This window comes from Anomaloglossus baeobatrachus, chromosome 1 (assembly GCF_048569485.1).
Source record: "Anomaloglossus baeobatrachus isolate aAnoBae1 chromosome 1, aAnoBae1.hap1, whole genome shotgun sequence".
Classification (NCBI taxonomy): Eukaryota; Metazoa; Chordata; class Amphibia; order Anura; family Aromobatidae; genus Anomaloglossus; species Anomaloglossus baeobatrachus.
The window spans coordinates 4,046,137-4,622,852 of record NC_134353.1 but is presented as its reverse complement, the minus strand read 5'-3'; the positions used below and the strand labels follow the sequence as shown (position 1 = coordinate 4,622,852).

The 576,716-nt window shown below is 49.4% G+C and overlaps 2 protein-coding genes across 2 annotated transcripts; both read right to left on the bottom strand.

Moving 5' to 3' along the window:
* Positions 1 to 132,608: 132,608 nt before the first annotated feature.
* On the bottom strand, positions 132,609 to 307,072 carry TLX2 (T cell leukemia homeobox 2). The gene is made up of 3 exons (XM_075332345.1): positions 306,337 to 307,072; positions 210,114 to 210,351; positions 132,609 to 132,979 (listed from the first exon to the last, which is right to left on the bottom strand). The coding sequence occupies exons 1-3, from the start codon at positions 306,725 to 306,727 to the stop codon at positions 132,790 to 132,792; spliced, it is 819 nt and encodes a 272-aa protein (XP_075188460.1). The 5' UTR covers positions 306,728 to 307,072; the 3' UTR covers positions 132,609 to 132,789.
* A 736-nt stretch (positions 307,073 to 307,808) lies between these two features.
* On the bottom strand, positions 307,809 to 374,723 carry LOC142303676 (kazal-type serine protease inhibitor domain-containing protein 1-like). Its single transcript, XM_075345260.1, has 4 exons — positions 374,267 to 374,723; positions 358,527 to 358,687; positions 358,094 to 358,241; positions 307,809 to 308,185 (listed from the first exon to the last, which is right to left on the bottom strand). The coding sequence occupies exons 1-4, from the start codon at positions 374,721 to 374,723 to the stop codon at positions 307,809 to 307,811; spliced, it is 1,143 nt and encodes a 380-aa protein (XP_075201375.1).
* Between the last annotated feature and the right edge of the window lie 201,993 nt (positions 374,724 to 576,716).

The window sequence follows — 576,716 nt, the reverse complement described above, 5'->3', positions numbered from 1 at the left end:
ACAGAGCTCTATAGTGTGACCTCTCTACAGTACAGGGCTCTATAGTGTGACCCTCTACAGTACAGAGCTCTATAGTGTGACCTCTCTACAGTACAGAGCTCTATAGTGTGACCTCTCTACAGTACAGAGCTCTATAGTGTGACCTCTACAACCTCTACAGTACAGAGGCTCTATAGTGTGACCTCTCTACAGTACAGAGCTCTATAGTGTGACCTCTCTACAGTACAGAGGCTCTATAGTGTGACCTCTCTACAGTACAGAGCTCTATAGTGTGACCTCTCTACAGTACAGTGCTCTATAGTGTGACCTCTCTACAGTACAGGGCTCTATAGTGTGACCTCTCTACAGTACAGAGCTCTATAGTGTGACCTCTCTACAGTACAGAGCTCTATAGTGTGACCTCTCTACAGCACAGAGCTCTATAGTGTGACCTCTCTACAGTACAGAGCTCTATAGTGTGACCCTCTCACAGTACAGAGCTCTATAGTGTGACCTCTCTACAGAACAGAGCTCTATAGTGTGACCTCTCTACAGTACAGAGCTCTATAGTGTGACCTCTCTACAGTACAGGGCTCTATAGTGTGACCTCTCTACAGTACAGAGCTCTATAGTGTGACCTCTCTACAGTACAGAGCTCTATAGTGTGACCTCTCTACAGTACAGAGCTCTATAGTGTGACCTCTCTACAGTACAGAGCTCTATAGTGTGACCTCTCTACAGTACAGAGCTCTATAGTGTGACCTCTCTACAGCACAGAGGCTCTATAGTGTGACCTCTCTACAGTACAGGGCTCTATAGTGTGACCTCTCTACAGTACAGGAGCTCTATAGTGTGACCTCTCTACAGTACAGGGCTCTATAGTGTGACCTCTCTACAGTACAGAGCTCTATAGTGTGACCTCTCTACAGTACAGAGCTCTATAGTGTGACCGCTCTACAGTACAGAGCTCTATAGTGTGACCTCTCTACAGTACAGTGCTCTATAGTGTGACCTCTCTACAGTACAGGGCTCTATAGTGTGACCTCTCTACAGTACAGAGCTCTATAGTGTGACCTCTCTACAGTACAGGGCTCTATAGTGTGACCTCTCTACAGTACAGAGGCTCTATAGTGTGACCTCTCTACAGTACAGAGCTCTATAGTGTGACCTCTCTACAGTACAGAGCTCTATAGTGTGACCTCTCTACAGTACAGAGCTCTATAGTGTGACCGCTCTACAGTACAGAGCTCTATAGTGTGACCTCTCTACAGTACAGACCTCTATAGTGTGACCTCTCTACAGTACAGAGCTCTATAGTGTGACCTCTCTACAGTACAGAGGCTCTATAGTGTGACCTCTCTACAGTACAGAGCTCTATAGTGTGACCTCTCTACAGTACAGGGCTCTATAGTGTGACCTCTCTACAGTACAGAGCTCTATAGTGTGACCTCTCTACAGTACAGAGCTCTATAGTGTGACCTCTCTACAGTACAGAGCTCTATAGTGTGACCTCTTCTACAGTAACAGGGCTCTATAGTGTGACCTCTCTACAGTCACAGAGCTCTATAGTGTGACCTCTCTACAGTACAGAGCTCTATAGTGTGACCTCTCTACAGTACAGAGCTCCTATAGTGTGACCTCTCTACAGTACAGAGCTCTATAGTGTGACCTCTCTACAGTACAGAGCTCTATAGTGTGACCTCTCTACAGTACAGAGCTCTATAGTGTGACCTCTCTACAGTACAGGGCTCTATAGTGTGACCTCTCTACAGTACAGAGCTCTATAGTGTGACCTCTCTACAGTACAGAGCTCTATAGTGTGACCTCTCTACAGTACAGGGCTCTATAGTGTGACCTCTCTACAGTACAGAGCTCTATAGTGTGACCTCTCTACAGTACAGAGCTCTATAGTGTGACCTCTCTACTAGTACAGAGCTCTATAGTGTGACCGCTCTACAGTACAGAGCTCTATAGTGTGACCTCTCTACAGTACAGAGCTCTATAGTGTGACCGCTCTACAGTACAGAGCTCTATAGTGTGACCTCTCTACAGTACAGGGCTCTATAGTGTGACCTCTCTACAGTACAGAGCTCTATAGTGTGACCTCTCTACAGTACAGGGCTCTATAGTGTGACCTCTCTACAGTACAGGGCTCTATAGTGTGACCTCTCTACAGTACAGAGCTCTATAGTGTGACCTCTCTACAGTACAGGGCTCTATAGTGTGACCTCTCTACAGTACAGGGCTCTATAGTGTGACCTCTCTACAGTACAGAGCTCTATAGTGTGACCTCTCTACAGTACAGAGCTCTATAGTGTGACCTCTCTACAGTATAGGGCTCTATAGTGTGACCGCTCTACAGTACAGAGCTCTATAGTGTGACCGCTCTACAGTACAGAGCTCTATAGTGTGACCACTCTACAGTACAGAGCTCTATAGTGTGACCTCTCTACAGTACAGAGCTCTATAGTGTGACCGCTCTACTGTACAGAGCTCTATAGTGTGACCTCTCTACAGTACAGACCTCTATAGTGTGACCTCTCTACAGTACAGAGCTCTATAGTGTGACCTCTCTACAGTACAGAGCTCTATAGTGTGACCTCTCTACAGTACAGGGCTCTATAGTGTGACCTCTCTACAGTACAGGGCTCTATAGTGTGACCTCTCTACAGTACAGAGCTCTATAGTGTGACCTCTCTACAGTACAGTGCTCTATAGTGTGACCTCTCTACAGTACAGAGCTCTATAGTGTGACCTCTCTACAGTACAGAGCTCTATAGTGTGACCTCTCTACAGTACAGAGCTCTATAGTGTGACCTCTCTACAGTACAGAGCTCTATATTGTGACGTCTCTACAGTACAGAGCTCTATAGTGTGACCTCTCTACAGTACAGTGCTCTATAGTGTGACGCTCTACAGTACAGAGCTCTATAGTGTGACCTCTCTACAGTACAGAGCTCTATAGTGTGACCTCTCTACAGTACAGACCTCTATAGTGTGACCTCTCTACAGTACAGAGCTCTATAGTGTGACCTCTCTACAGTACAGAGCTCTATAGTGTGACCTCTCTACAGTACAGAGCTCTATAGTGTGACCTCTCTACAGTACAGAGCTCTATAGTGTGACCTCTCTACAGTACAGAGCTCTATAGTGTGACCTCTCTACAGTACAGAGCTCTATAGTGTGACCTCTCTACAGTACAGACCTCTATAGTGTGACCGCTCTACAGTACAGGGCTCTATAGTGTGACCTCTCTACAGTACAGAGCTCTATAGTGTGACCTCTCTACAGTACAGAGCTCTATAGTGTGACCTCTCTACAGTACAGAGCTCTATAGTGTGACCGCTCTACAGTACAGGGCTCTATAGCGTGACCTCTCTACAGTACAGAGCTCTATAGTGTGACCGCTCTACAGTACAGAGCCTCTATAGTGTGACCGCTCTACAGTACAGGGCTCTATAGCGTGACCTCTCTACAGTACAGGGCTCTATAGCGTGACCTCTCTACAGTACAGACCTCTATAGTGTGACCGCTCTACAGTACAGGCTCTATAGCGTGACCTCTCTACAGTACAGAGCTCTATAGTGTGACCTCTCTACAGTACAGACCTCTATAGTGTGACCGCTCTACAGTACAGGGCTCTATAGTGTGACCTCTCTACAGTACAGAGCTCTATAGTGTGACCTCTCTACAGTACAGAGCTCTATAGTGTGACCGCTCTACAGTACAGAGCTCTATAGTGTGACCGCTCTACAGTACAGGGCTCTATAGTGTGACCTCTCTACAGTACAGACCTCTATAGTGTGACCTCTCTACAGTACAGAGCTCTATAGTGTGACCTCTCTACAGTACAGAGCTCTATAGTGTGACCTCTCTACAGTACAGGGCTCTATAGTGTGACCGCTCTACAGTGCAGAGCTCTATAGTGTGACCTCTCTACAGTACAGGCTCTATAGTGTGACCGCTCTACAGTACAGAGCTCTATAGTGTGACCTCTCTACAGTACAGAGCTCTATAGTGTGACCTCTCTACAGTACAGGGCTCTATAGTGTGACCTCTCTACAGTACAGGGCTCTATAGTGTGACCTCTCTACAGTACAGAGCTCTATAGTGTGACCTCTCTACAGTACAGAGCTCTATAGTGTGACCTCTCTACAGTACAGACCTCTATAGTGTGACCTCTCTACAGTACAGAGCTCTATAGTGTGACCTCTCTACAGTACAGAGCTCTATAGTGTGACCTCTCTACAGTACAGAGCTCTATAGTGTGACCTCTCTACAGTACAGAGCTCTATAGTGTGACCTCTCTACAGTACAGACCTCTATAGTGTGACCGCTCTACAGTACAGGGCTCTATAGTGTGACCTCTCTACAGTACAGAGCTCTATAGTGTGACCTCTCTACAGTACAGAGCTCTATAGTGTGACCTCTCTACAGTACAGAGCTCTATAGTGTGACCTCTCTACAGTACAGAGCCTCTATAGTGTGACCGCTCTACAGTACAGGGCTCTATAGTGTGACCTCTCTACAGTACAGAGCTCTATAGTGTGACCTGCTCTACAGTACAGAGCTCTATAGTGTGACCTCTCTACAGTACAGAGCCTCTATAGTGTGACCTCTCTACAGTACAGAGCTCTATAGTGTGACCGCTCTACAGTACAGAGCTCTATAGTGTGACCTCTCTACAGTACAGGGCTCTATAGTGTGACCTCTCTACAGTACAGAGCTCTATAGTGTGACCTCTCTACAGTACAGAGCTCTATAGTGTGACCTCTCTACAGTACAGGGCTCTATAGTGTGACCTCTCTACAGTACAGGGCTCTATAGTGTGACCTCTCTACAGTACAGAGCTCTATAGTGTGACCTCTCTACAGTACAGAGCTCTATAGTGTGACCTCTCTACAGTACAGAGCCTCTATAGTGTGACCTCTCTACAGTACAGAGCTCTATAGTGTGACCTCTCTACAGTACAGAGCTCTATAGTGTGACCTCTCTACAGTACAGAGCTCTATAGTGTGACCTCTCTACAGTACAGAGCTCTATAGTGTGACCTCTCTACAGTACAGAGCTCTATAGTGTGACCGCTCTACAGTACAGAGCTCTATAGTGTGACCTCTCTACAGTACAGAGCTCTATAGTGTGACCTCTCTACAGTACAGAGCTCTATAGTGTGACCTCTCTACAGTACAGAGCTCTATAGTGTGACCTCTCTACAGTACAGAGCTCTATAGTGTGACCGCTCTACAGTACAGGGCTCTATAGTGTGACCTCTGTACAGTACAGGGCTCTATAGTGTGACCTCTCTACAGTACAGAGCTCTATAGTGTGACCTCTCTACAGTACAGAGCTCTATAGTGTGACCTCTCTACAGTACAGGCTCTATAGTGTGACCTCTCTACAGTACAGAGCTCTATAGTGTGACCTCTCTACAGTACAGAACTCTATAGTGTGACCTCTCTACAGTACAGAGCTCTATAGTGTGACCCCTCTACAGTACAGAGCTCTATAGTGTGACCTCTCTACAACCTCTCTACAGTACAGAGGTCCTATAGTGTGACCTCTCTACAGTACAGAGCTCTATAGTGTGACCTCTCTACAGTACAGAGCTCTATAGTGTGACCTCTCTACAGTACAGAGCTCTATAGTGTGACCTCTCTACACCTCTCTACAGTACAGAGGTCTATAGTGTGACCTCTCTACAGTACAGAGCTCTATAGTGTGACCTCTCTACAGTACAGAGCTCTATAGTGTGACCTCTCTACAGTACAGAGCTCTATAGTGTGACCTCTCTACAGTACAGAGCTCTATAGTGTGACCTCTCTACAGTACAGAGCTCTATAGTGTGACCTCTCTACAGTACAGAGCTCTATAGTGTGACCTCTCTAAGTGTGACCTCTCTACAGTACAGAGCTCTATAGTGTGACCTCTCTACAGTACAGAGCTCTATAGTGTGACCTCTCTACAGTACAGAGCTCTATAGTGTGACCTCTCTACAGTACAGAGCTCTATAGTGTGACCGCTCTACAGTACAGTGCTCTATAGTGTGAACCTCTCTACAGTACAGAGCTCTATAGTGTGAACCGCTCTACAGTACAGAGCTCTATAGTGTGACCTCTCTACAGTACAGAGCTCTATAGTGTGACCTTCTACAGTACAGACCTCTATAGTGTGACCTCTCTACAGTACAGAGCTCTATAGTGTGACCTCTCTACAGTACAGAGCTCTATAGTGTCACCTCTCTACAGTACAGAGCTCTATAGTGTGACCTCTCTACAGTACAGAGCTCTATAGTGTGACCGCTCTACAGTACAGAGCTCTATAGTGTGACCTCTCTACAGTACAGAGCTCTATAGTGTGACCTCTCCTACAGTACAGAGCTCTATAGTGTGACCTCTCTACAGTACAGAGCTCTATAGTGTGACCTCTCTACAGTACAGGGCTCTATAGTGTGACCTCTCTACAGTACAGAGCTCTATAGTGTGACCTCTCTACAGTACAGGGCTCTATAGTGTGACCTCTCTACAGTACAGAGCTCTATAGTGTGACCCGCTCTACAGTACAGAGCTCTATAGTGTGACCTCTCTACAGTACAGAGCTCTATAGTGTCACCGCTCTACAGTACAGAGCTCTATAGTGTGACCTCTCTACAGTATAGGGCTCTATAGTGTGACCGCTCTACAGTACAGAGCTCTATAGTGTGACCGCTCTACAGTACAGAGCTCTATAGTGTGGACCGCTCTACAGTACAGAGCTCTATAGTGTGACCTCTCTACAGTACAGAGCTCTATAGTGTGACCTCTCTACAGTACAGACCTCTATAGTGTGACCTCTCTACAGTACAGAGCTCTATAGTGTGACCTCTCTACAGCACAGAGCTCTATAGTGTCACCTCTCTACAGTACAGAGCTCTATAGTGTGACCTCTCTACAGCACAGAGCTCTATAGTGTGACCGCTCTACAGTACAGAGCTCTATAGTGTGACCTCTCTACAGTACAGAGCTCTATAGTGTGACCTCTCTACAGTACAGGGCTCTATAGTGTGACCTCTCTACAGTACAGGGCTCTATAGTGTGACCTCTCTACAGTACAGGGCTCTATAGTGTGATCTCTCTACAGTACAGAGCTCTATAGTGTGACCTCTCTACAGTACAGATCTCTATAGTGTGACCTCTCTTACAGTACAGGGCTCTATAGTGTGACCTCTCTACAGTACAGAGCTCTATAGTGTGACCTCTCTACAGTACAGAGCTCTATAGTGTGACCTCTCTACAGTACAGGGCTCTATAGTGTGACCGCTCTACAGTACAGAGCTCTATAGTGTGACCTCTCTACAGTACAGAGCTCTATAGTGTGACCTCTCTACAGTACAGGGCTCTATAGTGTGACCTCTCTACAGTACAGAGCTCTATAGTGTGACCGCTCTACAGTACAGAGCTCTATAGTGTGACCTCTCTACAGTACAGAGCTCTATAGTGTGACCTCTCTACAGTATAGGGCTCTATAGTGTGACCGCTCTACAGTACAGAGCTCTATAGTGTGACCTCTCTACAGTACAGAGCTCTTTAGTGTGACCTCTCTACAGTACAGAGCTCTATAGTGTGACCTCTCTACAGTACAGGGCTCTATAGTGTGACCGCTCTACAGTACAGAGCTCTATAGTGTGACCTCTCTACAGTACAGAGCTCTATAGTGTGACCTCTCTACAGTACAGAGCTCTATAGTGTGACCTCTCTACAGTACAGAGCTCTATAGTGTGACCTCTCTACAGTACAGACCTCTATAGTGTGACCTCTCTACAGTACAGAGCTCTATAGTGTGACCGCTCTACAGTACAGAGCTCTATAGTGTGACCTCTCTACAGTACAGAGCTCTATAGTGTGACCTCTCTACAGTACAGGGCTCTATAGTGTGACCGCTCTACAGTACAGAGCTCTATAGTGTGACCTCTCTACAGTACAGGGCTCTATAGTGTGACCTCTCTACAGTACAGGGCTCTATAGTGTGACCTCTCTACAGTACAGAGCTCTATATTGTGACGTCTCTACAGTACAGTGCTCTATAGTGTGACCTCTCTACAGTACAGAGCTCTATAGTGTGACCTCTCTACAGTACAGAGCTCTATAGTGTGACCTCTCTACAGTACAGGGCTCTATAGTGTGACCTCTCTACAGTACAGAGCTCTATTGTGTGACCGCTCTACAGTACAGAGCTCTATAGTGTGACCTCTCTACAGTACAGAGCTCTATAGTGTGACCTCTCTACAGTACAGGGCTCTATAGTGTGACCGCTCTACAGTACAGAGCTCTATAGTGTGACCGCTCTACAGTACAGAGCTCTATAGTGTGACCTCTCTACAGTATAGGGCTCTATAGTGTGACCGCTCTACAGTACAGAGCTCTATAGTGTGACCTCTCTACAGTACAGAGCTCTATAGTGTGACCTCTCTACAGTACAGAGCTCTATAGTGTGACCTCTCTACAGTACAGGGCTCTATAGTGTGACCGCTCTACAGTACAGAGCTCTATAGTGTGACCTCTCTACAGTATAGGGCTCTATAGTGTGACCGCTCTACAGTACAGAGCTCTATAGTGTGACCTCTCTACAGTACAGAGCTCTATAGTGTGACCTCTCTACAGTACAGACCTCTATAGTGTGACCGCTCTACAGTACAGGGCTCTATAGTGTGACCTCTCTACAGTATAGAACTCTATAGTGTGACCTCTCTACAGTACAGGGCTCTATAGTGTGACCGCTCTACAGTACAGAGCTCTATAGTGTGACCTCTCTACAGTATAGGGCTCTATAGTGTGACCGCTCTACAGTACAGAGCTCTATAGTGTGACCTCTCTACAGTACAGAGCTCTATAGTGTGACCTCTCTACAGTACAGAGCTCTATAGTGTGACCTCTCTACAGTACAGGGCTCTATAGTGTGACCTCTCTACAGTATAGAACTCTATAGTGTGACCTCTCTACAGTACAGAGCTCTATAGTGTGACCTCTCTACAGTACAGAGCTCTATAGTGTGACCTCTCTACAGTGCAGTGCTCTATAGTGTGACCTCTCTACAGTACAGAGCTCTATAGTGTGACTGCTCTACAGTACAGAGCTCTATAGTGTGACCTCTCTACAGTACAGAGCTCTATAGTGTGACCTCTCTACAGTACAGAGCTCTATAGTGTGACCGCTCTACAGTACAGAGCTCTATAGTGTGACCTCTCTACAGTACAGAGCTCTATAGTGTGACCTCTCTACAGTACAGAGCTCTATAGTGTGACCGCTCTACAGCACAGAGGTCTATAGTGTGACCGCTCTACAGTACAGAGCTCTATAGTGTGACCGCTCTACAGCACAGAGCTTTATAGTGTGACCGCTCTACAGTACAGAGCTCTATAGTTTTACCGTTCTTCAGTACAGAGCTCTATAGTGTGACCTGTTGGGAATGTCAGTTATGCTTTGGCTGCTGTGAGGCTCCCTCTTGTGGCCAGGAATGGTTTGGACAGAGACTAGGTGTGTTGTGCAGTGGGCGTTTCCATTGCTAACTCTCTGCTTATTTAAATCCTGGTCTGATTGCAGGCTATGCCAGATGTCAGTTGTTCTTTGTTCACCAGCCTGCTTCATCCTGCTCCAGACCACATCTACCCCAGATAAATGCTTGGCTCTTTATTTGTTGTTTGATTATTTTTTTCTTATCTGAGTTTGTCATTTGCTGTGGTTATTGTCAGTTTATTTGCATGCAGGGATTTTCCTCTCAGTTGCTTAGCTAGGAAGCTCCCTGCAGCTATGTTTGGAGTATTGCTCCTATAAGTCCATGTGTTTGTTGCTTCTTGAATTTGTAATGGTTCCTGCTTTCTATTCATTGGTATGACGAGTGCTTGGTATAGGACGGAGTTCAGATCTAGCGATCTGAAGGCTTTTTGTACTATCAGGTTTTTGGATTTTTGTAGGTTTTTTTTTTTTTCTCCGGCCACCATCAGTGCCTTTCCTGTCCTTTCCTATTTTAGTCAGTGGGGCCTCACCTTGACTAATCCTATCATCTATCTGTGTATTGTGTTTTCCTATATCACCGCAGTCTTTGAATGTGGGGGGCTTGCTATTCTTGTCTATTTTCTGAGGCAGAGAGTTATTCATCTTTCCTACCTTAGGATAGTTAGTTCTCCGGCTGGGTTCGCGGTGCACAGGATGTTAGTTCACCCCTCGGCTACTTCTAGTTGTGATGGTTAGTAAGGGGATGGCGGCCAGATTAGTTGACAATGCTCTTGTCACCTCTTACCAATGATTTGTGGGGGTCTTCCATGGTTCCGGATCATAACAGTACATCCGGCCAACAAATTTAAAGGGTACTCTTAAGAAGGGGGGGGGGGGAGGTCTGCTGAAAGATATATATATATATATATATATATATATATATATATATATATATATATATATATATATATATAATATTTTTTCCTCTTTGGGTTCTGTGGAAGATTTCTTTTTCTAGCACGGATGAATTGGGTGAGCGTGTTGCTCATCTTGATGCTAAGGTTCGTCGTCTAGAGTCTTATCTTGCACAGACTCCCCTTGCAGAGCCTAAGATTCCTGTTCCTGAATTTTTTTCGGGAGATAGGTCGAGATTTTTGAGCTTCAGGAATAATTGTAAATTATTTTTTGACCTGCGCCCTAAGTCCTCAGGGAATCCCGTACAGCAGGTTAAGATTGTCATCTCCTTGCTGCATGGTGACCCTCAGGACTGGGCCTTCTCTTTAGCGTCTGATGATCTGATTCTCAATGATGTGGACTCCTTTTTTCAGGCCTTGGGTTTATTATATGATGAACCCAATATTGTGGACCAAGCAGAAAAGGTCTTGTTGTCCTTAACTCAGGGTTTGGATTCTGCAGAAACGTTTTGTCAGAAATTTCGTAAGTGGGCGGTCCTTACTAAATGGAATGATGATGCTCTTGTGGCTCTTTTTCGCAAGGGTATTGCGGATGCTGTGAAGGATGTAATGGTAGGATTTCCCGTCCCTTCTGGTCTTGATGCCTCTATGACCTTGGCCATTCAGATTGATAGGCGGTTACGTGAGCGCAGGAAGATACCTGCTGGTTTTGTGCCTGTGGAACAGCCTTTGGAGCCTATGGAGTGTGATAGGGTCCTTTCTAATGCTAGTCGGCAGGGGTTCAGACGGAAGAATAGACTGTGCTTCTATTGTGGAGACGCTTCTCGTAACATCTCTGTCTGCCCTAAACGTGAAAGGAGATTGGCTACTTCTGTTACTGTGGGTTCTTTGCAACCAAAGTTTCTTTTGTCTGTCACATTGATTTGCTCATTGTCTTCCTTTTCTGCATTGGCCTTTGTGGACTCAGGGGCAGCGCTCAATTTGATGGATTTTGGGTTTGCTAGGGATTGTGGTTTCCCCATGGTTCCTTTGCAAACTCCTATTCCTTTAAGAGGCATTGATGCTAACCCTTTGGCATAACATAAACCCCAATTTTGGAGCCAGGTGCCTATGAGAGTTGCACCAGCGCATCAGGAAACTTGTACATTTTTAGTATTGCATAATCTACAGGATATCTTGGTACTGGGATTTCCGTGGTTACAGACCCATAATCCGGTTCTTGACTGGAGATCCTTGTCGGTAGCTAGTTGGGGTTGTCAAGGTTTGCATCAGGACCTTTCCGTGTCCTCCACGTCTGCTCAGGCAGTTGATGTTCCGGCTTTCTTGTCTGATTTCCGTGATGTATTTAATGACCAGGAATCTGATTCTCTGCCCCCACACCGGGACTGTGACTGTGCCATTGAGCTGGTGCCGGGTTGTAAATTTCCCAAGGGGCGAATTTTCAACTTGTCTGTGCCCGAACATGATGCCATGCGGTCATACATCAGGGAATCATTGGAGAAGGGGCACATTCGGCCCTCATCTTCTCCTTTGGGTGCCGGCTTCTTCTTTGTTGCTAAGAAAGATGGTTCGTTGAGGCCTTGTATTGATTACTGTCTTCTTAATAAAATTACGATCAAATATCAGTACCCTTTGCCTCTGATGTCTGATCTGTTCTCTAGAGTGAAGAGCGCCAAATGGTTTACGAAACTGGATCTCAAGGGTGCGTGTAATCTCATCCGTATTAAGGAGGGTGATGAATGGAAGACGGCTTTTAATACTCCTGAGGGGCATTTTGAGTACCTAGTGATGCCTTTTGGGCTCACTAATGCACTCTCCGTCTTCCAGGCCTTCATGAATGATATTTTTCGGGACCTTATTGGTAAATTTTTGATTGTGTATTTGGATGACATCTTGATTTTTTCTGATGATTGGGACTCTCATGTGGGGCAAGTACGGGAGGTTTTTCAGATACTTAAGGATAATGCACTGTACGTTAAGGGGTCAAAGTGCCTCTTTGGGGTGCAAAGGATTTCCTTTTTGGGCTTCATCCTGTCTCCCTCCGCTATTGAAATGGACCCGGTTAAGGTTCAGGCTATTTACGACTGGGTGCAACCGACTTCTCTAAAATCCCTGCAGCGGTTTTTGGGGTTTGCTAATTTTTACCGTAAATTTATAGCCAATTTTTCTGTTAGGCTGTGTACATACGTTGCGTTTTTTACCGCGGAAACGCTGCGTTTAGAACCGCAGCGTTTCAGTGGCAAATTGCATGCGTTCAGCTTTCCCAGCAAAGTGTATGAAAAAGCCGAAAAATCAGTGCACACGCTGCGTATCTAAACGCAGCATTTTGGATGCCAAAAATCGGTGCGGAAAGAAAAGCAGCATGTCACTTCTTTTGTGCGTTGTGGCTGCATTCTCTCCCCCATTGAAATCAATGATGCGGTTAGACCGCAGCTACACCGCAGTGAGCTGCTTTTTGTTGCGGGCTTTGTCGGCATACAGAACGCAGGCATTTACCTGGAAGTGAGGTCAAGAGGTTTCCTGTTGACTCACTTCCTGGCAAAGTTCAGGAAAGCCCCCAGTGTCGCCAAAGTGCCCACCCCCGACCCCCCCCCCCCCTCCCGAAAATCCAACATGGCTGTGCGCACAGCAGCGCACCGGCCGCCCTACTCCTGTCGCATGTGCAATAACACGTGCGACAGAAAACTGCTCCCCAGGCCCTGCCAGGTCACCCCCTATTCCCCCCCCCGGTGTCCCCCGGTAACCCCCGTACCTGTCACAGCGCTGATCCCCTGCGGCCCCCTCCTCCTTCACAGTGCGCGCCGGTCACATGTGCCGAGCAGCTGACAGCTTCCTGTGTTCAGTGTGAGCTCCACTGGCTGCTGCTCGGCACTGTGCAGCTGTGACCCGCGGAGAGTGGGTGTAGATTCTTTGCACCCACTCTCCTCAAATGGAGGGTCTGCACTACTAGAAAATGGGGGACACGTACCCTGAGCGTGCCCCCCATATTCTAGAAGGTCCAGAGGCGACGTGGGACGTCAAAAATGGATACTGCGGACCCAATTTTTTTTTTTTTTTTCTTCAATAAATTGGTCAAAGAGGGATGGTTGTGGAGTGTTTTTTCAAATTTTTTTTGGTTGTCAATTTTTTTTGCTATTACTGTCAATTAGTTATGTCTGGTATCAAATAGACGCTGTGACGTCACTAATTGCTGGGCTTGATGCCAGGTGACATTACACATCTGGTATCAACCCCATATATTACCCCGTTTGCCACCGCACCAGGGCGCGGGATGAGCTGGGGCGAAGCGCCAGGATTGGCGCATCTAATGGATGCGCCACTTCTGGGGCGGTTGCGGCCTGCTATTTTTAGGCTGGGAAGAGTCCAATAACCATGGCTCTTCCCACCCTGAGAATACCAGACCCCAGCTGTCAGCTTCACCTTGGCTGGTGATCTAATTTGGGGGGGACCCCATGTGGTGTTTTTTTTTTTTTAATTATTTATAAATAAAAAGAAAAAAAAAAAAGCAGCTTGGGGAGCCCTCCAAATTGATCACCAGACAAGATGAAGCTGTTAACTGTAGTTTGCAGGCTACAGCTGTCTGCTTTACCCTGACTGGCTATCAAAAATAGGGGGGACCTCACGTCATTTTATCTTAATTATTTTTTTTTTTTTGGGCTAAATACAAGGCTAGGCACCCTTTAGTGCCACATGAAAGGCACTAAAGGGTGCCAGCTTAGAATATGCAGGGGGGGTGGGACGTTATATATATGTTTAACATCCATTGACACATTTTAGGCTGTGTGCCCACAATCGGGGTTTGCAGCGTTATGGGCGCAGAGTGTTTTCCCTGCGTCCATAACGCTGCGTTGTGCAGTAGAAGCACAGTGGAAGGAATTTTAGAAATCCCGTGCCCAATGCGCTTCTCTTCTCCGCAGCATAAACTGACCTGTGGTGCAGCTTCCCGAGCCTCAGCATGTCAATTTATGCTGCGGAGACAAGTGTTCTCTGCATGTAGAATAGAGCAAGTCCACAGCAGCCTGAACCCAAATCGTGGTCATGGGCAGCTGCGTTCTCCCGTGGACAACACTCACATCTCTGCAGGAAGGCTGGTACTGTGTACTGGATGTACTGTGGCACGGTCACGGGTTCATGTGGTCAAAAACGCACCTGAAGAAAACGCATGGAAAACGCACGAAAAATGCATGCGTTTTTGATGCGTTTTTCCCCAAAACACATTGTTTACAATTCTACCCTCTGCCAGAGGGTGCGTTTTTTTTCCGCGCTGAAAAAAACGCAACGTGTGCACATAGCCTTATTGTCAAACCTCTGACAGATTTGACCAAGAAGGGAGCTGATGCTGAGCATTGGACCCCTGAGGCTATTGTGGCCTTCCAGGAGCTTAAAAGGCGATTCACTTCTGCCCCAGTTCTGCAGCAACCTGATGTGTCTCGCCCATTTCAGGTTGAGATCGATGCCTCGGAGATCGGAGCAGGTGCTGTTCTGTCTCAACGAGACGCTACTTCGGGTAAACTTAAGCCCTGTGCCTTTTTCTCTCAGAAGTTTGCTCCTTCTGAACGGAATTATGATGTGGGGAACCGGGAATTATTGGCTATGAGGTGGGCATTTGAAGAGTGGAGGCATTGGTTGGAGGGGGCTAGGCATCAAGTTGTGGTGCTTACGGACCACAAGAATCTCATCGATCTGGAATCGGCCAAGAGGTTGAATCCTCGGCAGGCCAGGTGGGCTTTGTTTTTTACCCGGTTTAATTTTGTGGTCTCTTTTTTGCCGGGCACCAAGAATGTTAAGGCCGATGCCCTTTCCAGGAGTTTCTGCGCTGACTCTTTGGAGGTTGTCGAACCGTCTACTATCCTGAATGATGGTGTAGTTTTCTCGGCTATTTCGCCTGATCTGCGGTTGGCACTGGCGGAATTTCAGGGGGATAAACCTGAGAGATGTCCTACAGGGAAACTGTTTGTCCCAGACCAATGGAGAGACCGAGTTGTCTCTGAGGTTTATTGCTCTGTTTTGGCGGGTCATCCTGGCATTTTTGGTACTCGAGATCTTGTGCGACGCTCTTTTTGGTGGCCTTCCCTGTCCCGAGATGTCCGTCGTTTTGTGCAGTCGTGTGGAGTTTGTTCTAGGTCCAAGCCCTGTTGTTCACATTCTAGTGGGCTATTATTGCCTTTGCCTGTACCTAAGAAACCTTGGACGCACATCTCTATGGATTTTATTTCAGAGCTTCCCGTCTCTCAGAAAATGACTGTGATTTGGGTGATCTGTGATTCTCCAAGATGGTCCACTTGGTTCCTCTATCTAAGTTGCCGTCTTCATCAGAGTTGGTGCCTTTGTTTTTGCAACATGTTGTTCGTTTGCATGGTATTCCCGAAAACATTGTTTCTGACAGAGGGGTGCAGTTTGTATCCAGGTTTTGGAGGATTTTTTGCTCCAAATTGGGTGTTCAGCTGTCTTTCTCCTCGGCGTTTCATCCTCAGACCAACGGTCAGACTGAAAGGGCTAACCAGACCCTGGAGACCTATTTACGGTGTTTTGTTTCTGCGGATCAGGATGACTGGGTTTCGTTTTTGCCTTTGGCTGAATTTGCCCTTAACAATAGAGATAGCTCTAACACGTTGGTGTCCCCCTTTTTCTGCAATTTTGGGTATCACCCTAGGTTCCTCTCAGGGCAGCTTGAGGCGTCTGACTGTCTGGGGGTGGATTCGGTGGTCAACAGAATGCAGCAGATTTGGGGGCAGGTAGTGGATAAATTGTTTCAGTCCCAAGAAACTGCCCAAAAGTTTGCCAACCGGCGTCGGACTGTTGGTCCCCGGTTTAAAGTAGGGGACATGGTGTGGTTGTCCTCTAAAAATATTCCTATGAGAGTTCCATCTCCTAAATTTAAGCCCAGATTTATTGGACCTTATAAGATTTCGGAGATTATCAGCCCTGTATCTTTCCATTTGACTCTGCCTGCGTCATTTAAGATTCACAATGTCTTCCATAAGTCCTTGTTGAAGAAACATGTGGAGCCGGCAGTTCCTGCAGCAGCGCCTCCTGACCCTGTTTTGGTACAAGGGGATCTGGAGTATGAGGTTGAAAAAATTCTGGATTCCCGTCGCAGTAGGCGTTAGCTTCAGTACCTTGTGAAATGGAAGGGTTATGGGCAGGAGGATAACTCTTGGGTTGTGGCTTCTGACATTCATGCGGACAGGTTGGTTCGCGCCTTCCATCATGCTCATCCTGAGTGACCCGGTGGCGTTGGTGAGGGTTCGGTGACCCATCCTCAAGGGGGGGTACTGTTGTGAATGTCAGTTATGCTTTGGCTGCTGGGAGGCTCCCTCTTGTGGCCAGGAATGGTTTGGAAAGAGACCAGGTGTGTTGAGCTATGGGCGTTTCCATTGCTAACTCTCTGCCTATTTAAACCCTGGTCTGCTAGCAGGCTATGCCGGATGTCAGTTGTTCTCTGTTCACCAGCCTGCTTCATCCTGCTCCAGACCACATCTACCCCAGATAAGTGCTTGGCTCTTTATTTGTTGTTTGGTTCTTTTTGCTCTTATCTGAGTTTGTCATTTGCTGTGGTTATTGTCAGTTTATTTGAATGCAGGGATCTTCCCTCTTAGTTGCTTAGCTGGGAAGCTCTCTACAGCTATGTTTGGAGTATTGCTCCTTTGGGTCCATGTGTTTATGGCTTCTTGAATTTGTAATGGTTCCTGCTTTCTATTCATTGGTGTGACAAGAGCGCCTGGTATAGGACGGAGTTCAGATCTAGCGATCTGAGGGCTTTTTCTACTATCAGGTTTTTGGATTTTTGTAGGGTTTTTCTCTGGCCACCATCAGCCCCTTTCCTATTCTGTCCTATTTAGTCAGTAGGGCCTCACCTTTTGCTAATCCCGTCATCTACCTGTGTATTGTGTTTTTCCTATATCACCGCAGTCTTTGAATGTGGGGGGCTTGCTATTCTTGTCTATTTTCTGAGGCAGAGAGTTATTCGTCCTTCCTTCCTTTAGGATAGTTAGTTCTCCGGCTGGGTTCGCGGTGCACAGGATGTTAGTTCACCCCTCGGCTACTTCTAGTGTTGATGGTTAGTAAGGGGATGGCGGCCAGATTAGTTGCCAATGCTCTTGTCACCTTTTACCAATGATTTATGGTGGTCTTCCATGGTCCGGATCATAACAGTGACCGCTCTACAGTACAGAACTCTATAGTGTGACTGCTCTTACACCAGAGAATCCTTCCTATGATGGTGATTATATCACCTTGTTCTGCTCCTCTGGGTGGTGTGTGGGGCAGTAGTGGCCGGTTGCTGTAGGGCAGTACTATGCTGTGACGTGTGTGTCTTTGGTGCAGGGCGGTGTTCTGGGTGGTGTGTGGGGCAGTAGTGGCCGGTTGCTGTAGGGCAGTACTATGCTGTGACGTGTGTGTCTTTGGTGCAGGGCGGTGTTCTGGGTGGTGTGTGGGGCAGTAGTGGCCGGTTGCTGTAGGGCAGTACTATGCTGTGACGTGTGTGTCTTTGGTGCAGGGCGGTGTTCTGGGTGGTGTGTGGGGCAGTAGTGGCCGGTTGCTGTAGGGCAGTACTATGCTGTGACGTGTGTGTCTTTGGTGCAGGGCGGTGTTCTGGGTGGTGTGTGGGGCAGTAGTGGCCGGTTGCTGTAGGGCAGTACTATGCTGTGACGTGTGTGTCTTTGGTGCAGGGCGGTGTTCTGGGTGGTGTGTGGGGCAGTAGTGGCCGGTTGCTGTAGGGCAGTACTATGCTGTGACGTGTGTGTCTTTGGTGCAGGGCGGTGTTCTGGGCGGTGTGTGGGGCAGTAGTGGCCGGTTGCTGTAGGGCAGTACTATGCTGTGACGTGTGTGTCTTTGGTGCAGGGCGGTGGTCTGGGCGGTGTGTGGGGCAGTAGTGGCCGGTTGCTGTAGGGCAGTACTATGCTCTAACGTGTGTGTCTTTGGTGCAGGGCGGTGTTCTGGGCGGTGTGTGGGGCAGTAGTGGCCGGTTGCTGTAGGGCAGTACTATGCTGTGACGTGTTTTCTTTGGCGCAGGGCGGTGTTCTGGGCGCTTCAGCACAGTATTTGACTGGCTCCTCCCGGACCATAGCTCGCCCGGCAGCTGGCTGTTCCAGACGTATTTCTTTCGGGGGAGCTGGTACTGGATGTACGAAAACCGCAGCAACCGCACTCGTTATCGAGACCCCCGGGTAACGTCCAGTGGCTGGAGGGGCATTCCGCGCTCCGATATCGACGCCTATGTACAAATCTGGACAAGAGACCTCACTTTCTTCTTTAAAGGTATTATGTGCTGACGCTCCGGAGCATGAATGCTGGGTGCAGTAGTCCTCCACATCTTCAGTAGTGTGATGAGCAAAGCTTCAGCTGTACAACATGGTGCCTCCACCAGCAGAATAGTGAGTGCAGCTCTGGAGGATAATGCAGGAGGTAACTCGGGATCAGTAATGTATGTACACAGTGACTCCACCAGCAGAATAGTAAGTGCAGCTCTGGAGGATAATACATTCAATAACCTAGGCTTAAGAACTCCTTATTTCTGCCACTCCAGGCACCCAGTACTGGCGCTATGACAATGAGAATGACCGGGCCTATACACTGGACCCCGATGGCCATGCCTATCCTCGCCTCATTTCTGAAGGCTTCCCCGGCATCAGTGGACCCATCGACACTGCCTTCTACGACCACGAGGAGAGGAAGGTTTATTTCTTTCGAGGGAGGAACGTAAGTAACTTCTAGAACGTTCTAGGCTCCATTATAATACGCAATTTCCAGTAAACATCGGGTCATAGGCGAGACGTAACAAAGCTCGGGTGAAGCCTCTCTCCTGCCTCGTTGCAGGCCTCTCTCCTGCCTCGTTGCAGGCCTCTCTCCTGCCTCGTTGCAGGCCTCTCTCCTGCCTCGTTGCAGGCCTCTCTCCTGCCTCGTTAGATGCCTCTCTCCTGCCTCGTTAGATGCCTCTCTCCTGCCTCGTTAGATGCCTCTCTCCTGCCTCGTTAGATGCCTCTCTCCTGCCTCGTTAGATGCCTCGTTAGATGTTTTGTTAGATGCCCCTCTCCTGCCTCGTTAGATGCCTCTCTCCTGCCTCGTTAGATGCCTCTCTCCTGCCTCGTTAGATGCCTCTCTTCTACCTCGTTAGATGCCTCTCTCCTGTCTCGTTAGATGCCGCTCTCCTGCCTCGTTAGATGCCGCTCTCCTGCCTCGTTAGATGCCGCTCTCCTGCCTCGTTAGATGCCGCTCTCCTGCCTCGCCTGAGCCAACGTTAGATGCACTCACTGCTACAAAACAAACCTACTTCTCATTCCTCATATCTTCTCTCACAACCCTAAATTGCTATTCAACACTTTCACCTCTCCTCTGTCCCCCGGCACAACCTCCCTCTCCTCTCATCTCAGCTGAAGACTTTGCCTCTTTCTTCAAGCAGAAGATTGACATCAGAGCAAGCTTTGGCCCACAATCACCACAGCCCCCATCATAGTTACTCAGCCCTCTTCCTCCAAATCCAGCTTCTCCACCATGACAGAAGATCATCTTTCCACTCTACTCTCAAAATCACATCTCACCACCTGTGCACTTGATCCACTCCCATCCCACCTCATCCCCAATCTCACCACAGTCTTCCTCCCGACCCTAACCCAGCTCTTCAACCTATCACTAACAACTGGTGTATTCCCATTATGCTTTAAACATGCCTCCATCACACCTATCCTCAAAAGGTCCTCCCATGACCCATCCTCTGTGTCTAGCTACCGCCCCATATCCCTTCTCCCCTATGCCTCAAAACTACTGGAACAGCATGTTGATCTTGAACTGCCCTCACACCTCTCCTCCTGCTCCCTCTTTGACCGGCTACAATCTGGCTTCTGACCCCATCATTCCACCGAAACTGCCCTAACTAAAGTCACCAATGACCTACTAACCGCCAAAGCCAAACCACACTACTCTGTCCTCCTCCTCCTGGACCTGTCTTCTCCCTTCGACACAGTAGACCATTCCCTTCTACTACAAATTCTCTAGTCTCCTAGTCTCTGGGCATCACAGACTTGGACTTGGATCTCTTCATACCTAACCGACCGTACTTTCAGCGTCTCCCACTCACACCACTTCCTCATATCGCCCCCTATCTCTCGGTGTCCCCCAAGGTTCAGTTCTTGGACCCCTGCTGTTCTCCATCTACACCTTCGGCCTGGGACAGTTCATAGAGTCCCACTTCTTTCAGTACCATCGTCTGGACCTGACATTACCTCTCTACTAACCAGAATCCCACAATGTGTATCTGCTATTTCATCCTTTTTTTTTTTCTGCTCGATTCTTAAAATTGAACATGGACAAAACAGAATTCATTGTCTTTCCTCATCGTTCAACTACCCCACCTGACCTATCCATCAATGTCAATAGCTGCTAAGTTTCCCCAGTGCCACGTGCTCGCTGCCTGGGAGTAATCCTAGACTCTGCTCTCTTTCAAGCCACACATCCAAGCCCTCTTCACCTCCTGCCGCCTCCAACTCAAAAATATCTCCCGAATTCGTACATTCCTTTCCCAAAAAGCTGTAAAAACCCTAATACATGCCCTTATTATCTCCCACCTAAATTATTGCAACCTCCTGCTCTGTGGCCTCCCTTCTTACAGTCTCGCATCCCTACAATCTATACTAAACTATGCTGCCCGACTAATCCACCTGTCCACCCGCTACTCCCCGACCTCTCCTCTCTGCCAATCCCTTCACTGGCTTCCCATTGACCAACGACTCCAGTTCAAAACCCTAACAACTACCTACAAAGCTATCCACAACCTGTCTCCTCCTTACATCTGTGACCTAGTCTCCCGGTACCTACCTGCACACAACCTCCGATCCCCACAAGATCTTTCTCTGCTCCTCTTCCCACCATCACATACAAGATTTCTCCCGTGCCTCCCCCATACTCTGGAATGCTCTGCCACAACACATCAGACTCTCGCCTACCTTGACAAGCTTCAAAAGGAACCTGAAGACCCACCTCTTCCGACAAGCCTACAACCTGCCATAACCCTCAGTCTCATATAACACTGCACAATCAGCTCTACCCTAACCTACTGTATCCTCACCTATTCCTTGTAGACTGTGAGCCCTCGCGGGCAGGGTCCTCTCCTCCTGTACCAGTCTGTGCCTTGTATTGTTTGATTATTGTACTTGTCCCTATTATGTACACCCCTTTCACATGTAAATCGCCATGGAATAGATGGCGCTATAATAATAATAATGCCCCCGTCCAATCCTCCTCTGCATGTGCCTCATGCCTTATATCGTTTCCTCCCTCCTCAGGTCACGGCTTTCAGTGTGAATAACCATAACGTGGTTCCCGGCTACCCGAAAGCCATCATCGATGTGTTCCCTGCGTATGTTCAGGGAGATCATCCCCTGAGTGACCTGGACGCGGTTTACTACTCATTCAGTCATCGGAGTGTATTTTTCTTCAAAGATGTATATGTCTGGAAGATGGCTGGAGGGCAGCAGGACACCATATCCCACAATGCCCTGCTTCAGCGCAACCCCATTAATGAGCAGTGGTTTGATATATGTGATGTTCATTCATCAATGCTGAGTACACAAAGATAAGCGTCCCGTGCACCCTGACCAACAACTTTCTGTAAATGACCAAGGACGTTAATCTATGGGCCTGACCAAGGACGCTATGGGCCTGACCAAGGACGCTATGGGCCTGACCAAGGACGCTATGGGCCTGAGCAAGGATGCTATAGATCTAGCTGACCAAAGATGCCATGGCCTGACCAAGGACATTCTATAACTAACCAAGGATACTGGTCCTACTAATTCAGTGTGCACAGGTATTATATATAGGACTATTGGTTGACCAAGTATACTGTAGATCTGACCAAGGATACCATAGCCCTACCTGACCAAGGATGCTATGGGCCTGAGCAAGGATGCTATAGATCTAGCTGACCAAAGATGCCATGGCCTGACCAAGGACATTCTATAACTAACCAAAGATACTATGGACCTGGAATAGTATACTGTAGACCTGACCGAGGATACTATGAACCTGATTAAAGGATACTATAGACCTACCTTACCTTGGATACCATGACCTGACCAAAGACATTCTGTAACTAGCCAAACATGCTATGGACCTGACAAAGGCTACCTGGCCAAGGATAATGTGCACCTAGCCAAGGCTAATTTGAATCTGACCAAAGATACTATAGGACTGATTGAACAAGGATACTATGGATCTGGCCAATAATGTTCAGTATCTGACCAAGGATACTATTTTGGATATTGTTGACCTGACCTTGGACGCTCTTGATTTGACATTGGATTTTCTGGCCTTGACCAAAGATTCTACGGACCTGATCAATGGTACTGTGCATCTAGTCTACGATATCCTGGACCAGAACTTGGGTATATGTACAATATGTGGGTGATTCATTAAAGGGAACCAATCAGCAGGATTTTTCTATATAACCTAAAGCCAGTGCTATACTGCGCTATCAGGCTGATTCTATACATACAGTGCTATACTGGCGCTATCAGGCTGATTCTATACATACAGTGCTATACTGGCACTATCAGGCTGATTCTATACATACAGTGCTATACTGGCGCTATCAGGCTGATTCTATACATACAGGGCTATACTGGCGCTATCAGGCTGATTCTATACATACAGTGCTATACTGGCACTATCAGGCTGATTCTATACATACAGTGCTATACTGGCGCTATCAGGCTGATTCTATACATACAGTGCTATACTGGCACTATCAGGCTGATTCTATACATACAGTGCTATACTGGCGCTATCAGGCTGATTCTATACATACAGGGCTATACTGGCGCTATCAGGCTGATTCTATACATACAGTGCTATACTGGCACTATCAGGCTGATTCTATACATACAGTGCTATACTGGCACTATCAGGCTGATTCTATACATACAGTGCTCTACTGGCACTATCAGGCTGATTCTATACATACAGTGCTATACTGGCACTATCAGGCTGATCCTATACATACAGTGCTATACTGGCACTATCAGGCTGATTCTATACATACAGGGCTATACTGGCGCTATCAGGCTGATTCTATACATACAGGGCTATACTGGCGCTATCAGGCTGATTCTATACATACAGGGCTATACTGGCACTATCAGGCTGATTCTATACATACAGTGCTATACTGGCGCTATCAGGCTGATTCTATACATACAGTGCTATACTGGCGCTATCGGGCTGAGTCTATAAATACAGTACTATACTGGCACTATCAGGCTGATTCTATACATACAGTGCTATACTGGCACTATCAGGCTGATTCTATACATACAGGGCTATACTGGCGCTATCAGGCTGATTCTATACATACAGTGCTATACTGGCACTATCAGGCTGATTCTATACATACAGGGCTATACTGGCGCTATCAGGCTGATTCTATACATACAGTGCTATACTGGCGCTATCAGGCTGATTCTATACATACAGTGCTATACTGGCGCTATCAGGCTGATTCTATACATACAGTGCTATACTGGCACTATCAGGCTGATTCTATACATACAGGGCTATACTGGCGCTATCAGGCTGATTCTATACATACAGTGCTATACTGGCGCTATCGGGCTGAGTCTATAAATACAGTACTATACTGGCACTATCAGGCTGATTCTATACATACAGTGCTATACTGGCACTATCAGGCTGATTCTATACATACAGTGCTATACTGGCACTATCAGGCTGATTCTATACATACAGTGCTATACTGGCGCTATCAGGCTGATTCTATACATACAGGGCTATACTGGCGCTATCAGGCTGATTCTATACATACAGGGCTATACTGGCGCTATCAGGCTGATTACATACAGTGCTATACTGGCACTATCAGGCTGAGTCTATACATACAGTGCTATACTGGCACTATCAGGCTGATTCTATACATACAGTGCTATACTGGCGCTATCAGGCTGATTCTATACATACAGGGCTATACTGGCACTATCAGGCTGATTCTATACATACAGGGCTATACTGGCGCTATCAGGCTGATTCTATACATACAGGGCTATACTGGCGCTATCAGGCTGATTACATACAGTGCTATACTGGCGCTATCAGGCTGATTCTATGCATACAGTGCTATACTGGCACTATCAGGCTGATTCTATACATACAGGGCTATACTGGCGCTATCAGGCTGATTCTATACATACAGGGCTATACTGGCGCTATCAGGCTGATTACATACAGTGCTATACTGGCGCTATCAGGCTGATTCTATATATACAGTGCTATACTGGCACTATCAGGCTGATTCTATACATACAGTGCTATACTGGCACTATCAGGCTGAGTCTATACATACAGTGCTATACTGGCACTATCAGGCTGAGTCTATACATACAGTGCTATACTGGCACTATCAGGCTGATTCTATACATACAGTGTTATACTGGCACTATCAGGCTGATTCTATACATACAGGGCTATACTGGCACCACCAGGCTGAGTCTATACATACGTGCCATACGATAATGCCAGTATAGCACTGGCTTTAGGTTATATAGGATAATCCTGCTTATTGGTGCGCTTTAAGGTGCTAATGCCAGAAATCTGGCATAAATACCTTACCTCACAATATTTTTAAGGAGGAAGTTTTCAGGCATTTTTATTACGTCCTACAAAGTGAGAAGTTTCCATGCATTAAGAGTACTGTGCCTTTAAACAATATGGGACAGCCCATGTGATGTCATGTCTTTGAAGCTTCTGATAGGTTTATTGGCAACATCTGAGTTAATTGGAGACATGTCTGTGGATGTAGTGTAATGCAGACCTGAATTGTGGACTTGCACAAGTCTGGTTCATCCTTGGGTGCAATTTCCAGATTCCTGACGGTGCCTCATTCATCTGTACAAAGAAGATGGGAATAGGAGACGGGTTCTGTGTACCAGAGAGGAACGTGCTGTGGTCAGACATGTGCAGATCAACCCAAGAACAAAAGCAAAAGACCTTGTGCAGATGCTGGCGGAGGCTGGTAAGAATGTGTCCTTATCTACAGTGAAACGAAAGGCCGCTCTGCCAGGAAGAAGCCATTACTCCAAAAGAGACATAGAAAATAGATTGTTTGTAAATGCACAGGAACAAAGAGCTTAATATGTGGAGACGTCCTGTGGTCTGACATAACTAAAATGGAACTGTTTGGCCATAATGACTATCGTTACGTTTGGAAGAAAGAGAGAAGGTTTGACGCCTAAGACCACCACCCCAGCTGTGACACACGGGGGCGGCAGCATCATGGTGTGGGGTTGTTTTGCTGCAGGAGGGACTGGTGCACATCACAAAATAGATGGCGTCATGAGGAAAGAAGATTATGTGGCCATACTGAGGAACATCTCAAGACATCAGCCAGGAACTTACAGCTTGGGTGGAAATGGTCTTCCAGATGGACAGTAACTCGAAGCTACTGCCAAACTGGTCACAAAGTGGCTTAAGGAGAACAAAGTCCATGTTTTGGAGTGGCCATCACAAAGCCCTGATCTCAATCCTAGTAAGAATGTATGGGCAATGCTGAAAAGGCCGGTGCAAGCGGTGACCTCCAAACATGGCTCAGCTACACCAGATCTGTCAGGAGGAATCTGCCCAAATTCCACCAACTATTGTGAGAAGCTTCTGGAAGGATCCAAAACATTTCCCCCCCAGTCACAGTGTAAGGGCAATGCCACCAAATACTAATGACATGGAGGGAACGTCACTGTGCAGAAAGGAAGAAAAGTGCCTGAAAACATTCTCTCTCTCATTAATCTGGAGAGCGAAGGGAAAAACCTGCAGATGTGTCTGTATAGAGAGCGAAGGGAAAAACCTGCAGGCAGATGTGTCTGTATAGAGAGCGAAGGGAAAGACCTGCAGGCAGATGTGTCTGTATAGAGAGCGAAGGGAAAGACCTGCAGATGTGTCTGTATAGAGAGCAGAGGGGAAAACCTGCAGATGTGTCTGTATAGAGAGCAGAGGGAAAAACCTGCAGATGTGTCTGTATAGAGCGCAGAGGGAAAAACCTGCAGATGTGTCTGTATAGAGAGCGGAGGGGAAAACCTGCAGATGTCTGTATAGAGAGCAGAGGGAAAAACCTGCAGATGTCTGTATAGAGAGCAGAGGGGAAAACCTGCAGATGTGTCTGTATAGAGAGCAGAGGGAACAACCTGCAGATGTGTCTGTATAGAGCGCAGAGGGAAAAACCTGCAGATGTGTCTGTATAGAGAGCGGAGGGGAAAACCTGCAGATGTCTGTATAGAGAGCAGAGGGAAAAACCTGCAGATGTCTGTATAGAGAGCAGAGGGGAAAACCTGCAGATGTGTCTGTATAGAGAGCAGAGGGAACAACCTGCAGATGTGTCTGTATAGAGAGCGGAGGGAAAAACCTGCAGATGTGTCTGTATAGAGAGCGGAGGGAAAACCTGCAGACGTGTCTGTATAGAGAGCGGAGGGAAAACCTGCAGATGTGTCTGTATAGAGAGCGGAGGGGAAAACCTTCAGACGTGTCTGTATAGAGAGCAGAGGGAAAAACCTGCAGATGTCTGTATAGAGAGCGGAGGGAAAAACCTGCAGATGTCTGTATAGAGAGCAGAGGGAAAAACCTGCAGATGTGTCTGTATAGAGAGCAGAGGGAAAAACCTGCAGATGTGTCTATATAGAGAGCAGAGGGAAAACCTGCAGATGTGTCTGTATAGAGAGCAGAGGGAAAAACCTGCAGATGTCTGTATAGAGAGCAGAGGGGAAAATCTGCAGATGTGTCTGTATAGAGAGCGGAGGGAAAACCTGCAGATGTGTCTGTATAGAGAGCAGAGGGAACAACCTGCAGATGTGTCTGTATAGAGAGCAGAGGGAAAAACCTGCAGATGTCTGTATAGAGAGCAGAGGGGAAAACCTGCAGATGTGTCTATATAGAGAGCAGAGGGAAAACCTGCAGATGTGTCTGTATAGAGAGCAGAGGGGAAAACCTGCAGATGTGTCTGTATAGAGAGCAGAGGGAAAAACCTGCAGATGTCTGTATAGAGAGCAGAGGGGAAAACCTGCAGATGTGTCTGTGTAAACAGCGGAGGGAAACTTCTGGTTTCAACTGCTGGACTGGTGGTTTAGTAAGGTTATCTCCCATACAGTGGAGGGTCAGTGGCTTAGTTAGGTCATCTCTTGTACCATGGAGGTAAAGATGGCTTAGTGGAAACATAATGGGGTCATCATTAGGTGAGATTATCTCTCGTACAATGTAGGACAGATGGCTTAGTAGGACTATTAACACACTGAAGGCTTAGTGGGGTCATCTCTTGTACAATGGAGGGCTGGTGACTTAGTGGGGTAATCTCTCGTACCATGGAGGATGGGTTGATCTTCACCTACAGTGGAGGGTCAGTGGCTTAGTGGGGTCATTGTGGAAACTCGGGGGATCAGTAGGTGCTCTCGTCCGCTGGCCCGGCCGCCTTTAGAAAGACAGCATGAATGAGGGCTCATTCCAACTGAACGCCTGAACTCCATACCTGTACGTAGAACACTACTCAGACAACACAGGGTGCGGGACCCACAATAATTAACTTTATTGGACCCCCACAGTCAAGGGCATATAGCACAAAACCATGCAAACCACACGATGTAACAAGCAACAGAGTTTCACCCTTCCACTGGCACACCAGGGAGTAGACTATTCGTGCCTTCGGAGCTTCCAGGGCCACGTACCCCACACCAGCAGCACCCTGCTTTTGGCAGGCACCCACCGGGAATAGGATAGTGACAAGCTTAGTAAGCTTCACGTGCACAGCAAGGTCCATAGCCAGGTAACCGAATCATCCCAACCTGGGTTTCCTCCAGCTGACTCCTAGGATTCTTGGCGGTGCTCCTGCACAATATAATCCAGTTTCTGATGCCCTAACTGGCACCGAAGTGCCTAGTCTGGGTAATGGACTTCCAACCGGGACCGAAACCCCTAGGTTGCAGTCATATAGCAAAAGAACAAGAACACCCTGCTGACTCCAGCAGTCCCTTTTTATATCTCCTGGGCACTCATCCCAGGGAATGTGGACTTACTGGATTGGTGGAATAAGGTTGTGCTTTGATTGGGTGGCATTCCAATCCGCATAGGTAATTCTGTATAATTCTCCTCTGAGTGAGGTAGACAGAGAGGCTGAGGTTATTTACATTAAATTAGCAATACGCAACCTCAGACAATGGGCGGCTCCAATGAGTCCAGCAAAATACAATGACTTATGCCTGCTTTACACGCTTCAATAAATCTTTCAATCCGTCGTCGGGGTCAAGTTGTAAGTGACGCACATCCTGCATCGTTCGTGACGTATTTGCGTGTGACACCTATGTGCGATCAAGATTGAATGCAAATACGGTGATCGCATACACGTCGTTTATTCCTCATACATTGGACGTTTTGTTGTATGAACCTAGGCAATTGAAACGTGTGACATCCCTCATACGATTTTGGTGCCTGAGGCTATGTGCGCAGGTGTGCGCTCTGCACCGCAGCTTAAAAAAGGCCCGCTTCAGAGCGCAGCTGAAAAGCGCCTCACAATGTCTGTCATTCACTAATCTCTGTCAGTCAGTCACTATCTCTGTCCCTCTCTCTCTGTCCATGTCAGTCTATCCCTCTTACCCCCTCTCTCATATACTCACCTATCACCGATCCCCGATCCCTGGCGCTGCACGGCATTCACACTGCTCCGGCGGCTTTTACTATTTTGAAAAAGCCGGCCGCCCATTAAACAATCTCGTATTCCCTGCTTACCCCGCCCACCGGCGCCTATGATTGGTTGCAGTGAGACACGCCCCCACGCTGAGTGACAGGTGTCACACTGCACCCAATCACAGCAGCCGGTGGGCGTGTCTATACTGTGTAGTGAAATAAATAATTAAATAATTTAAAAAAACGGCGTGCGGTCCCCCATAATTTTAAAACCAGCCAGATAAAGCCATACGGCAGAAGGCTGGTATTCTCAGGATGGGGAGCTCCACGTTATGGGGAGCCCCCCAGCCAAACAATATCAGCCAACAGCCGCCCAGAATTGCCGCATACATTAGATGCGGCAGTTCTGGGACTGTACCTGGCTCTTCCCGATTTGCCCTGGTGCGTTGGCAAATCGGGGTAATAAGGAGTTATTGGCAGCCCATAGCTGCCACTAAATCCTAGATTAATCATGTCAGGCGTCTCCCCGAGATACCTTCCATGATTAATCTGTAAATTACAGTAAATAAACACACACCTGAAAAATCCTTTTATTAGAAATAAAAAAACACTAACATATACCCTGGTTAACCACTTTAATCAGCCCCAAAAAGCCCTCCATGTCCGGCGTACTCCAGGATGCTCCAGCGTCGCTTCCAGCGCTGCTGCATGGAGGTGACCGGAGCTGCAGAATACACCGTCGCTCCTGTCACCTCCACACAGCAACTGAAGACAGCCGCACGATCAGCTGAGCTGTCACTGAGGTTACCCGCTATCACTGGATCCAGCGGTGGATCCAGCGGTGGCCGCGGTTAACCTCCGGTCACCTCCATGCAGCAGCGCTGGAAGCGACGCTGGAGCATCCTGGATTCCGCCGGACATGGAGGGCTTTTTGGGGCTGATTAAATTGGTGAACCAGGCTATATGTTTGTGTTTTTTATTTCTAATAAAAGGATTTTTTCGGGTGTGTGTGTTTATTTACTGTAACTTACAGATTAATCATGGAGGGTGTCTCATAGACGCCTGACATGATTAATCTAGGACTTATTGGCAGCTATGGGCTGCCAATAACTCCTTATTACCCCAATTTGCCAACGCACCAGGGCAAATCGGGAAGAGCCGGGTACAGTCCCAGAACTGCCGCATCTAATGTATGCGGCAATTCTGGGCGGCTGATGGCTGATATTGTTAGGCTGGGGGGCTCCCCATAACGTGGAGCTCCCCATCCTGAGAATACCAGCCTTCAGCCGTATGGCTTTATCTGGCTGGTATTAAAATTGGGGGGGACCGCACGCCGTTTTTTTTAATTATTTAATTTATTTCACTGCACAGTATAGACACGCCCACCGGCTGCTGTGATTGGGTGCAGTGTGACACCTGTCACTCAGCGTGGGGGGCGTGTCTCACTGTAACCAATCATAGGCGCCGGTGGGCGTGGAAAGCAGGGAATACGAGATTGTTTAATGAGCGGCCGGCTTTTTCAAAACAGTAAAAGCCGCCGGAGCAGTGTGAATGCCGTGCAGCGCTGCGCCGGGGATCGGGGATCGGTGAGTATGAGAGAGGGCTGCTCAATTCAGTTACTCAGGAGTTTAGCGGTCACCGGTGAGCCCTTCACTGGTGATCGCTAATCAGGGCGCGACACAGACAGAGCCACAGCATGACAATGAAGTCTGGTGAAGTTCACCCGAGTTCATTCTGATTGTGCGGCTCTGTCTGTGTCTGCTGTCAGCGGCCATTCAGCTCTGCTACATGGCTGTCTGTGTCTGCTGTCATCTGCCATTCAGCTCTGCTCCATGGCTGTCTGTGTCTGCTGTCATCTGCCATTCACCGCTGCTACATGGCTGTCTGTGTCTGCTGTCAGCGGCCATTCAGCTCTGCTACATGGCTGTCTGTGTCTGCTGTCATCTGCCATTCAGCTCTGCTACATGGCTGTCTGTGTCTGCTGTCAGCGGCCATTCAGCTCTGCTCCATGGCTGTCTGTGTCTGCTGTCATCTGCCATTCAGCTCTGCTACATGGCTGTCTGTGTCTGCTGTCATCTGCCATTCAGCTCTGCTACATGGCTGTCTGTGTCTGCTGTTAGCGGACATTCAGCTCTGTTACATCGCTCTGTCTGTGTCTGCTGTCATCTGCCATTCAGCTCTGCTACATGGCTGTCTGTGTCTGCTGTCATCTGCCATTCAGCTCTGCTGCATGGCTGTCTGTGTCTGCTGTTAGCGGCCATTCAGCTCTGCTACATGGCTGTCTGTGTCTGCTGTCATCTGCCATTCACCGCTGCTACATGGCTGTCTGTGTCTGCTGTCAGCGGCCATTCAGCTCTGCTACATGGCTGTCTGTGTCTGCTGTCAGCGGCCATTCAGCTCTGCTACATGGCTGTCTGTGTCTGCTGTCATCTGCCATTCAGCTCTGCTACATGGCTGTCTGTGTCTGCTGTCATCTGCCATTCAGCTCTGCTACATGGCTGTCTGTGTCTGCTGTCAGCGGCCATTCAGCTCTGCTACATGGCTGTCTGTGTCTGCTGTCATCTGCCATTCAGCTCTGCTACATGGCTGTCTGTGTCTGCTGTCATCTGCCATTCAGCTCTGCTACATGGCTGTCTGTGTCTGCTGTCAGCGGCCATTCAGCTCTGCTACATGGCTGTCTGTGTCTGCTGTCATCTGCCATTCAGCTCTGCTACATGGCTGTCTGTGTCTGCTGTCATCTGCCATTCAGCTCTGCTCCATGGCTGTCTGTGTCTGCTGTCATCTACCATTCAGCTCTGCTACATGGCTGTCTGTGTCTGCTGTCATCTGCCATTCAGCTCTGCTACATGGCTGTCTGTGTCTGCTGTCATCTGCCATTCAGCTCTGCTACATGGCTGTCTGTGTCTGCTGTCATCTGCCATTCAGCTCTGCTACATGGCTGTCTGTGTCTGCTGTCAGCGGCCATTCAGCTCTGCTACATGGCTGTCTGTGTCTGCTGTTAGCGGCCATTCAGCTCTGCTACATGGCTGTCTGTGTCTGCTGTCATCTGCCATTCAGCTCTGCTACATGGCTGTCTGTGTCTGCTGTCAGCGGCCATTCAGCTCTGCTACATGGCTGTCTGTGTCTGCTGTCATCTGCCATTCAGCTCTGCTACATGGCTGTCTGTGTCTGCTGTCAGCGGCCATTCAGCTCTGCTACATGGCTGTCTGTGTCTGCTGTCATCTGCCATTCAGCTCTGCTACATGGCTGTCTGTGTCTGCTGTCATCTGCCATTCAGCTCTGCTACATGGCTGTCTGTGTCTGCTGTCATCTGCCATTCAGCTCTGCTACATGGCTGTCTGTGTCTGCTGTCAGCGGCCATTCAGCTCTGCTACATGGCTGTCTGTGGCTGCTGTCATCTGCCATTCAGCTCTGCTACATGGCTGTCTGTGTCTGCTGTCATCTGCCATTCAGCTCTGCTACATGGCTGTCTGTGGCTGCTGTCAGCGGCCATGTAGCAGAGCTGAATGGCAGATGACATAGTAAAAACGCATCCCTACACATTACACACGCTTGGCAAGTCAATAAATAAAAAAAAAAAAAAAAAAAGTGTGCCCAATGCATACGTCACAGAACACATGATCTAAAGGATCGCACACAAAATTGATCAATTTAACATAGACTACTAACGCTCGTGTGACAGCAAATGAGCGACCTACGTGCGATCTCATAAGATCCCGTATGCAACCTGGGCGTGTCACATCGCATACGAGATCGCACACCTAATTGTAAGGTGTAAAGCTGGCTTTAAGGTACTTTCACACTTGCGTTCAGCGCAGTCCGTCACTATGGAGAATAGCGCAATTCGTTAACGCGCTGCCTTATTCTCCATAGACTTGTATTATTTATTATTTTGACGCTGCGCCGGGTGGGAGGAACGCAGCATGTAACTTTTTTTGAGCACCGCAATCCGTAGGATTTCACTGCGCATGCTCTCTCTGGCTCCCTGCACCCGTAACCAAGGTAAATATCGGCTAACCAAGCAAAGTGCTTTGCCGATATTTTACCCTCGCTACGTGTGCAGGGAGCCTGACACTTTCCAGCTTGGCTCCGCCCCCTCCCGCACTCCACTCCGCATGTATGTACACACACACACACTCACCTGTCCTCAGCGCCATGGCCCACTCGGCTCCACCCACTCCGCCCCCCGCACACATTCTTGGTGGCCGAATGATCAGCTGATCGACCGGCCGCCAGCATGTGAGAGCGCTCAGCTGAGTGCCCGGCCGCCGGCATGTGAGAGCGCTCAGCTGAGTGCCCGGCCGCCGGCATGTGAGAGCGCTCAGCTGAGTGCCCGGCCGCCGGCATGTGAGAGCGCTCAGCTGAGTGCCCAGCCGCCGGCATGTGAGTGCGCTCAGCTGAGTGCCCGGCCGCCAGCACGTGAGAGCGCTCAGCTGAGTGCCCAGCCGCCGACACGTGAGAGCGCTCAGCTGAGTGCCCAGCCGCCGGCATGTGAGTGCACTCAGCTGAGTGCCCGGCCGCCGGCACGTGAGTGCGCTCAGCTGAGTGCCCGGCCGCCGGCACGTGAGAGCGCTCAGCTGAGTGCCCGGCCGCCGGCACGTGAGAGCGCTCAGCTGAGTGCCCGGCCGCCGGCACGTGAGAGCGCTCAGCTGAGTGCCCGGCCGCCGGCATGTGAGAGCGCTCAGCTGATCGTTCACAATAGTCTGCTGCCGGTAAAACTGTAAAGAAGAAAAAAAAAATAATAATAAAAAAAAAGCTTTCCGTTGTTTTGTACGATCCTTTGCATCCGTTGTGCTATTATATGCAACGCATCCGTTGCATCCGTCACACAACGCAATGCAATGGATGCCGTTCAATGGAAGTGTGAAACTAGCTTAAAACACAAATTACCACACACAAAGGACCCATTTCTGACCAAATTCAGAACATTAACCCCTGACAGACATTGAACAGGGCTGTGTCTTCACAGTCCTCTCCCATACAGTGGAGGGTCAGTGGCTTAGTGAGGTCTTCTCCCGTGCCATGGTGGCTTAGTGAGGTCTTCTCCCGTGCCATGGTGGCTTAGTGAGGTCTTCTCCCGTGCCATGGTGGCTTAGTGAGGTCTTCTCCCGTGCCATGGTGGCTTAGTGAGGTCTTCTCCCGTGCCATGGTGGCTTAGTGAGGTCTTCTCCCGTGCCATGGTGGCTTAGTGAGGTCTTCTCCCGTGCCATGGTGGCTTAGTGAGGTCTTCTCCCGTGCCATGGTGGCTTAGTGGAATCATAATGAGATCATCACTTGATGGAATTATCTCTCATACAATGGAGAACAGATGGTTTAGTAGGACTATTATTCCTACATTCAACCACTTAGTGGGGTCATCTCTTGTGCTATGGAGCGTGATCTCTCGTACCATCAAGAGTCATTGGCTTACTGGGGTCATCTCTTATACAGTGGAGGGACGGTGGCTTACTGGGGTCATCTCTTATACAGTGGAGGGACGGTGGCTTACTGGGGTCATCTCTTATACAGTGGAGGGACGGTGGCTTACTGGGGTCATCTCTTATACAGTGGAGGGACGGTGGCTTAGTGGGGTTATTTACCTTACCATGGAGGGACGGTGGCTTACTGGGGTCATCTCTTATACAGTGGAGGGACGGTGGCTTACTGGGGTCATCTCTTATACAGTGGAGGGACGGTGGCTTACTGGGGTCATCTCTTATACAGTGGAGGGACGGTGGCTTACTGGGGTCATCTCTTATACAGTGGAGGGACGGTGGCTTACTGGGGTCATCTCTTATACAGTGGAGGGACGGTGGCTTACTGGGGTCATCTCTTATACAGTGGAGGGACGGTGGCTTAGTGGGGTTATTTACCTTACCATGGAGGGACGGTGGCTTACTGGGGTCATCTCTTATACAGTGGAGGGACGGTGACTTACTGGGGTCATCTCTTATACAGTGGAGGGACGGTGGCTTACTGGGGTCATCTCTTATACAGTGGAGGGACGGTGGCTTAGTGGGGTTATTTACCTTACCATGGAGGGACGGTGGCTTACTGGGGTCATCTCTTATACAGTGGAGGGACGGTGGCTTACTGGGGTCATCTCTTATACAGTGGAGGGACGGTGGCTTACTGGGGTCATCTCTTATACAGTGGAGGGACGGTGGCTTACTGGGGTCATCTCTTATACAGTGGAGGGACGGTGGCTTACTGGGGTCATCTCTTATACAGTGGAGGGACGGTGGCTTACTGGGGTCATCTCTTATACAGTGGAGGGACGGTGACTTACTGGGGTCATCTCTTATACAGTGGAGGGACGGTGGCTTACTGGGGTCATCTCTTATACAGTGGAGGGACGGTGGCTTAGTGGGGTTATTTACCTTACCATGGAGGGACGGTGGCTTACTGGGGTCATCTCTTATACAGTGGAGGGACGGTGACTTACTGGGGTCATCTCTTATACAGTGGAGGGACGGTGGCTTAGTGGGGTTATTTACCTTACCATGGAGGGACGGTGGCTTATGGGTCCACTCTCATACCGTGGAAAGATAGTTGTTTAGTGAGGTCATCCCTTGTACAATGGAGGGAAAGGTGGCTCAAGCCCGCTTTACACGTTGCAATTTGTTGTGCGATCTCGTATGCGATGTGACACGCCCGGGTCGCATATGTGATCTAATGAGATCGCACGTTGGTCGTTCATTTGCTGTCACACGTGCGTTACTAGTCTATGTTAAATTGATCAATTTTGTGTGCGATCCTTTAGATCATGTGTTCTGTGACGTATGCATCGGGCACCCTTTTTTTTTTTTTTATTTATTTATTGACTTGCCAAGCGTGTGTAATGTGGAGGGATGTGTTTCTACTATGTCATCTGCCATTCAGCTCTGCTACATGGCCGCTAACAGCAGACACAGACAGCCATGTAGCGGAGCTGAATGGCCGCTAACAGCAGACACAGACAGCCATGTAGCAGAGCTGAATGGCAGATGACAGCAGACACAGACAGCCATGTAGCAGAGCTGAATGGCAGATGACAGCAGACACAGACAGCCATGTAGCAGAGCTGAATGGCAGATGACAGCAGACACAGACAGCCATGTAGCAGAGCTGAATGGCAGATGACAGCAGACGCAGACAGCCATGTAGCAGAGCTGAATGGCCGCTGACAGCAGACACAGACAGAGCCATGTAGCAGAGCTGAATGGCAGATGACAGCAGACACAGACAGAGCCATGTAGCAGAGCTGAATGGCCGCTAACAGCAGACAGACAGCCATGTAGCAGAGCTGAATGGCAGATGACAGCAGCCACAGACAGCCATGTAGCAGAGCTGAATGGCCGCTAACAGCAGACAGACAGCCATGTAGCAGAGCTGAATGGCAGATGACAGCAGCCACAGACAGCCATGTAGCAGAGCTGAATGGCAGATGACAGCAGACACAGACAGCCATGTAGCAGAGCTGAATGGCAGATGACAGCAGACACAGACGGCCATGTAGCAGAGCTGAATGGCAGATGACAGCAGCCACAGACAGCCATGTAGCAGAGCTGAATGGCAGATGACAGCAGCCACAGACAGCCATGTAGCAGAGCTGAATGGCAGATGACAGCAGACACAGACAGCCATGTAGCAGAGCTGAATGGCAGATGACAGCAGACACAGACAGCCATGTAGCAGAGCTGAATGGCAGATGACAGCAGCCACAGACAGCCATGTAGCAGAGCTGAATGGCAGATGACAGCAGACACAGACAGCCATGTAGCAGAGCTGAATGACAGATGACAGCAGACACAGACAGCCATGTAGCAGAGCTGAATGGCAGATGACAGCAGCCACAGACAGCCATGTAGCAGAGCTGAATGGCAGATGACAGCAGACACAGACAGCCATGTAGCAGAGCTGAATGGCAGATGACAGCAGACACAGACAGCCATGTAGCAGAGCTGAATGGCAGATGACAGCAGACACAGACAGCCATGTAGCAGAGCTGAATGGTAGATGACAGCAGACACAGACAGCCATGGAGCAGAGCTGAATGGCAGATGACAGCAGACACAGACAGCCATGTAGCAGAGCTGAATGGCAGATGACAGCAGACACAGACAGAGCCGCACTGTCAGAATGAACTCGGGTGAACTTCACCCGACTTCACGGTCATGCTGCGGCTCTGTCTGTGCCGCGTCCTGATTAGCGGTCACCAGTGAAGGACTCACCGGTGACCGCTAAACTCCTGAGTAACTGAATTGAGCAGCCCTCTCTCATATACTCACCGATCCCCGGCGCTGCACGGCGTTCACACTGCTCCGGCGGCTTTTACTATTTTGAAAAAGCCAGCCGCTCATTAAACAATCTCGTATTCCCTGCTTTCCCCGCCCACCGGCGGCTATGATTGGTTACAGTGAGACACGCCCCCACGCTGAGTGACAGGTGTCTCACTAAACCTGTGACGCCCTGGGCAAGCCAGGGGTCACAGGTCACAGCACCACACGCACCCCCACATTCCCTGCAGGAACACCTAGCTAACCCTAAATCCTTGTTACCTTCCTCCAGGGGCTGATGTCCACACCAGGGGGTGGGCCAGGCGGTTGGCTCCGCCCACCGAGGAGTTCACAGCCCTGGAGGCGGGAAGAACTAGGCAGATCAGAGAGAGAGTTTGAAGTGTGAGGAGTAAACAGTGAGGTGGTAAAGGAGGTCAGTAAGAGTGGCGACAGAAAAGAGAGTAGTAAAGCCTGAAGTTGGTCCGGGTGTGTGCCCCGGACTGTGACAGCAAGGTCAGCAGACGGCGGTGATAGTCTGCAGTGGGACTGTTTGGAGGTTGCTGGAAGGACCGCGGACGGGTGGTGACCTGGCGGTACTGGAGCAGTATACGAAGAACAGTCAGCACTTGGGCAGGGGCCTTTTGGATCCCGGCAAGGCTAGGAGTCGCCATAATTTGCCAAATCCGTCAGTGAAGGGGACGTCTGTCTCCTAACAACCAAGTCCCGATTGAAGGCAACAGTCCGACCGTGAAGGGGAGACACCGCCACCGCCAGGGCACCAGTTTCTCAGGGCCAGCGCCTGCGGGCAAAGTAGGGCTCCTTCGGCCCAGCTTGAAGCCGAGGAGTGGGTAACCGGTGGGGACTCATCGCTACCAAAGAGACTTTCATAGGTGCAGGGAAGAGACCGTCACCGCTAACTGCAGGGAACCGCAGCACCGTGAACCGTCCGAGGGACCCGTCCAACCAGCCGTTTGTTTACCGAGAACTGTGTCGTGGTTACTGGCTGAGTTAGTACCTCCGTGCCGTGCGGCACAGCGCTGTCCCTGCGCCCCTGCACCTCCACGGGCCCCATACCCGCCTGTCCACCATTCCAATCCCATCACCGGGCCCCGGGAGCACCACAACCCCTACCCACGGAGGGGCACATCAACAACTGGCTGCTCCATACCATCCCTCCCGGGCTCCACATACAAAGCAGCGGTGGTGTTAACAAATCACCACAACCGTGGGTGGCGTCACGGACAATAAACAATCCCAAAACCCAATCCCCTTTTCACTCACGGGCGAGTGAGTCCCCGGGATCCGGCCCATCGCTCGAGCCACCGAGCAGCAGCAGCCGCAGCAGCCGCAGTGCCAGCCGGACCCGAGCAGTGGGAGAGCGCGGCGTCCCCTCCTCCGCCCGCGACACACCCAATCACAGCAGCCGGTGGGCGTGTATATACTTTTCAGCTGCGCTCTGAAGCGGCCCTTTTTAAGCTGCGGTGCAGAGCGCACACCTGCGCACATAGCCTCAGACATCACAATCGTATGAGGGATGTCACACGTTACAATTGACTAGGTTCCTGCAACAAAACGCCCAATTCTAGACAAAGATACGATGTGTTTGCGATCAACGGTTTTGCGTTCAATCCTGATCGCACGTAGCTGTCACACGCAGATACCTCACAAACGATGCCGGATGGGCGTCACTTACAACCTGACCCCGACGATGGATTGTGAGATATATTGAAGCGTGTGTAGCGGGCTTTAGGGGGGGTCATCATTAGGTGGGGTTATCTAATGTAGGACTATTGTTCCTACAACCACTGAAGGCTTGATAAGCTCATTACGTGGTGGCCATATAATGATTGATATGGACATTGTCTACAAATGGAGGCTAAAACACAAGATCCAAAGTTGTTGATTTCAGGCCCCTCCAGCGCTCGGCTGTGTCATTCTCGTACCTCTCCATAAAACTGACGATGCCAGACTGAACATTTCCCAATGACAGGAGGCATGGCCCCTTCTAGGTCTCCGTGTATCACCCCCATTTACGACAAGGTTCCTTCCAGGAATTACTTAGACAATACTTCTTGTTGCAATATTATTATTATATTTATTTATAGAGCTCCATTGATTTCATGGGGCTGTACATGCAATAAATTATAATGTTTTTTCATACAATCGTTCTTAATTTCCAGTGTAGATGATCCAGTACTGGTAGTGCTGGTGGGGTGCAACATGGGGGATGAAGCCAGACTGCTGAAATGGAACCTTCTATATCATCGGAGGTAAAAGTGTTCCCCGTGACATAGAATGAACCGTAACAGGAAAACACGGGTTCAAGAGCTTCTCTGAGCAATTCATGGATAGGAGGGAATAGGGAAAGGACAAATTAAAGAATGGAAGGTAAAACTCTGGGCGAGTGGTCGGCTCTCACCCCTCGCCACCTTATTGTGTCCCTGCTGCCAGAACGCCCTGTGACGGCCTCTGTAAGTCTCATGGTATCATAGTTGTAAGGTTGAATGTAGACTTCTGTCCATCGAGTGTAATCTATACCCTATGTCACAGACCGCAAGAAAAAGCAAAAACCGTGAACAGGAGAACGGCACTCACCGCATGCAGAGTTACTGCCCAGGAGGAGGCTCGCTCCACGCCTGATGAAGGATCCAGCCCCAGAACTCCATCCGCCCAACACAAAACGCAGACGTCTCCAGAAGACACGTTATTCTCCAATGAAACCGATCAGGAATCCCATTGTATCCCTGACTGTGGAACATTTCAGGCAATGTCCTCCTCCAGAAAGCAAAATACAACTCCCAGCTGAAAAAAGGGTTAATGCCCCTCATCGGTGCAGTGCAGGTGAAGTGGGTAATTGAGCTAGGGGATCTGCCATAGTTATTTGGCCCTTCCCAGCCTAAAAATAGCAGCCCCCAGCCACCCCAGAGGTGGTGAATCAGATAGATAATCCAATTCTGGGGCTTTACCCGACTCTTCATGATTGCCCTAGAGTGGTTGCAATCGGGAAAATACTTGTGGGCTGATGTTAGCTGTGAATTGACAACTGTCATCAAATCCAGGGGTTTGTAATGGAGAAGTGTCTATCAGGCACCCCCATTACTGACCCACTAGATATAAATTGCAAAATATACACAAAATTAATTTATTGAAAAAAACACCCCCAAACTCAAGTCCTTGTCCCAGCCTATGAAGAACGTTCAGAGAACGAGTCTCATAGGCTGGAATAACAGCCACTGTCAGCTCTCATGCTGCGCTCTGTGAGAACCACTGGCATCTGTGAACTGCAGTGACGTTATGAGGTCACCATAGTTCAAAGCAACCAGGTCAAACAGAAAGTAGTGCGAGAGCCAGCGGCAGTGAACTGTGGTAACCTCATGATGTCACCACACATCACTGCTGCCAGCGGCTATCTCACTGCTTCCTGTGTGACGCAGCAGCTGTGAACTGCGGTGACCTCATGACGTCACCACTCATCACTGCTGCCAGCGGCTATCTCACTGCTTCCTGTGTGACGCAGCAGCTATGAACTGCGGTGACCTCATGACGTCACCACTCATCACTGCTGCCAGCGGCTATCTCACTGCTTCCTGTGTGACGCAGCAGCTGTGAACTGCGGTGACCTCATGACGTCACCACTCATCACTGCTGCCAGCGGCTATCTCACTGCATCCTGTGTGACGCAGCAGCTGTGAACTGCGGTGACCTCATGACGTCACCACTCATCACTGCTGCCAGCGGCTATCTCACTGCTATGTGTGTGACTCAGCAGCTATGAACTGCGGTGACCTCATGACGTCACCACTCATCACTGCTGCCAGCGGCTATCTCACTGCTATGTGTGTGACTCAGCAGCTGTGAACTGTGGTGACCTCATGATGTCACCACTCATCACTGCTGCCAGCGGCTATCTCACTGCTTCCTGTGTGACGCAGCAGCTGTGAACTGCGGTGACCTCATGACGTCACCACTCATCACTGCTGCCAGCGGCTATCTCACTGCTTCCTGTGTGACGCAGCAGCTGTGAACTGTGGTGACCTCATGACGTCACCACTCATCACTGCTGCCAGCGGCTATCTCACTGCTTCCTGTGTGACGCAGCAGCTGTGAACTGCGGTGACCTCATGACGTCACCACTCATCACTGCTGCCAGCGGCTATCTCACTGCTTCCTGTGTGACTCAGCAGCTGTGAACTGTGGTGACCTCATGACGTCACCACTCATCACTGCTGCCAGCGGCTATCTCACTGCTTCCTGTGTGACTCAGCAGCTGTGAACTGTGGTGACCTCATGACGTCACCACTCATCACTGCTGCCAGCGGCTATCTCACTGCTTCCTGTGTGACTCAGCAGCTGTGAACTGTGGTGAGCTCATAATGTCACCACTCATCACTGCTGCCAGCGGCTATCTCACTGCTTCCTGTGTGACGCAGCAGCTGTGAACTGTGGTGACCTCATGACGTCACCACTCATCACTGCTGCCAGCGGCTATCTCACTGCTTCCTGTGTGACTCAGCAGCTGTGAACTGTGGTGAGCTCATAATGTCACCACACATCACTGCTGCCAGCGGCTATCTCACTGCATCCTGTGTGACGCAGCAGCTGTGAACTGTGGTGACCTCATGACGTCACCACTCATCACTGCTGCCAGCGGCTATCTCACTGCATCCTGTGTGACTCAGCAGCTGTGAACTGTGGTGAGCTCATAATGTCACCACTCATCACTGCTGCCAGCGCCTATCTCACTGCATCCTGTGTGACTCAGCAGCTGTGAACTGTGGTGACCTCATGACGTCACCACACATCACTGCTTCCAGCGGCTATCTCACTGCATCCTGTGTGACGCAGCAGCTGTGAACTGTGGTGACCTCATGACGTCACCACTCATCACTGCTGCCAGCGGCTATCTCACTGCATCCTGTGTGACTCAGCAGCTGTGAACTGTGGTGAGCTCATAATGTCACCACTCATCACTGCTGCCAGCGCCTATCTCACTGCATCCTGTGTGACTCAGCAGCTGTGAACTGTGGTGACCTCATGACGTCACCACACATCACTGCTTCCAGCGGCTATCTCACTGCATCCTGTGTGACGCAGCAGCTGTGAACTGTGGTGAGCTCATAATGTCACCACTCATCACTGCTTCCAGCGGCTATCTCACTGCATCCTGTGTGACGCAGCAGCTGTGAACTGTGGTGACCTCATGACGTCACCACTCATCACTGCTGCCAGCGGCTATCTCACTGCATCCTGTGTGACTCAGCAGCTGTGAACTGTGGTGAGCTCATAATGTCACCACTCATCACTGCTGCCAGCGGCTATCTCACTGCATCCTGTGTGACTCAGCAGCTGTGAACTGTGGTGAGCTCATAATGTCACCACTCATCACTGCTTCCAGCGGCTATCTCACTGCATCCTGTGTGACGCAGCAGCTGTGAACTGTGGTGAGCTCATAATGTCACCACTCATCACTGCTTCCAGCGGCTATCTCACTGCATCCTGTGTGACGCAGCAGCTGTGAACTGTGGTGACCTCATGACGTCACCACTCATCACTGCTGCCAGCGGCTATCTCACTGCATCCTGTGTGACTCAGCAGCTGTGAACTGTGGTGAGCTCATAATGTCACCACTCATCACTGCTGCCAGCGGCTATCTCACTGCTTCCTGTGTGACTCAGCAGCTATGAACTGTGGTGAGCTCATGACGTCACCACTCATCACTGCTGCCAGCGGCTATCTCACTGCATCCTGTGTGACTCAGCAGCTGTGAACTGTGGTGAGCTCATAATGTCACCACTCATCACTGCTGCCAGCGGCTATCTCACTGCTTCCTGTGTGACTCAGCAGCTATGAACTGTGGTGAGCTCATGACGTCACCACTCATCACTGCTGCCAGCGGCTATCTCACTGCTTCCTGTGTGACTCAGCAGCTGTGAACTGTGGTGAGCTCATAATGTCACCACACATCACTGCTGCCAGCGGCTATCTCACTGCTTCCTGTGTGACTCAGCAGCTGTGAACTGTGGTGACCTCATGACGTCACCACTCATCACTGCTGCCAGCGGCTATCTCACTGCTTCCTGTGTGACTCAGCAGCTATGAACTGTGGTGAGCTCATGATGTCACCACAGGTCACTGACACGGCCAATTCTCACACTACCATGTGACATAGCTGCAGTGACCTGCTGTGACCTTATGAGGTCACTACAGTTCACTGCCGCCGTCAGTTCTCACAGAGCGCAGCATGAGAGCCGGCAGTGGCTGCTGTTCCAGCCTATGGGACTTGTTCTCTGAATGTTCTTCACAGGCCGGGGCACTGAGCCAGGGAACGTCGTGGGACCTCCATGTGGATTATGGCGGAAATTCACGTTTTGCTTTTTTTTATATAAAGTTATTTAATGAGGGCTACAATCACTGGGGTGTAAATAAAATATTATCTATATTAACTCTCTATCATTTATCTTTGCACGTCTTTTACACAGAAAACCCATTGATTTCAGTATGATCTGTTTATTTCCCATAAGTGTCATGCAGGTGATACACTGAGGCCATCCGTGTGATGCCCGTGTTTCATCCGTGTGATGCCCGTGTTTCATCCGTGTGATGCCCGTGTTTCATCCGTGTGATGCCCGTGTTTCATCCGTGTGATGTCCGTGTTTCATCCGTGTGATGTCCGTGTCTCATCCGTGTGATGTCCGTTTTTCATCCGTGTGATGTCCGTGTTTCATCCGTGTTTCATCCGTGCTGCTGGATCGGAGGGACACACTGTCCATCAGAATATATATGGAGGGGTGAAGATCCTCATTGATTTTAGTTAGTGTGCGTGTGTGTGTGTGAGAACGTGTCACGTGTGAACATGGACAGCACACGGACCGGAGAGGTGGAGGTGGGAAGGGGCCGTAGCGGTAAATTTAGGTTGATAGGTTTTGCATTTATCTAAGAAGATATCTGAAACTTGTCGAATTTTGGAAAATTACTGCTTTTCAAATGTTCAATATTTACATTCTTAGGCGTCTGTCACACATTACATGCACATGTGTGACAGTCCGTGGGGAAGGTATATAAGGCCACCCGTGTGTGCTGTATGTGACATCTGGATAGCACACGGACAGCATGAGCTGTATACTCACTGTATACTCACCTGTCTCCGGCGCTGCTGTTACTTCCTGGTCCGCGGTCAGTGCAGTGAATATTCATGAGCTTAATGAGCGGCCAGGAAGTGACAGCAGCGCTGGAGACAGGTAAGTATAATTTATTTATTATGGAGCAGGTGTTTTCTCCGGAACGTGTCACATGAATCATATCAATGTGCGGTCTGTGTGACATCCGTGCTGGCAACAGAAACTGGACATGTCGCCGTGTGGAGCACACGCGGTCAGTGTAAAAACAAAGACGTGCACAAACCTATTGAATTTAATGGGTCTGTGTGTCCATGTCTCCGGTACGTGTGAAACTGGACGCCACACATACCGGAGACACAGATGTGTGAACAAGGCCTTACACCAGATGTCATCACACAAACCAGTTAGTAAGGGTGGTCTCCCCTACACCCACGTCACGTCAGCAGCCGTCAATCGTCCCTTCAGAAGGGGGTTACAACGGGTACAAGGTTACAGTGATTTTTTCATTTTATTATCTGGTCTTTCTGGACCTATTCAGTGTTTATGGGACTGTCAGGGGCTGGGATGGAGACCCCAGAAGTGATTTTACTGTAAAAACTGCGCCCCTCAAATGATTAAAAAATGATTAAACCTTCAGAGGTTGCACAGGAACTAATGGAATGAAAAAATGTTAAGAATGACAACGTAATGTGGATTGGGCCCCAAAACTGTAATTTTCCCACAGGAGATAACGAGCCCCACAATGTGTTACCTTCCTAGATGGTGGCAATAGTCCACATTTGGTGGGGTCTCCTGTCCGGGCACACGGCCAAGCGCAGAAAGGAAACAGATTTCACTCTTAGAGCGCAGATTTGGCTGGAATACATTATAGACACCAGGTCACAGCAGGAGAACCCCCGAGCTGCAAAACAGAAGGAACCCCCACAAGAGACCCCTGTTACTTATATAGAGAGGAAGGGTGCTCCAATCAGAATAAAAACGTCCAATAATTCCAAAGATCGCCCTCACCTGGTGGAGGTAAGCTGTGAGGACAGCGTCAATGTGGGGGACCCCAGGTCCAAGAAGGGTGAAGCCAGGAAAGACAAAAGCCACCTGAAGAGGGCGTCACAGCGTGGAGTGCCGGAGGATTACACACCCTGCACAGGGGGTACATGGGAAAAACCTCCGGAATCTTCCTCAGATGTAGCCTGTGTCGCGGGCGGAGGAGGGGACACTGTGCTCACCCACTGCTCGGGTCCGGCTGCTGCTGCTCGGTGGTGGCTCGAGCGGTGGGCCGGATCCCGGGGACTCGAGCGGCGTTCCTCGCCCGTGAGTGAAAGGGGGGTGGTTTGGGTTTAGGGATATTGTCCGTGACGCCACCCACGGTTGTGGTGATATTGGTGACACCACCGCTGCTCTGGACGGGGATCCCGGGAGCGATAACAGGGAGCAGCTTGGATGTTGGTTCTTCCCTCCGTGGGTAGGGGGGTTGGTTGTCCCGGGGCCCGGTTAGGGAGGTAGGGATGGATGGCAGGCGGGTTACGGGGCCTGGTGAGGTGCAGGGTCGCGGGGGCAGCGCTGTGCCGCATGGCACGGTGGTACTCACTCAGCCAATGACGAATGCAAAGTCTCCGGTAAAACAAACGGCTGGATGGACGGGTCCCACAGACGGCTGCGGTGTTTCTCCTCCCGGCAGGTTGATGGTGACTGCCTTTCCCTGCACCTGTGTTGTGTTACGGTTCCAATGGCTACCCACCGGTAACCCGCTCCCCAGCTTGGATGGATGCTGAAGGAGCCCCTTTTGCCCGCAGGCTCTGGCCCTGGGAACTGTAGCCTTGGCGGTGACTGTGTTTCCCTCTACGGTGTGAGCTGTTGCCTTCAATCGGGCCTTGACTGCTGGGAAACTCCGGAGGTTCCCTTCGCTAACGGATTTGACCAGCTTTACGGCGACTCCTAGCCTGGTCGGGGTCCGTAAGCCCTGCCGGATGGTGCTGGCTTCTCTTTACTCTCCGATCCGGTACCGCCGGGCCACCGCCCGTCCACGGTCCTTACAGTTTGCTCCAATTAGCCTCTCCTGCAGACGGTCACCACTGTCTGCCAACCTTGCTGTACCGTCCGGGCCACACACCCGGACGCCGTCAGACTGCTCCTCTACCACCTTTCTTCCTCACTCCAACTCCTCTCCAAACTAATCTGCTTTCTTTTCCCGCCTCCAGGACTGTGAACTCCTCGGTGGGCGGGGCCAACCGCCTGGCCCACCCCCTGGTGTGGACATCAGCCCCTGGAGGAAGGCAACAAGAATTTTGTGTTTGACTTCGGTGTGCCTAACCGGGGTGTGGGGTGTGTTGGTGTAGTTCTGTGACGACCTGGCTTGTCCAGGGCGCCACATTCCCCCTTAGTAAAATGCAGACCGTCCGCGGGCTGCCCGTCCATCACCGGTTTTATTTTTCACGAACTGAAAAAATATATAAAACGGTAAAACATGTAAAACAAGCATTTTTCAATCTTCCCACATCGGGAGGCACATTTCTTAAACGTTACCAAACATTTTTAATAAATAACGGTTACGGCTTCCGCTCTCTCCCACCCAAGCAACCTGGCCCTGATGCTGCCCCTAAGCAAATGGGCAGCACCCCTTGACACCAGTCCAGCATCAAGTTGCCCGAGCGGGTTCTGTCCCTTTCAGGGGACCCGCGTCAATGGGGAACCCTTGAACCCCCCGGAGGATCGCCACCGTTTACGGTAGTGGCGGGCCTGGGCCATCACTTTCCTCCAGGCCCATCCTCCAAATCAGCCTCTCCGGAGGCGGTCACGGTATCAAGCCAAAAACATTTTTATTTACATTCCACAAGTTCGTGGTTGCCCTGCAAGTTCTCGGGCCTGTCCGTAGCAGTTTCTACGCATGGTTACAGACAGTCCCCACGGGGACAACAGTTGCCGGCAATGACCGGTTCAATCACGGTTGTAAATCGGGTAAACTTCTTCGGTTGATCATTCTTATCATTCAAAAGCTTTTAAACTGGTGGTCCCAACGGGGACAACTTGCAGCGGAGCTCCGCTGACTTCACTTTAGGTCCACGGTGGCGACCGGAAGAGGGGGCTGGGCTGGTACTCGGGCCTCTTGACCGCCCCTCAGCTTCGCATCCAGCGCAACCAACCCCTCTCCCCACAGTGCCTGGTGTATTGGACCAAATCCCCCGGCATCAGGTTGCGGCCCGGGTGGTCCTCCGGTAGATGGGCGTTGACGTCCCGTCGGGCCACAAAGACTTCGGCCTCCAGGCCTGGCTCGTATATAAAACCATAGCCCCGACGGACGTCGAACCTCCTCACTTGCCCTTCATAGAGCGGGCCCCGGACACGGAAGGTGGCTTGGCGGAGGCTTTCCTTCTCTCGGATCGTGCGGGCCACCAGCTCCGCCTTCCTTCTCTCCCTCTCGGCAATCTCCAGGCCCAGCGGTGTCGGTTCCCTGTCCCAATACGGGGCCGCTGCTAGCCCCTGCGCACGGGTCGGGCCCCGCGAGATCTCCTGGACACTAACCACCACTGGCAAACTGGATGGAAGGTCCCGCGGTGACTTGGCCTGGGGCGCTGCCTTGCAGCGGCGACCCGGCGCAACCTCAGCCGAGGTGTGGGGAACGGGCACAGGGATCCTCTCCCGCCGAACCTCCGCCTCCTCCTGCACGAGACGGGCTGCCTGGGCCGATGCGGGGTCAGGCACGATCAGTGGTGCCTCCGGTACAGCTTCAACAATGGGCTCGGCCTTTGGCGTCTTCCAAGGGAGCGGTGTTGCACGGTCACAGACCTCGGCTGCAGATCGGTCCGCTTGGGCGGACAGGCGGGGTATCGCTACCGGTTGGGCGGGTAGCGGGCCTAGTGGTGGGGCAGTAACGACTAACGCGGATAGCGGGGGAGGCGGCAGGGTGAGCAGGCGCGGGCCCGGCCCCTCAGCCGCAATGGCCGATCCTTCCGGAATACAGGGATGTGGGTCTCTTACCCGCTCCTCTAAATCCTCCTCCTCGCGTCTCCTTATAGCCGCCACCACCTCCGCCATGTTGGCCTCCCACTCCTCCAGGAGGAGCTGCATGCGGATCTGCAGCCTTTGTTGTAGCTAGGCGTTCCGGACCTCCACCCACGCCGCGGTCCGGGCGCGGGGGCTACGGTGCTGCGGGACGGATGATGCATCGCTGCGGCGGCCTCTTCCAGGAACAAAAAGATGGCCGCAGGGTTCTGGCGTCCCTGCTTTTATAGCCGCGGACTACATGCGGCCAGACGCCATCCGTCCCCCTTAGTCTTTTTCCGGCTCCTCCTCTACAGGGGCGGGGTTTCGGCTTTCGCGCCTCCACTACTCGGGAAGATGCTCGAGTGGGGACATTTCGCGCCCAAAATGGCAGCTTCTCAAAATTTTCGGCCGGACACCTCCGGCGGTCACAGGGCGCACCTCTACAAGACGGCAGAGCGGTAAGATCCTGTTTGTGACGCCAAGTTGTCGCGGGCGGAGGAGGGGACGCTGCGCTCACCCACTGCTCGGGTCCGGCTGCTGCTGCTGCTGCTCGGTGGTGGCTCGAGCGGTGGGCCGGATCCCGGGGACTCGAGCGGCGTTCCTCGCCCGTGAGTGAAAGGGGGGTGGTTTGGGTTTAGGGATATTGTCCGTGACACCACCCACGGTTTGTGGTGAGATTGGTGACACCACCGCTGCTCTGGACGGGCATCCAAAGAGCGATGACAGGGAGCAGCTTGGATGTTGGTTCTTCCCTTCGTGGGTAGGGGGGTTGGTTGTCCCGGGGCCCGGTGAGGGAGGTAGGGATGGATGGCAGGCGGGTTACGGGGCCTGGTGAGGTGCAGGGTTGCGGGAGCAGCGCTGTGCCGCACGGCACGGTGGTACTCACTCAGCCAATGATGAATGCAAAGTCTCCGGTAAAACAAACGGCTGGATGGACGGGTCCCACAGACGGCTGCGGTGTTTCTCCTCCCAGCAGGTTGATGGTGACTGCCTTTCCCTGCACCTGTGTTGTGCTACGGTTCCAATGGCTTCCCACCGGTAACCCGCTCCCCAGCTTGGATGGATGCTGAAGGAGCCCCTTTTGCCCGCAGGCTCTGGCCCTGGGAACTGTAGCCTTGGCGGTGACTGTGTTTCCCTCTACGGTGTGAGCTGTTGCCTTCAATAGGGCCTTGACTGCTGGGAAACCCCGGAGGTTCCCTTCGCTAACGGATTTGACCAGTTTTACGGCGACTCCTAGCCTGGTCGGGGTCCGTAAGCCCTGCCGGATGGTGCTAGCTTCTCTTTACTCTCCGATCCGCTACCGCCGGGCCACCGCCCGTCCACGGTCCTTACGGTTTGCTCCAATTAGCCTCTCCTGCAGACGGTCACCACCGTCTGCCAACCTTGCTGTACCGTCCGGGCCACACACCCGGACGCCGTCAGACTGCTCCTTTACCACCTTTCTTCCTCACTCCAACTCCTCTCCAAACTAATCTGCTTTCTTTTCCCGCCTCCAGGACTGTGAACTCCTCGGTGGGCGAGGCCAACCACCTGGCCCACCCCCTGGTGTGGACATCAGCCCCTGGAGGCAACAAGGATTTTGTGTTTGACTTCGGTGTGCCTAACCAGGGTGGGGGGTGTTGGTGTAGTTCTGTGACGACCTTGCTTGTCTAGGGTGCCACACCTGCAGAGGGCGTCCCAGCGTGCCAGAGGATTACACACCCTGCACAGGTGGTACATAAGAAAAACTTCCGGAATCTTCCTCAGATGCAGCCTGCAGAGGGCGTCCCAGCGTGCCGGAGGAATACACACCCTGCACAGGGGGTACATAGGAAAAACCTCCGTAAACTTCCTCAGATGCAGCCTGTGGAGAGGGTCCCAGTGTGCTGGAGGATTACACACCCTGCACAGAGGGTACATAGAAAAAACTTCCGGAATCTTCCTCAGATGCAGCCTGCAGAGAGCGTCCCAGCGTGGAGTGCCGGGGGATTAAACACCCTGCACAGGGGGTACATGGGAAAAACCTCCGGAATCTTCCTCAGATGTAGCCTGCAGAGGGCGTCCCAGCATCCCGGAGGATTACACACCCTGCACAGGGGGTACATGGGAAAAACCTCCGGAATCTTCCTCAGATGTAGTCTGCAGAGGGCGTCCCAGCATCCCGGAGGATTACACACCCTGCACAGGGGGTACATGGGAAAAATCTCCGGAATCTTCCTCAGCTGTAGCCTGCAGAGGGCGTCCCAGCATCCCGGGGGATTACACACCCTGCACAGGGGGTACATGGGAAAAACCTCCAGAATCTTCCTCAGATGTAGTCTGCATAGGGCGTCACAGCATGCCGGAGGATTACACACCCTGTACAGAGGGTACATGGGAAAAACCTCCGGAATCTTCCTCAGATGTAGTCTGCATAGGGCGTCACAGCATCCCGGAGGATTACACACCCTGCGCAGGGGGTACATGGTAAAAACGTCCAGAATCTTCCTCAGATGTAGTCTGTGTGGCGCCCTGGACAAGCCAGGACGTCACAAGCACTACACCAACACACCCCACACTCCCGGTCAGGCACACCAAAGTCAAATAAAAACCCTTGTTGCCTCCCTCCAGGGGCAATTTGTCAAATCCGTTAGCGAAGGGAACCTCCTGGGTTTCCCAGCAGCCAAGTCACGACAGAAGGCAACAGTCCAACCGTTAGAGGGAAACACAGTCACCGCCAAGGCTAAAGTTCCCAGGGCCAGAGCCTGCGGGCAAAAGGGGCTCCTTCAGCACATATCCAAGCTGGGGAGCGGGTTACCGGTGGGAAACCATTGGAACCGTACACGTTACACAGGTGCAGGGAAAGGCAGTCACCATCAACCTGCCGGGAGGAGAAACACCGCAGCCGCCTGTGGGACCCGTCCATCCAGCCATTTGTTTTACCGGAGACTCTGTGTTCATCATTGGCTGAGTGAGTACCACCGTGCTGTGCGGCACAGCGCTGCCCCCGCGACCCTGCACCTCACCAGGCCCTGTAATCCGCCTGCCATCCATCCCTACCCCATCACCGGGCCCCGGGACAACCAACCCCCTACCCTCGGAGGGGAGAATTAACATCCAAGCTGCTCCCTGTCATCGCTCCCGGGATCCCCGTCCAGAGCAGCGGTGGTGTCACCAATCTCACCACAACCGTGGGTGGCGTCACGGACAATATCAAATCCCCACAATCAATTCCCCCCTTTCACTCACGGGCGAGGAACGCCGCTCGAGTCCCCGGGATCCGGCCCACCGCTCGAGCCACCACCGAGCAGCAGCAGCCGGACCCGAGCAGTGGGTGAGCGCAGCGTCCCCTCCTCCGCCCGCGACATCTGCATAAGGCGTCACAGCATGCCGGAGGATTATGACTCGCCCACCCCAGAGCCTTAGGTGACTCGGTGTCGGGCCGGATTAGTCCGGGGTAGTCCGCGGTGGCAGGGCCCGACTACGTGACCCTGGTGGAGTCAATACAAAATATGGCGATATTGGGGGAGATGGTGATAATGTTTATATAAGATTCGTGACGCCACCTGTGGTAATTTGCAGCTGTGGAGCCGCAGCTGCTGGAAGGGACCTCCGGGGCTGATGTTATGGCAGCTGAGGTGTTTCTTGCTCTCCACAGGTAGAGCGGGTACCCCGGGGCAACCTTTGGTGCTTGGTAAAGTCTATGGTGTTTGTGGACGAGGTGCAGGGCCGACAGAGCGGTATAAAGGAACAGACAGACAATGATTCTCTTTACCAACAGTGAAGTCCAGGGAGCCTGTTACAGGTGGTAATGTTGATCCGGTGGCCTGTAAGCAGTCGGGGGTCTCACACTGGCCAGATGAGTAATGAGGCTGTGGCGCCCCTGACCTGGTCAGGCACCACTGAGTACTGCACCCATGCTGGGGACAGTACAAACAGGTAATCCAGAAGGCTGACCGAGGTGTGACTACACAGGCGCATAGTGATCAGGTCTCACACATGTACCTTTGAGAGGACCCCTGGGGATCCCAGGAGGGGGCAAAGCCTTCACCTCCACTTGAGGAGTGGAGGGGGCGAAGCCTCCATCTCCTCTCAAGGGGTGTGGTAGAGAGCCTGGTTGCTAGGTGGCGTAGGCAGGCACAAGGGGAAAAGAGAAGGAGGAGTAAACAGTCTGAAGCAGAGTGTGGAGGAGTGAGGAGCATGGCAGTGGAGCTCAGACAGGAGTAGCAGTGCAGGTCCCACGAGTGAGCCAGTTTAGTGCAGCAGTCCAGGAAGAGCAGAAGCAGACCCTGGAGCTGTTGCAGTCTAACAGCGTCCGCGCAGTGACTACCGACGGGGGAGAACGGTCACCTGGTAGTGCTGCCCGAACACCACACACAGCTGGAGAGAGAGCAGTGTAGTGGAAAGTAAGGAGACTGTCAGGGAGTACCAGGCCCAAACGGGCGGCAGATCCCGATGCGGGGATAGATCCACCTTTCCTTGCTAAACCTGCCGGTGTGGGGCCCTTAAAGCCCACGCCACAACACCACAAAAGCCGCAGCCACGTAGCCACAGTTAGGGCCCATAGTTCACAGGAGGCAAGCAGCTGGAGTGATCTGGTCCAGGCGACAAGCAAACGGCAAACAAACGAGGGGAGCAGCTACTTCCCTGGGTGACCCCCATAGGGACTAAAAGTCGGGGTTGCCACAAACCACAGAAGGGCTAAGGAAGGCGAGTCGGTAGCCACCCTCATCAGTCAGCCTGAAGGACACCTGGTTCCAGCCTGGTTCATCCCAGCTACGCCCGGGTTACTCACTCTGCCATCTTCAGTGAGTAAAACCCCTGAAAGACATTCTGCTTGTGTTGAGTTATTCTGCGCCTTGTGGTTCTACACACCTACACAGGGCCCTGGGGCTTGCCTCACTCTCAGGAGGCTATTACAACTGGCTGCACCCACCATCAGCCCCAGGCATCCCTTAACCTGCAGTGGCGGTCCCCACTGACCGCAATTCTGAGAGTGGCGTCACGACAATCCTAAATAGAAGATCTCCTACCTGTGACAAGATCCAGCTACGTGGAGTCCCTGAAGGTAATGCACCGACACATCACTGGTGGGGCTTCACATCTGGCGTCACGAACAGGATAAGGACTAGACCTGACCAGACAGGTGACCATGTGCCTGGGCGGTCCGCTTGGAAAATTGGAAGCGCCGCCATATTGCCACCATGAAAAGCGCGCTGAAAAACAACAGCAGCCCGCGCTGGGAGAAGTTACCGCCCACGAAGAGGTGTGGCTACCCAGAGATCCCCTGCAGAGTTCTGACCTCGCAAGTGATGAGAGCGGAGGCGTTCAGAGACGTCGGGACAGAAAGGGAGCCAGAAGCCTGCTGCTGGAAGAGGCAGAGCAGAAATTGAAGAGCCTGCAACTGGAGGCAGCGACGAGTCCACTGCTGGGAAATCGTGCAGAAGAAGGCGCAGAGGAAATGGCGTCTGAACGCAGAGGCCCAGAACCAGGCTCCGCTGCCTGGTGGTATCGGGAGCTTGCCCAGTTCTGCGACCGACTGGAGACCCGGGTCGTAGAGCAGATCAGAGAGGAACGCACGGAGCTTCTGGAGATGGCTGCAGCGGTTCAGGCCTATGAGAGGGGAACTGCACGACGAGTGCCAGACCGGACGGCGATGACTCAGACCCCGATGATACCACCGATGGGTGAGTCCAGTGTTGCCCCTGCCAGCGCGAGTGCCCCGACCCCTGCTGCCACGCCCGCGGTCCCTGAAGAGGCGCCCGGCGCGGCGACGCTGAACCAGGCCGCAGCCACGCCAGTGCGGCCCGCCAAGACCAGGCCGCCGCCATGCAGGGCGCGGCCCGCCAAGACCAGGCCGCCGCCATGTCAGGCGCGGCCCGCCAAGACCAGGCCGCCGCCATGTCAGGCGCGGCCCGCCAAGACCAGGCCGCCGCCATGTCAGGCGCGGCCCGCCAAGACAAGAATGTACCCCGGCCTGCAAGGCCAGAGCAGACACCGCTCCCCAGTCTAAGGAAGTCCCTGCTAGGAGGTCCCTGATAGGAGAGGACCCCGAATACTGGAAGCTGAAGGCTGACCTAGAGGCCCAGTTCCCACAGGAGATGGTGGATCGGTACCTGCTCCCTCCGCACACCCCCAGGAGGATTCCGGCAATATCCACGTCAAAGAGTCCCCCGCCCGGGCCTGCTGATGACCACCCATCCCCGGCGCTGCCACAACAGGAGTGCTCAGAAGAACTAAGGGGGAGAGGAGGCCAGGAAGCTGAGAAGCTGACCCCGGAGCCATCAGCAGTGGATCCATGCCCAGAGCCAGAGATGTTGCCATACTCCCGCTGGGATGAAGAGGAAGAGTTGCCTAGAAACCTCACCTGGGGGGCCTGCAGGCAGTGAAGTAACAGCCCAGCAGAATCCAGCCCGTAGGACACGGTGCCGTAGCAGAACCAAGCTTTCCCCTGCACCGCAGTCTCCAGAGCAGAAAGACGAAGTCATGGCCAGAGACTTGGAAGAGAAACGGTTCCTGAGAAGGGCCAAATCCCAGGTCAGAGGCCCACTTTGTCGTGGAGTTGTGGAGGATTTCAGTTTGAAGAGTGGATATGGCTTCATAGTAGCTCCTGGTATGAAGGAAGGCATCTTTGTTAATAGAAGAGACGTAAGAGCCCATTTGCCCAGAGGACATCCAGGAAGGAATCTACGGACAGGAGATTCAGTGGAATTCACCATGCACCAAGGAGAAAGAGGATGGTATGCATTGGATGTTACACCATGTTCCAGAAATCCCTACAGTGAACCTGCTGTCTCAACAGAAAAAGAAACAGATACAGAACAAGAAACAGATGTAGAAGAAGAAGGAAAAGACAGAGATGGAGAAAACAACAGGTGCCGCAGCCCTACAGGCCCAAGCCCTGGTAAGGAGGAATCTATGTAAAGTAAAGAAAGAAGTACAGCAAGTTACAGTTTTGACCAGTTTGCAACGTTAATGTTTAAGCATGTGCCCACATGAACTAATGTGAGAAACCCATAAACCTTAAGGCTATGAACTGGCTATAGCCACAAACTCTCGCAGTGTAAATAGTTACCCCAGAGGTACCACCACCAGAGCCAGCCTGTTTAGGGGCTTGGCTCACCTGCAACCAGGGAGCACGTCCGTTTATGGGGCCTTGGCTCGCCTGCAACCAGGGAGCACGCCTGTTTATGGGGCCTGGCTCTCCACCACAAAGAGGGTACCTGGTCAGCACCAACTGTGGAGGCCGCCTCTACATCCTGCCAGAAGAGGCTGAAGGCGCGGCTCCACCAGGCCAGGTATACCCTGAAACCACCAGCCCATGAAAGCCGCCTCTACATCCTGCCAGAAGTGGCTGGAGGCGCGGCCAACGGGAGAGGCAGATTGGAGGAAAGGTCTGGGGAAGTGGATGGCCCAGACCTGGTTACCAAAAGAAACCGGTGACCTGCCTCCTGAAAGGGGTTTAGGGTGGGTTAACGGACTTGTGGGTGGAGGGTGGTGATGTATGGTACCTGGTGGTTTTAAAAGTTTTACCATGTTTTACTGTTTTATGCATTTTAAACTGTTGTCTTGCAGCCCGAGGACGTGCTGGTGATAACTAAGGGGGAATGTGGCTGAAGGTAATGCACCGACACATCACTGGTGGGGCTTCACAAGGCCTGCTCCCTAAGTTCTGTTTTTGTAACTGGGGTCCCACTGTTTCAGTATACTGAGACCCGTTCTGCTGCTCTGAGGTAATTTGTTACCTTTCCCGTATGGCGGGCTGCGAGGACTGTCAAAGGTGCCGTTCTTTCTATCTGGGCTCCTAGCCCTGACTTTACAGCTACGCCTCCGGGTGCGGGGTGGACAGAGACCTGCAGTCCTCTCATCCTCTGGATGCGACCACCGGTACTCGAGTGGCCCTGAACTCCAGTATTCAATTTCTTTAGCTACGACGTCGGGGTGAGCTGGCTGCGCTCCACTCCCAATGTTCTTCTCCTCTTTGCCTCTCTGTGGATGTGCTTTCCTGGGCTGAGCGATCCAGCTCAGCTCCCAGCTCACACACCACACTACTCGAGTCCTTGTCTCTCTGAACTCTCCTCACAGACTAACTAACTCCTCCCCCAGGTCAGAGCTTAAGGGATCCTCCCTGGAACTCCAGGTTTAGAGCTCCCTCTGCTGGCCTGGGAGAGAAACTGTGCTGGATGATGGAACTTACTGGCCAATGGATTTCCCCAACTACCTCCAGGCTCAGCATTAACCCTTTTGAGGAGGGCAACACTGCTGTGGCAACCAGAATGCTGGGGCGCCACAATTACACACCCTGCACAGGGGGTACATGGGAAAAACCTCCAGAATCTTCCTCAGATGTAGCCTGCAGACGGCGTCCCAGCATGCCGGAGGATTACACACCCTGCACAGGGGTACATGGGAAAAACCTCGGGAATCTTCCTCAGATGTAGCCTGCAGAGGGCGTATCAGCGTGTTGGAGGATTACACATCCTGCACAGGGGTACATGGGACAAACCTCCGGAATCTTCCTCAGATGTAGCCTGCAGAGGGCGTCCCAGAGGATTACACACCCTGCACAGGGAGTACATGGGAAAAACCTCCGGAATCTTCCTCAGATGTAGCCTGCAGAGGGCGTCCCAGAGGATTACACACCCTGCACAGGGGGTACATGGGAAAAACCTCCGGAATCTTCCTCAGATGTAGCCCTTCAGAGGGCGTCACAGCGTGGAGTGCCGGAGGATTACACACCCTGCACAGGGGGTACATGGAAAAAACCTCCGGAGTCTTCCTCAGATGTAGCCTGCAGAGGGCGTCACAGCATGCCGGAGGATTACACACCCTGCACAGGGGGTACATGGAAAAAACCTCCGGAGTCTTCCTCAGATGTAGCCTGCAGAGGGTGTCCCAGCGTGCCGGTGGATTGCACACCCTGCACAGGGGGTACATGGGAAAACCTCTGGAATCTTCCTCAGATGTAGCCTGAAGAGGGCGTCCCAGCATGCCGGAGAATTACACACCCTGCACAGGGGGTACATGGGAAAAACCTCCAGAATCTTCCTCAGATATAGCCTGCAGAGGGCGTCCCAGCGTGCCGGAGAATTACACACCCTGCACAGGGGGTACATGGGAAAAACCTCCGGAATCTTCCTCAGATATAGCCTGAAGAGGGCGTCCCAGCGTGCCGGAAGATTACACACCCTGTATAGGGGGTACATGGGAAAAACCTCCGGAATCTTCCTCAGATGTAGCCTGCAGAGGGCGTCTCAGCGTGCTGGAGGATTACACACCCTGCACAGGGGGTACATGGGACAAACCTCCGGAATCTTCCTCAGATGTAGCCTGCAGAGGGCGTCCCAGCGTGCAGTGCCGGAGGATTACACACCCTGCACAGGGGGTACATGGGAAAAACCTCCGGAATCTTCCTCAGATGTAGCCTGAAGAGGGCGTCCCAGCGTGCCGGAAGATTACACACCCTGTACAGGGGGTACATGGGAAAAACCTCCGGAATCTTCCTCAGATGTAGCCTGCAGAGGGCGTCTCAGCGTGCTGGAGGATTACACACCCTGCACAGGGGGTACATGGGACAAACCTCCGGAATCTTCCTAGGATGTAGCCTGCAGAGGGCGTCCCAGCGTGCAGTGCCGGAGGATTACACACCCTGCACAGGGGGTACATGGGAAAACTTCCGGAATCTTCCTCAGATGTAGCCTGAAGAGGGCGTCCCAGCGTGCCGGAGGATTACACACCCTGTACAGGGGGTACATGGGACAAACCTCCGGAATCTTCCTCAGATGTAGCCTGAAGAGGGCGTCCCAGCGTGCCGGAGGATTACACACCCTGTACAGGGGGTACATGGGACAAACCTCCGGAATCTTCCTCAGATGTAGCCTGCTGAGGGCGTCCCAGCGTGCTGGAGGATTACACACCCTGCACAGGGGGTACATGGGACAAACCTCCGGAATCTTCCTCAGATGTAGCCTGCTGAGGGCGTCCCAGCGTGCCAGAGGATTACACACCCTGCACATGGGGTACATAGGAAAAACCTCCGGAATCTTCCTCAGATATAGCCTGCAGAGGGCGTCCCAGGACAACCATACCTTCTTTCAAACTCCAAGGCTTGGGCCCTTGGAACACCTCTTATTAGTAGCTGAGGCTTGACAACCCTGTGCCCTCTTCAAGTTCTTTCACCTCAGGCCAGATAGCCTTCAGCTTGTCCACAGTTTTTTCAGCCTCAGGACTATCCACCGTCGCGGCAGAAAAAGAACCAAAACAAGGATGTGTAGCGCCCGACGAGGCAGGCAGTTAACCTACTCGTCGCTGGGCCATCGACTGTTGTCGTCACGGGCGGCCTAGCCCGGCTCCGTGGCCCCGAGGTGTACAGAAGATGGCTGAGGAAGGATGATGGGAGTAGTAGTAGGAGGAATGCCGTGACACCACCTGTGGTATGCGGCCAGAGAATCGGTCGCTGCTGCTGTCGCTGTTTTCCGGGGCGGATAGTGGTAGCAGCTATGGGTGGATGACGGTAAATCCATAGGCTTCCATTATACAACATGCCGTATGGCGTTGGATTTGGCGTGGTTCATTTTTTTTGCCGCTGTATGCTGCATTCTTTCCAGCCGCTGGACGATTTTTCGATGGATCTGGTGCACGCCGGATGCAATGCGAGGCCATCCGGAGCAAATACAAGTTAATGAGGAATAAAACGGATCTGGCGCTGAATCCGTTTTATCCGCATTTCGCCGGATTGTGCCTGACGGCAAAAAATGGATGTGTGAAACCGGCTGCGTGCGCACGTATATTTTCCTGTGTTTACACTGCGCTTTGCTCCGCAACATAAATGCATGCGTTCTGCGTCCCCAGCAAAGTTTATGTGACTGGTGCAAACTCCACCCGCACGTTGCGTTTTAGAGCGCAACGATTTGGATGCTGAAATTTGAGTCCGAATCGCTGCATTCTAAAAAGCAACAGATCACTTATTTGTGTGCTTTGGCTGCTTTTCACTGTCTGTCTATGGGAGCGGCAGCATCCAGAGCGCATGAAATATGCACCAATCCGCCAGTCACAATACATGCGCTGCCAAATCACTGCAGACTTTTCTGCATGACGATACGCAACGTGCGCACATAACAAAGATGACAGGAGAGAAAGCCCAGAGTTAGGAAGATCCCCCACTATGTGGCCAATCACACACCGGGTGTTACAGCTCACACAGCCCTGGGAGGTAAAGCTCCACCTGGAACCTGCAGCAGAAGAGAGGGACACACTGCGCCTGCAATGTATACTCATCTGACCAAGCACAGATAGATCCAGAGTCCAGTAATAGGCCCAGACTGAGGAAGATCCCCCTCTATGTGACCCAATCACACACCGGGTGTTACAGCTCACACAGCCCTGGGAAGTAAAGCTCCACCTGGAACCTGCAGCAGAAGAGAGGGACACACTGCACCTGCAATGTATACTCATCTGACCAAGCACACATAGATCCAACAATAAGCCAAGACTGAAGAAGATTCCCCTCTATGTGGCCCAATCACACACCGGGTGTTACAGCTCACACAGCCCTGGGAAGTAAAACTCCATCTGCAACCTGCAGCAGAGGAGAGGGACACACTGCGCCTGCAATGTATACTCATCTGAACAAGCACAGATAGATCCAGAGTCCAACAATAAGCCAAGACTGAGGAAGATTCCCCTCTATGTGGCCCAATCACACACCGGGTGTTACACCTCACACAGCCCTGGGCAGTAAAGCTCCACCTGGAACCTGCAGCAAAGGAGAGGGACACACTGCACCTGCAATTTATACTCATCTGACCAAGCACAGATAGATCCAGAGTCCAACAATAAGGCCAGACTGAGGAAGATCCCCCTTTATGTGGCCCAATCACACACCGGGAGTTACACCTCACACAGCCCTGGAAAGTAAAGCTCCACCTGGAACCTTCAGCAAAGGAGAGGGACACACTGCACCTGCAATGTATACTCATCTGACCAAGCACAGATAGATCCAGAGTCGAACAATAGGGCCAGACTGAGGAAGATCCCCCTCTATGTGGCCCAATAACACACCGGGTGTTACAGCTCACACAGCCCTGGGAAGTAAAGCTCCACCTGGAACCTGCAGCAGAAGAGAGGGACACACTGCACCTGCAATGTATACTCATCTGACCAAGCACAGATAGATCCAGAGTCCAGCAATAAGAGCAGAATTAGGAAGATCCCCTCTATGTGGCCCAATCACACACCGGGTGTTACAGCTCACACAGCCCTGGGAAGTAAAGCTTCACCTGGAACCTGCAGCAGAAGAGAGGGACACACTGCACCTGCAATGTATACTCATCTGACCAAGCACAGATAAATCCAGAGTCCAACAATAAGCCCAGAATTAGGAAGATTCCCCTCTATGTGGCCCAATCACACACCGGGTGTTACAGCTCACACTGCCCTGGGAAGTAAAGCTTCACCTGGAACCTGCAGCAGAAGAGAGGGACACACTGTGCCTGCAATGTATACTCATCTGACCAAGCACAGATAGATCCAGAGTCCAACAATAAGAGCAGAATTAGGAAGATCCCTCTCTATGTGGCCCAATCACACACCGGGTGTTACAGCTCACACAGCCCTGGGAAGTAAAGCTCCACCTGGAACCTGCAGCAGAAGAGAGGGACACACTGCACCTGCAATGTATACTCATCTGAACAAGCACAGATAGATCCAGAGTCCAACAATAAGCCAAGACTGAGGAAGATTCCCCTCTATGTGGCCCAATCACACACCGGCTGTTTCACCTCACACAGCCCTGGGAAGTAAAGCTCCACCGGGAACCTGCAGCAGAAGAGAGGGACACACTGCGCCTGCAATGTATACTCATCTGACCAAGCACAGATAGATCCAGAGTCCAGCAATAAGCCCAGAATTAGGAAGATCCCCATCTATGTGGCCCAATCACACACCGGGTGTTACACCTCACACTGCCCTGGGAAGTAAAGCTCCACCTGGAACCTGCAGCAGAAGAGAGGGACACACTGCGCCTGCAATGTATACTCATCTGACCAAGCACAGATAGATCCAGAGTCCAGCAATAAGCCCAGAATTAAGAAGATCCCCTCTATGTGGCCTAATCACACACCGGGTGTTACAGCTCACACAGCCCTGGGAAGTAAAGCTCCACCTGGAACCTGCAGCAGAAGAGAGGGACACACTGCGCCTGCAATGTATACTCATCTGACCAAGCACAGATAGATCCAGAGTCCAGCAATAAGCCCAGAATTAGGAAGATCCCCATTTATGTGGCCCAATCACACACCGGGTGTTACACCTCACACTGCCCTGGGAAGTAAAGCTCCACCTGGAACCTGCAGCAGAAGAGAGGGACACACTGCGCCTGCAATGTATACTCATCTGACCAAGCACAGATAGATCCAGAGTCCAGCAATAAGCCCAGAATTAAGAAGATCCCCTCTATGTGGCCCAATCACACACCGGGTGTTACAGCTCACACAGCCCTGAGAAGTAAAGCTCCACCTGGAACCTGCAGCAGAGGAGAGGGACACACTGCACCTGCAATGTATACTCATCTGACCAAGCACAGATAGATACAGAGTCCAACAATAAGCCCAGAATTAGGAAGATCCCCTCTATGTGGCCCAATCACACACCGGGTGTTACACCTCACACAGCCCTGGGAAGTAAAGCTCCACCTGGAACCTGCAGCAGAAGAGAGGGACACACTGCACCTGCAATGTATACTCATCTGATTAACCACAGATAGATCCAAAGTCCAGCAATAAGCCCAGAATTAGGTAGATCCCCCTCTATGTGGCCCAATCACACACCGGGTGTTAAAGCTCACACAGCCCTGGGAAGTAAAGCTTCACCTGGAACCTGCAGCAGAGGAGAGGGACACACTGCACCTGCAATGTATACTCATCTGACCAAGCACAGATAAATCCAGAGTCCAACAATAAGCCCAGAATTAGGAAGATTTCCCTCTATGTGGCCCAATCACACACCGGGTGTTACAGCTCACACTGCCCTGGGAAGTAAAGCTTCACCTGGAACCTGCAGCAGAAGAGAGGGACACACTGCGCCTGCAATGTATACTCATCTGACCAAGCACAGATAGATCCAGAGTCCAACAATAAGAGCAGAATTAGGAAGATCCCTCTCTATGTGGCCCAATCACACACCGGGTGTTACAGCTCACACTGCCCTGGGAAGTAAAGCTCCACCTGGAACCTGCAGCAGAAGAGAGGGACACACTGCGCCTGCAATGTATACTCATCTGACCAAGCACAGATAGATCCAGAGTCCAGCAATAAGCCCAGAATTAGGAAGATCCCCCTCTATGTGGCCCAATCACACACCGGGTGTTACAGCTCACACAGCCCTGGGAAGTAAAGCTCCACCTGGAACCTGCAGCAGAAGAAAGGGACACACTGTTCTTGCAATGTATACTCATCTGACCAAGCACAGATAGATCCAGAGTCCAACAATAAGCCCAGAAATAGGAAGATCCCCCTCTATGTGGCCAATCACACACCGGGTGTTACAGCTCACACAGCCCTGGGAAGTAAAGCTCCACCTGGAACCTGCAGCAGAGGAGAGGGACACACTGCGCCTGCAATATATACTCATCTGACCAAGCACAGATAGATCCAGAGTCCAACAATAAGCCCAGACTGAGGAAGATCCCCCTCTATGTGGCCCAATCACACACCGGGTGTTACAGCTCACAAAGCCCTGGGAAGTAAAGCTCCACCTGGAACCTGCAGCAGAAGAGAGGGACACACTGCGCTTGCAATGTATACTCATCTGACCAAGCACAGATAGATCCAGAGTCCAACAATAAGAGCAGAATTAGGAAGATCCCTCTCTATGTGGCCCAATCACACACCGGGTGTTACAGCTCACACTGCCCTGGGAAGTAAAGCTCCACCTGGAACCTGAAGCAGAAGAGAGGGACACACTGCACCTGCAATGTATACTCATCTGAACAAGCACAGATAGATCCAGAGTCCAACAATAAGCCAAGACTGAGGAGGATTCCCCTCTATGTGGCCCAATCACACACCGGGTGTTACACCTCACACAGCCCTGGGAAGTAAAGCTCCACCTGGAACCTGCAGCAGAGGAGAGGGACACACTGCGCCTGCAATATATACTCATCTGACCAAGCACAGATAGATCCAGAGTCCAACAATAAGCCCAGACTGAGGAAGATCCCCCTCTATGTGGCCCAATCACACACCGGGTGTTACAGCTCACAAAGCCCTGGGAAGTAAAGCTCCACCTGGAACCTGCAGCAGAAGAGAGGGACACACTGCGCTTGCAATGTATACTCATCTGACCAAGCACAGATAGATCCAGAGTCCAACAATAAGAGCAGAATTAGGAAGATCCCTCTCTATGTGGCCCAATCACACACCGGGTGTTACAGCTCACACTGCCCTGGGAAGTAAAGCTCCACCTGGAACCTGAAGCAGAAGAGAGGGACACACTGCACCTGCAATGTATACTCATCTGAACAAGCACAGATAGATCCAGAGTCCAACAATAAGCCAAGACTGAGGAGGATTCCCCTCTATGTGGCCCAATCACACACCGGGTGTTACACCTCACACAGCCCTGGGAAGTAAAGCTCCACCTGGAACCTGCAGCAGAAGAGAGGGACACACTGCGCCTGCAATGTATACTCATCTGACCAAGCACAGATAGATCCAGAGTCCAGCAATAAGCTCAGAATTAGGAAGATCCCCCTCTATGTGGCCCAATCACACACCGGGTGTTACAGCTCACACAGCCCTGGGAAGTAAAGCTCCACCTGGAACCTGCAGCAGAAGAAAGGGACACACTGTTCTTGCAATGTATACTCATCTGACCAAGCACAGATAGATCCAGAGTCCAACAATAAGCCCAGAAATAGGAAGATCCCCATCTATTTGGCCCAGTCACACACCGGGTGTTACACCTCACACAGCCCTGGGAAGTAAAGCTCCACCTGGAACCTGCAGCAGAGGAGAGGGACACACTGCGCCTGCAATATATACTCATCTGACCAAGCACAGATAGATCCAGAGTCCAACAATAAGCCCAGACTGAGGAAGATCCCCCTCTATGTGGCCCAATCACACACCGGGTGTTACAGCTCACAAAGCCCTGGGAAGTAAAGCGCCACCTGGAACTTGCAGCAGAAGAGAGGGACACACTGCGCTTGCAATGTATACTCATCTGACCAAGAACAGATAGATCCAGAGTCCAACAATAAGAGCAGAATTAGGAAGATCCCTCTCTATGTGGCCCAATCACACACCGGGTGTTACAGCTCACACTGCCCTGGGAAGTAAAGCTCCACCTGGAACCTGAAGCAGAAGAGAGGGACACACTGCACCTGCAATGTATACTCATCTGAACAAGCACAGATAGATCCAGAGTCCAACAATAAGCCAAGACTGAGGAGGATTCCCCTCTATGTGGCCCAATCACACACCCAGGTGTTACACCTCACACAGCCCTGGGAAGTAAAGCTCCACCTGGAACCTGCAGCAGAAGAGAGGGACACACTGCGCCTGCAATGTATACTCATCTGACCAAGCACAGATAGATCCAGAGTCCAGCAATAAGCTCAGAATTAGGAAGATCCCCCTCTATGTGGCCCAATCACATACCGGGTGTTACAGCTCACACAGCCCTGGGAAGTAAAGCTCCACCTGGAACCTGCAGCAGAAGAAAGGGACACACTGTTCTTGCAATGTATACTCATCTGACCAAGCACAGATAGATCCAGAGTCCAACAATAAGCCCAGAAATAGGAAGATCCCCATCTATTTGGCCCAGTCACACACCGGGTGTTACACCTCACAAAGCCCTGGGAAGTAAAGCTTCACCTGGAACTTGCAGCAGAGGAGAGGGACACACTGCGCCTGCAATGTATACTCATCTGACCAAGCACAGATAGATCCAGAGTCCAACAATAAGCCCAGACTGAGGAAGATCCCCCTCTATGTGGCCCAATCACACACCAGGTGTTACAGCTCACAAAGCCCTGGGAAGTAAAGCTCCACCTGGAACCTGCAGCAGAAGAGAGGGACACACTGCGCCTGCAATGTATACTCATCTGACCAAGCACAGTAGATCCAGAGTCCAGCAATAAGCCTAGAATTAGGAAGATTCCCCTCTATGTGGCCCAATCACACACCGGGTGTTACAGCTCACACAGCCCTGGGAAGTAAAACTCCACCTGGAACCTGCAGCAGAAGACAGAAGAAAGGGACACACTGCACCTGCAATGTATACTCATCTGACCAAGCACAGATAGATCCAGAGTCCAACAATAAGCCAAGACTGAGGAGGATTCCCCTCTATGTGGCCCAATCACACACCGGGTGTTACAGCTCACACAGCCCTGGGAAGTAAAGCTCCACCTGGAACCTGCAGCAGAAGAGAGGGACATACTGCGCCTGCAATGTATACTCATCTGACAAAGCACAGATAGATCCAGAGTCGAACAATAAGCCCAGAAATAGGAAGATCCCCATCTATGTGGCCCAGTCACACACCGTGTGTTACAACTCACACAGCCCTGGGAAGAAAAGCTCCACCTGGAACCTGCAGCAGAGGAGAGGGACACACTGCGCCTGCAATGTATACTCATCTGACCAAGCACAGATAGATCCAGAGTCCAACAATAAGCCCAGACTGAGGAAGATCCCCCTCTATGTGGCCCAATCACACTCCAGGTGTTACAGCTCACACAGCCCTGGGAAGTAAAGCTCCACCTGAAACCTGCAGCAGAAGAGAGGGACACACTGCGCCTGCAATGTATACTCATCTGACCAAGCACAGTAGATCCAGAGTCCAGCAATAAGCCCAGAATTAGGAAGATTCCCCTCTATGTGGCCCAATCACACACCGGGTGTTACAGCTCACACAGCCCTGGGAAGTAAAGCTTCACCTGAAACCTGCAGCAGAAGAGAGGGACACACTGCGCCTGCAATGTATACTCATCTGACCAAGCACAGATAGATCCAGAGTCCAACAATAAGAGCAGAATTAGGAAGATCCCTCTCTATGTGGCCCAATCACACACCGGGTGTTACAGCTCACAAAGCCCTGGGAAGTAAAGCTCCACCTGGAACCTGCAGCAGAAGAGAGGGACACACTGCGCTTGCAATGTATACTCATCTGACCAAGCACAGATAGATCCAGAGTCCAACAATAAGAGCAGAATTAGGAAGATCCCTCTCTATGTGGCCCAATCACAGACCGGGTGTTACAGCTCACACTGCCCTGGGAAGTAAAGCTCCACCTGGAACCTGAAGCAGAAGAGAGGGACACACTGCACCTGCAATGTATACTCATCTGAACAAGCACAGATAGATCCAGAGTCCAACAATAAGTCAAGACTGAGGAGGATTCCCCTCTATGTGGCCCAATCACACACCGGGTGTTACACCTCACACAGCCCTGGGAAGTAAAGCTCCACCTGGAACCTGCAGCAGAAGAGAGGGACACACTGCGCCTGCAATGTATACTCATCTGACCAAGCACAGATAGATCCAGAGTCCAGCAATAAGCTCAGAATTAGGAAGATCTCCCTCTATGTGGCCCAATCACATACCGGGTGTTACAGCACACACAGCCCTGGGAAGTAAAGCTCCACCTGGAACCTGCAGCAGAAGAAAGGGACACACTGTTCTTGCAATGTATACTCATCTGACCAAGCACAGATAGATCCAGAGTCCAACAATAAGCCCAGAAATAGGAAGATCCCCATCTATTTGGCCCAGTCACACACCGGGTGTTACAGCTCACACAGCCCTGGGAAGTAAAGCTCCACCTGGAACCTGCAGCAGAGGAGAGGGACACACTGCGCCTGAAATGTATACTCATCTGACCAAGCACAGATAGATCCAGAGTCCAACAATAAGCCCAGACTGAGGAAGATCCCCCTCTATGTGGCCCAATCACACACCAGGTGTTACAGCTCACAAAGCCCTGGGAAGTAAAGCTCCACCTGGAACCTGCAGCAGAAGAGAGGGACACACTGCGCTTGCAATGTATACTCATCTGACCAAGCACAGTAGATCCAGAGTCCAGCAATAAGCCTAGAATTAGGAAGATTCCCCTCTATGTGGCCCAATCACACACCGGGTGTTACAGCTCACACAGCCCTGGGAAGTAAAACTCCACCTGGATCCTGCAGCAGAAGACAGAAGAAAGGGACACACTGCACCTGCAATGTATACTCATCTGACCAAGCACAGATAGATCCAGAGTCCAACAATAAGCCAAGACTGAGGAGGATTCCCCTCTATGTGGCCCAATCACACACCGGGTGTTACAGCTCACACAGCCCTGGGAAGTAAAGCTCCACCTGGAACCTGCAGCAGAAGAGAGGGACATACTGCGCCTGCAATGTATACTCATCTGACAAAGCACAGATAGATCCAGAGTCGAACAATAAGCCCAGAAATAGGAAGATACCCATCTATGTGGCCCAGTCACACACCGTGTGTTACAACTCACACAGCCCTGGGAAGAAAAGCTCCACCTGGAACCTGCAGCAGAGGAGAGGGACACACTGCGCCTGCAATGTATACTCATCTGACCAAGCACAGATAGATCCAGAGTCCAACAATAAGCCCAGACTGAGGAAGATCCCCCTCTATGTGGCCCAATCACACTCCAGGTGTTACAGCTCACAAAGCCCTGGGAAGTAAAGCTCCACCTGAAACCTGCAGCAGAAGAGAGGGACACACTGCGCCTGCAATGTATACTCATCTGACCAAGCACAGTAGATCCAGAGTCCAGCAATAAGCCCAGAATTAGGAAGATTCCCCTCTATGTGGCCCAATCACACACCGGGTGTTACAGCTCACACAGCCCTGGGAAGTAAAGCTTCACCTGAAACCTGCAGCAGAAGAGAGGGACACACTGCGCCTGCAATGTATACTCATCTGACCAAGCACAGATAGATCCAGAGTCCAACAATAAGAGCAGAATTAGGAAGATCCCTCTCTATGTGGCCCAATCACACACCGGGTGTTACAGCTCACACTGCCCTGGGAAGTAAAGCTCCACCTGGAACCTGCAGCAGAAGAGAGGGACACACTGCACCTGCAATGTATACTCATCTGAACAAGCACAGATAGATCCAGAGTCCAACAATAAGCCCAGACTGAGGAAGATCCCCCTCTATGTGGCCCAATCACACACCGGGTGTTACAGCTCACAAAGCCATGGGAAGTAAAGCTCCACCTGGAACCTGCAGCAGAAGAGAGGGACACACTGCGCTTGCAATGTATACTCATTTGACCAAGCACAGATAGATCCAGAGTCCAACAATTAGAGCAGAATTAGGAAGATCCCTCTCTATGTGGCCCAATCACAGACCGGGTGTTACAGCTCACACTGCCCTGGGAAGTAAAGCTCCACCTGGAACCTGAAGCAGAAGAGAGGGACACACTGCACCTGCAATGTATACTCATCTGAACAAGCACAGATAGATCCAGAGTCCAACAATAAGCCAAGACTGAGGAGGATTCCCCTCTATGTGGCCCAATCACACACCGGGTGTTACAGCTCACACAGCCCTGGGAAGTAAAGCTCCACCTGGAACCTGCAGCAGAAGAGAGGGACACACTGCGCCTGCAATGTATACTCATCTGACCAAGCACAGATAGATCCAGAGTCCAGCAATAAGCCCAGAATTAGGAAGATCCCCCTCTATGTGGCCCAATCACACACCGGGTGTTACAGCTCACACAGCCCTGGGAAGTAAAGCTCCACCTGGAACTTGCAGCAGAGGAGAGGGACACACTGCGCCTGCAATGTATACTCATCTGACCAAGCACAGATAGATCCAGAGTCCAACAATAAGCCCAGACTGAGGAGGATCCCCCTCTATGTGGCCCAATCACACACCAGGTGTTACAGCTCACAAAGCCCTGGGAAGTAAAGCTCCACCTGGAACCTGCAGTAGAAGAGAGGGACACACTGCGCCTGCAATGTATACTCATCTGACCAAGCACAGATAGATCCAGAGTCCAACAATAAGCCCAGAAATAGGAAGATCCCCATCTATTTGGCCCAGTCACACACCGGGTGTTACAGCTCACACAGCCCTGGGAAGTAAAGCTCCACCTGGAACTTGCAGCAGAGGAGAGGGACACACTGCGCCTGCAATGTATACTCATCTGACCAAGCACAGATAGATCCAGAGTCCAACAATAAGCCCAGACTGAGGAGGATCCCCCTCTATGTGGCCCAATCACACACCAGGTGTTACAGCTCACAAAGCCCTGGGAAGTAAAGCTCCACCTGGAACCTGCAGCAGAAGAGAGGGACACACTGCGCCTGCAATGTATACTCATCTGACCAAGCACAGTAGATCCAGAGTCCAGCAATAAGCCTAGAATTAGGAAGATTCCCCTCTATGTGGCCCAATCACACACCGGGTGTTACAGCTCACACAGCCCTGGGAAGTAAAACTCCACCTGGAACCTGCAGCAGAAGACAGAAGAAAGGGACACACTGCACCTGCAATGTATACTCATCTGACCAAGCACAGATAGATCCAGAGTCCAACAATAAGCCAAGACTGAGGAGGATTCCCCTCTATGTGGCCCAATCACACACCGGGTGTTACAGCTCACACAGCCCTGGGAAGTAAAGCTTCACCTGGAACTTGCAGCAGAGGAGAGGGACACACTGCGCCTGCAATGTATACTCATCTGACCAAGCACAGATAGATCCAGAGTCCAACAATAAGCCCAGACTGAGGAGGATCCCCCTCTATGTGGCCCAATCACACACCAGGTGTTACAGCTCACAAAGCCCTGGGAAGTAAAGCTCCACCTGGAACCTGCAGCAGAAGAGAGGGACACACTGCGCCTGCAATGTATACTCATCTGACCAAGCACAGTAGATCCAGAGTCCAGCAATAAGCCTAGAATTAGGAAGATTCCCCTCTATGTGGCCCAATCACACACCGGGTGTTACAGCTCACACAGCCCTGGGAAGTGAAACTCCACCTGGAACCTGCAGCAGAAGACAGAAGAAAGGGACACACTGCACCTGCAATGTATACTCATCTGACCAAGCACAGATAGATCCAGAGTCCAACAATAAGCCAAGACTGAGGAGGATTCCCCTGTATGTGGCCCAATCACACACCGGGTGTTACAGCTCACACAGCCCTGGGAAGTAAAGCTTCACCTGGAACTTGCAGCAGAGGAGAGGGACACACTGCGCCTGCAATGTATACTCATCTGACCAAGCACAGATAGATCCAGAGTCCAACAATAAGCCCAGACTGAGGAGGATCCCCCTCTATGTGGCCCAATCACACACCAGGTGTTACAGCTCCCAAAGCCCTGGGAAGTAAAGCTCCACCTGGAACCTGCAGCAGAAGAGAGGGACACACTGCGCCTGCAATGTATACTCATCTGACCAAGCACAGTAGATCCAGAGTCCAGCAATAAGCCTAGAATTAGGAAGATTCCCCTCTATGTGGCCCAATCACACACCGGGTGTTACAGCTCACACAGCCCTGGGAAGTAAAACTCCACCTGGAACCTGCAGCAGAAGACAGAAGAAAGGGACACACTGCACCTGCAATGTATACTCATCTGACCAAGCACAGATAGATCCAGAGTCCAACAATAAGCCAAGACTGAGGAGGATTCCCCTCTATGTGGCCCAATCACACACCGGGTGTTACAGCTCACACAGCCCTGGGAAGTAAAGCTCCACCTGGAACCTGCAGCAGAAGAGAGGGACACACTGCGCCTGCAATGTATACTCATCTGACCAAGCACAGATAGATCCAGAGTCGAACAATAAGCCCAGAAATAGGAAGATCCCCATCTATGTGGCCCAGTCACACACCGTGTGTTACAACTCACACAGCCCTGGGAAGTAAAGCTCCACCTGGAACCTGCAGCAGAGGAGAGGGACACACTGCGCCTGCAATGTATACTCATCTGACCAAGCACAGATAGATCCAGAGTCAAACAATAAGCCCAGACTGAGGAAGATCCCCCTCTATGTGGCCCAATCACACACCAGGTGTTACAGCTCACAAAGCCCTGGGAAGTAAAGCTCCACCTGAAACCTGCAGCAGAAGAGAGGGACACACTGCGCCTGCAATGTATACTCATCTGACCAAGCACAGTAGATCCAGAGTCCAGCAATAACCCCAGAATTAAGAAGATTCCCCTCTATGTGGCCCAATCACACACCGGGTGTTACAGCTCACACAGCCCTGGGAAGTAAAGCTTCACCTGAAACCTGCAGCAGAAGAGAGGGACACACTGCGCCTGCAATGTATACTCATCTGACCAAGCACAGTAGATCCAGAGTCCAGCAATAAGCCCAGAATTAGGAAGATTCCCCTCTATGTGGCCCAATCACACACCGGGTGTTACAGCTCACACAGCCCTGGGAATTAAAGCTCCACCTGGAACCTGCAGGAGAAGAGAGGGACACACTGCGCCTGCAATGTATACTCATCTGACCAAGCACAGATAGATCCAGAGTCCAACAATAAGCCCAGACTGAGGAAGATTCCCCTCTATGTGGCCCAATCACACACACTGGGTGTTACAGCTCACACAGCCCTGGGAAGTAAAGCTCCACCTGGAACCTCCAGCAGAAGAGAGGGACACACTGCGCCTGCAATGTATACTCATCTGACCAAGCACAGATAAATCCAGAGTCCAACAATAAGCCAAGACTGAGGAAGATTCCCCTCTATGTGGCCCAATCACACACCGGGTGTTACTGCTCACACAGCTCTGGGAAGTAAAGCTCCACCTGGAACCTGCAGCAGAAGAGAGGGACACACTGCGCCTGCAATATATACTCATCTGACCAAGCACAGATAGATCCAGAGTTCAGCAATAAGCCAAGAATTAGGAAGATCCCCCTCTATGTGGCCCAATCACACACCGGGTGTTACAGCTCACACAGCCCTGGGAAGTAAAGCTCCACCTGGAACCTGCAGCAGAAGAGAGGGACACACTGCGCCTGCAATGTATACTCATCTGACCAAGCACAGATAAATCCAGAGTCCAACAATAAGCCCAGACTGAGGAAGATCCCCCTCTATGTGGCCCAATCAAACACCGGGTGTTACAGCTCACACAGCCCTGGAAAGTAAAGCTCCACCTGGAACCTGCAGCAGAAGAGAGGGACACACTGCACCTGCAATGTATACTCATCTGAACAAGCACACATAGATCCAGAGTCCAACAATAAGCCCAGAATTAGGAAGATCCCCCTCTATGTGGCCCAATCAGACACCGGGTGTTACAGCTCACACAGCCCTGGGAAGTAAAGCTCCACCTGGAACCTGCAGCAGAAGAGAGGGACACACTGCGCCTGCAATGTATACTCATCTGACCAAGCAGAGATAGATCCAGAGTCCAACAATTAGCCAAGACTGAGGAAGATCCCCCTCTATGTGGCCAATCACACACCGGGTGTTACTGCTCACACAGCCCTGGAAAGTAAAGCTCCACCTAGAACCTGCAGCAGAAGAGAGGGACACACTGCGCCTGCAATGTATACTCAACTGACCAAGCACAGATAGATCCAGAGTCCAGCAATAAGCCCAGAATTAGGAAGATCCCCCTCTATGTGGCCCAATCACACACCGGGTGTTACAGCTCACACAGCCCTGGGAAGTAAAGCTCCACCTGGAACCTGCAGCAGAAGAGAGGGACACACTGCACCTGCAATGTATACTCATCTGGACAAGCACACATAGATCCAGAGTCCAACAATAAGCCCAGAATTAGGAAGATCCCCCTCTATGTGGCCCAATCAAACACCGGGTGTTACAGCTCACACAGCCCTGGGAAGTAAAGCTCTACCTGGAACCTTCAGCAGAAGAGAGGGACACACTGCACCTGCAATGTATACTCATTTGACCAAGCACAGATAGATCCAGAGTCAAACAATAAGCCCAGACTGAGGAATATCCCCCTCTATGTGGCCCAATCACACACCGGGTGTTACAGCTCACACAGCCCTGGGAAGTAAAGCTCCACCTGGAACCTGCAGCAGAAGAGAGGGACACACTGTGCCTGAAATGTATACTCATCTGACTAAGCACAGATAGATCCAGAGTCCAACAATAAGCCCAGACTGAGGAAGATCCCTCTCTATGTGGCCCAATCACACACCGGGTGTTACAGCTCCCACAGCCCTGGGAAGTAAAGCTCCACCTGGAACCTGCAGCAGAAGAGAGGGACACACTGTGCTTGCAATGTAAACTCATCTGACCAAGCACAGATACATCCAGAGTGCAGCAATAAGCCCAGAATTAGGAAGATCCCCCTCTATGTGGCCCAGTCACACACCGGGTGTTACACCTCACACAGCCCTGGGAAGTAAAGCTCCACCTGGAACCTGCAGCAGAGGAGAGGGACACACTGCGCCTGCAATGTATACTCTTCTGACCAAGCACAGATAGATCCAGAGTCCAACAATAAGTCCAGAATTAGGAAGAATCCCCTCTATGTGGCCCAATCACACACCGGGTGTTACACCTCACACAGCCCTGGGAAGTAAAATTCCACCGGGAACCTGCAGCAGAAGAGAGGGACACACTGCGCCTGCAATGTATACTCATCTGACCAAGCACAGATAGATCCAGAGTCAAACAATAAGCCCAGACTGAGGAAGGTCCCCCTCTATGTGGCCCAATCACACACCGGGTGTTACAGCTCACACAGCCCTGGGAAGTAAAACTCCACCTGGAACCTGCAGCAGAAGAGAGGGACACACTGCGCCTGCAATGTATAGTCATCTGACCAAGCACAGATAGATCCAGAGTCCAACAATAAGCCCAGAATTAGGAAGATTCCCCTCTATGTGGCCCAATCACACACCGGGTGTTACACCTCACACAGCCCTGGGAAGTAAAGCTCCACCTGGAACCTGCAGCAGAAGAGAGGGACACACTGTGCCTGCAATGTATACTCATCTGACCAAGCACAGATAGACCCAGAGTCCAACAATAAGCCCAGAATTAGGATGATCCCCCTCTATGTGGCCCAATCACACACCGGATGTTACACCTCACACAGCCCTGGGAAGTAAAGCTCCACCTGGAACCTGCAGCAGAGGAGAGGGACACACTGCACCTGCAAGGTATACTCATCTGACCAAGCACAGTAGATCCAGAATCCAGCAATAAGCCCACAATTAGGAAGATTCCCCTCTATGTGGCCCAATCACACACCGGGTGTTACACCTCACACAGCCCTGGGAAGTGAAGCTCCACCTGGAACCTGCAGCAGAGGAGAGGGACACACTGCGCCTGCAATGTATAATCATCTGACCAAGCACAGATTGATCCAGAGTCCAACAATAAGCCCAGACTGAGGAAAATCCCCCTCTATGTGGCCCAATCACACACCGGGTGTTACAGCTCACACAGCCCTGGGAAGTAAAGCTCCACCTGGAACCTGCAGCAGAAGAGAGGGCACACTGCGCCTGCAATGTATACTCATCTGACCAAGCACAGTAGATCCAGAGTCCAGCAATAAGCCCAGAATTAGGAAGATTCCCCTCTATGTGGTCCAATCACACACCGGGTGTTACAGCTCACACAGCCCTGGGAAGTAAACTCCACCTGCAACCTGCAGCAGAGGAGAGGGACACACTGCGCCTGCAATGTATACTCATCTGACCAAGCACAGATAGATCCAGAGTCGAACAATAAGCCCAGAAATAGGAAGATCCCCATCTATGTGGCCCAGTCACACACCGTGTGTTACAACTCACACAGCCCTGGGAAGTAAAGCTCCACCTGGAACCTGCAGCAGAGGAGAGGGACACACTGCGCCTGCAATGTATACTCATCTGACCAAGCACAGATAGATCCAGAGTCCAGCAATAAGCCCAGACTGAGGAAGATTCCCCTCTATGTGGCCCAATCACACACCGGGTGTTACAGCTCACACAGCCCTGGGAAGTAAAGCTTCACCTGAAACCTGCAGCAGAAGAGAGGGACACACTGCACCTGCAATGTATACTCATCTGACCAAGCACAGATAGATCCAGAGTCCAACAATAAGCCCAGACTGAGGAAGATTCCCCTCTATGTGGCCCAATCACACACACCGGGTGTTACAGCTCACACAGCCCTGGGAAGTAAAGCTCCACCTGGAACCTCCAGCAGAAGAGAGGGACACACTGCGCCTGCAATGTATACTCTGCAAAACGATTATTCCTGGCTCACAGTGTTAAATTTAGGTGCTCAGAAAAAGCAACAAATCTAATAGAAAAACAATTCTGGCACACTTGGAGACAATGTGAAAAAGAGAAAGTCTTGAAATGCTTAAATGGTTTTATTTTGTGCATATATCAAAAAAGTTGATGATAATTCATCCATCCAACGTTTCGACCATTTGAAGGTCTTTATCAAGGACAAATTTATCTAATGTAACAAAAAACATACGCACCATTAGTGCATGAAAAATATATAAAGCATAATTATGGCGTTCATTATAACAGCAGTCTCTGATAACATCATGATAGCACATAACCAAACAAAGACATACATATGCTTATAAAATCCATGTGCTGAAAAACAGTGAAAATAAAAACCTAACAAAAGGAACAAAATTCATGAAGGGCACACTTATCATTTGGCAAATGAGGGCAGTAGTGACCCACCTAAATGATCAACTGTATGGTATATGTTCAAGACTATGAAGACATCATAATGCAGTCAAAGAAATGGATAGAGATGTGATCCTATGTAGGAGACAAAAACAAATGAATATCGTGTACATGACATGTAACCATGCAAATCAGAATAGTTTCATTCTTCCGCAATAACTATCTACAGGTGTGTCTTCCCCACTTATACCTTATGCACTGAAGTAAATTGTTGATCAGTAGTGGTGACCCTTTTCAGAGGGAATGGGATATAGATAATTCTAAATGCAAGTGGATATAAATATGCGCATTAAAATAATATATGGATTATTTTAACCATATGATTAAAGTGAAATAATGCATCATGAAGGAGAGTGGTCTACCTGGATAAACTGTTTCGCTGTCAAAGGTAGACACCTGAGAGCATAAGGGAAAGTTTCGTGTTTCCTTCACTGATGGTTTCTCAGTTGCCTCAGAAGAAGAGGAATATTCTGAGCAAGAGAGTCACATATATTTGCATTACCGCATAAAGTAGGGAGAAGACACATGTACAATGACTTCTGTGTATTATATAACAAATGGTAAGAAGGCAAAAGCTACCTGAAAAATGCAGAGATAGTATACTGATACTTGCACTGAGGAATTCACAGTGGCCTCAGGGTAACATCAGTGCTATGGACAAAATATGTGAACATCAAGAGTTACAAGTAGAATAGGAAAACCAGTATAAGGTACATGTGGTAGGATAAAAAATGTATCAATATTACCTTAATATTGTTCCAAAAAGGTGAACATGTATGGGATCATACAATAAAGAGGACTCCTTGCGGGGTTCTCAAAGAGACCCTATGGAACATGTATGCATTTAAGTATCAAATAATATATGTGACATAAATGGTGGGCTGATATAGACACATACCTGAGGTATTCAAGGTATTAGAAGCAGGGAAGAGCTATTGAGCCATATATGGTGTCACGTATCTAAATGAAAATATGGAGAGTGTATAAATAAGCTGTTCCATCATATTTAAGGCTCAGGGAGAAAAGTACACATACCTTGCGTTGGTGATATAGGGTATGGGCCCCAGGAAGACGTGCACAGTGCGGTGGTGGTATGCCCTTATGTAGTGGGAGCAGTGCAGCGTCCACCATCCTGCTTCCTGGATGGTGGAACGCAGTGTGAGTCGGTGGAGCGCACGCCGCGCATGCGCGGTGCGGCGCGCCGCACCGCGCATGCGCCCGGAGCGCGGCACCAGCCCAATGGGAGAAGGTGTGTCAGGGGAGGTGTGTGAGTGTATGGGAACCAGGGATTGGCCCATGAATCGCACCGAGAGCGCGCACAGCACCACCTAGTGGCCCAGCACGCGCGCCCAGCACGGAACACAGGCCAAAGTGGGTGACAGTAAAGTGAAAATGCCAAAAGCTGTGCCCAGCAAGCACACAGCGCCCATTCATTGGCACCATGCGCCAGAGGGGCACAAAACAGGACAGAGGGGATGACATGCAAGGTCTAACAACTAGATATGTGAATGTGTGAGATCCTAATATAAAGGATTATGGTGTGCTGGCCTGTGGATTGCGCATGGCAAGTGCGCAGTGTCGGGCCATTTACATCAACGCATAAGCCAGGTACAGAGCACATGTCAGTAAAACATACCAAAGACTACATTATACCGAGTGCACAACAACAAAGAATCTTGGTGATGGTCCCTTAGAGATGAGCGTGGCTGTGGTGATGACACAAGATTGGTGCAAGGACGGTTGAAGAGATCAAGTAGGAGGTGGAGCCTGGAACAAAGAAAAAACAATTTAGGGAGAAATACATGTCACTATGTGTACTAGAATAATATTCTCACTTATCCTTATACTGGGTTTTTGACAATCATATTGTAGATGACCACTCAGAGGCTGAAAAGCAACAAAAGTCGACCAAACTCAATTAATATAGTAAATATTCGAGGTAACGTAAAATATCGAACAATGAACTTCATTAAATGCACATATCGTGTTCCCTATTAAGACCTCTTGGTTCCAGCGTATTCAGGGTAAATATCCAATAGGATTCCCTTTCTTTTAGGGTACGTATTCTGTTACCACCCCTTCTAGGCATGGGTACATGTTCCAGTATCTGGTACTTCAATTGCGCAATCGTGTGACCATATGTAATAAAATGATACGGGATAGGGAGCATCATCTGTTTGCACCTAATAGTGGATTTGTGTTTACTAATCCGGTCTCGGACATGTTGGGTGGTCTCCCCAACATATCCGAGACCGCATGGACACTTAATAAGGTAAACTACAAAAGAGGATTCACATGTGAAAAACCCCTGTATGGAAAAAATTCGTCCTGACAAGGGATGAGTAAAAGTGTCACCCCTGGTGAGATTGTTGCACTGTATGCAGTGGTGACACGGAAAATTGCCTTTTTTGGGAGTACCGAGAAACGTTTGCCTCGGTACAGTCTTACTGGAACCTATGTCAGCCCTTACAAAACTGTCCCGGAGATTACGAGGCCTCTTGTTACAAAATAAAGGGGGTACACTGAATTCGCTTACCTCTGGATAAGCCTTATTCAGAAGCGGCCAGTGTTTACAGACTATGCTCTTAATAAGAGGAGAAAAAGGATGATAGGTGTTTATACATGGAATACGTGGGATATTCTTCCCAGTAGTGGGTCTTTGAGAAAATTTCTTATTGGCAATATCAATAGGATATCCCCTCTGGAGAAACTTCATACTCATTTCTGAGGATCTTAAATCACGTTGTGCTGGGTCAGATACAATCCGCGCCACACGCTGATGTTGGGAAATAGGAAGACTTTGTTTAGTGTGACGGGGATGGAAACTTGTAAAATGCAGAAGACTATTACGGTCGGTCGGTTTCACATACAAATCCGTGCTAAGGATGCCGTCAGACGATATTACCATGGTATCTAAAAAATTGATTTTATGGCTATCAAATTGAATGGAAAAGGTGAGACCTTGTGTGAAAGAATTAATCTCTGTGTGAAACTGTGATAAAGAAGCGACATCACCCCGCCAAATGAGGAAGATGTCGTCAATATACCTTTTCCATGTAATCACATGTTCCAACCATAGTGGATGATTGTATATGTGTAATTCTTCAAAATGCGCCATAAAAATATTCGCATACGGGGGTGCCAAATTTGAACCCATCGCGGTCCCCCGTTTCTGTAAATAAAACTGGTCTTGGAACAGAAAGAAATTATTTTCCAGAACCAGTTGAAGAAGATCAATGCAAAATTGATTCTGTAAAGGAGAGTGAGTACTATGTCTATTCAAAAACCATTTTACTGCCTGTATGCCATCAAGGTGTTGAATGCTAGTATAAAGACTATTGACATCAAGGGATACCAAAAGACATTCAGGAGGCAACAACCCTATGGATTGTAATTGTGTCAAGAAGTCGGAGGTATCCTTAAGGTATGACTTGATGTTGGGTATGAGAGGAGTAAGGATTCTCTCAACTGTGATAGCAAGGGGTGATAAAACGGATTCTGTCGAAGCGACAATCGGGCGACCGGGAGGATGACTCATGTTTTTATGAACCTTGGGTAAGGTATAGAACACCGGTGTGATGGGGTGGGCTTTAATGAGAAAATCAGCTAGTTTCTGATCTATGGTATTATTGGCCAAATAGATACGGATAATGTGTTTAATGAATCCCTGTATGTGGGATGTTGGATCACGTGAAATAGGTACATAAGTACTTGTATCACCTAATTGGCTCAAAATCTCATCAATGTAGTATTTCTTGTTGAGTACCACAATGGACCCACCCTTATCGGCCGGTTTAATAACGATATTGGGGTTATTTTTTAAATCCCGTATTGCACGACTTTCTTCTATGGTGACATTACGTTTAATCTTGAATTGACCCTCATCTACTGTCCTTAACGTATGATTAATGTCTCTAGAGACCAAAGCAACATACGTCTCGATGGGGTGATACGTCTTAGGAGGGTTGAACGAACTTGGGACTCTAAGGTCGAATATTTACTATATTAATTGAGTTTGGTCGACTTTTGTTGCTTTTCAGCCTCTGAGTGGTCATCTACAATATGATTGTCAAAAACCCAGTATAAGGATAAGTGAGAATATTATTCTAGTACACATAGTGACATGTATTTCTCCCTAAATTGTTTTTTCTTTGTTCCAGGCTCCACCTCCTACTTGATCTCTTCACCGTCCTTGCACCAATCTTGTGTCATCACCACAGCCACGCTCATCTCTAAGGGACCATCACCAAGATTCTTTGTTGTTGTGCACTCGGTATAATGTAGTCTTTGGTATGTTTTACTGACATGTGCTCTGTACCTGGCTTATGCGTTGATGTAAATGGCCCGACACTGCGCACTTGCCATGCGCAATCCACAGGCCAGCACACCATAATCCTTTATATTAGGATCTCACACATTCACATATCTAGTTGTTAGACCTTGCATGTCATCCCCTCTGTCCTGTTTTGTGCCCCTCTGGCGCACGGTGCCAATGAATGGGCGCTGTGTGCTTGCTGGGCACAGCTTTTGGCATTTTCACTTTACTGTCACCCACTTTGGCCTGTGTTCCGTGCTGGGCGCGCGTGCTGGGCCACTAGGTGGTGCTGTGCGCGCTCTCGGTGCGATTCATGGGCCAATCCCTGGTTCCCATACACTCACACACCTCCCCTGACACACCTTCTCCCATTGGGCTGGTGCCGCGCTCCGGGCGCATGCGCGGCGTGCGCTCCACCGACTCACACTGCGTTCCACCATCCAGGAAGCAGGATGGTGGACGCTGCACTGCTCCCACTACATAAGGGCATACCACCACCGCACTGTGCACGTCTTCCTGGGGCCCATACCCTATATCACCAACGCAAGGTATGTGTACTTTTCTCCCTGAGCCTTAAATATGATGGAACAGCTTATTTATACACTCTCCATATTTTCATTTAGATACGTGACACCATATATGGCTCACTAGCTCTTCCCTGTTTCTTATACCTTGAATACCTCAGGTATGTGTCTATATCAGCCCACCATTTATGTCACATATATTATTTGATACTTAAATGCATACATGTTCCATAGGGTCTCTTTGAGAACCCCACAAGGAGTCCTCTTTATTGTATGATCCCATACATGTTCACCTTTTTGGAACAATATTAAGGTAATATTGATACATTTTTTATCCTACCACATGTACCTTATACTGGTTTTCCTATTCTACTTGTAACTCTTGATGTCCACATATTTTGTCCATAGCACTGATGTTACCCTGAGGCCACTGTGAATTCCTCAGTGCAAGTATCAGTATACTATCTCTGCATTTTTCAGGTAGCTTTTGCCTTCTTACCATTTGTTATATAATACACAGAAGTCATTGTACATGTGTCTTCTCCCTACTTTATGCGGTAATGCAAATATATGTGACTCTCTTGCTCAGAATATTCCTCTTCTTCTGAGGCAACTGAGAAACCATCAGTGAAGGAAACACGAAACTTTCCCTTATGCTCTCAGGTGTCTACCTTTGACAGCGAAACAGTTTATCCAGGTAGACCACTCTCCTTCATGATGCATTATTTCACTTTAATCATATGGTTAAAATAATCCATATATTATTTTAATGCGCATATTTATATCCACTTGCATTTAGAATTATCTATATCCCATTCCCTCTGAAAAGGGTCACCACTACTGATCATCAATTTACTTCAGTGCATAAGGTATAAGTGGGGAAGACACACCTGTAGATAGTTATTGCGGAAGAATGAAACTCTTCTGATTTGCATGGTTATATGTCATGTACACGATACTCATTTGTTTTTGTCTCCTACATAGGATCACATCTCTATCCATTTCTTTGACTGCATTATGATGTCTTCATAGTCTTGAACATATACCATACAGTTGATCATTTAGGTGGGTCACTACTGCCCTCATTTGCCAAATGATAAGTGTGCCCTTCATGAATTTTGTTCCTTTTGTTAGGTTTTTATTTTCACTGTTTTTCAGCACATGGATTTTATAAGCATATGTATGTCTTTGTTTGGTTATGTGCTATCATGATGTTATCAGAGACTGCTGTTATAATGAACGCCATAATTATGCTTTATATATTTTTCATGCACTAATGGTGCGTATGTTTTTTGTTACATTAGATAAATTTGTCCTTGATAAAGACCTTCAAATGGTCGAAACGTTGGATGGATGAATTATCATCAACTTTTTTGATATATGCACAAAATAAAACCATTTAAGCATTTCAAGACTTTCTCTTTTTCACATTGTCTCCAAGTGTGCCAGAATTGTTTTTCTATTGCAATGTATACTCATCTGACCAAGCACAGATAGATCCAGAGTCCAGCAATAAGCCCAGAATTAGGAAGATCCCCCTCTATGTGGCCCAATCACACACCGGGTGTTACAGCTCACACAGCCCTGGGAAGTAAAGCTCCACCTGAAACCTGCAGCAGAAGAGAGGGACACACTGCGCCTGCAATGTATACTCATCTGACCAAGCACAGATAAATCCAGAGTCCAACAATAAGCCAAGACTGAGGAAGATCCCCCTCTATGTGGCCCAATCACACACCGGGTGTTACAGCTCACACAGCCCTGGGAAGTAAAGCTCCACCTGGAACCTGCAGCAGAAGAGAGGGACACACTGCACCTGCAATGTATACTCATCTGGACAAGCACACATAGATCCAGAGTCCAACAATAAGCCCAGAATTAGGAAGATCCCCCTCTATGTGGCCCAATCAAACACCGGGTGTTACAGCTCACACAGCCCTGGGAAGTAAAGCTCTACCTGGAACCTTCAGCAGAAGAGAGGGACACAGTGCACCTGCAATGTATACTCATTTGACCAAGCACGGATAGATCCAGAGTCAAACAATAAGCCCAGACTGAGGAATATCCCCCTCTATGTGGCCCAATCACACACACTGGGTGTTACAGCTCACACAGCCCTGGGAAGTAAAGCTCCACCTGGAACCTGCAGCAGAAGAGAGGGACACACTGTGCTTGCAATGTAAACTCATCTGACCAAGCACAGATACATCCAGAGTGCAGCAATAAGCCCAGAATTAGGAAGATCCCCCTCTATGTGTCCCAGTCACACACCGGGTGTTACACTTCACACAGCCCTGGGAAGTAAAGCTCCACCTGGAACCTGCAGCAGAGGAGAGGGACACACTGCGCCTGCAATGTATACTCATCTGACCAAGCACAGATAGATCCAGAGTCCAACAATAAGTCCAGAAGTAGGAAGATTCCCCTCTATGTGGCCCAATCACACACCGGGTGTTACACCTCACACAGCCCTGGGAAGTAAAACTCCACCGGGAACCTGCAGCAGAAGAGAGGGACACACTGCGCCTGCAATGTATACTCATCTGACCAAGCACAGATAGATCCAGAGTCAAACAATAAGCCCAGACTGAGGAAGGTCCCCCTCTATGTGGCCCAATCACACACCGGGTGTTACAGCTCACACAGCCCTGGGAAGTAAAGCTCCATCTGGAACCTCCAGCAGAAGAGAGGGACACACTGCGCCTGCAATGTATACTCATCTGACCAAGCACAGATAGATCCAGAGTCCAGCAATAAGCCCAGAATTAGGAAGATCCCCCTCTATGTGGCCCAATCACACACCGGGTGTTACAGCTCACACAGCCCTGGGAAGTAAAGCTCCACCTGAAACCTGCAGCAGAAGAGAGGGACACACTGCGCCTGCAATGTATACTCATCTGACCAAGCACAGATAAATCCAGAGTCCAACAATAAGCCAAGACTGAGGAAGATTCCCCTCTATGTGGCCCAATCACACACCGGGTGTTACTGCTCACACAGCCCTGGGAAGTAAAGCTCCACCTGGAACCTGCAGCAGAAGAGAGGGACACACTGCGCCTGCAATGTATACTCATCTGACCAAGCACAGATAGATCCAGAGTTCAGCAATAAGCCCAGAATTAGGAAGATCCCCCTCTATGTGGCCCAATCACACACCGGGTGTTACAGCTCACACAGCCCTGGGAAGTAAAGCTCCACCTGGAACCTGCAGCAGAAGAGAGGGACACACTGCACCTGCAATGTATACTCATCTGGACAAGCACACATAGATCCAGAGTCCAACAATAAGCCCAGAATTAGGAAGATCCCCCTCTATGTGGCCCAATCAAACACCGGGTGTTACAGCTCACACAGCCCTGGGAAGTAAAGCTCCACCTGGAACCTGCAGCAGAAGAGAGGGACACACTGCGCCTGCAATGTATACTCATCTGACGAAGCACAGAGATCCAGAGTCCAGCAATAAGCCCAGAATTAGGAAGATCCCCCTCTATGTGGCCCAATCACACACCGGGTGTTACAGCTCACACAGCCCTGGGAAGTAAAGCTCTACCTGGAACCTTCAGCAGAAGAGAGGGACACACTGCACCTGCAATGTTTACTCATTTGACCAAGCACGGATAGATCCAGAGTCAAACAATAAGCCCAGACTGAGGAATATCCCCCTCTATGTGGCCCAATCACACACACTGGGTGTTACAGCTCACACAGCCCTGGGAAGTAAAGCTCCACCTGGAACCTGCAGCAGAAGAGAGGGACACACTGTGCCTGAAATGTATACTCATCTGACTAAGCACAGATAGATCCAGAGTCCAACAATAAGCCCAGACTGAGGAAGATCCCCCTCTATGTGGCCCAATCACACACCGGGTGTTACAGCTTCCACAGCCCTGGGAAGTAAAGCTCCACCTGGAACCTGCAGCAGAAGAGAGGGACACACTGTGCTTGCAATGTAAACTCATCTGACCAAGCACAGATACATCCAGAGTGCAGCAATAAGCCCAGAATTAGGAAGATCCCCCTCTATGTGTCCCAGTCACACACCGGGTGTTACACTTCACACAGCCCTGGGAAGTAAAGCTCCACCTGGAACCTGCAGCAGAGGAGAGGGACACACTGCGCCTGCAATGTATACTCATCTGACCAAGCACAGATAGATCCAGAGTCCAACAATAAGTCCAGAAGTAGGAAGATTCCCCTCTATGTGGCCCAATCACACACCGGGTGTTACACCTCACACAGCCCTGGGAAGTAAAACTCCACCGGGAACCTGCAGCAGAAGAGAGGGACACACTGCGCCTGCAATGTATACTCATCTGACCAAGCACAGATAGATCCAGAGTCCAACAATAAGCCCAAAATTAGGAAGATTCCCCTCTATGTGGCCCAATCACACACCGGGTGTTACACCTCACACAGCCCTGGGAAGTAAAGCTCCACCTGGAACCTGCAGCAGAAGAGAGGGACACACTGCGCCTGCAATGTATACTCATCTGACCAAGCACAGATAGATCCAGAGTCCAACAATAAGCCCAGAATTAGGATGATCCCCCTCTATGTGGCCCAATCACACACCGGGTGTTACACCTCACACAGCCCTGGGAAGTAAAGCTCCACCTGGAACCTGCAGCAGAGGTGAGGGACACACTGCACCTGCAAGGTATACTCATCTGACCAAGCACAGTAGATCCAGAGTCCAGCAATAAGCCCAGAATTAGGAAGATTCCCCTCTATGTGGCCCAATCACACACCGGGTGTTACACCTCACACAGCCCTGGGAAGTGAAGCTCCACCTGGAACCTGCAGCAGAGGAGAGGGACACACTGCGCCTGCAATGTATAGTCATCTGACCAAGCACAGATTGATCCAGAGTCCAACAATAAGCCCAGACTGAGGAAAATCCCCCTCTATGTGGCCCAATCACACACCGGGTGTTACAGCTCACACAGCCCTGGGAAGTAAAGCTCCACCTGGAACCTGCAGCAGAAGAGAGGGCACACTGCGCCTGCAATGTATACTCATCTGAACAAGCACAGTAGATCCAGAGTCCAGCAATAAGCCCAGAATTAGGAAGATTCCCCTCTATGTGGTCCAATCACACACCGTCTGTTACAGCTCACACAGCCCTGGGAAGTAAACTCCACCTGCAACCTGCAGCAGAGGAGAGGGACACACTGCGCCTGCAATGTATACTCATCTGACCAAGCACAGATAGATCCAGAGTCCAACAATAAGCCCACACTGAGGAAGATCCCCCTCTATGTGGCCCAATCACACACCGGGTGTTACAGCTCACACAGCCCTGGGAAGTAAAGCTCCACCGGGAACCTGCAGCAGAAGAGAGGGACACACTGCGCCTGCAATGTATACTCATCTGACCAGAAACAGATAAATCCAGAGTCCAACAATAAGTCCAGACTGAGGAAGATTCCCCTCTATGTGGCCAATCACACACCGGGTGTTACAGCTCACACAGCCCTGGGAAGTAAAGCTCCAACTGGAACCTGCAGCAGAAGAGAGGGACACACTGTGCCTGCAATGTATACTCATCTGACCAAGCACAGATAGATCCAGAGTCCAACAATAAGCCCAGAATTAGGAAGATCCCCCTCTATGTGGCCCAATCACACACTGGGTGTTGCAGCTCACACAGCCCTGGGAAGTAAAGCTTCACCTGGAACCTGCAGCAGAAGAGAGGGACACACTGCCCCTGCAATCTATACTCATCTGACCAAGCACAGATAGATCCAGAGCCCAGCAATAAGCCCAGACTGAGGAAGATTCCCCTCTGTGTTGCCCAATCACACACCGGGTGTTACAGCTCACACAGCCCTGGGAAGTAAAGCTCCACCTGGAACCTGCAGCAGAGGAGAGGGACACACTGCGCCTGCAATGTATACTCATCTGACCAAGCACAGATAGATCCAGAGTCCAGTATTAAGCCCAGAATTAGGAAGATCCCCCTCTATGTGGCCCAATCACACACCGGGTGTTACAGCTCACACAGCCCTGGGAAGTAAAGCTCCATCTGGAACCTGCAGAAGAAGAGAGGGACACACTGCGCCTGCAATTTATACTCATCTGACCAAGCACAGATAGATCCAGAGTCCAACAATAAACCCAGACTGAGGAAGATCCCCCTCTATGTGGCCCAATCACACACCGGGTGTTACAGCTCACACAGCCCTGGGAAGTAAAGCTCCACCTGGAACCTGCAGCAGAAGAGAGGGACACACTGCACCTGCAATGTATACTCATCTGACCAAGCACAGATAGATCCAGAGTCCAACAATAAGCCCAGAATTAGGAAGATCCCCCTCTATGTGGCCCAATCACACACCGGGTGTTACAGCTCACACAGCCCTGGGAAGTAAAGCTCCACCTGGAACCTGCAGCAGAAGAGAGGGACACACTGCGCCTGCAATGTATAGTCATCTGACCAAGCACAGATAGATCCAGAGTAGTGATGAGCGAGTACTAAAAAGCTCGGGTGCTCGAAGCTCGGGCCGAGCCTCCCAAGATACTCGTCTACTCGGCCCGAGCAACGAGCCCAATGTTATCCTATGGGAGACCCGAGTATTTTTGTGAAATGACCCCCCGGCAGCATGGAGAAACCCTAAAAATGTCACAAAAGTCTCAGAAGAGTGCTCAAATGACATGGCAACAGCATGGGGAAGACCCCTTGAAGCATTTATCACTGAAAAGTCACAGCTGTGAACAATTTTGTCCGCGTTTTACGCCATTTTTACGGACTCACCAGAAAACCTTCCAAAATGACCACAAAATGATTTTTCATGGCGGAAATGTTAAGGGCACATACCCAATAGTGAGATAGAGCTGGTGTATGTTACTTTTTGAGATTAATACATGAAAGATTTTACGTGAAAACATTGTGTGGCACTCCGATGTCCCTGAGAAGAGACGTACATGAAGGCCTCTTGAGTCTAATGTGCCCATTTTGAGGAAGTGAGTCTTTGTAGTATTTTCCTTTGCCAGGGCAGTCCAAAATTGTGAGGTTCACCAATGCCCCTGCATACAGACGTGCATGAGGGCCTGTAAACCTGAAGTGCCCATTGTAAGGAAGTGGGTCTATTGTAGTATAGCCCTTAGGCAGGGCAGCCAAAAATTGGGAGGCTCCACATTGTCCCTGGATAGAGACGTGCATGAGGGCCTGTAAACCTGAAGTGTCCATTGTAAGGAAGTGGGTCTATTGTAGTAAAGCCCTTAGGCAGGGCAGCCAAAAATTGTGAGGCTCCACATTGTCCCTGGATAGAGACGTGCATGATGGCCTGTAAACCTGAAGTGTCCATTGTAAGGAAGTGGGTCTATTGTAGTAAAGCCCTTAGGCAGGGCAGCCAAAAATTGGGAGGCTCCACATTGTCCCTGGATAGAGACGTGCATGATGGCCTGTAAACCTGAAGTGCCCATTGTAAGGAAGTGGGTCTATTTTAGTATAGCCCTTTGCCAGGGCAGCCAAAAATTGGGAGGCTCCACGTTGTCCCTGGATAGAGACGTGCATGAGGGCCTCAAAACATTAAGTGTCCATTGTCAGGAAGTGGGTGTATTATAGTATAGCCCTTAGGCAGGGCAGCCAAAAATTGGGAGGCTCCACGTTGTCCCTGGGTAGAGACGTGCATGAGGGCCTCAAAACATTAAGTGTCCATTGTCAGGAAGTGGGTGTATTATAGTATAGCCCTTAGGCAGGGCAGCCAAAAATTGGGAGGCTCCACGTTGTCCCTGGGTAGAGACGTGCATGAGGGCCTCAAAACATTAAGTGTCCATTGTAAGGAAGTGGGTGTATTATAGTATAGCCCTTAGGCAGAGCAGCCAAAAATTGGGAGGCTCCACGTTGTCCCTGGATAGAGACGTGCATGAGGGCCTCAAAACATTAAGTGTCCATTGTCAGGAAGTGGGTGTATTATAGTATAGCCCTTAGGCAGGGCAGCCAAAAATTGGGAGGCTCCACGTTGTCCCTGGGTAGAGACGTGCATGAGGGCCTCAAAACATTAAGTGTCCATTGTCAGGAAGTGGGTGTATTATAGTATAGCCCTTAGGCAGGGCAGCCAAAAATTGGGAGGCTCCACGTTGTCCCTGGGTAGAGACGTGCATGAGGGCCTCAAAACATTAAGTGTCCATTGTCAGGAAGTGGGTGTATTATAGTATAGCCCTTAGGCAGGGCAGCCAAAAATTGGGAGGCTCCACGTTGTCCCTGGGTAGAGACGTGCATGAGGGCCTCAAAACATTAAGTGTCCATTGTCAGGAAGTGGGTGTATTATAGTATAGCCCTTAGGCAGGGCAGCCAAAAATTGGGAGGCTCCACGTTGTCCCTGGGTAGAGACGTGCATGAGGGCCTCAAAACATTAAGTGTCCATTGTAAGGAAGTGGGTGTATTATAGTATAGCCCTTAGGCAGGGCAGCCAAAAATTGGGAGGCTCCACGTTGACCCTGGATAGAGACGTGCATGAGGGCCTGTAAACCTGAAGTGCCCATTGGAAGGAAGTGGGTCTATTGTAGTATAGCCCTTAGGCAGGGCAGCCAAAAATTGGGAGGCTCCACGTTGTCCCTGGGTAGAGACGTGCATGAGGGCCTCAAAACATTAAGTGTCCATTGTCAGGAAGTGGGTGTATTTGTATAGCCCTTAGGCAGGGCAGCCAAAAATTGGGAGGCTCCACGTTGTCCCTGGATAGAGACGTGCATGAGGGCCTCAAAACATTAAGTGTCCATTGTCAGGAAGTGGGTGTATTATAGTATAGCCCTTAGGCAGGGCAGCCAAAAATTGGGAGGCTCCACGTTGTCCCTGGGTAGAGACGTGCATGAGGGCCTCAAAACATTAAGTGTCCATTGTCAGGAAGTGGGTGTATTATAGTATAGCCCTTAGGCAGGGCAGCCAAAAATTGGGAGGCTCCACGTTGTCCCTGGGTAGAGACGTGCATGAGGGCCTCAAAACATTAAGTGTCCATTGTAAGGAAGTGGGTGTATTATAGTATAGCCCTTAGGCAGGGCAGCCAAAAATTGGGAGGCTCCATGTTGTCCCTGGATAGAGACGTGCATGAGGGCCTGTAAACCTGAAGTGCCCATTGGAAGGAAGTGGGTCTATTGTAGTATAGCCCTTAGGCAGGGCAGCCAAAAATTGGGAGGCTCCACGTTGTCCCTGGATAGAGACGTGCATGAGGGCCTGTAAACCTGAAGTGCCCATTGGAAGGAAGTGGGTCTATTGTAGTATAGCCCTTAGGCAGGGCAGCCAAAAATTGGGAGGCTCCACGTTGTCCCTGGATAGAGACGTGCATGAGGGCCTGTAAACCTGAAGTGCCCATTGGAAGGAAGTGGGTCTATTGTAGTATAGCCCTTAGGCAGGGCAGCCAAAAATTGGGAGGCTCCACGTTGTCCCTGGGTAGAGACGTGCATGAGGGCCTCAAAACATTAAGTGTCCATTGTCAGGAAGTGGGTGTATTATAGTATAGCCCTTAGGCAGGGCAGCCAAAAATTGGGAGGCTCCACGTTGTCCCTGGGTAGAGACGTGCATGAGGGCCTCAAAACATTGTTCCCATTGCAAAGGAGCGGGTCTCCTGTCGTTGTAATGTCCATTCTGCAAAGAATGGGCGAAAAAATTTACCACTGGGGGTATACCTGAAACAAAGGCCTAAGTATTGCAATTTGTAACGGTCATCATCATGGTGGCGCATGAGGAGAAGGAGGAGCAGTCCAGCGATTATCCAAAGTCCAGAAGTGTGTACCCATGGGTGAGTGGAGGTACATGGCAAACTTTAAATTCCGCTCTCATTTGCTGGTGGTGTGGTGAAGTCTGGCTCAATCCAACCCTTGTTCATCTTGATCAGAGTCAGCCTGTCAGCATTTACAGTTGACATGCGGGTACGTTTATCTGTAATGATTCCACCTGCGGCACTAAAAACACGCTCTGACAAAACGCTAGCAGCAGGGCAGGCCAGGACTTCCAAGGCGTAGAGAGCCAATTCATGCCACGTGTCCAGCTTGGATACCCAATAATTGTAAGGCACAGAGGAATGTCGGAGTACAGTTGTTCGATCTGCAAGGTACTCCTTCAGCATCTGGGCAAACTTAGGATTTCTTGTGGCACTACCCCGCACCTCAGGGGCTGTGGTACGTGAGGGGCTGAGAAAACTGTCCCACATCTTAAAGACTGTTCCCCTATCTCTGGCGGATTGGACTTGTGCCTCTCTCGGCTGTACGCCTCGGTTGTCCACTGATTCATGACCTATGCCGCTAGCGTTTTGTGAGGGGAATGCTTTGCCTACTTCCGTGACTATGGCCTTCCGGAACTGCTGCATTTTGGTTGACCTCTCCTCCACGGGAATAAGAGACAAAAAGTTCTCCTTGTAGCGTGGGTCTAACAGTGTTACCAACCAGTAATGATTGTCGGCCAAGATGTTCTTAACGCGAGGGTCACGAGACAGGCAGCTTACCATAAAGTCAGCCATGTGCGCCAGACTCTTAACAGCCAGGACTTCAGTAGCCTGACCAACAAGATGACTGAACATGCTGTCCTCCTCCTCCTCCTCCTCCTCCTCATCTACCCTGTCCTCTGGCCAGCCACGCTGAACCGAGGATATGACTGGTGTGCATGTCATATCCTCAATTTGGCCGGAGAGTTGCTCCATGTCTTCATCCTCCTCCTCGTCATAGTCCTCCACTGCACGTTGTGATGAGACGAGGCTGGGCTGTGTGTTATCATCACCCACACCCACTACTGTTTCTTGCTGCAACTCATCGCGCTCCGCCTGCAATGCATCATGTTTGTTTTTCAGCAGAGACCGTTTTAGAAGGCAGAGTAGCGGTATGGTGACGCTAATAATGGCGTCATCACCACTCACCATCTTGGTGGAGTCCTCAAAGTTTTGGAGGATGGTACATAGGTCTGACATCCATCTCCACTCCTCAGGTGTTATGTGTGGAGTTTGACTCATTTCCCGACGGCTTAGGTGATGCAGGTACTCAACAACTGCCCTCTTCTGCTCACATATCCTGACCAACATGTGCAGAGTTGAATTCCAACGCATGGGGACATCACACACCAGTCTGTGAGCCGGAAGATGCAAACTGCGCTGAAAGCCGGCAAGGCCGGCTGAAGCAGTAGGTGACTTTTGAAAATGTGCAGACAGGCGGCGAACTTTTACCAGCAGATCAGACAGCTCTGGGTATGACTTTAGAAACCGCTGAACCACGAGGTTGAGCACATGGGCCACGCATGGAACATGTGTCAGCTGGCCTCGCCTCAAAGCCGCCACCAGGTTCCGGCCATTGTCACACACGACCTTTCCTGGCTTTAGGTTCAGAGGTGTGAGCCAGTGATCTGCCTGCTGTTTCAGAGCTGTCCACAGCTCTTCTGCATTGTGGGGTTTGTCACCTATGCAGATTAGCTTCAGCACAGCCTGTTGCCGCTTCGCCGAGGCAGTGCTGCAGTGCTTCCAGCTTGTGACTGGTGTGGAGGGTACAGTGGATGAGGATGCGCAGGAGGAGGAGGAGGCTGAAGAGCATGACATTCCGGAGCTGTAGAGCGTGGGTGAAACACTGACTGAGGTAGGGCCTGCAAACCTTGGTGTGGGAAGGACGTGTTCCGTCCCTCGCTCAGACTGGGTCCCAGCTTCCACAATATTAACCCAGTGTGCCGTCAACGAGATGTAGCGGCCTTGCCCAGAAGCACTTGTCCACGTGTCTGTGGTTAGGTGGACCTTGGGTGAAACAGCGTTGTTCAGGGCACGTGTGATGTTTTGTGACACGTGGTTATGCAACGCGGGGACGGCACACCGGGAGAAATAGTGGCGGCTGGGGACCGAGTAACGTGGGACAGCTGCCGCCATCAGGTCACGGAATGCTTCTGTCTCCACCAGCCTAAAAGGCAACATTTCCAGCGCAAGCAGTCGCGAAATGTTAGCATTTAGAACTGTGGCATGTGGGGTGTTGGCAGTGTATTTGCGCCTGCGTTCAAAGGTTTGCTGAATGGATAACTGAACGCTGCGCTGGGACAAGGACGTGCTTGATGATGGTGTTCTTTCTGCGTAGGCAACTGCAGGTGCAGGAGTGGAGGAGGCTTGTTCGCAGGCAGCATGGACAGGGGATTGGCTCGCATGCACAACCAGCGAAGACGTAGCAGTGACATCAGCAAGCACTGCTCCTCGACTCTGTTGTACTTCCCACAAAGTCGGGTGCTTGGCTGACATGTGCCTGATCATGCTGGTGGTGGTCAGGCTGCTAGTTTTGGTACCCCTGCTGATGCTGGCACGGCAGGTGTTGCAAATGGACTTTTTTGAATCATCTGGATCCAACTTAAAAAACTGCCAGACTCGGGAAGACCTAACATTTGTACAGGCACCTTGTGTCGTCGTGTTGTTCCGGGGAACGGTTGCCTGACTTCTGCCTGGGGCCACCACCCTGCTTCTTACTGCCTGTTGTGATGCTACGCCTCCCTCCCCCTGTGCACTGCTGTCCTCGCTCTGCATATCCTCCTGCCAGGTTGGGTCAGTTACTGGATCATCCACCACGTCGTCTTCCTCTTCCGCACCCTGCTCCTCCTCCTGACTTCCTGACAATTGTGTCTCATCATCGTCCACCACTTGTTGAGACACGTTGCCAACTTCGTGAGAACGTGGCTGCTCAAATATTTGGCCATCTGTACAGACGATCTCCTCATGACCCACTTCAATATGAGCTGGCGAGAGGCCAGAATGTGTGAATGGAAACGTGAACAGCTCTTCCGAGTGTCCAAGTGTGGGATCATTAATGTCCGAGGAGGACGTGTACTCAGCCTGGTGGTAGGAAGGAGGATCAGGTTCAGAAATCTGCGGTGCAGTATCACGGCTACTGACACTTGACCGTGTGGAAGACAGAGTGTTTGTGGTGGTGCCAATCTGACTGGAAGCATTATCTGCTATCCAACTAACAACCTGTTGACACTGGTCTTGGTTCAAGAGCGGTGTACTGCTGCGGTCCCCAAGAATTTGGGACAGGACGTGCGAGCGACTAGATGTGGCCCTTTGTTGTGGCGAAATTAGAGCTTGCCCACGACCTCGGCCTCTGCCTGCACCACCATCACGTCCACTTCCTTGTTCCTTGCCAATGCCCTTGCGCATTTTGCAATGCTGTGCACTGCTGACGTGTATATTCACTACTTGTGCGTTATATCAAAGTTTGTGGAAATTGCACACAAGTGCACCTGTACGCTGCCACCAACAGGCACACACGTGCGGTTTTAAAAACCAAGCACGGACGCAATAAGAACCTAACAGGTTTTTTTGGGGAGCGACAATTACAGACAAGTCAGACACTATCTGGACTGTTTTACACTGTGTACACCAGCCCCAGATATGATGAAGGCTGGTATACGGTCACCACTACCCTGCCTGCCTGCCTGCCTGTATACTGGTACAATAGTCCTGACAAGGACTCTTCTGGTCACTAGCCTGTATTCAGACCTGGCTATACCCTGCCTGTATATAGCAACAATAGTCCTGAGAAGGACTCTGCTACTGTACTCCGACCTGGCTATACCCTGCCTGCCTGTATACAACTAGAATAGTCCTGAGAAGGACTTTTGGTCACACTGTTTGCAGCCCTGCAACTGAAAAAGCTATAAAGGGCCGCAAAGCTTTCCCTGAATCAGCGACACTCTCCCTGCACTCACTGTCTGGATAGCTGTGAGCAGAGCACAGCGCGCCGGCCGGTATAAAGGCTCGGTCACGCTGTGCAGGCCGGCCAATCACTGCAATTCCACAACTAACAGGGCTGTGGCATTGCAGTGGTCTGCCAGCCAATCCCTGCATGAGGGCTGGCTCTCAAAAGAGCGCCAACATGCAGAAATGAAGACCACGAGTACAGCACGAGTATCGCGAGATTACTCGGTCCCCGCCGAGTAGACCGAGTACAGTGATACTCGTGCGAGTACCGAGTAGTAACAAGCATGCTCGCTCATCACTAATCCAGAGTCCAACAATAAGCCCAGAATTAGGAAGATTCCCCTCTATGTGGCCCAATCACACACCAGGTGTTACAGCTCACACAGCCCTGGGAAGTAAAGCTCCACCTGGAACCTGCAGCAGAGGAGAGGGACACACTGCACCTGCAATGTATACTCATCTGACCAAGCACAGATAGATCCATAGTCCAACAATAAGCCCAGAATTAGGAAGATCCCCTCTATGTGGCCCAATCACACACCGGGTGTTACACCTCACACAGACCTGGGAAGTAAAGCTCCACCTGGAACCTGCAGCAGAAGAGAGGGACACACTGCATCTGCAATGTATACTCATCTGAACAAGCACAGATAGATCCAGAGTCCAACAATAAGCCCAGACTGAGGAAGATTCCCCTCTATGTGGCCCAATCACACACCGGGTGTTACACCTCACACAGCCCTGGGAAGTAAAGCTCCACCTGGAACCTGCAGCAGAAGAGAGGGACACACTGCGCCTGCAATGTATACTCATCTGACCAAGCACAGATAGATCCAGAGTCCAACAATAAGCCCAGAATTAGGATGATCCCCCTCTATGTGGCCCAATCACACACCGGGTGTTACACCTCACACAGCCCTGGGAAGTAAAGCTCCACCTGGAACCTGCAGCAGAGGAGAGGGACACACTGCACCTGCAATGTATACTCATCTGACCAAGCACAGTAGATCCAGAGTCCAGCAATAAGCCCAGAATTAGGAAGATTCCCCTCTATGTGGCCCAATCACACACCGGGTGTTACACCTCACACAGCCCTGGGAAGTGAAGCTCCACCTGGAACCTGCAGCAGAGGAGAGGGACACACTGCGCCTGCAATGTATACTCATCTGACCAAGCACAGATTGATCCAGAGTCCAACAATAAGCCCAGACTGAGGAAAATCCCCCTCTATGTGGCCCAATCACACACCGGGTGTTACAGCTCACACAGCCCTGGGAAGTAAAGCTCCACCTGGAACCTGCAGCAGAAGAGAGGGCACACTGCGCCTGCAATGTATACTCATCTGACCAAGCACAGTAGATCCAGAGTCCAGCAATAAGCCAAGAATTAGGAAGATTCCCCTCTATGTGGTCCAATCACACACCGGGTGTTACAGCTCACACAGCCCTGGGAAGTAAAACTCCACCTGCAACCTGCAGCAGAGGAGAGGGACACACTGCGCCTGCAATGTATACTCATCTGACCAAGCACAGATAGATCCAGAGTCCAACAATAAGCCCAGACTGAGGAAGATCCCCCTCTATGTGGCCCAATCACACACCGGGTGTTACAGCTCCCACAGCCCTGGGAAGTAAAGCTCCACCTGGAACCTGCAGCAGAAGAGAGGGACACACTGTGCTTGCAATGTAAACTCATCTGACCAAGCACAGATACATCCAGAGTGCAGCAATAAGCCCAGAATTAGGAAGATCCCCCTCTATGTGGCCCAGTCACACACCGGGTGTTACAGCTCACACAGCCCTGGGAAGTAAAGCTCCACCTGGAACCTGCAGCAGAAGAGAGGGACACACTGTGCCTGCAATGTATACTCATCTGACCAAGCACAGATAGATCCAGAGTCCAACAATAAGCCCAGAATTAGGATGATCCCCCTCTATGTGGCCCAATCACACACCGGGTGTTACGGCTTACATTTCCCTGGGAAGTAAAGCTCCACCTGGAACCTGCAGGAGAAGAGAGGGACACACTGCGCCTGCAATGTATACTCATCTGACCAAGCACAGATAGATCCAGAGTCCAACAATAATCCCAGACTGAGGAAGATCCCCCTCTATGTGGCCAATCACACACCGGGTGATACAGCTCACACAGCCCTGGGAAGTAAAGCTCCACCTGGAACCTGCAGCAGAAGAGAGGGACACACTGCGCCTGCAATGTATACTCATCTGACCAGAAACAGATAAATCCAGAGTCCAACAATAAGTCCAGACTGAGGAAGATTCCCCTCTATGTGGCCAATCACACACCGGGTGTTACAGCTCACACAGCCCTGGGAAGTAAAGCTCCACCGGGAACCTGCAGCAGAGGAGAGGGACACACTGCGCCTGCAATGTATACTCATCTGACCAAGCACAGATAGATCCAGAGTCAAACAATAAGCCCAGACTGAGGAAGGTCCCCCTCTATGTGGCCCAATCACACACCGGGTGTTACAGCTCACACAGCCCTGGGAAGTAAAGCTCCACCTGGAACCTGCAGCAGAGGAGAGGGACACACTGCACCTGCAATGTATACTCATCTGACCAAGCACAGATAGATCCAGAGTCCAACAATAAGCCCAGAATTAGGAAGATCCCCCTCTATGTGGCCCAATCACACACCGGGTGTTACAGCTCACACAGCCCTGGGAAGTAAAGCTCCACCTGGAACCTGCAGCAGAAGAGAGGGACACACTGTGCCTGCAATGTATACTCATCTGACCAAGCACAGATAGATCCAGAGTCCAACAATAAGCCCAGAATTAGGATGATCCCCCTCTATGTGGCCCAATCACACACCGGGTGTTACAGCTTACATTTCCCTGGGAAGTAAAGCTCCACCTGGAACCTGCAGGAGAAGAGAGGGACACACTGCGCCTGCAATGTATACTCATCTGACCAAGCACAGATAGATCCAGAGTCCAACAATAATCCCAGACTGAGGAAGATCCCCCTCTATGTGGCCAATCACACACCGGGTGATACAGCTCACACAGCCCTGGGAAGTAAAGCTCCACCTGGAACCTGCAGCAGAAGAGAGGGACACACTGCGCCTGCAATGTATACTCATCTGACCAGAAACAGATAAATCCAGAGTCCAACAATAAGTCCAGACTGAGGAAGATTCCCCTCTATGTGGCCAATCACACACCGGGTGTTACAGCTCACACAGCCCTGGGAAGTAAAGCTCCACCTGGAACCTGCAGCAGAAGAGAGGGACACACTGCACCTGCAATGTATACTCATGTGAACAAGCACAGATAGATCCAGAGTCCAACAATAAGAGCAGAATTAGGAAGATCCCTCTCTATGTGGCCCAATCACACACCGGGTGTTACAGCTCACACTGCCCTGGGAAGTAAAGCTCCACCTGGAACCTGCAGCAGAAGAGAGGGACACACTGCACCTGCAATGTATACTCATCTGAACAAGCACAGATAGATCCAGAGTCCAACAATAAGCCAAGACTGAGGAAGATTCCCCTCTATGTGGCCCAATCACACACCGGGTGTTTCACCTCACACAGCCCTGGGAAGTAAAGCTCCACCGGGAACCTGCAGCAGAAGAGAGGGACACACTGCGCCTGCAATGTATACTCATCTGACCAAGCACAGATAGATCCAGAGTCCAGCAATAAGCCCAGAATTAAGAAGATCCCCTCTATGTGGCCCAATCACACACCGGGTGTTACAGCTCACACAGCCCTGGGAAGTAAAGCTCCACCTGGAACCTGCAGCAGAAGAGAGGGACACACTGTGCCTGCAATGTATACTCATCTGACCAAGCACAGATAGATCCAGAGTCCAACAATAAGCCCAGAATTAGGAAGATCCCCTCTATGTGGCCCAATCACACACCGGGTGTTACAGCTCACACAGCCCTGGGAAGTAAAGCTTCACCTGGAACCTGCAGCAGAGGAGAGGGACACACTGCACCTGCAATGTATACTCATCTGACCAAGCACAGATAAATCCAGAGTCCAACAATAAGCCCAGAAATAGGAAGATCCCCATCTATTTGGCCCAGTCACACACCGGGTGTTACACCTCACACAGCCCTGGGAAGTAAAGCTCCACCTGGAACTTGCAGCAGAGGAGAGGGACACACTGCGCCTGCAATGTATACTCATCTGACCAAGCACAGATAGATCCAGAGTCCAACAATAAGCCCAGACTGAGGAAGATCCCCCTCTATGTGGCCCAATCACACACCAGGTGTTACAGCTCACAAAGCCCTGGGAAGTAAAGCTCCACCTGGAACCTGCAGCAGAAGAGAGGGACACACTGCGCCTGCAATGTATACTCATCTGACCAAGCACAGTAGATCCAGAGTCCAGCAATAAGCCTAGAATTAGGAAGATTCCCCTCTATGTGGCCCAATCACACACCAGGTGTTACAGCTCACACAGCCCTGGGAAGTAAAACTCCACCTGGAACCTGCAGCAGAAGAGAGGGACACACTGCACCTGCAATGTATACTCATCTGACCAAGCACAGATAGATCCAGAGTCCAACAATAAGCCAAGACTGAGGAGGATTCCCCTCTATGTGGCCCAATCACACACCGGGTGTTACAGCTCACACAGCCCTGGGAAGTAAAGCTCCACCTGGAACCTGCAGCAGAAGAGAGGGACACACTGCGCCTGCAATGTATACTCATCTGACCAAGCACAGATAGATCCAGAGTCGAACAATAAGCCCAGAAATAGGAAGATCCCCATCTATGTGGCCCAGTCACACACCGTGTGTTACAACTCACACAGCCCTGGGAAGTAAAGCTCCACCTGGAACCTGCAGCAGAGGAGAGGGACACACTGCGCCTGCAATGTATACTCATCTGACCAAGCACAGATAGATCCAGAGTCCAACAATAAGCCCAGACTGAGGAAGATCCCCCTCTATGTGGCCCAATCACACACCAGGTGTTACAGCTCACAAAGCCCTGGGAAGTAAAGCTCCACCTGGAACCTGCAGCAGAAGAGAGGGACACACTGCGCCTTCAATGTATACTCATCTGACCAAGCACAGTAGATCCAGAGTCCAGCAATAAGCCCAGAATTAGGAAGATTCCCCTCTATGTGGCCCAATCACACACCGGGTGTTACAGCTCACACAGCCCTGGGAAGTAAAGCTTCACCTGAAACCTGCAGCAGAAGAGAGGGACACACTGCACCTGCAATGTATACTCATCTGACCAAGCACAGATAGATCCAGAGTCCAACAATAAGCCCAGACTGAGGAAGATTCCCCTCTATGTGGCCCAATCACACACACCGGGTGTTACAGCTCACACAGCCCTGGGAAGTAAAGCTCCACCTGGAACCTCCAGCAGAAGAGAGGGACACACTGCGCCTGCAAGGTATACTCATCTGACCAAGCACAGATAGATCCAGAGTCCAGCAATAAGCCCAGAATTAGGAAGATCCCCCTCTATGTGGCCCAATCACACACCGGGTGTTACAGCTCACACAGCCCCGGGAAGTAAAGCTCCACCTGAAACCTGCAGCAGAAGAGAGGGACACACTGCGCCTGCAATGTATACTCATCTGACCAAGCACAGATAAATCCAGAGTCCAACAATAAGCCAAGACTGAGGAAGATTCCCCTCTATGTGGCCCAATCACACACCGGGTGTTACTGCTCACACAGCCCTGGGAAGTAAAGCTCCACCTGGAACCTGCAGCAGAAGAGAGGGACACACTGCGCCTGCAATGTATATTCATCTGACCAAGCACAGATAGATCCAGAGTCCAGCAATAAGCCCAGAATTAGGAAGATCCCCCTCTATGTGGCCCAATCACACACCGGGTGATACAGCTCACACAGCCCTGGGAAGTAAAGCTCCACCTGGAACCTGCAGCAGAAGAGAGGGACACACTGCGCCTGCAATGTATACTCATCTGACCAAGCACAGATAAATCCAGAGTCCAACAATAAGCCCAGACTGAGGAAGATCCCCCTCTATGTGGCCCAATCAAACACCGGGTGTTACAGCTCACACAGCCCTGGAAAGTAAAGCTCCACCTGGAACCTGCAGCAGAAGAGAGGGACACACTGCACCTGCAATGTATACTCATCTGAACAAGCACACATAGATCCAGAGTCCAACAATAAGCCCAGAATTAGGAAGATCCCCCTCTATGTGGCCCAATCAGACACCGGGTGTTACAGCTCACACAGCCCTGGGAAGTAAAGCTCCACCTGGAACCTGCAGCAGAAGAGAGGGACACACTGCGCCTGCAAATTATACTCTTCTGACCAAGCACAGATAGATCCAGAGTCCAACAATAAGCCAAGACTGAGGAAGATCCCCCTCTATGTGGCCAATCACACACCGGGTGTTACTGCTCACACAGCCCTGGAAAGTAAAGCTCCACCTGGAACCTGCAGCAGAAGAGAGGGACACACTGCGCCTGCAATGTATACTCAACTGACCAAGCACAGATAGATCCAGAGTCCAGCAATAAGCCCAGAATTCGGAAGATCCCCCTCTATGTGGCCCAATCACACACCGGGTGTTACAGCTCACACAGCCCTGGGAAGTAAAGCTCCACCTGGAACCTGCAGCAGAAGAGAGGGACACACTGCACCTGCAATGTATACTTATCTGGACAAGCACACATAGATCCAGAGTCCAACAATAAGCCCAGAATTAGGAAGATCCCTCTCTATGTGGCCCAATCAAACACCGGGTGTTACAGCTCACACAGCCCTGGGAAGTAAAGCTCTACCTGGAACCTTCAGCAGAAGAGAGGGACACACTGCACCTGCAATGTATACTCATTTGACCAAGCACAGATAGATCCAGAGTCAAACAATAAGCCCAGACTGAGGAATATCCCCCTCTATGTGGCCCAATCACACACCGGGTGTTACAGCTCACACAGCCCTGGGAAGTAAAGCTCCACCTGGAACCTGCAGCAGAAGAGAGGGACACACTGTGCCTGAAATGTATACTCATCTGACTAAGCACAGATAGATCCAGAGTCCAACAATAAGCCCAGACTGAGGAAGATCCCCCTCTATGTGGCCCAATCACACACCGGGTGTTACAGCTCCCACAGCCCTGGGAAGTAAAGCTCCACCTGGAACCTGCAGCAGAAGAGAGGGACACACTGTGCTTGCAATGTAAACTCATCTGACCAAGCACAGATACATCCAGAGTGCAGCAATAAGCCCAGAATTAGGAAGATCCCCCTCTATGTGGCCCAGTCACACACCGGGTGTTACACCTCATACAGCCCTGGGAAGTAAAGCTCCACCTGGAACCTGCAGCAGAGGAGAGGGACACACTGCGCCTGCAATGTATACTCATCTGACCAAGCACAGATAGATCCAGAGTCCAACAATAAGTCCAGAATTAGGAAGATTCCCCTCTATGTGGCCCAATCACACACCGGGTGTTACACCTCACACAGCCCTGGGAAGTAAAACTCCACCAGGAACCTGCAGCAGAAGAGAGGGACACACTGCGCCTGCAATGTATACTCATCTGACCAAGCACAGATAGATCCAGAGTCAAACAATAAGCCCAGACTGAGGAAGGTCCCCCTCTATGTGGCCCAATCACACACCGGGTGTTACAGCTCACAGAGCCCTGGGAAGTAAAACTCCACCTGGACCCTGCAGCAGAAGAGAGGGACACACTGCGCCTGCAATGTATACTCATCTGACCAAGCACAGATAGATCCAGAGTCCAAAAATAAGCCCAGAATTAGGAAGATTCCCCTCTATGTGGCCCAATGACACACCAGGTGTTAGAGCTCACACAGCCCTGGGAAGTAAAGCTCCACCTGGAACCTGCAGCAGAGGAGAGGGACACACTGCACCTGCAATGTATACTCATCTGACCAAGCACAGATAGATCCAGAGTCCAACAATAAGCCCAGAATTAGGAAGATCCCCCTCTATGTGGCCCAATCACACACCGGGTGTTACACCTCACACAGCCCTGGGAAGTAAAGCTCCACCTGGAACCTGCAGCAGAAGAGAGGGACACACTGCGCCTGCAATGTATACTCATCTGACCAAGCACAGATAGATCCAGAGTCCAACAATAAGCCCAGAATTAGGATGATCCCCCTCTATGTGGCCCAATCACACACCGGGTGTTACACCTCACACAGCCCTGGGAAGTAAAGCTCCACCTGGAACCTGCAGCAGAGGAGAGGGACACACTGCACCTGCAAGGTATACTCATCTGACCAAGCACAGTAGATCCAGTGTCCAGCAATAAGCCCAGAATTAGGAAGATTCCCCTCTATGTGGCCCAATCACACACCGGGTGTTACACCTCACACAGCCCTGGGAAGTGAAGCTCCACCTGGAACCTGCAGCAGAGGAGAGGGACACACTGCGCCTGCAATGTATACTCATCTGACCAAGCACAGATTGATCCAGAGTCCAACAATAAGCCCAGACTGAGGAAAATCCCCCTCTATGTGGCCCAATCACACACCGGGTGTTACAGCTCACACAGCCCTGGGAAGTAAAGCTCCACCTGGAACCTGCAGCAGAAGAGAGGGACACACTGCGCCTGCAATGTATACTCATCTGACCAAGCACAGTAGATCCAGAGTCCAGCAATAAGCCCAGAATTAGGAAGATTCCCCCCTATGTGGTCCAATCACACACCGGGTGTTACAGCTCACACAGCCCTGGGAAGTAAACTCCACCTGCAACCTGCAGCAGAGGAGAGGGACACACTGCGCCTGCAATGTATACTCATCTGACCAAGCACAGATAGATCCAGAGTCCAACAATAAGCCCAGACTGAGGAAGATCCCCCTCTATGTGGCCCAATCACACACCGGGTGTTACAGCTTACATTACCCTGGGAAGTAAAGCTCCACCTGGAACCTGCAGGAGAAGAGAGGGACACACTGCGCCTGCAATGTATACTCATCTGACCAAGCACAGATAGATCCAGAGTCCAACAATAATCCCAGACTGAGGAAGATCCCCCTCTATGTGGCCAATCACACACCGGGTGTTACAGCTCACACAGCCCTGGGAAGTAAAGCTCCCCCTGGAACCTGCAGCAGAGGAGAGGGACACACTGCGCCTGCAATGTATACTCATCTGACTAAGCACAGATAAATCCAGAGCCCAGCAATAAGCCCAGACTGAGGAAGATTCCCCTCTGTGTTGCCCAATCACACACCGGGTGTTACAGCTCACACAGCCCTGGGAAGTAAAGCTCCACCTGGAACCTGCAGCAGAAGAGAGGGACACACTGCGCCTGCAATGTATACTCATCTGACCAAGCACAGATAGATCCAGAGTCCAACAATAAACCCAGACTGAGGAAGATCCCCCTCTATGTGGCCCAATCACACACCGGGTGTTACAGCTCACACAGCCCTGGGAAGTAAAGCTCCACCTGGAACCTGCAGCAGAAGAGAGGGACACACTGCACCTGCAATGTATACTCATCTGACCAAGCACAGATAGATCCAGAGTCCAACAATAAGCCCAGAATTAGGAAGATCCCCCTCTATGTGGCCCAATCACACACCGGGTGTTACAGCTCACACAGCCCTGGGAAGTAAAGCTCCACCTGGAACCTGCAGCAGAAGAGAGGGACACACTGCGCCTGCAATGTATACTCATCTGACCAAGCACAGATAGATCCAGAGTCCAACAATAAGCCCAGAATTAGGAAGATTCCCATCTATGTGGCCCAATCACACACCAGGTGTTACAGCTCACACAGCCCTGGGAAGTAAAGCTCCACCTGGAACCTGCAGCAGAGGAGAGGGACACACTGCACCTGCAATGTATACTCATCTGACCAAGCACAGATAGATCCAGAGTCCAACAATAAGCCCAGAATTAGGAAGATCCCCCTCTATGTGGCCCAATCACACACCGGGTGTTACACCTCACACAGCCCTGGGAAGTAAAGCTCCACCTGGAACCTGCAGCAGAAGAGAGGGACACACTGCGCCTGCAATGTATACTCATCTGACCAAGCAAAGATAGATCCAGAGTCTAACAATAAGCCCAGAATTAGGATGATCCCCCTCTATGTGGCCCAATCACACACCGGGTGTTACACCTCACACAGCCCTGGGAAGTAAAGCTCCACCAGGAACCTGCAGCAGAGGAGAGGGACACACTGCACCTGCAATGTATACTCATCTGACCAAGCACAGTAGATCCAGAGTCCAGCAATAAGCCCAGAATTAGGAAGATTCCCCTCTATGTGGCCCAATCACACACCGGGTGTTACACCTCACACAGCCCTGGGAAGTGAAGCTCCACCTGGAACCAGCAGCAGAGGAGAGGGACACACTGCGCCTGCAATGTATACTCATCTGACCAAGCACAGATTGATCCAGAGTCCAACAATAAGCCCAGACTGAGGAAAATCCCCCTCTATGTGGCCCAATCACACACCGGGTGTTACAGCTCACACAGCCCTGGGAAGTAAAGCTCCACCTGGAACCTGCAGCAGAAGAGAGGGCACACTGCGCCTGCAATGTATACTCATCTGACCAAGCACAGTAGATCCAGAGTCCAGCAATAAGCCCAGAATTAGGAAGATTCCCCTCTATGTGGTCCAATCACACACCGGGTGTTACAGCTCACACAGCCCTGGGAAGTAAAACTCCACCTGCAACCTGCAGCAGAGGAGAGGGACACACTGCGCCTGCAATGTATACTCATCTGACCAAGCACAGATAGATCCAGAGTCCAACAATAAGCCCAGACTGAGGAAGATCCCCCTCTATGTGGCCCAATCACACACCGGGTGTTACAGCTCCCACAGCCCTGGGAAGTAAAGCTCCACCTGGAACCTGCAGCAGAAGAGAGGGACACACTGTGCTTGCAATGTAAACTCATCTGACCAAGCACAGATACATCCAGAGTGCAGCAATAAGCCCAGAATTAGGAAGATCCCCCTCTATGTGGCCCTGTCACACACCGGGTGTTACACCTCACACAGCCCTGGGAAGTAAAGCTCCACCTGAAACCTGCAGCAGAGGAGAGGGACACACTGCGCCTGCAATGTATACTCATCTGACCAAGCACAGATAGATCCAGAGTCCAACAATAAGTCCAGAATTAGGAAGATCCCCCTCTATGTGGCCCAATCACACACCGGGTGTTACACCTCACACAGCCCTGGGAAGTAAAGCTCCACCTGGAACCTGCAGCAGAAGAGAGGGACACACTGCGCCTGCAATGTATACTCATCTGACCAAGCACAGATAGATCCAGAGTCCAACAATAATCCCAGACTGAGGAAGATCCCCCTCTATGTGGCCAATCACACACCGGGTGTTACAGCTCACACAGCCCTGGGAAGTAAAGCTCCACCTGGAACCTGCAGCAGAAGAGAGGGACACACTGCACCTGCAATGTATAATAATCTGACCAAGCACAGATAGATCCAGAGTCCAACAATAAGCCCAGAATTAGGAAGATCCCCCTCTATGTGGCCCAATCACACACCGGGTGTTACACCTCACACAGCCCTGGGAAGTAAATCTCCACCTGGAACCTGCAGCAGAAGAGAGGGACACACTGCGCCTGCAATGTATACTCATCTGACCAAGCACAGATAGATCCAGAGTCCAACAATAATCCCAGACTGAGGAAGATCCCCCTCTATGTGGCCAATCACACACCGGGTGATACAGCTCACACAGCCCTGGGAAGTAAAGCTCCACCTGGAACCTGCAGCAGAAGAGAGGGACACACTGTGCCTGCAATGTATACTCATCTGACCAAGCACAGATAGATCCAGAGTCCAACAATAAGCCCAGAATTAGGAAGATCCCCCTCTATGTGGCCCAATCACACACTGGGTGTTGCAGCTCACACAGCCCTGGGAAGTAAAGCTTCACCTGGAACCTGCAGCAGAAGAGAGGGCCACACTGTGCGTGCAATGTATACTCATCTGACCAAGCACAGATAGATCCAGAGCCCAGCAATAAGCTCAGAATTAGGAAGATCCCTCTCTATGTGGCCCAATCACACACTGGGTGTTGCAGCTCACACAGCCCTGGGAAGTAAAGCTCCACCTGGAACCTGCAGCGGGAGAGAGGGACACACTGCCCTTGCAATCTATACTCATCTGACCAAGCACAGATAGATCCAGAGCCCAGCAATAAGCCCAGACTGAGGAAGATTCCCCTCTGTGTTGCCCAATCACACACCGGGTGTTACAGCTCACACAGCCCTGGGAAGTAAAGCTCCACCTGGAACCTGCAGCAGAAGAGAGGGACACACTGCGCCTGCAATGTATACTCATCTGACCAAGCACAGATAGATCCAGAGTCCAGTATTAAGCCCAGAATTAGGAAGATCCCCCTCTATGTGGCCCAATCACACACCGGGTGTTACAGCTCACACAGCCCTGGGAAGTAAAGCTCCATCTGGAACCTGCAGAAGAAGAGAGGGACACTCTGCGCCTGCAATTTATACTCATCTGACCAAGCACAGATAGATCCAGAGTCCAACAATAAACCCAGACTGAGGAAGATCCCCCTCTATGTGGCCCAATCACACACCGGGTGTTACAGCTCACACAGCCCTGGGAAGTAAAGCTCCACCTGGAACCTGCAGCAGAAGAGAGGGACACACTGCACCTGCAATGTACACTCATCTGACCAAGCACAGATAGATCCAGAGTCCAACAATAAGCCCAGAATTAGGAAGATCCCCCTCTATGTGGCCCAATCACACACCGGGTGTTACAGCTCACACAGCCCTGGGAAGTAAAGCTCCACCTGGAACCTGCAGCAGAAGAGAGGGACACACTGCGCCTGCAATGTATACTCATCTGACCAAGCACAGATAGATCCAGAGTCCAACAATAAGCCCAGAATTAGGAAGATTCCCCTCTATGTGGCCCAATCACACACCAGGTGTTATAGCTCACACAGCCCTGGGAAGTAAAGCTCCACCTGGAACCTGCAGCAGAGGAGAGGGACACACTGCACCTGCAATGTATACTCATCTGACCAAGCACAGATAGATCCAGAGTCCAACAATAAGCCCAGAATTAGGAAGATCCCCCTCTATGTCGCCCAATCACACACACCAGGTGTTACACCTCACACAGCCCTGGGAAGTAAAGCTCCACCTGGAACCTGCAGCAGAAGAGAGGGACACACTGCGCCTGCAATGTATACTCATCTGACCAAGCACAGATAGATCCAGAGTCCAACAATAAGCCCAGAATTAGGATGATCCCCCTCTATGTGGCCCAATCACACACCGGGTGTTACACCTCACACAGCCCTGGGAAGTAAAGCTTTACCTGGAACCTGCAGCAGAGGAGAGGGACACACTGCGCCTGCAATGTATACTCATCTGACCAAGCACAGTAGATCCAGAGTCCAGCAATAAGCCCAGAATTAGAAAGATTCCCCTCTATGTGGCCCAATCACACACCGGGTGTTACACCTCACACAGCCCTGGGAAGTGAAGCTCCACCTGGAACCTGCAGCAGAGGAGAGGGACGCACTGCGCCTGCAATGTATACTCATCTGACCAAGCACAGATAGATCCAGAGTCCAACAATAAGCCCAGACTGAGGAAAATCCCCCTCTATGTGGCCCAATCACACACCGGGTGTTACAGCTCACACAGCCCTGGGAAGTAAAGCTCCACCTGGAACCTGCAGCAGAAGAGAGGGCACACTGCGCCTGCAATGTATACTCATCTGACCAAGCACAGTATATCCAGAGTCCAGCAATAAGCCCAGAATTAGGAAGATTCCCCTCTATGTGGTCCAATCACACACCGGGTGTTACAGCTCACACAGCCCTGGGAAGTAAAACTCCACCTGCAACCTGCAGCAGAGGAGAGGGACACACTGCGCCTGCAATGTATACTCATCTGACCAAGCACAGATAGATCCAGAGTCCAACAATAAGCCCAGACTGAGGAAGATCCCCCTCTATGTGGCCCAATCACACACCAGGTGTTACAGCTCACACAGCCCTGGGAAGTAAAGCTCCACCGGGAACCTGCAGCAGAAGAGAGGGACACACTGCGCCTGCAATGTATACTCATCTGACCAAGCACAGATAGATCCAGAGTCCAACAATAAGCCCAGAATTAGGAAGATCCCCCTCTATGTGGCCCAATCACACACCGGGTGGTACAGCTTACATTGCCCTGGGAAGTAAAGCTCCACCTGGAACCTGCAGGAGAAGAGAGGGACACACTGCGCCTGCAATGTATACTCATCTGACCAAGCACAGATAGATCCAGAGTCCAACAATAATCCCAGACTGAGGAAGATCCCCCTCTATGTGGCCCAATCACACACCGGGTGTTACAGCTTACATTGCCCTGGGAAGTAAAGCTCCACCTGGAACCTGCAGGAGAAGAGAGGGACACACTGCGCCTACAATGTATACTCATCTGACCAAGCACAGTATATCCAGAGTCCAGCAATAAGCCCAGAATTAGGAAGATTCCCCTCTATGTGGTCCAATCACACACCGGGTGTTACAACTCACACAGCCCTGGGAAGTAAAGCTCCACCTGGAACCTGCAGCAGAAGAGAGGGACACACTGCGCCTGCAATGTATACTCATCTGACCAAGCACAGATAGATCCAGAGTCCAGTAATAAGCCCAGACTGAGGAAGATCCCCCACTATGTGGCCCAATCACACACCGGGTGTTACAGCTCACACAGCCCTGGGAAGTAAAACTCCACCTGAAACCTGCAGCAGAGGAGAGGGACACACTGCGCCTGCAATGTATACTCATCTGACCAAGCACAGATAGATCCAGAGTCCAACAATAAGCCCAGACTGAGGAAGATCCCCCTCTATGTGGCCCAATCACACACCGGGTGTTACAGCTCACACAGCCCTGGGAAGTAAAGCTCCACCGGGAACCTGCAGCAGAAGAGAGGGACACACTGCGCCTGCAATGTATACTCATCTGACCAAGCACAGATAGATCCAGAGTCCAACAATAAGCCCAGAATTAGGAAGATCCCCCTCTATGTGGCCCAATCACACACCGGGTGTTACAGCTCACACAGCCCTGGGAAGCAAAGCTCCACCGGGAACCTGCAGCAGAAGAGAGGGACACACTGCGCCTGCAATGTATACTTATCTGACCAAGCACAGATAGATCCAGAGTCCAACAATAATCCCAAACTGAGGAAGATCCCCCTCTATGTGGCCAATCACACACCGGGTGTTACAGCTCACACAGCCCTGGGAAGTAAAGCTCCACCTGGAACCTGCAGCAGAAGAGAGGGACACACTGCACCTGCAATGTATACTCATCTGACCAGAAACAGATAAATCCAGAGTCCAACAAGAAGTCCAGACTGAGGAAGATTCCCCTCTATGTAGCCAATCACACACCGGGTGTTACAGCTCACACAGCCCTGGGAAGTAAAGCTCCAACTGGAACCTGCAGCAGAAGGAAGGGACACACTGTGCCTGCAATGTATACTCATCTGACCAAGCACAGATAGATCCAGAGTCCAACAATAAGCCCAGAATTAGGAAGATCCCCCTCTATGTGGCCCAATCACACACTGGGTGTTGCAGCTCACACAGCCCTGGGAAGTAAAGCTTCACCTGGAACCTGCAGCAGAAGAGAGGGCACACTGCCCCTGCAATGTATACTCATCTGACCAAGCACAGATAGATCCAGAGTCCAACAATAAACCCAGACTGAGGAAGATCCCCCTCTATGTGGCCCAATCACACACCGGGTGTTACAGCTCACACAGCCCTGGGAAGTAAAGCTCCACCTGGAACCTGCAGCAGAAGAGAGGGACACACTGCACCTGCAATGTATACTCATCTGACCAAGCACAGATAGATCCAGAGTCCAACAATAAGCCCAGAATTAGGAAGATCCCCCTCTATGTGGCCCAATCACACACCGGGTGTTACAGCTCACACAGCCCTGGGAAGTAAAGCTCCACCTGGAACCTGCAGCAGAAGAGAGGGACACACTGCGCTTGCAATGTATACTCATCTGACCAAGCACAGAATGATCCAGAGTCCAGCAATAAGCCCAGAATAAGGGAGATCCCCCTCTATGTGGCCCAATCACACACCGGGTGTTACAGCTCACACAGCCCTGGGAAGTAAAGCTCCACCTGCAACCTGCAGCAGAAGAGAGGGACAGACTGCGCTTGCAATGTATACTCATCTGACCAAGCACAGAATGATCCAGAGTCCAGCAATAAGCCCAGAATTAGGGAGATCCCCCTCTATGTGGCCCAATCACACACTGGATGTTACAGCTCACACAGCCCTGGGAAGTAAAGCTCCACCTGGAACCTGCAGCAGAAGAGAGGGACACACTGCGCCTGCAATGTATACTCATCTGACCAAGCACAGATAGATCCAGAGTCCAATAATAAGCCCAGACTGAGGAAGATCCCCCACTATGTGGCCCAATCACACACCGGGTGTTACAGCTCACACAGCCCTGGGAAGTAAAACTCCACCTGAAACCTGCAGCAGAGGAGAGGGACACACTGCGCCTGCAATGTATACTCATCTGACCAAGCACAGATAGATCCAGAGTCCAACAATAAGCCCAGACTGAGGAAGATCCCCCTCTATGTGGCCCAATCACACACCGGGTGTTACAGCTCACACAGCCCTGGGAAGTAAAGCTCCACCGGGAACCTGCAGCAGAAGAGAGGGACACACTGCGCCTGCAATGTATACTCATCTGACCAAGCACAGATAGATCCAGAGTCCAACAATAAGCCCAGAATTAGGAAGATCCCCCTCTATGTGGCCCAATCACACACCGGGTGTTACAGCTTACATTGCCCTGGGAAGTAAAGCTCCACCTGGAACCTGCAGGAGAAGAGAAGGACACACTGCGCCTGCAATGTATACTTATCTGACCAAGCACAGATAGATCCAGAGTCCAACAATAATCCCAGACTGAGGAAGATCCCCCTCTATGTGGCCAATCACACACCGGGTGTTACAGCTCACACAGCCCTGGGAAGTAAAGCTCCACCTGGAACCTGCAGCAGAAGAGAGGGACACACTGCGCCTGCAATGTATACTCATCTGACCAGAAACAGATAAATCCAGAGTCCAACAATAAGTCCAGACTGAGGAAGATTCCCCTCTATGTAGCCAATCACACACCGGGTGTTACAGCTCACACAGCCCTGGGAAGTAAAGCTCCAATTGGAACCTGCAGCAGAAGGAAGGGACACACTGTGCCTGCAATGTCTACTCATCTGACCAAGCACAGATAGATCCAGAGTCCAACAATAAGCCCAGAATTAGGAAGATCCCCCTCTATGTGGCCCAATCACACACTGGGTGTTGCAGCTCACACAGCCCTGGGAAGTAAAGCTTCACCTGGAACCTGCAGCAGAAGAGAGGGCACACTGCCCCTGCAATGTATACTCATCTGACCAAGCACAGATAGATCCAGAGCCCAGCAATAAGCCCAGACTGAGGAAGATTCCCCTCTGTGTTGCCCAATCACACACCGGGTGTTACAGCTCACACAGCCCTGCGAAGTAAAGCTCCACCTGGAACCTGCAGCAGAAGAGAAAGACACACTGCGCCTGCAATGTATACTCATCTGACCAAGCACAGATAGATCCAGAGTCCAGTATTAAGCCCAGAATTAGGAAGATCCCCCTCTATGTGGCCCAATCACACACCGGGTGTTACAGCTCACACAGCCCTGGGAAGTAAAGCTCCATCTGGAACCTGCAGAAGAAGAGAGGGACACACTGCGCCTGCAATTTATACTCATCTGACCAAGCACAGATAGATCCAGAGTCCAACAATAAACCCAGACTGAGGAAGATCCCCCTCTATGTGGCCCAATCACACACCGGGTGTTACAGCTCACACAGCCCTGGGAAGTAAAGCTCCACCTGGAACCTGCAGCAGAAGAGAGGGACACACTGCACCTGCAATGTATACTCATCTGACCAAGCACAGATAGATCCAGAGTCCAACAATAAGCCCAGAATTAGGAAGATCCCCCTCTATGTGGCCCAATCACACACCGGGTGTTACAGCTCACACAGCCCTGGGAAGTAAAGCTCCACCTGGAACCTGCAGCAGAAGAGAGGGACACACTGCGCTTGCAATGTATACTCATCTGACCAAGCACAGAATGATCCAGAGTCCAGCAATAAGCCCAGAATAAGGGAGATCCCCCTCTATGTGGCCCAATCACACACCGGGTGTTACAGCTCACACAGCCCTGGGAAGTAAAGCTCCACCTGCAACCTGCAGCAGAAGAGAGGGACAGACTGCGCTTGCAATGTATACTCATCTGACCAAGCACAGAATGATCCAGAGTCCAGCAATAAGCCCAGAATTAGGGAGATCCCCCTCTATGTGGCCCAATCACACACTGGATGTTACAGCTCACACAGCCCTGGGAAGTAAAGCTCCACCTGGAACCTGCAGCAGAAGAGAGGGACACACTGCACCTGCAATGTATACTCATCTGAACAAGCACAGAATGATCCAGAGTCCAGCAATAAGCCCAGAATTAGGGAGATCCCCCTCTATGTGGCCCAATCACACACCGGGTGTTACAGCTCACACAGCCCTGGGAAGTAAAGCTCCACCTGGAACCTGCAGCAGAAGAGAGGGACACACTGCACCTGCAATGTATACTCATCTGAACAAGCACAGATAGATCCAGAGTCCAACAATAAGCCAAGACTGAGGAAGATCCCCCTCTATGTGGCCAATCACACACCGGGTGTTACTGCTCACACAGCCCTGGAAAGTAAAGCTCCACCTGGAACCTGCAGCAGAAGAGAGGGACACACTGCGCCTGCAATGTATACTCATCTGACCAAGCACAGATAGATCCAGAGTCCAGCAATAAGCCCAGAATTAGGAAGATCCCCCTCTATGTGGCCCAATCACACACCGGGTGTTACAGCTCACACAGCCCTGGGAAGTAAAGCTCGACCTGGAACCTGCAGCAGAAGAGAGGGACACACTGCACCTGCAATGTATACTCATCTGGACAAGCACACATAGATCCAGAGTCCAACAATAAGCCCAGAATTAGTAAGATCCCCCTCTATGTGGCCCAATCAAACACCGGGTGTTACAGCTCACACAGCCCTGGGAAGTAAAGCTCCACCTGGAACCTGCAGCAGAAGAGAGGGACGCACTGCACCTGCAATGTATACTCATCTGACCAAGCACAGATAGATCCAGAGTCAAACAATAAGCCCAGACTGAGGAATATCCCCCTCTATGTGGCCCAATCACACACCGGGTGTTACAGCTCACACAGCCCTGGGAAGTAAAGCTCCACCTGGAACCTGCAGCAGAAGAGAGGGACACACTGTGCCTGAAATGTATACTCATCTGACTAAGCACAGATAGATCCAGAGTCCAACAATAAGCCCAGACTGAGGAAGATCCCCCTCTATGTGGCCCAATCACACACCGGGTGTTACAGCTCCCACAGCCCTGGGAAGTAAAGCTCCACCTGGAACCTGCAGCAGAAGAGAGGGACACACTGTGCTTGCAATGTAAACTCATCTGACCAAGCACAGATACATCCAGAGTGCAGCAATAAGCCCAGAATTAGGAAGTTCCCCCTCTATGTGGCCCAGTCACACACCGGGTGTTACACCTCACACAGCCCTGGGAAGTAAAGCTCCACCTGGAACCTGCAGCAGAGGAGAGGGACACACTGCGCCTGCAATGTATACTCATCTGACCAAGCACAGATAGATCCAGAGTCCAACAATAAGTCCAGAATTAGGAAGATTCCCCTCTATGTGGCCCAATCACACACCGGGTGTTACACCTCACACAGCCCTGGGAAGTAAAACTCCACCTGGAACCTGCAGCAGAAGAGAGGGACACACTGCGCCTGCAATGTATACTCATCTGACCAAGCACAGATAGATCCAGAGTCCAACAATAATCCCAGACTGAGGAAGATCCCCCTCTATGTGGCCAATCACACACCGGGTGTTACAGCTCACACAGCCCTGGGAAGTAAAGCTCCACCTGGAACCTGCAGCAGAAGAGAGGGACACACTGCGCCTGCAATGTATACTCATCTGACCAGAAACAGATAAATCCAGAGTCCAACAATAAGTCCAGACTGAGGAAGATTCCCCTCTATGTAGCCAATCACACACCGGGTGTTACAGCTCACACAGCCCTGGGAAGTAAAGCTCCAACTGGAACCTGCAGCAGAAGGAAGGGACACACTGTGCCTGCAATGTCTACTCATCTGACCAAGCACAGATAGATCCAGAGTCCAACAATAAGCCCAGAATTAGGAAGATCCCCCTCTATGTGGCCCAATCACACACTGGGTGTTGCAGCTCACACAGCCCTGGGAAGTAAAGCTTCACCTGGAACCTGCAGCAGAAGAGAGGGCACACTGCCCCTGCAATGTATACTCATCTGACCAAGCACAGATAGATCCAGAGCCCAGCAATAAGCCCAGACTGAGGAAGATTCCCCTCTGTGTTGCCCAATCACACACCGGGTGTTACACCTCACACAGCCCTGGGAAGTAAAGCTCCACCTGGAACCTGCAGCAGAAGAGAGGGCACACTGCCCCTGCAATGTATACTCATCTGACCAAGCACAGATAGATCCAGAGCCCAGCAATAAGCCCAGACTGAGGAAGATTCCCCTCTGTGTTGCCCAATCACACACCGGGTGTTACAGCTCACACAGCCCTGCGAAGTAAAGCTCCACCTGGAACCTGCAGCAGAAGAGAGGGACACACTGCGCCTGCAATGTATACTCATCTGACCAAGCACAGATAGATCCAGAGTCCAGTATTAAGCCCAGAATTAGGAAGATCCCCCTCTATGTGGCCCAATCACACACCGGGTGTTACAGCTCACACAGCCCTGGGAAGTAAAGCTCCATCTGGAACCTGCAGAAGAAGAGAGGGACACACTGCGCCTGCAATTTATACTCATCTGACCAAGCACAGATAGATCCAGAGTCCAACAATAAACCCAGACTGAGGAAGATCCCCCTCTATGTGGCCCAATCACACACCGGGTGTTACAGCTCACACAGCCCTGGGAAGTAAAGCTCCACCTGGAACCTGCAGCAGAAGAGAGGGACACACTGCACCTGCAATGTATACTCATCTGACCAAGCACAGATAGATCCAGAGTCCAACAATAAGCCCAGAATTAGGAAGATCCCCCTCTATGTGGCCCAATCACACACCGGGTGTTACAGCTCACACAGCCCTGGGAAGTAAAGCTCCACCTGGAACCTGCAGCAGAAGAGAGGGACACACTGCGCTTGCAATGTATACTCATCTGACCAAGCACAGAATGATCCAGAGTCCAGCAATAAGCCCAGAATAAGGGAGATCCCCCTCTATGTGGCCCAATCACACACCGGGTGTTACAGCTCACACAGCCCTGGGAAGTAAAGCTCCACCTGCAACCTGCAGCAGAAGAGAGGGACAGACTGCGCTTGCAATGTATACTCATCTGACCAAGCACAGAATGATCCAGAGTCCAGCAATAAGCCCAGAATTAGGGAGATCCCCCTCTATGTGGCCCAATCACACACTGGATGTTACAGCTCACACAGCCCTGGGAAGTAAAGCTCCACCTGGAACCTGCAGCAGAAGAGAGGGACACACTGAACCTGCAATGTATACTCATCTGAACAAGCACAGAATGATCCAGAGTCCAGCAATAAGCCCAGAATTAGGGAGATCCCCCTCTATGTGGCCCAATCACACACCGGGTGTTACAGCTCACACAGCCCTGGGAAGTAAAGCTCCACCTGGAACCTGCAGCAGAAGAGAGGGACACACTGCACCTGCAATGTATACTCATCTGAACAAGCACAGATAGATCCAGAGTCCAACAATAAGCCAAGACTGAGGAAGATCCCCCTCTATGTGGCCAATCACACACCGGGTGTTACTGCTCACACAGCCCTGGAAAGTAAAGCTCCACCTGGAACCTGCAGCAGAAGAGAGGGACACACTGCGCCTGCAATGTATACTCATCTGACCAAGCACAGATAGATCCAGAGTCCAGCAATAAGCCCAGAATTAGGAAGATCCCCCTCTATGTGGCCCAATCACACACCGGGTGTTACAGCTCACACAGCCCTGGGAAGTAAAGCTCGACCTGGAACCTGCAGCAGAAGAGAGGGACACACTGCACCTGCAATGTATACTCATCTAGACAAGCACACATAGATCCAGAGTCCAACAATAAGCCCAGAATTAGGAAGATCCCCCTCTATGTGGCCCAATCAAACACCGGGTGTTACAGCTCACACAGCCCTGGGAAGTAAAGCTCTACCTGGAACCTTCAGCAGAAGAGAGGGACACACTGCACCTGCAATGTATACTCATCTGACCAAGCACAGATAGATCCAGAGTCAAACAATAAGCCCAGACTGAGGAATATCCCCCTCTATGTGGCCCAATCACACACCGGGTGTTACAGCTCACACAGCCCTGGGAAGTAAAGCTCCACCTGGAACCTGCAGCAGAAGAGAGGGACACACTGTGCCTGAAATGTATACTCATCTGACTAAGCACAGATAGATCCAGAGTCCAACAATAAGCCCAGACTGAGGAAGATCCCCCTCTATGTGGCCCAATCACACACCGGGTGTTACAGCTCACACAGCCCTGGGAAGTAAAGCTCCACCTGGAACCTGCAGCAGAAGAGAGGGACACACTGTGCTTGCAATGTAAACTCATCTGACCAAGCACAGATACATCCAGAGTGCAGCAATAAGCCCAGAATTAGGAAGATCCCCCTCTATGTGGCCCAGTCACACACCGGGTGTTACACCTCACACAGCCCTGGGAAGTAAAGCTCCACCTGGAACCTGCAGCAGAGGAGAGGGACACACTGCGCCTGCAATGTATACTCATCTGACCAAGCACAGATAGATCCAGAGTCCAACAATAAGTCCAGAATTAGGAAGATTCCCCTCTATGTGGCCCAATCACACACCGGGTGTTACACCTCACACAGCCCTGGGAAGTAAAACTCCACCTGGAACCTGCAGCAGAAGAGAGGGACACACTGCGCCTGCAATGTATACTCATCTGACCAAGCACAGATAGATCCAGAGTCAAACAATAAGCCCAGACTGAGGAAGGTCCCCCTCTATGTGGCCCAATCACACACCGGGTGTTACAGCTCAGACAGCCCTGGGAAGTAAAGCTCCACCTGGAACCTGCAGCAGAAGAGAGGGACACACTGCGCCTGCAATGTATACTCATCTGACCAAGCACAGATAGATCCAGAGTCCAACAATAAGCCCAGAATTAGGAAGATTCCCCTCTATGTGGCCCAATAACACACCAGGTGTTACAGCTCACACAGCCCTGGGAAGTAAAGCTCCACCTGGAACCTGCAGCAGAAGAGAGGGACACACTGCACCTGCAATGTATACTCATCTGACCAAGCACAGATAGATCCAGAGTCCAACAATAAGCCCAGAATTAGGATGATCCCCCTCTATGTGGCCCAATCACACACCGGGTGTTACACCTCACACAGCCCTGGGAATTAAAGCTCCACCTGGAACCTACAGCAGAGGAGAGGGACACACTGCACCTGCAATGTATACTCATCTGACCAAGCACAGTAGATCCAGAGTCCAGCAATAAGCCCAGAATTAGGAAGATTCCCCTCTATGTGGCCCAATCACACACCGGGTGTTACACCTCACACAGCCCTGGGAATTAAAGCTCCACCTGGAACCTGCAGCAGAGGAGAGGGACACACTGCGCCTGCAATGTATACTCAACTGACCAAGCACAGATTGTTCCAGAGTCCAACAATAAGCCCAGAATTAGGAAGATTCCCCTCTATGTGGTCCAATCACACACCGGGTGTTACAGCTCACACAGCCCTGGGAAGTAAAACTCCACCTGCAACCTGCAGCAGAGGAGAGGGACACACTGCGCCTGGAATGTATACTCATCTGACCAAGCACAGATAGATCCAGAGTCCAACAATAAGCCCAGACTGAGGAAGATCCCCCTCTATGTGGCCCAATCACACACCGGGTGTTACAGCTCACACAGCCCTGGGAAGTAAAGCTCCACCTGGAACCTGCAGCAGAAGAGAGGGCACACTGCGCCTGCAATGTATACTCATCTCACCAAGCACAGTAGATCCAGAGTCCAGCAATAAGCCCAGAATTAGGAAGATTCCCCTCTATGTGGCCCAATCACACACCGGGTGTTACAGCTCACACAGCCCTGGGAAGTAAAGCTCCACCTGGAACCTGCAGCAGAAGAGAGGGCACACTGCGCCTGCAATGTATACTCATCTCACCAAGCACAGTAGATCCAGAGTCCAACAATAAGCCCAGAATTAGGAAGATCCCCCTCTATGTGGCCCAATCACACACCGGGTGTTACAGCTTACATTGCCCTGGGAAGTAAAGCTCCACCTGGAACCTGCAGGAGAAGAGAGGGACACACTGCGCCTGCAATGTATACTCATCTGACCAAGCACAGATAGATCCAGAGTCCAACAATAAGCCCAGACTGAGGAAGATCCCCCTCTATGTGGCCCAATCACACACCGGGTGTTACAGCTCACACAGCCCTGGGAAGTAAAGCTCCATCTGGAACCTGCAGCAGAAGAGAGGGGCACACTGCGCCTGCAATGTATACTCATCTGACCAAGCACAGATAGATCCAGAGTCCAGTATTAAGCCCAGAATTAGGAAGATCCCCCTCTATGTGGCCCAATCACACACCGGGTGTTTCAGCTCACACAGCCCTGGGAAGTAAAGCTCCATCTGGAACCTGCAGAAGAAGAGAGGGACACACTGCGCCTGCAATTTATACTCATCTGACCAAGCACAGATAGATCCAGAGTCCAACAATAAGCCCAGAATTAGGAAGATCCCCCTCTATGTGGCCCAATCACACACCGGGTGTTACAGCTCACACAGCCCTGGGAAGTAAAGCTCCACCTGGAACCTGCAGCAGAAGAGAGGGACACACTGCGCTTGCAATGTATACTCATCTGACCAAGCACAGAATGATCCAGAGTCCAGCAATAAGCCCAGAATAAGGGAGATCCCCCTCTATGTGGCCCAATCACACACCGGATGTTACAGCTCACACAGCCCTGGGAAGTAAAGCTCCACCTGGAACCTGCAGCAGAAGAGAGGGACACACTGCACCTGCAATGTATACTCATCTGACCAAGCACAGATAGATCCAGAGTCCAACAATAAGCCCAGACTGAGGAAGATCCCCCTCTATGTGGCCCAATCACACACCGGGTGTTACAGCTCACACAGCCCTGGGAAGTAAAGCTCCACCTGGAACCTGCAGCAGAAGAGAGGGGCACACTGCGCCTGCAATGTATACTCATCTGACCAAGCACAGATAGATCCAGAGTCCAGTATTAAGCCCAGAATTAGGAAGATCCCCCTCTATGTGGCCCAATCACACACCGGGTGTTTCAGCTCACACAGCCCTGGGAAGTAAAGCTCCATCTGGAACCTGCAGAAGAAGAGAGGGACACACTGCGCCTGCAATTTATACTCATCTGACCAAGCACAGATAGATCCAGAGTCCAACAATAAGCCCAGAATTAGGAAGATCCCCCTCTATGTGGCCCAATCACACACCGGGTGTTACAGCTCACACAGCCCTGGGAAGTAAAGCTCCACCTGTAACCTGCAGCAGAAGAGAGGGACACACTCCGCTTGCAATGTATACTCATCTGACCAAGCACAGAATGATCCAGAGTCCAGCAATAAGCCCAGAATAAGGGAGATCCCCCTCTATGTGGCCCAATCACACACCGGATGTTACAGCTCACACAGCCCTGGGAAGTAAAGCTCCACCTGGAACCTGCAACAGAAGAGAGGGACACACTGCACCTGCAATGTATACTCATCTGACCAAGCACAGATAGATCCAGAGTCCAACAATAAGCCCAGAATAAGGAAGATCCCCCTCTATGTGGCCCATTCACAAAACAGGGTGTTACAGCTCACACAGCCCTGGGAAGTAAAGCTCCACCTGGAACCTGCAGCAGAAGAGAGGGACACACTGCACCTGCAATGTATACTCATCTGAACAAGCACAGAATTATCCAGAGTCCAGCAATAAGCCCAGAATTAGGGAGATCCCCCTCTATGTGGCCCAATCACACACCGGGTGTTACAGCTCACACAGCCCTGGGAAGTAAAGCTCCACCTGGAACCTGCAGCAGAAGAGAGGGACACACTGCGCCTGCAATGTATACTCATCTGACCAAGCACAGATAGATCCAGAGTCCAGTAATAAGCCTAGAATTAGGAAGATCCCCTTCTATGTGGCCCAATCACACACCGGGTGTTACAGCTCACACAGCCCTGGGAAGTAAAGCTCCACCTGGAACCTGCAGCAGAAGAGAGGGACACACTGCACTTGCAATGTATGCTCATCTGAACAAGCACAGATAGATCCAGAGTCCAGTAATAAGCCTAGAATTAGGAAGATCCCCTTCTATGTGGCCCAATCACACACCGGGTGTTACAGCTCACACTGCCCTGGGAAGTAAAGCTCCACCTGGAACCTGCAGCAGTGGAGAGGGACACACTTCGCCTGCAATGTATACTCTTCTGACCAAGCACAGATAGATCCAGAGTCCAACAATAAGCCCAGACTGAGGAAGATTCCCCTCTATGTGGCCAATCACACACCGGGTGTTACAGCTCACACAGCCCTGGGAAGTAAAGCTCCACCTGGAACCTGCAGCAGAAGAGAGGGACACACTGCACCTGCAATGTATACTCATCTGACCAAGCACAGATAGATCCAGAGTCCAACAATAAGCCCAGAATTAGGAAGATCCCCCTCTATGTGGCCCAATCACACACCGGGTGTTACAGCTCACACAGCCCTGGTAAGTAAAGCTCCACCTGGAACCTGCAGCAGAGGAGAGGGACACACTGCGCCTGCAATGTATACTCATCTGACCAAGCACAGATAGATCCAGAGTCCAACAATAAGCCCAGAATTAGGAAGATCCCCCTCTATGTGGCCCAATCACACACCGGGTGTTACAGCTCACACAGCCCTGGTAAGTAAAGCTCCACCTGGAACCTGCAGCAGAAGAGAGGGACACACTGCGCCTGCAATGTATACTCATCTAAACAAGCACAGATAGATCCAGAGCCCAGCAATAAGCCCAGCCTGTGAGAATAAATGAGAGCGCTGTGCTCAGGTGACGTCCATCCCAGATAGAAATATAGAAGGTTCGCTGCACAGCGCCTAAAGAAGCTCTACACAGTCACACAAGTATGGCTGCAGAAGGGAACGCCTCCAGCATCTCCCTCCGCAGCTCATAATGCAAGCTGTAACCTCGGCCACCTCCTGCTCCAGACACTGCTGTGGACTGACTTTGGACTATAAGAAAACCCCTCCCTAATTACTACCCGGACAAGTCTCCTCCAATCAGACCAAGGCTTCAGTTGCTCAGCGTGCGTTCCACCTTGGAAGACAACACTTCCGGGACAAATCTCCTCCAATCAGATCACGGCTGCAGCTGCTTAGCGTGCGTTCCACCTTGGAACACAACACTTCCGGGACAAATTTCCTCCAATCAGATGCGGCTTCAGCTGCTCAGCATGCGTTCCCCCTTGGAACACAACACTTCCGGGACAAATCTCCTCCAATCAGATCACGGCTTCAGCTGCTCAGCGTGCGTTTCACCTTGGAACACCAACAATTCCGGGTGCCACATGACTCAGATGCGGCTGCACACTACGGAAGCTATATGCGTCCAAGAGACACCAGGACAAAAAAGAGCAGGCTGCCGTGCACTGCGCCTACTATGCGCGATGCGCCTCTTCATCTGTAAAAGCCCAGTGCAAACATCCAGAGCCTAGAGTCATATCCATGTGTCCCAGTGTCACTGAGGCTGCTTTCACACTATGTTTTTTTAGCATGCGTCATGAACGTTTTTTTGATGCAAAAGCAGATTCTGTTTTTGCAAAGAAATTATTTTGCAGGATCCTGTCACTTGAAGTTTATGGGCGGGCATTGAAGTCATGTGATCGGGAGTGAGGGGAACTGAACGTGAAGGACTGGGAGCCGACATCTAACAGCTGTGGAGGCTCGTAACCAAGGTAAACATCGGGTAACTTGCTTGGATACCCGATATTTACATTGGTTACGAGCGTCTGCTCCCTGCACACGCAACCAAGGTAAACATCGGGTAATTAAGACCGCGGTTACCCGATGTTTATCTTGGTTATGAGCGTCCTCCGCTCTCAGGTGGGGGAGAGTGGAGAGAGAGGGAGGGGGAGGGAGGTGGAGAGAGATCGAGAGGGAGGTGGAGAGAGAGACTAATCACGCGAGGCTGGTTTCTGGGCATGCTCAGTAGAGCAAGCAGGATCCTGCCTATCAGCATGCAGCGTTCACATGCGTTTGCATGCAGTATAGTCAGGATCCAGCGATTTGCATTATTTGGACGCAGCTCAAAAACGCTACAAGTAGCGTTTTTGAAAAAAGTTAAAAAATTGCAAGTCGCTGGATCCTCACCATAACGCACGCAAACGCAGGTGAATGCATGTTAACGCGAGTCCATTGCAAGTGCATTGAAATGAAAACGCATCTGCACTGGATCCGTTTTTGCGTTAAAAAAAGTTCATGTTAAAAAAATGTAGTGTGAAAGCAGCCTATGTGCACACGCTGCGTTTTTTTTAACGCTGCGTTTTTGGCCGCTAAAAAACACAGAAAAACGCACCCACGGCAAAAAAAGCGCCAAAAAACGCATGCGCTTTTACCGCGATTTGGTGCGTTTTTTGGTGCGTTTTGCTGTGTTTTTGATCTCTGCGTTTTTCTGCGTTTTTCCAATGCATTGCATGGGGGGAAAACGCAGAAAAACGCAGGAAAGAATTGACATGTCCATTTTTTTTAAGCTAAAAAATGCAGCTTAAAAAAAGAAGTTGTGTGCGGACAGCAAAAATGAAAACTCATAGACTTTGCTGGGGAAGCAGAGTCATGCAGTTTTGAGGCCAAAAACACACCCGAAAAACACGCAAAAACGCCGCGAAAAATGCACTGTGTGCACATAGCCTTACCAGCGCCCTCCAGCTCATAATGATACATGTGACGATAGTTACACCCCTCAATAAGGTTCCAGAACATAAATACCTGTTCTGGGGCAATTCAGCACCTTACACATTCATTGTCCACACCGTATATAGAACAATATATCATGTATGGCGTGCTGCATATTATCTGCAGTCTATAAGGGGATCCAGGAACTGACATTGACTACAGAAAACAGCCATAATTCAGCAACTGACATTGACTACAGAAAACAGCCATAATCCAGCAACTGACATTGACTACAGAAAACAGCCATAATTCAGCAACTGACATTGACTACAGAAAACAGCCATAATCCATGAACTGACATTGACTACAGAAAACAGCCATAATCCAGCAACTGACATTGTCTACAGAAAACAACCACAATCCAGAAACTGACATTGACTACAGAAAACAGCCATAATCCATGAACTGACATTGACTACAGAAAACAGCCATAATCCAGGAACTGTCATTGAATACAGAAAACAGCCATAATTCAGCAACTGACATTGACTACAGAAAACAGCCATAATCCATGAACTGACATTGACTACAGAAAACAGCCATAATTCAGCAACTGACATTGACTACAGAAAACAGCCATAATCCAGCAACTGACATTGACTACAGAAAACAGCCATAATTCAGCAACTGACATTGACTACAGAAAACAGCCATAATCCATGAACTGACATTGACTACAGAAAACAGCCATAATCCAGCAACTGACATTGTCTACAGAAAACAGCCACAATCCAGAAACTGACATTGACTACAGAAAACAGCCATAATCCATGAACTGACATTGACTACAGAAAACAGCCATAATCCAGGAACTGTCATTGAATACAGAAAACAGCCATAATTCAGCAACTGACATTGACTACAGAAAACAGCCATAATCCATGAACTGACATTGACTACAGAAACCAGCCATAATCCAGGAACTGACATTGTCTACAGTAAACAGCCATAATCCAGCAACTGACATTGACTACAGAGAACAGCCATAATCCAGGAACTGACATTGACTACAGAAAACAGCCATAATCCAGGAACTGTCATTGAATACAGAAAACAGCCATAATCCAGGAACTGACATTGACTACAGAAAACAGCCATAATCCAGGAACTGTCATTGACTACAAAAACAGCCATAACCCAGAAACTGACATTGACTGCAGAAAACAGCCATAATCCAGGAACTGACATTGACTGCAGAAAACAGCCATAATCCAGGAACTGACACTGACTGCAGAAAACAGCCATAATCCAGGAATCGGGGTGCTAGGGTAGATCGGGGGTGAGTATACAGGTGTCTCCACCAGGGAAGGGGGCAGGACAGTGAGGAGATGCCGGTATGGGCGTTACACTCCTGCTTACAGTACATTTGAACTCTGCTCAGTAATGGCTAACCTTTTATGTGGGAGATTGTACCACATTACGTATTTCATTCTTTAAGGATGCTCTTCTACATAAGGAGCCGTGTCCAAGTCCATTACTGCCCCACCAATATCCTCAGGGCCATAGAGGAAACATTGGTGTTGGGTGATGGGCCTCATTAGGGCGAGAACAAAAACGACTGAAGAAATAAAAAATACTCGTTTATTGGGTTCAGGAAAAGGGCAGAGAACAAGCGAGAACATGAGAGTCAGAGGACAGGAATGGGACCAGACCTGGGGCAGTCAGTAGCCATCGGAACCATCTTCAATCACATGTACAAGATAGCGCTACTCATCTTCATGGAGGAAGTGAGATGTCGTCAATGAGGGATCTAATGAGGGGAGATGTTCTACATCACCAAACGTCCAATAAAAGGCAGCATGATGAAGGTCATCCACATTATACATGGAAGAGACGAGCACCTCACATGTCCCCCATCATCACTAAGACAATCATAAGAACAAGGAGCTCCAGGGTAGAGATTAGGAAAGTATAGAGGAGACAGAATATGAGGGTGGAGGGGAAGACACAGAGTGAGGAAAGAGATGACATGGCCAACATAGTGGAGTCGGAAGGACAAGGAGGTAGATGACATTAGATTGATAAGAAAATAGAGAGGGATGGAGAACAGGGTCAAATAAATGGTAGAGACAAGAAACTTGGAGATGATGGAGTAGAAGAAGAGGAAAAGGAAGAGGAAAAAGAAAATGGAGGAGAAAGGAAATGGTGAACATGAAGGTGATTAAAAAGGTACAGGGAAGAGATATGGAGATGAAGAAGAATAAAATGACGGAGAAGGTGGAGATGAAGAAGAATAAAATGACGGAGAGGGTGGAGATGAAGAAGAATAAAATGATGGAGAGGGTGGAGATGAAGAAGAATAAAATGACGGAAAGGGTGGAGATGAAGAAGAATAAAATGACGGAGAAGGTGGAGATGAAGAAGAATAAAATGACGGAGAAGATGGAGATGAAGAAGAATAAAATGACGGAAAGGGTGGTGATGAAGAAGAATAAAATGACGGAGAGGGTGGAGATGAAGAAGAATAAAATGACGGAGAGGGTGGAGATGAAGAAGAATAAAATGACGGAGAGGGTGGAGATGAAGAAGAATAAAATAATGGAAAAGGTGGAGATGAAGAAGAATAAAATGACGGAAAGGGTGGAGATGAAGAAGAATAAAATGACGGAGAGGGTGGAGATGAAGAAGAATAAAATGACGGAGAGGGTGGAGATGAAGAAGAATAAAATGACGGAGAAGGTGGAGATGAAGAAGAATAAAATGACGGAAAGGGTGGAGATGAAGAAGAATAAAATGACGGAGAGGGGGGAGATGAAGAAGAATAAAATGACGGAGAGGGTGGAGATGAACAAGAATAAAATGACGGAGAGGGTGGAGATGAAGAAGAATAAAATAATGGAAAAGGTGGAGATGAAGAAGAATAAAATGACGGAGAGGGTGGAGATGAAGAAGAATAAAATGATGGAGAAGGTGGAGATGAAGAAGAATAAAATGATGGAGAGGGTGGAGATGAAGAAGAATAAAATGACGGAGAAGATGGAGATGAAGAAGAATAAAATAATGGAAAAGGTGGAGATGAAGAAGAATAAAATGATGGAGAAGATGGTGATGAAGAAGAATAAAATGATGGAGAGGGTGGAGATGAAGAAGAATAAAATGACAGAGAAGATGGAGATGAAGAAGAATAAAATGACGGAGAAGATGGAGATGAAGAAGAATAAAATGATGGAGAAGGTGGAGATGAAGAAGAATAAAATGACGGAAAGGGTGGAGATGAAGAAGAATAAAATGACGGAGAGGGTGGAGATGAAGAAGAATAAAATAATGGAAAAGGTGGAGATGAAGAAGAATAAAATGATGGAGAGGGTGGAGATGAAGAAGAATAAAATGATGGAGAGGGTGGAGATGAAGAAGAATAAAATAATGGAAAAGGTGGAGATGAAGAAGAATAAAATGATGGAGAGGGTGGAGATGAAGAAGAATAAAATGATGGAGAAGGTGGAGATGAAGAAGAATAAAATGATGGAGAAGGTGGAGATGAAGAAGAATAAAATGATGGAGAAGGTGGAGATGAAGAAGAATAAAATGACGGTGAAGGTGGAGATGAAGAAGAATAAAATGATGGAGAGGGTGGAGATGAAGAAGAATAAAATGATGGAGAGGGTGGAGATGAAGAAGAATAAAATGATGGAGAAGGTGGAGATGAAGAAGAATAAAATGATGGAGAAGGTGGAGATGAAGAAGAATAAAATGACGGTGAAGGTGGAGATGAAGAAGAATAAAATGATGGAGAGGGTGGAGATGAAGAAGAATAAAATGACGGTGAAGGTGGAGATGAAGAAGAATAAAATGATGGAGAAGATGGAGATGAAGAAGAATAAAATGACGGAGAAGGTGGAGATGAAGAAGAATAAAATGATGGAGAAGGTAGAGATGAAGAAGAATAAAATGATGGAGAGGGTGGAGATGAAGAAGAATAAAATGATGGAGAGGGTGGAGATGAAGAAGAATAAAATGACGGAGAAGGTGGAGATGAAGAAGAATAAAATGACAGAAAAGATGGAGATGAAGAAGAATAAAATGACGGAGAGGGTGGAGATGAAGAAGAATAAAATGATGGAGAGGGTGGAGATGAAGAAGAATAAAATGATGGAGAGGGTGGAGATGAAGAAGAATAAAATAATGGAAAAGGTGGAGATGAAGAAGAATAAAATGATGGAGAAGATGGAGATGAAGAAGAATAAAATGACGGTGAAGGTGGAGATGAAGAAGAATAAAATGATGGAGAGGGTGGAGATGAAGAAGAATAAAATGACGGAGAGGGTGGAGATGAAGAAGAATAAAATGATGGAGAAGGTGGAGATGAAGAAGAATAAAATGATGGAGAAGGTGGAGATGAAGAAGAATAAAATGACGGTGAAGGTGGAGATGAAGAAGAATAAAATGATGGAGAGGGTGGAGATGAAGAAGAATAAAATGATGGAGAGGGTGGAGATGAAGAAGAATAAAATGATGGAGAAGGTGGAGATGAAGAAGAATAAAATGATGGAGAAGGTGGAGATGAAGAAGAATAAAATGACGGTGAAGGTGGAGATGAAGAAGAATAAAATGATGGAGAGGGTGGAGATGAAGAAGAATAAAATGACGGTGAAGGTGGAGATGAAGAAGAATAAAATGATGGAGAAGATGGAGATGAAGAAGAATAAAATGACGGAGAAGGTGGAGATGAAGAAGAATAAAATGATGGAGAAGGTAGAGATGAAGAAGAATAAAATGATGGAGAGGGTGGAGATGAAGAAGAATAAAATGATGGAGAGGGTGGAGATGAAGAAGAATAAAATGACGGAGAAGGTGGAGATGAAGAAGAATAAAATGACGGAGAGGGTGGAGATGAAGAAGAATAAAATGATGGAGAGGGTGGAGATGAAGAAGAATAAAATGACGGTGAAGGTGGAGATGAAGAAGAATAAAATGACGTAGAAGATGGAGATGAAGAAGAATAAAATGACGGTGAAGGTGGAGATGAAGAAGAATAAAATGATGGAGAGGGTGGAGATGAAGAAGAATAAAATGATGGAGAAGGTGGAGATGAAGAAGAATAAAATGATGGAGAAGGTGGAGATGAAGAAGAATAAAATGACGGAGAGGGTGGAGATGAAGAAGAATAAAATGATGGTGAAGGTAGAGATGAAGAAGAATAAAATGATGGAGAGGATGGAGATGAAGAAGAATAAAATGATGGAGAGGGTGGAGATGAAGAAGAATAAAATGACGGTGAAGGTGGAGATGAAGAAGAATAAAATGATGGAGAGGATGGAGATGAAGAAGAATAAAATGATGGAGAGGGTGGAGATGAAGAAGAATAAAATGATGGAGAAGGTGGAGATGAAGAAGAATAAAATGATGGAGAAGGTGGAGATGAAGAAGAATAAAATGATGGAGAAGATGGAGATGAAGAAGAATAAAATGACGTAGAAGATGGAGATGAAGAAGAATAAAATGATGGAGAAGGTGGAGATGAAGAAGAATAAAATAATGGAAAAGATGGAGATGAAGAAGAATAAAATGATGGAGAAGGTGGAGATGAAGAAGAATAAAATGATGGAGAAGGTGGAGATGAAGAAGAATAAAATGATGGAGAAGGTGGAGATGAAGAAGAATAAAATGATGGAGAGGGTGGAGATGAAGAAGAATAAAATGATGGAGAAGGTGGAGATGAAGAAGAATAAAATGATGGAGAGGGTGGAGATGAAGAAGAATAAAATGATGGAGAAGATGGAGATGAAGAAGAATAAAATGATGGAGAAGGTGGAGATGAAGAAGAATAAAATGATGGAGAGGGTGGAGATGAAGAAGAATAAAATGATGGAGAAGATGGAGATGAAGAAGAATAAAATGACGGAGAGGGTGGAGATGAAGAAGAATAAAATGATGGAGAAGGTGGAGATGAAGAAGAATAAAATGATGGAGAGGGTGGAGATGAAGAAGAATAAAATGATGGAGAAGGTGGAGATGAAGAAGAATAAAATGACGTAGAAGATGGAGATGAAGAAGAATAAAATGATGGAGAAGGTGGAGATGAAGAAGAATAAAATGATGGAGAAGGTGGAGATGAAGAAGAATAAAATGATGGAGAAGATGGAGATGAAGAAGAATAAAATGATGGAGAAGATGGAGATGAAGAAGAATAAAATGATGGAGAAGATGGAGATGAAGAAGAATAAAATGATGGAGAAGGTGGAGATGAAGAAGAATAAAATGATGGAGAAGGTGGAGATGAAGAAGAATAAAATGATGGAGAAGGTGGAGATGAAGAAGAATAAAATGATGGAGAAGATGGAGATGAAGAAGAATAAAATGATGGAGAAGGTGGAGATGAAGAAGAATAAAATGATGGAGAGGGTGGAGATGAAGAAGAATAAAATGATGGAGAGGGTGGAGATGAAGAAGAATAAAATGATGGAGAAGATGGAGATGAAGAAGAATAAAATGATGGAGAGGGTGGAGATGAAGAAGAATAAAATGATGGAGAAGGTGGAGATGAAGAAGAATAAAATGATGGAGAAGATGGAGATGAAGAAGAATAAAATGATGGAGAAGATGGAGATGAAGAAGAATAAAATGATGGAGAAGGTGGAGATGAAGAAGAATAAAATGATGGAGAAGATGGAGATGAAGAAGAATAAAATGACGGAGAAGGTGGAGATGAAGAAGAATAAAATGATGGAGAGGGTGGAGATGAAGAAGAATAAAATGATGGAGAAGGTGGAGATGAAGAAGAATAAAATGACGGAGAAGGTGGAGATGAAGAAGAATAAAATGATGGAGAAGGTGGAGATGAAGAAGAATAAAATGATGGAGAGGGTGGAGATGAAGAAGAATAAAATGATGGAGAGGGTGGAGATGAAGAAGAATAAAATGATGGAGAAGGTGGAGATGAAGAAGAATAAAATGACGTAGAAGATGGAGATGAAGAAGAATAAAATGATGGAGAAGGTGGAGACGAAGAAGAATAAAATAATGGAGAGGGTGGAGATGAAGAAGAATAAAATGATGGAGAAGATGGAGATGAAAAAGAATAAAATGACGTAGAAGATGGAGATGAAGAAGAATAAAATGACGGAGAAGGTAGAGATGAAGAAGAATAAAATGATGGTGAAGGTGGAGATTAAGAAGAATAAAATGATGGAGAAGGTGGAGATGAAGAAGAATAAAATGATGGAGAAGGTGGAGATGAAGAAGAATAAAATGACGGAGAAGGTGGAGATGAAGAAGAATAAAATGATGGAGAAGGTGGAGATGAAGAAGAATAAAATGATGGAGAAGATGGAGATGAAGAAGAATAAAATGACGGAGAAGGTGGAGATGAAGAAGAATAAAATGATGGTGAAGGTGGAGATTAAGAAGAATAAAATGATGGAGAAGGTGGAGATGAAGAAGAATAAAATGACGGAAAAGATGGAGATGAAGAAGAATAAAATGATGGAGAAGGTGGAGATGAAGAAGAATAAAATCATGGAGAAGATGGAGATGAAGAAGAATAAAATGATGGAGAAGGTGGAGATGAAGAAGAATAAAATGATGGAGAAGGTGGAGATGAAGAAGAATAAAATGATGGAGAGGGTGGAGATGAAGAAGAATAAAATGATGGAGAAGGTGGAGATGAAGAAGAATAAAATGATGGAGAAGGTGGAGATGAAGAAGAATAAAATGACGGAGAAGGTGGAGATGAAGAAGAATAAAATGATGGAGAAGATGGAGATGAAGAAGAATAAAATGATGGTGAAGGTGGAGATGAAGAATAATAAAATGACGTAGAAGATGGAGATGAAGAAGAATAAAATGATGGTGAAGGTGGAGATGAAGAAGAATAAAATGATGGAGAAGGTGGAGATGAAGAAGAATAAAATGATGGAGAAGGTGGAGATGAAGAAGAATAAAATGATGGAGAAGGTGGAGATGAAGAAGAATAAAATGACGTAGAAGATGGAGATGAAGAAGAATAAAATGATGGAGAAGATGGAGATGAAGAAGAATAAAATGATGGAGAAGATGGAGATGAAGAAGAATAAAATGACGGAGAAGGTGGAGATGAAGAAGAATAAAATGATGGTGAAGGTGGAGATGAAGAATAATAAAATGACGTAGAAGATGGAGATGAAGAAGAATAAAATGATGGAGAAGGTGGAGATGAAGAAGAATAAAATGATGGAGAGGGTGGAGATGAAGAAGAATAAAATGACGGAGAAGATGGAGATGAAGAAGAATAAAATGATGGAGAAGGTGGAGATGAAGAAGAATAAAATGATGGAGAGGGTGGAGATGAAGAAGAATAAAATGATGGAGAAGGTGGAGATGAAGAAGAATAAAATGACGGAGAGGGTGGAGATGAAGAAGAATAAAATGATGGAGAAGGTGGAGATGAAGAAGAATAAAATGACGGAGAAGGTGGAGATGAAGAAGAATAAAATGATGGAGAAGATGGAGATGAAGAAGAATAAAATGACGGAGAAGGTGGAGATGAAGAAGAATAAAATGATGGAGAAGGTGGAGATGAAGAAGAATAAAATGATGGAGAAGGTGGAGATGAAGAAGAATAAAATGATGGAGAAGGTGGAGATGAAGAAGAATAAAATGATGGAGAAGATGGAGATGAAGAAGAATAAAATGATGGAGAAGGTGGAGATGAAGAAGAATAAAATGATGGAGAAGGTGGAGATGAAGAAGAATAAAATCATGGAGAAGATGGAGATGAAGAAGAATAAAATGATGGAGAAGGTGCAGATGAAGAAGAATAAAATGATGGAGAAGGTGGAGATGAAGAAGAATAAAATGATGGAGAAGGTGGAGATGAAGAAGAATAAAATGATGGAGAGGATGTAGATAAAGGACGTAATGGAGGGGGCATTTAATCTTATTCATTTTCTCAAAGAATGGAGATAATGGAGGAGATTTAGGAAAGGACGGAGACAGAGATGACCACGTCATCCTCATCATAACCAAACAGAAATGCTGAGAAGATGAAGATCCGCTGTAAAAAATACAAGGTCTTTCTTCCCTTTCCTCATCGTCCACGCTCTACTTGTGGATGTGAATAGTCAATATTGTCCACATTTCTCATGAATATCAGACGTTGTGCTGAGCAGAGTCTGAGACGTCCATACAAAATCCTGGCCTCATGGAGAACATCAGATCATCACATCTTGTACCTCATATGTCCTTGATGTCCCCACAGTAAGTCACAAGCTGGCGGTCTCGTCTGCCCATGGCTGTAGGTTCTGCAATGCGCACAGCGAGGAGTTATGAGAACATAGGGGGTCTCGGGGAAGAGACTGCTGTAGACTTTTCTGGAAGGCTTCTTGCTGAAGCTGCATCATCATACGATTTGTCTGCTGTCGCTCAGATTCCCTTTCTTCCGCTGTCTGACGTCTGAGGACACAAATACAATCATTGTATAATGAAAGAGCAGAATCCAGCGACACAATAGATAAAAGATAACATTTACTATTTTATATAGAAAAAATACTCTTAAAAATCTATAAATTCCATCGCTTACAGGTAATAAATGGCAGAAGTGAAAAAGTATAGTCCCATAAAGATACACGGGAGACGCGTTTCAGGTACGCGTTCTTCACTACCTAAAATCATTAGGACAAAGCAAAAACTGAAAAACTGTCCCATTACTACTCAGAATACAGATAATGGGAACGTATGAGGATCAGTCTCCACTATGAGGATCAGCCTCCACTATGAGGATCAGCCTCTACTATGAGGATCAGCCTCTACTATGAGGATCAGCCTCCACTATGAGGATCAGCCTCCACTATGAGGATCAGCCTCTACTATGAGGATCAGCCTCCACTATGAGGATCAGCCTCCACTATGAGGATCAGCCTCTACTATGAGGATCAGCCTCCACTATGAGGATCAGTCTCCACTATGAGGATCAGCCTCCACTATGAGGATCAGCCTCCACTATGAGGATCAGCCTCCACTATGAGGACCAATCTCCACTATGAGGATCAGCCTCCACTATGAGGATCAGCCTCCACTATGAGGATCAGCCTCCACTATGAGGATCAGCCTCCACTATGAGGATCAGTCTCCACTATGAGGATCAGTCTCCACTATGAGGATCAGTCTCCACTCTGAGGATCAGTCTCCACTATGAGGATCAGCCTCCACTATGAGGACCAATCTCCACTATGAGGATCAGCCTCCACTATGAGGATCAGCCTCCACTATGAGGATCAGTCTCCACTATGAGGATCAGCCTCCACTATGAGGATCAGCCTCCACTATGAGGATCAGTCTCCACTATGAGGATCAGTCTCCACTATGAGGATCAGTCTCCACTATGAGGATCAGCCTCCACTATGAGGATCAGCCTCCACTATGAGGATCAGTCTCCACTATGAGGATCAGCCTCCACTATGAGGATCAGCCTCCACTATGAGGATCAGTCTCCACTATGAGGATCAGTCTACACTATGAGGATCAGTCACCACTATGAGGATCAGTCTCCACTATGAGGATCAGCCTCCACTATGAGGATCAGCCTCCACTATGAGGATCAGTCACCACTATGAGGATTAGTCACCACTGAGATCAGTATCCACTATGAGGATCAGCCTCCACTATGAGGATCAGCCTCCACTATGAGGATCAGTCTCCACTATGAGGATCAGCCTCCACTATGAGGATCAGTCACCACTATGAGGATCAGTCACCACTATGAGGATCAGTCACCACTATGAGGATCAGCCTCCACTATGAGGATCAGTCACCACTATGAGGATCAGTCACCACTATGAGGATCAGTCTCCACTATGAGGACCAGTCTCCACTATGAGGATCAGTCTCCACTATGAGGATCAGTCTCCACTATGAAGATCAGTCTCCACTATGAGGATCAGTCTCCACTATGAGGATCAGTCTCCACTATGAGGACCAGTCTCCACTATGAGGATCAGTCTCCACTATGAGGATCAGTCTCCACTATGAGGATCAGTCAACACTATGAGGATCAGTCTCCACTATGAGGATCAGTCTCCACTATGAGGATCAGTCTCCACTATGAGGATCAGTCTCCACTATGAGGATCAGTCAACACTATGAGGATCAGCCTCCACTATGAGGCTCAGTCACCACTATGAGGATCAGTCACCACTATGAGGACCAGTCTCCACTATGAGGATCAGCCTCCACTATGAGAATCAGCCTCCACTATGAGGATCAGTCACCACTATGAGGACCAGTCTCCACTATGAGGATCAGCCTCCACTATGAGAATCAGTCTCCACTATGAGGACCAGTCTCCACTATGAGGATCAGTCTCCACTATGAGGATCAGTCTCCACTATGAGGATCAGTCTCCACTATGAGGATCAGTCACCACTATGAGGATGAGTCTCCACTATGAGAATCAGTCTCCACTATGAGGATCAGCCTCCACTATGAGAATCAGTCTCCACTATGAGGATCAGCCTCCACTATGAGAATCAGTCTCCACTATGAGGATCAGCCTCCACTATGAGAATCAGTCTCCACTATGAGGATCAGTCTCCACTATGAGGATCAGTCTCCACTATGAGGATCACTCACCACTATGAGGATCAGTCACCACTATGAGGATCAGTCTCCACTATGAGGATCAGCCACCACTGTGAGGATCAGTCACCACTATGAGGATCAGTCTCCACTATGAGGATCAGTCACCACTATGAGGACCAGTCTCCACTATGAGGATCAGTCTCCACTATGAGGATCAGTCTCCACTATGAGGATCAGTCTCCACTATGAGGATCAGCCTCCACTATGAGGATCAGTCTCCACTATGAGGATCAGTCTCCACTATGAGGATCAGTCACCACTATGAGGATCAGTCTCCACTATGAGGATCAGTCTCCACTATGAGGATCAGTCTCCACTATGAGGATCAGTCTCCACTATGAGGATCACTCACCACTATGAGGACCAGTCTCCACTATGAGGATCAGTCACCACTATGAGGATCAGTCACCACTATGAGGACCAGTCTCCACTATGAGGATCAGCCTCCACTATGAGAATCAGCCTCCACTATGAGGACCAGTCTCCACTATGAGAATCAGTCTCCACTATGAGGATCAGTCTCCACTATGAGGATCAGTCTCCACTATGAGGATCAGTCTCCACTATGAGGATCAGTCTCCACTATGAGGATCAGTCTCCACTATGAGGATCAGTCTCCACTATGAGGATCAGTCTCCACTATGAGGACCAGTCTCCACTATGAGAATCAGTCTCCACTATGAGGATCAGTCTCCACTATGAGGATCAGTCTCCACTATGGGGATCAGTCTCCACTATGAGGATCAGTCTCCACTATGAGGATCAGTCTCCACTATGAGGATCAGTCTCCACTATGAGAATCAGTCTCCACTATGAGGATCAGTCACCACTATGAGGATCAGCCTCCACTATGAGGATCAGTCTCCACTATGAGGATCAGTCTCCACTATGAGGATCAGTCTCCACTATGAGGATCAGTCTCCACTATGAGGATCAGCCTCCACTATGAGGACCAGTCTCCACTATGAGAATCAGTCTCCACTATGAGGATCAGTCTCCACTATGAGGATCAGTCTCCATTATGAGGATCAGTCTCCAGTATGAGGATCAGCCTCCACTATGAGGATCAGCGTCCACTATGAGAATCAGCCTCCACTATGAGAATCAGCCTCCACTATGAGGATCAGCCTCCACTATGAGGATCAGTCACCACTATGAGAATCAGTCACCACTATGAGAATCAGTCACCACTATAAGGATCAGCCTCCACTATGAGGACCAGTCTCCACTATGAGGACCAGTCTCCACTATGAGGACCAGCCTCCACTATGAGGACCAGTCTCCACTATGAGGACCAGCCTCCACTATGAGGATCAGCCACCACTATGAGGACCAGTCTCCACTATGAGGACCAGTCTCCACTATGAGGACCAGTCTCCACTATGAGGACCAGTCTCCAATATGAGAATCAGTCTCCACTATGAGAATCAGTCTCCACTATGAGGATCAGTCTCCACTATGAGGATCAGTCTCCACTATGAGGATCAGTCTCCACTATGAGGATCAGTCTCCACTATGAGAATCAGTCTCCACTATGAGGATCAGTCACCACTATGAGGATCAGCCTCCACTATGAGAATCAGTCTCCACTATGAGGATCAGTCTCCACTATGATAATCAGTCTCCACTATGAGGATCAGTCTCCACTATGAGGATCAGTCTCCATTATGAGGATCAGTCTCCAGTATGAGGATCAGCCTCCACTATGAGGATCAGCGTCCACTATGAGAATCAGCCTCCACTATGAGAATCAGCCTCCACTATGAGGATCAGCCTCCACTATGAGGATCAGTCACCACTATGAGAATCAGTCACCACTATGAGAATCAGTCACCACTATAAGGATCAGCCTCCACTATGAGGACCAGTCTCCACTATGAGGACCAGTCTCCACTATGAGGACCAGCCTCCACTATGAGGACCAGTCTCCACTATGAGGACCAGCCTCCACTATGAGGATCAGCCACCACTATGAGGACCAGTCTCCACTATGAGGACCAGTCTCCACTATGAGGACCAGTCTCCACTATGAGGACCAGTCTCCAATATGAGAATCAGTCTCCACTATGAGGATCAGTCTCCACTATGAGGATCAGTCTCCACTATGAGGATCAGTCTCCACTATGAGAATTAGTCTCCACTATGAGGATCAGTCACCACTATGAGGATCAGTCTCCACTATGAGAATCAGTCTCCACTATGAGGACCAGTCTCCACTATGAGAATCAGTCTCCACTATGAGAATCAGTCTCCACTATGAGAATCAGTCTCCACTATGAGGATCAGTCTCCACTATGAGGATCAGTCTCCACTATGAGGATCAGTCACCACTATGAGAATCAGTCTCCACTATGAGGATCAGTCACCACTATGAGGATCAGTCTCCACTATGAGGACCAGTCTCCACTATGAGGATCAGTCTCCACTATGAGAATCAGTTTCCACTATGAGAATCAGTCTCCACTATGAGAATCAGTCTCCACTATGAGGATTAGTCTCCACTATGAGGATCAGCCTCCACTATGAGGATCAGTCTCCACTATGAGGATCAGCCTCCACTATGAGGATCAGCCTCCACTATGAGGATCAGTCTCCACTATGAGGACCAGTCTCCACTATGAGGATCAGTCTCCACTATGAAGATCAGTCTCCACTATGAGGATCAGTCTCCACTATGAGGATCAGTCTCCACTATGAGGATCAGCCTCCACTATGAGGATCAGCCTCCACTATGAGGATCAGTCTCCACTATGAGGATCAGTCTCCACTATGAGGATCAGCCTCCACTATGAGGATCAGTCTCCACTATGAGGATCAGTCTCCACTATGAGGATCAGTCTCCACTATGAGGATCAGTCTCCACTATGAGGATCAGCCTCCACTATGAGGATCAGTCTCCACTATGAGGATCAGCCTCCACTATGAGGATCAGTCACCACTATGAGGATCAGCCTCCACTATGAGGATCAGTCACCACTATGAGGATCAGTCACCACTATGAGGACCAGTCTCCACTATGAGGATCAGTCACCACTATGAGGATCAGTCTCCACTATGAGGATCAGTCACCACTATGAGGATCAGTCACCACTATGAGGATCAGTCTCCACTATGAGGATCAGCCTCCACTATGAGGATCAGTCACCACTATGAGGATCAGCCTCCACTATGAGGATCAGTCACCACTATGAGGATCAGTCACCACTATGAGGATCAGTCACCACTATGAGGATCAGTCACCACTATGAGGATCAGTCACCACTATGAGGATCAGTCTCCACTATGAGGATCAGCCTCCACTATGAGGATCAGTCACCACTATGAGGATCAGCCTCCACTATGAGGATCAGTCACCACTATGAGGACCAGTCACCACTATGAGGATCAGTCACCACTATGAGGATCAGTCACCACTATGAGGATCAGTCACCACTATGAGGATCAGTCTCCACTATGAGGATCAGTCTCCACTATGAGGATCAGCCTCCACTATGAGGATCAGTCTCCACTATGAGGATCAGCCTCCACTATGAGGATCAGTCACCACTATGAGGATCAGTCACCACTATGAGGATCAGTCACCACTATGAGGACCAGTCTCCACTATGAGGACCAGTCTCCACTATGAGGATCAGTCACTACTATGAGGATCAGTCTCCACTATGAGGATCAGTCTCCACTATGAGGATCAGCCTCCACTATGAGGACCAGTCACCACTATGAGGATCAGTCTCCACTATGAGGATCAGCCTCCACTATGAGGATCAGTCTCCACTATGAGGATCAGCCTCCACTATGAGGATCAGTCACCACTATGAGGATCAGTCACCACTATGAGGATCAGTCACCACTATGAGGACCAGTCTCCACTATGAGGACCAGTCTCCACTATGAGGATCAGTCACTACTATGAGGATCAGTCTCCACTATGAGGACCAGTCTCCACTATGAGGACCAGTCTCCACTATGAGGATCAGTCACCACTATGAGGATCAGTCACCACTATGAGGATCAGTCACCACTATGAGGATCAGTCACCACTATGAGGATCAGCCTCCACTATGAGGATCAGCCTCCACTATGAGGATCAGTCACCACTATGAGGATCAGTCACCACTATGAGGATCAGCCTCCACTATGAGGATCAGCCTCCACTATGAGAATCAGCCTCCACTATGAGGATCAGCCTCCACTATGAGGATCAGTCTCCACTATGAGGACCAGTCTCCACTATGAGGACCAGTCTCCACTATGAGGATCAGTCACCACTATGAGGATCAGTCACCACTATGAGGATCAGTCACCACTATGAGGATCAGCCTCCACTATGAGGATCAGCCTCCACTATGAGGATCAGTCTCCACTATGAGGATCAGTCTCCACTATGAGAATCAGTCTCCACTATGAGGATCAGTCACCACTATGAGGATCAGTCTCCACTATGAGGATCAGTCTCCACTATGAGGACCAGTCTCCACTATGAGGATCAGTCACCACTATGAGGATCAGTCTCCACTATGAGGATCAGCCTCCACTATGAGAATCAGCCTCCACTATGAGGATCAGTCTCCACTATGAGGATCAGTCACCACTATGAGGATCAGTCTCCACTATGAGGATCAGCCTCCACTATGAGGATCAGTCACCACTATGAGGACCTGTCTCCACTATGAGGATCAGTCTCCACTATGAGGATCAGTCACCACTATGAGGATCAGTCTCCACTATGAGGATCAGTCACCACTATGAGGATCAGTCTCCACTATGAGGATCAGTCTCCACTATGAGGATCAGTCTCCACTATGAGGATCAGTCTCCACTATGAGGACCAGTCTCCACTATGAGGATCAGTCTCCATTATGAGGATCAGTCTCCACTATGAGGATCAGTCTCCATTATGAGGATCAGTCTCCACTATGAGGATCAGCCTCCACTATGAGGATCAGTCTCCACTATGAGGATCAGTCACCACTATGAGGATCAGTCACCACTATGAGGATCAGTCTCCACTATGAGGATCAGTCTCCATTATGAGGATCAGTCTCCACTATGAGGATCAGCCTCCACTATGAGGACCAGTCTCCACTATGAGGATCAGTCTCCATTATGAGGATCAGTCTCCACTATGAGGATCAGTCTCCATTATGAGGATCAGTCTCCACTATGAGGATCAGCCTCCACTATGAGGACCAGTCTCCACTATGAGGATCAGTCTCCATTATGAGGATCAGTCTCCACTATGAGGATCAGTCTCCACTATGAGGATCAGTCACCACTATGAGGATCAGTCTCCATTATGAGGATCAGTCTCCACTATGAGGATCAGTCTCCATTATGAGGATCAGTCTCCACTATGAGGATCAGTCACCACTATGAGGATCAGTCACCACTATGAGGATCAGTCTCCACTATGAGGATCAGTCTCCATTATGAGGATCAGTCTCCACTATGAGGATCAGTCACCACTATGAGGATCAGTCTCCACTATGAGGATCAGCCTCCACTATGAGGATCAGTCACCACTATGAGGATCAGTCTCCACTATGAGGATCAGTCTCCACTATGAGGATCAGTCTCCACTATGAGGATCAGCCTCCACTATGAGGATCAGTCTCCACTATGAGGATCAGCCTCCACTATGAGGATCAGCCTCCACTATGAGGATCAGCCTCCACTATGAGGATCAGTCTCCACTATGAGAATCAGCCTCCACTATGAGGATCAGTCTCCACTATGAGGATCAGTCTCCAATATGAGGATCAGCCTCCACTATGAGGATCAGTCTCCACTATGAGGATCAGTCTCCACTATGAGGATCAGTCTCCACTATGAGGATCAGCCTCCACTATGAGGATCAGTCTCCACTATGAGGATCAGCCTCCACTATGAGGATCAGTCTTCACTATGAGGATCAGCCTCCACTATGAGGATCAGTCTTCACTATGAGGATCAGTCTCCACTATGAGGATCAGTCTCCACTATGAGAATCAGCCTCCACTATGAGGATCAGTCTCCACTATGAGGATCAGTCTCCACTATGAGGATCAGCCTCCACTATGAGGATCAGTCTCCACTATGAGGATCAGTCTCCACTATGAGGATCAGCCTCCACTATGAGGATCAGTCTCCACTATGAGGACCAGTCTCCACTATGAGGATCAGTCTCCACTATGAGGATCAGTCTCCACTATGAGGATCAGTCTTCACTATGAGGATCAGTCTCCACTATGAGGATCAGTCACCACTATGAGGATCAGTCTCCACTATGAGGATCAGTCACCACTATGAGGATCAGTCTCCACTATGAGGATCAGTCTCCACTATGAGGATCAGTCACCACTATGAGGATCAGTCTCCACTATGAGGATCAGTCTCCACTATGAGGATCAGTCTCCACTATGAGGATCAGTCTCCACTATGAGAATCAGCCTCCACTATGAGGATCAGTCTCCACTATGAGGATCAGTCTCCACTATGAGGATCAGCCTCCACTATGAGGATCAGTCACCACTATGAGGATCAGTCTCCACTATGAGGATCAGTCTCCACTATGAGGATCAGTCACCACTATGAGGATCAGTCTCCCCTATGAGGATCAGCCTCCACTATGAGGATCAGTCTCCACTATGAGGATCAGTCTTCACTATGAGGATCAGTCTCCACTATGAGGATCAGTCTCCACTATGAGGATCAGTCTCCACTATGAGGATCAGTCACCACTATGAGGATCAGTCCCCACTATGAGGATCAGTCCCCACTATGAGGATCAGTCTCCACTATGAGGATCAGTCTCCACTATGAGGATCAGTCTCCACTATGAAGACCAGCCTCCACTATGAGGACCAGCCTCCACTATGAGGACCAGCCTCCACTATGAGGATCAGTCTCCACTATGAGGATCAGTCTCCACTATGAGGATCAGTCACCACAATGAGGATCAGTCACCACTATGAGGATCAGTCACCACTATGAGGATCAGCCTCCACTATGAGGATCAGTCACCACTATGAGGATCAGCCTCCACTATGAGGATCAGCCTCCACTATGAGGATCAGTCTCCACTATGAGGATCAGTCTCCACTATGAGGATCAGTCACCACTATGAGGATCAGCCTCCACTATGAGGATCAGTCTCCACTATGAGGATCAGCCTCCACTATGAGGATCAGCCTCCACTATGAGGATCAGTCCCCACTATGAGGATCAGTCCCCACTATGAGGATCAGTCACCACTATGAGGATCAGTCTCCACTATGAGGATCAGTCTCCACTATGAAGACCAGCCTCCACTATGAGGACCAGCCTCCACTATGAGGACCAGCCTCCACTATGAGGATCAGTCTCCACTATGAGGATCAGTCTCCACTATGAGGATCAGTCACCACAATGAGGATCAGTCACCACTATGAGGATCAGTCACCACTATGAGGATCAGCCTCCACTATGAGGATCAGTCACCACTATGAGGATCAGCCTCCACTATGAGGATCAGCCTCCACTATGAGGATCAGTCTCCACTATGAGGATCAGTCTCCACTATGAGGATCAGTCACCACTATGAGGATCAGCCTCCACTATGAGGATCAGTCTCCACTATGAGGATCAGCCTCCACTATGAGGATCAGCCTCCACTATGAGGATCAGCCACCACTATGAGGATCAGTCACCACTATGAGGATCACCACTGAGATCAGCCCCCACTATGAGAATCAGTCTCCACTATGAGGATCAGCCTCCACTATGAGGATCAGTCTCCACTATGAGGATCAGTCTCCACTATGAGGATCAGTCACCACTGAGATCAGACTCCACTATGAGGATCAGTCTCCACTATGAGGATCAGTCACCACTATGAGGATCAGTCTCCACTATGAGGATCAGTCTCCACTATGAGAATCAGTCTCCACTATGAGGATCAGTCTCCACTATACTATGAGGATCAGTCTCCACTATGAGGATCAGTCTCCACTATGAGGATCAGTCTCCACTATGAGGATCAGCCTCCACTATGAGGATCAGTCACCACTGAGATCAGCCTCCACTATGACGATCAGTCTCCACAATGAGGATCAGTCACCACTATGAGGATCAGTCACCACTGAGATCAGCCTCCACTATGAGGATCAGTCTCCACAATGAGGATCAGTCTCCACTATGAGGATCAGTCTCCACTATGAGGATCAGTCTCCCCTATGAGGATCAGTCTCCACTATGAGGATCAGTCTCCACTATGAGGATCAGTCCCCACTATGAGGATCAGTCTCCACTATGAGGACCAGTCACCACTATGAGGATCAGTCTCCACTATGAGGATCAGTCACCACTATGAGGATCAGTCTCCACTATGAGGATCAGTCTCCACTATGAGGATCAGTCACCACAATGAGGATCAGTCACCACTATGAGGATCAGTCTCCACTATGAGGATCACTCACCACTATGAGGATCAGTCACCACTATGAGGATCAGCCTCCACTATGAGGATCAGCCTCCACTATGAGGATCAGTCTCCACTATGAGGATCAGTCTCCACTATGAGGATCAGTCACCACTATGAGGATCAGCCTCCACTATGAGGATCAGTCTCCACTATGAGGATCAGCCTCCACTATGAGGATCAGCCTCCACTATGAGGATCAGCCACCACTATGAGGATCAGTCACCACTATGAGGATCACCACTGAGATCAGCCCCCACTATGAGAATCAGTCTCCACTATGAGGATCAGCCTCCACTATGAGGATCAGCCACCACTATGAGGATCAGTCACCACTGAGATCAGACTCCACTATGAGGATCAGTCTCCACTATGAGGATCAGTCTCCACTATGAGGATCAGTCTCCACTATGAGAATCAGTCTCCACTATGAGGATCAGTCACCACAATGAGGATCAGTCTCCACTATGAGGATCAGTCTCCACTATGAGGATCAGCCTCCACTATGAGGATCAGTCTCCACTATGAGGATCAGTCTCCACTATGAGGATCAGTCACCACTATGAGGATCAGTCTCCACTATGAGGATCAGTCTCCACTATGAGGATCAGCCTCCACTATGAGGATCAGTCACCACTGAGATCAGCCTCCACTATGAGGATCAGTCTCCACAATGAGGATCAGTCACCACTATGAGGATCAGTCACCACTGAGATCAGCCTCCACTATGAGGATCAGTCTCCACAATGAGGATCAGTCACCACTATGAGGATCAGCCTCCACTATGAGGATCAGTCACCACTGAGATCAGCCTCCACTATGAGGATCAGTCTCCACAATGAGGATCAGTCACCACTATGAGGATCAGTCACCACTGAGATCAGCCTCCACTATGAGGATCAGTCTCCACAATGAGGATCAGTCTCCACTATGAGGATCAGTCTCCACTATGAGGATCAGTCTCCCCTATGAGGATCAGTCTCCACTATGAGGATCAGCCTCCACTATGAGGATCAGTCTCCACTATGAGGATCAGTCACCACAATGAGGATCAGTCACCACTATGAGGATCAGTCTCCACTATGAGGATCACTCACCACTATGAGGATCAGTCTCCACTATGAGGATCAGTCACCACTATGAGGATCAGTCTCCACTATGAGGATCAGTCTCCACTATGAGGATCAGTCACCATAATGAGGATCAGTCACCACTATGAGGATCAGTCACCACTATGAGGATCAGCCTCCACTATGAGGATCAGCCTCCACTATGAGGATCAGCCTCCACTATGAGGATCAGCCACCACTATGAGGATCAGTCTCCACTATGAGGATCAGTCTCCACTAGGAGGATCAGTCTCCACTATGAGGATCAGTCTCCACTATGAGGATCAGTCTCCACTATGAGGACCAGTCTCCACTATGAGGATCAGTCTCCACTATGAGGATCAGTCTCCACTATGAGGATCAGTCTCCATTATGAGGATCAGTCTCCACTATGAGGATCGGTCTCCACTATGAGGATCAGTCTCCACTATGAGGATCAGTCTCCACTATGAGGATCAGTCTCCACTATGAGGATCAGTCTCCATTATGAGGATCAGTCTCCACTATGAGGATCGGTCTCCACTATGAGGATCAGTCTCCACTATGAGGACCAGTCTCCACTATGAGGATCAGTCACCACTATGAGGATCAGTCTCCACTATGAGGATCAGTCACCACTATGAGGATCAGTCTCCACTATGAGGATCAGTCTCCACTATGAGGATCAGTCTCCACTATGAGGATCAGTCTCCACTATGAGGATCAGTCACCACTATGAGGATCAGTCACCACTATGAGGATCAGTCTCCACTATGAGGATCAGTCTCCACTATGAGGACCAATCTCCACTATGAGGATCAGTCACCACTATGAGGACCAGTCTCCACTAAGAGGCTCAGTCTCCACTATGAGGACCAGTCTCCACTATGAGGATCAGTCACCACTATGAGGATCAGTCTCCACTATGAGGATCAGTCTCCACTATGAGGATCAGTCTCCACTATGAGGATCAGTCACCACTATGAGGATCAGTCTCCACTATGAGGATCAGTCTCCACTATGAGGATCAGTCTCCACTATGAGGATCAGTCTCCACTATGAGGATCAGTCTCCACTATGAGGATCAGTCTCCACTATGAGGATCAGTCTCCATTATGAGGATCAGTCTCCACTATGAGGATCGGTCTCCACTATGAGGATCAGTCTCCACTATGAGGATCAGTCTCCACTATGGGGACCAGTCTCCACTATGAGGATCAGTCACCACTATGAGGATCAGTCTCCACTATGAGGATCAGTCTCCACTATGAGGATCAGTCTCCACTATGAGGATCAGTCTCCACTATGAGGATCAGTCTCCACTATGAGGATCAGTCACCACTATGAGGATCAGTCACCACTATGAGGATCAGTCACCACTATGAGGATCAGTCTCCACTATGAGGATCAGTCACCACTATGAGGACCAGTCTCCACTATGAGGATCAGTCTCCACTATGAGGACCAATCTCCACTATGAGGATCAGTCACCACTATGAGGACCAGTCTCCACTAAGAGGCTCAGTCTCCACTATGAGGATCAGTCACCACTATGAGGATCAGTCTCCACTATGAGGATCAGTCTCCACTATGAGGATCAGTCTCCACTATGAGGATCAGTCTCCACTATGAGGATCAGTCTCCACTATGAGGATCAGTCTCCACTATGAGGATCAGTCACCACTATGAGGATCAGTCTCCACTATGAGGACCAGTCTCCACTATGAGGATCAGTCTCCACTATGAGGACCAGTCTCCACTATGAGGATCAGTCCCCACTATGAGAATCAGTCTCCACTATGAGGACCAGTCTCCACTATGAGGATCAGTCACCACTATGAGGATCAGTCTCCACTATGAGGATCAGTCTCCACTATGAGGATCAGTCTCCACTATGAGGATCAGTCTCCACTATGAGGATCAGTCTCCACTATGAGGATCAGTCTCCACTATGAGGACCAGTCTCCACTATGAGGACCAGTCTCCACTATGAGGACCAGTCTCCACTATGAGGATCAGTCTCCACTATGAGGATCAGTCTCCACTATGAGGATCAGTCTCCACTATGAGGACCAGTCTCCACTATGAGTACCAGTCTCCACTATGAGGACCAGTCTCCACTATGAGGACCAGTCTCCACAATGAGGATCAGCCTCCACTATGAGGATCAGCCTCCACTATGAGAATCAGTCTCCACTATGAGGATCAGCCTCCACTATGAGAATCAGTCTCCACTATGAGGACCAGTCTCCACTATGAGGATCAGTCTCCATTATGAGGATCAGTCTCCACTATGAGGATCAGTCTCCACTATGAGGATCAGTCTCCACTATGAGGACCAGTCTCCACTATGAGGACCAGTCTCCACTATGAGGACCAGTCTCCACTATGAGGACCAGTCTCCACTATGAGGATCAGTCTCCACTATGAGGATCAGTCTCCACTATGAGGACCAGTCTCCACTATGAGGACCAGTCTCCACTATGAGGATCAGTCTCCACTATGAGGATCAGTCTCCACTATGAGGACCAGTCTCAACTATGAGGATCAGTCTCCACTATGAGGATCAGTCTCCACTATGAGGATCAGTCTCCACTATGAGGATCAGTCACCACTATGAGGACCAGTCTCCACTATGAGTACCAGTCTCCACTATGAGGACCAGTCTCCACTATGAGGACCAGTCTCCACAATGAGGATCAGCCTCCACTATGAGGATCAGCCTCCACTATGAGAATCAGTCTCCACTATGAGGATCAGCCTCCACTATGAGAATCAGTCTCCACTATGAGGACCAGTCTCCACTATGAGGATCAGTCTCCATTATGAGGATCAGTCTCCACTATGAGGATCAGTCTCCACTATGAGGATCAGTCTCCACTATGAGGACCAGTCTCCACTATGAGGACCAGTCTCCACTATGAGGATCAGCCTCCACTATGAGGATCAGCCTCCACTATGAGGACCAGTCTCCACTATGAGGACCAGTCTCCACTATGAGGACCAGTCTCCACTATGAGGATCAGTCTCCACTATGAGGATCAGTCTCCACTATGAGGACCAGTCTCCACTATGAGGACCAGTCTCCACTATGAGGATCAGTCTCCACTATGAGGATCAGTCTCCACTATGAGGATCAGTCACCACTGAGATCAGCCTCCACAATGAGGATCAGTCACCATTATGAGGATCAGTCACCACTGAGATCAGCCCCCACTATGAGGATCAGTCACCACTGAGATCAGTGTCCACTATGAGGAAAAGTCTCCACTATGAGGATCAGTCTCCACTATGAGGATCAGTCTCCACTACTATGAGGATCAGTCACCACTATGAGGATCAGTCTCCACTATGAGGATCAGCCTCCACTATGAGGATCAGCCTCCACTATGAGGATCAGCCTCCACTATGAGGATCAGTCTCCATTATGAGGATCAGTCTCCACTATGAGGATCAGTCTCCACTATGAGGATCAGTCTCCACTATGAGGATCAGTCTCCACTATGAGGATCAGTCTCCACTATGAGGATCAGTCTCCACTATGAGGATCACTCTCCACTATGAGGATCAGTCTCCACTATGAGGATCAGTCACCACTATGAGGATCAGTCTCCACTATGAGGATCAGTCTCCATTATGAGGATCAGTCCCCACTATGAGGATCAGTCCCCACTATGAGGATCAGTCTCCATTATGAGGATCAGTCCCCACTATGAGGATCAGTCCCCACTATGAGGATCACTCACCACTATGAGGATCAGTCTCCACTATGAGGATCAGTCTCCACTATGAGGATCAGTCCCCACTATGAGGATCAGTCTCCACTATGAGGACCAGTTTCCACTATGAGGATCAGTCACCACTATGAGGATCAGTCTCCACTATGAGGACCAGTCTCCACTATGAGGATCAGTCTCCACTATGAGGATCAGTCTCCACTATGAGGATCAGTCTCCACTATGAGGACCAGTTTCCACTATGAGGATCAGTCACCACTATGAGGATCAGTCTCCACTATGAGGACCAGTCTCCACTATGAGGATCAGCCTCCACTATGAGGACCAGTCTCCACTATGAGGATCAGTCTCCACTATGAGGATCAGTCTCCACTATGAGGAAAAGTCTCCACTATGAGGATCAGTCTCCACTATGAGGATCAGTCTCCACTATGAGGATCAGTCTCCACAATGAGGATCAGTCCCCACTATGAGGATCAGTCTCCATTATGAGGATCAGTCCCCACTATGAGGATCAGTCCCCACTATGAGGATCACTCACCACTATGAGGATCAGTCTCCACTATGAGGATCAGTCCCCACTATGAGGATCAGTCTCCACTATGAGGATCAGTCTCCACTATGAGGATCAGCCTCCACTATGAGGATCAGCCTCCACTTCGAGAATCAGTCTCCACTATGAGGACCAGTCTCCACTATGAGGACCAGTCTCCACTATGAGGACCAGTCTCCACTATGAGTACCAGTCTCCACTATGAGGACCAGTCTCCACTATGAGGACCAGTCTCCACAATGAGGATCAGCCTCCACTATGAGGATCAGCCTCCACTATGAGAATCAGTCTCCACTATGAGGATCAGCCTCCACTATGAGAATCAGTCTCCACTATGAGGACCAGTCTCCACTATGAGGATCAGTCTCCATTATGAGGATCAGTCTCCACTATGAGGATCAGTCTCCACTATGAGGATCAGTCTCCACTATGAGGACCAGTCTCCACTATGAGGACCAGTCTCCACTATGAGGACCAGTCTCCACTATGAGGACCAGTCTCCACTATGAGGATCAGTCTCCACTATGAGGATCAGTCTCCACTATGAGGACCAGTCTCCACTATGAGGACCAGTCTCCACTATGAGGATCAGTCTCCACTATGAGGATCAGTCTCCACTATGAGGACCAGTCTCAACTATGAGGATCAGTCTCCACTATGAGGATCAGTCTCCACTATGAGGATCAGTCTCCACTATGAGGATCAGACACCACTATGAGGACCAGTCTCCACTATGAGTACCAGTCTCCACTATGAGGACCAGTCTCCACTATGAGGACCAGTCTCCACAATGAGGATCAGCCTCCACTATGAGGATCAGCCTCCACTATGAGAATCAGTCTCCACTATGAGGATCAGCCTCCACTATGAGAATCAGTCTCCACTATGAGGACCAGTCTCCACTATGAGGATCAGTCTCCATTATGAGGATCAGTCTCCACTATGAGGATCAGTCTCCACTATGAGGATCAGTCTCCACTATGAGGACCAGTCTCCACTATGAGGACCAGTCTCCACTATGAGGATCAGCCTCCACTATGAGGATCAGCCTCCACTATGAGGACCAGTCTCCACTATGAGGACCAGTCTCCACTATGAGGATCAGTCTCCACTATGAGGATCAGTCTCCACTATGAGGATCAGTCACCACTGAGATCAGCCTCCACAATGAGGATCAGTCACCATTATGAGGATCAGTCACCACTGAGATCAGCCCCCACTATGAGGATCAGTCACCACTGAGATCAGTGTCCACTATGAGGAAAAGTCTCCACTATGAGGATCAGTCTCCACTATGAGGATCAGTCTCCACTACTATGAGGATCAGTAACCACTATGAGGATCAGTCTCCACTATGAGGATCAGCCTCCACTATGAGGATCAGCCTCCACTATGAGGATCAGCCTCCACTATGAGGATCAGTCTCCATTATGAGGATCAGTCTCCACTATGAGGATCAGTCTCCACTATGAGGATCAGTCTCCACTATGAGGATCAGTCTCCACTATGAGGATCAGTCTCCACTATGAGGATCAGTCTCCACTATGAGGATCAGTCTCCACTATGAGGATCAGTCACCACTATGAGGATCAGTCTCCACAATGAGGATCAGTCCCCACTATGAGGATCAGTCTCCATTATGAGGATCAGTCCCCACTATGAGGATCAGTCCCCACTATGAGGATCACTCACCACTATGAGGATCAGTCTCCACTATGAGGATCAGTCTCCACTATGAGGATCAGTCTCCACTATGAGGATCAGTCTCCACTATGAGGATCAGTCTCCACTATGAGGACCAGTCTCCACTATGAGGATCAGTCTCCACTATGAGGATCAGTCTCCACTATGAGGATCAGTCTCCACAATGAGGATCAGTCCCCACTATGAGGATCAGTCTCCATTATGAGGATCAGTCCCCACTATGAGGATCAGTCCCCACTATGAGGATCACTCACCACTATGAGGATCAGTCTCCACTATGAGGATCAGTCCCCACTATGAGGATCAGTCTCCACTATGAGGATCAGTCTCCACTATGAGGATCAGTCTCCACTATGAGGATCAGTCACCACTATGAGGATCAGTCACCACTATGAGGATCAGTCCCCACTATGAGGATCAGTCCCCACTATGAGGATCAGTCCCCACTATGAGGATCAGTCCCCACTATGAGGATCACTCACCACTATGAGGATCAGTCTCCACTATGAGGATCAGTCCCCACTATGAGGATCACTCACCACTATGAGGATCAGTCTCCACTATGAGGATCAGTCCCCACTATGAGGACCAGTCTCCATTATGAGGATCAGTCTCCACTATGAGGATCAGTCTCCACTATGAGGATCAGTCTCCACTATGAGGATCAGTCTCCACTATGAGGATCAGCCTCCACTATGGGGATCAGTCTCCACTATGAGGATCAGTCTCCACTATGAGGATCAGTCCCCACTATGAGGATCAGTCTCCACTATGAGGATCAGTCTCCACTATGAGGATCAGTCACCACTATGAGGATCAGTCACCACTATGAGGATCAGTCACCACTATGAGGACCAGTCTCCATTATGAGGATCAGTCTCCACTATGAGGATCAGTCTCCACTATGAGGATCAGTCTCCACTATGAGGATCAGTCTCCACTATGAGATCAGCCTCCACTATGGGGATCAGTCTCCACTATGAGGATCAGCCTCCACTATGAGGATCAGTCTCCACTATGAGGATCAGCCTCCACTATGGGGATCAGTCTCCACTATGAGGATCAGTCTCAGTATGAGGATCAGTCACCACTATGAGATCAGTCTGCACTATGAGGACCAGTCTCCACTATGAGAATCAGTCTCCACTATGAGGATCAGTCTCCACTATGAGGACCAGTCCTCCACTATGAGGATCAGTCTCCACTATGAGGATCAGTCTCCACTATGAGGACCAGTCTCCACTATGAGGATCAGTCTCCACTATGAGGATCAGTCTCCACTATGAGGATCAGTCTCCACTATGAGGATCAGTCACCACTATGAGGATCAGTCTCCACTATGAGGATCAGCCTCCACTATGAGGATCAGTCTCCACTATGAGGATCAGTCTCCACTATGAGAATCAGTCTCCACTATGAGGATCAGTCTCCACTATGAGGACCAGTCTCCACTATGAGGATCAGTCTCCACTATGAGGATCAGTCTCCACTATGAGGACCAGTCTCCACTATGAGGATCAGTCTCCACTATGAGGATCAGTCTCCACTATGAGGATCAGTCTCCACTATGAGGATCAGTCTCCACTATGAGGACCAGTCTCCACTATGAGGATCAGTCTCCACTATGAGGATCAGTCTCCACTATGAGGATCAGTCTCCACTATGAGGATCAGTCTCCACTATGAGGATCAGTCTCCACTATGAGGATCAGTCACCACTATGAGGATCAGTCTCCACTATGAGGATCAGTCTCCACTATGAGGATCAGTCTCCACTATGAGGATCAGTCTCCACTATGAGGATCAGTCTCCACTATGAGGATCAGTCTCCACTATGAGGATCAGTCACCACTATGAGGATCAGTCTCCACTATGAGGATCAGTCACCACTATGAGGATCAGTCTCCACTATGAGGACCAGTCTCCACTATGAGGATCAGTCTCCACTATGAGGACCAGTCTCCACTATGAGAATCAGTCACCACTATGAGGATCAGTCTCCACTATGAGGATCAGTCTCCACTATGAAGACCAGCCTCCACTATGAGGATCAGTCTCCACTATGAGGACCAGTCTCCACTATGAGGATCAGTCTCCACTATGAGGACCAGTCTCCACTATGAGGATCAGTCTCCACTATGAGGACCAGTCTCCACTATGAGGACCAGTCTCCACTATGAGGATCAGTCTCCACTATGAGGATCAGTCTCCACTATGAGGACCAGTCTCAACTATGAGGATCAGTCTACACTATGAGGATCAGTCTCCACTATGAGGATCAGTCTCCACTATGAGGATCAGTCACCACTATGAGGACCAGTCTCCACTATGAGTACCAGTCTCCACTATGAGGACCAGTCTCCACTATGAGGACCAGCCTCCACAATGAGGATCAGCCTCCACTATGAGGATCAGCCTCCACTATGAGAATCAGTCTCCACTATGAGGATCAGCCTCCACTATGAGAATCAGTCTCCACTATGAGGACCAGTCTCCACTATGAGGATCAGTCTCCATTATGAGGATCAGTCTCCACTATGAGGATCAGTCTCCACTATGAGGATCAGTCTCCACTATGAGGACCAGTCTCCACTATGAGGACCAGTCTCCACTATGAGGATCAGCCTCCACTATGAGGATCAGCCTCCACTATGAGGACCAGTCTCCACTATGAGGACCAGTCTCCACTATGAGGATCAGTCTCCACTATGAGGATCAGTCTCCACTATGAGGATCAGTCACCACTGAGATCAGTCTCCACTATGAGGATCAGTCTCCACTATGAGGACCAGTCTCCACTATGAGGACCAGTCTCCACTATGAGGATCAGTCTCCACTATGAGGATCAGTCTCCACTATGAGGATCAGTCACCACTGAGATCAGCCTCCACAATGAGGATCAGTCACCATTATGAGGATCAGTCACCACTGAGATCAGCCCCCACTATGAGGATCAGTCACCACTGAGATCAGTGTCCACTATGAGGAAAAGTCTCCACTATGAGGATCAGTCTCCACTATGAGGATCAGTCTCCACTACTATGAGGATCAGTCACCACTATGAGGATCAGTCTCCACTATGAGGATCAGCCTCCACTATGAGGATCAGCCTCCACTATGAGGATCAGCCTCCACTATGAGGATCAGTCTCCATTATGAGGATCAGTCTCCACTATGAGGATCAGTCTCCACTATGAGGATCAGTCTCCACTATGAGGATCAGTCTCCACTATGAGGATCAGCCTCCACTATGAGGATCAGTCTCCACTATGAGGATCAGTCTCCACTATGAGGATCAGTCTCCACTATGAGGATCAGTCTCCACTATGAGGATCAGTCACCACTATGAGGATCAGTCTCCACAATGAGGATCAGTCCCCACTATGAGGATCAGTCTCCATTATGAGGATCAGTCCCCACTATGAGGATCAGTCCCCACTATGAGGATCACTCACCACTATGAGGATCAGTCTCCACTATGAGGATCAGTCCCCACTATGAGGATCAGTCTCCACTATGAGGAAAAGTCTCCACTATGAGGATCAGTCTCCACTATGAGGATCAGTCTCCACTATGAGGATCAGTCTCCACAATGAGGATCAGTCCCCACTATGAGGATCAGTCTCCATTATGAGGATCAGTCTCCACTATGAGGATCAGTCTCCACTATGAGGATCAGTCTCCACTATGAGGAAAAGTCTCCACTATGAGGATCAGTCTCCACTATGAGGATCAGTCTCCACTATGAGGATCAGTCTCCACAATGAGGATCAGTCCCCACTATGAGGATCAGTCTCCATTATGAGGATCAGTCACCACTATGAGGATCAGTCCCCACTATGAGGATCAGTCCCCACTATGAGGATCAGCCTCCACTATGGGGATCAGTCCCCACTATGAGGATCAGTCCCCACTATGAGGATCAGTCTCCATTATGAGGAAAAGTCTCCACTATGAGGAAAAGTCTCCACTATGAGGATCAGTCTCCACTATGAGGACCAGTCTCCACTATGAGGATCAGTCTCCACTATGAGGATCAGTCTCCACTATGAGGATCAGTCTCCACTATGAGGATCAGTCTCCACAATGAGGATCAGTCCCCACTATGAGGATCAGTCTCCACTATGAGGATCAGTCTCCACTATGAGGATCAGCCTCCACTATGAGGATCAGTCTCCATTATGAGGATCAGTCTCCACTATGAGGATCAGTCTCCACTATGAGGATCAGTCTCCACTATGAGGAAAAGTCTCCACTATGAGGATCAGTCTCCACTATGAGGATCAGTCTCCACTATGAGGATCAGTCTCCACAATGAGGATCAGTCCCCACTATGAGGATCAGCCTCCACTATGGGGATCAGTCCCCACTATGAGGATCAGTCCCCACTATGAGGATCAGTCTCCATTATGAGGAAAAGTCTCCACTATGAGGAAAAGTCTCCACTATGAGGATCAGTCTCCACTATGAGGACCAGTCTCCACTATGAGGAAAAGTCTCCACTATGAGGATCAGTCTCCACTATGAGGATCAGTCACCACTATGAGGATCAGTCTCCACTATGAGGAAAAGTCTCCACTATGAGGATCAGTCTCCACTATGAGGATCAGCCTCCACTATGAGGATCAGTCTCCACAATGAGGATCAGTCCCCACTATGAGGATCAGTCTCCATTATGAGGATCAGTCTCCACTATGAGGATCAGTCTCCACTATGAGGATCAGTCTCCACTATGAGGAAAAGTCTCCACTATGAGGATCAGTCTCCACTATGAGGATCAGTCTCCACTATGAGGATCAGTCTCCACAATGAGGATCAGTCCCCACTATGAGGATCACTCACCACTATGAGGATCAGTCTCCACTATGAGGATCAGTCCCCACTATGAGGATCAGTCTCCACTATGAGGAAAAGTCTCCACTATGAGGATCAGTCTCCACTATGAGGATCAGTCTCCACTATGAGGATCAGTCTCCACAATGAGGATCAGTCCCCACTATGAGGATCAGTCTCCATTATGAGGATCAGTCCCCACTATGAGGATCAGTCTCCACTATGAGGAAAAGTCTCCACTATGAGGATCAGTCTCCACTATGAGGATCAGTCTCCACTATGAGGATCAGTCTCCACAATGAGGATCAGTCCCCACTATGAGGATCAGTCTCCATTATGAGGATCAGTCTCCACTATGAGGATCAGTCTCCACTATGAGGATCAGTCTCCACTATGAGGAAAAGTCTCCACTATGAGGATCAGTCTCCACTATGAGGATCAGTTCTCCACAATGAGAGATCAGTCCCCACTATGAGGAGATCAAGTCTCCATTATGAGGATCAGTCACCACTATGAGGATCAGTCCCCACTATGAGGATCAGTCCCCACTATGAGGATCAGCCTCCACTATGGGGATCAGTCCCCACTATGAGGATCAGTCCCCACTATGAGGATCAGTCTCCATTATGAGGAAAAGTCTCCACTATGAGGAAAAGTCTCTCCACTATGAGGATCAGTCTCCACTATGAGGACCAGTCTCCACTATGAGGATCAGTCTCCACTATGAGGATCAGTCTCCACTATGAGGATCAGTCTCCACTATGAGGATCAGTCTCCACAATGAGGATCAGTCCCCACTATGAGGATCAGTCTCCATTATGAGGATCAGTCTCCACTATGAGGATCAGTCTCCACTATGAGGATCAGTCTCCACTATGAGGAAAAGTCTCCACTATGAGGATCAGTCTCCACTATGAGGATCAGTCTCCACTATGAGGAAAAGTCTCCACTATGAGGAAAAGTCTCCACTATGAGGATCAGTCTCCACTATGAGGGACCAGTCTCCACTATGAGGATCAGTCTCCACTATGAGGATCAGTCTCCACTATGAGGATCAAGTCTCCACTATGAGGATCAGTCTCCACAATGAGGATCAGTCCCCACTATGAGGATCAGCCTCACTATGGGGATCAGTCCCACTATGAGGATCAGTCCCCACTATGAAGGATCAGTCTCCACTATGAGGATCAGCTCACCACTATGAGGACCAGTCTCCACTATGAGGATCAGCCTCCACTATGGGGATCAGTCCCCACTATGAGGATCAGATCCCCACTATGAGGATCAGTCTACCACTATGAGGATCAGCCTCCACTATGGGATCAGTCCCCACTATGAGGATCAGTCCCCACTATGAGGATCAGTCCCCACTATGAGGATCAGTCTCCACTATGAGGATCAGCCTCCACTATGAGGATCAAGTCTCCACTATGAGGAAAAGTCTCCACTATGAGGATCAGTCTCCACTATGAGGACCAGTCTCCACTATGAGGAAAAGTCTCCACTATGAGGATCAGTCTCCACTATGAGGATCAGTCACCACTATGAGGATCAGTCTCCACTATGAGGAAAAGTCTCCACTATGAGGATCAGTCTCACTATGAGGATCAGTCTCCACTATGAGGATCAGTCTCCACAATGAGGATCAGTCCCCACTATGAGGATCAGTCTCCATTATGAGGATCAGTCTCCACTATGAGGATCAGTCTCCACTATGAGGATCAGTCTCCACTATGAGGAAAAGTCTCCACTATGAGATCAGTCTCCACTATGAGGATCAGTCTCTCACTATGAGGATCAGTCTCCACAATGAGGATCAGTACCCCACTATGAGGATCACTCACCACTATGAGGATCAGTCTCCACTATGAGGATCAGTCCCCACTATGAGAGATCAGTCTCCACTATGAGGAAAAGTCTCCACTATGAGGATTAGTCTCCACAATGAGGATCAGTCCTCCACTATGAGATCAGTCTCCACTATGAGGATCAGCCTCCACTTGAGGAGATCAGTCTCCACTATGAGGATCAGTCTCCACTATGAGGATCAGTCCCCACTATGAGGATCAGTCTCCATTATGAGGATCAGTCTCCACTATGAGGATCAGTCTCCACTATGAGGATCAGTCTCCACTATGAGGAAAAGTCTCCACTATGAGGATCAGTCTCCACTATGAGGATCAGTCTCCACTATGAGGATCAGTCTCCACAATGAGGATCAGTCCCCACTATGAGGATCAGTCTCCATTATGAGGATCAGTCACCACTATGAGGATCAGTCTCCACTATGAGGATCAGTCTCCACTATGAGGATCAGTCTCCACTATGAGGATCAGCCTCCACTATGAGGATCAGCCTCCACTATGAGGATCAGTCTCCACTATGAGGATCAGCCTCCCACTATGAGGATCAGCCTCCACTATGAGGATCAGTCCCACTATGAGGATCAGTCTCCACTATGAGGATCAGTCTCCACTATGAGGATCAGTCTCCACTATGAGGATCAGTCTCCACTATGAGAATCAGCCTCCACTATGAGGATCAGTCTCCACTATGAGGATCAGCCTCCACTATGAGGATCAGTCACCACTATGAGGATCAGTCACCACTATGAGGATCAGTCACCACTATGAGGACCAGTCTCCATTATGAGGATCAGTCTCCACTATGAGGATCAGTCCTCCACTATGAGGATCAGTCTCCACTATGAGGATCAGTCTCCACTATGAGGATCAGCCTCCACTATGGGGATCAGTCTCCACTAGGAGGATCAGTCTCCACTATGAGATCAGTCCCCACTATGAGGATCAGTCTCCACTATGAGGATCAGTCTCCACTATGAGAATCAGTCTCCACTATGAGAATCAGTCTCCACTATGAGGATCAGTCTCCACTATGAGGATCAGCCTCCACTATGAGGATCAGTCTCCACTATGAGGATCAGTCACCACTATGAGGATCAGTCACCACTATGAGGATCAGTCACCACTATGAGGACCAGTCTCCATTATGAGGATCAGTCTCCACTATGAGGATCAGTCTCCACTATGAGGATCAGTCTCCACTATGAGGATCAGTCTCCACTATGAGGATCAGCCTCCACTATGGGGATCAGTCTCCACTATGAGGATCAGCCTCCACTATGAGGATCAGTCTCCACTATGAGGATCAGCCTCCACTATGGGGATCAGTCTCCACTATGAGGATCAGTCTCCAGTATGAGGATCAGTCACCACTATGAGGATCAGTCTGCACTATGAGGACCAGTCTCCACTATGAGAATCAGTCTCCACTATGAGGATCAGTCTCCACTATGAGGACCAGTCTCCACTATGAGAATCAGTCACCACTATGAGGATCAGTCTCAACTATGAGGATCAGTCTCCACTATGAGGATCAGTCTCCACTATGAGGATCAGTCTCCACTATGAGGATCAGTCACCACTATGAGGATCAGTCTCCACTATGAGGACCAGTCTCCACTATGAGGATCAGTCTCCACTATGAGGACCAGTCTCCACTATGAGAATCAGTCACCACTATGAGGATCAGTCTCCACTATGAGGATCAGTCTCCACTATGAAGACCAGCCTCCACTATGAGGACCAGTCTCCACTATGAAGACCAGCCTCCACTATGAGGATCAGTCTCCACTATGAGGATCAGTCTCCACTATGAGGATCAGTCTCCACTATGAAGACCAGTCTCCACTATGAAGACCAGCCTCCACTATGAGGATCAGTCTCCACTATGAGGATCAGTCTCCACTATGAGGATCAGTCTCCACTATGAGAATCAGTCACCACTATGAGGATCAGTCTCCACTATGAGGACCAGTCTCCACTATGAGGATCAGTCTCCACTATGAGGACCAGTCTCCACTATGAGAATCAGTCACCACTATGAGGATCAGTCTCCACTATGAGGATCAGTCTCCACTATGAAGACCAGCCTCCACTATGAGGACCAGTCTCCACTATGAAGACCAGCCTCCACTATGAGGATCAGTCTCCACTATGAGGATCAGTCTCCACTATGAGGATCAGTCTCCACTATGAGGACCAGTCTCCACTATGAAGACCAGCCTCCACTATGAGGATCAGTCTCCACTATGAGGATCAGTCTCCACTATGAGGATCAGTCTCCACTATGAGGATCAGTCTCCACTATGAGGATCAGTCTCCACTATGAGGGACCAGTCTCCACTATGAGGACCAATCTCCACTATGAGGACCAGTCTCCACTATGAGGACCAGTCTCCACTATGAGAATCAGTCTCTACTATGAGGATCAGTCTCCACTATGAGGATCAGTCTCCACTATGAGGACCAGTCTCCACTATGAGGACCAGTCTCCACTATGAGGATCAGCCTCCACTATGAGAATCAGTCTCCACTATGAGGATCAGTCACCACTATGAGGATCAGTCTCCACTATGAGGACCAGTCTCCACTATGAGGATCAGCCTCCACTATGAGAATCAGTCTCCACTATGAGGATCAGTCTCCACTATGAGGATCAGTCTCCACTATGAGGACCAGTCTCCACTATGAGGACCAGTCTCCACTATGAGGATCAGCCTCCACTATGAGGATCAGCCTCCACTATGAGGACCAGTCTCCACTATGAGGACCAGTCTCCACTATGAGGATCAGTCTCCACTATGAGGATCAGTCTCCACTATGAGGATCAGTCTCCACTATGAGGATCAGTCTCCACTATGAGGATCAGTCACCACTATGAGGATCAGTCACCACTATGAGGATCAGTCTCCACTATGAGGATCAGCCTCCACTATGAGGATCAGTCTCCACTATGAGGACCAGTCTCCACTATGAGGATCAGTCTCCACTATGAGGATCAGTCTCCACTATGAGGATCAGTCTCCACTATGAGGATCAGTCACCACTATGAGGATCAGTCACCACTATGAGGATCAGTCTCCACTATGAGGATCAGCCTCCACTATGAGGATCAGTCACCACTATGAGGACCAGTCTCCACTATGAGGACCAGTCTCCACTATGAGGACCAGTCTCCACTATGAGGATCAGCCTCCACTATGAGGATCAGAATCCACTATGAGGATCAGAATCCACTATGAGGACCAGTCTCCACTATGAGGACCAGTCTCCACTATGAGGACCAGTCTCCACTATGAGGATCAGCCTCCACTATGAGGATCAGAATCCACTATGAGGATCAGAATCCACTATGAGGACCAGTCTCCACTATGAGAATCAGTCTCCACTATGAGAATCAGTCTCCACTATGAGGATCAGTCTCCACTATGAGGACCAGTCTCCACTATGAGGATCAGCCTCCACTATGAGGATCAGTCACCACTATGAGGATCAGTCTCCACTATGAGGATCAGTCTCCACTATGAGGATCAGTCTCCACTATGAGGATCAGTCTCCACTATGAGAATCAGTCTCCACTATGAGGATCAGTCACCACTATGAGGATCAGTCTCCACTATGAGGATCAGTCTCCACTATGAGGATCAGTCTCCACTATGAGGATCAGCCTCCACTATGAGGATCAGTCACCACTATGAGGATCAGCCTCCACTATGAGGATCAGCCTCCACTATGAGGATCAGTCTCCACTATGAGGATCAGTCTCCTCTATGAGGATCAGCCTCCACTATGAGGATCAGTCACCACTATGAGGATCAGCCTCCACTATGAGGATCAGCCTCCACTATGAGGATCAGTCTCCACTATGAGGATCAGTCTCCACTATGAGAATCAGTCTCCACTATGAGAATCAGTCTCCACTATGAGGATCAGTCTCCACTATGAGAATCAGTCTCCACTATGAGGATCAGTCTCCACTATGAGGATCAGCCTCCACTATGAGAATCAGTCTCCACTATGAGGACCAGTCTCCACTATGAGGATCAGTCTCCACTATGAGGATCAGTCTCCACTATGAGGATCAGTCTCCACTATGAGGATCAGCCACCACTATGAGGATCAGTCACCACTATGAGGATCAGCCTCCACTATGAGGATCAGTCTCCACTATGAGGATCAGCCTCCACTATGAGGATCAGCCTCCACTATGAGGATCAGCCTCCACTATGAGGGTCAGTCTCCACTATGAGGATCAGTCTCCACTATGAGAATCAGTCTCCACTATGAGGATCAGTCTCCACTATGAGGATCAGTCTCCACTATGAGGATCAGTCTCCACTATGAGGATCAGTCTCCACTATGAGGATCAGTCTCCACTATGAGAATCAGTCTCCACTATGAGGACCAGTCTCCACTATGAGGATCAGTCTCCACTATGAGGATCAGTCTCCACTATGAGGATCAGTCTCCACTATGAGGATCAGTCTCCACTATGAGGATCAGTCTCCACTATGAGGATCAGTCTCCACTATGAGAATCAGTCTCCACTATGAGGATCAGTCTCCACTATGAGGATCAGTCTCCACTATGAGGATCAGTCTCCACTATGAGGACCAGTCTCCACTATGAGGATCAGTCACCGCTATGAGGACCAGTCTCCACTATGAGGATCAGTCACCACTATGAGGACCAGTCTCCACTATGAGGATCAGTCTCCACTATGAGGATCAGTCTCCACTATGAGGATCAGCCTCCACTATGAGAATCAGTCTCCACTATGAGGACCAGTCTCCACTATGAGGATCAGTCTCCACTATGAGGATCAGTCTCCACTATGAGGATCAGTCTCCACTATGAGGATCAGTCTCCACTATGAGGATCAGCCTCCACTATGAGGACCAGTCTCCACTATGAGGATCAGTCACCACTATGAGGATCAGTCTTCACTATGAGGATCAGTCTCCACTATGAGGATGAGTCTCCACTATGAGGATCAGTCTCCACTATGAGAATCAGTCACCACTATGAGGATCAGCCTCCACTTTGAGGACCAGTCTCCACTATGAGGATCAGCCTCCACTTTGAGGATCAGCCTCCACTATGAGGATCAGTCTCCACTATGAGGACCAATCTCCACTATGAGGACCAGTCTCCACTATGAGGATCAGTCTCCACTATGAGGACCAGTCTCCACTATGAGGATCAGTCACCACTATGAGGATCAGTCTCCACTATGAGAATCAGTCACCACTATGAGGAGCAGTCTCCACTATGAGGACCAGTCTCCACTATGAGGACCAGTCTCCACTATGAGGATCAGTCTCCACTATGAGGATCAGTCTCCACTATGAGGATCAGTCTCCACTATGAGGATCAGTCTCCACTATGAGGATCAGTCTCCACTATGAGAATCAGTCTTCACTATGAGAATCAGTCTCCACTATGAGAATCAGTCTCCACTATGAGGATTAGTCTCCACTATGAGGACCAGTCTCCACTATGAGGATCAGTATCCACTATGAGGACCAGTCTCCACTATGAGCATCAGTCTCCACTATGAGGATCAGTCTCCACTATGAGGATCAGTCTCCACTATGAGGATCAGTGTCCACTATGAGGACCAGTCTCCACTATGAGGACCAATCTCCACTATGAGGATCAGTCTCCACTATGAGGATCAGTCTCCACTATGAGGATCAGCCTCCACTATGAGGACCAGTCTCCACTATGAGGATCAGTCTCCACTATGAGGACCAGTCTCCACTATGAGGACCAGTCTCCACTATGAGGATCAGCCTCCACTATGAGGATCAGCCTCCACTATGAGGACCAGTCTCCACTATGAGGACCAGTCTCCACTATGAGGACCAGTCTCCACTATGAGGTTCAGTCTCCACTATGAGGATCAGTCTCCACTATGAGGATCAGTCTCCACTATGAGGACCAGTCTCCACTATGAGGATCAGTCTCCACTATGAGGATCAGTCTCCACTATGAGGATCAGTCACCACTATGAGGATCAGTCTCCACTATGAGGATCAGTCTCCACTATGAGGACCAGTCTCCACTATGAGCATCAGTCTCCACTATGAGGATCAGTCTCCACTATGAGGATCAGTCTCCACTATGAGGACCAGTCTCCACTATGAGCATCAGTCTCCACTATGAGGATCAGTCTCCACTATGAGGATCAGTCTCCACTATGAGGACCAGTCTCCACTATGAGCATCAGTCTCCACTATGAGCATCAGTCTCCACTATGAGGATCAGTCTCCACTATGAGGATCAGTCTCCACTATGAGCATCAGTCACCACTATGAGGATCAGTCACCACTATGAGGATCAGTCTCCACTATGAGGACCAGTCTCCACTATGAGCATCAGTCTCCACTATGAGGATCAGTCTCCACTATGAGGATCAGTCTCCACTATGAGGATTAGTCTCCACAATGAGGATCAGTCTCCACTATGAGCATCAGTCTCCACTATGAGGATCAGTCTCCACTATGAGGATCAGTCTCCACTATGAGGATCAGTCTCCACTATGAGGACCAGTCTCCACTATGAGGATCAGTCTCCACTATGAGGACCAGTCTCCACTATGAGGATCAGTCTCCACTATGAGGACCAGTCTCCACTATGAGGATCAGCCTCCACTATGAGGATCAGCCTCCACTATGAGGATCAGTCTCCACTATGAGGATCAGTCTCCACTATGAGAATCAGTCTCCACTATGAGGATCAGCCACCACTATGAGGATCAGTCTCCACTATGAGGACCAGTCTCCACTATGAGGATCAGTCACCACTATGAGGATCAGTCACCACTATGAGGATCAGTCCCCACTATGAGAATCAGTCTCCACTATGAGGATCAGTCTCCACTATGAGGATCAGCCTCCACTATGAAGATCAGTCACCACTATGAGGATCAGTCTCCACTATGAGGATCAGTCACCACTATGAGGATCAGTCTCCATTATGAGGATCAGTCTCCATTATGAGGATCAGTCTCCACTATGAGAATCAGTCTCCACTATGAGGATCAGTCTCCACTATGAGGATCAGTCACCACTATGAGGATCAGTCCCCACTATGAGGATCAGTCTCCACTATGAGGACCAGTCTCCACTATGAGGACCAGTCTCCACTATGAGGATCAGCCTCCACTATGAGGATCAGCCTCCACTATGAGGACCAGTCTCCACTATGAGGACCAGTCTCCACTATGAGGACCAGTCTCCACTATGAGGATCAGTCTCCACTATGAGGATCAGTCTCCACTATGAGGGTCAGTCTCCACTATGAGGACCAGTCTCCACTATGAGGATCAGTCTCCACTATGAGGATCAGCCTCCACTATGAGGATCAGTCTCCACTATGAGGATCAGCCTCCACTATGAGGATCAGTCTCCACTATGAGGATCAGTCTCCACTATGAGAATCAGTCTCCACTATGAGGATCAGTCTCCACTATGAGGATCAGCCTCCACTATGAGGACCAGTCTCCACTATGAGGATCAGTCTCCACTATGAGGATCAGTCTCCACTATGAGGATCAGTCACCACTATGAGGATCAGTCACCACTGAGATCAGTCTCCACTATGAGGATCAGTCACCATTGAGATCAGTCTCCACTATGAGGATCAGCCTCCACTATGAGAATCAGCCTCCACTATGAGGATCAGTCTCCACTATGAGGATCAGCCTCCACTATGAGGATCAGCCTCCACTATGAGGATTAGCCTCCACTATGAGGATCAGTCTCCACTATGAGCATCAGTCACCACAATGAGGATCAGTCTCCACTATGAGGATCAGTCTCCACTATGAGGATCAGCCTCCACTATGAGGATCAGTCTCCACTATGAGGACCAGTCACCACTGAGATCAGTCTCCACTATGAGGATCAGTCACCATTGAGATCAGTCTCCACTATGAGGATCAGCCTCCACTATGAGGATCAGCCTCCACTATGAGGATCAGTCTCCACTATGAGGATCAGCCTCCACTATGAGGATCAGTCACCACTATGAGGATCAGTCACCACTGAGATCAGTCTCCACTATGAGGATCAGTCACCATTGAGATCAGTCTCCACTATGAGGATCAGCCTCCACTATGAGAATCAGCCTCCACTATGAGGATCAGTCTCCACTATGAGGATCAGCCTCCACTATGAGGATCAGCCTCCACTATGAGGATTAGCCTCCACTATGAGGATCAGTCTCCACTATGAGCATCAGTCACCACAATGAGGATCAGTCTCCACTATGAGGATCAGTCTCCACTATGAGGATCAGTCTCCACTATGAGGACCAGTCTCCACTATGAGGATCAGTCTCCACTATGAGGATCAGTCTCCACTATGAGGATCAGCCTCCACTATGAGGACCAGTCTCCACTATGAGGATCAGTCTCCACTATGAGGATCAGTCTCCACTATGAGGATCAGTCACCACTATGAGGATCAGCCTCCACTATGAGGATCAGTCACCACTATGAGGATCAGTCTCCACTATGAGGATCAGCCTCCACTATGAGGACCAGTCTCCACTATGAGGATCAGTCACCACAATGAGGATCAGTCACCACTATGAGTATCAGTCACCACTATGAGGATCAGCCTCCACTATGAGGATCAGCCTCCACTATGAGGACCAGTCTCCACTATGAGGATCAGTCACCACAATGAGGATCAGTCACCACTATGAGTATCAGTCACCACTATGAGGACCAGTCTCCACTATGAGGATCAGTCACCACTATGAGGACCAGTCTCCACTATGAGGAGCAGTCTCCACTATGAGAATCAGTCTCTACTATGAGGATCAGTCTCCACTATGAGGATCAGTCTCCACTATGAGGATCAGTCTCCACTATGAGGATCAGTCACCACTATGAGGATCAGTCTCCACTATGAGGATCAGCCTCCACTATGAGAATCAGTCTCCACTATGAGGATCAGCCTCCACTATGAGAATCAGTCTCCACTATGAGGACCAGTCTCCACTATGAGAATCAGCCTCCACTATGAGAATCAGTCTCCACTATGAGGATCAGTCTCCACTATGAGGACCAGTCTCCACTATGAGGACCAGTCTCCACTATGAGGATCAGCCTCCACTATGAGAATCAGTCTCCACTATGAGGACCAGTCTCCACTATGAGGATCAGTCTCCACTATGAGGATCAGTCTCCACTATGAGGATCAGTCTCCACTATGAGGATCAGTCTCCACTATGAGGACCAGTCTCCACTATGAGGATCAGTCTCCACTATGAGGACCAGTCTCCACTATGAGGATCAGTCTCCACTATGAGGATCAGTCTCCACTATGAGGATCAGTCTCCACTATGAGGATCAGTCTCCACTATGAGGACCAGTCTCCACTATGAGGACCAGTCTCCACTATGAGAATCAGTCTCCACTATGAGGATCAGTCTCCACTATGAGGATCAGTCTCCACTATGAGGATCAGTCTCCACTATGAGGACCAGTCTCCACTATGAGGATCAGTCTCCACTATGAGGACCAGTCTCCACTATGAGGATCAGTCTCCACTATGAGGATCAGTCTCCACTATGAGGATCAGTCTCCACTATGAGGACCAGTCTCCACTATGAGGATCAGTCTCCACTATGAGAACCAGTCTCCACTATGAGAATCAGTCTCCACTATGAGGATCAGTCTCCACTATGAGGATCAGTCTCCACTATGAGGATCAGTCTCCAGTATGAGGATCAGCCTCCACTATGAGGATCAGCGTCCACTATGAGAATCAGCCTCCACTATGAGAATCAGCCTCCACTATGAGGATCAGTCTCCACTATGAGAATCAGTCTCCACTATGAGGATCAGCCTCCCCAATGAGGATCAGCCTCCACTATGAGGATCAGCCTCCACTATGAGGATCAGTCTCCACTATGAGGATCAGTCACCACTATGAGAATCAGTCACCACTATGAGGATCAGCCTCCACTATGAGGACCAGTCTTTACTATGAGGACCAGTCTGCACTATGAGGACCAGCCTCCACTATGAGGACCAGTCTCCACTATGAAGACCAGTCACCACTATGAGGACCAGTCTCCACTATGAGGATCAGTCACCACTATGAGGACCAGTCTCCACTATGAGGATCAGTCACCACTATGAGGACCAGTCTCCACTATGAGGATCAGTCACCACTATGAGGACCAGTCTCCACTATGAGGATCAGTCACCACTATGAGGACCAGTCTCCACTATGAGGACCAGTCTCCACTATGAGGATCAGTCTCCACTATGAGGATCAGTCACCACTATGAGGATCAGTCACCACTATGAGGATCAGTCACCACTATGAGGACCAGTCTCCACTATGAGGATCAGTCACCACTATGAGGACCAGTCTCCACTATGAGGATCAGTCACCACTATGAGGACCAGTCTCCACTATGAGGACCAGTCTCCACTATGAGGATCAGTCTCCACTATGAGGATCAGTCTCCACTATGAGGACCAGTCTCCACTATGAGGATCAGTCTCCACTATGAGGATCAGTCACCACTATGAGGATCAGTCACCACTATGAGGATCAGTCTCCACTATGAGGACCAGTCTCCACTATGAGGATCAGTCACCACTATGAGGATCAGCCTCCACTATGAGGATCAGTCTCCACTATGAGGATCAGTCTCCACTATGAGGATCAGTCTCCACTATGAGGACCAGTCTCCACTATGAGGATCAGTCTCCACTATGATAATCAGTCTCCACTATGAGGATCAGTCTCCACTATGAGGATCAGTCTCCACTATGAGAATCAGTCTCCACTATGAGGACCAGTCTCCACTATGAGAACCAGTCTCCACTATGAGAATCAGTCTCCACTATGAGGATCAGTCTCCAGTATGAGGATCAGCGTCCACTATGAGAATCAGCCTCCACTATGAGAATCAGCCTCCACTATGAGGATCAGTCTCCACTATGAGAATCAGCCCCCACTATGAGAATCAGCCTCCACTATGAGGATCAGTCTCCACTATGAGGATCAGTCTCCACTATGAGAATCAGTCTCCACTATGAGGACCAGTCTCCACTATGAGGATCAGTCTCCACTATGATAATCAGTCTCCACTATGAGGATCAGTCTCCACTATGAGGATCAGTCTCCACTATGAGAATCAGTCTCCACTATGAGGACCAGTCTCCACTATGAGGATCAGTCTCCACTATGATAATCAGTCTCCACTATGAGGATCAGTCTCCACTATGAGGATCAGTCTCCACTATGAGAATCAGTCTCCACTATGAGGACCAGTCTCCACTATGAGAACCAGTCTCCACTATGAGAATCAGTCTCCACTATGAGGATCAGTCTCCAGTATGAGGATCAGCGTCCACTATGAGAATCAGCCTCCACTATGAGAATCAGCCTCCACTATGAGGATCAGCCTCCACTATGAAAATCAGCCTCCACTATGAGAATCAGCCCCCACTATGAAAATCAGCCTCCACTATGAGGATCAGCCTCCCCAATGAGGATCAGCCTCCACTATGAGGATCAGCCTCCACTATGAGGATCAGTCTCCACTATTAGGATCAGTCACCACTATGAGGATCAGCCTCCACTATGAGGACCAGTCTTTACTATGAGGACCAGTCTCCACTATGAGGACCAGCCTCCATTATGAGGACCAGTCTCCACTATGAGGATCAGTCACCACTATGAGGACCAGTCTCCACTATGAGGACCAGCCTCCACTATGAGGATCAGCCACCACTATGAGGACCAGTCTCCACTATGAGGACCAGTCTCCACTATGAAGACCAGTCACCACTATGAGGATCAGTCACCACTATGAGGATCAGTCTCCACTATGAGGATCAGTCTCCACTATGAGGATCAGTCTCCACTATGAGGATCAGTCACCATTGAGATCAGTCTCCACTATGAGGATCAGCCTCCACTATGAGAATCAGCCTCCACTATGAGGATCAGTCTCCACTATGAGGATCAGCCTCCACTATGAGGATCAGCCTCCACTATGAGGATTAGCCTCCACTATGAGGATCAGTCTCCACTATGAGCATCAGTCACCACAATGAGGATCAGTCTCCACTATGAGGATCAGTCTCCACTATGAGGATCAGCCTCCACTATGAGGATCAGTCTCCACTATGAGGATCAGTCTCCACTATGACGATCAGTCTCCACTATGAGGACCAGTCTCCACTATGAGGATCACTCACCACTATGAGGATCAGTCTCCACTATGAGGATCAGTCTCCACTATGAGGATCAGCCTCCACTATGAGGATCAGTCTCCACTATGAGGATCAGTCTCCACTATGAGGATCAGCCTCCACTATGAGGATCAGTCTCCACTATGAGGATCAGTCTCCACTATGAGGATCAGCCTCCACTATGAGGATCAGTCTCCACTATGAGGATCAGCCTCCACTATGAGGATCAGTCTCCACTATGAGGATCAGTCTCCACTATGAGGATCAGTCTCCACTATGAGGATCAGTCTCCACTATGAGGATCAGTCTCCACTATGAGGATCAGCCTCCACTATGAGGACCAGTCTCCACTATGAGGATCAGTCTCCACTATGAGGATCAGTCTCCACTATGAGGATCAGTCACCACTATGAGGATCAGCCTCCACTATGAGGATCAGTCACCACTATGAGGATCAGTCTCCACTATGAGGATCAGCCTCCACTATGAGGACCAGTCTCCACTATGAGGATCAGTCTCCACTATGAGGATCAGTCTCCACTATGAGGATCAGTCTCCACTATGAGGATCAGTCACCACTATGAGTATCAGTCACCACTATGAGGATCAGCCTCCACTATGAGGATCAGCCTCCACTATGAGGATCAGCCTCCACTATGAGGATCAGCCACCACTATGAGGATCAGTCACCACTATGAGGACCAGTCTCCACTATGAGGAGCAGTCTCCACTATGAGAATCAGTCTCTACTATGAGGATCAGTCTCCACTATGAGGATCAGTCTCCACTATGAGGATCAGTCTCCACTATGAGGATCAGTCTCCACTATGAGGATCAGCCACCACTATGAGGATCAGTCTCCACTATGAGGATCAGTCACCACTATGAGGATCAGTCTCCACTATGAGGATCAGCCTCCACTATGAGAATCAGTCTCCACTATGAGGATCAGCCTCCACTATGAGAATCAGTCTCCACTATGAGGACCAGTCTCCACTATGAGAATCAGCCTCCACTATGAGGATCAGTCTCCACTATGAGGATCAGTCTCCACTATGAGGATCAGTCTCCACTATGAGGATCAGTCTCCACTATGAGGATCAGTCTCCACTATGAGGACCAGTCTCCACTATGAGGATCAGTCTCCACTATGAGGATCAGTCTCCACTATGAGGATCAGTCTCCACTATGAGGACCAGTCTCCACTATGAGGATCAGTCACCACTATGAGGATCAGCCTCCACTATGAGGACCAGTCTCCACTATGAGGATCAGTCTCCACTATGAGGATCAGTCTCCACTATGAGCATCAGTCTCCACTATGAGGATCAGTCTCCACTATGAGGATCAGTCTCCACTATGAGGATCACTCACCACTATGAGGATCAGCCTCCACTATGAGGATCAGTCACCACTATGAGGATCAGTCTCCACTATGAGGACCAGTCTCCACTATGAGGATCAGCCTCCACTATGAGAATCAGTCTCCACTATGAGGACCAGTCTCCACTATGAGGATCAGTCTCCACTATGAGGACCAGTCTCCACTATGAGGATCAGTCTCCACTATGAGGATCAGTCTCCACTATGAGGATCAGTCTCCACTATGAGGATCAGTCTCCACTATGAGGACCAGTCTCCACTATGAGGACCAGTCTCCACTATGAGGATCAGTCTCCACTATGAGGACCAGTCTCCACTATGAGGATCAGTCTCCACTATGAGGATCAGTCTCCACTATGAGGATCAGTCTCCACTATGAGGATCAGTCTCCACTATGAGGACCAGTCTCCACTATGAGGACCAGTCTCCACTATGAGGATCAGTCTCCACTATGAGAACCAGTCTCCACTATGAGAATCAGTCTCCACTATGAGGATCAGTCTCCACTATGAGGATCAGTCTCCACTATGAGGATCAGTCTCCAGTATGAGGATCAGCCTCCACTATGAGGATCAGCGTCCACTATGAGAATCAGCCTCCACTATGAGGATCAGTCTCCACTATGAGAATCAGTCTCCACTATGAGGATCAGCCTCCCCAATGAGGATCAGCCTTCACTATGAGGATCAGCCTCCACTATGAGGATCAGTCTCCACTATGAGGATCAGTCACCACTATGAGAATCAGTCACCACTATGAGGATCAGTCTCCACTATGAGGACCAGTCTCCACTATGAGGACCAGTCTCCACTATGAGGATCAGCCACCACTATGAGGACCAGTCTCCACTATGAAGACCAGTCACCACTATGAGGATCAGTCACCACTATGAGGACCAGTCTCCACTATGAGGATCAGTCACCACTATGAGGATCAGACTCCACTATGAGGATCAGTCTCCACTATGAGGATCAGCCTCCACTATGAGGATCAGTCTCCACTATGAGGACCAGTCTCCACTATGAGGACCAGCCTCCACTATGAGGATCAGTCTCCACTATGAGGATCAGTCACCACTATGAGGACCAGTCTCCACTATGAGGACCAGCCTCCACTATGAGGACCAGCCTCCACTATGAGGATCAGCCACCACTATGAGGACCAGTCTCCACTATGAAGACCAGTCACCACTATGAGGATCAGTCACCACTATGAGGACCAGTCTCCACTATGAGGATCAGTCACCACTATGAGGATCAGTCTCCACTATGAGGACCAGTCTCCACTATGAGGATCAGTCTCCATTATGAGGATCAGTCTCCACTATGAGGATCAGTCTCCACTATGAGGACCAGTCTCCACTATGAGGATCAGTCTCCACTATGAGGATCAGTCACCACTATGAGGACCAGTCTCCACTATGAGGACCAGTCTCCACTATGAGGATCAGTCTCCACTATGAGGATCAGTCTCCACTATGAGGACCAGTCTCCACTATGAGGACCAGTCTCCACTATGAGGATCAGTCACCACTATGAGGACCAGTCTCCACTATGAGGACCAGTCTCCACTATGAGGATCAGTCACCACTATGAGGATCAGTCTCCACTATGAGGATCAGTCTCCACTATGAGGACCAGTCTCCACTATGAGGATCAGTCTCCACAATGAGGATCAGTCACCACTATGAGGATCAGTCTCCACAATGAGGATCAGTCACCACTATGAGGACCAGTCTCCACTATGAGGATCAGTCTCTACTATGAGAATCAGTCTCTACTATGAGGATCAGCCTCCACTATGAGAATCAGTCTCCACTATGAGGATCAGTCTCCACTATGAGGATCAGCCTCCACTATGATAATCAGTCTCCACTATGAGGATCAGTCTCCACTATGAGGATCAGTCTCCACTATGAGGACCAGTCTCCACTATGAGGATCAGTCTTCACTATGAGGATCAGCCTCCACTATGAGGATCAGCCTCCACTATGAGGATCAGTCTCCACTATGAGGATCAGTCTCCACTATGAGGATCAGTCTCCACTATGAGGATCAGTCTCCACTATGAGGATCAGTCTCCACTATGAGGATCAGTCTCCACTATGAGGACCAGTCTCCACTATGAGAATCAGTCTCCACTATGAGGATCAGCCTCCACTATGAGGATCAGTCTCCACTATGAGGACCAGTCTCCACTATGAGGATCAGTCTCCACTATGAGGATCAGTCTCCACTATGAGGATCAGTCTCCACTATGAGGATCAGTCTCCACTATGAGGACCAGTCTCCACTATGAGAACCAGTCTCCACTATGAGAATCAGTCTACACTATGAGGATCAGTCTCCACTATGAGGATCAGTCTCCAGTATGAGGATCAGCCTCCACTATGAGGATCAGCGTCCACTATGAGAATCAGCCTCCACTATGAGAATCAGCCTCCACTATGAGGATCAGTCTCCACTATGAGAATCAGCCCCCACTATGAGAATCAGCCCCCACTATGAAAATCAGCCTCCACTATGAGAATCAGCCCCCACTATGAAAATCAGCCTCCACTATGAGGATCAGCCTCCCCAATGAGGATCAGCCTCCACTATGAGGATCAGCCTCCACTATGAGGATCAGTCTCCACTATTAGGATCAGTCACCACTATGAGAATCAGTCACCACTATGAGGATCAGCCTCCACTATGAGGACCAGTCTTTACTATGAGGACCAGTCTCCACTATGAGGACCAGCCTCCACTATGAGGACCAGTCTCCACTATGAGGATCAGTCACCACTATGAGGACCAGTCTCCACTATGAGGACCAGCCTCCACTATGAGGATCAGCCACCACTATGAGGACCAGTCTCCACTATGAGGACCAGTCTCCACTATGAAGACCAGTCACCACTATGAGGATCAGTCACCACTATGAGGATCAGTCTCCACTATGAGGATCAGTCTCCACTATGAGGATCAGTCACCACTATGAGGACCAGTCTCCACTATGAGGATCAGTCTCCACTATGAGGATCAGTCTCCACTATGAGGACCAGTCTCCACTATGAGGATCAGTCTCCACTATGAGGATCAGTCTCCACTATGAGGACCAGTCTCCACTATGAGGATCAGTCTCCACTATGAGGATCAGTCACCACTATGAGGATCAGTCTCCACTATGAGGATCAGTCACCACTATGAGGATCAGTCTCCACTATGAGGATCAGTCTCCACTATGAGGACCAGTCTCCACTATGAGGATCAGTCTCCACTATGAGGATCAGTCACCACTATGAGGACCAGTCTCCACTATGAGGATCAGTCTCCACTATGAGGATCAGTCTCCACTATGAGGATCAGTCTCCACTATGAGAATCAGTCTTCACTATGAGAATCAGTCTCCACTATGAGGATCAGTCTCCACTATGAGGATCAGTCTCCATTATGAGGATCAGTCTCCACTATGAGGACCAGTCTCCATTATGAGGATCAGTCACCACTATGAGGATCAGTCACCACTATGAGGACCAGTCTCCACTATGAGGATCAGTCTCCACTATGAGGATCAGTCTCCACTATGAGGATCAGTCTCCACTATGAGGATCAGTCTCCACTATGAGGACCAGTCTCCACTATGAGGATCAGCCTCCACTATGAGGATCAGTCTCCACTATGAGGACCAGTCTCCACTATGAGGATCAGTCTCCACTATGAGGATCAGTCTCCACTATGAGGATCAGTCACCACTATGAGGATCAGTCTCCACTATGAGGATCAGTCTCCACTATGAGGATCAGTCTCCACTATGAGGATCAGCCTCCACTATGAGGATCAGTCTCCACTATGAGGATCAGCCTCCACTATGAGGATCAGTCTCCACTATGAGGATCAGTCTCCACTATGAGGATCAGTCTCCACTATGAGGATCAGTCACCACTATGAGGATCAGCCTCCACTATGAGGATCAGTCTCCACTATGAGGATCAGTCTCCACTATGAGGATCAGTCTCCACTATGAGGATCAGTCTCCACTATGAGGACCAGTCTCCACTATGAGGATCAGTCTCCACTATGAGGATCAGTCTCCACTATGAGGATCAGCCTCCACTATGAGGATCAGTCTCCACTATGAGGATCAGCCTCCACTATGAGGATCAGTCACCACTATGAGGATCAGCCTCCACTATGAAGATCAGTCTCCACTATGAGGATCAGTCTCCACTATGAGGATCAGCCTCCACTATGAGGATCAGTCACCACTATGAGGACCAGTCTCCACTATGAGGACCAGTCTCCACTATGAGGATCAGTCTCCACTATGAGGATCAGTCACCACTATGAGGATCAGTCTCCACTATGAGGATCAGTCACCACTATGAGGATCAGTCTCCACTATGAGGATCAGCCTCCACTATGAGGATCAGCCTCCACTATGAGGATCAGTCTCCACTATGAGGATCAGTCACCACTATGAGGATCAGTCTCCACTATGAGAATCAGTCACCACTATGAGGATCAGCCTCCACTATGAGGATCAGCCTCCACTATGAGGATCAGCCTCCACTATGAGGATCAGCCACCACTGTGAGGATCAGTCACCACTATGAGGATCAGTCTCCACTATGAGGACCAGTCTCCACTATGAGGATCAGTCTCCATTATGAGGATCAGTCTCCACTATGAGGATCAGTCTCCACTATGAGGACCAGTCTCCACTATGAGGATCAGTCTCCACTATGAGGATCAGTCACCACTATGAGGACCAGTCTCCACTATGAGGACCAGTCTCCACTATGAGGATCAGTCTCCACTATGAGGATCAGTCTCCACTATGAGGACCAGTCTCCACTATGAGGACCAGTCTCCACTATGAGGATCAGTCACCACTATGAGGACCAGTCTCCACTATGAGGACCAGTCTCCACTATGAGGATCAGTCACCACTATGAGGATCAGTCTCCACTATGAGGATCAGTCTCCACTATGAGGACCAGTCTCCACTATGAGGATCAGTCTCCACAATGAGGATCAGTCACCACTATGAGGATCAGTCTCCACAATGAGGATCAGTCACCACTATGAGGACCAGTCTCCACTATGAGGATCAGTCTCTACTATGAGAATCAGTCTCTACTATGAGGATCAGCCTCCACTATGAGAATCAGTCTCCACTATGAGGATCAGTCTCCACTATGAGGATCAGCCTCCACTATGATAATCAGTCTCCACTATGAGGATCAGTCTCCACTATGAGGATCAGTCTCCACTATGAGGACCAGTCTCCACTATGAGGATCAGTCTTCACTATGAGGATCAGCCTCCACTATGAGGATCAGCCTCCACTATGAGGATCAGTCTCCACTATGAGGATCAGTCTCCACTATGAGGATCAGTCTCCACTATGAGGATCAGTCTCCACTATGAGGATCAGTCTCCACTATGAGGATCAGTCTCCACTATGAGGACCAGTCTCCACTATGAGAATCAGTCTCCACTATGAGGATCAGCCTCCACTATGAGGATCAGTCTCCACTATGAGGACCAGTCTCCACTATGAGGATCAGTCTCCACTATGAGGATCAGTCTCCACTATGAGGATCAGTCTCCACTATGAGGATCAGTCTCCACTATGAGGACCAGTCTCCACTATGAGAACCAGTCTCCACTATGAGAATCAGTCTACACTATGAGGATCAGTCTCCACTATGAGGATCAGTCTCCAGTATGAGGATCAGCCTCCACTATGAGGATCAGCGTCCACTATGAGAATCAGCCTCCACTATGAGAATCAGCCTCCACTATGAGGATCAGTCTCCACTATGAGAATCAGCCCCCACTATGAGAATCAGCCCCCACTATGAAAATCAGCCTCCACTATGAGAATCAGCCCCCACTATGAAAATCAGCCTCCACTATGAGGATCAGCCTCCCCAATGAGGATCAGCCTCCACTATGAGGATCAGCCTCCACTATGAGGATCAGTCTCCACTATTAGGATCAGTCACCACTATGAGAATCAGTCACCACTATGAGGATCAGCCTCCACTATGAGGACCAGTCTTTACTATGAGGACCAGTCTCCACTATGAGGACCAGCCTCCACTATGAGGACCAGTCTCCACTATGAGGATCAGTCACCACTATGAGGACCAGTCTCCACTATGAGGACCAGCCTCCACTATGAGGATCAGCCACCACTATGAGGACCAGTCTCCACTATGAGGACCAGTCTCCACTATGAAGACCAGTCACCACTATGAGGATCAGTCACCACTATGAGGATCAGTCTCCACTATGAGGATCAGTCTCCACTATGAGGATCAGTCACCACTATGAGGACCAGTCTCCACTATGAGGATCAGTCTCCACTATGAGGATCAGTCTCCACTATGAGGACCAGTCTCCACTATGAGGATCAGTCTCCACTATGAGGATCAGTCTCCACTATGAGGACCAGTCTCCACTATGAGGATCAGTCTCCACTATGAGGATCAGTCACCACTATGAGGATCAGTCTCCACTATGAGGATCAGTCACCACTATGAGGATCAGTCTCCACTATGAGGATCAGTCTCCACTATGAGGACCAGTCTCCACTATGAGGATCAGTCTCCACTATGAGGATCAGTCACCACTATGAGGACCAGTCTCCACTATGAGGATCAGTCTCCACTATGAGGATCAGTCTCCACTATGAGGATCAGTCTCCACTATGAGAATCAGTCTTCACTATGAGAATCAGTCTCCACTATGAGGATCAGTCACCACTATGAGGATCAGTCTCCACTATGAGGACCAGTCTCCACTATGAGGATCAGTCTCCACTATGAGGATCAGTCTCCATTATGAGGATCAGTCTCCACTATGAGGACCAGTCTCCACTATGAGGATCAGTCTCCATTATGAGGATCAGTCTCCACTATGAGGACCAGTCTCCATTATGAGGATCAGTCACCACTATGAGGATCAGTCACCACTATGAGGACCAGTCTCCACTATGAGGATCAGTCTCCACTATGAGGATCAGTCTCCACTATGAGGATCAGTCTCCACTATGAGGATCAGTCTCCACTATGAGGACCAGTCTCCACTATGAGGATCAGCCTCCACTATGAGGATCAGTCTCCACTATGAGGACCAGTCTCCACTATGAGGATCAGTCTCCACTATGAGGATCAGTCACCACTATGAGGATCAGTCTCCACTATGAGGATCAGTCTCCACTATGAGGATCAGTCTCCACTATGAGGATCAGCCTCCACTATGAGGATCAGTCTCCACTATGAGGATCAGCCTCCACTATGAGGATCAGTCTCCACTATGAGGATCAGTCTCCACTATGAGGATCAGTCTCCACTATGAGGATCAGTCACCACTATGAGGATCAGCCTCCACTATGAGGATCAGTCTCCACTATGAGGATCAGTCTCCACTATGAGGATCAGTCTCCACTATGAGGATCAGTCTCCACTATGAGGACCAGTCTCCACTATGAGGATCAGTCTCCACTATGAGGATCAGTCTCCACTATGAGGATCAGCCTCCACTATGAGGATCAGTCTCCACTATGAGGATCAGCCTCCACTATGAGGATCAGTCACCACTATGAGGATCAGCCTCCACTATGAAGATCAGTCTCCACTATGAGGATCAGTCTCCACTATGAGGATCAGCCTCCACTATGAGGATCAGTCACCACTATGAGGACCAGTCTCCACTATGAGGACCAGTCTCCACTATGAGGATCAGTCTCCACTATGAGGATCAGTCACCACTATGAGGATCAGTCTCCACTATGAGGATCAGTCACCACTATGAGGATCAGTCTCCACTATGAGGATCAGCCTCCACTATGAGGATCAGCCTCCACTATGAGGATCAGTCTCCACTATGAGGATCAGTCACCACTATGAGGATCAGTCTCCACTATGAGAATCAGTCACCACTATGAGGATCAGCCTCCACTATGAGGATCAGCCTCCACTATGAGGATCAGCCTCCACTATGAGGATCAGCCACCACTGTGAGGATCAGTCACCACTATGAGGATCAGTCTCCACTATGAGGATCAGTCTCCACTATGAGGATCAGTCACCACTATGAGGATCAGTCTCCACTATGAGGATCAGCCTCCACTATGAGGATCAGTCTCCACTATGAGGACCAGTCTCCACTATGAGGATCAGTCACCACTGAGATCAGTCTCCACTATGAGGATCAGTCTCCACTATGAGGACCAGTCTCCACTATGAGGACCAATCTCCACTATGAGGACCAGTCTTCACTATGAGGATCAGTCGCCACTATGAGGATCAGTCCCCACTATGAGGATCAGTCTCCACTATGAGGATCAGCCTCCACTATGAGGATCAGCCTCCACTATGAGGATCAGTCTCCACTATGAGGACCAGTCTCCACTATGAGGACCAGTCTCCACTATGAGGATCAGTCTCCACTATGAGGATCAGTCTCCACTATGAGGATCAGCCTCCACTATGAGGATCAGTCTCCACTATGAGGATCAGCCTCCACTATGAGGATCAGTCACCACTATGAGGATCAGCCTCCACTATGAGGATCAGTCTCCACTATGAGGATCAGTTTCCACTATCAGGATCAGTCACCACTATGAGGATCAGCCTCCACTATGAGGATCAGCCTCCACTATGAGGATCAGTCTCCACTATGAGGATCAGTCTCCACTATGAGGATCAGTTTCCACTATCAGGATCAGTCACCACTATGAGGATCAGCCTCCACTATGAGGATCAGTCTCCACTATGAGGATCAGCCTCCACTATGAGGATCAGCCTCCACTATGAGGATCAGCCACCACTATGAGGATCAGTCACCACTATGAGGATCAGTCACCACTATGAGGATCAGCCTCCACTATGAGAATCAGTCTCCACTATGAGGATCAGTCACCACTATGAGGATCAGTCTCCACTATGAGGATCAGTCTCCACTATGAGGATCAGCCACCACTATGAGGATCAGTCACCACTATGAGGATCAGTCACCACTGAGATCAGCCTCCACTATTGTCATCTAGAGCTGTTGAAGGGACTTCATCCCCCTCTTCTTCACCAGCCACAGGTCGTCATGGCGATTATCTGATTGGCCTGGAAGCTTAAGGTATTTATGACTTTGGGTGATGGTAGAAGAAAAGCCAAAAGCTGCAGAGAAAGACAATTCTTTGTAATATTGGCGGGAAAACTCCCAAAGCAGGTTTTGAAGTGCGACTTTAATGCTAGAAAGATGAAAAACACATTGCCAGAATCCCTGCGTCGTGCGGAACCCAGCGCACCGTCTCACCTGACGAGGAGATCGACGGAATCACGACAAATTAGTATTGGCCAGTAAAATTGTGCTAGAGGCGTTGTGTTTGGTATCAATGTAACTGTAAAATCGAGATATTAAATATGACGCTAATATCTTTCACCTGTGTGACCCAGGGGCAAAGATATGGAAAACCCTAGAATTATGGAACTTTGTGACCATCTCAAGCCCAGCCCACAAGTGACTGTAAAATGATGTCACAGGCAAGGGGGGCTAGCAAGAGCATAAGAGACAGTTCCTGTCTTGGGGGCTCAGTCAGCACGAGGAGGGCATCATGAAGGGTGATGCTGGCCGATTCTAACATCTCTTGGAGTTCCCTCCTACTCCCTAAGCAGACGTCACTTCTATGGCACAAGCTTAGTAAGTTTCACGTTTATACCTTTTATTTTATGTAACTGTTATGCCGTAATGTGTATTGTTCCCTTTTGTAAATTCCTGTATATTCTTTAAACACTGCCTATTTTCGGATTAAATATATAAAAATTTAAGAGTTTCTTTCCTTATGCTTTATATACGAATCCAAAACCCCGAAGGGCCTTATGCTATCTGAAACGGGTTCCCAGCTACCTGTAGAAAGTCTGGGTGGTGGCAGCGTAATTGTTATTGCATAGAATTATTGGAGTGCTATCATTAAGGGTACCGAGGTATATAAATATTCCATTAGCAGGAATCGGGGATATATACATTTACCCTTGCTGTGAGACCTCCAATATTTGGCATTATCAGCTCAGCAGCCTCATCTTATGCATTGTCCTGCAGTACCAAAAGTGGCCTGCAGACAAGGGGGGCGCTAGAGAGTAGTCGTGTGTAACAAATCAGTGAACAGCTGCGGATTTCTGAGGGACTTCCCCGGCTGTTCGTGACAAATTGGTGGCAAGCGGTGGGATATATAAAGCATTAGTGATCTGGTTTGAGCAATCATCCCTTTCACTAAAAACTTGCAAAAGTTTTGAGGATTGAACTCAGTGTTTAAATATACCTGGAACAATACTGTACGTGTAGCAGTTACCCCCTCCCCTTCTCTCTTGTTTTCTATCCTATCTTTTATTTGGCAATTATGGATGCTGTGTCAGAAGCCTGGTACAATCAGCAGAAGAAGGAAGTTCTTGCTGCACTCTGCAGATCCAAGTTGATTGATGGCCATGGCAAAACGAGGCAAGACCTCATTAAAGAACTTTTACAATGGGACGCAGAGCACGTTCATTCCCCCAGTGCTGGAGAAGAGGAGGCAAGCCAAGCCCAGGATAGTGCTTCTGCAGAGTCCCCACCATCAACTGCAAGCCAGAGCAGTGACCGGGGCAACATGGACTCTTTCCTGAAGATGGCTCTACAACAATTCGCTGCAGATGACCGGCAGGGACGGCTAAACCTCATTCAGCAATATCGAGAGGCTGAGAGAGCCGAGCGAGAGGCTGAGAGAGCCGAGCGCCAGGCTCAGGCCGAGCGAGAGGCTGAGAGAGCCGAGCGAGAGGCTGAGAGAGCCGAGCGCCAGGCTCAGGCCGAGCGAGAGGCTGAGAGAGCCGAGCGAGAGCGCCAAGCCCAGAGAGACCATGATTTGAATATCCTCAAAGCCCGGCAGCAGACATCTTCCTCACTAAACGGTGAGTCCAATAATGCCAGCAGCTTTAAGCCCCGACCGGAGCACTTTCTTGTGATGGAAAAGGACGGGGATTTGGACACCTTTCTGAGGGGATTTGAAAAGACTTGCTTGCAGTACCAGTTGCCCTCAACACAATGGGCACAATACTTAACCCCAGGGCTGCGAGGCAAGGCCCTGGACGCGTTTGCCAGTCTCCCTCAAGAGCAGAGTGGAGACTATGGGGCCATAAAGCAGGCCCTAGTACGGAAGTATCAGCTGACTCCGGAGGTGTACCGAAAAAAATTCCGGACCCTCCAGCTCGGACCTCATGACAGCTACAGCGATTTGGAGGGTGGGCTCCAGCGCACCTTTGACCAGTGGATCCAAGGACTGTCCGTTACAACCTTTGAGGAGTTAAAGGACCTCATGGTGAAGGACCAACTCCTACATGTCTGTCCTGTGGAGGTTCGACAGTTTGTTATGGACCGAGAGCCCAAGGAGGCCTCAAAAGCAGCCCAGATTGCCGACGCCTATGTGGCCAACCGTGCATCGGAGGTGCGGAAGCCGTCCACCACTAGCTGGAAAGGGGGTAAGATGACAACTACAACCACCCCTGCCCCTACCAGCCGACCTCCCGTAGGTCCTGTTTCATCCACCAGTGCCCGGCCCACCTCTGACACTCGCAGGTGTTTTTCCTGCAACCTGCCTGGACACCTCAGCTCTGGTTGCCCAGAGAGGCAGAAGAGGAACCCCACATCCAAGGCCCAAGGGCCCACTGGAACTGTCCTTTTGGCAAGGAAGGCGGGTGGTAGGGCCTGCGAAAACCTACACCCCGTCACCGTAGGCGGAACCCCCACTGTGGGGCTCAAGGACACTGGGGCCGACAGAACACTGGTCCGCCCTGAACTGGTACCCCCTGAAAACTTTATCCCGGGAAAACTCCTGACTGTCGCCTTGGCGGGGGGTGTCCACCAATCCTTCCCAATGGCCCTGATTCCCCTCGACTGGGGTGCTGGGAGAGGGTGGAGGGAAGTGGGGGTGGATGAACATCTACCAACCAATGTTTTATTGGGGACTGATCTGGGGCGATTAGTTGCACAATTTCTCCCTGATGATCCTCCCGAATCCAAAAAGTCAGGTGATACAAATGTTGTTGATCAGTCATGTGATGCAAGTGTTGTTAAATCATGTGATGCAAATGTTGTTGATAAGTCATGCGACCCGAATGCGGATACCCAGAACGTAATTACAAATGTTGTGCATGGTAATAAAGTGGAGATTTGTACAGGGGAACTCAGCCATGCCACGCGGCAGGGTGACGTGGCTGAGGACGACCCCAAGGTAGCAAGTGTCTGTACCGACAGAGATGGAGGAAGACATGAGAACCACGAGGACAGTGGTCAAATGCAACTGAGCAGTGTCACAGCGGACAGTGACACAGCCAGTAGTACCTGTCAGGCTGATGGGGAAGAGTGGTTATTCCCCGGGAAGACAGCCTTCATCGGTGCTGTCACCCGCAGTCAGAGTGCCCAGAACGCAAATGAAACCTTGCCTTCTGACACCTCTTCACCCAGAGGGATAACGGAACTGGTTACGGACCCAGAGCAGGTCCCAGAGGGTCCTGGTGAGGTTGGAACCTTAACGTCACTTTTGGCTGCTTCTAGCCAAGAGTTTCAGGTGGCTCTACGAACTGATGCCAGTCTAGAGACGTTAAGGGACCTCGCAGAGAAGCCCTCTTCCGAGACCGATAAGGAGAGGGTATTCTGGGACCAGGGAAAGTTGTACCGGGAGACAATTCCCTGTAACCCCCAACAAGAGTGGCTGAAGGAAAGACAGCTGGTGGTGCCTCACCGCTTTAGGAGTGAGTTGCTGCGGATTGCCCATGAGATCCCACTCGCCGGACACTTGGGGGTTAGCAAAACCAAGGCTCGGCTGTCTCACCACTTCTATTGGCCCAAAATGGGGACAGATGTTGCCAACTACTGCCGCTCCTGTATCACATGTCAAAGAGTGGGAAAGTCAGGGCCTGCTCCCAAAGCTCCCCTGATCTCTTTGCCGGTGATAGAGGAGCCTTTCCAGAGGGTCGCTGTGGACATTGTCGGGCCTCTGGCCGTCCCCAGCAGCTCTGGAAAACGGTTCGTCCTTACTGTGGTAGACTATGCTACCCGGTATCCGGAGGCAGTGGCTCTGTCCTCAGTTAGAGCCGATAAGGTGGCAGATGCCCTCTTGACCATATTCTCCCGAGTAGGATTTCCCAGGGAGATGCTTACCGACCAGGGGACTCAGTTCATGTCTCGTCTAATGGAGGCTCTCTGTAAGAAAATGCAGGTGCGGCATCTGATATCAAGCGCTTATCACCCACAGACCAATGGTTTGTGTGAGCGATTTAATGGTACACTTAAGCAGATGCTTAAGATGCTGGTTGAGTCACATGGACGCGACTGGGAGCGGTATCTCTCACACCTGCTGTTTGCCTACAGAGAGGTACCACAGGCCTCAACGGGGTTTTCCCCCTTCGAGCTCCTGTATGGCAGACGAGTCCGGGGGCCTCTTGGTCTGGTAAGGGAATCCTGGGAAGAGGAACTGAATTCCCCAGAAGTGTCCGTTGTGGAGTATGTCATTCGGCTCCGTGACAAGATGCAGTCAATGACGCAGATGGTGCATGAGAATATGGCGCAAGCCCAGGCCAGCCAGAAGCGATGGTACGACCAACACGCTCGAGAGCGGGTGTATGAAGTGGGTCAGAAGGTATGGGTCCTGGTCCCAATGACCCAGAACAAGCTTCAGGCGGCCTGGGAGGGTCCATACCTGGTGCATCAGCGCCTCAATGACGTAAACTATGTGGTCACCATCGACCATGCCAGGAAGAGGCAAAAGGTCTTCCATGTCAACATGATGAAAGCTCATCATGACAGGGAAGCCTTTGCTCTTCCTGTGTGTAGTCTTCCCGAGGAAGGCGAAAGTGAAGTCTTGGTGGACTTGCTCGCCTCAGCCCGGGATGGAGGGTCTATCGAGGAGGCGGCATTCAACCCACAGCTATCCTTGGACCAAAAGTCCCAGCTGCGGGAGGTATTCCGGCCCTACCTGATGACCTTCACGAATGTCCCAGGGAAGACATCCCTAGCCACCCACCAGGTGGACACAGGGAGTCATTCCCCAGTTCGTCAACCCCCATACCGTGTCTCCCTAGAGGTACAAAAGGACATAAAAAGGGAGATCGATGAAATGCTAGTCCTGGGAGTGATCCAGAGGTCCAAAAGTGCATGGGCCTCGCCTGTAGTCTTGGTTCCCAAAAAGGACCGGACAACCCGGTTTTGTGTGGACTACAGGAGGCTAAATGCAATCACAGCACCCGATGCGTACCCAATGCCACGCATCGACGAGTTACTGGATTGCTTAGCCGGGGCCCAGTACCTGACCATCATGGACCTGAGTCGAGGGTACTGGCAGATTCCTATGTCCAAGGAAGCACAGGAAAGGTCCGCCTTCATCACCCCATTCGGGCTGTATGAATCCCTTGTCATGCCCTTTGGCAGGAGAAATGCTCCTGCCACTTTCCAGCGATTGGTCGACCAGCTGCTCGAGGGACTAGGAGGGTTTGCAGTAGCTTACCTGGATGACATTGCCATCTTTAGTCCCACCTGGGAGGAACACCTGGGGCACCTGGAACAGGTGCTCAGGCGGATCCAAAGCGCTGGTCTGACTATAAAGCCAGGGAAGTGTCAGATCGGCATGACTGAGGTACAGTACCTTGGACACAGAGTGGGTGGCGGGACCCTGAAACCAGAGCCAGGGAAGGTTGATGCCATCACCTCCTGGCCTACCCCCAAGTCAAAGAAGCAGGTGATGTCCTTCTTGGGTACGGCAGGGTACTATAGGAAGTTCGTTCCTAACTATAGTGCTCTTGCTAAGCCGTTGACGGACCTCACCAAAAAGAAGCTACCGCAAGTAGTCACCTGGACAGATGACTGTGAACGGTCCTTCAGGGCACTAAAAGCTGCCCTCGCCAGTTCCCCAATCCTACAAGCTCCGGACTTCACCCGACGGTTCATAGTTCAGACAGATGCCAGTGCGTTTGGCCTTGGTGCAGTACTCAGCCAGGTAAATGGGAAGGGAGAAGAGCATCCGGTGATGTTTCTCAGCCGCAATCTCTTATCCCGGGAAGTGGCCTACGCCACTGTGGAGAAGGAGTGCCTCTCTATAGTGTGGGCCCTGCGGAAACTGCAGCCCTACCTATATGGACGCAACTTCACCATAGTGACAGACCACAACCCTCTCAGCTGGCTACATCGGGTGGCCGGCGACAATGGTAAGCTACTGCGGTGGAGCTTGGCACTACAGCAGTATGACTTTACCATTCAACACAGGAAGGGTGTTGAGCATGGCAACGCTGATGGGCTGTCCCGGCAGGGGGATGCCAGCGAGGTAGGCTTAGGAGACGATTGGCAAATCAATCTCCCATGCTACCTCAAAAAGGGGGAGGTGTCATGTAGAGCTGTTGAAGGGACTTCATCCCCCTCTTCTTCACCAGCCACAGGTCGTCATGGCGATTATCTGATTGGCCTGGAAGCTTAAGGTATTTATGACTTTGGGTGATGGTAGAACCAAAGCCAAAAGCTGCAGAGAAAGACAATTCTTTGTAATATTGGCGGGAAAACTCCCAAAGCAGGTTTTGAAGTGCGACTTTAATGCTAGAAAGATGAAAAACACATTGCCAGAATCCCTGCGTCGTGCGGAACCCAGCGCACCGTCTCACCTGACGAGGAGATCGACGGAATCACGACAAATTAGTATTGGCCAGTAAAATTGTGCTAGAGGCGTTGTGTTTGGTATCAATGTAACTGTAAAATCGAGATATTAAATATGACGCTAATATCTTTCACCTGTGTGACCCAGGGGCAAAGATATGGAAAACCCTAGAATTATGGAACTTTGTGACCATCTCAAGCCCAGCCCACAAGTGACTGTAAAATGATGTCACAGGCAAGGGGGGCTAGCAAGAGCATAAGAGACAGTTCCTGTCTTGGGGGCTCAGTCAGCACGAGGAGGGCATCATGAAGGGTGATGCTGGCCGATTCTAACATCTCTTGGAGTTCCCTCCTACTCCCTAAGCAGACGTCACTTCTATGGCACAAGCTTAGTAAGTTTCACGTTTATACCTTTTATTTTATGTAACTGTTATGCCGTAATGTGTATTGTTCCCTTTTGTAAATTCCTGTATATTCTTTAAACACTGCCTATTTTCGGATTAAATATATAAAAATTTAAGAGTTTCTTTCCTTATGCTTTATATACGAATCCAAAACCCCGAAGGGCCTTATGCTATCTGAAACGGGTTCCCAGCTACCTGTAGAAAGTCTGGGTGGTGGCAGCGTAATTGTTATTGCATAGAATTATTGGAGTGCTATCATTAAGGGTACCGAGGTATATAAATATTCCATTAGCAGGAATCAGAGATATACATTTACCCTTGCTGTGAGACCTCCAATATTTGGCATTATCAGCTCAGCAGCCTCATCTTATGCATTGTCCTGCAGTACCAAAAGTGGCCTGCAGACAAGGGGGGCGCTAGAGAGTAGTCGTGTGTAACAAATCAGTGAACAGCTGCGGATTTCTGAGGGACTTCCCCGGCTGTTCGTGACAACTATGAGGATCAGTCTCCACTATGAGGATCAGTCACCACTATGAGGATCAGTCTCCACTATGAGGATCAGTCTCCACTATGAGGATCAGTCTCCACTATGAGGATCAGCCTCCACTATGAGAATCAGTCTCCACTATGAGGATCAGTCTCCACTATGAGGATCAGTCTCCACTATGAGGATCAGCCTCCACTATGAGGATCAGTCTCCACTATGAGGATCAGTCTCCACTATGAGGATCAGTCTCCACTATGAGGACCAGTCTCCACTATGAGAATCAGTCTCCACTATGAGGATCAGTCTCCACTATGAGAATCAGTCTCCACTATGAGGATCAGTCTCCACTATGAGGATCAGTCTCCACTATGAGGATCAGTCTCCACTATGAGGATCAGTCTCCACTATGAGGATCAGTCACCACTATGAGGATCAGCCTCCACTATGAGGATCAGTCACCACTATGAGGATCAGCCTCCACTATGAGGATCAGCCTCCACTATGAGGATCAGTCTCCACTATGAGGATCAGTCTGCACTATGAGGATCAGTCTCCACTATGAGGATCAGTTTCCACTATCAGGATCAGTCACCACTATGAGGATCAGCCTCCACTATGAGGATCAGCCTCCACTATGAGGATCAGTCTCCACTATGAGGATCAGTCTCCACTATGAGGATCAGTTTCCACTATCAGGATCAGTCACCACTATGAGGATCAGCCTCCACTATGAGGATCAGTCTCCACTATGAGGATCAGCCTCCACTATGAGGATCAGCCTCCACTATGAGGATCAGCCACCACTATGAGGATCAGTCACCACTATGAGGATCAGTCGCCACTGAGATCAGCCTCCACTATGAGGATCAGTCTCCACTATGAGGATCAGTCACCACTATGAGGATCAGTCACCACTGAGATCAGCCTCCACTATGAGGATCAGCCACCACTATGAGGATCAGTCTCCACTATGAGGATCAGTCACCACTGAGATCAGCCTCCACTATGAGGATCAGCCTCCACTATGAGGATCAGTCTCCACTATGAGGATCAGTCTCCACTATGAGGATCAGTCTCCACTATGAGGACCAGTCTCCACTATGAGGATCAGTCTCCACTATGAGGATCAGTCTCCACTATGAGAATCAGTCTCCACTATGAGGATCAGTCTCCACTATGAGGATCAGTCTCCACTATGAGGATCAGTCTCCACTATGAGGATCAGTCTCCACTATGAGGATCAGTCTCCACTATGAGGATCAGCCTCCACTATGAGGATCAGTCTCCACTATGAGGATCAGTCTCCACTATGAGGATCAGTCTCCACTATGAGGACCAGTCTCCATTATGAGGATCAGTCTCCACTATGAGGATCAGCCTCCACTATGAGGATCAGTCACCACTGAGATCAGCCTCCACTATGAGGATCAGTCTCCACAATGAGGATCAGTCTCCACTATGAGGATCAGTCTCCACAATGAGGATCAGTCTCCACTATGAGGATCAGTCTCCACTATGAGGATCAGTCTCCACTATGAGGATCAGTCACCACTATGAGGACCAGTCTCCACTATGAGGACCAGTCTCCACTATGAGGATCAGCCTCCACTATGAGGATCAGTCTCCACTATGAGGATCAGTCACCACTATGAGGATCAGTCTCCACTATGAGGATCAGTCTCCACTATGAGGACCAGTCTCCATTATGAGGATCAGTCTCCACTATGAGGATCAGCCTCCACTATGAGGATCAGTCACCACTGAGATCAGCCTCCACTATGAGGATCAGCCCCCACTATGAGGATCAGTCTCCACAATGAGGATCAGTCTCCACTATGAGAATCAGTCTCCACTATGAGGATCAGTCTCCACTATGAGGACCAGTCTCCACTATGAGGATCAGCCTCCACTATGAGGATCAGCCTCCACTATGAGGATCAGTCTCCACTATGAGGATCAGTCTCCACTATGAGGATCAGTCTCCACTATGAGAATCAGTCTCCACTATGAGGATCAGTCTCCACTATGAGGATCAGTCTCCACTATGAGGATCAGCCTCCACTATGAGGATCAGTCTCCACTATGAGGATCAGTCTCCACTATGAGGATCAGTCTCCACTATGAGGATCAGTCTCCACTATGAGGATCAGTCTCCACTATGAGGATCAGTCTCCACTATGAGGATCAGTCTCCACTATGAGGATCAGTCTCCACAATGAGGATCAGTCTCCACTATGAGGATCAGTCTCCACTATGAGGATCAGTCACCACTATGAGGACCAGTCTCCACTATGAGGATCAGTCTCCACTATGAGGACCAGTCTCCATTATGAGGATCAGTCTCCACTATGAGGATCAGTCTCCACTATGAGGATCAGTCTCCACTATGAGGATCAGTCTCCACTATGAGGATCAGCCTCCACTATGAGGATCAGTCTCCACTATGAGGATCAGTCTCCACTATGAGGATCAGTCTCCACTATGAGGATCAGTCTCCACTATGAGGATCAGTCTCCACAATGAGGATCAGTCTCCACTATGAGGATCAGTCTCCACTATGAGGATCAGTCACCACTATGAGGATCAGCCTCCACTATGAGGATCAGTCTCCACTATGAGGATCAGTCTCCACTATGAGGATCAGTCTCCACTATGAGGATCAGTCTCCACTATGAGGATCAGTCTCCACAATGAGGATCAGTCTCCACTATGAGGATCAGTCTCCACAATGAGGATCAGTCTCCACTATGAGGATCAGTCTCCACAATGAGGATCAGTCTCCACTATGAGGATCAGTCTCCACTATGAGGATCAGTCTCCACTATGAGGATCAGTCTCCACAATGAGGATCAGTCACCACTATGAGGATCAGTCTCCACTATGAGGATCAGTCTCCACTATGAGGATCAGTCTCCACTATGAGGATCAGTCTCCACAATGAGGATCAGTCTCCACTATGAGGATCAGTCTCCACTATGAGGATCAGTCACCACTATGAGGATCAGCCTCCACTATGAGGATCAGTCTCCACAATGAGGATCAGTCTCCACTATGAGGATCAGTCTCCACAATGAGGATCAGTCTCCACTATGAGGATCAGTCTCCACAATGAGGATCAGTCTCCACTATGAGGATCAGTCTCCACAATGAGGATCAGTCTCCACTATGAGGATGTCTCCACTATGAGGATCAGTCTCCACTATGAGGATCAGTCTCCACTATGAGGATCAGTCTCCACTATGAGGATCAGTCTCCACAATGAGGATCAGTCTCCACTATGAGGATCAGTCTCCACTATGAGGATCAGTCACCACTATGAGGATCAGCCTCCACTATGAGGATCAGTCTCCACTATGAGGATCAGTCTCCACTATGAGGATCAGTCTCCACTATGAGGACCAGTCTCCATTATGAGGATCAGTCTCCACTATGAGGATCAGCCTCCACTATGAGGATCAGTCACCACTGAGATCAGCCTCCACTATGAGGATCAGTCTCCACAATGAGGATCAGTCTCCACTATGAGGACCAGTCTCCACTATGAGGATCAGTCTCCACTATGAGGATCAGTCTCCACTATGAGGATCAGCCTCCACTATGAGGATCAGTCTCCACTATGAGGATCAGTCTCCACTATGAGGATCAGTCTCCACTATGAGGATCAGTCTCCACAATGAGGATCAGTCTCCACTATGAGGATCAGTCTCCACTATGAGGATCAGTCACCACTATGAGGACCAGTCTCCACTATGAGGATCAGTCTCCACTATGAGGACCAGTCTCCATTATGAGGATCAGTCACCACTATGAGGACCAGTCTCCACTATGAGGACCAGTCTCCACTATGAGGATCAGTCTCCACTATGAGGATCAGTCTCCACTATGAGGATCAGTCTCCACTATGAGGATCAGTCTCCACTATGAGGATCAGTCTCCACTATGAGGACCAGTCTCCACTATGAGGACCAGTCTCCATTATGAGGATCAGTCACCACTATGAGGACCAGTCTCCACTATGAGGATCAGTCTCCACTATGAGGATCAGTCACCACTATGAGGATTAGTCACCACTGAGATCAGTATCCACTATGAGGATCAGCCTCCACTATGAGGATCAGCCTCCACTATGAGGATCAGTCTCCACTATGAGGATCAGTCTCCACAATGAGGATCAGTCTCCACTATGAGGATCAGTCACCACTATGAGGATCAGTCTCCACTATGAGGATCAGTCTCCACTATGAGGATCAGTCTCCACTATGAGGATCAGTCTCCACTATGAGGATCAGTCTCCACTATGAGGATCAGTCTCCACTATGAGGATCAGTCTCCACTATGAGGATCAGTCTCCACAATGAGGATCAGTCTCCACTATGAGGATCAGTCTCCACTATGAGGATCAGTCACCACTATGAGGACCAGTCTCCACTATGAGGATCAGTCTCCACTATGAGGACCAGTCTCCATTATGAGGATCAGTCACCACTATGAGGACCAGTCTCCACTATGAGGATCAGTCTCCACTATGAGGACCAGTCTCCACTATGAGGATCAGTCTCCACTATGAGGATCAGTCTCCACTATGAGGATCAGTCTCCACTATGAGGATCAGTCTCCACTATGAGGATCAGTCTCCACTATGAGGACCAGTCTCCACTATGAGGACCAGTCTCCATTATGAGGATCAGTCACCACTATGAGGACCAGTCTCCACTATGAGGATCAGTCTCCACTATGAGGATCAGTCTCCACTATGAGGATCAGTCACCACTATGAGGATTAGTCACCACTGAGATCAGTATCCACTATGAGGATCAGCCTCCACTATGAGGATCAGCCTCCACTATGAGGATCAGTCTCCACTATGAGGATCAGCCTCCACTATGAGGATCAGTCACCACTATGAGGACCAGTCTCCACTATGAGGACCAGTCTCCACTATGAGGATCAGTCTCCACTATGAGGATCAGTCACCACTATGAGGATCAGTCTCCACTATGAGGATCAGCCTCCACTATGAGGATCAGTCACCACTATGAGGATCAGTCACCACTATGAGGATCAGTCTCCACTATGAGGATCAGTCACCACTATGAGGACCAGTCTCCACTATGAGGACCAGTCACCACTATGAGGATCAGTCTCCACTATGAGGACCAGTCTCCACTATGAGGACCAGTCTCCACTATGAGGATCAGTCTCCACTATGAGGACCAGTCTCCACTATGAGGATCAGTCTCCACTATGAGGATCAGTCTCCACTATGAGGATCAGTCTCCACTATGAGGACCAGTCTCCACTATGAGGACCAGTCTCCACTATGAGGACCAGTCTCCACTATGAGGATCAGTCACCACTATGAGGATCAGTCCCCACTATGAGGATCAGTCCCCACTATGAGGATCAGCCTCCACTATGAGGATCAGCCTCCACTATGAGGATCAGTCTCCACTATGAGGATCAGTCTCCACTATGAGGACCAGTCTCCACTATGAGGATCAGCCTCCACTATGAGGATCAGTCTCCACTATGAGGATCAGTCTCCACTATGAGGATCAGTCTCCACTATGAGGATCAGTCTCCACTATGAGGCTCAGTCTCCACTATGAGGCTCAGTCTCCACTATGAGGACCAGTCTCCACTATGAGGATCAGTCACCACTATGAGGACCAGTCTCCACTATGAGGATCAGCCTCCACTATGAGGATCAGCCTCCACTATGAGGATCAGCCACCACTATGAGGACCAGTCTCCACTATGAGGATCAGTCACCACTATGAGGACCAGTCTCCACTATGAGGATCAGTCTCCACTATGAGGATCAGTCTCCACTATGAGGATCAGCCTCCACTATGAGGATCAGTCACCACTATGAGGATCAGTCACCACTATGAGAATCAGTCTCCACTATGAGGATTAGTCACCACTGAGATCAGTATCCACTATGAGGATCAGCCTCCACTATGAGGATCAGCCTCCACTATGAGGATCAGCCACCACTATGAGGACCAGTCTCCACTATGAGGATCAGCCTCCACTATGAGGATCAGTCTCCACTATGAGGATCAGTCTCCACTATGAGGATCAGTCTCCACTATGAGGACCAGTCTCCACTATGAGGATCAGTCACCACTATGAGGATTAGTCACCACTGAGATCAGTATCCACTATGAGGATCAGCCTCCACTATGAGGATCAGCCTCCACTATGAGGATCAGTCTCCACTATGAGGATCAGTCTCCACTAGGAGGATCAGTCACCACTATGAGGATCAGTCTCCACTATGAGGATCAGTCACCACTATGAGGATCAGTCTCCACTATGAGGATTAGTCACCACTGAGATCAGTATCCACTATGAGGATCAGCCTCCACTATGAGGATCAGTCTCCACTATGAGGATCAGTCTCCACTATGAGGACCAGTCTCCACTATGAGGATCAGTCTCCACTATGAGGATCAGTCTCCACTATGAGGACCAGTCTCCACTATGAGGACCAGTCTCCACTATGAGGACCAGTCTCCACTATGAGGATCAGTCACCACTATGAGGATCAGTCCCCACTATGAGGATCAGTCTCCACTATGAGGATCAGCCTCCACTATGAGGATCAGCCTCCACTATGAGGATCAGTCTCCACTATGAGGACCAGTCTCCACTATGAGGATCAGTCTCCACTATGAGGATCAGTCTCCACTATGAGGACCAGTCTCCACTATGAGGATCAGTCTCCACTATGAGGGTCAGCCTCCACTATGAGTATCAGTCACCACTATGAGGATCAGTCACCACTATGAGGACCAGTCTCCACTATGAGGATCAGCCTCCACTATGAGGATCAGTCTCCACTATGAGGACCAGTCTCCACTATGAGGATCAGTCACCACTATGAGGATCAGTCTCCACTATGAGGATCAGTCTCCACTATGAGGACCAGTCTCCACTATGAGGACCAGTCTCCACTATGAGGACCAGTCTCCACTATGAGGATCAGTCACCACTATGAGGATCAGTCTCCACTATGAGGATCAGCCTCCACTATGAGGATCAGCCTCCACTATGAGGATCAGTCTCCACTATGAGGATCAGTCACCACTATGAGGACCAGTCTCCACTATGAGGATCAGTCACCACTATGAGGATCAGTCTCCACTATGAGGATCAGCCTCCACTATGAGGATCAGCCTCCATTATGAGGATCAGTCTCCACTATGAGGATCAGTCTCCACTATGAGGACCAGTCTCCACTATGAGGATCAGTCACCACTATGAGGACCAGTCTCCACTATGAGGATCAGTCTCCACTATGAGGACCAGTCTCCACTATGAGGATCAGTCACCACTATGAGGATTAGTCACCACTGAGATCAGTATCCACTATGAGGATCAGCCTCCACTATGAGGATCAGCCTCCACTATGAGGATCAGTCTCCACTATGAGGATCAGCCTCCACTATGAGGACCAGTCTCCACTATGAGGACCAGTCTCCACTATGAGGATCAGTCTCCACTATGAGGATCAGTCACCACTATGAGGATCAGTCTCCACTATGAGGATCAGCCTCCACTATGAGGATCAGCCTCCACTATGAGGATCAGTCTCCACTATGAGGATCAGTCACCACTATGAGGATCAGTCTCCACTATGAGAATCAGTCACCACTATGAGGATCAGCCTCCACTATGAGGATCAGCCTCCACTATGAGGATCAGCCTCCACTATGAGGATCAGCCACCACTGTGAGGATCAGTCACCACTATGAGGATCAGTCACCACTATGAGGATCAGCCACCACTATGAGGATCAGCCACCACTATGAGGATCAGTCTCCACTATGAGGATCAGTCTCCACTATGAGGATCAGTCTCCACTATGAGGATCAGTCTCCACTATGAGGATCAGTCTCCACTATGAGGATCAGCCTCCACTATGAGGATCAGTCTCCATTATGAGGACCAGTCTCCACTATGAGGATCAGTCTCCACTATGAGGATCAGCCACCACTATGAGGATCAGTCTCCACTATGAGGATCAGTCTCCACTATGAGGATCAGTCTCCACTAGGAGGATCAGTCACCACTATGAGGATCAGTCTCCACTATGAGGATCAGTCTCCACTATGAGGATCAGTCTCCACTATGAGGATCAGTCTCCACTATGAGGACCAGTCTCCACTATGAGGATCAGTCTCCACTATGAGGATCAGTCTCCACTATGAGGATCAGTCTCCACTATGAGGACCAGTCTCCACTATGAGGATCAGTCACCACTGAGATCAGTCTCCACTATGAGGATCAGTCTCCACTATGAGGATCAGTCTCCACTATGAGGACCAGTCTCCACTATGAGGATCAGCCTCCACTATGAGGATCAGTCACCACTATGAGGATCAGCCTCCACTATGAGGATCAGCCTCCACTATGAGGATCAGTCTCCACTATGAGGATCAGTCTGCACTATGAGGATCAGTCTCCACTATCAGGATCAGTCACCACTATGAGGATCAGCCTCCACTATGAGGATCAGTCTCCACTATGAGGATCAGCCTCCACTATGAGGATCAGCCTCCACTATGAGAATCAGCCACCACTATGAGGATCAGTCACCACTATGAGGATCAGTCACCACTGAGATCAGCCTCCACTATGAGGATCAGTCTCCACTATGAGAATCAGCCTCCACTATGAGGATCAGCCACCACTATGAGGATCAGTCACCACTATGAGGATCAGTCACCACTGAGATCAGCCTCCACTATGAGGATCAGTCTCCACTATGAGGATCAGTCACCACTATGAGGATCAGTCTCCACTATGAGGATCAGCCTCCACTATGAGGATCAGTCTCCACTATGAGGATCAGTCTCCACTATGAGGATCAGTCTCCACTATGAGGATCAGTCTCCACTATGAGGATCAGTCACCACTATGAGGATCAGTCTCCACTATGAGGATCAGTCTCCACTATGAGGATCAGCCTCCACTATGAGGATCAGTCTCCACTATGAGGATCAGTCACCACTATGAGGATCAGTCTCCACTATGAGGATCAGTCACCACTATGAGGATCAGTCTCCACTATGAGGATCAGTCTCCACTATGAGGATCAGCCTCCACTATGAGGATCAGTCTCCACTATGAGGATCAGTCTCCACTATGAGGACCAGTCTCCACTATGAGGATCAGTCTCCACTATGAGGATCAGCCTCCACTATGAGGATCAGTCTCCACTATGAGGATCAGTCACCACTATGAGGATCAGTCTCCACTATGAGGATCAGTCTCCACTATGAGGACCAGTCTCCATTATGAGGATCAGTCTCCACTATGAGGATCAGCCTCCACTATGAGGATCAGTCACCACTGAGATCAGCCTCCACTATGAGGATCAGTCTCCACAATGAGGATCAGTCTCCACTATGAGGATCAGTCTCCACAATGAGGATCAGTCTCCACTATGAGGACCAGTCTCCACTATGAGGATCAGTCACCACTATGAGGATCAGCCTCCACTATGAGGATCAGTCTCCACTATGAGGATCAGTCTCCACTATGAGGATCAGTCTCCACTATGAGGATCAGTCTCCCCTATGAGGATCAGTCTCCCCTATGAGGATCAGTCTCCACTATGAGGATCAGTCTCCACAATGAGGATCAGTCTCCACTATGAGGATCAGTCACCACTATGAGGATCAGTCTCCACTATGAGGATCAGTCTCCACTATGAGGATCAGTCTCCACTATGAGGATCAGTCTCCACTATCAGGATCAGTCACCACTATGAGGATCAGCCTCCACTATGAGGATCAGTCTCCACTATGAGGATCAGTCACCACTATGAGGATCAGTCCCCACTATGAGGATCAGCCTCCACTATGAGGATCAGCCTCCACTATGAGGATCAGCCTCCACTATGAGAATCAGTCTCCACTATGAGGATCAGTCTCCACTATGAGGATCAGTCTCCACTATGAGGATCAGTCACCACTATGAGGATCAGTCTCCACTATGAGGATCAGTCACCACTATGAGGATCAGCCTCCACTATGAGGATCAGTCTCCACTATGAGGATCAGTCTCCACTATGAGGATCAGTCTCCACTATGAGGATCAGTCACCACTATGAGGATCAGTCTCCACTATGGGGACCAGTCTCCACTATGAGGATCAGTCTCCACTATGAGGACCAGTCTCCACTATGAGGATCAGTCTCCACTATGAGGATCAGTCTCCACTATGAGGACCAGTCTCCACTATGAGGATCAGTCTCCACTATGAGGACCAGTCTCCACTATGAGGATCAGTCTCCACTATGAGGACCAGTCTCCACTATGAGGATCAGTCTCCACTATGAGGACCAGTCTCCACTATGAGGATCAGTCTCCACTATGAGGACCAGTCACCACTATGAGGATCAGTCTCCACTATGAGGATCAGTCTCCACTATGAGGACCAGTCTCCACTATGAGGATCAGTCTCCACTATGAGGATCAGTCTCCACTATGAGGATCAGTCTCCACTATGAGGATCAGTCACCACTATGAGGATCAGTCTCCACTATGAGGATCAGTCACCACTATGAGGATCAGCCTCCACTATGAGGATCAGTCTCCACTATGAGGATCAGTCTCCACTATGAGGATCAGCCTCCACTATGAGGATCAGTCTCCACTATGAGGATCAGTCACCACTATGAGGATCAGTCTCCACTATGGGGACCAGTCTCCACTATGAGGATCAGTCTCCACTATGAGGACCAGTCTCCACTATGAGGATCAGTCTCCACTATGAGGACCAGTCTCCACTATGAGGATCAGCCTCCACTATGAGGATCAGTCACCACTATGAGGATCAGTCTCCACTATGAGGATCAGCCTCCACTATGAGGATCAGTCACTACTATGAGGATCAGCCTCCACTATGAGAATCAGTCTCCACTATGAGGATCAGTCTCCACTATGAGGATCAGTCTCCACTATGAGGACCAGTCTCCACTATGAGGACCAGTCTCCACTATGAGGATCAGCCTCTACTATGAGGATCAGCCTCCACTATGAGGACCAGTCTCCACTATGAGGATCAGTGTCCACTATGAGGATCAGTCTCCACTATGAGGATCAGTCACCACTATGAGGACCAGTCTCCACTATGAGGATCAGTGTCCACTATGAGGATCAGTCTCCACTATGAGGATCAGTCTCCACTATGAGGACCAGTCTCCACTATGAGGATCAGTCTCCACTATGAGGATCAGCCTCCACTATGAGGATCAGTCACTACTATGAGGATCAGCCTCCACTATGAGAATCAGTCTCCACTATGAGAATCAGTCTCCACTATGAGGATCAGTCTCCACTATGAGGATCAGTCTCCACTATGAGGACCAGTCTCCACTATGAGGACCAGTCTCCACTATGAGGATCAGCCTCTACTATGAGGATCAGCCTCCACTATGAGGACCAGTCTCCACTATGAGGATCAGTGTCCACTATGAGGATCAGTCTCCACTATGAGGATCAGTCACCACTATGAGGACCAGTCTCCACTATGAGGACCAGTCTCCACTATGAGGATCAGTGTCCACTATGAGGGTCAGTCTCCACTATGAGGATCAGCCTCCACTATGAGGACCAGTCTCCACTATGAGGACCAGTCTCCACTATGAGGACCAGTCTCCACTATGAGAATCAGTCTCCACTATGAGAATCAGTCTCCACTATGAGGACCAGTCTCCACTATGAGGACCAGTCTCCACTATGAGAATCAGTCTCCACTATGAGGATCAGTCTCCACTATGAGGATCAGTCTCCACTATGAGGATCAGTCTCCACTATGAGAATCAGTCTCCACTATGAGAATCAGTCTCCACTATGAGGATCAGCCTCCACTATGAGGATCAGCCTCCACTATGAGGATCAGTCTCCACTATGAGGATCAGCCTCCACTATGAGGATCAGTCTCCACTATGAGGATCAGTCTCCACTATGAGAATCAGTCTCCACTATGAGGATCAGTCTCCACTATGAGGACCAATCTCCACTATGAGGATCAGCCTCCACTATGAGGATCAGCCTCCACTATGAGGATCAGCCTCCACTATGAGGATCAGTCTCCACTATGAGGACCAGTCTCCACTATGAGGATCAGTCACCACTATGAGGATCAGTCTCCACTATGAGGATCAGTCTCCACTATGAGGATCAGTCACCACTATGAGGATCAGTCTCCACTATGAGGATCAGCCTCCACTATGAGGATCAGTCTCCACTATGAGGATCAGTCTCCACTATGAGGATCAGTCTCCACTATGAGGATCAGTCTCCACTTTGAGGATCAGTCTCCACTATGAGGATCAGCCTCCACTATGAGGATCAGCCACCACTATGAGGATCAGTCTCCACTATGAGGATCAGTCTTCACTATGAGGATCAGCCTCCACTATGAGGATCAGCCTCCACTATGAGGATCAGCCTCCACTATGAGGATCAGTCTCCACTTTGAGGATCAGTCTCCACTATGAGGATCAGCCTCCACTATGAGGATCAGCCACCACTATGAGGATCAGTCTCCACTATGAGGATCAGTCTTCACTATGAGGATCAGCCTCCACTATGAGGATCAGCCTCCACTATGAGGATCAGTCTCCACTTTGAGGATCAGTCTCCACTATGAGGATCAGCCTCCACTATGAGGACCAGTCTCCATTATGAGGATCAGCCTCCACTATGAGGATCAGCCACCACTATGAGGATCAGTCTCCACTATGAGGATCAGTCTTCACTATGAGGATCAGCCTCCACTATGAGGATCAGCCTCCACTATGAGGATCAGCCTCCACTATGAGGATCAGCCTCCACTATGAGGATCAGTCTCCACTATGAGGATCAGTCTCCACTATGAGGATCAGTCTCCACTATGAGGATCAGCCTCCACTATGAGGATCAGTCTCCACTATGAGGACCAGTCTCCACTATGAGGATCAGTCACCACTATGAGGACCAGTCTCCACTATGAGGATCAGCCTCCACTATGAGGATCAGTCTCCACTTTGAGGATCAGTCACCACTATGAGGATCAGCCTCCACTATGAGGATCAATCTCCACTATGAGGCTCAGTCTCCACTATGAGGATCAGTGTCCACTATGAGGATCAGCCTCCACTATGAGGACCAGTCTCCACTATGAGGATCAGTCACCACTATGAGGATCAGTCTCCACTATGAGGCTCAGTCTCCACTATGAGGCTCAGTCTCCACTATGAGGATCAGTGTCCACTATGAGGATCAGCCTCCACTATGAGGACCAGTCTCCACTATGAGGACCAGTCTCCACTATGAGGACCAGTCTCCACTATGAGGATCAGTCTCCACTATGAGGCTCAGTCTCCACTATGAGGATCAGCCTCCACTATGAGGATATGTTTCCACTATGAGGATCAATCTCCACTATGAGGGTCAGTCTCCACTATGAGGATCAGCCTCCACTATGAGGATCAGCCTCCACTATGAGGATCAGTCTCCACTATGAGGATCAGTCTCCACTATGAGGATCAGTCTCCACTATGAGGCTCAGTCTCCACTATGAGGACCAGTCTCCACTATGAGGATCAGTCTCCACTATGAGGATCAGTCTCCACTATGAGGATCAGTCTCCACTTTGAGGATCAGTCTCCACTATGAGGACCAGCCTCCACTATGAGGATCAGCCTCCACTATGAGGATCAGCCTCCACTATGAGGGTCAGTCTCAACTATAAGGATCAGCCTCCACTATGAGGATCAGCCTCCACTATGAGGATCAGTCTCCACTATGAGGATCAGTCTCCACTATGAGGATCAGTCTCCACTATGAGGATCAGTCACCACTATGAGGATCAGTCACCACTATGAGGATCAGTCTCCACTATGAGGATCAGTCTCCACTATGAGGACCAGTCTCCACTATGAGGCTCAGTCACCACTATGAGGATCAGTCTCCACTATGAGGATCAGTCTCCACTTTGAGGATCAGTCTCCACTTGGAGGATCAGTCTCCACTATGAGGATCAGTCTCCACTTTGAGGATCAGTCTCCACTATGAGGATCAGCCCCCACTATGAGGATCAGTCACCACTATGAGGATCAGTCTCCACTATGAGGATCAGTCTCCACTATGAGGATCAGTCTCCACTATGAGGATCAGTCTCCACTATGAGGACCAGTCTCCACTATGAGGATCAGCCCCCACTATGAGGATCAGTCTCCACTATGAGGATCAGTCTCCACTATGAGGATCAGCCTCCACTATGAGGATCAGTCTCCACTATGAGGATCAGTCTCCACTATGAGGATCAGCCTCCACTATGAGGATCAGTCTCCACTATGAGGATCAGTCTCCACTTTGAGGATCAGTCTCCACTATGAGGATCAGCCTCCACTATGAGGATCAGTCTCCACTTTGAGGATCAGTCTCTACTTTGAGGATCAGTCTCCACTTTGAGGATCAGTCTCCACTATGAGGATCAGCCTCCACTATGAGGATCAGCCTCCACTATGAGGATCAGTCTCCACTTTGAGGATCAGTCTCCACTATGAGGATCAGCCTCCACTATGAGGATCAGCCACCACTATGAGGATCAGTCTCCACTATGAGGATCAGTCTCCACTATGAGGATCAGTCTCCACTGTGAGGACCAGTCTCCATTATGAGGATCAGCCTCCACTTTGAGGACCAGTCTCCACTATGAGGATCAGCCTCCACTTTGAGGATCAGTCTCCACTATGAGGATCAGCCTCCACTATGAGGATCAGTCTCCACTTTGAGGATCAGTCTCCACTATGAGGATCAGCCCCCACTATGAGGATCAGCCTCCACTATGAGGATCAGCCTCCACTATGAGGATCAGTCTCCACTATGAGGATCAGTCTCCACTATGAGGATCAGTCTCCACTATGAGGATCAGTCTCCACTATGAGGATCAGCCCCCACTATGAGGATCAGTCTCCACTATGAGGATCAGTCTCCACTATGAGGATCAGCCTCCACTATGAGGATCAGTCTCCACTATGAGGATCAGTCTCCACTTTGAGGATCAGTCTCCACTATGAGGATCAGTCTCCACTTTGAGGATCAGTCTCCACTATGAGGATCAGTCTCCACTATGAGGATCAGTCTCCACTATGAGGATCAGTCTCCACTATGAGGATCAGTCTCCACTATGAGGATCAGTCTCCACTATGAGGACCAGTCTCCACTATGAGGATCAGAATCCACTATGAGGATCAGTCTCCACTATGAGGATCAGTCTCCACTTTGAGGATCAGTCTCCACTTGGAGGATCAGTCTCCACTATGAGGATCAGTCTCCACTTTGAGGATCAGTCTCCACTATGAGGATCAGCCCCCACTATGAGGATCAGTCTCCACTATGAGGATCAGTCTCCACTATGAGGATCAGTCTCCACTATGAGGATCAGTCACCACTATGAGGATCAGTCTCCACTATGAGGATCAGTCACCACTATGAGGATCAGCCCCCACTATGAGGATCAGTCTCCACTATGAGGATCAGTCTCCACTATGAGGATCAGTCTCCACTATGAGGATCAGTCTCCACTATGAGGACCAGTCTCCACTATGAGGATCAGCCCCCACTATGAGGATCAGTCTCCACTATGAGGATCAGTCTCCACTATGAGGATCAGCCTCCACTATGAGGATCAGTCTCCACTATGAGGATCAGTCTCCACTATGAGGATCAGCCTCCACTATGAGGATCAGTCTCCACTATGAGGATCAGCCTCCACTATGAGGATCAGTCTCCACTATGAGGATCAGTCTCCACTTTGAGGATCAGTCTCCACTATGAGGATCAGCCTCCACTATGAGGACCAGTCTCCACTATGAGGATCAGTCACCACTATGAGGATCAGTCTCCACTATGAGGCTCAGTCTCCACTATGAGGCTCAGTCTCCACTATGAGGATCAGCCTCCACTATGAGGATCAGTCTCCACTATGAGGATCAGTCTCCACTTTGAGGATCAGTCTCCACTATGAGGATCAGTCTCCACTTTGAGGATCAGTCTCCACTATGAGGATCAGTCTCCACTATGAGGATCAGTCTCCACTATGAGGATCAGTCTCCACTATGAGGATCAGTCTCCACTATGAGGATCAGTCTCCACTATGAGGACCAGTCTCCACTATGAGGATCAGAATCCACTATGAGGATCAGTCTCCACTATGAGGATCAGTCTCCACTTTGAGGATCAGTCTCCACTTGGAGGATCAGTCTCCACTATGAGGATCAGTCTCCACTTTGAGGATCAGTCTCCACTATGAGGATCAGCCCCCACTATGAGGATCAGTCTCCACTATGAGGATCAGTCTCCACTATGAGGATCAGTCTCCACTATGAGGATCAGTCACCACTATGAGGATCAGTCTCCACTATGAGGATCAGTCACCACTATGAGGATCAGCCCCCACTATGAGGATCAGTCTCCACTATGAGGATCAGTCTCCACTATGAGGATCAGTCTCCACTATGAGGATCAGTCTCCACTATGAGGACCAGTCTCCACTATGAGGATCAGCCCCCACTATGAGGATCAGTCTCCACTATGAGGATCAGTCTCCACTATGAGGATCAGCCTCCACTATGAGGATCAGTCTCCACTATGAGGATCAGTCTCCACTATGAGGATCAGCCTCCACTATGAGGATCAGTCTCCACTATGAGGATCAGCCTCCACTATGAGGATCAGTCTCCACTATGAGGATCAGTCTCCACTTTGAGGATCAGTCTCCACTATGAGGATCAGCCTCCACTATGAGGACCAGTCTCCACTATGAGGATCAGTCACCACTATGAGGATCAGTCTCCACTATGAGGCTCAGTCTCCACTATGAGGCTCAGTCTCCACTATGAGGATCAGCCTCCACTATGAGGATCAGTCTCCACTTTGAGGATCAGTCTCTACTTTGAGGATCAGTCTCCACTTTGAGGATCAGTCTCCACTATGAGGATCAGCCTCCACTATGAGGATCAGCCTCCACTATGAGGATCAGTCTCCACTTTGAGGATCAGTCTCCACTATGAGGATCAGCCTCCACTATGAGGATCAGCCACCACTATGAGGATCAGTCTCCACTATGAGGATCAGTCTCCACTATGAGGATCAGTCTCCACTGTGAGGACCAGTCTCCATTATGAGGATCAGCCTCCACTTTGAGGACCAGTCTCCACTATGAGGATCAGCCTCCACTTTGAGGATCAGTCTCCACTATGAGGATCAGCCTCCACTATGAGGATCAGTCTCCACTTTGAGGATCAGTCTCCACTATGAGGATCAGCCCCCACTATGAGGATCAGCCTCCACTATGAGGATCAGCCTCCACTATGAGGATCAGTCTCCACTATGAGGATCAGTCTCCACTATGAGGATCAGTCTCCACTATGAGGATCAGTCTCCACTATGAGGATCAGTCTCCACTATGAGGATCAGTCTCCACTATGAGGATCAGCCACCACTATGAGGATCAGTCTCCACTATGAGGACCAGTCTCCACTATGAGGCTCAGTCACCACTATGAGGATCAGTCTCCACTATGAGGATCAGTCTCCACTTTGAGGATCAGTCTCCACTTGGAGGATCAGTCTCCACTATGAGGATCAGTCACCACTATGAGGATCAGTCTCCACTATGAGGACCAGTCTCCACTATGAGGCTCAGTCACCACTATGAGGATCAGTCTCCACTATGAGGATCAGCCTCCACTATGAGGATCAGCCTCCACTATGAGGATCAGTCTCCACTTTGAGGATCAGTCTCCACTTTGAGGATCAGTCTCCACTATGAGGATCAGCCACCACTATGAGGATCAGTCTCCACTATGAGGACCAGTCTCCACTATGAGGCTCAGTCACCACTATGAGGATCAGTCTCCACTATGAGGATCAGTCTCCACTTTGAGGATCAGTCTCCACTTGGAGGATCAGTCTCCACTATGAGGATCAGTCACCACTATGAGGATCAGTCTCCACTATGAGGACCAGTCTCCACTATGAGGCTCAGTCACCACTATGAGGATCAGTCTCCACTATGAGGATCAGTCTCCACTTTGAGGATCAGTCTCCACTTGGAGGATCAGTCTCCACTATGAGGATCAGTCTCCACTTTGAGGATCAGTCTCCACTATGAGGATCAGCCCCCACTATGAGGATCAGTCTCCACTATGAGGATCAGTCTCCACTATGAGGATCAGTCTCCACTATGAGGACCAGTCTCCACTATGAGGATCAGCCCCCACTATGAGGATCAGTCTCCACTATGAGGATCAGTCTCCACTATGAGGATCAGCCTCCACTATGAGGATCAGTCTCCACTATGAGGATCAGTCTCCACTATGAGGATCAGCCTCCACTATGAGGATCAGTCTCCACTATGAGGATCAGTCTCCACTTTGAGGATCAGTCTCCACTATGAGGATCAGCCTCCACTATGAGGATCAGTCTCCACTTTGAGGATCAGTCTCTACTTTGAGGATCAGTCTCCACTTTGAGGATCAGTCTCCACTATGAGGATCAGCCTCCACTATGAGGATCAGCCTCCACTATGAGGATCAGTCTCCACTTTGAGGATCAGTCTCCACTATGAGGATCAGCCTCCACTATGAGGATCAGCCACCACTATGAGGATCAGTCTCCACTATGAGGATCAGTCTCCACTATGAGGATCAGCCACCACTATGAGGATCAGTCTCCACTATGAGGACCAGTCTCCACTATGAGGATCAGTCTCCACTATGAGGATCAGTCTCCACTGTGAGGACCAGTCTCCATTATGAGGATCAGCCTCCACTTTGAGGACCAGTCTCCACTATGAGGATCAGCCTCCACTTTGAGGATCAGTCTCCACTATGAGGATCAGCCTCCACTATGAGGATCAGTCTCCACTTTGAGGATCAGTCTCCATTATGAGGATCAGCCTCCACTATGAGGATCAGTCTCCACTATGAGGATCAGTCTCCACTATGAGGATCAGTCTCCACTATGAGGATCAGCCCCCACTATGAGGATCAGTCTCCACTATGAGGATCAGTCTCCACTATGAGGATCAGCCTCCACTATGAGGATCAGTCTCCACTATGAGGATCAGTCTCCACTTTGAGGATCAGTCTCCACTATGAGGATCAGTCTCCACTTTGAGGATCAGTCTCCACTATGAGGATCAGTCTCCACTATGAGGATCAGTCTCCACTATGAGGATCAGTCTCCACTATGAGGATCAGTCTCCACTATGAGGACCAGTCTCCACTATGAGGATCAGAATCCACTATGAGGATCAGTCTCCACTATGAGGATCAATCTCCACTATGAGGATCAGCCTCCACTAATGAGGATCAGTCTCCACTATGAGGATCAGAATCCACTATGAGGATCAGTCTCCACTATGAGGATCAGTCTCCACTATGAGGATCAGTCTCCACTATGAGGATCAGTCTCCACTATGAGGATCAGCCTCCACTATGAGGATCAGCCTCCACTATGAGGATCAGTCTCCACTATGAGGATCAGCCTCCACTAATGAGGATCAGTCTCCACTATGAGAATCAGCCTCCACTATGAGGATCAGTCTCCACTATGAGGATCAGTCACCACTATGAGGATCAGTCTCCACTATGAGGATCAGTCTCCACTATGAGGATCAGTCTCCACTATGAGGATCAGTCTCCACTATGAGGATCAGTCTCCACTATGAGGATCAGTCTCCACTATGAGGATCAGTCTCCACTATGAGGATCAGCCTCCACTATGAGGATCAGCCTCCACTATGAGGATCAGTCTCCACTATGAGGATCAGCCTCCACTAATGAGGATCAGTCTCCACTATGAGAATCAGCCTCCACTATGAGGATCAGTCTCCACTATGAGGATCAGTCACCACTATGAGGATCAGTCACCACTATGAGGATCAGTCTCCACTATGAGGATCAGTCTCCACTATGAGGATCAGCCTCCACTAATGAGGATCAGTCTCCACTATGAGAATCAGCCTCCACTATGAGGATCAGTCTCCACTATGAGGATCAGTCACCACTATGAGTATCAGCCTCCACTATGAGGATCAGCCTCCACTATGAGGATCAGTCTCCACTATGAGGATCAGCCTCCACTAATGAGGATCAGTCTCCACTATGAGGATCAGCCTCCACTAATGAGGATCAGTCTCCACTATGAGGATCAGCCTCCACTATGAGGATCAGCCTCCACTATGAGGATCAGCCTCCACTATGAGGATCAGCCTCCACTATGAGGATCAGCCTCCACTATGAGGATCAGTCTCCACTATGAGGATCAGCCTCCACTATGAGGATCAGTCTCCACTTTCTGTGGCATATTTTGTCTCATACGTCTTTTGGTCACTTATTAGCTGCACTCTACCCCTGGTGGCCATTTTCGTGTATTTCTGGTCACTGTCCTCTGGGTGGCGCAGCCGTGGTGATATATTATTACATACATTGGAATATCTTTTCTTGCGTATACTTCCTTTCTTGCTGTATGGACAGCGCCGTCTTCTTTTCGCGTCCTATATTGGGTACGTCGTGTGCGTTTTGCCATGTTGGATATGTCGCGACTTATATATCACATTGTATTTATTTTATATTGAGGTGAGATGAGCACAAACAGCGATTGTGACCCCGATTTCTGTCTCTGAAGCCCTTCATTATGTTTGCTTATAACATGGGGTTCAGTTGTGCTTCGCACAGACGTGGCGATGTCAGCCGTCAGCCATTGCTGATTTCTCCTCACAAATTAACCTTGTCTAATTGCTTAAATTCGTCTTTTTCTACTTAAGTATTACACTGTGGGGAGCCTAATAGACCCGGCCTACAGCAGGATCATCGGGCCCATAGGCCTCCAGTGGTGGTCAGTATTCTGAGGGCACATGGTGGGGGTATTGTGTGGGTACCGGGGTTGTCTTACTCCTCACATGCCACCATCACTACTGACAGCAGCGTCTGAGGAGTTATAGTGCTGGGATCGGATCTAGCTCTGGTTCTAGCAGCGGGATCATCGGGTCCATAGGCCCCAGTGGCCGCCAGTATTCTGAGGGCACATGGTGTGTATTGTGGGGGTGCCGGGGTCGTCTCACGCCTCACATGCCACCATCACTACTGACAGCAGCGTCTGAGGAGTTATAGTGCTGGGATCGGATCTAGCTCTGGTTCTAGCAGCGGGATCATCGAGTCTATAGGCCCCAGTGGTCGCCAGTATTCTGAGGGCACATGGTGTGTATTGTGGGGGTGCCGGGGTCGTCTCACGCCTCACATGCCACCATCACTACTGACAGCAGCGTCTGAGGAGTTATAGTGCTGGGATCGGATCTAGCTCTGGTTCTAGCAGCGGGATCATCGAGTCTATAGGCCCCCAGTGGTCGTCAGTATTCTGAGGGCACATGGTGTGTATTGTGGGGTGCCGGGGTTGTCTTACGCCTCACATGCCTCCATCACTACTGACAACAGCGTCTGAGGAGTTATAGTGCTGGGATCGGATCTAGCTCTGGTTCTAGCAGCAGGATCATTGGGCCCATAGGCCTCCAGTGGTCATCAGTATTCTGAGGGCACATGGTGGGGGTATTGTGGGGTGCCAGGTCGTCTCACTCCTGACATGCCTCCATCACTACTGACAGCAGCGTCTGAGGAGTTGTAGTGCTGAGATTGGATCTAGCTCTTGTTCTAGCAGCGGGATCATCGGGCCTATAGGCCCCCAGTGGTGGTCAGTATTCTGAGGGCACATGGTGGGGGTATTGTGGGGGTACCGGGGTCGTCTCACGCCTCACATGCCACCATCACTACTGACAGCAGCGTCTGAGGAGTTATAGTGCTGGGATCGGATCTAGCTCTGGTTCTAGCAGCAGGATCATCGGGCCCATAGGCCCCCAGTGGTCGTCAGTATTCTGAGGGCACATGGTGTGTATTGTGGGGTGCCGGGGTCGTCTCACTCATCACATGCCACCATCACTACTGACAGCAGTGTCTGAGGAGTTATAGTGCTGGGATGGGATCTAGCTCTGGTTCTAGCAGCGGGATCATCGGGCCCATAGGCCCCCAGTGGTCGTCAGTATTCTGAGGGCACATGGTGTGTATTGTGGGGGCGCCGGGGTCGTCTCACGCCTCACATGCCACCATCACTACTGACAGCAGCGTCTAAGGAGTTATAGTGCTGAGATTGGATCTAGCTCTGGTTCTAGCAGCGGGATCATCGGGCCCATAGGCCCCCAGTGGTCGTCAGTGTTTTGGGGGCACATGGTAGGTATTGTGGGGGTGCCGGGGTCGTCTCACTCCTAACATGCCACCATCACTACTGACAGCAGCGTCTGAGGAGTTATACTGCTGGTATCGGATCTAGCTCTGGTTCTAGCAGCAGGTACTCACATATATGGCTGGTGGCATCCCGGTGACTTCACTGTATGGCATAATGGAGTAAGTAACACGTCAAGATGTCCCATCCTATAGTGTGAAGAATCTAATAATAATGGCTCCATGTATAAGACCCTCCTTCATCCCACATCCCCGCAGTCTCATTACCTCCACTTTGTCCTGCGGTTTTGGAACCATGTTTTGACTTGCGAGTCGCTCATACGAAGAGATTTGGCCAAGGTGGCTCTTTCGGCAGAAGCCAGGTACTTCTGCCGGTGGAATCTCTTCTCCAGTTCACAGATCTGGAGACGGCTGAAGGAAGTTCGGGGTTTCTTCCTCTTTGGGGGTGTACGGTTCTGGTATGGATGGCCAATCCTCCGAGACAATGAGAAGGCCGGAAGCGCGGCTGAAATAAGAGAAAATTTGTGATGAAATGGCTCATCTCCTCACTAATCCACTTGCCTGGGCCATTATACATGTCCACTCAGCTATAAAGGACGAGACCACTGTCTCCACCTATATCGCCTCTGACAGTCTGCACACATTCATTCATCCATTCTTCTTTTCCTCAATCCTCCTCATTCAGAAGCTTCTTGCACTCATTTCACCTTTATCAATAATTATTAGTGATGGGTGAGCATGCTCGGCACTGCTCGTTACTCTACAGCATTAGGAGGAGCAGCAGTGCCGCACCGTGTGGTGCTCTAGTGCCCGGGTTACAAGTGAAGCAGCTTCTTCCACTGAATGGAGCCATCCACTAAAGCCAGGGATTCAGGCTGAGTGCAGGGACTCCTCCCTCAGCTGGACTATTAGTGCAGGGACTCCTCCCTCTGCTGGATTATTAGTGCAGGGACTCCTCCCTCAGCTGGACACTTAGTGCAGGGACTCCTACCTCAGCTGGACTCTTAGTGTAGGGACTCCTACCTCCGCTGGACTCTTAGTGCAGGGACTCCTACCTCTGCTGGACTCTTAGTGCAGGGACTCCTACCTCTGCTGGACTCTTAGTGCAGGGACTCCTACCTCTGCTGGACTCTTAGTGCAGGGACTCCTCCCTCAGCTGGACTCTTAGTGCAGGGACTCCTACCTCAGCTGGACTCTTAGTGCAGGGACTCCTCCCTCTGCTGGACTATTAGTGCAGGGACTCCTCCCTCAGCTGGACACTTAGTGCAGGGACTCCTACCTCAGCTGGACTCTTAGTGTAGGGACTCCTACCTCCGCTGGACTCTTAGTGCAGGGACTCCTACCTCCGCTGGACTCTTAGTGCAGGGACTCCTACCTCAGCTGGACACTTAGTGCAGGGACTCCTACCTCCGCTGGACTCTTAGTGCAGGGACTCCTCCCTCAGCTGGACTATTAGAGCAGGGACTCCTCCCTCTGCTGGACTATTAGTGCAGGGACTCCTCCCTCAGCTGGACACTTAGTGCAGGGACTCCTACCTCCGCTGGACTCTTATTGCAGGGACTCCTACCTCAGCTGGACTCTTAGTGTAGGGACTCCTACCTCCGCTGGACTCTTAGTGCAGGGACTCCTACCTCAGCTGGACACTTAGTGCAGGGACTCCTACCTCCGCTGGACTCTTAGTGTAGGGACTCCTCCGTCCGCTGGACTCTAAGTGCAGGGACTCCTACCTCTGCTGGACTCTTAGTGCAGGGACTCCTACCTCTGCTGGACTCTTAGTGCAGGGACTCCTACCTCTGCTGGACTCTTAGTGCAGGGACTCCTCCCTCAGCTGGACTCTTAGTGCAGGGACTCCTACCTCAGCTGGACTCTTAGTGCAGGGACTCCTACCTTTGCTGGACTCTTAGTGCAGGGACTCCTCCCTCTGCTGGACTCTTAGTGCAGGGACTCCTCCCTCTGCTGGACTATTAGAGCAGGGACTCCTCTCTCCGCTGGACTATTAGAGCAGGGACTCCTCCCTCTGCTGGACTATTAGTGCAGGGACTCCTCCCTCAGCTGGACACTTAGTGCAGGGACTCCTACCTCCGCTGGACTCTTATTGCAGGGACTCCTACCTCAGCTGGACTCTTAGTGTAGGGACTCCTACCTCCGCTGGACTCTTATTGCAGGGACTCCTACCTCAGCTGGACTCTTAGTGCAGGGACTCCTACCTCAGCTGGACTCTTAGTGCAGGGACTCCTACCTCAGCTGGACACTTAGTGCAGGGACTCCTACCTCCGCTGGACTCTTAGTGTAGGGACTCCTCCGTCCGCTGGACTCTAAGTGCAGGGACTCCTACCTCTGCTGGACTCTTAGTGCAGGGACTCCTACCTCTGCTGGACTCTTAGTGCAGGGACTCCTACCTCTGCTGGACTCTTAGTGCAGGGACTCCTCCCTCAGCTGGACTCTTAGTGCAGGGACTCCTACCTCAGCTGGACTCTTAGTGCAGGGACTCCTACCTCTGCTGGACTCTTAGTGCAGGGACTCCTCCCTCTGCTGGACTCTTAGTGCAGGGACTCCTCCCTCTGCTGGACTCTTAGTGTAGGGACTCCTCCCTCAGCTGGACTCTTAGTGCAGGGACTCCTCCCTCAGCTGGACTCTTAGTGCAGGGACTCCTCCCTCAGCTGGACTATTAGTGCAGGGACTCCTCCCTCAGCTGGACTATTAGTGCAGGGACTCCCCCCTCAGCTGGACTCTTAGTGTAGGGACTCCTCTCTCAGCTGGACTCTTAGTGCAGGGACTCCTCCCTCAGCTAGACTCTTAGTGCAGGGACTCCTCCCTCAGCTGGACTATTAGTGCAGGGACTCCTCCCTCAGCTGGACTCTTAGTGCAGGGACTCCTCCCTCTGCTGGACTCTTAGTGCAGGGACTCCTCCCTCTGCTGGACTCTTAGTGCAGGAACTCCTCCCTCAGCTGGACTCTTAGTGCAGGAACTCCTCCCTCAGCTGGACTCTTAGTGCAGGGACTCCTACCTCAGCTGGACTCTTAGTGCAGGGACTCCTCCCTCAGCTGGACTATTAGAGCAGGGACTCCTCCCTCTGCTGGACTATTAGTGCAGGGACTCCTCCCTCAGCTGGACTCTTAGTGTAGGGACTCCTCCCTCAGCTGGACTCTTAGTGCAGGGACTCCTCCCTCAGCTGGACTCTTAGTGCAGGGACTCCTCCATCAGCTGGACTCTTAGTGCAGGGACTCCTCCATCAGCTGGACTCTTAGTGCAGGGACTCCTACATCAGCTGGACTCTTAGTGCAGGGACTCCTACGTCAGCAGGACTCTTAGTGCAGGGACTCCTCCCTCAGCGGGACTCTTAGTGCAGGGACTCCTCCCTCAGCTGGACTCTTAGTGCAGGGACTCCTACATCAGCTGGACTCTTAGTGCAGGGACTCCTACGTCAGCTGGACTCTTAGTGCAGGGACTCCTACGTCAGCAGGACTCTTAGTGCAGGGACTCCTCCCTCAGCTGGACTCTTAGTGCAGGGACTCCTCCCTCAGCTGGACTCTTAGTGCAGGGACTCCTACATCAGCTGGACTCTTAGTGCAGGGACTCCTACATCAGCTGGACTCTTAGTGCAGGGACTCCTACACCAGCTGGACTCTTAGTGCAGGGACTCCTACGTCAGCAGGACTCTTAGTGCAGGGACTCCTCCCTCAGCTGGACTATTGGTGCAGGAACTCCTCCCTCAGCTGGACTATTAGTGCAGGAACTCCTCCCTCTTCTGGACTCTTAGTGCAAGGACTCCTCCCTCCGCTATACTCTTAGTGCAGGGACTCCTCCCTCAGCTTGACTCTTAGTGCAGGGACTCCTCCCTCAGCTGGACTCTTAGTGCAGGGACTCCTCCCTCAGCTGGACTCTTAGTGTAGGGACTACTCCCTAAGCTGGACTCTTAGTGCAGGAACTCCTCCCTCAGCTGGAGTCTTAGTGCAGGAACTCCTCCCTCAGCTGGACTATTAGTGCAGGGACTCCTCCCTCAGCTAGACTCTTAGTGCAGGGACTCTTAGTGTAGGGACTCCTCCCTCCAATGGACTCTTAGTGCAGGGACTCCTCCCTCAGCTAGACTCTTAGTGCAGGGACTCCTCCCTCAGCTGGACTATTAGTGCAGGGACTCCTCCCTCAGCTGGACTCTTAGTGCATGGACTCCTCCCTCAGCTAGACTCTTAGTGCAGGGACTCCTCCCTCAGCTGGACTCTTAGTGCAGGGACTCCTCCCTCTGCTGGACTCTTAGTGCAGGGACTCCTCCCTCCGCTGGACTCTTAGTGCAGGGACTCCTCCCTCAGCTGGACTCTTAGTGCAGGGACTCCTACCTCCGCTGGACTCTTAGTGCAGGGACTACTCCCTCAGCTGGACTCTTAGTGCAGGGACTCCTCCATCTACTGGACTCTTAGTGCAGGGACTCCTCCCTCTGCTGGACTCTTAGTGCAGGGACTCCTCCCTCCGCTGGACTCTTAGTGCAGGGACTCCTACCTTCGCTGGACTCTTAGTGCAGGGACTCCTACCTCAGCTGGACTCTTAGTGCGTGGACTCCTTGCTCAGCTGGACTCTTAGTGCAGGGACACCTACCTCAACTGGACTCTTAGTGCATGGACTTCTACCTCAGCTGGACTCTTAGTGCATGGACTCCTTGCTCAGCTGGACTCTTGGTGCAGGGACACCTACCTCAACTGGACTCTTAGTGCAGGGACTCCTACCTCAGCTGGACTCTTAGTGCAGGGACACCTACCTCAACTGGACTCTTAGTGCAGGGACTCCTACCTCAGCTGGACTCTTAGTGCAGGGACACCTACCTCAACTGGACTCTTAGTGCAGGGACTCCTACCTCCGCTGGACTCTTAGTGCAGGGACTCCTACCTCCGCTGGACTCTTAGTGCAGGGACTCCTACCTCCGCTGGACTCTTAGTGCAGGGACTCCTACCTCCGCTGGACTTTTAGTGCAGGGACTCCTACCTCAGTTGGACTCTTAGTGCAAGGACTCCTACCTCCGCTGGACTCTTAGTGCAGAGACTCCTACCTCAGTTGGACTCTTAGTGCATGGACTCCTACCTCAGTTGGACTCTTAGTGCAAGGACTCCTACCTCCGCTGGACTCTTAGTGCAGAGACTCCTACCTCAGTTGGACTCTTAGTGCATGGACTCCTCCCTCAGCTGGACACTTAGTGCAGGGACTCCTACCTCAGCTGGACTCTTAGTGTAGGGACTCCTACCTCCGCTGGACTCTTAGTGCAGGGACTCCTACCTCCGCTGGACTCTTAGTGCAGGGACTCCTACCTCAGCTGGACACTTAGTGCAGGGACTCCTACCTCCGCTGGACTCTTAGTGCAGGGACTCCTCCCTCAGCTGGACTATTAGAGCAGGGACTCCTCCCTCTGCTGGACTATTAGTGCAGGGACTCCTCCCTCAGCTGGACACTTAGTGCAGGGACTCCTACCTCCGCTGGACTCTTATTGCAGGGACTCCTACCTCAGCTGGACTCTTAGTGTAGGGACTCCTACCTCCGCTGGACTCTTAGTGCAGGGACTCCTACCTCAGCTGGACACTTAGTGCAGGGACTCCTACCTCCGCTGGACTCTTAGTGTAGGGACTCCTCCGTCCGCTGGACTCTAAGTGCAGGGACTCCTACCTCTGCTGGACTCTTAGTGCAGGGACTCCTACCTCTGCTGGACTCTTAGTGCAGGGACTCCTACCTCTGCTGGACTCTTAGTGCAGGGACTCCTCCCTCAGCTGGACTCTTAGTGCAGGGACTCCTACCTCAGCTGGACTCTTAGTGCAGGGACTCCTACCTTTGCTGGACTCTTAGTGCAGGGACTCCTCCCTCTGCTGGACTCTTAGTGCAGGGACTCCTCCCTCTGCTGGACTATTAGAGCAGGGACTCCTCTCTCCGCTGGACTATTAGAGCAGGGACTCCTCCCTCTGCTGGACTATTAGTGCAGGGACTCCTCCCTCAGCTGGACACTTAGTGCAGGGACTCCTACCTCCGCTGGACTCTTATTGCAGGGACTCCTACCTCAGCTGGACTCTTAGTGTAGGGACTCCTACCTCCGCTGGACTCTTATTGCAGGGACTCCTACCTCAGCTGGACTCTTAGTGCAGGGACTCCTACCTCAGCTGGACTCTTAGTGCAGGGACTCCTACCTCAGCTGGACACTTAGTGCAGGGACTCCTACCTCCGCTGGACTCTTAGTGTAGGGACTCCTCCGTCCGCTGGACTCTAAGTGCAGGGACTCCTACCTCTGCTGGACTCTTAGTGCAGGGACTCCTACCTCTGCTGGACTCTTAGTGCAGGGACTCCTACCTCTGCTGGACTCTTAGTGCAGGGACTCCTCCCTCAGCTGGACTCTTAGTGCAGGGACTCCTACCTCAGCTGGACTCTTAGTGCAGGGACTCCTACCTCTGCTGGACTCTTAGTGCAGGGACTCCTCCCTCTGCTGGACTCTTAGTGCAGGGACTCCTCCCTCTGCTGGACTCTTAGTGTAGGGACTCCTCCCTCAGCTGGACTCTTAGTGCAGGGACTCCTCCCTCAGCTGGACTCTTAGTGCAGGGACTCCTCCCTCAGCTGGACTATTAGTGCAGGGACTCCTCCCTCAGCTGGACTATTAGTGCAGGGACTCCCCCCTCAGCTGGACTCTTAGTGTAGGGACTCCTCTCTCAGCTGGACTCTTAGTGCAGGGACTCCTCCCTCAGCTAGACTCTTAGTGCAGGGACTCCTCCCTCAGCTGGACTATTAGTGCAGGGACTCCTCCCTCAGCTGGACTCTTAGTGCAGGGACTCCTCCCTCTGCTGGACTCTTAGTGCAGGGACTCCTCCCTCTGCTGGACTCTTAGTGCAGGAACTCCTCCCTCAGCTGGACTCTTAGTGCAGGAACTCCTCCCTCAGCTGGACTCTTAGTGCAGGGACTCCTACCTCAGCTGGACTCTTAGTGCAGGGACTCCTCCCTCAGCTGGACTATTAGAGCAGGGACTCCTCCCTCTGCTGGACTATTAGTGCAGGGACTCCTCCCTCAGCTGGACTCTTAGTGTAGGGACTCCTCCCTCAGCTGGACTCTTAGTGCAGGGACTCCTCCCTCAGCTGGACTCTTAGTGCAGGGACTCCTCCATCAGCTGGACTCTTAGTGCAGGGACTCCTCCATCAGCTGGACTCTTAGTGCAGGGACTCCTACATCAGCTGGACTCTTAGTGCAGGGACTCCTACGTCAGCAGGACTCTTAGTGCAGGGACTCCTCCCTCAGCGGGACTCTTAGTGCAGGGACTCCTCCCTCAGCTGGACTCTTAGTGCAGGGACTCCTACATCAGCTGGACTCTTAGTGCAGGGACTCCTACGTCAGCTGGACTCTTAGTGCAGGGACTCCTACGTCAGCAGGACTCTTAGTGCAGGGACTCCTCCCTCAGCTGGACTCTTAGTGCAGGGACTCCTCCCTCAGCTGGACTCTTAGTGCAGGGACTCCTACATCAGCTGGACTCTTAGTGCAGGGACTCCTACATCAGCTGGACTCTTAGTGCAGGGACTCCTACACCAGCTGGACTCTTAGTGCAGGGACTCCTACGTCAGCAGGACTCTTAGTGCAGGGACTCCTCCCTCAGCTGGACTATTGGTGCAGGAACTCCTCCCTCAGCTGGACTATTAGTGCAGGAACTCCTCCCTCTTCTGGACTCTTAGTGCAAGGACTCCTCCCTCCGCTATACTCTTAGTGCAGGGACTCCTCCCTCAGCTTGACTCTTAGTGCAGGGACTCCTCCCTCAGCTGGACTCTTAGTGCAGGGACTCCTCCCTCAGCTGGACTCTTAGTGTAGGGACTACTCCCTAAGCTGGACTCTTAGTGCAGGAACTCCTCCCTCAGCTGGAGTCTTAGTGCAGGAACTCCTCCCTCAGCTGGACTATTAGTGCAGGGACTCCTCCCTCAGCTAGACTCTTAGTGCAGGGACTCTTAGTGTAGGGACTCCTCCCTCCAATGGACTCTTAGTGCAGGGACTCCTCCCTCAGCTAGACTCTTAGTGCAGGGACTCCTCCCTCAGCTGGACTATTAGTGCAGGGACTCCTCCCTCAGCTGGACTCTTAGTGCATGGACTCCTCCCTCAGCTAGACTCTTAGTGCAGGGACTCCTCCCTCAGCTGGACTCTTAGTGCAGGGACTCCTCCCTCTGCTGGACTCTTAGTGCAGGGACTCCTCCCTCCGCTGGACTCTTAGTGCAGGGACTCCTCCCTCAGCTGGACTCTTAGTGCAGGGACTCCTACCTCCGCTGGACTCTTAGTGCAGGGACTACTCCCTCAGCTGGACTCTTAGTGCAGGGACTCCTCCATCTACTGGACTCTTAGTGCAGGGACTCCTCCCTCTGCTGGACTCTTAGTGCAGGGACTCCTCCCTCCGCTGGACTCTTAGTGCAGGGACTCCTACCTTCGCTGGACTCTTAGTGCAGGGACTCCTACCTCAGCTGGACTCTTAGTGCGTGGACTCCTTGCTCAGCTGGACTCTTAGTGCAGGGACACCTACCTCAACTGGACTCTTAGTGCATGGACTTCTACCTCAGCTGGACTCTTAGTGCATGGACTCCTTGCTCAGCTGGACTCTTGGTGCAGGGACACCTACCTCAACTGGACTCTTAGTGCAGGGACTCCTACCTCAGCTGGACTCTTAGTGCAGGGACACCTACCTCAACTGGACTCTTAGTGCAGGGACTCCTACCTCAGCTGGACTCTTAGTGCAGGGACACCTACCTCAACTGGACTCTTAGTGCAGGGACTCCTACCTCCGCTGGACTCTTAGTGCAGGGACTCCTACCTCCGCTGGACTCTTAGTGCAGGGACTCCTACCTCCGCTGGACTCTTAGTGCAGGGACTCCTACCTCCGCTGGACTTTTAGTGCAGGGACTCCTACCTCAGTTGGACTCTTAGTGCAAGGACTCCTACCTCCGCTGGACTCTTAGTGCAGAGACTCCTACCTCAGTTGGACTCTTAGTGCATGGACTCCTTCCTCAGCTGGACTCTTAGTGCAGGGACACCTACCTCAACTGGACTCTTAGTGCATGGACTCCTCCCTCACCTGGACTCTTAGTGCAAGGACTACTTGCTCAGCTGGACTCTTAGTGCAGGGACACCTACCTCCGCTGGACTCAGTGCAGGCACTCCTACCTACGCTGGACTCTTATTGCAGGGACTCCTACCTCAGCTGGACTCTTAGTGCAGGGACTCCTCCCTCCGCTGAACTCTTAGTGCAAGGACTCCTCCCTCAGCTTGACTCTTAGTGCAGGGACTCTTCCCTCAGCTGGACTCTTAGTGCAGGAACTCCTCCCTCAGCTGGACTCTTAATGCAGGGACTCTTAATGCAGGGACTCCTCCCTCCGCTGGACTCTTAGTGCAGGGACTCCTACCTCCGCTGGACTTTTAGTGCAGGGACTCCTACCTCAGTTGGACTCTTAGTGCAAGGACTCCTACCTCCGCTGGACTCTTAGTGCAGAGACTCCTACCTCAGTTGGACTCTTAGTGCATGGACTCCTTCCTCAGCTGGACTCTTAGTGCAGGGACACCTACCTCAACTGGACTCTTAGTGCATGGACTCCTACCTCACCTGGACTCTTAGTGCAAGGACTCCTTGCTCAGCTGGACTCTTAGTGCAGGGACACCTACCTCCGCTGGACTCAGTGCAGGCACTCCTACCTACGCTGGACTCTTATTGCAGGGACTCCTACCTCAGCTGGACTCTTAGTGCAGGGACTCCTCCCTCCGCTGAACTCTTAGTGCAAGGACTCCTCCCTCAGCTTGACTCTTAGTGCAGGGACTCTTCCCTCAGCTGGACTCTTAGTGCAGGAACTCCTCCCTCAGCTGGACTCTTAATGCAGGGACTCTTAATGCAGGGACTCCTCCCTCCGCTGGACTCTTAGTGCAGGGACTCCTCCCTCAGCTGGACTATTAGTGCAGGGACTCCTCCCTCAGCTGGACTATTAGTGCAGGGACTCCTCCCTCAGCTGGACTCTTAGTGCAGGGACTCCTCCCTCTACTGGACTCTTAGTGCAAGGACTCCTCCCTAGGCTGGACTCTTAGTGCAGGGACTCCTCCCTCCGCTGGACTCTTAGTGCAGGGACTACTCCCTCAGCTGGACTCTTAGTGCAGGGACTCCTCCATCTACTGGACTCTTAGTGCAGGGACTCCTCCCTCTGCTGGACTCTTAGTGCAGGGACTCCTCCCTCCGCTGGACTCTTAGTGCAGGGACTCCTCCCTCCGCTGGACTCTTAGTGCAGGGACTCCTACCTCCGCTGGACTCTTAGTGCAGGGACTCCTACCTCAGCTGGACTCTTAGTGCAGGGACTCCTCCATCTACTGGACTCTTAGTGCAGGGACTCCTCCCTACGCTGGACTCTTAGTGCAGGGACTCCTACCTCCGCTGGACTCTTAGTGCAGGGACTCCTACCTCAGCTGGACTCTTAGTGCAGGGACTCCTACCTCAGCTGGACTCTTAGTGCAGGGACACCTACCTCAACTGGACTCTTAGTGCAGGGACTCCTACCTCAGCTGGACTCTTGATGCAGGGACTCCTTGCTCAGCTGGACTCTTAGTGCAGGGACACCTACCTCAACTGGACTCTTAGTGCGTGGACTCCTTGCTCAACTGGACTCTTAGTGCATGGACTTCTACCTCAGCTGGACTCTTAGTGCATGGACTCCTTGCTCAGCTGGACTCTTAGTGCAGGGACACCTACCTCAACTGGACTCTTAGTGCATGGACTCCTACCTCAACTGGACTCTTAGTGCAAGGACTCCTTGCTCAGCTGGACTCTTAGTGCAGGGACACCTACCTCCGCTGGACTCTTAGTGCAGGCACTCCTCCCTCAACTGGACTCTTAGTGCATAGACTCCTACCTCCGCTGGACTCTTATTGCAAGGACTCCTACCTCAGCTGGACTCTTAGTGCATGGACTCCTTGCTCAGATGGACTCTTAGTGCAGGGACACCTACCTCAACTGGACTCTTAGTGCAGGGACTCCTACCTCAGCTGGACTCTTAGTGCAGGGACTCCTCCCTCAACTGGACTCTTAGTGCAGGGACTCCTACCTCCGCTGGACTCTTAGTGCAGGGACTCCTACCTCCGCTGGACTCTTAGTGCATGGACTCCTACCTCCTCTGGACTCTTAGTGCATGGACTCCTACCTCCGCTGGACTCTTAGTGCAGGGACTCCTACCTCCGCTGGACTCTTAGTGCATGGACTCCTACCTCCTATGGACTCTTAGTGCAGGGACTCCTACCTCCGCTGGACTCTTAGTGCAGGGACTCCTACCTCAGTTGGACTCTTGGTGCATGGACATCTACCTCAACTGGACTCTTAGTGCATGGACTCCTACCTCAGCTGGACTCTTAGTGCATGGACTCCTTGCTCAGCTGGACTCTTAGTGCAGGAACACCTATCTCAACTGGACTCTTAGTGCAGGGACTCCTACCTCCGCTGGACTCTTAGTGCAGGGACTCCTACCTCCACTGGACTCTTAGTGCATGGACTCCTACCTCCACTGGACTCTTAGTGCAGGGACTCCTACCTCAGCTGGACTCTTAGTGCAGGGACTCCTACCTCAGCTGGACTCTTAGTGCATGGACTCCTTCCTCCGCTGGACTCTTAGTGCATGGACTCCTTCCTCCGCTGGACTCTTAGTGCAGGGACTCCTACCTCAGCTGGACTCTTAGTGCAGGGACTCCTACCTCCACTGGACTCTTAGTGAATGGACTCCTACCTCCGCTGGACTCTTAGTGCAGGGACTCCTACCTCCGCTGGACTCTTAGTGCATGGACTCCTACCTCCTCTGGACTCTTAGTGCATGGACTCCTACCTCCGCTGGACTCTTAGTGCAGGGACTCCTACCTCCGCTGGACTCTTAGTGCAGGGACTCCTACCTCCTATGGACTCTTAGTGCAGGGACTCCTACCTCCGCTGGACTCTTAGTGCAGGGACTCCTACCTCAGTTGGACTCTTGGTGCATGGACATCTACCTCAGCTGGACTCTTAGTGCATGGACTCCTTGCTCAGCTGGACTCTTAGTGCAGGAACACCTATCTCAACTGGACTCTTAGTGCAGGGACTCCTACCTCCGCTGGACTCTTAGTGCAGGGACTCCTACCTCCACTGGACTCTTAGTGCAGGGACTCCTACCTCCACTGGACTCTTAGTGCATGGACTCCTACCTCCACTGGACTCTTAGTGCAGGGACTCCTACCTCAGCTGGACTCTTAGTGCAGGGACTCCTACCTCCACTGGACTCTTAGTGCATGGACTCCTTCATCCGCTGGACTCTTAGTGCATGGACTCCTTCCTCCGCTGGACTCTTAGTGCAGGGACTCCTACCTCAGCTGGACTCTTAGTGCAGGGACTCCTACCTCCACTGGACTCTTGATGCATGGACACCTACCTCAGCTGGACTCTTAGTGCAGGGACTCCTACCTCCGCTGGACTCTTAGTGCAGTGACTTCTACCTCCACTGGACTCTTAGTGCAGGGACTCCTACCTCCGCTGGACTCTTAGTGGAGGGACTCCTACCTCCGCTGGACTCTTAGTGCAGGGACTCCTCCCTCCGCTGGACTCTTAGTGCAGGGACCCCTTGCTCAGCTGGACTCTTAGTGCAGGGACACCTACCTCAACTGGACTCTTTGTGCAGTGACTTCTACCTCCACTGGACTCTTAGTGCAGGGACTCCTACCTACGCTGGACTCTTATTGCAGGGACTCCTCCCTCCGCTGAACTCTTAGTGCAAGGACTCCTCCCTCAGCTTGACTCTTAGTGCAGGGACTCTTCCCTCAGCTGGACTCTTAGTGCAGGGACTCTTAATGCAGGGACTCCTCCCTCCGCTGGACTCTTAGTGCAGGGACTCCTCCCTCAGCTGGACTATTAGTGCAGGGACTCCTCCCTCAGCTGGACTATTAGTGCAGGGACTCCTCCCTCAGCTGGACTCTTAGTGCAGGGACTCCTCCCTCTACTGGACTCTTAGTGCAAGGACTCCTCCCTAGGCTGGACTCTTAGTGCAGGGACTCCTCCCTCAGCTGGACTCTTAGTGCAGGGACTCCTCCATCTACTGGACTCTTAGTGCAGGGACTCCTCCCTCTGCTGGACTCTTAGTGCAGGGACTCCTCCCTCTGCTGGACTCTTAGTGCAGGGACTCCTCCCTACGCTGGACTCTTAGTGCAGGGACTCCTACCTCCGCTGGACTCTTAGTGCAGGGACTCCTACCTCAGCTGGACTCTTAGTGCAGGGACTCCTACCTCAGCTGGACTCTTAGTGCAGGGACACCTACCTCAACTGGACTCTTAGTGCAGGGACTCCTACCTCAGCTGGACTCTTGATGCAGGGACTCCTTGCTCAGCTGGACTCTTAGTGCGTGGACTCCTTGCTCAACTGGACTCTTAGTGCATGGACTTCTACCTCAGCTGGACTCTTAGTGCATGGACTCCTTGCTCAGCTGGACTCTTAGTGCAAGGACTCCTTGCTCAGCTGGACTCTTAGTGCAGGGACACCTACCTCCGCTGGACTCTTAGTGCAGGCACTCCTCCCTCAACTGGACTCTTAGTGCATAGACTCCTACCTCCGCTGGACTCTTATTGCAAGGACTCCTACCTCAGCTGGACTCTTAGTGCATGGACTCCTTGCTCAGATGGACTCTTAGTGCAGGGACACCTACCTCAACTGGACTCTTAGTGCAGGGACTCCTACCTCAGCTGGACTCTTAGTGCAGGGACTCCTCCCTCAACTGGACTCTTAGTGCAGGGACTCCTACCTCCGCTGGACTCTTAGTGCAGGGACTCCTACCTCCGCTGGACTCTTAGTGCATGGACTCCTACCTCCTCTGGACTCTTAGTGCATGGACTCCTACCTCCGCTGGACTCTTAGTGCAGGGACTCCTACCTCCTATGGACTCTTAGTGCAGGGACTCCTACCTCCGCTGGACTCTTAGTGCAGGGACTCCTACCTCCGCTGGACTCTTAGTGCAGGGACTCCTACCTCAGTTGGACTCTTGGTGCATGGACATCTACCTCAACTGGACTCTTAGTGCATGGACTCCTACCTCAGCTGGACTCTTAGTGCATGGACTCCTTGCTCAGCTGGACTCTTAGTGCAGGAACACCTATCTCAACTGGACTCTTAGTGCAGGGACTCCTACCTCCGCTGGACTCTTAGTGCAGGGACTCCTACCTCCACTGGACTCTTAGTGCATGGACTCCTACCTCCACTGGACTCTTAGTGCATGGACTCCTACCTCCACTGGACTCTTAGTGCAGGGACTCCTACCTCAGCTGGACTCTTAGTGCAGGGACTCCTACCTCCACTGGACTCTTAGTGCATGGACTCCTTCCTCCGCTGGACTCTTAGTGAATGGACTCCTACCTCCGCTGGACTCTTAGTGCAGGGACTCCTACCTCCGCTGGACTCTTAGTGCATGGACTCCTACCTCCTCTGGACTCTTAGTGCATGGACTCCTACCTCCGCTGGACTCTTAGTGCAGGGACTCCTACCTCCGCTGGACTCTTAGTGCATGGACTCCTACCTCCTATGGACTCTTAGTGCAGGGACTCCTACCTCCGCTGGACTCTTAGTGCAGGGACTCCTACCTCAGTTGGACTCTTGGTGCATGGACATCTACCTCAACTGGACTCTTAGTGCATGGACTCCTACCTCCGCTGGACTCTTAGTGCATGGACTCCTACCTCCGCTGGACTCTTAGTGGAGGGACTCCTACCTCCGCTGGACTCTTAGTGCAGGGACTCCTCCCTCCGCTGGACTCTTAGTGCAGGGACCCCTTGCTCAGCTGGACTCTTAGTGCAGGGACACCTACCTCAACTGGACTCTTTGTGCAGTGACTTCTACCTCCACTGGACTCTTAGTGCAGGGACTCCTACCTCCGCTGGACTCTTAGTGCAGGGACTCCTCCCTCCGCTGGACTCTTAGTGCAGGGACTCCTCCCTCCGCTGGACTCTTAGTGCAGGGACTCCTACCTCCGATGGACTCTTAGTGCAGGGACTCCTACCTCCACTGGACTCTTAGTGCAGGGACTCCTTGCTCAGCTGGACTCTTAGTGCAGGGACACCTACCTCAACTGGACTCTTAGTGCATGGACTCCTACCTCAGCTGGACTCTTAGTGCATGGACTCCTACCTCCTCTGGACTCTTAGTGCATGGACTCCTACCTCCTCTGGACTCTTAGTGCATGGACTCCTACCTCCGCTGGACTCTTAGTGCAGGGACTCCTACCTCCGCTGGACTCTTAGTGCAGGGACTCCTACCTCCGCTGGACTCTTAGTGCAGGGACTCCTACCTCCGCTGGACTCTTAGTGCAGGGACTCCTTGCTCAGCTGGACTCTTAGTGCAGGGACACCTACCTCAACTGGACTCTTAGTGCATGGACTCCTACCTCAGCTGGACTCTTAGTGCATGGACTCCTTGCTCAGCTGGACTCTTAGTGCAGGGACACCTACCTCAACTGGACTCTTAGTGCAGGGACTCCTACCTCCGCTGGACTCTTAGTGCATAGACTCCTACCTCCTCTGGACTCTTAGTGCAGGGACTCCTACCTCCAATGGACTCTTAGTGCAGGGACTCCTACCTCCAATGGACTCTTAGTGCAGGGACTCCTACCTCCACTGGACTCTTAGTGCAGGGACTCCTACCTCCACTGGACTCTTAGTGCAGGGACTCCTACCTCCACTGGACTCTTAGTGCAGGGACTCCTACCTCCGCTGGACTCTTAGTGCAGGGACTCCTACCTCCGCTGGACTCTTAGTGCAGGGACTCCTACCTCCGCTGGACTCTTAGTGCAGGGACTCCTACCTCAACTGGACTCTTAGTGCAGGGACTCCTCCCTCAGCTGGACTCTTAGTGCAGGGACTCCTCCCTCAGCTGGACTCTTAGTGCAGGGACTCCTCCCTCAGCTGGACTCTTAGTGCAGGGACGCCTCCCTCAGTTGGACTCTTAGTGCATGGACTCCTACCTTTGTTGGACTCTTAGTGCATGGACTTCTACCTCCCTGGACTCTTACTGCAGAGACTCCTACGTCCGCTGGACTCTTAGTGCAAGGACTCCTACCTCCGCTGGACTCTTAGTGCAGGGACTCCTCCTTCTGCTGGACCCTTAGATCAGGGACTCCTCCTTCTGCTGGACCCTTAGATCAGGGACTCCTCCGTCCGCTGGACTCTTAGTGCAGGGACTCCTACCTCTGCTGGACTCTTAGTGCATTGACTCCTACCTCCGCTGGACTCTTAGTGCAGGGACTCCTCCCTCTGCTCGAATCTTAGTGCAGGGACTCCTCCCTCTGCTGGACTCTTAGTGCAGGGACTCCTCCCTCTGCTGGACTCTTAGTGTAGGGACTCCTCCCTTAGCTGGACTCTTACTGCAGGGACTCCTACCTCCGCTGGACTCTTACTGCAGGGACTCCTACCTCCGCTGGACTCTTACTGCAGGGACTCCTCCTTCTGCTGGACTCTTAGATCAGGGACTCCTCCCTCTGCTGGACTCTTAGTGCAGGGACTCCTCCTTCTGCTGGACTCTTAGTGCAGGGACTCCTACCTCTGCTGGACTCTTAGTGCAGGGACTCCTACCTCTGCTGGACTCTTAGATCAGGGACTCCTCCCTCTGCTGGGCTCTTAGTGCAGGGACTCCTTGCTCAGCTGGACTCTTAGTGCATGGACTCCTACCTCAGCTGGACTCTTAGTGCATGGACTCCTTGCTCAGCTGGACTCTTAGTGCAGGGACACCTACCTCAACTGGACTCTTAGTGCAGGGACTCCTACCTCCGCTGGACTCTTAGTGCATAGACTCCTACCTCCTCTGGACTCTTAGTGCAGGGACTCCTACCTCCAATGGACTCTTAGTGCAGGGACTCCTACCTCCACTGGACTCTTAGTGCAGGGACTCCTACCTCCACTGGACTCTTAGTGCAGGGACTCCTACCTCCACTGGACTCTTAGTGCAGGGACTCCTACCTCAACTGGACTTTTAGTGCATGGACTTCTACCTCCCCTGGACTCTTAGTGCAGGGACTCCTCCCTCAGCTGGACTCTTAGTGTAGGGACTCCTCCCTCAGCTGGACTCTTAGTGCAGGGACTCCTCCCTCAGCTGGACTCTTAGTGCAGGGACGCCTCCCTCAGTTGGACTCTTAGTGCATGGACTCCTACCTTTGTTGGACTCTTAGTGCATAGACTCCTACCTCCTCTGGACTCTTAGTGCAGGAACTCATACCTCTGCTGGACTCTTAGTGCAGGGACTCCTACCTTCGCTGGACTCTTAGTGCATGGACTTCTACCTCCCTGGACTCTTACTGCAGAGACTCCTACGTCCGCTGGACTCTTAGTGCAAGGACTCCTACCTCCGCTGGACTCTTAGTGCAGGGACTCCTACCTCCGCTGGACTCTTAGTGCAAGGACTCCTACCTCAGCTGGACTCTTAGTGCAGGGACTCCTACCTCCGCTGGACTCTTAGTGCAGGGACTCCTACCTCCGCTGGACTCTTAGTGCATGGACTCCTTGCTCAGCTGGACTCTTAGTGCAGGAACACCTATCTCAACTGGACTCTTAGTGCAGGGACTCCTACCTCCGCTGGACTCTTAGTGCAGGGACTCCTACCTCCACTGGACTCTTAGTGCATGGACTCCTACCTCCATTGGACTCTTAGTGCAGGGACTCCTACCTCCACTGGACTCTTAGTGCAGGGACTCCTACCTCAGCTGGACTCTTAGTGCAGGGACTCCTACCTCAGCTGGACTCTTAGTGCATGGACTCCTTCCTCCGCTGGACTCTTAGTGCATGGACTCCTACCTCAGCTGGACTCTTAGTGCAGGGACTCCTACCTCAGCTGGACTCTTAGTGCAGGGACTCCTACCTCCACTGGACTCTTAGTGCATGGACTCCTACCTCAGCTGGACTCTTAGTGCAGGGACTCCTACCTCCTCTGGACTCTTAGTGCAGGGACTCCTACCTCCAATGGACTCTTAGTGCAGGGACTCCTACCTCCACTGGACTCTTAGTGCAGGGACTCCTACCTCCTCTGGACTCTTAGTGCAGGGACTCCTACCTCCGCTGGACTCTTAGTGCAGGAACTCCTACCTCAACTGGACTTTTAGTGCATGGACTTCTACCTCCCCTGGACTCTTAGTGCATGGACTCCTTGCTCAGCTGGACTCTTAGTGCAGGAACACCTATCTCAACTGGACTCTTAGTGCAGGGACTTCTACCTCCGCTGGACTCTTAGTGCAGGGACTTCTACCTCCACTGGACTCTTAGTGCAGGGACTCCTACCTCCGCCGGACTCTTAGTGCAGGGACTCCTACCTCCGCTGGACTCTTAGTGCAGGGACTCCTACCTCAGTTGGACTCTTAGTGCAGGGACTCCTCCCTCAGCTGGACTCTTAGTGCAGGGACTCCTCCCTCCGCTGAACTCTTAGTGCAGGGACTCCTCCCTCAGCTTGACTCTTAGTGCAGGGACTCCTCCCTCAGCTTGACTCTTAGTGCAGGGACTCCTCCCTCAGCTGGACTCTTAGTGCAGGGACTCCTCCCTCAGCTTGACTATTAGTGCAGGGACTCCTCCCTCAGCTGGACTATTAGTGCATGGACTCCTCCCTCAGCTGGACTCTTAGTGCAGGGACTCCTCCCTCTACTGGACTCTTAGTGCAGGGACTCCTCCCTCTGCTGGACTCTTAGTGGAGGGACTCCTCCCTCTACTGGACTCTTAGTGCAGGGACTGCTCCCTCCGCTGGACTCTTAGTGCAGGGACTGCTCCCTCCGCTGGACTCTTAGTGCAGGGACTCCTTCCTCTACTGGACTATTAGTGCATGGACTTCTCCCTCAGCTGGACTCTTAGTGCAGGGACTCCTCCCTCTACTGGACTCTTAGTGCATGGACTCCTTGCTCAGCTGGACTCTTAGTGCAGGGACACCTACCTCAACTGGACTCTTAGTGCAGGGACTCCTACCTCCGCTGGACTCTTAGTGCAGAGACTCCTACCTCCGCTGGACTCTTAGTTCAGGGACTCCTACCTCAGCTGGACTCTTAGTGCAGGGACTCCTACCTCCGCTGGACTCTTAGTTCAGGGACTCCTACCTCAACTGGACTCTTAGTGCATGGACTCCTCCCTCCGCTGGACTCTTAGTGTAGGGACTCCTACCTCCACTGGACTCTTAGTGCAGAGACTCCTACCTCCGCTGGACTCTTAGTACAGGGACTCCTACCTCAGCTGGACTCTTAGTGCAGGGACTCCTACCTCCACTGGACTCTTAGTGCAGGGACTCCTACCTCAACTGGACTTTTAGTGCATGGATTTCTACCTCCCCTGGACTCTTAGTGCAGAGACTCCTACCTCCGCTGGACTCTTAGTGCAGAGACTCCTACCTCAGCTGGACTCTTAGTGCAGGGACTCCTCCCTCAGCTGGACTCTTAGTGTAGGGACTCCTCCCTGAGCTGGACTCTTAGTGCAGGGACTCCTCCCTCAGTTGGACTCTTAGTGCATGGACTCCTACCTTTGTTGGACTCTTAGTGCAGGGACTCCTCCCTCAGTTGGACTCTTAGTGCATGGACTCCTACCTTTGTTGTACTCTTAGTGCAGGGACTCCTACCTTCGCTGGACTCTTAGTGCATGGACTTCTACCTCCCCTGGACTCTTACTGGAGACTCCTACCTCCGCTGGACTCTTAGTGCAAGGTTTCCTCCCTCTGCTGGACTCTTAGTGCAGGGACTCCTCCTTCTGCTGAACCCTTAGATCAGGGACTCCTACTTCTGCTGGACTCTTAGTGCATGGACTCCTACCTCTGCTGGCGCTTAGTGCAGGGATTCCTACCTCTGCTGGACTCTTAGTGCATAGACTCCTACCTCCTCTGGACTCTTAGTGCAGGGACTCCTCTCTCCGCTGGACTATTAGTGCAGGGACTCCTCCCTCTGCTGGACTCTTAGTGCAGGGACTCCTCCCTCCGCTGGACTCTTAGTGCAGGAACTCCTCCTTCAGCTGGACTCTTAGTGCAGGGACTCCTACCTCCGCTGGCCTCTTAGTGCAGGGACTCCTACCTCCGCTGGACTCTTAGTGCAGGGACTCCTCCCTCTGCTGGACTCTTAGTGCAGAGACTCCTACTTCTGCTGGACTCTTAGTGCAGGGACTCCTGCCTCAGCTGGACTCTTAGTGCAGGAACTCCTCCCTCAGCTGGACTCTTAGTGCAGGGACTCCTCCCTCTGCTGGACTCTTAGTGCAGGGACTCCTCCCTCTGCTGGACTCTTAGTGCAGGGACTCCTACCTCCGCTGGACTCTTAGTGCAGGGACTCCTACCTCTGCTGGACTCTTAGTGCAGGGACTCCTACCTCCGCTGGACTCTTAGTGCAGGGACTCCTCCTTCTGCTGGAATCTTAGATCAGGGACTCCTACCTCTGCTGGACTCTTAGTGCAGGGACTCCTACCTCCGCTGGACTCTTAGTGCAGGGACTCCTCCCTCTTCTGGACTCTTAGTGTAGGGACTCCTCCCTCAGTTGGACTCTTAGTGCAGGGACTCCTCCCTCAGTTGGACTCTTAGTGCAGGGACTCCTCCCTCAGTTGGACTCTTAGTGCAGGGACTCCTCCCTCTTCTGGACTCTTAGTGCAGGGACTCCTCCCTCAGTTGGACTCTTAGTGCAGGGACTCCTCCCTCAGCTAGACTCAGTGCAAGAACTCCTCCCTCCGCTGGACTCTTAGTGCAAGGACTCCTCCCTCCTCTGGACTCTTAGTGCAGGGACTCCTACCTCAGCTAGACTCAGTGCAAGAACTCCTACCTCCGCTGGACTCTTAGTGCAGGAACTCCTCCCTCAGCTGGACTCTTAGTGCAGGGACTCCTACCTCCGCTGGACTCTTAGAGCAGGGACCCCTACCTCCGCTGGACTCTTAGTGCAGGAACTCCTCCCTCAGCTGGACTCTTAGTGCAGGGACTCCTACCTCCGCTGGACTCTTAGAGCAGGGACCCCTACCTCCGCTGGACTCTTAGTGCAGGGACTCCTCCTTCTGCTGGACTCTTAGTGCATGGACTCCTACCTCCGCTGGACTCTTAGTGCAGGGACTCCTACCTCTGCTGGTCTCTTAGTGCAGGGACTCCTCCTTCTGCTGGACTCTTAGTTCAGGGACTCCTACCTCTGCTGGACTCTTAGTGCAGGGACTCCTACCTCCGCTAGACTTTTAGTGCAGGGACTCCTACCTCTGCTGGTCTCTTAGATCAGGGACTCCTACCTCTGCTGGACTCTTAGTGCAGGGACTCCTCCTTCTGCTGGACTCTTAGTGCAGGGACTCCTCCTTCTGCTGGACTCTTAGTGCAGGGACTCCTACCTCCGCTGGACTCTTAGTGCAGGGACTCCTACCTCCGCTGGACTCTTAGTGCAGGGACTCCTACCTCCGCTGGACTCTTAGTGCGGGGACTCCTACCTCTGCTGGACTCTTAGTGCAGGGACTCCTACCTCCGCTGGACTCTTAGTGCAGGGACTCCTACCTCCGCTGGACTCTTAGTGCAGGGACTCCTACCTCTGCTGGACTCTTAGTTCAGGGACTCCTACCTCCGCTGGACTGTTAGTGCAGGGACTCCTACCTTCGCTGGACTCTTAGTGCAGAGACTCCTACTTCTGCTGGACTCTTAGTGCAGAGACTCTTACCTCAGCTGGACTCTTAGTGCAGGGACTCCTCCCTCAGCTGGATTCTTAGTGCAGGAACTCCTCCCTCATCTGGACTCTTAGTGCAGAGACTCCTACCTCCGCTGGACTCTTAGTGCAGAGACTCCTACCTCAGCTGGACTCTTAGTGCAGGGACTCCTCCCTCAGCTGGACTCTTAGTGCAGGGACTCCTCCCTCAGCTGGACTCTTAGTGCAGGGACTCCTCCGTCAGCTGGACTCTTAGTGCAGGGACTCCTACCTCCGCTGGACTCTTAGTGCAGGGACTCCTCCCTCACCTGGACTCTTAGTGCAGGGACTCCTATCTCCTCTGGACGCTTAGTGCATGGACTCCTCCCTCAGCTGGACTCTTAGTGCATGGACTCCTACCTCCGCTGGACTCTTAGTACAGGGACTCCTATCTCCTCTGGACTCTTAGTACAGGGACTCCTACCTCCTCTGGACTCTTAGTGCAGGGACTCCTCCCTCAGCTGGACTCTTAGTGCAGAGACTCCTACCTCCGCTGGACTCTTAGTGCAGAGACTCCTACCTCAGCTGGACTCTTAGTGCAGGGACTCCTCCCTCAGCTGGACTCTTAGTACAGGGACTCCTACCTCCTCTGGACTCTTAGTGCAGGGACTCCTCCCTCAGCTGGACTCTTAGTGCATGGACTCCTACCTCCGCTGGACTCTTAGTACAGGGACTCCTACCTCCGCTGGACTCTTAGTGCAAGGACTCCTACCTTCTCTGGACTTTTAGTGCAGGGACTCTTACTTCTGCTGGACTCTTAGTGCAGGGACTCCTACCTGTTGTGATCCGGTAACCGTGGAAGATTACAATAAAATCCCATTAGTAGAAAAACACCAAGAAAAACAAGAGTAGTTGGAACCTTATCTGACCGCAATCCCTTATCAGACCACACTAGAAGTAGCTGTGGAGCGTTCCTAAACACCTAGACGCCTTATAACAGCCGGAGAAAATAGCTACGCCTCACAGATAGAAATGAGGAAATCTTACTTGCCTCGGAAAAGGAATAGCCAGCACCCGACATATAAAGATTATAGTGATGTAGGAAAACATGATACACAGATAGGAAAAATAGATTTCGCAAAGGCGAGGCCCGACTACCTAAATACAAAGGAAAGAAAAGGAAACTGATTGCGGTTAGTACAACACCCTGCAGAAAAATACCAATCTCCAAATAGTAAAAATGGCCCTGGAGGTCGAACCTCACCCCCACTATATCAGGTACTCCTGTAAATAATGGGAGAACAAAATACCAAAAAGAACACAAAAGTGCAAATAATCAAGTTCGACATGGAGAAAATCCCTTTTCTTGCAGAAAAGCTAGCAAAGGGGGAACCTTCATGCTCACCAAACTAGAAAAGCAAATCTTCACCTCCAAACAAAACAAAAATAAAAACAAACACCCTAAGATGTAAATAAGGAAGCAAGGCAAAAGCTTTCAAACTTATCTGCAGAGGTCTTGCACAGGAAAACAGGGAAGGACAAAACTTCAAGCCATGTTCAGAGACTGAAGAAAATTCAACTATCACCGGCACCAGCAAGGCAAAAAGTGCTCTCATATATACACCAGGCTTGTCTGCAATAGGAATTCCTTAATTCCCAATTAACACCGACACCTGTCTGAGTCACAGACTCAGACTTAGCTTTACTACCATTCCTGGCCACCAGAGGGAGCTCCAAAACAGCACCCACATAGATGACATTCACAACACCTCAGCTGCACTCTTAGTGCAGGGACTCCTACCTCCTCTGGAGTCTTAGTGCAGGGACACCTCTCTCAGCTGCACCTCCACTGCTATGTGGTTAGCATAGGGTTAATTACATTACACATGAGGTACCCTAACTCAAAATCATTAAAACATATCATTTATTTCCATTAGTGTTAAAAAACTGTCCATTTAAAACCGCAGCAGACAGGGAGGGGTTAATGTTAGATCATTCCCATCTTATATAAATATTTGGCAGAAAGCCTCCCCAACATGTTTCATCATACCTGGCTTCATCAGGGGACAGAGAATATAGTGGGCCGAAAAAAACACAACCAATGAGATGTCAAACACCCAGGTGTAATGAGACACCAAACCACTAGGTGTCACCAGACACACTACTGGAGGATATCTGCAGGGGGAGTACACTAGGTGTCACCAGACACACTACTGGAGGATATCTGCAGGGGGAGTACACTAGATGTCACCAGACACACTACTGGAGGATATCTGCAGGGGGAGTACACTAGGTGTCACCAGACACACTACTGGAGGATATCTGCAGGGGGAGTACACTAGATGTCACCAGACATACTACTGGACAATATCTGCAGGGGGAGTACACTAGGTGTCACCAGACACACTACTGGAGGATATCTGCAGGGGGAGTACACTAGGTGTCACCAGACACACTACTGGAGGATATCTGCAGGGGGAGTACACTAGGTGTCACCAGACACACTACTGGAGGATATCTGCAGGGGGAGTACACTAGATGTCACCAGACACAGTACTAGAGGATATCTGCAGGGGGTGTAGGATATCTGCAGGGGGGATAACACTAGGTGTCACCAGACACACTACTGGAGGATATCTGCAGGGGGAGTACACTAGGTGTCACCAGACACACTACTGGAAGATTTCTGCAGGGGGAGTACACTAGGTGTTACCAGACACACTACTGGAGGATATCTGCAGGGGGTGTAGGATATCTGCAGGGGGGGGGGTACACTAGGTGTCACCAGACACACTACTGGAGGATATCTGCAGGGAGAGTACACTAGATGTCACCAGACACACTACTGGAGGATATCTGCAGGGAGAGTACACTAGGTGTCACCAGACACAATACTGGAGGATATCTGCAGGGGGAGTACACTAGGTGTCACCAGGCACACTACTGGAGGATATCTGCAGGGGGAGTACACTAGGTGTCACCAGACACATTACTGGAGGATATCTGCAGGGGGAGTACACTAGATGTCACCAGACACACTACTGGAGGATATCTGCAGGGGGAATACACTAGGTGTCACCAGACACACTGCTAGAGGATATCTGCAGGGGGAGTACACTAGGTGTCACCAGACACACTGCTAGAGGATATCTGCAGGGGGAATACACTAGATGTCACCAGACACATTACTGGAGGATATCTGCAGGGGGAGTACACTAGGTGTTACCAGACACACTGCTAGAGGATATCTGCAGGGGGAGTACACTAGGTGTCACTAGACACACGAGTGGAGGATATCTTCAGGGGGAGTACACTAGGTGTCACCAGACACACTACTGGAGGATATCTGCAGGGGGAGTACACTAGGTGTCACCAGACACAGTACTAGAGGATATCTGCAGGGGGTGTAGAATATCTGCAGGGGGGATAACACTAGGTGTCACCAGACACACTACTGGAGGATATCTGCAGGGGGAATACACTAGGTGTCACCAGACACATTACTGGAGGATATCTGCAGGGGGAGTACACTAGATGTCACCAGACACACTACTGGAGGATATCTGCAGGGGAAGTACACTAGGTGTCACCAGACACAATACTGGAAGATATCTGCAGGGGGAGTACACTAGGTGTCACCAGACACACTACTGGAGGATATCTGCAGGGGGAATACACTAGGTGTCACCAGACACACTGCTAGAGGATATCTGCAGGGGGAGTACACTAGGTGTCACCAGACACACTGCTAGAGGATATCTGCAGGGGGAATACACTAGATGTCACCAGACACATTACTGGAGGATATCTGCAGGGGGAGTACACTAGGTGTTACCAGACACACTGCTAGAGGATATCTGCAGGGGGAGTACACTAGGTGTCACTAGACACACTACTGGAGGATATCTTCAGGGGGAGTACACTAGGTGTCACTAGACACACTACTGGAGGATATCTGCAGGGGGAGTACACTAAGTGTCACTAGACACACTACTGGAGGATATCTGCAGGGGGAGTACACTAGGTGTCACCAGACACACTACTGGAGGATATCTGCAGGGGGAGTACACTAGGTGTCACTAGACACACTACTGGAGGATATCTGCAGGGGGAGTACACTAAGTGTCACTAGACACACTACTGGAGGATATCTGCAGGGGGAGTACACTAGATGTCACCAGACACAATACTGGAAGATATCTGCAGGGGGAGTACACTAGGTGTCACCAGACACACTGCTAAAGGATATCTGCAAGGGGAGTACACTAGGTGTCACCAGACACACTACTGGAGGATATCTGCAGGGGGAGTACACTAGATGTCACCAGACACACTACTGGAGGATATCTGCAGGGGGAGTACACTAGATGTCACCAGACACACTACTGGAGGATATCTGCAGGGGGAGTACACTAGGTGTCACTAGACACACTACTGGAGGATATCTGCAGGGGGAGTACACTAAGTGTCACTAGACACACTACTGGAGGATATCTGCAGGGGGAGTACACTAGATGTCACCAGACACACTACTGGAGGATATCTGCAGGGGGAGTACACTAAGTGTCACTAGACACACTACTGGAGGATATCTGCAGGGGGAGTACACTAGATGTCACCAGACACAATACTGGAAGATATCTGCAGGGGGAGTACTATTGTGTCTGGTGACATCTAGTGTACTCCCCCTGCAGATGGTTCTAGGAAGTTTCGCCCCCAGCAGTTCGCCCCCAGCAATTCGCCCCCAGCATTTCGCCCCCAGCATTTCGCCCCCAGGTACACTTCGCCCCCGAACATTTCGCCCCCAGCATTTCGCCCCCAGGATGTTTCGCCCCCGCACATTTCGCCCCTGCACATTTCGCCCCCAGCAGTTCGCCCCCGGACGTTTCACCCCCGGACATTTCGCCCCCAGCAGTTCGCCCCCGGATGTTTTGCCCCCGGATGTTTTGCCCCCAGCAGTTCGCCCCCGGATGTTTCGCCCCCAGCAGTTCGCCCCCGGATGTTTCGCCCCCGGATGTTTCGCCCCCAGCAGTTCGCCCCCGGATGTTTCGCCCCCGGATGTTTCGCCCCCAGCAGTTCGCCCCCGGATGTTTTGCCCCCGGATGTTTCGCCCCCAGCAGTTCGCCCCCGATGTTTTGCCCCCAGCAGTTCGCCCCCGGACATTTCGCCCCAGCAGTTCGCCCCTGGATGTTTCGCCCCCGGATGTTTCGTCCCCAGCAGTTTGCCCCCGGATGTTTCGTCCCCAGCAGTTTGCCCCCGGATGTTTCGCCCCCAGCAGTTCGCCCCCGGATGTTTTGCCCACAGCAGATCGTCCCCGGATGTTTCGCCCCCAGCAGTTCGCCCCCGGACGTTTCGCCCCCGGATGTTTCGCCCCCGGACATTTCGCCCCCGGATGTTTCGCCCCCAGCAGTGCGCCCCCGGATGTTTTGCCCCCCGCAGTTCGCCCCCGGACGTTTCGCCCCCGGATGTTTCGCCCCCAGCAGTTCGCCCCCGGACGTTTCACCCCCAGCAGTTCACCCCCGGACATTTTCCCCCGGATGTTTTGCCCCCAGCAGTTCGCCTCCGGATGTTTCGCCCCCAGCAGTTCGCCCCCAGGATGTTTTGCCCATTTCGCCTTTGCACATTTCGCCAACAGCAGTTCGCCCATGGATATTTCGCCCCCAGCTTTTTGCCCCCAGATGTTTCGGCCCCAAATTAGGCAGGGAATTTTAGCCTTGTGTTTTAGCCCTAAGACCTCTTTCACAGTAGGCACTTACCCAAGTCTAAGCACTGGAAAATCGCTAAGAAGATTGCCAATTTTGAATATATAAGTCAATGGCTGGAAAAGCGAGGTGTTGTTTTGGCCAGCTCTTTTTATTTTATTACAGGAGATATTTTTAAGCACTTAGCATCAATAGCCTGTATCTTATGGGTCATTACCGAGAGCGCTCACAAAAGTGCTCTCAAAAATGCCAGTAAAGCACGTGCTTTGGCGTTCTAAAACAGTGTCAGCATAAGGATGCTTTCACACTTCTGCTACATACAGTGCCTACAAGTAGTATTCAACCCCCTGCAGATTATACAGTGCCTACAAGTAGTATTCAACCCCCTGCAGATTTAGCAGGTTTGATAAGATGCAGATAAGTTAGAGCCTGCAAACTTCAAACAAGAGCAGGATTTATTAACAGATGCATAAATCTTACAAACCAACAAGTTATGTTGCTCAGTTAAATTTTAATAAATTTTGAACATAAAAGTGTGGGTCAATTATTATTCAACCCCTAGGTGTAATATTTTGTGGAATAACCCTTGTTTGCAATTACAGCTAATAATCGTCTTTTATAAGACCTGATCAGGCCGGCACAGGTCTCTGGAGTTATCTTGGCCCACTCCTCCATGCAGATCTTCTACAAGTTATCAAGGTTCTTTGGGTGTCTCATGTGGACTTTAATCTTGAGCTCCTTCCACAAGTTTTCAATTGGGTTAAGGTCAGGAGACTGACTAGGCCACTGCAACACCTTGATTTTTTCCCTCTTGAACCAGGCCTTGGTTTTCTTGGCTGTGTGCTTTGGGTCGTTGTCTTGTTGGAAGATGAAATGACGACCCATCTTAAGATCCTTGATGGAGGAGCGGAGGTTCTTGGCCAAAATCTCCATGTAGGCCGTGCTATCCATCTTCCCATGGATGCGGACCAGATGGCCAGGCCCCTTGGCTGAGAAACAGCCCCACAGCATGATGCTGCCACCACCATGCTTGACTGTAGGGATGGTATTCTTGGGGTCGTATGCAGTGCCATCCAGTCTCCAAACGTCACGTGTGTGGTTGGCACCAAAGATCTCGATCTTGGTCTCATCAGACCAGAGAACCTTGAACCAGTCTGTCTCAGAGTCCTCCAAGTGATCATGAGCAAACTGTAGATGAGCCTTGACATGACACTTTGAAAGTAAAGGTACCTTACGTGCTCGTCTGGAACGGAGACCATTGCGGTGGAGTACATTACTTATGGTATTGACTGAAACCAATGTCCCCACTGCCATGAGATCTTCCCGGAGCTCCTTCCTTGTTGTCCTTGGGTTAGCCTTGACTCTTCGGACAAGCCTGGCCTCGGCACGGGTAGAAACTTTCAAAGGCTGTCCAGGCCGTGGAAGGCTAACAGTAGTTCCATAAGCCTTCCACTTCCGGATGATGCTCCCAACAGTGGAGACAGGTAGGTCCAACTCCTTGGAAAGGGTTTTGTACCCCTTGCCAGCCTTGTGACCCTCCACGATCTTGTCTCTGATGGCCTTGGAATGCTCCTTTGTCTTTCCCATGTTGACCAAGTATGAGTGCTGTTCACAAGTTTGGGGAGGGTCTTAATTAGTCAGAAAAGGCTGGAAAAAGAGATAATTAATCCAAACATGTGAAGCTCATTGTTCTTTGTGCCTGAAATACTTCTTAATACTTTAGGGGAACCAAACAGAATTCTGGTGGTTTGAGGGGTTGAATAATAAATGACCCTCTGAATAAACTTTTCACAATTTAAAAAAAAAATAAAAAAAGAAATAACATTCTTTTTTGCTGCAGTGCATTTCACACTTCCAGGCTGATCTACAGTCCAAATGACACAATGCCAAGTTATTCCGAATGTGTAACCTGCTAAATCTGCAGGGGGTTGAATACTACTTGTAGGCACTGTATGCACTACAGGCCGCCCATTCGCTTCTGTAATGCTGCCGTTACACTAACCTTCAGCAGATCGAAAAGAAGAAAATGCTCTTCTTTTTGTGCTGACACTGATAGCGGATTGCGGCATTAAGAAAGCGAACGGGCGGCTGCAGATCGCGGAACCCAGCCGTTCACTTCTATGGGCAATGCAAGCGGAATGCAAGTATTCCACCAGCATTGCACCGGGGTCAGCTGGATGTCAGATCCAGAGCGGATTGACTTCTGGCGGCCCCAACACAAGTGTGAAACCACTCTAACATTACAGTGTGCAAGAGGCCTAAAATCAAAACAATTTTGAACTTTTACCTGACTCAGCACTGACCTGCTTTGTTGCAAGTTTTGTTGCAGATGTAACAAGTAGCAGGTCAGATGTCCTGCAAGTTACATTAGACTAGCTTTTATTCCATCTGTACATCAGAATATAGCAGTGTCTGAATCTCCACAAAGAGAGAGGTGTACTGCCACAAAAAATCAGTCAGCTTCCACAGCAATTCACTTTCTACAACTATGAATTCAGCTCTGTCCAAACATGGAAGGAGGACGTTGGTCCATGAGAATCACATTTACTTCTTTTCCAAAAGAACCACTGATGATGTCCATTCCATCTGGGTATGTGAAAAACGGTCGACTTGCAAGGGACGTGTTTGGACCAATGAAGAATCTGGCAAAGTTATGAAAGTAGTCAATCTTCCCGGTAACGCAGCACAAGCTGCAAGACCTGAAGCAATCCGACTTGTTAATGAGGCAGTCACCAGGCCAAGGACAACACAGGAGACACCACAACAGATTCTCACAGACGTCATTTCAGGAGCCCATTCTAATGTTGTAGCATTTCTCCCAAGGAAAGCATCACTGAAGAGAACAATACGATTAGCAAGGCAACTTGGCAATATCCCAAGGTTACCTCAAACCCTTGATCAACTTGTTATCCCCCTGGAGTTCCAGGAGATCAGTATTGATGGTGTCCAGCAGCAGTTCCTTCTGCATGACTCTGGTAACCTACTTAACCATTTAACATTGTATTAAAACAATTCCATTATGCATAATTATTGCAAAGTTTCTTTTGCACAAATGTGAAAAATGCTACACTATAAGGTGCTGATATAAAACACTATGTGATTTTTGCCTTCAAGGGAAACTTTGAGGGTAATATAGTGTAGTGAGGCTTAGTGATTCCAAGTAGTGTTGGCTGATCACTGGAAAGATAGGATAAGATCGGGCCGATCATACTGAAAGATTGGAATTAATTCCAATCCAATCTCCAGAACTTGATATATATATGCACACTGTACGCCCGAACAGTGTGTGTCTATATATATATATATATGTGGGTGGGTGATGGTGATCTGGCACTTTTGGAACTTTGTAATGCAATAAAGGATTTGTATAGGACTTCAGCAGCGCAGAGCTCTTTCTTCATGGATGCATGTTAAGTACGGGCGGATGCCAAACCCTGCTCTAGCAGCACACTGAGTCCTCAGTAGAGTTGAGCGATGTTTGAGGTTCGCCAACTTCATGTTCGAGTGATTTTTGGGGGTGCTCGAACTCGAACGTGAGCTTTTTGATAAAAGCTCGACAGCTCGAGTTACGTTCGAGAAAGGATTTTTGCTGATCGAACCAATCTAGTTGCTAGCTGGCTTTTCACTGTAATAGTGTAAGTCACTCTGTGATTCACACTATTATCACATTTCAGCGTATAGTGTGCGGGGGGACACGGTTTAGATCTGTGCTGCTGAGAGAATGCCAATCGCCTTTTTTTTTTTTTTTTCCTAAGCGAGCGTGCAGTGGGGGGGGGCAGCATGTCAGCCAATCCCAGACACATACACAGCTAAGTGGATTTTTGCCAGACAAGCAAGGGCATGTGTCATAGGCTGTGAATGTCACATGTCCTTGCCTTATAAATATGGCCATTTTCCCTCACGCCGCCATTATCTGCCTTCTGCTTGTGGGTGATAGTCACCGCTCACGCTGCTGCTGCCGCCGCTGATCCTGTTGTGTGCACAAATAGACATAGTGCAAGCTACACAGCGCTGTAGGGATTAGGGAGGGACTGCAGGCTATTTCAGCCATTTCAGGTCTGATTTCAAGGCGTACATAGCCATAGCTGCTAGGCAGGTCCGTGCAAACGCTGTATACAGCTTTAGATAACACCTGTTACCTCAGCTCAGGGAATTCCTTGCTGCATTTTTTCATTAGGAGGGATAGAAAGTGAGGCTTCCTTTCCTGTCCTGGTAGCCACAGCACCCATGTATTCTACCCACCTGGCCATTTTTTGCCACGCTATTTTATTTGCACAAAGAGCTGACACTTTTTCTGCCATCCTAAAAGTGTCTGGAATACTAAAGCTGGTGTCACACATAACGACAACGACAACGACGTCGCTGCTACGTCACCATTTTCTGTGACGTTGCAGCGACGTCCCGTCGCTGTCGCTGTGTGTGACATCCAGCAACGACCTGGCCCCTGCTGTGAGGTCGCCGGTCGTTGCTGAATGTCCAGCTTCATTATTTGGTCGTCGCTCTCCCGCTGTGACACACACATCGCTGTGTGTGACAGCGAGAGAGCGACGAAATGAAGCGATCAGGAGCCGGCACTGGCAGCTGCGGTAAGCTGTAACCAGCGTAAACATCGGGTAACCAAGGGAAGACCTTTCCCTGGTTACCCGATGTTTACGCTGGTTACCAGCCTCCGCCCTTGCTGCCAGTGCCGGCTCCTGCTCTGTGCACAAGTGGCTGCAGTACACATCGGGTAATTAACCCAATGTGTGCTGTAGCAAGGAGAGCAAGGAGCCAGCGCTAAGCAGTGCGCGCGGCTCCCTGCTCTCTGCACTGTGACATGTAGCTGCAGCACACATCGGGTTAATTAACCCGATGTGTACTGTACCTAGGAGAGCAAGAAGCCAGCGCTAAGCGCGGCTCCCTGCTCTCTGCACTGTGACATGTAGCTGCAGCACACATCGGGTTAATTAACCCGACGTGTACTGTACCTAGGAGAGCAAGGAGCCAGCGCTAAGCGCGGCTCCCTGCTCTCTGCACATGTAGCACAGCGACGTTATGATCGCTGCTGCGTCGCTGTGTTTGACAGCTAAGCAGCGATCATAACAGCGACTTACAAGGTCGCTGTTACGTCACCGAAAATGGTGACGTAACAGCGACGTCGTTGTCGCTATGTGTGAACCCAGCTTAAGTTAGTGTTCCTTTCCTGTCCTGGTACCCACCATTTTTCACATACCCAGATGGAATGGACATCATCAGTGGTTATTTTGGAAAAGAAGTAAATGTGTTTCTCATGGACCAACGTCCTCCTTCCACGTTTGTACAGAACCGAATTCATAGTTGTAGAAAGTGAATTGCTGTGGAAGCTGACTGATTTTTTGTGGCAGTACACTCATCTATTTGTGGAGATTTCAGAGATTCTATATACAGATGGAATAAAAGCTAGTCTAATGTAACTTGCAGGACATCTGACCTGCTACTTGTTACATCTGCAACAAAACTTGCAACACAGCAGGTCAGTGCTGAGTCAGGTAAGGCTAGTTTCACACTTGCGTTGGCTTGAATCCGCTGGCTCCGTTGCTGACGCATCCGTTATTTTTGTGTTGTCAACGGATGCAACAAGTCCGTTATTTCACAGGAATCTGTTAGCTGATTCCTGTGAAATAACGGACCCGTTGCATCCGTTTGGCGTCCGTTAGGCGCCCGTCTAACGGAATGCGTCGGCTCTTTTTTTTTCTTTTTTTTTTTCATTCTGGGCATGCTCAGTAGAAATTAGCGGAATCCAGCGGCGGATTCCGTTATAAAGCACTTTGCATAGTTTGTGGCAAAAACTATGCGTTCAAAGAAGCAGCATGTCAATTGTTTTTGCCATTTTAGGTGCGTTTTGCTAACATTGGAGTCAATGAGAAATGGCAAAAACCAAGAAACTTCAAATTTCCTGCGTTTTACCTGCTTTTTATGTGCAGAAAACAAGCGTATTGAACTACCAAAACGCATGCTTTTTGAACATTATAATAATGATTTCATATGTCCCTTTACACACACACATAGTCCGACAATTAAATTTATGAAAATTACTAATTTTTAGCTATTTTTCTAATAAATAGTATATTACCGCTATATTTTCTTTAAATAATTCTATTTCTTAAATTATTTCTAAAATTCTATATCTGTTCCTTTTTTTTTTTCTTTTTTCATTGGGTTTGACTGTTTAATCTTTATTTAGAGAACAATAAAGGAAAATAGAGTTTTTTTGAGCCGCACCAATGATCACTTCTCAGGTATTCAGATTAATGGATCTTTATTTTGCACAGGTCTACGCGTTTCTGGAGTCTCAGCTCCCTTCCTCAGGACCATCAGGCATAAGAACACATCAAATCTGAGATTTGATGTGTTCTTATGCCTCATGGTCCTGAGGAAGGGAACTGAGACTCCAGAAACACATAGACCTGTGCAAAATAAAGATCCATTAATCTGAATACCTGAGAAGTGATCATTGGTGCGGCTCAAAAAAACCCTATTTTCCTCTATTGTTCTCTGTTATCTGCAGTCTGGGTTGCTGCTGCCTTGATCAAAACTTTCCCTGCCTGCATAGTAGTTGTGACTTTCACAACTTCACTTGGTGAGTATTACTGCTCCCTGTCTCTACCCCGTGCGTTATTGGGGTAAAACCCTATTGCGCTTCTTCTCCACAGCTTTTTACTCAGAATCTTTATTTAGCAATGTCTTGATGTTCAAAACGCATGTGAAAAAGCAGGTAAAAAGCGCTGAAAACACATCTAAAACGCGGTAAATACGCATGCGTTTTCAGCGCTAAAATTCAGAAAATGGCAACTTTGGTCAAATCAATTAAGCCCAAAATGTGCATTCTGAACTACAAGTAGGAGAATGCAAAGTGCGGTCGCAGCCTTAGGGCTAAAACACAAGGCCAAAATTCCCTGCCTAATTTGCGGCTGAAACATCTGGGGGCAAAAAGCTGGGGGCGAAATATCCGTGGGCGAACTGCTGTTGGCGAAATGTGCGGGGGCGAAATGGGCAAAACATCCTGGGGGCGAACTTCTGGGGGCAAAACATCCGGGGACGAACTGCTGGGGGCGAAACATCTTCTTAGCGATTTTCTAGTGCTTAGCACTTGGGTAAGTGCCTACTGTGAAAGAGGTCTTAAGGCTAAAACACCAGGCCAAAATTCCCTGCCTAATTTGGGGTCGAAACATCTGGGGGCGAAACGTCCGGGGGCGAAATGCTGGGGGCGAAACATCCGGGGCGAAACATCCGGGGGCGAAACATCCGGGGGCGAACTGCTGGGGGCGAAACATCCGGGGGCGAATACATCCGGGGGCGAACTGCTGGGGGCGAAACATCCGGGGGCGAAACATCCGGGGGCGAACTGCTGGGGGCAAAACATCCGGGGGCGAAACATCCGGGGGCGAAACGTCCAGGGGCGAACTGCTGGGGGCGAAACATCCGGGGGCGAAACATCCAGGAGCGAACTGCTGGGGGCGAAACATCCAGGGGCGAAACATCCGGGGGCGAAACGTCCAGGGGCAAACTGCTGGGGGCGAAACATCCAGGGGCGAAACATCCGGGGGCGAAACGTCCAGGGGCGAACTGCTGGGGGCGAAACATCCGGGGGCGAAACATCCGGGGGCGAACTGCTAGGGGCGAAACATCCGGGGGCGAACTGCTGGGGGCAAAACATCCGGGGGCGAAACATCCGGGGGCGAACTGCTGGGGGCAAAACATCCGGGGGCGAAACATCCGGGGGCGAACTGCTGGGGGCGAAATGTCCGGGGGTGAAACGTCCGGGGGCGAACTGCTGGGGGCGAAATGTGCGGGGGCGAAATGTGCGGGGGCGAAACATCCTGGGGGCGAAATGCTGGGGGCGAAATGTTCGGGGGCGAAGTGTGCCTGGGGGCGAAATGCTGGGGGCGAAATGCTGGGGGCGAAATGCTGGGGGCGAACTGCTGGGGGCGAAACTTCCAACTTCCGCTAAAGGATATCTGCAAGGGGAGTACACTAGGTGTCACCAGACACACTACTGGAGGATATCTGCAGGGGGAGTACACTAGATGTCACCAGACACACTACTGGAGGATATCTGCAAGGGGAGTACACTAGGTGTCACCAGACACACTACTGGAGGATATCTGCAGGGGGAGTACACTAGGTGTCACCAGACACATTACTGGAGGATATCTGCAGGGGGAGTACACTAGATGTCACCAGACACAATACTGGAAGATATCTGCAGGGGGAGTACACTAGATGTCACCAGACACACTGCTAAAGGATATCTGCAAGGGGAGTACACTAGATGTCACCAGACACACTACTGGAGGATATCTGCAGGGGGAGTACACTAGGTGTCACCAGACACACTGCTAAAGGATATCTGCAAGGGGAGTACACTAGGTGTCACCAGACACACTACTGGAGGATATCTGCAGGGGGAGTACACTAGATGTCACCAGACACACTACTGGAGGATATCTGCAAGGGGAGTACACTAGGTGTCACCAGACACACTACTGGAGGATATCTGCAAGGGGAATACACTAGATGTCACCAGACACACTACTGTAGGATATCTGCAGGGGGAGTACACTAGGTGTCACCAGACACACTACTGTAGGATATCTGCAGGGGGAGTACACTAGGTGTCACCAGAGACACTACTGGAGGATATCTGCAGGGGGAGTACACTAGATGTCACCAGACACACTACTGGAGGATATCTGCAGGGGGAGTACACTAGGTGTCACCAGACACACTACTGGAGGATATCTGCAGGGGGAGTACACTAGATGTCACCAGACACACTACTGGAGGATATCTGCAGGGGGAGTACACTAGATGTCACCAGACACACTACTGGAGGATATCTGCAGGGGGAGTACACTAGATGTCACCAGACACACTACTGGAGGATATCTGCAGGGGGAGTACACTAGGTGTCACCAGACACACTACTGGAGGATATCTGCAGGGGGAGTACACTAGATGTCACCAGACACACTACTGGAGGATATCTGCAGGGGGAGTACACTAGATGTCACCAGACACACTACTGGAGGATATCTGCAGGGGGAGTACACTAGGTGTCACCAGACACACTACTGGAGGATATCTGCAGGGGGAGTACACTAGATGTCACCAGACACACTACTGGAGGATATCTGCAGGGGGAGTACACTAGGTGTCACCAGACACACTACTGGAGGATATCTGCAGGGGGAGTACACTAGATGTCACCAGACACACTACTGGAGGACATCTGCAGGGGGAGTACACTAGATGTCACCAGACACACTACTGGAGGATATCTGCAGGGGGAGTACACTAGATGTCACCAGACACACTACTGGAGGATATCTGCAGGGGGAGTACACTAGGTGTCACCAGACACACTACTGGAGGATATCTGCAGGGGGAGTACACTAGATGTCACCAGACACACTACTGGAGGATATCTGCAGGGGGAGTACACTAGGTGTCACCAGACACACTACTGGAGGATATCTGCAGGGAGAGTACACTAGATGTCACCAGACACACTACTGGAGGATATCTGCAGGGGGAGTACACTAGGTGTCACCAGACACACTACTGGAGGATATCTGCAGGGGGAGTACACTAGGTGTCACCAGACACACTACTGGAGGATATCTGCAGGGGGAGTACACTAGATGTCACCAGACACACTACTGGAGGATATCTGCAGGGGGAGTACACTAGATGTCACCAGACACACTACTGGAGGATATCTGCAGGAGGAGTACACTAGATGTCACCAGACACACTACTGGAGGATATCTGCAGGGGAAGTACACTAGATGTCACCAGACACACTACTGGAGGATATCTGCAGGGGGAGTACACTAGATGTCACCAGACACACTACTGGAGGATATCTGCAGGGGGAGTACACTAGGTGTCACCAGACACACTACTGGAGGATATCTGCAGGGGGAGTACACTAGATGTCACCAGACACACTACTGGAGGATATCTGCAGGGGGAGTACACTAGATGTCACCAGACACACTACTGGAGGATATCTGCAGGGGGAGTACACTAGGTGTCATCAGACACATTACTGGAGGATATCTGCAGGGGGAGTACACTAGGTGTCACTAGACACACTACTGGAGGATATCTGCAGGGGGAGTACACTAGATGTCACCAGACACACTACTGGAGGATATCTGCAGGGGGAGTACACTAGGTGTCACCAGACACACTACTGGAGGATATCTGCAGGGGGAGTACACTAGGTGTCACCAGACACACTACTGGAGGATATCTGCAGGGGGAGTACACTAGATGTCACCAGACACACTACTGGAGGATATCTGCAGGGGGAGTACACTAGGTGCCCCTAGACACACTACTGGAGGATATCTGCAGGGGGAGTACACTAGGTGTCACCAGGCACACTACTGGAGGATATCTGCAGGGGGAGTACACTAGGTGTCACCAGGCACACTACTGGAGGATATCTGCAGGGGGAGTACACTAGGTGTCACCAGACACACTACTGGAGGATATCTGCAGGGGGAGTACACTAGATGTCACCAGACACACTACTGGAGGATATCTGCAGGGGGAGTACACTAGATGTCACCAGACACACTACTGGAGGATATCTGCAGGGGGAGTACACTAGGTGTCACCAGACACACTACTGGAGGATATCTGCAGGGGGAGTACACTAGGTGTCACCAGACACACTACTGGAGGATATCTGCAGGGGGAGTACACTAGGTGTCATCAGACACATTACTGGAGGATATCTGCAGGGGGAGTACACTAGGTGTCACTAGACACACTACTGGAGGATATCTGCAGGGGGAGTACACTAGATGTCACCAGACACACTACTGGAGGATATCTGCAGGGGGAGTACACTAGGTGTCACCAGACACACTACTGGAGGATATCTGCAGGGGGAGTACACTAGGTGTCACCAGACACACTACTGGAGGATATCTGCAGGGGGAGTACACTAGATGTCACCAGACACACTACTGGAGGATATCTGCAGGGGGAGTACACTAGGTGTCACCAGGCACACTACTGGAGGATATCTGCAGGGGGAGTACACTAGGTGTCACCAGGCACACTACTGGAGGATATCTGCAGGGGGAGTACACTAGGTGTCACCAGGCACACTACTGGAGGATATCTGCAGGGGGAGTACACTAGATGTCACCAGACACACTACTAGAGGATATCTGCAGGAGGAGTACACTAGGTGTCACCAGACACACTACTGGAGGATATCTGCAGGGGGAGTACACTAGGTGTCACCAGACACACTACTGGAGGATATCTGCAGGGGGAGTACACTAGATGTCACCAGACACACTACTGGAGGATATCTGCAGGGGGAGTACACTAGATGTCACCAGACACACTACTGGAGGATATCTGCAGGGGGAGTACACTAGGTGTCACCAGACACACTACTGGAGGATATCTGCAGGGGGAGTACACTAGGTGTCACCAGACACACTACTGGAGGATATCTGCAGGGGGAGTACACTAGATGTCACCAGACACACTACTGGAGGATATCTGCAGGGGGAGTACACTAGATGTCACCAGACACACTACTGGAGGATATCTGCAGGGGGAGTACACTAGATGTCACCAGACACACTACTGGAGGATATCTGCAGGGGGAGTACACTAGATGTCACCAGACACACTACTGGAGGATATCTGCAGGGGGAGTACACTAGGTGTCACTAGACACACTACTGGAGGATATCTGCAGGGGGAGTACACTAGATGTCACCAGACACACTACTGGAGGATATCTGCAGGGGGAGTACACTAGGTGTCACCAGACACACTACTGGAGGATATCTGCAGGGGGAGTACACTAGGTGTCACCAGACACACTACTGGAGGATATCTGCAGGGGGAGTACACTAGATGTCACCAGACACACTACTGGAGGATATCTGCAGGGGGAGTACACTAGGTGCCCCTAGACACACTACTGGAGGATATCTGCAGGGGGAGTACACTAGGTGTCACCAGGCACACTACTGGAGGATATCTGCAGGGGGAGTACACTAGGTGTCACCAGGCACACTACTGGAGGATATCTGCAGGGGGAGTACACTAGGTGTCACCAGACACACTACTGGAGGATATCTGCAGGGGGAGTACACTAGATGTCACCAGACACACTACTGGAGGATATCTGCAGGGGGAGTACACTAGATGTCACCAGACACACTACTGGAGGATATCTGCAGGGGGAGTACACTAGGTGTCACCAGACACACTACTGGAGGATATCTGCAGGGGGAGTACACTAGGTGTCACCAGACACACTACTGGAGGATATCTGCAGGGGGAGTACACTAGGTGTCATCAGACACATTACTGGAGGATATCTGCAGGGGGAGTACACTAGGTGTCACTAGACACACTACTGGAGGATATCTGCAGGGGGAGTACACTAGATGTCACCAGACACACTACTGGAGGATATCTGCAGGGGGAGTACACTAGGTGTCACCAGACACACTACTGGAGGATATCTGCAGGGGGAGTACACTAGGTGTCACCAGACACACTACTGGAGGATATCTGCAGGGGGAGTACACTAGATGTCACCAGACACACTACTGGAGGATATCTGCAGGGGGAGTACACTAGGTGTCACCAGGCACACTACTGGAGGATATCTGCAGGGGGAGTACACTAGGTGTCACCAGGCACACTACTGGAGGATATCTGCAGGGGGAGTACACTAGGTGTCACCAGGCACACTACTGGAGGATATCTGCAGGGGGAGTACACTAGATGTCACCAGACACACTACTAGAGGATATCTGCAGGAGGAGTACACTAGGTGTCACCAGACACACTACTGGAGGATATCTGCAGGGAGAGTACACTAGATGTCACCAGACACACTACTGGAGGATATCTGCAGGGGGAGTACACTAGATGTCACCAGACACACTACTGGAAGATATCTGCAGGGGGAGTACACTAGGTGTCACCAGACACACTACTGGAGGATATCTGCAGGGGGAGTACACTAGATGTCACCAGACACACTACTGGAGGATATCTGCAGGGGGAGTACACTAGATGTCACCAGACACACTACTGGAGGATATCTGCAGGGGGAGTACACTAGGTGTCACCAGACACACTACTGGAAAATATCTGCAGGGAGAGTACACTAGATGTCACCAGACACACTACTGGAGGATATCTGCAGGGGGAGTACACTAGGTGTCACCAGACACACTACTGGAGGATATCTGCAGGGGGAGTAAACTAGGTGTCACCAGACACACTACTGGAGGATATCTGCAGGGAGAGTACACTAGATGTCACCAGACACACTACTGGAGGATATCTGCAGGGGGAGTACACTAGATGTCACCAGACACACTACTGGAGGATATCTGCAGGGGGAGTACACTAGGTGCCCCTAAAAACACTACTGGAGGATATCTGCAGGGGGAGTACACTAGGTGTCACAAGACACACTACTGGAGGATATCTGCAGGGGGAGTACACTAGATGTCACCAGACACACTACTGGAAGATATCTGCAGGGGGAGTACACTAGGTGTCACCAGACACACTACTGGAGGATATCTGCAGGGGGGAGTACACTAGATGTCACCAGACACACTACTGGAGGATATCTGCAGGGGGAGTACACTAGGTGCCCCTAAAAACACTACTGGAGGATATCTGCAGGGGGAGTACACTAGGTGTCACCAGACACACTACTGGAGGATATCTGCAGGGGGAGTACACTAGATGTCACCAGACACACTACTGGAGGATATCTGCAGGGGGAGTACACTAGATGTCACCAGACACACTACTGGAGGATATCTGCAGGGGGAGTACACTAGATGTCACCAGACACACTACTGGAAGATATCTGCAGGGGGAGTACACTAGGTGTCACCAGACACACTGCTAGAGGATATCTGCAGGGGGAGTACACTAGATGTCACCAGACACACTACTGGAAGATATCTGCAGGGGGAGTACACTAGGTGTCACCAGACACACTGCTAAAGGATATCTGCAAGGGGAGTACACTAGATGTCACCAGACACAATACTGGAAGATATCTGCAGGGGGGGGTACACTAGGTGTCACCAGACACACTACTGGAGGATATCTGCAGGGGGAGTACACTAGGTGTCACCAGACACACTACTGGAGGATATCTGCAGGGGGAGTACACTAGATGTCACCAGACACACTACTGGAGGATATCTGCAGGGGGAGTAAACTAGGTGTCACCAGACACACTACTGGAGGATATCTGCAGGGAGAGTACACTAGATGTCACCAGACACACTACTGGAGGATATCTGCAGGGGGAGTACACTAGGTGTCACCAGACACACTACTGGAGGATATCTGCAGGGGGAGTACACTAGATGTCACCAGACACACTACTGGAGGATATCTGCAGGGGGAGTACACTAGGTGCCCCTAACAACACTACTGGAGGATATCTGCAGGGGAAGTACACTAGGTGTCACCAGACACACTACTGGAGGATATCTGCAGGGGGAGTACACTAGATGTCACCAGACACACTACTGGAAGATATCTGCAGGGGGAGTACACTAGGTGTCACCAGACACACTACTGGAGGATATCTGCAGGGGGGAGTACACTAGATGTCACCAGACACACTACTGGAGGATATCTGCAGGGGGAGTACACTAGGTGCCACTAAAAACACTACTGGAGGATATCTGCAGGGGGAGTACACTAGGTGTCACCAGACACACTACTGGAGGATATCTGCAGGGGGAGTACACTAGATGTCACCAGACACACTACTGGAGGATATCTGCAGGGGGAGTACACTAGATGTCACCAGACACACTACTGGAGGATATCTGCAGGGGGAGTACACTAGATGTCACCAGACACACTACTGGAAGATATCTGCAGGGGGAGTACACTAGGTGTCACCAGGCACACTACTGGAGGATATCTGCAGGGGGAGTACACTAGATGTCACCAGACACACTACTGGAAGATATCTGCAGGGGGAGTACACTAGGTGTCACTAGACACACTACTGGAGGATATCTGCAGGGGGAGTACACTAGGTGTCACCAGACACAATACTGGAAGATATCTGCAGGGGGAGTACACTAGGTGTCACCAGACACACTGCTAAAGGATATCTGCAAGGGGAGTACACTAGATGTCACCAGACACAATACTGGAAGATATCTGCAGGGGGGGGTACACTAGGTGTCACCAGACACACTACTGGAGGATATCTGCAGGGGGAGTACACTAGATGTCACCAGACACACTACTGGAGGATATCTGCAGGGGGAGTACACTAGATGTCACCAGACACACTACTGGAGGATATCTGCAGGGGGAGTACACTAGATGTCACCAGACACACTACTGGAAGATTTCTGCAGGGGGAGTACACTAGGTGTCACCAGACACACTACTGGAGGATATCTGCAGGGGGAGTACACTAGGTGCCCCTAGACACACTACTGGAGGATATCTGCAGGGGGAGTACACTAGATGTCACCAGACACACTACTGGAGGATATCTGCAAGGGGAATACACTAGATGTCACCAGACACACTACTGGAGGATATCTGCAGGGGGAGTACACTAGATGTCACCAGACACACTACTGGAGGATATCTGCAGGGGGGGGTACACTAGGTGTCACCAGACACACTACTGGAGGATATCTGCAGGGGGAGTACACTAGATGTCACCAGACACACTACTGGAAGATTTCTGCAGGGGGAGTACACTAGGTGTCACCAGACACACTACTGGAGGATATCTGCAGGGGGAGTACACTAGGTGCCCCTAGACACACTACTGGAGGATATCTGCAGGGGGAGTACACTAGGTGTCACCAGACACACTACTGGAGGATATCTGCAAGGGGAATACACTAGATGTCACCAGACACACTACTGGAGGATATCTGCAGGGGGAGTACACTAGATGTCACCAGACACACTACTGGAGGATATCTGCAGGGGGGGGTACACTAGGTGTCACCAGACACACTACTGGAGGATATCTGCAGGGGGGAGTACACTAGGTGTCACCAGAGACACTACTGGAGGATATCTGCAGGGGGAGTACACTAGATGTCACCAGACACACTACTGGAGGATATCTGCAGGGGGAGTACACTAGGTGTCACCAGACACACTACTGGAGGATATCTGCAGGGGGAGTACACTAGGTGTCACTAGACACACTACTGGAGGATATCTGCAGGGGGAGTACACTAGGTGTCACCAGACACACTACTGGAGGATATCTGCAGGGGGAGTACACTAGGTGTCACTAGACACACTACTGGAGGATATCTGCAGGGGGAGTACACTAGGTGTCACCAGACACACTACTGGAGGATATCTGCAGGGGGAGTACACTAGGTGTCACCAGACACATTACTGGAGGATATCTGCAGGGGGAGTACACTAGGTGTCACTAGACACACTACTGGAGGATATCTGCAGGGGGAGTACACTAGGTGTCACTAGACACACTACTGGAAGATATCTGCAGGGGGAGTACACTAGGTGTCACCAGACACACTACTGGAGGATATCTGCAGGGGGAGTACACTAGGTGCCCCTAGACACACTACTGGAGGATATCTGCAGGGGGAGTACACTAGGTGTCACCAGACACACTACTGGAGGATATCTGCAGGGGGAGTACACTAGGTGTCACTAGACACACTACTGGAGGATATCTGCAGGGGGAGTACACTAGGTGTCACCAGACACACTACTGGAAGATATCTGCAGGGGGAGTACACTAGGTGTCACCAGACACACTACTGGAGGATATCTGCAGGGGGAGTACACTAGGTGCCCCTAGACACACTACTGGAGGATATCTGCAGGGGGAGTACACTAGGTGTCACCAGACACACTACTGGAGGATATCTGCAGGGGGAGTACACTAGGTGTCACTAGACACACTACTGGAGGATATCTGCAGGGGGAGTACACTAGATGTCACCAGACACACTACTGGAGGATATCTGCAGGGGGGGGTACACTAGGTGTCACTAGACACACTACTGGAGGATATTTGCAGGGGGAGTACACTAGATGTCACCAGACACACTACTGGAAGATATCTGCAGGGGGAGTACACTAGGTGTCACCAGACACACTACTGGAGGATATCTGCAGGGGGAGTACACTAGGTGTCACCAGACACACTACTGGAGGATATCTGCAGGGAGTGTACACTAGATGTCACCAGACACACGAGTGGAGGATATCTTCAGGGGGAGTACACTAGCTCTGGCTAGACACAATAGTGAGAGATAGTCAATCAAACAAGAGGTCAGAAGCCGGGACATAATGTCAGTAACAGAGGGAGAAAGACAAGTTGAAGCCTAAGTGTGAGCTGAGGGTCTGTAAACCAGGATGAGAGTGGAGTCGGAGTCAGGGGAAGAGCCGAGGTTGGGAAGCCAGGAGGACAAGACGGGTACACGGGACCGAGAGGAGCTGCGGTCAGAAAACTAGCCAAAGGTCAGGGAGAGAGGGGGTCAGGTCACAGAAGGGGAGGAGACGGGATGAGTTATGAGGACGAAGGTAGATGGACAGATCAGGGCAGTCACTTACGGGAACCAGAGATGTGCAGTGCCGAACATGAACTATCACTGGCGACGATCCGGGGGAAACACCTCCCAGATAAAGCAGAGCGATCACCCGAAACCAGGCTCCATACAACAGACCCCTCCACACAACACAACACCGGGAACCAGAGAAATGCAGTGCCGAACATCTCCAGCAGATTACACCCCGATATATTCATATATACAGAATAAAATCCCCCATCTCGAGAAGATTACACCCTGATATATTCATCTATTCAGAATATAATCCCCCATCTCGAGAAGATTACACCCTGATATATTCATATATACAGAATATAATCCCCCATCTCGAGAAGATTACACCCTGATATATTCATATATACAGAATATAATCCCCCATCTCGAGAAGATTACACCCTGATATATTCATCTATTCAGAATATAATCCCCCATCTCGAGAAGATTACACCCTGATATATTCATATATACAGAATATAATCCCCCATCTCGAGAAGATTACATCCTGATATATTCATATATACAGACTATAATCCCACATCTCGAGAAGATTACACCCTGATATATTCATATATACAGAATATAATCCCACATCTCGAGAAGATTACACCCTGATATATTCATATATACAAAATATAATCCCCCATCTCGAGAAGATTACACCCTGATATATTCATACATACAGAATATAATCCCACATCTCGAGAAGATTACACCCTGATATATTCATATATACAGAATATAATCCCACATCTCGAGAAGATTACACCCTGATATATTCATATATTCAGAATATAATCCCCCATCTCGAGAAGATTACACTCTGATATATTCATATATACAGAATATAATCCCCCATCTCGAGAAGATTACACCTTGATATATTCATACATACAGAATATAATCCCCCATCTCGAGAAGATTACACCCTGATATATTCATACATACAGAATATAATCCCCCTTCTCGAGAAGATTACACCCTGATATATTCATATATACAGAATATAATCCCACATCTCGAGAAGATTAAACCCTGATATATTCATATATACAGAGTATAATCCCACATCTCGAGAAGATTACACCCTGATATATTCATATATACAGAATATAATCCCCCATCTCGAGAAGATTACATCCTGATATATTCATATATACAGAATATAATCCCACATCTCGAGAAGATTACACCCTGATATATTCATATATACAGAATATAATCCCACATCTCGAGAAGATTACACCCTGATATATTCATATATACAGAATATAATCCCCCATCTCGAGAAGATTACACTCTGATATATTCATATATACAGAATATAATCCCCCATCTCGAGATTACATCCTGATATATTCATATATACAGAATATAATCCCCCATCTCGAGAAGATTACATCCTGATATATTCATATATACAGAATATAATCCCACATCTCGAGAAGATTACACCCTGATATATTCATATATACAGAATATAATCCCCCATCTCGAGAAGATTACACCCTGATATATTCATATATACAGAATATAATCCCCCATCTCGAGAAGATTACACCCTGATATATTCATATATACAGACTATAATCCCACATCTCGAGAAGATTACACCCTGATATATTCATATATACAAAATATAATCCCCCATCTCGAGAAGATTACACCCTGATATATTCATACATACAGAATATAATCCCACATCTCGAGAAGATTACACCCTGATATATTCATATATACAGAATATAATCCCACATCTCGAGAAGATTACACCCTGATATATTCATATATTCAGAATATAATCCCCCATCTCGAGAAGATTACACTCTGATATATTCATATATACAGAATATAATCCCCCATCTCGAGAAGATTACACCTTGATATATTCATACATACAGAATATAATCCCCCATCTCGAGAAGATTACACCCTGATATATTCATACATACAGAATATAATCCCCCTTCTCGAGAAGATTACACCCTGATATATTCATATATACAGAATATAATCTCACATCTCGAGAAGATTACACCCTGATATATTCATATATACAGAATATAATCCCACATCTCGAGAAGATTACACCCTGATATATTCATATATACAGAATATAATCCCCCATCTCGAGAAGATTACACTCTGATATATTCATATATACAGAATATAATCCCCCATCTCGAGATTACATCCTGATATATTCATATATACAGAATATAATCCCCCATCTCGAGAAGATTACATCCTGATATATTCATATATACAGAATATAATCCCACATCTCGAGAAGATTACACCCTGATATATTCATATATACAGAATATAATCCCCCATCTCGAGAAGATTACACCCTGATATATTCATACATACAGAATATAATCCCCCATCTCGAGAAGATTACACCCTGATATATTCATATATACAGAATATAATCTCACATCTCGAGAAGATTAAACCCTGATATATTCATATATTCAGAATATAATCCCCCATCTCGAGAAGATTACACTCTGATATATTCATATATACAGAATATAATCCCCCATCTCGAGAAGATTACACCCTGATATATTCATATATACAGAATATAATCCCTCATCTTGAGAAGATTACACCCTGATATATTCATATATACAGAATAAAATCCCACATCTCGAGATTACATCCTGATATATTCATATATACAGAATATAATCCCCCATCTCGAGACGATTACACCCTGATATATTCATATATACAGAATATAATCCCCCATCTCGAGAAGATTACACCCTGATATATTCATATACTCAGAATATAATCCCCCATCTCGAGAAGATTACACCCTGATATATTCATATATACAGAATATAATCCCCCATCTCGAGAAGATTACACCCTGATATATTCATATATACAGAATATAATCCCACATCTCGAGAAGATTACACCCTGATATATTCATATATACAGAATAAAATCCTCCATCTCGAGAAGATTACACCCTGATATATTCATATATACAGAATATAATCCCCCATCTCGAGAAGATTACATCCTGATATATTCATATATACAGAATATAATCCCCCATCTCGAGTAGATTACACTCTGATATATTCATATATACAGAATATAATCCCACATCTCGAGATCATTACACCCTGATATATTCATATATACAGAATATAATCCCCCATCTCGAGAAGATTACACCCTGATATATTCATATATACAGAATATAATCCCCCATCTCGAGATGATTACACCCTGATATATTCATATATACAGAATATAATCCCACATCTCGAGAAGATTACACTCTGATATATTCATATATACAAAATATAATCCCCCATCTCGAGAAGATTACACCCTGATATATTCATACATACAGAATATAATCCCCCATATCGAGAAGATTACACCCTGATATATTCATACATACAGAATATAATCCCCCATTTTGAGAAGATTACACCCTGATATATTCATATATACAGAATATAATCCCACATCTCGAGTAGATTAAACCCTGATATAATCATACATTCAGAATATAATCCCCCATCTCGAGAAGATTACACTCTGATATATTCATATATACAGAATATAATCCCCCATCTCGAGATTACATCCTGATATATTCATATATACAGAATATAATCCCCCATCTCGAGAAGATTACATCCTGATATATTCATATATACAGAATATAATCCCCCATCTCGAGAAGATTACATCCTGATATATTCATATATACAGAATATAATCCCACATCTCGAGAAGATTACATCCTGATATATTCATATATACAGAATATAATCCCCCATCTCGAGAAGATTACACCCTGATATATTCATATATACAGAATATAATCCCCCATCTCGAGAAGATTACACCCTGATATATTCAAATATATAGAATATAATCCCCCATCTCGAGAAGATTACACCCGATATATTCATATATACAGAATATAATCCCCCATCTCGAGAAGATTACACAATGATATATTCATATATACAGAATATAATCCCACATCTCGAGAAGATTACACCCTGATATATTCATATATACAGAATATAATCCCCCATCTCGAGAAGATTACACCCGATATATTCATATATACAGAATATAATCCCCCATCTCGAGAAGATTACACTCTGATATATTAATATATACAGAATATAATCCCACATCTCGAGAAGATTACATCCTGATATATTCATATATACAGAATATAATCCCACATCTCGAGAAGATTACATCCTGATATATTCATATATACAGAATATAATCCCACATCTCGAGAAGATTACACCCTGATATATTCATATATTCAGAATATAATCACACATCTCGAGAAGATTACACCCTGATATATTCATATATACAGAATATAATCCCCCATCTCGAGAAGATTACACTCTGATATATTCATATATACAGAATATAATCCCACATCTCGAGAAGATTACACCCTGATATATTCATATATACAGAATATAATCCCACATCTCGAGAAGATTACACCCTGATATATTCATATATACAGAATATAATCCCCCATCTCGAGATGATTACACCCTGATATATTCATATATACAGAATATAATCCCACATCTCGAGAAGATTACACTCTGATATATTCATATATACAGAATATAATCCCACATCTCGAGAAGATTCCACCCTGATATATTCATATATACAGAATATAATCCCCCATCTCGAGAAGATTACACCCTGATATATTCATATATACAGAATATAATCCCCCATCTCGAAAAGATTACACCCTGATATATTCATATATACAGAATATAATCCACCATCTCGAGATGATTGCACCCTGATATATTCATATATACAGAATATAATCCCCCATCTAGAGAAGATTACACCCTGATATATTCATATATACAGAATATAATCCCACATCTCAAGAAGATTACACCCTGATGTATTCATACATACAGAATATAATCCCACATCTCGAGAAGATTACACCCTGATATATTCATATAAACAGAATATAATCCCCCATCTCGAGAAGATTACATCCTGATATATTCATATATACAGAATATAATCCCCCATTTTGAAAAGATTACACCCTGATATATTCATATATACAGAATATAATCCCACATCTTGAGAAGATTACACCCTGATATATTCATATATACAGAATATAACCCCACATCTTGAGAAGATTACACCCTGATATATTCATATATACAGACTATAATCCCACATCTCGAGAAGATTACACCCTGATATATTCATATATACAGAATATAATCCCACATCTCGAGAAGATTACACCCTGATATATTCATATATACAGAATATAATCCCACATCTCGAAAAGATTACACCCTGATATATTCATACATACAGAATATAATCCCACATCTCGAGAAGATTACACCCTGATATATTCATATATACAGAATATAATCCCACATCTCGAGAAGATTACATCCTGATATATTCATATATACAGAATATAATCCCCCATCTCGAGAAGATTACACCCTGATATATTCATATATACAGAATATAATCCCCCATCTCGAGATGATTACACCCTGATATATTCATATATACAGAATATAATCCCCCATCTCGAGATGATTACACCCTGATATATTCATATATACAGAATATAATCCCTCATCTCGAGAAGATTACACCCTGATATTTTCATATATACAGAATATAATCCCTCATCTCGAGAAGATTACACCCTGATATATTCATACATACAGAATATAATCCCACATCTCGAGAAGATTACACCCTGATATATTCATACATACAGAATATAATCCCGAATCTCGAGAAGATTACACCCTGATATATTCATATATACAGAATATAACCCCCATCTCGAGAAGATTACACCCTGATATATTCATATATACAGAATATAATCCCCCATCTCGAAAAGATTACACCCTGATATATTCATATATACAGAATATAATCCCACATCTCGAGAAGACTACATCCTGATATATTCATATATACAGAATATAATCCCCCATCTCGAGAAGATTACACCCTGATATATTCATATATACAGAATATAATTCCCCATCTCGAGAAGATTACACCCTGATATATTCATATATACAGAATATAATCCCCCATCTCGAGAAGATTACACCCTGATATATTCATACATACAAAATATAATCCCATATTCGAGAAGATTACACCCTGATATATTCATACATACAGAATATAATCCCACATCTCGAGAAGATTACACCCTGATATATTCATATATACAGAATATAATCCCCCATCTCGAGAAGATTACACCCTGATATATTCATATATACAGAATGTAATCCCACATCTCGAGAAGATTACACCTTGATATATTCATATATACAGAATATAATCCCACATCTCGAGATGATTACACCCTGATATATTCATACATACAGAATATAATCCCACATCTCGAGAAGATTACACTCTGAAATATTCATATATACAGAATATAATCCCACATCTCGAGAAGATTACACCCTGATATATTCATATATACAGAATATAATCCCACATCTCGCGAAGATTACACCCTGATTTATTCATATATACAGAATATAATCCCCCATCTCGAGAAGATTACACCCTGATATATTCATACATATAGAATATAATCCCCCATCTCGAGAAGATTACGCCCTGATATATTCATATATACAGAATATAATCCCCCATCTCGAGAAGATTACACCCTGATACATTCATACATACAGAATATAATCCCACATCTCGAGAAGATTACATCCTGATATATTCATATATACAGAATATAATCCCCCATCTCGAGAAGATTACACTCTGATATATTCATATATACAGAATATAATCCCCCATCTCGAGAAGATTACACCCTGATATATTCATATATACAGAATATAATCCCCCATCTCGAGAAGATTACACTCTGATATATTCATATATACAGAATATAATCCCCCATCTCGAGAAGATTACACTCTGATATATTCATATATACAGAATATAATCCCACATCTCGAGAAGATTACACCCTGATATATTCATATATACAGAATATAATTCCACATTTCGAGAAGATTACACCCTGATATATTCATATATACAGAATATAATCCCCCATCTCGAGATGATTACACCCTGATATATTCATACATACAGAATATAATCCCCCATCTCGAGAAGATTACACCCTGATATATTCATATATACAGAATATAATCCCACATCTTGAGAAGATTACACCCTGATATATTCATATATACAGAATATAATCCCCCATCTCGAGAAGATTACACCCTGATATATTCATATATACAGAATATAATCCCCCATCTCGAGAAGATTACACCCTGATATATTCATACATACAGAATATAATCCCACATCTCGAGAAGATTACACCCTGATATATTCATATATACAGAATATAATCCCCCGTCTCGAGAAGATTACACCCTGATATATTCATACATACAGAATATATTCCCCACATCTCGAGAAGATTACACCCTGATATATTCATATATACAGAATATAATCCCACATCTCGGGAAGATTACACACTGATATATTCATATATACAGAATATAATCCCACATCTCGAGAAGATTACACCCTGATATATTCATATATACAGAATAAAATCACACATCTCGAGAAGATTACACCCTGATATATTCATATATTCAGAATATAATCCCCCATCTCGAAAAGATTACACTCTGATATATTCAAATATACAGAATATAATCCCACATCTCGAGAAGATTACACCCTGATATATTCATATATACAGAATATAATCCCCCATCTCGAGAAGATTACACCCTGATATATTCATATATACAGAATATAATCCCCCATCTCGAGAAGATTACACCCTGATATAGTCATATATACAGAATATAATCCCACATCTCGAGAAGATTACACCCTGATATATTCATACATACAGAATATAATCCCACATCTCGAGAAGATTACACTCTGATATATTCATATATACAGAATATAATCCCACATCTCGAGAAGATTACACCCTGATATATTCATACATACAGAATATAATCCCACATCTCGAGAAGATTACACCCTGATATATTCATATATACAGAATATAATCCCCCATTTCGAGATGATTACACCCTGATATATTCATATATACAGAATATAATCCCCCATCCCGAGATGATTACACCCTGATATTTTCATATATACAGAATATAATCCCCCATCTCGAGAAGATTACACCCTGATAAATTCATACATATAGAATATAATCCCACATCTCGAGAAGATTACACCCTGCTATATTCATACATACAGAATATAATCCCACATCTCGAGAAGATTACACCTTGATATATTCATATATACAGAATATAATCCCACATCTCGAGAAGATTACACCCTGATATATTCATATATACAGAATATAATCCCCCATCTCGAGAAGATTACACCCTAATATATTCATATATACAGAATATAATCCCACATCTCGAGAAGATTACACCCTGATATATTCATATATACAGAATATAATCCCCCATCTCGAGATGATTACACCCTGATATATTTATATATACAGAATATAATCCCCCATATCAAGAAGATTACACCCTGATATATTCATATATACAGAATATAATCCCCCATCTCGAGAAGATTACACCCTGATATATTCATACATACAGAATATAATCCCACATCTCGAGAAGATTACACCCTGATATATTCATACATACAGAATATAATCCCACATCTCGAGAAGATTACATCCTGATATATTCATATATACAGAATATAATCCCCCATCTCGAGATGATTACACCCTGATATATTCATATATACAGAAAATAATCCCACATCTCGAGAAGATTACACCCTGATATATTCATATATACAGAATATAATTCCCCATCAAGAGAAGATTACACCCTGATATATTCATACATACAGAATATAATCCCACATCTCGAGAAGATTACACCTTGATATATTCATACATACAGAATATAATCCCACATCTCGAGAAGATTACACCCTGATATATTCATATATACAGAATATAATCCCACATCTCGAGAAGATTACACCCTGATATATTCATATATACAGAATATAATCCCACATCTCGAGATGATTACACCCTGATATATTCATATATACAGAATATAATCCCACATCTCGAGAAGATTACACCCTGATATATTCATATAAACAGAATATAATCCCCCATCTCGAGAAGATTACACCCTGATATATTTATATATACAGAATATAATCCCCCATCTCGAGAAGATTACATCCTGATATATTCATATATACAGAATATAATCCCACATCTCGAGAAGATTACACCCTGATATATTCATATATACAGAATATAATTCCCCATCAAGAGAAGATTACACCCTGATATATTCAAACATACAGAATATAATCCCACATCTCGAGAAGATTACACCCTGATATATTCATACATACAGAATATAATCCCACATCTCGAGAAGATTACACTCTGATATATTCATATATACAGAATATAATCCCACATCTCGAGAAGATTACACCCTGATATATTCATACATACAGAATATAATCCCACATCTCGAGAAGATTACACCCTGATATATTCATATATACAGAATATAATCCCCCATTTCGAGATGATTACACCCTGATATATTCATATATACAGAATATAATCCCCCATCCCGAGATGATTACACCCTGATATTTTCATATATACAGAATATAATCCCCCATCTCGAGAAGATTACACCCTGATAAATTCATACATATAGAATATAATCCCACATCTCGAGAAGATTACACCCTGCTATATTCATACATACAGAATATAATCCCACATCTCGAGAAGATTACACCTTGATATATTCATATATACAGAATATAATCCCACATCTCGAGAAGATTACACCCTGATATATTCATATATACAGAATACAATCCCCCATCTCGAGAAGATTACACCCTAATATATTCATATATACAGAATATAATCCCACATCTCGAGAAGATTACACCCTGATATATTCATATATACAGAATATAATCCCCCATCTCGAGATGATTACACCCTGATATATTTATATATACAGAATATAATCCCCCATATCAAGAAGATTACACCCTGATATATTCATATATACAGAATATAATCCCCCATCTCGAGAAGATTACACCCTGATATATTCATACATACAGAATATAATCCCACATCTCGAGAAGATTACACCCTGATATATTCATACATACAGAATATAATCCCACATCTCGAGAAGATTACATCCTGATATATTCATATATACAGAATATAATCCCCCATCTCGAGATGATTACACCCTGATATATTCATATATACAGAAAATAATCCCACATCTCGAGAAGATTACACCCTGATATATTCATATATACAGAATATAATTCCCCATCAAGAGAAGATTACACCCTGATATATTCATACATACAGAATATAATCCCACATCTCGAGAAGATTACACCTTGATATATTCATACATACAGAATATAATCCCACATCTCGAGAAGATTACACCCTGATATATTCATATATACAGAATATAATCCCACATCTCGAGAAGATTACACCCTGATATATTCATATATACAGAATATAATCCCACATCTCGAGATGATTACACCCTGATATATTCATATATACAGAATATAATCCCACATCTCGAGAAGATTACACCCTGATATATTCATATAAACAGAATATAATCCCCCATCTCGAGAAGATTACACCCTGATATATTTATATATACAGAATATAATCCCCCATCTCGAGAAGATTACATCCTGATATATTCATATATACAGAATATAATCCCACATCTCGAGAAGATTACACCCTGATATATTCATATATACAGAATATAATTCCCCATCAAGAGAAGATTACACCCTGATATATTCAAACATACAGAATATAATCCCACATCTCGAGAAGATTACACCTTGATATATTCATACATACAGAATATAATCCCACATCTCGAGAAGATTACACCCTGATATATTCATATATACAGAATATAATCCCACATCTCGAGAAGATTACACCCTGATATATTCATATATAAAGAATATAATCCCCCATCTCGAGAAGATTACACCCTGATATATTCATATATACAGAATATAATCCCCCATCTCGAGAAGATTACACCCTGATATATTTATATATACAGAATATAATCCCCCATCTCGAGAAGATTACATCCTGATATATTCATATATACAGAATATAATCCCACATCTCGAGAAGATTACACCCTGATATATTCATATATACAGAATATAATCCCCCATCTCGAGAAGATTACATCCTGATATATTCATATATACAGAATATAATCCCCCATCTCGAGAAGATTACATCCTGATATATTCATATATACAGAATATAATCCCCCATCTCGAGAAGATTACACCCTGATATATTCATATATACAGAATATAATCCACCACCTCGAGAAGATTACATCCTGATATATTCATATATACAGAGTATAATCCCACATCTCGAGAAAATTACACCCTGATATATTCATATATACAGAATACAATCCCCCATCTCGAGAAGATTACACCATGATATATTCATACATACAGAATATAATCCCACATCTCGAGAAGATTACACCCTGATATATTATTATATACAGAATATAATCCCCCATCTCAAGAAGATTACACCCTGATATATTCATATATACAGAATTTAATCCCACATCTCAAGAAGATTACACCCTGATATATTCATATATACAGAATATAATCCCCCATCTCGAGAAGATTACACCCTGATATATTCATATATACAGAATATAATCCCCCATCTCGAGAAGATTACACCCTGATATATTCATATATACAGAATATAATCCGACATCTCGAGAAGATTACACCCTGATATATTCATATATACAGAATATAATCCCACATCTCGAGAAGATTACACCCTGATATATTCATATATACAGACTATAATCCCACATCTCGAGAAGATTACACCCTGATATATTCATATATACAGAATATAATCCCCATTTTAAGAAGATTACACCCTGATATATTCATATATACAGAATATAATCCCCCATCTCGAGAAGATTACATCCTGATATATTCATTTATACAGACTATAATCCCACATCTCGAGAAGATTACACCCTGATATATTCATATATACATAATATAATCCCCATTTTAAGAAGATTACACCCTGATATATTCATATATACAGAATATAATCCCCATCTCGAGAAGATTACACCCTGATATATTCATATATACAGAAGATAATCTCACATCTCGAGAAGATTACACCCTGATATATTCATACATACAGAATATAATCCCACATCTCGAGAAGATTACACCCTGATATATTCATATATACAGAATATAATCCCCCATCTCGAGAAGATTACACCCTGTTATATTCATATATACAGAATATAATCCCCCATTTCAAGAAGATTACATCCTGATATATTCATATATACAGAATATAATCCCCCATCTCGAGAAGATTACACCCTGATATATTCATATATACAGAAAATAATCCCACATCTCGAGAAGATTACACCCTGATATATTCATATATACAGAATATAATTCCCCATCAAGAGAAGATTACACCCTGATATATTCATACATACAGAATATAATCCCACATCTCGAGAAGATTACACCTTGATATATTCATACATACAGAATATAATCCCACATCTCGAGAAGATTACACCCTGATATATTCATATATACAGAATATAATCCCACATCTCGAGAAGATTACACCCTGATATATTCATATATACAGAATATAATCCCACATCTCGAGATGATTACACCCTGATATATTCATATATACAGAATATAATCCCACATCTCGAGAAGATTACACCCTGATATATTCATATAAACAGAATATAATCCCCCATCTCGAGAAGATTACACCCTGATATATTTATATATACAGAATATAATCCCCCATCTCGAGAAGATTACATCCTGATATATTCATATATACAGAATATAATCCCACATCTCGAGAAGATTACACCCTGATATATTCATATATACAGAATATAATTCCCCATCTAGAGAAGATTACACCCTGATATATTCAAACATACAGAATATAATCCCACATCTCGAGAAGATTACACCTTGATATATTCATACATACAGAATATAATCCCACATCTCGAGAAGATTACACCCTGATATATTCATATATACAGAATATAATCCCACATCTCGAGAAGATTACACCCTGATATATTCATATATACAGAATATAATCCCCCATCTCGAGAAGATTACACCCTGATATATTCATATATACAGAATATAATCCCCCATCTCGAGAAGATTACACCCTGATATATTTATATATACAGAATATAATCCCCCATCTCGAGAAGATTACATCCTGATATATTCATATATACAGAATATAATCCCACATCTCGAGAAGATTACACCCTGATATATTCATATATACAGAATATAATCCCCCATCTCGAGAAGATTACATCCTGATATATTCATATATACAGAATATAATCCCCCATCTCGAGAAGATTACATCCTGATATATTCATATATACAGAATATAATCCCCCATCTCGAGAAGATTACACCCTGATATATTCATATATACAGAATATAATCCACCACCTCGAGAAGATTACATCCTGATATATTCATATATACAGAGTATAATCCCACATCTCGAGAAGATTACACCCTGATATATTCATATATACAGAATACAATCCCCCATCTCGAGAAGATTACACCATGATATATTCATACATACAGAATATAATCCCACATCTCGAGAAGATTACACCCTGATATATTATTATATACAGAATATAATCCCCCATCTCAAGAAGATTACACCCTGATATATTCATATATACAGAATTTAATCCCACATCTCAAGAAGATTACACCCTGATATATTCATATATACAGAATATAATCCCCCATCTCGAGAAGATTACACCCTGATATATTCATATATACAGAATATAATCCCCCATCTCGAGAAGATTACACCCTGATATATTCATATATACAGAATATAATCCGACATCTCGAGAAGATTACACCCTGATATATTCATATATACAGAATATAATCCCACATCTCGAGAAGATTACACCCTGATATATTCATATATACAGACTATAATCCCACATCTCGAGAAGATTACACCCTGATATATTCATATATACAGAATATAATCCCCATTTTAAGAAGATTACACCCTGATATATTCATATATACAGAATATAATCCCCCATCTCGAGAAGATTACATCCTGATATATTCATTTATACAGACTATAATCCCACATCTCGAGAAGATTACACCCTGATATATTCATATATACATAATATAATCCCCATTTTAAGAAGATTACACCCTGATATATTCATATATACAGAATATAATCCCCATCTCGAGAAGATTACACCCTGATATATTCATATATACAGAAGATAATCTCACATCTCGAGAAGATTACACCCTGATATATTCATACATACAGAATATAATCCCACATCTCGAGAAGATTACACCCTGATATATTCATATATACAGAATATAATCCCCCATCTCGAGAAGATTACACCCTGTTATATTCATATATACAGAATATAATCCCCCATTTCAAGAAGATTACATCCTGATATATTCATATATACAGAATATAATCCCCCATCTCGAGAAGATTACACCCTGATATATTCATATATACAGAATATAATCCCACATCTTGAGAAGATTACACCCTATTATATTCATATATACAGAATATAATCCCACATCTCGAGAAGATTACACCCTGATATATTCATATATACAGAATATAATCCCCCATCTTGAGAAGATTACACCCTGATATATTCATATATACAGAATATAATCCCACATCTCGAGAAGATTACACCCTGATATATTCATATATACAGAATATAATCCCCCATTTCAAGAAGATTACATCCTGATATATTCATATATACAGAATATAATCCCCCATCTCGAGAAGATTACACCCTGATATATTCATATATACAGAATATAATCCCACATCTTGAGAAGATTACACCCTATTATATTCATATATACAGAATATAATCCCACATCTCGAGAAGATTACACCCTGATATATTCATATATACAGAATATAATCCCCCATCTTGAGAAGATTACACCCTGATATATTCATATATACAGAATATAATGCCCCATCTCGAGAAGATTACACCCTGATATATTTATATATACAGACTATAATCCCACATCTCGAGAAGATTACACCCTGATATATTCATACATACAGAATATAATCCCACATCTCGAGAAGATTACACCCTGATATATTCATATATACAGAATATAATCCCACATCTCGAGAAGATTACACCCTGATATATTCATATATACAGAAAATAATCCCCCATCTCGAGAAGATTGCACCCTGATATATTCATATATACAGAATATAATACCCCATCTCGAGAAGATTACACCCTGATATATTCATATATACAGAATATAATCCGACATCTCGAGAAGATTACACCCTGATATATTTATATATACAGAATATAATCCCACATCTCGAGAAGATTACACCCTGATATATTCATATATACAGACTATAATCCCACATCTCGAGAAGATTACACCCTGATATATTCATATATACAGAATATAATCCCCATTTTAAGAAGATTACACCCTGATATATTCATATATACAGAATATAATCCCCCATCTCGAGAAGATTACATCCTGATATATTCATATATACAGAGTATAATCCCACATCTCGAGAAGATTACACCCTGATATATTCATATATACAGAATACAATCCCCCATCTCGAGAAGATTACACCCTGATATATTCAAACATACAGAATATAATCCCACATCTCGAGAAGATTACACCCTGATATATTCATATATACAGAATATAATCCCCCATCTCAAGAAGATTACACCCTGATATATTCATATATACAGAATTTAATCCCACATCTCAAGAAGATTACACCCTGATATATTCATATATACAGAATATAATCCGACATCTCGAGAAGATTACACCCTGATATATTTATATATACAGAATATAATCCCACATCTCGAGAAGATTACACCCTGATATATTCATATATAAAGACTATAATCCCACATCTCGAGAAGATTACACCCTGATATATTCATATATACAGAATATAATCCCCATCTTAAGAAGATTACACCCTGATATATTCATATATACAGAATATAATCCCCCATCTCGAGAAGATTACACCCTGATATATTCATATATACAGAATATAATCCCACATCTCGAGAAGATTACACCCTGATATATTCATACATACAGAATATAATCCCACATCTCAAAAAGATTACACCCTGATATATTCATATATACAGAATATAATCCCCCATCTCGAGAAGATTACACCCTGTTATATTCATATATACAGAATATAATCCCCCATTTCAAGAAGATTACATCCTGATATATTCATATATACAGAATATAATCCCCCATCTCGAGAAGATTACACCCTGATATATTCATATATACAGAATATAATCCCACATCTTGAGAAGATTACACCCTGATATATTCATATATACAGAATATAATCCCACATCTCGAGAAGATTACACCCTGATATATTCATATATACAGAATATAATCCTCCATCTTGAGATTACACCCTGATATATTCATATATACAGAATATAATCCCACATCTCGAGAAGATTACACCCTGATATATTCATATATACAGAATATAATCCCACATCTCGAGAAGATTACACCCTGATATATTCATATATACAGAATATAATCCCCCATCTCGAGAAGATTACACCCTGATATATTCATATATACAGAATATAATCCGACATCTCGAGAAGATTACACCCTGATATATTCATATATACAGAATATAATCCCACATCTCGAGAAGATTACACCCTGATATATTCATATATACAGACTATAATCCCACATCTCGAGAAGATTACACCCTGATATATTCATATATACAGAATATAATCCCCATCTTAAGAAGATTACACCCTGATATATTCATATATACAGAATATAATCCCCCATCTCGAGAAGATTACATCCTGATATATTCATATATACAGACTATAATCCCACATCTCGAGAAGATTACACCCTGATATATTCATATATACAGAATATAATCCCCATCTTAAGAAGATTACACCCTGATATATTCATATATACAGAATATAATCCCCCATCTCGAGAAGATTACACCCTGATATATTCATATATACAGAATATAATCCCACATCTCGAGAAGATTACACCCTGATATATTCATACATACAGAATATAATCCCACATCTCGAGAAGATTACACCCTGATATATTCATATATACAGAATATAATCCCCCATCTCGAGAAGATTACACCCTGTTATATTCATATATACAGAATATAATCCCCCATTTCAAGAAGATTACATCCTGATATATTCATATATACAGAATATAATCCCCCATCTCGAGAAGATTACACCCTGATATATTCATATATACAGAATATAATCCCACATCTTGAGAAGATTACACCCTGATATATTCATATATACAGAATATAATCCCACATCTCGAGATGATTACATCCTGATATATTCATATATACAGAATATAATCCAACATCTCGAGAAGATTACACCCTGATATATTCATATATACAGAATATAATCCCCCATCTCGAGAAGATTACACCCTGATATATTCATATATACAGAATATAATCCCCCATTTCAAGAAGATTACATCCTGATATATTCATATATACAGAATATAATACCCCATCTCGAGAAGATTCCACCCTGATATATTCATATATACAGAATATAATCCCACATCTCGAGAAGATTATATCCTGATATATTCATATATACAGAATATAATCCCACATCTCGAGAAGATTACACTCTGATATATTCATATATACAGAATATAATCCCCCATCTCGAGAAGATTACACCCTGATATATTCATATATACAGAATATAATCCCCCATCTCGAGAAGATTACACCCTGATTTATTCATACATACAGAATATAATCCCCCATCTTGAGAAGATTACACCCAGATATATTCATATATACAGAATATAATCCCACATCTCGAGAAGATTACACCCTGATATATTCATATATACAGAATATAATCCCCCATCTTGAGAAGATTACACCCAGATATATTCATATATACAGAATATAATCCCACATCTCGAGAAGATTACACCCTGATATATTCATACATACAGAATATAATCCCACATCTCGAGAAGATTACACCCTGATATATTCATATATACAGAATATAATCCCCCATCTCGAGAAGATTACACCCTGATATATTCATATATACAGAATATAATCCCACATCTTGAGAAGATTACACCCTGATATATTCATATATACAGAATATAATCCCCCATGTCGAGAAGATTACATCCTGATATATTCATATATACAGAATATAATCCCCCATCTTGAGAAGATTACACCCAGATATATTCATATATACAGAATATAATCCCACATCTCGAGATGATTACACCCTGATATATTCATACATACAGAATATAATCCCACATCTCGAGAAGATTACACCCTGATATATTCATATATACAGAATATAATCCCACATCTTGAGAAGATTACACCCTGATATATTCATATATACAGAATATAATCCCCCATCTCGAGAAGATTACATCCTGATATATTCATATATTCAGAATATAATCCCCCATCTCGAGAAGATTACACTCTGATATATTCATATATACAGAATATAATCCCCCATCTCGAGAAGATTACACTCTGATATATTCATATATACAGAATATAATCCCCCATCTCGAGAAGATTACACCCTGATATATTCATATATACAGAATATAATCCCCCATCTCGAGAAGATTACACCCTGATATATTCATATATACAGAATATAATCCCACATCTCGAGAAGATTACACCCTGATATATTCAAATATAAAGAATATAATCCCACATCTCGAGAAGATTACACCCTGATATATTCATATATACAGAATATAATCCCACATCTCGAGAAGATTACACCCTGATATATTCATATATACAGAATATAATTCCCCATCTCGAGAAGATTACACCCTGATATATTCATATATACAGAATATAATCCCCCATCTCGAGAAGATTACATCCTGATATATTCATATATACAGAATATAATCCCCCATCTCGAGAAGATTACATCCTGATATATTCATATATACAGAATATAATCCCCCATCTCGAGAAGATTACATCCAGATATATTCATATATACAGAATATAATCCCCCATCTCGAGAAGATTACACCCTGATATATTCATATATACAGAATATAATCCCCCATCTCGAGATGATTACACCCTGATATATTCATATATACAGAATATAATCCCCCATCTCGAGAAGATTACACTCTGATATATTCATATATACAGAATATAATCCCACATCTCGAGAAGATTACACCCTGATATATTCATACATACAGAATATAATCCCACATCTCAAGAAGATTACACCCTGATATATTCATACATACAGAATATAATCCCCCATCTCGAGAAGATTACACCCTGATATATTCATACATACAGAATATAATCCCCCATCTCGAGAAGATTACACCCTGATATATTCATATATACAGAATATAATCCCCCATCTCGAGAAGATCACACCCTGATATATTCATATATACAGAATATAATCCCCCATCTCGAGAAGATTACACCCTGATATATTCATATATACAGAATATAATCCCCCATCTCGAGAAGATTACATCCTGATATATTCATATATACAGAATATAATCCCACATCTCGAGAAGATTACACCCTGATATATTCATATATACAGAATATAATCCCACATCTCGAGAAGATTACACTCTGATATATTCATATATACAGAATATAATCCCACATCTTGAGAAGATTACATCCTGATATATTCATATATACAGAATATAATCCCACATCTCGAGAAGATTACACTCTGATATATTCATATATACAGAATATAATCCCACATCTCGGGAAGATTACACCCTGATATATTCATATATACAGAATATAATCCCACATCTCAAGAAGACTACACCATGATAAATTCATATATACAGAATATAATCCCACATCTCGAGAAGATTACACCCTGATATATTCATATATACAGAATATAATCCCCCATCTCGAGAAGATTACACTCTGATATATTCATAGATGCAGAGTATAATCCCACATCTCGAGAAGATTACACCCTGATATATTCATATATACAGAATATAATCCCACATCTCGAGAAGATTACACTCTGATATATTCATATATACAGAATATAATCCCACATCTTGAGAAGATTACATCCTGATATATTCATATATACAGAATATAATCCCACATCTCGAGAAGATTACACTCTGATATATTCATATATACAGAATATAATCCCCAAATCTCGAGAAGATTACACCCTGATATATTCATATATACAGAATATAATCCCACATCTCGAGAAGATTACACCCTGATTTATTCATATATACAGAATATAATCCCCCATCTCGAGAAGATTACACCCTGATATATTCATATATACAGAATATAATCCCCCATCTCGAGAAGATTACATCCTGATATATTCATATATTCAGAATATAATCCCCCATCTCGAGAAGATTACACTCTGATATATTCATATATACAGAATATAATCCCCCATCTCGAGAAGATTACACCCTGATATATTCATATATACAGAATATAATCCCCCATCTCGAGAAGATTACACCCTGATATATTCATATATACAGAATATAATCCCACATCTCGAGAAGATTACACCCTGATATATTCAAATATAAAGAATATAATCCCACATCTCGAGAAGATTACACCCTGATATATTCATATATACAGAATATAATCCCACATCTCGAGAAGATTACACCCTGATATATTCATACATACAGAATATAATCCCACATCTCGAGAAGATTACACCCTGATATATTCATATATACAGAATATAATCCCACATCTCGAGAAGATTACACCCTGATATATTCATATATACAGAATATAATCCCCCATCTCGAGAAGATTACACTCTGATATATTCATATATACAGAATATAATCCCACATCTCGAGAAGATTACACCCTGATATATTCATATATACAGAATATAATCCCCCATCTCGAGAAGATTACACTCTGATATATTTATACATACAGAATATAATCCCACATCTCGGGAAGATTACACCCTGATATATTCATATATACAGAATATAATCCCACATCTCAAGAAGACTACACCATGATAAATTCATATATACAGAATATAATCCCACATCTCGAGAAGATTACACCCTGATATATTCATATATACAGAATATAATCCCCCATCTCGAGAAGATTACACTCTGATATATTCATAGATACAGAGTATAATCCCACATCTCGAGAAGATTACACCCTGATATATTCATATATACAGAATATAATCCCCCATCTCGAGAAGATTACACCCTGATATATTCATATATACAGAATATAATCCCACATCTTGAGAAGATTACATCCTGATATATTCATATATACAGAATATAATCCCACATCTCGAGAAGATTACACTCTGATATATTCATATATACAGAATATAATTCCCCATCTCGAGAAGATTACACTCTGATATATTCATATATACAGAATATAATCCCCTTCTCGAGAAGATTACACCCTGATATATTCATACATACAGAATATAATCCCCCATCTCGAGAAGATTACACCCTGATATATTCATACATACAGAATATAATTCCCCATCTCGAGAAGATTACACCCTGAAATATTCATATATACAGAATATAATCCCACATCTCGAGAAGATTACACCCTGATATATTCATCTATTCAGAATATAATCCCCCATCTCGAGAAGATTACATCCTGATATATTCATATATACAGAATATAATCCCACATCTCGAGAAGATTACACCCTGATATATTCATATATACAGAATATAATCCCACATCTCGGGAAGATTACACCCTGATATATTCATATATACAGAATATAATCCCACATCTCAAGAAGACTACACCCTGATATATTCATATATACAGAATATAATCCCACATCTCGAGAAGATTACACCCTGATATATTCATATATACAGAATATAATCCCCCATCTCGAGAAGATTACACTCTGATATATTCATATATACAGAATATAATGCCACATCTCGAGAAGATTACACCCTGATATATTCATACATACAGAATATAATCCCACATCTCGAGAAGATTACACCCTGATATATTCATATATACAGAATATAATCCCACATCTCGAGAAGATTACACCCTGATATGTTCATATATACAGAATATAATCCCACATCTCGGGAAGATTACACCCTGATATATTCATATATACAGAATATAATCCCACATCTCAAGAAGACTACACCATGATAAATTCATATATACAGAATATAATCCCACATCTCGAGAAGATTACACCCTGATATATTCATATATACAGAATATAATCCCCCATCTCGAGAAGATTACACTCTGATATATTCATATATACAGAGTATAATCCCCCATCTCGAGAAGATTACACCCTGATATATTCATATATACAGAATATAATCCCCCATCTCGAGAAGATTACACTCTGATATATTCATATATACAGAATATAATCCCCCATCTCGAGATTACATCCTGATATATTCATATATACAGAATATAATCCCCCATCTCGAGAAGATTACATGCTGATATATTCATATATACAGAATATAATCCCCCATCTCGAGAAGATTACACCCTGATATATTCATATATACAGAATATAATCCCACATCACGAGAAGATTACACCCTGATATATTCATATATACAGAATATAATCCCACATCTCGAGAAGATTACACCCTGATATATTCATATATACAGAATATAATCCCCCATCTCGAGAAGATTACACCCTGATATATTCATATATACAGAATATAATCCCCCATCTCGAGAAGATTACATCTTGATATATTCATATATACAGAATATAATCCCCCATCTCGAGAAGATTACATCCTGATATATTCATATATACAGAATATAATCCCACATCTCGAGAAGATTACACCCTGATATATTCATATATACAGAATATAATCCCCCATCTCGAGAAGATTACTCTCTGATATATTCATATATACAGAATATAATCCCACATCTTGAGAAGATTACACTCTGATATATTCATATATACAGAATATAATCCCCTTCTCGAGAAGATTACACCCTGATATATTCATACATACAGAATATAATCCCCCATCTCGAGAAGATTACACCCTGATATATTCATACATACAGAATATAATCCCCCATCTCGAGAAGATTACACCCTAATATATTCATATATACAGAATATAATCCCACATCTCGGGAAGATTACACCCTGATATATTCATATATACAGAATATAATTTCCCATCTCGAGAAGATTACACCCTGATATCTTCATATATACAGAATATAATCCCACATCTCGAGAAGATTACACCCTGATATATTCATCTCTTCAGAATATAATCCACCATCTCGAGAAGATTACACCCTGATATATTCATATATACAGAATATAATCCCCCATCTCGAGAAGATTACACCCTGATATATTCATACATACAGAATATAATTCCCCATCTCGAGAAGATTACACCCTGATATATTCATATATACAGAATATAATCCCACATCTCGAGAAGATTACACCCTGATATATTCATCTATTCAGAATATAATCCCCCATCTCGAGAAGACTACATCCTGATATATTCATATATACAGAATATAATCCCACATCTCGAGAAGATTACACCCTGATATATTCATATATACAGAATATAATCCCACATCTCAAGAAGACTACACCCTGATATATTCATATATACAGAATATAATCCCACATCTCGAGAAGATTACACCCTGATATATTCATATATACAGAATATAATCCCCCATCTCGAGAAGATTACACTCTGATATATTCATATATACAGAATATAATCCCACATCTCGAGAAGATAACACCCTGATATATTCATACATACAGAATATAATCCCACATCTCGAGAAGATTACACCCTGATATATTCATATATACAGAATATAATCCCACATCTCGAGAAGATTACACCCTGATATATTCATATATACAGAATATAATCCCACATCTCAGGAAGATTACACCCTGATATATTCATATATACAGAATATAATCCCACATCTCAAGAAGACTACACCATGATAAATTCATATATACAGAATATAATCCCACATCTCGAGAAGATTACACCCTGATATATTCATATATACAGAATATAATCCCCCATCTCGAGAAGATTACACCCTGATATATTCATATATACAGAATATAATCCCACATCTCGAGAAGATTACACCCTGATATATTCATATATACAGAATATAATCCCCCATCTCGAGAAGATTACACTCTGATATATTCATATATACAGAGTATAATCCCACATCTCGAGAAGATTACACCCTGATATATTCATATATACAGAATATAATCCCCCATCTCGAGAAGATTACACCCTGATATATTCATATATACAGAATATAATCCCCCATCTCGAGAAGATTACATCCTGATATATTCATATATACAGAATATAATCCCCCATCTCGAGAAGATTACATCCTGATATATTCATATATACAGAATATAATCCCACATCTCGAGAAGATTACACCCTGATATATTCATATATACAGAATATAATCCCCCATCTCGAGAAGATTACTCTCTGATATATTCATATATACAGAATATAATCCCACATCTTGAGAAGATTACACTCTGATATATTCATATATACAGAATATAATCCCCTTCTCGAGAAGATTACACCCTGATATATTCATACATACAGAATATAATCCCCCATCTCGAGAAGATTACACCCTGATATATTCATACATACAGAATATAATTCCCCATCTCGAGAAGATTACACCCTGATATATTCATATATACAGAATATAATCCCACATCTCGAGAAGATTACACCCTGATATATTCATATATACAGACTATAATCCCACATCTCGAGAAGATTACACCCTGATATATTCATCTATTCAGAATATAATCCCCCATCTCGAGAAGATTACACCCTGATATATTCATATATACAGAATATAATCCCACATCTCGAGAAGATTACACCCTGATATATTCATATATACAGACTATAATCCCCCATCTCGAGAAGATTACACCCTGATATATTCATACATACAGAATATAATTCCCCATCTCGAGAAGATTACACCCTGATATATTCATATATACAGAATATAATCCCACATCTCGAGAAGATTACACCCTGATATATTCATCTATTCAGAATATAATCCCCCATCTCGAGAAGACTACATCCTGATATATTCATATATACAGAATATAATCCCACATCTCGAGAAGATTACACCCTGATATATTCATATATACAGAATATAATCCCACATCTCGGGAAGATTACACCCTGATATATTCATATATACAGAATATAATCCCACATCTCAAGAAGACTACACCCTGATATATTCATATATACAGAATATAATCCCACATCTCGAGAAGATTACACCCTGATATATTCATATATACAGAATATAATCCCCCATCTCGAGAAGATTACACTCTGATATATTCATATATACAGAATATAATCCCACATCTCGAGAAGATTACACCCTGATATATTCATACATACAGAATATAATCCCACATCTCGAGAAGATTACACCCTGATATATTCATATATACAGAATATAATCCCACATCTCGAGAAGATTACACCCTGATATATTCATATATACAGAATATAATCCCACATCTCGGGAAGATTACACCCTGATATATTCATATATACAGAATATAATCCCACATCTCAAGAAGACTACACCATGATAAATTCATATATACAGAATATAATCCCACATCTCGAGAAGATTACACCCTGATATATTCATATATACAGAATATAATCCCCCATCTCGAGAAGATTACACCCTGATATATTCATATATACAGAATATAATCCCACATCTCGAGAAGATTACACCCTGATATATTCATATATACAGAATATAATCCCCCATCTCGAGAAGATTACACTCTGATATATTCATATATACAGAGTATAATCCCACATCTCGAGAAGATTACACCCTGATATATTCATATATACAGAATATAATCCCCCATCTCGAGAAGATTACACCCTGATATATTCATATATACAGAATATAATCCCCCATCTCGAGAAGATTACATCCTGATATATTCATATATACAGAATATAATCCCCCATCTCGAGAAGATTACATCCTGATATATTCATATATACAGAATATAATCCCACATCTCGAGAAGATTACACCCTGATATATTCATATATACAGAATATAATCCCCCATCTCGAGAAGATTACTCTCTGATATATTCATATATACAGAATATAATCCCACATCTTGAGAAGATTACACTCTGATATATTCATATATACAGAATATAATCCCCTTCTCGAGAAGATTACACCCTGATATATTCATACATACAGAATATAATCCCCCATCTCGAGAAGATTACACCCTGATATATTCATACATACAGAATATAATTCCCCATCTCGAGAAGATTACACCCTGATATATTCATATATACAGAATATAATCCCACATCTCGAGAAGATTACACCCTGATATATTCATATATACAGACTATAATCCCACATCTCGAGAAGATTACACCCTGATATATTCATCTATTCAGAATATAATCCCCCATCTCGAGAAGATTACACCCTGATATATTCATATATACAGAATATAATCCCACATCTCGAGAAGATTACACCCTGATATATTCATATATACAGACTATAATCCCACATCTCGAGAAGATTACACCCTGATATATTCATCTATTCAGAATATAATCCCTCATCTCGAGAAGATTACACCCTGATATATTCATACATACAGAATATAATCCCCCATCTCGAGAAGATTACACCCTGATATATTCATACATACAGAATATAATCCCCCATCTCGAGAAGATTACACCCTGATATATTCATATATACAGAATATAATCCCCCATCTCGAGAAGATTACACCCTGTTATATTCATATATACAGAATATAATCCCCCATCTCGAGAAGATTACACCCTTATATATTCATATATACAGAATATAATCCCACACCTCGAGAAGATTACACCCTGATATATTCATACATACAGAATATAATTCCCCATCTCGAGAAGATTACACCCTGATATATTCATATATACAGAATATAATCCCACATCTCGAGAAGATTATATCCTGATATATTCATATATACAGAATATAATCCCCCATCTCGAGAAGATTACACCCTGATATATTCATACATACAGAATATAATCCCCCATCTCGAGAAGATTACACCCTGATATATTCATACATACAGAATATAATTCCCCATCTCGAGAAGATTACACTCTGATATATTCATATATACAGAATATAATCCCACATCTCGAGAAAATTACACCCTGATATATTCATATATACAGAATATAATCCCCCATCTCGAGAAGATTACACCCTGATATATTCATATATACAGAATATAATCCCACATCTCGAGAAGATTACACCCTGATATATTTATATATACAGACTATAATCCCACATCTCGAGAAGATTACACCCTGATATATTCATCTCTTCAGAATATAATACCCCATCTCGAGAAGATTACACCCTGATATATTCATATATACAGAATATAATCCCCCATCTCGAGAAGATTACACCCTGATATATTCATACATACAGAATATAATTCCTCATCTTGAGAAGATTACACCCTGATATATTCATATATACAGAATATAATCCCACATCTCGAGAAGATTACACCCTGATATATTCATCTATTCAGAATATAATCCCCCATCTCGAGAAGACTACATCCTGATATATTCATATGTACAGAATATAATCCCACATCTCGAGAAGATTACACCCTGATATATTCATATATACAGAATATAATCCCACATCTCGGGAAGATTACACCCTGATATATTCATATATACAGAATATAATCCCACATCTCAAGAAGACTACACCCTGATATATTTATATATACAGAATATAATCCCACATCTCGAGAAGATTACACCCTGATATATTCATATATACAGAATATAATCCCCCATCTCGAGAAGATTACACTCTGATATATTCATATATACAGAATATAATCCCACATCTCGAGAAGATTACACCCTGATATATTCATACATACAGAATATAATCCCACATCTCGAGAAGATTACACCCTGATATATTCATATATACAGAATATAATCCCACATCTCAAGAAGACTACACCATGATAAATTCATATATACAGAATATAATCCCACATCTCGAGAAGATTACACCCTGATATATTCATATATACAGAATATAATTCCCCATCTCGAGAAGATTACACCCTGATATATTCATATATACAGAATATAATCCCCATCTCGAGAAGATTACACCCTGATATATTCATATATACAGACTATAATCCCACATCTCGAGAAGATTACACCCTGATATATTCATATATACAGAATATAATCCCCCATCTCGAGAAGATTACACCCTGATATATTCATACATACAGAATATAATTCCCCATCTCGAGAAGATTACACCCTGATATATTCATATATACAGAATATAATCCCCCATCTCGAGAAGATTACACCCTGATATATTCATATATACAGAATATAATCCCCCATCTCGAGAAGATTACATCCTGATATATTCATATATACAGAATATAATCCCCCATCTCGAGAAGATTACATCCTGATATATTCATATATACAGAATTTAATCCCACATCTCGAGAAGATTACACCCTGATATATTCATATATACAGAATATAATCCCCCATCTCGAGAAGATTACTCTCTGATATATTCATATATACAGAATATAATCCCACATCTTGAGAAGATTACACTCTGATATATTCATATATACAGAATATAATCCCCTTCTCGAGAAGATTACACCCTGATATATTCATACATACAGAATATAATCCCCCATCTCGAGAAGATTACACCCTGATATATTCATACATACAGAATATAATTCCCCATCTCGAGAAGATTACACCCTGATATATTCATATATACAGAATATAATCCCACATCTCGAGAAGATTACACCCTGATATATTCATATATACAGACTATAATCCCACATCTCGAGAAGATTACACCCTGATATATTCATCTATTCAGAATATAATCCCCCATCTCGAGAAGATTACACCCTGATATATTCATATATACAGAATATAATCCCCCATCTCGAGAAGATTACACCCTGATATATTCATACATACAGAATATAATCCCACATCTCGAGAAGATTACACCCTGATATATTCATATATACAGAATATAATCCCACATCTCAAGAAGACTACACCATGATAAATTCATATATACAGAATATAATCCCACATCTCGAGAAGATTACACCCTGATATATTCATATATACAGAATATAATTCCCCATCTCGAGAAGATTACACTCTGATATATTCATATATACAGAGTATAATCCCACATCTCGAGAAGATTACACCCTGATATATTCATATATACAGAATATAATCCCCCATTTCGAGAAGATTACACCCTGATATATTCATATATACAGAATATAATCCCCCATCTCGAGAAGATTACATCCTGATATATTCATATATACAGAATATAATCCCCCATCTCGAGAAGATTACATCCTGATATATTCATATATACAGAATTTAATCCCACATCTCGAGAAGATTACACCCTGATATATTCATATATACAGAATATAATCCCCCATCTCGAGAAGATTACTCTCTGATATATTCATATATACAGAATATAATCCCACATCTTGAGAAGATTACACTCTGATATATTCATATATACAGAATATAATCCCCTTCTCGAGAAGATTACACCCTGATATATTCATACATACAGAATATAATCCCCCATCTCGAGAAGATTACACCCTGATATATTCATACATACAGAATATAATTCCCCATCTCGAGAAGATTACACCCTGATATATTCATATATACAGAATATAATCCCACATCTCGAGAAGATTACACCCTGATATATTCATATATACAGACTATAATCCCACATCTCGAGAAGATTACACCCTGATATATTCATCTATTCAGAATATAATCCCCCATCTCGAGAAGATTACACCCTGATATATTCATATATACAGAATATAATCCCCCATCTCGAGAAGATTACACCCTGATATATTCATACATACAGAATATAATTCCCCATCTCGAGAAGATTAAACCCTGATATATTCATACATACAGAATATAATCCCACATCTCGAGAAGATTACACCCTGATATATTCATATATACAGAATATAATCCCCCATCTCGAGAAGATTACACCCTGATATATTCATATATACAGAATATAATCCCACATCTCGAGAAGATTACACCCTGATATATTTATATATACAGACTATAATCCCACATCTCGAGAAGATTACACCCTGATATATTCATCTCTTCAGAATATAATACCCCATCTCGAGAAGATTACACCCTGATATATTCATATATACAGAATATAATCCCCCATCTCGAGAAGATTACACCCTGATATATTCATACATACAGAATATAATTCCTCATCTTGAGAAGATTACACCCTGATATATTCATATATACAGAATATAATCCCACATCTCGAGAAGATTACACCCTGATATATTCATCTATTCAGAATATAATCCCCCATCTCGAGAAGACTACATCCTGATATATTCATATATACAGAATATAATCCCACATCTCGAGAAGATTACACCCTGATATATTCATATATACAGAATATAATCCCACATCTCGGGAAGATTACACCCTGATATATTCATATATACAGAATATAATCCCACATCTCAAGAAGACTACACCCTGATATATTTATATATACAGAATATAATCCCACATCTCGAGAAGATTACACCCTGATATATTCATATATACAGAATATAATCCCCCATCTCGAGAAGATTACATCCTGATATATTCATATATACAGAATATAATCCCACATCTCGAGAAGATTACACCCTGATATATTCATATATACAGAATATAATCCCCCATCTCGAGAAGATTACACTCTGATATATTCATATATACAGAATATAATCCCACATCTCGAGAAGATTACACCCTGATATATTCATACATACAGAATATAATCCCACATCTCGAGAAGATTACACCCTGATATATTCATATATACAGAATATAATCCCACATCTCAAGAAGACTACACCATGATAAATTCATATATACAGAATATAATCCCACATCTCGAGAAGATTACACCCTGATATATTCATATATACAGAATATAATTCCCCATCTCGAGAAGATTACACTCTGATATATTCATATATACAGAGTATAATCCCACATCTCGAGAAGATTACACCCTGATATATTCATATATACAGAATATAATCCCCCATCTCGAGAAGATTACACCCTGATATATTCATATATACAGAATATAATCCCCCATCTCGAGAAGATTACATCCTGATATATTCATATATACAGAATATAATCCCCCATCTCGAGAAGATTACATCCTGATATATTCATATATACAGAATTTAATCCCACATCTCGAGAAGATTACACCCTGATATATTCATATATACAGAATATAATCCCCCATCTCGAGAAGATTACTCTCTGATATATTCATATATACAGAATATAATCCCACATCTTGAGAAGATTACACTCTGATATATTCATATATACAGAATATAATCCCCTTCTCGAGAAGATTACACCCTGATATATTCATACATACAGAATATAATCCCCCATCTCGAGAAGATTACACCCTGATATATTCATACATACAGAATATAATTCCCCATCTCGAGAAGATTACACCCTGATATATTCATATATACAGAATATAATCCCACATCTCGAGAAGATTACACCCTGATATATTCATATATACAGACTATAATCCCACATCTCGAGAAGATTACACCCTGATATATTCATCTATTCAGAATATAATCCCCCATCTCGAGAAGATTACACCCTGATATATTCATATATACAGAATATAATCCCCCATCTCGAGAAGATTACACCCTGATATATTCATACATACAGAATATAATTCCCCATCTCGAGAAGATTAAACCCTGATATATTCATACATACAGAATATAATCCCCCATCTCGAATAGATTACACCCTGATATATTCATACATACAGAATATAATTCCCCATCTCGAGAAGATTACACCCTGATATATTCATATATACAGAATATAATCCCACATCTCGAGAAGATTACACCCTGATATATTCATCTCTTCAGAATATAATCCCCCATCTCGAGAAGATTACACCCTGATATATTCATATATACAGAATATAATCCCCCATCTCGAGAAGATTACACCCTGATATATTCATACATACAGAATATAATTCCCCATCTCGAGAAGATTACACCCTGATATATTCATATATACAGAATATAATCCCACATCTCGAGAAGATTACACCCTGATATATTCATCTATTCAGAATATAATCCCCCATCTCGAGAAGACTACATCCTGATATATTCATATATACAGAATATAATCCCACATCTCGAGAAGATTACACCCTGATATATTCATATATACAGAATATAATCCCACATCTCGGGAAGATTACACCCTGATATATTCATATATACAGAATATAATCCCACATCTCGAGAAGATTACACCCTGATATATTCATATTTACAGAATATAATCCCCCATCTCGAGAAGATTACACTCTGATATATTCATATATACAGAATATAATCCCACATCTCGAGAAGATTACACCCTGATATATTCACACATACAGAATATAATCCCACATCTCGAGAAGATTACACCCTGATATATTCATATATACAGAATATAATCCCACATCTCGAGAAGATTACACCCTGATATATTCATATATACAGAATATAATCCCACATCTCGGGAAGATTACACCCTGATATATTCATATATACAGAATATAATCCCACATCTCAAGAAGACTACACCATGATAAATTCATATATACAGAATATAATCCCACATCTCGAGAAGATTACACCCTGATATATTCATATATACAGAATATAATCCCCCATCTCGAGAAGATTACACTCTGATATATTCATATATACAGAGTATAATCCCACATCTCGAGAAGATTACACCCTGATATATTCATAAATACAGAATATAATCCCCCATCTCGAGAAGATTACACCCTGATATATTCATATATACAGAATATAATTCCCCATCTCGAGAAGATTACATCCTGATATATTCATATATACAGAATATAATCCCCCATCTCGAGAAGATTACATCCTGATATGTTCATATATACAGAATATAATCCCACATCTCGAGAAGATTACACCCTGATATATTCATATATACAGAATATAATCCCCCATCTCGAGAAGATTACTCTCTGATATATTCATATATACAGAATATAATCCCCCATCTCGAGAAGATTACACCCTGATATATTCATACATACAGAATATAATTCCCCATCTCGAGAAGATTACACCCTGATATATTCATATATACAGAATATAATCCCACATCTCGAGAAGATTACACCCTGATATATTCATCTATTCAGAATATAATCCCCCATCTCGAGAAGACTACATCCTGATATATTCATATATACAGAATATAATCCCACATCTCGAGAAGATTACACCCTGATATATTCATATATACAGAATATAATCCCACATCTCGGGAAGATTACACCCTGATATATTCATATATACAGAATATAATCCCACATCTCGAGAAGATTACACCCTGATATATTCATATTTACAGAATATAATCCCCCATCTCGAGAAGATTACACTCTGATATATTCATATATACAGAATATAATCCCACATCTCGAGAAGATTACACCCTGATATATTCACACATACAGAATATAATCCCACATCTCGAGAAGATTACACCCTGATATATTCATATATACAGAATATAATCCCACATCTCGAGAAGATTACACCCTGATATATTCATATATACAGAATATAATCCCACATCTCGGGAAGATTACACCCTGATATATTCATATATACAGAATATAATCCCACATCTCAAGAAGACTACACCATGATAAATTCATATATACAGAATATAATCCCACATCTCGAGAAGATTACACCCTGATATATTCATATATACAGAATATAATCCCCCATCTCGAGAAGATTACACTCTGATATATTCATATATACAGAGTATAATCCCACATCTCGAGAAGATTACACCCTGATATATTCATAAATACAGAATATAATCCCCCATCTCGAGAAGATTACACCCTGATATATTCATATATACAGAATATAATTCCCCATCTCGAGAAGATTACATCCTGATATATTCATATATACAGAATATAATCCCCCATCTCGAGAAGATTACATCCTGATATGTTCATATATACAGAATATAATCCCACATCTCGAGAAGATTACACCCTGATATATTCATATATACAGAATATAATCCCCCATCTCGAGAAGATTACTCTCTGATATATTCATATATACAGAATATAATCCCACATCTTGAGAAGATTACACTCTGATATATTCATATATACAGAATATAATCCCCTTCTCGAGAAGATTACACCCTGATATATTCATACATACAGAATATAATCCCCCATCTCGAGAAGATTACACCCTGATATATTCATACTGTCACGCTCCCCGGGTCCTCACCCCCGCTCCCCGGCTCACCTGCCACGCTGCCCGCTCCTCAGCCCCCGGATTCCGTCCGTCCCAGGCCCCCTGGTCCCCGATCCCGGCGCCCGACGGCTTCCCAGGACCTGGCCGGCTCTCCTGCGTCCTCCTCTCAGCCTCCTTCCCTGGCTTCTGGCACCCGGGGCGGCGCGCATGCGCGTTAGGGCGCGCGCGCGGTCACTGACCCTTTCTTAAAGGGCCAGCGTCCATTAACAGGAAATGAGGTTGAACAGGTACTGGGTATAAAGGGGGTTATTGTCCAAGGGGGCGGGGCCTGATCTTCGTGTTCCCTGAGCTAAGGAGTCAGGTCTCCTGGTGTTTATGTGCCTGTACTCACCTATCTCTCTTTGTAGAGCCGTACCTGCCTCGCCATCCAGTCAGCCGTATCCTGAACCCCGCACACTGTCCGTCTGCCATCTGACAGTCCGTACCATCTCGGATCCCTGCGGTGACCCGTCATCTCGCTCCTGAGGTTCCGGACCCCGCCTGATATCATCTCGGCTTCCGAACCTGAGCTACGTCACCAGGACTACCATCTGTGACTCCGTGGTCCCAGGGACTCCTCCGCTGCCTTCACTTGCACGGACTGTTCTGCTGCCCATCAGTGCTTCAGCTGCCGGACTCCCTACCACCATCTTCGAGTTCGGTCCAGTGGATCCACCTCCTGGGTCTGCCCGACCGCCCGGCCGTGACAGTAAGATCAGGCCATGGATCCCGCTGCAGCACTAGCGGCCTTGCAAGAGGAACTCCAACGTCAGCATGAAGTCCAGACCCGCATGTTGCAATTTATGACCTCCGTGGACACCCGCCTGTACACGTTACAAGCATCAATGACGCCTGCGGCACCCAGGTCCCCAGCTAGGCAAGCCATGGCTCCCGCACCAGTGGCAGCCCCTTCAGATGCTTCCCGTCTCCGTTTGGCGTCACCACCTCGTTATGCTGGAGATCCCAAGACCTGCAGGGGCTTCATAAACCAGTGTTCCCTTCATTTCACGCAGCTGCCACATCTGTTCGCCTCTGACCAAGCCAAGGTCGCCTTTATAATGTCTCACCTGGAGGGCGAGGCGCTGGCGTGGATGAACCCCTTGTGGGAGAAGGAGGACCCCATGACCAAGAACCTTCAAGACTTCCTGCAGGCCTTTCGCAGCACCTTCGACGAGCCGGGACGCGCCTCTGCGTCTGCTTCATCCCTCCTCCGCCTACGTCAAGGAACACTGACGGTGGGCCAATATGCCATCCGTTTCCGTACTTTGGCTTCTGAACTCGGGTGGAATAATGAGGCCCTGACAGCCGCCTTCTGGGAAGGACTCTCGAGTCGCATCAAGGATGAGTTGGCGGGTCGTGACGTGCCCTCCACCCTAGATGCCCTGATTGCCCTAGCCACTCGAGTGGACATTCGTTTCCAGGAACGCTCCAAAGAGCTGTATCGTGAGAGACGTGCAGTACGGCATTCCTCTCCTCCACAGAAGCCCTCCGTATCTCAGTCATCAACAGCTGGGATTCCCGTCCACGAGCCCATGCAGATCGACCGAGTTCGACAGTCTGAACAACGTAGAGCAGAGCGGCTCGCCAAAGACCTCTGCTTTTACTGCGGAGAGGGCACTCATCTCTTACGCTCCTGTCCGGAAAGGCCGGGAAACTCCAAAGCCTAGGGTTGGTAGGAGAGGCCACCCTAGGTGCTGGGACTCTCTCAGACCCAGTTATGTGGACGGTACAAGTGTCAACAGGAGAGACGCGCTTCACGGCTGAGGCATACCTCGACTCCGGAGCAGCAGGCAATTTTATCCAGCAGGCCACGGTGGACAAGTACCAGCTGCCTGTTACTCCACTCGATAAGCCCCTAGTGATTGCCTCGGTGGATGGGAGACCCCTCTCTGATACCATCTCCTGGATCACCAAGCCGGTGGACTTGCGTATAGGTGCTCTGCACACCGAGAACATCGCTCTCTACGTCCTTCCACACATGTCCCATCAAATCCTGCTGGGACTTCCTTGGTTGCGGACACACGAACCATCAGTCAGCTGGGGTACTGGCGAAATCACTCGTTGGGGCTCTGCCTGTCATGAGAGATGTCTAAAGTCTCTACAACCAATCCGACGTCCCCCGGCTCCAGAGAACCTACCGGAACTGCCCTCGGCCTATTGGTCCTTCGCAGACGTCTTTGACAAGAAGGAGTCTGAGGTACTTCCGCCACACCGTCCCTACGATTGCGCCATCGACCTGCTCCCAGGAACAACACCACCTCGAGGACGGATATATCCGTTGTCTCCAGCTGAAACCAGGGCCATGTCCACATACATCACGGAAAGCCTGGCAAAGGGATTCATCCGGAGATCCTCCTCTCCTGCGGGAGCAGGCTTCTTCTTCGTTAAGAAGAAAGAGGGTGACCTTCGCCCATGCATTGACTACCGGGGCTTGAATCAGATCACCATAAAAAACAAGTACCCCCTACCGCTCATCCCCGAATTGTTCGACCGGCTCAGAGGAGCCCGTGTGTTCACCAAACTGGATCTTCGGGGTGCCTACAACCTAGTTCGTATCCGCTCTGGGGACGAATGGAAGACCGCATTTAATACTCGCGACGGGCACTACGAATACTGCGTGATGCCCTTCGGTCTGTGTAACGCTCCTGCCGTATTCCAAGAACTGGTGAACGACATTTTCCGGGACCTCCTCTACCTCTGTGTAGTAGTTTATCTGGATGACATCCTTGTCTTCTCTCCGGACCTCCAGACCCACAGAGAGAACGTAAAGCTGGTTCTACAAAGACTGAGAGAGAATCGTCTCTACGCCAAATATGAGAAGTGCGTCTTTGAGCAGTCTTCTCTTCCTTTCCTGGGATACATCATCTCGGGTACTGGGTTGCAGATGGATCCAAAGAAGGTCTCCTCCATACTCAACTGGCCTCCTCCTTCTGGACTGAAGGCAATCCAACGGTTCCTGGGATTCGCCAACTACTACCGCCAGTTTATCCCGCACTTCTCCGCCCTGACTGCTCCTCTCTCCGCTTTGACCAAAAAGGAGGCTAAACCAAAGGACTGGTCACCTGCGGCCGACGCCGCGTTTTGCTCTTTGAAGCGAGCTTTCGCCTCCTCTCCTGTACTCCACCGACCGGAGTTAAACTGCCAGTTCACCTTGGAGGTGGATGCCTCCTCCTCAGGAGCCGGAGCAGTGCTCATGCAAAAGTCCTCCTCCGGGAAGATGGTGACTTGCGGTTTCTTTTCTAAGAGCTTCTCAGCACCTGAACGGAATTACACCATCGGTGACCGAGAATTATTGGCGGTCAAACTAGCTCTGGAGGAGTGGCGTTACCTCCTGGAAGGAGCAGTGTACCCCGTGACCATCTACACGGACCACAAGAACCTGGAATACCTGCGGTCCGCTCAGCGACTGAACCCACGGCAAGCCAGGTGGTCCTTATTCTTTGCCAGGTTTGACTTCCAGCTCCACTTCCGACCCGCGGACAAGAATGTACGCGCCGATGCCTTGTCTAGGTCCCTTATGCCCATGGAGCAGGAGGAAGAGACTACCCAACCTATCATCCCTCCTAGCAAGATTGTTCCGGTGGCTCCCGTCACTCTGGCCCAAATACCACCCGGGAAGACCTATGTCTCGGAGACCGACAGGCTAAAAGTGTTACACTGGGGTCATGCCTCAAAAACAGCCGGCCATGCAGGCCAGAAGAGAACATGGGGTGCGATTGTACGCCATTACTGGTGGCCATCCCTTCGCACTGACGTCGCCGCCTTTGTCTCTGCCTGCTCCTCTTGTGCCAGGAACAAGACGCCCAAACACCTGCCCTATGGCCGTCTTCTGCCTCTACCGATACCCTCCGTTCCGTGGCAACACATAGCTATGGACTTTATTACGGACTTGCCATTATCCTCCGGACACACAGTCATATGGGTCGTGGTGGACCGGTTCTCTAAAATGGCCCATTTCGTCCCTATGGCTGGACTGCCCTCTGCTCAGGAACTCGCGGACGCCTATATACAACACATCTTCCGCTTGCATGGCTTTCCATTACACATCGTATCAGACAGAGGAACTCAGTTCACTTCCCGCTTCTGGAGGGCTCTCTGCAAACATCTGGGAGTGACTCTGGACTTTTCATCTGCATACCATCCTCAGTCTAATGGCCAAGTGGAAAGGGTCAATCAAATCTTGACCTCTTTCTTACGTCACTACGTCAATGCCCATCATGACGACTGGTCCGCCCTTCTACCTTGGGCTGAATTCTCCCACAACCACCACTTCAGTGAGTCGTCCTCCAGCTCTCCCTTCCATGTTGTTTACGGGCTTCAGCCTTCCATCCCATTGCCTGTATCCCCCTCTTCGGATGTCCCTGCTGCAGATACAGTAGCCCGTGACTTTGCAAACATTTGGGACTCTGTCAAATCGTCCCTTGGGCGTGCTTCCCTGCGGATGAAAAGACACGCAGACAAGAGACGTCTGGACCCTCCGTGTTTCTCTCCTGGTGACCTGGTCTGGCTTGCTTCCCAGTACGTCCGCCTGAAGATACCATCATACAAGCTGGGTCCTCGCTACATTGGGCCGTTTAAAGTCCTCAGCAAGATCAATGAGGTTTCCTACAAGCTACAGCTCCCGGCCACGATGAGGATACCCAACTCATTCCACGTCTCCCTGCTCAAGCCGGTTATCCTTGGTCCCTTCTCCGATGCTGCCAGTCCGGCCCCTCCACCTATTGCCGATGACGACATCTATGCGGTAAGGGATATCGTGGCCATGAAGACCGTACGAGGTCGGCAGTTCTTCCTGGTGGACTGGGAAGGGTATGGTCCTGAGGATAGGTCTTGGGAGCCCAGGGAGAACGTGGGCACCCCTCTTATCCGTGCCTTCATGTCCCGGTTGCGGGGTGGGGGGCGTGGGGGGGGGGGGTACTGTCACGCTCCCCGGGTCCTCACCCCTGCTCCCCGGCTCACCTGCCACGCTGCCCGCTCCTCAGCCCCCGGATTCCGTCCGTCCCAGGCCCCCTGGTCCCCGATCCCGGCGCCCGACGGCTTCCCAGGACCTGGCCGGCTCTCCTGCGTCCTCCTCTCAGCCTCCTTCCCTGGCTTCTGGCACCCGGGCGGCGCGCATGCGCGTTAGGGCGCGCGCGCGGTCACTGACCCTTTCTTAAAGGGCCAGCGTCCATTAACAGGAAATGAGGTTGAACAGGTACTGGGTATAAAGGGGGTTATTGTCCAAGGGGGCGGGGCCTGATCTTCGTGTTCCCTGAGCTAAGGAGTCAGGTCTCCTGGTGTTTATGTGCCTGTACTCACCTATCTCTCTTTGTAGAGCCGTACCTGCCTCGCCATCCAGTCAGCCGTATCCTGAACCCCGCACACTGTCCGTCTGCCATCTGACAGTCCGTACCATCTCGGATCCCTGCGGTGACCCGTCATCTCGCTCCTGAGGTTCCGGACCCCGCCTGATATCATCTCGGCTTCCGAACCTGAGCTACGTCACCAGGACTACCATCTGTGACTCCGTGGTCCCAGGGACTCCTCCGCTGCCTTCACTTGCACGGACTGTTCTGCTGCCCATCAGTGCTTCAGCTACCGGACTCCCTACCACCATCTTCGAGTTCGGTCCAGTGGATCCACCTCCTGGGTCTGCCCGACCGCCCGGCCGTGACAATATTCATACATACAGAATATAATCCCACATCTCGAGAAGATTACACCCTGATATATTCATATATACAGAATATAATCCCACATCTCGAGAAGATTACACCCTGATATATTCATATATACAGACTATAATCCCACATCTCGAGAAGATTACACCCTGATATATTCATCTATTCAGAATATAATCCCCCATCTCGAGAAGATTACACTCTGATATATTCATATATACAGAATATAATCCCACATCTCGAGAAGATTACACCCTGATATATTCATATATACAGGATATAATCCCACATCTCGAGAAGATTACACCCTGATATATTCATATGTACAGAATATAATCCCACATCTCGGGAAGATTACACCCTGATATATTCATATATACAGAATATAATCCCACATCTCAAGAAGACTACACCCTGATATATTCATATATACAGAATATAATCCCACATCTCGAGAAGATTACACCCTGATATATTCATATATACAGAATATAATCCCCCATCTCGAGAAGATTACACTCTGATATATTCATATATACAGAGTATAATCCCACATCTCGAGAAGATTACACCCTGATATATTCATATATACAGAATATAATCCCCCATTTCGAGAAGATTACATCCTGATATATTCATATATACAGAATATAATCCCCCATCTCGAGAAGATTACATCCTGATATATTCATATATACAGAATATAATCCCACATCTCGAGAAGATTACACCCTGATATATTCATATATACAGAATATAATCCCCCATCTCGAGAAGATTACACTCTGATATATTCATATATACAGAATATAATTCCCCATCTCGAGAAGATTACATCCTGATATATTCATATATACAGAATATAATCCCACATCTCGAGGAGATTACACCCTGATATATTCATATATACAGAATATAATCCCCCATCTCGAGAAGATTACACCCTGATATATTCATATATACAGAATATAATCCCCCATCTCGAGAAGATTACACCCTGATATATTCATATATACAGAATATAATCCCCCATCTCGAGAAGATTACACCTTGATATATTCATATATACAGAATATAATCCCCCATCTCGAGAAGATTACACCCTGATATATTCATATATACAGAATATAATCCCACATCTCGCGAAGATTACACCCTGATATATTCATATATACAGAATATAATCCCCATCTCGAGAAGATTACACCCTGATATATTCATATATACAGAATATAATCCCCCATCTCGAGAAGATTACACCCTGATATATTCATATATACAGAATATAATCCCCCATCTCGAGAAGATTACATCCTGATATATTCATATATACAGAATATAATCCCACATCTCAAGAAGATTACACCCTGATATATTCATTTATACAGAATATAATCCCCCATCTTGAGAAGATTACACTCTGATATATTCATATATACAGAATATAATTCCACATCTCGAGAAGATTACACCCTGATATATTCATATATACAGAATATAATCCCACATCTCGAGAAGATTACACCCTGATATATTCATACATACAGAATATATTCCCCACATCTCGAGAAGATTACACCCTGATATATTCATATATACAGAATATAATCCCACATCTCGAGAAGATTACACCATGATAAATTCATATATACAGAATATAATCCCACATCTCGAGAAGATTACACCCTGATATATTCATACATACAGAATATAATCCCCCATCTTGAGAAGATTACACCCTTATATATTCATACATACAGAATATATTCCCCCATCTCGAGAAGATTACACCCTGATATATTCATACATACAGAATATAATCCCCCATCTCGAGAAGATTACACCCTGATATATTCATACATACAGAATATAATCCCCCATCTCGAGAAGATTACACCCTGATATATTCATATATACAGAATATAATCCCACATCTCGAGAAGATTACACCCTGATATATTCATATATTCAGAATATAATCCCCCATCTCGAGAAGATTACACTCTGATATATTCATATTTACAGAATATAATCCCACATCTCGAGAAGATTACACCCTGATATATTCATATATACAGAATATAATCCCCCATCTCGAGAAGATTACACCCTGATATATTCATATATACAGAATATAATCCCCTTCTCGAGAAGATTACACCCTGATATATTCATACATACAGAATATAATCCCCCATCTCGAGAAGATTACACCCTGATATATTCATACATACAGAATATAATTCCCCATCTCGAGAAGATTACACCCTGATATATTCATATATACAGAATATAATCCCACATCTCGAGAAGATTACACCCTGATATATTCATCTATTCAGAATATAATCCCCCATCTCGAGAAGATTACACCCTGATATATTCATATATACAGAATATAATCCCACATCTCGAGAAGATTACACCCTGATATATTCATATATACAGAATATAATCCCTCATCTCGAGAAGATTACACCCTGATATATTCATATATACAGAATATAATCCCCCATCTCGAGAAGATTACATCCTGATATATTCATATATACAGAATATAATCCCACATCTCGAGAAGATTACACCCTGATATATTCATATATACAGAATATAATCCCCCATCTCGAGAAGATTACACTCTGATATATTCATATATACAGAATATAATTCCCCATCTCGAGAAGATTACATCCTGATATATTCATATATACAGAATATAATCCCACATCTCGAGGAGATTACACCCTGATATATTCATATATACAGAATATAATCCCCCATCTCGAGAAGATTACACCCTGATATATTCATATATACAGAATATAATCCCCCATCTCGAGAAGATTACACCCTGATATATTCATATATAAAGAATATAATCCCACATCTCGAGAAGATTACACCCTGATATATTCATATATACATAATATAATCCCCCATCTCGAGAAGATTACACCCTGATATATTCATATATACAGAATATAATCCCACATCTCGAGAAGATTACACCCTGATATATTCATATATACAGAATATAATCCCCCATCTCGAGAAGATTACACCCTGATATATTCATATATACAGAATATAATCCCACATCTCGAGATGATTACATCCTGATATATTCATATATACAGAATATAATCCCACATCTCAAGAAGATTACACCCTGATATATTCATTTATACAGAATATAATCCCCCATCTCGAGAAGATTACACTCTGATATATTCATATATACAGAATATAATTCCACATCTCGAGAAGATTACACCCTGATATATTCATACATACAGAATATAATCCCCCGTCTCGAGAAGATTACACTCTGATATATTTATATATACAGAATATAATCCCACATCTTGAGAAGATTACACTCTGATATATTCATATATACAGAATATATTCCCCATCTCGAGAAGATTACACCCTGATATATTCATACATACAGAATATAATCCCCCATCTCGAGAAGATTACACCCTGATATATTCATACATACAGAATATAATCCCCCATCTCGAGAAGATTACACCCTGATATATTCATATATACAGAATATAATCCCACATCTCGAGAAGATTACACCCTGATATATTCATATATTCAGAATATAATCCCACATCTAGAGAAGATTACACTCTGATATATTCATATATACAAAATATAATCCCACATCTCGAGAAGATTACACCCTGATATATTCATATATACAGAATATAATCCTCCATCTCGAGAAGATTACACTCTGATATATTCATATATACAGAATATAATCCCCCATCTCGAGAAGATTACACCCTGATATATTCATATATACAGAATATAATCCCACATCTCAAAAAGATTACACCCTGATATATTCATACATACAGAATATAATCCCACATCTCGAGAAGATTACACTCTGATATATTCATATATACAGAATATAATCCCCCATCTCGAGAAGATTACACCCTGATATATTCATTTATACAGAATATAATCCCCCATTTCGAGATGATTACACCCTGATATATTCATATATACAGAATATAATCCCCCATCTCGAGATGATTACACTCTGATATATTCATATATACAGAATATAATCCCCCATCTCGAGAAGATTACACCCTGATATATTCATATATACAGAATATAATCCCACATCTCGAGATGATTACACCCTGATAAATTGATATATACAGAATATAATCCCCCATCTCGAGAAGATTACATCCTGATATATTCATATATACAGAATATAATCCCACATCTCAAGAAGATTACACCCTGATATATTCATTTATACAGAATATAATCCCCCATCTCGAGAAGATTACACTCTGATATATTCATATATACAGAATATAATTCCACATCTCGAGAAGATTACACCCTGATATATTCATACATACAGAATATAATCCCCCATCTCGAGAAGATTACACTCTGATATATTCATATATACAGAATATAATCCCACATCTTGAGAAGATTACACTCTGATATATTCATATATACAGAATATATTCCCCCATCTCGAGAAGATTACACCCTGATATATTCATATATACAGAATATAATCCCCCATCTCGAGAAGATTACACCCTGATATATTCATATATACAGAATATAATCCCCCATATCAAGAAGATTACACCCTGATATATTCATACATACAGAATATAATCCCCCATCTCGAGAAGATTACACCCTGATATATTCATACATACAGAATATAATCCCCCATCTCGAGAAGATTACACCCTGATATATTCATATATACAGAATATAATCCCACATCTCGAGAAGATTACACCCTGATATATTCATATATTCAGAATATAATCCCCCATCTCGAGAAGATTACACTCTGATATATTCATATATACAGAAAATAATCCCACATCTCGAGAAGATTACACCCTGATATATTCATATATACAGAATATAATCCCCCATCTCGAGAAGATTACACTCTGATATATTCATATATACAGAATATAATCCCCCATCTCGAGAAGATTACACCCTGATATATTCATATATACAGAATATAATCCCACATCTCAAAAAGATTACACCCTTATATATTCATACATACAGAATATAATCCCACATCTCGAGAAGATTACACTCTGATATATTCATATATACAGAATATAATCCCCCATCTCGAGAAGATTACACCCTGATATATTCATATATACAGAATATAATCCCCCATTTCGAGATGATTACACCCTGATATATTCATATATACAGAATATAATCCCCCATCTCGAGATGATTACACCCTGATATTTTCATATATACAGAATATAATCCCCCATCTCGAGAAGATTACACCCTGATATATTCATACATACAGAATACAATCCCCCATCTCGAGAAGATTACACTCTGATATATGCATACATACAGAATATAATCCCACATCTCGAGAAGATTACACCCTGATATATTCATACATACAGAATATAATCCCACATCTCGAGAAGATTACACCCTGATATATTCATACATACAGAATATAATCCCACATCTCGAGAAGATTACACCCTGATATATTCATACATACAGAATATAATCCCACATCTCGAGAAGATTACACCCTGATATATTCATATATACAGAATATAATCCCACATCTCGAGAAGATTACACCCTGATATATTCATATATACAGAATATAATCCACCATCTCGAGTAGATTACACCCTGATATATTCATATATACAGAATATAATCCCCCATCTCGAGAAGATTACACCCTGATATATTCATATATACAGAATATAATCCCCCATCTCGAAAAGATTACACCCTGATATATTCATATATACAGAATATAATCCCACATCTCGAGAAGATTACACCCTGATATATTCATATATACAGAATATAATCCCCCATCTCGAGAAGATTACACTCTGATATATTCATATATACAGAATATAATCCCCCATCTCGAGAAGATTACATCCTGATATATTCATATATACAGAATATAATCCCACATCTCGAGAAGATTACACCCTGATATATTCATATATACAGAATATAATCCCCCATCTCGAGAAGATTACACCCTGATATATTCATATATACAGAATATAATACCCCATCTCGAGAAGATTACACCCTGATATATTCATATATACAGAATATAATCCCACATCTCGAGAAGATTACACCCTGATATATTCATACATACAGAATATAATCCCACATCTCGAGAAGATTACACTCTGATATATTCATATATACAGATTATAATCCCACATCTCGAGAAGATTACACCCTGATATATTCATATATACAGAATATAATCCCCCATCTCGAGAAGATTACACCCTGATATATTCATATATACAGAATATAATCCCCCATCTCGAGAAGATTACACCCTGATATATTCATATATACAGAATATAATCCCCCATTTCAAGAAGATTACATCCTGATATATTCATATATTCAGAATATAATCCCCCATCTCGAGAAGATTACACCCTGATATATTCATATATACAGAATATAATCCCCCATTTCAAGAAGATTACACCCTGATATATTCATACATACAGAATATAATCCCTCATCTTGAGAAGATTACACCCTGATATATTCATATATACAGAATATAATCCCACATCTCGAGATGATTACATCCTGATATATTCATATATACAGAATATAATCCCACATCTCGAGAAGATTACACCCTGATATATTCATATATACAGAATATAATTCCACATCTCGGGAAGATTACACCCTTATATATTCTTATATACAGAATATAATCCCACATCTCAAGAAGATTACACCCTGATATATTCATATATACAGAATATAATCCCACATCTCGAGAAGATTACACCTTGATATATTCATATATACAGAATATAATCCCACATCTCGAGAAGATTACACCCTGATATATTCATATATACAGAATATAATACCACATCTCGAGAAGATTACACCCTGATATATTCATATATACAGAATATAATCCCCCATCTCGAGAAGATTACATCCTGATATATTCATATATACAGAATATAATCCCCCATCTCGAGAAGAATACACCCTGATATATTCATATATACAGAATATAATCCCACATCTCGAGAAGATTACACCCTGATATATTCATATATACAGAATATAATCCCCCATCTCGAGAAGATTACATCCTGATATATTCATATATACAGAATATAATCCCACATCTCGAGAAGATTACACCCTGATATATTCATATATACAGAATATAATCCCCCATCTCGAGATGATTACACCCTGATATATTCATATATACAGAATATAATCCCCCATCTCGAGAAGATTACACCCTGATATATTCATATATACAGAATATAATCCCCCATCTCGAGAAGATTACATCCTGATATATTCATAAATACAGAATATAATCCCACATCTCGAGATGATTACACCCTGATATATTCATATATACAGAATATAATCCCCCATCTCGAGAAGATTACACCCTGATATATTCATATATACAGAATATAATCCCACATCTCGAGAAGATTACACCCTGATATATTCAAATATACAGAATATAATCCCACATCTCGAGAAGATTACACCCTGATATATTCATATATACAGAATATAATCCCAGATCTCGAGAAGATTACACCCTGATATATTCATATATACAGAATATAATCCCACATCTCGAGAAGATTACACCCTGATATATTCATATATACAGAATATAATCCCAAATCTCGAGAAGATTACACCCTGATATATTCATACATACAGAATATAATCCCACATCTCGAGAAGATTACACCCTGATATATTCATATATACAGAATATAATCCCACATCTCGAGAAGATTACACCCTGATATATTCATATATACAGAATATAATCCCACATCTCGGGAAGATTACACCCTGATATATTCATATATACTGAATATAATCCCACATCTCAAGAAGATTACACCCTGATATATTCATATATACAGAATACAATCCCACATCTCGAGAAGATTACACCCTGATATATTCATATATACAGAATATAATCCCACATCTTGAGAAGATTACATCCTGATATATTCATATATACAGAATATAATCCCCATCTCATGGAAATTACACCCCGATATATTCATATATACAGAATATAATCCCCCAACTCCATGATATTACACCTTGATGTATCCATATATACAGAATATAATCCCTCAACTCCAGGAGATTACATCGCAATATATATTCATATATACAGAATATAATCCCACATCTTGAGAAGATTACACCCTTATATATTCATATATACAGAATATAATCCCACATCTCGAGATGATTACACCCTGATATATTCATATATACAGAATTTAATCCCCCAACTCCATGAGATTACAGCTGATGTATCCATATATACAGAATATAATCCCCCATCTCAAGGAGATTACACCCTGATATACTCATATATACAGAATATAATCCCACAATTCCAGGAGATTACACCCTGATATATTCATATACACAGAATATAATCCTCCAACTCCAGGAGATTACACCCTGATATAGTCATACATACAGAATATAATAGCCCAAATCCGGGAGTTTACACCTAGATATATTCATATACACAAAAATATAAAACCCCATCTCCTGGAGATTACACCCCGATATATTCATATATACAGAATATAATCCCCCAACTCAAAGAGATTACACCCGATATATTCATATATACAGAATATAATCCCCCAACTCCAGGAGATTACACCCCGATATATTCATATACACAGAATATAATCCCTCAATTCCATGAGATTACACGTTGATGTATCCATGTATAGAGAATATAATCCCACAACTCCAGGAGATTAAACCCCAATATATTTGTGTGTACAGAATATAGTCCTCCAACTCTAGATTACACCCTGATATATTCATATGTACAAAATATAATCCCTCAACTCCAGGAGATTACACCCCAGTATATTCATATATACAGAATATAATCCCCCAACTCCAGGAGATTACACCCCAGTATATTCATATATACAGAATATAATCTTTCATCTCCAGGAGATTACACCCTGATATAGTCATACATACAGAATATAATCCCCCAACTCCAGGAGATTACACCCCGATATATTCATATACACAGAATATAATACCCCAACTCTAGGAGATTTACCCTGATATATTCATATATACAGAATATAATCCCCAATTACAGGAGATTACACCCTGATATATTCATATATACAGAATATAATCCCCCTACTCCAGGAGATTACACCCTGATATATTCATACATACAGAATATAATCCCCCAACTCCAGGAGATTACACCCCGATATATTCATATACACATAATATAATACCCCAACTCCAGGAGATTATACCCTGATATATTCATATATACAGAATATAATCCCCAACTACAGGAGATTACACCCTGATATATTCATATATACAGAATATACTCCCTCAAATCCAGGCGATTACACCCCAATATATTCCTATATACAGAATATAATCTTCCAACTCCAGGAGATTACACCCCGATATATTCGTATGTACAAAATATAGTCCTCCAACTTTAGATTATACCCTGATATATTCATATACACAGAATATAATCCCTCAATTCCAGGAGATTACACCCCTATATATAATCATATATACAGAATATAATCCCCCAACTCCAGGAGATTATACCCCGATATATTCATATGTACAGAATATAATCCCCAACTCCAGGATATTACAACCTGATATATTCGTATGTTCAAAATATAGCCCTCCAACTCTAGATTATACCCTGATATATTCATATAGACAGAATATAATCCCCCAACTCCAGGAGATTACACCCTTATATATTCATATATACGGAATATAATCCCACAACTCGAAGAGATTACACCCGATATATTCATATATACAGAATATAGTCTCCCATCTCCAGGAGATTAAACCCCGATATATTCGTATAGACAGAATATAATTCCTAACTCCAGGAGATTACACCCCGATATATTCATATACACAAAATATAATCCCCAACTCCATGAGATTATACCCTGATATATTTATATGTACAGAATATAATCCTTCAACTCCAGGAGATTACACTCCGATATATCCATATATACAGAATATATTCCCCCATCTCCAGGAGATTACACCCCGATATATTCTTATATACAGAATATAATCCCCCATCTCCAGCAGATTACACTCTGATATATTCATATATACAGAATATTATCCCTCAGCTCTAGGAGATTACACCCCGATATATTCATATACACAGAATATAATCCCCCATCTCCAGCAGATTACATTCTGATATATTCTTATATACAGAATATAATCCCCCATCTCCAGGAGATTACACCCCGATATATTCTTATATGCAGAATATAATCCCCCAACTCTAGGAGATTACACTTTGATATATTCATATATACAGAATATAATCCCTCAGCTCGAGGAGATATTACCTTTGTACATCCATGTACCGCCATCACCCTCCGCCACCATTTCCCACTAACCTGTCATCCTTTCCTTCGGGGGTCTTTTGCTCGTTTCCATCCATGGGAATGAGATTGCAGAGAATCCAGTCATTCTGGCCATTGTGGGGAGGTTTGGGGCCCCTTGTGTCGGGGCCACCTGCGGCAGTGGCCTGTGAGCTGGCACTCGTATCACCCCTGCTGGGCGGACATTGACATTCATGCTGACGTCCATCCTCATGTTGAGGCTATATGAAGAGCTGCTCGGACCAAACATGGCACAGTAGGCTTCAGCTCCATGAGGCTCCTGCTCCTCGGGTCTGGTGTAGTGGTAGCCTGTGGTCTGCTCTGGATTATTCAGGATCTGGTCAATGCCAAAGCTAATGGGTTCATGGTGACTGGACGGGTCTTGAGCCATGTCCACAGGATCCATAAAGTCCTGGCTTTCGTTTTGTGCCTCAGTTTTTGAACACCTCTATATGGCTTGGTGACAATGGTGAGGCGTTGTGGGCTGGCACCTTGTCCACACGGTGGGAACGCTGGATGTGGACAAAGCTTGGATGTGCGGTGAGGGGGGATTAGGAGGCAGTGGGAGTACAGATGACGATGTCCAGGGGCGCAGGGAGTTACTCCACTCTGGTGCAGGAGAAGATCGTTTTGGTGGAATTACAGTACTGGTAATGAGGTGTTCGGAAGATCTCATTGGGTGCAAGCCATGTATCTCTTCTGTGAAGGTCAATGATGGACTATATATCTAGCCGGGGGTCATGGAAAGAGATAAGCTGTTACTCCAGGTTTCACAATGATTTTGTCTTACTCTTGACCATGAGCAGCTTGCCTAATGGACAGGAGGCCTATGTCCTACAAGACTATCTAGTGGCCTAACTGTCAAGAAGGCGCCTTCTACCTGAAGTCACAGGAGAATTTCCGAAGTATCCTTGGCCTTCCGTCGTGCTATGAGGCCCTGGAAACCACCAACAGTGCTACAGGACGATGACTGGAGCCCCAATGTCCTGGAGGTGGAGCGTTGACCGCTTGATTTGGTTGAATTTCAGTGTCCTCATTTTTCGGTCCTTTATTGTGATGGGGCCAGTGGTTGTGCCGCTTAATACAACCTACTGCTTCTGAATATGTTCCCTTCCCAATTACGGGTTCTCACTTAGTATTCAGCAGTTATCCCAGGATTAAGTCACAGCTTGTTCATGTAACCCAAAATGTTCATTGAGAAGAGCTTCATGTTGGATCGTTGCTGGGTGCAGAACCTTGGGAGAAGCAGAGAAGGGTAGGTACCTCATAATGAATGGATTCTAGGTCATGGAAATGTTTGGTCTGAATCCTCCTACTCACTTGTATATGTCACAGGCCTTGACATTGTCCTTAATATTGCTTTATACAGGTATGGGGCCACGAATAACTAAAGATTGTACACAAATCTGTAACATTCTCATCCTCCACCAGGGTCAGATCCTGGTTCTCTATGTTCTCTCCTCCCAGAGTCACGTCCTGCTCAGCTTTCACCAAATGCTGTCTTCCACCAGGGACAGGTCCTGCTCCTCCACCAGTGTCAGGCCCTCCACCAAGTTCAGATCATCCACCAGGGTCAGGCCCTCCACCAGGGTCAGGCCCTCCACCAAGTTCAGATCATCCACCAGGGTCAGTACCTCCACCAGTGTCAGGCCCTCCACCAAGTTCAGATCATCCACCAGGGTCAGGACCTCCACCAGGGTCAGGCCCTCCACCAAGTTCAGATCATCCACCAGGGTCAGGACCTCCACCAGGGTCAGGCCACACTTCTCTTTAACAGTACTTTTCTCCACCTGGGTCAGCTCCTCCACCAGGGTCAGGTCCTCCACTAGGTTCAGTCCCCGCTTTTCTATAGCATTTTTTTCCTCTGCCACGGTAAGGTTCTATTCTTATTGATCATTTATATATTTCCTCAGGTTCAGGTCCTGTTTCATTATATCATTACTGTCTTCTACCAGGATCAGGTCCTTCCCTCAGAGTTAGGTCCGTTGCTTAGTGTCAGGTCCATTTCTCAGAGTCAGGTCCTTCCCTTGGGTTCAGGTCTCTCAGGGTCAAGTAGTTTCCTAGGGGTCAGATCTATTTCTCAGGATTAGATGCTTCCCTTGGGGTCAGGTCCATCTATCAGGTTCAGGTCAATCTCTTAGGGTCAAGTCCATCTCTTAGGGTCAGGTCTCTCTTAGGGTCAGGCCTATCTCTCAAGGTCAGGTCCATCTCTCAGGATCAGGTCCATTTCTCAGAGTCAGGTCCGTCTCTCAGGGTCAGGTACATCTTTCAGGGTCAAGTCCGTCCCTCATGGTCAAGTCCGTCCATAAGGATCAGATCGATTTCTCAGGGTCATTTTTGTCTATTAGGGTTAGGTCTGCCTCTCAGGGTTAGTTCCATTTCTCAGGGTCAGGTCTGTCTCAAGATTAGGTCCGTCTCTCAAGATCAGATATGTCTCTCAAAGTCAGATCCGTCTCTCAAGGTCAGATATTTCTCTCAAGGTCAGATCCGTCTCTTAAGGTCAGATATGTCTCTCAAGGTCAGATATGTCTCTCGAGGTCAGGTCCGTATCTCGAGGTCAGGTCCGTCTCTCAGTGTCAGGTCCATCTCTCAGGGTCAGGTCCGTCTCTCAGCGTCAGGTCCGTCTCTCAGGGTCAGGTCTGTCTCTCAGGTTTAGGTCCGTCTCTCAGTTTCAGGTCCGTCTCTCAGGGTCAGGTCCGTCTCTCAGGGTTAGGTCCATCTCTCAGGGTTAGGTCCATCTCTCAGCATCAGGTCCATCTCTCAGGGTCAGGTCCGTTTCTCAGGGTCAGGTCCATCTCTCAGGGTCAAGTCCGTCTCTCTGGGTCAGGTCCGTCTCTCAGGGTCAGGTCCGACTCTCAGGTTTAGGTTCGTCTCTCACGGTCAGGTCTGTCTCTCAGGTTCAGGTCCGTCACTCAGGGTTAGGTCCATCTCTTAGGGTCAGGTTTGTCTCTCAGGGTCTGGTCCGTTTCCTAGGTTCAGGTCCATCTCTCAGGTTCAGGTCCGTCTCTCAGGGTCAGGTTTGTCTCTCAGGTTCTGGTCCATCTCTCAGGGTCAGGTTTGTCTCTCAGGTTCTGGTCCGTCTCTCAGGGTCAGGTCCATCTCACAGGGCCTGGTCCATCTCTCAGGGTCAGGTCCGTCTCTCAGGGTCAGGTTTGTCTCTCAGGTTCTGGTCCGTCTCTCAGGGTCAGGTTTATCTCTCAGGTTCTGGTTCGTCTCTCAGGTTCAGGTCTGTCACTCAGGGTTAGGTCCTGCTCCTCTGTCCCGTGCAGTAGTTCTGGTGAGTTGAGGACCGTCTCGCACAATAATCACTGGGAGTTTCATTTGTCTGTTCTGGAAATCACATAAACCAGAGCCCAAGACCAAAAAGCAGCCTCCCCCAATACACACTGGGAGGGTTTCCATCTTTAACCCCTTTTGTACTGGACAAGAAAGAGGAGCAGACTCCTGAGCAATGAGTAATTTTCATCAGGGTCACTGGCAGGAGAAGGTCCACACTACTGAAGAGGAGCACAAGGAGGGGGAGAGGAGCCCGAGGAGGGGGAGAGGAGCCCGAGGAGGGGGAGAGGAGCACGAGGAAGGGGAGAGGAGCCCGAGGAGGGGGAGAGGAGCCCGAGGAGGGGGAGAGGAGCCCGAGGAGGGGGAGAGGAGCACGAGGAAGGGGGGAAGAGCCCGAGGAGGGGGAGAGGAACCGAGGAGGAGGATGGTGCCCAGCATAGAAGATTGTGAGACTTCATCTCACCCATCAACTAAAGTAAACCGCACATCAATCTCAGCAGCGATATCAGCAATCCCTTATTACTGCTCCAATATCAATGTGATGATTATTAGAGGAGGGGGAATATTTCTCTTTAATTGTAATATTAGTGACTATTATTACTATTTGTATTATCAGATGGCAGGGGGTAATATTATTATTATATTATTATTACTACACTATTACCCCACCCCAACTAATAATTATAGTAATAATACATAATAATACAACCCTCTAATATTAATGATATCATAATGACAATGACAATAGTAATACTGTTATTCTTCAGTAATGCTGATTCCGCTCTATAAATATCATTATCTCTAATACTAGCTGTAGTACCTGGCGTTGCCTGGGATATTAAATAAGTGTCTCTGTGTCTCTCTCCCTCTCTATCTGTCTGTCTCCCTCTCTGAAAGTCTGTTTCCCCTCTCTGTCTGCCTCTCTGTGTCTGTGTGTCTTTGTCTCTGTGTGTCTTTGTCTCTGTCTCTGTGTGTCTCTGTCTCTGTGTGTCTTTGTCTCTGTGTGTCTCTGTCTCTTTGTGTCTCTGTCTCTTTGTGTCTCTGTCTCTTTGTGTCTCTGTCTCTGTGTGTCTCTGTCTCTGTGTGTCTCTGTCTCTTTGTGTCTCTGTCTCTGTGTGTCTGTCTCTGTGTGCGTCTCTGTCACTGTGTGACTCTGTATGGCTCTGGTGATTAATATCTGTACTGCTAGTGGTTCTGATGATAAATTTCTGTACTGTTGGTGGTTCTGCTGATGAATTTCTGTACTGCTAGTGGTTCTGATGATACATTGTTGTACTGCTGGTGGTTCTGGTGAGACATTTCTGTACTGTTAATGGATCTAATGATACATTTCTGTACTGCTAGTGGTTCTGGTGATGAATTTCTGTACTGCCAGTGGTTCTTATGATAGATGTTTGTACTAGTGGTGGATCTGGTGATGAATTTCTGTACTGCTGGTGGTTCTGGTGATTAATTTCTGTACTGTTGGTGGTTCTGGTGATGTATTCATGTGATGTTATTAGTTCTGATCCTGTACACAAGTAACAATTCATAATTATAGATGAGCAAACCTGCCAAGGTTTGATTTGGTTTGTGTTCACTGAATTCACCTGTGTTCCCCGTGGAATTCAACGGTAGGCAAAAACAAAGCTATACACAACACCTTTAGGGGTCCAAAAGCTGCCAAAAACAGCTCAAACCGTTTTACAGTGCAGCCACACTGTTGTGGCACAGCCATTAGCTTCCTAGATTATTAACATAAGAAATATTGAGGTGAATGAGTGACAGGTGTAGGCCTGGTGGGCTGCGAACCCTCCTACCTCATACAACAGCTCAAACTGCCTTTCTGCTCAGCCACACTCAGCTGACTGCAATATTAGCTTCATAGGCTGCTATTGCTACACACATTTAAGGATAGTAAGAGCGGTAGATGAGTGAAAGGTAGCTACGTGCCGGCCAGTCTGGGAGCCCTACTGCTACAGGCAACACACAACAAGGACACCGAACTAGGAGTCCCCATTTCCCCAAATTAGGGTTAGACACCAGGACAGTGGCATCAATTGCCCCAGAGTACCCATAGCCCTTTGGCCCTGCAGTGAAGCAAGGGACTTGCACCAGACAGTGTCTGGCCCTGAATTTACAGCTTTCAAGTGAGGAGATGGATGAATGACAGGACTTGGCCTGTTGCTCTGAAAACCCTGCCACTACAGACAAGACACAAGTTGGACACCCAATTTGTAGTGTCCGCCTTTCCAAAAATAAAGGGCAGACACCAGGACAGTGGTATCAATTACCCCACATTACCCATAGTGTCTTAGTGTGCAGTCAGGCATGGACCATGCACCAGACAGGGCTGGTCGTCGTGACTCAGGAGGAAGCAAAAAGAAGAGGAATGCAAGAAATATTAGGTGCTTCATACATACAGTTAGGTCCAGAAATATTTGGATAGTGACACAAGTTTTGTTATTTTAGCTGTTTACAAAAACATGTTCAGAAATACAATTATATATATATAATATGGGCTGAAAGTGCACACTCCCAGCTGCAATATGAGAGTTTTCACATCCAAATCGGAGAAAGGGTTTAGGAATCACAGCTCTGTAATGCATAGCCTCCTCTTTTTCAAGGGACCAAAAGTAATTGGACAAGGGACTCTAAGGGCTGCAATTAACTCTGAAGGCGTCTCCCTCATTAACCTGTAATCAATGAAGTAGTTAAAAGGTCTGGGGTTGATTACAGGTGTGTAGTTTTGCATTTGGAAGCTGTTGCTGTGACCAGACAACATGCGGTCTAAGGAACTCTCAACTGAGGTGAAGCAGAACATCCTGAGGCTGAAAAAAAAGAAAAAATCCATCAGAGAGATAGCAGACATGCTTGGAGTAGCAAAATTAACAGTCGGATACATTCTGAGAAAAAAGGAATTGACTGGTGAGCTTGGGAACTCAAAAAGGCCTGGGCGTCCACGGATGACAACAGTGGTGGATGATCGCCGCATACTTTCTTTGGTGAAGAAGAACCCGTTCACAACATCAACTGAAGTCCAGAACACTCTCAGTGAAGTAGGTGTATCTGTCTCTAAGTCACCAGTAAAGAGAAGACTCCATGAAAGTAAATACAAAGGGTTCACATCTAGATGCAAACCATTCATCAATTCCAAAAATAGACAGGCCAGAGTTACATTTGCTGAAAAACACCTCATGAAGCCAGCTCAGTTCTGGAAAAGTATTCTATGGACAGATGAGACCAAGATCAACCTGTACCAGAATGATGGGAAGAAAAAAGACTGGAGAAGAAAGGGAACGGCACATGATCCAAGGCACACCACATCCTCTGTAAAACATGGTGGAGGCAACGTGATGGCATGGGCATGCATGGCTTTCAATGGCACTGGGTCACTTGTGTTTATTGATGACATAACAGCAGACAAGAGTAGCCGGATGAATTCTGAAGTGTACCGGGATATACTTTCAGCCCAGATTCAGCCAAATGCCGCAAAGTTGATCGGACAGCGCTTCATAGTACAGATGGACAATGACCCCAAGCATACAGCCAAAGCTACCCAGGAGTTCATGAGTGCAAAAAAGTGGAACATTCTGCAATGGCCAAGTCAATCACCAGATCTTAACCCAATTGAGCATGCATTTCACTTGCTCAAATCCAGACTTAAGACGGAAAGACCCACAAACAAGCAAGACCTGAAGGCTGCGGCTGTAAAGGCCTGGCAAAGCATTAAGAAGGAGGAAACCCAGCGTTTGGTGATGTCCATGGGTTCCAGACTTAAGGCAGTGATTGCCTCCAAAGGATTCGCAACAAAATATTGAAAATAAAAATATTTTGTTTGGGTTTGGTTTATTTGTCCAATTACTTTTGACCTCCTAAAATGTGGAGTGTTTGTAAAGAAATGTGACAATTCCTACAATTTCTATCAGATATTTTTGTTCAAACCTTCAAATTAAACGTTACAATCTGCACTTGAATTCTGTTGTAGAGGTTTCATTTCAAATCCAATGTGGTGGCATGGAGAGCCCAACTCGCGAGAATTGTGTCACTGTCCAAATATTTCTGGACCTAACTGTATAAAAAAGACAAATTGTAAAAGTCACAGCGGTGGAGACACCGTTTGATTGTTGCACCACCCAGGCACTTGTTAATAACATCAGCAGCAGTAGCAACAACAAACACCAAAGCCATGACCAAGGTCTCAGACTGCAAACTCCACAATCGCCTAGTCTGCACAGTCTGCTGTCTGTGCTTCCAGGGGACAAAAAAGATAGCAAAAGGGTTAAATCACGACATACTTACCAAGTCTCCCTGCAGCTGCAGCGCTACTTCTGGGGCCAATAATTATCCCTCATACATATTCACTGCTTTCCCAGCCCACCGGTGTCTCTGATTGGCTGCAGTCAGACAGCATCCCCACCCTCTCTGACAGCATTATACTGGTGTAAAATAAATAAATAAAAAAAATGCTATGCAGTTCCTCTATATATTGATACCAACACAGATAAAGCCCATGGCTATTGGCTTCAGGCCCCAGCCTTGCGCTTATCTAGGCTGTGTATCAAAATAAGAGGATGTGTTGTGAACACATTTGGACTGGGTTCCGGGTTGGGACTCCCTCTTGTGGCCAGTGCTGGTAGTAGAGTTGCTCTGCTTAACAGAAGCCAGACAGCTGATGATGATTGGAAATCAGGCTGCTCAGCCTGGGCCTATATAACTGAGTAGTGTTTGTGGCGCCCCTGAGGCTTCCGTCGCCACAGGTCATTGCACCCCATCAGCGGTGTGATGCCCCATTCTGGGAGAGGAAGGGAGTGAACACCGGTCCCCTGGTAAATCCACACTACACCCATTGCTAGGAACACACTGGGACCAGGGAAAGTGGCAGACAACCCTCCCATGCTGCATGCTGGGAGGAGACATAAGACCCATCCCTGCTCCCATAGGGTGGTAGCTTAGCAACCGGGGGGTGGGGAGAGCCAGCCGAGTGTAGAGCAGAGAGGAAGGTCAGAGTTTCAGTTTACCTCAGGGAGTGAGAGAGTGAGGAGCCAGCATGTAGCTGTCGGTGAAGAGAGAGTGGGGAAGGAGGAGGAGGCCTGCTGGAGGCAGGCAAGGAGGAGAAAGAAAAGAAAGAAAGCTCCAAGTCAGTCAGGAGCTGCAAGGAAAGAAAGAGACCCTTTCTGGTGAAGATCCTGGGACTCGGAGGGTCCAGGTGACACCAAGCAGAGAATAGAAGGAGTCGCAGGGCCACGGGTAGTCTGTATAGCTGTCCAGGGCAGTTTAGAGCTACGGTGGCCTGTTCCACAAGAACACCGGTGGAGGGACCAAGCTGCAACAGGGGACGGTCCCTAGAGACTGGAGGAGTGCAAAGATCATCTCCAAACAGTAAAAACCGAGGCCCAGGGAATGTTGTAAACTCCCCGGGCCAGAACCCATAGCAGAACTTCCAGAAAAGGGGTAATCAGCCGACAGGTGACCCCCCAGCCTGGAGGCTGAAGTGGAGGCCAAGCCAGGTTTATCCTATCAAAGGCAAGGCTAAGGAAGACAGCAGAAGAAAGAGACACTAAAGAGAAGGGTACCGGGTTTTGCTCCAAGAATCACCCAGAAACGGCGGAGGTCCCTGACAGTGGTCCCAGCAGTCCAAGGGTTCCTGGGCCCCGACAAGAATTGTGAGTAAAGAACTTGAACTGCACCCTTGGAGTGGTCTCTGTTATTTTAGCTGCTTAAACTTCCACTACATCATAGACTCTCATGAGCACCAACAGTGCCCCGGGCATTGCTCCACCTGTGGGGAGCAGTACCATCATTGCTGCCACATCATCACCCCGGAGGCCTTACACAGCAGCGGCGGCTTCATAGCCGCATGCCACAGGTGGCGTCACGAACACAAACTTTAATTCATAAGCCACATATTTTACTGACACCCACCAGGGCCACGGAGCCGGGCCCAGCCACCACTGACTACCACCGGACAAGTCCGGCCCGGCACCGGGTGTCCCATAGCCCTGGGGTGGGCGAGTCATGTTCTCTTGGTCTGGGTCGGTGATCAATGTTGTCTCATGTGGTGCTGTGGACATTCTAAAACCTGCCCTATCTTCTGTTTCCACCTGAACTCCTTACAGATAAGGTCTTCGTACCTTTTGCTAGTTGTTTACATTTACTTGTTATTATTTTTGTGGTACTAAGGCTTGTCTCCTGGTTTTGCTGGTGTGGAGTCTGGGTGGAGTTGGATCATCCCCTGATAGGTATGTCTGTGTACCGCTCCATATTCTGTAATGTATTTTTGTTTTGTCATGCTTGGTATTAATGTCAGTCCTCCTCTATATTAGTGTTTTGCTTGGATTCCAGTAACACCAGAGTACTGATATAGTGGGGGAGAGATCGTGTGGTCTCAGCTTTTTTCATATCAGGTGTGTTGGTTTTTTTAGGGTATTGCACAGCTGCAGACAGTGCTCTTTTCTGTCCTTTCCTATATAAATAGTTTGGGCCTCATCTTTGCTGAATCTGTTTTCTACCTATGTACTGTGTTTCATCTTGTCTCCCCGGCTTTACATGTTTGGGGGCTATCTATATCTTTGGGGGACGGCTCCGAGGAAGATTAGCTTTCCTTGTTTTTCTCTCTTTAGGAACAATTAGCTCTCCAGCTGTGTCAAGGCAACTAGGTTATCGTAGGCATCTCCCACGGCTACTTCTAGTTGTGTTGTTAGTTACAGGGCTGCAGTTAACTGAGTTTCCAACCACTCTGGTGATTCTCTGCGTTTCCTAGATTCTACCCCTTTTTGATCCTCCGCGGTCACTGAATTATAACAAGGATGGATTAGGGCAGCTATGCCGAACTTGGCATGCAAAGAGTGAAGTAATTACCTCACCAGTAGAGTGGTCGCAGTGGGTGGGAGGGGGAGATCCCCAACGATCGTTTCGCTGTGGTGATTTTTCCAGGGGCGATATAGAAATCCAGGCTCTCCCTGGTCTGGTCTCTTTGTGGCCATGATTGCATTGTAGTATCAGCCCTGATCAGTCTGTATCGTTCTCTATGTAGACTTACAATTCTTCCATTCACTAGAGTTGATTCTATGTGGGTGCTGCCATGGAATCTGTATAGCACCGTATGATGCTGGACACAGGGGTATCACTCTATGTTTCCTGTACCGTCAGGGGCCCCATTTCCACATTTTTCTACAGTATTTTTCATTCACTCCAGCACTATGGCAGGTCCTTCTGTAACCCAAAAAATTTTTTACAATTGCACCAGCTCTAATATTGGATAAGTGACCCTTTTTGTCATTAATTGTCACACTATTGTGAGGCTTTTTTGATTACGAAAAACATCTATATATATAATTGCCTTATTCTGTCTGTCTGTCTGTCTGTCTATCTGTCTGTCTATCTGTCTATCATGCTCCGAAATTGTGTCCTTACGGTGACACAAAGCTGATTGGCCGCTGGGCTCGCCATGGCCCCGCCCCCCCACACGGATTGGCCTCTCGCCCCGGCTCTCTGCAGGCCCCGCCCCCCTCACGCAATCCACGCTCGCTGTGGCCCAACTGACACGGGGCTCCGATTCCCAGGTGAGTACACACACACATCACATCACACTCACTGTCACACTCACTCTCACACACACCTCACACATCACAACATGCTGGGATATCGCTTGCTTCTACACCGGCTCCGTCAGGATCCCGGCAGCGCCAGACATAACCTTGCGATGCTGGGATCTTCACGGAGGCCGTGAAAGCTGGTAACCATTATACACATCGGGTAACTAAGGTCCCTTAGTTACCCGATGTGTATCATAGTTACCAGTGTACACCGGCTCACACTCACTCTCACACACACCTCACACACACATCACATCGCATCCACACATCAAGGTCCTGCAGCTGCGGAACATACAGACACATAACAGCACACACACACACACACACACACACACAAATCAGATCACACTCACTCACACAAATCAGATCACATCGCATCCACATACTCACAACATCCTGGGATATCGCTTGCTTCTCGGCCTCGATACTGTGCTGTTGTGATCTTCCAGGACCTGCCGGAGGATCACATGGCCAGAAGCATGTGATATCCCCGGATGTTGTGAGTATAAGCGCATATGTGCGATATCGTCAGTGTCTGTGTGTGTGAGTGTATGCGATCGGGTGTGTGTGAGTGGATGCGATCGGGTGTGTGTGAGTGGATGCGATCGGGTGTGTGTGAGTGGATGCGATCGGGTGTGTGTGAGTGGATGCGATCGGGTGTGTGTGAGTGGATGCGATCGGGTGTGTGAGTGTCGGCAGAGGAGCACGGCGTGCTGGAGGAGGCTGGGAGCAGAGAGGCTGATCATGGGGAAGGCTGGGAGGAGAGAGGCTGATGGTGGGGGAGGCTGGGAGGGGGAGGCTGGGACGAGGGAGGCTGATGCTGGTGGAGGCTGATGCTTGGGGAGGCTGATGCTGGGGGAGGCTGGAAGGAAAGAGGCTAATGCTGGTGGAGGCTGATGCTTGGGGAGGCTGATGCTGGGGGAGACTGGGAGGGGAAGGCTGATGCTGAGGGAGGCTGGGAGGAAGGAGGCTGGGAGGAGAGAGGCTGATCCTGGGGAAGGCTGGGAACGGGAGGCTGATGCTGAGGGAGGCTGATGCTGAGGGAGGCTGGGAGGGGAAAGCTGATGCTAGGGAAGGCTGGGAGGACGGAGGCTGGGAGGAGAGAGGCTGATCCTGGGGAAGGCTGGGAACGGGAGGCTGATGCTGGGGAAGGCTGATGCTGAGGGAGGCTGGGAGGGGAAAGCTGATGCTGGGGAAGGCTGGGAGGACGGAGGCTGGGAGGAGAGAGGCTGATCCTGGGGAAGGCTGGGAGAGGGAGGCTGATGCTGGAGGAGGCTGGAAGGAGAGAGGCTAATGCTGGTGGAGGCTGATGCTTGGGGAGGCTGATGCTGGGGGAGACTGGGAGGGGAAGGCTGATGCTGAGGGAGGCTGGGAGGAGAGAGGCTGATCCTGGGGAAGGCTGGGAACGGGAGGCTGATGCTGAGGGAGGCTGATGCTGAGGGAGGCTGGGAGGGGAAAGCTGATGCTGGGGAAGGCTGGGAGGAAGGAGGCTGGGAGGAGAGAGGCTGATCCTGGGGAAGGCTGGGAACGGGAGGCTGATGCTGGGGAAGGCTGATGCTGAGGGAGGCTGGGAGGGGAAAGCTGATGCTGGGGAAGGCTGGGAGGACAGAGGCTGGGAGGAGAGAGGCTGATCCTGGGGAAGGCTGGGAGAGGGAGGCTGATGCTGGAGGAGGCTGGAAGGAGAGAGGCTGATGCTGGCGGAGGCTGATGCTGGGGAGGCTGGGAGAGGGAGGCTGATGCTGAGGGAGGCTGGGAGGAAGGAGGCTGGGAGAGGTAGGCTGAGAGAAGAGAGGCTGATGCGCACACACACACACACACACACACACACACACGCGCGCGCGCGCGCACTGCACAACACACCACACCACACACACACACACACACACTAGGAACCACAAACAACTGCCCTACTCAGACACCCACACACACAGACAACGCTGCACACACACAACACCCAACACACAAACACCGCGGCACACACAAATATACGCACATACCGCACAACACACACATTGCACAAAACATACCTCCCCCCAAAACACACCACACACACACAAACCGCGCAACACACACACAACGCTACAGACACACAGCGCTCCACAAACAACGCAACACACGCAACACACATACAACACCGCTCTCACCCCCCGTCACACCCAGACAACACCCAGAACATGTACAGCCCCTACACAAACACTTGGTAACTACAGACAACAACATCTCTCTCTCTATATATATATATATATATAACAAAAATCATACATAAACTACACAATACGTAAATTCTAGAATACCCGATGCGTAGAATCGGGCCACCTTCTAGTAAATCTATATTTATTGATCAGTTGAGGTCTTTCCCCTTTTTCCTTATAATAAGTCAATGTTCGCACTGTCTGTGAGGGGTTTTCTATGCTCCCTGTCTTTATATGTGCGGGTCATCTCTACCCTCCTAGTCTCTTGATTTCACATTTTTATAATTTGTTAATAACATATTGGAATTTATCATTGCCTTTTAGTCAGTGGTTCTTGTTCTTCAAATCCTCCTTTTTTAACATACTGGTCCCTGCATGGTCTGCCGAGCTCAGCCGCACACATACTGGCCCCTGCATGGTCTGCCGAGCTCAGCCGCACACATACTGGTCCCTGCATGGTCTGCCGAGCTCAGCCACACACATACTGGCCCCTGCATGGTCAGCCGAGCTCAGCCGCACACATACTGGCCCCTGCATGGTCTGCCGAGCTCAGCCATACACATACTGGCCCCTGCATGGTCAGCCGAGCTCAGCCGCACACATACTGGACGCAGCATGGTCTGCTGAGCTCAGCCGCACACATACTGGTCCCTGCATGGTCAGCCGAGCTCAGCCGCACACATACTGGCCCCTGCATGGTCAGCCGAGCTCAGCCGCACACATACTGGTCCCTGCATGGTCTGCCGAGCTCAGCCACACACATACTGGCCCCTGCATGGTCAGCCGAGCTCAGCCGCACACATACTGGTCCCTGCATGGTCAGCCGAGCTCAGCCGCACACATACTGGCCCCTGCATGGTCTGCCGAGCTCAGCCGCACACATACTGGTCCCTGCATGGTCAGCCGAGCTCAGCCGCACACATACTGGACGCAGCATGGTCTGCCGAGCTCAGCCGCACACATACTGGTCCCTGCATGGTCAGCCGAGCTCAGCCGCACACATACTGGTCCCTGCATGGTCAGCCGAGCTCAGCCGCACACATACTGGTCCCTGCATGGTCAGCCGAGCTCAGCCGCACACATACTGGCCCCTGCATGGTCAGCCGAGCTCAGCCGCACACATACTGGCCCCTGCATGGTCTGCCGAGCTCAGCCACACACATACTGGCCTCTGCATGGTCAGCCGAGCTCAGCCGCACACATACTGGTCCCTGCATGGTCAGCCGAGCTCAGCCGCACACATACTGGTCCCTGCATGGTCAGCCGAGCTCAGCCGCACACATACTGGCCCCTGCATGGTCTGCCGAGCTCAGCCGCACACATACTGGTCCCTGCATGGTCAGCCGAGCTCAGCCGCACACATACTGGACGCAGCATGGTCTGCCGAGCTCAGCCGCACACATACTGGTCCCTGCATGGTCAGCCGAGCTCAGCCGCACACATACTGGTCCCTGCATGGTCAGCCGAGCTCAGCCGCACACATACTGGTCCCTGCATGGTCAGCCGAGCTCAGCCGCACACATACTGGCCCCTGCATGGTCTGCCGAGCTCAGCCACACACATACTGGTCCCTGCATGGTCAGCCGAGCTCAGCCACACACATACTGACCCCTGCATGGTCTGCCGAGCTCAGCCGCACACATACTGGTCCCTGCATGGTCTGCCAAGCTCAGCCGCACACATACTGGCCCCTGCATGGTCTGCCGAGCTCAGCCGCACACATACTGGTCCCTGCATGGTCAGCCGAGCTCAGCCGCACACATACTGGTCCCTGCATGGTCTGCCGAGCTCAGCCGCACACATACTGGTCCCTGCATGGTCTGCCGAGCTCAGCCGCACACATACTGGTCTCTGCATGGTCTGCCGAGCTCAGCCGCACACATACTGGTCCCTGCATGGTCAGCCGAGCTCAGCCGCACACATACTGGCCCCTGCATGGTCTGCCGAGCTCAGCCACACACATACTGGTCCCTGCATGGTCAGCCGAGCTCAGCCGCACACATACTGGTCCCTGCATGGTCTGCCGAGCTCAGCCGCACACATACTGACCCCTGCATGGTCTGCCGAGCTCAGCCGCACACATACTGGCCCCTGCATGGTCAGCCGAGCTCAGCCACACACATACTGGCCTCTGCATGGTCTGCCGAGCTCAGCCGCACACATACTGGCCCCTGCATGGTCTGCCGAGCTCAGCCGCACATATACTGGCCCCTGCATGGTCAGCCGAGCTCAGCCGCACACATACTGGCCCCTGCATGGTCTGCCGAGCTCAGCCGCACACATACTGGACGCAGCATGGTCTGCCGAGCTCAGCCGCACACATACTGGTCCCTGCATGGTCAGCCGAGCTCAGCCGCACACATACTGGCCCCTGCATGGTCAGCCGAGCTCAGCCGCACACATACTGGCCCCTGCATGGTCAGCCGAGCTCAGCCGCACACATACTGGACGCAGCATGGTCTGCCGAGCTCAGCCGCACACATACTGGTCCCTGCATGGTCAGCCGAGCTCAGCCGCACACATACTGGCCCCTGCATGGTCAGCCGAGCTCAGCCGCACACATACTGGACGCAGCATGGTCTGCCGAGCTCAGCCGCACACATACTGGTCCCTGCATGGTCAGCCGAGCTCAGCCGCACACATACTGGCCCCTGCATGGTCAGCCGAGCTCAGCCGCACACATACTGGTCCCTGCATGGTCTGCCGAGCTCAGCCGCACACATACTGACCCCTGCATGGTCTGCCGAGCTCAGCCGCACACATACTGGACGCAGCATGGTCTGCCGAGCTCAGCCGCACACATACTGGACGCAGCATGGTCTGCCGAGCTCAGCCGCACACATACTGGCCCCTGCATGGTCTGCCGAGCTCAGCCGCACACATACTGGACGCAGCATGGTCTGCCGAGCTCAGCCGCACACATACTGGACGCAGCATGGTCTGCCGAGCTCAGCCGCACACATACTGGCCCCTGCATGGTCTGCCGAGCTCAGCCGCACACATACTGGACGCAGCATGGTCTGCCGAGCTCAGCCGCACACATACTGGTCCCTGCATGGTCTGCCGAGCTCAGCCGCACACATACTGGTCCCTGCATGGTCAGCCGAGCTCAGCCGCACACATACTGGCCCCTGCATGGTCAGCCGAGCTCAGCCGCACACATACTGGCCCCTGCATGGTCTGCCGAGCTCAGCCGCACACATACTGGCCCCTGCATGGTCAGCCAAGCTCAGCCGCACACATACTGGTCCCTGCATGGTCTGCCGAGCTCAGCCACACACATACTGGCCCCTGCATGGTCTGCCGAGCTCAGCCGCACACATACTGGACGCAGCATGGTCTGCTGAGCTCAGCCGCACACATACTGGCCCCTGCATGGTCAGCCGAGCTCAGCCGCACACATACTGGTCCCTGCATGGTCTGCCGAGCTCAGCCACACACATACTGGCCCCTGCATGGTCTGCCCAGCTCAGCCGCACACATACTGGACGCAGCATGGTCTGCCAAGCTCAGCCATACACATACTGGCCCCTGCATGGTCTGCCGAGCTCAGCCGCACACATACTGGTCCCTGCATAGTCAGCCGAGCTCAGCCGCACACATACTGGCCCCTGCATGGTCAGCCGAGCTCAGCCGCACACATACTGGACGCAGCATGGTCTGCCAAGCTCAGCCGCACACATACTGGTCCCTGCATGGTCAGCCGAGCTCAGCCGCACACATACTGGTCCCTGCATGGTCAGCCGAGCTCAGCCGCACACATACTGGCCCCTGCATGGTCTGCCGAGCTCAGCCGCACACATACTGGCCCCTGCATGGTCAGCCAAGCTCAGCCGCACACATACTGGTCCCTGCATGGTCTGCCGAGCTCAGCCACACACATACTGGCCCCTGCATGGTCAGCCGAGCTCAGCCACACACATACTGGCCCCTGCATGGTCTGCCGAGCTCAGCCGCACACATACTGGACGCAGCATGGTCTGCCAAGCTCAGCCATACACATACTGGCCCCTGCATGGTCTGCCGAGCTCAGCCGCACACATACTGGCCCCTGCATGGTCAGCCGAGCTCAGCCGCACACATACTGGCCCCTGCATGGTCTGCCGAGCTCAGCCGCACACATACTGGCCCCTGCATGGTCAGCCGAGCTCAGCAGCACACATACTGGCCCCTGCATAGTCAGCCGAGCTCAGCCGCACACGTACTGGTCCCTGCATGGTCTGCCGAGCTCAGCCGCACACATACTGGTCCCTGCATGGTCAGCCGAGCTCAGCCGCACACATACTGGCCCCTGCATGGTCAGCCGAGCTCAGCCGCACACATACTGGACGCAGCATGGTCTGCCGAGCTCAGCCGCACACATACTGGACGCAGCATGGTCTGCCGAGCTCAGCCGCACACATACTGGCCCCTGCATGGTCAGCCGAGCTCAGCCGCACACATACTGACCCCTGCATGGTCAGCCGAGCTCAGCCGCACACATACTGGACGCAGCATGGTCTGCCGAGCTCAGCCACACACATACTGGCCCCTGCATGGTCAGCCGAGCTCAGCCGCACACATACTGGTCCCTGCATGGTCTGCCGAGCTCAGCCGCACACATACTGGTCCCTGCATGGTCTGCCGAGCTCAGCCGCACACATACTGGACGCAGCATGGTCTGCCGAGCTCAGCCACACACATACTGGCCCCTGCATGGTCAGCCGAGCTCAGCCGCACACATACTGGTCCCTGCATGGTCTGCCGAGCTCAGCCGCACACATACTGGCCCCTGCATGGTCAGCCGAGCTCAGCCACACACATACTGGCCCCTGCATGGTCAGCCGAGCTCAGCCACACACATACTGGACGCAGCATGGTCTGCCGAGCTCAGCCACACACATACTGGCCCCTGCATGGTCAGCCGAGCTCAGCCGCACACATACTGGTCCCTGCATGGTCAGCCGAGCTCAGCCGCACACATACTGGCCCCTGCATGGTCAGCCGAGCTCAGCCACACACATACTGGCCCCTGCATGGTCTGCCGAGCTCAGCCGCACACATACTGGTCCCTGCATGGTCTGCTGAGCTCAGCCGCACACATACTGGCCCCTGCATGGTCAGCCGAGCTCAGCCGCACACATACTGGTCCCTGCATGGTCTGCCGAGCTCAGCCGCACACATACTGGCCCCTGTATGGTCTGCCGAGCTCAGCCACACACATACTGGCCCCTGCATAGTCAGCCGAGCTCAGCCGCACACATACTGGTCCCTGCATGGTCTGCCGAGCTCAGCCGCACACATACTGGCCCCTGCATGGTCTGCCGAGCTCAACCGCACACATACTGGCCCCTGCATGGTCTGCCGAGCTCAGCCGCACACATACTGGACGCAGCATGGTCTGCCGAGCTCAGCCGCACACATACTGGTCCCTGCATGGTCTGCCGAGCTCAGCCGCACACATACTGGACGCAGCATGGTCTGCCGAGCTCAGCCACACACATACTGGCCCCTGCATGGTCTGCCGAGCTCAGCCGCACACATACTGGTCCCTGCATGGTCTGCTGAGCTCAGCCGCACACATACTGGCCCCTGCATGGTCAGCCGAGCTCAGCCGCACACATACTGGTCCCTGCATGGTCTGCCGAGCTCAGTCACACACATACTGGCCCCTGCATGGTCTGCCGAGCTCAGCCACACACATACTGGACGCAGCATGGTCTGCCGAGCTCAGCCGCACACATACTGGTCCCTGCATGGTCTGCCGAGCTCAGCCGCACACATACTGGTCCCTGCATGGTCTGCCGAGCTCAGCCACACACATACTGGTCCCTGCATGGTCTGCCGAGCTCAGCCGCACACATACTGGTCCCTGCATGGTCTGCCGAGCTCAGCCGCACACATACTGGTCCCTGCATGGTCTGCCGAGCTCAGCCACACACATACTGGACGCAGCATGGTCTGCCGAGCTCAGCCGCACACATACTGGTCCCTGCATGGTCTGCCGAGCTCAGCCGCACACATACTGGACGCAGCATGGTCTGCCGAGCTCAGCCGCACACATACTGGTCCCTGCATGGTCTGCCGAGCTCAGCCGCACACATACTGGTCCCTGCATGGTCTGCCGAGCTCAGCCGCACACATACTGGTCCCTGCATGGTCTGCCGAGCTCAGCCGCACACATACTGGACGCAGCATGGTCTGCCGAGCTCAGCCGCACACATACTGGACGCAGCATGGTCAGCCGAGCTCAGCCGCACACATACTGGACGCAGCATGGTCTGCCGAGCTCAGCCGCACACATACTGGCCCCTGCATGGTCTGCCGAGCTCAGCCGCACACATACTGGTCCCTGCATGGTCTGCCGAGCTCAGCCGCACAGATACTGGACGCAGCATGGTCTGCCGAGCTCAGCCGCACACATATGTGTCGCCCTGGGCAAGCCAGGGGACACAGATAACAACACCACTACACTCCACACTCCAGGTAGGCACACCTGCTAACCAGAAATCCTTGTTGCCTCCCTCCAGGAGTCTGTGATGCACACCAGGGGGTGGGCCAGGCAGTTGGCTCCGCCCACCAAGGAGCTCACAACTCTGGAGGCAGGAAGTGTCAGGCAGAGGAGCCCAGGGTGAGCCTGTGTCAACAGCAGATTAGCCCAGGCAGGGCTTGAGTAAAGAAGCAGCTTAGCCCAGGCAGGGGCTAGAGTAAACAACAAGAAGTGAAAGTGAAGGAAAGGAAAGTGGAAAAGGAGGAAAGCAAGAAGTGGAGAGAGCGCAGAGAGTGCACAGAGCCTGAGAGCCCAGCTGTGTGTAGGGCTAGAACAGCAAGGTCAGCGACGGCGGTGACTGTCCGGAGGGGGACCGTTTGGAAGTTCCTGGAAGGACCCCGTTGGCTGTGTGCCCGGTGGTCTGGAGCAGTGTTCCGAAGGACAGTCAGCACCAGGGCAGGGGCCTCTCGGACCCCGGCAAGGCTAGGAGTCGCCCAATTTGCCGAATCCGTCAGTGAAGGGGACGCAGATCCCCCAGCAACAAAGTCCCGATTGACGGCAACAGCCCGACCATTACCGGGGAGACACCGCCACCGCCAAGGCACCAGTTTCCCCAGGGCCAGCGCCTGCGGGCAAAGTGTAGAGCTCCTCCGGCCCAGATTGCAGTCGGGGAGCGGGTAACCGGAGGGAATCCACCGCTACCATCAGTCAAACAGGTGCAAGGAAGAGAGACGTCACCGTCACCTACCGGGAGTGCAGGTGCAACCGTCTGTGGGACCGTCCTACCAGCCGTTGGTTTACCGTACAAACTGTGTCCGTGTCTCAGGCTGAGTGAGTACCACAGTGCCGCAAGGCATAGCGCTGCCCCCGTGTCCCTGCGCCCTCCAGGCCCTACACTTCACATCTCTTCACCGGGCCCCGGGATCACCAACCCCTACCCACGGAGGGGCAACACAACACCTGGCTGCTCCCATCACCATCCCCAGGACCCCCACACTGAGCAGCGGTGGTGCCATCACCACAACCGTGGGTGGCGTCACGAACTATAATCCCAACAAACACCCCCCCCCCTTTTCACTCACGGGCGAGGAGCGTCGCTCGAGACACCCCGGGATCCGGCCCGCAGCTCGAGCCACCAGGAGCAACTGCTGGACCCGAGCAGAAGGGGTGAGCGCGGTGTGCTGACACCCTCCTCCCCGCCTGCGACACATACTGGACGCAGCATGGTCTGCCGAGCTCAGCCGCACACATACTGGCCCTTGCATGGTCAGCCGAGCTCAGCCGCACACATACTGGTCCCTGCATGGTCAGCCGAGCTCAGCCGCACACATACTGGTCCCTGCATGGTCAGCCGAGCTCAGCCGCACACATACTGGCCCCTGCATGGTCAGCCGAGCTCAGCCGCACACATACTGGTCCCTGCATGGTCTGCCGAGCTCAGCCGCACACATACTGGTCCCTGCATGGTCAGCCGAGCTCAGCCGCACACATACTGGCCCCTGCATGGTCTGCCGAGCTCAGCCGCACCCATACTGGTCCCTGCATGGTCTGCCGAGCTCAGCCGCACACATACTGGACGCAGCATGGTCAGCCGAGCTCAGCCGCACACATACTGGACGCAGCATGGTCTGCCGAGCTCAGCCACACACATACTGGCCCCTGCATGGTCAGCCGAGCTCAGCCGCACACATACTGGACGCAGCATGGTCAGCCGAGCTCAGCCACACACATACTGGCCCCTGCATGGTCAGCCGAGCTCAGCCGCACACATACTGGTCCCGGCATGGTCTGCCGAGCTCAGCCGCACACATACTGGACGCAGCATGGTCTGCCGAGCTCAGCCGCACACATACTGGCCCCTGCATGGTCAGCCGAGCTCAGCCGCACACATACTGGTCCCTGCATGGTCAGCCGAGCTCAGCCGCACACATACTGGCCCCTGCATGGTCAGCCGAGCTCAGCCACACACATACTGGCCCCTGCATGGTCTGCCGAGCTCAGCCGCACACATACTGGCCCCTGCATGGTCTGCTGAGCTCAGCCGCACACATACTGGCCCCTGCATGGTCAGCCGAGCTCAGCCGCACACATACTGGTCCCTGCATGGTCAGCCGAGCTCAGCCGCACACATACTGGACGCAGCATGGTCTGCCGAGCTCAGCCGCACACATACTGGCCCCTGCATGGTCAGCCGAGCTCAGCCGCACACATACTGGTCCCTGCATGGTCTGCCGAGCTCAGCCGCACACATACTGGCCCCTGCATGGTCTGCCGAGCTCAGCCACACACATACTGGCCCCTGCATGGTCAGCCGAGCTCAGCCGCACACATACTGGTCCCTGCATGGTCTGCCGAGCTCAGCCGCACACATACTGGCCCCTGCATGGTCTGCCGAGCTCAACCGCACACATACTGGCCCCTGCATGGTCTGCCGAGCTCAGCCGCACACATACTGGACGCAGCATGGTCTGCCGAGCTCAGCCGCACACATACTGGTCCCTGCATGGTCTGCCGAGCTCAGCCGCACACATACTGGACGCAGCATGGTCTGCCGAGCTCAGCCGCACACATACTGGTCCCTGCATGGTCTGCCGAGCTCAGCCGCACACATACTGGACGCAGCATGGTCTGCCGAGCTCAGCCACACACATACTGGCCCCTGCATGGTCTGCCGAGCTCTGCCGCACACATACTGGTCCCTGCATGGTCTGCCGAGCTCAGCCGCACACATACTGGACGCAGCATGGTCTGCCGAGCTCAGCCGCACACATACTGGACACAGCATGGTCTGCCGAGCTCAGCCGCACACATACTGGACGCAGCATGGTCTGCCGAGCTCAGCCGCACACATACTGGCCCCTGCATGGTCTGCCGAGCTCAGCCGCACACATACTGGACGCAGCATGGTTTGCCGAGCTCAGCCGCACACATACTGGACGCAGCATGGTCTGCCGAGCTCAACCGCACACATACTGGCCCCTGCATGGTCAGCCGAGCTCAGCCGCACACATACTGGACGCAGCATGGTCTGCCGAGCTCAGCCACATACATACTGGACGCAGCATGACCTGCCGAGCTCAGCCGCACACATACTGGACGCAGCATGGTCTGCCGAGCTCAACCACACACATACTGGCCCCTACATGGCCTGCCGGGCTCAGCCACACACATACTGGCCCCTGCATGGTCTGCGGGCTCACCCGCACATATACTGGCCTCTACATGGTCTGCCGTGCTCAGCCACACACATACTGGCCCCTGCATGGTCTGCCGTGCTCACCCGCACACATACTGGACGCTGCATGGTCTGCCGAGCTCAGCCGCACACATACTGGTCCCTGCATGGTCTGCCGAGCTCAGCCGCACACATACTGGCCCCTGCATGGTCTGCCGTGCTCACCCGCACATACTGGCCCCTGCATTGTCTGCGGGCTCAGACACACACATACTGGGCTTTACATGGTCTGCCGGGCTCAACCATAGACATACTGGCCCCTGCATGGCCTGCGGGCTCAACCACACACATACTGGACACAGCATAGTTGGCGGGCTCAGCCACACACATACTGGCCCCTGCATGGCCTGCCGGGCTCAGCCACACACATACTGGCCCTTACATGGCCTGCCATGCTCAGCTACACACATACTGGCCCCTGCATGGTCTGCCGGGTTCAGCCACACACATACTAGACACAGCATGGTCTGCTGGGCTCAGCCACACACATACTGGCCCTTGCATGGCCTGCCAGGCTCAGCCGCACACATACTGGCCCCTGCATGGCCTGTCGGGTTCAGCCACACACATACTGGCCCCTGCATGGTCTGCCGAGCTCAGCTGCACATATACTGGCCCTTGCATTGTCTGCGGGCTCAGCGACACACATAGCGGCCTCTGCATGGTCTGCCAGACTCAGCCACACACATACTGGCCCCTGCATGGTCTGCGGGCTCACCCGCACATATACTGGCCTCTACATGGTCTGCCGTGCTCAGCCACACACATACTGGCCCCTGCATGGTCTGCCGTGCTCACCCGCACATACTGGCCCCTGCATTGTCTGCCGTGCTCACCCGCACATACTGGCCCCTGCATTGTCTGCGGGCTCAGCCGCACACATACTGGCCCCTGCATGGTCTGCCGGGCTCAACCATAGACATACTGGCCCCTGCATGGTCTGCGGGTTCAGCCGCACACATACTGGCCCCTGCATGGCCTGCGGGCTCAACCACACACATACTGGACACAGCATAGTTGGCGGGCTCAGCCACACACATACTGGCCCCTGCATGGTCTGCGGGCTCAGCTACACACATACTGGCCCCTGCATGGCCTGCCGGGCTCAGCCACACACATACTGGCCCTTACATGGCCTGCCGTGCTCAGCTACACACACACTGGCCCCTGCATGGTCTGCCGGGTTCAGCCACACACATACTGGCCCCTGCATGGCCTGCCGGGCTCAGCCACACACATACTGGCCCTTACATGGCCTGCCGTGCTCAGCTACACACACACTGGCCCCTGCATGGTCTGCCAGGCTCAGCCGCACACATACTGGTCCCTGCATGGTCTGACGAGCTCAGCCGCACACATACTGGACGCAGCATGGTCTGCCGAGCTCAGCCACACACATACTGGCCCCTGCATGGTCAGCCGAGCTCAGCCGCACACATACTGGTCCCTGCATGGTCTGCCGAGCTCAGCCGCACACATACTGGCCCCTGCATGGTCAGCCGAGCTCAGCCGCACACATACTGGCCCCTGCATGGTCAGCCGAGCTCAGCCGCACACATACTGGCCCCTGCATGGTCAGCCGAGCTCAGCCACACACATACTGGCCCCTGCATGGTCTGCCGAGCTCAGCCGCACACATACTGGTCCCTGCATGGTCTGCTGAGCTCAGCCGCACACATACTGGCCCCTGCATGGTCAGCCGAGCTCAGCCGCACACATACTGGTCCCTGCATGGTCTGCCGAGCTCAGCCGCACACATACTGGCCCCTGCATGATCTGCCGAGCTCAGCCACACACATACTGGCCCCTGCATGGTCAGCCGAGCTCAGCCGCACACATACTGGTCCCTGCATGGTCTGCCGAGCTCAGCCGCACACATACTGGTCTCTGCATGGTCAGCCGAGCTCAGCCGCACACATACTGGCCCCTGCATGGTCAGCCGAGCTCAGCCACACACATACTGGCCCCTGCATGGTCTGCCGAGCTCAGCCGCACACATACTGGTCCCTGCATGGTCTGCTGAGCTCAGCCGCACACATACTGGCCCCTGCATGGTCAGCCGAGCTCAGCCGCACACATACTGGTCCCTGCATGGTCTGCCGAGCTCAGCCGCACACATACTGGCCCCTGCATGATCTGCCGAGCTCAGCCACACACATACTGGCCCCTGCATGGTCAGCCGAGCTCAGCCGCACACATACTGGTCCCTGCATGGTCTGCCGAGCTCAACCGCACACATACTGGCCCCTGCATGGTCTGCTGAGCTCAGCCGCACACATACTGGCCCCTGCATGGTCTGCCGAGCTCAACCGCACACATACTGGCCCCTGCATGGTCTGCCGAGCTCAGCCGCACACATACTGGCCCCTGCATGGTCAGCCGAGCTCAGCCGCACACATACTGGACGCAGCATGGTCTGCCGAGCTCAGCCGCACACATACTGGCCCCTGCATGGTCTGCCGAGCTCAGCCGCACACATACTGGTCCCTGCATGGTCTGCCGAGCTCAGCCGCACACATACTGGCCCCTGCATGGTCTGCCGAGCTCAGCCGCACACATACTGGACGCAGCATGGTCTGCCGAGCTCAGCCGCACACATACTGGACGCAGCATGGTCTGCCGAGCTCAGCCGCACACATACTGGCCCCTGCATGGTCAGCCGAGCTCAGCCGCACACATACTGGTCCCTGCATGGTCAGCCGAGCTCAGCCGCACACATACTGGTCCCTGCATGGTCAGCCGAGCTCAGCCGCACACATACTGGCCCCTGCATGGTCAGCCGAGCTCAGCCGCACACATACTGGTCCCTGCATGGTCTGCCGAGCTCAGCCGCACACATACTGGTCCCTGCATGGTCAGCCGAGCTCAGCCGCACACATACTGGCCCCTGCATGGTCTGCCGAGCTCAGCCGCACACATACTGGTCCCTGCATGGTCTGCCGAGCTCAGCCGCACACATACTGGACGCAGCATGGTCTGCCGAGCTCAGCCACACACATACTGGCCCCTGCATGGTCTGCCGAGCTCAGCCACACACATACTGGACGCAGCATGGTCTGCCGAGCTCAGCCACACACATACTGGCCCCTGCATGGTCTGCCGAGCTCAGCCGCACACATACTGGACGCAGCATGGTCTGCCGAGCTCAGCCGCACACATACTGGCCCCTGCATGGTCAGCCGAGCTCAGCCGCACACATACTGGTCCCTGCATGGTCAGCCGAGCTCAGCCGCACACATACTGGCCCCTGCATGGTCAGCCGAGCTCAGCCACACACATACTGGCCCCTGCATGGTCTGCCGAGCTCAGCCGCACACATACTGGTCCCTGCATGGTCTGCTGAGCTCAGCCGCACACATACTGGCCCCTGCATGGTCAGCCGAGCTCAGCCGCACACATACTGGTCCCTGCATGGTCTGCCGAGCTCAGCCGCACACATACTGGCCCCTGCATGGTCTGCCGAGCTCAGCCACACACATACTGGCCCCTGCATGGTCAGCCGAGCTCAGCCGCACACATACTGGTCCCTGCATGGTCTGCCGAGCTCAGCCGCACACATACTGGCCCCTGCATGGTCTGCCGAGCTCAACCGCACACATACTGGCCCCTGCATGGTCTGCCGAGCTCAGCCGCACACATACTGGACGCAGCATGGTCTGCCGAGCTCAGCCGCACACATACTGGTCCCTGCATGGTCTGCCGAGCTCAGCCGCACACATACTGGACGCAGCATGGTCTGCCGAGCTCAGCCGCACACATACTGGTCCCTGCATGGTCTGCCGAGCTCAGCCGCACACATACTGGCCCCTGCATGGTCTGCCGAGCTCAGCCGCACACATACTGGACGCAGCATGGTCTGCCGAGCTCAGCCGCACACATACTGGCCCCTGCATGGTCTGCCGAGCTCAGCCACACACATACTGGCCCCTGCATGGTCTGCAGAGCTCAGCCGCACACATACTGGCCCCTGCATGGTCAGCCGAGCTCAGCCGCACACATACTGGACGCAGCATGGTCTGCCGAGCTCAGCCACACACATACTGGCCCCTGCATGGTCTGCCGAGCTCAGCCGCACACATACTGGTCCCTGCATGGTCTGCCGAGCTCAGCCGCACACATACTGGACGCAGCATGGTCTGCCGAGCTCAGCCGCACACATACTGGACGCAGCATGGTCTGCCGAGCTCAGCCGCACACATACTGGACGCAGCATGGTCTGCCGAGCTCAGCCGCACACATACTGGCCCCTGCATGGTCTGCCGAGCTCAGCCGCACACATACTGGACGCAGCATGGTTTGCCGAGCTCAGCCGCACACATACTGGACGCAGCATGGTCTGCCGAGCTCAACCGCACACATACTGGACACAGCATGGTCTGCCGAGCTCAGCCGCACACATACTGGACACAGCATGGTCTGCCAAGCTCAGCCGCACACATACTGGTCCCTGCATGGTCAGCCGAGCTCAGCCGCACACATACTGGACGCAGCATGGTCTGCCGAGCTCAGCCGCACACATACTGGCCCCTGCATGGTCTGCCGAGCTCAGCCGCACACATACTGGACGCAGCATGACCTGCCGAGCTCAGCCGCACACATACTGGACGCAGCATGGTCTGCCGAGCTCAACCACACACATACTGGCCCCTACATGGCCTGCCGGGCTCAGCCACACACATACTGGCCCCTGCATGGTCTGCGGGCTCACCCGCACATATACTGGCCTCTACATGGTCTGCCGTGCTCAGCCACACACATACTGGCCCCTGCATGGTCTGCCGAGCTCAGCCGCACACATACTGGACGCAGCATGGTCTGCCGAGCTCAGCCGCACACATACTGGTCCCTGCATGGTCTGCCGAGCTCAGCCGCACACATACTGGTCCCTGCATGGTCTGCCGAGCTCAGCCACACACATACTGGCCCCTGCATGGTCTGCCGTGCTCACCCGCACATACTGGCCCCTGCATTGTCTGCGGGCTCAGACACACACATACTGGGCTTTACATGGTCTGCCGGGCTCAACCATAGACATACTGGCCCCTGCATGGCCTGCGGGCTCAACCACACACATACTGGACACAGCATAGTTGGCGGGCTCAGCCACACACATACTGGCCCCTGCATGGCCTGCCGGGCTCAGCCACACACATACTGGCCCTTACATGGCCTGCCATGCTCAGCTACACACATACTGGCCCCTGCATGGTCTGCCGGGCTCAACCGCACACATACTGGCCCCTGCATGGTCTGCCGGGCTCAGCCACACACATACTGGACGCAGCATGGTCTGCCGGGCTCAGCCGCACACATACTGGCCCCTGCATGGCCTGTCGGGTTCAGCCACACACATACTGGCCCCTGCATGGTCTGCCGAGCTCAGCTGCACATATACTGGCCCTTGCATTGTCTGCGGGCTCAGCGACACACATAGCGGCCTCTGCATTGTCTGCCAGACTCAGCCACACACATACTGGCCCCTGCATGGTCTGCGGGCTCACCCGCACATATACTGGCCTCTACATGGTCTGCCGTGCTCAGCCACACACATACTGGCCCCTGCATGGTCTGCCGTGCTCACCCGCACATACTGGCCCCTGCATTGTCTGCGGGCTCAGCCGCACACATACTGGCCCCTGCATGGTCTGCCGTGCTCACCCGCACATACTGGCCCCTGCATTGTCTGCGGGCTCAGCCGCACACATACTGGCCCCTGCATGGTCTGCGGGCTCAGCCACACACATACTGGCCCCTGCATGGTCTGCCGAGCTCAGCTGCACATATACTGGCCCTTGCATTGTCTGCGGGCTCAGCGACACACATAGCGGCCTCTGCATGGTCTGCCAGACTCAGCCACACACATACTGGCCCCTGCATGGTCTGCCGAGCTCACCCGCACATATACTGGCCTCTACATGGTCTGCCGTGCTCAGCCACACACATACTGGCCCCTGCATTGTCTGCCGTGCTCACCCGCACACATACTGGCCTCTACATGGTCTGCCGAGCTCAGCCGCACACATACTGGCCCCTGCATTGTCTGCGGGCTCAGCCGCACACATACTGGCCCCTGCATGGTCTGCCGTGCTCACCCGCACATACTGGCCCCTGCATTGTCTGCGGGCTCAGCCGCACACATACTGGCCCCTGCATGGTCTGCCGGGCTCAACCATAGACATACTGGCCCCTGCATGGTCTGCGGGTTCAGCCGCACACATACTGGCCCCTGCATGGCCTGCGGGCTCAACCACACACATACTGGACACAGCATAGTTGGCGGGCTCAGCCACACACATACTGGCCCCTGCATGGTCTGCGGGCTCAGCTACACACATACTGGCCCTTACATGGCCTGCCGTGCTCAGCTACACACACAGTGGCCCCTGCATGGTCTGCCGGGTTCAGCCACACAGATACTGGCCCCTGCATGGTCTGCCGGGCTCAGCCACACACATGCTGGACACAGCATGGTCTGTCGGGCTCAGCCGCACACATACTGGACACAGCATGGTCTGCCAGGCTCAACCACACACATACTGGCCCCTGCATGATCTGTGGGGCTCAGCCACACACATACTGGACGCTGCATGATCTGTGGGGCTCAGCCACACACATACTGGACGCTGCATGGTCTACCGGGCTCAGCCACACACATACCGGCCCCTGCATGGCTTGCCAGGCTCAGCCGCACACATACTGGCCCCTGCATGGTCTGCCGGGCTCAGCCGCACACATACTGGACGCTGCATGGTCTGCCGGGCTCATCCACACACATACTGGACACAGCATGGTTTGCCGGGCTCAGCCACACACATACCGGACACAACATGGTCTGCCGGGCTCAGCCACACACATACTGGCCCCTGCATGGTCTCGTGGGGCTCAGCCACACAGATACTGGCCCCTGCATGGTCTGCCGGGCTCAGCCACACACATGCTGGATACAGCATGGTCTGCCGGGCTCAGCTGCACACATACTGGAAAAGCTGCATGGTCTGCCCGGCTCAGCCGCACACATACTGGCCCCCGCATGGTCTGCCGAGCTCAGCCGCACATATACCGGCCCCTGCATGGTCTGCCAGGCTCAGCCACACACATACTGGCCCCTGCATGGTCTGCCGAGCTCAGCCACACACATACTGGCCCCTGCATGGTCTGCTGAGCTCAGCCACACACATACTGGCCCCTGCATGGTCTGCCGGGCTCAGCCACACACATACTGGCCCCTGCATGGTCTGCCGGGCTCAGCCACACACATACTGGCCCCTGCATGGTCTGCCGGGCTCAGCCACACACATACTGGACGCTGCATGGTCTGCCGAGCTCAGCCACATACATACCGGCCCCTGCATGGTCTGCCGGGCTCAGCCACACACATACTGGCGCATGCATGGTCTGCTGGGTTCAGCCACACACATACTGGCCCCTGCATGGTCTGCCGAGCTCAGCCACACACATACTGGCCCCTGCATGGTCTGCCGAGCTCAGCCGCACACATACTGGCCCCTGCATGGTCTGCCGGGCTCAGCCACACACATACTGGCCCCTGCATGGTCTGCCGAGCTCAGCCACACACATACTGGCCCCTGCATGGTCAGCCGGGCTCAGCCACACACATACTGGACGCAGCATGGTCTGCCGAGCTCAGCCGCACACATACCGGCCCCTGCATGGTCTGCCGGGCTCAGCCACACACATACTGGACGCTGCATGGTCTGCCGAGCTCAGCCACATACATACCGGCCCCTGCATGGTCTGCCGGGCTCAGCCACACACATACTGGACGCTGCATGGTCTGCCGGGCTCAGCCACACACATACTGGCGCATGCATGGTCTGCTGGGTTCAGCCACACACATACTGGACACAGCATGGTTTCCCGGGCTCAGCCACACAGATACTGGCCCCTGTATGGTCTGCGGGGCTCAGGCACACACATACTGGGCGCTGCATGGTCTGCTGGGTTCAGCCACACACATACTCTTTATACCATGTATATAATAATACCACCATACGCCATGCGCCTACAGATTTATGAAGCCACACCCACACACAGGCATCACATGACCAAATATTGTTCTGTTTGTATTTACACTATTTATTTATGATTATACACAGTAAATCTCTTCTATATACAGATCCTTCCCCACCCCCACACACAAGAAGTCCTGTGCCATAATAGTCATCCTCTGCCAGGGACCGGTAGCATTGTCTGGAAGATGACAGATCGCAGACTGATCATGTGGCAAACGTCACCAGGCAGCCGAGACTGATCATGTGGCAAACCTCACATCGCAGCCGAGACTGATCATGTGGCAAATGTCACCAGGCAGCCGAGACTGATCATGTGGCAAACGTCACCAGGCAGCCGAGACTGATCATGTGGCAAACCTCACATCGCAGCCGAGACTGATCATGTGGCAAACCTCACATCGCAGCCGAGACTGATCATGTGGCAAATGTCACATCGCAGCCGAGACTGATCATGTGGCAAACGTCACCAGGCAGCCGAGACTGATCATGTGGCAAATGTCACATCGCAGCCGAGACTGATCATGTGGCAAACGTCACCAGGCAGCCGAGACTGATCATGTGGCAAACGTCACCAGGCAGCCGAGACTGATCATGTGGCAAACGTCACCAGGCAGCCGAGATTGATCATGTGGCAAATGTCACATCGCAGCCGAGACTGATCATGTGGCAAATGTCACCAGGCAGCCGAGACTGATCATGTGGCAAATGTCACCAGGCAGCCGAGACTGATCATGTGGCAAATGTCACCAGGCAGCTGAGACTGATCATGTGGCAAACGTCACCAGGCAGCCGAGACTGATCATGTGGCAAACGTCACCAGGCAGCCGAGACTGATCATGTGGCAAATGTCACCAGGCAGCTGAGACTGATCATGTGGCAAACGTCACCAGGCAGCCGAGACTGATCATGTGGCAAACGTCAGCAGGCAGCCGAGACTGATCATGTGGCAAATGTCACCAAGCAGCCGAGACTGATCATGTGGCAAATGTCACCAGGCAGCCGAGACTGATCATGTGGCAAATGTCACCAGGCAGCCGAGACTGATCATGTGGCAAATGTCACCAGGCAGCCGAGATTGATCATGTGGCAAATGTCACATCGCAGCCGAGACTGATCATGTGGCAAACGTCACATCGCAGCCGAGACTGATCATGTGGCAAACGTCAGCAGGCAGCCGAGACTGATCATGTGGCAAACGTCACCAGGCAGCCGAGACTGATCATGTGGCAAATGTCACCAGGCAGCTGAGACTGATCATGTGGCAAACGTCACCAGGCAGCCGAGACTGATCATGTGGCAAACGTCAGCAGGCAGCCGAGACTGATCATGTGGCAAATGTCACCAAGCAGCCGAGACTGATCATGTGGCAAATGTCACCAGGCAGCCGAGACTGATCATGTGGCAAATGTCACCAGGCAGCCGAGACTGATCATGTGGCAAATGTCACCAGGCAGCCGAGACTGATCATGTGGCAAACGTCACCAGGCAGCCGAGACTGATCATGTGGCAAACGTCACTAGACAGCTGAGACTGATCATGTGGCAAATGTCACCAGGCAGCCGAGACTGATCATGTGGCAAATGTCACCAGGCAGCCGAGACTGATCATGTGGCAAATGTCACCAGGCAGCCGAGACTGATCATGTGGCAAATGTCACCAGGCAGCCGAGACTGTTCATGTGGCAAATGTCACCAGACAGCCGAGACTGATCATGTGGCAAACGTCACCAGGCAGCCGAGACTGATCATGTGGCAAACGTCACATCACAGCCGAGACTGATCATGTGGCAAACGTCACCAGGCAGCCGAGACTGATCATGTGGCAAATGTCACCAGGCAGCCGAGACTGATCATGTGGCAAATGTCACCAGGCAGCCGAGACTGATCATGTGGCAAACGTCACATCGCAGCCGAGACTGATCATGTGGCAAACGTCACCAGGCAGCCGAGACTGATCATGTGGCAAACGTCACCAGGCAGCCGAGACTGATCATGTGGCAAACGTCACCAGGCAGCCGAGACTGATTATGTGGCAAACGTTACCAGGCAGCCGAGACTGATCATGTGGCAAACGTCACATCACAGCCGAGACTGATCATGTGGCAAATGTCACCAGGCAGCCGAGACTGATCATGTGGCAAATGTCACCAGGCAGCCGAGACTGATCATGTGGCAAATGTCACCAGGCAGCCGAGACTGATCATGTGGCAAACGTCACCAGGCAGCCGACACTGATCATGTGGCAAACGTCACATCACAGCCGAGACTGATCATGTGGCAAATGTCACCAGGCAGCCGAGACTGATCATGTGGCAAATGTCACCAGGCAGCCGAGACTGATCATGTGGCAAACGTCACCAGGCAGCCGACACTGATCATGTGGCAAACGTCACATCACAGCCGAGACTGATCATGTGGCAAATGTCACCAGGCAGCCGAGACTGATCATGTGGCAAATGTCACCAGGCAGCCTAGACTGATCATGTGGCAAATGTCACCAGGCAGCCGAGACTGATCATGTGGCAAACGTCACCAGGCAGCCGACACTGATCATGTGGCAAACGTCACATCACAGCCGAGACTGATCATGTGGCAAATGTCACCAGGCAGCCGAGACTGATCATGTGGCAAATGTCACCAGGCAGCCGAGACTGATCATGTGGCAAACGTCACCAGGCAGCCGACACTGATCATGTGGCAAACGTCACATCACAGCCGAGACTGATCATGTGGCAAATGTCACCAGGCAGCCGAGACTGATCATGTGGCAAATGTCACCAGGCAGCCGAGACTGATCATGTGGCAAATGTCACCAGGCAGCCGAGACTGATCATGTGGCAAATGTCACCAGGCAGCCGAGACTGATCATGTGGCAAATGTCAACAGGCAGCCGAGACTGATCATGTGGAAAACGTCACCAGGCAGCCGAGACTGATCATGTGGCAAAAGTCACCAGACAGCCGAGACTGATCATGTGGCAAACGTCACCAGGCAGCCGAGACTGATCATGTGGCAAACGTCACATAACAACCGAGACTGATCATGTGGCAAACATCACCAGGCAGACGAGATTGATCATGTGGCAAACCTCACATCGCAGCCGAGACTGATCATGTGGCAAGTGTCACATCGCAGCTGAGACTGATCATGTGGCATACGTCACATCACATCCGAGACTGATCATGTGGCAAACGTCACCAGGCAGCCGAGACTGATCATGTGGCAAATGTCACCAGGCAGCCGAGACTGATCATGTGGCAAACGTCACATCGCAGCCGAGACTGATCATGTGGTAAACGTCACCAGGCAGCCGAGACTGATCATGTGGCAAATGTCACCAGACAGCCGAGACTGATCATGTGGCAAACGTCACCAGGCAGCCAAGACTGATCATGTGGCAAACGTCACCAGGCAGCCGAGACTGATCATGTGGCAAATGTCACCAGGCAGCCGAGACTGATCGTGTGGCAAACGTCACCAGGCAGCCGAGACTGTACATGTGGCAAACGTCACCAGGCAGCCGCATCATTCTTGGTTCAATACAATCCTGATGATGATAATATAGTTTGAGTAAAATGGGCCGTATCTAACCCCATGAATGAGCCAAGAATAACACTGGCATAGGACCATTAACATGGCATCAGTAGACGTCCTCCAGGCATGTCCAGCATTACCGATATGGAGACAAGCGAGATATTGGCTTCAACGTGAATCAGGAAAGTTGCCACTTGCCACGTCAGTCCAGGTCACCCAATCATGTAGCTGCTCCATGTTCTTCATTACTGGTGGCATCATGATCCATCTCAGCTTCTTGTCCCCATCAACATGATGGACACACGTTATCTGCCTGAACAAACGATGAGTCCACTGGGCGACGTCACTCATGTGAGCCTGAAGGCCCCTCTCTGGATAAGTCATCCTCATCATCCGACACATCGAACACCCCAACCAGATGATGGTTGACTTCTGAGGCCAAAGGAGAATCTGAGGAAACAGGACAAGCAACATCACCACAAAGTCATAAAAAGGGCGGATCATGTATCAATAGAGTCTTCACATGTACGTGGGGACAACTGTACAATAATGTGCTCGTAGTAACCAAGTATAAACTGAGGTACACTGTGGACGCGGTACCCAAGTATTAACTGAGGTACACTGTGGACGTGGTACCCAAGTATTAACTGAAGTACACTGTGGACGTGGTACCCAAGTATTAACTGAGGTACACTGTGGACGTGGTACCCAAGTATAAACTGAGGTACACTGTGGACGTGGTACCCAAGTATTAACTGAGGTACACTGTGGACGTGGTACCCAAGTATAAACTGAGGTACACTGTGGACGTGGTACCCAAGTATTAACTGAAGTACACTGTGGACGTGGTACCCAAGTATTAACTGAGGTACACTGTGGACGTGGTACCCAAGTATAAACTGAGGTACACTGTGGACGTGGTACCCAAGTATTAACTGAGGTACACTGTGGACGTGGTACCCAAGTATAAACTGAGGTACACTGTGGACGTGGTACCCAAGTATTAACTGAGGTACACTGTGGACGTGGTACCCAAGTATAAACTGAGGTACACTGTGGACGTGGTACCCAAGTATTAACTGAGGTACACTGTGGACGTGGTACCCAAGTATTAACTGAGGTACACTGTGGACGTGGTACCTAAGTATTAACTGAGGTACACTGTGGACGTGGTAGAGTATACCCCGAGCTACATTGTGGATGTGATATCAAAGTATTAACTGTGCTAAATTGTGGACACGGTAACCTAGTATAAGCCATGTTACAGTGTGTACGTGGTACCCAAGTATAATCCTTGCTAGGGTAGGTGTTAGAGAATCATGAGGGAGGTGATATAGGGCGATGCAGCACTGTGGAGAAGATGGGTAGGTGATAGACAGAGATGAGGAGGAGTGGTGGAGAGGTCAGGTAGGGTGATGGACAGAGATGATTAGGAGATGTAGGGCGGTGCAGAATTGTGGAGAGGACGGGTACGTGATAGACAGAGATGAGGAGGAGTGGTGGAGAGGTCAGGTAGGGTGATGGACAGAGATGATTAGGAGATGTAGGGGGTGCAGAATTGTGGCGAGGACGGGTAGGTGATAGACAGAGATGAGGAGGAGTGGTGAAGAGGTCAGGTAGGGTGATGGACAGAGATGATGAGGAGATATAGGGCGGTGCAGAATTGTGGAGAGGACGGGTAGGTGATAGACAGAGATGAGGAGGAGTGGTGGAGAGGTCAGGTAGGGTAATGGACAGAGATGATTAGGAGATGTAGGGCGGTGCAGAATTGTGGCGAGGACGGGTAGGTGATAGACAGAGATGAGGAGGAGTGGTGGAGAGGTCAGGTAGGGTGATGGACAGAGATGATTAGGCGATGTAGGGGGTGCAGCACTGTGGAGAGGACGGGTAGGTGATAGACAGAGACGAGGAGGAGTGGTGGAGAGGTCAGGTAGGGTGATGGACAGAGATGATTAGGAGATGTAGGGCGGTGCAGAATTGTGGCGAGGACGGGTAGGTGATAGACAGAGATGAGGAGGAGTGGTGAAGAGGTCAGGTACGGTGATGGACAGAGATGATTAGGCGATGTAGGGGGTGCAGCACATTGGAGAGGACGGGTAGGTGATAGACAGAGATGAGGAGGAGTGGTGGAGAGGTCAGGTAGGGTGATGGACAGAGATGATTAGGAGATGTAGGGGGTGCAGAATTGTGGAGAGGACGGGTACGTGATAGACAGAGATGAGGAGGAGTGGTGGAGAGGTCAGGTAGGGTGATGGACAGAGATGATTAGGAGATGTAGGGCGGTGCAGAATTGTGGAGAGGACGGGTAGGTGATAGACAGAGATGAGGAGGAGTGGTGGAGAGGTCAGGTAGGGTGATGGACAGAGATGATTAGGAGATGTAGGGGGTGCAGCACTGTGGAGAGGATGGGTAGGTGATAGACAGAGACGAGGAGGAGTGGTGGAGAGGTCAGGTAGGGTGATGGACAGAGATGATTAGGCGATGTAGGGGGTGCAGCACTGTGGAGAGGACGGGTAGGTGATAGACAGAGACGAGGAGGAGTGGTGGAGAGGTCAAGTAGGGTGATGGACAGAGATGATTAGGCGATGTCGGCGGTGCAGAATTGTGGAGAGGACGGGTAGGTGATAGACAGAGATGAGGAGGAGTGGTGGAGAGGTCAGGTAGGGTGATGGACAGAGATGATTAGGAGATGTAGGGCGGTGCAGAATTGTGGAGAGGACGGGTAGGTGATAGACAAAGATGAGGAGGAGTGGTGGAGAGGTCAGGTAGGGTGATGGACAGAGATGATTAGGCGATGTAGGGCGGTGCAGAATTGTGGAGAGGACGGGTAGGTGATAGACAGAGATGAGGAGGAGTGGTGGAGAGGTCAGGTAGGGTGATGGACAGAGATGATTAGGAGATGTAGGGCGGTGCAGAATTGTGGAGAGGACGGGTAGGTGATAGACAGAGATGAGGAGGAGTGGTGGAGAGGTCAGGTAGGGTGATGGACAGAGATGATTAGGAGATGTAGGGCGGTGCAGAATTGTGGAGAGAACGGGTAGGTGATAGACAGAGATGAGGAGGAGTGGTGGAGAGGTCAGGTAGGGTGATGGACAGAAATGATTAGGCGATGTAGGCGGTGCAGAATTGTGGAGAGTACGGGTAAGTGATAGACAGAGATGAGGAGGAGTGGTGGAGAGGTCAGGTAGGTGATGGACAGAGATGATTAGGCGATGTAGGGGGTGCAGAATTGTGGAGAGGACGGGTAGGTGATAGACAGAGATTATAGTTTCATAGTTTCATAGTTTTTAAGGTTGAAGGGAGACTCTAAGTCCATCTAGTTCAACCCGTAGCCTAACATGTTGATCCAGAGGAAGGCAAAAAAACCCCAATGTGTCAAATAAGCTCCAATGGGGAAAAAAATTCCTTCCTGACTCCACATCCGGCAATCAGACTAGTTCCCTGGATCAATACCCTGTCATAAAATCTAATATACATAACTGGTAATATTATATTTTTCAATTAATGCGATCAGGCTCTGCTTAAATTTTACTTGTGAATCCCTCAATACAACATCATACGGCAGAGAGCTCCATAGTCTCACTGCTTGTACAGTAAAGAATCCTCATCTGTGATTATGATTAAACCTTCTTTCCTCGAGACGTAGCGGATGCCCCCGTGTTCCAGTCGCAGGCCTAGGTGTAAAGAGATCTTTGGAAAGGTCTCTGTACTGTCCCCTCATATATTTATACATTGTGATTAGATCCCCCTAAGCCTTTGTTTTTCCTAACTAACTAACCCCAAGTTCAATAACCTGTCTTGGTATTGCAGCCCACCCATTCCTCTAATAATCTTGGTCGCTCTTCTATCTACCTGTAAGATTATGCTATTTATAACCTTCTATACTTTTGCTAACAAGAAATGCATCCATTCCTCTCTTAAATTCATTCAGTGAGTGGCCATCACTACTTCCTCAGGAAGAGAGTTGCAGAGCCTCACTGCTCTTACCGTGAAGAACCCTCTTCTATGCTGATGTAGGAATTTTCTTTCCTCCAATCGAAAAGAATGCCCCCTTGTTCTTGTCACAGTCCTTTGTACAAACAGATCATGGGAGAGATCTCTATATTGCCCTCTGATATACTTGTACATGTTTATTAGGTCTCCTCTAAGTCTTCTCTTTTCTAGAGTAAATAGACCTAATTTTGATAACCTTTCCGTGTATTGTAATGCACCCATTCCATTTATTATTTTAGTAGCCCGCCTCTGAACCCTTTCAAGTTCAGTAATGTCTTTCTTCAGCACCGGCGCCCAAAATTGCACACAATACTCCAAGTGTGGTCTGACTAGTGATTTGTACAGAGGGAGAATGATGTTTTCATCTCGTGCCCCCAGACCTCTTCTAATGCATCCCATCACCCTATTTGCTTTGGTGGCTGCTGCCTGACACTGGGCACTCCAATTTAGCTTCTTATTGACTAAGATGCCTAAGTCTTTTTCCATGTCTGATTTCCCCAGCAATTTCCCATTTAGTAAGTAATCGTAGCATCTGTTTCTCCTTCCCATGTGCATAACCTTACACTTATCTGTGTTACACCTCATTTGCCATTTTTCAGCCCAATTCTCCAATTTACTCAAGTCCATCTGTAGTTGCAAACTGTCCTCCTTTGTGTTAACTACCTTACATAGTTTTGTATCATCTGCAAATACTGATATTTTACTCTGTAAACCATCCACCAGATCATTAATAAATATATTAAATAGTAGGGGGCCCAATACAGACCCCTGTGGCACCCCACTAGTAACCCTGGCCCAATCTGAGTATGCACCATTAATAACCACTCTTTGTTTTCTACCACTAAGCCAGCTACCTACCCATCTACACACATTTTCCCCGAGCCCAAGCTTTCTCATTTTACTTAGCAGTCTTTTATGTGGGACAGTGTCAAATGCTTTACCGATGAGATGAGGAGTGGTGGAGAGGTCAAGTAGGGTGATGGACAGAGATGATTAGGCGATGTAGGGGGTGCAGCACTGTGGAGAGGACGGGTAGGTGATAGACAGAGACGAGGAGGAGTGGTGGAGAGGTCAGGTAGGGTGATGGACAGAGATGATTAGGCGATGTAGGGCGGTGCAGAATTGTGGAGAGGACGGGTAGGTGATAGACAGAGACGAGGAGGAGTGGTGGAGAGGTCAGGTAGGGTGATGGACAGAGATGATTAGGAGATGTAGGGCGGTGCAGAATTGTGGAGAGTACGGGTAAGTGATAGACAGAGATGAGGAGGAGTGGTGGAGAGGTCAGGTAGGGTGATGGACAGAGATGATTAGGAGATGTAGGGCGGTGCAGAATTGTGGAGAGTACGGGTAAGTGATAGACAGAGATGAGGAGGAGTGGTGGAGAGGTCAGGTAGGGTGATGGACAGAGATGATTAGGAGATGTAGGGGGTGCAGCACTGTGGAGATGACGGGTAAGTGATAGACAGAGATGAGGAGGAGTGGTGGAGAGGTCAGGTAGGGTGATGGACAGAGATGATTAGGCGATGTAGGGCGGTGCAGAATTGTGGAGAGGACGGGTAGGTGATAGACAGAGATGAGGAGGAGTGGTGGAGAGGTCAGGTAGGGTGATGGACAGAGATGATTAGGAGATGTAGGGCGGTGCAGAATTGTGGAGAGTACGGGTAAGTGATAGACAGAGATGAGGAGGAGTGGTGGAGAGGTCAGGTAGGGTGATGGACAGAGATGATTAGGAGATGTAGGGCGGTGCAGAATTGTGGAGAGGACGGGTAGGTGATAGACAGAGACGAGGAGGAGCGGTGGAGAGGTCAGGTAGGGTGATGGACAGAGATGATTAGGAGATGTAGGCGGTGCAGAATTGTGGAGAGGACGGGTAGGTGATAGACAGAGATGAGAAGGAGTGGTGAAGAGGTCAGATAGGGTAATGTACAGAGATGATTAGGCGATGTAGGGGGTGCAGCACTGTGGAGATGACGGGTATGTGATAGACAGAGATGAGGAGGAGTGGTGGAGAGGTCAGGTAGGGTGATGGACAGAGATGATTAGGCGATGTAGGGGGTGCAGCACTGTGGAGAGGACGGGTAGGTGATAGACAGAGATGAGGAGGAGTGGTGGAGAGGTCAGGTAGGGTGATGGACAGAGATGATTAGGAGATGTAGGGCGGTGCAGAATTGTGGAGAGGACGGGTAGGTGATAGACAGAGATGAGGAGGAGTGGTGGAGAGGTCAGGTAGGGTGATGGACAGAGATGAGGGATGAGATATATGGAGGTGCAGAGCTGTGGAGAGGTCAGGTAGGTGATAGACAGAGATGAGGAGGAGTGGTGGAGAGGTCAGGTAGGTGATGGACAGAGATGAGGGATGAGATACAGTTAGGTCCAGAAATCTTTGGACAGTGACACAATTTTGGCGAGTTGGGCTCTGCATGCCACCACATTGGATTTGAAATGAAACCTCTACAACAGAATTCAAGTGCAGATTGTAACGTTTAATTTGAAGGTTTGAACAAAAATATCTGATAGAAATTGTAGGAATTGTCACATTTCTTTACAAACACTCCACATTTTAGGAGGTCAAAAGTAATTGGACAAATAAACCAAACCCAAACAAAATATTTTTATTTTCAATATTTTGTTGCGAATCCTTTGGAGGCAATCACTGCCTTAAGTCTGGAACCCATGGACATCACCAAACGCTGGGTTTCCTCCTTCTTAATGCTTTGCCAGGCCTTTACAGCCGCAGCCTTCAGGTCTTGCTTGTTTGTGGGTCTTTCCGTCTTAAGTCTGGATTTGAGCAAGTGAAATGCATGCTCAATTGGGTTAAGATCTGGTGATTGACTTGGCCATTTCAGAATGTTCCACTTTTTTGCACTCATGAACTCCTGGGTAGCTTTGGCTGTATGCTTGGGGTCATTGTCCATCTGTACTATGAAGCGCCGTCCGATCAACTTTGCGGCATTTGGCTGAATCTGGGCTGAAAGTATATCCCGGTACACTTCAGAATTCATCCGGCTACTCTTGTCTGCTGTTATGTCATCAATAAACACAAGTGACCCAGTGCCATTGAAAGCCATGCATGCCCATGCCATCACGTTGCCTCCACCATGTTTTACAGAGGATGTGGTGTGCCTTGGATCATGTGCCGTTCCCTTTCTTCTCCAAACTTTTTTCTTCCCATCATTCTGGTACAGGTTGATCTTGGTCTCATCTGTCCATAGAATACTTTTCCAGAACTGAGCTGGCTTCATGAGGTGTTTTTCAGCAAATGTAACTCTGGCCTGTCTATTTTTGGAATTGATGAATGGTTTGCATCTAGATGTGAACCCTTTGTATTTACTTTCATGGAGTCTTCTCTTTACTGGTGACTTAGAGACAGATACACCTACTTCACTGAGAGTGTTCTGGACTTCAGTTGATGTTGTGAACGGGTTCTTCTTCACCAAAGAAAGTATGCAGCGATCATCCACCACTGTTGTCATCCGTGGACGCCCAGGCCTTTTTGAGTTCCCAACCTCACCAGTCAATTCCTTTTTTCTCAGAATGTACCCGACTGTTGATTTTGCTACTCCAAGCATGTCTGCTATCTCTCTGATGGATTTTTTCTTTTTTTTCAGCCTCAGGATGTTCTGCTTCACCTCAATTGAGAGTTCCTTAGACCGCATGTTGTCTGGTCACAGCAACAGCTTCCAAATGCAAAACCACACACCTGTAATCAACCCCAGACCTTTTAACTACTTCATTGATTACAGGTTAACGAGGGAGATGCCTTCAGAGTTAATTGCAGCCCTTAGAGTCCCTTGTCCAATTACTTTTGGTCCCTTGAAAAAGAGGAGGCTATGCATTACAGAGCTATGATTCCTAAACCCTTTCTCCGATTTGGATGTGAAAACTCTCATATTGCAGCTGGGAGTGTGCACTTTCAGCCCATATTATATATAGAATTGTATTTCTGAACATGTTTTTGTAAACAGCTAAAATAACAAAACTTGTGTCACTGTCCAAATATTTCTGGACCTAACTGTATATGGTGGTGCAGAGCTGTGGAGAGGACGGGTAGGTGATAGACAGAGATGAGGAGAAGATGTAGGGCGGTGCAGCTGTAGTGCTTCTGAACCCCTCAGGGCACTACTGGGTACTGCATCCTGACTGAAGATACAGAGCCTATCCCCAGGGACCTGGAAGACCAGTGCCGGTACCAACAAAACGCATAACATCCCCAGTTTCCCACTCCCCATTAGGGGTGACTGACTAGTCCGGGACCCAATGGATAGCTGCCCAGAGGTGGAGCCAGTCCAGTCCACTAGCCGACAGCCCGGTGGGAGGGGACAAACAGATACAAACACGCAGTCAGACAGAGTCTGGTAATGACAGTTGAAAGGGACGGACGTGTCTCCAGACGGGGTCATGTAACGGTGACCCAGGTGGCAAGGAGAGTGGTTGCCAGGGAGGGTACAGCCAGGTACCTCTGGAACCAGAGCACCAACGGGGCACAGGGCCCTAGGTCAGGCGACAGCTTCAGGCACCCTGACAAATACCTGCACAGTGAGGGGACCTTCACGGACCTCACTGACCCAAGAATCCAAGGGGACCAGCAGTAAAGATTGAGCCAGGGATCGGAACAGAACACCGACCCTACAGGGTTCACACTGCCCGCCGTATGGATGAGAGACTGCCAAAAGAACTTTCCAGGCTACGGGGTCCCACCAACAAGTGAGAGGTGTCGGGGAAAGCGACTACCAGGTCACCACACCGGCACTGGGACAAAAGGGACCAGGGGTCTGAAGCAGCCACCCTCAGTGCCACAGCTCAACCTCACTGTGAGTAAACAGAAGTTGCACTGCATCCCCACCGTGTGGTCTCCCTTCTTTCTGCGTCCCTCCATTCATTACCTGGGGCCCGGCCCTACTTGCGGAGGGCCTAACATCCAGGCTGCCACCACCATCAGCCCCAGAGGTAACAGACTGTGCAGCGGCGATTCCATCACCATAACCGCAACCCGCAAGTGGAGTCACAATACAAACTCTTTAACTCCCCTCTATATATACCTCTTTTAAAAAGCGTCCCCAGGGTCACGGAACTGGGCATCGGCCGTTACACAAACGTGACACAACATCCCCGTACATATACGGCCTGGGACCGAGTACCCCATAGCCCTGGCCAACACACAGCACTGTGGAGAGGACAGGTAGGTGATATACAGAGATGATGAGGAGATGTAGGGCGGTGCAGCACTGTGGAGAGGACGGGTAGGTAATAGACGCAGATGAGGAGATGTAGGGCGGTGCAGAACTTTGGAGAGGACAGGTAGGTGATATACAGAGATGAGGAGGAGATGTAGGGTGGTGCAGAACTGTGAAGAGGACGGGTAGGTGATAGACAGAGATGAGGAGGAGATGTAGGGCAGTGCAGAATTGTGAAGAGGATGGGTAGGTGATAGACAGAGATGATGAGGAGATGTAGGGTGGTGCAGAACTGTGAAGAGGATCGGTAGGTGATAGACAGAGATGATGAGGAGATGTAGGGTGGTGCAGAACTGTGGAGAGGACAGGTAGGTGATAGACAGAGATGAGGAGGAGATGTAGGGTGGTGCAGAACTGTGGAGAGGACGGGTAGGTGATAGACAGAGATGAGGAGGAGATGTAGGGTGGTGCAGAACTGTAGAGAGGACAGGTAGGTGATAGACAGAGATGAGGAGGAGATGTAAGGTGGTGCAGAACTGTGGAGAGGACGGGTAGGTGATAGACAGAGATGATGAGGAGATATAGGGTAGTGCAGAACTGTGGAGAGGACAGGTAGGTGATAGACAGAGATGATGAGGAGATGTAGGGTGGTGCAGAACTGTGGAGAAGAGGGGTAGTGTGATAGACAGAGATGATGAGGAGGAGATGTAGGGTGGTGCAGAACTGTGGAGAGGACGGATAGGTGATAGACAGAGATGATGAGGAGATATAGGGTAGTGCAGAACTGTGGAGAGGACAGGTAGGTGGTAAACAGAGATGAGGAGATGTAGGGTGGTGCAGAACTGTAGAGAGGACGGGTAGGTGATAGACAAAGATGAGGAAGAGAGGTACTGTAGGGTGGTGCAGAACTGTGGAGAGGACAGGGACGGTGATAGACAGAGATGAGGAGGAGATGTAGGGTGCTGCAGAACTGTGGAGAGGACAGGGTCGGTGATAGACAGAGATGAGGAGGAGATGTAGGGTGCTGCAGAACTCTCGAAAAGATGAGTAGTGTGACAGACCTGAGGAGGAGATGTAGGGGGCAGCAATATGGGGAGGACGTGTAGGTAATAGACAGATGAGGAGATGTAGGGCGATGCAGAACTGTGGAGAGGACAGGGAGGGTGATATTCAGAGACGAGGAGATGTAGGGCGGTGCAGCACTGTCGAGAGGACATGTAGGTAATAGACGCAGATGAGGAGATGTAGGGCGGTGCAGCACTGTGGAGAGGACAGGTAGGTAATAGACGCAGATGAGGAGATGTAGGGCGGTGCAGCACTGTGGAGAGGATGAGTAGGTGATAGGTGATAGACAGAGATGAGGAGGAGATGTAGGGTGGTGCAGAACTGTGGAGAAGAGGGGTAGTGTGATAGAGATGATGAGGAGGAGATGTAGGGGGTGCAGAACTGTGGAGAGGACGGGTAGGTGATAGACAGAGATGATGAGGAGATATAGGGTAGTGCAGAACATGTAGGTAATAGACACAGATGAGGAGATGTAGGGCGGTGCAGCACTTTGGAGAGGACATGTAGGTAATAGACACAGATGAGGAGATGTAGGGCGGTGCAGCACTGTCGAGAGGACATGTAGGTAATAGACGCAGATGAGGAGATGTAGGGCGGTGCAGCACTGTGGAGAGGACATGTAAGTAATAGACGCAGATGAGGAGATGTAGGGCGGTGCAGCACTGTGGAGAGGACATGTAGGTAATAGATGCAGATGAGGAGATGTAGGGCGGTGCAGCATTGTGGGGAGGACATGTAGGTAATAGACGCAGATGAGGAGATGTAGGGCGGTGCAGCACTGTGGAGAGGACATGTAGGTAATAGACACAGATGAGGAGATGTAGGGCAGTGCAGCACTGTGGAGAGGACATGTACAGTAGGTAATAGACACAGATGAGGAGATGTAGGGCGGTGCAGCGAGAGGACATGTAGGTAATAGACGCAGATGAGGAGATGTAGGGCGGTGCAGAACTCTGGAGAGGACAGGTAGGTAATAGACGCAGATGAGGAGATGTAGGGTGGTGCAGCACTGTGGAGAGGACATGTAGGTAATAGACGCAGATGAGGAGATGTAGGGCGGTGCAGCACTGTGGAGAGGACATGTAGGTAATAGACACAGATGAGGAGATGTAGGGCGGTGCAGCACTGTGGAGAGGACATGTAGGTAATAGACGCAGATGAGGAGATGTAGGGCGGTGCAGCACTGTGGAGAGGACATGTAAGTAACAGATGCAGATGAGGAGATGTAGGGTGGTGCAGCACTGTGGAGAGGACAGGTAGGTAATAGACGCAGATGAGGAGATGTAGGGCGGTGCAGCACTGTCGGGAGGACATGTAGGTAATAGACGCAGATGAGGAGATGTAGGGCGGTGCAGCACTGTGGAGAGGACATGTAGGTAATAGACACAGTTGAGGAGATGTAGGGCGGTGCAGCACAGTGGAGAGGACATGTAAGTAATAGATGCAGATGAGGAGATGTAGGGTGGTGCAGCACTGTGGAGAGGACATGTAAGTAATAGACGCAGATGAAGAGATGTAGGGCGGTGCAGCACTGTGAAGAGGACATGTAGGTAATAGACGCAGATGAGGAGATGTAGGGCGGTGCAGCACTGTGGAGAGGACATGTAGGTAATAGACACAGATGAAGAGATGTAGGGCGGTGCAGCACTGTGGAGAGGACATGTAAGTAATAGATGCAGATGTGGAGATGTAGTGCGGTGCAGCACTGTGGAGAGGACATGTAAGTAATAGATGCAGATGAGGAGATGTAGGGCAGTGCAGCACTGTGGAGAGGACATGTAGGTAATAGACACAGATGAGGAGATGTAGGGCAGTGCAGAACTGTCAGAAGGATGGGTAGTGTGATAGACATGAGGAGGAGATGTAGGGTGGTGCAGCACTGTGGAGAGGACAGGTAGGGTGATAGAGATGAGGAGGAGATGTAGGGCGGTGCAGCACTGTGGAGAGGAAAGGTAGGGTGATAGACACAGATGAGGAGATGTAGGGCGGTGCAGCACTGTGGAGAGGACAGGTAGGTAATAGACGGAGATGTAGGGCGGTGCAGCACTGTGGGGAAGACAGGTAGGTAATAGACACAGATGAGGAGATGTAGGGCGGTGCAGCACTGTGGAGAGGACAGGTAGGTAATAGACGCAGATGTGGAGATGTAGGGCGGTGCAGCACTGTGGAGAGGACATGTAGGTAATAGACGCAGATGAGGAGATGTAGGGCGGTGCAGCACTGTGGAGAGGACATGTAGGTAGGGACTGATATGGATGGAGAATGTGAGCTGTGCATGGAGGAGGGACTGATATGGATGGAGAATGTGAGCTGTGCATGGGGGAGGGACTGATATGGATGGAGAATGTGAGCTGTGCTTGGGGGAGGGACTGTATTGTTGGAGAATGTGAGCTGTGCTTGGGGGAGGGACTGATATGGATGGAGAATGTGAGCTGTGCATGGAGGAGGGACTGATATAGATGGAGAATGTGAGCTGTGCATGGAGGAGGGACTGATATGGATGGAGAATGTGAGCTGTGCATGGAGGAGGGACTGATATGGATGGAGAATGTGAGCTGTGCTTGGGGGAGGCACTGATATCGATGGAGAATGTGAGCTGTGCATGGGGGAGGGACTGATATAGATGGAGAATGTGAGCTGTGCATGGAGGAGGGACTGATATGGATGGAGAATGTGAGCTGTGCTTGGGGGAGGGAGTGATATAGATGGAGAATGTGAGCTGTGCATGGAGGAGGGACTGATATGGATGGAGAATGTGAGCTGTGCTTGGGGGAGGGACTGTATTGATGGAGAATGTGAGCTGTGAATGGAGAAGGGACTGATATGGATGGAGAATGTGACCTGTGCTTGGGGGAGGGACTGTATTGATGGAGAATGTGAGCTGTGCATGGAGGAGGGACTGATATCGATGGAGAATGTGAGCTGTGCATGGGGGAGGGACTGATATAGATGGAGAATGTGAGCTGTGCATGGAGGAGGGACTGATATGGATGGAGAATGTGAGCTGTGCATGGGGGAGAGACTGATATAGATGGAGAATGTGAGCTGTGCATGGAGGAGGGACTGATATGGATGGAGAATGTGAGCTGTGCTTGGGGGAGGGACTGTATTGATGGAGAATGTGAGCTGTGCATGGAGGAGGGACTGATATGGATGGAGAATGTGAGCTGTTCTTGGGGGAGGGAGTGATATAGATGGAGAATGTGAGCTGTGCTTGGGGGAGGGACTGATATGGATGGAGAATGTGAGCTGTGCTTGGGGGAGGGACTGTATTGATGGAGAATGTGAGCTGTGCATGGAGGAGGGACAGATATGGATGGAGAATGTGAGCTGTGCATGGGGGAGGGACTGATATAGATGGAGAATGTGAGCTGTGCATGGAGGAGGGACTGATATGGATGGAGAATGTGAGCTGTGCTTGGGGGAGGGACTGTATTGATGGAGAATGTGAGCTGTGCATGGAGGAGGGACTGATATGGATGGAGAATGTGAGCTGTGCTTGGGGGAGGGACTGTATTGATGGAGAATGTGAGCTGTGCATGGAGGAGGGACTGATATGGATGGAGAATGTGAGCTGTGCATGGGGGAGGGACTGTATTGATGGAGAATGTGAGCTGTGCATGGGGGAGGGACTGTATTGATGGAGAATGTGAGCTGTGCATGGAGGAGGGACTGATATGGATGGAGAATGTGAGCTGTGCATGGAGGAGGGACTGATATGGATGGAGAATGTGAGCTGTGCTTGGGGGAGGGACTGTATTGATGGAGAATGTGAGCTGTGCATGGAGAAGGGACTGATATGGATGGAGAATGTGAGCTGTGCTTGGGGGAGGGACTGTATTGATGGAGAATGTGAGCTGTGCATGGAGGAGGGACTGATATCGATGGAGAATGTGAGCTGTGCATGGGGGAGGGACTGATATAGATGGAGAATGTGAGCTGTGCATGGAGGAGGGACTGATATGGATGGAGAATGTGAGCTGTGCTTGGGGGAGGGAGTGATATGGATGGAGAATGTGAGCTGTGCATGGAGAAGGGACTTATATGGATGGAGAATGTGAGCTGTGCATGGAGCAGGGACTGATATGGATGGAGAATGTGAGCTGTGCATGGAGGAGGGACTGATATGGATGGAGAATGTGAGCTGTGCTTGGGGGAGGGACTGTATTGATGGAGAATGTGAGCTGTGCATGGAGGAGGGACTGATATAGATGGAGAATGTGAGCTGTGCATGGGGGAGGGACTGATATGGATGGAGAATGTGAGCTGTGCTTGGGGGAGGGACTGATATGGATTGAGAATGTGAGCTGTGCTTGGGGGAGGGACTGATATGGATGGAGAATGTGAGCTGTGCATGGAGAAGGGACTGATATGGATGGAGAATGTGAGCTGTGCATGGAGGAGGGACTGATATGGATGGAGAATGTGAGCTGTGCTTGGGGGAGGGACTGATATGGATGGAGAATGTGAGCTGTGCTTGGGGGAGGGACTGTATTGATGGAGAATGTGAGCTGTGCATGGAGGAGGGACTGATATAGATGGAGAATGTGAGCTGTGCATGGGGGAGGGACTGATATGGATGGAGAATGTGAGCTGTGCTTGGGGGAGGGACTGATATGGATTGAGAATGTGAGCTGTGCTTGGGGGAGGGACTGATATGGATGGAGAATGTGAGCTGTGCATGGAGAAGGGACTGATATGGATGGAGAATGTGAGCTGTGCATGGAGGAGGGACTGATATGGATGGAGAATGTGAGCTGTGCATGGAGGAGGGACTGATATGGATGGAGAATGTGAGCTGTGCATGGGGGAGGGACTGATATAGATGGAGAATGTGAGCTGTGCATGGAGGAGGGACTGATATGGATGGAGAATGTGAGCTGTGCATGGGGGAGGGACTGTATTGATGGAGAATGTGAGCTGTGCATGGAGGAGGGACTGATATAGATGGAGAATGTGAGCTGTGCATGGAGGAGGGACTGATATGGATGGAGAATGTGAGCTGTGCTTGGGGGAGGGACTGTATTGATGGAGAATGTGAGCTGTGCTTGGGGGAGGGACTGATATGGATGGAGAATGTGAGCTGTGCATGGAGGAGGGACTGATATAGATGGAGAATGTGAGCTGTGCATGGAGGAGGGACTGATATAGATGGAGAATGTGAGCTGTGCTTGGGGGAGGGACTGATATGGATGGAGAATGTGAGCTGTGCTTAGGGGAGGGACTGATATGGATGGAGAATGTGAGCTGTGCTTGGGGGAGGGACTGATATGGATGGAGAATGTGATCTGTGCTTGGGGGAGGGACTGATATGGATGGAGAATGTGAGTTGTGCATGGGGGAGGGACTGATATGGATGGAGAATGTGAGCTGTGCTTGGGGGAGGGACTGATATGGATGGAGAATGTGAGCTGTGCTTGGGGGAGGGACTGACATGGATAGAGAATGTGAGCTGTGCTTGGGGGAGGGACTGATATGGATGGAGTGCTCACAGTGTGTGAATGGGCTGTAGATATTAGAGATTGCTGCAGCTTGAACAGAAATGATACTAATCCACTTTGTAGCACAGAAGAGCTAGGATCAGGTGTGTGACTGTTGCGTGGTCATCCTTCCTCCTGCCCTGCTCAGCTTCCTTGGAAATGTGTTTGGCAACCTTAGAAGTCTGGTATTTCGAGCACATCTGCCTTCACAATAGCTCTGTCTGGATTTATAGGGAGGTCTGTGCTTAGATCCAGGTCTAACCTGACTTGTTAACAATCGGCAGGAGGCAATAAGATGCGAAGATGAATAAACAAGCAGCAGCCAACATGGATCCCAGACTTGGAATACGTGAGAACCTGGCGGCATCGGGGAGCACTCAGTAAAATGGACTGACACATTTGATTGAGGTTTGTAGAGATGGGAGTGAGGGTGCAAGCTTGTAAAGGATGTTTGGCCATGTCATGATGCACCGGGGGCGCCTGCACTTCTGTCATTCTGTACTCACAGCATTCCTAAGTGTGGCCAGTTGTACTACAGAGTGTCCTTGGCCACCAGTTAGGCGAGAAAATCCTCCATTGTGGTCATTGCAACCAATCTTGGATGTTAAAGGGGGCTTTACAGGCAGCGACATTGCTAGCGATGTCACTGGTGAAAGCAAACGCTCCCATCGGTTGTGCGTCACGGGCAAATCGCTGCCCGTGGCGCACAACATCGTTAGTCCCCATCCCACATACTTACCTACCTAGTGACGTCGCTGTGGCCAGCGAACCGCCTCCTTTGTAAGGGGGCGGTACGTGCAGCGTCACAGCGACGTCACACGGCAGGCGTCCAATAGAAGCGAAGGGGCGGAGAACAGCCGAAGGAAAGACACGCCGACCTCGTTGCCGGAAGACGCAGGTAAGCTGTAGTTCGTTGTTCCCAGGGTGTCACACGGAGCGATGTCTGCTGCCTCAGGAACGACGAACAACCTGCGTCCTCAACGACCAACGAGATTTTCAAAATGAACGACGTGTCAACAATCAACGATAAGGTGAGTATTTCTGATCGTTAACAGATGCTCAGAGCTGTTACACGCAACGACGTCGCTAAGAACGCCAGATGTGCGTCACGGAATCCGTGAGCCTGACGACATAGCGTTATGTCATTGCGTGTAACAGGGCCTTAAAGTGGGCTTTACACGGAGCGATATCGCTAGCGATGGCACCCGCCCCAGTTGTTTGTGGGTCACGGGCAAATCGCTGCCCATGGCGCACAATCTCGCTTGTCCGTGTCACACGTACAGCCCTCCCTAACGATGTCGCTGTGGACGGTGAACAACCTCCCCTGAAAGTGGGAGCTTTGTTCCGCGTCACAGCGACGTCACAGAGAGGGCCGCCAATAGAAGCGGAGGGGCGGAGAGCAGCCGCATCTCCGTCACTCGCACCTCAGTGCTCGTTGAGGACACAGGTACGCTGTAGTTCATCGTTCCCGGGGTGTCACACATAGCGATGTGTGCTGCCACGGGAACAACGAACAACCTGCGTCCTCAAAAACCAACTATTTTTTGAAAATGAACGACGTGTCGATGGGCGATTTGGTTTGTATTTTCCATCGTTAACGGCCGCTCGTTGGTGTCACATGCAACAACGTCGCTAACAATGCCGGATGTGCGTCACGGAATCTGGGACCCCGGCGATATATCGTTAGATACGTCGTTGCGTGTAACGGGGCCTTTAGACTACATTATGGAACATGAACATCTCACCTTGTGGAATGACGGTCAGTCTCGCTGAGCTGGACACTTCTCCAAACATGTTCCACGCCCGGCAGGTGTATAGTCCAGCGTCCCTCTGCTTGACTTGATGAATTTGCAGCCAGCCAGTCACCTGATGGCGCTGAGTCCCACCACGAGACTGTGTCCAAAAAGAAATATGGAGCATGAGGGATGAGGCTCCTGGTCATATGGAACTGTATGCGATGAGGTGGATATAGCAATAGGCAATATATATATAGGGAGGTGTATACCTGGTGGTTAGGACGGGTGCACGTATGTTATATACTAAGGGATCTATGAGGCTGGGGTGTATACAATGAGGTCTGTACTTATGTAAGGTGGTTAGGACGGGTGCATATCCAGGACTATAGGGTCTCCATACATCACTGCTGCAGACCTCATGGTTATTGAGTGGATACGGTACCTGGACGATGATGTGGCCATGCTCCCCCGGCAGCGCCTTTTCCACACCCTCTTTTCTCCATTCCATCTCCGCTAACGGCTGTGCAGAAACTTCACAGCCCAAAATGAGGCTCTGACCAATCACAGCCACTGTGTCCCGATGAGAAGTGAGCAAAACCGGAGCTGTGGAGACAACATGCATTATCAACGTCTCCTCTATTTTATGGACACCTGATCATAGTCTACAGGTCACAAACAGTCACCACTGATTTAGTGTCTGCCTCAGTGTTGAGGTGCAGCACAGGAGAAGTCATTGAGGTCCAATCAACAGATTATTATAATGCAGGATAAGCAGTGGGCCTATGGTGAAGGGAAGGTGCAGGCATAACCGAGGGTGCACAATGGAGGATCATTCTATAGTCTAAGGGGTACTTTGCACACTACGACATCGCAGCTGCGATGTCGGTGGGGTCAAATAGAAAGTGACGCACATCCGACGTCGCTGTCAACATCGGAGTGTGTAAATCGTTTTTGATATGATTAACGAGCGCAAAAGCGTCGAAATCGTATCATCGGTGTAGTGTCGGTCATTTCCATAATGTCGTGGCAGCGACAAGTACGATGTCGTTCCTCGTTCCTGCGGCAGCACACATCGCTGTGTATGAAGCCGCAGGAGCATTTCCTTACCTGCGTCCCGCGGCTCACGACGGCTATGCGGAAGGACGGAGGTGGGCGGGATGTTTACGTCCCGCTCATCTCTGCCCCTCTGCTTCTATTGGCCGCCTGCCGCGTGACATCGCTGTGACGCCGCACGACCAGAGTGACGTCGCAGGGCAGGTATGTGCGTGTGAAGCTGCCATAGCGATAATGTTCGCTACGGCATATCGCAGCTGCGACGGGGGCAGAGACTATCGTGCTCGGCATCCCTATCATCGGCTTGCGATCTCGCAGCGTGCAAAGTACTCCTTAGGCTATGTGCACACTATGACGTTTTTGCACTTCTCAAAAACGCAGGCAGAGTGGAGTCTCGAAGAGAAGAGTGGAGTCTGGAAGAGAAGATATGAGTCTCGAAGAGAAGAGTGGAGTCTAGAAGAGATGAGATGATTCTGGAAGAGAAGAGATAAGTCTAGAAGAGTAGAGTCTGGAAGAGAAGAGTGGAGTCTGGAAGAGAAGAGTGGAGTCTGGAAGAGAAGAGATGAGTCGGGAAGAGAAGAGATGAGTCTGGAAGAGAAGAGATGAGTCTGGAAAAGAGAGGCGTCTGGAAGAGAAGAGAGGAGTCTGGAAGAGAAGAAATGAGTCTGGAAGAGTAGAGTCCGGAAGAGAGGAGTGGAGTCTGGAAAACAGGAGTGGAGTCTGGAAGACAAGAGTGGAGTCTGGAAGAGAAGAGATGAGTCTGGAAGAGAAGAGATGAGTCTGGAAGACAAGAGTGAAGTCTGGAAGACAAGACTGGAGTCTGGAAGACAAGAGTGGGGTCTGGAAGGGAAGAGAGGAGTCTGGAAGAGAAGAGATGAGTCTGGAAGACAAGAGTGGAGTCTGGAAGAGAAGAGATGAGTCTGGAAGAGAAGAGAGGAGTCTGGAAGACAAGAGTGGAGTCTGGAAGACAAGAGTGGAGTCTGGAAGACAAGAGTGGAGTTTGGCAGAGAGCAGTCTGGAAGAGAAGAGAGGAGTCTAAAAGAGAGGAGTGTGGAAGAGAAGAGAGGAGTCTGGAAGAGAAGAGAGCAGTCTGGAAGAGAAGAGAGGAGTCTGGAAGAGAAGAGACCAGTCTGGAAGAGAAAATTGGAGTCTAGAAGAGAAGAGTGGAATCTAGAATAGAAAAGAGGCGTCTGGAAGAGAAAATTGGAGTCTAGAAGGGAAAAGTGGAGTCTAGAATAGAAAAGAGGAGTCTGGATGAGTAGAGAGGAGTCTGGAAGAGAATAGATGAGTCTGGAAGAGAAGAGTGGAGTCTGGAAGAGAAGAGAGGAGTCTAGAATAGAAAAGAGGAGTCTGGAAGAGAAGAATGGAGTCTGGAAGAGAAGAGATGAGTCTTGAAGAGAAGAGTGGAGTCTGGAAAAGAAGAGTGAAGTCTGGAAGACAAGAGTGGAGTCTGGAAGACAAGAATGGAGTCTGGAAGACAAGAGTGCAGTCTGGAAGAGAAGAGTGGAGTCTGGAAGAGAAGAGATGAGTCTGGGAGAGAAGAGAGCAGTCTGGAAGAGAAGAGAGGAGTCTGGAAGAGAAGAGTGGAGTCTGGAAGAGAAGAGATGAGTCTGGAAGAGAAGAGATGAGTCTGGAAGAGAAGAGAGGAGTCTGGTAGAGAAGAGAGGAGTCTGGAAGAGAAGAGAGGAGTCTGGAAGAGAAGAGTGGAGTCTAAAATAGAAAAGAGGAGTCTGGAAGAGAAGAATGGAGTCTGGAAGAGAAGAGATGTGTCTGGAAGAGAAGAGTGGAGTCTGGAAGACAAGAGTGGAGTCTGGAAGACAAGAGTGGAGTCTGGAAGACAAGAATGGAGTCTGGAAGACAAGAGTGGAGTCTGGAAGACAAGAGTGGAGTCTGGAAGACAAGAGTGGAGTCTGGAAGAGAAGAGATGAGTCTGGAAGAGAAGAGAGCAGTCTGGAAGAGAAGAGAGGAGTCTGGAAGACAAGAGTGGAGTCTGGAAGACAGTGGAGTCTGGAAGACAAGAGTAAAGTCTGGAAGATAAGAGTGGAGTCTGGAAGACAAGAGTGGAGCCTGGAAGACAAGAGTGGAGTCTGGAAGAGAAGAGAAGAGTCTGGAAGACAATAATGGAGTGTGGAAGAGAAGAGATGAGTCTGGAAGAGAAGAGAGGAGTCTGGAAGACAAGAGTGGAGGCTGGAAGACAAGAGTAGAGTCTGGAAGACAAGGGTGGAGTTTGGCAGAGAGCAGTCTGGAAGAGAAGAGAGGAGTCTAAAAGAGAGGAGTCTGGAAGAGAAGAGAGGAGTCTGGAAGAGAAGAGAGCAGTCTGGAAGAGAAGAGAGGAGTCTGGAAGAGAAGGGACCAGTCTGGAAGAGAAAATTGGAGTCTAGAAGAGAAGAGTGGAGTCTAGAATACAAAAGAGGAGTCTGGAAGAGAAAAGATGAGTCTGGAAAAGAAGAGATGAGTCTGCAAGAGAAGAGATGAGTCTGGAAGAGAAGAGATGAGTCTAGAATGGAAAAGAGGAGTCTGGAAGAGAAGAGTGGAGTCTGGAAGATAAAAGAGGAGTCTGGAAGAGAAAAGAGGAGTCTAGAACAGAAAAGAGGAGTCTGAAAGAGAAAAGATGAGTCTGGAAAAGAAGAGATGAGTCTGCAAGAGAAGAGATGAGTCTGGAAGAGAAGAGATGAGTCTAGAATGGAAAAGAGGAGTCTGGAAGAGAAGAGTGGAGTCTGGAAGATAAAAGAGGAGTCTGGAAGAGAAAAGAGGAGTCTAAAAGAGAGGAGTCTGGAAGAGAAGAGGGGAGTCTGGAAGAGAAGAGAGCAGTCTGGAAGAGAAAATTGGAGTCTAGAAGGGAAGAGTGGAGTCTAGAATAGAAAATAGGAGTCTGGAAGAGAAGAGTGGAGTCTGGAAGAGAAGAGATGAGTCTGGAAGAGAAGCGATGAGTCTGGAAGAGAAGAGATGAGTCTGGAAGACCAGAGTGGAGTCTGGAAGACAAGATTGGAGTCTGGAAGACAAGAGTGGAGTCTGTAAGAGAAGAGTGGATTCTGGAAAAGAAGAGATGAGTCTGGAAGAGAAGAGATGAGTCTGGAAAAGAAGAGAGCAGTCTGGAAAAGAAGAGATGAGTCTGGAAGAGAAGAGAGCAGTCTGAAAGACAAGAGTGGATTCTGGAAGACAGTGGAGTCTGGAAGACAAGAGTGGAGTCTGGAAGACAAGAGTGGACTCTGGAAGACAAGAGCGGAGTCTGGAAGACAAGACTGGAGTCTGGAAGACAAGACTGGAGTCTGGAAGAGAAGAGATGAGTCTGGAAGACAAGAGTGGAGTCTGGAAGAGAAGATATGAGTCTGGAAGAGAAAAGAGGAGTCTGGAGACAAGAGTGGACTCTGGAAGACAAGAGTGGACTCTGGAAGACAAGAGTGGAGTCTGGAAGACAAGAGTGGAGTCTGGAAGACAAGAGTGGAGTTTGGCAGAGAGCAGTCTGGAAGAGAAGAGAGGAGTCTGGAAGAGAATATTGGAGTCTAGAAGAAAAGAGTGGAGTCTAGAATGGAAAAGAGGAGTCTGGAAGAGAAGAGTGGAGTCTGGAAGATAAAAGAGGAGTGTGGAAGAGAAAAGAGGAGTCTAAAAGAGAGGAGTCTGGAAGAGAAGAGACCAGTCTGGAAGAGAAAATTGGAGTCTAGGAGAGAAGAGTGGAGTCTAGAATAGAAAAGAGGAGTCTGGAAGAGAAGAGATGAGTCGGGAAGAGAAGAGATGAGTCTGCAAGAGAAGAGATGAGTCTGGAAGAGAAGAGATGAGTCTGGAAGACAAGATTGGAGTCTGGAAGACAAGAGTGGAGTCTGGAAGACAAGAGTGGAGTCTGGAAGACAAGAGTGGAGTCTGGAAGAGAAGAGATGAGTCTGGAAAAGAAGAGAGCAGTCTGGAAGAGAAGAGATGAGTCTGGAAGAGAAGAGAGCAGTCTGAAAGACAAGAGTGGATTCTGGAAGACAGTGGAGTCTGGAAGACAAGAGTGGAGTCTGGAAGACAAGAGTGGAGTCTGGAAGATAAGAGTGGAGTCTGGAAGATAAGAGTGGAGTCTGGAAGAGAAGAGATAAGTCTGGAAGACAAGAGTGGAGTCTGGAAGAGAAGAGATGAGTCTGGAAGAGAAGACAGGAGTCTGGAAGACAAGAGTGGACTCTGGAAGACAAGAGTGGAGTCTGGAAGAGAAGATATGAGTCTGGAAGAGAAGAGAAGAGTCTGGAAGACAAGAGTGGACTCTGGAAGACAAGAGTGGAGTCTGGAAGACAAGAGTGGAGTCTGGAAGACAAGAGTGGAGTCTGGAAGACAAGAGTAGAGTTTGGCAGAGAGCAGTCTGGAAGAGACGAGAGGAGTCTGGAAGAGAATATTGGAGTCTAGAAGAGAAGAGTGGAGTCTAGAATGGAAAAGAGGAGTCTGGAAGAGAAGAGTGGAGTCTGGAAGATAAAAGAGGAGTGTGGAAGAGAAAAGAGGAGTCTAAAAGAGAGGAGTCTGGAAGAGAAGAGACCAGTCTGGAAGAGAAAATTGGAGTCTAGGAGAGAAGAGTGGAGTCTAGAATAGAAAAGAGGAGTCTGGAAGAGAAGAGATGAGTCTGGAAGAGAAGAGATGAGTCTGCAAGAGAAGAGATGAGTCTGGAAGAGAAGAGATGAGTCTGGAAGACAAGATTGGAGTCTGGAAGACAAGAGTGGAGTCTGGAAGACAAGAGTGGAGTCTGGAAGACAAGAGTGGAGTCTGGAAGACAAGAGTGGAGTCTGGAAGAGAAGCGTGGATTCTGGAAAAGAAGAGATGAGTCTGGAAGAGAAGAGATGAGTCTGGAAAAGAAGAGAGCAGTCTGGAAGAGAAGAGATGAGTCTGGAAGAGAAGAGAGCAGTCTGAAAGACAAGAGTGGATTCTGGAAGACAGTGGAGTCTGGAAGACAAGAGTGGAGTCTGGAAGACAAGAGTGGAGTCTGGAAGACAAGAGTGGAGTCTGGAAGATAAGAGTGGAGTCTGGAAGATAAGAGTGGAGTCTGGAAGAGAAGAGATAAGTCTGGAAGACAAGAGTGGAGTCTGGAAGAGAAGAGATGAGTCTGGAAAAGAAGACAGGAGTCTGGAAGACAAGAGTGGACTCTGGAAGACAAGAGTGGAGTCTGGAAGAGAAGATATGAGTCTGGAAGAGAAGAGAAGAGTCTGGAAGACAAGAGTGGACTCTGGAAGACAAGAGTGGAGTCTGGAAGACAAGAGTGGAGTCTGGAAGACAAGAGTAGAGTTTGGCAGAGAGCAGTCTGAAAGAGAAGAGAGGAGTCTGGAAGAGAATATTGGAGTCTAGAAGAGAAGAGTGGAGTCTAGAATGGAAAAGAGGAGTCTGGAAGAGAAGAGTGGAGTCTGGAAGATAAAAGAGGAGTGTGGAAGAGAAAAGAGGAGTCTAAAAGAGAGGAGTCTGGAAGAGAAGAGACCAGTCTGGAAGAGAAAATTGGAGTCTAGGAGAGAAGAGTGGAGTCTAGAATAGAAAAGAGGAGTCTGGAAGAGAAGAGATGAGTCTGGAAGAGAAGAGATGAGTCTGCAAGAGAAGAGATGAGTCTGGAAGACAAGAGTGGAGTCTGGAAGAGAAGCGTGGATTCTGGAAAAGAAGAGATGAGTCTGGAAGAGAAGAGATGAGTCTGGAAGAGAAGAGATGAGTCTGGAAAAGAAGAAAGCAGTCTGGAAGAGAAGAGATGAGTCTGGAAGAGAAGAGAGCAGTCTGAAAGACAAGAGTGGATTCTGGAAGACAGTGGAGTCTGGAAGACAAAAGTGGAGTCTGGAAGATAAGAGTGGAGTCTGGAAGATAAGAGTGGAGTCTGGAAGATAAGAGTGGAGTCTGGAAGAGAAGAGATAAGTCTGGAAGACAAGAGTGGAGTCTGGAAGAGAAGAGATGAGTCTGGAAGAGAAGACAGGAGTCTGGAAGACAAGAGTGGACTCTGGAAGACAAGAGTGGAGTCTGGAAAAGAAGATATGAGTCTGGAAGAGAAGAGAAGAGTCTGGAAGACAAGAGTGGACTCTGGAAGACAAGAGTGGAGTCTGGAAGACAAGAGTGGAGTCTGGAAGACAAGAGTGGAGTCTGGAAGACAAGAGTGGAGTTTGGCAGAGAGCAGTCTGGAAGAGAAGAGAGGAGTCTGGAAGAGAATATTGGAGTCTAGAAGAGAAGAGTGGAGTCTAGAATGGAAAAGAGGAGTCTGGAAGAGAAGAGTGGAGTCTGGAAGATAAAAGAGGAGTGTGGAAGAGAAAAGAGGAGTCTAAAAGAGATGAGTCTCGAAGAGAAGAGACCAGTCTGGAAGAGAAAATTGGAGTCTAGGAGAGAAGAGTGGAGTCTAGAATAGAAAAGAGGAGTCTGGAAGAGAAGAGATGAGTCTGGAAGAGAAGAGATGAGTCTGCAAGAGAAGAGATGAGTCTGGAAGACAAGAGTGGAGTCTGGAAAACAAGAGTGGAGTCTGGAAGAGAAGAGTGGATTCTGGAAAAGAAGAGATGAGTATGGAAGAGAAGAGATGAGTCTGGAAAAGAAGAGAGCAGTTTGGAAGAGAAGAGATGAGTCTGGAAGAGAAGAGAGCAGTCTGAAAGACAAGAGTGGATTCTGGAAGACAGTGGAGTCTGGAAGACAAAAGTGGAGTCTGGAAGACAAGAGTGGAGTCTGGAAGACAAGAGTGGAGTCTGGAAGATAAGAGTGGAGTCTGGAAGATAAGAGTGGAGTCTGGAAGAGAAGAGCTAAGTCTGGAAGACAAGAGTGGAGTCTGGAAGAGAAGAGATGAGTCTGGAAGAGAAGACAGGAGTCTGGAAGACAAGAGTGGACTCTGGAAGACAAGAGTGGAGTCTGGAAGACAAGAGTGGAGTCTGGAAGAGAAGCGTGGATTCTGGAAAAGAAGAGATGAGTCTGGAAGAGAAGAGATGAGTCTGGAAAAGAAGAGAGCAGTCTGGAAGAGAAGAGATGAGTCTGGAAGAGAAGAGAGCAGTCTGAAAGACAAGAGTGGATTCTGGAAGACAGTGGAGTCTGGAAGACAAGAGTGGAGTCTGGAAGACAAGAGTGGAGTCTGGAAGATAAGAGTGGAGTCTGGAAGATAAGAGTGGAGTCTGGAAGAGAAGAGATAAGTCTGGAAGACAAGAGTGGAGTCTGGAAGAGAAGAGATGAGTCTGGAAGAGAAGACAGGAGTCTGGAAGACAAGAGTGGACTCTGGAAGACAAGAGTGGAGTCTGGAAGAGAAGATATGAGTCTGGAAGAGAAGAGAAGAGTCTGGAAGACAAGAGTGGACTCTGGAAGACAAGAGTGGAGTCTGGAAGACAAGAGTGGAGTCTGGAAGACAAGAGTGGAGTCTGGAAGACAAGAGTAGAGTTTGGCAGAGAGCAGTCTGGAAGAGAAGAGAGGAGTCTGGAAGAGAATATTGGAGTCTAGAAGAGAAGAGTGGAGTCTAGAATGGAAAAAAGGAGTCTGAAAGAGAAGAGTGGAGTCTGGAAGATAAAAGAGGAGTGTGGAAGAGAAAAGAGGAGTCTAAAAGAGAGGAGTCTGGAAGAGAAGAGACCAGTCTGGAAGAGAAAATTGGAGTCTAGGAGAGAAGAGTGGAGTCTAGAATAGAAAAGAGGAGTCTGGAAGAGAAGAGATGAGTCTGAAAGAGAAGAGATGAGTCTGCAAGAGAAGAGATGAGTCTGGAAGACAAGAGTGGAGTCTGGAAGACAAGAGTGGAGTCTGGAAGAGAAGAGTGGATTCTGGAAAAGAAGAGATGAGTCTGGAAGAGAAGAGATGAGTCTGGAAAAGAAGAGAGCAGTTTGGAAGAGAAAAGATGAGTCTGGAAGAGAAGAGAGCAGTCTGAAAGACAAGAGTGGATTCTGGAAGACAGTGGAGTCTGGAAGACAAAAGTGGAGTCTGGAAGACAAGAGTGGAGTCTGGAAGATAAGAGTGGAGTCTGGAAGATAAGAGTGGTGTCTGGAAGAGAAGAGATAAGTCTGGAAGACAAGAGTGGAGTCTGGAAGAGAAGAGATGAGTCTGGAAGAGAAGACAGGAGTCTGGAAGACAAGAGTGGACTCTGGAAGACAAGAGGGGAGTCTGGAAGACAAGAGTGGAGTTTTGCAAAGAGCAGTCTGGAAGAGAAGAGCGGAGTCTGGAAGAGAATATTGGAGTCTAGAAGATAAAAGAGGAGTGTGGAAGAGAAAAGAGGAGTCTAAAAGAGAGGAGTCTGGAAGAGAAGAGACCAGTCTGGAAGAGAAAATTGGAGTCTAGGAGAGAAGAGTGGAGTCTAGAATAGAAAAGAGGAGTCTGGAAGAGAAGAGATGAGTCTGGAAGAGAAGAGATGAGTCTGCAAGAGAAGAGATGAGTCTGGAAGAGAAGAGATGAGTCTGGAAGATAAAAGAGGAGTGTGGAAGAGAAAAGAGGAGTCTAAAAGAGAGGAGTCTGGAAGAGAAGAGACCAGTCTGGAAGAGAAAATTGGAGTCTAGGAGAGAAGAGTGGAGTCTAGAATAGAAAAGAGGAGTCTGGAAGAGAAGAGATGAGTCTGGAAGAGAAGAGATGAGTCTGCAAGAGAAGAGATGAGTCTGGAAGAGAAGAGATGAGTCTGCAAGAGAAGAGATGAGTCTGGAAGAGAAGAGATGAGTCTGGAAGACAAGATTGGAGTCTGGAAGACAAGAGTGGAGTCTGGAAGACAAGAGTGGAGTCTGGAAGACAAGAGTGGAGTCTGGAAGACAAGAGTGGAGTCTGGAAGACAAGAGTGGATTCTGGAAAAGAAGAGATGTGTCTGGAAGAGAAGAGATGAGTCTGGAAAAGAAGAGAGCAGTTTGGAAGAGAAGAGATGAGTCTGGAAGAGAAGAGAGCAGTCTGAAAGACAAGAGTGGATTCTGGAAGACAGTGGAGTCTGGAAGACAAAAGTGGAGTCTGGAAGACAAGAGTGGAGTCTGGAAGATAAGAGTGGAGTCTGGAAGATAAGAGTGGAGTCTGGAAGAGAAGAGATAAGTCTGGAAGACAAGAGTGGAGTCTGGAAGAGAAGAGATGAGTCTGGAAGAGAAGACAGGAGTCTGGAAGACAAGAGTGGACTCTGAAAGACAACAGTGGAGTCTGGAAGACAAGAGTGGAGTCTGGAAGAGAAGCATGGATTCTGGAAAAGAAGAGATGAGTCTGGAAGAGAAGAGATGAGTCTGGAAAAGAAGAGAGCAGTCTGGAAGAGAAGAGATGAGTCTGGAAGAGAAGAGAGCAGTCTGAAAGACAAGAGTGGATTCTGGAAGACAGTGGAGTCTGGAAGACAAGAGTGGAGTCTGGAAGACAAGAGTGGAGTCTGGAAGATAAGAGTGGAGTCTGGAAGAGAAGAGATAAGTCTGGAAGACAAGAGTGGAGTCTGGAAGAGAAGAGATGAGTCTGGAAGAGAAGAGAAGAGTCTAGAAGACAAGAGTGGACTCTGGAAGACCAGAGTGGACTCTGGAAGACAAGAGTGGAGTCTGGAAGACAAGAGTGGAGTCTGGAAGACAAGAGTGGAGTTTGGCAGAGAGCAGTCTGGAAGAGAAGAGAGGAGTCTGGAAGAGAATATTGGAGTCTAGAAGAGAAGAGTGGAGTCTAGAAAGGAAAAGAGGAGTCTGGAAGAGAAGAGTGGAGTCTGGAAGATAAAAGAGGAGTGTGGAAGAGAAAAGAGGAGTCTAAAAGAGAGGAGTCTGGAAGAGAAGAGACCAGTCTGGAAGAGAAAATTGGAGTCTAGGAGAGAAGAGTGGAGTCTAGAATAGAAAAGAGGAGTCTGGAAGAGAAGAGATGAGTCTGGAAGAGAAGAGATGAGTCTGCAAGAGAAGAGATGAGTCTGGAAGACAAGAGTGGAGTCTGGAAGACAAGAGTGGAGTCTGGAAGACAAGAGTGGAGTCTGGAAGAGAAGAGTGGATTCTGGAAAAGAAGAGATGAGTCTGGAAGAGAAGAGATGAGTCTGGAAAAGAAGAGAGCAGTTTGGAAGAGAAGAGATGACTCTGGAAGAGAAGAGAGCAGTCTGAAAGACAAGAGTGGATTCTGGAAGACAGTGGAGTCTGGAAGACAAAAGTGGAGTCTGGAAGACAAGAGTGGAGTCTGGAAGATAAGAGTGGAGTCTGGAAGATAAGAGTGGAGTCTGGAAGAGAAGAGATAAGTCTGGAAGGCAAGAGTGGAGTCTGGAAGAGAAGAGATGAGTCTGGAAGAGAAGACAGGAGTCTGGAAGACAAGAGTGGACTCTGGAAGACAAGAGTGGAGTCTGGAAGACAAGAGTGGAGTCTGGAAGACAAGAGTGGAGTTTCGCAAAGAGCAGTCTGGAAGAGAAGAGCGGAGTCTGGAAGAGAATATTGGAGTCTAGAAGAGAAAAGTGGAGTCTAGAATGGAAAAGAGGAGTCTGGAAGAGAAGAGTGGAGTCTGGAAGAGAAGAGAGGAGTCTGGAAGAGAAGAGAGGAGTCTGGAAGAGAAGAGTGGAGTCTGGAAGAGAAGAGTGGAGTCTGGAAGAGAAGAGAGGAGTCTGGAAGAGAAGAGAGGAGTTTGGAAGACAAGAGAGGAGTCTGGAAGACAAGAGAGGAGTCTGGAAGACAAGAGTGGAGTCTGGAAGAGAAGAGTGGAGTCTGGAAGAGAAGAGTGGAGTCTGGAAGAGAAGAGATGAGTCTGGAAGACAAGACTGGAGTCTGGAAGACAAGAGTGGAGTCTGGAAGACAAGAGTGGAGTTTGGCAGAGAGCAGTCTGGAAGAGAAGAGAGGAGTCTGGAAGAGAATATTGGAGTCTAGAAGAGAAGAGTGGAGTCTAGAATGGAAAAGAGGAGTCTGGAAGAGAAGAGTGGAGTCTGGAAGAGAAAAGAGGAGTCTAAAAGAGAGGAGTCTGGAAGAGATGAAACCAGTCTGGAAGAGAAGAGAGGAGTCTGGAAGAGAAGAGAGGAGTCTGGAAGAGAAGAGATGAGTCTGGAAGAGAAGAGAGCAGTCTGGAAGACAAGAGTGGACTTTGGAAGACAAGAGTGGAGTCTGGAAGACAAGAGTGGAGTCTGGAAGACAGGAGTGGAGTCTGTAAGAGAAGAGTGGAGTATGGAAGAGAAGAGATAAGTCTGGAAGACAAGAGTGGAGTCTGTAAGAGAAGAGATGAGTCTGGAAGAGAAGAGAGGAGTCTGGAAGACAAGAGTGGACTCTGGAAGACAAGAGTGGAGTCTGGAAGACAAGAGTGGAGTCTGGAAGACAAGAGTGGAGTTTGGCAGAGAGCAGTCTGAAAGAGAAGAGAGGAGTCTGGAAGAGAATATTGGAGTCTAGAAGAGAAGAGTGGAGTCTAGAATGGAAAAGAGGAGTCTGGAAGAGAAGAGTGGAGTCTGGAAGATAAAAGAGGAGTGTGGAAGAGAAAAGAGGAGTCTAAAAGAGAGGAGTCTGGAAGAGAAGAGACCAGTCTGGAAGAGAAAATTGGAGTCTAGGAGAGAAGAGTGGAGTCTAGAATAGAAAAGAGGAGTCTGGAAGAGAAGAGATGAGTCTGGAAGAGAAGAGATGAGTCTGCAAGAGAAGAGATGAGTCTGGAAGACAAGAGTGGAGTCTGGAAGAGAAGCGTGGATTCTGGAAAAGAAGAGATGAGTCTGGAAGAGAAGAGATGAGTCTGGAAGAGAAGAGATGAGTCTGGAAAAGAAGAGAGCAGTCTGGAAGAGAAGAGATGAGTCTGGAAGAGAAGAGAGCAGTCTGAAAGACAAGAGTGGATTCTGGAAGACAGTGGAGTCTGGAAGACAAAAGTGGAGTCTGGAAGATAAGAGTGGAGTCTGGAAGATAAGAGTGGAGTCTGGAAGATAAGAGTGGAGTCTGGAAGAGAAGAGATAAGTCTGGAAGACAAGAGTGGAGTCTGGAAGAGAAGAGATGAGTCTGGAAGAGAAGACAGGAGTCTGGAAGACAAGAGTGGACTCTGGAAGACAAGAGTGGAGTCTGGAAAAGAAGATATGAGTCTGGAAGAGAAGAGAAGAGTCTGGAAGACAAGAGTGGACTCTGGAAGACAAGAGTGGAGTCTGGAAGACAAGAGTGGAGTCTGGAAGACAAGAGTGGAGTCTGGAAGACAAGAGTGGAGTTTGGCAGAGAGCAGTCTGGAAGAGAAGAGAGGAGTCTGGAAGAGAATATTGGAGTCTAGAAGAGAAGAGTGGAGTCTAGAATGGAAAAGAGGAGTCTGGAAGAGAAGAGTGGAGTCTGGAAGATAAAAGAGGAGTGTGGAAGAGAAAAGAGGAGTCTAAAAGAGAGGAGTCTCGAAGAGAAGAGACCAGTCTGGAAGAGAAAATTGGAGTCTAGGAGAGAAGAGTGGAGTCTAGAATAGAAAAGAGGAGTCTAGAATGGAAAAGAGGAGTCTGAAAGAGAAGAGTGGAGTCTGGAAGAGAAGAGTGGAGTCTGGAAGAGAAGTGTGAAGACTGGAAGATAAAAGAGGATTCTCAAAGAGAAAAGAGTGGAGTCTGGCAAAGAGCAGTGTGGAAGAGTAGAGAGGAGCCTAGAAAAGAAGAGAGGAGTCTGGAAGGGGTGGGATGGCTTTGGATATGGATAGAGGAGTCCGGAGGAGGGACCAAGGTGTCCTATTACATAGCCATCAGGATGCCAACCGTTCCTCCCCCACCCTCTGTGACAGCGTCTGTGATTGGTTGGTATCACACAGCATGCAGCCCCCAGCCATGCGCTTATCTTGGCTGTATATCAAATCATGAGGGACCACATGCAGCTTTCTTAAAATTATTTAAATAAATATTTAAAAAAAAACGATGTGCGGCTCCTCCCCCCCAATTTGGATATCCAGCAAAGATAAAGCCGACAGTTGGGGGCTGTTATTCTCAGGCTGGGCAGCCCCATGGTTATTGGGCCCCCCAGCCTAAAAGTAGCAGCCAGCAGCCACCCCAGAATTGGCACGTCCATTAGATGTGACAATTTTTGCACTTTTCCCGGCCCATCCCGATTGCCCTGATGCAGTGGCAATCTGGTTACTATAAGGAATTAATGACAACTGCAATTTGTCAAAAATTACAGCTGCCACTAAGCCCTTGATTAGTAATGGGGAGAGATTTATGAGACCCCCCATTACTAATCCTGTAAGTAAACACAAAACAAAGAGAAAAATCCTTAATTAAAAAAAATTCCACCCTCTTTCTCCAATTTATTACCCCTCAAAACACCCAGGTCCAACATAATCTACACTACAATGTCCCACGTCCAGATTTTTGTTGTTTAAATTTCATCAGCAAATCAGCATCTCCCGGCAGAAAACAACCCCAAAAAGGGGAATTTTGAAGCCATTTCGGTGCGGTTTTCTGCCAGGAGATGCAAATTAGGTGCAGAAATTAGGTGCAGACATCTCTGCACCAAATCTGCATCTCCTGCCAGAAAACTGCACCTAAACTGCATTTATTTGCCAGGAGATGCAGATATAGTCCTGAAATATATACACCAAATTCCAGAACAAAATCTGTATCTTCTGGCAAAAAAATGCATCAAAACGCGATGCTGAAATGTCTGCACCAAATCTGCATCTCCTACCATAAAACCCCATCAAAACCGAATATACACAGATCGGGACGCCGAGCTCTCCTCCTCCTAATACACAGACATCAGGACCCCGAGCTCTCCTCCTCCTAATACACAGACATCAGGACCCCGACCTCTCCTCCTCCTAATACACACACATCAGGATCCCGACCTCTCCTCCTCCTAATACACACACATCAGGATCCCGACCTCTCCTCCTCCTAATATACACACACATCAGTACCCCGACCTCTTCTCCTTCTAATACACACACATCAGGACCCCGACCTCTCCTTCTCCTAATACTCAGACATCAGGACCCCGAGCTCTCCTCCTCCTAATACACAGACATCAGGACCCCGACCTCTCCTCCTCCTAATACACACACATCAGGATCCCGACCTCTCCTCCTCCTAATACACACACATCAGGATCCCGACCTCTCCTCCTCCTAATATACACACACATCAGTACCCCGACCTCTTCTCCTTCTAATACACACACATCAGGACCCCGACCTCTCCTTCTCCTAATACACAGACATCAGGACCCCGACCTCTCCTCCTCCTAATATATACACATCAGGACCCCAACCTCTCCTCCTCCTAATACATACACATCAGGACCCAGACCTCTCCTCCTCCTAATATACACACACATCAGGATCCCGACCTCTCCTCCTCCTAATACACAGATCGGGACGCCAACCTCTCCTCCTCCTAATACACACACATCAGGACCCCGACCTCTCCTCCTCCTAATACACACACATCAGGACCCCGACCTCTCCTCCTCCTAATACATACACATCAGGACCCAGACCTCTCCTCCTCCTAATATACACACACACATCAGTACCCCGACCTCTCCTCCTCCTAATACACAGATCGGGACGCCAACCTCTCCTCCTCCTAATATACACACATCAGGACCCCGACCTCTCCTCCTCCTAATACACACACATCAGTACCCCGACCTCTCCTCCTCCTAATACACACACATCAGGACCCCGACCTCTCCTCCTCCTAATACACACACATCAGGACCCCGACCTCTCCTCCTCCTAATACACACACATCAGTACCCCGACCTCTCCTCCTCCTAATACACACACATCAGGACCCCGACCTCTCCTCCTCCTAATACACACACATCAGGACCCCGACCTCTCCTCCTCCTAATACACACACATCAGGACCCCGACCTCTCCTCCTCCTAATACACACACAACAGGACCCCGACCTCTCCTCCTTCTAATACACACACATCAGGACCCCGACCTCTCCTCCTCCTAATACACACACATCAGTACCCCGACCTCTCCTCCTCCTAATACACACACATCAGGACCCCGACCTCTCCTCCTCCTAATACACACACATCAGGACCCCGACCTCTCCTCCTCCTAATACACACACAACAGGACCCCGACCTCTCCTCCTTCTAATACACAAACATCAGGACCCCGACCTCTCCTCCTCCTAATACACACACATCAGGACCCCGACCTGTCCTCCTCCTAATACAGAGACATCAGATTAAGGACCCCAACCTCTCCTCCTCCTAATACACAGATCGGGACCCCGACCTCTCCTCCTCCTAATATACACACATCAGGACGCCGACCTGTCCTCCTAATACACAGGCAGGCTCAGTATTGAACCCCTCTCCCCCAGGTCCCCAGTTCTGGGAGGTTTCTCACCTTCTTGGCACAGTCCGGCATGTGCCAGGCTCAGGGCTATCCTCCTGCGAATGCGTGCGGCCTCGTGTAGTCGGCAGATGTTTTTGTAGGTCCTGCGGTCGGTCCCACACACGCTCTCCTGGTTGTTGCAGACACACTGGGGTCCATCACTGTTCCCAGCCATCTCCTGGCACTGTAGTTCCTCTCCACAGGTGCCATGTTGGTGTTTCGTCCATGGCAGGTCACAGAGTTGGCCCTCCACATTGGCGCACTCCCAGCAGCACCCACAATGATCCTTCACCTTGCCAGCTGGGCAGCGCGGAGGCACTGAGGGGCAGCGGTATTCCTGGCAGAGTGGACAATTCCTTTTAATCTCCACCTCATTGGACCAACCTCTGTGGGGCAAAATTCGAAGCAAGGCCGGAGAGGCGAAGAGTAGGAGCAATGATGCCAGGAGGAGACACTGGACGGGGGCCATGGTGGTCAGTGAGGTCTGGTGAGAGAGCTGCTCAGCTGTGAGGCTTTATACAGGCCAGGGGTGTTACATTAACCCCATCCCTCCTGTAAAAGGCTTAGATGTCACCTTCCCCACCCCCAGCCCCCTATTGTGCCCCTCAGGCTGATTACCTGTTGTCTGCTTGTTTACATATCACTAATGGAGGAGAGACATACAGAAGATCTGATACTCAAATAACCCAACTGTGGGACCCATGTCTGGATGTGACAAAACCCCCCAATAGGATCCGCACACCTCAGCATGAATGTACAGATGCCCAGTATACAGACGTACATATACATGGCGCTCCGCACACCTCAGCATGAATGTACAGATGCCCAGTATACAGACGTACATATACATGGCGCTCCGCACACCTCAGCATGAATGTACAGATGCCCAGTATACAGACGTACATATACATGGCGCTCCGCACACCTCAGCATGAATGTACAGATGCCCAGTATACAGACGTACATATACATGGCGCTCCGCACACGGCGGGGGTGATATTGCTGGAAACAGTCACAACCTGAGGGATTTTCTTTACATGTTTTTATTATACTGTAGAGAAGGCTTTGGCCTGTGAAAGCCTCATCTCCTCATCATATCCAGCAATGGCCGAGTTAACACTGGATGGAAGGCCACAAACTGACAATCACCGCTTGCCATGCCGCCATCATTGTGAGGCGCAGGATTCATCTTCCTTTTTCATCCTACAATGACCATTGGAGGGATCGGAGACTCCTCAGCTGTCCACTTTGGGATCTACCATGGGATGAGGCATCAGATGCTGATGTCGCGGGCGGGGAGGAGGGTGTCAGCACACTACGCTCACCCCTTCTGATCGGGTCCGGCGGCTGCTGCTCAGTGGTGGCTCGAGCGGTGGGCCGGATCCCGGGGGTTTCTCGAGCGGCACTCCTCGCCCGTGAGTGAAAGGGGGTTGTTGGGTGTGGGGATTGTTTATTGTCCGTGACGCCACCCACGGTTGCGGTGATTTCACCACCGCTGCTCAATACGGGGATCCCGGGGATGGTGATGAGGAGCAGCCAGGTGTTGTGTTGCCCCTCCGTGGGTAGGGGTTGGTGATCCCGGGGCCCGGTGATGGCTTGGGAGGTGGAGGGCCTGGTGGGCGCAGGGACGCGGGGGCAGCGCTGTGCCTTGCGGCACTGTGGTACTCACTCAGCCTGAGACGTTGACACAGTTTTTACGGTAAACCAACGGCTGGTAGGACGGTCCCACGGACGGCTGCAATTGCTCTCCCAGTCGGTGACGGTGATGTCCCTCTTCCTTGCACCTTTGTTTACTTGTTGGTTGCGATGGGTCCCCACCGGTAACCCGCTCCCCGGCTTCAAGCTGGACCGGAGGAGCTCTACTCTTTGCCCGCAGGCACTGGCCCTGAGAAACTTGGCGGTGGCGGCGTCTCTCCTACACTGGCTGGGCTGTTGCCTTCAATCGGGTCTTGGTTGTTGGGGGATCTACGTCCCCTTCACTGACGGATTTGGCAAATTCTGGCGACTCCTAGCCTTGCCGGGGTCCGAGAGGCCCCTGCCCTGGTGCTGACTGTCCTTCGGAACACTGCTCCAGACCGCCGGGCACACAGCCTCCGGGGTCCTTCCAGGAACTTCCAAACGGTCCCCCTCCAGACAGTCACCGCCGTTGCTGACCTTGCTGACCTGTCCTGCACACAGCTGGACTACTTCAGGCTTTTGCACACTCTTTCTGTTCTGTCACCACTCTTGCTTTCCTCCTTTACTACTTTTCTTCCTTCACTCTCACTTAGTTGTTTACTCCTTTCTAGCCCTCAGCTAGACTTCTCTCTTGCCCTGCCTGGGCTCAACTCCCGGCTCCACTCAACTCAACTGCCTGGTTCTTCCCGCCTCTAGAGCTGTGATCTCCTCGGTGGGCGGAGCCAACCGCCTGGCCCACCCCCTGGTGTGAATCATCAGCCTCTCGAGGAAGGCAACAAGGGTTTTTGGTTAGCTTTGGTGTTCCTAACTGGGATGTAGGGTGTGATCGTGTGTGACCTGTGTCCCCTGGCTTGCCCAGGGCGACACATTCCCCCTTAGCAAAATGCAGACCGTCCGCGGGCTGCCGTCCAACACCGGTTTTATTTTTCTGTAAAAGATAACATGGTAAATCAAACAAAAATACATTTTTAATAACTCTTCCCTTAACGGGAGGCACATTTTACTTTAACGTTGCATAACGGTTTACGGTTACGGTTTCCGCTCTCTCCCACCCAAGCAACCTGGCCCTGATGCTGCCCCTAAAGCCCAGGCAGCACCCCTTGACCCACAGTCCAGCACACGGTACCCGAGCGGGATCTGTCCTTTCCCTCCAGAGGGTAGCCACCGGTTCCTTTGGTGGCTGGGCCCTAGCCTGCTCTGCTCAGGGCCCTCCCTCCAACCTGCCTCTCCGGAGGCGGCCTGCGGAAAACGGTAACGGTAAACAACATATTTACAAGCCACTAACGTCTGTGGTTGCCCTGCAAGTTCACGGGCTTGTCCATGGATAGTTCTCCATGCAAAACTTTTTAAACGGTCCCCACGGGGACAACAGTGCCGGCTCCTGCCGATTGCAAATCACACGGATAATCAGGTGAACTTTGGATCATTTCACTTATCATTTTTCAAACTTTTCAAACTTTTCAAACAACACAAAGTGGTGGTCCCAACGGGGACTGGACAACGGTGCTCCGCTGCCCTACTCCAGGCCTTCAGCTTCATCCGAGGGAGGGGGTGCCGAGCTCACTCTGCTCTCCTGGCTGCCCCGTAGTTTCACATCCAGGGCAAACCACCCCCTCTCTCCGCAGTGTCGGGTGTACCGCACAAGGTCTCCCGGCATTAGGTTGCGGCCAGGATGCTCCTCGGGCAGGTGGGCATTCACATCCCGCCGGGCTACAAACACTTCGGCCTCCAGGCCCGGCTCGTAGATGAACCCGTAGCCCCGGCGGACATCAAACCGCCTCACCTGTCCCTCGTACAGCGGTCCCCGGACACGGAACGTGGCCTGGCGGAGACTTTCTTTTTCTCGGATAGCTCGGGCCACCAGCTCGGCCTTCTTCCGCTCCCTCTCGGCGATCTCCAGACCCAGCGGTACCGGCTCCCTATCCCAATACGGCGCTGCTGCCAGCGCCGGCGCACGGGTCGGGCCCCGAGGGACATCCTGGACGTTGCCCACTGTCAGGAATCTGGGCGGCATGTCCCGCGGTGTCTTGGCCTTGGACGCTGCCTTGCAGCAGCAACCCGGCGCTACCTCAGCCGAGGTGTGGGGGATCGGCATAGGGGCTTTCCGCTGCTGGGCCTTCGGCTCGGAGCGGGTCATCGGCTCCGGCTCGGGGGATTTTTCAGGGGATGCCTCCGGTTCAACTTTCGGGATCTTCCACGGTAACACCTCCGGTGTACTGCGGGCTCCGGCTACAGGTTGACCCGCCTGGGCGGGGACGCTGGGTACTGCTACCGGTTGCGGTGGTAGCAGGCCTAGTGGCGGGGTCACGGCCTCCGGGACGGGTGGCGAGGGAGGCGACGGGGGGAGAGAGCTTGGACCGGGCCCCACAGCCGCGATGACCGGCCCTGCAAGGGCATCGGGACGTGGGTCACTCACCCTCCCTTTCTCCGTCTCCTCCTCGCGTCTCCGCACGGTGGCTACAACGTCCGCCATGTCGGCCTCCCACTCCTCCATGAGGAGCTGCATCTTCACCTGCAGCCATTGGTAGAGCTGCGCGGTCCGGATTTCCACCCACGCCGTGGTTCCAGGCGCGGGGGCTACGGTGTCGCGGGACGGCATCCACATGATGGCTTCTTCTTCCAGGAACGGTATGTCTGCAGAGTCCTGGCGTCCCTGCTTTTATAGCTGCAGCTACATGCGTCCAGCCGCCATCGCGTCCCCCTTAGCTCTTTCCGGCCCCTCCTTTCTGGGGGCGGGGTTTTGGCCTTCGCGCCTCTACTACTCGAGAAGACGCTCGAGCGGGAACTTTTCGCGCCAAAGATGGCGGCTCCTGAAATTTTTCTGCCGGATACCTCCGGCGGTAACAAGGCGCACCTCTACCAGACGGCAGAGCGGTAAGATCCTGTTCGTGACGCCAAGTTGTCGCGGGCGGGGAGGAGGGTGTCAGCACACTACGCTCACCCCTTCTGCTCGGGTCCGGCGGCTGCTGCTCAGTGGTGGCTCGAGCGGTGGGCCGGATCCCGGGGGTTTCTCGAGCGGCACTCCTTGCCCATGAGTGAAAGGGGGTTGTTGGGTGTGGGGATTGTTTATTGTCCGTGACGCCACCCACGGTTGCGGTGATTTCACCACCGCTGCTCAATACGGGGATCCCGGGGATGGTGATGCGGAGCAGCCAGGTGTTGTGTTGCCCCTCCGTGGGTAGGCGTTGGTGTTCCCGGGGCCCGGTGATGGCTTGGGAGGTGCAGGGCCTGGTGGGCGCAGGGACGCGGGGGCAGCGCTGTGCCTTGCGGCACTGTGGTACTCACTCAGCCTGAGACGTTGACACAGTTTTTACGGTAAACCAAACGGCTGGTAAGACGGTCCCACGGACGGCTGCACTTGCTCTCCCAGTAGGTGACGGTGATGTCCCTCTTCCTTGCACCTTTGTTTACTTGTTGGTTGCGATGGGTCCCCACCGGTAACCCGCTCCCCGGCTTCAAGCTGGACCGGAGGAGCTCTACTCTTTGCCCGCAGGCGCTGGCCCTGAGAAACTGGTGCCTTGGCGGTGGCGGCGTCTCTCCTACACTGGCTGGGCTGTTGCCTTCAATCGGGTCTTGGTTGTTGGGGGATCTACGTCCCCTTCACTGACGGATTTGGCAAATTCTGGCGACTCCTAGCCTTGCCGGGGTCCGAGAGGCCCCTGCCCTGGTGCTGACTGTCCTTCGGAACACTGCTCCAGACTGCTGGGCACACAGCCTCCGGGGTCCTTCCAGGAACTTCCAAACGGTCCCCCTCCAGACAGTCACCGCCGTTGCTGACCTTGCTGACCTGTCCTGCACACAGCTGGACTACTTCAGGCTTTTGCACACTCTTTCTGTTCTGTCACCACTCTTGCTTTCCTCCTTTACTACTTTTCTTCCTTCACTCTCACTTAGTTGTTTACTCCTTTCTAGCCCTCAGCTAGACTTCTCTCTTGCCCTGCCTGGGCTCAACTCCCGGCTCCACTCAACTCAACTGCCTGGTTCTTCCCGCCTCTAGAGCTGTGATCTCCTCGGTGGGCGGAGCCAACCGCCTGGCCCACCCCCTGGTGTGAATCATCAGCCTCTCGAGGAAGGCAACAAGGGTTTTTGGTTAGCTTTGGTGTTCCTAACTGGGATGTAGGGTGTGATGGTGTGTGACCTGTGTCCCCTGGCTTGCCCAGGGCGACACACTGACCATCTTTACCACACGACTATGACTCTCCCCAGGGCTATGGGGTACTCGGTCCCAGGCCGTATATTTATGGGGACAGTTCACTGGGTGGCCGTTGCCCTGTTCCGTGACCCTGTGGGTTGCTTGAAGGGGTTATGTGTTGCGGGCGGGGGCCACTGCCGCTTCTGGGGCTGCTCGGATCTGGGTTACTGCTGCGGCTCGAGTGGTGACTGGACCCGGGCTCGTACGGCCGCCTGTCTTCACAACCGTCGTAAAGGGGATATTTACAGGGGATTTGTTGTGTCTGTGATGCCACCCATGGGTTGCGGTGAGGGATGGTGACACCACCGCTGCCTGGTGATGGGGCGCCCAGGGCTGATGGAGCGGGGCAGGAAGATCTACTGAGCATGCTCCCACAATTAACCCTAACAGCCTCTTTGCACAGGTACTTGGACTTCGTGCTGTGTCTAAGTTCTGGGATGTGCCTACTGAGCATGCTCAAACTGATAGTCTGCTTTCTGAGCCTGTTGCTCAGGCTACTGAGCATGCTCAGGCACTTAGTGCATCAGAGGCTAGGTCCGATAAGGACCTCACTGAGCATGTCCGTGAGGTGGCAGGCCCTGATAGGGCAGAGGGTGTCAGGTGTCCTGATGACGTGGCAACTCCGGACTGGCTTGCAGAGACTCGCCCCTATGATCTGGCACCTCACCATTGGTCGTCACACGATGACTGGTGAAGTGTTTGGGGCGTGGCTGCCATGAGGTCATCAATGACGTGGCGGTTCCGGATAGGTCGCATGTGACGTCACTGATGACATGCACTCTGCTATTGGACCTTGGTGGTTCCACCCTGGGTTTGGGGCGGACCCAGGTTATAAAAGGGGCTGGAGACAACATGGAGGTGCGCAGTCTTCATTTAGAGTTCTTGGTGGCATAAGCCTTGTTGGAAGCGGTAGGTAGGGCTAGGCGAACGGTGCCTGTCACGCCAAGATTCGTGGCTCAGCACATGAGTGTCAGGCTCCGTGCTTCCTTGCTACCGTTCCTGTTGTGCTAGAGCAGTCCAGTGGCGTTAACTGAGCTGCGGCTGCTGCGTCACCTGTTCAGTTGTGCCTCCTACGCACACGGACAGAATACCTGTTGCGTCACCTGTCCGAGAGTGCCCTCTACGCTCTCTCTAGTTCCATGGATCAAATCTAATATACATAACTGGTAATATTACATTTTTCAAGAAAGGCGTCCAGGCTCTGCTTAATGCTAGTAGTGAATCCCTCATTACAACATCATGCGGCAGAGAGTTCCATAGTCTCACTGCTCGTACAGTAAAGAATCCTCGTCTGTGGTTATGATTAAACCTTCTTTCCTCGAGACGTAGCGGATGCCCCCGTGTTCCAGTCGCAGGCCTAGGTGTAAACAGATCTTTGGAAAGGTCTCTGTACTGTCCCCTCATATGTTTATACATTGTGATTAGATCCCCCCTAAGCCTTTGTTTTTCCAAACTAAATAACCCCAAGTTTAATAACCTGTCTTGGTATTGCAGCCCACCCATTCCTCTAATAATCTTGGTCGCTCTTCTATCTACCTGTATTATTATGCTACTTATAACCTTCTATACTTTTGCTATCAAGAAAAGCATCCATTCCTCTCTTACATTCATTCAGTGAGTGGCCATCACCACCTCCTCAGGAAGAGAGTTCCAGAGCCTCACTGCTCTTACCGTGAAGAACCCTCTTCTATGCTGATGTAGGAATTTTCTTTCCTCCAATCGAAGAGAATGCCCCCTTGTTCTTGTCATAGTCCTTGGTACAAACAGATCATGGGAGAGATCTCTATATGGCCCTCTGATATATTTGTACATATTTATTAGGTCTCCCCTAAGTCTTCTCTTTTCTAGAGTAAATAGACCTAATTTTGATAACCTTTCCATGTATTGTAATGCACCCACTCCATTTATTATTTTAGTAGCCCGCCTCTGAACACTTTCAAGTTCAGTAATGTCTTTCTTGAGCACCGATGCCCAAAATTGCACACAATACTCCAAGTGTGGTCTGATGAGTGATTTGTACAGAGGGAGAATGATGTTTTCATCTCGTGCCCCCAGACCTCTTCTAATGCATCCCATCACCCTATTTGCTTTGGTGGCTGCTGCCTGACACTGGGCACTCCAATTTAGCTTCTTATTGACTAAGATGCCTAAGTCTTTTTCCATGTCTGATTTCCCCAGCAGTTTCCCATTTAGTAAGTAATCGTAGCATCTGTTTCTCCTTCCCATGTGCATAACCTTACACTTATCTGTGTTACACCTCATTTGCCATTTTTCAGCCCAATTCTCCAATTTACTCAAATCCACTTTACTCAATAGACTGGTTCTATCCTGTTCGTGACGCCAGAAGAGTCGATGTGTACCGCCCCGCGGCCTCTGCTGCGGCCGCTGAGCCGCTCGGATCCGTGCTCGCGTTCTACGGGTGGTGGCTCAAGCCTCTCACGGACCCGGGGGTCACGTCGCTCTGCAAAGGGGTTGGCGTTGCACACGGGGGAATGCGGGTATTTGGTTTTGGGATGATTGTTCGTGACGCCACCCACGGGTTGTGGTGATGGTGGACACCACCGCTGCGGTGAAGGTACGGGGACTCCCGGGAGCGGTGTAGTGGCGCAGCTAGGTGTTGACCCCTCCGTGGGTAGGGGATGTTGGTCCCGGGGCCCGGTGGTGCGAGGGCCGGGGTGCAGGGCGCAGGGTTGCAGTGCCGCGCGGTGCGGTGCCTGAGGGCACTGGTGTACTCACGATTAAACCACACAGAGTCACTGGTAAACCAAACGAAGGTATGAACGGGGCCCGCAGCCGGCTGCAGCTTCCTAGTCAGGTTGGCAATGTCCACCTTTCTCCTGCACCTATGTAGCAGTTTGACCACTGTGCCTGAGCACTGGTAGTCCGCTCCCCGGCTTGTAGATGTCGGAGGAGCCCGTTTGCCCGCAGGCGCTGGCCCTTGGACCTCTGGCCTTTGGCGGTGGCTACTATCCGGACGGGTTGGGCTGTTGCCGTCAAACGGAACTTTGGTGGGAATGAAACCCTGAGGTCCAGACCGCAATCAGTTAATTTGACTAAGGTGGTGGCATATAGCCTAGTTCGGGGTATGAGTACCCTGCCTGGTGCTCCAGTATCCTGTTAGCTCCCCGGTTCGGTTCTGGTGGGCCACTACCCTGTCCCAGTCTCTTACGGTCCCACTGGTCGTGTTCCCGGTCTCCTGCAGGCGGTCACTGCCGTCTGCCTGCCTGACTGTTTCACTCCACTCCACTGTGCTGCACTCTACAGACTCAACTCCTCTCTGCACTGGGCAGAACTAAACTGTTTGTGTTTTCCTGCCTCAGGCCAGCAGACTCCTCAGGGGGCGTGTCTTTCTGCCTGACTCCGCCCACCTGGTGTGCCTGTCTAACACTGAGGGAGGCAATCAGGTCTTTATGGTTGACTGATAGTACTTTTCTAGTGTGGGGGGTGTGCGGTGATGTTGTAACCTGTGACCCCTGGAGTCCAGGGCGTCACACTAGCAGCCACCACATCTTCCCCGGGTGCCCCATGACAGCAGCGGTGGTGTCCCATCTCACCACACACCGTGGGTGGCTTCACGAAATTACTACGGCCTAGCCCGTACATTTACGTCCCCCCTTTTTATTCGGCGTGTCCGCGAGACCCCCGGGTCCGGAGAGCCTTGATCCGCGAGACCCCCGGGTCCGGAGACCCTTGAGCCACCATCCCAGCAGGCTCGGAATTGAGCAGCGCCGGCTGCTGGCACGGGGGCGGCACATATATACCATACAATTTCCTTATGGTTTATTGTCTATGGTTCTCTCTGGATCTAGAGACGTCTTCCTCTCTCTACCTACGTTAGGGGTAGTCAGTCGCCCTCCATGGCACCTTTTTCTCCTCCTTCTGTCTCATTTAAACCTGTTTTTTTATTTTGTATGTTTAACTATTAACCAGTTACCACATGTGATGTTACTACTGCAATTTTGTAATAATAAAATGTATACGCGTTTTTCACAAACTGTGGTACTGTAGTTCTACTTTCCACATGTTACACCCCCTATTTCTCCCAAGTTATCGCATGTATATATTGGGGTTCATGTATTTTACTATGAATATGAGGTCCGCTATACTTGGTGTTTGTTTCCTTAATCATATTTCTTAACCTGTGGAAAACATTATGGATTTTGAGAGCTTGAGGTAATTCAAGATGAAAGGCAGCAATATTAATAACGATGATCGCTTTGTATGGACCAATGGACCTAGATTTCAAGAAGGAATCTTCAACTAAATATTTGATGGACAGCCATACATAATCCTTCACACACAGGCCTGGACCGGACGAACATCTTTTATCAGCCATGCATTTGTATCTGTGTGACTACGCCCGGGCCTATCAGGTGGTCACAGGGTATTGTGCAATCTGCTCTTCTGCACAGTACCCACCCTCCTTGGTTACTGTCTACACTGACTATGGTATAATAATGTGACGCGCTGGCCTATCAGGTGGTCACAGGGTATTGTGCAATCTGCCCTTCTGCACAGTATCCATCCTCCTTGGTTACTGTCTACACTGACTATGGTATAATAATGTGACGCGCTGGCCTATCAGGAGGTCACAGGGTATTGTGCAATCTGCCCTTCTGCACAGTACCCACCCTCCTTGGTTACTGTCTACACTGACTATGGTATAATAATGTGACGCGCTGGCCTATCAGGTGGTCACAGGGTATTGTGCAATCTGCTCTTCTGCACAGTATCCATCCTCCTTGGTTACTGTCTACACTGACTATGGTATAATAATGTGACACGCTGGCCTATCAGGTGGTCACAGGGTATTGTGCAATCTGCCCTTCTGCACAGTACCCATCCTCCTTGGTTACTGTCTACACTGACTATGGTATAATAATGTGACGCGCTGGCCTATCAGGTGGTCACAGGGTATTGTGCAATCTGCCCTTCTGCACAGTATCCATCCTCCTTGGTTACTGTCTACACTGACTATGGTATAATAATGTGACGCGCTGGCCTATCAGGTGGTCACAGGGTATTGTGCAATCTGCCCTTCTGCACAGTATCCACCCTCCTTGGTTACTGTCTACACTGACTATGGTATAATAATGTGACGCGCTGGCCTATCAGGTGGTCACAGGGTATTGTGCAATCTGCCCTTCTGCACAGTATCCATCCTCCTTGGTTACTGTCTACACTGACTATGGTATAATAATGTGACGCGCTGGCCTATCAGGAGGTCACAGGGTATTGTGCAATCTGCCCTTCTGCACAGTACCCACCCTCCTTGGTTACTGTCTACACTGACTATGGTATAATAATGTGACGCGCTGGCCTATCAGGTGGTCACAGGGTATTGTGCAATCTGCTCTTCTGCACAGTATCCATCCTCCTTGGTTACTGTCTACACTGACTATGGTATAATAATGTGACACGCTGGCCTATCAGGTGGTCACAGGATATTGTGCAATCTGCCCTTCTGCACAGTATCCATCCTCCTTGGTTACTGTCTACACTGACTATGGTATAATAATGTGACGCGCTGGCCTATCAGGTGGTCACAGGGTATTGTGCAATCTGCCCTTCTGCACAGTACCCATCCTCCTTGGTTACTGTCTACACTGACTATGGTATAATAATGTGACGCGCTGGCCTATCAGGTGGTCACAGGGTATTGTGCAATCTGCCCTTCTGCACAGTATCCATCCTCCTTGGTTACTGTCTACACTGACTATGGTATAATAATGTGACGCGCTGGCCTATCAGGTGGTCACAGGGTATTGTGCAATCTGCCCTTCTGCACAGTATCCATCCTCCTTGGTTACTGTCTACACTGACTATGGTATAATAATGTGACGCGCTGGCCTATCAGGTGGTCACAGGGTATTGTGCAATCTGCCCTTCTGCACAGTACCCATCCTCCTTGGTTACTGTCTCACTGACTATGGTATAATAATGTGACGTGCTGGCCTATCAGGTGGTCACAGGGTATTGTGCAATCTGCCCTTCTGCACAGTATCCATCCTCCTTGGTTACTGTCTACACTGACTATGGTATAATAATGTGACGCGCTGGCCTATCAGGTGGTCACAGGGTATTGTGCAATCTGCCCTTCTGCACAGTATCCACCCTCCTTGGTTACTGTCTACACTGACTATGGTATAATAATGTGACGCGCTGGCCTATCAGGTGGTCACAGGGTATTGTGCAATCTGCCCTTCTGCACAGTACCCATCCTCCTTGGCTACTGTCTACACTGACTATGGTATAATAATGTGACGCGCTGGCCTATCAGGTGGTCACAGGGTATTGTGCAATCTGCCCTTCTGCACAGTACCCATCCTCCTTGGCTACTGTCTACACTGACTATGGTATAATAATGTGACACGCTGGCCTATCAGGTGGTCACAGGATATTGTGCAATCTGCCCTTCTGCACAGTATCCACCCTCCTTGGTTACTGTCTACACTGACTATGGTATAATAATGTGACGCGCTGGCCTATCAGGTGGTCACAGGGTATTGTGCAATCTGCCCTTCTGCACAGTACCCATCCTCCTTGGCTACTGTCTACACTGACTATGGTATAATAATGTGACGCGCTGGCCTATCAGGTGGTCACAGGGTATTGTGCAATCTGCCCTTCTGCACAGTATCTATCCTCCTTGGTTACTGTCTACACTGACTATGGTATAATAATGTGATGCACTGGCCTATCAGGTGGTCACAGGGTATTGTGCAATCTGCTCTTCTGCACAGTATCCACCCTCCTTGGTTACTGTCTACACTGACTATGGTATAATAATGTGACGCGCTGGCCTATCAGGTGGTCACAGGGTATTGTGCAATCTGCTCTTCTGCACAGTACCCATCCTCCTTGGTTACTGTCTACACTGACTATGGTATAATAATGTGACGCGCTGGCCTATCAGGTGGTCACAGGGTATTGTGCAATCTGCTCTTCTGCACAGTATCTATCCTCCTTGGTTACTGTCTACACTGACTATGGTATAATAATGTGACGCGCTGGCCTATCAGGTGGTCACAGGGTATTGTGCAATCTGCCCTTCTGCACAGTATCCATCCTCCTTGGTTACTGTCTACACTGACTATGGTATAATAATGTGATGCGCTGGCCTATCAGGTGGTCACAGGGTATTGTGCAATCTGCCCTTCTGCACAGTATCCATCCTCCTTGGTTACTGTCTACACTGACTATGGTATAATAATGTGACGCGCTGGCCTATCAGGTGGTCACAGGGTATTGTGCAATCTGCTCTTCTGCACAGTATCCATCCTCCTTGGTTACTGTCTACACTGACTATGGTATAATAATGTGACGCGCTGGCCTATCAGGTGGTCACAGGGTATTGTGCAATCTGCTCTTCTGCACAGTATCCATCCTCCTTGGTTACTGTCTACACTGACTATGGTATAATAATGTGATGCGCTGGCCTATCAGGTGGTCACAGGGTATTGTGCAATCTGCTCTTCTGCACAGTATCCATCCTCCTTGGTTACTGTCTACACTGACTATGGTATAATAATGTGACGCGCTGGCCTATCAGGTGGTCACAGGGTATTGTGCAATCTGCTCTTCTGCACAGTATCCATCCTCCTTGGTTACTGTCTACACTGACTATGGTATAATAATGTGACACGCTGGCCTATCAGGTGGTCACAGGGTATTGTGCAATCTGCTCTTCTGCACAGTATCCACCCTCCTTGGTTACTGTCTACACTGACTATGGTATAATAATGTGACACGCTGGCCTATCAGGTGGTCACAGGGTATTGTGCAATCTGCTCTTCTGCACAGTATCCATCCTCCTTGGTTACTGTCTACACTGACTATGGTATAATAATGTGACACGCTGGCCTATCAGGTGGTCACAGGGTATTGTGCAATCTGCCCTTCTGCACAGTATCCATCCTCCTTGGTTACTGTCTACACTGACTATGGTATAATAATGTGACGCGCTGGCCTATCAGGTGGTCACAGGGTATTGTGCAATCTGCTCTTCTGCACAGTACCCATCCTCCTTGGTTACTGTCTACACTGACTATGGTATAATAATGTGACGCGCTGGCCTATCAGGTGGTCACAGGGTATTGTGCAATCTGCCCTTCTGCACAGTATCCATCCTCCTTGGTTACTGTCTACACTGACTATGGTATAATAATGTGACGCGCTGGCCTATCAGGTGGTCACAGGGTATTGTGCAATCTGCCCTTCTGCACAGTATCCATCCTCCTTGGTTACTGTCTACACTGACTATGGTATAATAATGTGACGCGCTGGCCTATCAGGTGGTCACAGGGTATTGTGCAATCTGCTCTTCTGCACAGTATCCATCCTCCTTGGTTACTGTCTACACTGACTATGGTATAATAATGTGACGCGCTGGCCTATCAGGTGGTCACAGGGTATTGTGCAATCTGCTCTTCTGCACAGTATCCATCCTCCTTGGTTACTGTCTACACTGACTATGGTATAATAATGTGACACGCTGGCCTATCAGGTGGTCACAGGGTATTGTGCAATCTGCTCTTCTGCACAGTACCCATCCTCCTTGGTTACTGTCTACACTGACTATGGTATAATAATGTGACGCGCTGGCCTATCAGGTGGTCACAGGGTATTGTGCAATCTGCCCTTCTGCACAGTACCCATCCTCCTTGGTTACTGTCTACACTGACTATGGTATAATAATGTGATGCTCCTGGCCTATCAGGTGGTCACAGGGTATTGTGCAATCTGCTCTTCTGCACAGTACCCATCCTCCTTGGCTACTGTCTACACTGACTATGGTATAATAATGTGACGCGCTGGCCTATCAGGTGGTCACAGGGTATTGTGCAATCTGCTCTTCTGCACAGTACCCATCCTCCTTGGCTACTGTCTACACTGACTATGGTATAATAATGTGACGCGCTGGCCTATCAGGTGGTCACAGGGTATTGTGCAATCTGCTCTTCTGCACAGTACCCATCCTCCTTGGCTACTGTCTACACTGACTATGGTATAATAATGTGATGCGCTGGCCTATCAGGTGGTCACAGGGTATTGTGCAATCTGCCCTTCTGCACAGTACCCACCCTCCTTGGTTACTGTCTACACTGACTATGGTATAATAATGTGACGCGCTGGCCTATCAGGTGGTCACAGGGTATTGTGCAATCTGCTCTTCTGCACAGTATCCACCCTCCTTGGTTACTGTCTACACTGACTATGGTATAATAATGTGACGCGCTGGCCTATCAGGTGGTCACAGGGTATTGTGCAATCTGCCCTTCTGCACAGTACCCACCCTCCTTGGTTACTGTCTACACTGACTATGGTATAATAATGTGACGCGCTGGCCTATCAGGTGGTCACAGGGTATTGTGCAATCTGCCCTTCTGCACAGTACCCATCCTCCTTGGTTACTGTCTACACTGACTATGGTATAATAATGTGACGTGCTGGCCTATCAGGTGGTCACAGGGTATTGTGCAATCTGCCCTTCTGCACAGTACCCACCCTCCTTGGTTACTGTCTACACTGACTATGGTATAATAATGTGACGCGCTGGCCTATCAGGTGGTCACAGGGTATTGTGCAATCTGCCCTTCTGCACAGTACCCATCCTCCTTGGTTACTGTCTACACTGACTATGGTATAATAATGTGACGCGCTGGCCTATCAGGTGGTCACAGGGTATTGTGCAATCTGACCTTCTGCACAGTATCCATTCTCCTTGGTTACTGTCTACACTGACTATGGTATAATAATGTGACGCGCTGGCCTATCAGGTGGTCACAGGGTATTGTGCAATCTGCCCTTCTGCACAGTATCCATCCTCCTTGGTTACTGTCTACACTGACTATGGTATAATAATGTGACACGCTGGCCTATCAGGTGGTCACAGGGTATTGCGCAATCTGCCCTTCTGCACAGTACCCATCCTCCTTGGTTACTGTCTACACTGACTATGGTATAATAATGTGACACGCTGGCCTATCAGGTGGTCACAGGGTATTGTGCAATCTGCCCTTCTGCACAGTATCCATCCTCCTTGGTTACTGTCTACACTGACTATGGTATAATAATGTGACGCGCTGGCCTATCAGGTGGTCACAGGGTATTGTGCAATCTGCCCTTCTGCACAGTACCCACCCTCCTTGGTTACTGTCTACACTGACTATGGTATAATAATGTGACGCGCTGGCCTATCAGGTGGTCACAGGGTATTGTGCAATCTGCCCTTCTGCACAGTATCCATCCTCCTTGGTTACTGTCTACACTGACTATGGTATAATAATGTGACGCGCTGGCCTATCAGGTGGTCACAGGGTATTGTGCAATCTGCCCTTCTGCACAGTATCCATCCTCCTTGGTTACTGTCTACACTGACTATGGTATAATAATGTGACACGCTGGCCTATCAGGTGGTCACAGGGTATTGTGCAATCTGCCCTTCTGCACAGTATCCATCCTCCTTGGTTACTGTCTACACTGACTATGGTATAATAATGTGACGCGCTGGCCTATCAGGTGGTCACAGGGTATTGTGCAATCTGCCCTTCTGCACAGTACCCACCCTCCTTGGTTACTGTCTACACTGACTATGGTATAATAATGTGACGCGCTGGCCTATCAGGTGGTCACAGGGTATTGTGCAATCTGCCCTTCTGCACAGTACCCACCCTCCTTGGTTACTGTCTACACTGACTATGGTATAATAATGTGACGCGCTGGCCTATCAGGTGGTCACAGGGTATTGTGCAATCTGCCCTTCTGCACAGTATCCACCCTCCTTGGTTACTGTCTACACTGACTATGGTATAATAATGTGACGCGCTGGCCTATCAGGTGGTCACAGGGTATTGTGCAATCTGCCCTTCTGCACAGTATCCATCCTCCTTGGTTACTGTCTACACTGACTATGGTATAATAATGTGACACGCTGGCCTATCAGGTGGTCACAGGGTATTGTGCAATCTGCCCTTCTGCACAGTACCCATCCTCCTTGGTTACTGTCTACACTGACTATGGTATAATAATGTGACGCGCTGGCCTATCAGGTGGTCACAGGGTATTGTGCAATCTGCTCTTCTGCACAGTACCCATCCTCCTTGGTTACTGTCTACACTGACTATGGTATAATAATGTGACGTGCTGGCCTATCAGGTGGTCACAGGGTATTGTGCAATCTGCTCTTCTGCACAGTACCCATCCTCCTTGGTTACTGTCTACACTGACTATGGTATAATAATGTGACGCGCTGGCCTATCAGGTGGTCACAGGGTATTGTGCAATCTGCCCTTCTGCACAGTACCCATCCTCCTTGGTTACTGTCTACACTGACTATGGTATAATAATGTGACGCGCTGGCCTATCAGGTGGTCACAGGGTATTGTGCAATCTGCCCTTCTGCACAGTATCCACCCTCCTTGGTTACTGTCTACACTGACTATGGTATAATAATGTGATGCGCTGGCCTATCAGGTGGTCACAGGGTATTGTGCAATCTGCCCTTCTGCACAGTACCCATCCTCCTTTGTTACTGTCTACACTGACTATGGTATAATAATGTGATGCGCTGGCCTATCAGGTGGTCACAGGGTATTGTGCAATCTGCTCTTCTGCACAGTACCCATCCTCCTTTGTTACTGTCTACACTGACTATGGTATAATAATGTGACGCCCTGGCCTATCAGGTGGTCACAGGGTATTGTGCAATCTGCCCTTCTGCACAGTACCCATCCTCCTTGGTTACTGTCTACACTGACTATGGTATAATAATGTGACGCGCTGGCCTATCAGGTGGTCACAGGGTATTGTGCAATCTGCCCTTCTGCACAGTACCCATCCTCCTTTGTTACTGTCTACACTGACTATGGTATAATAATGTGACGCGCTGGCCTATCAGGTGGTCACAGGGTATTGTGCAATCTGCCCTTCTGCACAGTATCCACCTCCTCCTTGGTTACTGTCTACACTGACTATGGTATAATAATGTGACGCGCTGGCCTATCAGGTGGTCACAGGGTATTGTGCAATCTGCCCTTCTGCACAGTACCCATCCTCCTTTGTTACTGTCTACACTGACTATGGTATAATAATGTGACGCGCTGGCCTATCAGGTGGTCACAGGGTATTGTGCAATCTGCCCTTCTGCACAGTACCCACCCTCCTTGGTTACTGTCTACACTGACTATGGTATAATAATGTGACGCGCTGGCCTATCAGGTGGTCACAGGGTATTGTGCAATCTGCCCTTCTGCACAGTACCCACCATCCTTGGTTACTGTCTACACTGACTATGGTATAATAATGTGACGCGCTGGCCTATCAGGTGGTCACAGGGTATTGTGCAATATGCCCTTCTGCACAGTATCCATCCTCCTTGGTTACTGTCTACACTGACTATGGTATAATAATGTGACGCCCTGGCCTATCAGGTGGTCACAGGGTATTGTGCAATCTGCTCTTCTGCACAGTATCCACCCTCCTTGGCTACTGTCTACACTGACTATGGTATAATAATGTGACGCCCTGGCCTATCAGGTGGTCACAGGGTATTGTGCAATCTGCCCTTCTGCACAGTATCCACCCTCCTTGGTTACTGTCTACACTGACTATGGTATAATAATGTGATGCGCTGGCCTATCAGGTGGTCACAGGGTATTGTGCAATCTGCCCTTCTGCACAGTACCCATCCTCCTTGGCTACTGTCTACACTGACTATGGTATAATAATGTGACGCGCTGGCCTATCAGGTGGTCACAGGGTATTGTGCAATCTGCTCTTCTGCACAGTATCCACCCTCCTTGGTTACTGTCTACACTGACTATGGTATAATAATGTGACGCGCTGGCCTATCAGGTGGTCACAGGGTATTGTGCAATCTGCCCTTCTGCACAGTATCCATCCTCCTTGGTTACTGTCTACACTGACTATGGTATAATAATGTGACACGCTGGCCTATCAGGTGGTCACAGGGTATTGTGCAATCTGCTCTTCTGCACAGTACCCATCCTCCTTGGTTACTGTCTACACTGACTATGGTATAATAATGTGATGCGCTGGCCTATCAGGTGGTCACAGGGTATTGTGCAATCTGCTCTTCTGCACAGTACCCATCCTCCTTGGTTACTGTCTACACTGACTATGGTATAATAATGTGACACGCTGGCCTATCAGGTGGTCACAGGGTATTGTGCAATCTGCCCTTCTGCACAGTACCCATCCTCCTTGGTTACTGTCTACACTGACTATGGTATAATAATGTGACGCGCTGGCCTATCAGGTGGTCACAAGGTATTGTGCAATCTGCCCTTCTGCACAGTACCCACCCTCCTTGGTTACTGTCTACACTGACTATGGTATAATAATGTGACGCGCTGGCCTATCAGGTGGTCACAGGGTATTGTGCAATCTGCCCTTCTGCACAGTATCCATCCTCCTTGGTTACTGTCTACACTGACTATGGTATAATAATGTGACGCGCTGGCCTATCAGGTGGTCACAGGGTATTGTGCAATCTGCCCTTCTGCACAGTATCCACCCTCCTTGGTTACTGTCTACACTGACTATGGTATAATAATGTGACGTGCTGGCCTATCAGGTGGTCACAGGGTATTGTGCAATCTGCCCTTCTGCACAGTACCCATCCTCCTTGGTTACTGTCTACACTGACTATGGTATAATAATGTGACGCGCTGGCCTATCAGGTGGTCACAGGGTATTGTGCAATCTGCCCTTCTGCACAGTATCCACCCTCCTTGGTTACTGTCTACACTGACTATGGTATAATAATGTGACGCGCTGGCCTATCAGGTGGTCACAGGGTATTGTGCAATCTGCTCTTCTGCACAGTATCCATCCTCCTTGGTTACTGTCTACACTGACTATGGTATAATAATGTGACACGCTGGCCTATCAGGTGGTCACAGGGTATTGTGCAATCTGCCCTTCTGCACAGTATCCATCCTCCTTGGTTACTGTCTACACTGACTATGGTATAATAATGTGACGCGCTGGCCTATCAGGTGGTCACAGGGTATTGTGCAATCTGCCCTTCTGCACAGTATCCATCCTCCTTGGTTACTGTCTACACTGACTATGGTATAATAATGTGACAGGCTGGCCTATCAGGTGGTCACAGGGTATTGTGCAATCTGCTCTTCTGCACAGTACCCACCCTCCTTGGTTACTGTCTACACTGACTATGGTATAATAATGTGACGCGCTGGCCTATCAGGTGGTCACAGGGTATTGTGCAATCTGCCCTTCTGCACAGTATCCATCCTCCTTGGTTACTGTCTACACTGACTATGGTATAATAATGTGACGCGCTGGCCTATCAGGTGGTCACAGGGTATTGTGCAATCTGCCCTTCTGCACAGTATCCATCCTCCTTGGTTACTGTCTACACTGACTATGGTATAATAATGTGACGCGCTGGCCTATCAGGTGGTCACAGGGTATTGTGCAATCTGCCCTTCTGCACAGTACCCACCCTCCTTGGTTACTGTCTACACTGACTATGGTATAATAATGTGACGCGCTGGCCTATCAGGTGGTCACAGGGTATTGTGCAATCTGCCCTTCTGCACAGTATCCATCCTCCTTGGTTACTGTCTACACTGACTATGGTATAATAATGTGACACGCTGGCCTATCAGGTGGTCACAGGGTATTGTGCAATCTGCTCTTCTGCACAGTATCCATCCTCCTTGGTTACTGTCTACACTGACTATGGTATAATAATGTGACGCGCTGGCCTATCAGGTGGTCACAGGGTATTGTGCAATCTGCCCTTCTGCACAGTACCCATCCTCCTTGGTTACTGTCTACACTGACTATGGTATAATAATGTGACGCGCTGGCCTATCAGGTGGTCACAGGGTATTGTGCAATCTGCTCTTCTGCACAGTATCCATCCTCCTTGGTTACTGTCTACACTGACTATGGTATAATAATGTGACACGCTGGCCTATCAGGTGGTCACAGGGTATTGTGCAATCTGCCCTTCTGCACAGTACCCACCATCCTTGGTTACTGTCTACACTGACTATGGTATAATAATGTGATGCGCTGGCCTATCAGGTGGTCACAGGGTATTGTGCAATCTGCCCTTCTGCACAGTACCCACCATCCTTGGCTACTGTCTACACTGACTATGGTATAATAATGTGACGCGCTGGCCTATCAGGTGGTCACAGGGTATTGTGCAATCTGCCCTTCTGCACAGTATCCACCCTCCTTGGTTACTGTCTACACTGACTATGGTATAATAATGTGACGCGCTGGCCTATCAGGTGGTCACAGGGTATTGTGCAATCTGCTCTTCTGCACAGTACCCACCCTCCTTGGTTACTGTCTACACTGACTATGGTATAATAATGTGACGCGCTGGCCTATCAGGTGGTCACAGGGTATTGTGCAATCTGCCCTTCTGCACAGTACCCATCCTCCTTGGCTACTGTCTACACTGACTATGGTATAATAATGTGACGCGCTGGCCTATCAGGTGGTCACAGGGTATTGTGCAATCTGCCCTTCTGCACAGTACCCATCCTCCTTGGTTACTGTCTACACTGACTATGGTATAATAATGTGACGCGCTGGCCTATCAGGTGGTCACAGGGTATTGTGCAATCTGCCCTTCTGCACAGTACCCATCCTCCTTGGTTACTGTCTACACTGACTATGGTATAATAATGTGACGCGCTGGCCTATCAGGTGGTCACAGGGTATTGTGCAATCTGCCCTTCTGCACAGTACCCATCCTCCTTGGTTACTGTCTACACTGACTATGGTATAATAATGTGACGTGCTGGCCTATCAGGTGGTCACAGGGTATTGTGCAATCTGCTCTTCTGCACAGTACCCACCCTCCTTGGTTACTGTCTACACTGACTATGGTATAATAATGTGACGCGCTGGCCTATCAGGTGGTCACAGGGTATTGTGCAATCTGCTCTTCTGCACAGTACCCACCCTCCTTGGTTACTGTCTACACTGACTATGGTATAATAATGTGATGCGCTGGCCTATCAGGTGGTCACAGGATATTGTGCAATCTGCCCTTCTGCACAGTACCCACCCTCCTTGGTTACTGTCTACACTGACTATGGTATAATAATGTGACGCGCTGGCCTATCAGGTGGTCACAGGATATTGTGCAATCTGCCCTTCTGCACAGTACCCACCCTCCTTGGTTACTGTCTACACTGACTATGGTATAATAATGTGACGCGCTGGCCTATCAGGTGGTCACAGGGTATTGTGCAATCTGCCCTTCTGCACAGTACCCATCCTCCTTGGTTACTGTCTACACTGACTATGGTATAATAATGTGACGCGCTGGCCTATCAGGTGGTCACAGGGTATTGTGCAATCTGCCCTTCTGCACAGTATCCACCCTCCTTGGTTACTGTCTACACTGACTATGGTATAATAATGTGACGCGCTGGCCTATCAGGTGGTCACAGGGTATTGTGCAATCTGCCCTTCTGCACAGTATCCATCCTCCTTGGTTACTGTCTACACTGACTATGGTATAATAATGTGACGCGCTGGCCTATCAGGTGGTCACAGGGTATTGTGCAATCTGCCCTTCTGCACAGTACCCACCCTCCTTGGTTACTGTCTACACTGACTATGGTATAATAATGTGACGCGCTGGCCTATCAGGTGGTCACAGGGTATTGTGCAATCTGCTCTTCTGCACAGTACCCATCCTCCTTGGTTACTGTCTACACTGACTATGGTATAATAATGTGACGCGCTGGCCTATCAGGTGGTCACAGGGTATTGTGCAATCTGCTCTTCTGCACAGTACCCACCCTCCTTGGTTACTGTCTACACTGACTATGGTATAATAATGTGATGCGCTGGCCTATCAGGTGGTCACAGGGTATTGTGCAATCTGCCCTTCTGCACAGTATCCACCCTCCTTGGCTACTGTCTACACTGACTATGGTATAATAATGTGACGCGCTGGCCTATCAGGTGGTCACAGGGTAATGTGCAATCTGCCCTTCTGCACAGTATCCACCCTCCTTGGCTACTGTCTACACTGACTATGGTATAATAATGTGACACGCTGGCCTATCAGGTGGTCACAGGGTATTGTGCAATCTGCCCTTCTGCACAGTATCCACCCTCCTTGGTTACTGTCTACACTGACTATGGTATAATAATGTGACGCCCTGGCCTATCAGGTGGTCACAGGGTATTGTGCAATCTGCCCTTCTGCACAGTACCCACCCTCCTTGGTTACTGTCTACACTGACTATGGTATAATAATGTGACGCGCTGGCCTATCAGGTGGTCACAGGGTATTGTGCAATCTGCCCTTCTGCACAGTACCCACCCTCCTTGGTTACTGTCTACACTGACTATGGTATAATAATGTGATGCTCCTGGCCTATCAGGTGGTCACAGGGTATTGTGCAATCTGCCCTTCTGCACAGTATCCATCCTCCTTGGTTACTGTCTACACTGACTATGGTATAATAATGTGACGCGCTGGCCTATCAGGTGGTCACAGGGTATTGTGCAATCTGCCCTTCTGCACAGTATCCATCCTCCTTGGTTACTGTCTACACTGACTATGGTATAATAATGTGACGCGCTGGCCTATCAGGAGGTCACAGGGTATTGTGCAATCTGCCCTTCTGCACAGTACCCATCCTCCTTGGTTACTGTCTACACTGACTATGGTATAATAATGTGACACGCTGGCCTATCAGGTGGTCACAGGGTATTGTGCAATCTGCCCTTCTGCACAGTACCCATCCTCCTTGGTTACTGTCTACACTGACTATGGTATAATAATGTGACACGCTGGCCTATCAGGTGGTCACAGGGTATTGTGCAATCTGCCCTTCTGCACAGTATCCATCCTCCTTGGTTACTGTCTACACTGACTATGGTATAATAATGTGACGCGCTGGCCTATCAGGTGGTCACAGGGTATTGTGCAATCTGCCCTTCTGCACAGTATCCACCCTCCTTGGCTACTGTCTACACTGACTATGGTATAATAATGTGACGCGCTGGCCTATCAGGTGGTCACAGGGTAATGTGCAATCTGCTCTTCTGCACAGTATCCACCCTCCTTGGTTACTGTCTACACTGACTATGGTATAATAATGTGACACGCTGGCCTATCAGGTGGTCACAGGGTATTGTGCAATCTGCCCTTCTGCACAGTACCCACCCTCCTTGGTTACTGTCTACACTGACTATGGTATAATAATGTGATGCTCCTGGCCTATCAGGTGGTCACAGGGTATTGTGCAATCTGCCCTTCTGCACAGTACCCATCCTCCTTGGTTACTGTCTACACTGACTATGGTATAATAATGTGACACGCTGGCCTATCAGGTGGTCACAGGGTATTGTGCAATCTGCCCTTCTGCACAGTACCCACCCTCCTTGGTTACTGTCTACACTGACTATGGTATAATAATGTGATGCTCCTGGCCTATCAGGTGGTCACAGGGTATTGTGCAATCTGCCCTTCTGCACAGTATCCATCCTCCTTGGTTACTGTCTACACTGACTATGGTATAATAATGTGACGCGCTGGCCTATCAGGTGGTCACAGGGTATTGTGCAATCTGCCCTTCTGCACAGTACCCATCCTCCTTGGTTACTGTCTACACTGACTATGGTATAATAATGTGATGCGCTGGCCTATCAGGTGGTCACAGGGTATTGTGCAATCTGCCCTTCTGCACAGTACCCATCCTCCTTGGTTACTGTCTACACTGACTATGGTATAATAATGTGACGCTCCTGGCCTATCAGGTGGTCACAGGGTATTGTGCAATCTGCCCTTCTGCACAGTATCCATCCTCCTTGGTTACTGTCTACACTGACTATGGTATAATAATGTGACGCGCTGGCCTATCAGGTGGTCACAGGGTATTGTGCAATCTGCCCTTCTGCACAGTACCCATCCTCCTTGGTTACTGTCTACACTGACTATGGTATAATAATGTGACGCGCTGGCCTATCAGGTGGTCACAGGGTATTGTGCAATCTGCCCTTCTGCACAGTACCCACCCTCCTTGGCTACTGTCTACACTGACTATGGTATAATAATGTGATGCGCTGGCCTATCAGGTGGTCACAGGGTATTGTGCAATCTGCCCTTCTGCACAGTACCCATCCTCCTTGGTTACTGTCTACACTGACTATGGTATAATAATGTGATGCGCTGGCCTATCAGGTGGTCACAGGGTATTGTGCAATCTGCCCTTCTGCACAGTACCCATCCTCCTTGGTTACTGTCTACACTGACTATGGTATAATAATGTGACGCTCCTGGCCTATCAGGTGGTCACAGGGTATTGTGCAATCTGCCCTTCTGCACAGTATCCATCCTCCTTGGTTACTGTCTACACTGACTATGGTATAATAATGTGACGCGCTGGCCTATCAGGTGGTCACAGGGTATTGTGCAATCTGCCCTTCTGCACAGTACCCATCCTCCTTGGTTACTGTCTACACTGACTATGGTATAATAATGTGATGCGCTGGCCTATCAGGTGGTCACAGGGTATTGTGCAATCTGCTCTTCTGCACAGTATCCATCCTCCTTGGCTACTGTCTACACTGACTATGGTATAATAATGTGACGCGCTGGCCTATCAGGTGGTCACAGGGTATTGTGCAATCTGCCCTTCTGCACAGTACCCACCCTCCTTGGTTACTGTCTACACTGACTATGGTATAATAATGTGATGCTCCTGGCCTATCAGGTGGTCACAGGGTATTGTGCAATCTGCCCTTCTGCACAGTATCCATCCTCCTTGGTTACTGTCTACACTGACTATGGTATAATAATGTGACGCGCTGGCCTATCAGGTGGTCACAGGGTATTGTGCAATCTGCCCTTCTGCACAGTACCCATCCTCCTTGGTTACTGTCTACACTGACTATGGTATAATAATGTGATGCGCTGGCCTATCAGGTGGTCACAGGGTATTGTGCAATCTGCCCTTCTGCACAGTACCCATCCTCCTTGGTTACTGTCTACACTGACTATGGTATAATAATGTGATGCGCTGGCCTATCAGGTGGTCACAGGGTATTGTGCAATCTGCCCTTCTGCACAGTACCCATCCTCCTTGGTTACTGTCTACACTGACTATGGTATAATAATGTGACACGCTGGCCTATCAGGTGGTCACAGGGTATTGTGCAATCTGCCCTTCTGCACAGTATCCACCCTCCTTGGTTACTGTCTACACTGACTATGGTATAATAATGTGACGCGCTGGCCTATCAGGTGGTCACAGGGTATTGTGCAATCTGCCCTTCTGCACAGTATCCACCCTCCTTGGTTACTGTCTACACTGACTATGGTATAATAATGTGACGCGCTGGCCTATCAGGTGGTCACAGGGTATTGTGCAATCTGCCCTTCTGCACAGTACCCATCCTCCTTGGTTACTGTCTACACTGACTATGGTATAATAATGTGATGCTCCTGGCCTATCAGGTGGTCACAGGGTATTGTGCAATCTGCCCTTCTGCACAGTACCCATCCTCCTTGGCTACTGTCTACACTGACTATGGTATAATAATGTGACACGCTGGCCTATCAGGTGGTCACAGGGTATTGTGCAATCTGTTCTTCTGCACAGTATCCATCCTCCTTGGTTACTGTCTACACTGACTATGGTATAATAATGTGATGCGCTGGCCTATCAGGTGGTCACAGGGTATTGTGCAATGTGCTCTTCTGCACAGTACCCACCCTCCTTGGTTACTGTCTACACTGACTATGGTATAATAATGTGACACGCTGGCCTATCAGGTGGTCACAGGGTATTGTGCAATCTGTTCTTCTGCACAGTATCCATCCTCCTTGGTTACTGTCTACACTGACTATGGTATAATAATGTGACGCGCTGGCCTATCAGGTGGTCACAGGGTATTGTGCAATCTGCCCTTCTGCACAGTATCCACCCTCCTTGGTTACTGTCTACACTGACTATGGTATAATAATGTGACGCGCTGGCCTATCAGGTGGTCACAGGGTATTGTGCAATCTGCCCTTCTGCACAGTATCCATCCTCCTTGGCTACTGTCTACACTGACTATGGTATAATAATGTGACGCGCTGGCCTATCAGGTGGTCACAGGGTATTGTGCAATCTGCCCTTCTGCACAGTACCCATCCTCCTTGGTTACTGTCTACACTGACTATGGTATAATAATGTGACGCGCTGGCCTATCAGGTGGTCACAGGGTATTGTGCAATCTGCTCTTCTGCACAGTACCCACCCTCCTTGGTTACTGTCTACACTGACTATGGTATAATAATGTGACGCGCTGGCCTATCAGGTGGTCACAGGGTATTGTGCAATCTGCTCTTCTGCACAGTATCCACCCTCCTTGGTTACTGTCTACACTGACTATGGTATAATAATGTGACGCGCTGGCCTATCAGGTGGTCACAGGGTATTGTGCAATCTGCCCTTCTGCACAGTACCCACCCTCCTTGGTTACTGTCTACACTGACTATGGTATAATAATGTGACGCGCTGGCCTATCAGGTGGTCACAGGGTTTTGTGCAATCTGCTCTTCTGCACAGTATCCACCCTCCTTGGTTACTGTCTACACTGACTATGGTATAATAATGTGATGCGCTGGCCTATCAGGTGGTCACAGGGTATTGTGCAATCTGCCCTTCTGCACAGTATCCATCCTCCTTGGTTACTGTCTACACTGACTATGGTATAATAATGTGACACGCTGGCCTATCAGGTGGTCACAGGGTATTGTGCAATCTGTTCTTCTGCACAGTATCCATCCTCCTTGGTTACTGTCTACACTGACTATGGTATAATAATGTGACACGCTGGCCTATCAGGTGGTCACAGGGTATTGTGCAATCTGCCCTTCTGCACAGTACCCATCCTCCTTGGTTACTGTCTACACTGACTATGGTATAATAATGTGACGCCCTGGCCTATCAGGTGGTCACAGGGTATTGTGCAATCTGCCCTTCTGCACAGTATCCACCCTCCTTGGTTACTGTCTACACTGACTATGGTATAATAATGTGATGCCCCTGGCCTATCAGGTGGTCACAGGGTATTGTGCAATCTGCCCTTCTGCACAGTACCCATCCTCCTTGGTTACTGTCTACACTGACTATGGTATAATAATGTGACGCGCTGGCCTATCAGGTGGTCACAGGGTATTGTGCAATCTGCTCTTCTGCACAGTACCCACCCTCCTTGGTTACTGTCTACACTGACTATGGTATAATAATGTGACGCGCTGGCCTATCAGGTGGTCACAGGGTATTGTGCAATCTGCCCTTCTGCACAGTATCCACCCTCCTTGGTTACTGTCTACACTGACTATGGTATAATAATGTGACACGCTGGCCTATCAGGTGGTCACAGGGTATTGTGCAATCTGCCCTTCTGCACAGTACCCATCCTCCTTGGTTACTGTCTACACTGACTATGGTATAATAATGTGACACGCTGGCCTATCAGGTGGTCACAGGGTATTGTGCAATCTGCTCTTCTGCACAGTATCCATTCTCCTTGGTTACTGTCTACACTGACTATGGTATAATAATGTGACGCGCTGGCCTATCAGGTGGTCACAGGGTATTGTGCAATCTGCTCTTCTGCACAGTACCCATCCTCCTTGGTTACTGTCTACACTGACTATGGTATAATAATGTGACGCGCTGGCCTATCAGGTGGTCACAGGGTATTGTGCAATCTGCCCTTCTGCACAGTATCCACCCTCCTTGGTTACTGTCTACACTGACTATGGTATAATAATGTGACGCGCTGGCCTATCAGGTGGTCACAGGGTATTGTGCAATCTGCTCTTCTGCACAGTACCCATCCTCCTTGGTTACTGTCTACACTGACTATGGTATAATAATGTGACGCGCTGGCCTATCAGGTGGTCACAGGGTATTGTGCAATCTGCCCTTCTGCACAGTATCCATCCTCCTTGGTTACTGTCTACACTGACTATGGTATAATAATGTGACGCCCTGGCCTATCAGGTGGTCACAGGGTATTGTGCAATCTGCCCTTCTGCACAGTATCCATTCTCCTTGGTTACTGTCTACACTGACTATGGTATAATAATGTGACGCGCTGGCCTATCAGGTGGTCACAGGGTATTGTGCAATCTGCCCTTCTGCACAGTATCCACCCTCCTTGGCTACTGTCTACACTGACTATGGTATAATAATGTGACGCGCTGGCCTATCAGGTGGTCACAGGGTATTGTGCAATCTGCCCTTCTGCACAGTACCCATCCTCCTTGGTTACTGTCTACACTGACTATGGTATAATAATGTGACGCGCTGGCCTATCAGGTGGTCACAGGGTATTGTGCAATCTGCCCTTCTGCACAGTACCCATCCTCCTTGGTTACTGTCTACACTGACTATGGTATAATAATGTGACGCGCTGGCCTATCAGGTGGTCACAGGGTATTGTGCAATCTGCCCTTCTGCACAGTACCCACCCTCCTTGGTTACTGTCTACACTGACTATGGTATAATAATGTGATGCGCTGGCCTATCAGGTGGTCACAGGGTATTGTGCAATCTGCCCTTCTGCACAGTACCCACCCTCCTTGGCTACTGTCTACACTGACTATGGTATAATAATGTGACACGCTGGCCTATCAGGTGGTCACAGGGTATTGTGCAATCTGCCCTTCTGCACAGTATCCATCCTCCTTGGTTACTGTCTACACTGACTATGGTATAATAATGTGACGCGCTGGCCTATCAGGTGGTCACAGGGTATTGTGCAATCTGCTCTTCTGCACAGTACCCATCCTCCTTGGTTACTGTCTACACTGACTATGGTATAATAATGTGACGCGCTGGCCTATCAGGTGGTCACAGGGTATTGTGCAATCTGCCCTTCTGCACAGTATCCATCCTCCTTGGTTACTGTCTACACTGACTATGGTATAATAATGTGACGCCCTGGCCTATCAGGTGGTCACAGGGTATTGTGCAATCTGCCCTTCTGCACAGTATCCATTCTCCTTGGTTACTGTCTACACTGACTATGGTATAATAATGTGACGTGCTGGCCTATCAGGTGGTCACAGGGTATTGTGCAATCTGCCCTTCTGCACAGTACCCATCCTCCTTGGTTACTGTCTACACTGACTATGGTATAATAATGTGACGCGCTGGCCTATCAGGTGGTCACAGGGTATTGTGCAATCTGCCCTTCTGCACAGTACCCATCCTCCTTGGTTACTGTCTACACTGACTATGGTATAATAATGTGACGCGCTGGCCTATCAGGTGGTCACAGGGTATTGTGCAATCTGCCCTTCTGCACAGTATCCATCCTCCTTGGTTACTGTCTACACTGACTATGGTATAATAATGTGACGCGCTGGCCTATCAGGTGGTCACAGGGTATTGTGCAATCTGCCCTTCTGCACAGTACCCACCCTCCTTGGTTACTGTCTACACTGACTATGGTATAATAATGTGATGCGCTGGCCTATCAGGTGGTCACAGGGTATTGTGCAATCTGCCCTTCTGCACAGTATCCATCCTCCTTGGTTACTGTCTACACTGACTATGGTATAATAATGTGACGCGCTGGCCTATCAGGTGGTCACAGGATATTGTGCAATCTGCTCTTCTGCACAGTATCCATCCTCCTTGGTTACTGTCTACACTGACTATGGTATAATAATGTGATGCCCCTGGCCTATCAGGTGGTCACAGGGTATTGTGCAATCTGCCCTTCTGCACAGTACCCATCCTCCTTGGCTACTGTCTACACTGACTATGGTATAATAATGTGACGCGCTGGCCTATCAGGTGGTCACAGGGTATTGTGCAATCTGCCCTTCTGCACAGTATCCACCCTCCTTGGTTACTGTCTACACTGACTATGGTATAATAATGTGACGCGCTGGCCTATCAGGTGGTCACAGGGTATTGTGCAATCTGCTCTTCTGCACAGTACCCATCCTCCTTGGTTACTGTCTACACTGACTATGGTATAATAATGTGACACGCTGGCCTATCAGGTGGTCACAGGGTATTGTGCAATCTGCCCTTCTGCACAGTACCCATCCTCTTTGGTTACTGTCTACACTGACTATGGTATAATAATGTGACGCGCTGGCCTATCAGGTGGTCACAGGGTATTGTGCAATCTGCCCTTCTGCACAGTATCCATCCTCCTTGGTTACTGTCTACACTGACTATGGTATAATAATGTGATGCGCTGGCCTATCAGGTGGTCACAGGGTATTGTGCAATCTGCCCTTCTGCACAGTACCCATCCTCCTTGGTTACTGTCTACACTGACTATGGTATAATAATGTGACGCGCTGGCCTATCAGGTGGTCACAGGGTATTGTGCAATCTGCTCTTCTGCACAGTATCCATCCTCCTTGGTTACTGTCTACACTGACTATGGTATAATAATGTGACACGCTGGCCTATCAGGTGGTCACAGGGTATTGTGCAATCTGCTCTTCTGCACAGTATCCATCCTCCTTGGTTACTGTCTACACTGACTATGGTATAATAATGTGACGCGCTGGCCTATCAGGTGGTCACAGGGTATTGTGCAATCTGCCCTTCTGCACAGTACCCATCCTCTTTGGTTACTGTCTACACTGACTATGGTATAATAATGTGACGCGCTGGCCTATCAGGTGGTCACAGGGTATTGTGCAATCTGCCCTTCTGCACAGTATCCATCCTCCTTGGTTACTGTCTACACTGACTATGGTATAATAATGTGATGCGCTGGCCTATCAGGTGGTCACAGGGTATTGTGCAATCTGCCCTTCTGCACAGTACCCATCCTCCTTGGTTACTGTCTACACTGACTATGGTATAATAATGTGACGCGCTGGCCTATCAGGTGGTCACAGGGTATTGTGCAATCTGCCCTTCTGCACAGTACCCATCCTCCTTGGCTACTGTCTACACTGACTATGGTATAATAATGTGACGCGCTGGCCTATCAGGTGGTCACAGGGTATTGTGCAATCTGCCCTTCTGCACAGTACCCATCCTCCTTGGTTACTGTCTACACTGACTATGGTATAATAATGTGACGCGCTGGCCTATCAGGTGGTCACAGGGTATTGTGCAATCTGCCCTTCTGCACAGTATCCATCCTCCTTGGTTACTGTCTACACTGACTATGGTATAATAATGTGACGCGCTGGCCTATCAGGTGGTCACAGGGTATTGTGCAATCTGCTCTTCTGCACAGTAACCCATCCTCCTTGGTTACTGTCTACAACTGACTATGGTATAATAATGTGACGCGCTGGCCTATCAGGTGGTCACAGGGTATTGTGCAATCTGCCCTTCTGCACAGTATCCATCCTCCTTGGTTACTGTCTACACTGACTATGGTATAATAATGTGACGCGCTGGCCTATCAGGTGGTCACAGGGTATTGTGCAATCTGCTCTTCTGCACAGTATCCACCCTCCTTGGTTACTGTCTACACTGACTATGGTATAATAATGTGATGCGCTGGCCTATCAGGTGGTCACAGGGTATTGTGCAATCTGCCCTTCTGCACAGTATCCATCCTCCTTGGTTACTGTCTACACTGACTATGGTATAATAATGTGATGCGCTGGCCTATCAGGTGGTCACAGGGTATTGTGCAATCTGCCCTTCTGCACAGTACCCATCCTCCTTGGTTACTGTCTACACTGACTATGGTATAATAATGTGACGCGCTGGCCTATCAGGTGGTCACAGGGTATTGTGCAATCTGCTCTTCTGCACAGTATCCATCCCTCCTTGGTTACTGTCTACACTGACTATGGTATAATAATGTGACGCGCTGGCCTATCAGGTGGTCACAGGGTATTGTGCAATCTGCCCTTCTGCACAGTACCCACCCTCCTTGGTTACTGTCTACACTGACTATGGTATAATAATGTGACGCGCTGGCCTATCAGGTGGTCACAGGGTATTGTGCAATCTGCCTTCTGCACAGTACCCACCCTCCTTGGTTACTGTCTACACTGACTATGGTATAATAATGTGACGCGCTGGCCTATCAGGTGGTCACAGGGTATTGTGCAATCTGCCCTTCTGCACAGTATCCATCCTCCTTGGTTACTGTCTACACTGACTATGGTATAATAATGTGACGCGCTGGCCTATCAGGTGGTCACAGGGTATTGTGCAATCTGCCCTTCTGCACAGTACCCATCCTCCTTGGTTACTGTCTACACTGACTATGGTATAATAATGTGACGCGCTGGCCTATCAGGTGGTCACAGGGTATTGTGCAATCTGCCCTTCTGCACAGTACCCATCCTCCTTGGTTACTGTCTACACTGACTATGGTATAATAATGTGACGCGCTGGCCTATCAGGTGGTCACAGGGTATTGTGCAATCTGCTCTTCTGCACAGTATCCATCCTCCTTGGTTACTGTCTACACTGACTATGGTATAATAATGTGATGCGCTGGCCTATCAGGTGGTCACAGGGTATTGTGCAATCTGCCCTTCTGCACAGTACCCATCCTCCTTGGTTACTGTCTACACTGACTATGGTATAATAATGTGACGCGCTGGCCTATCAGGTGGTCAACAGGGTATTGTGCAATCTGCTCTTCTGCACAGTATCCATCCTCCTTGGTTACTGTCTACACTGACTATGGTATAATAATGTGATGCGCTGGCCTATCAGGTGGTCACAGGGTATTGTGCAATCTGCCCTTCTGCACAGTACCCACCCTCCTTGGTTACTGTCTACACTGACTATGGTATAATAATGTGACGCGCTGGCCTATCAGGTTGTCACAGGGTATTGTGCAATCTGCCCTTCTGCACAGTACCCACCCTCCTTGGTTACTGTCTACACTGACTATGGTATAATAATGTGATGCTCCTGGCCTATCAGGTGGTCACAGGGTATTGTGCAATCTGCTCTTCTGCACAGTATCCCATCCTCCTTGGTTACTGTCTACACTGACTATGGTATAATAATGTGACGCGCTGGCCTATCAGGTGGTCACAGGGTATTGTGCAATCTGCTCTTCTGCACAGTATCCATCCTCCTTGGCTACTGTCTACACTGACTATGGTATAATAATGTGACACGCTGGCCTATCAGGTGGTCACAGGGTATTGTGCAATCTGCCCTTCTGCACAGTATCCATCCTCCTTGGTTACTGTCTACACTGACTATGGTATAATAATGTGACGCGCTGGCCTATCAGGTGGTCACAGGGTATTGTGCAATCTGCTCTTCTGCACAGTACCCATCCTCCTTGGTTACTGTCTACACTGACTATGGTATAATAATGTGACACGCTGGCCTATCAGGTGGTCACAGGGTATTGTGCAATCTGCCCTTCTGCACAGTACCCACCCTCCTTGGTTACTGTCTACACTGACTATGGTATAATAATGTGACGCGCTGGCCTATCAGGTGGTCACAGGGTATTGTGCAATCTGCCCTTCTGCACAGTATCCACCCTCCTTGGTTACTGTCTACACTGACTATGGTATAATAATGTGACGCGCTGGCCTATCAGGTGGTCACAGGGTATTGTGCAATCTGCTCTTCTGCACAGTACCCACCCTCCTTGGTTACTGTCTACACTGACTATGGTATAATAATGTGATGCTCCTGGCCTATCAGGTGGTCACAGGGTATTGTGCAATCTGCTCTTCTGCACAGTACCCACCCTCCTTGGTTACTGTCTACACTGACTATGGTATAATAATGTGATGCTCCTGGCCTATCAGGTGGTCACAGGGTATTGTGCAATCTGCCCTTCTGCACAGTACCCATCCTCCTTGGTTACTGTCTACACTGACTATGGTATAATAATGTGACACGCTGGCCTATCAGGTGGTCACAGGGTATTGTGCAATCTGCCCTTCTGCACAGTACCCACCCTCCTTGGTTACTGTCTACACTGACTATGGTATAATAATGTGACGCGCTGGCCTATCAGGTGGTCACAGGGTATTGTGCAATCTGCCCTTCTGCACAGTATCCACCCTCCTTGGTTACTGTCTACACTGACTATGGTATAATAATGTGACACGCTGGCCTATCAGGTGGTCACAGGGTATTGTGCAATCTGCCCTTCTGCACAGTACCCATCCTCCTTGGTTACTGTCTACACTGACTATGGTATAATAATGTGACGCGCTGGCCTATCAGGTGGTCACAGGGTATTGTGCAATCTGCCCTTCTGCACAGTACCCACCCTCCTTGGTTACTGTCTACACTGACTATGGTATAATAATGTGACGCGCTGGCCTATCAGGTGGTCACAGGGTATTGTGCAATCTGCCCTTCTGCACAGTATCCATCCTCCTTGGTTACTGTCTACACTGACTATGGTATAATAATGTGACGCGCTGGCCTATCAGGTGGTCACAGGGTATTGTGCAATCTGCCCTTCTGCACAGTATCCATTCTCCTTGGTTACTGTCTACACTGACTATGGTATAATAATGTGACGCGCTGGCCTATCAGGTGGTCACAGGGTATTGTGCAATCTGCCCTTCTGCACAGTATCCATCCTCCTTGGTTACTGTCTACACTGACTATGGTATAATAATGTGACACGCTGGCCTATCAGGTGGTCACAGGGTATTGTGCAATCTGCTCTTCTGCACAGTACCCATCCTCCTTGGTTACTGTCTACACTGACTATGGTATAATAATGTGACGCGCTGGCCTATCAGGTGGTCACAGGGTATTGTGCAATCTGCCCTTCTGCACAGTATCCATCCTCCTTGGTTACTGTCTACACTGACTATGGTATAATAATGTGACGCGCTGGCCTATCAGGTGGTCACAGGGTATTGTGCAATCTGCCCTTCTGCACAGTATCCATCCTCCTTGGTTACTGTCTACACTGACTATGGTATAATAATGTGACACGCTGGCCTATCAGGTGGTCACAGGGTATTGTGCAATCTGCTCTTCTGCACAGTACCCATCCTCCTTGGTTACTGTCTACACTGACTATGGTATAATAATGTGACGCGCTGGCCTATCAGGTGGTCACAGGGTATTGTGCAATCTGCCCTTCTGCACAGTATCCATCCTCCTTGGTTACTGTCTACACTGACTATGGTATAATAATGTGATGCCCCTGGCCTATCAGGTGGTCACAGGGTATTGTGCAATCTGCCCTTCTGCACAGTATCCACCCTCCTTGGTTACTGTCTACACTGACTATGGTATAATAATGTGACGCGCTGGCCTATCAGGTGGTCACAGGGTATTGTGCAATCTGCCCTTCTGCACAGTATCCATCCTCCTTGGTTACTGTCTACACTGACTATGGTATAATAATGTGACACGCTGGCCTATCAGGTGGTCACAGGGTATTGTGCAATCTGCTCTTCTGCACAGTACCCATCCTCCTTGGTTACTGTCTACACTGACTATGGTATAATAATGTGACGCGCTGGCCTATCAGGTGGTCACAGGGTATTGTGCAATCTGCCCTTCTGCACAGTATCCATCCTCCTTGGTTACTGTCTACACTGACTATGGTATAATAATGTGATGCCCCTGGCCTATCAGGTGGTCACAGGGTATTGTGCAATCTGCCCTTCTGCACAGTATCCACCCTCCTTGGTTACTGTCTACACTGACTATGGTATAATAATGTGACGCGCTGGCCTATCAGGTGGTCACAGGGTATTGTGCAATCTGCCCTTCTGCACAGTACCCATCCTCCTTGGTTACTGTCTACACTGACTATGGTATAATAATGTGACGTGCTGGCCTATCAGGTGGTCACAGGGTATTGTGCAATCTGCCCTTCTGCACAGTATCCACCCTCCTTGGTTACTGTCTACACTGACTATGGTATAATAATGTGACGCGCTGGCCTATCAGGTGGTCACAGGGTATTGTGCAATCTGCTCTTCTGCACAGTACCCATCCTCCTTGGTTACTGTCTACACTGACTATGGTATAATAATGTGACGCGCTGGCCTATCAGGTGGTCACAGGGTATTGTGCAATCTGCCCTTCTGCACAGTATCCATCCTCCTTGGTTACTGTCTACACTGACTATGGTATAATAATGTGACGCGCTGGCCTATCAGGTGGTCACAGGGTATTGTGCAATCTGCCCTTCTGCACAGTATCCATCCTCCTTGGTTACTGTCTACACTGACTATGGTATAATAATGTGACGCGCTGGCCTATCAGGTGGTCACAGGGTATTGTGCAATCTGCCCTTCTGCACAGTATCCATCCTCCTTGGTTACTGTCTACACTGACTATGGTATAATAATGTGACGCGCTGGCCTATCAGGTGGTCACAGGGTATTGTGCAATCTGCCCTTCTGCACAGTACCCATCCTCCTTGGTTACTGTCTACACTGACTATGGTATAATAATGTGACGCGCTGGCCTATCAGGTGGTCACAGGGTATTGTGCAATCTGCTCTTCTGCACAGTACCCATCCTCCTTGGTTACTGTCTACAATGACTATGGTATAATAATGTGACGCGCTGGCCTATCAGGTGGTCACAGGGTATTGTGCAATCTGACCTTCTGCACAGTATCCATCCTCCTTGGTTACTGTTTACACTGACTATGGTATAATAATGTGACGCGCTGGCCTATCAGGTGGTCACAGGGTATTGTGCAATCTGCCCTTCTGCACAGTACCCACCCTCCTTGGTTACTGTCTACACTGACTATGGTATAATAATGTGACACGCTGGCCTATCAGGTGGTCACAGGGTATTGTGCAATCTGCCCTTCTGCACAGTACCCACCCTCCTTGGTTACTGTCTACACTGACTATGGTATAATAATGTGACACGCTGGCCTATCAGGTGGTCACAGGGTATTGTGCAATCTGCCCTTCTGCACAGTACCCATCCTCCTTGGTTACTGTCTACACTGACTATGGTATAATAATGTGACGCGCTGGCCTATCAGGTGGTCACAGGGTATTGTGCAATCTGCTCTTCTGCACAGTACCCATCCTCCTTGGTTACTGTCTACAATGACTATGGTATAATAATGTGACGCGCTGGCCTATCAGGTGGTCACAGGGTATTGTGCAATCTGCCCTTCTGCACAGTACCCACCCTCCTTGGTTACTGTCTACACTGACTATGGTATAATAATGTGACGCGCTGGCCTATCAGGTGGTCACAGGGTATTGTGCAATCTGCTCTTCTGCACAGTATCCATCCTCCTTGGTTACTGTTTACACTGACTATGGTATAATAATGTGACGCGCTGGCCTATCAGGTGGTCACAGGGTATTGTGCAATCTGCCCTTCTGCACAGTACCCACCCTCCTTGGTTACTGTCTACACTGACTATGGTATAATAATGTGATGCCCCTGGCCTATCAGGTGGTCACAGGGTATTGTGCAATCTGCCCTTCTGCACAGTACCCATCCTCCTTGGTTACTGTCTACACTGACTATGGTATAATAATGTGATGCCCCTGGCCTATCAGGTGGTCACAGGGTATTGTGCAATCTGCCCTTCTGCACAGTATCCATCCTCCTTGGCTACTGTCTACACTGACTATGGTATAATAATGTGATGCGCTGGCCTATGAGGTGGTCACAGGGTATTGTGCAATCTGCCCTTCTGCACAGTACCCATCCTCCTTGGTTACTGTCTACACTGACTATGGTATAATAATGTGACGCGCTGGCCTATCAGGAGGTCACAGGGTATTGTGCAATCTGCCCTTCTGCACAGTATCCATCCTCCTTGGTTACTGTCTACACTGACTATGGTATAATAATGTGACGCGCTGGCCTATCAGGTGGTCACAGGGTATTGTGCAATCTGCCCTTCTGCACAGTATCCATCCTCCTTGGTTACTGTCTACACTGACTATGGTATAATAATGTGACGCGCTGGCCTATCAGGAGGTCACAGGGTATTGTGCAATCTGCCCTTCTGCACAGTATCCATCCTCCTTGGTTACTGTCTACACTGACTAAGGTATAATAATGTGACACGCTGGCCTATCAGGTGGTCACAGGGTATTGTGCAATCTGCCCTTCTGCACAGTATCCATCCTCCTTGGTTACTGTCTACACTGACTATGGTATAATAATGTGACACGCTGGCCTATCAGGTGGTCACAGGGTATTGTGCAATCTGCCCTTCTGCACAGTACCCATCCTCCTTGGTTACTGTCTACACTGACTAAGGTATAATAATGTGACACGCTGGCCTATCAGGTGGTCACAGGGTATTGTGCAATCTGCCCTTCTGCACAGTATCCATCCTCCTTGGTTACTGTCTACACTGACTATGGTATAATAATGTGACGCGCTGGCCTATCAGGTGGTCACAGGGTATTGTGCAATCTGCCCTTCTGCACAGTATCCATCCTCCTTGGTTACTGTCTACACTGACTATGGTATAATAATGTGACGCGCTGGCCTATCAGGAGGTCACAGGGTATTGTGCAATCTGCCCTTCTGCACAGTATCCATCCTCCTTGGTTACTGTCTACACTGACTAGGGTATAATAATGTGACACGCTGGCCTATCAGGTGGTCACAGGGTATTGTGCAATCTGCTCTTCTGCACAGTATCCACCCTCCTTGGTTACTGTCTACACTGACTATGGTATAATAATGTGACGCGCTGGCCTATCAGGTGGTCACAGGGTATTGTGCAATCTGCCCTTCTGCACAGTATCCATCCTCCTTGGCTACTGTCTACACTGACTATGGTATAATAATGTGACGCGCTGGCCTATCAGGAGGTCACAGGGTATTGTGCAATCTGCCCTTCTGCACAGTATCCATCCTCCTTGGTTACTGTCTACACTGACTATGGTATAATAATGTGACGCGCTGGCCTATCAGGTGGTCACAGGGTATTGTGCAATCTGCCCTTCTGCACAGTATCCATCCTCCTTGGTTACTGTCTACACTGACTATGGTATAATAATGTGACGCGCTGGCCTATCAGGTGGTCACAGGGTATTGTGCAATCGGCTCTTCTGCACAGTATCCATTCTCCTTGGTTACTGTCTACACTGACTATGGTATAATAATGTGACGCGCTGGCCTATCAGGTGGTCACAGGGTATTGTGCAATCTGCCCTTCTGCACAGTATCCATCCTCCTTGGTTACTGTCTACACTGACTATGGTATAATAATGTGACACGCTGGCCTATCAGGTGGTCACAGGGTATTGTGCAATCTGCTCTTCTGCACAGTACCCATCCTCCTTGGTTACTGTCTACACTGACTATGGTATAATAATGTGACGCGCTGGCCTATCAGGTGGTCACAGGGTATTGTGCAATCTGCCCTTCTGCACAGTATCCATCCTCCTTGGTTACTGTCTACACTGACTATGGTATAATAATGTGACGCGCTGGCCTATCAGGTGGTCACAGGGTATTGTGCAATCTGCCCTTCTGCACAGTATCCATCCTCCTTGGTTACTGTCTACACTGACTATGGTATAATAATGTGACACGCTGGCCTATCAGGTGGTCACAGGGTATTGTGCAATCTGCTCTTCTGCACAGTACCCATCCTCCTTGGTTACTGTCTACACTGACTATGGTATAATAATGTGACGCGCTGGCCTATCAGGTGGTCACAGGGTATTGTGCAATCTGCCCTTCTGCACAGTATCCATCCTCCTTGGTTACTGTCTACACTGACTATGGTATAATAATGTGATGCCCCTGGCCTATCAGGTGGTCACAGGGTATTGTGCAATCTGCCCTTCTGCACAGTATCCACCCTCCTTGGTTACTGTCTACACTGACTATGGTATAATAATGTGACGCGCTGGCCTATCAGGTGGTCACAGGGTATTGTGCAATCTGCCCTTCTGCACAGTATCCATCCTCCTTGGTTACTGTCTACACTGACTATGGTATAATAATGTGACACGCTGGCCTATCAGGTGGTCACAGGGTATTGTGCAATCTGCTCTTCTGCACAGTACCCATCCTCCTTGGTTACTGTCTACACTGACTATGGTATAATAATGTGACGCGCTGGCCTATCAGGTGGTCACAGGGTATTGTGCAATCTGCCCTTCTGCACAGTATCCATCCTCCTTGGTTACTGTCTACACTGACTATGGTATAATAATGTGACGCGCTGGCCTATCAGGTGGTCACAGGGTATTGTGCAATCTGCCCTTCTGCACAGTATCCATCCTCCTTGGTTACTGTCTACACTGACTATGGTATAATAATGTGACACGCTGGCCTATCAGGTGGTCACAGGGTATTGTGCAATCTGCTCTTCTGCACAGTACCCATCCTCCTTGGTTACTGTCTACACTGACTATGGTATAATAATGTGACGCGCTGGCCTATCAGGTGGTCACAGGGTATTGTGCAATCTGCCCTTCTGCACAGTATCCATCCTCCTTGGTTACTGTCTACACTGACTATGGTATAATAATGTGATGCCCCTGGCCTATCAGGTGGTCACAGGGTATTGTGCAATCTGCCCTTCTGCACAGTATCCACCCTCCTTGGTTACTGTCTACACTGACTATGGTATAATAATGTGACGCGCTGGCCTATCAGGTGGTCACAGGGTATTGTGCAATCTGCCCTTCTGCACAGTACCCATCCTCCTTGGTTACTGTCTACACTGACTATGGTATAATAATGTGACGTGCTGGCCTATCAGGTGGTCACAGGGTATTGTGCAATCTGCCCTTCTGCACAGTATCCACCCTCCTTGGTTACTGTCTACACTGACTATGGTATAATAATGTGACGCGCTGGCCTATCAGGTGGTCACAGGGTATTGTGCAATCTGCTCTTCTGCACAGTACCCATCCTCCTTGGTTACTGTCTACACTGACTATGGTATAATAATGTGACGCGCTGGCCTATCAGGTGGTCACAGGGTATTGTGCAATCTGCCCTTCTGCACAGTATCCATCCTCCTTGGTTACTGTCTACACTGACTATGGTATAATAATGTGACGCGCTGGCCTATCAGGTGGTCACAGGGTATTGTGCAATCTGCCCTTCTGCACAGTATCCATCCTCCTTGGTTACTGTCTACACTGACTATGGTATAATAATGTGACGCGCTGGCCTATCAGGTGGTCACAGGGTATTGTGCAATCTGCCCTTCTGCACAGTATCCATCCTCCTTGGTTACTGTCTACACTGACTATGGTATAATAATGTGACGCGCTGGCCTATCAGGTGGTCACAGGGTATTGTGCAATCTGCCCTTCTGCACAGTACCCATCCTCCTTGGTTACTGTCTACACTGACTATGGTATAATAATGTGACGCGCTGGCCTATCAGGTGGTCACAGGGTATTGTGCAATCTGCTCTTCTGCACAGTACCCATCCTCCTTGGTTACTGTCTACAATGACTATGGTATAATAATGTGACGCGCTGGCCTATCAGGTGGTCACAGGGTATTGTGCAATCTGCCCTTCTGCACAGTATCCATCCTCCTTGGTTACTGTTTACACTGACTATGGTATAATAATGTGACGCGCTGGCCTATCAGGTGGTCACAGGGTATTGTGCAATCTGCCCTTCTGCACAGTACCCACCCTCCTTGGTTACTGTCTACACTGACTATGGTATAATAATGTGACACGCTGGCCTATCAGGTGGTCACAGGGTATTGTGCAATCTGCCCTTCTGCACAGTACCCACCCTCCTTGGTTACTGTCTACACTGACTATGGTATAATAATGTGACACGCTGGCCTATCAGGTGGTCACAGGGTATTGTGCAATCTGCCCTTCTGCACAGTACCCATCCTCCTTGGTTACTGTCTACACTGACTATGGTATAATAATGTGACGCGCTGGCCTATCAGGTGGTCACAGGGTATTGTGCAATCTGCTCTTCTGCACAGTACCCACCCTCCTTGGTTACTGTCTACACTGACTATGGTATAATAATGTGACGCGCTGGCCTATCAGGTGGTCACAGGGTATTGTGCAATCTGCTCTTCTGCACAGTATCCATCCTCCTTGGTTACTGTTTACACTGACTATGGTATAATAATGTGACGCGCTGGCCTATCAGGTGGTCACAGGGTATTGTGCAATCTGCCCTTCTGCACAGTACCCACCCTCCTTGGTTACTGTCTACACTGACTATGGTATAATAATGTGATGCCCCTGGCCTATCAGGTGGTCACAGGGTATTGTGCAATCTGCCCTTCTGCACAGTACCCATCCTCCTTGGTTACTGTCTACACTGACTATGGTATAATAATGTGATGCCCCTGGCCTATCAGGTGGTCACAGGGTATTGTGCAATCTGCCCTTCTGCACAGTATCCATCCTCCTTGGCTACTGTCTACACTGACTATGGTATAATAATGTGATGCGCTGGCCTATGAGGTGGTCACAGGGTATTGTGCAATCTGCCCTTCTGCACAGTACCCATCCTCCTTGGTTACTGTCTACACTGACTATGGTATAATAATGTGACGCGCTGGCCTATCAGGAGGTCACAGGGTATTGTGCAATCTGCCCTTCTGCACAGTATCCATCCTCCTTGGTTACTGTCTACACTGACTATGGTATAATAATGTGACGCGCTGGCCTATCAGGTGGTCACAGGGTATTGTGCAATCTGCCCTTCTGCACAGTATCCATCCTCCTTGGTTACTGTCTACACTGACTATGGTATAATAATGTGACGCGCTGGCCTATCAGGAGGTCACAGGGTATTGTGCAATCTGCCCTTCTGCACAGTATCCATCCTCCTTGGTTACTGTCTACACTGACTAAGGTATAATAATGTGACACGCTGGCCTATCAGGTGGTCACAGGGTATTGTGCAATCTGCCCTTCTGCACAGTATCCATCCTCCTTGGTTACTGTCTACACTGACTATGGTATAATAATGTGACACGCTGGCCTATCAGGTGGTCACAGGGTATTGTGCAATCTGCCCTTCTGCACAGTACCCATCCTCCTTGGTTACTGTCTACACTGACTAAGGTATAATAATGTGACACGCTGGCCTATCAGGTGGTCACAGGGTATTGTGCAATCTGCCCTTCTGCACAGTATCCATCCTCCTTGGTTACTGTCTACACTGACTATGGTATAATAATGTGACGCGCTGGCCTATCAGGTGGTCACAGGGTATTGTGCAATCTGCCCTTCTGCACAGTATCCATCCTCCTTGGTTACTGTCTACACTGACTATGGTATAATAATGTGACGCGCTGGCCTATCAGGAGGTCACAGGGTATTGTGCAATCTGCCCTTCTGCACAGTATCCATCCTCCTTGGTTACTGTCTACACTGACTAGGGTATAATAATGTGACACGCTGGCCTATCAGGTGGTCACAGGGTATTGTGCAATCTGCTCTTCTGCACAGTATCCACCCTCCTTGGTTACTGTCTACACTGACTATGGTATAATAATGTGACGCGCTGGCCTATCAGGTGGTCACAGGGTATTGTGCAATCTGCCCTTCTGCACAGTATCCATCCTCCTTGGCTACTGTCTACACTGACTATGGTATAATAATGTGACGCGCTGGCCTATCAGGAGGTCACAGGGTATTGTGCAATCTGCCCTTCTGCACAGTATCCATCCTCCTTGGTTACTGTCTACACTGACTATGGTATAATAATGTGACACGCTGGCCTATCAGGTGGTCACAGGGTATTGTGCAATCTGCCCTTCTGCACAGTACCCATCCTCCTTGGTTACTGTCTACACTGACTATGGTATAATAATGTGACGCGCTGGCCTATCAGGTGGTCACAGGGTATTGTGCAATCTGCTCTTCTGCACAGTATCCATCCTCCTTGGTTACTGTCTACACTGACTATGGTATAATAATGTGACGCGCTGGCCTATCAGGTGGTCACAGGGTATTGTGCAATCTGCTCTTCTGCACAGTATCCATCCTCCTTGGTTACTGTCTACACTGACTATGGTATAATAATGTGACACGCTGGCCTATCAGGTGGTCACAGGGTATTGTGCAATCTGCTCTTCTGCACAGTATCCACCCTCCTTGGTTACTGTCTACACTGACTATGGTATAATAATGTGACGCCCTGGCCTATCAGGTGGTCACAGGGTATTGTGCAATCTGCTCTTCTGCACAGTATCCATCCTCCTTGGTTACTGTCTACACTGACTATGGTATAATAATGTGACGCGCTGGCCTATCAGGTGGTCACAGGGTATTGTGCAATCTGCTCTTCTGCACAGTACCCATCCTCCTTGGTTACTGTCTACACTGACTATGGTATAATAATGTGACGCCCTGGCCTATCAGGTGGTCACAGGGTATTGTGCAATCTGCCCTTCTGCACAGTATCCACCCTCCTTGGTTACTGTCTACACTGACTATGGTATAATAATGTGACGCGCTGGCGTATCAGGTGGTCATAGGGTATTGTGCAATCTGCCCTTCTGCACAGTATCCACCCTCCTTGGTTACTGTCTACACTGACTATGGTTTAATAATGTGACGCCCGGGCCTATCAGGTGGTCACAGGGTATTGTGCAATCTGCCCTTCTGCACAGTACCCACCCTCCTTGGTTACTGTCTACACTGACTATGGTATAATAATGTGACACGCTGGCCTATCAGGTGGTCACAGGATATTGTGCAATCTGCTCTTCTGCACAGTACCCACCCTCCTTGGTTACTGTCTACACTGACTATGGTATAATAATGTGACGCGCTGGCCTATCAGGTGGTCACAGGGTATTGTGCAATCTTCCCTTCTGCACAGTACCCATCCTCCTTGGTTACTGTCTACACTGACTATGGTATAATAATGTGATGCGCTGGCCTATCAGGAGGTCACAGGGTATTGTGCAATCTGCCCTTCTGCACAGTACCCACCCTCCTTGGTTACTGTCTACACTGACTATGGTATAATAATGTGACGTGCTGGCCTATCAGGTGGTCACAGGGTATTGTGCAATCTGCCCTTATGCACAGTACCCACCCTCCTTGGTTACTGTCTACACTGACTATGGTATAATAATGTGACGTGCTGGCCTATCAGGTGGTCACAGGGTATTGTGCAATCTGCCCTTATGCACAGTACCCACCCTCCTTGGTTACTGTCTACACTGACTATGGTATAATAATGTGACACGCTGGCCTATCAGGTGGTCACAGGGTATTGTGCAATCTGCCCTTATGCACAGTACCCACCCTCCTTGGTTACTGTCTACACTGACTATGGTATAATAATGTGACGTGCTGGCCTATCAGGTGGTCACAGGGTATTGTGCAATCTGCCCTTATGCACAGTACCCACCCTCCTTGGTTACTGTCTACACTGACTATGGTATAATAATGTGACGCGCTGGCCTATCAGGTGGTCACAGGGTATTGTGCAATCTGCTCTTCTGCACAGTATCCACCCTCCTTGGTTACTGTCTACACTGACTATGGTATAATAATGTGATGCGCTGGCCTATCAGGTGGTCACAGGGTATTGTGCAATCTGCCCTTCTGCACAGTATCCATCCTCCTTGGTTACTGTCTACACTGACTATGGTATAATAATGTGACGTGCTGGCCTATCAGGTGGTCACAGGGTATTGTGCAATCTGCTCTTCTGCACAGTACCCACCCTCCTTGGTTACTGTCTACACTGACTATGGTATAATAATGTGATGCCCCTGGCCTATCAGGTGGTCACAGGGTATTGTGCAATCTGCCCTTCTGCACAGTATCCACCCTCCTTGGTTACTGTCTACACTGACTATGGTATAATAATGTGACACGCTGGCCTATCAGGTGGTCACAGGGTATTGTGCAATCTGCCCTTCTGCACAGTATCCACCCTCCTTGGTTACTGTCTACACTGACTATGGTATAATAATGTGACACGCTGGCCTATCAGGTGGTCACAGGGTATTGTGCAATCTGCTCTTCTGCACAGTATCCATCCTCCTTGGTTACTGTCTACACTGACTATGGTATAATAATGTGACGCGCTGGCCTATCAGGTGGTCACAGGGTATTGTGCAATCTGCCCTTCTGCACAGTACCCACCCTCCTTGGTTACTGTCTACACTGACTATGGTATAATAATGTGACGCGCTGGCCTATCAGGTGGTCACAGGGTATTGTGCAATCTGCCCTTCTGCACAGTATCCATCCTCCTTGGTTACTGTCTACACTGACTATGGTATAATAATGTGACACGCTGGCCTATCAGGTGGTCACAGGGTATTGTGCAATCTGCCCTTCTGCACAGTATCCATCCTCCTTGGCTACTGTCTACACTGACTATGGTATAATAATGTGACGCGCTGGCCTATCAGGTGGTCACAGGGTATTGTGCAATCTGCTCTTCTGCACAGTATCCACCCTCCTTGGTTACTGTCTACACTGACTATGGTATAATAATGTGACGCGCTGGCCTATCAGGTGGTCACAGGGTATTGTGCAATCTGCCCTTCTGCACAGTATCCACCCTCCTTGGCTACTGTCTACACTGACTATGGTATAATAATGTGATGCGCTGGCCTATCAGGTGGTCACAGGGTATTGTGCAATCTGCCCTTCTGCACAGTATCCATCCTCCTTGGTTACTGTCTACACTGACTATGGTATAATAATGTGACGCGCTGGCCTATCAGGTGGTCACAGGGTATTGTGCAATCTGCCCTTCTGCACAGTATCCATCCTCCTTGGCTACTGTCTCACTGACTATGGTATAATAATGTGACGCGCTGGCCTATCAGGTGGTCACAGGGTATTGTGCAATCTGCTCTTCTGCACAGTATCCACCCTCCTTGGTTACTGTCTACACTGACTATGGTATAATAATGTGACGCGCTGGCCTATCAGGTGGTCACAGGGTATTGTGCAATCTGCTCTTCTGCACAGTACCCATCCTCCTTGGCTACTGTCTACACTGACTATGGTATAATAATGTGATGCGCTGGCCTATCAGGTGGTCACAGGGTATTGTGCAATCTGCTCTTCTGCACAGTACCCATCCTCCTTGGTTACTGTCTACACTGACTATGGTATAATAATGTGACGCGCTGGCCTATCAGGTGGTCACAGGGTATTGTGCAATCTGCCCTTCTGCACAGTACCCATCCTCCTTGGTTACTGTCTACACTGACTATGGTATAATAATGTGATGCGCTGGCCTATCAGGTGGTCACAGGGTATTGTGCAATCTGCCCTTGTGCACAGTATTCACCCTCCTTGGCTACTGTCTACACTGACTATGGTATAATAATGTGACGCCCTGGCCTATCAGGTGGTCACAGGGTATTGTGCAATCTGCCCTTCTGCACAGTATCCATCCTCCTTGGCTACTGTCTACACTGACTATGGTATAATAATGTGACACGCTGGCCTATCAGGTGGTCACAGGGTATTGTGCAATCTGCCCTTCTGCACAGTACCCATCCTCCTTGGTTACTGTCTACACTGACTATGGTATAATAATGTGACGCGCTGGCCTATCAGGTCGTCACAGGGTATTGTGCAATCTGCCCTTCTGCACACTACCCATCCTCCTTGGTTACTGTCTACACTGACTATGGTATAATAATGTGACGCGCTGGCCTATCAGGTGGTCACAGGGTATTGTGCAATCTGCCCTTCTGCACAGTATCCATCCTCCTTGGTTACTGTCTACACTGACTATGGTATAATAATGTGACGCCCTGGCCTATCAGGTGGTCACAGGGTATTGTGCAATCTGCCCTTCTGCACAGTACCCATCCTCCTTGGTTACTGTCTACACTGACTATGGTATAATAATGTGACGCCCTGGCCTATCAGGTGGTCACAGGGTATTGTGCAATCTGCTCTTCTGCACAGTATCCACCCTCCTTGGTTACTGTCTACACTGACTATGGTATAATAATGTGACGTGCTGGCCTATCAGGTGGTCACAGGGTATTGTGCAATCTGCCCTTCTGCACAGTATCCACCCTCCTTGGCTACTGTCTACACTGACTATGGTATAATAATGTGACGCCCTGGCCTATCAGGTGGTCACAGGGTATTGTGCAATCTGCCCTTCTGCACAGTATCCATCCTCCTTGGCTACTGTCTACACTGACTATGGTATAATAATGTGACGCGCTGGCCTATCAGGAGGTCACAGGGTATTGTGCAATCTGCTCTTCTGCACAGTATCCATCCTCCTTGGTTACTGTCTACACTGACTATGGTATAATAATGTGATGCGCTGGCCTATCAGGTGGTCACAGGGTATTGTGCAATCTGCTCTTCTGCACAGTATCCATCCTCCTTGGTTACTGTCTACACTGACTATGGTATAATAATGTGACACGCTGGCCTATCAGGAGGTCACAGGGTATTGTGCAATCTGCTCTTCTGCACAGTATCCATCCTCCTTGGTTACTGTCTACACTGACTATGGTATAATAATGTGATGCGCTGGCCTATCAGGTGATCACAGGGTATTGTGCAATCTGCCCTTCTGCACAGTATCCACCCTCCTTGGTTACTGTCTACACTGACTATGGTATAATAATGTGACACGCTGGCCTATCAGGTGGTCACAGGGTATTGTGCAATCTGCTCTTCTGCACAGTATCCATCCTCCTTGGTTACTGTCTACACTGACTATGGTATAATAATGTGACGCGCTGGCCTATCAGGTGGTCACAGGGTATTGTGCAATCTGCCCTTCTGCACAGTATCTATCCTCCTTGGTTACTGTCTACACTGACTATGGTATAATAATGTGATGCACTGGCCTATCAGGTGGTCACAGGGTATTGTGCAATCTGCCCTTCTGCACAGTATCCATCCTCCTTGGCTACTGTCTACACTGACTATGGTATAATAATGTGACGCGCTGGCCTATCAGGTGGTCACAGGGTATTGTGCAATCTGCTCTTCTGCACAGTATCCATCATCCTTGGTTACTGTCTACACTGACTATGGTATAATAATGTGACACGCTGGCCTATCAGGTGGTCACAGGGTATTGTGCAATCTGCCCTTCTGCACAGTATCCGTCCTCCTTGGTTACTGTCTACACTGACTATGGTATAATAATGTGACGCGCTGGCCTATCAGGTGGTCACAGGGTATTGTGCAATCTGCCCTTCTGCACAGTACCCACCCTCCTTGGTTACTGTCTACACTGACTATGGTATAATAATGTGACGTGCTGGCCTATCAGGTGGTCACAGGGTATTGTGCAATCTGCCCTTCTGCACAGTATCCGTCCTCCTTGGTTACTGTCTACACTGACTATGGTATAATAATGTGACGCGCTGGCCTATCAGGTGGTCACAGGGTATTGTGCAATCTGCTCTTCTGCACAGTACCCATCCTCCTTGGTTACTGTCTACACTGACTATGGTATAATAATGTGACACGCTGGCCTATCAGGTGGTCACAGGGTATTGTGCAATCTGCCCTTCTGCACAGTACCCACCCTCCTTGGTTACTGTCTACACTGACTATGGTATAATAATGTGACGCGCTGGCCTATCAGGTGGTCACAGGGTATTGTGCAATCTGCCCTTCTGCACAGTACCCACCCTCCTTGGCTACTGTCTACACTGACTATGGTATAATAATGTGATGCCCCTGGCCTATCAGGTGGTCACAGGGTATTGTGCAATCTGCCCTTCTGCACAGTATCCATCCTCCTTGGTTACTGTCTACACTGACTATGGTATAATAATGTGACACGCTGGCCTATCAGGTGGTCACAGGGTATTGTGCAATCTGCCCTTCTGCACAGTACCCATCCTCCTTGGTTACTGTCTACACTGACTATGGTATAATAATGTGACACGCTGGCCTATCAGGTGGTCACAGGGTATTGTGCAATCTGCTCTTCTGCACAGTACCCACCCTCCTTGGTTACTGTCTACACTGACTATGGTATAATAATGTGACACGCTGGCCTATCAGGTGGTCACAGGGTATTGTGCAATCTGCCCTTCTGCACAGTATCCATCCTCCTTGGTTACTGTCTACACTGACTATGGTATAATAATGTGACGCGCTGGCCTATCAGGTGGTCACAGGGTATTGTGCAATCTGCTCTTCTGCACAGTATCCGTCCTCCTTGGTTACTGTCTACACTGACTATGGTATAATAATGTGATGCCCCTGGCCTATCAGGTGGTCACAGGGTATTGTGCAATCTGCCCTTCTGCACAGTATCCATCCTCCTTGGTTACTGTCTACACTGACTATGGTATAATAATGTGACGCGCTGGCCTATCAGGTGGTCACAGGGTATTGTGCAATCTGCCCTTCTGCACAGTATCCACCCTCCTTGGTTACTGTCTACACTGACTATGGTATAATAATGTGATGCGCTGGCCTATCAGGTGGTCACAGGGTATTGTGCAATCTGCCCTTCTGCACAGTATCCACCCTCCTTGGCTACTGTCTACACTGACTATGGTATAATAATGTGATGCCCCTGGCCTATCAGGTGGTCACAGGGTATTGTGCAATCTGCCCTTCTGCACAGTATCCATCCTCCTTGGTTACTGTCTACACTGACTATGGTATAATAATGTGACGCGCTGGCCTATCAGGTGGTCACAGGGTATTGTGCAATCTGCTCTTCTGCACAGTACCCATCCTCCTTGGTTACTGTCTACACTGACTATGGTATAATAATGTGACACGCTGGCCTATCAGGTGGTCAAAGGGTATTGTGCAATCTGCCCTTCTGCACAGTATCCATCCTCCTTGGTTACTGTCTACACTGACTATGGTATAATAATGTGACACGCTGGCCTATCAGGTGGTCACAGGGTATTGTGCAATCTGCCCTTCTGCACAGTACCCATCCTCCTTGGTTACTGTCTACACTGACTATGGTATAATAATGTGACGCCCTGGCCTATCAGGTGGTCACAGGGTATTGTGCAATCTGCTCTTCTGCACAGTATCCATCCTCCTTGGTTACTGTCTACACTGACTATGGTATAATAATGTGACACGCTGGCCTATCAGGTGGTCACAGGGTATTGTGCAATCTGCCCTTCTGCACAGTATCCATCCTCCTTGGCTACTGTCTACACTGACTATGGTATAATAATGTGACGCGCTGGCCTATCAGGTGGTCACAGGGTATTGTGCAATCTGCCCTTCTGCACAGTATCCATCCTCCTTGGTTACTGTCTACACTGACTATGGTATAATAATGTGACACGCTGGCCTATCAGGTGGTCACAGGGTATTGTGCAATCTGCCCTTCTGCACAGTATCCATCCTCCTTGGCTACTGTCTACACTGACTATGGTATAATAATGTGACGCGCTGGCCTATCAGGTGGTCACAGGGTATTGTGCAATCTGCCCTTCTGCACAGTATCCATCCTCCTTGGTTACTGTCTACACTGACTATGGTATAATAATGTGACGTGCTGGCCTATCAGGAGGTCACAGGGTATTGTGCAATCTGCTCTTCTGCACAGTACCCATCCTCCTTGGTTACTGTCTACACTGACTATGGTATAATAATGTGACGCGCTGGCCTATCAGGTGGTCACAGGGTATTGTGCAATCTGCTCTTCTGCACAGTATCCATCCTCCTTGGTTACTGTCTACACTGACTATGGTATAATAATGTGACACGCTGGCCTATCAGGTGGTCACAGGGTATTGTGCAATCTGCCCTTCTGCACAGTATCCATCCTCCTTGGCTACTGTCTACACTGACTATGGTATAATAATGTGACGCGCTGGCCTATCAGGTGGTCACAGGGTATTGTGCAATCTGCCCTTCTGCACAGTATCCATCCTCCTTGGTTACTGTCTACACTGACTATGGTATAATAATGTGACACGCTGGCCTATCAGGTGGTCACAGGGTATTGTGCAATCTGCCCTTCTGCACAGTATCCATCCTCCTTGGTTACTGTCTACACTGACTATGGTATAATAATGTGACGCGCTGGCCTATCAGGTGGTCACAGGGTATTGTGCAATCTGCCCTTCTGCACAGTATCCATCCTCCTTGGTTACTGTCTACACTGACTATGGTATAATAATGTGACGCGCTGGCCTATCAGGTGGTCACAGGGTATTGTGCAATCTGCTCTTCTGCACAGTATCCATCCTCCTTGGTTACTGTCTACACTGACTATGGTATAATAATGTGATGCGCTGACCTATCAGGTGGTCACAGGGTATTGTGCAATCTGCCCTTCTGCACAGTATCCACCCTCCTTGGCTACTGTCTACACTGACTATGGTATAATAATGTGATGCCCCTGGCCTATCAGGTGGTCACAGGGTATTGTGCAATCTGCCCTTCTGCACAGTATCCATCCTCCTTGGTTACTGTCTACACTGACTATGGTATAATAATGTGACGCGCTGGCCTATCAGGTGGTCACAGGGTATTGTGCAATCTGCTCTTCTGCACAGTACCCATCCTCCTTGGTTACTGTCTACACTGACTATGGTATAATAATGTGACACGCTGGCCTATCAGGTGGTCAAAGGGTATTGTGCAATCTGCCCTTCTGCACAGTACCCATCCTCCTTGGTTACTGTCTACACTGAGTATGGTATAATAATGTGACACGCTGGCCTATCAGGTGGTCACAGGGTATTGTGCAATCTGCCCTTCTGCACAGTACCCATCCTCCTTGGTTACTGTCTACACTGACTATGGTATAATAATGTGACGCCCTGGCCTATCAGGAGGTCACAGGGTATTGTGCAATCTGCTCTTCTGCACAGTACCCATCCTCCTTGGTTACTGTCTACACTGACTATGGTATAATAATGTGACGCCCTGGCCTATCAGGTGGTCACAAGGTATTGTGCAATCTGCTCTTCTGCACAGTATCCATCCTCCTTGGTTACTGTCTACACTGACTATGGTATAATAATGTGACACGCTGGCCTATCAGGTGGTCACAGGGTATTGTGCAATCTGCCCTTCTGCACAGTATCCATCCTCCTTGGCTACTGTCTACACTGACTATGGTATAATAATGTGACACGCTGGCCTATCAGGTGGTCACAGGGTATTGTGCAATCTGCCCTTCTGCACAGTACCCATCCTCCTTGGTTACTGTCTACACTGACTATGGTATAATAATGTGATGCGCTGGCCTATCAGGTGGTCACAGGGTATTGTGCAATCTGCCCTTCTGCACAGTATCCATCCTCCTTGGTTACTGTCTACACTGACTATGGTATAATAATGTGACGCGCTGGCCTATCAGGTGGTCACAGGGTATTGTGCAATCTGCTCTTCTGCACAGTATCCATCCTCCTTGGTTACTGTCTACACTGACTATGGTATAATAATGTGACGCGCTGGCCTATCAGGTGGTCACAGGGTATTGTGCAATCTGCCCTTCTGCACAGTATCCATCCTCCTTGGTTACTGTCTACACTGACTATGGTATAATAATGTGATGCGCTGGCCTATCAGGTGGTCACAGGGTATTGTGCAATCTGCTCTTCTGCACAGTATCCATCCTCCTTGGTTACTGTCTACACTGACTATGGTATAATAATGTGATGCCCCTGGCCTATCAGGTGGTCACAGGGTATTGTGCAATCTGCCCTTCTGCACAGTACCCATCCTCCTTGGTTACTGTCTACACTGACTATGGTATAATAATGTGACGCGCTGGCCTATCAGGTGGTCACAGGGTATTGTGCAATCTGCCCTTCTGCACAGTACCCATCCTCCTTGGTTACTGTCTACACTGACTATGGTATAATAATGTGACACGCTGGCCTATCAGGTGGTCACAGGGTATTGTGCAATCTGCCCTTCTGCACAGTACCCATCCTCCTTGGTTACTGTCTACACTGACTATGGTATAATAATGTGACGCGCTGGCCTATCAGGTGGTCACAGGGTATTGTGCAATCTGCCCTTCTGCACAGTATCCACCCTCCTTGGTTACTGTCTACACTGACTATGGTATAATAATGTGACACGCTGGCCTATCAGGTGGTCACAGGGTATTGTGCAATCTGCTCTTCTGCACAGTATCCATCCTCCTTGGTTACTGTCTACACTGACTATGGTATAATAATGTGACGCGCTGGCCTATCAGGTGGTCACAGGGTATTGTGCAATCTGCCCTTCTGCACAGTACCCATCCTCCTTGGCTACTGTCTACACTGACTATGGTATAATAATGTGACACGCTGGCCTATCAGGTGGTCACAGGGTATTGTGCAATCTGCCCTTCTGCACAGTACCCACCCTCCTTGGTTACTGTCTACACTGACTATGGTATAATAATGTGACGTGCTGGCCTATCAGGTGGTCACAGGGTATTGTGCAATCTGCCCTTCTGCACAGTATCCATCCTCCTTGGTTACTGTCTACACTGACTATGGTATAATAATGTGACGTGCTGGCCTATCAGGTGGTCACAGGATATTGTGCAATCTGCTCTTCTGCACAGTACCCATCCTCCTTGGTTACTGTCTACACTGACTATGGTATAATAATGTGACGCGCTGGCCTATCAGGTGGTCACAGGGTATTGTGCAATCTGCCCTTCTGCACAGTACCCATCCTCCTTGGTTACTGTCTACACTGACTATGGTATAATAATGTGACGCGCTGGCCTATCAGGTGGTCACAGGGTATTGTGCAATCTGCCCTTCTGCACAGTATCCATCCTCCTTGGTTACTGTCTACACTGACTATGGTATAATAATGTGACGCGCTGGCCTATCAGGTGGTCACAGGGTATTGTGCAATCTGCCCTTCTGCACAGTACCCATCCTCCTTGGCTACTGTCTACACTGACTATGGTATAATAATGTGACGCGCTGGCCTATCAGGTGGTCACAGGGTATTGTGCAATCTGCCCTTCTGCACAGTACCCATCCTCCTTGGTTACTGTCTACACTGACTATGGTATAATAATGTGACGCGCTGGCCTATCAGGTGGTCACAGGGTATTGTGCAATCTGCCCTTCTGCACAGTATCCATCCTCCTTGGCTACTGTCTACACTGACTATGGTATAATAATGTGACGCGCTGGCCTATCAGGTGGTCACAGGGTATTGTGCAATCTGCTCTTCTGCACAGTATCCACCCTCCTTGGTTACTGTCTACACTGACTATGGTATAATAATGTGACGCGCTGGCCTATCAGGTGGTCACAGGGTATTGTGCAATCTGCTCTTCTGCACAGTATCCATCCTCCTTGGTTACTGTCTACACTGACTATGGTATAATAATGTGACGCGCTGGCCTATCAGGTGGTCACAGGGTATTGTGCAATCTGCCCTTCTGCACAGTACCCACCCTCCTTGGTTACTGTCTACACTGACTATGGTATAATAATGTGACGCGCTGGCCTATCAGGTGGTCACAGGGTATTGTGCAATCTGCTCTTCTGCACAGTACCCATCCTCCTTGGTTACTGTCTACACTGACTATGGTATATAATGTGACACGCTGGCCTATCAGGTGGTCACAGGGTATTGTGCAATCTGCCCTTCTGCACAGTACCCACCCTCCTTGGTTACTGTCTACACTGACTATGGTATAATAATGTGACGCGCTGGCCTATCAGGTGGTCACAGGGTATTGTGCAATCTGCTCTTCTGCACAGTACCCATCCTCCTTGGTTACTGTCTACACTGACTATGGTATAATAATGTGACACGCTGGCCTATCAGGTGGTCACAGGGTATTGTGCAATCTGCCCTTCTGCACAGTACCCATCCTCCTTGGCTACTGTCTACACTGACTATGGTATAATAATGTGACGCGCTGGCCTATCAGGTGGTCACAGGGTATTGTGCAATCTGCTCTTCTGCACAGTACCCATCCTCCTTGGTTACTGTCTACACTGACTATGGTATAATAATGTGACGCGCTGGTCTATCAGGTGGTCACAGGGTATTGTGCAATCTGCCCTTCTGCACAGTACCCATCCTCCTTGGCTACTGTCTACACTGACTATGGTATAATAATGTGACGCGCTGGCCTATCAGGTGGTCACAGGGTATTGTGCAATCTGCTCTTCTGCACAGTACCCATCCTCCTTGGCTACTGTCTACACTGACTATGGTATAATAATGTGACGCGCTGGCCTATCAGGTGGTCACAGGGTATTGTGCAATCTGCCCTTCTGCACAGTACCCATCCTCCTTGGTTACTGTCTACACTGACTATGGTATAATAATGTGACGCCCTAGCCTATCAGGTGGTCACAGGGTATTGTGCAATCTGCCCTTCTGCACAGTACCCACCCTCCTTGGTTACTGTCTACACTGACTATGGTATAATAATGTGACGCGCTGGCCTATCAGGTGGTCACAGGGTATTGTGCAATCTGCCCTTCTGCACAGTATCCATCCTCCTTGGTTACTGTCTACACTGACTATGGTATAGTAATGTGATGCGCTGGCCTATCAGGTGGTCACAGGGTATTGTGCAATCTGCCCTTCTGCACAGTACCCATCCTCCTTGGTTACTGTCTACACTGACTATGGTATAATAATGTGACGCGCTGGCCTATCAGGTGGTCACAGGGTATTGTGCAATCTGCTCTTCTGCACAGTATCCACCCTCCTTGGTTACTGTCTACACTGACTATGGTATAATAATGTGACGCGCTGGCCTATCAGGTGGTCACAGGGTATTGTGCAATCTGCTCTTCTGCACAGTACCCATCCTCCTTGGTTACTGTCTACACTGACTATGGTATAATAATGTGACACGCTGGCCTATCAGGTGGTCACAGGGTATTGTGCAATCTGCCCTTCTGCACAGTACCCATCCTCCTTGGTTACTGTCTACACTGACTATGGTATAATAATGTGACGCGCTGGCCTATCAGGTGGTCACAGGGTATTGTGCAATCTGCCCTTCTGCACAGTATCCATCCTCCTTGGCTACTGTCTACACTGACTATGGTATAATAATGTGACGCGCTGGCCTATCAGGTGGTCACAGGGTATTGTGCAATCTGCCCTTCTGCACAGTATCCACCCTCCTTGGTTACTGTCTACACTGACTATGGTATAATAATGTGACGCGCTGGCCTATCAGGTGGTCACAGGGTATTGTGCAATCTGCTCTTCTGCACAGTACCCATCCTCCTTGGTTACTGTCTACACTGACTATGGTATAATAATGTGACGCGCTGGCCTATCAGGTGGTCACAGGGTATTGTGCAATCTGCCCTTCTGCACAGTACCCATCCTCCTTGGTTACTGTCTACACTGACTATGGTATAATAATGTGATGCGCTGGCCTATCAGGTGGTCACAGGGTATTGTGCAATCTGCTCTTCTGCACAGTATCCATCCTCCTTGGTTACTGTCTACACTGACTATGGTATAATAATGTGACGCGCTGGCCTATCAGGTGGTCACAGGGTATTGTGCAATCTGCTCTTCTGCACAGTACCCATCCTCCTTGGTTACTGTCTACACTGACTATGGTATAATAATGTGGTGCCCTGGCCTATCAGGTGGTCACAGGGTATTGTGAAATCTGCCCTTCTGCACAGTACCCATCCTCCTTGGCTACTGTCTACACTGACTATGGTATAATAATGTGGTGCCCTAGCCTATCAGGTGGTCACAGGGTATTGTGCAATCTGCCCTTCTGCACAGTATCCATCCTCCTTGGTTACTGTCTACACTGACTATGGTATAATAATGTGACACGCTGGCCTATCAGGTGGTCACAGGGTATTGTGCAATCTGCTCTTCTGCACAGTATCCATCCTCCTTGGTTACTGTCTACACTGACTATGGTATAATAATGTGACGCGCTGGCCTATCAGGTGGTCACAGGGTATTGTGCAATCTGCCCTTCTGCACAGTACCCATCCTCCTTGGCTACTGTCTACACTGACTATGGTATAATAATGTGACGCGCTAGCCTATCAGGTGGTCACAGGGTATTGTGCAATCTGCTCTTCTGCACAGTATCCATCATCCTTGGTTACTGTCTACACTGACTATGGTATAATAATGTGACACGCTGGCCTATCAGGTGGTCACAGGGTATTGTGCAATCTGCCCTTCTGCACAGTATCCGTCCTCCTTGGTTACTGTCTACACTGACTATGGTATAATAATGTGACGCGCTGGCCTATCAGGTGGTCACAGGGTATTGTGCAATCTGCTCTTCTGCACAGTACCCATCCTCCTTGGTTACTGTCTACACTGACTATGGTATAATAATGTGACACGCTGGCCTATCAGGTGGTCACAGGGTATTGTGCAATCTGCCCTTCTGCACAGTACCCACCCTCCTTGGTTACTGTCTACACTGACTATGGTATAATAATGTGACGCGCTGGCCTATCAGGTGGTCACAGGGTATTGTGCAATCTGCCCTTCTGCACAGTACCCACCCTCCTTGGCTACTGTCTACACTGACTATGGTATAATAATGTGATGCCCCTGGCCTATCAGGTGGTCACAGGGTATTGTGCAATCTGCCCTTCTGCACAGTATCCATCCTCCTTGGTTACTGTCTACACTGACTATGGTATAATAATGTGACACGCTGGCCTATCAGGTGGTCACAGGGTATTGTGCAATCTGCCCTTCTGCACAGTACCCATCCTCCTTGGTTACTGTCTACACTGACTATGGTATAATAATGTGACACGCTGGCCTATCAGGTGGTCACAGGGTATTGTGCAATCTGCTCTTCTGCACAGTACCCACCCTCCTTGGTTACTGTCTACACTGACTATGGTATAATAATGTGACACGCTGGCCTATCAGGTGGTCACAGGGTATTGTGCAATCTGCCCTTCTGCACAGTATCCATCCTCCTTGGTTACTGTCTACACTGACTATGGTATAATAATGTGACGCGCTGGCCTATCAGGTGGTCACAGGGTATTGTGCAATCTGCCCTTCTGCACAGTACCCATCCTCCTTGGTTACTGTCTACACTGACTATGGTATAATAATGTGACACGCTGGCCTATCAGGTGGTCACAGGGTATTGTGCAATCTGCCCTTCTGCACAGTATCCATCCTCCTTGGTTACTGTCTACACTGACTATGGTATAATAATGTGATGCCCCTGGCCTATCAGGTGGTCACAGGGTATTGTGCAATCTGCCCTTCTGCACAGTATCCATCCTCCTTGGTTACTGTCTACACTGACTATGGTATAATAATGTGACGCGCTGGCCTATCAGGTGGTCACAGGGTATTGTGCAATCTGCCCTTCTGCACAGTATCCACCCTCCTTGGTTACTGTCTACACTGACTATGGTATAATAATGTGATGCGCTGGCCTATCAGGTGGTCACAGGGTATTGTGCAATCTGCCCTTCTGCACAGTATCCACCCTCCTTGGCTACTGTCTACACTGACTATGGTATAATAATGTGATGCCCCTGGCCTATCAGGTGGTCACAGGGTATTGTGCAATCTGCCCTTCTGCACAGTATCCATCCTCCTTGGTTACTGTCTACACTGACTATGGTATAATAATGTGACGCGCTGGCCTATCAGGTGGTCACAGGGTATTGTGCAATCTGCCCTTCTGCACAGTACCCATCCTCCTTGGTTACTGTCTACACTGACTATGGTATAATAATGTGACACGCTGGCCTATCAGGTGGTCACAGGGTATTGTGCAATCTGCCCTTCTGCACAGTACCCATCCTCCTTGGTTACTGTCTACACTGACTATGGTATAATAATGTGACGCGCTGGCCTATCAGGTGGTCACAGGGTATTGTGCAATCTGCCCTTCTGCACAGTATCCACCCTCCTTGGTTACTGTCTACACTGACTATGGTATAATAATGTGACACGCTGGCCTATCAGGTGGTCACAGGGTATTGTGCAATCTGCTCTTCTGCACAGTATCCATCCTCCTTGGTTACTGTCTACACTGACTATGGTATAATAATGTGACGCGCTGGCCTATCAGGTGGTCACAGGGTATTGTGCAATCTGCCCTTCTGCACAGTACCCATCCTCCTTGGCTACTGTCTACACTGACTATGGTATAATAATGTGACACGCTGGCCTATCAGGTGGTCACAGGGTATTGTGCAATCTGCCCTTCTGCACAGTACCCACCCTCCTTGGTTACTGTCTACACTGACTATGGTATAATAATGTGACGTGCTGGCCTATCAGGTGGTCACAGGGTATTGTGCAATCTGCCCTTCTGCACAGTATCCATCCTCCTTGGTTACTGTCTACACTGACTATGGTATAATAATGTGACGTGCTGGCCTATCAGGTGGTCACAGGATATTGTGCAATCTGCTCTTCTGCACAGTACCCATCCTCCTTGGTTACTGTCTACACTGACTATGGTATAATAATGTGACGCGCTGGCCTATCAGGTGGTCACAGGGTATTGTGCAATCTGCCCTTCTGCACAGTACCCATCCTCCTTGGTTACTGTCTACACTGACTATGGTATAATAATGTGACGCGCTGGCCTATCAGGTGGTCACAGGGTATTGTGCAATCTGCCCTTCTGCACAGTATCCATCCTCCTTGGTTACTGTCTACACTGACTATGGTATAATAATGTGACGCGCTGGCCTATCAGGTGGTCACAGGGTATTGTGCAATCTGCCCTTCTGCACAGTACCCATCCTCCTTGGCTACTGTCTACACTGACTATGGTATAATAATGTGACGCGCTGGCCTATCAGGTGGTCACAGGGTATTGTGCAATCTGCCCTTCTGCACAGTACCCATCCTCCTTGGTTACTGTCTACACTGACTATGGTATAATAATGTGACGCGCTGGCCTATCAGGTGGTCACAGGGTATTGTGCAATCTGCCCTTCTGCACAGTACCCACCCTCCTTGGTTACTGTCTACACTGACTATGGTATAATAATGTGATGCGCTGGCCTATCAGGTGGTCACAGGGTATTGTGCAATCTGCCCTTCTGCACAGTATCCATCCTCCTTGGCTACTGTCTACACTGACTATGGTATAATAATGTGACGCGCTGGCCTATCAGGTGGTCACAGGGTATTGTGCAATCTGCTCTTCTGCACAGTATCCACCCTCCTTGGTTACTGTCTACACTGACTATGGTATAATAATGTGACGCGCTGGCCTATCAGGTGGTCACAGGGTATTGTGCAATCTGCTCTTCTGCACAGTATCCATCCTCCTTGGTTACTGTCTACACTGACTATGGTATAATAATGTGACGCGCTGGCCTATCAGGTGGTCACAGGGTATTGTGCAATCTGCCCTTCTGCACAGTACCCACCCTCCTTGGTTACTGTCTACACTGACTATGGTATAATAATGTGACGCGCTGGCCTATCAGGTGGTCACAGGGTATTGTGCAATCTGCTCTTCTGCACAGTACCCATCCTCCTTGGTTACTGTCTACACTGACTATGGTATATAATGTGACACGCTGGCCTATCAGGTGGTCACAGGGTATTGTGCAATCTGCCCTTCTGCACAGTACCCACCCTCCTTGGTTACTGTCTACACTGACTATGGTATAATAATGTGACGCGCTGGCCTATCAGTTGGTCACAGGGTATTGTGCAATCTGCTCTTCTGCACAGTACCCATCCTCCTTGGTTACTGTCTACACTGACTATGGTATAATAATGTGACACGCTGGCCTATCAGGTGGTCACAGGGTATTGTGCAATCTGCCCTTCTGCACAGTACCCATCCTCCTTGGCTACTGTCTACACTGACTATGGTATAATAATGTGACGCGCTGGCCTATCAGGTGGTCACAGGGTATTGTGCAATCTGCTCTTCTGCACAGTACCCATCCTCCTTGGTTACTGTCTACACTGACTATGGTATAATAATGTGACGCGCTGGTCTATCAGGTGGTCACAGGGTATTGTGCAATCTGCCCTTCTGCACAGTACCCATCCTCCTTGGCTACTGTCTACACTGACTATGGTATAATAATGTGACGCGCTGGCCTATCAGGTGGTCACAGGGTATTGTGCAATCTGCTCTTCTGCACAGTACCCATCCTCCTTGGCTACTGTCTACACTGACTATGGTATAATAATGTGACGCGCTGGCCTATCAGGTGGTCACAGGGTATTGTGCAATCTGCCCTTCTGCACAGTACCCATCCTCCTTGGCTACTGTCTACACTGACTATGGTATAATAATGTGACGCGCTGGCCTATCAGGTGGTCACAGGGTATTGTGCAATCTGCCCTTCTGCACAGTACCCATCCTCCTTGGTTACTGTCTACACTGACTATGGTATAATAATGTGACGCCCTAGCCTATCAGGTGGTCACAGGGTATTGTGCAATCTGCCCTTCTGCACAGTACCCACCCTCCTTGGTTACTGTCTACACTGACTATGGTATAATAATGTGACGCGCTGGCCTATCAGGTGGTCACAGGGTATTGTGCAATCTGCCCTTCTGCACAGTATCCATCCTCCTTGGTTACTGTCTACACTGACTATGGTATAGTAATGTGATGCGCTGGCCTATCAGGTGGTCACAGGGTATTGTGCAATCTGCCCTTCTGCACAGTACCCATCCTCCTTGGTTACTGTCTACACTGACTATGGTATAATAATGTGACGCGCTGGCCTATCAGGTGGTCACAGGGTATTGTGCAATCTGCTCTTCTGCACAGTATCCACCCTCCTTGGTTACTGTCTACACTGACTATGGTATAATAATGTGACGCGCTGGCCTATCAGGTGGTCACAGGGTATTGTGCAATCTGCTCTTCTGCACAGTACCCATCCTCCTTGGTTACTGTCTACACTGACTATGGTATAATAATGTGACACGCTGGCCTATCAGGTGGTCACAGGGTATTGTGCAATCTGCCCTTCTGCACAGTACCCATCCTCCTTGGTTACTGTCTACACTGACTATGGTATAATAATGTGACGCGCTGGCCTATCAGGTGGTCACAGGGTATTGTGCAATCTGCCCTTCTGCACAGTATCCATCCTCCTTGGCTACTGTCTACACTGACTATGGTATAATAATGTGACGCGCTGGCCTATCAGGTGGTCACAGGGTATTGTGCAATCTGCCCTTCTGCACAGTATCCACCCTCCTTGGTTACTGTCTACACTGACTATGGTATAATAATGTGACGCGCTGGCCTATCAGGTGGTCACAGGGTATTGTGCAATCTGCTCTTCTGCACAGTACCCATCCTCCTTGGTTACTGTCTACACTGACTATGGTATAATAATGTGACGCGCTGGCCTATCAGGTGGTCACAGGGTATTTTGCAATCTGCCCTTCTGCACAGTACCCATCGTCCTTGGTTACTGTCTACACTGACTATGGTATAATAATGTGATGCGCTGGCCTATCAGGTGGTCACAGGGTATTGTGCAATCTGCTCTTCTGCACAGTATCCATCCTCCTTGGTTACTGTCTACACTGACTATGGTATAATAATGTGACGCGCTGGCCTATCAGGTGGTCACAGGGTATTGTGCAATCTGCTCTTCTGCACAGTACCCATCCTCCTTGGTTACTGTCTACACTGACTATGGTATAATAATGTGGTGCCCTGGCCTATCAGGTGGTCACAGGGTATTGTGAAATCTGCCCTTCTGCACAGTACCCATCCTCCTTGGCTACTGTCTACACTGACTATGGTATAATAATGTGGTGCCCTAGCCTATCAGGTGGTCACAGGGTATTGTGCAATCTGCCCTTCTGCACAGTACCCATCCTCCTTGGCTACTGTCTACACTGACTATGGTATAATAATGTGACGCGCTAGCCTATCAGGTGGTCACAGGGTATTGTGCAATCTGCTCTTCTGCACAGTATCCATCCTCCTTGGCTACTGTCTACACTGACTATGGTATAATAATGTGACACGCTGGCCTATCAGGTGGTCACAGGGTATTGTGCAATCTGCCCTTCTGCACAGTACCCACCCTCCTTGGTTACTGTCTACACTGACTATGGTATAATAATGTGACGCGCTGGCCTATCAGGTGGTCACAGGGTATTGTGCAATCTGCCCTTCTGCACAGTATCCACCCTCCTTGGTTACTGTCTACACTGACTATGGTATAATAATGTGACGCGCTGGCCTATCAGGTGGTCACAGGGTATTGTGCAATCTGCCCTTCTGCACAGTATCCATCCTCCTTGGCTACTGTCTACACTGACTATGGTATAATAATGTGACACGCTGGCCTATCAGGTGGTCACAGGGTATTGTGCAATCTGCCCTTCTGCACAGTACCCACCCTCCTTGGTTACTGTCTACACTGACTATGGTATAATAATGTGACGCGCTGGCCTATCAGGTGGTCACAGGGTATTGTGCAATCTGCCCTTCTGCACAGTACCCACCCTCCTTGGTTACTGTCTACACTGACTATGGTATAATAATGTGACGCGCTGGCCTATCAGGTGGTCACAGGGTATTGTGCAATCTGCCCTTCTGCACAGTATCCACCCTCCTTGGCTACTGTCTACACTGACTATGGTATAATAATGTGACACGCTGGCCTATCAGGTGGTCACAGGGTATTGTGCAATCTGCTCTTCTGCACAGTATCCATCCTCCTTGGTTACTGTCTACACTGACTATGGTATAATAATGTGACGCGCTGGCCTATCAGGTGGTCACAGGGTATTGTGCAATCTGCTCTTCTGCACAGTATCCACCCTCCTTGGTTACTGTCTACACTGACTATGGTATAATAATGTGACGCGCTGGCCTATCAGGTGGTCACAGGGTATTGTGCAATCTGCCCTTCTGCACAGTATCCATCCTCCTTGGTTACTGTCTACACTGACTATGGTATAATAATGTGACGCGCTGGCCTATCAGGTGGTCACAGGGTATTGTGCAATCTACCCTTCTGCACAGTATCCATCCTCCTTGGTTACTGTCTACACTGACTATGGTATAATAATGTGACGCGCTGGCCTATCAGGTGGTCACAGGGTATTGTGCAATCTGCCCTTCTGCACAGTATCCACCCTCCTTGGTTACTGTCTACACTGACTATGGTATAATAATGTGACGCGCTGGCCTATCAGGTGGTCACAGGGTATTGTGCAATCTGCCCTTCTGCACAGTATCCACCCTCCTTGGTTACTGTCTACACTGACTATGGTATAATAATGTGACGCGCTGGCCTATCAGGTCGTCACAGGGTATTGTGCAATCTGCCCTTCTGCACAGTATCCACCCTCCTTGGTTACTGTCTACACTGACTATGGTATAATAATGTGACGCGCTGGCCTATCAGGTCGTCACAGGGTATTGTGCAATCTGCCCTTCTGCACAGTATCCATCCTCCTTGGTTACTGTCTACACTGACTATGGTATAATAATGTGACACGCTGGCCTATCAGGTGGTCACAGGGTATTGTGCAATCTGCTCTTCTGCACAGTACCCATCCTCCTTGGTTACTGTCTACACTGACTATGGTATAATAATGTGACGCGCTGGCCTATCAGGTGGTCACAGGGTATTGTGCAATCTGCCCTTCTGCACAGTATCCATCCTCCTTGGTTACTGTCTACACTGACTATGGTATAATAATGTGATGCCCCTGGCCTATCAGGTGGTCACAGGGTATTGTGCAATCTGCCCTTCTGCACAGTACCCATCCTCCTTGGTTACTGTCTACACTGACTATGGTATAATAATGTGACGTGCTGGCCTCTCAGGTGGTCACAGGGTATTGTGCAATCTGCCCTTCTGCACAGTATCCACCCTCCTTGGTTACTGTCTACACTGACTATGGTATAATAATGTGACGCGCTGGCCTATCAGGTGGTCACAGGGTATTGTGCAATCTGCCCTTCTGCACAGTATCCACCCTCCTTGGTTACTGTCTACACTGACTATGGTATAATAATGTGACGTGCTGGCCTATCAGGTGGTCACAGGGTATTGTGCAATCTGCCCTTCTGCACAGTATCCATCCTCCTTGGTTACTGTCTACACTGACTATGGTATAATAATGTGACGCGCTGGCCTATCAGGTGGTCACAGGGTATTGTGCAATCTGCCCTTCTGCACAGTATCCATCCTCCTTGGTTACTGTCTACACTGACTATGGTATAATAATGTGACGCCCTGGCCTATCAGGTGGTCACAGGGTATTGTGCAATCTGCCCTTCTGCACAGTATCCATCCTCCTTGGTTACTGTCTACACTGACTATGGTATAATAATGTGACGCGCTGGCCTATCAGGTGGTCACAGGGTATTGTGCAATCTGCTCTTCTGCACAGTATCCATCCTCCTTGGTTACTGTCTACACTGACTATGGTATAATAATGTGACACGCTGGCCTATCAGGTGGTCACAGGGTATTGTGCAATCTGCCCTTCTGCACAGTACCCATCCTCCTTGGTTACTGTCTACACTGACTATGGTATAATAATGTGACGCGCTGTCCTATCAGGTGGTCACAGGGTATTGTGCAATCTGCTCTTCTGCACAGTACCCATCCTCCTTGGTTACTGTCTACACTGACTATGGTATAATAATGTGACGCGCTGGCCTATCAGGTGGTCACAGGGTATTGTGCAATCTGCCCTTCTGCACAGTATCCATCCTCCTTGGTTACTGTTTACACTGACTATGGTATAATAATGTGACGCGCTGGCCTATCAGGTGGTCACAGGGTATTGTGCAATCTGCCCTTCTGCACAGTACCCACCCTCCTTGGTTACTGTCTACACTGACTATGGTATAATAATGTGATGCCCCTGGCCTATCAGGTGGTCACAGGGTATTGTGCAATCTGCCCTTCTGCACAGTATCCATCCTCCTTGGCTACTGTCTACACTGACTATGGTATAATAATGTGATGCGCTGGCCTATGAGGTGGTCACAGGGTATTGTGCAATCTGCCCTTCTGCACAGTACCCATCCTCCTTGGTTACTGTCTACACTGACTATGGTATAATAATGTGACGCGCTGGCCTATCAGGAGGTCACAGGGTATTGTGCAATCTGCCCTTCTGCACAGTATCCATCCTCCTTGGTTACTGTCTACACTGACTATGGTATAATAATGTGACGCGCTGGCCTATCAGGTGGTCACAGGGTATTGTGCAATCTGCCCTTCTGCACAGTATCCATCCTCCTTGGTTACTGTCTACACTGACTATGGTATAATAATGTGACGCGCTGGCCTATCAGGAGGTCACAGGGTATTGTGCAATCTGCCCTTCTGCACAGTATCCATCCTCCTTGGTTACTGTCTACACTGACTATGGTATAATAATGTGACGCGCTGGCCTATCAGGTGGTCACAGGGTATTGTGCAATCTGCTCTTCTGCACAGTACCCATCCTCCTTGGTTACTGTCTACACTGACTAAGGTATAATAATGTGACACGCTGGCCTATCAGGTGGTCACAGGGTATTGTGCAATCTGCCCTTCTGCACAGTATCCATCCTCCTTGGCTACTGTCTACACTGACTATGGTATAATAATGTGACGCGCTGGCCTATCAGGAGGTCACAGGGTATTGTGCAATCTGCCCTTCTGCACAGTATCCATCCTCCTTGGTTACTGTCTACACTGACTATGGTATAATAATGTGACGCGCTGGCCTATCAGGTGGTCACAGGGTATTGTGCAATCTGCCCTTCTGCACAGTATCCATCCTCCTTGGTTACTGTCTACACTGACTATGGTATAATAATGTGACGCGCTGGCCTATCAGGAGGTCACAGGGTATTGTGCAATCTGCCCTTCTGCACAGTATCCATCCTCCTTGGTTACTGTCTACACTGACTATGGTATAATAATGTGACGCGCTGGCCTATCAGGAGGTCACAGGGTATTGTGCAATCTGCCCTTCTGCACAGTATCCATCCTCCTTGGCTACTGTCTACACTGACTATGGTATAATAATGTGACGCGCTGGCCTATCAGGAGGTCACAGGGTATTGTGCAATCTGCCCTTCTGCACAGTACCCACCCTCCTTGGTTACTGTCTACACTGACTAAGGTATAATAATGTGACACGCTGGCCTATCAGGTGGTCACAGGGTATTGTGCAATCTGCCCTTCTGCACAGTATCCATCCTCCTTGGCTACTGTCTACACTGACTATGGTATAATAATGTGATGCGCTGGCCTATCAGGTGGTCACAGGGTATTGTGCAATCTGCTCTTCTGCACAGTATCCACCCTCCTTGGCTACTGTCTACACTGACTATGGTATAATAATGTGACGCGCTGGCCTATCAGGTGGTCACAGGGTATTGTGCAATCTGCTCTTCTGCACAGTATCCACCCTCCTTGGTTACTGTCTACACTGACTATGGTATAATAATGTGACGCGCTGGCCTATCAGGTGGTCACAGGGTATTGTGCAATCTGCCCTTCTGCACAGTACCCATCCTCCTTGGTTACTGTCTACACTGACTATGGTATAATAATGTGACACGCTGGCCTATCAGGTGGTCACAGGGTATTGTGCAATCTGCTCTTCTGCACAGTATCCATCCTCCTTGGTTACTGTCTACACTGACTATGGTATAATAATGTGATGCCCCTGGCCTATCAGGTGGTCACAGGGTATTGTGCAATCTGCCCTTCTGCACAGTATCCATCCTCCTTGGTTACTGTCTACACTGACTATGGTATAATAATGTGACGCGCTGGCCTATCAGGTGGTCACAGGGTATTGTGCAATCTGCTCTTCTGCACAGTATCCATCCTCCTTGGTTACTGTCTACACTGACTATGGTATAATGTGACACGCTGGCCTATCAGGTGGTCACAGGGTATTGTGCAATCTGCCCTTCTGCACAGTATCCATCCTCCTTGGTTACTGTCTACACTGACTATGGTATAATAATGTGACGCGCTGGCCTATCAGGTGGTCACAGGGTATTGTGCAATCTGCCCTTCTGCACAGTACCCATCCTCCTTGGTTACTGTCTACACTGACTATGGTATAATAATGTGACGCGCTGGCCTATCAGGTGGTCACAGGGTATTGTGCAATCTGCTCTTCTGCACAGTATCCACCCTCCTTGGTTACTGTCTACACTGACTATGGTATAATAATGTGACGCCCTGGCCTATCAGGTGGTCACAGGGTATTGTGCAATCTGCCCTTCTGCACAGTACCCATCCTCCTTGGTTACTGTCTACACTGACTATGGTATAATAATGTGACGCCCGGGCCTATCAGGTGGTCACAGGGTATTGTGCAATCTGCCCTTCTGCACAGTACCCACCCTCCTTGGTTACTGTCTACACTGACTATGGTATAATAATGTGACGCGCTGGCCTATCAGGTGGTCACAGGGTATTGTGCAATCTGCTCTTCTGCACAGTACCCACCCTCCTTGGTTACTGTCTACACTGACTATGGTATAATAATGTGACACGCTGGCCTATCAGGTGGTCACAGGATATTGTGCAATCTGCTCTTCTGCACAGTACCCACCCTCCTTGGTTACTGTCTACACTGACTATGGTATAATAATGTGACGCGCTGGCCTATCAGGTGGTCACAGGGTATTGTGCAATCTGCCCTTCTGCACAGTACCCATCCTCCTTGGTTACTGTCTACACTGACTATGGTATAATAATGTGACGTGCTGGCCTATCAGGTGGTCACAGGGTATTGTGCAATCTGCCCTTATGCACAGTACCCACCCTCCTTGGTTACTGTCTACACTGACTATGGTATAATAATGTGACGTGCTGGACTATCAGGTGGTCACAGGGTATTGTGCAATCTGCCCTTATGCACAGTACCCACCCTCCTTGGCTACTGTCTACACTGACTATGGTATAATAATGTGACGCCCTGGCCTATCAGGTGGTCACAGGGTATTGTGCAATCTGCTCTTCTGCACAGTATCCACCCTCCTTGGTTACTGTCTACACTGACTATGGTATAATAATGTGATGCGCTGGCCTATCAGGTGGTCACAGGGTATTGTGCAATCTGCCCTTCTGCACAGTATCCATCCTCCTTGGTTACTGTCTACACTGACTATGGTATAATAATGTGACGTGCTGGCCTATCAGGTGGTCACAGGGTATTGTGCAATCTGCCCTTCTGCACAGTATCCATCCTCCTTGGCTACTGTCTACACTGACTATGGTATAATAATGTGACACGCTGGCCTATCAGGTGGTCACAGGGTATTGTGCAATCTGCCCTTCTGCACAGTACCCATCCTCCTTGGTTACTGTCTACACTGACTATGGTATAATAATGTGACGCGCTGGCCTATCAGGTGGTCACAGGGTATTGTGCAATCTGCCCTTCTGCACAGTATCCATCCTCCTTGGTTACTGTCTACACTGACTATGGTATAATAATGTGACGTGCTGGCCTATCAGGTGGTCACAGGGTATTGTGCAATCTGCCCTTCTGCACAGTATCCATCCTCCTTGGTTACTGTCTACACTGACTATGGTATAATAATGTGACGCGCTGGCCTATCAGGTGGTCACAGGGTATTGTGCAATCTGCTCTTCTGCACAGTATCCATCCTCCTTGGTTACTGTCTACACTGACTATGGTATAATAATGTGACGCGCTGGCCTATCAGGTGGTCACAGGGTATTGTGCAATCTGCCCTTCTGCACAGTACCCATCCTCCTTGGTTACTGTCTACACTGACTATGGTATAATAATGTGACGTGCTGGCCTATCAGGTGGTCACAGGGTATTGTGCAATCTGCTCTTCTACACAGTACCCACCCTCCTTGGTTACTGTCTACACTGACTATGGTATAATAATGTGACGCGCTGGCCTATCAGGTGGTCACAGGGTATTGTGCAATCTGCCCTTCTGCACAGTACCCATCCTCCTTGGTTACTGTCTACACTGACTATGGTATAATAATGTGACGCGCTGGCCTCTCAGGTGGTCACAGGGTATTGTGCAATCTGCCCTTCTGCACAGTATCCACCCTCCTTGGTTACTGTCTACACTGACTATGGTATAATAATGTGACGCGCTGGCCTATCAGGTGGTCACAGGGTATTGTGCAATCTGCCCTTCTGCACAGTATCCACCCTCCTTGGTTACTGTCTACACTGACTATGGTATAATAATGTGACGTGCTGGCCTATCAGGTGGTCACAGGGTATTGTGCAATCTGCCCTTCTGCACAGTATCCATCCTCCTTGGTTACTGTCTACACTGACTATGGTATAATAATGTGACGCGCTGGCCTATCAGGTGGTCACAGGGTATTGTGCAATCTGCCCTTCTGCACAGTATCCATCCTCCTTGGTTACTGTCTACACTGACTATGGTATAATAATGTGACGCCCTGGCCTATCAGGTGGTCACAGGGTATTGTGCAATCTGCCCTTCTGCACAGTATCCATCCTCCTTGGTTACTGTCTACACTGACTATGGTATAATAATGTGACGCGCTGGCCTATCAGGTGGTCACAGGGTATTGTGCAATCTGCTCTTCTGCACAGTATCCATCCTCCTTGGTTACTGTCTACACTGACTATGGTATAATAATGTGACACGCTGGCCTATCAGGTGGTCACAGGGTATTGTGCAATCTGCCCTTCTGCACAGTACCCATCCTCCTTGGTTACTGTCTACACTGACTATGGTATAATAATGTGACGCGCTGTCCTATCAGGTGGTCACAGGGTATTGTGCAATCTGCTCTTCTGCACAGTACCCATCCTCCTTGGTTACTGTCTACACTGACTATGGTATAATAATGTGACGCGCTGGCCTATCAGGTGGTCACAGGGTATTGTGCAATCTGCCCTTCTGCACAGTATCCATCCTCCTTGGTTACTGTTTACACTGACTATGGTATAATAATGTGACGCGCTGGCCTATCAGGTGGTCACAGGGTATTGTGCAATCTGCCCTTCTGCACAGTACCCACCCTCCTTGGTTACTGTCTACACTGACTATGGTATAATAATGTGATGCCCCTGGCCTATCAGGTGGTCACAGGGTATTGTGCAATCTGCCCTTCTGCACAGTATCCATCCTCCTTGGCTACTGTCTACACTGACTATGGTATAATAATGTGATGCGCTGGCCTATGAGGTGGTCACAGGGTATTGTGCAATCTGCCCTTCTGCACAGTACCCATCCTCCTTGGTTACTGTCTACACTGACTATGGTATAATAATGTGACGCGCTGGCCTATCAGGAGGTCACAGGGTATTGTGCAATCTGCCCTTCTGCACAGTATCCATCCTCCTTGGTTACTGTCTACACTGACTATGGTATAATAATGTGACGCGCTGGCCTATCAGGTGGTCACAGGGTATTGTGCAATCTGCCCTTCTGCACAGTATCCATCCTCCTTGGTTACTGTCTACACTGACTATGGTATAATAATGTGACGCGCTGGCCTATCAGGAGGTCACAGGGTATTGTGCAATCTGCCCTTCTGCACAGTATCCATCCTCCTTGGTTACTGTCTACACTGACTAAGGTATAATAATGTGACACGCTGGCCTATCAGGTGGTCACAGGGTATTGTGCAATCTGCCCTTCTGCACAGTATCCATCCTCCTTGGCTACTGTCTACACTGACTATGGTATAATAATGTGACGCGCTGGCCTATCAGGAGGTCACAGGGTATTGTGCAATCTGCCCTTCTGCACAGTATCCATCCTCCTTGGTTACTGTCTACACTGACTATGGTATAATAATGTGACGCGCTGGCCTATCAGGTGGTCACAGGGTATTTTGCAATCTGCCCTTCTGCACAGTATCCATCCTCCTTGGCTACTGTCTACACTGACTATGGTATAATAATGTGACGCGCTGGCCTATCAGGAGGTCACAGGGTATTGTGCAATCTGCCCTTCTGCACAGTATCCATCCTCCTTGGTTACTGTCTACACTGACTATGGTATAATAATGTGACGCGCTGGCCTATCAGGTGGTCACAGGGTATTGTGCAATCTGCCCTTCTGCACAGTATCCATCCTCCTTGGTTACTGTCTACACTGACTATGGTATAATAATGTGACGCGCTGGCCTATCAGGAGGTCACAGGGTATTGTGCAATCTGCCCTTCTGCACAGTATCCATCCTCCTTGGTTACTGTCTACACTGACTATGGTATAATAATGTGACGCGCTGGCCTATCAGGAGGTCACAGGGTATTGTGCAATCTGCCCTTCTGCACAGTATCCATCCTCCTTGGCTACTGTCTACACTGACTATGGTATAATAATGTGACGCGCTGGCCTATCAGGAGGTCACAGGGTATTGTGCAATCTGCCCTTCTGCACAGTACCCACCCTCCTTGGTTACTGTCTACACTGACTAAGGTATAATAATGTGACACGCTGGCCTATCAGGTGGTCACAGGGTATTGTGCAATCTGCCCTTCTGCACAGTATCCATCCTCCTTGGCTACTGTCTACACTGACTATGGTATAATAATGTGATGCTCCTGGCCTATCAGGTGGTCACAGGGTATTGTGCAATCTGCTCTTCTGCACAGTATCCACCCTCCTTGGCTACTGTCTACACTGACTATGGTATAATAATGTGACGCGCTGGCCTATCAGGTGGTCACAGGGTATTGTGCAATCTGCTCTTCTGCACAGTATCCACCCTCCTTGGTTACTGTCTACACTGACTATGGTATAATAATGTGACGCGCTGGCCTATCAGGTGGTCACTGGGTATTGTGCAATCTGCCCTTCTGCACAGTATCCATCCTCCTTGGTTACTGTCTACACTGACTATGGTATAATAATGTGACGCGCTGGCCTATCAGGTGGTCACAGGGTATTGTGCAATCTGCTCTTCTGCACAGTATCCATCCTCCTTGGTTACTGTCTACACTGACTATGGTATAATGTGACACGCTGGCCTATCAGGTGGTCACAGGGTATTGTGCAATCTGCTCTTCTGCACAGTATCCACCCTCCTTGGTTACTGTCTACACTGACTATGGTATAATAATGTGACGCCCTGGCCTATCAGGTGGTCACAGGGTATTGTGCAATCTGCCCTTCTGCACAGTACCCATCCTCCTTGGTTACTGTCTACACTGACTATGGTATAATAATGTGACGCCCGGGCCTATCAGGTGGTCACAGGGTATTGTGCAATCTGCCCTTCTGCACAGTACCCACCCTCCTTGGTTACTGTCTACACTGACTATGGTATAATAATGTGACGCGCTGGCCTATCAGGTGGTCACAGGGTATTGTGCAATCTGCTCTTCTGCACAGTACCCACCCTCCTTGGTTACTGTCTACACTGACTATGGTATAATAATGTGACACGCTGGCCTATCAGGTGGTCACAGGATATTGTGCAATCTGCTCTTCTGCACAGTACCCACCCTCCTTGGTTACTGTCTACACTGACTATGGTATAATAATGTGACGCGCTGGCCTATCAGGTGGTCACAGGGTATTGTGCAATCTGCCCTTCTGCACAGTACCCATCCTCCTTGGTTACTGTCTACACTGACTATGGTATAATAATGTGACGTGCTGGCCTATCAGGTGGTCACAGGGTATTGTGCAATCTGCCCTTATGCACAGTACCCACCCTCCTTGGTTACTGTCTACACTGACTATGGTATAATAATGTGACGTGCTGGCCTATCAGGTGGTCACAGGGTATTGTGCAATCTGCCCTTATGCACAGTACCCACCCTCCTTGGTTACTGTCTACACTGACTATGGTATAATAATGTGACGCCCTGGCCTATCAGGTGGTCACAGGGTATTGTGCAATCTGCTCTTCTGCACAGTATCCACCCTCCTTGGTTACTGTCTACACTGACTATGGTATAATAATGTGATGCGCTGGCCTATCAGGTGGTCACAGGGTATTGTGCAATCTGCCCTTCTGCACAGTATCCATCCTCCTTGGTTACTGTCTACACTGACTATGGTATAATAATGTGACGTGCTGGCCTATCAGGTGGTCACAGGGTATTGTGCAATCTGCCCTTCTGCACAGTATCCATCCTCCTTGGTTACTGTCTACACTGACTATGGTATAATAATGTGACGCGCTGGCCTATCAGGTGGTCACAGGGTATTGTGCAATCTGCTCTTCTGCACAGTATCCATCCTCCTTGGTTACTGTCTACACTGACTATGGTATAATAATGTGACGCGCTGGCCTATCAGGTGGTCACAGGGTATTGTGCAATCTGCCCTTCTGCACAGTACCCATCCTCCTTGGTTACTGTCTACACTGACTATGGTATAATAATGTGACGTGCTGGCCTATCAGGTGGTCACAGGGTATTGTGCAATCTGCTCTTCTACACAGTACCCACCCTCCTTGGTTACTGTCTACACTGACTATGGTATAATAATGTGACGCGCTGGCCTATCAGGTGGTCACAGGGTATTGTGCAATCTGCCCTTCTGCACAGTATCCACCCTCCTTGGTTACTGTCTACACTGACTATGGTATAATAATGTGACGCGCTGGCCTATCAGGTGGTCACAGGGTATTGTGCAATCTGCCCTTCTGCACAGTACCCATCCTCCTTGGCTACTGTCTACACTGACTATGGTATAATAATGTGACACGCTGGCCTATCAGGTGGTCACAGGGTATTGTGCAATCTGCTCTTCTGCACAGTATCCATCCTCCTTGGTTACTGTCTACACTGACTATGGTATAATAATGTGACGCGCTGGCCTATCAGGTGGTCACAGGGTATTGTGCAATCTGCTCTTCTGCACAGTATCCATCCTCCTTGGTTACTGTCTACACTGACTATGGTATAATAATGTGACGCGCTGGCCTATCAGGTGGTCACAGGGTATTGTGCAATCTGCCCTTCTGCACAGTATCCATCCTCCTTGGCTACTGTCTACACTGACTATGGTATAATAATGTGACACGCTGGCCTATCAGGTGGTCACAGGGTATTGTGCAATCTGCCCTTCTGCACAGTATCCATCCTCCTTGGCTACTGTCTACACTGACTATGGTATAATAATGTGACGCGCTGGCCTATCAGGTGGTCACAGGGTATTGTGCAATCTGCTCTTCTGCACAGTATCCACCCTCCTTGGTTACTGTCTACACTGACTATGGTATAATAATGTGACGCGCTGGCCTATCAGGTGGTCACAGGGTATTGTGCAATCTGCCCTTCTGCACAGTATCCACCCTCCTTGGCTACTGTCTACACTGACTATGGTATAATAATGTGATGCGCTGGCCTATCAGGTGGTCACAGGGTATTGTGCAATCTGCCCTTCTGCACAGTATCCATCCTCCTTGGTTACTGTCTACACTGACTATGGTATAATAATGTGACGCGCTGGCCTATCAGGTGGTCACAGGGTATTGTGCAATCTGCCCTTCTGCACAGTATCCATCCTCCTTGGCTACTGTCTCACTGACTATGGTATAATAATGTGACGCGCTGGCCTATCAGGTGGTCACAGGGTATTGTGCAATCTGCTCTTCTGCACAGTATCCACCCTCCTTGGTTACTGTCTACACTGACTATGGTATAATAATGTGACGCGCTGGCCTATCAGGTGGTCACAGGGTATTGTGCAATCTGCTCTTCTGCACAGTACCCATCCTCCTTGGTTACTGTCTACACTGACTATGGTATAATAATGTGATGCGCTGGCCTATCAGGTGGTCACAGGGTATTGTGCAATCTGCTCTTCTGCACAGTACCCATCCTCCTTGGTTACTGTCTACACTGACTATGGTATAATAATGTGACGCGCTGGCCTATCAGGTGGTCACAGGGTATTGTGCAATCTGCCCTTCTGCACAGTACCCATCCTCCTTGGTTACTGTCTACACTGACTATGGTATAATAATGTGATGCGCTGGCCTATCAGGTGGTCACAGGGTATTGTGCAATCTGCTCTTCTGCACAGTACCCATCCTCCTTGGTTACTGTCTACACTGACTATGGTATAATAATGTGACGCCCTGGCCTATCAGGTGGTCACAGGGTATTGTGCAATCTGCCCTTGTGCACAGTATTCACCCTCCTTGGCTACTGTCTACACTGACTATGGTATAATAATGTGACGCCCTGGCCTATCAGGTGGTCACAGGGTATTGTGCAATCTGCCCTTCTGCACAGTACCCACCCTCCTTGGTTACTGTCTACACTGACTATGGTATAATAATGTGACGCGCTGGCCTATCAGGTGGTCACAGGGTATTGTGCAATCTGCCCTTCTGCACAGTATCCATCCTCCTTGGCTACTGTCTACACTGACTATGGTATAATAATGTGACACGCTGGCCTATCAGGTGGTCACAGGGTATTGTGCAATCTGCCCTTCTGCACAGTACCCATCCTCCTTGGTTACTGTCTACACTGACTATGGTATAATAATGTGACGCGCTGGCCTATCAGGTGGTCACAGGGTATTGTGCAATCTGCTCTTCTGCACAGTATCCATCCTCCTTGGTTACTGTCTACACTGACTATGGTATAATAATGTGATGCCCCTGGCCTATCAGGTGGTCACAGGGTATTGTGCAATCTGCCCTTCTGCACAGTACCCATCCTCCTTGGTTACTGTCTACACTGACTATGGTATAATAATGTGACGCGCTGGCCTATCAGGTGGTCACAGGGTATTGTGCAATCTGCTCTTCTGCACAGTACCCACCCTCCTTGGTTACTGTCTACACTGACTATGGTATAATAATGTGACGCGCTGGCCTATCAGGTGGTCACAGGGTATTGTGCAATCTGCTCTTCTGCACAGTATCCACCCTCCTTGGTTACTGTCTACACTGACTATGGTATAATAATGTGACAGGCTGGCCTATCAGGTGGTCACAGGGTATTGTGCAATCTGCCCTTCTGCACAGTATCCACCCTCCTTGGTTACTGTCTACACTGACTATGGTATAATAATGTGATGCTCCTGGCCTATCAGGTGGTCACAGGGTATTGTGCAATCTGCCCTTCTGCACAGTACCCATCCTCCTTGGCTACTGTCTACACTGACTATGGTATAATAATGTGACGCGCTGGCCTATCAGGTGGTCACAGGGTATTGTGCAATCTGCTCTTCTGCACAGTATCCATCCTCCTTGGTTACTGTCTACACTGACTATGGTATAATAATGTGATGCCCTGGCCTATCAGGTGGTCACAGGGTATTGTGCAATCTGCCCTTCTGCACAGTACCCATCCTCCTTGGTTACTGTCTACACTGACTATGGTATAATAATGTGACGTGCTGGCCTATCAGGTGGTCACAGGGTATTGTGCAATCTGCCCTTCTGCACAGTATCCACCCTCCTTGGTTACTGTCTACACTGACTATGGTATAATAATGTGATGCTCCTGGCCTATCAGGTGGTCACAGGGTATTGTGCAATCTGCCCTTCTGCACAGTACCCATCCTCCTTGGCTACTGTCTACACTGACTATGGTATAATAATGTGACGCGCTGGCCTATCAGGTGGTCACAGGGTATTGTGCAATCTGCTCTTCTGCACAGTATCCATCCTCCTTGGTTACTGTCTACACTGACTATGGTATAATAATGTGACGCGCTGGCCTATCAGGAGGTCACAGGGTATTGTGCAATCTGCTCTTCTGCACAGTACCCACCCTCCTTGGTTACTGTCTACACTGACTATGGTATAATAATGTGACGTGCTGGCCTATCAGGTGGTCACAGGGTATTGTGCAATCTGCCCTTCTGCACAGTATCCACCCTCCTTGGTTACTGTCTACACTGACTATGGTATAATAATGTGATGCTCCTGGCCTATCAGGTGGTCACAGGGTATTGTGCAATCTGCCCTTCTGCACAGTACCCATCCTCCTTGGTTACTGTCTACACTGACTATGGTATAATAATGTGACGCCCTGGCCTATCAGGTGGTCACAGGGTATTGTGCAATCTGCCCTTCTGCACAGTACCCATCCTCCTTGGCTACTGTCTACACTGACTATGGTATAATAATGTGACGCGCTGGCCTATCAGGTGGTCACAGGGTATTGTGCAATCTGCTCTTCTGCACAGTATCCATCCTCCTTGGTTACTGTCTACACTGACTATGGTATAATAATGTGACGCGCTGGCCTATCAGGAGGTCACAGGGTATTGTGCAATCTGCTCTTCTGCACAGTATCCATCCTCCTTGGTTACTGTCTACACTGACTATGGTATAATAATGTGACGCGCTGGCCTATCAGGTGGTCACAGGGTATTGTGCAATCTGCTCTTCTGCACAGTACCCACCCTCCTTGGTTACTGTCTACACTGACTATGGTATAATAATGTGATGCACTGGCCTATCAGGTGGTCACAGGGTATTGTGCAATCTGCCCTTCTGCACAGTATCCATCCTCCTTGGCTACTGTCTACACTGACTATGGTATAATAATGTGACGCGCTGGCCTATCAGGTGGTCACAGGGTATTGTGCAATCTGCCCTTCTGCACAGTACTCATCCTCCTTGGTTACTGTCTACACTGACTATGGTATAATAATGTGACACGCTGGCCTATCAGGTGGTCACAGGGTATTGTGCAATCTGCCCTTCTGCACAGTATCCACCCTCCTTGGTTACTGTCTACACTGACTATGGTATAATAATGTGACGCCCTGGCCTATCAGGTGGTCACAGGGTATTGTGCAATCTGCTCTTCTGCACAGTATCCATCCTCCTTGGTTACTGTCTACACTGACTATGGTATAATAATGTGACGCGCTGGCCTATCAGGTGGTCACAGGGTATTGTGCAATCTGCTCTTCTGCACAGTATCCATCCTCCTTGGTTACTGTCTACACTGACTATGGTATAATAATGTGACGCGCTGGCCTATCAGGTGGTCACAGGGTATTGTGCAATCTGCCCTTCTGCACAGTATCCATCCTCCTTGGTTACTGTCTACACTGACTATGGTATAATAATGTGACGCGCTGGCCTATCAGGTGGTCACAGGGTATTGTGCAATCTGCTCTTCTGCACAGTATCCATCCTCCTTGGTTACTGTCTACACTGACTATGGTATGATAATGTGACACGCTGGCCTATCAGGTGGTCACAGGGTATTGTGCAATCTGCCCTTCTGCACAGTATCCGTCCTCCTTGGTTACTGTCTACACTGACTATGGTATAATAATGTGACGCGCTGGCCTATCAGGTGGTCACAGGGTATTGTGCAATCTGCCCTTCTGCACAGTATCCATCCTCCTTGGTTACTGTCTACACTGACTATGGTATAATAATGTGACGCGCTGGCCTATCAGGTGGTCACAGGGTATTGTGCAATCTGCCCTTCTGCACAGTATCCATCCTCCTTGGTTACTGTCTACACTGACTATGGTATAATAATGTGATGCGCTGGCCTATCAGGTGGTCACAGGGTATTGTGCAATCTGCTCTTCTGCACAGTACCCACCCTCCTTGGCTACTGTCTACACTGACTATGGTATAATAATGTGACGCGCTGGCCTATCAGGTGGTCACAGGGTATTGTGCAATCTGCTCTTCTGCACAGTACCCACCCTCCTTGGTTACTGTCTACACTGACTATGGTATAATAATGTGACGCGCTGGCCTATCAGGTGATCACAGGGTATTGTGCAATCTGCCCTTCTGCACAGTACCCATCCTCCTTGGTTACTGTCTACACTGACTATGGTATAATAATGTGACGCGCTGGCCTATCAGGTGGTCACAGGGTATTGTGCAATCTGCCCTTCTGCACAGTATCCATCCTCCTTGGTTACTGTCTACACTGACTATGGTATAATAATGTGACGCGCTGGCCTATCAGGTGGTCACAGGGTATTGTGCAATCTGCCCTTCTGCACAGTATCCATCCTCCTTGGTTACTGTCTACACTGACTATGGTATAATAATGTGATGCGCTGGCCTATCAGGTGGTCACAGGGTATTGTGCAATCTGCTCTTCTGCACAGTACCCATCCTCCTTGGTTACTGTCTACACTGACTATGGTATAATAATGTGACGCGCTGGCCTATCAGGTGGTCACAGGGTATTGTGCAATCTGCTCTTCTGCACAGTACCCATCCTCCTTGGTTACTGTCTACACTGACTATGGTATAATAATGTGACACGCTGGCCTATCAGGTGGTCACAGGGTATTGTGCAATCTGCCCTTCTGCACAGTACCCATCCTCCTTGGTTACTGTCTACACTGAGTATGGTATAATAATGTGACACGCTGGCCTATCAGGTGGTCACAGGGTATTGTGCAATCTGCCCTTCTGCACAGTACCCATCCTTTTTGGTTACTGTCTACACTGACTATGGTATAATAATGTGATGCACTGGCCTATCAGGAGGTCACAGGGTATTGTGCAATCTGCTCTTCTGCACAGTACCCATCCTCCTTGGTTACTGTCTACACTGACTATGGTATAATAATGTGACACGCTGGCCTATCAGGTGGTCACAGGGTATTGTGCAATCTGCCCTTCTGCACAGTATCCATCCTCCTTGGCTACTGTCTACACTGACTATGGTATAATAATGTGACACGCTGGCCTATCAGGTGGTCACAGGGTATTGTGCAATCTGCCCTTCTGCACAGTACCCATCCTCCTTGGTTACTGTCTACACTGACTATGGTATAATAATGTGATGCGCTGGCCTATCAGGTGGTCACAGGGTATTGTGCAATCTGCTCTTCTGCACAGTACCCATCCTCCTTGGCTACTGTCTACACTGACTATGGTATAATAATGTGACGCCCTGGCCTATCAGGTGGTCACAGGGTATTGTGCAATCTGCCCTTCTGCACAGTATCCACCCTCCTTGGTTACTGTCTACACTGACTATGGTATAATAATGTGACGCGCTGGCCTATCAGGTGGTCACAGGGTATTGTGCAATCTGCTCTTCTGCACAGTACCCATCCTCCTTGGTTACTGTCTACACTGACTATGGTATAATAATGTGACGCCCGGGCCTATCAGGTGGTCACAGGGTATTGTGCAATCTGCTCTTCTGCACAGTATCCATCCTCCTTGGTTACTGTCTACACTGACTATGGTATAATAATGTGACGCGCTGGCCTATCAGGTGGTCACAGGGTATTGTGCAATCTGCCCTTCTGCACAGTATCCATCCTCCTTGGTTACTGTCTACACTGACTATGGTATAATAATGTGATGCGCTGGCCTATCAGGTGGTCACAGGGTATTGTGCAATCTGCCCTTCTGCACAGTACCCATCCTCCTTGGTTACTGTCTACACTGACTATGGTATAATAATGTGACACGCTGGCCTATCAGGTGGTCACAGGGTATTGTGCAATCTGCTCTTCTGCACAGTACCCATCCTCCTTGGTTACTGTCTACACTGACTATGGTATAATAATGTGACACGCTGGCCTATCAGGTGGTCACAGGGTATTGTGCAATCTGCCCTTCTGCACAGTATCCATCCTCCTTGGTTACTGTCTACACTGACTATGGTATAATAATGTGACGCGCTGGCCTATCAGGTGGTCACAGGGTATTGTGCAATCTGCCCTTCTGCACAGTATCCATCCTCCTTGGCTACTGTCTACACTGACTATGGTATAATAATGTGATGCGCTGGCCTATCAGGTGGTCACAGGGTATTGTGCAATCTGCTCTTCTGCACAGTACCCACCCTCCTTGGTTACTGTCTACACTGACTATGGTATAATAATGTGATGCGCTGGCCTATCAGGTGGTCACAGGGTATTGTGCAATCTGCTCTTCTGCACAGTATCCATCCTCCTTGGTTACTGTCTACACTGACTATGGTATAATAATGTGATGCACTGGCCTATCAGGAGGTCACAGGGTATTGTGCAATCTGCTCTTCTGCACAGTACCCATCCTCCTTGGTTACTGTCTACACTGACTATGGTATAATAATGTGACACGCTGGCCTATCAGGTGGTCACAGGGTATTGTGCAATCTGCCCTTCTGCACAGTATCCATCCTCCTTGGCTACTGTCTACACTGACTATGGTATAATAATGTGACACGCTGGCCTATCAGGTGGTCACAGGGTATTGTGCAATCTGCCCTTCTGCACAGTACCCATCCTCCTTGGTTACTGTCTACACTGACTATGGTATAATAATGTGATGCGCTGGCCTATCAGGTGGTCACAGGGTATTGTGCAATCTGCCCTTCTGCACAGTACCCATCCTCCTTGGTTACTGTCTACACTGACTATGGTATAATAATGTGACGCGCTGGCCTATCAGGTGGTCACAGGGTATTGTGCAATCTGCCCTTCTGCACAGTATCCATCCTCCTTGGTTACTGTCTACACTGACTATGGTATAATAATGTGACGCGCTGGCCTATCAGGTGGTCACAGGGTATTGTGCAATCTGCCCTTCTGCACAGTACCCACCCTCCTTGGTTACTGTCTACACTGACTATGGTATAATAATGTGACGCCCTGGCCTATCAGGTGGTCACAGGGTATTGTGCAATCTGCTCTTCTGCACAGTATCCACCCTCCTTGGTTACTGTCTACACTGACTATGGTATAATAATGTGACACGCTGGCCTATCAGGTGGTCACAGGGTATTGTGCAATCTGCTCTTCTGCACAGTATCCACCCTCCTTGGTTACTGTCTACACTGACTATGGTATAATAATGTGACACGCTGGCCTATCAGGTGGTCACAGGGTATTGTGCAATCTGCTCTTCTGCACAGTACCCATCCTCCTTGGTTACTGTCTACACTGACTATGGTATAATAATGTGATGCCCCTGGCCTATCAGGTGGTCACAGGGTATTGTGCAATCTGCCCTTCTGCACAGTACCCACCCTCCTTGGCTACTGTCTACACTGACTATGGTATAATAATGTGACGCGCTGGCCTATCAGGTGGTCACAGGGTATTGTGCAATCTGCCCTTCTGCACAGTATCCATCCTCCTTGGTTACTGTCTACACTGACTATGGTATAATAATGTGACGTGCTGGCCTATCAGGTGGTCACAGGATATTGTGCAATCTGCTCTTCTGCACAGTACCCATCCTCCTTGGTTACTGTCTACACTGACTATGGTATAATAATGTGACGCGCTGGCCTATCAGGTGGTCACAGGGTATTGTGCAATCTGCCCTTCTGCACAGTATCCATCCTCCTTGGTTACTGTCTACACTGACTATGGTATAATAATGTGACACGCTGGCCTATCAGGTGGTCACAGGGTATTGTGCAATCTGCCCTTCTGCACAGTACCCATCCTCCTTGGTTACTGTCTACACTGACTATGGTATAATAATGTGACGCGCTGGCCTATCAGGTGGTCACAGGGTATTGTGCAATCTGCCCTTCTGCACAGTATCCATCCTCCTTGGTTACTGTCTACACTGACTATGGTATAATAATGTGACGCGCTGGCCTATCAGGTGGTCACAGGGTATTGTGCAATCTGCCCTTCTGCACAGTACCCACCCTCCTTGGTTACTGTCTACACTGACTATGGTATAATAATGTGACGCGCTGGCCTATCAGGTGGTCACAGGGTATTGTGCAATCTGCTCTTCTGCACAGTACCCATCCTCCTTGGTTACTGTCTACACTGACTATGGTATAATAATGTGACACGCTGGCCTATCAGGTGGTCACAGGGTATTGTGCAATCTGCCCTTCTGCACAGTATCCATCCTCCTTGGTTACTGTCTACACTGACTATGGTATAATAATGTGACGCGCTGGCCTATCAGGTGGTCACAGGGTATTGTGCAATCTGCCCTTCTGCACAGTACCCACCCTCCTTGGTTACTGTCTACACTGACTATGGTATAATAATGTGATGCCCCTGGCCTATCAGGTGGTCACAGGGTATTGTGCAATCTGCCCTTCTGCACAGTATCCATCCTCCTTGGTTACTGTCTACACTGACTATGGTATAATAATGTGATGCCCCTGGCCTATCAGGTGGTCACAGGGTATTGTGCAATCTGCCCTTCTGCACAGTATCCGTCCTCCTTGGTTACTGTCTACACTGACTATGGTATAATAATGTGATGCGCTGGCCTATCAGGTGGTCACAGGGTATTGTGCAATCTGCCCTTCTGCACAGTACCCATCCTCCTTGGTTACTGTCTACACTGACTATGGTATAATAATGTGACACGCTGGCCTATCAGGTGGTCACAGGGTATTGTGCAATCTGCTCTTCTGCACAGTATCCACCCTCCTTGGCTACTGTCTACACTGACTATGGTATAATAATGTGACGCGCTGGCCTATCAGGTGGTCACAGGGTATTGTGCAATCTGCTCTTCTGCACAGTATCCACCCTCCTTGGTTACTGTCTACACTGACTATGGTATAATAATGTGACGCGCTGGCCTATCAGGTGGTCACAGGGTATTGTGCAATCTGCCCTTCTGCACAGTATCCGTCCTCCTTGGTTACTGTCTACACTGACTATGGTATAATAATGTGACGCGCTGGCCTATCAGGTGGTCACAGGGTATTGTGCAATCTGCCCTTCTGCACAGTACCCATCCTCCTTGGTTACTGTCTACACTGACTATGGTATAATAATGTGACGCGCTGGCCTATCAGGTGGTCACAGGGTATTGTGCAATCTGCCCTTCTGCACAGTATCCATCCTCCTTGGCTACTGTCTACACTGACTATGGTATAATAATGTGACGCGCTGGCCTATCAGGTGGTCACAGGGTATTGTGCAATCTGCCCTTCTGCACAGTATCCACCCTCCTTGGTTACTGTCTACACTGACTATGGTATAATAATGTGACGCGCTGGCCTATCAGGTGGTCACAGGGTATTGTGCAATCTGCTCTTCTGCACAGTACCCATCCTCCTTGGTTACTGTCTACACTGACTATGGTATAATAATGTGATGCCCCTGGCCTATCAGGTGGTCACAGGGTATTGTGCAATCTGCCCTTCTGCACAGTATCCATCCTCCTTGGTTACTGTCTACACTGACTATGGTATAATAATGTGACGCGCTGGCCTATCAGGTGGTCACAGGGTATTGTGCAATCTGCCCTTCTGCACAGTACCCATCCTCCTTGGTTACTGTCTACACTGACTATGGTATAATAATGTGATGCGCTGGCCTATCAGGTGGTCACAGGGTATTGTGCAATCTGCTCTTCTGCACAGTATCCATCCTCCTTGGTTACTGTCTACACTGACTATGGTATAATAATGTGACGCGCTGGCCTATCAGGTGGTCACAGGGTATTGTGCAATCTGCCCTTCTGCACAGTATCCATCCTCCTTGGCTACTGTCTACACTGACTATGGTATAATAATGTGACACGCTGGCCTATCAGGTGGTCACAGGGTATTGTGCAATCTGCCCTTCTGCACAGTACCCACCCTCCTTGGTTACTGTCTACACTGACTATGGTATAATAATGTGACACGCTGGCCTATCAGGTGGTCACAGGGTATTGTGCAATCTGCCCTTCTGCACAGTACCCACCCTCCTTGGTTACTGTCTACACTGACTATGGTATAATAATGTGACACGCTGGCCTATCAGGTGGTCACAGGGTATTGTGCAATCTGCTCTTCTGCACAGTACCCATCCTCCTTGGTTACTGTCTACACTGACTATGGTATAATAATGTGATGCGCTGGCCTATCAGGTGGTCACAGGGTATTGTGCAATCTGCCCTTCTGCACAGTATCCACCCTCCTTGGTTACTGTCTACACTGACTATGGTATAATAATGTGACACGCTGGCCTATCAGGTGGTCACAGGGTATTGTGCAATCTGCCCTTCTGCACAGTATCCACCCTCCTTGGTTACTGTCTACACTGACTATGGTATAATAATGTGACGCGCTGGCCTATCAGGTGGTCACAGGGTATTGTGCAATCTGCCCTTCTGCACAGTATCCATCCTCCTTGGTTACTGTCTACACTGACTATGGTATAATAATGTGACGCGCTGGCCTATCAGGTGGTCACAGGGTATTGTGCAATCTGCCCTTCTGCACAGTACCCACCCTCCTTGGTTACTGTCTACACTGACTATGGTATAATAATGTGACGCGCTGGCCTATCAGGTGGTCACAGGGTATTGTGCAATCTGCTCTTCTGCACAGTATCCACCCTCCTTGGTTACTGTCTACACTGACTATGGTATAATAATGTGACGCGCTGGCCTATCAGGTGGTCACAGGGTATTGTGCAATCTGCCCTTCTGCACAGTATCCATCCTCCTTGGTTACTGTCTACACTGACTATGGTATAATAATGTGACGCGCTGGCCTATCAGGTGGTCACAGGGTATTGTGCAATCTGCCCTTCTGCACAGTACCCATCCTCCTTGGTTACTGTCTACACTGACTATGGTATAATAATGTGGTGCCGTGGCCTATCAGGTGGTCACAGGGTATTGTGCAATCTGCCCTTCTGCACAGTATCCATCCTCCTTGGTTACTGTCTACACTGACTATGGTATAATAATGTGACGCGCTGGACTATCAGGTGGTCACAGGGTATTGTGCAATCTGCCCTTCTGCACAGTACCCATCCTCCTTGGTTACTGTCTACACTGACTATGGTATAATAATGTGACGCGCTGGCCTATCAGGTGGTCACAGGGTATTGTGCAATCTGCCCTTCTGCACAGTACCCATCCTCCTTGGTTACTGTCTACACTGACTATGGTATAATAATGTGGTGCCCTGGCCTATCAGGTGGTCACAGGGTATTGTGCAATCTGCCCTTCTGCACAGTATCCATCCTCCTTGGTTACTGTCTACACTGACTATGGTATAATAATGTGGTGCCCTGGCCTATCAGGTGGTCACAGGGTATTGTGCAATCTGCCCTTCTGCACAGTACCCACCCTCCTTGGTTACTGTCTACACTGACTATGGTATAATAATGTGACGCGCTGGCCTATCAGGTGGTCACAGGGTATTGTGCAATCTGCTCTTCTGCACAGTATCCATCCTCCTTGGTTACTGTCTACACTGACTATGGTATAATAATGTGACGCCCTGGCCTATCAGGTGGTCACAGGGTATTGTGCAATCTGCTCTTCTGCACAGTACCCATCCTCCTTGGTTACTGTCTACACTGACTATGGTATAATAATGTGACGCCCTGGCCTATCAGGTGGTCACAGGGTATTGTGCAATCTGCCCTTCTGCACAGTATCCATCCTCCTTGGTTACTGTCTACACTGACTATGGTATAATAATGTGACACGCTGGCCTATCAGGTGGTCACAGGGTATTGTGCAATCTGCCCTTCTGCACAGTATCCACCCTCCTTGGTTACTGTCTACACTGACTATGGTATAATAATGTGACGCGCTGGCCTATCAGGTGGTCACAGGGTATTGTGCAATCTGCCCTTCTGCACAGTATCCATCCTCCTTGGTTACTGTCTACACTGACTATGGTATAATAATGTGACACGCTGGCCTATCAGGTGGTCACAGGGTATTGTGCAATCTGCTCTTCTGCACAGTACCCATCCTCCTTGGTTACTGTCTACACTGACTATGGTATAATAATGTGATGCCCCTGGCCTATCAGGTGGTCACAGGATATTGTGCAATCTGCTCTTCTGCACAGTACCCACCCTCCTTGGTTACTGTCTACACTGACTATGGTATAATAATGTGACGCGCTGGCCTATCAGGAGGTCACAGGGTATTGTGCAATCTGCCCTTCTGCACAGTACCCATCCTCCTTGGTTACTGTCTACACTGACTATGGTATAATAATGTGACGCGCTGGCCTATCAGGTGGTCACAGGGTATTGTGCAATCTGCTCTTCTGCACAGTACCCATCCTCCTTGGTTACTGTCTACACTGACTATGGTATAATAATGTGACGCGCTGGCCTATCAGGTGGTCACAGGGTATTGTGCAATCTGCCCTTCTGCACAGTACCCATCCTCCTTGGTTACTGTCTACACTGACTATGGTATAATAATGTGACGCGCTGGCCTATCAGGTGGTCACAGGGTATTGTGCAATCTGCTCTTCTGCACAGTACCCATCCTCCTTGGTTACTGTCTACACTGACTATGGTATAATAATGTGACGCGCTGGCCTATCAGGTGGTCACAGGGTATTGTGCAATCTGCCCTTCTGCACAGTATCCATCCTCCTTGGTTACTGTCTACACTGACTATGGTATAATAATGTGACGCGCTGGCCTATCAGGTGGTCACAGGGTATTGTGCAATCTGCTCTTCTGCACACTACCCATCCTCCTTGGCTACTGTCTACACTGACTATGGTATAATAATGTGACACGCTGGCCTATCAGGTGGTCACAGGGTATTGTGCAATCTGCTCTTCTGCACAGTACCCATCCTCCTTGGTTACTGTCTACACTGACTATGGTATAATAATGTGACACGCTGGCCTATCAGGTGGTCACAGGGTATTGTGCAATCTGCCCTTCTGCACAGTACCCACCCTCCTTGGTTACTGTCTACACTGACTATGGTATAATAATGTGACGCCCTGGCCTATCAGGTGGTCACAGGGTATTGTGCAATCTGCCCTTCTGCACAGTACCCATCCTCCTTGGTTACTGTCTACACTGACTATGGTATAATAATGTGACGCGCTGGCCTATCAGGTGGTCACAGGGTATTGTGCAATCTGCTCTTCTGCACAGTATCCATCATCCTTGGTTACTGTCTACACTGACTATGGTATAATAATGTGACGCCCTGGCCTATCAGGTGGTCACAGGGTATTGTGCAATCTGCTCTTCTGCACAGTATCCATCCTCCTTGGTTACTGTCTACACTGACTATGGTATAATAATGTGACGCGCTGGCCTATCAGGTGGTCACAGGGTATTGTGCAATCTGCTCTTCTGCACAGTATCCATCATCCTTGGTTACTGTCTACACTGACTATGGTATAATAATGTGACGCGCTGGCCTATCAGGAGGTCACAGGGTATTGTGCAATCTGCTCTTCTGCACAGTATCCATCATCCTTGGTTACTGTCTACACTGACTATGGTATAATAATGTGACGCGCTGGCCTATCAGGTGGTCACAGGGTATTGTGCAATCTGCCCTTCTGCACAGTATCCATCATCCTTGGTTACTGTCTACACTGACTATGGTATAATAATGTGACGCGCTGGCCTATCAGGTGGTCACAGGGTATTGTGCAATCTGCTCTTCTGCACAGTATCCATCCTCCTTGGTTACTGTCTACACTGACTATGGTATAATAATGTGACGCCCTGGCCTATCAGGTGGTCACAGGGTATTGTGCAATCTGCCCTTCTGCACAGTATCCACCCTCCTTGGTTACTGTCTACACTGACTATGGTATAATAATGTGACGCCCTGGCCTATCAGGTGGTCACAGGGTATTGTGCAATCTGCCCTTCTGCACAGTATCCATCCTCCTTGGCTACTGTCTACACTGACTATGGTATAATAATGTGATGCGCTGGCCTATCAGGTGGTCACAGGGTATTGTGCAATCTGCCCTTCTGCACAGTATCCACCCTCCTTGGTTACTGTCTACACTGACTATGGTATAATAATGTGATGCGCTGGCCTATCAGGTGGTCACAGGGTATTGTGCAATCTGCTCTTCTGCACAGTACCCATCCTCCTTGGCTACTGTCTACACTGACTATGGTATAATAATGTGACGCGCTGGCCTATCAGGTGGTCACAGGGTATTGTGCAATCTGCCCTTCTGCACAGTATCCATCCTCCTTGGTTACTGTCTACACTGACTATGGTATAATAATGTGATGCGCTGGCCTATCAGGTGGTCACAGGGTATTGTGCAATCTGCTCTTCTGCACAGTACCCATCCTCCTTGGTTACTGTCTACACTGACTATGGTATAATAATGTGACGCGCTGGCCTATCAGGTGGTCACAGGGTATTGTGCAATCTGCTCTTCTGCACAGTATCCACCCTCCTTGGTTACTGTCTACACTGACTATGGTATAATAATGTGACGCGCTGGCCTATCAGGTGGTCACAGGGTATTGTGCAATCTGCCCTTCTGCACAGTATCCATCCTCCTTGGTTACTGTCTACACTGACTATGGTATAATAATGTGATGCGCTGGCCTATCAGGTGGTCACAGGGTATTGTGCAATCTGCTCTTCTGCACAGTACCCATCCTCCTTGGTTACTGTCTACACTGACTATGGTATAATAATGTGACACGCTGGCCTATCAGGTGGTCACAGGGTATTGTGCAATCTGCTCTTCTGCACAGTACCCATCCTCCTTGGTTACTGTCTACACTGACTATGGTATAATAATGTGACGCGCTGGCCTATCAGGTGGTCACAGGGTATTGTGCAATCTGCCCTTCTGCACAGTATCCATCCTCCTTGGTTACTGTCTACACTGACTATGGTATAATAATGTGATGCGCTGGCCTATCAGGTGGTCACAGGGTATTGTGCAATCTGCTCTTCTGCACAGTACCCATCCTCCTTGGTTACTGTCTACACTGACTATGGTATAATAATGTGACGCGCTGGCCTATCAGGTGGTCACAGGGTATTGTGCAATCTGCTCTTCTGCACAGTACCCATCCTCCTTGGTTACTGTCTACACTGACTATGGTATAATAATGTGACGCGCTGGCCTATCAGGTGGTCACAGGGTATTGTGCAATCTGCCCTTCTGCACAGTATCCATCCTCCTTGGTTACTGTCTACACTGACTATGGTATAATAATGTGACGCGCTGGCCTATCAGGTGGTCACAGGGTATTGTGCAATCTGCTCTTCTGCACAGTACCCATCCTCCTTGGTTACTGTCTACACTGACTATGGTATAATAGTGTGACGCCCTGGCCTATCAGGTGATCACAGGGTATTGTGCAATCTGCCCTTCTGCACAGTATCCACCCTCCTTGGTTACTGTCTACACTGACTATGGTATAATAATGTGACGCGCTGGCCTATCAGGTGGTCACAGTGTATTGTGCAATCTGCCCTTCTGCACAGTATCCATCCTCCTTGGTTACTGTCTACACTGACTATGGTATAATAATGTGATGCCCCTGGCCTATCAGGTGGTCACAGGGTATTGTGCAATCTGCCCTTCTGCACAGTACCCACCCTCCTTGGTTACTGTCTACACTGACTATGGTATAATAATGTGACACGCTGGCCTATCAGGAGGTCACAGGGTATTGTGCAATCTGCCCTTCTGCACAGTACCCACCCTCCTTGGTTACTGTCTACACTGACTATGGTATAATAATGTGACGCGCTGGCCTATCAGGTGGTCACAGGGTATTGTGCAATCTGCCCTTCTGCACAGTATCCATCCTCCTTGGTTACTGTCTACACTGACTATGGTATAATAATGTGACGCGCTGGCCTATCAGGTGGTCACAGGGTATTGTGCAATCTGCCCTTCTGCACAGTACCCATCCTCCTTGGTTACTGTCTACACTGACTATGGTATAATAATGTGACGCGCTGGCCTATCAGGTGGTCACAGGGTATTGTGCAATCTGCTCTTCTGCACAGTATCCGTCCTCCTTGGTTACTGTCTACACTGACTATGGTATAATAATGTGACACGCTGGCCTATCAGGTGGTCACAGGGTATTGTGCAATCTGCCCTTCTTCACAGTACCCACCCTCCTTGGTTACTGTCTACACTGACTATGGTATAATAATGTGACACGCTGGCCTATCAGGAGGTCACAGGGTATTGTGCAATCTGCTCTTCTGCACAGTACCCATCCTCCTTGGCTACTGTCTACACTGACTATGGTATAATAATGTGACGCGCTGGCCTATCAGGTGGTCACAGGGTATTGTGCAATCTGCCCTTCTGCACAGTATCCATCCTCCTTGGTTACTGTCTACACTGACTATGGTATAATAATGTGATGCGCTGGCCTATCAGGTGGTCACAGGGTATTGTGCAATCTGCTCTTCTGCACAGTATCCATCCTCCTTGGTTACTGTCTACACTGACTATGGTATAATAATGTGACGCGCTGGCCTATCAGGTGGTCACAGGGTATTGTGCAATCTGCCCTTCTGCACAGTACCCATCCTCCTTGGTTACTGTCTACACTGACTATGGTATAATAATGTGACGCGCTGGCCTATCAGGTGGTCACAGGGTATTGTGCAATCTGCCCTTCTGCACAGTACCCATCCTCCTTGGTTACTGTCTACACTGACTATGGTATAATAATGTGACGCGCTGGCCTATCAGGTGGTCACAGGGTATTGTGCAATCTGCCCTTCTGCACAGTATCCATCCTCCTTGGTTACTGTCTACACTGACTATGGTATAATAATGTGATGCGCTGGCCTATCAGGTGGTCACAGGGTATTGTGCAATCTGCTCTTCTGCACAGTACCCATCCTCCTTGGTTACTGTCTACACTGACTATGGTATAATAATGTGACGCGCTGGCCTATCAGGTGGTCACAGGGTATTGTGCAATCTGCTCTTCTGCACAGTACCCATCCTCCTTGGTTACTGTCTACACTGACTATGGTATAATAATGTGACGTGCTGGCCTATCAGGTGGTCACAGGGTATTGTGCAATCTGCTCTTCTGCACAGTACCCATCCTCCTTGGTTACTGTCTACACTGACTATGGTATAATAATGTGACGCGCTGGCCTATCAGGTGGTCACAGGGTATTGTGCAATCTGCCCTTCTGCACAGTATCCACCCTCCTTGGTTACTGTCTACACTGACTATGGTATAATAATGTGACGCCCTGGCCTATCAGGTGATCACAGGGTATTGTGAAATCTGCCCTTCTGCACAGTATCCACCCTCCTTGGTTACTGTCTACACTGACTATGGTATAATAATGTGACGCGCTGGCCTATCAGGAGGTCACAGGGTATTGTGCAATCTGCCCTTCTGCACAGTACCCACCCTCCTTGGTTACTGTCTACACTGACTATGGTATAATAATGTGACGCGCTGGCCTATCAGGTGGTCACAGGGTATTGTGCAATCTGCCCTTCTGCACAGTACCCATCCTCCTTGGTTACTGTCTACACTGACTATGGTATAATAATGTGACGCGCTGGCCTATCAGGTGGTCACAGGGTATTGTGCAATCTGCCCTTCTGCACAGTATCCATCCTCCTTGGTTACTGTCTACACTGACTATGGTATAATAATGTGACGCGCTGGCCTATCAGGTGGTCACAGGGTATTGTGCAATCTGCCCTTCTGCACAGTATCCATCCTCCTTGGCTACTGTCTACACTGACTATGGTATAATAATGTGACGCGCTGGCCTATCAGGTGGTCACAAGGTATTGTGCAATCTGCCCTTCTGCACAGTATCCACCCTCCTTGGTTACTGTCTACACTGACTATGGTATAATAATGTGACACGCTGGCCTATCAGGTGGTCACAGGGTATTGTGCAATCTGCTCTTCTGCACAGTATCCATCCTCCTTGGTTACTGTCTACACTGACTATGGTATAATAATGTGACGCGCTGGCCTATCAGGTGGTCACAGGGTATTGTGCAATCTGCCCTTCTGCACAGTACCCACCCTCCTTGGTTACTGTCTACACTGACTATGGTATAATAATGTGATGCCCTGGCCTATCAGGTGGTCACAGGGTATTGTGCAATCTGCCCTTCTGCACAGTATCCACCCTCCTTGGTTACTGTCTACACTGACTATGGTATAATAATGTGACACGCTGGCCTATCAGGTGGTCACAGGGTATTGTGCAATCTGCTCTTCTGCACAGTATCCATCCTCCTTGGTTACTGTCTACACTGACTATGGTATAATAATGTGACGCGCTGGCCTATCAGGTGGTCACAGGGTATTGTGCAATCTGCTCTTCTGCACAGTATCCATCCTCCTTGGTTACTGTCTACACTGACTATGGTATAATAATGTGACACGCTGGCCTATCAGGTGGTCACAGGGTATTTTGCAATCTGCCCCTCTGCACAGTACCCATCCTCCTTGGCTACTGTCTACACTGACTATGGTATAATAATGTGACGCCCTGGCCTATCAGGTTGTCACAAGGTATTGTGCAATCTGCCCTTCTGCACAGTATCCACCCTCCTTGGTTACTGTCTACACTGACTATGGTATAATAATGTGACACGCTGGCCTATCAGGTGGTCACAGGGTATTGTGCAATCTGCTCTTCTGCACAGTATCCATCCTCCTTGGTTACTGTCTACACTGACTATGGTATAATAATGTGACGCGCTGGCCTATCAGGTGGTCACAGGGTATTGTGCAATCTGCCCTTCTACACAGTACCCATCCTCCTTGGCTACTGTCTACACTGACTATGGTATAATAATGTGACGCCCTGGCCTATCAGGTCGTCACAGGGTATTGTGCAATCTGCCCTTCTGTGCAATATCCACCTCCTCCTTGGTTACGGGTCCCCAACTTATGGTGTTGCCAACAGCAGTCAATCAAAATCCTAGGAACACTGCACCACACCCACCAGACACACCAGTGGACGGCCTGAGTGGAATAGGATCGCCCACTTGGGGGGTTGGTTAAGGGGAGGTCAGGAGTGTCAGGAGTCAGTCAAAGAAAGAGAGAGTGAAGTGTTGGAAGTGAAAGAGAGGAGGTCAGGAGCTGGGCTACTTGGAAGTAACTAGGTGACAGACGGTGGTCTGGGCCTAGTAGAAGCTGGACTTCCGGTCGCAGGGGATCATGGCAAGGGGCATGGAACTGTCAAGGAGGACAGCCGGCGGCCTTGTACCATCACCCATCTGGGACCAGGGCATGACAGGGTACGTGGACCCTAGGTCAGGGAGTAGCTTCAGGCAACCTGACAATTTACCCGATGAGAATGGAGCCTTCAAGATCCTCTCTCCATATGCTCCAAAATTGGGGTACTAGCGCAACGAGGGGGATAGGACTTTCCACAAAAACGTTCCAGAAAATCCCAAGCGTGAACCCTGAGAGCAAGCTCCCACAGTTAGCCACACTGGGGAGCAGGACCCGACTAGTTACATACTACAGGGGCCAACTAGCAAGAAAACTAAGTGCCAGGGAAAAAGGTCACAGATCATCAGGCAACACCATCGGGGAAGGTACCCAGGCGTGCTTCCCTCAGCGGCAGCGGTGTCCAGAACTTTGGTTTACCAAGTTGTCGGTGTCAGCTTATTGGACTGAGTCAGTACGCAGTTGACCCTTTCACCCCCAACGGCACTTCCCAACTCCACCACCAACTCCCGGGGCATTCCCCCCTACCCGTGGAGGGTGGCAACACCTGGCTGCCCGTGTCATCACCCCGGGTACTCCCCAACGGCAGCGGTGGTACTCCACCTTACCACACACCACGGGTGGCATCACGAAGTTTAAATACACTATCCCCTGTAAATACCCCCTTTGTTTGAGTGGCCTCACGACCCCCGGGTCCGGACGCCCCTCGAGCCACCGCAGATCCGGATCCGAGCAGCCCGGCTGCTGACGCGGGGGCGGCACATCTGTCCCCCATAACCTTTAGTTTGCTTTGTACCGCTTGACATACAGAAGAGAGCGATGTAGAAAACCGTTCCTCCCCAGGGACCCCCAAAGACCCATCTCTACTGAAAGCACAGAACTGAGAGTGAAAGCCATATGCACCAAAGAATGGTGACCTGCCAGAAGACTCCTTTTAAGAATTGGTTAATGCAATCTCTGCCAAGGGTAAGTAAGATAACCAGTCTTCCTGATTCTCAGACATGAAACACCTAAGGTACATCTCTAGAATTAGATTCAGATGCTCCATCCGACATTTAGAGTGAGATGGAACTCCAAAGAAAAGGATAGATGTACGCCCAGACAAGTACAAAACGCTTTCCAAAGCTCCGACACAAACTGGGTCCCCCAATCTGACACCTCACCACAGGGAACCCTATGAAGATTCATGATCCCAGTGACAAACACCAGCTAAAGTTTTAGTGTTAGGGAGCACAGGTAAGGCAATGAAGTGCGTCATTTTACTAAACCACCTCTAATATTACAGTTTTTCCAGTGGATGAAAGAAGGAAAGTAATAAAATCCATGAATAAATGTGTCCATGGTCTGTCAGGTAAAGCCAATGGTAGGAAAGACCCAGACGGATGAGTATGAGGGGTCTTAGCTTATGCACAAACATTGTAGGTAGACACAAACTCGACCATATCCTGATGCAACCTTGGCCACTAAAAAAAACGAGAAAGGAGGTCCAAGGTCTGTTTACTACCTGGGTGACCACAAGAACTGAATTATGATGCTCCACTAACATTTTGAGTCTTAAATGTAAGAACAAGAAATAAGGGCATCCCCTGGAGCCGCCAACACCTCACACTCAAGATCACAGCACATGTTGGAGATGGTAGAGAGAAGAGTATTCAGACAGTTGTCCTTACAGAAATCACTCCACCCAATGGTCTCCCTGGACTGCCAATGATTCACCGGATTGTGCCTAACCAGCCAGGGGAGGCCAGTACTATAGGGGCAAGAAGGTCTTCAAGAAGATGGCACAAAATAAGTTCACTGTGAAGGACCCCTATGTTAAGGTTGAAGTTATGCACAACTCGATTCAAACCCCCCTGTATGAGAGGTGCAGAGATGATACAAATATGGGGATGGGTTTCTCCAGAATACTACAAGTGAAACCATGAGTCAAGGAAAACTGAGTATTCACTATATATCCTCCACATAAACGTTTGGTCGAACGTTTTTCAGATGGATTTTTTCATAGTTTAAGTACTGAATGAAAGGCGCCAATGAAATGACCCTTTTAACAGCAGAAGAAATAAACCTCCACCTTGCAGTGAACCGTAGGACGCCCAGATGGAGGAAAGGCCCCCCTAACTACATGGGTTCATCAGAAACCATGGGACAGATTTCATCCCCAGGGAGATCTATAGAAAATGAGTCAACACAGGCCTATCCCTTAGACATCTTTCAATCTGGATGGCTAAAGCCATAGTGGCCTATAAAGCCGCAGGCGCTTTGTACATAGCCAGGGCATTCTTTAGACTTTCAGACAGGCCATGATAAAAATGACTTCTAAGGGCCAGGTCATTCCACGCAGTGTCAGAAGCCCATCTTCAGAATTTTCAACAAAAATCCTCAGCTAACCGATGCCTCTCCTGAAGCCTATGTAGCTTGGATTCAGCAAGGGAGTCTTGGTCAAGGTCATTATAAATGGGGCACAGGTCCACAAAAAACGTGTTTCAGGATCGTAAGGACAGAGAATCATACTGAAGGGAGAAGTCCTAGGACTGGGGATCTCCATGCTGGAGTAAGACAACAAACCCCACCTGCTGCTCCTCACTCCCTGAGGACCGAGGACCAACTTGAAATACAGTTTACAAGCGTCACTGAAAACCACAAATTTATCCCTCCCCAGAAAACCTATCCGGGAGGGCTACCATGGGTTCTGCTTCAGTCTGGTGTGAGCTGAGACCAGTAGACCCGCAATCTGCTGAAGCCGCTGCACAACCTGTGACCGCAGATCCGTCACTTCCAGAGATAAACTTCTGATCTGTTGTGCAAGAGTCGTGACTGGATTGATATTAGAATCCTGAAAAAATTAGATCAGCTATGTCATGATGTGACTCCAAGAGCCCATACCGTGTGCGAAAGGACTCCCAGCGAGCGGCGCAACACAGAGGGGAAAACCAGGGAAGCAATACAATGGAAGGCCCTGGCGCTGGAGAGAGGGAAGCAGCATCACCCCCTAACACTCACCTTATGCTGATCCATGCACTCCCTATTGTCCCTAGATGAGTCCCTCTCCCGGGCGCCGATCAAGTGCCTAGGCCTTCTCTGGCCCTGAACTTACCCTGACTAGTGAAGGCCAACCAGACGCTAGTCTCACCACCGGAATAACACAACACAAGAGAGGTAAGACAAACCGGAGGGGAAATACACAGCAAAAAGAACTCTAAAGCTTCTCCAGAAAGAAACGTCTAAGCTGCAACAGAAGGAAGGACAGACCCATGATGGTGGGAAGAAGAACACTTCATGTAAAGGGAGGACAGATCCATGATGATGGGAAGATGAGCACTTCATGTAAAGAGAGGACAGACCCATGATGATGGGAAGAAGAACACTTCATGTAAAGAGAGGACAGACCCATGATGATGGGAAGATGAGCACTTCATGTAAAGAGAGGACAGACCCATGATGGTGGGAAGAAGAACACTTCATGTAAAGAGAGGACAGACCCATGATGATGGGAAGATGAGCACTTCATGTAAAGAGAGGATAGACCCATGATGATGGGAAGATGAACACTTCATGTAAAGGAAGGACAGACCCATGATGGTGGGAAGATGAGCACTTCATGTAAAGGAAGGACAGACCCATGATGGTGGGAAAAAGAGCACTTCATGTAAAGGGAGGACAGACCCATGATGATGGGAAGATGAGCACTTCATGTAAAGGAAGGACAGACCCATGATGGTGGGAAGAAGAGCACTTCATGTAAAGAGAGGACAGACCCATGATGATGGGAAGAAGAGCACTTCATGTAAAGAGAGGACAGACCCATGATGATGGAAAGAAGAGCACTTCATGTAAAGAGAGGACAGACCCATGATGATGGGAAGATGAGTACTTCATGTAAAGAGAGGACAGACCCATGATGATGGGAAGAAGAGCACTTCATGTAAAGAGAGGACAGACCCATGATGATGGAAAGAAGAGCACTTCATGTAAAGAGAGGACAGACCCATGATGATGGAAAGAAGAGCACTTCATGTAAAGAGAGGACAGACCCATGATGATGGGAAGAAGAGCACTTCATGTAAAGAGAGGACAGACCCATGATGGTGGGAAGATGAGTACTTCATGTAAAGAGAGGATAGACCCATGATGGTGGGAAGAAGAGCACTTCATGTAAAGAGAGGACAGACCCATGATGATGGGAAGAAGAGCACTTCATGTAAAGAGAGGATAGACCCATGATGATGGGAAGATGAGCACTTCATGTAAAGAGAGGACAGACCCATGATGATGGGAAGATGAGCACTTCATGTAAAGAGAGGATAGACCCATGATGATGGGAAGATGACCACTTCATGTAAAGAGAGGACAGACCCATGATGATGGGAAGAAGAGCACTTCATGTAAAGGAAGGATAGACCCATGATGATGGGAAGATGAGTAGTTCATGTAAAGGAAGGACAGATCCATGATGATGGGAAGATGAGTACTTCATGTAAAGAGAGGACAGACCCATGATGATGGGAAGATGAGCACTTCATGTAAAGAGAGGACAGACCCATGATGATGGGAAGATGAGCACTTCATGTAAAAGAAGGACAGATCCATGATGATGGGAAGATGAGCACTTCATGTAAAGAGAGGACAGACCCATGATGATGGGAAGATGAGCACTTCATGTAAAGAGAGGACAGACCCATGATGATGGGAAGATGAGCACTTCATGTAAAGGAAGGACAGATCCATGATGATGGGAAGATGAGCACTTCATGTAAAGAGAAGATAGACCCATGATGATGGGAAGATGAACACTTCATGTAAAGAGAGGACAGACCCATGATGATGGGAAGATGAGTACTTCATGTAAAGAGAGGACAGACCCATGATGATGGGAAGATGAGCACTTCATGTAAAGAGAGGACAGACCCATGATGATGGGAAGATGAGCACTTCATGTAAAGAGAGGACAGACCCATGATGATGGGAAGATGAGTACTTCATGTAAAGGAAGGACAGACCCATGATGATGGGAAGATGAGCACTTCATGTAAAGAGAGGACAGACCCATGATGATGGGAAGATAAGCACTTCATGTAAAGAGAGGACAGACCCATGATGATGGGAAGATGAGCACTTCATGTAAAGGAAGGACAGATCCATGATGATGGGAAGATGAGCACTTCATGTAAAGGAAGGATAGACCCATGATGATGGGAAGATGAGTAGTTCATGTAAAGGAAGGACAGATCCATGATGATGGGAAGATGAGTACTTCATGTAAAGAGAGGACAGACCCATGATGATGGGAAGATGAGCACTTCATGTAAAGAGAGGACAGACCCATGATGATGGGAAGATGAGCACTTCATGTAAAAGAAGGACAGATCCATGATGATGGGAAGATGAGCACTTCATGTAAAGAGAGGACAGACCCATGATGATGGGAAGATGAGCACTTCATGTAAAGAGAGGACAGACCCATGATGATGGGAAGATGAGCACTTCATGTAAAGAGAAGGATAGACCCATGATGATGGGAAGATGAACACTTCATGTAAAGAGAGGACAGACCCATGATGATGGGAAGATGAGTACTTCATGTAAAGAGAGGACAGACCCATGATGATGGGAAGATGAGCACTTCATGTAAAGAGAAGATAGACCCATGATGATGGGAAGATGAACACTTCATGTAAAGAGAAGATAGACCCATGATGATGGGAAGATGAGCACTTCATGTAAAGAGAAGATAGACCCATGATGATGGGAAGATGAACACTTCATGTAAAGAGAGGACAGACCCATGATGATGGGAAGATGAGTACTTCATGTAAAGAGAGGACAGACCCATGATGATGGGAAGATGAGCACTTCATGTAAAGGAAGGACAGACCCATGATGATGGGAAGATGAGCACTTCATGTAAAGGGAGGACAGACCCATGATGATGGGAAGATGAGCACTTCATGTAAAGAGAGGGCAGACCCATGATGATGGGAAGATGAGTACTTCATGTAAAGAGAGGACAGACCCATGATGATGGGAAGATGAGCACTTCATGTAAAGAGAGGACAGACCCATGATGATGGGAAGATGAGCACTTCATGTAAAGAGAGGACAGACCCATGATGATGGGAAGATGAGTACTTCATGTAAAGGAAGGACAGACCCATGATGATGGGAAGATGAGCACTTCATGTAAAGAGAGGACAGACCCATGATGATGGGAAGATGAGCACTTCATGTAAAGGAAGGACAGATCCATGATGATGGGAAGATGAGCACTTCATGTAAAGAGAGGACAGACCCATGATGATGGGAAGATGAGCACTTCATGTAAAGAGAGGACAGACCCATGATGATGGGAAGATAAGCACTTCATGTAAAGAGAGGACAGACCCATGATGATGGGAAGATGAGCACTTCATGTAAAGGAAGGACAGATCCATGATGATGGGAAGATGAGCACTTCATGTAAAGAAAGGACAGACCCATGATGATGGGAAGATGAGCACTTCATGTAAAGGAAGGACAGACCCATGATGATGGGAAGATGAGTACTTCATGTAAAGAGAGGACAGACCCATGATGATGGGAAGATAAGCACTTCATGTAAAGGGAGGACAGACCCATGATGATGGGAAGATAAGCACTTCATGTAAAGAGAGGACAGACCCATGATGATGGGAAGATGAGTACTTCATGTAAAGGGAGGACAGACCCATGATGATGGGAAGATAAGCACTTCATGTAAAGAGAGGACAGACCCATGATGATGGGAAGATAAGCACTTCATGTAAAGAGAGGACAGACCCATGATGATGGGAAGATGAGCACTTCATGTAAAGGAAGGACAGATCCATGATGATGGGAAGATGAGCACTTCATGTAAAGAAAGGACAGACCCATGATGATGGGAAGATGAGCACTTCATGTAAAGGAAGGACAGACCCATGATGATGGGAAGATGAGCACTTCATGTAAAGAGAGGACAGACCCATGATGATGGGAAGATGAGCACTTCATGTAAAGAGAGGACAGACCCATGATGATGGGAAGATGAGTACTTCATGTAAAGGGAGGACAGACTCATGATGATGGGAAGATGAGTACTTCATGTAAAGAGAGGACAGACCCATGATGATGGGAAGATGAGCACTTCATGTAAAGAGAGGACAGACCCATGATGATGGGAAGATGAGTACTTCATGTAAAGAGAGGATAGACCCATGATGATGGGAAGATGAACACTTCATGTAAAGAGAGGACAGACCCATGATGATGGGAAGATGAGCACTTCATGTAAAGGAAGGACAGACCCATGATGATGGGAAGATGAGCACTTCATGTAAAGGAAGGACAGACCCATGATGATGGGAAGATGAGCACTTCATGTAAAGGAAGGACAGACCCATGATGATGGGAAGATGAGCAATTCATGTAAAGGAAGGACAGACCCATGATGATGGGAAGATGAGCACTTCATGTAAAGGGAGGACAGACCCATGATGATGGGAAGATGAGCACTTCATGTAAAGGGAGGACAGACCCATGATGATGGGAAGATGAGCACTTCATGTAAAGGGAGGACAGACCCATGATGGTGGGAAGATGAGCACTTCATGTAAAGGAAGGACAGACCCATGATGATGGGAAGATGAGCACTTCATGTAAAGGGAGGACAGACCCATGATGATGGGAAGATGAGTACTTCATGTAAAGAGAGGATAGAACCATGATGATGGGAAGATGAGTACTTCATGTAAAGAGAGGACAGACCCATGATGATGGGAAGATGAGCACTTCATGTAAAGAGAGGACAGACCCATGATGATGGGAAGATGAGTACTTCATGTAAAGAGAGGACAGACCCATGATGATGGGAAGATGAGCACTTCATGTAAAGAGAGGACAGACCCATGATGGTGGGAAGATGAGCACTTCATGTAAAGAGAGGATAGACCCATGATGATGGGAAGATGAGCACTTCATGTAAAGAGAGGACAGACCCATGATGATGGGAAGATGAGCACTTCATGTAAAGGAAGGATAGACCCATGATGGTGGGAAGATGAGCACTTCATGTAAAGAGAGGACAGACCCATGATGGTGGGAAGATGAGCACTTCATGTAAAGAGAGGACAGACCCATGATGATGGGAAGATGAGTACTTTATGTAAAGGAAGGACAGATCCATGATGATGGGAAGATGAGTACTTCATGTAAAGAGAGGACAGACCCATGATGATGGGAAGATGAGCACTTCATGTAAAGAGAGGACAGACCCATGATGATGGGAAGATGAGTACTTCATGTAAAGAGAGGACAGACCCATGATGATGGGAAGATGAGCACTTCATGTAAAGAGAGGACAGACCCATGATGATGGGAAGATGAGTACTTCATGTAAAGAGAGGACAGACCCATGATGATGGGAAGATGAGTACTTCATGTAAAGAGAGGACAGACCCATGATGATGGGAAGATGAGCACTTCATGTAAAGAGAGGACAGACCCATGATGATGGGAAGATGAGTACTTCATGTAAAGAGAGGACAGACCCATGATGATGGGAAGATGAGCACTTCATGTTAAGAGAGGACAGACCCATGATGATGGGAAGATGAGTACTTCATGTAAAGAGAGGACAGACCCATGATGATGGGAAGATGAGCACTTCATGTAAAGAGTGGACAGACCCATGATGATGGGAAGATGAGTACTTCATGTAAAGAGAGGACAGACCCATGATGATGGGAAGATGAGCACTTCATGTAAAGAGAGGACAGAGAGATGATGGTGGGAAGATGAGTACGTCATGTAAAGGAAGGACAGACCCATGATGGTGGGAAGATGAGTACGTCATGTAAAGAGAGGATAGACCCATGATGATGGGAAGATGAGCACTTCATGTAAAGAGAGGACAGACCCATGATGGTGGGAAGATGAGTACGTCATGTAAAGAGAGGACAGACCCATGATGATGGGAAGATGAGCACTTCATGTAAAGGAAGGACAGACCCATGATGATGGGAAGAAGAGCACTTCATGTAAAGAGAGGATAGACCCATGATGATGGGAAGATGAGCACTTCATGTAAAGAGAGGGCAGACCCATGATGATGGGAAGATGAGCACTTCATGTAAAGAGAGGACAGACCCATGATGATGGGAAGATGAGCACTTCATGTAAAGAGAGGGCAGACCCATGATGATGGGAAGATGAGCACTTCATGTAAAGAGAGGACAGACCCATGATGATGGAAAGAAGAGCACTTCATGTAAAGAGAGGATAGAACCATGATGGTGGGAAGATGAGCACTTCATGTAAAGAGAGGACAGACCCATGATGATGGGAAGATGAGCACTTCATGTAAAGGGAGGACAGACCCATGATGATGGAAAGATGAGCACTTCATGTAAAGGGAGGACAGACCCATGATGATGGGAAGAAGAGCACTTCATGTAAAGAGAGGACAGACCCATGATGATGGGAAGATGAGTACTTCATGTAAAGAGAGGACAGACCCATGATGATGGGAAGATGAGTACTTCATGTAAAGAGAGGACAGACCCATGATGATGGGAAGATGAGTACGTCATGTAAACAGAGGACAGACCCATGATGGTGGGAAGATGAGTACTTCATGTAAAGAGAGGACAGACCCATGATGATGGGAAGATGAGTACTTCATGTAAAGAGAGGACAGACCCATGATGGTGGGAAGATGAGTACTTCATGTAAAGAGAGGACAGACCCATGATGATGGGAAGATGAGTACTTCATGTAAACAGAGGACAGACCCATGATGGTGGGAAGATGAGTACTTCATGTAAAGAGAGGACAGACCCATGATGATGGGAAGATGAGCACTTTATGTAAAGGAAGGACAGACCCATGATGATGGGAAGATGAGCACTTCATGTAAAGAGAGGACAGACCCATGATGATGGGAAGATGACCACTTCATGTAAAGAGAGGACAGACCCATGATCATGGGAAGATGAGCACTTCATGCAAAGAGAGGATAGAACCATGATGGTGGGAAGATGAGCACTTCATGTAAAGAGAGGACAGACCCATGATGATGGGAAGATGAGCACTTCATGTAAAGAGAGGATAGACCCATGATGATGGGAAGAGGAGCACTTCATGTAAAGGAAGGATAGACCCATGATGATGGGAAGATGAGCACTTCATGTAAGGGAGGACAGACCCATGATGATGGGAAGAAGAGCACTTCATGTAAAGAGAGGACAGAACCATGATGGTGGGAAGATGAGCACTTCATGTAAAGAGAGGATAGACCCATGATGATGGGAAGATGAGCACTTCATGTAAAGGAAGGACAGACCCATGATGATGGGAAGAAGAGCACTTCATGTAAAGGGAGGACAGACCCATGATGATGGGAAGAAGAGCACTTCATGTAAAGGGAGGACAGACCCATGATGATGGGAAGATGAGTACTTCATGTAAAGAGAGGACAGACCCATGATGATGGGAAGATGAGCACTTCATGTAAAGAGAGGACAGACCCATGATGATGGGAAGATGAGCACTTTATGTAAAGGAAGGACAGACCCATGATGATGGGAAGATGAGCACTTCATGTAAAGAGAGGACAGAACCATGATGATGGGAAGATGAGCACTTCATGTAAAGAGAGGACAGACCCATGATGATGGGAAGATAAGCACTTCATGTAAAGAGAGGACAGACCCATGATGATGGGAAGATGAGCACTTCATGTAAAGAGAGGATAGACCCATGATGATGGGAAGATGAGCACTTCATGTAAAGAGAGGATAGACCCATGATGATGGGAAGATGAGTACTTCATATAAAGAGAGGACAGACCCATGATGATGGGAAGATGAGCACTTCATGTAAAGAGAGGACAGACCCATGATGATGGGAAGATGAGCACTTCATGTAAAGGGAGGACAGACCCATGATGATGGGAAGAAGAGCACTTCATGTAAAGAGAGGACAGACCCATGATGATGGGAAGAAGAGCACTTCATGTAAAGGGAGGACAGAACCATGATGGTGGGAAGATGACCACGTCATGTAAAGAGAGGACAGACAGACGTCCACTTCATGTAAAGAGGGAACAGACAGATGATGGTGGAAAGACGACCATGTCATGTAAAAAGAGGACAGACCGACAAAGGTGGACAGACGGCCACTTCATGTAAAGAGAGGACAAACAGACGATGGTGGACAGATGACCACATCATGTAAAGAGAGGACAGCCAGATGACCACGTCATGTAAAGAGGGAACAGACAGACGATGGTGGACAGATGACCATGTCATATAAAGAGAGGACAGACAGACGGCCACTTCATGTAAAGAGGGAACAGACAGATGATGGTGGAAAGATGACCACATCATGTAAAGAGAGGACAGACAGACGACCACGTCATGTAAAGAGAGGACAGTCAGATGATGGGGGAAAGACGACCATGTCATGTAAAGAGGGAACAGACAGATGATGGTGGACAGATGACCACGTCATGTAAAGAGAGGACAGACAGACGGCCACTTCATGTAAAGAGAGGACAGACATGTCCACCTCATGGCCACCTCATGTACCACTTGATTTCACGTATGGAGAATTGGAGGCCTCCTGTAATTAAAGCCCTGCTGCTTCTCTCTTGAAGGTCTATGATTGGAGTAAACAGAAGGTGGTCCCAGTCAGTAATCATCTTCAGTGAAGCCCCCTGGAGTTACCACACACAGTCTGTACTAGTGATGATACCAGACATTGCTGTAATTAGATTAGGTCAGTGCCGGATGAGATTATTACATAAGTGGATTGTCAGTGATGGGGGACATGAACAATTAGCAGGGTTTAGTTACACAAGGGCTCTACAGAATAAAGCTCCGAGCCTCCACCATGATTTACCTACTGTGTTTATCTGCACCCAAACCTTGATGAAGTCAGCATGCAATGTATAAACCAGTGTGAGGCAATGCGCCCGATACCGGTGTGGGTATGAGGCTTTCCTCTGCCGGGAACTTGTATGTTCTCCGTGTGGCCGTCCTCCAGGCTCTCCAGCAATACTGGTGTGGGTATGAGGCCTTCCTCTGCCGGGAGCTTGTATGTTCTCCGTGTGGCCGTCCCCCAGGCTCTCCGGCTATACCGGTGTGGGTATGAGGCTTTCCTCTGCCGGGAGCTTGTATGTTCTCCGTGTGGCCGTCCTCCAGGCTCTCCAGCAATACTGGTGTGGGTATGAGGCCTTCCTCTGCTGGGAACTTGTATGTTCTTCGTGTGGCCGTCCACCAGGCCCTCCGGTGATACCGGTGTGGGTATGAGGCTTTCCTCTGCCGGGAACTTGTATGTTCTCCGTGTGGCTGTCCTCCAGGCTCTCCAGCGATACCGGTGTGGGTATGAGGCCTTCCTCTGCCGGGAACTTGTATGTTCTCCGTGTGGCCGTCCTCCAGGCTCTCCAGCGATACTGGTGTGGGTATGAGGCCTTCCTCTGCCGGGAGCTTGTATGTTCTCCGTGTGGCCATCCTCCAGGTTCTCCGGCTATACCGGTGTGGGTATGAGGCCTTCCTCTGCCGCAACTTGTATGTTCTCCGTGTGGCCGTCCTCCAGGCTCTCCAGCGATACCGGTGTGGGTATGAGGCCTTCCTCTGCCGGGAGCTTGTATGTTCTCCGTGTGGCCATCCTCCAGGTTCTCCGGCTATACCGGTGTGGGTATGAGGCCTTCCTCTGCCGCAACTTGTATGTTCTCCGTGTGGCCGTCCTCCAGGCTCTCCAGCGATACCAGTGTGGGTATGAGGCCTTCCTCTGCCGGGAGCTTGTATGTTCTCCCTGTGGCCGTCCTCCAGGCTCTCCGGCTATACCGGTGTGGGTATGAGGCTTTCCTCTGCCGGGAGCTTGTATGTTCTCCGTGTGGCCGTCCTCCAGGCTCTCCAGCGATACCAGTGTGGGTATGAGGCCTTCCTCTGCCGGGAGCTTGTATGTTCTCCCTGTGGCCGTCCTCCAGGCTCTCCGGCTATACCGGTGTGGGTATGAGGCCTTCCTCTGCCGGGAGCTTGTATGTTCTCCCTGTGGCCGTCCTCCAGGCTCTCCGGCTATACCGGTGTGGGTATGAGGCCTTCCTCTGCCGGGAGCTTGTATGTTCTCCGTGTGGCCGTCCTCCAGGCTCTCCAGCGATACCAGTGTGGGTATGAGGTCTTCCTCTGCCGGGAGCTTGTATGTTCTCCCTGTGGCCGTCCTCCAGGCTCTCCGGCTATACCGGTGTGGGTATGAGGCCTTCCTCTGCCGGGAGCTTGTATGTTCTCCCTGTGGCCGTCCTCCAGGCTCTCCGGCTATACCGGTGTGGGTATGAGGCCTTCCTCTGCCGGGAGCTTGTATGTTCTCCGTGTGGCCGTCCTCCAGGCTCTCCAGCGATACCGGTGTGGGTATGAGGCCTTCCTCTGCCGGGAGCTTGTATGTTCTCCCTGTGGCCGTCCTCCAGGCTCTCCGGCGATACCGGTGTGGGTATGAGGCCTTCCTCTGCTGGGAGCTTGTATCTTCTCCGTGTGGCCGTCCTCCAGGATCTCCAGCGATACCGGTGTGGGTATGAGGCCTTCCTCTGCCGGGAGCTTGTATGTTCTCCGTGTGGCCGTCCTCCAGGCTCTCCAGCGATACCGGTGTGGGTATGAGGCCTTCCTCTGCCGGGAGCTTGTATGTTCTCCCTGTGGCCGTCCTCCAGGCTCTCCAGCGATACCAGTGTGGGTATGAGGCCTTCCTCTGCCGGGAGCTTGTATGTTCTCCCTGTGGCCGTCCTCCAGGCTCTCCGGCGATACCGGTGTGGGTATGAGGCCTTCCTCTGCTGGGAGCTTGTATCTTCTCCGTGTGGCCGTCCTCCAGGCTCTCCAGCGATACAGGTGTGGGTATGAGGCCTTCCTCTGCCGGGAGCTTGTATGTTCTCCGTGTGGCCGTCCTCCAGGCTCTCCAGCGATACCGGTGTGGGTATGAGGCCTTCCTCTGCCGGGAGCTTGTATGTTCTCCGTGTGGCTGTCCTCCAGGCTCTCCAGCTTCATCCTATTTGGTGACAGTAATGCACTGCAACATTAATTACATTAATAAACAATATGTCAAATGTAGAAAAGAGGATTCATCCTGGTCCATTCACAGTATATCACAAAAGTGAGTACACCCCTGACATTTCTGTAAATATTTTATATCTTTTCCTGGTGCAGCGCTGCAGATCTGACCCTGTGATACAATGTGCAGTGTCAGTGCGCAGCTTGTATACAATGTACAGTGTCAGTGTGCAGCTTGTATACAATGTGCAGTGTCAGTGTGCAGCTTGTATACAATGTACAGTGTCAGTGTGCAGCTTGTATACAATGTACAGTGTCAGTGTGCAGCTTGTATACAATGTGCAGTGTCAGTGTGCAGCTTGTATACAATGTGCAGTGTCAATGTGCAGCTTGTATACAATGTGCAGTGTCAGTGTGCAGCTTGTATACAATGTACAGTGTCAGTGTGCAGCTTGTATACAATGTGCAGTGTCACAGAGCAGCTTGTATACAATGGGCAGTGTCAGTGTGCAGCTGGTATACAATGTGCAGTGTCAGTGTGCAGCTTGTATACAATGTGCAGTGTCAGTGTGCAGCTTGTATACAATGCAGCTTACATAACAGTGTAAATAACTCATCACAGCCATTAATGTCTAAACTGCTGGCAACAAAGGTGAGTACATCACTTAGTGATAATGAACAAATTGTGCCCAATTAGGCAAGTTTCCCCCCGATGTCATGTGACTCATTAGTGTTACAAGGTCTCAGGTGTGTCTGAAGGAGCCGGTGTGTTGCATTCGGTGTTATCGCGCACACTCTCATACTGGTCACTGGAGGCTCAACATGGCTCCTCATGGCAAAGAATTTTATGAGGAGCGGAAAATAGAATCATTGCTCTAAAAAAAAAGCCGGGGCTTTAAGAAGATTGCAGCGCCCTGAACCTGAGCTGCAGCACGGTGGCCAAGACCATACAGAGGTATAACCAGACAGGATCCACTGAAAACAGAACTCACCATGGCCGACCACAGAAGCTGAGCGCACAACTTCAGCATAATATTCAGAGGTCGTCTGTTCAGAATAGACGTATGAGTGCTGCCAGCATTGCTGCACAGGTTACAGGGGTGTGGGGGGCCCGCCTGTCAGTGCTCAGACCATACACCGCACACTGCAGAGGTTACAGGGGTGGGGGGTCCGCCTGTCAGTGCTCAGGCCATACCCCGCACACTGCAGAGGTTACAGGGGTGTGGGGGGGCCCGCCTGTCAGTGCTCAGACCATACACCGCACACTACAGAGGTTACAGGGGTGGGGGGTCCGCCTGTCAGTGCTCAGGCCATACACTGCACACTGCAGAAGTTACAAGGGTGTGGGGTCCACCTGTCAGTGCTCACACCATACCCCGCACACTGCAGAGGTTACAGGGGTGTGGGGGGGCCCGCCTGTCAGTGCTCAGACCATACACCGCACACTACAGAGGTTACAGGGGTGGGGGGTCCGCCTGTCAGTGCTCAGACCATACACTGCACACTGCAGAGGTTACAGGGGTGGGGGTCCACCTGTCAGTGCTCAGACCATACACTGCACACTGCAGAGGTTACAGGGGTTTGGGGGGGCCCGCCTGTCAGTGCTCAGGCCATACACTGCACACTGCAGAAGTTACAAGGGTGTGGGGTCCGCCTGTCAGTGCTCAGACCATACACCACACACTGCAGAGGTTACAGGGATGGGGGTCCGCCTGTCAGTGCTCAGATCATACACCGCACACTACAGAGGTTACAGGGGTGGGGGGGTCCGCCTGTCAGTGCATAGACCATACACCACTCACTGCACAAGTTACAAGGGTGGGGGGTCCGCCTGTCAGTGCTCTGACCATACACCACACACTGCAGAGGTCATGACTCGCCCACCCCAGGGCTATGGGACACCCGGTGCCGGGCCGGACTAGTCCGGGGGTAGTCAGTGGTGGCGGGGCCCGACTCCGTGGCACTGGTGGGTGTCAGTTAAATATGGCTGGTGACTTGGGGTTTGTGTTCATGACGCCACCTGTGGTATGCGGCTATTAAGCCGCCGCTGTTGTGTAAGGCCTCCGGGGTGATGATATGGCAGCAATGGTGGTACTGCTCCCCACAGGTGGAGCGGAGCCCCGGGGACACTGTTGGTGCTCGTGAGAGTCTATGGTGTTGTGTGGATAACACGGTGCAGGGCCGACAGGCAATGAAAGAACCAGGCACAAACAACAGTCTCTTTACCTTCTCCTCCTTTACTTCACAAACGGTTAGTCCTGGGAGACCGTCACAGGTGGTAGAGGGCTCCGGCCGGCCTGGAAGTAACTGAGATGTCGTTTTGGCCAGATGAGTCTGAGGCCTACTCCTGTTCTTTTCCTTACTGTGATAGGACCCTGCTCTCTGGATTTAGCAATGGCCCTCTTGCTGCTGGGACCGGTGGTACGTCCCTTTCCCTCTGTGGTAGGCTGCACAGGCCCTCTCTGGTGCTTCTCTGCTGGAGTCCACACCGGGCCCTGATGATGCAGCTGTACCTTCGGGCTGTTTATGGGCCAGGTGCTTGCAGCTCTCCTGCCCTTCGGATTCGGCTACCAGGGAGTATTTTAGGCCCTGGTGGCCACAGACTCCGATGTCCGAGTCTCTTCTGTGCCTCTCTGCTCCTCCTGCTTCCCTGGGCCAAGCTGCTCCAGCTCTAGGCCCCAGTTCCACAGGACAGCACACTCTGCATCTGCACTCTTTGCTTTCTCCTACAGACTGAACACTAACTCCTCCCTCAGGCCAGACTTAAGGAATGCTCCCTGGAACTCCAGGTTCAGAGCTCCCCCTGCTGGCCTGAGGGAGAACTGCGTTGGATGTTAAACTTACTGGCCAATAGACCTCCCAATTACCTCCAGGCTCAGCATTAACCCTTTGGAGGGGCAATGCTGTTGTGGCGACCAGGTCCTGGGGCGCCACACTCCTCCTTAGTTAAACTCAGTACTCCCGGACTGAAGAAAACAAAACAAGACATAACATGTTACAACCTTAAACAACTATAAGAGTCTAGTGTGGCTCCCTGCCGGGTGTCCATTACACTGCTCCATGGGGGACCCGCCACGATAAAACCCCCAACGTAGGCTCTGGGCATGCGTCAGAGCATTGCTGACCCCACTCTATGCACGCCGGACGGGTTTTTCTTCGGGGGTGTTGAGCACACTGGTGCTAACTATGAACAATTAGAGTGTTGGCCACCCATAGTCCAGTGGCCCAATTGTCCATTTACTTAATCACCTAAGACAAAAAAACATTTTGTACAAGAGATTTCAACTAACTATATACTTTCTGTTAGGTATTTTACTTTCTATGTCCTATACCTTGGAGGGGGCTGTCCCCGAGTGCTACGTTGGGACCGGCGTAGCTCTGGGGTTTGTCCCTGACTACTTGGAGTGTCTGCCCCCTCCGTGTTACTGGTAGGCCTAACCCTGACAGGTATGCGTGATGGTTGCCTACGGGGTCTCAGGTTCGCCAAGGGTACGACAGGTTCACCACTGGCAGGGGGTTGATTCTCCTGTTCTACTGCTGGCGTGTCATCTTGTGTTGGGACGGACAGTTCCTTAGGTGGATCTGGAACCTCTTCTGTCTCCGGCTCGACCAACTGCGGGAACGTCAAGACTGGTACCACTATGGCGTTATTGATTCGGGTCCAAGTTTTGGGGAATTTTCCGAGGATTGTTTGGATCATCTCTTCCTCCTTTTCTTGAATTTGGGGACTTTCTTGTGTTTCTTCTACTTCTTTTTGGATTTTGCACCGCTCAGGGCACGCTTTCAGGCGGTCTCGAGAAACTGCTTGATAGGTCTTGCCTTCATCTTTGCTTATGAGGCATACCTTACTATTGTCAAAGTTGGAGGGAATAATGGTGTAGGGTTCATTCTCCCACTGATCATCTAATTTATGCGCCCTCCGCTTTTTCTTGAGGACCTGTTCTCCAGGTGCTAAGGGAGTTGCTGGGGCTGTTTGATTGTAGTTCTGCTCTTGTCTCGTTCTTGCTTGGGACAAGCTCCTTTCTACGCATTCTTGAACTCTGCGGTACTGCTGTTGTCGTTCTGTATCCCAATCTTCTATCTCTTGAACTGCTTCAGGTGACACAGTTCCCATCTCCAAGTCTACAGGTAACTTGCCAGGTCTGGCTCGCATCAGGTAAGCAGGGCTGCAGTTGGTCGAATTTACTGGGATATGGTTGTACAGGTCTACCAGATCTGGTAACTTCTCTGGCCATTGGTTTCTTTCTTCCAGAGGTAGAGTCTTGAGCATATCAATAACCACATGGTTCATCTTCTCGCACAATCCATTGGTTTGGGGGTGGTACGGTGTGGTTCTGATTTTCTTACAACCGTACATGTTACAGAACTCTTGGAACACTTCTGCCTCGAATGCAGGACCTTGATCAGTCAGTACCCTCTCAGGGTAACCGTGAGGTCGACAAAAGTATGCCTGAAATGCTCTAGCTGCTCTTCTGGCTGTCTGGTCCTTCACAGGCACTACTACCAGGAAACAAGAGTAATGGTCCACAATGGTGAGGGCGTAAACATAGCCTGACCGGCTCGGTGTTAACTTCACATGGTCCAGGGCCACCAACTCTAGGGGCTGCTTCGTGACAATTGGCTGTAGGTGAGACCTCTGGCTGGCACCATCTTTCCGCCTCAGGTTACACGGACCATAGTCTCGGCACCACTTCTCGACTGTCTTTCTCATGTGCACCCAGTAGAACCGATCACGGAGTAGGGTCTCCAACTTCTTCCACCCGAAGTGTCCTGCTTTATCATGGTAAGCTGCTAGGACCATTGGAGCATCCCTCTGTGGGACCACTATCTGCCAGAGGAGTTCATTCGTTCGCCAGTTGACATATCTCTTGCATAGCTTGCCTTGGTAGGTGAACAGTCGTCCCCTCTCCTTCCACAGCTGCTGGGCTTCTTCTGGAGCATCTGGGCCAAGATGGGTCTCAGCTTGTGCTAGCTATTCTTTGACCAATTCTACGGCCGGGTCACCGTTCTGTGTCTCTTCCCAATTATGGTGGAGTAATGGGTTGACCGAGACCTCGTGCTGGCTCGAGCGCTTCTCTCCTACAGCATGCTCACACTGGGAAACACCTTGGTGATGGAAAGCCGGTAACTCTATCTCTTCGAGTTCATCCAGGTCTTCTCCAGACTCGGGTAAGTGAGGCATTCTGGACAGCGCATCAGCATTGTTATTCTTCTTGCCAGCCCGGTACTTGATGGTAAAGTCAAAGTTAGACAGCCGGGCCATCCATCGCTGCTCCAACGCACCTAGCTTGGCTGTTGCCAGATGTGTCAACGGATTGTTGTCCGTGAAGATGGTGAACTTGGCCGACGCCAGATAGTGCTTGAAGCGTTCAGTCACTGCCCAAACAATAGCGAGGAACTCCAGCTTGAAGGAACTGTAGTTTTCTGGATTCCTTTCTGTGGGACGAAGCTTCCTGCTGGCGTAAGCTATCACCTTCTCTCTGCCTCCCTGCACCTGGGACAGAACTGCTCCCAGGCCCACGTTGCTGGCGTCTGTGTACAGTACAAACGGCTGGCTGTAGTCAGGGTAGGCCAGAATTTCTTCTCCCGTGAGAGCCCCTTTCAGCCGGACAAAAGACGTTTCTATTTGGCTGTTCCATTCAAATGGAGGGCTTTGCTTCTTAGCCTTCTTTGGCTGGCCCACCAGGAGATCTTGAAGAGGCGCTGCTATCTTGGTGAAACCATCAATGAACCTTCGGTAGTAGCCCACCAGCCCAAGGAACTGCCGCACCTCCTTTACCGTGGTGGGTCTTGGCCAGTCCTTGATTACGGTGACTTTCTCTGGATCAGGTGCCACACCTTCTGCGCTGACCACATGACCAAGTACTGTACCTTTGGCTTTAAGAGGTGACATTTGGACGGCTTTATCTTCAGGCCATACTCAGACAGGGACTCGAACACTTCTGCTAAGTGCCTCAGGTGGTCTTCATAAGTCTTGGAGTAGACTATGACGTCATCCAGGTACAACAGCACGGTTTCAAAGTTGTGGTGGCCCAAGCAGCACTCCATCAACCTTTGGAATGTCCCTGGGGCGTTGCAGAGCCCGAATGGCATACAACTGAACTCGCAGAGGCCCATTGGTGTCGTGAATGCAGTCTTCTCCTTGTCTGCCTCTGCCACGGGAACCTGCCAATACCCACTGGTGAGATCCAAGGTGGAGAAATAGTTAGCTGACTTTAAGGCTGTTAGCGACTCCTCTATTCTGGGTAGTGGATAAGCATCTTTATGTGTAATGCGGTTAATTTGTCTGTAATCTACACACATTCTCATTGTACCATCTTTTTTCTTTACGAGCACTAGTGGAGCTGCCCAGGGGCTACAACTATCTCTGATAACCCCAGCCTCCTTCATTTCTCGTAACATTTCTTTGGCACGCTGATACTGTGCGGGGGGTACAGGGCGGTATCTCTCTTTAATGGGATGATGATCACCCGTGGGGATTTGATGTTTAACCCCTTTTACCTGCCCAAAACCTAGGGGGTGTTTGCTGAAGACCCGCTCGTACTCCTGTACCACCCGGCAAACCCCATGCTTTTGGTGTGAGGGGGTGGAGTCGGTGCCTACATGTAATTTTTGGCACCAGTCTTCCAGCTGTCCCTTGGAGCCATTGTCTTCCGCCTGGTCGGACGGGATCAAGGGTTCCACTGCTTTGATGGTATTGTTGCTGACAGTGTACAGTTTTGCTACAGTGGCGTACCGGGGCAATTTGGCCTACTCCTCCCCACAATTCAGGACACGGATGGGCACTCTTCCCTTGCGGACGTCTGCTACCCCTCTGGCTATCAGGACTCCAGGCCTACTGTCTGAATACACCGGTTCTACCAAGGCATGGTAATCCTGACCCCTGAGGCCTATTGCTGCCCGACACCATATCAACATTTCACTTCTTGGGGGTATTGCAATGGGGAGGGGGTCACTTACCCTCACACTGCCAATTTCTCCTCCGGCCAGCTCTACCTGCTGCCTCCTCATCAGGGCTCTGATCTCCCTCTGTAGGGCACGCTGCTGCCCGGAGCTGGCAGTTTCAGACGCCTGTTGCAACAAAATTATCACTTCGGCAATACAATTTTCCATCACATTTGTACCAATGGTTAGCAGTGGGTCAGGTTCTTTGCGATCAATATCTACAATTATCATCCCCTGACATGGCAATTCTACCCGCCCCACTTTAATGGTTACTTCTTTATACCCAATTTGAGGTAAGGGCTGACCATTACTGGCCACAATTGTTAAATCATCATCTGGGCCATGGTCAATGTCTGAGTCAGCCCAATATCTTTTGTACAGTTTGTAGGGGATGGTTGTTACCTGGGACCCCGTATCCAAGAGGGCATTCAAAGGGATCCCATCCAGCACAATAGGAAGGACCGGGCGTCCTCCCACATGCTTGCTGCGGCTGGGGGTTGAGCCGGGCTTCCTTACACCTGGGGGTTGGCTCCTGGCCCCAGGCTCAGCTCATTTAAAGGACAGTGTCGTGCAATGTGGCCCGCCTGACTGCAGCGGCGGCAGATCGGTTGTCCCGTTGAATCATACCGGTCTGTGTCTTTTCCTCGGGTCGGCGGAATCCTCCTCTGTCGCATCCATGGGACGTCATCTGGGCTGGAGGCCAACTCGATTCTTGCAGGCGATGGGGTCACTTGTAGGGACTGCACGGTCTTGGCAAGGGCAGCTACAGTCCTGGTCAGCTCCTGGACCTGCTGTCTGAGCTCTGCAGTGGGATCCTTTTCCAGGGACTGCGCCTCGGCCCCTGCAGCGGCTCGTGTTGCAGGCACCACCCCGGGGTACGTGATAACAAGAGGCCGGAGGGGTACTGGGTCATCCGGTGTAGATTCTCTCAGTACCCGGATGGCCTGGTCCTTAAACTTTGCAAAGTCCAGAGCAGGGTTCTGCAGGACCATGATACGCAGCTGGGTCCTGTGGGCATCTGACAGGAGCCCCTCTATGAACTGCTCAGTTAGGAGTTTGTGTTCTTCTCGTACACTCTCTGGGTCCACCTGTTTAACTGCTTTCAGGGTCTCCTGCAAGTTTAAGGCATAGTCCCTTATGCTGTCTGTGGCCCGTTGTTTGCACCCAAAGAATCTCATCTTTATTTCTGCTGCGGTGCGGGTGTCAAAAGTACTCTTCAGCTTGGCCAGTATCTGGGTTGCTGTCCCTTTATCTGTATCAGGCCAGGACTTCACTTCACGCTGGGCCGCGCCGGCTAGCTGCCCCATTAATATGCCCACCTTCTGGCTCTCAGTCAGCGGATACACCCGGAATAAGCTGTGCAGCCTTTCTCTGAAGTCGCTCAGGGTATGTGACTCCCCAGAGTACTGCGGCAGCCATTCTGCTCCCGGTATGTACGGCATGGTGATCGGCATTACCGGCGCTACAGTGGGGGCTGGGGCGACGGCGACTGGGATTGCTTCGGCCGGTGCTGCGGCGCCTTGGGCGATGGCAGCCACCTGCTCTCCCTCCGAGTCGGACATCATCCTACCCCTTAGTGAACCTTACCAGGCTCCGTTCACTTTTCAAAATCTCTTCCGGGTAGCGCGGGGTTAACGACCCTCTGCTCTGATGGCGCGCTCCCTTCGCGCTCTTTGTCAGGCACGCTCCCCTTCTTCCTGCGCTCAGCGAGGCTAATGGCGGCGGCAGTTTGCAAACAGTAACACAGTCTTTTAAGCACAGTTTCTGCAGGCGCACAGTACCCGGTGGGGCCGGGCACGAAATCCTGTTCATGACGCCAAAATTGACTCGCCCACCCCAGGGCTATGGGACACCCGGTGCCGGGCCGGACTAGTCCGGGGGTAGTCAGTGATGGCGGGGCCCGACTGAGTATGAGGCCTACTCCTGTTCTTTTCCTTACTGTGATAGGACCCTGCTCTCTGGATTGGCAATGGCCCTCTTTGCTGCTGGGACCGGTGGTACGTCCCTTTCCCTCTGTAGCAGGCTGCGCAGGCCCTCTCTGGTGCTTCTCTGCTGGAGTCCTCACCGGGCCCTGATGCTGCAGCTGTACCTTTGGGCTGTTTATGGGCCAGGTGCTTGCAGCTCTCCTGCCCTTCGGATTCGGCTACCAGGGAGTATTTTAGGCCCTGGTGGCCACAGACTCCAATGTCCGAGTCTCTTCTGTGCCTCTCTGCTGCTCCTGCTTCCCTGGGCCAAGCTGCTCCAGCTCTAGGCCCCAGTTCCACAGGACAGCACACTCTGCGTCTGCACTCTTTGCTTTCTCCTACAGACTGAACACTAACTCCTCCCTCAGGCCAGACTTAAGGAATGCTCCCTGGAACTCCAGGTTCAGAGCTCCCCCTGCTGGCCTGAGGGAGAACTGCGTTGGATGTTAAACTTACTGGCCAATAGACCTCCCAATTACCTCCAGGCTCAGCATTAACCCTTTGGAGGGGCAATGCTGTTGTGGCGACCAGGTCCTGGGGCGCCACAGTTACAGGGGTGGAGGGTCCGCCTGTCAGTGCTCAGACCATACACCACACACTGCAGAGGTTACAGGGGTGGGGGGTCCACCTGTCAGTGCTCAGACCATACACAACACACTGCAGAGGTTACAGGGGTGGGGGGTCCGCCTGTCAGTGCTCAGACCATACACCACACACTGCAGAGGTTACAGGGGTGGGGGGTCCGCCTGTCAGTGCTCAGACCATACACCGCACACTGCAGAGGATACAGGGGTGGGGGGTCCGCCTGTCAGTGCTCAGACCATACACCGCAAACTGCAGAGGTTACAGGGGTGGGGGGTCCGCCTGTCAGTGCTCAGACCATACACCGCACACTGCAGAGGTTACAGGGGTGGGGGGATCCGCCTGTCAGTGCTCAGACCATACACCACACACTGTAGAGGTTACAGGGGTGGGGGGTCCGCCTGTCAGTGCTCAGACCATACACCACACACTGTACAGGTTACAGGGGTGGGGGGTCCGCCTGTCAGTGCTCAGACCATACACCACACACTGCAGAGGTTACAGGGGTGGAGGGGTCCGCCTGTCAGTGCTCAGACCATACACCACACACTGCAGAGGTTACAGGGGTGGGGGGTCCGCCTGTCAGTGCTCAGACCATACACCACACACTGCAGAGGTTACAGGGGTGGGAGGTCCGCCTGTCAGTGCTCAGACCATACACTGCACACTGCAGAGGTTACAGGAGTGGGGGGTCCGCCTGTCAGTGCTCAGACCATACACCACACACTGCAGAGGTTACAGGAGTGAGGGGTCCGCCTGTCAGTGCTCAGACCATACACCACACACTGCAGAGGTTACAGGGGTGGGAGGTCCGCCTGTCAGTGCTCAGACCATACACTGCACACTGCAGAGGTTACAGGAGTGGGGGATCCGCCTGTCAGTGCTCAGACCATACACCACACACTGCAGAGGTTACAGGGGTGGGGGGTCCGCCTGTCAGTGCTCAGACCAAACACCACACACTGCAGAGGTTACAGGGGTGGGGGGTCCGCCTGTCAGTGCTCAGACCATACACCACACACTGCAGAGGTTACAGGGGTGGGAGGTCCGCCTGTCAGTGCTCAGACCATACACTGCACACTGCAGAGGTTACAGGAGTGGGGGGTCCGCCTGTCAGTGCTCAGACCATACACCACACACTGCAGAGGTTACAGGAGTGAGGGGTCCGCCTGTCAGTGCTCAGACCATACACCACACACTGCAGAGGTTACAGGGGTGGGAGGTCCGCCTGTCAGTGCTCAGACCATACACTGCACACTGCAGAGGTTACAGGAGTGGGGTATCCGCCTGTCAGTGCTCAGACCATACACCACACACTGCAGAGGTTACAGGGGTGGGGGGTCCGCCTGTCAGTGCTCAGACCATACACCACACACTGCAGAGGTTACAGGGGTGGGAGTGTGAAGCCCCACAGGTGTAGTGTCGGTGTCGGTGCATTACCTTCAGGGACTCCACGTTGCTGGATCTCCGTCACTGGTAGGAAATCTTCTTGTTTGATCGTGACGCCACTCTCAGTATTGCGGTCAGTGGGGACCGCCACTGCAGGTTAGGGGACGCCTGGGGCTGATGGTGGGTGCAGTCGGATGTAGTAGCCTCCTGAGAGTGAGGCAAGCCCCAGGGCCCGGTGTAGGTTTGTAGTACTACAAGTCGCAGAATGACCACACAGGCAGAGTGTCTTTCAGGGTTTTTACTCACATTTGATGGCAGGGTGAGTAACCCGGGCGTAGCTGGGACGAACCAGGTGGAACCAGGTATCCTTCAGGCTGACTTTATGAGGGTGACTACTGACTCGCCTTCCTTAGCCCTTAGTGGTTTGGGGTAACCCCGACTTTGAGTCCCTATGGGGGTCACCCAGGGAAGATGCTCCAAGCCTCTCTCCCCTTCTTGTTTCGCCGTGTGCTTGTTCCCCGGACCAGGCCACTCCAGCCTCTTGCCTCCTATGACCTATGGGCCCTAACTTGCGGTTACGTGGCTGCGGCTTTTGTAGTGTTGTGGTGTGGGCTTTAAGGGCCCCACACCGGCAGGTTTAGCAGAAGAAAGCTGGATCTATCTTCGCTTCGGGATCTGCCGCCCGGTTGGGCCTGGTGCTCTCTAGCAGTCTCCTTACTTCCCACTCCGTTGCACTCCCTAGCTGAAGCTGGCTTTCAGGCAGCACTCCTAGTTGACCGTTCTCCCCCGTCTGTAGCCACTGCGCGGGCGCTGTTAGACAGCAACAGCCCCACAGGTCTGCTCCTCACTGAGCCCTCTGGAGTTCTCTGCTCTAACTGACTCACTGCTCCTCCTCTCCTGTTCTTGCCTACGCCACCTAGCAACCAGACTCTCCACCACACCCCTTGAGAGGAGATGGAGGCTCTACCCCCTCCACTATTCCAGTGAAGGTGAAGGCTTGCCCCCTCCTGGGATCCCCAGGGGTCCTCTCATGGGTACATGTGTGAGACCTGGTCACTATGCGCCTGTGTACCACACCCCTGTCAGCCTTCTGGATTACCTGTATTGTACTGTCCCCAGCATGGGTGCAGTACTCAGTGGTGCCTGACCAGGTCAGGGGCGCCACAGGAGGTCCGCCTGTCAGTGCTCAGACCATACACTGCACACTGCAGAGGTTACAGGAGTGGGGGATCCGCCTGTCAGTGCTCAGACCATACACCACACACTGCAGAGGTTACAGGGGTGGGGGGTCCGCCTGTCAGTGCTCAGACCATACACCGCACACTGTACAGGTTACAGGGGTGGGGGGTCCGCCTGTCAGTGCTCAGACCATACACCACACACTGTACAGGTTACAGGGGTGGGGGGTCCGCCTGTCAGTGCTCAGACCATACACCACACACTGCAGAGGTTACAGGGGTGGAGGGGTCCGCCTGTCAGTGCTCAGACCATACACCACACACTGCAGAGGTTACAGGGGTGGGAGGTCCGCCTGTCAGTGCTCAGACCATACACTGCACACTGCAGAGGTTACAGGGGTGGGGGTCCACCTGTCAGTGCTCAGACCATACACTGTACACTGCAGAGGTTACAGGGGTGGGGGGTCCGCCTGTTAGTGCTCAGACCATACACCACACACTGCAGAGGTTCCAGGGGTGGAGGGTCCGCCTGTCAGTGCTCAGACCATACACCACACACTGCAGAGGTTACAGGGGTGGGGGGTCCGCCTGTCAGTGCTCGGACCGTACACCGCACACTGCAGAGGTTACAGGGGTGGGGGGTCCGCCTGTCAGTGCTCAGACCATACACCGCACACTGCAGAGGTTACAGGTGTGGGGGTTCCGCCTATCAGTACTCAGACTATACACCACACACTGCAGAGGTTACAGGGGTGGGGGGGTCCGCCTATCAGTGCTCAGACTATACACCACACACTGCAGAGATTACAGGGGTGGGGGGTCCGCCTGTCAGTGCTCAGACCATAAACTGCACACTGCAGAGGTTACAGGGGTGGAGGGTCCGCCTGTCAGTGCTCAGACCATACACCGCACACTGCAGAGGTTACAGGGGTGGGGGGTCCGCCTGTCAGTGCTCAGACCATACACCGCACACTGCAGAGATTACAGGGGTGGAGGGTCCGCCTGTCAGTGCTCAAACCATACACTGCACACTGCAGAGGTTACAGGGGTGGGGGGGTCCGCCTGTCAGTGCTCAAACCATACACTGCACACTGCAGAGGTTACAGGGGTGGGGGGTCCGCCTGTCAGTGCTCAAACCATACACTGCACACTGCAGAGGTTACAGGGGTGGGGGGGTCCGCCTGTCAGTGCTCAGACCATACACCACACACTGCAGAGGTTACAGGGGTGGAGGGTCCGCCTGTCAGTGCTTAGACCATACACCACACACTGCAGAGGTTACAGGGGTGGGGGGTCCGCCTGTCAGTGCTCAAACCATACACCGCACACTGCAGAGGTTACAGGGGTGGGGGTCCGCCTGACAGTGCTCAGACCATACACCGAACACTGCAGAGGTTACAGGGGTGGGGGGACCACCTGTCAGTGCTCAGACCATACACCGCACACTGCAGAGGTTACAGGGGTGGGGGTCCGCCTGACAGTGCTCAGACCATACACCGAACACTGCAGAGGTTACAGGGGTGGGGGTCCGCCTGTCAGTGTTTTGACCATACACTGCACACTGCAGAGGTTACAGGGGTGGGGGGTCTGCCTGTCAGTGCTCAGCCAATACACCACACACTGCAGAGGTTACAGGGGTGGGGGGTCCGCCTGACAGTGCTCAGACCATACACCGCACACTGCAGAGGTTACAGGGGTGGGGGTCCGCCTGTCAGTGCTCAGACCATATACCACACACTGCAGAGGTTACAGGGGTGGGGGTCCACCTATCAGTGCTCAGACCATACACCGCACACTGCAGAGGTTCCAGGGGTGGAGGGTCCGCCTGTCAGTGCTCAGACCATACACCGCACACTGCAGAGGTTACAGGGGTGGGGGTCCGCCTGTCAGTGCTCGGACCATACACCGCACACTGCAGAGGTTACAGGGGTGGAGGATCCGCCTGTCAGTGCTCGGACCATACACCGCACACTGCAGAGGTTACAGGGGTGGGGGGTCCGCCTGTCAGTGCTCAGACCATACACCGCACACTGCAGATGTTACAGGGGTGGGGGGTCCGCCTGTCAGTGCTCAAACCATACACTGAACACTGCAGAGGTTACAGGGGTGGGGGGGTCCGCCTGTCAGTGCTCAGACCATACACCGCACACTGCAGAGGTTCCAGGGGTGGAGGGTCCGCCTGTCAGTGCTCAGACCATACACCACACACTGCAGAAGTTACAGGGGTGGAGGATCCGCCTGTCAGTGCTCGGACCATACACCACACACTGCAGAGGTTACAGGGGTCGGGGGTCTGCTTGTCAGTACTCAGACCATATACCGCACACTGCAGAGGTTACAGGGGTGGGGGGTCTGCCTGTCAGTGCTCAAACCATACACCGCACACTGCAGAGGTTACAGGGGTGGGGGGACCACCTGTCAGTGCTCAGACCATACACCACACACTGCAGAGGTTACAGGGGTGGGGGGTCTGCCTGTCAGTGCTCAGACCATACACCGCACACTGCAGAGGTTACAGGGGTGGGGGGACCACCTGTCAGTGCTCAGACCATACACCGCACACTGCAGAGGTTACAGGGGTGGGGGGTCCGCCTGTCAGTGCTCAGACCATACACCGCACACTGCAGAGGTTACAGGGGTTGGGGGTCCACCTGTGAGTGCTCAGACCATACACCACACACTGCAGAGGTTACAGGGATGGGAGGTCCGCCTGTCAGTGCTCAGACCATACACTGCACACTGCAGAGGTTACAGGGGTGGGGGGTCCGCCTGTCAGTGCTCAGACCATACACTGCACACTGCAGAGGTTCCAGGGGTGGAGGGTCCGCCTGTCAGTGCTCAGACCATACACCGCACACTGCAGAGGTTACAGGGGTGGGGGTCCGCCTGTCAGTGCTCGGACCATACACCGCACACTGCAGAGGTTACAGGGGTGGAGGATCCGCCTGTCAGTGCTCGGACCATACACCGCACACTGCAGAGGTTACAGGGGTGGGGGGTCCGCCTGTCAGTGCTCAGACCATACACCACACACTGCAGAAGTTACAGGGGTGGAGGATCCGCCTGTCAGTGCTCGGACCATACACCGCACACTGCAGAGGTTCCAGGGGTGGAGGGTCCGCCTGTCAGTGCTCAGACCATACACCGCACACTGCAGAGGTTACAGGGGTGGGGGGTCCGCCTGTCAGTGCTCAAACCATACACTGAACACTGCAGAGGTTACAGGGGTGGGGGGGTCCGCCTGTCAGTGCTCAGACCATACACCGCACACTGCAGAGGTTCCAGGGGTGGAGGGTCCGCCTGTCAGTGCTCAGACCATACACCACACACTGCAGAGGTTACAGGGGTGGGGGGACCACCTGTCAGTGCTCAGACCATACACCACACACTGCAGAGGTTACAGGGGTGGGGGGTCTGCCTGTCAGTGCTCAGACCATACACCGCACACTGCAGAGGTTACAGGGGTGGGAGGACCACCTGTCAGTGCTCAGACCATACACCGCACACTGCAGAGGTTACAGGGGTGGGGGGACCACCTGTCAGTGCTCAGACCATACACCACACACTGCAGAGGTTACAGGGGTGGGGGGTCTGCCTGTCAGTGCTCAGACCATACACCGCACACTGCAGAGGTTCCAGGGGTGGAGGGTCCGCCTGTCAGTGCTCAGACCATACACCGCACACTGCAGAGGTTACAAGGGTGGGGGATCCGCCTGTCAGTGCTCAGACCATACACCGCACACTGCAGAGGTTACAGGGGTGGGGGGTCTGCCTGTCAGTGCTCAGACCATACACCACACACTGCAGAGGTTACAGGGGTGGGGGTCCACCTATCAGTGCTCAGACCATACACCGCACACTGCAGAGGTTACAGGGGTGGGGGGTCCGCCTGTCAGTGCTCAGACCATACACCACACACTGCAGAGGTTACAGGGGTGGGGGGTCCGCCTGTCAGTGCTCAGACCATACACCACACACTGCAGAGGTTACAGGGGTGGGGGGTCCGCCTGTCAGTGCTCAGACCATACACCGCACACTGCAGAGGTTACAGGGGTTGGGGGTCCACCTGTGAGTGCTCAGACCATACACCACACACTGCAGAGGTTACAGGGATGGGAGGTCCGCCTGTCAGTGCTCAGACCATACACCACACACTGCAGAGGTTACAGGGGTGGGGGGTCCGCCTGTCAGTGCTCAGACCATACACTGCACACTGCAGAGGTTACAGGGGTGGGGGGTCCGCCTGTCAGTGCTCAGACCATACACTGCACACTGCAGAGGTTCCAGGGGTGGAGGGTCCGCCTGTCAGTGCTCAGACCATACACCGCACACTGCAGAGGTTACAGGGGTGGGGGTCCGCCTGTCAGTGCTCGGACCATACACCGCACACTGCAGAGGTTACAGGGGTGGAGGATCCGCCTGTCAGTGCTCGGACCATACACCGCACACTGCAGAGGTTACAGGGGTGGGGGGTCCGCCTGTCAGTGCTCAAACCATACACTGAACACTGCAGAGGTTACAGGGGTGGGGGGGTCCGCCTGTCAGTGCTCAGACCATACACCGCACACTGCAGAGGTTCCAGGGGTGGAGGGTCCGCCTGTCAGTGCTCAGACCATACACCACACACTGCAGAGGTTACAGGGGTGGGGGGACCACCTGTCAGTGCTCAGACCATACACCACACACTGCAGAGGTTACAGGGGTGGGGGGGGGGGGTCCGCCTGTCAGTGCTCAGACCATACACCGCACACTGCAGAGGTTACAGGGGTGGGGGGACCACCTGTCAGTGCTCAGACCATACACCGCACACTGCAGAGGTTACAGGGGTGGGGGGACCACCTGTCAGTGCTCAGACCATACACCACACACTGCAGAGGTTACAGGGGTGGGGGGTCTGCCTGTCAGTGCTCAGACCATACACCGCACACTGCAGAGGTTCCAGGGGTGGAGGGTCCGCCTGTCAGTGCTCAGACCATACACCGCACACTGCAGAGGTTACAGGGGTGGGGGATCCGCCTGTCAGTGCTCAGACCATACACCGCACACTGCAGAGGTTACAGGGGTGGGGGGTCCGCCTGTCAGTGCTCAGACCATACACCGCACACTGCAGAGGTTACAGGGGTGGGAGGTCCGCCTGTCAGTGCTCAGACCATACACCGCACACTGCAGAGGTTACAGGGGTGGGGGGTCCGCCTGTCAGTGCTCAGACCATACACCACACACTGCAGAGGTTACAGGGGTGGGGGTCCACCTATCAGTGCTCAGACCATACACCGCACACTGCAGAGGTTACAGGGGTGGGGGGTCCGCCTGTCAGTGCTCAGACCATACACCACACACTGCAGAGGTTACAGGGGTGGGGGGTCCGCCTGTCAGTGCTCAGACCATACACCACACACTGCAGAGGTTACAGGGGTGGGGGGTCCGCCTGTCAGTGCTCAGACCATACACCGCACACTGCAGAGGTTACAAGGGTTGGGGGTCCACCTGTGAGTGCTCAGACCATACACCACACACTGCAGAGGTTACAGGGGTGGAGGGTCCGCCTGTCAGTGCTCAGACCATACACTGCACACTGCAGAGGTTACAGGGGTGGGGGGTCCGCCTGTCAGTGCTCAGACCATACACTGCACACTGCAGAGGTTACAGGGGTGGGGGGTCCGCCTGTCAGTGCTCAGACCATACACCACACACTGCAGAGGTTACAGGGGTGGGGGGTCCGCCTGTCAGTGCTCAGACCATACACTGCACACTGCAGAGGTTACAGGGGTGGGGGGTCCGCCTGTCAGTGCTCAGACCATACACTGCACACTGCAGAGGTTACAGGGGTGGGGGGGGGGTCTGCCTGTCAGTGCTCAGACCATACACTGCACACTGCAGAGCTTCCAGGGGTGGAGGGTCCGCCTGTCAGTGCTCAGACCATACACCGCACACTGCAGAGGTTACAGGGGTGGGGGATCCGCCTGTCAGTGCTCAGACCATACACCGCACACTGCAGAGGTTACAGGGGTGGAGGATCCGCCTGTCTGTGCTCAGACCATACACCACACACTGCAGAGGTTACAGGGGTGGGGGTCCGCCTGACAGTGCTCAGACCATACACCGCACACTGTAGAGGTTACAGGGGTGGGGGGTCCGCCTGTCAGTGCTCGGACCATACACCGAACACTGCAGAGGTTACAGGGGTGGGGGTCCGCCTGACAGTGCTCAGACCATACATCGAACACTGCAGAGGTTACAGGGGTGGGGGGACCACCTGTCAGTGCTCAGACCATACACCACACACTGCAGAGGTTACAGGGGTGGGGGGTCCGCCTGTCAGTGCTCAGACCATACACCACACACTGTACAGGTTACAGGGGTGGGGGGTCCGCCTGTCAGTGCTCAGACCATACACCACACACTGCAGAGGTTACAGGGGTGGGGGTCCACCTGTCAGTGCTCTGACCATACACTGCAGAGGTTACAGGGGTGGGGGGTCTGCCTCCCAGTGCTCAGACCATACACTGCACTGCAGAGGTTACAGGGGTGGGGGGTCGACCTGTTAGTACTCTGACTATACACCACACACTGCATAACTTACAGGTGTGGGGAGGGGGGGTCTGCCTGTGAATGCTCAGACCATATGCCATACACTGCAGCACATTTTTCTGCTTGGCTGTTGTCCCAGAAGGAAGCCTTTTCTAAAGGTGATGGACAAGAAAGCTGTAAACTGTTTGCTGAAGACGAGCAGACTAAGGACATGGATTACTGGAACCGTCCTGTTTCTGATGAGAGCAAGATAAACTTTTTTGGGTGATGGTGTTGGCTTGTGTGGCGGCTCCAGATGAGGAGCATAAAGACAAGGGTTTCCTGCCTACAGTCAGGCATGGTGGTGGAGGGTCATGGTTTGGAGCTGCATGAGTTGTTCCAGATGTTTGGAGCTAGAGATCATTGAGGGAACCATGAATGCCAACATATCCTGTGACACTGAAGCAGAGCAGGATCGCCTCCCTTCATATTCCACCATGATAACGATCCCAAACACCACCAAAACTACCACTGCCTCACTACAGACATTGAGGGTGAAGGTGCTGGACTGGCCGAGCGTCACCAGATCTAAACCCTATGGAGCATCTGTGGGGTCTCCTCACACGGAAAGTGGAGGAGCGCAAGGTCTCTAATATCCACCAGCTCTGTGATGTCTTCATGGAGGATGAAGAGGATTCAGCGGCTCCTGTGAAGCTCTAGAGACCTCCAGGCCCAAGAGAGGTAAGGCCATGCTGGAAAATAATGGTGGCCACACAATATCTTCACACCAAGGGCAAAATTTGGCCATTTTCACTCAGGGGTGTACTCAATTTCGTGACCAGCAGCTTAGACATTAATGGCTGTGTGCAGAGGTATTTACACCAAATTCACACTGGTATACAAGCTGCACACCGACACTGTGCATTGTATCACAGGGTCAGATCTTCATAAAACAAATATAATAAAATATTAAAAACATTTTGAGGAGTGTACTCACTTTTGTGATATTTAGTATACTTACAGTGGGTGAAATAAGTACTCAACACGCCATTAATTTTCTAAGTAAATATATTTCTACAGGCGCTATTGACCTGAATGTCAGTAACTAGTGATGAGCGAGTGTAATCGTCACTATTCACTATTCGCAGAATAATGCGGTACTCCGGGTATTCATTATATAGCGAGTAATGGTGTATTCACCTCGCCATATTCGGACGACCCGCCCAGCCGTTTTTAACGCCTGATTTACAGCCAATAAAGATGCTGGGCTTCTTAACCAATCACAGTAATGCCGCAGCCATCTTGGTTGTGGCATTACTGTGACTGGCTGGCCGCTCGGTGTCACAGGGTCTATAAAAGACCTTCTGCCATCATTTTACACACATTGCGTCTGGAGCCTGCATTGTGTGAGTATAGGGATAGAGCAAGCAGCTGCTGGGAGAGTGTAGGCGCCGGTGTCTGGGCTGCCTGCAGCATAGGTCAGTGTAGTGTACAGAGGAACAGGTTCCTAATGCAGAGTGTGTCACTACTGCCATAGTATGGGACAGAAACCAGAATACAATAGCTCTTAGCTGATAGCACTGAACAAAGTCACAGCAGGGAGGGAAGATTGTGGATTAGGTAGGGAATCGGGACCTGTTTCCACAATATCTAGGGGTTCACAGCCTGACTTGTGCCGTTCATCCACGTCAGCCACATTCATACGTTGCTAGTGGCTTTTACAAATACAAAGCAGGACGCTACCATTTACTGCTGCCTGATACAGTAAAGCACCGTTCCGGTTGCCACAATATTTAGGGTTTCACAGCCTGACTTGTGCCGTCAATCCACATCAGCCACAGTTATATGTTACTAGTGGCCTTTGCAAATACAAAGCAGGACTCTACCATTTCGTGCATCTCTTATAAACTACTCACTTGTACTTTCTCTACAATATTTTTGGGGTCCAAGTTTGCTAGAGTTGGGCTATTGAACCGCCCCAGCAGCGGTCAAACCGCTCGGATCTGGGTGTCGCTACTCGTGGCTTGAGGGTCTCCAGACCCGGGGACTCAGAGTCACTCTAAAACGTGATGGGAGGTTATTTACAGGGGAATTAGATAGTTTGTGACGCCACCCCTGGTGTGCGGTAATAGGGAGTACCGCCGCTGCCGTTGAGAGTACCCGGGGTGATGGAGTGGGGAAGCTAGATGACGTTACCCTCCACGGCTGGGGAAGGCCCCGGGACCCTGGATGATGGGATGGATTGCAGGGGAGCGCAGGCTCGCTGGCAGCAGGGGCTAATCAGGTACTCACTCAGAAGGAAAGCAGACGCTGACAATGTGGTAAACCAAGTCTCTGGGTGCCGCTGCCCTCTTGGTGGAGCTCGTCCGGGTTCCGTCCCCTGCAGCACTACCTGATGGTCCGGAGCCTACCTCCGTGCACAGAATTTTAGAACTGTCCAAGTGGCCCGTAAGCTTGAAGCTGTCCGGGCCCCACTCTCCACTATGGGTAGTAAAGGAGCTTGCTCTCAGGAGCTCACGCTTGTGATTTCAGTGGGCTGCTTTGTTTGGAAAGCCCTATCCCCCTCATTGCGCTAGTGCCCCGATCTTTGAGCTTCGTGGGGACAGTCCATAAAGACCATGTCCTCCGCAGGTTAATTGCCGGGTTGCGTGAAGCCTCTCCCCAACCTAGGATCCAGTACCCCGACGTGCTTTCAGCCCCAGACTGGCTATTGAACTGCTGCTGGCCGTCCTCCTAGACTAAGCCAGGCACCCAGTCCCAATATCCCACGACCGGGTCTCCGACTCCTCCGGGTCCAGACCACCGTCTGCAACCCAATCTACTTCTCCCCTGGGAGCTCCAACTCCCAGCTTCTCCAAGCTCCTCACTGCTCGAGGGCTACCACTGCATTGACTTGTCACCTCCCACCTCCCTGCCTGACCCCTAGGTGGGCGGTCCTATTCCAGTTTAGCAGCCCACTTGTGTGCCTGACAGGGTGTGGTGCGAGGTGTGATTGGGATTTTGGATGCTGATGGAGGCAGTGCTGCAAGTTGGGAATCCAGAACCATGGGGTGTTGAGTCCTGCACTGGGAGATACATAACGTGCAGTACCCTGTGACGACCTGACTAGTCCAGGGGCGTCACACTATCAACATCTGCCAATATGTCAGCAAAACCCAAAATGACAAAAAAAGCAGTTTTTAAGGGATGTGGACGTGGTGTTGTCAGTGGTGGGCGACAAGGCACTGAGTCTGTGTCAGGTGAGAAGAAGCTTGATGCATCCACTATGTTCCTTGCCAAATTTCCCGGTCTGGAACGTAAACGTGTGTGGAATCCAGAAGAGTGAGAGCAGACTCTGTCTTGGGTGGCAGACAAGGTCTCTTCACATTTCTCAAGCAGCAACCAATCTTCCATGCCCACAGTCTACTGTGGATACACAGAAGGCTGGCCCATCCAATCCTCAACCTGATCCTCCTTCCTCCCCTCTTCATCAGTCACAGGAGACATATGACCACAAGCTTGGCCACTCTGAGGATCTGTTTTGTATGTATCCTTTGGTTGGCTCTGGCCTCTCGCCATGCAGCATGGAAGAGGGACGTCAGGAGGTGGCGTGTGTTGATGTGCAAGTATTTGAGGACCTACGGCCAGAAGAAAGCCACTTTGAGGAACCTGATTTACTCTCTCCAGAGGTGGAGGCTGATATTAAGACACAGTTGCTACCAGGTTAGCCTACATTCTCAACTGGGAAGGAGGATGAGGTGGAAGACGAGGTGGTCGATGATGAGTTCACTGATCCGACCTGGACCGTTGACATGCATAGCCAGCACAGCAACACAGAGGAAGATGGATATGTAGCACCAACACAGGCACCAAGGGGTAGGGATTGCCCAGAGTGAGAACTGGGTCAACTGTTCTAAACAGCACCCCCAATGTGGCCCAGGAGAAAGGGGGCTTTCAGCCGCTGTATGGAATTTGTTTTCTGAAAGTCCTTCAGAGAAAAACATTGTAATCTGTAGCATCTGCCATACCAAGTTGAGCAGAGGCCAGGTTAAAGGCAACCTGAGCACCACCAGTATGCAGAACCACATGGCAGCCAAGCACCCCAGTAGGTGGGCAGATCACCAGGGTACCAAATTTGTGTCTGTGTCAGAGTTCCGGGTTTTCCAGTTTTCTTTTGGAGGATCTTGCCCTTTGTTAACATGGAGTTTTCTGTTCTGTTGCCCTACTTCCTGTTCATCTGTTTAAAAGCCCGCCGCTAAGCTTAGTCTAGTTGCCTGAGTATACTGCTTCCCGTGTGCTCCTGCCCTGCTGCTCTCATCTCCTGATTGCTGTTTGGATCCAGTAGAAACACCTGACACCAGCTCTGGACTTCACCTCTCATCCAACTGTGCCCGGACTCTGTCTGCCGTCTCTGGTCAGCACTTCTGCCCGGTCCCTTCCGTTCATATCCACCCTAGGACTCACATCACGTACGGACATTTTTGGACTATACCTGTTGCCCTTTCGTGTCCCGGCTGCTGCGCATTTAGGCCTTCTGGGGTGATCGCCAGACAGCCCCTGTATAGGGGTTCGCTCCTGGTGGTCTCCCTGGGGGAGTCCGGTGCGCGGCCCCGGGAATTCCCCTTTTCTCTGACCCTGGCAGGTATTTACTGTGTTTATGTTCTGTTTTGTGCACATATTGTGGTTACATATTATAAACGTCTTTGCACCAAGAACCCGTCTCTGGTTGTCATTGCCCTAACGCAATCAAAAACCTCAGTTCATACAGTAGTATTACAGTCTGCGGGTCAAACCACTGCCATGTCGCCTGTGCTACGTCCTTCACAATCTGCTGACCAGGAAGCAGATATATCTCATATCAGATATATCATATAACCTTCCCCCAAGGTGCAATTGCACAGACACAGCAAACATCATCCACTTCCTTGTCCCAGGGAAGCGTCCAGTTGTCCGTGCCTGAAATCTTGGAAAGAAAGCGTAAATACCCAGCCACGCACCTGTGAAGCCCCACAAGTGCAGTGTCGGTGCATTACCTTCAGGGACTCCACTCAGCTGGATCCTGTCACAGGTAGGAAATCTTCTATTTGTCGTGACGCCACTCTCAGAATTGCGGTCAGTGGGGACCGCCACTGCAGATTAAGGGATGCCTGGGGCTGATGGTGGGTGCAGTCGGTTGTAGTAGCCTCCTGAGAGTGAGGCAAGCCCCAGGGCCCGGTGTAGGTGTGTAGAACCACAAGGCGCAGAATAACTCCACACAAGCAGAATGTCTTTCAGGGGTTTTACTCACAGTTGATGGCAGAGTGAGTAACCCGGGCGTAGCTGGGATGAACCAGGCTGGAACCAGGTATCCTTCAGGCTGACTGATGAGGGTGACTACCGACTCGCCTTCCTTAGCCCTTTGCGTTTTGGGGTAACCCCGACTTTTAGTCCCTATGGGGGTCACCCAGGGAAGTTGCTGAAGCCTCTCTCCCCTTCGTTTTGTCCGTTTGCTTGTAGCCTGGACCAGGACACTCCGGCTGCTTGCCTCCTGTGAACTATGGGCCCTAACTGTGGCGACGTGGCTGCGGACTTTGTAGTGTGATCTTGGGGGTGTGAAGTGCCCCCTCAAGCAGGTTTGGCAAGGAAGGTGGATCTATCCCTGCACTGGGACCTACTACCCGTTTGGGCCTGGTACTCCCTAGCAGTCTCCTTACTTCCCACTCCGTTGCTCTCTCTTTAGCTGAAGATGGATTTCGGGTAGCACTCCTAGGTGACCGTTCTCCCCCGTCGGTAGCCACTGCGCGGGCGCTGTTAGACTGTGACTCGCCCACCCCAGGGCTATGGGACACCCGGTGCCGGGCCGGACTAGTCCGGTGGTAGTCAGTGGTGGCTGGGCCCGGCTCCGTGGCCCTGGTGGGTGTCAGTTGAATATGTGGCGGATGACTTTAAGTTTGTATTCGTGACGCCACCTGTGGTCTGCGGCTATTAAGCCGCCGCTGCTGTGTGAGGCCACCGGGATGATGTTATAGCAGCAATGGTGGTACTGCTCCCCACAGGTGGAGCAATGCCCGGGGCACAGTTGGTGCTTGTGGAAGTCTATGGTGCTGTGTGACTAACACGGTGCAGGGCCGACAAGCAATGAAAGAAACAGGCACAAACAGTAGTCTCTTTACCTTCTCCTCTTTTACTCGGCAGAAACTTAGTCCAGGGAGACCGTCACAGATGGTAAAGATGATCCGGCCGGCCTGGAAGTGCCTGGGGTGATCTTTGGCCAGTTGAGTATGAGGCCTACTCCTTAATCTTTCTCTGCTGTTTTAGGACACTGCACTTTAGGTTTGCAATTGCCCTCTTGCTGCTGGGACTTGTTGTTCGTCCCCTTTTCTGTGTGGTAGACTGCGCAGGCCCTCTCTGGTGCTTCTCTGCTGGAGCCCACACCAGGCCCTTGGGATGCAGTTGTACCTTCAGATTGCTTCTGGGACAGGGGGCTTGCAGCTCTCCTGCCCTCCGGATTCAGCTACCAGGGATGGATTTTATGCCCTGGCAACTACAGACTCCGATGTCTGAGTCTCTGCTGTGCCTCTCTGCTCCCCTTGCTTCACTGGGCCAAGCTATCCAAGCTCTAGGCCCCAGTTTCACAAGGCAGCACTACCCTGCGTCTGCACTCTTTCACTCCTGTCTCCAGACTAACCACTACTTCCTCCCTTCAGCCAGACTTAAGGAATCCTCCCTGAAGTTCCAGGTTCAGAGCTCCCTCTGCTGGCCGGAGGGAGAATTGTGTTGAGTGTTAACTTACTGGCCAATAGATCTCCCAATTACCTCCAGGCTCAGCATTAACCCTTTGGGAGGGCAATGCTGTTGTGGCGACCAGGTCCTGGGGCGCCACACTCCCCCTTAGTTAAATTCAGTACTCCCGGACTGTAGAAACAAACATGACATGTTAGAACATTTCATCCCATTATGGGAGGCGCAAATACTTTAACGTTACAAACTTAAACATTACTATAAGAGTCCAGTGTGGCTCCCTGCCGGGTGTCCATTACACTGCTCCATGGGGGACCCGCCGCGATCAAACCCCCAACGTAGGCTCTGGGCGTGCGTCAGAGCATTGATGACCCCACTCTATGCACGCCGGACGGGTTTTTCTTCAGGGGTGTCGAGCACACTGGTGCTAACTATGAACAATTTAGGTGTTGGCCACCCATAGTCCAGTGGCCCAATTGTCCATTTTCGCAATCAAAAAAAAAAAGAAAAACATTTTGTACACAACCTTACAGACATTTTGCATAACTATGTACATTCTAATAAATACTCCTTCTTTTTCCTTATACAGTTGACTCTCTATACCTTGGAGGGGGTTGTCCCCGAGTGCTGCGCTGGGACCTACGTAGCTCTGGTGTTTGCCCCTGACTACGTGGTGCGTCTTCTATCTCAGCACTACAGGTGGGCCTAACCCCAATAGGTAAGCGTGATGGTTGCCTTTGTGGGCTAAGAGTCGCCAAGGGTATGACAGGTTCACCACCGACAGGGGGTTGATCCTCCTGTTCCACTGCTGGCGTGTCATCTCGTGCTGGCGCGGACGGTTCTTTAGGTGGATCCGGAACCTTTTCTGTTTCTGGCTCGACCAACTGCGGAAACGTCAAAACTGGTACCACTATAGCATTGTTTATTCGGGTCCAAGTTTTGGGGAACTTTCCAAGGATGGTTTGAATCATCTCCCCTTCTTTCTCTTGACTTTGGGGACTTCCTTGTACTCCTTCCATTTCTCTTTGGATTCTGCATCGTTCAGGGCACGCTTTCAGGTGGTCTCGGGAAATTGCTTGATAGGTCTTGCCTTCATCCTTGCTTATGAGGCATACCTTACTATTGTCAAAGTTGGAGGGGATAATGGTGTAGGGCTCGTTTTCCCACTGATCATCCAATTTATGCGTCCTCCGCTTCTTCTTGAGGACTTGTTCTCCAGGTGCTAAGGGAGTTGCTGGGGCTGTTTGATTGTAATGCTGCTCTTCTCTCGTTCTTGCTTGAGACAGGCTCCTCTCTACGCACTCCTGGACCTTACGGTACCGCTGCTGCCGTTCTGTATCCCAATCCTCTATTTCTTGAACCGCCTCAGGCGACACAGTCCCCATCTCAAAGTCTACAGGCAACTTGCCAGGCCTGGCTCGCATCAGGTAAGCGGGGCTGCAGTTGGTCGAATTTACTGGGATATGGTTGTACAGGTCTACCAGATCTGGCAACTTTTCTGGCCATTGGTTCCTTTCCTCCAGCGGTAGGGTCTTCAGCATATCAATAACCACATGGTTCATTTTCTCGCACAGTCCATTGGTTTGGGGGTGGTACGGTGTGGTTCGGATTTTCTTACAACCGTACATGTTACAGAACTCTTGGAACACTTCAGCCTCGAATGCAGGACCCTGATCAGTCAGTACCCTTTCCGGATAGCCGTGAGGTCGACAAAAGGATGCCTGGAACGCTCTAGCTGCTGTCCTGGCTGTCTGGTCCTTCACAGGCACTACTACCAGGAAACGAGAGTAATGGTCCACAATGGTGAGGGCGTACACATAGCCTGACCGGCTTGGTGTTAGCTTCACGTGGTCCAGGGCCACCAACTCCAGGGGCTGCTTCGTGACAATTGGCTGTAGGGGAGACCTTTGGCTGGCATCATCCTTCCGCCTCAGGTTACACGGGCCACAGTCTCGGCACCACTTCTCGATCATCTTTCTCATGTGCACCCAATAGAACCGATCACGGAGTAGGGCCTCCAACTTCTTCCACCCGAAGTGTCCTGCGTTATCATGATACGCTGCTAGGACCATTGGAGCATCCCTCTGCGGAACCACTATCTGCCAGACAAGTTCATTTGTTCGCCAGTTGACATATCTCTTGCAGAGCTTGCCTTGGTAGGTGAACAGTCGTCCCCTCTCCTTCCACAGCTGCTGGGCTTCCTCTGGAGCGTCTGGGCCAAGATGGGTCTCAGCTTGCGCTAGCTTCTCTTTGACCAATCGCACGGCCGGGTCACCATTCTGTGTTTCTTCCCAATTATGGTGGAGTAATGGGTTGACCGAGACCTCGTGCTGGCTTGAGCGCTTCACTCCCACAGCATGCTCACACTGGGAAACACCTGGTGATGGAAAGCCGGTAACTCTATCTCTTCGAGTTCATCCAGGTCTTCCCCAGACTCGGGTAAGTGAGGCATTCTGGACAGCGCATCAGCATTGTTATTCTTCTTGCCAGCCCGATACTTGATGGTAAAGTCAAAGTTAGACAGCCGGGCCATCCATCGCTGTTCCATCGCACCTAACTTGGCTGTTGCCAGGTGTGTCAACGGATTGTTGTCCGTGAAGATGGTGAACTTGGCCGATGCCAGATAGTGCTTGAAGCGTTCAGTCACTGCCCAAACAATAGCGAGGAACTCCAGCTTGAAGGAACTGTAGTTTTCTGGATTCCTTTCTGTGGGCCGAAGCTTCCTACTGGCGTACGCTATCACCCTCTCTCTGCCTCCCTGTACCTGGGACAGAACTGCTCCCAGTCCCACGTTGCTGGCGTCTGTATACAGTACAAACGGTTGGCTGTAGTCAGGGTAGGCCAGAATTTCTTCTCCCGTGAGAGCCCCTTTCAGCCGGACAAAGGATGTTTCCAGTTGGCTGCTCCATTCAAATGGAGGGCTCTGCTTCTTAGCCTGCTTTGGCTGGCCCACCAGGAGATCTTGAAGGGGCGCTGCTATCTTGGTGAAACCATCAATGAACCTTCGGTAGTAGCCCACCAGTCCAAGGAACTGCCGCACCTCCTTCACTGTGGTGGGTCTTGGCCAGTCCTTGATTACAGTGACTTTCTCCGGATCAGGTGCCACACCTTCTGCGCTGACCACATGACCCAGGTACTGTACCTTTGGCTTCAAGAGGTGACATTTGGACGGCTTGATCTTCAGGCCATATTTCGACAAGGACTCAAACACTTCTGCTAAGTGCTTCAGGTGGTCCTCATAAGTCTTGGATTAGACTATGACGTCATCCAGGTACAACAGCACGGTTTCAAAGTTGTGGTGGCCCAAGCAGCACTCCATCAACCTTTGGAATGTCCCTGGGGCGTTGCAGAGCCCGAATGGCATACAATTGAACTCACAGAGGCCCATTGGTGTCGTGAATGCAGTCTTCTCCTTGTCCGCCTCTGCCACGGGAACCTGCCAATACCCACTGGTGAGATCCAAGGTGGAGAAATAGTTAGCTGACTTTAAGGCTGTTAGTGACTCTTCTATTCTGGGTAGTGGATAGGCATCTTTATGTGTAATGCGGTTAATTTGTCTGTAATCTACGCACATTCTCATCGTACCATCTTTTTTCTTTACGAGCACTAGTGGAGCTGCCCAGGGGCTACAACTATCTCTGATAACCCCAGCCTCCTTCATTTCCCGTAACATTTCCTTGGCACACTGATACTGTGCGGGGGGTACAGGGCGGTATCTCTCTTTAATGGGATGATGATCACCCGTGGGGATTTGATGTTTAACCCCTTTCACCTGCCCAAAATCTAGGGGGTGTTTGCTGAAGACCCGCTCGTACTCCTGTACCACCCGGTAAACCCCATGCTTTTGGTGCGAGGGGGTGGAGTCGGTGCCTACATGTAATTTTTGGCACCAGTCTTCCGGCTGCCCCTTGGAGCCATTGTCTTCCGCCTGGTCGGACGGGATCAAGGGTTCCACTGCTTTAATGGTATTGTTGCTGACAGTGTACAGTTTTGCTACAGTGGCGTACCGGGGCAATTTGGCCTCCTCCTCCCCACAATTCAAGACACGGACGGGCACTCTCCCCTTGCGGACGTCCGCTACCCCTCTGGCTATCAGGACTCCAGGCCTACTGTCTGAATACACCGGTTCTACCAAGGCATGGTAATCCTGACCCTTGAGGCCTATTGCTGCCCGACACCATATCAACATTTCACTTCTTGGGGGTATTACAATGGGGAGGGGGTCACTTACCCTCACACTGCCAATTTCTCCTCCGGCCAGCTCTACCTGCTGCCTCCTCATCAGGGCTCTGATCTCCCTCTGTAGGGCACGCTGCTGCCCGGAGCTGGCAGTTTCAGACGCCTGTTGCAACAAAATTATCACTTCGGCAATACAATTTTCTATCACATTTGTACCAATGGTTAGCAGTGGGTCAGATTCTTTGCGATCAATATCTACAATTATCATCCCCTGACATGGCAATTCCACCCGCCCCACTTTAATGGTTACTTCTTTGTACCCAATTTGAGGTAAGGGTTGACCATTACTGGCCACAATTGTTAAATCATCATCTGGGCCATGGTCAATGTCTGAATCCGCCCAATATCTTTTGTACAGTTTGTGGGGGATGGTTGTTACCTGGGACCCCGTATCCAGGAGGGCATTCAAAGGGATCCCATCCAGCACAATGGGAAGGACCGGTCGTCCTCCCACATACTTGCTGCGGCTGGGGTTTGAGCCGGGCTTCCTTACACCTGGGGGTTGGCTCCTGGCCCCAGGCTCAGCCCATTTAAAGGACAGCGTCGTGCAATGTGGCCCGCCTGGTTGCAGTGGCGGCAGATCGGTTGTCCTGTTGAATCATACCGGTCTGTGTCTCTGCCTCGGGTCGGCGGAATCCTCCTCTGTCGCATCCATGGGACGTCCTCTGGGCTGGAGGCCAACTCGATTTTTGCAGGCGAGGGGGTCATTTGTAGAGACTGCACGGTCTTGGCAAGGGCAGCCACAGTCTTGGTCAGCTCCTGGAACTGCTGTCTGAGCTCTGCAGTGGGATCCTTATCCAGGGACTGCGCCTCAGCCCCTGCAGTGGCTCGGGTTGCAGGCACCACCCCGGGGTACGTGATAGCAAGAGGCCGGAGGGGTACTGGGTCATTCGGTGTAGATTCTCTCAGTACCCTGATGGCCTGGTCCTTAAACTTGGCGAAGTCCAGAGCAGGGTTCTGCAGGACCAGGATACGCAGCTGGGTCCTGTGGGCATCTGACAGGAGCCCCTCTATGAACTGCTCAGTTAGGAGTTTGTCTTCTTCACGTACACTCTCTGGATCCACCTGTTTAACTGCTTTCAGGGCCTCCTGCAAGTTTAAGGCATAGTCCCTTATGCTGTCTGTGGCCCGCTGCTTGCACCCAAAGAATCTCATCTTTATCTCTGCTGCGGTGCGGGTGTCAAAAGTACTCTTTAGCTTGGCCAGTATCTGGGCTGCTGTCCCTTTATCTGTATCAGGCCAGGACTTCGCTTCACGCTGGGCTGCGCCGGCTAGCTGTCCCATTACTATGCCCACCTTCTGGCTCTCAGTCAGCGGATACACCCGGAATAAGCTGTGCAGGCTTTCTCTGAAGTCACTCAAGGTATGGGACTCCCCGGAGTACTGCGGCAGCCATTCTGCTCCCGGTATGTACGGCATGGTGATCGGCATTACCGGCGCCACAGTGGGGGCCGGGGCCACGGCGACTGGGACTGCTTCGGTCGGTGCTGCGGCGCCTTGGGCGATGGCAGCCACCTGCTCTCCCTCTGAGTCGGACATCTTCCTCCCCCTTAGTGAACCTTACCAGGCTCCGTTCACTTTTCAAATTTCCTTCTGGGTCGCGCGGGGTTAACAGCGCTCTGCTCTGATGGCGCGCTCCCTTCGCGCTCTTTTTCAGGCACGCCCCCCTTCTTCCTGCGCTCGGCGAGGCTAATGGCGGCGGCGGTTTACAGACAGTACACAGTCTTTTAAGCACAATTCCTGCAGGCGCACAGTACCCGGTGTGACCGGGCACGAAATCCTGTTCGTGACGCCAAAAGTTGACTCGCCCACCCCAGGGCTATGGGACACCCGGTGCCGGGCCGGACTAGTCCGGTGGTAGTCAGTGGTGGCTGGGCCCGGCTCCGTGGCCCTGGTGGGTGTCAGTTGAATATGTGGCGGATGACTTTAAGTTTGTATTCGTGACGCCACCTGTGGTCTGCGGCTATTAAGCCGCCGCTGCTGTGTGAGGCCACCGGGATGATGTTATAGCAGCAATGGTGGTACTGCTCCCCACAGGTGGAGCAATGCCCGGGGCACAGTTGGTGCTTGTGGAAGTCTATGGTGCTGTGTGACTAACACGGTGCAGGGCCGACAAGCAATGAAAGAAACAGGCACAAACAGTAGTCTCTTTACCTTCTCCTCTTTTACTCGGCAGAAACTTAGTCCAGGGAGACCGTCACAGATGGTAAAGATGATCCGGCCGGCCTGGAAGTGCCTGGGGTGATCTTTGGCCAGTTGAGTATGAGGCCTACTCCCTAATCTTTCTCTGCTGTTTTAGGACACTGCACTTTAGGTTTGCAATTGCCCTCTTGCTGCTGGGACTTGTTGTTCGTCCCCTTTTCTGTGTGGTAGACTGCGCAGGCCCTCTCTGGTGCTTCTCTGCTGGAGCCCACACCAGGCCCTTGGGATGCAGTTGTACCTTCAGATTGCTTCTGGGACAGGGGGCTTGCAGCTCTCCTGCCCTCCGGATTCAGCTACCAGGGATGGATTTTATGCCCTGGCAACTACAGACTCCGATGTCTGAGTCTCTGCTGTGCCTCTCTGCTCCCCTTGCTTCACTGGGCCAAGCTATCCAAGCTCTAGGCCCCAGTTTCACAAGGCAGCACTACCCTGCGTCTGCACTCTTTCACTCCTGTCTCCAGACTAACCACTACTTCCTCCCTTCAGCCAGACTTAAGGAATCCTCCCTGAAGTTCCAGGTTCAGAGCTCCCTCTGCTGGCCGGAGGGAGAATTGTGTTGAGTGTTAACTTACTGGCCAATAGATCTCCCAATTACCTCCAGGCTCAGCATTAACCCTTTGGGAGGGCAATGCTGTTGTGGCGACCAGGTCCTGGGGCGCCACAACTGCAACAGCCCCAGGGGTCTGCTCTTCTCTGAGCTCCCTGGACTCTGCACTAAACCGGCTCACTGCTCCTCCTCTCCTGTTCTTGCCTACGCCACCTAGCAACCAGGCTCTCCACCACACCCCTTGAGTGGAGATGGAGGCGTTTTACCCCCTCCACTATTCCAGTGGAGGTGAAGGCTTTGCCCCCTCCTGGGATCCCCAGGGGTCCTCTCAAAGGTACATGTGTGAGACCTGATCACTATGCGCCTGTGTAGTCACACCTCGGTCAGCCTTCTGGATTACCTGTATTGTACTGTCCCCCAGTATGTGTGCAGTACTCAGTGGCGCCTGACCAGGTCAGGGGCGCCACACACCCACAGGGACGAAGCCTAAACTCACACATTGCCAAATTGCCAGCCATGGAGATGTTGCCGTTTAGGCTTGTGGGACCACAGTGTTTCCGTGATCTCTTGGCTGTGGCTGCCCCACGATACAGTGTAACCGGGAAGATCCACCTAACAAAAGACACGTGGACAAGGACGATACATATCTGTCACATCACACTGGGTGAACCTGGTGGAGGCTGGGACAAACTCGCAAACTGTAACATCACACATCCTACTCACGCTCAGAATAGTGGGCCCAACTTCTACCAGCGTTTCCGCCTCATGATATGCCACTTCCCGTCTCCTCTCTTCCTCCTCCTCCTGCTCCTCCTCATCCTCTGCTGAATTACCCTCCCCATCACTGCCAAGTTGGGAGCTGTGCAGCAGCGCATCGGCAAAGTGGCAACACGCTCTGCTGAAGCTGATCAGTTTAGGTCACAAACCACACACTGCAGCAGAGCTGTGGCAAGGTATAAAAGAGCAAACCGATCAGTGGCTCTTCCCGCTGCATCTCCAACCCAGCTTGGTCATTTGTGACAATGGGCGTAACCTGGTGGTGGCTTTAAAGATCGGCTAGCTGGTACACGTGCCATGCATGGCTGATGTGCTGAACCTGGTTGTTCAGAAATTTATGAAAACATACCCTGACTTGCCGTACCTACTTGAGAAGATGCGCTGTATTAGTGCCCATTTCTGCCACTCCTCTACCGCTCTTGCTAGTCTTACAGCGTTGCAAAAACACTTTAATTTGCCAAGTCGCCAACTCATGTGGGACCTGCCCATGCGGTGGAACTCTACATATCATCATATGTTGGTGAGAATTAGTGAGCAGCAGAGGGCAGTAGCTGAATACCATCTTTAACATGACCGTCACACTGAGAGTCAGCCACATAACAACTGTTGAGTGGGTGTGGATCGCTGACATTTGTGAGGTTCTTGAGAACTTTGAGTGCTGCACCAAGCTGGTGAGCGGTGATCAGGCTATTATCAGCTTAATCATCCCGCTGCTGTGTCTGCTGAAACAATCACTGCATAATCTCAAAGAGGAAGCTTTGAGTGCTCAGCATGTGACTATAGAGCTAGATTTCCCCATGGGTGATACTACACAGCCAATATTCTGAGGCCACAATGGGTGATGATGAGGAGGATGGCAAGGATGAGGGGAAGAATATTATTTTCTTGGTGCTACTCAAGGCACTGCCAATGCTACACAGGGGACTCTCAACCCCAGCTTCATGTCTGTCCGCCATGGATGGGCTGGAGAGGAGGAGGTGGAGAAGGCCAGCTAGCATGAGAAGAGGATGGGTATTGTTCCTCCTGGTGGGGACACAGAACCTTCGCCTGTTTGCAGCTTGGCCCACATGGCACAGTTCATGTGTAAGTGTCTGTGGCAAGACCCTCGTGTGATACAAATTTTTGCCAACACCTTTCTGGAGCCACGGGACAAGGAGAAATTTCCTTCTCTCCTTTTGGAGTCACCAAAGGGTTGCCCAATGGAATCCTTCAAGAGGGTCATTGTAGATCAGATGATGAAAACATCACCCTCAGGCAACGCTGGTGGCAGAGTTACCAGCTCTTTTCAACACCAAGGGAGAGACACCAACACCAGGTCCAACAAAGGTGGGGGGAGAATGTGGGCACACTGGGCCATTTTCAATAAACCAGGACATCAGCAATGGCTATCTGTGCCTGTGACAATGCCAAGGAGGGAGAAGTTGCACAATATGGTCAAGGGGTGCTTCAGTGACCATACCTGCGTCCTTGCTGATGCTTCAGCTCCCTTTAAAGGGAACCTGTCAGGTAATGTATGTGTTCTAACCTAGTAGCAGTGTGATGTGTGTCCTAGTAACCCCTTCCTACCCATCCCTGTGTTGTAATAGTGTGTAATGTGAATGTATAAAAATGTGTTTTATTACTTATGTGTTCTGAATGTAAATGAGCAGGGGCTCTGGCCTCATGGGCTTCACATCGCACTGTGGGCGTTCGCATGTTTCCTGTGATATCACGTCACTGTGGGCGTGATACCATGGATTTACATCAACGATGTGACCATCGCTACTTCAGATCCCGCGCGTGCGCACTTACCATTCCTGCAGCCTTCTTATCCAGGTGCTTGCTTCCTGTCTCCAGACAAGTACGGCACATGACCGGAACCTCAAGAGTCTCCTGAGCATGTGCAGAGTGCATCTGAAGACAAGAAGCAAGCAAGACTGCGGGAATGGTAAGTGCGCACGCGCGGGATGTGAAGTAGCGACGGTCACATCGCTGTTGTAAATCCTGTGGACGTGATACCATGCAAAACATGCGAACGCCTACAGGGGTGTGATACTATGGAAAACATGCAAATGCCCACAGGGCGCAGAGGCAAGGTGGCGGAGCGAGACTGGTCACCGGAACGTGCTGTCTGGACCGTGACATGGATAGAGGAAGAGACAGAACAGCTATACAGGAGGATGCGGAAATCCCACGTGAAGAGAGGGTAAGCGGATACCCAGTCCCTATTGATTTCCCAAATCCGGCCACAGCGGCTGAGGGATCCGGACCGTCCCCGCTCGCGGTGAGCCCGACACCATCACCTACCCCGTCCTTGGCGGACGCCGAGCTGCCCACATCAATCCCGGCAGCGGAACCTTCAGTGCCTTTAAAGAAAGCTCCAGCTGCAGAAACCACGGTGCTGTCCCTCATCTCTGTCATGACAGTGGTCATTCGGACTCCGGCCAGACCAGACCCGGCCGCATCACCAGGCCCGTCCACAGAGGCGGAGCACCCGGACCCTGCAACCCCCGCCGCGGAGCAGTCGGTCTTTCTACCTGCAGATACGGAAGTGGAATCTGAAGATCCACCGGTTCCACTGCTGCGCGGCGTCCCGACGGCTGTTGGGGCTGCAAGAGTCCACATCAAACCAGAGCTAGCTAGGGAGCTGAGGCCGGATGCTGACGCCCCCTACTGAGAATGACATCACCAACGATTACAAGCTGAGATCACCACGCGAAACCGGCGACGGCGGGAGCTTGCCACCCACAACAGAGCAGAAAAAGAGCAGATGAGGAGCGCTGCTTCACGAGTAAGAGGGCCACGGTGCCGTGGTCTCGTGGATCGGTTTGACCTCGAGCAAGGGTGGGGTTTCATCCGAGAAGCAGGGCTCATAGCTGGGGTGTTTGTGTCCCGGCGGGACGTAGCACCGCACCTCCCCTGAGGGCACCCCGAGAGCAACCTCCAACCTGAAGAAATGGTCACCTATACCCGGCATTGCTGAGAGTGGGGCTGGTATGCCCTGGAGGTGACCAAGCATGTGATGCCTGAGGAAGAATTTGTGCCAGCGTCGGTAGTACTTAGCCGCAAAGAGGCGTGGCTACGGGACCCGGTAATTTGAAAAATGCTAAAAATGCCAGTAGTTTAACGATGCCATAGAACTGTTAGGTATCGGTGTTTTCGTTTTTTTTTTCCACAGTTTGTTATTTTCCATATAGAAATGTTAGTAAATAAGTGCTTAATTAACCAGGTTCAATGAACAGAGTGAAAATAACCAGATTTACCAGAAAATTGCTAAAATGTGTACACCCGGTACATGGACTCTGTTACGTTTTATATATAAGAAAACATGGACCACGGTCACAGGACTGGCGTGACCAGCACAAACTTGTGTTATTGTACATAGTTGCACCTCCTGTGCCCACCAGAGTCATCTAAAACAACGCCCGAGACCTTAACCTGGTCACGGACCCACCATAGGTTTGCAGGGGGTCAGGTTGTTTGGGTGGCGGGTTAACGGGATCCGGGACATCGGGACTGGACTGTCGTGGGTAGAGGCTGCAACGGAGCAGGTTGAGTCTCCACTGGCATTGAAACTGGTAGCATCCCATCTTTGAGAGATGAACTCATAAAAGGTTTAGTAACGTTAGTGCCTCACCTGCGTGGGATGAAAATGCAAATAAAAATGTTAACCCTTTTCTACCTTTTTCTACAGTTTTGAAAAAAAAATAAACCTCTGTTGTCCTGTAGCTCGGGGACGAGCTATGTTTAACTAAGGGGGAATGTGACACCCTGGCCTATCAGGTCGTCAAATGGTTTTGTGCAATCTGCCCTTCTGCATGATATCAACCTCCTCCTTGATTACGGGTCCCTGACCTTTGGTGTTGCTAAGAACAAGCTAATCAAAACCCCTAGGAACACTCTGCACCACACCGACCAGACACACCAATGGACAGCCTGAAGGGACTAGGGTTGGTTAAGGGGAGGTTAGGAGTGTGAGGAGACAGTAGAGTAGTGGAGTGTAGTGTTGGAGGTGAAAATGAGAGGAGGTCAGGAGCTAGGCTCCTTGAGACTACTAGGTGGCAGATGTTGGTCTGGGCCTGGTAGGAGCTGGACCCCGGTCGCAGGGGATCGTGACAAGGGGCACGGACTGTCGAGGAGGACAGCCGGCGGCCTTGTGCCATCACCGGCAGGGGTCAGGGCACGACAGGGTACGTGGACCCTAGACCGGGAGCGGGAGGTAGCTTCAGGGATCCTGGTAATTTACCTGATGAGGACGGAGCCTTCAAGATCTGTTCTCCACCCGCTCCAAAATCGGGGTACTAGCGCAACGAGGGGGATAGGACTTTTCCACTGCATAGTCCAGAAAATCTAAGAAAAAACTCACAGACTGAAGGCAGAAGATGTAAGCTGCCCAAGGCCAAAAAGACTAATGCACTGCCAGGATGCAGCAAGTCCTCCATATAATGGGGACATCACAGGTGCAAAGGAAGATGGTAAAATTGCACACTTGTGGCTTGTATAGGTCACTGTTCACACATGCAATATATAGAGTAGACCTGGCTCACTGAGCTTGACAGGGTGCTCTGGAGAAAACAAACAACTGCAGTCCAAGACGAATCTCTGGCACTCCAATTAGAAAACAAGAAAACAGTCTGGGTTTCTTTGGTGCTTTTTTATTGTAAATAAAGAGAATGAAAAAAGTCTGTCTCAACGTTTCGGTCTCGATGGGACCTTTATCGAGAGTTATATCAGACTAAGGGATTAGAGATTAGTATACGGATTGCACCGACAAAGAACAATGTGGATCATCACAGAAAAGACAGGGAAGCAAGTGTGAGCACTGTGACCATATAACGAAATGACAAAGTCAGCCGGTGGGTGTTGGCAGAAGAATCGTGTAGTGGTTTTCTACGGGGGTAGGGGACCACAGTCCAAAACTGCCCAGTAGGGGTCAAGAGCCCAGTAACTACTATACAGTCATATCACCTGCTTGATCCAAGGGAGAAAAAAAAGGCCTGTAAGCAAGTAGTGGAGTAGGTATACAGTTGGTATTGGTATCAATATCATAGACGGGATCTGTTAGGAGATAGCAGGAAATGCCTTGTTGGGCAGAGACGGTCTCCTATACTTGCTGTAGACTTGTGTATTACCGGATGGCGAGCATATATATTCTTAAAGAGGGGTATCTGGCATAAGAACAGGCCCTGTGCTGCGGGAAGTTCCCAAAGGGATACTTAAGGTGTGTCGGTCAGAGGACCCATGGGGAGCATAGGGGACCTGCGTCCGGTAGAGTTTCTGGCTTTGGGAACTTCCCGCAGCACAGGGCCTGTTCTTATGCCAGATACCCCTCTCTAAGAATATATATGCTCGCCCAACAAGGCATTTCCTGCTATCTCCTAACAGATCTTGACCCCTACTGGGCAGTTTTGGACTGTGGTCCCCTACCCTCGTAGAAAACCACTACACGATTCTTCTGGCAACACCCATCGGCTGACTTTGTCATTTCGCTATATGGTCACAGTGCTCACACTTGCTTCCCTGTCTTTTCTGTGATGATCCACATTGTTCTTTGTCGGTGCAATCCGTATACTAATCTCTAATCCCTTAGTCTGATATAACTCTCGATAAAGGTCCCATCGAGACCGAAACGTTGAGACAGACTTTTTTCATTCTCTTTATTTACAATAAAAAAGCACCAAAGAAACCCAGACTGTTTTCTTGTTTTCTAATTGGAGTGCCGGAGATTCGTCTTGTTCACACATGCAGGCACACAGTATCTGGTATGTAGCCTATTAGTTATGCCTCATCACAATATATGCAAGCGGGCTGCACCAGTCCTATATATATATATGTGCACCATGCAGGGACAGTGACTATAATATGCAAGGCCTAACATTAAGAGGCTGCATCCTGTATAACATACTGTGCAAAAGAATAAATCTATGAGGTATTGGTAGGTAATATGGCCATAGTACGGAAGCCACAATCCACGTCACGGATCCTCATTGTTGTGGGTCCTTACACTAATATATCATATATGTACATACATAAAAAACACCAAAAAGAGGAAAAAATCCTCCAAAATTTAAATAAAAACTCACAGACTGAAGGCAGAAGATGTAAACTGCCCGGGCCATATTACCGACCAACACCTCATATATTTATTCATTCTTCTGCACAGAATATTTATACAGGATGCAGCCTCTTTGTGGTAGGCCTTGCATAATATACTCACTGTCCCTGCATGGAGCACATATATATATATATATATATATAGGACTGGCGCAGCCCGCTTGCATCGATTGTGATGAGGCGTAACTAATAGGCTACATACCAGATACCGTAAACCTGCGTGTATGAACAGTGACCTATGCAAGCCACAAGTGTGCAATTTTACCATCTTCCTTTGCACCTGTGATGTCTGCATGTAATGGAGGTCTTGCTGCATCCTGGGAGTGCATTCGTCTTTTTGGCCTTGGGCAGCTTACATCTTCTGCCTTCAGTCTGTGAGTTTTTGCTTAAATTTTGGAGGATTTTTTCCTCTTTTTGGTGTTTTTTATAGTCCAGAAAATCCCAAGCGTGAACCCTGAGAGTAAGCTCCCCCAGTTAGCCATACGGGTGAGCGGGACCTGTTTAGTTCCAAGCTAAAAGGGACCAACTACAGAAAAGAGGTGCCAAGGTTAAGGTCAGAGGCTAACAAGCAACACCAAGGGCACGGGATCCAGGCGTGCTCCCTCCCTGCTGCAGTGGCATCAGGAACTTTGGCTTACCACGGTTGTCAGCGTCAGCGTTATTGGACTGAGTGAGTATGTCATTATCCCTTACTGGCCCAACGGCACCTCCCCGACACCATCACTGAGGCCCAGGGCATCCCCCCTACCCGTGGAGGGGTTAAACACCTAGCTGCCCACACCATCGCCACCGGGTACTCCCAGCCTCAGCGGTGGTACTTTACCCTTACCACACACCACGGGTGGCGTCACAAACTCTCTACACCATCCCCTGTACATAGCCCCCCTTTTATTTCAGTGGCCGCACGACCCCCGGGTCTGGACGCCCCTCGAGCCACCGTGGATCTGGATCCGAGCAGCCCGGCTGCTGACGTGGGGCGGCACACTTTTACATGCCAAAAGTTTTATTGATGTACTAATGCTAAGATTTTCTATTGAAATGCCAAAGTTATTGTGTTTGTAGCATTCAAGAGACCATTCCTCCCATAAAGGGAAGAAATGTTAATGTTTACAGCATAACAAAATTTTGCAGTAGTGTTCATTGTATTGTCTTGTTTTTCAGTCCGCAGACGTGCTGGGATTCGCTGTGGGGGAGTGTGTCGTCCCTGAGGCTTCAGTCGCCACAGGGTACTGCACCTCACCAAAGGTGCAGTATTCATCTCGGATACGGAGGAGGTCATCGCAGGTAAAACCACCACAATTCACCAAAACACACAGTTAGATGCCCTCTCGCTGGGACTGGGCTAGGGTAGAGACATTGGAGGGTGGCCATCACTAACGTAGTGGACCCTCCACTCACTAGCTCAGGAACCCGGTGGGAGGAGCTAGACACCGGGGAGCAAGGCGACACACACACTTACGAGCAGTCTAGTCCAGGACAGGAAACAAGTGAGACACAGGAGGACACGGTCGCTGAGGGGAGAGCTGATAGCTCCCTCAGGACCGGCACCCACTTCAGGGTGCAAAGCCCTAGGCTGGTGGGCACTGCTTGTCCCGCCAGCAGAATCCGCCGGGCAGAGGATTTCAAGTCTCCAGGCCCACAAAACAGTGCCTGAGGCACAGCAGAACATAGAGCCAGGAGCCGTGACCATAGGGCGGCTCCATCTACGGACTCGCGTCGCCTGCTATACGGAGCGGGGAACAAAACCACCCTCAGGACTCGGGTCCCAGCGTAGCTTCAAGTCGCAGGAACTAACACAACATGGTCCAGCAAGGAAAGACTCACTGAATGAAACACAGATTCTGACCTCTGAACTATCGGGGATCGGCTGGAGCCCATAACAGTGCAGTCCGGCAGTCCAAAGGTGGTGACATCTCAGTGAGTAAAGAACTTAAACTGCAGCCGCTGTGTCATCTGATCCTTCCCACGCTACTTCATTAGAGTAGACTACTTTTCCCCACATCCTCCCCGTGGCCTAACCTCTGCCTGTGGAGAGCTATACCATCTGAGCTGCGTTATCATGCTCCCCAGAGAAGGCCTCCCGCATACCACAGGTGGCGTCACGAATAACTACTACTCCCATCATCTTCTCCCTCATTTTTTTGACACCGTGGGATCATGGAGCCGGACCTGGCTGCTGTGACATCCCAAACCCTACACTGGCCTGGTGACGAGTAACCACCACCCAGACCCCGTGGGCACACCACAAGCAAGGTTAGGCTGGGAATAAAATTCAGGTCTACGCAGCCCCCCCCCTCCCCCCCCACACACACACAGTATGATGGTCTCCACACACAGTATGATGGACTACACACACACAGTATGATTGTCTTCACACACAGTATGATGGTCTCCACACACAGTATGATGGTCTCCACACACACAGTATGATGGTCTCCACAAACAGTATGATGGTCTCCACACACAGCATGATGGTCTCCACACACAGTATGATGGTCTCCACACACACAGTATGATGGTCTCCACAAACAGTATGATGGTCTCCACACACAGCATGATGGTCTCCACACACAGCATGATGGTCTCCACACACAGTATGATGGTCTCCACACACAGCATGGTGGTCTCCACACACAGTATGATGGTCTCCACGCACAGCATGATGGTCTCCACACACAGTATGATGGTCTCCATACACAGCATGATGGTCTCCACACACAGTATGATGGTCTCCACACACAGTATGATGGTCTCCACACACAGTATGATGGTCTCCACACACACAGTATGATGGTCTCCACAAACAGTATGATGGTCTCCACACACAGCATGATGGTCTCCACACACAGTATGATGGTCTCCACACACACAGTATGATGGTCTCCACAAACAGTATGATGTTCTCCACACACAGCATGATGGTCTCCACACACAGCATGATGGTCTCCACACACAGCATGGTGGTCTCCACACACAGTATGATGGTCTCCACGCACAGCATGATGGTCTCCACACACAGTATGATGGTCTCCATACACAGCATGATGGTCTCCACACACAGTATGATGGTCTCCACACACAGTATGATGGTCTCCACACACACAGTATGATGGTCTCCACACACAGTATGATGGTCTCCACACACAGCATGATGGTCTCCGCACACAGTATGATGGTCTCCACACACACAGTATGATGGTCTCCACACACAGTATGATGGTCTCCACACACAGCATGATGGTCTCCACACACAAAAGCAGTCTGATGCTCTCTCCACACACAGTATGATGGTCTCCACACACACACACACACACACACACACGCACACACACACACACACACACACAGTATGATGGTCTCCACACACAGTATAATGGTCTCCACACACACAGTATGATGGTCTCCACACACAGCATGATGGTTTCCACACACAGCATGATGGTCTCCACACACAGCATGATGGTCTCCACACACAGTATGATGGTCTCCACACACACAGTATGATGGTCTCCACACACAGTATGATGGTCTCCACACACAGTATGATGGTCTCCACACACAGCATGATGGTCTCCACACACAGCATGATGGTCTCCACACACAGTATGATGGTCTCCACACACAGCATGATGGTCTCCACACACAGCATGATGGTCTCCACACACAGTATGATGGTCTCCACACACAGTATGATGATCTCCACACACACAGTATGATCGGCTCCACACACAGCATGATGGTCTCCACACACACAGTATGATCGGCTCCACACACAGCATGATGGTCTCCACACACACAGTATGATGGTCTCCACACACAGTATGATGGTCTCCACACACAGCATGATGATCTCCACACACAAAAGCAGTCTGATGCTCTCTCCACACACAGTATGATGGTCTCCACACACACACACACACACACACACACACACACACGCACACACACACACACACGCACAGTATGATGGTCTCCACACACAGTATGATGGTCTCCACACAAAGTATGATGGTCTCCACACACAGTATGATGATCTCCACACACAGTATGATGGTCTCCACACAAAGTATGATGGTCTCCACACACAGTATGATGGTCTCCACACACAGTATGATGGTCTCCACACACAGTATGATGATCTCCACACAAAGTATGATGGTCTCCACACACAGTATGATGGTCTCCACACACAGTATGATGGTCTCCACACACAGTATGATGGTCTCCACACACAGTATGATGGTCTCCACACAAAGTATGATGGTCTCCACACACAGTATGATGATCTCCACACACACAGTATGATGGTCTCCACACACAGCATGATGGTCTCCACACACAGCATGATGGTCTCCACACACAGCATGATGGTCTCCACACACAGTATGATGGTCTCCACACACAGCATGATGGTCTCCACACACAGCATGATGGTCTCCACACACAGTATGATGGTCTCCACACACAGTATGATGATCTCCACACACACAGTATGATCGGCTCCACACACAGCATGATGGTCTCCACACACACAGTATGATCGGCTCCACACACAGCATGATGGTCTCCACACACACAGTATGATCGGCTCCACACACAGCATGATGGTCTCCACACACACAGTATGATCGGCTCCACACACAGCATGATGGTCTCCACACACAGTATGATGGTCTCCACACACAGCATGATGATCTCCACACACAAAAGCAGTCTGATGCTCTCTCCACACACAGTATGATGGTCTCCACACACACACACACACACACACACGCACACACACACACACACACAGTATGATGGTCTCCACACACACAGTATGATGGTCTCCACACACATTATGATGGTCTCCACACACAGTATGATGGTCTCCACACACAGTATGATGGTCTCCACACACACACACACACACACACACACACACACACACACACACACACACACACACACACACAGTATGATGGTCTCCACATACACAAGCAGTCTGATGCTGTCCCCACACACAGTATGATGGTCTCCACACACAGTATGATGGTCTCCACACACACAGTATTAAGGCTCTCTCCACACACAGTATGATGGTCTCCACACACAGTATGATGGTCTCCACACACACAGTATGATGGTCTCCACACACACAGTATGATGGTCTCCACACACACAGTATGATGGTCTCCACACACACACAGTATGATGGTCTCCACACACAGTATGATGGTCTCCACACACAGCATGATGGTCTCCACACACAAAAGCAGTCTGATGCTCTCTCCACACACAGTATGATGGTCTCCACACACAGTATGATGGTCTCCACACACACAGTATGATGGTCTCCACACACACAGTATGATGGTCTCCACACACACAGTATGATGGTCTCCACACACAGTATGATGGTCTCCACACACACAGTATGATGGTCTCCACACACAGCATGATGGTCTCCACACACAAAAGCAGTCTGATGCTCTCTCCACACACAGTATGATGGTCTCCACACACAGTATGATGGTCTCCACACACACAGTATGATGGTCTCCACACACAGTATGATGGTCTCCACACACACAGTATGATGGTCTCCACACACACAGTATGATGGTCTCCACACACACACAGTATGATGGTCTCCACACACACAGTATGATGGTCTCCACACACAGTATGATGGTCTCCACACACACAGTATGATGGTCTCCACACACACAGTATGATGGTCTCCACACACAGTATGATGGTCTCCACACACACAGTAGGATGGTCTCCACACACATTATGATGGTCTCCACACACAGTATGATGGTCTCCACACACAGTATGATGGTCTCCACACACAGTATGATGGTCTCCACACACACACACACACACACACACACACACACACACACAGTATGATGGTCTCCACATACACAAGCAGTCTGATGCTGTCCCCACACACAGTATGATGGTCTCCACACACAGTATGATGGTCTCCACACACACAGTATTAAGGCTCTCTCCACACACAGTATGATGGTCTCCACACACAGTATGATGGTCTCCACACACACAGTATGATGGTCTCCACACACACAGTATGATGGTCTCCACACACAGTATGATGGTCTCCACACACACACAGTATGATGGTCTCCACACACACAGTATGATGGTCTCCACACACAGTATGATGGTCTCCACACACAGTATGATGGTCTCCACACACAGTATGATGGTCTCCACACACACAGTATGATGGTCTCCATACACACAGTATGATGGTCTCCACACACAGTATGATGGTCTCCACACACACAGTATGATGGTCTCCACACACACAGTATGATGGTCTCCACACACAGTATGATGGTCTCCACACACACACAGTATGATGGTCTCCACACACACAGTATGATGGTCTCCACACACAGTATGATGGTCTCCACACACAGTATGATGGTCTCCACACACAGTATGATGGTCTCCACACACACAGTATGATGGTCTCCATACACACAGTATGATGGTCTCCACACACAGTATGATGGTCTCCACACACAGTATGATGGTCTCCACACACACAGTATGATGGTCTCCACACACAGTATGATTGTCTCCACACACACAGTATGATGGTCTCCACACACAGCATGATTGTCTCCACACACAGTATGATGGTCTCCACACACAGTATGATGGTCTCCACACACAGTATGATGGTCTCCACACACATACACACACACACACACACACACAGAGTATGATGGTCTCCACATACACAAGCAGTCTGATGCTCTCCCCACACACAGCATGATTGTCTCCACACACAGTATGATGGTCTCCACACACAGTATGATGGTCTCCACACACAGTATGATGGTCTCCACACACACACACACACACACACACACACACACAGTATGATGGTCTCCACACACAGTATAATGGTCTCCCCTCACAATATGATGATCTCCACACACAGTATGATGGTCTCCACACACACACACACACACACACACACACACGCACATGTGACGCCCTGGACAAGCCAGGGGTCACAGGTAATGACATCACCACACCCTACACCCCGGTTAGGCACATCAAAGCTAGACCCAAAAATCCTTGTTGCCTTCCTCCAGGGGCTGATGTTCACACCAGGGGGTGGGCCAGTCGGTTGGCCCCGCCCACCGAGGAGATCACAGCCCTGGAGGCGGGAAAAGAGACGAGATTAGTTGTGGACGAGGGAGTGTGAGGAGTAAAGTGGTAGTAGAGCAACTATCTGAGAGCGTCCGGGTGTGTGCCCCGGACAGAGACAGCAAGGTTAGCAGACGGCGGTGACCGTCTGCAGGAGTGGCCTATCGGAGTTGCCGTAAGGACCGTGGACGGGCGGTGGCCCGGCGGTACTGGACCGGTACACAAGGAGAAGCCAGCACCATTGGCAGGGGCCTTTCGGATCCCGGCAAGGCTTGGAGTCGCCGTGAATTTGCCAAATCCGTCAGTGAAGGGGACCTACGGGTTTCCAAACAACTAAGTCCCGATTGAAGGCAACAGTCCAACCGTATAAGAGAGACACCGCCACCGCCAAGGCACCAGTTTCTCAGGGCCAGCGCCTGCGGGCAAAGAGGGGCTCCTCCGGCCCATATCCAAGCCGGGGAGCGGGTTACCGGTGGGAACCCATTGGAACCAACAGAAGTACTAGGTGCAGGGAAAGAGACAGTCACCGTTAACTACCGGGGAAAAGCAACAGCAGCCATCCTTGGGAACCGTCTTTCCAGCGTGTGTTTTACCGAGAACTGTGTCATCGTCTCAGGCTGAGTGAGTACCACCGTGCCGTGCGGCACAGCGCTGCCCCCGCGACCCTGCACCTCACCAGGCCCCGCACCCGGCCTGCCATGCACCCCTACCCCATCACCGGGCCCCGGGACAACCAACCCCCTACCCACGGAGGGAAGAAATAACAACTCAGCTGCTCCCTGTCACCGCTCCCGGGATCCCCATAAAGAGCAGCGGTGGTGTCCACACAATCACCACAACCGTGGGTGGCGTCACGGACAATAAATCCCCAAAACCATTCCCCTTTTCACTCACGGGCGAGGAGCGCTGCTCGAGTCCCCAGGATCCGGCCCATCGCTCGAGCCACCGAGCAGCAGTGGCCGCAGCAGCAGCGGCAGCCGGACCCGAGCAGTGGAAGAGCGCAGCGTCCCCTCCTCCGCCCGCGACAACTTGGCGTCACGAACAGGATCTTACCGCTCTGCCGTTGGGTGGAGGTGCGCTTTGTTACCGCCGGAGGTGTCCGGCCGGAAAATTTCAGAAGCCGCCATCTTTGGCGCGAAAAGTTCCCGCTCGTGCGTCTCCTCGGGTAGTGGAGGCGCAAAGGCCAAAATCCCGTCCCGATAGAGGAGGAGCCGGAAAGAGGCTAAGGGGGACGAAATGGCGACTGGTCGCATGTAGCCACGGCTATAAAAGCAGAGACGCCAGGACTCTGCAGCAATACTGGGTTCCTGGAAGGCTCGATTGCCAAGATGCACAGTCCGACCGCCAACGAGGATGCTCCCGCACCCGGCACGGCGATGTGGCTGAGAGACCGGACTTCCCCGTTGAATAACCGTCTGCAAGCCCATATGCAGCTCCTCCTAGAGGAGTGGGAGACCGACATGGTGGACGTGGTGGCTGCTATGCGGAGACGCGAGGTGGAAGAGGATTTGGAGGAGCGGGTAAGAGACCCATGCCCCTGTATTCCCGAGGGATCGGCCACTGAGGCTGAGGAGCCCGGCCTGCATCCGCTCACCCTGCCTCTCTCCCCGCTACCCGTGTTAGCTGCTGCCGCCCCGCCACTAGGCCCGCTACCTGCCCAACCGGTAGCGATACCCTGCCAATCCGCCCCGGCGGACCAACCGGCTGCAGACGCTCAGGACGTCCCTGCTTCACTCCCGGGGGAACCGCTAGGACCGCGGCCCCTTAATGAAAAGGTGCCAGAAGTCCCGGCAGGGATTGCGCCAGACCCCGAGCCCGGGACCGTGGCATGGATGAAGGCCCGGGTGATTGAGTTCCACCAACGTCAACAGGATCAGATCTTCCGGATGATGGAGCAGTGGACCAACGAGGTGGAGATGCTGATTGCAACTGCTCCGATGTACGGGAGGGGAACAGATGTAACAGGGCCGACTGGTGACCCACGTCCCTATGTCCTACCAGGACCGGCCACTGCGGCTGAGGGGCCCGGCCTAGTCTCGACCTATGCATCACCCTTGCCGTTACTTATGGGGCGCCTCAGTGTAAATTCGCCTGACCTGCTACCCCGTGCTACTGCAGAAGGATCTGATATGCTGGATGCTGGAGGCCAGGAAGCTGTGGCAGCTGGCGGCAACCCGCCTGACGCAGATGCAAGTGATGGTGACTCCAGCGACTCCAGCTCTGGTGCTGAACCCGCCCTTGAAGGTGAGGAGGCAAGTGAGCGTCTCCGCTATGTGGGGGAACTGGTAGTTTATTACACCGCGCGTAATGGTGGGAATGGATACCGGGCGCCCATGTCACAGCAAGCCTGTCACTGCATGTGACTCGCCCACCCCAGGGCTATGGGACACCCGGTGCTGGGCCGGACTAGTCCGGAGGTAGTCAGTGGTGGCGGGGCCCGACTCCGTGGCCCTGGTGGGTGTCAGTTTAAATATGTGGCTGATGACTTGGTGATGAATAAAGTTTGTGTTCGTGACGCCACCTGTGGTATGCGGCTATAAAGCCGCCGCTGCTGTGTGAGGCCTCCGGGGTGATGATATGGCAGCAATGATGGTACTGCTCCCCACAGGTGGAGCAATGCCCGGGGCACTGTTGGTGCTCGTGAGAGTCTATAGTGTAATGGAAGGGTAAGCAGATAAAATAACAGAGACCACTCCAAGGGTGCAGTTTCAAGTTCTTTACTCACACGTCCTGGTAGGTGCACACTGGTGCCCTCAGACGACTGGAACCCACTGTCAGGGACCTCCGCCGTTTCTGGGTGATTCTTGGAGTAAATACCGGTACCCTTCTCTCTAAGGTGTCTCTGTCTTCCTAAGCCTAGCTCTTTTAGGATGAACCTGCTCGGCCTCCACTACAGCCTCCAGGCTGGGGGGTCACCTGTCGGATGATTGTCCCCTTTCTAGAGGTTCTGCGGTGGGCTGTGGCCCGGGGAGTTTACAACTTTCCCTGGACCTCGGTTTTTACTGTTTGGAGATGATTTTGCACTCCTCCGGTTTCTAGGGACCGTCCTCTGTTGCAGCTTGATCCCTCCACCGATGTTCCTGTGGAACAGGCCACCCCAGCTCTACAGCTATCCGTGGCCCTGGGATCCCTTCGTTCCCTGCTTGGTGTCATCTGGACCCTCTGAGTCCCAGGATCTTCACCAGGAAGCGTCTCTTTCTTCTTAGCTCCTGACTGACTTGGAGCTCTCTTTCCTTCTCTCCTCCTTGCCTGCCTCCTGCAGACCTCCTCCTCCTCCCCACTCTCTTTCTTCTGTTGCTTTCTCTGTGCGGACACTCTGAGCTCACAGAGCTCCTTTCTCTTTCACATCTACATGCTGTCTCCTCACTCTCTGAGGTAAACTGAAACTAACTTGACCTTCCTTTCTTTGTCTGCTCTCTGGTGGCTCCTCCCACCTCACCAGTTGCTAAGTTGTACCCTATAGGAGCAGGGATGGGTCTTACGGCCCCTCCCAGCATGCAGCATGGGAGGGTTACTGCCACTGTCCCTGGTCCCAGTATGTACCTAACAATGGGTGTTGTGTAGATTTACCAGGGGACCGGCGTTCACTCCTTTCCTCACCCAGAATGGGGCATCACACCGCTGGATGGGGTGCAATGTCCTGTGGCGACGGAAGCCTCAGGGGCGCCACACTCCCCCACCGCGAATCCCAGCACGTCCTCGGGCTGAAAAACAACAGAAAATGTGGAAAGAAACTGCAAAAACATTTTTACATGCATGTAACAAAAACAATAAAACTTTTCTTCCCTTTATGGGAGGCACAGATACTTGAAGGTTGGCAGCATGGGACTCACCCAGATCTAGGCCGGAGATGCTCTGCAGCAGGCTCGGCATCGCTGGTGTGGACTCTGGATGGACGTGGGCATCACCCCCACGCAGGCCTCGCTGCACAGACTTCTGCAGACTCCTCATGGCTGGGGGGTCACCTGTCGGATGATTGTCCCCTTTCTAGAGGTTCTGCGGTGGGCTGTGGCCCGGGGAGTTTACAACTTTCCCTGGACCTCGGTTTTTACTGTTTGGAGATGATTTTGCACTCCTCCGGTTTCTAGGGACTGTCCTCTGTTGCAGCTTGATCCCTCCACCGATGTTCCTGTGGAACAGGCCACCCCAGCTCTACAGCTATCCGTGGCCCTGGGATCCCTTCGTTCCCTGCTTGGTGTCATCTGGACCCTCTGAGTCCCAGGATCTTCACCAGGAAGCGTCTCTTTCTTCTTCTTAGCTCCTGACTGACTTGGAGCTCTCTTTCCTTCTCTCCTCCTTGCCTGCCTCCTGCAGACCTCCTCCTCCTCCCCACTCTCTTTCTTCTGTTGCTTTCTCTGTGCGGACACTCTGAGCTCACAGAGCTCCTTTCTCCTTTTCTCCTTTCTCTTACTGCCACTGTCCCTGGTCCCAGTATGTACCTAACAATGGGTGTTGTGTAGATTTACCAGGGGACCGGCGTTCACTCCTTTCCTCACCCAGAATGGGGCATCACACCGCTGGATGGGGTGCAATGTCCTGTGGCGACGGAAGCCTCAGGGGCGCCACACTCCCCCACCGCGAATCCCAGCACGTCCTCGGGCTGAAAAACAACAGAAAATGTGGAAAGAAACGGCAAAAACATTTTTACATGCATGTAACAAAAACAATAAAACTTTTCTTCCCTTTATGGGAGGCACAGATACTTGAAGGTTGCAAAACTTTCTTACAAAGAAACTCTATATGTGCACTTCCAGTCCATTGCACGGTTTGGGCACTTCCCCCATAATTCTGGTAGGGGGCACAACAGGTGCAACTTTATACATCTTGGCTACAACAAGTCCAGTAGCCTGGCAGTTCGTTCAGCTTTCTCAAGCTACAAAGGAAAAAACAAAACCAGCCACTAAGTCCAGTGGCCTGGTTACACAGGACACATTACACATTCACATTCACCGGGGACCACATTCCAGTTCCGTGGCCCGGTACACATAAACATGGGGGGTGACATCTTCAAAAAGTACAAGGGGCAGTAAGGCTGAAAAGGTGTCATCTTCAAAAAGCACATTAGGGCAGCACAAAAGGGACATCTTCACAAAGAATGAGGGGCAGACAGGGGCTATGTACAGTTCAGCATCTTCTTTTCCTTTTCTTAATTGCAGAGTTCATGCTGCGGCAGGGCCCTGGACAGCATGCAGGCCGTGCTCAGACTGGTCTGAGTCCCTTGGCCCTGTTCTGCAGCCGTTGCGGGGCTGCTGCGGGGTGATGGTATCAGAGCTGCGTCCCTGTCTTTGCGGGCCGCGCCTGGCATGGCGGCGGCCTGGATTGGAGTCGCTGCTGTGACCGGTTCTTGACGGGCCGCACCTGGCATGGCTGCGGCCTGGGCTTGGCGGCCCGCACCTGCGGGGTGGATTAACGTTGCCGCTGCGGCGGGATCTTGTTTGGCCGAGCGGCGTATCACTGCTGGGGCCTGAGCTAGACGGGCTGGGCTTGGCGTCGCTGCTGCGGCGTGGATGGGCGTCACTCCGGCGGCGAAATCTTGGCAAGCCGCACCTGGCGTGGCTGCGGCCTGGATCGGTGTCGCCGTGCCGGGCGTCTCTCCAGGGACCGCGGGCATGGCAGCGGGGGTTGGGGCACTCGCGCCGGGCGTCTCTCCAGGGACCGCGGGCATGGCAGCGGGGGTTGGGGCACTCGCGCCGGCAGGGGCAGCATGGGACTCACCCAGATCTAGGCCGGAGATGCTCTGCAGCAGGCTCGGCATCGCTGGTGTGGACTCTGGATGGACGTGGGCATCACCCCCACGCAGGCCTCGCTGCACAGACTTCTGCAGACTCCTCATGGCCAGCACCATCTCCTTCCCCCACACGGCTGTCTCCCATCTGCTCTGTTTCTTCATCCCGTCAGCCATCCTTCCGACCTCAGCCTCCAGCTCAGCGGTGGTCACAGGCCTGATCCAGGTGAGCTACCCCTGGCCTCCGCTTACAGGAGCCATTTTCTCTCTTCCTCCAGACAGCAGCATTAACTGCCTGTCAGTTTCTTAGCGCGCCATTTTTCTCTCCTCCGCTCTCCATAGCGGGCACTGCTTCGCGCTCTTTCTCTAGACAAGGGGGCGGAGCTTCTTTTCGCGCTCTTTCTACAGGCACGCCCCGCTTCTTCCCGCGCTCAGCAGCGCTAATGGCGGCGGTTTTCACAGTAAAACACACAGTTTTGTCACACGGTTCTTCAGGCGCACAGTACCCGGTGGGACCGGGCACGAAATCCTGTTTGTGACGCCAAAATTTGACTCGCCCACCCCAGGGCTATGGGACACCCGGTGCTGGGCCGGACTAGTCCGGAGGTAGTCAGTGGTGGCGGGGCCCGACTCCGTGGCCCTGGTGGGTGTCAGTTTAAATATGTGGCTGATGACTTGGTGATGAATAAAGTTTGTGTTTGTGACGCCACCTGTGGTATGCGGCTATTAAGCCGCCGCTGCTGTGTAAGGCCTCCGGGGTGATGATATGGCAGCAATGGTGGTACTGCTCCCCACAGGTGGAGCAATGCCCGGGGCACTGTTGGTGCTCGTGAGAGTCTATAGTGTAATGGAAGGCTAAGCAGATAAAATAACAGAGACCACTCCAAGGGTGCAGTTTCAAGTTCTTTACTCACACGTCCTGGTAGGTGCACACTGGTGCCCTCAGACGACTGGAACCCACTGTCAGGGACCTCCGCCGTTTCTGGGTGATTCTTGGAATAAATACCGGTACCCTTCTCTCTAAGGTGTCTCTGTCTTCCGCTGTCTTCCTAAGCCTAGCTCTTTTAGGATGAACCTGCTCGGCCTCCACTACAGCCTCCAGGCTGGGGGGTCACCTGTCGGATGATTGTCCCCTTTCTAGAGGTTCTGCGGTGGGCTGTGGCCCGGGGAGTTTACAACTTTCCCTGGACCTCGGTTTTTACTGTTTGGAGATGATTTTGCACTCCTCCGGTTTCTAGGGACCGTCCTCTGTTGCAGCTTGATCCCTCCACCGATGTTCCTGTGGAACAGGCCACCCCAGCTCTACAGCTATCCGTGGCCCTGGGATCCCTTCGTTCCCTGCTTGGTGTCACCTGGACCCTCTGAGTCCCAGGATCTTCACCAGGAAGCGTCACTTTCTTCTTCTTAGCTCCTGACTGACTTGGAGCTCTCTTTCCTTCTCTCCTCCTTGCCTGCCTCCTGCAGACCTCCTCCTCCTTCCCCACTCTCTCTCTGACTTCTGTTGCTTTCTCTGTGCGGACACTCTGAGCTCACAGAGCTCCTTTCTCTTTCACAGCGACATGCTGTCTCCTCACTCTCTGAGGTAAACTGAAACTAACTTGACCTTCCTTTCTCTATCTGCTCTCTGGTGGCTCCTCCCACCTCCCCAGTTGCTAAGCTGTACCCTATAGGAGCAGGGATGGGTCTTACGGCCCCTCCCAGCATGCAGCATGGGAGGGTTACTGCCACTGTCCCTGGTCCCAGTATGTACCTAACAATGGGTGTTGTGTAGATTTACCAGGGGACCGGCGTTCACTCCTTTCCTTACCCAGAATGGGGCATCACACCGCTGGATGGGGTGCAATGTCCTGTGGCGACGGAAGCCTCAGGGGTGCCACACATGTTTGATATGCTGGTGGCAGAGGACCCAGCAGACACAGAAGAGTCACAGTAAGGGCAGCGGAGCACCGTTGTCACCATCCCCGTTGGGACCACCTGAATGTGTTTAAAAGTTTGAAAATGAAAATGATTAACCGAAGTTAACCTGATTGTCTGCTTGATTGAACCGGTCGTTGCCGACACCGTCTGAAGTTGCGTAAGGGACTCCTTACGGACAAGCCCGTGAACTTGCAGGGCAACCACAAACTTGTGGGATGTAAATAAAAATGTTGTTGCAGCTTCCACCGTTGCCGCCTCCGGAGAGGCAGATTGGAGGAAGGGCCCGCAGTGGAGCAGGCTGGGGCCCAGCCACCACAGGAACCGGTGGCAATCCTCTGGGGGTTTCAGGGGTTCCCCATGGGCGTGGGTCCACTGGAAAGGACAGAACCCGCTCGGGCAGCTTGTGCAGGACTGGGGTCAAGGGGTGCTGCCTGTTTTCTTAGGGGCAGCATCAGGGCCAGGTTGGTGGGGTGGGAGAGAGCGGAAGCCGTAACCGTTTGAAACCGTTGAAACCGTTTAAGTAAAAGTGCCTCCCGTTGAGGGATGAAGTTAGTATAATTGTATGTCTGTTACCGTTTTACATTTTTATATTTTTACAGTTAAAAAAAGAAAAAGAAAACCGGTGTTGGACGGGCAGCCAGCGGACGGTCTGCATTTTGCTAAGGAGGAATGTTACGCCCTGGACAAGCCAGGGGTCACAGGTAATGACATCACCACACCCTACACCCCGGTTAGGCACATCAAAGCTAGACCCAAAAATCCTTGTTGCCTTCCTCCAGGGGCTGATGTTCACACCAGGGGGTGGGCCAGGCGGTTGGCCCCACCCACCAAGGAGATCACAGCCCTGGAGGCGGGAAAAGAGACGAGATTAGTTGTGGACGAGGGAGTGTGAGGAGTAAAGTGGTAGTAGAGCAACTATCTGAGAGCGTCCGGGTGTGTGCCCCGGACAGAGACAGCAAGGTTAGCAGACGGCGGTGACCGTCTGCAGGAGAGGCCTATCGGAGTTGCCGTAAGGACCGTGGATGGGCGGTGGCCCGGCGGTACCGGACCGGTACACAAGGAGAAGCCAGCACCATTGGCAGGGGCCTTTCGGATCCCGGCAAGGCTTGGAGTCGCCGTGAATTTGCCAAATCCGTCAGTGAAGGGGACCTACGGGTTTCCAAACAACTAAGTCCCGATTGAAGGCAACAGTCCAACCGTATGAGAGAGACACCGCCACCGCCAAGGCACCAGTTTCTCAGGGCCAGCGCCTGCGGGCAAAGAGGGGCTCCTCCGGCCCATATCCAAGCCGGGGAGCGGGTTACCGGTGGGAACCCATTGGAACCAACAGAAGTACTAGGTGCAGGGAAAGAGACAGTCACCGTTAACTACCGGGGAAAAGCAACAGCAGCCGTCCGTGGGAACCGTCTTTCCAGCCGTGTGTTTTACCGAGAACTGTGTCATCGTCTCAGGCTGAGTGAGTACCACCGTGCCGTGCAGCACAGCGCTGCCCCCGCGACCCTGTACCTCACCAAGCCCCGCACCCGGCCTGCCATCCACCACTACCCCATCACCGGGCCCCGGGACAACCAACCCCCTACCCACGGAGGGAAGAAATAACAACTCAGCTGCTCCCTGTCACCGCTCCCGGGATCCCCGTCCAGAGCAGCGGTGGTGTCCACACAATCACCACAACCGTGGGTGGCATCACGGACAATAAATCCCCAAAACCATTCCCCTTTTCACTCACGGGCGAGGAGCGCCGCTCGAGTCCCCGGGATCCGGCCCATCACTCGAGCCACCGAGCAGCAGCGGCCGCAGCAGCAGCCGCACCCGAGCAGTGGGAGAGCGCAGCGTCCCCTCCTCCGCCCGCGACATACACACACACACGCACAGTATGATGGTCTCCACACACAGTATAATGGTCTCCACACACAGTGTGATGGTCTCCACACACAGTATGTTGGTCTCCACACACACACAGTATGATGGTCTCCACACACACAGTATGATGGTCTCCACACACAGCATGATGGTCTCCACACACAAAAGCAGTCTGATGCTCTCTCCACACACAGCATGATGGTCTCCACACACAGTATGATGGTCTCCAAACACAGTATGATGGTCTCCACACACAGCATGATGGTCTCCACACACAGTATGATGGTCTCCAAACACAGTATGATGGTCTCCACACACAGCATGATGGTCTCCACACACAGTATGATGGTCTCCACACAAAGCATGATGGTCACCACACACAGTATGATGGTCTCCACACACAGCATGATGGTCTCCACACACAGTATGATGGTCTCCAAACACAGTATGATGGTCTCCAAACACAGTATGATGGTCTCCACACACAGCATGATGGTCTCCACACACAAAAGCAGTCTGATGCTCTCTCCACACACAGCATGATGGTCTCCACACAAAGTATGAGGGTCTCCACACACAGCATGATGGTCTCCACACACAGTATGATGGTCTCCACACACAGCATGATGGTCTCCACACACAGTATGATGGTCTCCACACAAAGCATGATGGTCACCACACACAGTATGATGGTCTCCACACACAGCATGATGGTCTCCACACACAGTATGATGGTCTCCAAACACAGTATGATGGTCTCCAAACACAGTATGATGGTCTCCACACACAGCATGATGGTCTCCACACACAAAAGCAGTCTGATGCTCTCTCCACACACAGTATGATGGTCTCCACATACACAAGCAGTCTGATGCTCTCCCCACACACAGTATGATGGTCTCCAGACACAGTATGATGGTCTCCACAGACAGTATGATGGTCTCCACACACAGTATGATCGTCTCCACACACACACACACACACACACACACACACACACACACACACACAGTATGATGGTCCCCACACACAGTATGATGGCCTCCACACACACAGTATGATTGTCTCCACACACAGTATGATGGTCTCCACACACAGTATGATGGTCTCCACACACAGTATGATGGTCTCCACATACACAAGCAGTCTGATGCTCTCTCCACACACAGTATGATCGTCTCCACACACACACACACACACACACACACACACACACAGACACACACAGTATGATGGTCCACACACACAGTATGATTGTCTCCACACACAGCATGATGGTCTCCACACACAGTATGATGGTCTCCACACACACACACACACATACACACACACACACACACACACACACACACACACAGTATGATGGTCCACACACACAGTATGATTGTCTCCACACACACAGTATGATGGTCTCCACACACAGTATGATGGTCTACACACACACACACACACACACACACACACACAGTATGATTGTCTCCACACACAGTATGATGGTCTCCACACACAGTATGATGGTCTCCACACACAGTATGATGGTCTCCACATACACAAGCAGTCTGATGCTCTCTCCACACACAGTATGATGGTCTCCACACACAGTATGATGGTCTCCACATACACAAGCAGTCTGATGCTCTCCCCACACACAGTATGATGGTCTCCACACACAGCATGATGGTCTCCACATACACAAGCAGTCTGATGCTCTCCCCACACACAGTATGATGGTCTCCAGACACAGTATGATGGTCTCCACAGACAGTATGATGGTCTCCACACACACAGTATGATGGTCTCCACACACAGCATGATGGTCTCCACACACAGTATGATAGTCTCCACACACACACACACACACACACACACACACACACACACAGTATGATGGTCTCCACACACAGTATGATGGTCTCCACACACAGTATGATGGTCCCCACACACAGTATGATGGTCTCCACACAAAGCATGATGGTCACCACACACAGTATGATGGTCTCCACACACAGCATGATGATCTCCACACACACAGTATGATGGTCTCCACACACAGTATGATGGTCTCCACATACACAAGCAGTCTGATGCTCTCCCCACACACAGTATGATGGTCTCCAGACACAGTATGATGGTCTCCACAGACAGTATGATGGTCTCCACACACAGTATGATCGTCTCCACACACACACACACACACACACACACACACACACACACACACACACACAGTATGATGGTCCCCACACACAGTATGATGGTCCACACACACAGTATGATTGTCTCCACACACACAGTATGATGGTCTCCACACACACACACACACACACACACACACACACAGTATGTTGGTCTCCACACACACACACACACACACACACACACACACACACACACACACACACACAGTATGATGGTCTCCACACACACACACACACACAGTATGATGGTCTCCACACACACAGTATGATGGTCTCCACACACAGTATGATGGTCTCCACACACACACACACACACACACCCACACACACAGTATGATGGTCTCCACACACACACACACACACACACAGTATGATGGTCTCCACACACACACACACACACACACACACACACACAGTATGATGGTCTCCACACACACAGTATGATGGTCTCCACACACAGTATGATGGTCTCCACACACACACACACACCCACACACACAGTATGATGGTCTCCACACACACACACACACACACACACACAGTATGATGGTCTCCACACACACACACACACACACACACACAGTATGATGGTCTCCACACAGACAAGCAGTCTGATGCTCTCCCCACACACGGTGTGATGGTCTCCACAGCAAGATGGTCCCCCCACAAAACCCACAAAAATAGTATGATGGTCACCATGTCCAGACTCACTGTCCACCTCAGTCATTGTCTCTTCTTCAATCTTGCCTTGCAGTGGACACGAGTGGCACAATGCAGTTATAATATCACTACACCGGCTGATGTCCCCTGTGTGGCCGCAGGCTGGAAATAGTCTACACCCTACTGGAGTACATATTGGTGGCTTCGTGCTCTGGCATTGCTGTAAATAGTACCCGTGTCCTTAGGATGCTGATCTTGTGAAGTGTCACAATCGATGCAGCCGAAGGCCAGACCGGCTCATCTGGTATTTGTCAGGTTTGCTTGATGGCCACTCTGGCCCTGCTTACAAGGATCTGTATGGTTATGATCTGTTTTCTGAGGCTCAGACATCTTTTCCGTGGTTCTGGTGCTATGTATGGTGATGGTGAATTCTTTCCTCTGGTTTCAGGGCTTTGCATGATGTTGATAAGTGGACCAGGACATGGCACTCCTATTTGTTGGTGCACAAGTAGGGCCCCAACCCTTATGAACCAGGTAATGAAGAACTTGTAACTCGTAGTAAAGAGAACATGTCCATATGATTTATTGGCAGATTTATGGTATAGTCTCACAAGCAATGCATGACGTTTTGGTCACATTGACCTTCATCAGATGTGCAATAGTTCAAAGACAGTGGAAATCCTGGTTGTGCAGACGCGCTGAGTAAAGCGGGAACCCACTGAGTGAAACGCGCCCACATGACCATTATTATCCCTGAGCGACGTCTCAGACCATTTTCAGGTTCGAGTCACATGAAACGTACATGGGAATTTTTCTTCCATTTGGCAGCTTTATTCTTGGATCTGTTACTTGTTTCTGGTTTTATCATTGGAAACGTGGGAACGGGTAAAACTGGTAGGAGGACATCTGTTTATCCGTCAGGTGGGGAGAGCTCCAGGGTCCACACATCTCCATTGATGAGCCCATTCACACCTGTATTGTGTTGTAGACACCTTTGTGTTTACAGAGTAAATTGCAATAAATGAAGCCACAAACACAAGAGCAGGTGGGAATCAACTCTCCATGGGGGGGACGGACACAAATAGGCTCCAAGATCTCTTCACAAACACATGTAAAGACACAATATTTACACTGCTCATATAGGGGCCATTGCTTTCTGTAATCCCAAAGCAGCTGGTTCTGTAAACTCTGGCACAATAGGCCCATGTAACAAGGACAGAGATAATGAATAGTGATCCTGTTACCTAGATAACGAGGCGTCACCCCAAGTATCCAGAGAAACAGGTTCTGATTTACTTTGGGTTTGAATATTTCGCACTATTAATGCCGTGGTGACTTGGAGACATAGAAAGCTCGCTCTATGAAGTACCAATCTTCATCAAGACTAAGGGGTGCTTCACACACAGCGAGCTCGCTGCCGAGATCGCTGCTGAGTCACGCTTTTTGTGACGCAGCAGTGACCTCATTAGCGATCTCGCTGTGTGTGACACTGAGCAGCGATCTGGCCCCTGCTGCGAGATCGCTGCTCGTTACACACAGCCCTGGTTCGTTTTCTTCAAAGCCGCTCTCCTGCTGTGACACACAGATCGCTGTGTGTGACAGCGAGAGAGCGACAAATGAAGCGAGCAGGGAGCAGGAGCCGGCGTCTGACAGCTGAGGTAAGCTGTATCCAAGATAAACATCGGGTAACCAAGGTGGTTACCCGATATTTACCTTAGTTACCAGCCTCTGCAGCTCTCACGCTGCCTGTGCTGCCGGCTCCGGCTCTCTTCACATGTAGCTGCTGTACACATCGGGTTAATTAACCCGATGTGTACAGCAGCTAGGAGAGCAAGGAGCCAGCGCTAAGCAGTGTGCGCGGCTCCCTGCTCTCTGCACATGTAGCTGCATTACACATCGGGTTAATTAACCCGATGTGTACTGTAGCTAGGAGAGCAAGGAGCCAGCGCTCAGTGTGCGCGGCTCCCTGCTCCCTGCTCACACTGGTAACTAATGTAAACATCGGGTAACCATACCCGATGTTTACCTTAGTTACCAGTCTCCGCAGCTTCCAGACGGCGGCTCCGTGCAAGCGCAGCGTCGCTTGCACGTCGCTGCTGGCTGGGGGCTGTTCACTGGTCGCTGGTGAGATCTGCCTGTTTGACAGCTCACCAGCGACCATGTAGCGATGCAGCAGCGATCCTGACCAGGTCAGATCGCTGGTCGGATCGCTGCTGCATCGCTAAGTGTGAAGGTACCCTAAAGATGACAATGTCCTTCAAGAACCAACAGAACGTTTCATGTCTCCTGCCCTCAAAAAACAAATGTGGCCACAAGCATTATGAGAGAAGACCTGAGGCAGTGAATGCTGCTCCTCCAAGGTAATGGGAAAGGTGTGTCTGAGGAATGACGTACCAGCTGTTAGGTTGACCTAACGGTCACAGCTGTTGCCAGCGATGTCCGAATGCAGAGAGGGTACCGGTGACCCCCCTCTGCCCTCCCTTTAGCCTTCAATGAAAACAGGCAGACACCGTTATACACGTAAAGGCTAGGAGACGTGCGGCTCCCAAAAAGAAACTGTATTATTTTGTTTACATTACAAGGTTATACAGATTTGATTAGGGCGTAACTATGCAGCATACATATTCATTAAAGGCGTGAATTACATATTCCCAGCAAGAGAAATTAACATAATGACTTATACTCCCATAACAAACTGTTGCGTTCTTATTCCCATAACAAGATGTTTGTCAGTCATTTCTAAGTCAAAACATTCTATGTCTTTGAAGTTGGTCTCACAGTTTATTACGCAAACAAGTCTGGTTCAGTCTTGCCAGGGAGAATGAATTTCTATTATTTTTCTAAGTCAGTGAAAAAGGTTAACTCTTTCCTCACAATCCCCCCTATTGGCGTGATTGATGGACAGGGGGCCATCGAGAAGCTGTGGACTATAGAGCGAGCAGGCTAGTCTCCAGATACTTTCTGAGTCGCGGGTTGCTCAGGGAGTGTCGTCTCACATCCGTCACCCAGGACTGCCTGCATGCCTCTCGATAGGAGTCTCATCATGATACGCCAAGGTGATTTCTAGAGGAAAGAGTAGAGAAGAGAAAAAGGCATATTAGTGATTTCATACGGGTGCTGAATAATCATTGTATCTACATTGCTTCAAGCAGCGGGAAAACAAAGCCATTAGCAACTTGAACACTACATAAGCAACTAGTAAACAGAGTAACACTTGGAACACTGATAGTCTGTTGTAAGTTGTAAGGCTGACTGAATGCCTAACAGGGCACAGGTGTTTTGGAAAACTTGTCCAGTGAAATGAGTACCTCGGTCTGACTCTATGACTTCAGGGAGTCCAAACCGGGGTACCAGCTCACAGGCCAATTTCTTTGCTGTAATGCGGGCCGTGGCTGAGCTGACAGGGTAGGCCTCTGGCCATCCTGAGAAGAGGTCTACACAGACAAGTACAAACTCGTAGATGCCATGTCTTGGCAACTGTATATAGTCTATTTGTACTCTTTGGAATGGGGCAAACGTCTTTGGCATGTGTCTTTGCGGGGTTTTAGTTAGCTGGCCTGGATTGTGTTGTTGACAGATGTGACAATCCTTTATTCTCTGGGAGGCGTATTGTCTGAAGCCGGGGGCTACCCAATAAGGTTGCATCTGGTTCATGATTGAGTTTGTGCTTCCATGTGTGGGGTAGTGGAGTACTTGGAAAATGGCAGGGAACCAACTGCGTGGCAGGACGGGAAGTCCGTTTAGGCGCCAAATCCCCTCCACCTTTTCTGCCCCCTTGGCCCGCCATCCGGCCTTTTCTTCCTCAGAGGCGTTTTCTTGTGTCTCAAAGAGGTTCTGCATTTCTTCCTCCGTCGTTGACACTGTTTCCGTCTCCTTCAAAGGGAGTAAGGCTGCTTGTTTTGCTGTTTGGTCGGCCAAGCGATTTCCCCTTGCCTCGGGTGTTTGAGCCTTGGTGTGGGCAGCAACCTTTATGATTGCTAGCTGTTTTGGTATCAAGGCTACTTCCATTAGTTTCTTCACTGAGGCTCCATGCCTGATGGGATTTCCTGCTGCTGTGAGGAATCCTCTAGTCTGCCAGATAGTGCCAAAATCGTGCACAATGCCGTGTGCATAGGCTGAGTCCGTGTAGATGTTCGCTGTTCGTTCTTCCAGAAACTCAATTGCCCAAATGAGGGCAAGAAGTTCTGCTTCTTGAGCAGATATGCGTGGAGGTAGCGGTTGTTTGGCTAGGACTGCATATAGAGTCACTACTGCAAATCCGGTGTGGAACTTGTCTGCTTCATCAGCGTATCTGCTACCATCCACAAAAAGTTCAAAGTCTGGATTTGTAAGCGGTGTTGCCTGAATATTGTGCAGGGGCTTTGCCTCATGTTCAATGAGTTCCTGACAATCATGATCAAATGGTGTGCTAGTACGTTTGTCACTCTCTTCTGTCCTCTCTTCTGTCCCCCCTTCTAAACTTGTAAAGATCAGCAGATCAGCAAGGTTTAGACTTGTAACTCGAGCAAATGAGATGTTTGGGGGTAGCAACAGCGTGCACTGGAGTCTGACTTGTCTTGCCATGGAGAGATGTTTCAACTGCACTTGATTGAGAACAGCATAGATGTCATGGCTGGTAAGGATGGTAGTCGGGAAATCGAGTGAGATTTCAGATGCTTTCTGCAGTATGTTTGAAACTGCTGTAACAGCACGGACACAGGTTGGTGCTGCTTTTGTGACGTTGTCAAGTTGAGAAGAGTAGTACCCGATTATGTGATGTTTGTCCGTCTTCTGGGTGAGTACTCCTACGGCAAATCCTTGAAGCTCTGCTACGAACAGATTAAAGGTGAGATCATAGTTTGGTAGTGCCAGAGCAGATGCATCAATCACTAGTTCCTTGAGCTTTTGAAAATTTTGTCGAGCTTCTTCTGTGATGGAGAAAGGAACATTCTTTGTGCAATCATACAGCGGTTGCATGAGTAGTGACGCACTGGGAATCCACCGTCTGCATTTATCTCTGCTTGCTTTGCATCCTACTTCTGCCAGAAAGGTAAGCATTCCTCTTCACTAGGGAAGCACAGTAGTAAATCATCCACGTACTGGTAGATGTACTGCGAGAGGTAGCGGGAGGAGGGATTGTCTCAGCTGCGTTGGCGTAATTCCAGGCTTGACTGAAACCTTTACTGTGGGCACGGGTAGTGTGCCGAGGTCAGTTTTTGATGTGGACCAGAGTTTTGCAGAAACTTGTAGAAGTATTGGGTCCGTGTTTACTTCATGTGTAACTTCAGATTCTGGTTGATCTTCTATCATCTGAAGAGTGCACAGGACTTCTTCTGGGATATCTTCTGGAATTTGCAGGATAGCAGATCCATCTTCATTGTAGACAATCTGAGCTTGCAGTCTTGATAGTAGATCTGCTCCCACTAGGGCATCTCCACCCAGGGGGGACACTAAGAATTTAGACACGAACATGTGTGGTCCCAGTTTCACCTTCAGTGGATGTGTTATTGGGATTATCTGGGCTTGTCCATCAAATCCGGATACTACTGTAGCTTCAGATGAGATGGATCCTTCAGGCACTAGGTTCCTGGGGTTCAGGAGCGTGAGGCTCCTGAGTCCACCAAAGCTCTTATTTCCTTGTTGCCAATGTGAAGGGGGACATGTATAAATGGACCTCTGGCATCCCTATCCCGTGCTACCGCAAGTCAGGCAGTCTTCTCCTCCTGACTCTCGGGTCGGTTTTGAGTGTCCCTCTTCTTCTTTCTACAGTCTCTGATCACGTCCTCTGACTCCACAATAGTAGCAGGTCGGTGCCTTCTTTCTTGTACCTTCTGGCGGGCCGTCCACTGCTGCTATGACAACTTTCTTGTTGCTCCTTTTATCCTTTGCGTCGGTTTCTAAGCCACTTGCTTTGTTGACTAGAAGATCTATGTCTTCCATGTTCCTCCATTCTGGGCAGCACGCTTTCAATCTTTCTGCCAGAGGTGCATGTATTCCATCCATGAAGGATCTTACCATCAGGTGACGTATTGCACCCGCTTGTAAGTCCAGCCCTTCTTCTGCGAATGACTGCATCAATCTGTAGTAAAATGAGCTGACATTTGTGGATTAACAGGTGGTCTTATCAGGACTCTTCTTTCCACTACGGGATAGAGAGGCACTGGTGCTGTGGCTTGTAGCTTGTGCTGTGGGGCTCCACAGGCTAGGCATGTTTCACTCCAGTCCGGATTTTGTTGGCTACAGTTTGTGCAGGTCCATTCCGGGGATCCTGTTATTCTTGGAGCTGTTCCAGGAGTAGCTGACAGGTACGGAGGGGGCTGCGGATCCTTATTAGCTTGCTTCCCAGCTTCCTCCCATGTGTCTGATTCTTCATGGTATATCCAACCTTGATCGTGGGCTGTTTTTGCCATGTCAGAAAGAGTTCTGATTAGTTCAGTCCATGATTTATCTGCTATCACTCCTGCTCTAGTAGCTGTTATTGTATCCCATTTGTTGGGGTCCAATTGATCCTTCCCCTTCAATCCAAATGTCTTGAAAACTTCCTTGGACTGACTGGCTGTTCTTTTGCCATGATAACACGTAATGAGGTGCTGCAAGGTGCATCCAGCTCTTCTGTCTTTTGATATTCCTTGCCCCATTCTTCGTCTATCTTCTTCAGCTTTTAGACCCTTGAACGTCCTTTGGACTAAACCTACCTATCCTGGAGATACTCAGAGACTAACTCCTTTTGTATTCCTACCTAAGGTGAGGTCTAGAACCACCTTTCCTGGAAGTACCCAAAGACTGATTCTTGATGTGTATTCCTACTGAAAGGTGGTGTCCTAACTTCAGAGGGGGCTGAGAATGTTGAATGGCGCTGAGTTACCCTTCTTGTAACAGAGATACACTCTATATCCGATAGCAATGGCAAACAGGGCTATTCCCACTTACACTAGGGCAGTGAATATCACATCCATTGGACAGAGCAGGTACACTATTCCCTTTCAACACTCACTGATGTATGGGATCTATAACAACCAGCAAAGACAACAGCACAGAAGCAAAGCGCAGGAGAGCAGACACGCGACACACGGAGAGGCAGAGAAACACAGAGAAACAAACAAGCAACCAAACAAGGCACAGAAAACATCAGCTGGCAAGGCTATCTCAGAGTTCAGTAGAAACCCGCCAATAACCCAGTATCTACTCACAGTGTACCTTTTGCGCGTTGAGGAAGGAACTGAACAGAGATGGGGAGCATAAAGAGAAGAATAAGGTTCAACTCTTACCTGGCCAGGTGTTTCTGGTCCCCACGTCTGGTCACCTCCTCCTCGGCTTGGCAAGACAGTCCACTGCGTCCTGGGATTACAAACACGGGTCCCTGCTTTTCGGGCGCCAGATAATGTTAGGTTGACCTAACGGTCACAGCTGTTGCCAGCGATGTCCGAATGCAGAGAGGGTACCGGTGACCCCCCTCTGCCCTCCCTTTAGCCTTCAATGAAAACAGGCAGACACCGTTATACACGTAAAGGCTAGGAGACGTGCGGCTCCCAAAAAGAAACTGTATTATTTTGTTTACATTACAAGGTTATACAGATTTGATTAGGGCGTAACTATGCAGCATACATATTCATTAAAGGCGTGAATTACATATTCCCAGCAAGAGAAATTAACATAATGACTTATACTCCCATAACAAACTGTTGCGTTCTTATTCCCATAACAAGATGTTTGTCAGTCATTTCTAAGTCAAAACATTCTATGTCTTTGAAGTTGGTCTCACAGTTTATTACGCAAACAAGTCTGGTTCAGTCTTGCCAGGGAGAATGAATTTCTATTATTTTTCTAAGTCAGTGAAAAAGGTTAACTCTTTCCTCACACAGCCCATGTGCCAAGACAATCATCTTTCGAGATGTGTCCATCATAGGACAGGTGGTCATCTGCCTAACACAAAAACTATACATTTTATATTACAAAACAGTATCGTCAGCTGATATTCCATGATTCCGGAGAGGACGATTGAAGCAGAATCCTGGTTTTAGGTGACAGAGATCTTCTGCTGGAACTGAACAGCGATACGATCTAAGGACATGGCGCCTTGATAAAGTGCCCAATGAGTTTCACCATCTGTCCACTCTGCATGCCGAGGAGGGGACTCATCCGCCATGGTTCTACACTCTATGTCGCGGGCGGAGGGACGCGCTCGCCACGCTCGGGTCTGGGGCCTCTGCTGCTGCTGCTCGGTAGCTCGAGCGGTGGACTGGACCCGGGGACTCGAGCAGCGCTCCTCACCCGTGAGTGAAAAGGGATGATTTGTTTGGGGAGATAGTTCGTGACGCCACCCACGGGACGTGGTGATGATGGCACCACCGCTGCTGGTGACGGGGATCCCGGGAGCGATGGTAGGGAGCAGCTAGGGTGTTGTCCCCTCTGTGGGTAGGGGTTGGTCTTCCCGGGGCCCGGTGATGATGCGGGGAGGCTGGATGGCTGGGGTGCAGGGTTGCAAGGGCAGCACGGCGCGGTGCCGGATGGCACTGTTGTACTCACTCAGACAGAAAGTCACAAAGTCTCTGGTAAACCAAACGGCCAGATGGACGGATCCCACAGCCGGCTGCAGTGTCTTTGCTCTCCCCGGACAGGTGATGGTGGCTGTCTTTCCCTGCACCTGTGTAAAATGTGTCGACTCCGATGGTTTCCCAACGGTAGTCCACTCCCCGGCGTATAGGTACCGTAGGAGCTTTTTTGCCCGCATGCGCTGGCCCTTGGATCTCTAGCCTGTGGCGGTGGCTGTATATCCTCACGGTGTGGACTGTTGCCTTCTGGCGGGACTTGGGTGTTATGAAACCCCTGGGGTTCCGGTCACTCTCGGATTTGACCGTTGTCGGCGGCTCCAAGCCTAGTAAGGGTCCGATGGCCCTGCCTGTGTGCTTAACTTCACTCCGCTCCCCGGTTCGGTACCGGTGGGTCACCACCCAACCCCGGTCCTACGCTTCTGCAGAGATCCGCTAACTCCTGCAGACGGCCACCACCGTCTGCCGACCTTGCTGTCAGTGCCTGGGCTCCAACCCAGACACTTGCAGTTTCTGACCTCTCACTTTCACGTCCAAACACTAACTAACTACTTTTCCAGCCTCCAGGCCTGTGAACTCCTCGGTGGGTGGGGCCAACCGCCTGGCTCCGCCCCACCTGGTGTGGACATCAGACCCTGGAGGGAGGCAACAAGGGTTTTTGGTTGACTGGTGTAACTGTCCAGGGGAGGGGGCGTGTATGTTGTTATGTCTGTGACTACCTGGCTAGTCCAGGACGTCACATTCCCCCTTGGTGAAATGCAGACCGTTCGCGGGCTGCCCGTCCATCCATCGATCTGGTCCCACTCCTCCCACTGCCGTTGCCTGAGCTCCGCACCCGGCTGTCACTTCAGGGGACCCCACGTCCAGGGGGACCCCTGACCCCCGGAGGATGGCCACCGGTCCAGGTGGTGGTCGGACCCCAGCCTGCTCCGCTGCGGGTCCCTCCTCCAATCTGCCTCTCCGGAGGCGGCACGGAACGGAAAATGGCCCACAAATTATTTACAAACCCACAAGTTCATGGGTGGCCTGCAAGTTCTCGGCCATGTTCATGAGCAGTTTCTCATGTGGGCAGTAAAACACACAGAGTCCCCATGGGGACAACTTGCCGGCAACGGCCGGGATAATCAACTGGTTGATGATCAGGTGAGACTTCGGTTTGATTAGTGTTCATTCATTCAGCTATTTACACAATCAACATGCTGCAGCCCTAGATGGTAGTTTCCCTGTACCTAAGTGGGGGCCTACCTAGGTTGGGGCGTGTGGACCTTCTGGGCCCAATGTCATCAGTGGAAGGCAAGGGGACAGAGGAGACAGTCAGTTCCTCTTCCCGTATGGCAGGTAGGGTAGTTGGAGACCCACAGGGGTCGGGTATAGGTGCATCCCTGGGCGCTTGTTCGAGTGGCTCACTGGCGGGCGTTTCCATCTCCATTTCTTCCACGTGTTGTGGGAACATTATCACCGGAACAATCACCGCACCATTTTGCATAGGCCAGTCTGCTGGAAAGTCACCCATCACTGTGTGGATCACCTCCTTCCTTTTTTCCCCGTTCGGTGTAGGAACTGGAACCTCGTTTGTCACTCTCAAGGGGTGAGGGCATTTCTTCAGGTGGTCCCTGGAAACTGTAGTGGAAGTCCTCCCCTGGTCGAGACTGATCAGATAAGCCTTCTCATTCTCCCATTCAGTGGGCTGTATGACATACGGGGTCCTTTCCCACTGGTCATCAAGCTTATGGGTCCTTCTCTTCCACTTCAGCACTACATCCCCGGCTCCAAGGGGATGGCTGACGCTCATTTGTTGAAGCGTTGTGCTTGTTTCTCTTGGCTCTGACCGAGATTCTTCTCCACATACTCCTGGACCTGTCGGTATTGGATTTGCCGCCGGGTATCCCAGCCAGCAGTCGAAGGAAGGGCCTCAGGAGCTTCCAAGTCCATTTCTAGGTCCACCGGCAGCCGGCCCGGTCGGGCTCTCATCAGATACGCCGGGGTGCATTTGGTAGAACTACTGGGGATGTTGTTGTACATGTCTACCAGGTCAGGCAGCTTTTCTGGCCACAGGTTCCGCTCTTCCAACGGTATCACCTTGAGGAGATCCAGGACCAGGTGGTTCATCTTCTCACACATCCCATTAGTCTGGGCATGATATGGCGTGGTCCTGATCTTCTTACAACCGTACAATTGGCAGAACTCTTGAAACACCTCTGCTTCAAAGGCTGAGCCCTGGTCCGTAGAGCAGTGGTCCACAATGGTTAAGGCATAGGTATATCCATTCCGGCTGGGTGTGAGCTTGACGTGGTCCAGGGCAACCAACTCCAGCAGTTGATGGGTGACGATCGGCTGTAGAGGTGCTCTTTGGCTGACTTCATCCTTCCTTCTCAGCGCACAGGGGCCGCACTCTCGGCACCAAGCCTCCACATTTTCTTGCATCCCACTCCAATAGAACCGCTCTCTCAGCAACATCTCCAGCTTTTTCCAGCCGAAATGCCTGGCGCCATCGTGATATGCCCGTAGGACTTTGGGCACGCTGGCCTGAGGGACCACCAGCTGACGAACCTTCTCATGAGTCTTTGGGTTGATCAGCCCCCGATACAGCTTCCCTTCGTGCAGGTACAGCCGGGCTCGTTCTTTCCACAGCCGCTGGGCCTCAGAGGGAGCTGCAGGATCCATTCCGGAGGAGCCTTGCTCAATCATGCTCTTGACCAGCTGGACGGCAGGTGCTTGGTCTTGGGCTTCTTGCCATCCCTGACTGGGTAGCGGGTCCAGGTTCACCTGTTGTTGTTTGACATATAGTTTTTCGACCGGTCGCCGATGGAATGCGGGCAACTCGATTTCTTCGAGGTCATCGTCTTCCGGCCCCCCATCCGGCAGGTGGGGCATTCGGGATAACGCGTCCGCGTTGGTGTTCTTGCGGCCGGCTCTGTATTTGATAGTGAAGTCATAATTAGACAGCCTGGCCACCCACCGCTGTTCCAACGCGCCTAGCTTGGCCGTGTCCAGATGGGTCAACGGATTATTGTCCGTGTAGGCAGTGAATTTTGCCGCTGCGAGGTAATGTCGGAACCTCTCGGTGATTGCCCACACCAGGGCCAGGAACTCAAGCTTGAAGGAGCTGTAGTTTTCGGGGTTGCTTTCTGTGGGCCGGAGTTTTCTGCTGGCGTAGGCAATCACCTTTTCTTTCCAATCTTGGACCTGGGACAGGACTGCCCCCAAGCCCACATTGCTGGCATCGGTGTAGAGGACGAACGGGAGGCTGTAGTCGGGGTACGTCAGGACTTCTCCTGTCAAGGCCGTCTTCAGCTGGTGAAAGGACTCTTCATGCTTCTCCTCCCACACAAACGGGGGCCCAGAGGCCCTGCCACCTTTGGTCTGTCCCACGAGGAGGTATTGCATAGGTGCAGCCATCTTCGTATACCCCTTGATGAAGCGGCGATAATAGCCCACCAGGCCCAGGAACCTCACCTCACCTCTCTCACTGTGGTCGGCCTCGGCCAGTCCTGGATAGCCGTGATCTTCTCGGGATCTGGGGCAACACCTTCTGCACTCACCACATGTCCGAGGTACTGTACCCTAGGCTTCAGTAGATGGCACTTGGAGGGCTTCAGCTTCATCCCATATTTGGCAAGGGACCCGAACACTTCAGCTAGGTGCTCCAGGTGGGCCTCGTACCTCTGGGAGTATACGATCACATCATCCAGATACAGCAAGACAGTTTCGAAATTGAGATGTCCCAGGCAACACTCCATGAGCTGTTGGAAGGTTCCAGGGGCATTGCACAGCCCAAACGGCATGCTGTTGAACTCGCAGAGTCCCATGGGAGTAGCGAATGCAGTCTTCTCACGGTCCTCTGGTGCGACCGCCACCTGCCAGTATCCGCTGGTAAAGTCAAGGGTAGAGAAGAAGTTAGCAGTTCTCAGTGCAGCTAGCGACTCTTCGATACGGGGGAGAGGATAGGCATCTTTATGCGTTATCTGGTTGATCTTCCGGTAATCCACACACATCCTCATGGTGCCGTCCTTCTTCTTCACCAGCACCAGTGGGGCTGCCCAGGGACTACAACTATCCCGAATGACCCCTGCCTCCTTCATGTTCCTCAACATGTCTTTGGCGCATTGATAGTGTGCTGGCGGGATGGGCCTATACCTTTCTTTGATGGGTGGATGTAGGCCTGTAGGGATATGGTGTTGAACCCCTTCAATCCTCCCGAAATCTAATGGGTGCTTGCTGAAAACCTGTCCATACTCCTGTACTACCCTGTGTACCCCCTCTTTGTGATGCATGGGTGTGGCTTCAGTGCCTACATGTAGTTCCTGGCACCACTCCTCTAACTGTTCGGGGGGTATATGGTTACTGTCAGGGGGTGCTGAGGTAGGCGGGGCGGCTTTGTGAATGGTGTGAGGGTCTAGAGTAAGCAACTTGGCAAGGGTGGCGTAATGGGGAAGCCTAACTTCCTCCTCTCCACAATTCAGCACTCTCACAGGCACTCTCCCCTTTTTGACGTCAACCACCCCCCTGGCCGCCATCACCGTGGGCCAGTGTTCAGAAGGCGTGGGTTCCACCATCGCCGGGTAGTCGCACACCTGGGGGCCTACTGCTGCCCTGCACCAAATCATCATCTCGCTTCTGGGTGGCACTACCAAGCTGCCCACATCCATCACCCTTACTCCACCAATCTCTCCACCCGTTGAATTCACTTGTTGCCGATATAGGAGGGCCCGGATCTCACGCTGCACAGCCCTCTATCGGCCTCTTCCTGCTGTGGCGGCCAACTGTTGCAACAAACTCAGCACCTCACTCATACAATGCTCCATGACATTGGTCCCTAGAATTACTTTTGGGTTATGGTCACTGGGTTCATTCATCACCACAATCATTCCTTGGTGTTTCAGCTCCGCACGTCCCACGGTCAGGGTCACTTGTTTGTATCCCACTTGGGTTAGAGGGAGTCCATTGGCCGCGACAAGGGTCAGGCTATCATCAGAGGGGGCAAGTTCGTCAGTACCCCAATACTGCTGGTACAGTGTATATGGTATAGTGGTTACCTGTGATCCTGTGTCCAAGAGGGCCATGAGCGGGATGCCGTCCACTGCCAGAGGGATGATGGGGCGAGCTCCGACGTACCGGTCTCGCCAGTCGGGGGGGCCATTGGTGTCTACTCCTGAGGATTGGCCCTTGGCCCCAGGAGTTGCTCGTTTAACGGGCATCGCCTAGAGTAGTGGCCAGGCTTGCTGCACCTGTAACAAATAGGAGGCCCATACCGCGAGTCATTGGTCCTTGTTCTGTCTCCTATTCATTAAATAGGATAAGGGTAATATCGTTTGTTGCCCACAAGAGGTCACTGTTGGCTTTCTTATGTTTTCCTCATACCTTTCTACAGTATTTCTGTGGTTTTGAGCCTGTTGCTTTAAGGAAAAGATACTTCCTTGGACTGCCCCTTTTTCCCTTCCCTTACTGAGTTGGAGACGCAGATGTCTTGATGCCTCCATAGGATTCAGAGGTGCTATGGTTGGCTCCAGTACCTTTTCTTCAATCGTTCCTCCTGACTAATGGATCCCGGTTGGAATCATTGTACTAGACTACATATTTGTGTTGGAATATGTGTACAGTTGTTATGTAGGCACTGTGAAGTGGCAGTGGCTCTACTCAGATTGCATAGGCCGTGATACATGCAGAGCAGGTGTAGGGCGGCATCAGCAGTGTAAATGTTGTGTTCAGTCATATGCATTGCTCTCTATGTTATGCAGATTCTGTAAATACCAGTACTACTATGTATGTCATTCTGTTATTTGTGATATGCCTGTACTGATATGGATTTGTATCCTTTGTTATAGTTTTTACCAATCAATCATCCATTTCTTATGATCATCCACCTATCCATCATCATTTAATAAATAAAGACTTAAAGGCAACAGAGTCTGTTTATTGAAACAGTGGATGAAGGTTAGCTGTATGCCGGAGTCCACACAGCTCACATGTGGACGAAGGCAGAACAGTAAAAACGGGCTGCTGGTCGCAGGCAGCGATTGTACGAACTGTACGGGACAGCTAACACCCACGCTACACGGCACACGGGTATTACAGCAGCCGCCATACAGCTACATAGAACAAGAGCGCAGTCCAGCTCCAGTAAAGATAGACGGTCGCAGGCTGTAGTACGGGACCGCTAACATCCACGCTGTACCGCATATGGATGTCGCAGCAGCCACCATACAGCCGCAGTGACTAGACCGCAGTACGCCAGAAACCACCATTCCACTCCCACCACGTGGAAGGCCGTCCGCAAATAGACTCTGTTTCCCGCTAAAATAGTCTGCAGCCAAGTGCACAATGTCTGTCAGCCGAGCGTCTTCCCTGAAGACAAGGTCACGGGCAAGCTCTACTAAGTCCTCAATTAGGGAGCTTGCTGCCGTCGCCCGCGCTGAGGCCGAAGCAGCTAAAGTGAGGTCCTCCTTCGCCGAACAGGAAATGCAACTCAAACTAAAGCAGACAGAGAGTGCACGTCTGCAAGCGGAGCAAGAAGCAGAGAATGCACGTCTGCAACTGACTTTAGAAAGACTTGCCGTAGAAAAGGAGACAGCGGCCGCAATAGCCAAGGCAGAGTTCCTGGAAGTGACAGAGCACCCCGAAGAAAGACGCAGCGATGTTCTTAGGCCGGACCTAGACCAGCAGGATCCAGCACAGCGCGTCACAGAATACGTCTACCAATACTCCAGGATAGATGACAGCTCAGATGTGCTTCACCGAACAGACTACGCAGACTGCCAGCCATCCAACCTCGAATTACACCGCTTCAAGCAAGAGAGTGTACAGCACGAGGAGATTCACCAAAACTACTATCCCACAGAGCGGAAGATACAACTACCATTTTACCACAAAGAGACACCTTTCTCTCCGGGGAGGTACTATGCTGACTTTCCGAAGGCGGAAACACCCTACAGGTATGGTGATACACCACACAATAGACATGACCATACACCGGCTCGCACCAGCACTGACCAAGCCACCATGGACTTTGCAAAGTTCTTTGCTCGTCGAGATCTGGTCACAAAAGGACTTGTAAAGTTCAATGATCGTGCCGAGAATTATAGGTCGTGGCGAGCCTCGTTCCAGAACACCATAAGAGGTTTGGACCTTTCTTGTAGTGAGGAGTTAGACCTCCTGGTAAAATGGCTTGGTAGTGAATCGGTAGAACACGCCAAAAGACTAAGAGACATTAACATTAAAAACCCACCCAAAGGTCTACACTTGGTGTGGAAGAGACTTGATGAATGCTATGGGTCCATAGAAGTTATTGAAAATGCTTTGTTTAAAAGAATTGATGACTTCCCTAAGATAGGACCCAAAGGCTTTCAAAGGCTAAGAGAGCTAAGTGATCTGTTAGTGGAGTTACAGGTTGCCCAAGAGGAAGGAGATTTGCCCGGATTGGCATTCTTGGATACCGCTAGGGGTGTCAATCCGATAGTGCAAAAACTTCCTTACAATCTACAAGAAAAGTGGGTCTCACACGGTTCACGGTATAAGCAAACACATAACGTGCCATTCCCTCCTTTTGTTGTATTTGTAGATTTTGTAGCTCAGCAAGCTAAAATCAGAAATGACCCTAGTTTTGATTTTACTCTGTCGTGTACCACTGCCCCCGGTGTCAAACCCAGTAGGACACCCGTGGCAGTCCACAAAACTAACATTGTCTCCTCAGGTCCTGCTCACAAAGAGAGTAAGCATCCTCCAGAAGAGAACAAACCCCAGGATATCAGTAAACAGTGTCCTCTACACCGGAAACCACATCCTCTACTAAAATGCAGAGCCTTCAGGGAGAAGTCTCTAGAGGATCGCAAAGGCTTCCTCAAGGAACACAACATCTGCTTCAAATGCTGTGCTGCAACATCGCACATGGCCAGGAACTGCGAAGCTAGCGTGAAATGTGCAGAATGTGACAGCACGGATCACAATACAGCCTTACACCCTGGACCACCTACACGAGTGTTGCCGCAAGCAGAAGAACACGATGGAAAACAGAAGAACACTGATGAAGACACCACGGTGGTTACCTCTCAATGTACGGAGATCTGTAAAGGACTCACAGGAGGAAGGTCCTGTTCGAAAATCTGCCTTGTCAGAGTCTACCCAGCAGGCCGCAGGGACAAAGCAATTAAGATCTATGCGATCTTGGACGACCAGAGCAACAGATCTCTTGCCAAGTCCATCTTCTTCAGCAGTTTCAACATTGCGGGCCCCGGTTCTCCCTACTCCTTGAAGACATGTTCAGGCACCGTTGAGACGGCGGGGAGGAAGGCAACCGGATACAAGGTGGAATCCATAGATGGCCAGACCTGCCTATCATTACCTACCATACTGGAGTGCAACCAGATTCCTGACAACAGGTCCGAGATACCTTCACCAGAGGTAGCAGCTCATCACCCCCATCTGAAGCGTATAGCTCACCTGATTCCAGAACTGGACTCAGAAGCTCCAATAGCCTTACTCCTTGGAAGAGACATGCTACGTGTGCATAAGGCTAGAGAGTCCATTAACGGCTCCCAGAACGCTCCATATGCGCAGAGACTTGACCTAGGATGGGTCGTAATAGGAGATGTCTGTCTAGGAGGAGCACACAAGCCAGCCTCAGTCAACAGTATGCTCACCAACACACTAGAAAATGGACGTCCGTCTTTCTTCCGACCATGTCACAACAGTCTGTTGGTAAAGGAATTACCAAGCAGTACTCCTCTGCCATGTCCTTTCGCAGTTCCTTCCAATGAAGACCACGCTTGTGAGGGCGAACAAGACCACATAGGCTGTACAGTCTTCCACAGGACCAAAGAGGACAACAAAACAGCAATGTCCATAGAAGACAGGATGTTCTTGGATATCATGGACCAAGAAATAACCAAAGACAAGTCGAACAGCTGGGTGGCACCCTTACCATTCCGACCATGGAGACAACGCCTACCCAACAACAGACTCTTAGAAGTTCTACTCTGTTTCCGCAGAGATACGGTGGCATTTATGGCCGACATCCAACAGATGTTCCACTGTTTTCTCGTCAAAAAGGAACACAGAAACTACCTGAGGTTCTTCTGGTACCGTGACAACGACCCAGATAAAGACATCATAGAGTACCGGATGAGGGTACATATCTTCGGGAACAGTCCTTCCCCCGCCGTGGCTATCTACAGTCTCAGGAATTCCGCCAAAGAAGGTGAAGAGAAGTACGGGTCGGATGTTAGATCCTTTGTAGAAAAGGATTTCTACGTAGACGACTGCTTGAAATCCACACCCACAAACGAGGCAGCAATCAGTCTTCTAAAAAGAGCTCAAGAAATGCTCGCTCAGTCCAACTTAAGGTTGCATAAGATTGCATCCAATAGCCGAGAACTGATGGAAGCCTTTCCCTCTCAAGACTATTCCAGTGATCTGAAGGGCATAGACCTGAGCATCGACTCTCTTCCCATGCAACGGAGCCTAGGACTACTTTGGGACTTGAAGATAGATGCCTTCACCTTTCAGATCAACAAAGAAGAAAAGTCCTTCACACGTAGAGGTGTCCTTTCCTTTGTGAATAGTTTGTACGATCCTCTGGGATTCGTAGCTCCAGTTACCGTCCAAGGTAAAATGATGCTAAGAGACTTCACCCAAGAGACATCTGATTGGGATGATCCACTTCCGGCAGAAAAAGCAGACTTGTGGGCAGAGTGGAGGAAGTCTCTCGAGGCCTTGACCGATCTTCATGTGAACCGACCATACGCTCCTGTGCCATCCACCGAAGTCAAATCTCAAAGACTTTGTATCTTCTGCGATGCATCAGTCAAAGCAATCGCAGCGGTAGTATACCTTAAAACCACTGATGTGAATGAACAGATCCATATTGGGTTCGTCATGAGTCGGACAAAACTGGCGCCACTCCGTGAACACACGATACCTAGACTGGAACTCTGTGCTGCCGTCCTTGCAGTAGAGCTGGCTGAACTTATCTCAGATGGAATGAATCAGGAGATCAAAGATGCAGAGTTCTACACTGACAGCAAGGTGGTACTAGGATACATCTGCAACGAAACACGACGCTTCTATGTCTACGTCAGCAACCGGGTATTGAGAATAAGAAGATCAACTCGCCCTGATCAGTGGCATTACGTATCTACTCATCACAATCCCGCCGACCATGCGACTAGATCCGTTGCACCAAGTCACCTTAAGGAGACTACATGGTTCACAGGCCCTGCCTTCCTGTACCGAACAACATCCTACATCAGCAGGCCCGATACATTCGAACTGGTGGATCCAGATGTCGATGAAGACCTTCGTCCTCAAGTGTCAGCTCTTCATACAGTGGTTTCAGGACGTCACCTCGGATCTCATCGGTTCAGTAGATTCTCAACCTGGAACTCACTTGTTAGAGCCATCGCTTTTTTACTACACGTGACTCAGTTTTACAAGTCCGAACTACCAACAAATCAGAGATGCAGTAAAGGTTGGCATCACTGCAAGCATGCGTTTACTGCTCCCAACCTAGAGAAAGCCAAGATTACAATACTCCATGTTGTACAAAATGAAGCCTACAACAAGGAGATAGACAATCTCGACAAAGGACTACCCATTCCTAGAGACGTTGAGGAAACTCGACCCGTTCATTGACAAAGATGGGCTGCTGAGAATAGGTGGCCGCATTCAAGAAGCTAAGGTAGAAGTCTCAGAGAAACACCCGGTAATAATTCCCGGACGTCATCACGTCACAACCTTGCTCATTCAACATCATCACATCTTGGTGAGACATCAAGGTCGTTTGTTTACCGAAGGGAGTCTACGAGCGGCTGGACTATGGATAGTCGGAGCGAAGAGAAGCGCGAGTAAACTCATCTTCAACTGCGTTACGTGTCGCAAACTTCGTGGCATGTTTCAAAACCAGAAGATGGCCAGTCTTCCACCTGACAGGCTCAGTACTGAACCCCCCTTCACCAACGTTGGACTGGATGTGTTCGGCCCCTGGTCCGTAGCTACAAGACGCACTAGGAAGGTCCATGCCGAAGCAAAGTGTTGGGCAGTTCTATTCACCTGTTTGTCTGTCAGAGCTGTTCATATCGAAGTAATAGAATCTATGGACACTTCAAGTTTCATAAATGCACTTCGACGCTTCATTGCTATCAGAGGCCCTGTGAAGCACATTCGTTCTGATAGAGGCACAAACTTTATTGGAGCAGCAAGAGAACTCCAAATCCCTTCCAATCTAGACATTACAAATGTAGAGAGGTACCTAAGTGAGCAAGGATGCACCTGGACCTTCAACCCGCCACACTCTTCGCACATGGGAGGCACCTGGGAAAGAATGATAGGAATTGCACGCAAGATTCTAGATTCTATCCTCTTGCAAGCAAACACCAGACTTACCCACGAAAGCTTGACTACGTTCTTGGCCGAAGTTACAGCTATCATGAATGCTAGGCCATTGACAGCTCTTTCTGGAGATTCTGGAGACTCAACAGTTCTTACTCCTGCCATGTTACTTACACAGAAAACCTGTGTCCCAGGAGCTCCACCTGGAGAATTCACCGAGAAAGACCTCTACAGAAGACAATGGAGGCAAGTACAAAACGTGTCCAATGCCTTTTGGGACAGATGGAGGAAACAATATCTCTCCACTCTGCAAACCAGAACAAAATGGCAGAAAGACCATCCAAACATCAGACTTGGCGATGTGGTACTTGTAAAGGACAGTCAATCACACCGAAATGAGTGGCCACTCGGCCTAGTCACCAAACCCTTTCCCAGTCAGGATGGGAGAGTACGCAAGGTAGAGGTCAGAGTGAGCAAGCTCGGAGAGAACAAACTGTTCACCAGACCAGTCACTGAACTTGTGTTGTTGTTATCCCCTCAGGAGTCCAATAGTGGCATTGGTTAACGCCAAGCGGGGAGTGTTCTGTCTCCTATTCATTAAATAGGATAAGGGTAATATCGTTTGTTGCCCACAAGAGGTCACTGTTGGCTTTCTTATGTTTTCCTCATACCTCTCTACAGTATTTCTGTGGTTTTGAGCCTGTTGCTTTAAGGAAAAGATACTTCCTTGGACTGCCCCTTTTTCCCTTCCCTTACTGAGTTGGAGACGCAGATGTCTTGATGCCTCCATAGGATTCAGAGGTGCTATGGTTGGCTCCAGTACCTTTTCTTCAATCGTTCCTCCTGACTAATGGATCCCGGTAGGAATCATTGTACTAGACTACATATTTGTGTTGGAATATGTGTACAGTTGTTATGTAGGCACTGTGAAGTGGCAGTGGCTCTACTCAGATTGCATAGGCCGTGATACATGCAGAGCAGGTGTAGGGCGGCATCAGCAGTGTAAATGTTGTGTTCAGTCATATGCATTGCTCTCTATGTTATGCAGATTCTGTAAATACCAGTACTACTATGTATGTCATTCTGTTATTTGTGATATGCCTGTACTGATATGGATTTGTATCCTTTGTTATAGTTTTTACCAATCAATCATCCATTTCTTATGATCATCCACCTATCCATCATCATTTAATAAATAAAGACTTAAAGGCAACAGAGTCTGTTTATTGAAACAGTGGATGAAGGTTAGCTGTATGCCGGAGTCCACACAGCTCACACGTGGACGAAGGCAGAACAGTCCTTCTCCGCTGCATCCAGGGGACGTCCTCCGGGCTGTCGGCGAGCTGGATCCTCCCTGGGGGCTTGACTCTCGTCGGTAGCTGGAGTGCGGCGAGGATCTTGGCTAGGTCTCCCTCCATCCATGCGGCGGACCTGGGCAGCTAGCTCTTCCATCATCCCGACGGGCGCTGCAGGGGCCGGTAGAGCCGGGAGAGGAGGTGCCACCGTGATGGGAGCGGTTTCAGCCGGCCATGGGGCCACCTCAGGAGCGTCTGGAGTTGGGGCCTGCAGGGCCTTGATGGCCCGCTCCTTCAATACTGCAAAGTCCAGATTGGGGTGTTCCAGGGCCCACAGCCGTAGCTGCTTGCGGTCTTCCGCAGACCCCAGCCCTTGCAAGAATTGTTCCACTAGCATCTTATTACTGTCCGCATTGTTAATAGTGTCCACCCGCTTCAGCGAACGGAGGGCTGTTTGCAGATGCAGAGCATAGTCTCTTACATTGTCCGCAGGCCGCTGTCGACACTGATAAAACTGCATCCGCAACTCTGCTTCCGTCCAGGTCTCAAAAGCGATTTGAAGTTTCTCAAAAATGGTAGTCACTGAGGCCCGGTCCGCGTCGGTCCAGGTCTCCGTCTCCTGCTCAGCCGCGCCGGTTAGCTGCCCTAGCACTACTGCTGCCCGTTGCCTGTCGGTCAAGGGATATAAATCGAGGACCGGGCTAATCTTTTTCCTGAACACCTGCAAAGCGTCAGGTTTCCCATTGTACTGCGGCAGCCAGGTAGCCCCAGGCACATAGGGCAGGGAGAACGGCATCACCTGGGCGACCGCTGGACCCGCGGCCTCTCCCGCTCTTGCAGCCGGAGCACGGGCTACCCCGTTTGCATCTGCGGGTGCCGCTGCGGCTGCGACCGCCACTCCTCCAACGGTTCCGTCAGGCGCAGACATCTTTTTCCCGTCCCCCCTTGGTTCTTTCTAGCACTTCCTCTTTGGGGGCGGGGCTTCACTTTTGCGCCTTCCCTGCTCGGGGAAGACGCTCGAGGGGGAAATCTTCGCGCCAAAGATGGCGGCACTTCAAATTTTTCGGCCGGACGCCGCCGGCGGGGACTGCAAGGCGCACTTCTACCGGTAGGTAGATTGGTTCTATCCTGTTCATGGCGCCAAGTTGTCGCGGGCGGAGGGACGAGCTCGCCACGCTCGGGTCCGGGGCTTCTGCTGCTGCTGCTTGGTAGCTCGAGCGGTGGACCGGACCCGGGAACTCGAGCAGCGCTCCTCACCCGTGAGTGAAAAGGGATGATTTGTTTGGGGAGATAGTTCGTGACGCCACCCACGGGACGTGGTGATGATGGCACCACCGCTGCTGGCGACGGGGATCCCGGGAGCGATGGTAGGGAGCAGCTAGGGTGTTGTCCCCTCTGTGGGTAGGGGTTGGTGTTCCTGGGGCCCGGTGATGATGCGGGGAGGCTGGATGGCCGAGGTGCAGGGTTGCAGGGGCAGCGCAGCGCAGTGCCGGATGGCACAGTTGTACTCACTCAGACAGAAAGTCACAAAGTCTCTGGTAAACCAAACGGCCGAATGGACGGGTCCCGCAGCTGGCTGCAGTGTCTTTGCTCTCCCCGGACAGGTGATGGTGGCTGTCTTTCCCTGCACCTGTGTAAAATGTGTCGACTCTAACCCAGACACTTGCAGTTTCTGATCTCTCACTTTCACCTCCAAACACTAACTAACTACTCTTCCCGCCTCCAGACCTGTGAACTTCTCGGTGGGTGGGGCCAACCGCCTGGCTCTGCCACACCTGGTGTTGACATCAGACCCTGGAGGGAGGCAACAAGGGTTTTTGGGTGACTGGTGTAACTATCCAGGGGAGGGGGCGTGTATGTTGTTATGTCTGTGACTACCTGGCTAGTCCAGGGCGTCACACTCTAATGCAAGGGCAAGAACGTGTATAAGAGAATGGGTGAGATGAAGAAGCAACTGACTTCAAATCTAACACCACCGGAGGTTACATTGATTGTTAGCAGCCTTAGCTGGAGGGATCGCCTCACCACACGCTGAGGTCAAAGGGTGGTATTCTCATCTGTGCCAGTGTAGCGCCCAATAGGGCAGGGAGTTAACCAACTCGTTGCCGGGCCTTTTCGGGTCTGGTCAGGCGATGTCACGGGTGGCCTTGCCCGGTTCCGTTGCCCCGAGGCGTACAGTAAATGGTGAAGGAAGCGGGGTATTTGGGAAAGTTTGTCGTGACGCTACCTGTGGTATGCTGCCAGGGAGTACCCACCGCTGCATAATTCCTCGCCGGGGCAGGGGTTATGGCAGCCAGGATGGTGTCGTTCCCCACAGGCGGGCCCCAGGTAGAGAATGGGGGGCGTGGCAGTCCCTTGAAAGCGCCGGAGCATGGGGCGACGGCGTCGAAATCAGAGTCAGAGTCGGCAACTGCGGTTCCAGGTTCTTTTACTCACTGATTTAAAGCTGCACCCAGGTGCTGGTCTCTGCCGTCGTGGGCTCCGGTCAATCCCAGATCCGGTAAGTGGCCACCACCGGTGTTTGAAGAGAGAGAAGGAGAATGTCCCTTTTCTAGGATGTCCCCCTCTGCAGTTAGGTACCCTGGCTGAGCTCCCACTCCAAGCCCCGTGTCTAGTGAAGTCCAAGAGTTCAAGTGGTGTCTTGTCAGAACTATGGTCCTGACAGATCTGTTTTAGATGTCAGTGTGTTGCGCCTATTTCTACCCCCAAGTGGACTCTGCCCCCCAGGTGGCTGGCTTCAGTGACTGGTGAAGTCCCATGAATCGTGATGGCCACCCCCCCTGCCTACCTTGAGCTATCCCACCCTGAGAGAAGGCTCTTAAGCTGTATGTAGTGTCTAAATGTGGAACACCAGTGATTAACGCCTCCCCTTACCTGAGATGGATACCGCACCTTAATTGAGGTGCAGTATCCTGTGGCGACCAGAGCCTCAGGGGCGCCACATTCCCCCACGGCAAATGACAGCACTCCCGGGCTACAACAAAACACAGTTAACACCGCAATTTTTATATGCATGTAACAGGTTAACAAGAAAACATCATTCCCTTTATGGGAGGCAGCAATAATTTCAAAACAAAAACAATACCAGACACAGTTCATCAAAACATTTCAAGGCAAGCAAATATCAGCAATTGGAAAACATTCTGCATAAGAAAAGCGTTAACAATTATTCTTGCTTGGTTGTTGGTGTTCCCAGAGGGCCGGTCCCAACCCTCTGGTTTGACACAATCACTGGACATCCTCTGGCATAATGTCCTGACTTGCCGCATCGGCGGCAGATGGGCTGCCCATCAGCATCATAACGGTCAGATGCTGGGGGCGGCGGGTTCTTCCCACGTCGCCGCCAGGGAAGATCATCAGCACTGGAAGCCAGTTCAATGGTCACCGCTTGCTGAGTCACGATCTTGGTCAGCATTACCTTTATCAGAGTAGTCATGCCCTTCCTTGCTCAGTTCCATGATCTGGAGTCGCAACTCGTTGATGGAATCTTTACCCAAGGTTTACTCTTTGGCCTCTACCACCACCGGGGTTGCTGGTATCATCCCGGGTTGTTGAAGTACAGCGTTGGCATGAGCCGGTTCACGCAGCACACGGATGGCCCGATCCTTAAACTCTGCAAAGCTTAGGTCAGAGTGTTACATGCCCAAGATGCGGAGCTGGGTGCGATGATTATCGGACAACAGTCCCTCAATAAACTGGTCGAATAACAGGCGGTTCACATCCGCTATCTCTCCCAGTTCCACCTGTTGTACCGCTTTCATTACTTCTTGAAGGTTAAGAGCATAGTCCCGGATACTGTCCTGTGCCCTTTGCTTGCATCTATAAAGTCGCATTTTAATCTCAGATGCTGTGCGGGTGTCGAAGTTTTCATTGAGTTTAGTCAGGATTTCTTTCAATACCCATTTATCGGTCTCCGCCCAGGACTTAACTTCACGCCGAGCCGCCCTGGTTAGTTGGCCAATAGGGATGCTAGTCTTTTGGTCCTCCGTCATTGGATACACCTGAAATAAACTGTAAAGTCTCTCCTTGAAATTGGTCAGAGTATAGGCCTCCCCTGAATACTGGGGCAGGCAGGCTGCTCCTGGGAGGTACGGCATGGAAAACGGTATCACCGGAACCACTATTGGTGCTGCAGTCTCAGCAGCGAGAGCAGCTTGATTCTTCTCAGACAAATGTGACACCCTGGGCAAGCCAGGGGTCACAGGTCATGACACCACCACACCCTACACCCCGGATAGGTACACCAAAGCTACACAGAAATCCTTGTTGCCTTCCTCCAGGGGCCCATGTCCACACCAGGGGGTGGGCCAGGCGGTTGGCTCCACCCACCGAGGAGTACACAACCCTTGAGGCGGGAACACCAGGCAGTTAAGCTAGGGAAGTGAAGGAGTGAAGAGATCAGATTAGAGTTGGAGCTGAAGTTGAGAGGAGAGTGAAGTGGTAGAGGAGCAAGAGAGAGGAGTAAAAGTGGAAGAGCAGTGACAGTTGGAAAAGCCTGAAGTTGGTCCGGGTGTGTGCCCCGGACTGAGAACAGCAAGGTTAGCAGACGGCGGTGACTGTCTGCAGGAGAGGCTGCTTGGAGGTTGCCGAAAGGACCGTGGACGGGTGGTGGCCCGGCGGTACCGGAGCGGTATACGAAGAGAAGCCAGCACCATTGGCAGGGGCCTTTCGGATCCCGGCAAGGCTAGGAGTCGCCGTGAATTTGCCAAATCCGTTAGTGAAGGGGACCTCTGGGTCTCCCAACAACCAAGTCCCGATTGAAGGCAACAGTCCAACCGTTAGAGAGAGACACCGCCACCGCCAAGGCACCAGTTTCTCAGGGCCAGCGCATGCGGGCAAAGAGGGGCTCCTCCGGCCCATATCCAAGCCGGGGAGTGGGTTACCGGTGGGAACCCATCGCTACCAACATAGACTTAGGTGCAGGAAAAGGGACCGTCACCGTCAACTACTGGGGAAAAGCAACAGCAGCCGTCCGTGGGAACCGTCTTTCCAGCCGTGTGTTTTACCGAGAACTGTGTCCCCGTCTCAGGCTGAGTGAGTACCACAGTGCCGTGAGGCACAGCGCTGTCCCCGCGTCCCTGCACCCCACCAAGCCCTGCACCGGCCCGCCATCCCTCATCCTCCACCCCATCACTGGGCCTCAGGACAACCAACCCCTACCCACAGAGGGGAGAACTAACAACTATGCTGCTCCCTGTCACCGCTCCCGGGATCCCCATACAGAGCAGCAGTGGTGTCCACACAATCACCACAACCGTGGGTGGCGTCACGGACAATAAACAATCCCAAAAACCAATCCCCTTTCACTCACGGGCGAGGAGCGCCGCTCTAGTCCCCAGGATCCGGCCCATCGCTCGAGCCACCGAGCAGCAGCAGGCCGCAGCAGCAGCGGCAGCCGGACCCGAGCAGTGGGAGAGCGCGGCGTCCCCTCCTCCGCCCGCGACAACTTGGCGTCACAAACAGAATCTTACTGCTCTGCCGTTGGGTAGAGGTGCGCCTTGTTACCGCCGGAGGTGTCCGGCCAGAAAATTTCAGAAGCCGCCATCTTTGGCGCGAAGAGTTCCCGCTCGAGCGTCTTCTCGAGTAGCGGAGGCGCGAAGGCCAAAACTGCACCCCGATAGAGGAGGGGCCGGAAAGAGGCTAAGGGGGACGGTAACAAGATGTCTGCGCCCGACGGAGGCGCTGGAGGAGCGGTGGTCGCAGCCGCAGTGGCACCCGTGGATGGAAATGGGCCTGCCCAGGCCCCGGCCGTGCTGGCAGGAGGTGCCGCGGCCCCCGCTCTCGCTCAGGTGATGCCGTTCTCCTTGCCCTATGTGCCCGGAGCTACCTGGCTACCGCAATACGACGGGAAACCTGATGCTTTACAGGTCTTCCGGAAAAAGCTTCATCCGCTTCTGGAATTGTACCCCCTGACCGATAAGCAACGTGCAGCGGTAGTGCTGGAGGCGGAGACCTGGGCCGAGGGGGACCGGTTCTCTGTAGCCACCATCTTTCAGAAGCTACAGACTGCCTTTGAGACCCGTACCGAAGCTGAGCTGAGGATGCAGTTTTACCAGTGCCGGCAACGGTCTGTGGATAGCATCCGAGACTATGCTTTACGTCTGCAAACCGCACGCTAAAGCGGGTGAATCCTATCAATGAGGCGGATAGCAACAAGATGTTAGTAGAGCAATTTGCGCAGGGGATGAGGTCCTCTGAGGATCGCAAACAACTCCGGCTGTGGGCCCTGGAACACCCTGATGTGGACTTTGCTGTGTTAAAGGAACGGGCCATTAAAGCACTGCAACCCCCAGCTTCAGAAATCTCGGAGCCAGCCCCGTGGCCAATTGAGACGGCCCCCGTCGTGGTGGCCCCTGCCCTACTAGCCTCTCCAATACCTACAGCTTCCAGCAGCACGATGGAAGAACTGGCAGCCCAGGTCCGCCGCATGGACGGAGACCTCGCCAAGATTCTCGCTGCACTCCAACCGTTGACCAGATCCCAGCCTCCAACCAGGATACAGCTTGCCGACAGCCCTGAAGATGTCCCCTGGATGCAGCGGAGAAGTGCTAACAACCCGCGGAGCAGACCTCCAACCTGCTACAAGTGCAGCAAGCCTGGCCATTACTTCCGAAAGTGCCCGTTAAACGAGCAACCCCTGGGGCCAAGGGCCAATCCTCAGGAGTAGAACCCCGTGGCCCCCCAGATTGGCGGGACCGGTATATCGGGGCTCGGCCCATCATCCCCGTGGCTGTGGACGGCATACCGGTGATGGCTCTCTTGGACACTGGATCCCAGGTAACCACCATACCATACACATTATACCAGCGGTATTGGGGGACAGACGAGCTGGCACCCCCAGATACTAGTATAACACTGATTGCTGCTAATGGACTCCCATTGACCCAAGTGGGGTATAAACAGGTGGCTATGACAGTAGGACAAGCTGAACTGCAACACCAGGGTATGATTGTGATCATGAATGAACCCAGTGATCATAAACCGAAGATAGTGCTGGGAACCAATGTGATGGAGCACTGTATGGGTGATGTGTTGGCCCTACTGCAGCAGCTGGCCGCCACGGCAGCGGGGAGTCGACAGAGAGCTGTGCAGCGTGAGATCCGAGCCTTGATGTACCGCCAGCATGTAAACTCAACAGGAGGAGAGATTGGTGGAGTGAGAGTGATGGATGCTGCTCCGTTGATTGTACCCCCTAGGAGTGAGATGATGATTTGGTGTAGGGCAGCAGTAGGGCCTCAGGGGCGTGACTACCCTGCCATGATAGAGCCCATGCCCTCCGAGCACTGGCCCACCGTAATGGCCGCCCGAGGGGTGGTAGATGTAAAGAAGGGGAGGATGCCCGTGAGGGTGCTAAACTGTGGGGAGGAAGAAGTCAGGCTTCCCCGGTATGCCACCCTTGCCAAGTTGCTCACCCTGGATCCCCACACCATCCACGAGGCAGCTCCCCCAGTCTCCCCACCTACTACCAGCACTCGCCCGCCCCAAGGGGAGTTAAATGAGTGGCACCAACAGCTACACGTGGGCACTGACAATACCCCTACACATCACAAAGCAGGGGTATACAGGGTGGTGCGGGAGTATGAGCAAGTTTTCAGCAAACATCCATTAGACTTTGGGCAGATCAAAGCGGTCCAACACCACATCCCCACCGGTGAGCACCCCCCTATCAAAGAGAGGTACAGGCCTATTCCCCCTGCACATTACCAGTGTGCCAAAGATATGTTGAGGAACATGAAAGAGGCAGGGGTTATTCGGGACAGCTGTAGTCCCTGGGCCGCCCCGTTGGTACTGGTCAAGAAGAAGGATGGCACCATGCGGATGTGTGTGGACTACCGGAAGATTAATCAGATAACGCATAAAGATGCTTACCCACTGCCCCGTATCGAAGAGTCTTTGGCCGCGCTGAGAACTGCAAATTACTTCTCTACCCTTGACCTCACCAGTGGGTACTGGCAAGTGGCAGTGGCACCGGAGGACCGGGAGAAAACCGCCTTCACCACCCCAATGGGGCTCTGTGAATTCAATAGTATGCCGTTTGGGCTGTGCAATGCCCCTGGAACCTTCCAACGGCTGATGGAGTGCTGTCTGGGACATCTAAACTTCGAGACCGTCCTGTTATACCTGGATGATGTGATTGTGTACTCTCAGACGTATGAAGCCCATCTGGAGCACCTAGCCGAGGTGTTCGCGTCCCTTTCCAAATACGGGATGAAGTTGAAGCCCTCTAAGTGTCACCTGCTGAAACCCAGAGTGCAGTACCTGGGGCATGTGGTGAGTGCAGAAGGTGTCGCCCCCGACCCTGAGAAGATCACTGCCATCCAAGACTGGCCAAGACCAACCACCGTGAGGGAAGTAAGGCAGTTTCTGGGTCTGGTGGGGTACTACCGACGCTTCATCAAGGGGTACACGAAGATGGCTGCCCCCATGCAAGACCTCCTCGTGGGACAGACCAAAGGTGGTAGACCCATCGGAGCCCCACTGGTGTGGGAAGAAAGGCATGAGGAATCCTTCCGCCAGCTGAAAGCGGCCTTGACCGGAGAAGAGGTCCTAGCGTACCCTGACTACGGCTGCCCATTCATCCTCTACACAGACGCCAGCAATGTGGGTTTGGGGGCAGTCCTGTCCCAGGTCCAGGACGGGAAGGAGAAAGTGATTGCTTATGCTAGCCGAAAGCTCCGGCCGACTGAAAGGAACCCTGAGAACTACAGCTCCTTCAAGCTTGAGCTCCTGGCACTGGTATGGGCTATCACCGAGCGGTTCCGCCACTACTTGGCCGCAGCAAAATTCACCGCTTTCACGGATAACAATCCGTTGACTCACCTGGACACGGCCAAGTTGGGCGCGCTAGAGCAGCGGTGGGTGGCCAGGCTAGCCAACTATGACTTCACAATCAAATACAGGGTTGGTCGTGTCAACATTAATGCTGATGCACTCTCTCGGATGCCCCACTTGTCAGAAGAAGGGTGCGAGGATGACGACCTCGAAGAGATCGAGTTGCCTGCATTTCACCAGCCACCAACTGAGAGGGTACATGTCCACCAACAACGGGTGAACCTGGATCCACTGCCCAGTCAGGAGTGGCAGGAAGCTCAAAACCAGGCGCCCGCTGTCCGCCTAGTCAAGACCCTGGTGGAACAAGGCGCTACTGGAATAGACCCTGCCGCCCCAGCTGAAGCCCAACGCTTGTGGAAGGAACGGAACCGGCTGTATTTACATCAAGGGAAGTTGTACTGTGAGCTGATCAACCCGAAGACTCATGAGAAGATCCGCCAGTTGGTTATTCCCCAAGCTGATGTGCCCACTGTTCTGCAGGCATACCATGATGGTGCCGGACACTTCGGATGGAAGAAGCTGGAGATGCTGTTGAGAGAGCGGTTCTATTGGAGTGGGATGCGGGAGTCTGTAGAGGCCTGGTGCTGAGAATGCGGTCCTTGCACGCTGACGAGGAAGGACGAGGCCAGCCAGAAGGCGCCCATACACCCGATCATTACACATCAGCCGCTGGAGCTGGTCGCCCTGGACCATGTCAAGCTCACCCCCAGCCGAAGTGGGTACGCCTACGCGTTGACCATAGTAGACCACTATTCGAGGTTCATGGTGGTTGTCCCAGTCAAGGACCTAACTGGTCGTACTGCCGCTAGAGCGTTCCAGGCTTATTTCTGCCGACCACATGGATACCCAGAGAAAGTGCTTACCGACCAAGGCCCGACTTTTGAAGCAGAGGTGTTCCATGAGTTCTGCCAGTTGTACGGCTGCAAGAAGATCCGGACCACCCCTTACCATGCCCAGACCAACGGCATGTGTGAGAAGATGAACCACTTGGTCCTGGGACTCCCCAAGACGTTACCGCTGGAAGAGTGGAACCTGTGGCCAGAGAAGCTACCCGACTTGGTCGATATGTACAACAATATCCCTTCCAGTTCGACGAAGTGCACCCCAGCATACCTGATGAGGGCTCGGCCCGGCCGGCTACCGGTGGATCTGGACATGGGATTGGAGGCCCCAGAAACACTCCCTTCGACAGCTGAATGGGAAACTCGGCGGAGGGTACAATACCGGCAGATTCAAGACTATGTCGAGAAGAACTTGAGTCGGAGTCGGGAACTACAGGAGCAGCGCTTCAATCAAAAGGCGTCTGCTGGCCCTTTTCAGCCCGGAGATGTCGTACTGAAGCGGAAGAGGAGAACCCACAAGCTGGATGATCAATGGGAACAAACCCCGTACGTCATACAGCCCACAGGATGGGAAGATGGGAAGGCCTACCAAATCAGTCGTGACCAAGGGGGCACTTTGGCCACGGTTTCCCGGGACCATCTGAAAAGGTGCCCACCAGCCTTAATGGCGACGGCTGAAGTACCGGTTCCCCCACCAGCAGAGAAGGCAAAAGAGGTGATCCACACTGTGATGGGTGACTTCCCAGCAGACTGGCCTACACAGAACGGCGCGGTGATTCTTCCAGTGATACTGTTCCCACAACCCGTGGATGAAGAAGTGACGGAGGCGGTCAACCGTGAGTCAGTGCCAGTGCTCAGGGATGAACCTGTACCCAGCTCCCCTATGCCTCCGCCTGCCCCACACGATAGCAGGGAGGAGGAACTGATTGTTCCCTCAGCCCCACTGCTTAGCCCCACTTACATCGGACCCCGGAGGTCCACCCGTCCCAACCTAGGTAGGCCCCCACTTAGGTACAGGGAAACCATTCTTTAAAGGGGCGGGGGGAGAGGAACTGTGTGTGTTTGAAAGTTTGAAAAGTTTTGCCAAAGATGATAAATGATTACCGAACAGTAACCTGATTGTCTGCAACTGTGATTGGAGCCGGCCGTTGCCGGCATTGTTGTCCGTGTGGGGACCCTTCAAAAAGTTACATAGGGAACTCTCTATGAACAGGCCCGAGAACTTGCAGGGCAACCACAAACATTAGTGGCTTGTAAATAAAGATGTTGTGTTGCAGCTAACCGTTACCGCCTCCGGAGAGGCAGGTTGGAGGGAGGGCCCGCAGTGGAGCAGGCTGGGGCCCAGCCACCACAGGAACCGGTGGCTACCCTCTGGAGGGGAAGGACAGATCCCGCTCGGGTAACTGGTTCAGGACTGGGGTCAAGGGGTGCTGCCTGTTTCTTAGCGGCAGCATCAGGGCCAGGTTACTTGGGTGGGAGAGAGCGGCAGCAGCAACCGTTAAAATGTTACGTAACGTTTAAGAAAAGTGCCTCCCGCTGTGGGATGAAGTTATTATACTTGTCTTGTGTCTTTTTATCTTTTTTCAGAAAAATAAAACCGGTGTTGGATGGGCAGCCCGCGGACAGTCTGCATTTTGCTAAGGGGGAATGTGATGCCCTGGGCAAGCCAGGGGTCACAGGTCATGATACCACCACACCCTACACCCCGGATAGGTACACCAAAGCTACACAGAAATCCTTATTGCCTTCCTCCAGGGGCTGATGTCCACACCAGGGGGTGGGCCAGGCGGTTGGCTCCACCCACCGAGGAATACACAACCCTGGAGGCGGGAAAACCAGGCAGTTAAGCTAGGGAAGTGAAGGAGTGAAGAGATCAGATTAGAGTTGGAGCTGAAGTTGAGAGGAGAGTGAAGTGGTAGAGGAGCAAGAGAGAGGAGTAAAAGTGGAAGAGCAGTGACAGTTGGAAAAGCCTGAAGTTGGTCCGGGTGTGTGCCCCGGACTGAGAACAGCAAGGTTAGCAGACGGCGGTGACTGTCTGCAGGAGAGGCTGCTTGGAGGTTGCCGAAAGGACCGTGGACGGGTGGTGGCCCGGCGGTACCGGAGCGGTATACGAAGAGAAGCCAGCACCATTGGCAGGGGCCTTTCGGATCCCGGCAAGGCTAGGAGTCGCCGTGAATTTGCCAAATCCGTCAGTGAAGGGGACCTCTGGGTCTCCCAACAACCAAGTCCCGATTGAAGGCAACAGTCCAACCGTTAGAGAGAGACACCGCCACCGCCAAGGCACCAGTTTCTCAGGGCCAGCCCCTGCGGGCAAAGAGGGGCTCCTCCAGCCCATATCCAAGCCGGGAAGCGGGTTACCGGTGGGAACCCATCGCTACCAACATAGACTTAGGTGCAGGAAAAGGGACCGTCACCGTCAACTACTGGGGAAAAGCAACAGCAGCCGTCCGTGGGAACCATCTCTCCAGCCGTGTGTTTTACCGAGAACTGTGTCCCCGTCTCAGGCTGAGTGAGTACCACAGTGCCGTGAGGCACAGCGCTGCCCCCGCGTCCCTGC

What these genes read in the sequence shown, in the direction of transcription:
- TLX2 (XM_075332345.1), bottom strand. Translation starts at nt 306,727, where the DNA reads ATGGATCCTGTGGACATGGCTCAAGACCCGTCCAGTCACCATGAACCC. An exon ending in CCCGAAGGAAAGGATGACAG is followed by an intron (nt 210,352 to 306,336) that starts GTTAGTGGGAAA and finishes CTCTTATTTCAG; the next exon opens with CCGCGCTTCCGGCCTTCTCA. An exon ending in AACCGCAGGACAAAGTGGAG is followed by an intron (nt 132,980 to 210,113) that starts GTAATGAGACTG and finishes TTGTGTCCTCAG; the next exon opens with ACGTCAGACAGCGGAAGAAA.
- LOC142303676 (XM_075345260.1), bottom strand. Translation starts at nt 374,723, where the DNA reads ATGGCCCCCGTCCAGTGTCTCCTCCTGGCATCATTGCTCCTACTCTTC. An exon ending in TGCCGGACTGTGCCAAGAAG is followed by an intron (nt 358,688 to 374,266) that starts GTGAGAAACCTC and finishes TTGTCTCCACAG; the next exon opens with CTCCGGTTTTGCTCACTTCT. An exon ending in ACTGACCGTCATTCCACAAG is followed by an intron (nt 308,186 to 358,093) that starts GTGAGATGTTCA and finishes TTACCGTGGCAG; the next exon opens with AGGAAAAAAATGCTATAGAA.